The 514,267-nt window shown below is 40.1% G+C and overlaps 4 protein-coding genes, 1 non-coding gene and 4 pseudogenes across 16 annotated transcripts; 7 read left to right on the top strand and 2 right to left on the bottom strand.

Annotated features, from left to right (window-relative positions):
* Positions 1–2,482: 2,482 nt before the first annotated feature.
* On the top strand, positions 2,483–146,735 carry Slc22a3 (solute carrier family 22 member 3). Of its 2 annotated transcripts, XM_004869002.4 has the most exons (11): positions 2,506–3,541; positions 41,386–41,489; positions 63,843–63,997; positions 65,442–65,610; positions 66,465–66,582; positions 96,025–96,122; positions 96,233–96,447; positions 102,378–102,486; positions 103,197–103,309; positions 107,278–107,377; positions 111,118–146,735. In XM_004869002.4, exons 1-11 carry the CDS (start codon positions 3,110–3,112, stop codon positions 111,155–111,157), a joined length of 1,653 nt encoding a protein of 550 aa, XP_004869059.1. In that variant the 5' UTR covers positions 2,506–3,109; the 3' UTR covers positions 111,158–146,735. The 2 variants fall into 2 exon arrangements, with proteins under 2 accessions (XP_012922619.1, XP_004869059.1); XM_013067165.3 differs by lacking the exons at positions 63,843–63,997; positions 65,442–65,610 and having other exon boundaries at positions 2,483–3,541; positions 111,118–112,690.
* Positions 67,249–67,352, top strand: LOC147825034 (U6 spliceosomal RNA). The gene has a single exon (XR_015441589.1). It is a non-coding gene; the product is annotated as a U6 spliceosomal RNA (small nuclear RNA).
* On the top strand, positions 103,334–105,436 carry LOC147825035 (ubiquitin-ribosomal protein eS31 fusion protein pseudogene; annotated as a pseudogene).
* Positions 112,640–152,174, bottom strand: Plg (plasminogen). 2 transcript variants are annotated; one of them, XM_004868999.4, is made up of 19 exons: positions 152,018–152,174; positions 148,445–148,580; positions 146,624–146,730; positions 142,182–142,296; positions 140,853–140,992; positions 139,268–139,388; positions 137,654–137,772; positions 135,718–135,880; positions 134,925–135,070; positions 132,052–132,211; positions 126,544–126,725; positions 125,908–126,056; positions 123,253–123,346; positions 122,191–122,317; positions 121,402–121,479; positions 120,830–120,970; positions 118,840–118,946; positions 114,459–114,604; positions 112,640–113,836 (listed from the first exon to the last, which is right to left on the bottom strand). In XM_004868999.4, the coding sequence occupies exons 1-19, from the start codon at positions 152,142–152,144 to the stop codon at positions 113,675–113,677; spliced, it is 2,520 nt and encodes an 839-aa protein (XP_004869056.3). In that variant the 5' UTR covers positions 152,145–152,174; the 3' UTR covers positions 112,640–113,674. The 2 variants fall into 2 exon arrangements, with proteins under 2 accessions (XP_004869056.3, XP_004869057.3); XM_004869000.4 differs by having other exon boundaries at positions 122,191–122,311; positions 152,018–152,173.
* Positions 152,175–216,801: 64,627 nt separating this feature from the next.
* On the top strand, positions 216,802–330,901 carry Map3k4 (mitogen-activated protein kinase kinase kinase 4). Of its 6 annotated transcripts, XR_015441581.1 has the most exons (28): positions 216,802–217,072; positions 251,545–251,735; positions 267,172–268,535; positions 285,012–285,254; positions 288,401–288,547; positions 291,581–291,738; positions 296,755–296,871; positions 298,494–298,593; positions 298,692–298,775; positions 299,778–300,044; positions 301,366–301,515; positions 304,054–304,215; positions 304,678–304,811; positions 305,647–305,725; positions 306,541–306,619; positions 309,757–309,853; positions 310,623–310,781; positions 315,143–315,243; positions 316,093–316,173; positions 319,079–319,270; positions 320,315–320,385; positions 322,089–322,205; positions 322,298–322,387; positions 323,095–323,254; positions 325,344–325,466; positions 326,158–326,264; positions 328,237–328,416; positions 329,894–330,901. XR_015441581.1 is itself a non-coding variant. In XM_004868994.3 (27 exons), the coding sequence occupies exons 1-27, from the start codon at positions 216,951–216,953 to the stop codon at positions 329,912–329,914; spliced, it is 4,806 nt and encodes a 1,601-aa protein (XP_004869051.1). In that variant the 5' UTR covers positions 216,802–216,950; the 3' UTR covers positions 329,915–330,901. The 6 variants fall into 6 exon arrangements, 5 of the variants coding, with proteins under 5 accessions (XP_004869051.1, XP_004869052.1, XP_012922615.1 ...); XM_004868994.3 differs by lacking the exon at positions 322,298–322,387; XM_004868995.3 differs by lacking the exon at positions 322,298–322,387 and having other exon boundaries at positions 306,541–306,607.
* Positions 319,465–459,230, bottom strand: Agpat4 (1-acylglycerol-3-phosphate O-acyltransferase 4). Of its 5 annotated transcripts, XM_013067163.3 has the most exons (11): positions 458,475–458,624; positions 426,930–427,192; positions 367,314–367,483; positions 354,918–355,079; positions 354,562–354,715; positions 352,255–352,357; positions 348,719–348,794; positions 347,389–347,587; positions 344,752–344,853; positions 321,321–321,357; positions 319,465–320,107 (listed from the first exon to the last, which is right to left on the bottom strand). In XM_013067163.3, exons 1-9 carry the CDS (start codon positions 458,498–458,500, stop codon positions 344,759–344,761), a joined length of 1,248 nt encoding a protein of 415 aa, XP_012922617.1. In that variant the 5' UTR covers positions 458,501–458,624; the 3' UTR covers positions 319,465–320,107; positions 321,321–321,357; positions 344,752–344,758. The 5 variants fall into 5 exon arrangements, with proteins under 5 accessions (XP_012922617.1, XP_004869048.1, XP_004869049.1 ...); XM_004868991.3 differs by lacking the exons at positions 319,465–320,107; positions 321,321–321,357 and adding an exon at positions 340,525–340,670; XM_004868992.4 differs by lacking the exons at positions 319,465–320,107; positions 321,321–321,357; positions 458,475–458,624 and adding an exon at positions 459,046–459,230 and having other exon boundaries at positions 344,322–344,853.
* Positions 388,661–392,736, top strand: LOC106008056 (high mobility group protein B1 pseudogene; annotated as a pseudogene).
* LOC147825036 (U4 spliceosomal RNA) lies at positions 440,892–441,040 on the top strand (annotated as a pseudogene).
* Positions 459,231–465,954: 6,724 nt separating the features above from the next.
* LOC101724893 (alpha-1,3-mannosyl-glycoprotein 4-beta-N-acetylglucosaminyltransferase B-like) lies at positions 465,955–467,568 on the top strand (annotated as a pseudogene).
* The last annotated feature ends 46,699 nt before the right edge of the window (positions 467,569–514,267 follow it).

Consider the following 514,267-nt stretch of genomic DNA (forward strand, 5'->3'; position numbering starts at 1 on the left):
ATAAACTGAAACCTCTACAAACTGTAGACCAAACTAAATCTCTCCTCCTTTAACTGGGTGACAGGTATCTTGTTTCAGCAATGAAAAAAGTGACTAAGGAGGAAGACTCCAATTATGTCTGATGTGGTACCACTTTGTAACAGCAATAATAGTAAGATGACACTTGTTAATTCTAGAAGTGGATGGTGTTTTAAAAAGCACTCTCTATTAATAGTTGACTTACATAGCATGCATGTTTCAAGGAATGATCTAAGTGATTTGCATTCAAATTGAGAAGGCCAGTCTGAGAGGCTGAGGCAGGAAAATTGCAAGTTTGAGCCCAGACTAGTCAATTTAATGAAACCTTGTTTCAAAAAAAAAAAAGTTCGGAGGATATAGCTCAGTGCTGTAAGTTCAATCTCCAGTACCAAGCTGAAGAGTGGAGGCATTACTGAGCTTTACAGAGAAGACCTAAATAAATTGCCCACAGTCACTCAATAATAAAGAGCAGTGTTTTGAACCCAGTGGGTCCAGCTCCAAAGTCTGGGTTCTTAGTATCTTTATAAACACCATCTACTCATCCACATGTTCAGATTACTTTTTTTTTAAGGCAAAAATGGAAATACCTGACAACCACAACACGGATAACAATGGAAAGAAATTCTGTAAGTAGACGCTTTGGTATGTTAAGAGTAGGGTGAAAGGCTACATTATGTAACAGTGGTTGGACGTATGAACAAATGCTGGTGAGGCTGCAGGGGTGGGAGGCTGTCTTTTACTTTGTTAGTGGGGATGTACACTGGTACAACAACTATGGAAATCAGTATGGAGAGCCCTCAAAAATAAAAAAATAAAAATTCCATTTGACCAAGCTATTCTTCTTCTACGTATCTTCCTGAAAGAGTTAAAAGTCATCATATTACAGTGAAACATGCATACCCATGTTTATAGCACCAAAATTCGTAATAGCTAAATCTTGGAAATGGCCTATATGCCCATCAACAGATGAATGGATAAAGAAATTATGGTATTTATACTCAATGGAATACTACTCCACCATAAAGAAGAATAGGATTGAGTCATCTGTACAGAAATGGATATACCTTGAGACCATAATGTTAAATGAAATAAATCAGGCACACAAGCTTAAGTATTGCACGGTTTCTCTTACATGAGAAACCCGTTATAAATAAAAAAGTAAAATAAAAGATAATAGGAAGTAGAGGTATAGACCTTTGCCCGATGGGAAGGGGATCAGCAGCTGGAGGGAGGGGTAAGGGAGGGGAGGGGAAGGAGATGTAAAAAGGAATTAAGATGTGTTATGCACATGCACCAACTCCATACAACGAATGCACATTATATACTGCAAACATGTACTACTAATAATAAAAAAAGTGGCTGGGCCAGGGAAAAGGCTTCCAGGAGAGATGCTGGCACCCGAACCAGGCCTTGCTGGAGTGAGCTGGCAGGGGTGGGAAGATGAGATTCCAGGAAGAGGGAACTTCACGTCCACTGGCACAGATTTAGGAAAATTCAAGAATTTGAGGATTAGCAAGTAATTCTGTTTGGCTGTCCACAAGGTGACAATTTGATGAGGGGCCCAGGTTAGACTTTGAAAGTGAGGTGAGAAATGAGGTTTAATTAGGAAAACAAGGTAAGTTGCGAAAGGCTGCATCTCTGAGCTGCTCTGAGGGAAAGCCAACTGTGAGGCAGTGGCTATAGGCAAGACCCTGAGGGCAGTCCAGGGCAGTCAGCCAGCTGGGAGGCACTGGGGGGCACTGACAGGTGGTAGAGGTACAGAAAGTGCAGGGGACATGTGTGAACGTATGTGTGTGGGGGGCTCAAAAAGCCTGCATTTATGGCCCAAGCATTTACTGAGCATGCACTGGGTACCAGGCAATGCTCTAGGTGGAGGCAATACAGAAGCGAACCAGTCCAAACCTGCCTCATGGCACCTGAGTTGGAGTAGAGACACACAGATAAGATAAATAAACAAGATGGATGAGTTAAAACTATGGATAAAAGAATGAATAAATACTTACAGATGTTAGCTGATGGTAAGGGCTTTGGAAACAAGGCAGGAAAGGGAGCTGGGGCTGTGCTTGTGAGTGTGTGCGTGAGCGAGGTGGAGGTGGTGGTAATGCTGGTGGAGGTGGAGGTGATGGGATGAGACCTCCCTCCCTGGGCGATGTTTGAGCGAAAGCCTGACGAGTGACAGAGCTGGGGATGATACTGAGATTCTGAATCTGGGGCCAGGAGGGACATTGTGACCCCAAAAGACAGCACAGGAGGAGAGCTGGTAGAGGAGGACAGATTGAGTCTGGAGTCCAGCAGACAGGTAAAAATCCTCATCATGGGGGTGATGAGTATTATCTAATGAGTCATACCATGTGTCCCACACCACCAGGGTTTTTATCCTGCACAGTATCCGTAATTCCTGAGCCAATCTCACAAGCCTGGTGTGAACTCCATAGCAAGAGTGACAGTAGTTAGAGCTGCCTCTTATAATGTGCACTGTGCGTGTGCGCTTTTCTGCCGTATTTTAGCTGCTACCTATTGAACTGTTCAGTACTCACAGTGACCCTATGAGGTGGGTACATTAGCTGGTTTGGGAGCTGGCAGCCCTGCCCCGCGTGCGCGGCTGAAGAGTTTAGACTGGAGGGAGTCTCCGGGGTCCGGGCCTGAGACCCTCGGCGCGCGCGTCCTGTCTTCTCGGGCTGCCCGCGAGACCACGGACCGACCGAGTCCGAGGAGCCCCAAGAGCGGCTGGGTGATCCTGGAACTTTCTTCCTGTGGAGCCTGACCCGGAGCGGATCGCAGGGCAGGCTGCAGGAAGGGACGGAAGGGAGCTCCGCGCCAGGCCAGAGGCAATGCCGGTCACCCGCGATCCCGGACCCAGTCCCCGCTCCGCCCTGTTCCCGCGTCGCTGTCTCTGGGGGCTCGCACCCGTGCCCCGGGCCAGCGGAGGGAGGGCGCCCGCGGGACGGAGGCGGGGGCAGGAGGAGCGGAGGGTGAGGGCGCGGCGCCAGGGAGAGCGAGGCGGGCGGCGCGGGGGAGGCGGCTGGTGAAGAGCAGCCGCCAGCCCTCCCGCGGGTCACTCGGAGGCCCGGCGGCGGGCGGAGGACGCACCATGCCCTCCTTCGACGAGGCGCTGCAGAGGGCCGGCGAGTTCGGGCGCTTCCAGCGGCGCGTGTTCCTGCTTCTGTGTCTGACGGGCGTCACCTTCGCCTTCCTCTTCGTCGGCGTGGTCTTCCTGGGCAGCTGGCCCGAGCACTATTGGTGCCGCGGGCCGAGCGCAGCGGCGCTGGCCGAGCGCTGCGGCTGGAGCCCGGAGGAGGAGTGGAACCGCACGGCGCCCGCACTCCGCGGCCCCGCGCCCCCCGAGCGCCGCGGCAACGGCCGCTGCCAGCGCTACCTCCTGGAGGCGGCCAACAGCAGCGCCGCCGTGGGTGCACTCAGCTGCGCCGACCCGCTCGCCGCCTTCCCCAACCGCTCTGCGCCCCTAGTGCAGTGCCACGGCGGCTGGCGCTACGCCCAGGCCCACTCCACCATCGTCACCGAGGTAAGGTGCGCCAGCCTGCTCTGTGCCCGGAACGCCGCGCGCCCGGCTTCTCACCCGGGAAAGCCGCGGGAGACGCCGCTGCTCAGGTTTCCCGTCGGACTCGGCAAGTGTAAGAAGCTGGCCACCAGGGAAGGTCCGTGGAGACGCGGACCTGTTGGCTACCTTTGGGGACCGACCAGGCTCACCCCCACATTCGGAAGTGCATCTTAACTACCCGGAAGACCTTTCATTTATTTTTCCCGCTCCAGTAAGCTAACTAGGAGGTGCTTTTGTTTCAAGTGTGAAGGAAAACTTTCATAGGAGCAAAGTTATAGATGCTTCTTGCGCACACCTGGCTAGCAAAGCACGCAGAACGATGCGCTTTGTCTTTGAGATGTGTTGACGCAATGATTGGAAGTAATCGGTCTAGACTCAACTTCTGCCTCTGGAGCGAGCGATGTCCGCAGGTTTGGACGGCTTGTGGTCCAGGGGTAAAGGAGAGGCGTAAATCCATCTTTGAAGGCCAGTGCTTTTGCAGTAGCCCAAATGATTATGCCAAGGGATAAAGGTCGAGGCTCTCCCGGGAAATGGTTGGTAAAACTGCTGTGGGGCAAAGAGCAACATCCAAAAGAAGTTGGGAAAGCCGAGATATTTGTAGAGCTTTTCCTGATAACAAATTACAGAAAGGCAGTAGGAGGGGCAAGGACTGGAGTGGGTGCGGGGGTCGGTCCCCACATTTGGTTAGGAGTATTTAGTGTGCAGCATCTTTGGAGGTGGGGTTGTCTCTGTCCCCCTTGGGTTCAGGGCTCTGTTCCTGCTGGGCAAGTAGTGTGCGTCTGTGTGGATTGCACGTGAATAGTTTTATTGATTTGTTAACAGTCGTAGCTCAACTTAATTTGTACAAAAATGATCGAAAGGACTCAGATAAATTGAGAAAGAAAATACCTACTTCGTGTCTTTACCTTGCTTTTTGTCATAAACACTTTCTGATCATCTGCTTGGATGATGGGGAAACCCTGTGTTAGGAGGTAGGAGTACCTTTCTGCTGCTGTCAGAGGTGACCTTTGGTGCGGTCACCTCCTGCCTCTGGAGTTGGCAAATAGCTCATTGAGGCTGTATGGATTCTAGTTGTTAACACACTGTGGATGGCACCATGCTTAGTGCTCTAGGGATAAAATCCATGGCACCCAGCTGGACAATGTGTGTGTTTCTGTGTCCATGGGTGGGCTGGGGACCTCTGTGTAAGCTGCGGTGTTAGGGATTCACAGTTGAATGGACAGGGCGAGGGCTTAGGTTAGAGGGAACACTGTCCCAGTGCTTCCCCAGAGCGTACCTGTTAGGTGGCTGCTTAGAGCTTACTTCTAGAACCAACAAGAAGAGCCTGATTTTTTAAAGACATTTGCAAATAAGCAACAACAAAAAAGCAAAATGCACACCCATTACAGTGTAGTTTCCGTGAGTGATGTTTTGGCTAACAAAGAAGAAAGATATAAAAATATGTAAACTAATTCCCTAACAGATACTTAAGAAATATTCTGGGGTGCCATGGTCACTAGCATTCTGGGGTTCTATAAAGATGGTCTTTTGACGTTCAGGGGCTTCTAAAATTCAGTGTGAAATGGTGGAAATTTGTGGGTCCTGTCATGGTCTCCAGGTAGCTGTATGGCTTGGGTAAGTCATTTAACCCCTCTGGGCTTAGGTTTCTCATTTGTAAATGTAAGCATTGGATTAAGCCCTTGACAACACTAAATGCTATCACTGTCACCAGCTGGTTATAGCTCAGTGTGCTTAGAACAATGACCAAATATCTTCAAGGAAAACTAAGGTGATATTCAGAATGTACTCCTTAAGGCCACAGAAATGTTTCTGAAATATGTTAAAGAAATTTCTTATTTATTTATTTATTTTCCTTTTGGGTACCGGGGATTGAACTCAGGACCTTGCACTTTTGAGGCAGACGTGGCCCCACTGAGCTAAATCCCTGCCCCAAGAGATGTCTTTTTTAAAATCCCAAATAGTTTTGTCTGGCATGTTTTGACTCAGAAGGAAACACTCTATCTATTCAGAAAGCTCAGCCATCCAAAATAATGCATTTTCTCTCAGGGCTAGTATTTTGTTGTCTTCAGTTCTAAATATCAACCCGTTCATTCTTGTTCTTTGAGATTCTGTCAGAGAGGTGAAAGAAGCTATATTCTGCCTTCAGCTAACTAACATTATGAACCCAAAGTATTTCCATAGACCCAAAGTCTAAGACATTAATCATGCAAAGAGGGTACATTGGGAGCATTTACAAAGGGGACAGACTACCCAGATTCCAGAATGCCTCTGTGTAGCTGTTAGGCTTAATCCTTGCAACATGGTGGGAAAGTATCATTGTTTTACTTTACAGAAGACCTGAGTTGCGAAATGTTAGAGGACTTGCCAGGGTCTCATGCCTTTAGCCAAATTGGATTAACACCCAGGGTCTTGATCATACATCTGTGCCCCTTTCCTCCAGTGTGCCCTGTGTCTCTCAAACAACCCTGTGAAACATGACACACAGATCCCTCACACTGTATAACTTACAGAAAACCTGTTGAACCTTTGTATCTAATTTGCTTTTAGTGATCCTATGGCCAATGCTATTTTATTTCATTTGGTGGTGTTGGGAACCACAGTCAGCCAGGCAGGCAGCTGGACAGGCTGTGCCTTCATTTGGTGGGAATGGTTCTCTCTCTTCTTGATGTAAATGTTGCAAGATGATCACTTAGCTCTCATCCACCTTACAACTGGAAGTAATTTCCAGGAGCTAAGGCCAAGTGTAGGGCTGTTTCAAGCCAGCTTCCCACTTGTGTCTCCTGCTCAAGTCACTGCAGTGGATTTCTCTCCTATGTTGAACTTCCTCAACATAGACCTAACTCCAAGTCTCAGCTTTATCTGGTTGTTTGACATTGGTCAGAATAAAACAGGATGTAATGCAGAGTTGGAGCCCTACCCTCTGAAGTTTGAATTCACTGCCCAGGGAGAGCCTTTTAAGATTGAGGTTAGAATTTTTAATGTTTTCTAGTAAACTAGTTCAAAAAAAAAAAAAAAAAAGAGCTTCTCCCTCATCTCTCACAGGCTTCAGAGAACCTTTAAAAATTGACTGAATCACAATGGCTTTTTCCTTTCTACATAATTCTTCTAGAATTAAAGGAAGGTCAATTTGAGAGACATGGCTATTCTTTTGAAGAAAGTTGTCTACACCCTTTATGTATCTCTGCTTTGCTTCCTGCACTTCTGTTCCAAGGGATAGGCCAACCTGGTGTGTCCCTCCTCTATTTTGGTGCCACTTTCACCCTGTCCTCACTGAGGATTTGTTAGGCATGTAATTACACTCTTGTAATTGCTGACAGGGGAGTTAGCCAGGCCCAATTTCTAGTCTGGGTGGTCTCTGATTTGCTGTGGGCACTTTAGAAACAACGTGCTTTTGTATTCTTTTTATTTCTAATAGCATTTGTTCCTTCCCTTTCCCCCTGAATTAATCTCACTATTAGAATGTCTTGCATTATTGTTTCAAATACCCAACTATGACACTGTTTTCTGTTTCATTAATTCTTTCTCTTTATTGTTCTAATTGTTTGGAGTTATACTAGGTGTGCTTTTCCTGTTTAAATTGGATGTTCAATTATTCCAGGCTTTCTTTCTTTCTACTGTAAACACTTAAAGCTATAAATTTGCTGAACTTCTTTGGCTGCATCTCAACATGTTTTGCTTTTTTTCAACATGTTTTGAAATGCATTATTATTTTTCTGTTCTTGGTGTTTTAAATTTCTGTTATTATTTTTTCTTTGACCAATGATTTATTTGGAGGTTTTGTTTTAAATTTCAAATGTATGCTGGTTTTTAAAATCTTTTTGTTGTTGGCTTTTTATCTAACTGTGGTGTGGTCAGAGAAGGTGGTTTGTATGATACTTTTTTTTTGAGTTTTATTGAAATTTGCTTTATGGTCTTACATATAAGAGGCAAATTTACTGGAAGTCTATACATACAAATTTAGAATTTAAAAAAAATCTTGAGTGAATTGAACTTTTTTAAAAATTAATTTTATTGGTACATTTTAGGTATCCAATATAATGACTTTCATCATTGGAAATTTGTACCTTTACATAATCTATCTTGGTTCTTATTTTTTCCCATTCCCCTTCCCTCCCTTCAACCCCTCCATCCCTCCCTATTTACAAAGACTTTGTTTCCATTTTTTCATTTTCTCATATTAATTCCATTCCCTTCTTTCCTTTCCCCTACCCCTCCCACTTGCCCTTCCCCTTTGGACCTTTTCTTCCTATTTCACAATGTCTATTATTACTTTTGACCCTTATTTATACTTCCAGTTTCTCACACCAGAAACACTATTTGATATGAACTTTTTATTATACTACAGGATTCTAACTAAAATCCATGATGTATTTTGTCTGATATTAATATAGACCATTCTGGCTTTTGGTGTGGGGGAGTAATGCTTACGTGGAACATTTTTGCTATCCTTGACTTTAAAATTTTGTTTTAATGGTATGACCCTCATAAAATGTATGCAATTTGATTTTGCTTTTTTCTAATGTGCTTAGTCTTCTTCTGTTAGCTTTCCATTGCTGTGACAAAATACCTGAGATAATCAATTTATAGGGAGAAAAGATTGGCTCATGGTTTTAGAGGTTTCAGTCCATGGTTGGTTGGCCCTGTTGCTTTGGGTCTGTGGCAATGCAGAATGTTATGGAGAAAGAAGCTGTTCACATAATGGTATTGGGAAACCAAAAGAGAGAGGAGAGGCTGGGGGTTCCGATATCCCCCTCAAGGCCACGTCCCCTGTGGCCCAATTTCCTCCCACTAGCCCTCACCTCTCATATAGTCCATTACTTCCCAGTCGTGCCAGGCTGGTGACTAAGCCTTCAGCACATAGGCCTTTGGGGCACATCTAAGATCCAAACCATAATACCACTTTAAACTGGTGCATGCAGTCACCTTAAATTCTTCAATTAATAGATTTGTACTTGTTATGCCATTCTTTTTTCCTGTCTTGTCCTTTCTGTGCTTGTCATCCTTTTTTCTTCCTTTAAAAGAGGAATTTTTTATATTCTGTCATGTTTATATTTCTTTATTTGTTTGAAATTTAGGTCCTCTATTTCAAATGCTTTAGTGATTACTCTTGGAATTATTACTAAGATTACTTAACAGAACTTAGATTTATTACTTTGACTTCCTCCTAAACCACTGGAGATTATTAAACACTTCCTACTGTCTTACAAATATTAGTAGCCAATATTCTAGATCTGTCCTTTTATTATTACTTCGTGGTGTTTATGTAGTTCATGTACACCCAGGTTTGTTTTTATACTGTATTTGCTTATCACTCCAAATAGTATCTCACCCCTGCTCCATCCTTTTGAAGTAAATCAATGTCTTTAGTGTGTATCTCTAGGTGATAAATGTTTTTTAGTTTTTGTTTATATGAAAATATCTTCCACTCTTATTCTTGACAGTTTTGCTAGGAAAATAGTTCTGTGTTGCCAGTTATTTTCCCTCTGTTCTTTGAAGAGGATATGTCATGTAGCTTTTGTTTTGTTTCTTTGAAGTCTGTTATCAGTCTGACTGTCTTACCATGGTAGGTGATACGCTTTTCTCTAAGTTGTTTCTGGGTAAAGTTTTTGGTTTTTGTTGTTGCTGTTTTTGTTCACTTTTTGCTTTTTCAAAAAAATTACATTGCCTCTAAAAATATGTGCCATGTAGTAGACAATAAATATATGTTGAGTGAATTAATATGTTTTCTCTAACTGTGGACTTTATTTTTTTTTTAAATTCTAAACTGTTTTGCCTTCAGTGTTGCCTTTCTGTAATCTTTCCTTTTGAGACTCTAATTAAACATAAGTTGGATCTTCTTTTTCTTTCCTTTCTAACTTTATCTCACATTTTCCATTTCTATTCTATTGGTATGATCTAGATATTTTTTTCAGGTCATTCTTCCAGATCAGTTTCTATTTAACAGTGGGAAATCTGCTATTTAATGAACCCAAAGAGATCTTTATTTTAACAAAAGTTAGAACTTTTTATTTAAAAATTTTTAAATTAAAATTATATTTGTTATTTTTCACATATACCTGGTCATTTATTGGTAGACTCTTATTTCTTACTCACTTTTGTGAGCAGTTTCCTCAAGTGTTTCATCCATGATTACTCTGTATTTTGCATCTGGTAACCATTTGACTTCCTTGGCATTCTAAGTCTACTGTTTGTAGTTTCATGATTATTTAGTGTGTGTTGATTGTGAACTCTGGGGTAACTGGCCCTCTCTGTGGGAGACCTTGCTGTCTCCAGCAAGGATTTACTCTTCCCTCTTTGGGATCTTGGGGACAGCACTGACCTGAAATCCTGTTGCCCTTCCAGACTGCCTGGCCTAACCTAGAACAACGAAATTTGTTGTTTGCTTTTATTAGAGGTATGTGGTTTCCTTTACTTCCTGAAACATCCAGTATTCAACAAAAGTTGTATTTTATGCCCTTTGCTTTCTGCTGATGGTAAAAATGATTCAATAGTTTAGTATTTTTTAATGAAGTAAAACATTTAATGGAGTAACTAATGAATGAAATTACCCCATTGTATATCTGCTCTTCAGTCTTGGCAGTAGGATGGACAAACAAATACATACGGTAGTGTTTTTGAACTCCGGAACATCAAGGAAACTGTGCACAAAAAGGAGTTTCATTAGGAGAATGTGTGAGAGCATCTTCTGCTTCTCTCTAACAGCTGATGTTTTGGATTATCTATAATAGCTCAGTGGAAATTTATTGGCGTTTATTGTACGTCAGGCACTCGGCTAAATTGGAGATACAAAAATGAGTGAGATTTTTTTCTCTAATCAACTCAAGGCTTGGTGTGGAAGACTGTGCTGAGACATAAGGTGTCAAGTGTGGTGGTGGGTGTGGTGGAGGGGTACATATCATGATGGCTCTATGAGTTGAACCAGGGCAGAATCCACATTGACCTTGAGCTCAGTCTCAGAGGACAGGGAGGAGCCCAAGGCAAGAATATGAGAAAAGGGATGTAGGGTTCTCACATTTCGTTGTTTTTATCATCTTTTTCTCTTGAGCCATTAAGTGTCCCTGGAACACTGGTTGCTGTGCATTCCTGGGTCCTGCCCACAGAGTTTGGAATCCAAGATGAGGGGTGGGTTTAGAAATCTTCCTTTTTTACATCCACTAGGGCCCATGCAGGCAGTCCATGGACCTCCCAAGGAGACATACTGGGGCTTCTTACTGAGGAGTGTGATGAGAATATCCTGACTGGAACAGAAGTGCCAATTCTGCAGACCCATCCCACAGGCTCTGGGATGGGTGCATTATCCCTTTATCTCAAGGAAAGAGACCCAGATCTTATCTCGTGAAGTGCTTCTGCTTGTTTCTGGAAAACTTTAAGCTCCCCAGAGATGTCCAACAGATAGTAAAATTCTGTAATTGATTGGGGTAGGAGACCCAAAGCTGAGTGACAATCTGTGAGAATCTTGGAAAAATCTGGAGAAAGCTTTGGGCAAAGGCAGAGGGGCACAACCAAATGGGACATCCAACAGATGTAGTATTATTATAGATAGCTAAATTAGGTAAAAATATTATAGGCAGTCATACAGGGCTAGGCCCTTGAGAGTCAGCGAAGAGGATGACAACACATAACAACTGTGGCTGAAGCCGTATCTGTTGGAGGCCAGCATAAAGATGGAATGACCAGGTGTGTTAGTTATTTTTCTCTCGTTGCTAAGACAAAATACCTGATACCCAAAGTTAAAGAGGGAAGGTTTATTTAGCTCACAGTTTTTAGAGGTTTCAGTCCATAATCACCCGGCTCCAAGGTAGGGTGGCATGGCAGACAGGCCTTACAGAGGAGAAACAGTTCATGGCAGCCAGAAGGTAGCAAAAGCGACAAGGGACCTTAACAGCATCTTTCTGCCCCTTTTATCTTGTCCAGACTACCAGGATATGGCAGTGCCAAACCAATCAGTGGACTGATTTAGTAATTACACACCCTTAATGCCAGCATCACACACTCTAGATTCAGTCACCTCTGAAAAATCCTATGAACACATGAGGCTCTCAGGGGACATCTAGACACAAAGTATAACACCAGGCCTACATAACTCCCCAGGGGATAAGATGCATGATATCACCTGATCTACTAAATTCTAGATAGTCATCAATCATCCAGGTGGGTGACCAAGATCTCCTAATCCATCCCTTCCTAAAAAGGTCTTTGATCTTTCCACATACACTTGCTACGTGACCTGCTTCCCCATTGGATCAATATTACCTAAGTGGGTATACTTCTAATCTTATTGGTTGATCATAATATTGACCCACATTGTACCCACCTCGTGATTTTGCTCTCTAAAACTTCCTTTGAGGAGTGGGCTTGTTGGCAACCCACTTTCTGGTCCCCTCCTGTCGCTCAGGAGCTATCTCTCAATAAAATTTTCCTACTCTTAACCTATGTTGTTCCTTGGAATTCATTCTTCGATTTTTCGGACCAGGAACTTGGCATATCATATCTAGCAGGTTGGGAGTTATATTTATTTTCCCTATACCAATATTCATGTCTACACTTTTTGATCTGCAGGTTAAAGATTCTTGGAATGAGCACTTTAGTGGAGTAGAAAGAACAGTGTCTTCTGGGGTCAGAAGGACCTGGCCTCAATCCTAGCTTCTTTGTCTATCAGTTTGAAGGGCAAATCACAGCAGTTCCCTAAGCCCCAGGCTCCTTAGCTCCAGATGGGTGAGCTAATGTCTGCCTGAATGATTGCTCTGGTGTATGCAAGCTAAGTGGCTATCTTTGAGGCTGGCCATCAGTGTGGCTCAAAATAATTGTTCTTGTGACCATGGAAAGACTGAAACTCAGTAGGAGCCTGGGGTGGGAGAAGAAACAAGCTGTGGGCTGTATTTGACTCTGGGGCTAGAGTTTTCTGACCCTGGCCTAATATAATAAAGCACTCATACATTTGCCTTAAATATAAAATAAAGATATCTTGGCCATTAATTTGTCCTTAAGACAGAGCATTCCAATGCTTTCCCTCAAGAACACACAGCTAGGTCACATTTTCTAGCTTCCCTTGCAGCCTGTGGGGGTCATATGTCTGAGATCTGGTTAATGACACTGGGGCAAGTGTCATGTGACACTGTAAGAGCCAAAGCCATAGTTAGATTTCTTGTTGTAACCCCCACCCCCACCCCGCCACTTCCTTTCTTCCTGCACCAGCCAACAGAGGACCCTGAAACCGTAGCAGCTGTGTCCAATATGTGGCCCACCTCCCCCATAACAAAAAATTTTGTTACTTACGTACATCATTTATATTCTATATCTCATGTGCAATCTAAGACAATCAGTCAAAAAAAAAAAGGGAGAAAAGGGGAGGAGGCAGTTTGGACATAGCTGCAGACCTAAAGGATGAAGTCCTTGGATGGAGAAAGATCAGTTTCCCCTCTTCACCCCTCCTCACCAGTTAGTCTGCATGAGACTGTGGGACTGTCAATCAAAAACAATCTCTTATGTTAAACCACTGAGCTTTGGGAAGGGAGTTTTTTATTATAGCTTTTAACTGTTAGCCTATCCTGACTAATACATTTTGGTGTGTTTCCTGGTAGGCAAAGATCATGAGCCTACCCGATAAAACAGAAGGGAAGCCGGCATGTTTAGGAAGCTCCTCTGCTTTGGAATCCAGGCCACGCATGATCCTGCCTGCCCACAGTCTGTACCTCTGGGGGTGCCTCTTCCTGCAGGATGTGGCTGTCAGCCCCAAATGCCAGCCTGTCCTACCTTGGGCCCCCACACATTCCCTCTCCATTTCTCAAAAGACCTTTCTTAGTTTAAGACGTTTTTTAGTGTTTCTTAGGCCCCAAATTCCTTCCCGAACTCCCACCTCCACCCTGGGGCTAGGTTTGGTTTCCTCTCTCTGCCTAACCACCCTAATGTGCTGATGGTGTGAGTGGCTGCCTCCCTCATCAGACTCTGAGTGCCCAGAGGACAGACTCACTGTCCTCCAATGCTTGGTGTAGAATTAGTAGATATTTGCAATTAGATTCATCAGTGGATGAGAAAATGACTGTGTGACAAATTTAACCTCTTTCTAACCACATTCAGGCCAGCCCTGAAATTGACTGTCACAGACTTGACAAAAGCCCCTTTCTCGAAACAGTGCCTCCTCTTCTTCTTCCTCCTCTTCCTCTTCTGTTTCTTCTTTGAAATACTGAGGACTGAACCCAAGGCCTTCTCATTGAGCCCTTTTTATTCTTTATTTTGAGATAGAGTCTTGCCACGTTGCTAAGTACCCCAGGCTGGGCTTGAACTTGCAGTCCTCCTGCCTCAGCCTTCAGAGTGCTGAGATTACAGGCACACACCACCACATCTGGCTCAGTGCTATTTCTTAGTGACTCACAATGCCAAATAGGCATGTCTCCCTTCTCCTTAGATGTCTGTCAAGTTGTGGCAGATCTGCAGGGAATGAGGGTCCTGCAAAATCTGCCCCCACAGGACTCTGGGCCAGGGAGAGGGCCAATTGTATCCCATTGGCCTCTATGCACATAGATGGTGTCACCTGCAGTAGCCTAATATGGAGAATGTGACGAGAAACAGAAAAGGCCAGGAAGGATGGAACTGTTGGCTCTTTTTTTGTTTTTTGGGTTTTTTTGGTACCGGAGATCGAACTTGGGTCCTTGCGCTTGCACAGCAGGCAGTGAAACCACTGAGCTAAATTCCCAGCTCATGCTCTTTGGTGCCATCATTTTTATGTGCTGATGTCTGTTCTGCAGAAGAGGCTTTTCTCAGTTGTATCAGTTTTGCTCTGGTGCCTGTGTAGTCTGCAGAGCCTGCTGCAGGGGTAGCTGGGTGCAAGTGTGGGGCTAGACACCAAGAGGCACCCAGTGCCAGGCACAGCCTTGAACCCTGCAATGCTAGAATCAGGACAGACTCTACCTAATTTCAAGCAAAGCAAAACCTTTCCAACATGCTTCTCCCCCCGCCCCCTTTCACCATAACCAAGAAGGGAGTTTATTTCTATTCTCGGAGGTAAAGTCAAAGTTCTTGATGTAGCTTCTAAAGATGATAAATGCCTGGTGAATGTGTCAAGTGATGGCTAACTCTCATCTAGATGAGAGATGAGAAACTGGCTTTTAAAAGACTACTGAGGGGCCGGGATGTAGCTCAGTGGCACGGCACCTGCTTGGCAAGCACAAGGTCCTGAGTTCAATAGTCCCTGGTACCAAAACAAAAAACAAAAAAACCCTACTGTTCTCTTGATTTTCCTCCCTTTGTTTGTAATACAACAAATTACATTAGGGCTTGTACTTGTGTAACCGTAGAGGAAAACCATGAGGGATGAGGTTTAGGGGTTTCAAAGCAAGTAGGTGAGTACAATTTTTAAGATTCTGATGTATATACTGTGCAGTAGTTTTAGTTGTGGGTAGTACAGCCCCAAGGTATACTGATTTGGCTCTTTAACTTTGAGACTATGTTGAGGGAAGTTAAAAACGAAAATGAGGGAAGAAGCATGGGGACTGTTGTTGGGTAGTTCCTCCTAAAGCCTGGATCTTAGTCTGCCTAGTCAGCAAGCTGATGCTGAGGTGGGAAGAATACAGGTCTCCAACTCAGCCCCCCTGTCACGGGATTACCTGTGTGTGATGGGGCAGGAGAGGGAGTCACCTCTCCTCACTTCTTTAAGTGAAGTAGTTCATTGTCAGCTAACCCGAAGTTCTTCCCTCTGTACCACTCTACAGCCAAGTCAGTGTTCAGGCCCCTGATGTATTTGGTTCCTGACCCTGAACTCATGATTGCCCTCTCTGTTCGAGGGTGGGAAGATGTCTCAGGATGAAGCTAATCTGAAACGTGGAGGTCCAGGTCTCTGACAGGAAAATGACCTCTTCCCTTTCCTCGGCTTCTCTTCTTGGTGGACTCACTGTGCTTCAGGAGATGAGACTGGACGAGGGTCAGGGTCCCTCTGGGGCCAGTGAGCACCCTTCCTAGTGCCCTGTAGAGAGTCAAGGAGGGGACCTCCATATTCCATGCATGAGATGGGAACTCTCAGGTGGAGGCAGGTGGGCAGAAGCCTGGACTTCAGAGATGTAGGTGCTTATTCTGTTGTCACTCCAGGCTGTGAGACAGGTGAGCACTCTTGTAGGACTGTTATAGGGGAAAGGAGATAGCTAAGTGACCTGTGGGGCTCTGACTTTCTCTTGTGACAATGACTGCTGGGCACTGACAATTGAGACAGCAACATAGAGAATGAACTGAAGTTTCAGGAGCCCACCCACTCGCATACCTTTGCCTCAATTATCTACCTGATATTAATACTTAAGCATTAAGCTTTCATTTAACCTACAAAGCAAGCATTTAAGTATCTTAAAGTAGTTCTGGTAAAATTACATCACTTAGGGGGTCTAGATGAAATTTGGGGGCTTCAAATAATGTCAGCTGCCCCTCCCGGCCCCCTGCCTAGGGAGATAGACAGTGATCCTTCGACCTCCCTCTCCCCACCCACAGGGGGCAGAGTTTTAGTCTTGTTGGTTTCAGCTGCTTTTACAGTGGCACAGTGAGTCACGGCTGCTTCATTGCTCTTGGTTTCACAATGCGGAAGTGCAGGACAGTCCATGGGTACCATTGTGTGCGATGCAGTTGTCCTCACTGCAGTTTCAGTGGGTCCTTTGAGAGTGCTTTTATTTTACCCCTGTGAAGTGGTTGTTTTCTGTGTCATACCTTCAGGACAGCAGGGTCCAGAACAAGACACCCAAATAAAGCCTCCATGAGACCTGGATAAGTCAGAGCCTTGGTGGTGGTAGTTGGTGGTGTCCTCTCCTGGCCAGAAGAAAGGAAGCAGGATGTCCTGATTCTCAGGACAAAAGGAATGGTGAGACAATTTGGGCTTAACAAGTCCTCTGGCTTGATGTGTCTGATGTCGAGTTTCTGGAGTTGGAACCCCAGTCCTCATGCTCTGGGGAGGTCGGAGACACGGCAGCCCTCCTGAGAGAAGATGGGAATTGTGTGAGTAGGATGTAGCCCACTCCAAGGTGTGTGATGCGGGCTTCTCACATGAGGACAACTCATCCTCTCCTGTGTGACGGCGTCCCAAGCCTCAGATGTCTTTTCCAGTTGTTGCTTAGCACAGCAGATGCACAGGATGGTTCTGATTTCATGACACTTCTGCCAACTAGAAGCACTGGGTGACTGACAGCTAGAGATGAAAGGTAACATGTGTGTCTGCAGCCTCCTAGGGAGGGATTTTGTAAGCTGATACCTCTGAGCCATAAAATAAACAGAGGAGACTGGATGCCAAGAGCTCCTGTTCTGAAGGTTGATTGTAGCACATTTATGGAGACATGATGATGTGACAAAACGTGTACTTTACTATCGATGAGTTGTTTTTGAAAGGGATGCTGTGTGTAGACACCAGTTTGGAAATGAGTTCCCTCTTATTGCTGTCAAGTGAATTTTCAGAGAAATACTCATAGGGAAGTCACATAAATAATTAAAAATATTAAATATCTTGGGCCTGGGAATGTAGCTTAGTGATAAAGTACTTGGCTAGCATGCATGGCTCTGGGTTTGATCCCTAGTACCACAAAATAAAAAATAAAAAACTCAGAGTAGAAAAGAAAAGTAGATTGAAACTAATTTGAGTTAATCTGATATCAACTTTTTAAAAAACTCAAGTAAAGAAGTAAATTTTTAATGTCTGGAGTATAAAACACTTTTCCAAGAACCTTTCTCATAAGAGTTCTTGATCTTTCTATGTGTCGTGTTTCAGTTACTTGGTAGCTCAGTTTATCTGAGACCTTCGCTGGTCAGCCCCTCAGCATCCTCATAGGATTGCTGCGATCCCCTGTCCAGCATGTATGTGGATTGCAGAAGAATTCCAATTTTAAATCTAAGCTAGTCAAATATATTACAATACTAAATAAAATCATCTTTGCATTGGTTAATTCCATGGATAAGTGGATAATGACAATTTATTGCTGCAAAATTTTGCAGAGAAATGATCAAATTTTAGATCTGAGTTGACACAGTGTATTCCATTACCAAGGCAAATAAATGGCTAAGAACACAGGCTTACTGGTTGTATGAATGGGAGCAACTTGCTCAATTTGAGATTTTTCTGACTTCTGGTTCTCACAAGCTGGGGATAGCCCTGTACGGAGTCCATTAATGGTGGCTTATTGTGTAATGTATGCAAAGTGCTTGTTATATCTTCCAGTGCACCTAAGTATTAAATAACTGGTGACAGTTGTTGTTGCTCATAACAGATACTGAGGAAATCAACTTAGAGAAGTGTCTAGGGTCTGGAAATCAGGGCCATATGGTAATCCTTAGGCCTGAGGGAAGTGTTTGTTAGGCAAGACACCAAGATATCAATATAATCATGTGACAGGAGTCTACTCTCTGGAGCTGGTAGAATCTGGAATTTAGTAACAAAGATGAAGGAAAGATCCAGGATAGAAAGTGAGAGCTGCATGTTTTTGTAGGATTTCCCAAGCCTCCATTTATTCAACTGTAGCATGGGACTAACAGTCTCTTCTGTCCAGGTGGCTATGAAGGCTAAAATGAGAAATGTGCATGAACTGGAGACCATGCAGAAGGCCCTTGGCACATGATTCCCTCCTTCTTGCTTTTTGTCACTAAAGTGGCACCTAAGTCCTCAGCTTGTACCCTAGTCTGCCCTAGGGCTGCTGGAAGCAGACTCATTTAGAGCCTCACATGTGTTTAGATCTCCCACAGACTGAGCGGGGGGTACTGGGAAGGAGCTCTGGACTTATTAGACTGGAGCTCAGTGGAGTCTGGGCTGAGAGCTGCAGGCTCAAGCAGGAGGCCTGGCAGCATGGGAAGATGCCTTCACTCCCAGGACACATGGGGCAAATGTCAGCTTTTAGCATCACAGTTGCTGCTGTTTGGGGTGAGTGGTGGCCTCAGTGTCCTAGAAGGTGATAAGCTTTTTGAGGACATGGTGGTGCTACCCAAATTTGTATTGCATCCCAGCCTGACCCTGCTTCCCAAAGCCACAGGCCCTTGCAAAGTACTGTAGATGTTTGACTCTTCATCTTCCTCAAGGATCCTCCTGACCCCATTGCCATTGTCCTAGGCTTCCCACTGTCTGACTGGGCTGAGCGGGGAGCCTGAACCTGCACTTTGAGCTCAGTCATGGGCTTGGCCTCCCTCTCGAGTTGCTTCTTCCCAGTTGGAGGGATCTGTCAGAAGTGGCTCTAGGAAGCAGATGACAAGGAAGGCAGCTGCTTTCAGCACAGTGAGTCTCCAGGGAGCCAAAAGAGAGGATGAGCCCAGGCATGATTGCTTGTGAGTAACAAGGGCCATGGCCTCAAAGTCTGGTGTGGACGTCACACCACAGTGAGCAGGCTACATCACCTGTCACCCTGAAGGACTCCTTGTGCCTGCATGGGCCTTCTGGAGTTGGAGTCAGCCTCAGCCCCAATTCTTCCTTGCCACAGCTGTGACACATCCAAGGAGAGGACTTGGTTCTGTACATGTACCAACTTCCCACAGTGAATGTAGTCATTATGTGTTGCAAATATGTACTAATAAAAATAAAACTTAAGAAAAGGAAAAGGATCCAAAAGCAGAATCTAAAGGAAGGAAGAAGCAAAGATAATATATGGTACAAACAGAACCCCCTCTTGTCAGAGCCCCCCTACCTGGGAGAAGAGACCTGCTCTGTCCTGGAGATGGTGCTGGTTGGCAACCAATCAACATCAGTACTATTGAACATTCCTTGATCTTCTCTTCCTGTTCCCTTGATTGTCCTTTTTCCTTTGCTTCTGATTCCCCTGAGAAAACCCCCATAGCCACATGAAATTGTTCTGCTCTTTTGATCCAGAAAGCTATTCCCACTTACAATCCTGTTTTTGCACATATAAAGATTTTTTGGAAAGGACTCCAATAACATTGCTAAACAAACTCCAAGAGAAATCCTGGCCTTTGTTCTAGATTTCACATGAGCACAGCCTAGCCTTTAATTCAGCATCTTATTACAACTATCAGAAGAACAATAAAAATATTTTTATTATATTTGTAAATTACAGTGTCAGTTCTTGCTTAATGGCATGGTATGAAATTAGATATTTTTTCTTAATAAACTTTTATAGACATTTAATTTAACTGATTTTTAAACTATATAACCTGTCATGGTATAAGAGATATACATAGGCTATAAATTGACTATCTTTATATTGACTGTTTTTTCCAGTCTTTTTAGTCTCTGTAAACTCTTTCATTAAGGAAATAAACAAACCACTACAAAAGCTCCAGAAATGCAGCAGTAATCGAATTGGAGTGCTGTCTCAAGCCACAATTTTTAAGCCAGGGCAAGAAAGACCACGTTCTCAGTTTCTGTTTCCAAAGTATTTGAATTAATGCTAATATGTGATTCATGTGTATAATTTATTACCTTGTTCCACAAAATATAGTCTTTTTATCTTATCTGCCTTTGGCTGCATAATAAAATATGGGGTAATTATGGAGCTGGGATCCACATTCCTATTTATCATCATTTTTAAAAAGAAGCAGATGTCATTAGTCTAACGTTTGTATGAAAGAATAAAGGTCTATAAATAGGTGGATCACTAAAAAATGGGGGAGAAGATGAGAGAGGAAAGGGCTTGTCAGACCAGAAATGAAGAGAAACTACAAGCTAAAGTGGCAAGAGCAGTATGGATTCAGAGCAAGGACAGACAGCAAACTGGTGAGGCAGAGCAGAGATCCCCAAGGAGGCCCTGTACCTCTTCAGGGAAAGGAAGGATTGTTTGGTAAATGAGATTGAGAAAAACCAAGTGACTCACTGGCTAGAGGGAACAATAAACAATAAACCTACCTGACCTCCCATTCAAAAGTAGACTCAAGGTAGACTGAAGATGTAAATGTCAAAGTAAATGGTAAAGTTAATGAAGGAAAATGTAGGGACACGTTGCAAGGTCAGGCAAAAGGTTTTAAACAAAATTTCCAAAGTACAAATTATAAACCAAAATCTGATCTAGATTATGTCAAAGTAGATTCTAATTGTTTAATGACAGACTTCCAACATTAACTGATTGATGATAGGATAATAGTGGGTGAAGCCATGACACTCTATATCGGTACCATTCGGTAGATGGTATTTATGGACACCCAACATTTCACCAACATTTCTGTAATGCCAGCTTTACCCTGCACTGTTCTAGGTACCTTATGTCTATTAACTCACTTAATCCTTATGCATTCTGTGAGATATGTGCTAGGGTCCCTATTTTGTAATATAATAATAATTATAATAATATAATTATATCCTCAGCATCTGGGAATGGTGGGTGTCAGAGATGCAGAATCTCAGGCCACACCCAGACCCTCTGAATCAGAAACTCGGGGGGGCACCCAGCAGTCTGTCTTCACAAGCCTTTTGGGTGATTCTGAGAGTTGCTGTGCTGAAGGCAGGTGGGTAAGGACAGGACAGTGGTTTGAGGTGAGGTCAGCTGGAAACCAATTCCCATGCTGTCCTATCTTAGGGGAGTCACAAAGTTGCTCCCAGACTCTATTCCATCCTTTAGAAAATGGAAGGTTATGACAACTTCTCACATAAGGCTACTGTAATGCTAAAGATTTAAAATACCTGGAATATATCTAGCTCTTTTGTTTTGGGGACTAAAAATTTTCAATAATCAAAGCAACACCAAATAGTGCATAATCTCATCAAGATAAATTAATGATTCATGAGTCGAATAAACATAGTTTGCTTTTGCTACATAGTAAAACAAAAATCACTGATGTAAAACAATACCGTCACTCTCTGCGAAATAGAAAGCTTGGAGTAAGAAGCTTCTCCTCTATCCTGTATGAAGATGATCAGCTTCCCATATCTGCTCTGCCATTTCTTTCTGTTGTCACAGTGGAAGGGCAGGAACACCTCCTCTACAGAGGCCCATTTCCCACCTGGGCTCTGGTGCCTGCCTCTCACCTTCTCAGTTGATTCCCACTTCCCTTCCACCACTTTAGCCCCCTTGCCCTCCGTCTATCCTCACAAGCATTTGCTGCCTATCTCATATTTGAACGTGCTTGAGTGTCCCTCAGTTTTAGAGCAATCGTCTTTATCCCTGTGTCCCCACAGCTGAGCACCCATGTTCCTCTGTCCTAGGCACTCACATGGACTGTGCATGCCCACCTTCCACTTGTCTCTCAGCCCAGTGTGGTCTCCTCTAGAGAATCAGCTTATTCTGGGGTCTCTGATGTCTTTCAGGATGCTTGTCACTCACCTCTCTGCTTCTGGTCTTGAATCACCTGTATGAGAGCAACAAATAGAGTCCATACCCTTGGGAACACTTCCAGGCAGCTGGCATGCTCACCACACCTTCCTGTTTTACTGTTCTGCTCATCTGGTGGTCTCTGTACACCTCCTGCTTCCCTTTTCCAAATTTTTCCTGATTCCTGCGGAAAACAAATGTACCTGAACAGACAGACGTGATTGCCATGTGCCTATCTGGTGATTCATGTCTACTTCCAGGAACCATGAATCTGAAATCTGCAGAGGTCTGTCAGAAGTATTCCAGTTATTAAGGTGAGAAAGTAACTTTTGGTTAACTGTTACATGTTTCATTATATCCAACACTGCTGAGATTTCCAAGTGCCCACTCAGAAAGTAGATGCTCTTCAGAGACTTTCATGTCAATGGTTTCATTTTTCTATTCTTAATTTTTTTCAGTAACATTCTATTGGTAAACAACTCAAACCTCAAAGCCTGACAAAATACACTGATAAATTATTCATGAATGCCTGTATTTATTTTAACTTCCTTAACATGCTGTTTCAACAAATCATGTAAGTAATGCATAATCATGATATCCTTTTCTGGACTGTTAGGAAAATTCTTATTTCATTTTGTAAATTCATTTTGTGAAATAATATCAAAATTTGCTATTGTTTAGAACAATTATTATAGCAATTATTATAGCAACATGATCTTGTGATCCTTATTGGCTACTTTATTGTATTTCCATCTCTATCTTTGAATCTTTAAATAAAGTAAAATACCATCTTTACCTGTGAATTTTTTGACATTAGCACTTATAAATGTACTAGAGATTTCAAAAATTTGTATTTCATGTTAGATCACAACTTTTTAATTAAAAATGTAAAATTTTCCAAGGAAAATTATGACAAATAATCATATACCTACCATCCAAAATGAACAAATGTGGGGATTTTCTCTTATGTACCTTAGATTTTTTTTTTTTACAAAAATAAATAAGCCATTACAGATCAAGTCAAAATTTCCCTTAGTATTACTGGTTAAAACATAACCCCCAAATTTGGTCACTTGAGACACTAAGCTATCAGTCTCACAGATTTATTTGGATCAGGAATTTAGAACAGCCCTAGCAGGGCATGAGCATGTCTTCTCCACAGTGGGAAGGCTCAGAGGCTGAGATGACCCAAACGCGTTGGCAGGAGGCATCTAGAGATATCTTCATTTAAATATTAGCAATTAGTACTGCTAGCAGCTGGGACCCTAGCTGGACCTGTCAACTATGACACCTGCATAGGACTCTCCATGTAGCTTGGGCTTCCTCCCAGCATGGCTACCTCACCTTCTCACCAGGCAGCTCAGAACCCCAAGATATGGTCTGATTCTCAAAGCAGTAGCACCATCCTCTTCCCTAACCCAGCTTTGGGCATTACATTTCATCCTTTCCACTCCATTTCATCAGTCCCAGGAGAGTCAAGGGTCCTTCATGGATTCAGGGGAAGAGGAATCAGACTGCAACTTCTGCAATGTTGTGCTAGAGTATGTGGTGGTGGGAATTCTAGTCATGGCATCTTTGGCTAGTTCACAGGTACAGGTCTCCCTCCGCAGGGACATCTGCTCCTGTGGTGGATATCTAGTCCAGTTTTACAGTTTTCCAACATTTGTCATGAGTGGTTTTTCATGACAACTTCATCTCCCTAAAAACTAATCACAGACAATGATGCAATCCAATTTTAGGACTAGGCATTGTTAATGCTCCCCTATTGTTATTTATCAAGCTAGGTTAGGGGAACATGGCATTAAGGAAGCAGTATGTACATTTATATATATACAATAATTTATATTTTCTAATAATTTGTAATCATTGGTACTAAGTAGTAAAACCTCACTTCATGAAACATTTTGCCATGTTTAAACTACATTCACATTTATTGACTCAGTTGAGCCTCCCTAAAAGTAAAATGATTAGTATTTTAAGACTTAAGATCATATTTTGTGAGACTCAAATAAGAGTGGGTAGTGAAATGCTTTATAAATTGTACAGAACTGTTAAAATGCCCCTTCCCATTAAATCTACCCATCAGATTTTTTAGTAAGCTAGTTAGATATTGTGATCCTCACCTGTTTTTCTCCTTTTGATCTTCTTATTGGCCCATGCCCTTTCCTTCTGCCTCATCTCCATATGTTGGGATATGACCAGTTCTTGGAAGCCAGGCTCAGATGTTGCCTCCTCCAAAAAGCCTTTCCTGACACATACCTCCCAGCTGGGACTCATCTCTCCCTCCTCTGTTCTTACAGAGTATTCTATATTTCTCTTACAATATTTAAGTGTGTTCCACTATGCATTCTATTTCACATACCACCTCCCTGGTGCTCAGCTGGAACCAGAGCTTCACCTGGATCCCCCTTCAGTGCATAGCAGTGTGCCTCCCATGAAGGAGCAATCTGTAAAAGTCTGAATGAATGAATGAATGAATGAACCATCTTTTCACCAAGGTTAGCTTGCTTATGACGCTCCCATTATGCAGAATGCGAGATCTGGAAGTACTTCAATGTGGCAATATCTTGTGAGACTGAAATCTTCCCTGCTAGACCATCGCACACGGAGAGGACTATAACCTCGCTTTGGGGGGGCTCATGCTTCTGTAGCAGCAGGGTGCTCATTTGTGGGGACTCAGCTCTCCACTTCAGAGCAGATTAAGGTGAAAAAGATCCAGGAGAGAGAGGCTGGGGGAAGAACCAGGGGAGGCTGGTCAGCTCTTTCCTAGAATGCTGCCAACCTCCAGGGTAAGCAGGAAGTTATTAAAAGAAGTTAACCTGTTGTCCTGTTTCCACCTTCAACTTGGAAACTCTACAATGACAGAGGGTGAAGTCTTTGCTTCCCAGTGTGCTCCGGAGGGATCAACTGAGTGGGTGCACTGATTGCTGAAGGAGGAGTTCCAGAAAGCTCTCCTTACTGTTTTCCCAAGAGGAAAGATGAGGAGCACTGCAAGGAAGACCACATGGTCACCCCAAACCAGATCTGGACCTTCAATGCCTTTGTTCCTGCATTTCTTCAGAGAGGTAGTATGAGAGGCTCACAGAAAGTCAGGTACTCAGTGCACACAACCAGAACCCACCTTTGTGCAGTACAGTCCCCGTTTTTCTGCAAAACTGAATCAATACAGTCTTAGGAATGGTCAGTTTTCCTGGTGTCTAGCCTAAGTCTGAGCTGAGAAAAAGACATATAAACTGCCAGGATGAGCCAGAAATCATGACACACATCTATAATCCTGGAACTCTGGGAGGCTGTGGATCATAAGTTCAAACCCAGCCTAAGCAACTTAGTGACTTAAGGTAACTGTCTCAAAATTAAAAATTTAAAAAGAGGTGCTGGGAATGTAACTCAATGTGAAAGCTTTGGGTTCAATCCCCAGTACTGCATATAAAACAAAACAAAACACTGCCAGAATGGCACTCCATTCTAGAATCTTCTTTTCTTTGCAAAGCAAGCATAATTTTAATACCAAGATACATAACTCTTGTATACTCAAAAGCCTACACCTTCCCTCTTGCCAATTGGTCCTAAGAGCAATATGAAGCTGCCAAAATGCAGGGAAAGAAAAAACAGGCTGTTAGGATGCCGATACTTTTTTGCACTTTACCAGTCATAGGACATTTTATTTCAAACACAAGGCAATAGTCAATTGGTGAAAATATGATGAAAGTGGCTCACATATGGAAAAGGGATACTTTAGTGAAGCGTTATATATTTAAAGAAGAATAACAAGGGCCTTAAAAATCTTGAAACAAGAGTGTTTGGCCATTTCCTGCACCGTACATTTATCCAAGCAAGATTATTTTAGAATGGTCTCTTAAACTTGGTTAAATGAAGAAAGTATATGTCAGTAATTTGAAAAAAGAAAACTGCATTCTTTGTTCGGCTGAAGGAACAGGTCAAAGCAGCCAAAGGTCAGGGTGGACTTGGGTGCTGCAGGGTGTGGACATAGGAGGCAGATGTCTGAGTTCAGGGCTCTTTCCCCCAAATGACTAGCGTGTAACCTCTGCTCAGTGTCCTGATTTCTCCAAGTCTCGGTTTCTTCATCTGTACAGTGAGGATAATAGTCTTCTTCACAGAGTGCTGGACTCAGTGAGGCAACATGTGTGTAAAACAACTTATTGAAACTCTGTCCAGTGGAGCATGAGGTGGGTGTTAATTGCCAATAAAAGTGAATTTCAGCTGCTCAGTTTCAGACTGAAAGCCTGCCATGGTGTGTCTTCACCAGAATGTGTAGAATTGAAATCACCCAGCTGTTGAAGGCTGTTGGCTGGTGGAGCCCAGCTTACTAGTTAGTGTGTGTTCAGAGAGGAAGTGCTAAATGCCATGGAGTCATTATGAAATCCATGTACATTTTCTTTGTTTTAATAATGCCAGACCATCATAATAAAAACAATTTGTATGTAAAATGCATTAAGAAGCAAATATTTTTGATCTAGGATCTTGCACAACTATTGGTGTTGTGATTGCAGGTCCCATGGCAAATTAGACAAAAAAACTGGATATTAAGTTAATTTTGCACACCAGATGTGGGAAAGATCAGCTCTTTCCTAATGTACGCCACATCTAGCCAAGGACAGTTCTGAGTATCCTAAGAGGAAAAGAGGAGACACTGTTGAGTGAGGTGAACTGCTAGCAAAAAGGTCTTTGCACATGTGGAACCAGTCAGAGTTTCTTGACAATGTTTGGTCTGCACTCCAGTCCAAATTATTAACTCTGCAGTTGTCATAGGGGAGTGTTTGCAAAGCTGAGATCTCCAGGTGGACTCAGTCAATAATTCTATTGTCCTGAGGCTGGACTGGACTTCCTTGAAGTTCTCCATCATAAAACCTGGCACAAACTGTCCTAAGGTTAAATGTTTGCCTTATTCCAATCAATTGGAAATGTTACGAAAACAATCCCATTGTCCAATCCCACTTACTCTTGCTCTCAAATACAAACCACCAAAAGAACAATAAACAAAGTAAAACTGAACACAAGACACAGAGAACAGAAGGAGCCATCCACATAGTCTGGTAAGAAAGCTGAGGGTGGACTGGAAATTTTTTGTTTGCTTAAATCAGTTCCCAGTTTTTAATCTTGAAGTAATTTGTCAACTACTTCTAACAATAGCTTCTGTCTGTCGTATTAGATTATTTGAAGTTATCTTTCCCCTCTAAAACGTTTATTGTTTTTTGTCACTTAATAGTAATCTTTGAGTGTTATGAGTGACCCCAGTGTTTGTATCTAATGCGCTTTCTGTGCATCAAGTCAGAACGTATCAGGCAGATCCCTGAGCTTCAAGATTATTCAGTGTTCTCTAATTTGACTTGAGAAGATTCTAGAAGGATCCTAGAGTTAGAAAAGTAGGAGTAAAATTATAATACATCCTTTTAATATTCATATCAAATTCAATCATTTCTAGAAGTTTAAAAAGACATGCATTAAGCTAGGAAAATAACAAAGATTTCAGTTCTGTCAGCTAGTTTTCATATTCTGGAAAAGTCATTTTCTACAGGGCATTGGTGTTGGTATTTCTTCAGCTTGTCTGTCATAAGAGTATGTTCATATTTGAAAATGTGGGCTCTGGCAAACTTTAAAAGGTGCACATGTTACTACATATTCTCGGGAGGTTCTGAAAATCATTGCCGGGTGTGGTTTCCAAGTAGAGAGAAAGAGCTTCCAATAATTCTGAAAGACAGAATCTGAAATCTGATAAGATGTGATGGTTCTTATTTTCCATGCTAGAACCCTTTCTCAAGGAATGTCTGGTGGGCAGTAATATAAATGAGGAAATCCTTGATATCTCAAGATGGTAGATTTTTAAAAGAGATTGGAGTCTGGATGTTCTAGAAGTAACCCAAAGAATTCAACATCATGCCCTCACATGGAGGCAGAGGAAGAGGACAGAGAGAAAAGACTTTACTTTTAATTTTCCTCAAAAGAGATGAACTTATTTAAGGATTTTTAAAACTTTTAAAAACTATTTAATGCATTTCCACTATCCACTTCATTATCCCTGTCACCCAACCCACCATCTGATGGCTTGTCCCGTGGGGTTTTAGAACTTGAAAAGCTATAGAACATCTTTTTGCAGTATCTGAAGAAAATTTATAGCAGCAAAAATATCTCTACTGGGGGCTGGGGATTTAGCCCAGTGGTTCCGCTGCCTGCCTCACAAGCGCAAGGTCCCGAGTTGGATCTCCGGTACCAAAAAAAAAAAAAAATCTCTATTACAGTTTTCAAAATGTCAATCACATGTGATAGAACTAAATTTTGCAAGAGTAAAATGCCAAAGTGTCTTTCTTTCTGGCAGGCTAATTTAGTATCTCTCTTTTTTCCAAACCAAAGAATTGTAAAAAGCAGCTAAGCTTTGTATGACTAGTATCAATTTTAACTATTATAATGGTGCTAAGGATCAATCCTATGTATTTTGTTCTACTGTATTGTATGTACAGTTATCAAACACTTGGCTCTGTTTTGTGCTGTTGTGTTATATCAGATACATATCAGCCTCTGGGGATAATTTCAGTCAGTGTCAGAGGAAAGCAAGAAGCTATGACTCAAGTTTTGTACTTCTTTCTGATTAGCATCTCATTTTTTATTACCTGCTCATATGCAGATAAATATATTATATATATATATATATCTACAAGCCAAATATGTCATTGGTTTTTATTCTTCTTATTTATCATTTCCTTCTTCCACATATCCTGAGTCATTTTCACATATTTATACCCTTTTAAAAGTTTTTAATTGGTCATTTTAAAACCACAGAGCTACCTGTGATAGGTGGCCACTAAACAATTGAGCAGTTCCTATGCTCTGCTAATGTATAATTAGCTCTGGACCAAGAGGCCATGTGGCCACCCCTATTCTTCTTCTTCATATTTCCAGTAAAACTCTCCCAACTTAAAAAACAAAAAAGCCTTTGTAGCTCTCACTTATTTCAAGAAATTTGTCCAGGGGATTATTACGTAAAGGCCACAAAATCAATTATGTACAAGAAAAGGTTTTTATCCCTATAATTAATTCAGGCTAATCTAAGCTATTCTGATATCTTATTTTTGAAAAATTGGAGTTGAAAAACTGGGGAAACAAATGGATATCTGTGGAATGTGCTCAAGCACATTTATTTGAGTAGATCTGTGTGTTTTACAAAAGGGCTTGTAATCTACATAAATTATTAAATTATGTTACATAATATTTTTAACATTTGTTTTAGAATAAGTTGGAATATGAGGTTTTAAAAACAACTAGAATAATTTTATTGAAGTTATAATTTAATTTTTGCATCCAGTACATTCATATGCTTGCTCTGATGTGACTATACTTCAAAATTCTTCTACAAAAATTCTTAGTATTCCCTTTTTAAAATATGACTTTGGTGTGTCTGTTTAATAAAGGTGAAAAAAGTCACATAATGCCTTATCCAAACTTAAGAGTTCATTTAAGAACCGTGGTCATGTATATAGTATATTTTGTGGCCATTCATGATAATAGCATAGAAGATTCGCATATTCATATGTCATGTGTAGATTTTATAAAATGAAAATAATTTCATCTTTATAAAACACACATAAGTACAAAGCATAGATAACAAAATCTAAAAGAATATGCATATCAGAGTAGAATTGCAGGTGACGATAAAGATTTTTGTTTTCTTCTAATTTCCATATAGTTACTGTATTACTTAAATTACAAAAAAATTTAAAACAATGCTTTTTAAAATAATTGATTAATTTTTTCAGCTTTTAAAACTGGTGGTACAGAATGAAAACATAGTAAATCCAAGCTTTTGAGCCAAAAAATAGGGATATATTATCTGAGTAAAATGTTCATTTTATTTTTATTTTTATTTTATTTTTGCTGCAGTACTGGGGATTGAACCCAAGGCCTCACATGTGCTAGGGAAGCATTCCAACACTGAGCTACACCCTCAGCCAAAAGTTCATTTTAGAGACAAAGAAAAACTTTAGAATTGAGATTTTCTGGCTAATCCAAGATATGTGGCCAAAATTCAGGGGCTTAACTTCTAGAGCTAACTGCAGTTGGCGTCTCTGAAGGCTCTGCTGGGCAGGGCATCTGCAGTCAGTGCCTACATTTCATCTAAGCTTTATGACTTTATCAGGCAGAGAAGGGACGGGAAAATGATGAGCCAGACAGAAAACAGTGGGAAGCTCAGGATGGGAAAGCCAATTTGAATGTGGGTAAATATGCCAGTGCAGCTGAGAGAGTGCAAAGTCATAGGTCATAAAGATTTAAAAATGTGTCAGGGCCTGATGGGAAGGGCCTAGAAATAAATATAAAAACCTGAACTTTATTCAAGTGGGAACCATTGAGTTGATTAGGCTTTATCTAAAGGAGGGATAACCTCATTTTCAAAGCAGAAACCAAAATAAAGACATTCCTCTCCAACACCACAGGTAGGAGCTGTTATTATTGTACAGTAGATTATTATTTTTCCAGTCATATATACAGCTGCTTAAAGGACCTTTATCCCTAATTTGATTTTTTAAAAATTAACTTTATTGGTATATTTTAGATATATATGATGATAACATTCATCCTAGGGAATTTATACCTGTAGATAATCTTGCTGCTTCTTTTTTTTTGGTACTGGGGATCGAACTCAGATCCTTGCGCTTGCGTGGCAGGTGGGCAGAACCACTGAGCTAAATCCCCGGCCCATTGCTTCTTCTTTTTTTTCCATTCCCCTCCCCTCCCTTCAACCTCTCTTCCTCTCCCTATTTAAAAAAGCTTTGTTTCCATTTTTTCCTTCTATTCTCTTTTTTTCTTTTGCCTTCCTTTCTTCTTTTTATCCTCCCCCACTCCGTTTCCCCTTCCCATTTGAACATTTTCCTCCTGTTTTGGTCCTTTGGTTTCTCACACCAGAGAAACAATGCAATATTTAAACATGTGTATCTGATTTATTTCACTTAAGAATATGGTCTCAAGGTGCACCCATTTACCTAGAAATGTCTCAAAGTTTTCTTTCTTTATGGCAGTATAGTACTCCATTGTATAAAAAACACATATTTATCCATTCATTGATTGATGGGAATTTGAGCTGTTTCCAATATTTAGGTATTACAAACTGTGCTGCTATGTACATGGGTGTGCATGTATCACTGTGGCATAATGCTAATATAATGTTTTTAAAGCCTATCAGCAAACATATTTTTGAAAGCATGTTCCCAGAAGCTTGAACTTTGGGTCTTAGGAATCATAGTGGATATAGGGGAACATAGTACTGTGGAATGCCTTTTCTCCATTGTTTAAGGTGACCTTGGTCCCTAGGACTGAGAATAGTGGTAAAAACATGAGCAGATACTGTGTACACCTTTAAATTAGCATTTTTCTAAAGGGGAAGTGAGTCAGGTATGGTGGCGAACACCTATAATTCATACACTCTGGTGGGCTGAGACAAAAGGATTCCAAGTTTGAGCACAGTCTGGGTAACTTAGCAAGTTAGTGAGACCCTGTCTTAAAGTAAAAAGTAAAAAAGGGCTGGGGAAATAACTCTGTGCCATGCTCCTAGATTCAGTCCCCAGGACACCAAATTAATCAATTAGCTAATTAATTAATTAATGGTGGATGAATAGCTTCAAAGTTTTACATATAAAACTTTAAGGCACACATTTAGACTTAGGAAAGAAGTGTTCTAAAGTAAATTTATTTTCTTAAATATTGGCTTTAAAGATATGGAGAGAGAAAAAGAGAGATGCCTTGTTAGCAAATAGAATATTGTACATGGGGTTATTTTGGTTTTTTGGAGACAGAGTCCTGCTATGTAACCCAGGGTGGCCTTGAACTCGCAACAATCCTCCTGCCTCAGCCTCCTGAGAGTATAGGCATGTACCACCACACCCGGCCACGCTAATAGAATATCGTGATGTCCATTTTTAGCCATGATTTTTCTACTGATCTGAAATGCTGAACTAAAACCCTGCTTATGATGTACTGGGGTCTGGAGCAAAGAGAGTACCAGCAATACCTTGCATCTAAGATTTCAGCATCAGATGTGGTGACAGTAACACTTCATTTCACTCTGTTATGAGTTCAGTGGAATAGAGAAAATTTTAAAAACTTGAAATTCCTAAAGTACACTTTCATAATAGTAGGAGCTGTTTAGTTTTCTTAATAAAACAAAACATTGATTTCCAAGTGATTTCTAGTCTGAAAGCACTTTTCGTGTGACTTTTAAGTGTGGAAAAGGGGCCGGGGATTTAGCTCAGTGGTTTCACCGCCTGCTGCGCAAGCTCAAGGACCCGAGTTCGATCCCCGGTACCCAAAAAATAAATGAATAAATAAATAAATAAAATAAAGTGTGGAAAAGGGAAATATTGTCATGTAGGTCTTGTGTTACAAGAGCCAAAAAATGCTGATGCCTAGTTTTATTAAATTTGATTTGTCTGAGAAAAACATAATAAAAATCCATATTTATTTATTCATCAGCTGAGTGAATTCCCCTACCCCATGCACAGCTTGAGTGAGGGAGAGCTCCAGCTCCCAAACTGGCAGACCAGCTGGAAATTTCATTTCTGATTTGAATCTTAAAATATGCCTTTTGACAGGATGCTCCCTTTCATGATAAATTGCCCTTATTTTATCAATACATGAGCTTATTGCATCTCACTGAAACTATGAATTCAAGCTTTTCAGTTCTTGTTTCTTGCAGTAACTGTTTCACTGGAATTGTTTTCTCTAAGTGTACAGATGGTTCTGCTCTTCTGAACTGCCGAGGCTTGCCCTTGCTTGGTTGTTTCCTCGCTCTACTGATGTTTACAGAGGGATGGAGTTTGTTGGGTTCTGGCAAGTGCCCTGAAATCTGTCAAGGGTGATATAGTGCCTGTTCGGACCTTTCAGAGTCCACTTATTGTCATTTTTCTGGTTTGTTTGGTATACTATTCACTTTCCTGTCACTGGGACAAAATACCCAACACCCACAGTGTAAAGGAGGAAAAGTTTATTTTGGCTCCCAGTTTCAGAAAGTTCTGTCTGTGACTGGCTAACTCCAAGGCAGAAATAGCATGGTAGAGGAGAGCTGCTTGACCCACAGCAGCTATGAAGCAGAAAGAGAAGGAAGGAGCCATTGTATACCCTTCTGAGTCACACCCCCAGTGACTCACCTCTTCCAGCCATCCCCAGCTCCTAATACCACATTCACAGTGAGTTAACCCACTGATGAGTATGGTGCACCATGATCCAATCACCATTCAAAAGCCTCACCTCTGAACACATAAGACCTTGTGGGGGGAGGCATTTAGATCTAAACTACAACATGTGGGATCAGGAGATGTCCATGGGATTTGGAGTTCTAGTGGCTTTTCCTTTTAGGGTTTGCTGTGGCCAGAAGTGGCAACTCTAGGTTTGTGTAGGGCCATGCTCTCCGTGCAGGCCCTAGGAGCACTCAGTCTGTTCCTCTCTCTTGGCTTCTGTAATTGCCCACACTCCTTGCCCCTCCCTCCTTGGTAGACACCAAACCCCTATCTCTGCCTTAGTCTCTACATACTTCCTTCTACTGCATGCCTTTTTCTCTGTTTTCTTATGTGAGTGATTATCATTAGGTGAACCAGTATGACCTCATTTTAATTGATTATATCCACAAAGACTTTATTTCCAAAGAAGTACACATTCTGAAATCCTAGAAATAAAATTTTTTGGTGGGGAAAGACATTATTCAACTCAGGTAGAACATGCCACAATTAATTATACCCAGAAGACATCTAAATAGCTGATAACCTTATCCAACACTTACATGTTAGGCTAGATTCTGATTTAATTGGTCTGAAGTGGAGCTCAGATGTTTTTCAGTTACCTTAAGTAATCTCTAAAGAGCAGCCAGTCTTGAAAATCTCTTTTTAAAACCATTAGTTATTATCATCATCATCATTATATGACTGATCATAAGGTAATTAGTAATATATTTATAGTACCTATGTCATCTCAGTAACACCATCAGTGCTGTTTTTTCATTTTCTAGATGGGGACACAGAAGGTCTGGTGTTAAGACAATCACCAAAGGGCACAGAGCTGGGGGCGGGGACACAGCCACAATCTCAGCTGAGTGATTCCAGCATCTCCACTCCTCTGCTCAGCTCTGCACACATGGAGCCTTTCATCTTCTGTCTTTCCACACGGTCAGTCATTTAGAGAAACTGTAAATGTGTTGAGATGCGTAACTACATGTCTTCACCACAGAGAAATGAAACAGCCTGAATGGAGGGGCTGATGTATCTAGTGTACCTTTTTTGATGTAGTGTAGTATTTTCATTTCTCCCAGTGTAACAAGTCAGACAAAAAGTCACGTATTTTAAGAGACCTTTCCATCCTCTTTCAAAGCTTATTTGCTTAACCATACCTTAAATCATGGCCATGAGAAGCCCTAGGAACTGGTGGCCAGGACAAGCGAGGATCAGGACCCTTTGTGTTCTAGGCAATGGTTATAAACTCTCAGTTCACTCTATCTCTCTGGCTAATTTCCTCTTCCCGTGCTCTTGCTCTGTGTGGAGGCCTTTCCAGGCTCATCCTCTATCCTTCTGAGCTTCACCCTCCTCCTGTCCTGATCTCTCCTATGCCTCTGGTTTCCTGTCTCACCATGGATTTGCACTCCCTTCAGCACTGAAGGTGGGAGACAGGTGGCTGCTCAGCTTAAAAGACTGATCTTCACATCTCCATACGCGGGGCGGGGGCAGAACCTCAGGCTGTCCACGTGTCTGTCTCTGTTTGGGCATCTCACCACATTGCCTCAAATGTCCTTTGTTCCCCTTTGCTTCCCACCTAAATTCAGCTCATTGTTGCAGTCTATTTACATCCCACCTTTCTCGTGATCTGCCTGCTTCTGCCCCCGCCAGTCATTTCTTTCCGTGCATCCCTCTCTTAGATATTCAGTCTCCATCTCAATTGCTAGAATACATAGATTGGCTTCGGCTCCCAAACTTTATAAAAAGCTCCTCACAGAAGCAGAAACCAGGTGTGCCTATCTCTGTTCTTTTCTTTGCCCTGTGTGAATAATGCCAAGCTCTCCAGACTGAAGTTAGCTAGAAATACCTGTGATTAGTTTTTTTTTTATTAGTACATGGTCACATTTCTTGTGTGTAGTTGGTGCATGTATACAACACATCTTAATCCCTTTGTTCTTTCCCTCTCCCTTCTCTCTCTCTCCTCTCCTTCCATCTCTTGATTTTCTTCCCATTTGAGAAAGATCTATCTCCCTACTTTATATTATCTATCTTTTATTTTACTCTTTATTTATAATTGGGGTTTTTCAAATAAGTGAAACTGTATGATATTTGAGCTTGTTTGTCTGATTCACTTAATGTTATGGTCTCCAGGTGCATCCATTTTCCTACAAATGACTCAAGTTTATCTTTCTTTATGGCAGACTAGTACTCCATTGTGTAAATGCCACATTTTCTTTTTCCATTCATCTGTTGATGGACATACAGACTGCTTCCAAGATTCAGCTATTGTATCATGACAATTCATATCTGTAAGGAAAGAATTATGTTTTGATATTAATCGAAGATGCCAAAATAATGTGACCAGATCAGGTTAAAATATTTCAATTATGAAGAGAATTAAAAATGATCATTTTTCTCCTCATGAATACTCCATCCAAATTATTTTATTTTTGAATACTATAATTTTTTTTTTTGGTACTGGGGATTGAACTCAGGACCTTGTGCTTGCTGGGCAGGTGGCAGAACCACTGAGCTAAATCCTCAGCACTAAATACTGTAATTTTTAACCATTATTAGGCTCAGTGGTGCCTTGCTGTTGATTTATAATGGAACCTGCCCATGGAAGTTAACATGTGATTCTTTGGCTAGTGCCAGATGTAGCCAGGGACACACCATACCTGGCAGTCAAGCCAAAGTGTCACTAATGATTTTAACTGATGAGAGTTTAATGGCTCCCAATTTTGAGCTAAGAGCTGATTAGGAATGTTTTTATTTATAACTTGTATTAGTCCATTTTCTGTTGCTGTAACAAAATTATAAAGCAAAGAGGTTTACTTAGCTCAGAGTTTTGCAGGCTGAATGTGTGAGATCAGGCAGCCACTTCTGTTTGGCCTTTGGTGTGGGCTTCATGGTAGATTGCAGCACAGCAGCTGCAATGACAAGACAGAAAGCCAGAGTTATTCTGGAATCAGGCTCACTCATTTTACATCAGTCCATTCTCAAGTGGACTAACTAGAGTCCTGAGAGAACAGTATTAATTTCCTACCTCTTTTTTTTTTAAATAAGTACTGGAGATTTAACTCAGGGCCTTTGGACTGAGATACATCCCCAACCCCTTTTTAAATTTTTCATTTTGAGACAGAGACCCTAAGTTGCACAGGCTGGCCTCAAACGTGGATCCTACTTCCTCAGCTTCCCAGATTTCAGGTTCTACCACCTCTTGAACACTGCCACACTGGAGACCAACTTCTAGCACATGAACCTTTGAGAAACAGAGCACATTTAATCATAATGGAGCTCATTTTTACAAAGTTGAAAAAGAGGCACATAGGCATTGTAAGTTGCCTTCAGAGACTTCTCTTTTTCCCAGAACAGTGCAAACAATGAATGGGCACTATTTCTCTTGCCTCATGAATGAATTCAAATACTGTTCTGTCTTCTAATGTTCAAATCTCAGGTCAGAGTCTAATCAGAGGGCTGCATAAACCTAAATGGAAAATCCAGCTGATGGCTGACCCTATGATTTAAAGGTCAGTCAAAGCCTTCTCCTGAGTTTCTAATTCTTTTGCATGTTGCATTATTGTTTTTACCTTACTTCTTACCTTTGGGCTTTGTATATTGCAGATATTTTGTCACTTTATTTTTAAGAATAATTTAAAAGTCAACAACTTTGACATATGTCTAATAATAACTTGCCTTGGCATTTTATAATTAATCTCAAATTAACATAATGTCTATGTTACGTTAAAAACAGCCCTAAGTTAGAAACCCTTCAGAGGCACCTAATTTGGCTGGAATTGCTTGTGCTTTCTGCACAACAAAGCAATGTAATCCTTTTGGCCTTATCAGATTGACTTTCTGCTCATGCCAAGGAGAGTTATTCTCTTTGTCCAAAAGTGACTTTGAAGATTAATAAGTAACAGGATAGGTACACATGTATGTATGAACATTAAAAACTTAAAACATTTTTTCATTTAAAAAGCACTTTAAAGAAAAAATCAGAGATGTCTAACTTGTTCTACATAAATTGTCTTAAAGGAAAGACTTAAATTCTTGTGCCTCTAATTCAGACTTAAGTAAATTTTTGGTGGTCTACAATGGCCTCCCATTGGCAAGAAGTGGGTTTAGGCCTTCTGAGAGACTACAAACACCTAGTGCTTATTTTAGGAGAGAAAAGCCTTGCCAATGCAGTCAGTCACCTGGATTCAGTGCCTGCTGACTTATGTTTAAACATATCTCAGGCCAAACAATTTCAGTTTCAGGCAGTGAGTTCAGAGAAGTTTGGGAAACACCAGCCCCAGGAGACAGAGGCAGGAGTCTGTCCCCCTAACTAGGAATCAGAGTCAAAACTTTGCCCTTGAGTCCTACATCTGCAGTATTCCCTGTACTGGAAACATACATGTGCATGTGTGTCTGTGTGCATTTTTAAAAGATATATACTTTGCCAGGGATTTAGCTCAGTGGTTCTGCCGCCTGCTTGCAAGCTCAAGGTCCCGAGTTTGATCCCTGGTACCAAAAAATAAAAAATAAAAATAAAAAATATATATATTTTTAAGTTTATTTATTTTGTACTCTTGAAAGCCATCAGGACCCTAGTCATAAAAACAGAAACCAGGCTAAGTATTTTAAGCAGAAAGAAATTTAATAAAAGGATTTGTATTTGAGCTGTTTTGGAAGGGCTAGAAAAGGAGAGAAAGGGACCAGGAAGAAGAGCTCTTGTAGTATCTTGAGAGTGTTGCTGGTCAGCCCATGTACTGGTGGATGGCCAATTGCTTTTTCCTTTTCCTTTTTCTTTTTTTAGTTTGCCACACTGGAGATTGAACCCAGGGAATTTTGTTTTATTTTTTTAATTTTTATTTTGAGACAGGATAACACTAACTTGCTAAGTTGTACAGGCTGGACTTGAACTTGAGATCTTCCTGCCTCAACCTCCTGGAGTCCTGGGGTTACAGGCATGCATCACCACATTGGGCTTGGACGGACAGTTTCAAAGCCTCCCACACCTTGGGGCCTATCCCTTTGCAGGGCAGTCGTTGTAAGCCCTGGCTGACTCCTAGAGCTACCAGCCACTGTTATCACTGCTAAGATTGGATCCAGAGCTGCTGACAGGTACAGATCTCCATCACCTCCCTCCTGCCTTCTGATCCCCACTGCTCCTTAAACCCAATCATGTCCTTTTGCAAAGCAGTCTGGGAAATGTAGACTTCCACCCCCTGAGATGCAGAAATGTAGAGGGGCAGGCAGTATCTGGGACAGGCTCTCAGAGTACTTTATTTCTTTTTCTTTTTAAAATTTTATTTAGTTTTTTATTAGTACATGTTTGCCATACACAATGATCACATGCATCACAGAGAACTTGTGCCTGTACATAATATATCTTTTTTTTTTTTTTTTTTTAACCAGGGCTTGAACTCGGGTCCTTGAGCTTGCACAGCAGGCTGCAAAACCACTGAGCTAAATCCCTGGCCCTACATAATATATCTTAATTCTTGTTTTTTCCAATTCTCAGAGTATTTTAGAAAATGTTATCACAGGACTCTAACCATTTTGACATTTAATTTTATTTAAATAAATCATTATTATTTCTGTTATGGGAGGAGAGTGGAAAAGACCATCAGTTTTATGTTGAAGGACACATTGTGGGTTTAAAGACTATCTGGTTTTAATTCACACAACTCAAATGCCAGCCAACCATTGAAAGGGTCACTCTTGCAGGGCTGTGTCATCTGTGAAAAGGATGGTTCATACCCTATGCTATGTAGCTAACCCAATGATTTGAAGTACAGCTGGATGAAGCAAATTCTATTGGATGGGTATTTGTATCAATGATAAAGCTACATGTTGCCTTTTCTCTGATAATCAAATAATCTGCTTGCTTTCTGAGATTTTTATGTACATTTTTTTCTAGGTATGTTCTTTTATATGCTTCACTCCAACAGGGAATTATTTCAGATAAAAAATTATTTACAGCTGCTTTTTGACCTTTTGGCTAAGATCAAGTGTAAAAATTATTTATAAACTTAAAATAAAATTGTGCCTTGAAAAAAATTGATAACAATCCCTGTAAGTTACCAGAATTAGATACTAGGGTTATGCATGTATGTCAGTCTCATTGCTTCTTTAATCTCAATGTACTTTTTCAGCCACTCTGAAGTGGGGCAGTTACTATTGCCAAAGCTTTGAATGTTAAGGAACAGGTCATCAGCTACAGAACCAAGACCAGAAGTTGGGTCTTGTGAATAAAGATTTGTTTGTATATGAAATATATGCATTGTGAACAAACAATATGGTGAATGTTTAAGTTTTTAAAAACTCATTGTAATAGAAACCACTTTGCCATTAATCCTCAAAATATTCCCTCTCACTTCAAACACCCTATCTCATTGTTCTTGACCCTTTGTGCAGCAGTTCTGGAAGTCATCTTCTGGCAGTGTCTTTAGTTACACTGTCACAGCTGCCTTGATGTCCTGTACTGAATAAAGACCTTTACCTTCCATGGTGATTTTAACTTAGGAAGAGCCAAAAGTTTCATGGTGCAAGTTCCAGTATCTAAGATAGCTGAGGACACACTATAATGATTTTATGAGCTTGCCTTTCCTTGGATGACCCTTGGCAGCAGCATTCACTGAAGTTTTGATCAAATTTCATAAAGACACTCAGGAAAGAGAACATCCCAAAATGCTTCAGAAAATGGCAAGAGTAATGAGATAAATGTGCTCGAAGCAAGGGGGAGTACTGTGAGGAGGATTAATGGCAATGTGTCTTTTACTGTAATAATTTTAGAATTTTAAACATTTACCATATTCTATGATCACACCTCATACCTTTGTGAGACATTTCACAATTCCTTTTCCAACAGCAGTAATTTCTCTTCATAGTACAGTCTACAGCAGAAGTTGTCAAGCTGATACACCCTTTGGGGATTTGCAGAGATAGTCACAGGTTGGAGGGCCTGGCTGTTTCCAAGGAATCTGTTTTCAGATCCTCAGCTTACTTATGTCCTCTTTCCCTCAAATGAATCTGCCCGAGAACAGGAATTGTCACCCTCTCCCATCTTGCAATGATGCTTTGACTGAAAGTTTAGCAACCTGTGGGGCACCAAATGATAGGGAAGTCTGAAATACTGGTTTTGGTTACAAGAAAGTGATTCGGTATAGTAACTACTGTTATTCTCTAATTGTTTTGTAATGAAGTTTTGTTTTATTTTTTCATAAAAGAGTGTTTTTGTATTTTCTTTATTAATATCTACTTGTATTAAATTAAAATAAAAAATTTAAATAAATAAAACTAAAAAAGAGAGAGAAAAGAAAGTGACTAATGACTAGATTAAATAACTTTCTGTAAGTCTGGTGGTTTCCATTTCTTTTCTTCTAGCAAAATTGCACCAGGACTTAAACAACATGTTGGCCATTAGAAAAATCAAAATAATTTAGATGTTAGATTAGAATGTGAATCTTGGTATATAACTGAGGAGGATGTCAAAGAATTGAGTAACACTACTAAAACAAAACTCTATTTCCATTAGTTTATTTTTACACATAAGCTTTCTTGGATAAGAAATTTATGAAACTAAAAAAAAAAGGAATAGACTAGATGTTGCACCATGGCTCATTCTAGGAATGAATTTTATTCATCCACAGATTTATTGACCTATCTGTGAAAGTTCCCCCTCTCTTAACCTTGAAATGGGCAGGTACATTTCCAGCAGAGCTTTACTCTTGTATAATAATTATTTCTCAAAATGCATGACCCATCATGTTTTTTTCAATCATACTCTGAAAGTAATAATAGTTATAACTCAGAAAATAAAATGAATATTTAGAGACTTACTGCCACTGGAAATTTTTAAAAATGAAATGTCAGTGAATATATAACTTATTGCACACAGAAGTATGGTAAACAATAAAAAATTTTCTACATAAAATATATTAAATTAGGATAAATGTATATGTGAATAAAAATAAGCACTCAAAGAACAAAAAGACTAATATCAAATTTTATACTGTTGGAGAACTCATTTCTATTGGATGAATGTGTAAGTGACCAATTGCTACTGTATTTACACTCTCCTGGATACACTTAAAAAATGATGTAACATTATTTTAAAACCGGACAGTATAGTAGAAATTACTTTTTTTTTTGGTACTGGGGATAGAACTCAGGACCTTCTGCTTGCAAGCCAGGCACTGAGATAAATCCCAGGCCCAGAAATTACATTTTTTGCAGTTATTTAAACTGACAAAATACTTCTGTATCGGTGTAAAAATTTATCAGTGATAAATTTTCAAAATTTAAGGAGTATATGAGCAAGTGTTTAAAGATCAGTGATCTATACAAGACATAAAGTACTTCAAAGGCATATACCCACGAGTCTTCAGGTGTGTTTTCTTTGTCTTCCCAGTTTGACCTTGTTTGTGTCAACGCATGGATGTTGGACTTCACCCAAGCCATCCTGAACCTAGGCTTCCTGGCTGGGGCGTTCACGTTGGGGTACGCAGCAGACAGGTAGGTACAGATGTGAAAACCAGTTTACATCAGGATAGCATCACGCACACATTGGAGAGGAGCATACTTTGTGTTAACTATTTAAAATATTTTTGCTAAATTTGGAATTCTACCACTCATGATGTTGATACTTATTTGATTTGACTAATTCTTCCCGGTCTCAAATTTCATCTCCTCACTCCTTGGACTAGATAATGGGTAAAGCTGTTACTGGTCAGTCTGAAAGTGTTCAAGGGAAAACACAGACCTGCAGACAGTGATATCGCAGCTGGGGTGCCAGGCAGTTGTGCTGGAGATAGGGATGTGGTTTGACTAATATAGTAATAAAATCAGCCCACTCCAAATTTTTCACTTTTTTAAAAAAGAATCACTGTAGATATTTTTCTACAAATTTAAAACTTTGTAAGAAATAAAAATTTCCAAAAACTCTTAAAAGACTTTTAGGTATTATTTTATGTTTATAAACAGAACTGACTGACTAATGGCAGATGGCAATTGAAGTGCATTGGCAAGCGCTTTCTATTTGAATATTCTTCTGACACTATTGTTATTGGCCATAATATTCATGTTTAACTCTATTATTTTATCCTAATTCTAACTACAAAAATATTTGCAGTGATTTAATAATTCCCTATACCTGTGAGAAGGGGTGCAGAATGGGAATCTTTGACCTTTGGCCATATCTGGCCTGACAATGCTCAGGTCACTCCAGCCCAGCCCTTGGTGCATCCTTGTGGTCACACTATTCATTGTGGGTAATGGTCATGGTCCATTTCAGAGAACTGCAAACAACAATTAATTAGCTAATTCAACAAAATGCCTTAAATCCCATACTGAAAATATGAGTTTGAAAATCTGTTTGACCAAACCAGTACTTCAAGAGGGGTAAACTCTCCAGTTTTTCCTTCTGTCACTTTCTCTTCCTTCTTCATTTTCCTCTACCCTCCCCTCAAACTGTCCTCCATGCCCAAATTTCTCCTTTACTCTTTGCAATTTGAAGCTCTTCCTTATCTGCCTTCTCTTTTATGTCTGTCCTTTTCTACTGTTTCTGTTAGTGGCCTTCCAAACTTCATCTTTGCTTTCCTAATCCCTCCACTACTACATCTCACTTTCCTGGATGGCTACAATTTGGAATTGGATTGTGTTATTGTTTTTGTTTTTTGTTTTTTTAAATTAAATTCTTTTATTGGTACATTGTAGGTATACAACACAATTACATTTCTCATTGGGAATTGTACCTTTACATAATGCATCTTGGTTCTTATTTTTTCCCCATTCCTAGCCCTCCCTTCACGCCCTCCACCCTTCCCTATTTACAAAGACTTTATTTCCATTTTTTCCATTTCTCATCATTTTTCCTTTCCCTTCTTTCCTTTCCCCTGCCCCTCCCACTACCCCTACCCCTTTGGACCTTTTCTTCCTATTTTGCATTATTGATTATTCATTCTAATAATTGGTACATTTTAGGTACACAATATAATGACATTCATCATTGGAAATTTGCACCTTTACATAGTCTCTCTTGGTTCTTATTTTTCACCCTTGCCCAGCCCTCCCTTCAACCCCTCCATTCCTTCCTATTTACAAAGATATTGTTCCTATTTTTCCATTTTCTCATATTAATCCCATTCCCTTCTATCCTTTCCCCTAGCCCTCCCACTTCCTTCCCCTTTGCCCCTTTTCTTCCTATTTCACATTACCTATTATACATTTAGTCCTTATTTACACTTTCAGTTTCTCACACCAGAGAAACTATTCTGTATTTATACATGTCTGTCCTATTTATTTTCACTTAAGAGTATTGCCTCAATGTGCATCCACTTAGCTATAAATGTCTCTAATTTCTCATTTTTTATGGCTAAGTAGTACTCCATTTTATAAAAAAACCACATTTTCATTATCCAGTCTCCAGTTGATGGGCATTTGGGCTGTTTCCAAGTTTTAGCTATTACAAACTGTGCTGCTATGAACATGGGTGCACATATATAACTGTGGTATGATTCTTTTAATTCTTTGGGGAAGATCCCCAGCAGGGGAATAGCAGGGTCAAATGGGACTTCCAGTCCTAGTTCTTTGAGGTATCTCCATATTGATTTCCACAGTGGTTGCACCAGTCTACACTCCCACCAGCAATGGAGCAGAGTTCCTCTTTCCCCACAGCCCTGCCAGCATTTGTTATTGGTGGATTTCATGATAGCAGCCATTCTTTCTGAAGTGAAGTGGAATCTCAGCGTTGTTTTCATTTGCATCTCTCAAATGACCAGTGATGTTGAACATTTTTTCATGTATTGATTTGCTATTTCTACTTCCTTGTCAGAAATGTCTGTCCATTTCAGATGCCCGTTTTTGGATTGGGTCTTTAAATTTGGGAGTTCTGATCTTTTTAAGTTCTTTATAGATTCGAGATAGTAGACCTTTGTCTGAGGAAGAGCAGATGAAGATTTTTTCCCTCATTGTGGGTTGTCTCTTCACACTGCTGGTGGTTTCTCTTGCTGTGCAGAAGCCTTTTAATAAGAAGAGATCTCACTTGTTGATTGTTTGTGCTAGTTCATGGGGAACTGAGGTTTTGTTCATAAAATCTTTTCCTACACCGATGTCTTCAAGGGTTCTACCTAACCTCTGTTCCAACTGGTTCAGAGTTTCTATTTTAATATTTAGATCTTTAATCCATTTTGATTTTAGTTTAGTGCCTGGTGAGAGATATAGGTCTAGTTTTAATCTTTGGCAAGTTGAAACCCAACTTTTCCAGCACCATTTATTAAAGAGGCTATCTTTCCTCCAGTGAGGGTGTTTGGCACCTTTATGGAAGATGAGATGGCTAAGTGTGTCTGGCGTTGTTTCTGCATCTTCTAATCTGTTCCACTGGTCCTCAGGTCTGTTTCTTTGCCAGCACCATGCTGTTTTTATCACAGTAGCTTTGTAGTATAGTTGCAAGTTGGGGGTGGTAACACCCTCTGCCATGTCTCTGTTATGTAGAATTGGTTTTGCTATTCTGGGTCTCTTCTTGTTCCAAATGAATTTTTGGATTTTTTTCTTGAGGTCTACGAAGTATGCTGCTGGGATCTCAATTGGAATTGCATTGAATCTATATAGCAGTTTTGGAAGTATGGCCATTTTCACTATATTGATCCTTCCTACCCAGGAACAGGGGATGTCTGTCCATTTTCTGATATCATCTTCAATCTCTCTTTTCAGAGTGCCATAGTTTTCAGAGAAGAGGTCTTTGATTTCTTTCGTTAAGATGATTCCTAGGTATTTCAGTTTTTTGGATGCTATTGTGAAAGGAATTATTTGTCCTGTTTCTCTCTCAGTGAGTCTGTCATTGGTGTAGAGGAAAGCTATTGATTTTTGTGTGTTGACCTTGTAACCAGCTACTTGACTGAATTTGGTTATTAAGTCTAGAAGACTTTTGGTGGAGTTCTTGGGGTCTTCTATATAGAGCATCATGTCATCTGCAAATAATGACAATTTGACTTCTTCATTACCGATCTTTATTCCTTTTACTTTTTTCTCTTGTCTAATTGCCGTGGCTAATGTTTCCAAAACTATATTGAACAAGAGTGGTGATAGTGGACATCCTTGTCTTGTTCCTGATTGTAGTGTGAAGGATTTCAGTTTTTGACCATTTAGTATGATATTGGCTGTTGGTTTTTCATAGATGGCTTCTATCAGTTTGAGGTAGAGACTATCTATTCCAATTTTTTGTAGGGTTTTTATCATAAATGCATGTTGGATTTTGTCAAATGCTTTTTCTGCATCTATGGAGATAATCATATGGTTTTTGTCCTTGGCTCTATTGATATAGTGTATTACATTGATTGATTTTCATATATTGAACCATCCCTGCATCCCTGGGATGAATCCCACTTGATCAGGGTGTATGATTTTCTTGATGATCTTCTGCATTCTGTTTTCCATTATCTTATTAAGGATTTTTGCATCTATGTTCATTAGTGAGATTGGCCTATAGTTCTCCTTTTCGGTTGAGTCTTTCTCTGCTTTGGCAAGGTGATGCTTGCTTCTAGGAATGAATTTGGGAGTACTGCTTCCCTTTCAATTTCATTGAAGAGTTTAAACAGTAGTGGCAGCAGTTCCTCTCTAAATGTCTTGTAGAATTCAGCAGTGAAGCCATCAGGGCCCGGGCTTTTCGCAGTTCATAAGTTTTTAATTACATTTTCAATTTCATTGGTTGATATTGGGTTGTTTAGAAGTTTTAGGTCTTCTTTGTTCAACTTTGGTAATTCATATGTGTCTAGGAATCTGTCCATTTCTTCTGTGTTGTCCATCTTATTGGTGTATAGGCTCTGGAAGTAGGTATTGATGATCCTCTGGATTTCTGCTGGGTCTGTTGTCATTTCACCCTTTTCATTCCTAATTGAATGGATTTGGGCCTTTTCTTTCCTTTTTCTGATAAGGTTGGCTAAGGGTTTATCAATTTTGTTGATTCTTTCAAAGAACCAACTCTTGGCTTCATTGATTTTTTTGTATCGTTCTCTTAGTCTCCATTGCATTGATTCCTCCTCTAATCTTTATAATTTCTTCCCTTGTATGAGCTTTGGGGTTGTCCTGCTCTTCTTTTTCTAGAAGCTTGAGGTTCAGCATCAGGTTGTTTAATTGGGATCATTCTGTTTTCCTAATATGCGTATTCACTGCTATGAATTTCCTTCATAAGACTGCTTTCATTGTGTACCATAGATTCCGATATGTTGTATTGTCATTGTCATTTAATTGAAGGAACTGTCTGATTTCTTCTTTAATTTTCTCTGTGACCCATTGGTTATTCAGAAGTGTGCTGTTCAATTTCCATGTGTTTATGAAATTTTTTGAGTTTCTTTTGCTATGGATCTCCAATTTCATCGCACTATGGTCTGATAATATACAGGGGATAACTTCAATTCCTTTGCACTTACTTAAACATGTTCTAGGTGTGAGTATGTGGTCTATTTAGGAGAACAACCCATGTGCAGCTGAGAAGAATGTGTATTCTGATTTTGTGAGGTGGAAGACTCTGTAAACATCTGTTAAGTTCATTTGTTCAAGAGTTCGATTGAGTTCTAGAATTTCATTACTTATTTTTAGTCTAGTTGATCTATCTATTTGTGACAGTGGGGTGTTGAGGTCCCCCACTACAATTGTATTAGTGCATATATGGCTTTTCATGTCCATTAGTATTTGTTTTACATAGTTGGGTGCACTAGTGTTTGGTGCATAGATATTTATGATTGTCATTTCTTCCTCTTGGATTTTTCCCTTTACAAGGATGTAGTGTCCTTCTTTGTCTCTCTTCATTTGTGTTGGTTTGAAATCTACTTGATCTGCCAAGAGGATAGCTGCTCGTGCTTTTTTCCAGGTTCCTGTCACATGGAGTATTGTTTTCCACCCTTTAACTTTCAGTCTATGAGTTTCCTTTTGAATGAAGTTTGTTTCTTGTCTGCAGCATAATGTTGAATTTTGCTTCTTGACCCATTCTGCCAGTCTATTTCTTTTGATTGGTGAATTGAGACCATTAACATTGATGGTTATAACTGAAACATATTGACTTGTCATTGCCATGACTTTTTCTTTTTGTTGGGTTCTCTCCCTTTACATTTAATTTCTTGCCATGCCAGATGGGTTCATTCTGCTGTGCTTCCTGGGGTTGTGATCCTCAATGTCTGTTCCTAGGCTATTGTGTAAAATTCTTTGGAGTGCTGGTTTGGTATTCACGAAGTTCCTAAGGTGCTCTTTGTCATGAAAGTATCTTATTTCTCCATCCATTTTGAAAGATAGTTTTGCAGGGTACATCAATCTGGGTTGGAGGCTGTTTTCTTTTAGGGCTTGGAATATGTCACTCCAAGCTCTTCTTGCCTTGATGGTTTGTGTTGAGAAGTCTGCTGTAATTCTGATGGGCTTTCCTTTGTATGTGATTTGTTTCTTTTCTCTAACTGCTTGTAGAACTTTGTTCTTCTGTTGAGTTTCTGGACTCTTAACAATTATATGCCTATGTGTAGATTTTTTTTGATCAAGGCTATTTGGAGTCCTATATGCCTCACTTATCTGTATGTCAAGCTCTTTTCCCCTGCCTGGGAAGTTTTCTGCCATTACTTCTGTGAAGAGATTTTTTTTATGTCATCTGCACTCTCTCCCGTTTCTTCATTGACTCCAATCAGCCTTATGTTATTCTTCTTTGAATCATCTAGCAGCTGCTGGATGGATTTCTCATGTTCCCTTATAATTTTGAAGCAATTTTTCTTTTCCTGGTCATTAATTTCAACCTTATCTTCTATATCTGAAATTCTGTCCTCACATTGGCTCATTCTGCTGTGTAGACTTTCAGTGGAGTTTTTCATGTCCTGGAAATCTATTTGCATCTGTTTTATGGATTCCATTTGTTTCCTATGTTGGGATTCCATCATGTTTCTGAGCTCCTCTCTAGATTTATTAATCATGTCTTGCAGTAGGGGCACAATTTCTCCTGTTATCTGAGAAATTATTTCTGATTTCATGTTTTCCAGATTCCCTTTTGTTGCCAGTTCAGTGGGTCCAGATGGTTGAGTATCAGAGTGTTCCATCTCATTTCCCTTTGGGGTTGCTGTAGGTGATCTGGAAGTCTGGTTTTGAGACTTATTTATGTGTTTTCTCACTTCAACTGGGGTGGGGGCTGTTAGTGCCTGCACGGATTACCTCCTCTGAGCTGGAAGAGGTGGGACAGGGGCCAGGAGCAGCAGTAGGGATGGTGGCCCAAAAGCCCTTTCCTGTGGGCTGGGAGCAGCAGGAGGGATGGTGGCCAAGGAGCCCCTTCCTCTGGTCCAGGAGCAGTGGGATGGTGGCTCAGAAGCCCCTACCTCTGGGCCGGGAGCAGTGGGAGGGATGGTGGCCCAGAAGCCCCTTCCCCTGGGCCAGGAGTGGTGGGACAAAAGGTGGCCCAAAAGCCCTATCCTCTGGGCTGGTAGCAGCGGGAGGGATGGTGGCAGAGAAGCCCCTTCCTCTGGATCAGGAGCAGTGGGACTGCGGCTCAGAAGCCCCTACCTCTGGGCCAGGAGCAGCGAGATTCAGTACCTTGGTCTAGTGGTCCCGTGTCCTCTGCGTCTTTGTAGTGTGGAACCATGTGACTGTACAGAGGAGCGGGGATGGGGTCCAGTGGATTGTTGCCGGGGCAAGGGCTGATTCTCCATCTTCCACGTGACTCAGGACCTCGGTAGGGTGTGCGCAGACCTGCCTGTCTGCAGCGGCCTGCTGGACTGTGTTTTTTAAATATGTATTTTCTTTTGCTTTTAGTCTTACTAATTTAAACTTTTTAAAATTAGGTTTTCCTTGCTCTGCATTTTTGTTCTTCACAAACAAAAGTAACTCAACAGAACAAGGAGACCTGCACGACCTCATCAGGGATTGAACATCTCTGAAGAGAATGAACCAGACCTTGGAGAAACAGAACCCTGAATAATTCTGCTTCCTGACAGTGCTGGCCACTTTTCAGTTTCTTTTCTTCTGTGTCTGTGATATTAATCTATGAAGAAAGGAATAAGAAATAATTTAATAGCCCATACATCTATGGGTAGACACTGTAGGAGATGCAGAGAGTGAATTTTAAAATGTAGGTTTGGACTTCCAGTTTTTTGTTCAGTATATGAGGAGAAGTCACCACTTAGTCCTAACAAATACAAAGCTGAAAAAACTGGAAAAAAATCAGCAAATCTGCTGACATCTGTAAGAGAAGTGAGGTCATAGGGAAAACTGCTGCCTGTAAAATTGGAGAGACAGATAGACAGATAAAGAGAATTGAAACTTAACCTAAGAGAAAGGGCTGGATAGGGAAACCTGAGCTGAACTAATGAATAGCTGGAGGCTTAGTGTGGACAAGTGTGAGAGTTAAAAACTCCAGGGAGTACAGACTTCTGGATCCATCCCCAGAATCACAAAAACATGTGGGGCTTCCCACATTTTTGTGATTTCTATCTCCTAGAGCCCTCTGGGGTTATCACAGTAATTATCAAGAGAAATCTTTCCACACTTCCAGCCAGAGGAGGGGGAGAGAGAAGAAATACAACCCTTTTGAAATATGCCAGAGCATTCTGTTTTTCTTAACAGAGTCTGCCCTTAGGAGAAACTAATTAACCAGAACCTAAAGTGGTGGAGTTTATTGGAACCTAAATGACCTGGGGAAAGGTTACACTTATCTAGAGAGCTTTTCCTGTGGGAGGAGGAAACTCCCCAAATCCAGTCCACTCTAACCATCCTGTCCTCCTATTTACAGAAAGAAAAACTGAGAAACGCTTGTTTTGCTCAAAGTCCAGAGGATCCCTAAAAGGTTGAGATCTAAGCATAGGACACTTCTCTCTGCATACCTCACTACCACATCATGAACACCATTTACAGCAGTCTTTTCTTACCCAGTAAGCCATGTCCAGCTATCAAGAAAAAGTCACAAATCATACTAAAAGGCAGAAAATAAACAAACAAAATCCCCACAGCTTGAAGAGAGATAGTAAGCATTAGAACCAGACTCAGATATGACAAGGATTTTGGAATTATCAGATCACAAAGTTAAAAACTGTGGTTAATATGCTAAGGAGTTAATGAATAAAATAGATGGTACAAAACCAGCTTCTCAATGTAAGCAAATAGAAGGAAATTCTAAGAATCAAAAAGAAATGCTAAATATAAAATACTGTGACAGAAATAAATGCCATTAATAGACTTATTAGCAGACTGGACATGGCTGAGAAAAGAATCTCTTGAGTTGAAGATATATCAATAGAAACTCTCAATGGAAAGCAGAAGAAAAAAAGACTAAAAAAATAAAACCTAGAAAAATATTTGGAAACTGAGACAACAAAATGGTGCACACATAATGGGAACATCAAAAGGAGAAGAGAACCAAAAATATTTGAAACAATGCCTTAAAATCTCCCCAAATTAATGTTAGATACTAACCCGTAGATCCAGTAAGCTCAGAAAACACCAAGCAGAGTGAATGCCTTCTGTAAAGTGCACAGGGTATATTACATTCAAACTATAGGAAATCAAAGCTAAGAAAAATGTACTGAAAGAAACCATAGTTGGGGGAAGGAACAAAGATAGAGAAGGAACAAAGATTAAAATTACACTTGACTTCTTAGAAACTATGCAAGCAAGAGGTAATAGAAGTGAAATATTTAGTGTTGAGAGAAAAAAATTTACCAACCTAGAATTCTGTATTCTGCAAAATTATCTTTCAAAAGTGAATGAGAAACTTTTACTTAGACAAGCAAAAATTTGTTGCCAGTAGACAGACCTTGCAAGAGATTTTAAAAGTTGTTCAGTGACCAGGAAAATGATATACAGAAATGATATAAAGAAAATGATATAAAGAAAGGAAAAGCACTGGGGAAGGAATGTGAAGATAAAATAATTTAGATTTTTAAAATTCTTAATTAGTTTAACAACAATTTACTCAAAATAATAATGACAACAATAGATTTGATTATGTACATTTATATATCATATATGTATATACTTATTTATGCTTATGTATAAGTGAAATGGCAGCAATTATACAAGGGAAAGGAGCAGAAATTAGAATTTTTTTCTTATAATCTATTTTCATTAGGTGTGAAGTGGTATAGTGTTTTTTTAAAGCAAATTTGGATTTGGCATAAATGTATATTGCAGACCCTATAGCAACTACCAAAAATAAGTAAAAAAAAAAAAAAAGGGAAAGATATAAATTCCATGTTAGGAGAAAATGAAATCATATAAAAAACTCAGTTAATATCATAAAAGGCAGAAAATGTAGAAGACAAAAATAGAAAATGGTTAACAAACATTGGCTATTAATCCAACTGTATCAGTACACCTAAACGGATCAATTAAAAGATAGATGGAAAGAATGGGCCAAAAACTAAGACCTAATGATATGTTTTCTCTAAGTAACTTAAATATAAAGATGCACATAGATGAAAAGTAAATGGATAGAGAAAAGTATACCATACTAACAATATCCAAAAAGAAAATGGAAACATCAGACAGAAAACTTCAGAACAAGGGAAATTGTCAGCGATAAAGAGGGTCCTTATATCATGATACAGCAATCAATTCTCCAATAAGACATAACCATCCTTATGTATGTACCTAATAACCGTGTCAATACTGCATGTGGCAAAACTGATTGAAATATAAAGAGAAATAAATTCCATCCATATTATAGTTAGAGATTGTACTACTTGTCCATCTGAAATGTAAAAATCTAACCAGCAGAAAATCATCTGGAACATAGATATACGCAACAACACTCATCACAAGTAATTGACATCTGTAGATTACTCTATCCTACAATGACAGAACACATGTTTCTCTCAAACTTATATGAAACATTCACCAAGATCAGAGTCTGGAACATAAAGCACATTTAAAAAAATTTAAAGGAATAGAAGTCATGGTATTCTGCTCTCAAATTACAATGGAATTGAACTAGAAATCTAAAACAAAACTTTGAGACATAACACTTCTAGTACAACATGGATCAAAAAAAAATCTCAGGAGAAATGTAAAAGTAGTTTGAACAAAATGAAAATGAGGGCCGGAGATTTAGCTCAGTGGGGCTGTCGCCAGCCTTGCAAGCACAAGGTCCTGAGCTTGACCCCCAGTACCAAAAAAAAAAAAAAAAAAAGAAAAGAAAAAAGAAAATGAAACTACAACTTACCAAATTTTGTGGCTGCAGCACTGGTTCATCTACTAGAGAAAAACATAGAGCTAAATTCAATTATCTAAACTGTCTTAGGAAACTAAAAAAAAAAGAGCAAATAAAATCTAAGCTAAGCAGAAAAGAGATGATACAAATTAAATAAAAATTATATAAATTGAAAAAAGTAAATCAATGAAAAAAATTAATAAAGTAAACATCTGGGTCTTTGAAAAAAAAAAACTCCTAAAATTGATAAGTCTCCAACCAGGATAAGAAAAGAAAAGGTGAATCCTTAAATTACTAACATTAGAAAAGAAAGAGAAGATATCACTCAGATACCATGTGCATTAAAATGATAATAAAGGCATGATATGAAAAACTCTATGCATGCAAATTTGACAATATAAATTTCTTGAAAAACATAGTCTGCCAAATCCAAACAAGAAGAAATAAATGATCTGAATAGGCTTTTATCTATTGAGTTAAATCAATGATTAGTGACTTTCCAAAACAAAATACCAGGCTTAGATGGTAGTTGAATTCTGCCAAATATCAGAGGAAGAAATTATACCAATTACTTTATAATTTCTTTCAGAAGATAAAAATAATTATTTTGTGAAAATATCATTACTAATGCCAAATTTAAAGACATTTTACAAATGAAAATCATAGAGCAATATTTCTCATGAGCATAGATGTAAAAACCCTAAACAAAATATTAGCAAATAAAACTTTTTAAATGTATAAAAATAATTAACTATACACCACAACCAAAGATATTTGTCTTAGGCATGCAAGACTAGTTCAACATTTGAAAATTGTCTTAATGTGCTCTATGTTACTATAACAAAATACTTGAAACCAGATTGTTAGTAAAGAAAAGTGATTCTTTTAGCTCTCAGTTCTGGAGGTTCAGTAGCATGGCACTGACATCTGCTTGGCTCTGATGAGGGTTTCATGGTAGGTGGCATCACAATACGAGTATGAGGAGAAGGGAAACAGCTGTAAAGAGAAGGGATCATGCCGTCTGCCTAAGTGCAAAGCCCCGAGTTCAATCCCTGGTCCAAAAAAAAAAAAAAAAAAAATAGAAGGGATCAAGCATATAGGATTGCCTCAGTTTAAAATAGCTGCATTAGCCCTCTGATGTCATTCCACCTCCCCTAGGGTATCAGAGGTGAGCCAATCCCAGCACCTAGGAGGAGGCTCCCTCGCCACCATTCCACCGCTCCTAGGGCAGAGGAGGTGAGCCAATCCCAGAGCCCTGGAGGCTCCCCTACCACCATTCCACTGCTCCTAGGGCAGAGGAGGTGAGCCACACGGGCTCCAGCAGCATCCCCCCCCACATGGAAATGAGAAGACACATAAACAAGCCTCAAAAACAAACTTTGAGATCACCTACAGCAACCCCAAAGGACAATGGGATGGAACACTCTGATACTCAATGACCTGGACTACCTGAACTGGCAACGAAAGAGATCTGCAAAAAATGAAATCAGAAATAATTTCTCAGATAACAGCAAAGATTGTGCTTGTAGTGCAAGACATGATTAATAAATCTAGAGAGGACACAGATAAAAAAAATAGAGGATCTGAGGAACATAATGGAATCCCAACATAGGAAACAAATGGAATCCATAAAACAAATGCAAACAGATTTCCAGGAGATTAAAAATTCCATCAAAAGTCTACACAGCAGAATAAACCAATGTGAGGACAGAATTTCACATATAGAAGATAAAATTGCAATTAGTGACCAGGAAAAGAAAAATTTCTTTAAAATAGTAAGGGACCACAAGAAATCAATCCAGCAGCTGCTAGATGATTCAAAGAAGAATAACATAAGACTGATTGGAGTCAATAAAGAAACAGAAGAGACTGCAAATGACATAAAAAAACTGTTCACAGAAGTGATGGCAGAAAACTTTCCAAGCAGGGGAAAAGAGCTTGACATACAGATAAGTGAGGCATATAGGACTCCAACTAGCCTTGATCAAAAAAAATCTACACATAGGCCTATAACTGTTAAGATTCCAGAAACACAACAGAAGAACAAAGTTCTACAAACAGTGAGAGAAAAGAAACAAATCACATACAAAGGAAAGCCCATCAGAATCACAGCAGACTTCTCAAGGCAAACCCTCAAGGAAAGAAGAGCTTGGAGTGACATATTTCAAGCCCTAAAGGAAAACAGCCTCCAACCCAGACTGATGTACCCTGCAAAACTATCTTTCAAAATTGATGGAGAAATAAGATACTTTCATGATAAAGAGAACCTTAGGAACTTCATGAATACCAAACCAACACTCCAAAAAATTTTAGACAATATCCTAGGAAAAGACAATGAGCATCACAACCCAGGAAGCCCAGCAGAATGAATCCATTGGGTGTGACAAATTAAATGCAAAGGGGAAGAATCCAACAAAAAGAAAAAGTCGTGACAAGGCTTTTAAAACTTTGAACTTCATCTCCCTAATGTGTGTATAATTCAATCTTGTTATTGTACTGATTAGTATTTTTCTGATTCTAGTGTTGCACACATTTCCTTGTGCTGTATTGGCTATTTATCATCTTCTTGTGTCTACTTTTTAATTGTGTTGTCTATTAATGAGCTCTAAGAATTCTTTATATATTCTGGTCATAGGTTATATGCATTGTAAATATGGTCTGTTTAAGGACTACTTTTCATTTTAATGATGTCATTTAAAGTTCTAAATTTTGATGGAATCTCATTTATCAGGGTTTTTTTATACATCATGTTTTTTGTATCCTAGGAAGTTCTTGCATACCCTAAATTCATAAACATTTTCCTGTATAATTTCTTCTTAAAGTTTCATAGTTTTAGTCTTTCATATTTAGGTTCATAGATCCTTTCAAGTTATTTTTATGTGTGGAAATAAAGGGTTGAGGTTAATTTTTTATATACGGATACCAGGTGTTCTAGTGCCATTTGCTGAAAACACTATCTTTTCCTCTCCTCTTGAGTTGAGCTTATGTTCTATAAAATGTTAATGTTAAATAATCTTTCAAAAGTCAGTGGACCATATATGTGTGGTTCTATTTCTAGATTGTCTGTTTTCTTCAAATGATCTATATGTCTTTCCTTACACCAACACTGCCTTGATTACTGTAGCTTTAGAGGAAGTCTTAAAATTAGGTTCTAAATGTCTTCCAACACTGTTTTTTTTTCTTTTTCTTTTTACTTTTCTAGGTCCTTTGTACTCCTACATAACTTTTAAATTTCAATACCCAATTCTTCATTTATAGCAAGTATACATAGACCTGAATTTTTATATATACCTTGTGTTTTCTAATCCTGCTAAATTCAAATACAAGTTCTAGGGGCTCCTAGAGATTTCTTATTATTTTCTCTGTAGATGATCATTTCATCTACATATAAAGATTTTGCTTCTACCTTGCCAATCCTATTGTAATTGTGTCATTTTATTGCCAGACTATTTTGGTTTAGGCCTATGTTGGAAAGTTTAATGGACAGATGAAGAGTAGGCATATCTGCCCTTGTTCCCCACCTTAGGGAGAAAGCATTGTATCTTCTCCATTCATATAAGGCATTTTTGCTGGAAGTGTGGATTACATGTCTTTAATCTGTTGAGAAGGTTCTGTTCTACTTCTAGTCTCCTGATAGCTTTTACCATGAACAGCTGTAGCATTTAATTCTATACTTTTTCTCCAACTAGTGACAGGATCATATGGCTTTTTATTTCCTCTGTTAAAATGATGACTCACTTCCAATGCTGAACCAACACTGCCATCTCTATAATAAAACCACTTTCTACATACTGCCAGATCTGACTTCTAATAGTTTGCTTTGTTAAATGAATTTCTATGTTCATACTTTTTTCTTCTATTATCTTTATCCAGTTTTAGGATTAGCACAATGTTGAGTTCCTAAAATTAGGAGAGAAGTGTTCCTTTTTTTTCTGCTTTAAATGTTTTATATAATTTACCAGTTAAAATGTATACCAGCCTGTTGTTGTCATATAGGTAGGTTTTCAAGCTAGGGATATACTTTCTTTAATAGGTGCTATTCAAATTTTATATTTCCTCCAGAGTTAGTTTCACTAATTTGTTTTCCAAGGTACTTCTTAGAAGTTGTCAAATTTATTTCAAAAAAGATTTTTGTAATATGCTTCCTATATCCTTTTAAATTCTGTGAAATCTGTGGTAACATCTCCTAGGTCTTGATATTGTAATTTTAAAAGTGTATGATCGATATTGTGTAATAGGAAGTAAAGGTCTGGCGGGGGGCGGGGGAGGTGGGGGAGGGGAAAGAGGGGAAAAAATATGAGAAAGGGAAAAAAATGCAAACAAAGTCTTGCAAATAGGGAAGGATGGAGGGGGTGAATGGAGGACAGGGGAAGGGGAAAAAATGAGAACCAAGATACTCATGTAATGGTACAAGATCCCAATGATGTATGTAACTGTATTTTATACCTAAAATGTACCAATAAACTTAATGGGGAAAAATAAAAAATAAAATAACTGCATTAGAAATAATTCGTTCCTGTGAGACCTGAACCACTTTGTGAGACTAGCATTAATTTATTCATGAGAGTGTAGACCCTGTGTTCCCCATGACGTCTATTAAAGATTGTACCACCTCAACACTGTCACGTTAGGGACCAGGCTTCCAGCACATGAAACTTTTGAGGGACAAACCATATCCAAATCATAGCAAAAACTTTAATGTGACCTATCACTTCAGTAGGCAAATGGATAATCCACAGTACATCCAGACAATGGACTCTTACTCTGCACTAAGCAGAAAGGAGCTACCAGCTATGAAAAGGCATGGAAGAACCTTAAAGGCACATTGCTAAGTGAAAAAAGCCAATCTAAAAAGGCTACATACTAAATGATTCCACCTATATGACATTTTGCAAAGGGCAAAACTATGGAGACAGTAAAAATTCAGTGATTTTCAGAGGTTACGTATAATCATTAATGATGAATAAGCAGAACACAGAATTACTTTAGGACAGTGAAACTATTCTGTGTGATACTGTAATGATGGATGCATGCCATTATATATTTGTCAAAACCCATACAATGTACCAGATCAAAAGTGAACATTCCTTTAAACTATGGACTTTGGGTAATGATATATCAATGTAGGCTCATTAACTGTTAACAAATGTACCATTTTGTGGGGCTGTCAGTAACAAGGGATGCTGTGTGTGTGTGTGTGTGTGTCTGTGTGTGTAGGCAGAGTGCACATAGAAATTCACTGTGCTTTCTGTTAAAATTTTGCTGTAAACCTAAAACTGCTCCAAAAAAATAGTCACTTAAAATACACCTAGATAAACTAAGGTTACTTCTGCCTCCATTTGGCTGGCTCAAACAAGATGCAGCATGTTTAAAGTTGTTGGTGGAAATTTCTGTGGAAAAATATCAGAATTAAATCTCTTAAAGGTCATTAACAACTAGCTTTCACCAGACAATAATTTGACGCAATATACTGAACAATTCACTCTAGACTAGAAACATTGTCTCACAATCATATGTGTTTAGTTTTGTGCACAATATCCTCAGTCCTTTTTTTTGAAGCTATTTAATAATAGTTACATAAATGGTGAAATACAATTGCAAAAATTAAGAACAATTCACATTGGTTGTGAACTTTACAGTTTATAAAGAGTTTCATCATTAGCATCTTACTTGATCCTCTGTACCACCTCAATGTAGAAAAGTGAAAAATAAATAAGCAAAGAAAATGTGACTATATGACTGGAAAATGATTGAAGAAACTGGCTGTAATGCACCACTGCTACTTCCTTCTACCTTATTCTTCTTGTAACTGGCCAAAAAATATTACAAGACATCCCATCTGTGCCACCAGACAGACATGTGAAACAATAATATTAGAAAGTAAGACCACTGCCCTCAATGCTGTGGAACGGAGCTGCCCCCTAGCACAGGGGAGGTCAACATTCTGGGCCACCGTACCACCACTCCCAGTGCTGAGGAGGTGAGCAGCATGGGCACCAGCAACACACATCCCTCCTCTCAACCTCCCCACCCCCATGGAAATGAGAAGACATGTAAACAAGTCTCAAAACCAGACTTCCAGATCACCTAAAGTAGTGCCAAATGGAAACTAAAAGGAACAATCTGATACTCAACAACCTGGACTCCCTGAACTGGCAACAAAATAGGATCTGGAAAAAATGAAATCAAAAATAGGGAGGGCTAGGAATGGGGAAAAAATAAGAACAAAGATGCATCATGTAAAGGTACAAGTTCCTAGTGAGAAATGTAAATGTGTTGTATACCTAAAATGCACCAATAAAAGAATTTAAGAAGGAAAAAAAAAGAAATAATTTCTCAGATAACAGCAGAGATTATGCCCACTGTGCAGGACATGATTAATAAGTCTAGAGGGGACACAGATAAATAAAAAGAGGAGCTAAGGAGCATGATGAAATCCCAACATAGGAAACAAATGGAATCCATAAAACAGATGCAAACAGATTCCAGGAGATTAAAAACTCCATTGAAAGTCTACACAGCAGAAGGAGCCAATGTGAGGAAAGAATTTCAGATATAGTAAAGATAAGACTGCAATTAGAGACCAGGAAAAGAACAATTTCTTTAAAATAGTAATGGACCACGAGAAATCAATCCAGCAGGTGCTAGAAGATGCAAAGAAGAATACCATAAGACTGATTGGAGTCAATGAAGAAACAGGAGAGAGTGCAGAAGACATAAAAAAACTGTTCACAGAAGGGATGGCAGAAAACTTCCCAAGCAGGGGAAAAGAGCTTGACATACAGATAAGTGAGGCATATAGGACTCCAACTAGCCTTGATCAATAAAAACCTACACATAGGCATATAATAGTTAAGATTCTAGAAACACAACAGAAGAACCAAATTCTGCAAGCAGTTAGAGAAAAGAAACAAATTACATACAAAGGAAAACCTATCAGAATCACAGCAGACTTCTCAAGGCAAACCCTCAAAGCAAGAAGACCTTGGAATGACATATTTCAATCCCAAGGGAAACCCCAGATTGATGTACCTCCAACCCAGATTGATGTATCCTGCAAAACTGTCTTTCAAAACTGAGGGAGAAATGAGATACTTTCATGACAAAGAGCACCTTAGGAACTTCATGAATACCAATCCAGCATTCCAAAAACTTTTACACAATATTCCTAGGAAAAGACAATAAGGATCACAACCCAGGAAGCCCAGCAGAATGAATCCATTGGGCACCACAAGAAATTAAACACAAAAGGGGATAATCCAATAAAATGAAAAAGTCATGACAATGTTAAGTCAATATGTATCAGTTATAATGATCAGTATTAATGGTCTCAGTTCACCAATCAAAAGAAATAGATTGGCAGAATGGGTCAAGAAGCAAGATCCAACAATATCCCACATACAAGAATCACTTAATTCAAAAAGAAACTCATAGACTGAACTTGAAAGGGTAGAAAACAATACTAGATGTGACAAGAACCTGAAAAAAAGCAGGAGTAGCTTTCCTCTGCAGATCAAGCATCTTTCAAACCAACATTGATTAAGAGAGACAAAGAAGGACACTACATCCTTGTAAAGGGAACAATCCAAGAAGAACAGATGACAATCATAAACATATATGCACCAAACATTAGTGCACCCAACTATATAAAACAAATACTAACAGACATGAAAAATCAAATAAGCACTAATACAATAGTGGTGGAAGACCTCGATACCCCATTGTCACAAATAGATCAACTAGACAAAAAAGAAGCAACAAAATACTAGAACTCAATCAAACTTTTGAACAAATGAACTGAACAGATGTGTACAGAGTGTTCCACCCTACAAAATCAGAATACACATTCTTTTCAGCTGCACACGGGTCATTCTCCAAAATAGACCACATACTCATTCATAAAACATGTTTAAGTAAGTGCAAAGGAATTGAAGTTATCCCTGTATATTATCAGACCATAGTACAATGAAATTGGAGATACATAGCAAAAAGAAACTGGAAAAATTTCATAAAAAACATGGAAACTGAACAACACACTTCAGAAAAACTAATGGGTCACAGAAGAAATCGAAGAAGAAATCAGACAGTTCCTACAATTAAATGAAAATGACAATACAACCTATCAGAATCCATGAGACACAATGAAAGCAATCTTACGAGGGAAATTCAGAGCAGTGAACACTCATTTTAGGAAAACAGAGCAAGCCCAATTAAACAACCTGATGCTGCACCTCAAGCTCTAGAAAAAGAAGGGCAGGACAAACTCAAAACTCATACAAGGAAGGAAATTATAAAGATCAGAGCAGAAATCAATGCAATGGAGACTAAGAGAATGATACAAAAAAAATCAATGAAGCCAAGAGTTGATTCTTCGAAAAACTAAAGAAAATTAACAAACCCTTAGCCAACCTTATCAGAAAAAGGAAAGAAATGGCCCAAATCCATGCAATTAGGAATGAAAAGGATAAAATTACAACGGACCCAGCAGAAATCCAGAGGATCATCAATTCGAGAACCTATACACCAATAAGATGGAAAACACAGAAGAAATGGACAGATTCCTAGATACATATGAATTACCAAAGTTGAACGAAGAAGACCTAAAAATTCTAAACAACGTAATATCAATCAATGAAATTGAAAGTGTAAGTAAAAACTTGCCAACTAAGAAAAGCCTGGGTCCTGATGTCTTCACTGCCGAATTCTACAAGACATTTAGAGAGAAACTACTGCCACTACTGTTTAAACTCTTCAATGAAATTGAAAGGGAAGCAATACTCCTGAATTTATTCCTGGAAACAAGCATCACCTTGATCCCCAAAGCAGAGAAAGACCCAACTGAAAAAGGGAACTATAGGCTACTAATCTCACTAATGAGCATTGATGCCAAATCCTTAACAAGATACTGGCAAACTGAATGCAGAAGATCATCAAGAAGATCATACACCCTGACCAAGTGGGATTTATCCCAGGGATGCAGGAATGGATTGTTCAGCATACGCAAATCAATAAATGTAATACACTACGTCAATAAAGCCAAGGGAAAAACCCATATGATCATCTCAATAGATGCAGAAAAAGCATTTGACAAAATTCAACATGTATTTATGATAAAAACTCTACAAAAAAATTGGAATGAATGGTCTCTACCTCAATCTGATAAAAGCCATCTATGAAAAGCCAACAGCCAATATCATACTAAATGGTCAAAAATTGAAATCCTTCACACTAAAATCAGGATCAAGACAAGGATGTCCACTATCACCATTCCTGTTCAATATAGTCTTGGAAACATTAGCCACAGCAATTAGACAAGGGAAAGAAATAAAAGAAGTAAAGACAGGAAATGAAGAAGTCAAATTGTCATTATTTGCAGATGACATGATACTGTATATAGAAGACCCAAAGAGCTCCACCAAAAGTCTTCTAGACTTAATAACCAACTTTAGTAAAGTAGCTGGATACAAGGCCAACACACAAAAATCAATAGCTTTCCTCTACATGAACAACAGACTCACTGAGAGAGAAATCAGGCAAACAATCCATTTAACAATAGCATCCAAAAAACTGAAATACCTAGGAATCAACCTAACAAAAGAAATCAAAGACCTCTTCTCTGAAAACTATGGCACTCTGAAAAGAGAGATTGAAGATGATATCAGAAAATGCAAAGATATCCCTTGCTCCTGCTTAGGAAGACTCAACATAGTGAAAATGGCCATACTTCCAAAACTGCTATGTAGATTCAACGCAATCCCAATTGAAATTTCAGCAACATACTTCATGGACCTTGAGAAAACAATCCAAAAGTTCATTTGGAACAAGAAGAGACCAAGAATAGCAAAAGGAATTCTAGGCAACAAAGACATGGCAGGGGTATCACAACCCCCAACTTGAAACTATACTACAAAGTTACTGTGATAAAAACAGCATGGTATTGGCTAAGAAACAGACCTGAGGAACAATGGAATAGATTAGAAGATGCAGAAACAACTCCAGACACACTCAGCCACCTCATCTTCAACAAAGGAGCCAAACACCCTCACTGGAAGAAAGATAGCCTCTTTAATAAATTGTGCTGGAAAAATTGGGTTTCAACATGCCAAGGATTTAAACTAGACCTATATCTCTCACCATGCACTAAACTAAAATCAAAATGGATTAAAAATCTAAATATTGAAACAAAAATGATGAAGCGGCTGGAACAGCGGTTAGGTAGAACTCTTGAAGACATTGGTGTAGGAAAAGATTTTATGAACAAAACCTCAGTTGCCCGTGAACTAGCACAAACAATCAACAAGTGGGATCTCTTCTTATCAAAAAGCTTCTGCTCAGCAAGAGAAACCACCAACAGAGTGGAGAGACAATCCACAATGTGGGAAAAAATTTTCACCTGCTGTTCCTCAGACAAAGATCTACTGTCTAGAATCTATAAAGAACTTTAAAAAATCAGACCTCCCAAATTTAAAGACCCAATCCAAAAATGGGCATCTGAAATGAACAGACATTTCTCACACAAAGAAGCAGAAATAGGATAGAAACATATGAAAAAATGTTCAACATCACTGGTCATTCAAGAGATGCAAATGAAAACAACGCTGAGATTCCACTTCACCCCAGAAAGAATGGCTGCTCTCAAGAAATGAACCAATAACAAATGTTGGTGGGGCTGTGGGAAAAGAGGAACCCTGCTCCACTGCTGGTGGGGGTGTAGACTGGTGCAACCACTGTGGAAATCAGTATGAAGACACCTCAAAGAACTAGGACTGGAAATCCCATTTGATCCAACTATTCCCCTGCTGGGTATCTTCCCCAAAGAATTAAAAGTATCATACCACAGTGATATATGTGCACCCATGTTCACAACAGCACAGTTTGTAATAGGTACAACTTGGAAGTAGCTCAAGTACCCATCAACTGGAGACTGGATAAAGAAAATGTGGGTTTTTTAAAATAAAATGGAGTTCTACTCAGGCATAAAAAATGAAAAATTATAGACATAGCTAAATGGATGCACATTGAGGCAATACTCTTAAGTGAAATAAATAGAACACACATTTGTAAATATAGAATAGTTTCTCTGATGTGAGAAACTGAAAGTGTAAAAAATGACTAAAAGGTATAATTGTTAATGTGAAATAGGAAGAAAAGAGGCAAAGGGGAAGGAGAAGTGGGAGGGGTAGTGGAAAGAAAAGAAGGGAATGGAATTAATATGAGAAAATGAAAAGATGGAAACAAAGTCTTTGTAAATAAGGAGGGATGGAGGGGTTGAAGGGAGGGCAAGGGAATGTGGGAAAAATAAGAACCAAGAGAGATTATGTAAAGGTGCAAATTTCCAATGATGAATGTCATTATATTGTATACCTAAAATGTACCAATAAAATTAATTTTAAAAATAAAAAGTCCAAATCAAAAAACAAAACAAAACAAAAAAGAAATTGAATCATATTTGGGGGAGCTGCAATTACAGTGAACATCGTTGTGATTTGTAATGTCATTTTAATTGCACGCATTTTATTTGCCTGAGTTTTGCCATAAAATAAAAGTTTTTCATAATCCTTTCCTTTTGTAATAATGAAGTTATAGAGAACACATTTTCTATATCTACAACTTCTCTTAGCAAACCTAAAGTGAAAGGTTTTTTTCCCCTTCATATTGAAGAAAAAATTTAAGGTCATCTCTTTTCCTGTCTTTTTCTCTAAAAGGTATGGCAGAATAGTCATTTACTTAATATCCTGTTTCGGTGTGGGCATTACCGGAGTTGTGGTGGCATTTGCACCAAATTTCCCTGTGTTTGTGATCTTCCGCTTCCTACAAGGTGTGTTTGGAAAGGGCACATGGATGACTTGCTACGTGATTGGTAAGACTTTGATATACCCTCTTCTCTGTTTGGGAACTGGGGTCAGGTGGCCAAGAAATGTTGCCAAGTGGGCCTTCCTTTAACAGTAATTACAAGAGACTTCCTTACAGTGACAGTAATTGCAAATAGAAGGGCTTGAGAGCAGGCTTCTGACTTCTCTGGAGACTGAAATGCTGTTTTAATTTGGGAACTAAATATAAACATCATAAAATACTGTGATAAACCACCTCTGAGCATTCCTGTCATAGTTATCACATTTTCCAGCTTTGCTTTACTGGGAATTAATTCCCATAAAAATTTCAGTATTTCCTTGAAACATTTTAAAAGTATTTTCTGTCCTTAAATATGATTTTTAATTCTCATATATATGAACTATTTACCATGTGGGAGATATGTTCTAAAAATGAAAAGTTTATGAGCCTTTGTTATCTCTCTCTCATACCTAGAAAGTTTGACCTTCTGTTTATGAAAGAAAGCCTTCCCTCTACTTTTTGCTCATATTATTGGAAAAGTCCAGCTGCTCCCTTTGGCTCAATTTCTAATATAAGACCATCCACCTACTACACTTCAATTCATTGTAGATTCATGACTAGGGTAATGGGAAGGCTCTTCTTGAATTATGGCTCTAGATTTTTGGAGGCCACTCTTTCATTACTGCTATACCCAAGCAATGCCTAATTTTAAAATCTTTTCAAAACCTTTTTATGGATGGGAAAAGGAGAGGGAATGCTAAGAGAAATTGTCATTGACTGGAGCAGAAGGGACAGCTTTGGAATGTGAGACATTTTTAAGGAGACCCACATATACATGAATGTTCCAAGTTGTGATCTTAGGACAGCATTAAGATAGTTTATCCCAGGATGACCAGAGCAGAATAAATCAATGAGTAGGAAGGGGCAGAGGAGGAAGGATTCTAGCAATAAAATTTCCCATATGATTTTAAAAAGAAATGTTACATAAATGAGAAGTCTAACACTGTGGCAAGAATTGTCACTTAATAAAAACTATCTTGTTATAATGAAAAGCATTTGTAGAATCTGATGTTCATAGTGAACCTCTGTAAACTATAATGTGTAAATCTTTAAAGACACAATGATAAAAATTTAGCAGTTTACTATATTGTTTTGACAATTACAATTACTTTCCAAAGTAATCATCATTGAAGTCTCCCTAAAGCCAGCGCATATTCTTTGTATTGCCCAACCATACCCAGGAGGGTACCAAGCTGGGTACCTAAGAGGAACATGGCAGAGGAGAGACTGAGACAGAGGCATTTAAGGAAAGTGGAAAGTGTATCTCCATCGTTTCAGCAAGTGTGGAAGCCTCAGTATCTTTGAGTTCTAGAGTGTTCTCAAAATGCTAATGGATAAACAGGTGTCACGTCTCTGTTTATTTTGGAGCTGATCTTGAGCTCCTCTAACCTCTTGTGTTTGTTTTCCTTCAGTGACAGAAATAGTAGGTTCAAAACAAAGGAGGATTGTGGGAATAGTGATTCAAATGTTCTTCACCCTTGGAATCATAATTCTCCCTGGAATTGCCTACTTTATCCCCAATTGGCAAGGGATGCAACTAGCCATAACGCTGCCCAACTTTCTCTTCCTCCTTTATTACTGGTAATGTGGTTTTGGTCATTATCATATTTATACTTATTCCACAGAAATGTAGAATCTAAGCCAACATGAAAATGAAAGAAATAAAGGAAATTTTCTAACATTTCCAGAAGGGATATGGACTTTGAAGATTTTCCAAGTACTTGAGAATTTATAGTGATTATTTATTCATTATAAGATTAATGGTTGTTACTAAAAGTGATAAAATACCAAAATGCAAAAATCTAGAGAATTGCGTTGTATTTTATTATTTTACAATATCTTAATGAAAACCATGAAGCAGCAAACTATATCTGCCAGTATTTCAGAAAGCAAATTGAATGTAATTAAATTAATTTGCTTCTCTGTATGCTTTATTGAGCGAATTAACATGACTCAAGAATTCTATGAGGAATAAGAAAATGTTAAGAGCATCAGAAATTAAATTATCAAGAAGGTACAGGTATATGCATTTGACTCTTATTAATGCAGACATGTTTTAATCATTCCTTTCATTTAATTTTAATCTGTCAGCAAATCAATTTACATAAATCAAGTTATTAACTTCTTCCTAATACTCACTAAACCCCAATTCTTTTCATATATGTGCTAGAGATACTATATTGTAGGACAGCCTGGTCTTGCAAAAGCAATGTAATATTATTTTTATGATCAGTGACCCAATTACAAAATTTACATTTTTTCATTCATTAAAATTTGCAAAGATAGTCTATGTTTCAGAGAGTTTACTGTCAGCTCATAGAATCATTGCAACCTGTACCTAACTGCAAGATGCATTTTGATAGAAAAATTCACGTCATAAACTTTTAGGTTTTGAAATTCCTGACATAACTCAAAAAAACCTCCTTCTTTACTAGGGTGGTTCCTGAATCTCCCCGCTGGCTGATTACTCGGAAGGAAGGAGACAAAGCATTAAAAATTTTGAGGCGCATTGCTAAATGCAATGGGAAATATCTCTCGCCAAGTTACTCAGAGGTAATTTTATTCATTAATAATAACAAATATTGTTAAAGTGGGGATGAATTTATTACTTATGTACTTAATTTTGCTCCTTAAAATTATAAATCTTACATAAAATCTTACCAAGTCATTTCTAGTTGAGGTTAATTGATCATTTCAGTCTGTATTTTAATAGTTGGACCAAGTTCCTTTAATTATTGTTCTTTATTTACTGTTGGTCTCATACCAATGATTCATTTTTACTGCCCAAACTATGAATCTTTCCTAATATTCATTTCACTTTGAAGATTCATTTTTAAATTCAGTCTCGGAAATACTATTTATTCAAATTAGAGCTCAACTAACAATGCAGTATTTCAGCTGTAGGCGCACATTGCTTTCTTCCCTCTCTGCCTTTCCTTTCTTCCTCCCTCCCTCCCTCTCTCCTTCCCTCCCTTCCTTCTTTCCTTCTTTTTTTCCTTCCTCTAGCAAAGGTTGTTTAGGAATCTCTGTATGGGGAAAATGAAAAGCTTATTCTTTGCCCTGTGGAAAATATGTTATGCAGTTGAGGATACAATACATATACTCAAAGTAACTGCTGAATAATTAGAGAACAGCATACAGAAAATATATGACAGTGCTTTAGCTGCAAAGATCAAGTGAATGCAGGGTAATGAAAGGATTATTATAAAAGGAATACTAGTGCTTGCTTTGGCAGCACATACAAAATTGGAACTATACAAAGAAGATTAGCGTGGTCTCTGCACAAGAGTGACATGCAAATTCATGAAGCATCCCATATTTTTTGTAGACTGTGATATTTAAGAATTATCTGGGCTGAGTGAGGGTCACTTATTCTCATTACATTATCATATAGACATTTAATCATGTAATAGTTCAGATATATTCCAGTAAGAGAATGCCAGTGCAGTCTATGTGTAGAGTAGTAATGAAGTTCCTTTTGAGTTAAAAAGTGTCACATTTTTTAATTGCAAGATTTCTTTTTAGAACACATAAGGCACAATCTGGTCTTTTGGCATGCACCCACTGCGGACTTTTGCCTCTTCTGTAATAGCTGACCGTGGCAGTGTAATAGTAAGACACTCATTAGAGATGTTGCCCACACCCTGTTGTCTCTACTTTTTCTTTTGCAGAACTCAGCAAAATTCTGATGATGTACAATATTCATACTTTAGGTTGAATACATTACTATTTGATTCCTGGCTGGTAGATCTTAGCTACTACACCTTAATGAGAGAGTGCTGCAGAGTGTAAATAAGATTCCTTCCCTTTATTACACTGGCTTTTAGCTTAGAAAACTGGTTTTAAAAAATGTTGGTTTCTCATCAAATGGGAGTGTTCTCTGTCCTACAGAAAGGAATCTTCTAGAACAGTGGTGGCAAACCTGCATGCCACAGTGGGCATGCAGAGTCCTCTCTGTCAGCATGCAAACAAGTTGCCCCAGCAGCTGATCATTGAAAAACAGGGTTTTTTTCCAAACTAAAACCTCAGCGTTCAGGTTTAATAGCAGTGTTGGCACTTTGGGATAAATAGGAGGGTTTTGGCTGCAGATTAGGCACTTGGTCTCTAAAAGGTTCACCAATCACTGTCCTAAAAAGATTTGTGCTGAGTTCTTTATGAGAGATCAAAAAGGTCCCATGCCTGTCCACACTTTGCACCTGAAAATGTGTGAATGTAAACGTGGTTTCAGGTGGGAGACTGAGATTTTCCATAATATTTTTACACTGGTCTTTGAAGTATGATAGTTTTCAGAACACAAATTGGTTTCATTCCACAGAAAATTGTCACACACTGTCATCTTGTAACTGTATAGTATTGAAGTTTGAAATGCATACTGAAGAATTGTGAGGGCTTAAAAAAATCCTTTTAAATATTTATATAGTTTTGCATGGTCTCATGTAGAGAGTTCTTCTAGCCATTGAGATGTATATTTAATGAGGAAATTCTACATGTTGTTCAATGCAACCTTCCTTACAAATCTGGTGAATTATGGTGTTAATCCTCATAAGTCTACACACTGCAGGTACCTGAAGATCACATGAGTGTGGCAGTTGTGGTGGTGAAGCTGGTTGTGAAAACTTCCTGTAAAGCCATGCCTCACAGGTCATTTTACCAGCCAGCCCGGACACCAAGTCACATGTGACAGTGTCTGATGGGTAGCAAGTAGCGGAGCCCTTGCAGGTGGCACTCAAGACACCCAACTCCACCAGACTGTGAACAGTCAGACTTTCTCTGCAGCTTAGAAAACAGACGTGCCACTGAAAACTCCAGACAGAGGAAGTGGACCTATGTGGACAATATTGTGCGTCTCCCTCCCTTTTTTTAAGTAGAGGACAAATGAATACAATTTTTTAAAAAAACTTTAATATGCACGGCCAACAAATAAATCAGTATAAATTACTTATGAATCCCCCTCCTATGTTCAGGTCTTTAATAGTTAAGATTTCTTCTCTCTCCTTTTTTAAAAGAGTAGCAATTATCTTTTGAGCCTATGAAATTTTTAAAGTTTAACAATGTTATGGTCCACCTTTTTCTTATTATAGAAACTAATGTGGCTTTTGTCATGTTCTTAATTCTTGGGACAAATTGCAAGACAGTGAGATAGTTTAAAATTACCTTTCATGTTGGAAAACATCTAAAAATGAGAATCCAGTGATATTTAAAAACAAATGCTACATAAAAGTTAAAAAAAAGGAATATTAACAATTGTGGCAGATATGGATCTTGACTTAAACCTTAAAATTATTAGACAAAAATATTGCTAAAATATCAGCATTGTTTTCTTTGTAGCATTCAGCTTGTTTTGATAGACATATTCTAAGAAGAATGTTCTGACAAGAAACGAGTTTTGTTGGTTTCATCATTCCTTTCCCTCCCACCCAACCACCCCTATGTTGATCAGATTTATGTGAAGTGAGAAACAGTAGTCTCTCTTTACAAAGGTTTCAACTGAGCAGTTGTCACGGTTGCAAGTAGTTTAATGATGATCCAACACTCACCAGCTTATGACCAATCTTATGTTTTCTGTACACCACTTACTCCCCTTACCTGATTAAGAATCATATGCCAGCCTTCAGGTCATTTCATTTTGCAATATTTTTCTCTAACATAGAAACACGTTCATATTTACTTGACTGTAGGACCATGTGTGCACTATCTTCAGGACATTGCTGAACGAACAGTAAAAAATATTCATTTGGCTCTCATAATTCATTGTAAGTAATCAGAACTTGGATCCAGCTGTGAAGACAGGTAGCTATGGTATGAGCAAATTGGAAGGGCAATGGTATATAGAAAATAATCCTAGCACCATTATTCTAATAAAAATAATTAAACATAATTTCTTAATATCAAATATCAAGTCAATGTTTCCAATTGCCTGATTGTCTTGCAATGTTTTACAGCTCTTTGTTGCCTTAGGCTCGTCATGAAGCTTGTATATTGTCTTGGTTGATACGCCTCTTTAGGTTTCTTTCATCTGTAAGCCCTTTTTCTTTTCCTTACAACTTTGAGGGTGAAGCATCTTGGATGTTTTTCCTGTAGAGTTTTCTGCAAACTAACTTCTCTTGGTTACATCTCTTAGGCTCCTTTAACACTTCCTCTGTCTTTGTAATTACCTGTAAGTTGGTAGTTAGAGTTCAATTTGGTCTGTGTTCATTATTTTTGGCATGACTACTTCATAAGTGGCTTCATACATTTCCATTAGACAGACCTAGTGTCTGCTTGTCTCTTCTTTGGGGACATTGATTGCCACTGATAATCATAGTCTGAATGAATTAAAAATGACAGTATTATCATTGTATCATTATTTCTTCATTTATTTCTGGTATACTTGTATAGAAACTAAATTTTTTAATCAACTCTTGGTTACCCTAGGAAATAGTTCATCTCAGAAATAAAATTTTCTTTTCAAATTAATGAATTTGTTCTTACATGCTCCAAAAGTGAACAGAGTTATGTGGCTTTTTAAACCTCATTATAAACTCCTGGATTTAAACAATCCTTTGTGGTTATTTCGGTAGTATCTTTATTGGTATTCAAATTGTCCCATCTTGGGGTAGATGCAGCTTAGCTGCCCTCATCTGGTAGTTTCTGAACACTTCCTTGCACTTCTAATACAGTGGATTTTTTAACCTCCCTTCTCCAGTTCCAGTCTCAAACTTGGAAATGTGTTTCTTCAGGAATGCTTTGGTTAACAAATGCCTTCCAACCTAAGCTATCCATCTCTAATTTTTTTTTATTGAGTTTATTGGTACATTTAGGAATACCTTATGATCACATTCATCATTGAGAATTTGTACCTATACATGATATATCTTGATTCTTATTTTTTCCCATAACCTTCCCTTCCCTTCAACCCCTCTGGCTCCCCATATACATAAGCTTTGTTTCCATTTTTTCCTTCTTCCCTTCAATATTTTTCTTTCCCTTCTCCCCACCCCCGAGTTCCGCTTCCCCTTTGAACATTTTCTTCCTATTTCACAATACCTGTTATACATTTTGGTCCTCATTTACACCTTCAGTTTCTCACATCAGAAAAATGATTCAGTATTTACACGTGTGTCCTATTTATTTCACTTAGGAGTATGGCCTCAGGGTGCATCCATTTAGCTGTAAATGTCTCAAGTTTATCTTTCTTTATGGCTGAGTAGTACTCCATTTTATAAACACACACGCACACACACACACACACACACACACACACACACCTTCTTTATCCACTCACCAGTTGATGGGCTTTTGGGCTGTTTCCAGGATTTAGCTGTTACAAATTGTGCCACTATAAACATAGGTGCACATATGTCGCAGTGGTATGATGCTTTTAATTCTTTTGGGAACATACCCAGCAGGGGAGTATCAGGGTCAAATGTGACCACTAATCCTAGTTTTTTGAGGAATCTCCACAATTTCCACAGTGGTTGCACCAGTTCACATTTCCACCAATAGTGGAGAAGGGTTCCTTTCTCCCCGCAGCCTTGCCAGCATTTGTTATTGATTGATTTCTTGATAGCAGCCATTCTTCCTGGAGTGAGATGGAATCTCAGTCTAGTTTTCATCTGCATCTCTGAAATGACCAGTGATGTTGAACATTTTTTCATATGTTTCTTTGCTATTTCTACTTCTTTGTCTGAGACATGTCTGTTCATTTCAGATGCCCATTTTTGGATTGGGTCTTTAAATTTGGGGGCAGGTGTCTGATTTTTTTAGTTTTTTTTAATATATTCTAGATAGTAGATCTTTGTCTGAGGAACAGCTGGTAAAAAATTTTTCCCACATTGTAGGTTGTCTCTTAGCTCTGTTGGTGGTTTCTCTGACTGTGCAGAAGCTTTTTAATAAGATGAGATCCCAGTTGATTCTTTTTGCTAGTTCCTGTGCTACTAAGGTTTTGTTCATAAAGTCTTTTCCTATGCCAATGTCTTCAAGAGTTCTACCAAACCTATCTTCCAGCAGGTCTATTGTTTCTGTTTTAATATTTAGGCCTTTGATCCACTTTGATTTTATTTAGTGCATGGTGAAAGATAGGCATCTAGTTTTAATCTTTGGCAGGTTGAAACCCAGTTTTTCTAGCAGCATTTATTAGAGGCTATCTTTCTTCCAGTGAGGGTGTTTGGCTCTTTTATCAAAGATGAGGTGGCTTAGTATGTCTGGAGTTGTTTCTGTGTCTTCTAATCCGTTCCATTGATCCTCAAGTCTTTTTCTTTGCCAGTCCCATGCTATTTTTATCACAGTGACTTTGTAGTATAGTTTCAAGTTGGGGATTGTGATACCCCCCTGTCATGTCTTTATTGCCTAGAATTGCCTTTGCTATTCTAGGTCTCTTCTTGTTGCAAATGAATTTTTGAATTGTTTTCTCTAGTTCTGTGAAGTATATTGTTGGAATTTTCAATCGAGATTACTTTGTATCTATATATCGCTTTTGGAAGTATGGCCATTTTCACTATATTGGTTCTTCCTACCCAGGAACAAGGAATGTCTTTCCATCTTCTGATATCCTCTTTGATCTCTTTTTTCAGAGTGCTGTAGTTTTCAAAGTAGAGGTCTTTTGCTTCCTTTGTTAGATTGATTCCTAGATATTTCAATTTTTTAGATGCTATTGAGAAAGGAATTGTTTCCCCAATTTGTCTCTCTGTGTGTCTTTTATTCATGTACAGGAAGGCTATTTATCTATGAGTGTTGGCCTTGTATCCAGCTACTCTACTGAATCTGGCAGTTAAGTCTAGAAGTCTTTTAGCGGAGTTTTGGGGTCCTCTATGTAGAGTATCATGTCATCCTAAAATAATGACAGTTTAACATCTTCCTTTCCTATCTTTATTCTATTTTTTTCTTTCTCTTATCTAATTGCTATGGCTAATGTTTCCAAGACTATATTGAACAGGAGTGGTGATAGTAGACATCCTTGTCTTGTTCCTGATTTTAGCGTGAAAGATTGAAGTTTTTAACTGTTTAGTATGATGTTGGCTGTTGGTTTTTCATAGATAGCTTTTATCATGTTGAGATAGAGACCATCTATTCTAATTTTCTGTAGAGTTTTTATCATGAATGCATGTTGGATTTTGTCAAATGATTTTTCTGCATCTATTGAGCCATGTCTAATCTTTTTAATTGTATAGCATGTAGAAAAAGCAAAGTATTGTCTTCAAAAAGAGAAGAATTTAGCATTTTCAGTTTAAAACACCTAATAACTGAGTTTAGTTATATTATAAGCCAAGCCATAGTTTTCTGTGTCAAAGATCCCTATGTTCCCACAAGACATAATAATGTGCAAAATATCTTTTATGATAACCCAGAAAAACTGGCCAGCAATAAGGCATTTTACTTGATCTCCAACACTAAAATCAAAGCAGGTAGTCTTACAGCATTTGTGCAATGATAAGCATGGCCTGTATTAATTACTCATATTTCAGTGACTCAAATAAATATTGTCCATGTCAATGTTAGGATCGCCTTGAAACCTCATGTTTACACAATTACTTCACATTATAGTACTAGCCTGCATCTGGCACTCTGGATACCAACTCAAGGACATTCAGGCCCAGAGGTGAACTGCCAAGTGCTCTCTGTTTTCCACAGAACCTCTTCCCAGTAAATTCTGACTTTCAAAATTTGTCATTGTATAAATTGCCTGATCTTTCAAGACCTTGCTCTAATGTCCGCCTTATCCTTGGGGTGCCCGTAGTAGGGAAAAGAGAAAGTTTGAATAGATTTTAAAGAGTCTGGTAAGATTTAAAGTAGCACTAGGAGATTTGACAGCTCTGTGCTCTCCTCTTCAAAAGTACCCCAGCTACCTGCTGGTTCCATCTCTGACAGCAGAGGTCCTGGGATGTTTTAGGGAATCCTAAGGACCTAGTTTAAAACTACCCAAAGCCTAAATTCACTATAAACTAGGATTATACCAGTCTCTGAGGTTTTAGTAACTGGAGGGGAGAAAATAGGTACAAGGCATTTGATTCCAGCATACAGCCAGGTGGATTAGTCCATCATTTGTCTGTTTTGTCAGTCATCTCAGTTGTATATCACATGGATGTTTCTCTTTTCATGGGTAGACAACTCTGTCTCTCTATCTCACTGGTCCTTAGGCTTCTATTTGCTGAAGATCCTGGGTAGCCTCTGGCTCTGTGACAGTGATAGCAAGAAGGTTAAAAAACAAATGGAAGTGACCAGAACTTCAGAATCTCTGAATATACCAACAATGTAACTATTATTCTCTGAGGAAGTCCAAAATCAAAACCCATTGCCAAACAGCCAAGTGGTTTGAGCTCATAGGAAGTTGTGTAGAAATTGGAATCAAAAATATGGGTAGGATTTTGAACAGTAGGTAATTATCTGATGCAGAAGAAGGACTAGTTTAGACAGCTAGGCCAATGATTCCTAAAGTCTTTTAGCCTATGAATATTCTAATTTTAAGGTATATTTGAGAAAATTAAAGCCAAATTATTGGTACATCTATAATAGTTACAGCACAAACAACTCCACAGCATGGCAGGATCTCACAATATATTTAAGGACATCCAGTCATCCACTGACCCACGGATGCACATCAGTGATGAGAGCTGTTCCTGCCTTGGCCACATCTTCTGTTTTGTTCATAAGGCAAATTCCTGGCATATTTTAGTAAATGTAAAATTTTTCCTGATATCGGTTTGGCATTACTTCCTAAATATTACTTGTAATATGCTATTTCTCTGCCCTATATCTGATCATTCATTCAACTTTCCAGTCCTATGTGACAGACATATAATTATACTGTGTTCAGGGATGAAAGACATGTAGGTGAATGATGTGTATGGGAGTATTGAATAACAATGCTCATCTGAGGATATAGCTGTGATCCCACAGGCTGAAAGATGCTGAATACTTGTGCTCATCAAAACAGAAAAAATGGGAACATATTTGAGATGTTTATACTTTTTGCTAATAGTAGGCTTGGTCTATTGATAACTAGTAGAGAGCTATGATTGTTTCTTGGTGAGCTTTTTTAATTTTAAATCAAGAAGTGGTGTTATCTGTAATAGATTGTATTGATGTTCCTAAATATTCACATACTCTGTAAGAGCATTATACATCCTTGTGATTTGCCATGTGACTTGCAGCAATACCTCTTCCAAGAAAATATATGTCCACACCCATCCACACCCAGTGTCAGTCTTGTCCACCTGACTTGACAGGTCTCTACCAATCCAGGACAAAGCTTTGATTTTTAATACAAGGTCTCATTGTGTAGTTCAGACTGGCCTTGAACTCACTGTGTAGTCTAGGCTGGTCTCGAACTGGTAGCGATCCTCCTGCCTCAGCCTCCCAAGTGCTAGGATTATGTGTGTGCCACCATGGCCAGCTCCAGGATGGAGTTTTAAAAGGCAAGTTTCTGGAAGCCTCCATGCTCTTACCTTCTGCCACATATGTAGCATACCTCAAGGGTATACCACAACAGCATATCCCAGCATGGGCTCATGACAGGCAGAGCTGCAGCTGGGAGCAGAGCTGCCACAGATGGGCTACAGCTGCGCTGGGGGACATGGTCAGGGAATCACTGTTTCCTCCTCACATTACTAGGGTATCTTGGCATGCTGCAGAGATGTGGAGTGTCTAAGCATGCAGCCAAACTGATCATAACAGTACTTGTTCATTGCTAGAGTCAGAGTTAATACGTGTTTGGTCATCCAGAGGACACCTGATTGAGGTAAATTAGATGAGTGTTTGGAAATAGTCACATTCTTCTCTTCAATTCCATGGGCTGAAAATACTTCTGGGTTCCATTGATGTTGGGTATGGCAATGTAAATTGCTTTGACCTCATTCATGATGTGTGAGATGTATTGTCTGCCCTCTGATACTGGGCATAACCATGTGGTGTGCTTTGCCTGGTACAAGATCTGACACAGGTAAGGCTTGCATGTGCTTGTGTGGCTCAGCCTTATTTCTGCATTTCATCCATTACCACGGGAGAATATTTCTAGACTCACTTGTTGGGAGAATTTAGAGCAGAGTTCTTCCAGGAAAGATTCCCCAAACCTAAATCAACAATTTCCCAACCCACCCATAAATCTGAGCTAAACTAATGTTTATTATTTTATGTTACTCCCAATTTCAGACCCCAACTGGGTCCTTTTTCCTTTTTGGAACTGTGGCACCAATAGCAAGACTGAGAACCAATTGAGCAGCAAAGGAGACTTTGATTCTTGTCTGAGAATAGAAGTGGGAGATAAATTTGCTAATTAACTTCTTGACCTATTGGGGGTTAGATTATAAATGTAAGGTAAAAGAAATGAGAGAGGGGAATAGGTTAACAAAGGGGCGGAATGTTCATGCTTTTCCTAGGACCTAATATACACTTTTCAAGGATTCAGGCACCACTTCTTTTTGTTTCTTTTATGGTTCTTTCCAGTCATCATCATGGCAATTGTCAGCTGTTATGCACTGGGGGACTAGCAATTTAGCAATGCAGATGGGATTACAGTGACATTTCAGGTTGTCTGGCAGTCACTGTGGCAGCTATCTTAGATCCTTCCTGAAGGGGAACCTCTGGCCTACAGAGATCCTGTCCTCAAGAATAAACAAGATTGGAGTACTACTCAGCCATAAAGAATGAGAAACTAGAGACATTTATAGCTAAATGGATGCATTTTGAGGCCATACTCTTGAATAAAATAAATAGGACACACAGGTGTAAATACTGAATAGTTTCTCTGATGTGAGAAACCGAAAGTGTAAATAAGGATCAAAATGAATAATAGATAATGTGAAATAGGAAGAAAAGGTTCAAAGGGGAAGAGGAAGGGAGAAGGATAGGGGAAAGGAAAGAAGGGAAAGGAATAAATGTGAGAAAAGGAAAAAATGGAAACAAAGACTTTGTAAATGGGGAGGGGTGGAGGGGTTGAACAGAGGGCAGGGGAATGGGGGAAAAAAATAAGAACCAAGATATATTATGTAAAGGTACAAATTCCCAATAATGTATGTCAGCATATTGTATACCTAAAATGCACCAATAAAATTAATGAATTTTTTAAAAAGAATAAACAAGATTAAGGTGGGGTAGAGATTCAGGTAGCTGACTAGGGCAGTACAAGATTAGGAGAGGGTAATGTTGCTACTAAGATTAATGGTTGTTAATCAGCTTTATTTAACAATAGCTGACTGATACATTGGTTGATCAGACATTCTCACTGGTTGATCAGCCATGTTCAGCCATACTGAACTGGATTCTACAATCTCATAGATCACAACTGTGGCAGCATTTTTGGTTTCATTTTTGTTCAAAGATTTTAAAGGCCTTTATCCTAAAAAAAAAAAAACCCTTTCTCTTTCTCACCTGCAAGCCCGTTCTGTATAGTGGAGAATAGTAGGTTAGTATACTATAGAGAATAGTAGGTTACAACTGTAACAAAAAGTCTCTGATAACTAAGGAGTATTCCAAATATATCCACATTCATTAATGGTATTTTTGTGCCATGTTAGCCCAATAAACTCATAAGGTTTGATTATAATTTTCTTATTTTTATGATATGCCTATATAGTTTATTGCTCATGTAAATAATCTCAGTTTATGGAGTTCCAGATATTATATCACTATCCATTTACTCATAGATATGCTCATGGGCAATTCTGATGCTATTATGTTTAGGTGATATGAAGATTAGATGTTGGAGCTTTTTGATCTCAGAGTAATTCTTTTGGGCCAGTTATCAATATGAACGATCCCACTCTGATATATCTCTAAAATAGGAAATGCGTAAACCTTGTTTAAAAGTGTTAATTTGTAGATTACCTCAGTTACCAGAAAGATTTCTAACTCTTGAGAGCCACCCTCTTTTCTATACTTTAATAAACTGTCACATAAACATTAATATTGCTACAGAAAGGGATTTTCTAGCTTTGGGAATATCAGACACTTCCTTTCAAAGGGGAATTTCTACAAACATAATTTTTGTTCTTTGGAAAGAGGAACTACATCATGATTCTGACTTTCATGGTAATTGTCAGGGTCATGTGGGATTTTGGTTCAATCATTGTGCTGTCTTTGTTAACTGTTGTTTTTAATTGTTAGCTCAGATTCAAGATTTGAAAACTCTCTGCATGGAATGCATTTCACAAGATCCATTTAAAGTGATCAAGGCCTAAGGAATACACAAGGGGTCTCCAGGTCAGTCTGGTGTCAAGAACCAGAATTCTGTAAGCCGTGAAAAAACTAAAAGATAGTAGGAAGAGAATTGCTGGAAATTTGTCCAGTCTGAAGTCTGCTTTCTTTCACTTCACACAGTGAATGCTGCCAAAAGCAAAGCCCTCATCCCTAAAATGATTCCTAAATATGATAACTATGGTATGTGTACCATCACATCAGCCTTCTATTTCCAAGTGAAAAAAAAGGGTCAGGACACTGGGTATACCCATGAAATGGACCTTTATAGCTAAGAATTAATTTAATAATACTTTATATTTTTGGAAATAAGCTGACTTTTATAAATGATATATGTAAATAAATTTCTTTAGTTTCCATGTCTTTAACTTTTTGAAAATAGGACTACATTACATAAAATGAGAAAACTGGTTATGCTACAATGAAATAGCCATAAAAATAGCACTGATGAACTGTGATACGCAAATAAGTCAAGGACCCTGAGCTCCGTTTCCAAGCATCATGAAAAGTTTCTTTCACAAATTGGAAATTTTGTCTAATAGCTTTCAGGTCAGTGTGCTGTCATTCAACCCATACAAACACTGAGGCAAGGATGCGCCAGAGCATTATATGGCTTTAATTAAATTAGAAATTCAGATGGCATATGCCTTAAAGAATGGGAGTGCAGACAGGCTAGGCAGACTTGTGAGATGCCTCACCAAAAAGCAGCACTTTGAGTGAGGAATCATGGAGAGATGGGGGCCTTCTCTCCCACTCTCACAAATCCATCTTTCCTTCTGAAATAATTAGACCAGGCTTTTGTCAAAATCTTAGCTTTTTTTTTTTTTTTTTTTTTTGCACAAGTTAAAGCTTGAGGAATACTCATCAGCGGTATGAAAGGAAAGCTCTCAGCATTACCACAGAGAACCTTCCTGTGTATGATAGCATCCACCAGTGCTGGTGGGTGGTGACACAGATGAAGAATAATGTATCACAGAACCCAGGTGTGGCTGAGTGGGATGCCCCCCTGTTGCTACTTGCCCAGGATCTGGATGCTCCTGGAACTAAAGACATTCAGAGCCAACACTGAGAATATCTGTGGCAGATGTCACCTTATGGCAAACTCAGTCCTCCCCTTCCAGGTTATCCTCAGAGGAACAGGCCAAAGATGTCCACTTGCAGACTTCCCCAGCCCCTGACCACCTCTCTCATGGTCCTTTCCCAGGAGAAACCATGAGATTCCTGGCCTGACTGGACAGTAGGGCTTGGAACCTGTTCACTTGGTGATTCCCTGTGCCCACAGCCTTTCTCTGTGTTCCTTAGCCCTTCCACCTCAGTGCCTCCTTTTTATTCTCATTCTTAATCTGGTTCAGAATCCTAAACTGTTTCACTGGGGCCCTGAACCCCTGCTTAATTCATGCCTTCCTCAGAAAGCAGAATCTGGTCACTTCCATCCTCACCCATTCATTGTCCCAGAGTGAAATGCCAGCACCATGTAGATGGCAGGACCTGCCCTTTCTGGAAACTGCTGCTGCTGAGGCTTCCTCTCCAGGCAAGTCCCCAGGCCATAGACAGCGGTGCCAGCCTGCAGAGGCCCAAGTGTGCGCCCTCCCCCACTAAGGGAAATCGTCCTGTTGCTTGACTGGGCTCAGGGCCAAACCCCTTTCCCTTCTCGGTTACTCTGCTCTCCCTGCTGAGATCCCTGAAGACCTCACTGGTAGGTCTGTGTAGGTTATGACAAAGGAGAAAAGTCCTTTGGAGAGTCAGTCATTTATTAGTTGTGTAGTATCTGGAAGTCAGTGGTGGTCACTGTCCCCTTCCTAGTGGCAGACCTTCCTTTTGCCCTTTAGGAATGTGCATCTTTTCCAGACCCAACACCCCCTGCTATGTAGAGACTCCCTTGCTTTCTTCTGGCCTAGCCCAAGCCCAGGGAGTATACACAAATAGGCTAAAATATAAAGCGAAATAAAGAAGCCACCCGGGCTTATTTCATCCCCTTAATATTAGGTGTACTCTTTGGTGGGAATTGTGAAAACATCTAATTCAATTATTTTAATTCTGGGCCTCTGTCTAATAGACTGGAGGAGTTAATTTGCTTTTGCTTTTTCTCTTTTGGGCAGGCACCAAGGGAACGGTCCTCCAATCCCTTTGATGAATCTTTGTGCTCCAAATGTGAGATGGAGAAAGATGTAGGCTTTTGCAAGTGTTTTGTTCCCGTGCCATTTGGCCCATTCTTGTGTTTTCTGCAGAACCAGTTCTTGCAGTCCAAATTACTATGCTTCCCTACTGTGAGTCAATAAGAAAATGCTCCTCTGTGTGACTGTGTTCCTCAGTGAGGGCCATGAGCACAGGGCCCACAGCCCTGTCCAGGAGCGTCGCTCACAGGTGATGCAGTGTCCTTCCTAATCCATAGCTGCTGTTGCATTGATAGCAGTGCTTGCTTAAGCTTTGACCCAGCAGGACAACTGTCTTTCTTCATAAAACTGTCTTTAAAAAAGAGATGTGGCCTGGTGACTAGGTGCAATCCATTTCAATTCTGCAGAGCTAGGTTGAGTGTTGGTGTGCACAAGTGTGCCCCTTGGATGTGTATAAATCCGGAGGAAATTGTACTAAATGATATTACATTACGTGATTGACATGTAGTGTCTCAAGCCCCCACCAAGATGGTAATCAAGGTATCAGGTGCTGAATTTTCATGGGATAAATCCTCATTTTCCCTAAAAATAACTAAAATCAAGAACCCTGTAACAGATGACTGGATGAAGAATATCTGGATTGTTTGGCAGAGCAATGCTTTTTCCTGTGGGTGCTGATGGTGGTCACACCCACTCATACAAATAGGACTCAGCCCATACAGTTCAGAGATCATCAGATCGCTCAGTTTGGAACTAATATTACAGACCTGTGCTGTTTTCTCTTTCTTACAATTTGATGCTGTTGGGGGGAAGGAAACATAATTTAACAAATATACAGAAAGGGCAACTGATTGAAAAGCCACTTGCCTTCTCCACATAGTAGATGGACCTCTTGGAAGGGGCCTGAGTACAGGAGGCCTTAAAGAGTGGAGACCTATGTGTTCTTTGCAAGAGAATTTAGAGAATGTTAGGGAAAATGGACAGAACTAAGGACTCTTTTTCTGCTAGAGGAATCTTTCACGTAATAACAAAGCTTTGTCACCTTCCCTAGTGATGAGTATAGAGGGTGACCAGAGAGGGAACCCTGAGCCAGAAGGTTAATTATTCTTGTTCACTGTCCTGCCTCCAAGCAGATCTGACCTCAGCTCCAGATTTTTTGGAATAATCACATCTGCAGTCTATTCCCAGATCACAGTTCACCAGTGGGCCATAGATCCTTAGGGACCATGAAGTTACTGCAAAGGACCACAAACCATTTGCAACCAAATCCTGTCTGTAGAATGAATTTATACTTCTTGGATAAATATGTTTTTTCAGATAAAAGTAAATGCAGTTGCAATTAATAATCACTAATGAATTAAAAGGCATTGTTAAATAATTAGGAAATTTGTGTCATTATGTGGTCTCAAAGAACAAGAATTAAATGCACAGTACCTATTACATGTTTAAATATTTTAACATTAAGCAGAAATCTTCATACTCAAAAAGGCCTGGAGCCACTGATCTGTGAGCTCAAACAGGGTTTATCTTCATCTGTTGCACTCTGTTGCAGGTATTTTCCAAGTCCAAATTATACCTATTCTTAGGAAAAACTGAGGAACCCAGTGGAGTCTTGGCATATATCAAGTTCCTGACATCTATGATCCCTTCACTTTTTGTGTTCCATAAAATAGACTCAAGTTCATTATATTCTGATCCTTTACTATATAGTATGATTAGGGTGGAGTGTCAAGTTGACTGGCTTTAGGATCCACCCAGGGGTTTATAGAGCACCTTTCGGCTACTAGACATGGTCCCTGGCCCTTTCCATTTTGGCACTGTTTCTCTGCTCTGCTTCCTGACTGCCATGAACTAAGAAGCTTTGCTGTGCCAGATCTTTCTGCTATGAGGCTACTGTCTTGGATCTAGCTGACCATAGACTGAGTCCCCTCAAAACATAAGCTAAATTAAACCTTCCATATGTTAAGTTGTGGATGTCAGGTATGGGTTCAGCAACAGGAAAGCTGACTATGTAATACACTGATTGACCTTAAGGATAAGTTCTCCAAGTAGGAGGAATTGAGTAATGGTTCAGAACTGCTTTGCTGTCTCTCAAAAGTGAATCTCTGCTTTCTTTTCTGACTTACATACAGAACCTACACACACAAACAGTTTAGATCTTAAAGGAAAAAAGGAAGGTTTACGTATGTCTCTGTGAGACCTGACCTAACCAAAGCTGACTAAAGACAATTCAAGGACTTTAAAGTTCGTCACAGTTAACATATTCTACTTATGCAGCCTGCTCTAAAATTAGCAGGGCACCAATTTTGATGTCAACTGAGTGAAATATAGGAACTGCTTCAGGTAGGGTTGTTTACAATCTCTTTTTTTCCGCACAATTCTGGAAATGGTTTAGTATGCTTTGCTGTCTAAAACTAACCAGCATCTCAAGTTCAACAAGCTAATTATTAATCATTGTAGTGAAAATATTTTTCACATTAAGAACTAAATCACAGAAGATATTATTTGTTTATCACATTTGAAGAAAATCCATTTTCCTGGGACATGAGATTATCCCAGAAACAAAAAATAGATTGCAATACACACACACTCCAGCAGTTATTTATCCTCATCTGCTCATTGTCTATTCAGCAAATAGTTACTGAGCTCTTTTTTTTGGTGGTATTTGGGGTTGAAAGCAGGGCCTTACCCGTGCTTAGCAAGCCTTCTACCATGGAATACATCCCCAGCCCTTTTTTTTTTTTTTTTTTTTGAGACAGATCTCACTAAGTGGCCCAAGCTAGCCTTGACCTTTTGATACTCCTACTTCAGCATGTCCAGTAGCTGGGATTACAGGAGTGTGCCACCATGCCCGACTCAATGCTTTTATTTTTTAATTTAATTTAATTTTTTTTTGGTACCAGGGATCGAACTCGGGTAGCCTCCATTCGATGTTTACTTTCAAAAATTTTTCCCCATATGCATTTGAGATTCCTTATATTTTTCTCTATAGTTGCTTTGCTTTTTTGATCTATTTGCAGTCTCCCCTTCTAATAATAGTTCTATATTCAACTCTACTTTTGTTGACCATATAGATATATTTAACAAAACTAAATGTAAATTTTTCCTTTCCTTTGAAGTTAGAGAACAGAGTAAAATCTGAGCATATTTTAATTTTGATTGTTTTGTGTATATGTAGACATTTGAGTTAAAGTCTAGGTTAGTACAGCTGTTAATGATGAAAATTCATCTATATGTTTGATGGAATACAATAAACCAAGTCATGGCTCAAAGTCGTATCATGTAGTGTACACAATATAACATTGATGCTCATGACTATAGTCCAGAGATCAGCAATGTGACTATAACACATTACACTATCAACAGCCTTTAGATTTGCAATTCCGGAGATGGTGTGTACCACCTACTAATGGCTTACACACAAAAGCATCTCACTTTTTTTCTAAAGAACATTTGCCTTAAGCAACAAAGGATATCCCAGTAAACAATAAAGTATCATACATAGAAAATATTCTGTGAATCAAGAACCAGAATGAGCAAATTGCACAGCTCATCAAAGGATTGTGATCTTTTTTTGAGGAGCACGTGTACTGATCTCTAAAATCTTCCACTGTTCCTAAGTTTCTTTGGAAATTTTCTCAACATTCTGAAATGAAACTGAAGGCCTTCTGAGCCACAGAAGGAAAGGAAAATGTAGTATTTGGAAAATGTAGAACCACTGAAAATGAAGGAGGTGCTGTAATAATTTCTAAGTTACTCCATGTGAGGTAATTTTTATTACTGTTGTTTGTTCTTGGGTGCAGAATTGGGTTCACCTGTCTCTCTGCACATGGATGGCACAGTCACCTGAGCCTACCACTCTCTTGGTCTTACTTGCTCCAACATGGAGCCAATTTTCTGAGTACCAGCTAACAAATAGACTCACCATTTTACCAAGTTATCATTTCTGAGTTTGAATTAGTTAACAGCCTAAAACCTGCCTACTACTTTTAAGGATCTAATATCAGGGACTTAAATATCTATTTCCATGAGGAGATTTCAGCTAGGGTACAGACAGGTTGCAGATGGTACCTGGGCATGGTGCTCATGGTTGCAGAGGTACAGTAAGTCCTTACAAATGAGTTCTGTTCAGGGATTTGTAAGTTGGACTCATTCGTAAGTCCAACAAAGTGAGTCTTATACACCTTTGACACAAATACACAATGTAAAGCATAAAAAAAAAAACACGCACCAAAAAAACTATAAATAAATGATTCTTACTTTTATAGTCTTTGTTCTTTAGAATCTTGCCAGTGTTTGAACAATTCATTTTATAAGAACAAATGACATCTAGCGTCTTCTCACCTCAGTCCATTCTCTCAATTATTTTCACTTTTCTTCCCATGGTTATTGCTTTGGTCATCCTAGAGGTCCCCTCCACATCACCACTGCATTTCCTCTTGCTTCTGGACATCCTGGGCTCTGATTGAGCACTGTCCTGCTATACACTATCACACTGTATAGTAAGCACACAGCAGCACAACTGTGACAATGTCCGGCAGACACATGAGCTACTTCTATGGTTTGCTCACATCTACAAATATTCAAATGAGAGGTCCATTCATATCTGTGAAAGTTCACAACTCGAATGTAGAAGGAGGTCATGAGATTTTAGTCACCCATCCTTTCATTAGATTTACCTGGGGGCTGAAATTTGACTTTGTCACCATTTTATGGCCAGGCAGAGGTATAGCTTTCAGCTGAAAAACTTCAGTGGTATGGTACTTTTGCCCAGGGTTCCTTCTCCTTTAGAGATACCCAGCTCATTTACGGCTTTGTGGCTTATTCCTGTGATAAACTGATTAGTCCCTATTAACTGAAATTACAGTATAAATACAATAGTTCTCATTCCTTTCTAGGAGTGTTAATGGTGTGATTATATAACAAGGACATTAACCATAAGAAACTAACCAAATCATAAAAATTGCAATTTTTCAAAATTTAAATTGAATAGCCTTTGTTTACTTAAAATAGAAACTTAGTACTTAACATAAATTTCTATCAGGAAGAAGATGGGGGCCATGGCCCCCAGTGTCCACAGCCTGGGACACTGTAGGAAAGGATCAACTCTCAGGCTCTTGTTTTAGCAATTCCATGTTCACAACTCATTTCAAGATTCAGGAAGTTGGCCTGACCCAATCATGAGGGAAGCAGACCAGCCATCATCATCCCATGTACCCCTCCTTGGGGGAAGGAGGAAGGGAACTTAAAATATTTGTCAAACAGTGTTACTGACTACTCCTAATCTCTTTTCAAAGAAAAAAACTTATTGAGAATACAGAATTAAGAAACAATGATTTAGGAAGATAAATACTTTCCAATTCAAATTATTACTGCCAAGGAGATTCACCTTTGTAACTACTAAAAGAATAATTGTTCAAAGTACCAATGCCTTTTTAAAAGTTCCTATGGAAGGGGATATGAAGTCCCTTTTCCCAGGCAGAGAAACCCCAGTCTCCTGACACACAGAGGGAAGAAGGAAGGCTGGGTCCAGGGAGTAGAGGTCATTGGAGAAGACAGAAGCAATTGCAGGGTATCAGGTCCCTGGGGCCAGGCACAGGCAGGGGCCAGCTTGGAGCTGGAGAGGACACAACACTCGAGTGGAGGGATTGGAGGAGATGCCTGGGAACCAAGTAGGTACAAGCTATAGGAAGGAAAAGAGGAGAGGGACCTGTCCCTGAAGGGAAAGACTGGCAGGAGTAGAGGAGGCAGCAGACCCCACTGCTGGCCTCCTGTGAACATTGTCCTGGACTAGCTCCAGTGCACTGCTCTGATCACTTGTGTGACCAGCCTGATGTCACCCTGGCTGTCCTTGGTCTGTGCAGAAAGTGGCAGCCTCCGAGAATAGGTATAGGAGAGTCCCATGTGCCCAGGTCGAGGCAGAAGACACTTTCTGGGAATCTGACTGCAAAATTGCCATTACTCTGGAATCCTGCTCACACCCAAGCCTTGGAGCAGCCTCCCTCACTATTAAGCAGAAAGTGATAGAAGTTTGCCTGCTTTTTTCCAGCATGTCAAATGCCATGGTTTTATGAAAGTGACCCTTGAGAAATGGGGTGATGTGAACTTTACAAGAGGCTTGATTTTGGTTTGTGATATGTCAGAGGTTTTGGTTTAATTCATTCACACTAGCTATTTCTCCCTCTACAAAAACAAAGAATCTTTGGCTAACTAATATCTTATATATGCTCAATTTGCCTATGTATAGAACTAAAAACTGAGTGTATCCATACAAGCTGCTGTAGTTGAAGACATTGGGCATTTTAAAATTTTGCTGTTGAGAACTTTCCTTTTTGCATAATGATTATGGCCACCTATTGGTGCTCCTGGAGTTGTCAATAACATGTCCAGTTCAGCCCACTGACCTTGAGCTCTGGTATTTTATCCCACATTATGAGTTTCCAGGAGTAGAGTTTTAGAACTGAGAGTGATTCTCTCCCTGTTCCTTCTCTTACCTAAATATCTGTCCTGCAAAAAGCGAAAATAAAACCTCTCTCAGCTTCTCAGCTTTGTTCTTAAGAAATGAGGTGTTCCCACACATGATCCCCAGCCACAGCGTCAGCCTTTGTTCATCCTGGGGTGGTGGACAGTCCCCTGGTGAGGACTGTTCTGCTGTGCTGGGCATGGCAAGTCACATGGATGGGGAGGAACTCCTACGGGCCATCCAGAACTCTGGAGTAGAGGCTCTTCTCTGCAGAGTATTTCAGGGAGCCCCCCGGGTGGCTGTAAGTTGTCTAGACCTGCCCTGGGCAGTATGGTAGCCCCTGGCCCTTGTGCCACAGCGCATGAAATGTTCTGTAAGAGCAAACTGCACAATGAATTGCAAAGATTTATTCTGACACAGACAATATAAATTACCTCATGAGCAGTCTCCTATGAATTACAAGAGGAAATGATAATATCTTGAATAGATTGGATTAAATGAAGCATGTTAAAATGTTTCTTTTTATCTTTTTAAACATGAACACTGGAAAATATAGAACTTGCCTATGTGGCTCACTTTTATTGCACAACACTGGTCCTAGGGAGTAGAATTTATTTTTAACTTTAATAAACATCAAACGTTTACAATAATTTTAATGCAAGTATTTCTTTATGAGTTTCTGCATTATAAATATTTTATCTACTCTTGTTTTAATATATAACAAAGTTTTCACAAAGTCCCAAAACACTACAGATAATTTGGCAAATTCTCTTTTGTGGACACCAGACAGTGCTATTTCTACCAGAAGCTAGCTAATGCTCTATAATGTCAGACATTTCTTCTGGCATTTCTGGGGCTGGCCTTTGGCTGACTTGTGGGGCCTTCCACTCAGTGGAGTTTGGAAGATCATGGCTGTACCTCTGCAGGCATTGGCAACCCTCCCAGGCCCACCAAGCCCTCCCATTCCTGGTGCTCATCTGTAAGGCCTTGTCTTTGAGGATGATTTCTGGTTCTCCAAATCAGTAAGCCCCAAATCCCCAAATAATATTTTATTCATAAAGACTTCTTAAAGATTAGAAGCTTCTAGAGGGCATAGCCTGCTGAGAACTTGCAAAGGCACAAACACCAAGTAAATCACAACTTTGGACTCTAGATTGACTGCTCTTCTCATCAACATCATCTTTCCCTGTGAAATGGGGCAACTGATGAAGAAATCACCTTCTCAGAACCACAGATAGATTTGTATAGAAATGCAGCTCCCTAGAACTGTCTCCTCCCTGCTGGTAGCAAATCATGCACCTAAGAGAGATAGGGTCAAGTTGCTAAGTTTCCCAGGCTGGACTCAAACTTTTGGTTCTCCTGACTCAGCCTCCCAGATTGCTGGGAGTACAGGCGCGTCTCAAAACTAAAATATAAAAAAGAGCAGGAAATGTAGCTTTGTGCAAAGGCCCAAATTCAGTCCCAAGTACAATTAAGAAAAAAAAAAGAGGATGCATCAACAGTTTTTCTTTAAAAAGGGTTCACGCTGGGGCACCTTTCACGGTATCTGCCTGTGTGTATTACAGCATTGGGTACAGAAAGTGCTGAGTGAATTATCACCTGAAAGTAAGTATCTCCCAGATATTTTTTAAATGTAATATTAATGCTGACAGCCTGCATTGTGGGACACTTACTCTGTGCTCTGTGTGTGTGTGTGCGTGCGTGCGTGCATGCACATACACTCATGCATTATCTAACTGAATCCTCCAAATGCCTGATTGCAGTATTAGTATTTCCATACTACTGAGGAAAAAAATCCAGGCTCATAGAATTTAAATAAGATGCCAGTAGAAAAAATAAAATACTATAGCTCTGGCATGGCCTTAAGCTATTTGTCTTTTTTTTTTCCTCTTTCAGATGTCTTATCTTTAATGAACTATGTTTAACATTTTACAAATCTTTAGACTGTTACAGTTTTCAGCAGTAAATACAGAAAGAGTGGCAATAAATACACTAAAATATGAGATTTCTCCGAAGAAAGAATACAAAGGATAGAAACACTTGGAAACAAGAGGGCAAAATGTAAACTCTAGATCTGGAATGGAAATGAATGCAGTCAAATTCCTTTATGATGTCAATGCATGGAGAAATGAGTAACTCATACTTTATAAACGAATGTATAACTTTGAGGTTCACCTTTCTGGGAAGTTTTGTGGGGCATTATGTGACCCACAGATCCGTAAAACCTTATACTATGTATAGATAACCGGAGGATTCGAACACATGGAAAGAGATCTGAAAGTGATTGCCAAAGAAAGTAAGTTCTTTTCTTCAACATTTGTGATCTTCATGGTACACTGTGTATTATAAAAGGGCATCATCCCCATACAACTGCATAAAGTCATAAAAATTGATTTTATAAAGTAACTGTTCTTTTTGTGTTTAATCTTTTTTGTAAATTCAGCACATATTGATAAATTGGAATGAGGTTAGAAACTATATAGCAAAATGTTGCACCTCCACAATATTTTAAGTGTGTGTTTCTCACCTTTAAAAATGTTTCATCTCTCAGCTTGGAAATGAAATACACATATTGGTATGTAGCTGTACCTTCCAGATGTGTAGCTTACTTTTTCACTCTCGTGCAAGGGAAAGAGATGATACGCTCCAAGGGCTTTTCTAGAACTTCTTGTTTGGTTTCAGAAAAAAAAGGTTTATTATTTCTCCCCTGACTTTTATTATTCCTCCCTCTCTTCATCTTCGTCCTCCTCCTTTGTCACTGCACATGCTATTTGAGATTGGGAATTTTAGGCAATTTAATTTTTCTAATGATCAAAAGAGTGTGACTTCTCATTTGTGAACAGTCCACAAATTTCCTGTTAATAAACGCTGAAACCATCTACTTTTTCTTAACTCAATGATAATAAACCAATGATAGTCACTACTTTCTTAAATTTTTAAATTGAAAACCAACAGTTTTTCTGCAAGTATAAATCTAGACAATTTTGGTTACAAATTGTTAACATTTGTGGATCTTTGAACATACTCTGGATATATCTTACAGGCAAAATATCGCTCATGTAACTGATGGATTCATTTACTAAAACACAGCTGTATGTATTTTTGAATACATATATGATCTTGAGACTTTATAAAATCAATTTTTGTCTTTTTTTTTTAACCCCAAACTAATCAGTACTAACACACAGGGAGCTCTGAACACCATCATTATAACAGATGGTTATTTGTAATGTCTTTCTATTCCTTGGCAACTTAAATTAAAAGGTCAACTTGAAAAACTGTTTTAGAAAGGGACCAGGAAGAATTGTAAAGGGAGCTAAATTAATCAGAGAAAGATGAATAAAATATTCTTTTAACATTGAGTACATCATTGTTGATGGAAAACAGTCTTGGCAGAATTCAAGGGCAATCAAAGAAATTGATAGAGCAAAGAGCAATTCAGCTCAGGAAATAAATGTCTGTAAGGAAACCAACTTGTGCAGTCAAACTTGAGCAATGCTTTTTTCGATGAGTGGCATTACTAGGCAACAAGCCTCCAAACAGACAAATATTATCCAGAGCAAGTCTCTGCTGCCTTTGCTCCAAATCAGAGCTGGCATGCCCCACTTGGGTGAAATAAAAGGTATAACAGAGTAGTGCCAAGTGAGGCCCGAAAGACAGCATATGGTCTGATTCTATGGCCATGAAATCCTAGAAAAAGCGAAATTTTTGATGGAAAACAGTTGAGGCATTGGCATGAGCAGAGTGGGTGAAGGGGACTAACTTCAGAGACTGGAGGCAACTTTCAGAAGCCATGGTAATGCTCCACACCATGATTGTGGTCATGGTTCCATGAAACTATACATTGGCCAAAACTCATTGAGGGGTTCACTTAAAATTGCTGAATTTTATTGTGAGTACATAGCATCTTAATAAAACAGATTTTTAAAATGATATAATAACCTGGAATAGCAGTTCAGTTCTTTTGTATCTCAGACTAAACAGAATTTGGTAACCCTCTGGCAATAGAGAGCAAGCACAGCCATAGAGCAAGAGGTTATATAAAAGGACAATAGCCACAGGAGGCCCTGTGCAAGAATTGGCAAGACTGGACTGGATGAATTCCAGCCAAGATACGGTTTTAGTCTCTTGAGGTCTCTGGACACCCAGAAAGTGGGTCGCCTTTCAGAACACGTGCGTCACTGGGAGAAGATGTTAGTAAATCAAAAACCAGCTGGATTTGCTCTGAAATGTAACAAAATACTTTCTTACTTGGAAGTACTATTAATCCTTCCATTCACTGGACAGGGAAGGTTGGTTTTACGGTCTTGATTACTTTCACTTGTTATCAGCACTTCAGATTCTCTTGGTAGAGGATAATATATTAAGCACTAAACTTGTGCTTTGGAAAAGCAGAGACGACTGTGTGATTGCTTGGTTCCAAATCTTAAAAGTTAGAAATTAAAACTAATCCCAAGTATTTTTACAGAGTAAATTGGAATATTGAAATGATTATGATAATTATGATAACAGTAACATTATTTTCTAAAATAGTTATTAAAGCAAAAGCATTGTTCTGGAGTAGATTCTTCAGATAATTCTACTTTTGGCAAGAAGTAACAGAAAACCAACTTAAATGAGCTTACACAATTAGAGTATTCACTGGCTACTGTGACTGGAATTCTAGTCACAGCAGGATTCTGGGTTGGCCAGATCAGGGCATCAGCAATCTCATCTAGTCTTTTACCCCTCCACTCCGCTGAGAGGACAACTTCATTCTAAGAATGGTTTCTTCATGGGTGTAGGGTGGCTGTTAAGATCTGCTTGGGCTCATTTCTATATTCATTCCCTGAAAAAAAGGGAGAAAAGATTCCTGCAGGAACCTCTGACTTAACAGCAATGCAGGACTTTCACAAATTCTTTTCTCATTGGCCCAAATGGGGTCACACACCTTGTTTTCACTGGCCCAAATTGAGTCACATGGCTGTTATTTGTTGGTTTAAATTGGCCACATGCCCAGTCAGAGGATAAACTACCCTTAGATAATCAGACTTCACTCCCACAAGCAGAAGCAGAGTCAGCTCGCCCGTGAACATGAATTGATCGTGTGTGTATGTGTGTGTGTGTGCAAATGTGTGCAAATGCTAGCTCACTTGTGGTGAATATGCTAGAGGTAATATTAGAAAAAAGAAAGGGAAATAATACTGTCTCAATAATTAAGTACACTTGTATCTAATTTAAAAGTGAGCTTTTTTCATGTTACAAATATAATATAGATTTTATTTTTAATTTTAAGACACAATTCACAGCCACAAAGAAAAGTAAAACAAAACAAACAAAAAAAACCCATGGTCCCACTTCCTCATGAGAACCATAGATGAAATTATAAAATGCACTTTTAATCAATAACACAAATATAATATTTACATACTGCAGATAAAGTGTAGCATAATGTTTAAAAATGCAGAGTTTGGTATCAGCATCCTGGCTCATGTGCTCATTGTGTGTCTTCTATGGATAGCTCCTTGGCTTTCCTATGGCTCAACTGCTTGCTGTCTAATAGGAGTAATCATAATCACCAATTTGTAGAAGTTCCTCCAGCTTTAGCAGGCTGCAGACAGACTCAGATTACTGCTTGTTTTTATAAAGAAGTTTTATCAGAACTCATTTACATATTGCCCATGGCTACATTAAGACTACAGTGGCAAAGTCAAGTAGTTCCAAGAGAGAACGAATAGCCTACAAAACCAAAAATACTATCTGGCATTTTGCAGAAAAATTTGCAGTTGTCTTGTGTCCATCTGACGTCATAATTCTGTGCTTGAGTGGTGACGACCAAGTTCTGACCAGGAAAAAGCGGACATCTACAGATCTAACATGTGGGTGAGAAATGCTCTGTTGTTGTGTGACTTAGGAACACTTGCAGACCATAAATAATTTTTAAATCCTCAAATTTGTTTGAATGTCAAGTTATCTACGAGATCCATGATGTGTGATTTCCCTGGAAGTCTGGGATGTTGACATTGGGCCTGAATGAAAGTGGCTTTGGTCAGTCTTATCTAGTAGGTAGAAGTCATAGGTATAGGCAGAAAATATGAAGACTAAAGAGGAAACAAAGAAGTCCAGAATAAATTTTTGTGAATACTGCTTCAAAAAGAAAAGGTTGTCACCTTTGTGGACAGTGGTATAGATGGGAATATGAGTGATCCAGTCAGGGATTTCTCAGAACAGTCGAGACTAATACAACCAAGCAGACCCAGGGTGTGGAAACGCCCAAAGTGAAAGAAAAGAAGCAGTGATATAAACAGTGTTTGAACGAACTAAAGGAGTCCATTTTTGGTGAGGAGCATGGTGCCCTTTAAAAACATGTAGAAATGACCATTGACTATAAAGAATTTTTGTGGAATAAAAGCTTTCTTTGTAGTCAGCAGTGCTGTGCAATAGGTAAGAACAGAGAATTTCTAATAGCCTAATTTCAAATCCAGACTCAGCTACCTTCCTGCTTCTTAATCCCTAATGTCCTAGGACTTGTTTTCTTATTTATAAAATTAGATTATTGTGAGTACTAACTTTCATAGAGCTTTGATGAGAATAAAATGAAATAATGCATGTACTTGGTCCAGAATCTAACAAATATGACATACCCCATAGATGTTAGCCATTTAATGTGGGTAATGCATAGAAGCTCACTGTGTGGGGGAAATATTTTGATAATGAACCATATAATACCATAGTGTGGTAATATATGTTCTTCCACAATGATAGTCCTGCCTTATTTTGAAAACAATGGTAAAGGAGTCTTAAAATTTAATGTTGGCTAAGGAACATTTTAGTAAGCATTGTGTTAGTTAAAATCCCGGTCAACTTGAAATATAGTGTTTTTACAGTTGAATGGGCCAATAATAGTCCAGATTCTTGTGTACAATTAGGAAAGAATTGTGAAGTGTATGCCCAATGGTAAGTGGTAAGTAGATATGTTTATTGAAGATCACAGGAGAGGTAGCAGCAGCAACAGAAAAAAGGGAAAAGGGGAGGCTGATAACTCAGGCTTTTAGAATTTAAAGGCCAGACACCTCTGGCTTTAGGTGCCTCCCACTGAATCTTCTTTGGTGCCAGTGCTCTGCTGCCTAGGGCATGGAGATCTCTTAGGGTTTTGTTATTTCATTTTATACTCTCTTAGGATAACGGAAGCAGGAATAACGCTTGGGTGCTACTTAGGATTAGATAGAGGAGGGGGAGAGTGACTCACTCAGCTCGTTTGTTTCTAACTATACTAGTGTCTAAAGGGAAAGGTATTTTTTCCTCTTCCTAGAAGTGAATAGCCCAGCTCTGGCAAGGAAACCCTTCTCCTGAGATCCTCCAGCTCCAGGGGTCCATTTATCCCATTTCTTCATCTTCACCTGTGGTAGGTTATGTGGTTGAAGCTTACCATCATCTTCTGCCATTCCATGGGAAGAAGAAGATAGAAAATGGACAAGCCATGTACCATGTATAGACTAAAATTCTATAGATTCTGTTATCAAAAGAGAGAAAGCAAGAACAGGCCAGTGAAGTATATTAGCAACCTTCCATGAGTATCATCATGGAAACTACTATTGTTTTGTTGATTTTAAGACACATAAGCATTCTATATACTAGTAAGTGAAAAAAACTTGTTGTCATTTGTTGTTTGATCTGTCATTTGTAGGACAGACCTCAATTTAGACATTTTAAAACTTGATGGGAAGAAAGGAGCATATGACTTGCTGTAGAAGTATACTGTTAGAAAGACTTAAAGGGGGAGAAGACATTCATTTTGCAGTCTTCTATGTGTGTGATTTTCCCTAGAGCAAATGTGGTCATGAGATATCAAGCTTTGGTTGATCCACTGAATTTAATGTTCAGGATAAGTGATTGACAAGATACTGTCAGTGTGGATTTACTCTAAATCAAATTCCGTGACTGCTGGTAGAGATAACCCTGTTTCAAAGGCTTGGGGAAAACATGCCTAGATTTCCACTCCTTCTGAACCAGATCTGGAGTTGAGTAAATAGAAGAGGTTCTGTCTTCTGTAGTAGAGTTCCAGGTTAATAGAAGGACAAAAAACAAGGAAAACAGTAAAGGAATAGATATGGCCAGGGCATATGGCTTCTTGTTTTGACATTCCATTGTTAAGCAAACATTGTTGAACAGTAGGCATTTTGCTTGATGCTGCAATACAGTCTTTGGCTCTTAAGAGCTCCACAGTTCTGGAGAGAAAAATAGCAATAGATAAATCAGAGAAAGCATTTGTATAGGAGCCATGATAGAGGTCTGGGGAGTGAAGGCCCACTTCCAATAGAGGCTAGAACTCAGAGGAAGTGAGGAGGCTAAAGGCTCTCCCAGCAGAGGTACAGATTGTGCAAGTATGTGAAATTGTAGAACAGTGGTCACTTCAAGGAACTGCATTGTGAGGCCTTTGGCAGCCTGGACTAGAAGCAACATCTGAGCGTGGAGGTTTGCTCTCCTGCTTTGTCTCCTTTGTAGTGCCCTGTATACAGTGGGAAGACAACAACATTTATTGAATTGAATTGAAGAAAATACCAAGTTTGTAGATGGAGATGGCCAAATAGAAATGAGCTGAATTTTCCTGGATCAAAAAGATGCTGGATTTCAATAAATAGATAAAAGCAAAATAATATCTTTGGTTCTTGCTTTTACACTTATTATTTAATTTTATTTAAATTTAATTATTATTTAATGTATAAAGAAGAACTTGATTGGATCTTACTTTTTTACTTTCATTCTCCCTTTCCCCTCCAATTTAATAAATCTGCATGTTTTTCTTTAGAAGATACCTTCTTCCTTGTTCATGCAGAGAAGTTTATCATAAGTACTGCACTTATCTCAGGAGCAGATTCTCTCTCAATTAAGTAACCTCATCTTTGTGAATTTGACCTATTCAAAATGTCACAAGACAAGCTCTCTCATTCTCAAGTTTTGTTTTGGTTTGGTTTTTTGAGGCAGGGTCTCCCTTTGTAGTTCAGGCTGGCCCTGAACCCACTGTGTAGCCCAGGCTGGCCTCGAACTCGCAGTGATCTTCCTGCCTCAGAATCCTGAGTGCTGGGATTTATAGGCATGTGCCACCATGCCTGGCTTAATTCTCAAGTTTTCAGATACAGTTAGAAAAAGCCCCAGTCAGTTAAGTAAGATCCTTTTATCCTATAGCTTTGAATCTAGTTCATAACAAATTTATACTCTGCAGATGTTTCTTGCTATATATTGCTACTGAAATCTGCTTTTCTTATGTAGATCACTGTTACAGATGAGGAAGTTAGTAATCCATCCATTTTAGATCTGGTGAGAACTCCCCAAATGAGGAAATGCACACTTATACTTATGTTTGCTTGGTAAGTTTGCCTTGTGATGGATTTAAAAGCTTGTACAGTCCACCCCTTCCTTCCAATCAGGTGAAGTTACCTTTTTATTTGTTCTCTGGTGTCTGCCAATGTTGCTGCAGGTTCACAAGTGCAGTGGTGTACCAGGGACTTGTCATGCGCCTGGGAATCACAGGAGGCAACCTCTACGTAGACTTTTTCATCTCCGGAGTAGTAGAGCTACCAGCAGCTCTATTGATCTTACTGACCATTGAGCGGGTTGGACGACGCCTCCCCTTTGCAGCAAGCAACATTGTGGCAGGGGTAGCATGTCTTGTCACCGCATTCTTACCAGAAGGTAATTTTCCTTCATACTGGTTTGGCAGCTGCTGAAAAACTTGAAAACGCTTATCAAAATAATCATGCCTGAGGAGTAACTTTTTTGTTTTAGAAACTGTGCCATCACATTTTACCCTTGGTACCAGGTAAGCTTCAGCAATGTCACTCAATTTTCTACTTAATCAGTGTAAAGACTATGAGGATATAAGATACTGTTTTATAAATTTTTCTATTTTCTTAATTTTATGTTTATTTATCAATGAAATAGATATTTTGCAAAATCTAGCTCACATCAATGTGATTTACTTTTGATCATCTTTTCCTGATTTCCAATTGTGATATGGCTGACACTGTCTAACACATCTCCTGAGTATCTGTCGTATCACTGGCACCATGCTAAACACTAAGGTTAGGAACAAAAAAGGATGAAGTTCTTAGCTTCAAAGAGTCATGACCATTAAGGGATACAGACATTTAATACTGTCACAATTAATTGTGATAAATGAATTCATAGAATTATTTATAAGATTTAGAGACAGAAAAAGAAGAAAGAAACAAGGAAGGGAGGGAGGAGAAAGAAAGAAAGGAGGGCAGGCAGGCAGTCTGGGGCAAGTAGCTCTGAGGTAGAACACTTTCCTAGCAGGCATGAGGCTCTGCCCCAGCACCACCAAAAAAAAAAAAGAGAGAGAGAAAGGAGAAAATAGGTGGGAGAAGTGATTAATGCTTGGGAGCTCAGAAAAGCTTCCCAGAAGTGTGAAAGAGGCATGTGTTGAGAATGCATGTATCAGATAGAAGGTAGGAGAGGAACAATTTTTCCAAAGTAGAGAACAGATCCCAGAAATATGAAAACCTTTGTGAGTTCAGGAACAAAGAACTTTTTTGTTATGACTGGAATCCAGGCAAAGAGGCCTGAAGACGGTCAGTCACCAATACGACTGCTCCTCCTGGCCATCCAGGGGTGTGGCATTGCCCTGGAGCCCCAGGAGGAGGAGTGAGCTTGTCGTAACTGACACAGCTTGGATGATGACAATAAGGAGGACAAGATGTTGAAAGCTGGAAATAAGTCTGGGCAATCAGGCCATGGTGGGAAAGGGTGAGTTCCTTTCAGTAATGTGATGGTCATGTTTTCAGAGCTTGGTTGCTAGAGCATAGGGTTTGAGATGAGGAGGAAACCAGGGGCTGCAGGTGCCTCCAGATCCATGGTTAACTCAGCTGGATGATCTCTGCCATAGAACACAGAAGGATTGTAAGTTAGAGCAGGTTGAGGGGTGTGGATCAAGGATTATGCAAAGAGCTACATTCTCTATTGGTCATTTATTTCTGCATAAGGGGTTCTTTTTGAACATCAAGAAAGACACTGGTAATACTGAGGAAGTCAGGACTGTCAAGCATTTATTTAGAAAAGACTTCATTAATTAGATGCAGATTTATGAAATCCCAAGATATCAGGTAGACCATGAGTATAAAACTACAGAAATGTTAATCTTCAGAACAGAAAAAGAGGTACAAGTTTTGTCATATTGAGATAATTGATGATAAACAGAAACCTAACTTTATCTTATTTTCCTTGAATGTATCAGGTTCCTAGGGCTGCTATAATAAACCAGCACAAACTGGATGACTTGAAACAACAGAAATTTATTCTGTCACACTTCCGGAGGCTAGAAGTCTAAACTCAAAGTGTTGCAGATGGTAGGGGGGCGGGGTTCCCCAAGACACTGGGGAGGAGATGGTCCATGCTTCTCTCCTGGCTCCTGGTGGTTGCTAGCAACCCTTGCCATTTCTTGGCATCTCTGCAATTCTGCCTCTATCTTCTCATGACACTCTTCTCTCTGTGCCATCCTAACTAATATATCTGTGAAGACCCTGTTTCCAAAGATGATTACATTCTGAAGTTCTCGGTAGACATGATGGAAGGGGTGCTATTCATCCCACTACTTTGAGTTAACTCATTCTCAGAGTTAGGTAAGCTGTATAATAGCCATCAACGTGTGTTTATTTAGTATAGTATTTATTGTCAGCCACTCACCTAGGAGGGAGAAAGAGAAATGAACAAGCCAGAGATTTAGCTCAGTGGTTCTGTCGCCTGCCTCGCAAGCACAAGGACCCAAGTTTGATCCCCCCAGTACCAAAAAAAAAAAAGAGAAGTGAACAAGACAGACATAATTTCTGCCCTTGGAAGTACACAATTAAAGTAGAAGTGAATCGAGCACGTTGGAGAGCTCACTGCTCTTTCTATTTTATTTTGGTTTTGGAGTTAACTTTAAAAAACAGTTGCCTCAGACTAGGTCTTCTAGTCTCATCACATCCAGAACAAGAGTGAAGTATTCACTGCATATGAAATTAGAAACATGGGGAGAAAGATAAGTGATATGTGTGGCCTATCATTTCATGATGAAACACTTTACCCCAGATTTTTTCTTAGTCTTAGACTGTCTGGGATGATTTCCCTCTATGATTTTCAGTATGATGCCAAAAAAAGCAAGCATTCAAGACTGTATGTCCAAACCAAGGTCAGAGTAACTGGATGGAGTGAGAATCAAGGTTATTTTGTAGAGAACACTCACACATTGGAAAATATAAGACAAATAATAAACTTTTCTGCTTGGTCCAATCAGTTCTATAGCTATAAGTTCACAACTGATGCTTTAGAATCGTTTTCAGCAAGAGTAAAAATTAATTGCACCTGTTTGGGACACATTTTATGTGTATGCTCTGCAGACTGAACTGCTTTTATGTTGGTCCTCCCATGTTGGTCATGAATGATTGGCGTGAATAAGTTTGTAATCCCTAAAGTGAGTTCCAATTAGAAAAAGAGGCTTTTCCCTTGCTTCCAACTGAATGGCACACTTGGACTTGACTCCGGAACTGTTGAATGAACATTAAGAGGGTTTCCCCCACTCACCCTTGCTTGATGTCATCAGCAGGCCCATGGCCCCTGCTGTGAATGCTGAGGAGTCTTTTGGAGAAGTCTGTCCTGAAATTATCTTAACAGAAAACCTTTCAACCAGCTCTCCCTCCACTGAACCCAACTTTTCATGGACTGGGAATAAAATTCTGAAAAAAAGGCAGTCTTTCTGGCTGTATCCTCAAATGAGACTCACTATTTGGGGCCCAAATTTCTGAACCCTAATTAAAGTCTGGAAAATAGAGAGCTTTATCGATAGTGGTCTTCTATCTTTAATTTGAGTTTATTTAGGGTGGCCACAAACCTAGCAGTTTGGATAAATATTCTTTTTGAAATGAAAATATTTCCTGTTAATTTTATTTTTCTTTAAGTAAGGTTTATATATCCTAATTTGCATATCCCATTAGTATTGTTCACTAAATTTTATTTAAGAACTTGAAGTAGATTGTATATTCAGAAGAGACTCAAAACTGTATTTTAAATTCTGTATCTTTTCTTCAAGAAACGGGCTATTACTCTTAATAATCTGTAGTAGTTTGATCAAGTCCCCATTCACAGAGGGACATTGTTTCCCTGTGTTTTCATGTAACTCTGGAAGATGACTTCAGCTTTAGGGATCATTTTTGTGTGTGTGTGTGTGTGTGTGTGTGTGTGTGTGTATGTGTTAATTGTTTTCTTGGTTTTGGTTTGGCTCTTTCCATCCAACAGTCCTGACCTTAGTTGTAAACCTTAATTAATAATGAACTTGTCAGTGGGGCTAAATCTTGATTTAGTGAAAAGAAACTTCTGCTGAAATACCTAGCCTGGATAAGAAAGGCATTTCCCCAGTAGCAGGTGACCTTCTTTCTTGAAGCCCAAGTGCGTTGAGAGATTGTCCCTTCCAGCTTTACCCAGGGAATCTAGGCCACGGCTTCCACTTTCAATTCCCAGCAGCACCTGCTCATTGAAGATGGGGCTGGAATGCATTTCCTAGTTCCCTCTTTGGCCTCCATGAAACAGCAGAACCTAAATAAAACACATGTTTACAACTGATGGTGGCCCAGTGCATTGATACAACTTGGATATCCTTACTCCCTGATGTGACTATTCATGTGACAGCTACAGGTGTTCCCATCTTGGAAGACATCAAGTACACCAGGATGTCTTCAGCCACTGTGCAACTAAACTGCAGTAAACTGGGGCTTCCCAGCAGTGGTTGGAATCCTTAAACCATCATTTGTTTTATTGCCTTCCAAGCAATTATATTACAGAGTTTTTAGTGCTTTTTTTGATTTGTTGAATATTCTCTAGAGAAACACATAACTTTACTGAGCTTGATTCTTTTCTACTAAAAAAATTGTATATTCAGCAAGGTGTAATATTCTCCTGGAAGACAAGAGGATGGTGCTGAGAATCCATGAGTGTGAAAGGTAACAGTCCTACCTTCAAAGACATAGGATATCCCTAGCTTTGCTTTGGAGAAAAGATAGTCTTGTCTATGCAATCTCATGTCCTCATACCAAGTCTTTTAGGAAAAGCTGACAAAATTCACACAGCTCTTACAAAACTTAAAAGACAGGTGTTAAGGTTTAGAATAAGAATGACCCGCAAAATTCTCATGCACTCAGGGATAGGGCTTTTGAAAGGTGATAGGTCGCTGGGTGAGTGACCTGCAAGGGTATTTCTCCTTCCCATCTCCTCCCTTCTCTCTCTGCTTCCTGGCCACCATGCAGTCAGCAGCTTTCCTCTGCCCAGGCCCTTCTACCATGTAGTTTATATTTTTGAGTCAGCCAAACATAGACCGAAACTTCTAAAATGTGATCCAAAATAAACCTCTCCTCCTTTAGTTGTGGGTGTCTGCTGTTTTGTTCCATCACTTAGGAAAATGACTTATCCTAGCACTCTGGGAGGCTGAGGCAGGAGGATTTCAAGTTCAAGCCTAGCCTGGGCAACTTAGTGATTTAGTGAGACCCTGTCTCAAAATTAAAAATGAAAAAGGTCTGGAGATGTAGCTCATTGTGAAGCCCTTGGATTCAATTCCTAATGCTGCAGAATAAAAAGAAATGGAGAAAGAGAGAGAGAGGACATTTTTAAGAATTTAAATGGTAACTTCCTTCTGCCTTTAAAACACAAAGAAGGAAGTGTTTAATAGAGAATGCTTGATATTTGCCTTAGTTACTCTGGAGGAAAAGAGAATTTCTTCATACAATGAGAGCAGCCTTAAAACATTCATTTTTAAGTGGATGAACCAATTACTATGTAGGAACCTGACTCCTTCTGGGCCATTTCTTGGTGGGTGGTACATGGTTGGGAATTTGGTTTTTTGGGGGGGTTTTCTTTTTTTTTTCTTAAATTCTTTTATTGGTACATTTTATGTATACAACACATTTACATTTCTCATTGGGACCTTGTACCTTTACATGATGCATCTTGGTTCTTATTTTTTCCCCATTCCTTGCCCTCCCTTCACCCCCTCCACCCTTCCCTATTTACAGAGACTTTATTTCCATTTTTTCCATTTCTCATCATTTTTCTGGGAATTTGAAAGACAATCAATGGCACAGGCACATATCTAGGGTAACACTTGGGTTAGTTGCCCTCTCCCAAAGATCTGAGCCCTCCAAGCTTTACTCCTCTCTAGTACCAAGCTCATCTCATGAAAAGAGCTTTCCTAGTCTCTACAGAGGACAGGTGGGTGCCTAGTTGTGGTGAGGTCTTCAAGGGCACAGTGGAGACTGTCTTCCAGACAAAAGACAAGCAGACTTGGCCTCTCCAGGAAGGCACTGCCTGCATCATTGGCTCAGTGTTGATTGGGCACTCATTTATCAAATGGTTCTTGAGTTGTATTTCTATAATCTAACCTGGCTCAGAAAGGCATCTCTAGAACACTAAAATCTTAATGATCATTCTAGTTGTTATTGAATATTGTTTACTGCATTACAAGGATCTATCATTTGGATTTTAAATTAGCAAAGACTAAGGGCTAGGGGGCACTAAGACAGTGCCTTTCGTTGTTTCATAAATCAGACCTAACTTCTCTTCCAAATGTTCTGTGTTCACAGGAATACCATGGTTAAGAACAGCAGTTGCTACCCTGGGAAGACTAGGGATAACCATGGCCTTTGAAATTGTTTATTTGGTAAACTCAGAATTGTACCCAACAACATTACGGTAATTCCAATATACATGTCATAGTTTCTCCTAAGCTCTCTGCAGCCAAATGCTTCCTTAGCTTTCCTAATATGTAATATATTAGCTTGGGCTGAGTTTAGCCAGTAAAAAAGATAGCCTTTGAGTTACAGCTGTGTTCTGCATTGCTACCTGCTGCATTTTGTAATAAGGTACAAGTATTACAATACTTTCCCATGTCAGTATTTTTATATATAGCTGTGATCTTGGGGAAAAGTACTAAACTTGGAATTAGGAAACCTCTTAGTGCACTTGCTCAGATTGCAAATTAAATTTGTATTCATCACCACTGTCGTATTTCAAGGCTCTGGCTTCTCTTTTAACCACATTGAGAGCGTAACATTTGTGAGCAACTCATTATTGAAGGATAATGTGAAACTGTGCACAAAATAGCACAATTTGGGTTTCATAGCTGTAGAAATATTCTTCTGGGTACACTTTTCAGGGCACTGAGGTAGCACGTGAGTGTTGTAGAGCAGAATAGTAAATGTTGATGGATGAATGTTTTACTAGCAACACTGGAGGCTTTCTTAACTATCCTCATTGTGAAATAGTATCAAATGGAAATAATTTGCTTAGAGTACAAGAGGAAATGGAAAATACTGTCACAATTTCTATTATTTAATATCTGAATATTTTAATTATCCTGAATATCTAAGTCATTTTTCTTAAAGCTATTTTTCATTCTGCAGAAACTTTGGTGTTTCACTCTGCTCAGGTGTGTGTGACTTTGGGGGAATTATAGCCCCGTTTCTACTCTTTCGACTAGCAGCCATATGGCTAGAACTACCTCTGATCATCTTCGGTAAGAACTCATTTTATATGTTATTCTCCAGTGCTTTTCTTCTATAGTCTTTGCATTAGTACAACCTATATGATTACTAGATTTGATATTTTTTGTTGTTGTTTTGCTTTGTTTTGTTTTTGGTACCAGGGATCGATCTCCGGTCCTTGTGCTTGAGCAGCAGGTGGTGAAACCACTGAGCTAAATCCCCGGCCCTAGATTTGATATTAATGATATCCATTTCTTCTTTTTGTAACAACTTTCTAAGTTTTAAGGAGCCAATCTATTCACAACAAAATTTGAAATTCTGAATGGTTTTAATTTACTTTATATTAAAAGGTGATGATAACTGTTTGAGTTAGCCTTCTTTGTTTAAGTTCTGAGTTAAAACCAAGTACCACAAAACCCTTTTATAGTATTGGGGGACAGAATATAATTTCCAGAGGGCTAAATTAGACCTTCAGTATGTTTCAAATTCAACATAAAGACTAACTGTGTTTTTAAATGTTCAATATTTACTAATACTAGATCTTAACTTGGTTTGATGCCAAATATGTTATGTTGAAAGAACAGAGAACACAAAAACCCTTCCACATATCCACATATCCTATAACCTCTTCCACATTCCTTAAATTCACATCTTCCTTCTCACCTCCAGTCTCCATAGAGCTCATGCATTGACAGAATCCTGGCCTCAGGAGGCACCAAAAGGCACTTCCACGCTGTCCCCTAGGGTATATACACCCTGTCCTTCTCAGAAGTAAAGGACAAGAGTTGGTCCTTCTCTTGCCCTGCCTTTCCTCCAACCCACTTCCTTACTTTCCATACACAATGTTTCCATACACAATGTTTCCATTTCTTGCTCAACAGGTGAAATTTGATGACAATATTGAGTCCAGGAGGCCATACATTCCGGTTCACGCAAAACTCCTTCGACAGTGCTAGGAACAGACAATCAGCTTCTAACCATCTAACACCACCAATCTTAGTACAAGATCATTTCAAATCATTTAATGGTTGATAATAAAACTCAGTGTTAATTCTGCAGCCAGCATGAAAAGCACAAAGGCACCATTGTCCAACCAGAACAGGGCAGTCAAGGCAAAGTATTGGGTTAGTCCTATGAGACTGCAGTGAGTCTATGGGGAGTACCACCCAAGCTGGCCAGGGCTGGGGCAGGCCCTGCCCTCCTGGAGCTTGTGGGGAGGGGACCAAATTCCTGAAAACTCAAGGACAATAGAGTGTGAAAAATCCTGAACATTATGTCTTGGGGATGTCAAGGGGAGAGTACTGGGAGGGAAGGAAGAAGCCAGGTCTAGGGTGTGCTCTGAAGTGAGAAAAAACTCCCCACGTGGGAGGTTTGAGCTGTGCTCGCAGCAGTATGAAGCCCTAGAGCAAAGGTCAGAGTCCAGTGTGTGAAGTGGGGCCTGATGGGAATTATCGCCAGGGAAGGAAGGCACAGATCACCGAGGGTCTTCTCAGGTGTGCAGAAACTTTGCTCTTTATCTGATGACAGGGGAAGCCACTGAAGAGCCCAAGACCGCTGGGTTCAACACAGCTAGATTTGTATCTTAGAAATAGGATGTTCTTCCTTTCGGATCCGCCATCTGTGGTGGAACCGTTGCCAAGATGCAGATTTTCGTAAAAACCCTTACAGGGAAGACCATCACACTTGAGGCTGAACCCTCAGACACTATAGAAAATGTAAAAGCCAAGATCCAGGATAAGGAAGGAATTCCTCCTGATCAGCAAGGGCTGATCTTTGCTGGTAAGCAACTGGAACATGGACGTACTTTGTCGGATTACAACATTCAAAAGGAGTCCATCCTTCATCTTGCATTGAGACTCCGTGCTGGCGCTAAGAAAAGGAAGAAGAAGTCTTACACCACCCCCAAGAAGAATAAGCAGAAGAGAAAGAAGGTTAAGTTGGCTGTCCTGAAATACTATAAGGTGGATGAAAATGGAAAAATTTGTTGTTTTCATCGGGAGTGCCCTTCAGATGAATGTGTTGCTGGAGTTTTTATGGCAAGCCACTTTGACAGACATTATTGTGGCAAGTGTTGTCTGACTTACTGCTTCAACAAACCAGAAGACAAGTAATTATACATGAGTTAATAAAAGACTTCAGCTAACAACAACAAAAAAGAACTAGGATGCTGATGGCAGATAGGCAGTTGAATTACAGGGGGACTGAGCTAGCTGTGAGGTGATTAAAAGAATGTTATAATTGAGTAAGGGATCATAGTGGCTTGATCTAAGGAGGCAATGGGAGCAGAATGGAGAGGAAGCATCTTAGGAATTAGATTGGCAGGTGGGATAGTTGACAGGACCAGCAGCCAAGGAGTCATGAGATGGGCGGCCCAGGAACCTACAGATGAAAGACAAGCACTAGTAGAAGGCTGTAGCAGGCTGAGGGGGGATGCAAGTGAGGTAGCTGTAAGATTCCAAGTCAAACTATTGAGAATCTGGGAGTTTGGATGTCACTGAGCCCAGGAGAGAAATTGGCCTACAGATGGGGATTCAGAAACATTTGAATATGGATCACTGGTGAAACTGGGGCAGTGGCCAGAATGTAGGACATGGGAGATGAGAAAGTGAGAGGAGAGCAGGGAAACCACGAGGGCAGGGCAGGGCACGGCAGGAAGTCGAGGGGAGGTAGGTATAACTCTACACTGGCCAACAAAGCCCAGTAGCAGTGCCATTGGATCTGAGCAAAGGCAGTTGGTGACCTGGCTGGAGGAGGACCAGGGAGGATGCAGGGCAGGAGCAGTGTGCAGTGGGGCTGGATGTATGACATAGAGTGACATGCTAGGACTGGCTCCTATCAGCTCACCAGCACTGACTGTGACATTTTTTAGAATTTTGAGAGTCAGTCAGTCATTAAATACAACCATAATTAAAAATTAGAGTGTATAAAATACATTAAAAGCAGAGATCATAAATATTCAACATTCACCAGTTCCTAATCCCACATTTTTACTATTATGGATGATCTTCAGATTATTTATTCTACTGTATCTTTCTGGTGGGAACACAGTAGGATGGAGCACTACTGTCTGTCTCTTCCCTGGGACCGTGTTCCCGGAGGTCGTGCCAGTAGGTTGAAGTGCCCATGCCGGAGCATTTATACCATGGAAACAGGCAAAGCTGTAAGTCAGGGCTTTATTGTACAGAGCTGGCGATTAGACATTTGCCAGCACACTGCTAAGATAGGTGTGAGAAAATAGGCAATTACAGTGTTTGGACTCCAAAGAACAGAAAAGGGAGGATGGTAAGTGGAGGGTGAGGCTAACAGACAGTTTGTTGGAGATGACAGTTTCAGTGTGTTGGAATGCTCCTACTGCTAGATTGAAGATGCTAGAGAGTAGATTAATCAATATAATGAAGACCCAAAAAGAGAGGACTAAGTGAGGCCTCATGGGAAGGAGAGGATGCAATTAAGTTTTAGTGTCAGGAAAGGGAAGAGGAGGGGATCTTCTCTGGTTCTGCTTTCCTTCTGAAGCAGAAGGTGAGTGCTTAGCTTGGTTGATACTCAATAAACACAGTCATGCACCACGTAAGGATATTTTCAGTGACCCACAATATCATCTTGTGGTGATCCCATAAGACTATTGCCTAGTGGTGTCATAGCTGTTTTAATTTGCATAAGTATACAGTAGTGTAAGATGGTCACACAACAAAGAAATCACCTAAAGATTCATTTCTCAGAACATCTTCCTGTCATTAAGTGACACAGGACTGTAATTGTTAAAGGTGTGAACGAACAGATGTATGCCAAGGGTCCAGGGCCCATGGTGTGGTACAGGATTTGAGGAAGGTGGGGAACATTTGAGATCCTAGAAGAGCTGAGTAGGGTAAGCAGAGGAGTGCTGTGGTTGAAAGGGTAACTTAAGGTCAATGAGCCTGGCAGCCTCCAGAGTGAGCCGGGAGCCGGGAGCCGGGACAGCCAGCCTGTGCTTCTGCAATAGTAATGCCTTTCCCCTTTGCAGGTATCTTGGCATCGGTTTGTGGTGGCCTTGTGATGCTTTTGCCTGAAACCAAGGGTATTGCCTTGCCAGAGACAGTGGATGATGTCGAAAAACTTGGCAGGTATTGTACAAAACTCAACATATTCCAAATCAAAGCAGCATTTTAAACCCTCAAGGGAAAGATGCTGTTGAGAAAATTGAATTTCCATAGGAAATGATAACATTAAATCTCCCTTTCACATAATAAGCAAAAAGATGGAAAAATTAAAAAACCCCATGATATAAAAGAATATGAACTGTTTTTAAAATGTAGTTGGGAAGCATTTCCAAGTAAGATGTTAAAATCAGAAGTGATTTAAAGAAAGGGACTGATATGTCGCAGAGTGAGGCAACTTAAATGTGCATTAATAGGGAACTGAAGGAAAGATGATAATTTTAATGTGGGTTACTACACAAAGATGAAAAGAAGTGAAGGCTATCTACATGGAATGCATGGGAAGCTTCTTGAGATTGACTACAAAATGAAACAAGAAAAATGTGCTATTATATTTATTACAAAATAAACCAGTGTGTAGCTGTATGAGAAGATAGCAGGTGACAGAAAGATAGATGATGCATAATGTATCATTGCTAAGTGAAGATGGGCAGACTGATAGGTAAATGATAGATGACAGAAGATAGATAGATAGATAGATAGATAGAGATGGAAGAGAGAGAGATTGACTTTGGAGGGGAGGATCTAAATACAGGGATGCCTTGGTTGTCAAACAGCTACAGGCTCAAACTTTCCACTGCTCAAATAGCAAAGTTTGAAAAAAATCTGCTGTGTTCACAGCTTTGCACAATAGTCAAACAAAAACTCCAACTTGAACAAAATCTGTCTGTGCTGAGAGTGAATCACACATCGCCTCTAGCCGTAGACACAAAGAGGTGATGCTTCAGTCTAAAAGCCACTCTTGCCCAGACAGCATCCAGTGCTTGTGTTAGTGCGTTAAGACATTTGTCACTGTGCTTTTCTTAGCACTTTATTTGCATAAAATATTGTAACTATAGCTCCAAAGAAAGTGATACCAGCAGTAAAGCTAAGAGGAAAACTGAGAACCATTGCAAAATTTGTTAAAGTACTGGAAACTTTTGGGCCTCAGAACCAATTATTTGGTTTTCTATTATTTCTTATGGGAAAAATATGTTGAGTTCTTAAACTTTTTGATGTTCAAACACAAATTTGGGAGGAATTGAGTTTGACAACCAGGGTATCACTGTAGTGTTCAGTGAATATATTGGAAAAGATACCAACATATAAAAAGTTATATCGATAAAAATTCACATTGTACAAATTCTCATTTTATGTTTGAAATTTGTAATAATAGAAAGAAAACATGACTGCAGAAATGAATGGTTAAAATGTAAAACAATAATGTATACCCTCTGGGGCTAGAAATGTGTTAGAAAGGGATGTGGAAGGGAGGGCCATCTTTTTTATGTAGACAGATTTCTGTAGTGTTTGATGATTCTTCAATTAGATCACATGATGTGGTATTTCTTGTGTAATTTTAAAAATAATTTGCCAACTAATTTTTAAATAAAACTTAATCTTCCTTAATAATGATATGAGAATGTGGACCTCTAAATTTATAAAAATGTATCAAAAATATTCATAAAAATACATTTTAGTAACTACGAGGTAGTTTTTTCTTCACCTGTAGATTGGGAAGAGGGTAAAAGCTGACATTTTTTTGTTTTGTTTTTTGTTTTTTTGTTTTTGTTTGTTTGTTTTGAAGCTGACATTTTCAAAGCACTTAAGTTATTAATGGTTTTACATATGTTATTTCATTGAATAATCAAAGCAATCCTATAAAATAGGAATTTTTACATTCCCTTTTTTGTAAGCAGGAATTCAGAATGGTTTCTCAACTTTTAAAAGCTAGGACTGGGGGTGATACTGCCGAGTACAAGTATGACTCCATTGCTGTGTATAGTTTCTTTTTGATCCCGGGCATCAAACAAACTCAGGACCTTGCATTTGCGAGGCAGGCAGCGGAACCACTGAGGTAAATCCCTGGCCCCATAGTTTTATTTTATGCTGCAGCCTATCTGTGAATTTATTTTACATAGTGAGCACCCCTCTGGCAGGACTGGAAAAATCTCTTCTTCTGTTCTTCCATTACTCAGGGACATCGCCCTCTCCAGAGGCAGGGAACTGTTGCCAAAGGTCTCCTGAGTGTTTTACCAGAACTTTAAAACTTTGCAGAGTATAGCTAACTTATACAATTATCTTATTGTTCTGTTTTCTGAAGCTATTTTGAAAAATAAGATTGATTAATCACCTCCCAGAACTTCCATAAGAAAGGTCTCAAAATGAAATCACCAGCTGTATTCCTACTGGTGGGATGGGCCAATCAGAGGACAGGGGCCATTTCCCTCACCAAGGAACCCCAGTAGATTCTTGTGCCTGTTTGGGAGGAAAGGGATTAACAGTGGCTTATTCCCCACCCAGAGCCCACTTGTTTCACCTTAGAACAGTGCAATGTGAAGTTTGGGATGGGGTGCAGTTTCTCTTTATGACACCACTATCTTGTAAAATGAAGTTAAATGAATCAAAGAAGTGAATTATAGTTATTAAAACTGTGTAACATCCTTCGAAGCCTTCTGCCATGGTAGGGTCTTGCTCCATCCAGAAAGGGGACACACTGGGCTAAACGGTCATCACTAACAATGACTTAGAGGGGGGTCAGGATGGTGCCCAGTCCTGTCACCCCAGTTGTAGCCATACTCAAAGATCAGGAGAAATGAGACTGTTCAAGAAGGTTCATGAAGCAGGAGGGAATGGTGAGGAAGGAAACAGAGTTGTCTTAAAATAAGAGGTTCGTAGTATGAGAGGGATTTCTCATGGGTTTATGCTTGCTTCACTTCGGCAGATTTATGGGTCAAAAGAAAGGAGGAACTCAGCGCTGGTTTTTGGAGGCAGAGCCTCCCTGGGACTACCAGACTTCCAGCACTCAGCAGGACAGAAGCCTTCTTGTGACCAAGTCACATTTGCAGCCACACTAGTGAATGCACTCTCCTCTAGCCAGGGGCCCTGCATTCCTCCTGTGATGCCCTTGTTCCTCATCCCCAAACCCTCAGGTTTTCTAATTCATCAGGAAAAAAAGGAAGGAAGAAGGTATTTGGATCAGGACTCTGCCACAAATTCAGTCACATTAGTTAGATTAGACAACAGGGAGAGATACAGATATTTTTCAAGGGGGATCCTGAATATTGTACAGGAAGAATTAATTTCCAACTGATGTATAATCATGAAGAATTATACCAAAAAAATTTAAGTTACACAGATTCTTTTAATGTTTTTGTTTGTAATTTTCATAATAAAAAGCAGAGTAAATTAATCATAACTACTCCCTGCTTTTGAAAAATAATCTGAGAGTATGATTTACAGCTCTACAAACTAAGCTCATTAAATATGACCCATGGCTATTTACTCTAGAACAAAACTGCTTAGCCTCAAATTGCCAAAACCTGTTGATGTGTTCCCTTTTAAAACTGCAGGGAATTATTCTATCATTTCTACTGTCTTTTGTTCACATCAGCAGCTCATTTCTAAGCCACCTGTTGTTTAGTAGAAATGCATTAGAAATTTGCAAGCTATAATGCTAATTAACCCCTAAACAGATCTAAATGAGCCACAGAGGTAATTATTTTGGCTGCCTTTGAGTTGGGATGCTAATGTGATGTTATGCATGAGTGTATTTGATCAAAACCAACCATGCTACTGAGTAAGGACAAGACTTTCTTCTAACTGGTTGCATAGTTGCTCACAAGGACTATATCTTCTCCTTTGTTTTGTAAATTCACATCCAATAGCAGGAAAAAGAAAACCCAGGTATCCAGCTCTCACCTGTGAGACCCCTGCAACTCCAGAGGAAGGAGCTATTGGAGTCGACCCTCCTGGAGAAACTGAGCCTCCAGAGATGTACCTGTGCACTTCAGCTTCATTATGTAGCGCCGATTCAAGTGTCTTTGATGCCATATAAAGACCTGCAGACTATCCAGAGTATTTTTATACAATATTGGATGAGTTCAGATTTATCATGCAATTGAAGTTTCTGGGAGCATACGATACGTGACTGGGTGAGCAAAGAGCCTACTCAATGCACGACCCATCCTATTTGCTTTTTTCTAGTGTTGGGATCAGCAGTCTCTGACTCATTCAGTCACAGAGGGACAAGAGAAGCCCCACCTGATCCTTATCAGAAATGCAGGCTGTATAACCAAGGATCCAGGAAAGGTGTATGGAGATGCATTCATCGCATCTGATTAAAGCACACAGCACCGATAAGTGTCAGGAAGAGTCCATGAAGGATGATGGTTTTCCCGAGCCACACCAAACTGAGCCTTTGCTTTCTCTGCTCCCCAGGTTCCAGGCCTTTGCAGTCTGGACAAGCCATGTGTCCCTCCCACCCACCTTCTCTGCAGCATCTGGAGTTTCAGGCACAGGTTAGACCTCATTCCATAAATAAGCACAGTTCTGGTGTATAATTTGAGGATTTGGCTCTATTATTTTAAAATCAGGTTTGAGTCCTAAGATTATTTGCAATATTTTTAGTTTCCTTTAGTGAACACCTATATAACCAGAAATTTCATTCTTTAGAGAAGAAAACCCACAGATTATGATTTCCTGGGTCTTAGGATTTTAAAAGCAAAGGGATAGGGCCGGGGATTTAGTTCAGTGGTTCCAGTGCCTGTCTTGCAAGTGAAAGGACCTGAGTTTGATCCCCAGTACCAAAAAAACCAAAAACAAAAGTAAAGGGATATTTGTGTTATATTTATGAGTTCTGTTCCAGTGGTACCTGTGGTCAAGAGTGAAAAATATGGACGGTTCTCATTCAATCTTTGCCCTTTGACTTACCTTGGAAAAAAAGCTTACATTTTCACATAAAGAAAATGTCAAATATATCCAAGCTTAAAAAGAATTAGCATCAGCTTTATAAGTGACTTTAGAGATATGCATAAGAATTTGCCTTTTGTGTTATCAAGACTCTTGAAATGTGGAAGTTAAACACAATGTTCTGCTTTGTGTGTTTCATCTGTTATATTTTCAAAATCTAATATATATCTTATGCCGAAGTTTTTAATGAAGAACTTTATGTGGATAGACAAAATGAGTAACAAAGGAAAACCTTGCCATTGAGAAAGAAAACTTCTATGAGAACATATATATGTGACAGTATTAAGATGTGTGTGCTGATTGTAAAATAAACTTTGTGTGTGTATGTGTAGTACTGGGGATAGAACCCAGGGCCTCATGCATACCAGGTAGGCGCTCCACCACTGAGCTACACCCCCAGCCTAAAATAAATGTCTTAATCTTTAAAGCACATCAGAATTTCATATGAACATTTTATTCATCAATAAAGGAAATACACCTTTTTGAGGATTTGATGCTGCATTCATCCTGTATTCACAGACACTGATGTTTTTGCTTTTTTTTTCATCTCTTTACTGTGAGATGGCAGTTGCTTTTTGATACTATCACCTTTGAGTTGTATTGGAAGTGGACATTTTTGTTTGATAACAATAAAAAATTTTAAATTGTTAAAAAATCCATTCTTTCTCTCCCTTCTCAACATATGTCACCATAAAACACCATTCCTATGCTGCCTGTATTTTCCAAACCTGGCAGCCAGTTAGGGGCAGAAGGTGAAGTGGTCCGCCTTCATCATTGGTTTGTTGTTTCTACAGCTCTTGGTATCATTCCTGTACTCAGATGTGACCCAGAATAGCACCCAGACTCTGAGCTGGTCTAAGAGTACTTCCAATGCCAGGTTCACACCACACACAGCTCTGTTCCATGCCCCATGGACTGGGCTAATATTGAGTCATCGGTAAGATTTAATTCCTAGGAATAGTACTTGTTCTCCTAACTCCCACATGTGTGGCAGCTTTGACAACATTCATTTCAGTGCCAGGAAGAAAAGCCATTAAAGATGTATATCGAGCCACCTTTAGGTGACACAGTCAATACCTGGATGACTTGCTAAGACCTCTCAGTGATCTTCTAGGCTTCTTAGTCCTATAAGCAACTATTCCTTGTGAAAATGAGCTGAATCACTTCAGTTTTTTCCTTAAAACTGGTAGAATGAAGAACATAAAATGTCCTTCCCCCCATGCCAAAAAAATTAAATCAAAGAAAGTACAGAGTTTATTTAGAACAAATGTCATAGCTATGTGGCCTTATTATTAGAACCCATGGACAAGATTTATTCACAAAAATATAAAAAATGCCAAGGGTTGGCAGCAGATGGAAACTAAGTACAAGGTCTTAGTCCGATTACTGTCAAATTATTTCTGAGCTTTCTAAATTCCTTACCCATGTTCCAGCTTCTAGGTAAGCTGATATTTCATTCTGTCACACATCCAATTAATTAGTTCCCATTATTTCTTCAATCCATTTAACAAATGTTGAAACACGAACGTAGACACCAGGCTTATTGGGGCGTGCACAGCCAAGACCCCAGGAAGTGACTCCTTGCAAAATGTACTTGTCCTTCTCGAAGCAAACCAGAGGCCCTCCACTGTCACCCTAGAGACAATGGAGTAAAAGGTTTATTAGAGGACTAAACTACTCTCCCCTTATTATGGGTCTCCTCCTCCTGTTAATCCCTAGGTAGATTTTTCTCAGCATTTAAATCAGAAAGGAACTTATTAATAATACTATCATTTGAGTATCTGCAGTGTTTAAGTACTTAGCAAAGTCTGTTCAGAAAAACTCCGTCATCTGGTTTTCCCTGGGAAACAATCCCTTGTGAATACTGTCCTTATCCCCTCCTGTCTTGGGGCTTCTTTCAGGTCTGGCTCGCCTGAGCACAGTTGCCAAGAGGTGCAGTAGGTCTCTATCCTGGACCCTCGACCCTCTTCCCTTCTGCAAAGCCTTCCAATCTAGTCTCAGTCCACCAAGAAGGCACATGGCATGTGGAAGTTACAGTAACAACCGCTCCCTGACTTCCCATCTGGAGCCCAAGCCTGAGAAATCATCTTAGATTCTCTGCATAACCCTTGAGGCAGACATAGGGGGATTCTCAGCAGCATTGTGACTGGGGCTTTGGGCTGGCAAATGTTTCTCACTTTGCCAGTTTGGGACTGAAAGGTTCATGGGACATCAGGCCAGGCCAAGGCTGACTTGAGTCTCCTTAGTCCTTTCTTACCTGGCAGCTGTCCGTGCCACCAGCCAAATGCCCAGCACAGAGCTCAGTGGGTTTGACTCTGCCATTCAGGTACTCAAAGCGGTTGCACACCTTATTCTCGATCACAGGGAGCTGGGCCTCCTTGAGAAGACCAGCACCATAGGTTCCTGTGAGTAATGAGACAGTTACTGGATCCAAACCTGTTCTCAAGGAAACTTCTAGAACAACAGAGCAGCAACGACAGATCACAGCCAGACAACACAAGGAGCCAGTCCTAACAGTATTAGAACTCTCTGATACTTGAAAGTCTAAGATGTTATGCTCCCAAGACCTGCACTTAACAATCTGAGCTTCCTGATGGTATTTGACTGTTTGTTGGTTTACTTTTAAAACTATAAACAAATTATTTTTAGTATGCAAAAGAAGTTTGAGAAATACAATTGCTATTATTTTTATATATTCTTTTTCAGGCTTTTTTATGCTTCATTTACTACCTAGACCATATCATACAATTTCAAACCTTGAGTTTTTGCTCATCATTGTAACATAAGGACTTTTTAACTAACTCCACAGTCTTTATAGTATTTCAATAGAGTGTGACTGCTCAGTGGCTGTGAGGTCTCCTTTTTTGGGAGAGAGGAAAATGTTCTGGAAATATGGTGATTGCTGCACAACATTTTCAATGAACTAAGTGCCACTGGGTTGTACTTTTCAAATTGGTTAAATAGTAAATTTTATTTGCTTATATTTTATTATAGTAAAAAAGAAGAACTATCATTCACTGAGAATTAACCTCAGGCACAAGCTCATGCTATGGTGCATCTCATTTAATCCCCCCACCAGCCCTATGAACTAGGCACTGTTATCATTCCTGGCGTCCAGTTAAGGAAACAGAGAGGGCGGAGATGTTATATTGTTTGCTTTGAACTGGGGTCTATGAAGTTATTACCTAGATCCTCCATCACCATACTTGATGGCTCCTACTCGTGCTTGCAGTGTTCTACATCTCTGCTCATACAGTTTATTCTTAGTCCCTAATATTTTCCTAAGTCTAAGTTTCCAGAAACTATATAGACATATTTATGACTGCCAATAACATTGCCAAATTATTTTCTAAAAAGGTATGAAAGTGTAAAATGTATTGGGGAACATACTCCGTCACACCTTTATGAATATCCCTAGTAAAATGTTATCTTTTAAAAAATATATTAGCTAATCTAATTATCTGATTATTAATCTGATTATTTTCCTAATTTACATTTGTTTAACAATTAGGGAGAGGGGAAATTTTCCTGTGTTTGTTTTACTAGTTGTATTTCTTCTTTTTGTGAAAAACTGCTTTTTCTTTCCTTGCAAAATTGAAATAGAGTATTTGCAGACTTACTAGAAAAAAAATGCTGCTTTTCCAGATGGACACACCCAGGATGTCTCAGTGTTTGTGCAGATAATCCAGTTTTCCAATTCTGCAAGCCCAAGCTTTCCCCAGGGCTCTGCAACTACTCTTTGCTTTGCTAGAACAGCCAAGAACTGACAGCTATCTCTTCTCTAAAGACACTAAACTTAGATGACTGACTGTCTTTTGTTCAGAAAACTTGGACTCAATCTGAAAATCACCAGAGCCCATAAGAGGCTTGTCTGAATGTCATGGTCCAAAGCTAAGCTCAAGCCTGGCTGGGCAGCTGTCCTGGCCAAAGGTCCTGACTACTAGGGGATTGAGCAGGAGGGAACACTGCTCAAACTGAGTAGAAAGAAGGAGTGCCTTTCTCAAACATTCTGCTGAGGCAAGGCATGATGGCACATGCCTGTTATCCCAGCACTCTTGGAGGCTGAGGCAGGAACATCTCAAATCCAACCCCATCCTGAGCACTTTAATGACTTATTCTTAAATCTACTTTCTCAACAAGAGACATTTTGACTTGGGGAAATTATCCACCTCTGGGTTACTGGAAGTTGGTATGGTCTGTGGGAACATGCTGCCATCCTGTGGCCAAAGTAGGGAAGGCACTTCTGGGGGCCCATAGACTGTGGGGACCTCAGAACAGAAGCCCTAGGTGGGGTAGAAGGAAAGGAGTGGCAGGGAGGTCCAAGAGCAGTAGCAGGTCCAACGTGCCTGAGCAGAACTGATGAGGGGCTGAGCTGGGAGAATCCCTCATCCTCAACTCTGACTTTATGCTTGGAATGTGAAAGTCAGGGAAAGTCTTGGAGACAAGAAGGGGAGACAGGAAGAATTTGGATCTCACACTGGGGAGGTGAAATGTTGATCCATCTGCAGTCTTTATGGTCATGGAGGAAGTTGGTAAGTAGACCTGAGTTACACTGTGTGACCTGTGGTCCAGTTAATACACTGAGAATCATTTCCTCAGGACACGTGCGGCAAGACTAAGAGTAACAAGAAGTCCAGAATAGGACGGTGGTTAGAAATATGTGGGTAGGGTTGGGATAGAAGAAACCATGAACACACTTGGTATTGGGCAGGACTGGACTCCATCAAGGCTCAACTACACACTGGCTATGTGATAAGGATGATGCTGATGTTAATGGTAATCATGATGGCAACAGTGACAGTGGCAGTGGTGATGACGGTGAAGATGGTGGGGTGATGATGGTGATGGTGAAGTGACACTGGCAATGATGGGTGTGTTGATGGTGCTGGTGGTGGTGATAATATTGATAGCAGTGATTTGTGGCAATGATGATAATGATGTCAGTGACAATGATGGCCGAGGTGGTGTGGTGGTTATGATAGTATGGTATAATCTTAGTCCTCGTGATGACCTTGCAGTATAAAACAGATGAGAAAACCAAGACTTTCCAGAAGTTAAGTAGCTGCCTAATATCACATGGAAGATGATAGAGGCCTGTCCTTATGATTTTAGGCCCATCTTTCACCAAGATAGTGTAGATAATATATGCTGCTTTTCTGGCTGCCTAGCAGCCTTTCACCCTATGTCGCATAAGCTGCCTATTGAGTGATCTACCCTTTGCCCCTCTGGGTATGAGGCAGATCCTTCCCCCAGCTCTAGAATGGAGCAGATGATGCAGATCTGAGTCAGCCAGGATCAGAGAGGATAAAGTGATAAAGTGGCCTCCATTTCCCCTTCAGCAGAGCCGGTACAAGAGCCAGCACTGCATCTGCAGCCACAAGGGAAGCCCCTGTGTGCTCCAAACAGTACCCAGACCATGGCTGGAGTAGAACTGAGGCCTGAGTCATCAAGAGAGCCAGAAGAATTTTCAGCTCACTACAAACTTCTTCTTCTGTGTGTAATCCAGTTTAAAATGGATTTTCGGTCAGTTCCATGGGTCATGTTGGATACAACTATATTCCCTATCATTAAGAGAACAGCCATTCGTGGAACACTGGGCATGTGGATGGTGCTGTATGTTCTTTCCCATTGCTTCTCCCACCACAGCCCTGCAGCTCATTTTTCAGCCTTGGAAACCACTCGTGAGCTTTTGGGACTTTTTTAAATACCTAAAACTGATGAGACATGCAGTTTCTGCTGGGTCTTCCTGCCTTTTCCACAAGCCTCAAATTCTTCATGTATAAAACAGGAACAACACCTCATGGGGTTTACATTTTTTAAATCTAGAACCCCCATAAGAGATACTTCATTTGCCAAGTTTCCTCTCCCTTGGCCTCAGTGCCTCAGACTCAGAAGTATGGAAAAGGGAAATAAGAAGTTTGTTTGTTTGTTTGTTTGTTTAAGCCATGAAACCTTTCTTCAAATGCAAGCTCTCTGCAACTCAGGGCAGAGCCATTGGCCTCACTAACACTTCTGGGAGGCAAAGATCCACATAAAAGGCCAAGCCTGATGGATGTAATTATTATCTGGGCATATGCAAAGAGAAAGGTCCCCAAAGTGGAATGCAGGTGCTGATTCCAGATCCTATACCACGGTGCTCTCCTGGACCGACACCCCATCACCTGATACCAAATGCCATCTTTGACCAGGAGCCCTGGCCTTCCCTTCTTTCCCAGATTTTAGCCTATCCCCTCCCTAATAGCTTCTCACACACATCCATCTTATGAGTGTTTGGGAAGAAGGCTAGTTTAGCTATAATTTTTGTTGTTGTTTTATGCCATGTTTGGGAACCCAGTATGGCTAAATTCACATGAAAAATCATGTAGCACTCTTAATTCATGGGCTATGTCAAAACCCTCTTACCTGGAGAAGCAGTATTAACATTGCAATTAGGGGGTAAGAGACTCAAAGAAGTGGTCCCCCTCCCCCTGCCAATGACCCTTGATGACTTATTATGGAGACATAGACAGCAGACAAAATCAGGAAGGGGCTGATTTTCATGCAGGAAAATTTGTACAACTCTCTCCAAAATGCTCATTTTGTCATGTAGGCTGTAGGTCAAGACTAAGCAATTACACGGACCCTTGAATTCATCTCACCTTTGGTTTCTCCCCAGCCAGTGATATAGCATAATGTCCGATCAGCGACCATGTAATTTGAGGATGGAAGACAAGCTGGGATTATTTTGTCAGTGATGACAGCAGGACTGAAAGGGAAAAAAATCAAAAGTTACATTGCTTCTCTGCTAGAAACTTCTTCCCTTCATCTGTGGATCACCTAAACCTGCCTTGAAGATCCAGGACCCTATCAGCTGGTATTTCCTCACTTCGTTCTGAAAGTAACTTTTCATCCTCACAGGTGTCTGCAGTTTCCTATGAATTGAACACATGTAAGATTCCATTTTAAAAGTATCAACTGTATATAAGAAACTGCTGGCTTCCATCACCTCTAGGAGTAGGGATGACAAAGCCTCTTTCTGCATGTACATCCTGGACGCAATTGGAATTTTATGCCAAGTATTTCCTTTTATGTTACTTTAAGAGGCCTTGGTAAGGAGGCAGAATATGCAGCCAAACAGTGTCATGAGGCTGGACTAACAGCAGATGTTCCTGTGACCACAGTGAATTGCTCTATATTTGGGATCCTCAGTCTCCTCATCTGTAAACATCACCAGACCATGGTTGTAAAAAGCCAGTACAGTACTAGATACAAAGTGAAAGAGGATTGGAAATAAGCACCTGGCATAAGCAAAGTGATACTGTTTCCAAAGAGCATTCATATGCTTAGAGTTCCAGGGGCTCTCAAACATTAGAACTTTGATTTTTAAACCCAATTCTGCTGTAGTGAGTTCCAGGAGAAAAAGGATTGGAAATGAGAAATGCCCTCTTCTAGTTAAGAATCATCATTGTTGTCAACTTCAAAGCACATACACTTTTCTGGAGGCATCAGAACAGACCTAGCCCTTTTACCTGGATGTCACTCTATGGATTCCTTCGTGGGACAATTAGACCCTTGAGATGTGGAGGGTGTAAGAGGTGCACTAAACTCAAAATGCATTGGCCTACTAGAAAACACTTCCAGAACCTAAATTTTACTAAATTACTCATTCAAGCCATCAGATGACCCCAAGTCTCTGAGGGCCAAGGGGAAAGGGGACCTTACATTTGACTATTTGCTGAAGGGCTGGAGGACAACATTGGAGAGTAGGAAGGAAGTCAGCTGCTTTTAAGGCTAGACAGTGAAGTTTCCTTCTTTCCTTTATAGAATGTCCAAATATCCCAAGATATCACCTCTCAGTTTACAGACCCACAAGTCACTCATGTTTGTGGCCAGACCTAGAAGCACAGTGCTCAGACTCCTGACCACAATCTTGTGCTGGCCCAGACAGCCTTCGTCACTGCCAGCACCATCACATTGGCATCTGGAACCCGTCAGCCACGGCTAATGTGCTCCGCATGCCTGCTGCCTGTCCCAAACACATGTTTCTCAAAATAGCTGTCTGTTTGTGACAGCTCCACTGGGATCTGTTTGCAAATATTCCTAAGTTTGTGACATCAGCAAATTTATCTCTGTTGGGGCTTAACAAAGCACCATTTCAATAGGAAAAATAAAGCCAAAGAAAATAGGGATGATATAATTTGCATTCGTGAATTGTTTGAGGACATTTTGTTTTGTTTTTACTTTGTAGTTTTTAAGAGTGCTTTGAAATACATAATCTCACTTGATTCTCTCAAACATAGTATGTTGAGAAGAGATTTGTCAGCTGGAATAATTGAATCATTCTCTAATCATGAATATGCTTATCCACCAGTGACATTAAGAGAGTTTTATGGGTCACAGTGGACATCATTTGTCAACTCACTTTTTTTCCACAAGAAGAAACAGTCCTGGTGCCTTCTTCAGGAACATAGCTAGCATGTTGCAGGACTGTTTGTTTGATGAAGTTTGATGGTGTTTTCCCAAACTCTTATGCCTTTCACAGCATAGACAGTACCTCCCCACCACTGCACCACAGTTACAATTTATAAAACCCAGGGGTAGAGCAAATGTCTTCACTCTGCTTAGGGTACAACCAAGGTGATGTGGTACCTGCTTAGCTTCAGTAAGGCAATGTCTGCTCGGTGGGGTTCCAGGAACAGCTTGGTCACGTCTTTTCGCTGCACATTCGATTCAAGATTGATTTCTTGGTGTGCACCCAGAATGACCTTATAGAATGCTGGATTCAAAGACCTAGAAAAGATGATGATGTCTGGAGAAAAATATAGTCCAGCCCCTTCAATGGGTCCCCTTCCATATCATCTGCATCACACTGTCTCCCAAGACCCACAGCCATAAGAACTGGTGATTCCAAAGTGGCAAGAAATAAAATTCATGATTCTCTTGAAGCTGGCAGTTAAGGACTGCTGGGAAACAGTGCCTATTGCAGTTCATGACTCTGACTGTGGTTTATCCAGGCCCACAGAGATACCCACATTAGGTCTGTTTTCGGCTGTTTCTAGAGACACTTCTCTCTCTCGTTTCTCACTCTCACCCAGTTACCTTGGCAATTCTGCCATAGGTTTCTGTATATGGCCTCCCTGGTCCCTGTGTCACTGCCATAGAAGGAAAGGAGGGAAGGAGTCTTAGGGACAAGACCTCATGCCAGTTACCCCTGAACATACTTCTCCAAGCAGTGGGCTGCAGTTAGCACCCACTCCGGGGCTATCAAAGTGCCTCCACAAAAATGTCTCAATTCAAACCTAGGAGAAAGAAAAATGCCAGGATATTAGCTCAAAGGTCTCCACCTTTAATTCAACGATTCACAAAAGTATACAAAAGCACTTTTTAGAAGCCTATCTTTGTAGATAGCTCTCCCATCACCTGCAAAAAGTGTTACAATTTTTACAAATATCCCTTTCTTTTCATTGTACAATGAACCAGTGGATATCTGTATAAACCTGCAAAGCATCGTCAATATTTTGCAGCAACATCAGAGCTTGACATAGGCTACCGTATCTACAGATTTTTATAATAGCAACCCAGAGGGTTTTTTTAAATCCCATACTGGCCAGTTTTAAAATAAAGAAGCTAGAAAAATACATTTTTTAAGTTGTATAGCTTTATTTCTTGGGAGAATATAGAAAGAGGGACTGATACTCAGCTGTGTGAGTTTCATATGAAGGCTTTTTGTTTGCTTTGTTTTGTTTTGTGTTACTGAGGGTTGAACCCCAGGGCTATCAGCTGTGTATCTCCAGTCTTTTTGTTGTTGTTGTTTGTTTGGATATAGGATCTCATTAAGTCACTAAATTGCCCAGGCTACCCAGGCTAGGTAGCTCAAACTTGCAATCCTCCTACCTCAGTCTTCCAGAGTTCTGGGATTACAGGCCTATACCATTATGCCTGGCTGGTATGAAGGTTTTATGGAACCTACCAAGAAACATGATACACATGGTTTCAGGGAATGCTCTTACCTTGTTCTTAGACTGACTTGCCAGGGCCAGGAGTGAGGGTTGGCCACACACCCACCTACAACCCTTCCAGGACATTTCTTTGGCTCCACTCGAGGCTTCCCACAGTCATACGAAGATGGAGCTGTGACTCAGCATTGGGAGAAAGTTGTGTTTGAGTCAAATTCTGCCATATAATTCAAGATAAATTCAAAACTCATAGCCAGGCTCTGAATTTATCACATCTCAAAGCCCAAACCAAATAGCAAAATCATACACAGCTTTTGGAGTATTTCCTCAAAGTTTCCAAAAGTTGTAGTAGATACCATAAAACCCTCTCCTTTAAAGAAAATGTAAGTGCTTTTTATTCTTTTGGGGGAAAGTAATAAAATAAATTGATACAATTCAGCATTAGAATGAGATCTTTCTGAGAGGAATGTGGCTGGCACAAACGGCTATTTGTAATTTTATTCTGACTCGCCGTAACATATTTACATTACCATCTATCATCATCCCCCTCTAAACCATGCAGGGTGTCCTGAAGACCACACTAATCACCCCAGCTGAGAGGCACTAAGGTTATTATTTATGTGAGTGTGTGTGTGTGTGTGCACATGTGTATGACTGTAGGTGGCAAATGTATCTATTCTGAGCAGAAATATGGTCTTCTGTCAGCCAGCTTTAGCACAGCTCCTTCAGGGAGCCTCCTAGGCCTGACCCAGGACCACAGGGTGAACTGACCTACACTTGCCCTTTCCTATCTTTCCATTTACCTCTTGCCTTCCCTCTCACATTAGCCCAGCCCACAGCTTCCTGGAAACTTGGGGCACTGTCCCATCGTTGGTACCCTCCACCAGTGAGACTGAAAAGGTATCCCAAAATGCTTCTCTGTGGTCTGCAACCCTAAAAAGTCCTCAGAAATACACATGACAGCCTTCTCTTCCCCAGAAGCACTCAGCTCACGGCCCTTTAAGTTTAGGGAGTTAGTTTGTTTTTATAGATCACAATCTCGAGGAGGCCATGAGTGCATTTATTTGAGAAATGTTTTCTTTAAAAAAAAAAAAAAAGAAAAGCAAAGAAACTCACCACACTGAGGGACATCACAGTAGTCATAAAGTTTTGTTGGACTCATTGTATAGCACCAGGGGCCACTGAAGTCACCGTCAGGGTTTCGGCAGTACTGAAAAGAGGCAGGCACTTGAGATACAACTCCCTTGGGGCAGAGGAGGGACAAGGGTCCTGAGACATGCACATTTCATTCCAGTCCTTGCAAGATGGAAGGAAATGTCCCTTTCTTTCTGCCTTTTGTTCTTCCTTTCTTCCTTTCTTTCCTTATTTTTTTTTTGGCCAATTTATTTTATTTTGGCTGTTTATAAAGCGTTTGAGTCACAGGACAGACACCCTTAGTCATGTCTCCTTTCTCAAAAGTTAGAGAACACATAAAGACAGCTTCCTGCTGGGAGCCTGGATCAGTGGAGATCTGAGAGACCCAGCCGTGGAGTACAATGGGACACAATATTGACTCATCTTGTCCCTGGCTGGCTTCAGCAGTCCTCTACCCTGACTGCTGTTGGTTCAGAAATGCTTATTCTTATGAATCATGTGCCCTCCGTGGGTCAAGACAGAAAGTCAGTGTCTTCCTTTTCCTCCCTGTGATATTATGACATAATAAATATATATTTGGTCTCTGCTCCATAGTTTCTGACACACAGCTCCTAAGACCACTTCCTGAGTGATAACATCTGACATGGAGCTCCTAAATGCCTTGGAATTTCCTGGGCAATAGGCGTATATTTTGTTCTACCAAGGTGACTCTTGGAGCTTCTGGGCAGCTTCAAAATGGAGACTGGCTGCCAGTGGAACCCACCATGTGATTAAGAAGTTGAAATGTCTAGCCTCACCCTCTGACTTCCAGGGGAGGAGAGAGGCTGATGGCTGAGTTGATCAGTGTTATGGCTGTGTCTACATGTGCCCCCAAAGCCTCATACCCTCATAGGTGGGGCTTTTGGAGGTGGCTGGATCAAGTGTGTGTGGTGCTGAAATTAAGGATGTGGTGCTGGGACTGATTCACAGTGTGATGCTAGGATTAAGGGTGTGAGTAGCTGCCACGGAGAGGGGTTGCTTGGATAAAATATAAGGAACAGAAAGAGGGCTGTTGTTGTCACTACTTGTCTGTCATTGCTTGCTTGCTGTTTGCTGCCTTTTGCCTGCCCTGCTTTGTCATGAACTGTTTCTCCTCTGTGATGCCCCTCTGCCATGCCACCCTGCTTTGGAACCAACCAATTATGAACAGAAACCACTACAAACTGTGAACTACAATAAACTTTTCTTCCTTTAGCTTTGGGTGTTGGGTATTTTGTCTTGGCAATGAGAAAAGTAACTAAGACAATCAGTTAAGATCAGTGTTATAACCAATCATGCTGATGTAAACAAGCCTCCATGAAAAACTAAAAGCACGAGGTCCAGAGGGGTTCCAGATAGTGAAGCACTTGGTGGTGCCTGGAAGGCAGCGCTCCTAGGGGGACTTGGAAGGACCTCCCCCCAATCCTTGCCCTCTGTGTCTCTTCTTCTGGGTATTCATCTATACCCTTTGTCATATCCTTTGTAATCAACAGGTTAAAAACAAAAAACAAACATAAACAAGCTGTTTCTCCGAGTTCTATGAGCCACTCTTGAAAACTAACCAGACTTAAGATGGGAGTCATGGGAACCCTGAATTATAACCAGTCAGTCACACATATAGGAACCTGCAACTGATATCTGAAGCAGGCCAGTTTTGTGGGACTGAGTCTTTACCTTTTGGCATCTGACCCTATTTCCAAGTGGAGAATGTCAGAATTAAGTTAAATTATAGGAAACACCCCATGTATCTGGTGCCAGAAGTGTTGAATGGTGAGAGTGAAAAACTAACTTTGTTTTTCTTATATCTCAAACATCCCCTACATATTCCCAAAGTAAACCATCCCAGAGAAAGTATGAAACCAGGGGAAATCATACTGTGGGAGTCCTCATGGCCTGTTTAGATCATAACTAGATGCTCCTACCCTCCAGCCTCATGTGCTCACAGGCAGGTCTTTAAAAAGGTGAATGGTTGATGAGGGCATTGTAGCTGGCTTGCCGTGGGGCCTGGTCAGAAGAAGTGGGTCACAGGGGGTGTGACTAGGAAGTATATATCTCTGTCCCAGCTCCTTCCTTCACTCACTGCTTCCTGGATGCCCATGCCATGAGCAACTCTCCTCTGCTGTACTCTGTCATGCTGCCCTACCTTGGAGCCAGCTCACTATGCAATGAAACCTCTGCAACCTGCAAACCAAAATAAAACTCTCCTCTTTTAAGCTGTGAGTGTGGGGTATCATGTCTCAATGACAAGAAAGTGACTAAAATGTACCCATCCAGATTTTTTTTCTAGAAAAATCTGACAAATGTCATGAAGAACATCTTTGGTCACTAGAACCCAGAGGATAAACACTAGAAACTATAAGCTGCACCCAATAAAAGAAGTATGTACAACCCATCACATGTGGAAGCAAGAGGTCTGACAGCCAGGGGTGGTTCTCTGGGGCTCGCTGCACTTCCATGCTGAGGCTGCTTATTGTCTAGGTTTCATTCTTCTGAAATTGCTCCAAAGTTTCCCTCCCCTCCTTTCCCCAGCAACACCAAAAATCAGTCCAATTCTGGACCAATTTTGTTTACAGATTGGTCAGCAAAAGGCAAAATAGAGTTCAAGTCTGAGTGACTCACATTTTCTTCCAAACCCGCCTGTGGATTTGACTCTGGAGTGAAAATCCTATGTTTGTGAGGCTCCTGGTCAGCCCATCCCTGGCATGGAATGCCAGCAACAGTGGTGGCCATCTTTCCCCGATATTCTTTACCATATCCAACCATACAGTCTGCAGGAAGGAAAATGGGTAGTTACGTGCCACTACATAGATCCAGTATGCAATAAATGCAAAGGAGCTGTGCTGCTGTAAGGTGACAGACTCAGTGTCACATCCATCAGAGCCCTGGAGGGCTGAAAATCACAGCAAACATTGCATACCAAAGAAGCTGTTGTTGGACAAGAAATAATCACAAATTTAGCAGGATGTCAGAAGGGAAATTTTGGAAAAGACACCATGAAAACCCAATTTTACAGCAGCATGAGTAACAAGATAGAGCATCCTGGGAATTTGCACATGTTTTGAGGAAATCACCAACCCACATTAATCCAACAATCATAGCCTTGGCTTCCCAGAGTTGGTGCTGGGGCGCCTTCCACATGCTGGACCCTCAACCAACACTCGAGTTCCTGTGTAGCATGGGAGCTTCTGCATCAGACTTTCCATTTTTCACATCCCAGTGTCCAAGTGTATAGATGCCTGACCACAGACTTCTTACCTGGTTCAGAAGTAGCCTGTACACTGGGAACTTGGGCAGTGGTCTGAGATTCCACCACACTTCCTTCTGTTTCTGAGCATTTCTTCAAGTTACAGTACTCCCACCTGACACTCGGGTCAGTGGTGTAACACCAAGGGCTTTTATCAACATCTGGATTCCTGCAGTAGTTCATCGTCAAGCCACTGTAAATCCCAAAGTAAGGTTCTCACAGGTGGGAAAATTCAGCTCCCTCTGAATTTTGTTATGACAAAATGTTAACGAGTGACTTTGAAAAATTCTCATTAAAGATATAATAATGTCACAAGCACAAATGGCCCTTTAAATCAAAAGTAATGTGTCCACCACAGAAAAGCTGAGATAATATATAAATGTATAAAAGAAAGTATCATATTCTGCCAAGTATATTTCCCAGGGATAACCAATACAGATTCTAAAGTATAATTTTAGATTTTTTTTAAAGCATGCAAAAATCTATCTATATCTCCCTACGAGTGAATAGATAGGGATATGTAAGTTAGAAGTAAAAGATACTACTCTTGCTAGGTGTGATTACACACCTGTAATGGCAGCACTCTGGGACCTAAGACAAGAAGATTAGAAGTTCAAGCCCACCCTGAGGAATTTAGCAACATAGTGGAACCTGTCTCAAAACAAAAAAAAAATTTTTTTAAATAGGAAGCCCTGGGTTCAATTCACAGACCACAAAAAAAAAAAAAAAACCCAGACAATTTATTACAATGTCATACAAAACATCCACCCAGCCAACTCTCTTAGTTTATTTATTTATAATGTAGCTAAAATACTACAGATATTCCGCACCTAACAAACTGTTTAACAAACTGTTCAGACTTAGCGAGCCACCACTACGACTTATGACCTCTTTTTTTAACAGTTCTGTATATCTCGTTTATAGAATCTCAGTGTCTTTTCTTGTACAGTATACCTTGTTTATACAATACTGTCGGTTTTGCTGATTGTACTGTATTGAATTGCATGTACGAGTTATGCAAATGAAAGCAAAGTCATACAGTTGGAGTTTCCTTTGACTATTTCTTTGTTCTGAGTATTGTAATGTATATACTATATACAATTCCTCATTTGGGGAACAATTCATTTAACAATCTAATTGCAGGAATGTAGCTCAGTTGTTAAACAAAGCATGTCACACTAAATAGTTGAATATATTAACATAAAGTTGTTCTTAATCTTTACCTATTACTTCCTAATATCTGAGGATTCTCTCTTGACACCTCCTCTCCTATTCCTTATGTTGGCAATTGTGTTCTTTCCTTTTATCATGATCAGCTTAGCCAGAGATTTATCTTTTTTTTTTTTTTGGTACTGGAGATGGAACTCGGGACCTTGCGCTTGTGAGGCAGGCAGGCGGAGGAACCACTGAGCTAAATCCTGGCCCTATCAGTTCTTTTGATCTCTTCAAAGAACCAGCTTTTTGTTTCATTAACTTACTAAATTTTTATACTATTTTCTTTTACATTAATTTTCATTTATTTTTATAATTTCCTTTCTTCTGCTTACCCTACATTTTATTTGACTTTCCTTTTCCAGGTTCTTATGTTACTATCTTAGATCAAAATTGTGTCAAAATTTTTGATCTCAGGACCCCTTCACACTCTTTAGGAAATATTGAGGAATTCAAATAGCTTTCCTTCTTGTGGTACTGTACAGACTGTAAGTACTGCATTGAAACTACAACTGAGAATTTAAAAAATAAGAATATCCAGTCACACATCTTATTAGCTATCAGAGAGATGGTCTCATATCATATTATGTAACCTCTAGAAAAATCCCACTGTACACTTCTGAAACATTAAAATTAAAAGGACATATAAAAATAATTTTTAAAAACTGAAAGCATTTTAACTTCATAGACTCTGAAGGGATCTCAGAGAATCCTCAAATAATCAGAGCATACTCTCAGAACTACTGACTTATGTCACTGATTTTTAAATGTTTCTATTTTCTAATAACAGCATTTAAAGTTATAAAAACCTAAAAATGTTAGATACAACCCACAAAATCTGATATACTGTTTTTATTATTATTGAGATCAAAATATTTCTAAATTCTTTTGTAATTTCCTCTTTGACTCACAGATCATTTAGAAATGTGTTAAATTCCAAATACTTGGGAATTTCCCCAATTTCTTGTTATTTATATAATAAAATTAATTTAATTCTGTAGTGGTAGAAAACACATTCTGTATTATCTTAATCATTTTCACTTTATGAACACTAGTTTTAAGGCTAAGAACATGGTACACCTTGGTGAATCACCCATATGCACTTGAATGTGACTCTGTAGTGGGGCACAGTGATAAAGAGGTTGATATTTTACTTTAAAACTTCTATATCCTTTCCGATTTTTGTCTATGTCTTGTATATTTTGTTTTGAGAGGATTTGTAACTAAACTGAAGAAATGTGAGTCAAAGTCCAGCTATAAATGATTTACCTATGTCTCTCCTTTGTTCTGTCCATTTCTGCCTCATGTACCCCAAGCTCTGTTATCAGGATGGCAAAACATTAGCATTTTTAAGGTTGAGATTAAACCCCTTCTATTAACAAAATGTTCTTTTTAGTTCAAGTATTATTTCTTGTCCTGAAATCTGCTTTGTTTGATTTCTTTTTTTTTTTTTTAATTCATGTTTTGCTAGGACATCTTTTTCCCTACCCTGGTTTTTAACCTATGTCCTTATACTTAAAGGGCAACTATTCTGAAAAGAACATAACTTGGCTTTGGTTTCCATTAAATTTGACAATCTACACATTTTAATTGAAATGTTTAATTCTGTTACATTTAATATCCTTATGATATGGTTTGCTTAATTCTATGATAATGCTATATATTTTTATTTATATCGTATCTTCATTCTTTTTTCTTCCCTTTTCCTCTTTTTTGGAGAATTGAATTTTTTGTTTGCTTTTTAGACAGGGTCTTGCTTTTTAGTTCAGGCTGCCCTTGAACTCACTATGTAGCCCAGGCTGGCTTCAAACTCATGGTGAGCCTCCCGATCCTTCTGCCTCAGTCTCAAGGATGGGATTGCAGGTGTATGCCACCATGTCCATCTTGAATATTCTTATTCTTATGTTTCCTTATAGATTTAAATTATTATGGTTGTGTTAGGATTTAAAATAGCCTTCTTTAACCTATTGCATTAAATCATATATTAATATTACATAACAAGCCAGGTGTGGTGGTTCAAGACTATAAGCCCAGAACTCAGAAGCTGAGGCAGGAGGATCAAAAGTTTGAAGCCAGCCTGGACTACATAGTGAGACCCTGTCTCAAAAAGACAAAGAATTGTATAATTTCATGGTGAATATAAAAAACACAATAATATACTTCCATTCATCTCTATATTATTTACAGTACTGTTTCTATAATTTTTGCTTTTACATATGTTAAAATAACAGTACATTGTTATTATTTTCCTTCAAGTAGATAGCCAGGTATCTCTTAAACAAATTAAGAAATGAGATAAATATGCCTTTTACATTTATACTCATATTTACCATTTCTGAGTTTCTTCATTCTTAGTTTTGATTTAAGGTTCCATCTAGTATTATTTTTCTTCCACTTAAATAACTTTCTTTAACACCTATTATAATATAGGCCTGTTGGTGAAAATTTCCATCAGTTTTTGCTTCTTTTGGGGGTAGCAGTAGAATGTCATTAACATTCATTTTCAAGGGATATTTTGGCTGGATATAGAGTTCTATTTTGATATGTTTTCTTCTCTCCCATTAAAGACGTTTCTAGCTTGTGTAGTTTCTGATGATAAAGTATCATTTTATCACCATTTCTTGATGCAAATGTTTGTTTATTCTCTTACTTCTTATAAGACTTTTTATCTTTGACTTCTGACAATATATGATCTACCTAAGTAAGTCTTGTAGTTTTGGGGTTTTTTTAGTACTGGAGATCGAACTCAGATCCTTGTGCTTGCAAGGCAGGCAGCAGAACCATTGAGCTAAATCCCCGGCCCTTGTAGTTTTATTTTCAAAAAATTCTTCTGATTCATTGATTACTTGAATCTGTGAGTTTATAATTTTCTTTATATTTGAAATTTTTCAGCCATCATTGCTTCAAGTATGGTTTTTTTGTCCCCATGTCTCTCTTGTTCTGGGACCTGCTTTACACAGATATCAACTCTTGTATTTTTCTAGAAGTCCTTGATACTCTCTGTGTTTCCCCCTAGTCTTTTGTATTTCTTTGTGCAACAGTTTGCATAGCTTCTATTGCGTTGCTTTCCAGTTAACTCTTCTATAATGTCCAATCTAATAACGAGGTCACCTGTCAGGTTTTCATTCAAGATATATTCTTTTTTTACTTTAATTTCTATTTGGTTTTATAATTTTCCTTGATATTACCTATTTGGTTTTTTAGCTCCATATTTTACCTTAAGGATTTAAACACATTTATATTTTAAATTTTTTATCTAATTTCATCATTTTTATAATTTCTGCATCTGTTTCTATTGACTGGTTATTGATCACATTTAATGCTGTATGTGTGTGTGGTACTGGGGATTGAACCCAGGGCCTTCCCACTGAGCTACTCCCCCAGCCCTTTTTTTTTTAACATTTTGAGACAGAGTTTCACTAAGTCGCTAATTTGCCCAGATCAGGCTCAAATTTGTGACCCTCCTGACTCACCCTCCCAGAGTTGGGATTATAGGCAAGTGCCACCACACCTGGCTTAATGCTTTTTGTGTCTAGGAACTTCTTACACTTGCGCTGGACATTGCAGAGGGCTCACTGCCGAGCAAGTTGATATTTTTCTTTACCTCTAAAGAATGTTAAGTTTTCTTCTGTCATTATTTGGAGGCAATTTTGATCTTTTTAGGTTTGCTTTCAAACTTTGCCAAGGTGTTTCTAGAAATACATTAACCTTACTCCTGAAGTCTTGCTTTTCTGGGTCTCTAGTGAAAGCCCACAATGTCTGATGAGGTCCCTCCTGTCATAAGAACTCAGGTTTCTCCAAAAGCTGTGAGTTCTGTAGCCCAGACCTGGTCTTGCATCCATCTACACACCAGCCCATTTCACCTTTCATCTTCTAGGCTCTGCCTGCCTCTCTTCAGCCCCCACCACTGCTTTTGCTGTTTTAGCAACTGTCAGCACTTCACACCGCTAGTACTCAGTGTCCACTGTGCCTGTACAGTGTGCCTATACAGATTAGTATAGATGCAGTCACAGAATTAGATATTGATCTGTGGCCCACAGCACAGTGGCAGGCAAAAAATTTCACTTTAAGTTTTTGAGGTTGGAATGATAGAATTTCATAGTTGAAAAAAATGCATTGACTTTTAGCCTATAACTTCTCTTCTCTTTCGGAGCCTTGGCTCAAAAGCAAGTTCCTGAGACATTTTTCCTCCTATTCTGGATCTAAGAGAAATTTAGTCCTAAGAAGTTAGCATAAGGCATAGTTTATTTAATAAAAATTTAAGTTGGCTACTATTATTCTTCTTATGGTTAAAATCAAAGACATACGCATTTGGGTAGTTTTCTGGGGTCTTCCCATGCACATGGGGTCTCACAGATGACCAAGACTGACATTTCTTTCCTGTGACAGTGATGGACGATGTGCCTCGATAACTCTGCCCATTACCATGATAGCATTCCTGGACCACTGGAGTTTGCTCAGGTAGAGCTGAAATTAAAAAAGGGGAAAACAAGGAAAATAATGGAACCAAGGGACATATGATGCAATTTAATGACACAAACAGTACAGTAGTCTCTGGGAATTATCAGTGTTCTCTTTTCCACATTAGTAGGCACATCGATATGCAAAAACAAAAACGCCCCCCTACCCACACACACTAGATTTATAGAATTCTAGAAATTTAATGACCTGGTTTTGCTTGGAAATATTTAATATAAAACTCAGAGGGGAAAAGCAAAATCAAGTGCCTATAACTGGGAATTGTACTTATGTGTAAACTCTTCATGGCTCTCGTCTGGGTGCTCGCGAGAACAACAGAGCAGGAGGGGAGAGGGAGATATGCTGGGGTACAGGTGGCAAGTGATGACTGATTGTCAGCCCACAAACATGAAACTTTCGCATTTCCCCAGCCCCTTTATTCGTACAATGCCAAAGCCTTAAGCTCCTGGGGAATGGAGCAGGAAGTGGTCCTACGTCTAAGACTGTGGACAAAGATACCAGAGCTCATCAGAGATGAACACATCTGGAAACTCTCAGATAGGGATTGTGAGTTAACCACGAAACATGTTAACGGAGCTTCTGGTAAAGGGGGACAATATGCATGGATAGATGGTGAGTTTCAGCAGAGAAATGAAAATTTCAAAAAAGAGTAAATTGGAAATGCTAAAAACATGATATCAGAGATGAACTCAATGAGCTGATCAAAAGACAGCACAACTGAGAAGATAATACAAAAGTAACGGTTGTTTAAACTGACCCACAAAGAGGAAAAGGATTAGGTAAAAAACAAGCAAAATAGAACAAACATACAAAGAGTTTTGAGATAATATGAAATGATCTAACATTTGGAACATGGAGTCCAAAGTAGGGGTGGGGGAAGAGAGAGAGAGAAATCGATGATGTCTGATGATTTTATAAAGATAATGAAAATCACAATTCACAAATCCAAGAAACTCAGCAAAGTCCAAGCAGAATAAATAGAAAACACACACACACACACACACACACACACACACACACACACACACGTACTATAATCAAAGTGCTGAAAAACAATGAATTGAATATATAAGAACCAAGATAAGATTTCTTTTTTATTAATTAAGTTGATTGGTACATTTTAGGTATACATAATGATCACATTCATCATAGGGAATTTGTACCTGTACATGACATATCTTGGTTCTTATTTTTTCCCATTCCCCTTCCCTGACTTCAACTCCTCCACCCCTCCTTATTTACAAAGCTTTGTTTCCATTTTTTCTTCTTTTCTCATTTCAAGATAAGATTTCTAATCAGAAACCATTCAAAACAGAAAATAATCGAATATCATCTTTGAAGTCGTGAAAAACTCAATCCAGTATCTATACCCAATAAAATTATTTTAAAAGCAAAAAGGCAAGATGAACAACTTTAGCAATAACTGTATGTGCTACCAGAAATAGTGAAGGTAGCATTTTCTACAGTAGGAATATGACATAACTGGAAATTTTTTCTACACAAAGAAATAAAAAAGCATCAGAAATGGGGAAATAAATAATGAAATATAAAAACTTTTATTTGTGATCACTGTAAAATACAAATTACCATTGGAAAATAGTAAAAAAAATAGTATCAGTGTATTTTGAGATTATAACATAATAGAAGGAAGTAGCTACTACCGAGAACAATAGCACAAAATTTTGGAAAGCGCAATGTTATTAAGGTTTTATACATGAACAAGAAGAATAACATTGTTTAAAGGTTGAACCTGATAAATTAAAGTTGTATGTTGTAAACATTAGGGAAAATACAAAAAAAACATTAAAAATTGGTTCAATTAATAAGGAAATAGTGAAGATAAAAAGACAATCCTAAAAGTAATCATTCCAAATGAAGGTTTTAAAAAAAGATAGAAAAAGGGACAAAGTTCAAATAGGGCAAAGAAAAACAAGTTGATAGTAGACTTAAATCCAAAATATTAACAATTGCATTAATGTAAATGGTCTAAGTATCCCAATTAAAAAGCTGAAAAAAGATAACCAAATGATAGTAAAAATAGAGTTGGAAAGCAAAAACAAACTTAAGAACAGGAATATTTTCAGAGATGTTGCATCATAACAAAGGGATCATTCCATCTAAAAGGTATATATATCTTACATATATTTTTCTTTTGTTTGTTTGACTTTTGTGGTATTGGGGATCAAACTCAGGCCCTTGTGCTTGTGAGTCAGGTATGACACCACTAAGCTAAATCCTAAGCCCATAAATGGCTTAAAAGTATATGTACGTAACAACAGAGCTTCAAAATATATAAAGCAAACAATTAAAACTGAAAAGAATAAACTAATACACAGTTAAAGTTGGACAGGTCACCATTCATCCCCCACTAATCAGTAAAATAGGAGACAAGAAATCAGTAGGAATATAGAACAATACTAACAACCAGTTTGACTTAACTGACCTTCAGAAAACATTCTATCCCTAACAACAGACTTTATATTCAGTACCACATGAAACATTCAGCCAGTGTTTATTTTCTAGGCTATGAAATGAACCTCAATACATTGAGAATACTGGCACTGAAATCATACATATTATGTTCTCTGACCTTAACAGGATTAAGTGAAACAAAGTTACTGTGCAGTGTGATGCTACCACTGGAGTACAAAAATAAGAAGAGCTTTTGGGCCCTCAGTAGGTACTCATGGCCATCCCTTACCTGGACCATCAGAATGCTCTGCAGACAATTGAGAGGACTCACAGGATGGGATCGCACAGTATTCCCACCTCACTTTACTGTCAGTTGTGTAGCACCATGGAGCTGTTTCTCTATCAGGGTTACGGCAGTAGTTTTCTTCCAGATCTCTGAAGGAAAATGAGTGTGAGTTTGGCTTATCAAAAAAAGTAAACAAGGTTCACACATACTTGTTAATGGCTGTATTGGATACATATCCAGCTAATACTGGAGAATTACACAGAATCACAGGTGTCAGAAGGAAGTTTAAGTCAGGCAGGATTCCATAGGATACCATAGAATCATGACAGAGACATTTGTTTTGGGCAAATGGCTAAAATGTATACAGTGATGGTGTATGGTCAACTGAAAGAGTCTGATTTTGGGGGGTACTGTGTTATATTTTGGAAGCTAGCAAGGATCTTTCCCCACTGTACCTGCCCCTAGTGTATGCATCCTAGGATTATACAGGTTACAAAGCAATGATTCTCAAGCTTCAGTGTGTGTGGAGCAGAGGGCATTACCTGCCCTACCCTGGAGTTACCGACTTAACAGATCTGAGTAGGGCTCTATAGCTTACACTTTTAGCAAACTCCTGGAGACCACATTTTGAGAAAGACTGTTAGGAGAAAACACAATGCTGAATTTCACTTCCTAAGTTGATCAGTTTTTGTTCCTGAATACTTTAATCCTGGGTCCCTACAGTGTCTAACAAAAGGCAAAGCCAATGGAGCTTCACAGTCCATAGCAGGAGATGGGAGGGGGCTATTGGACATACTTGCAGAGATAGTTTTCCGGAGTCCTGTTGTGTTTGTGAGGGGTCTGTTCACTCCATCGCTGACAGGTGCGGCCAGACACTGTAACCGCCACCTTCCCTCGGTAGTTTTCACCTCTTCCCTTCAGACACTGGTAGACTGGACCAGGGGGTGGTGGAGGTGTTGCTTGAATGGGGAAAATAAATCATAATGAATATTTTTCAAATAAGAAATGCACAGATTGACATTTTGGAAAAATGGATACAGGGCGATCTGGCTGACTTCTCTTTTGTACCTTCTCCTTTGGAATTTGGCACTGGAAATTAGTTTAGTAATTTCAGAAGAAGCTGATTTGGTGGAATCTGTATCTATGAGACCATTTCATGAGGAATTTCTCCAGGGATTTCTACCCTTGGAGTAGATGCTTGTTTCTAAAATCTCTTGGTTCAGTTTGTCATACGTGATAAGAAGCAACATGGGTTCTCTGCCCACCTCACATCCTTACATGTCCCAGTGACCCACACTCTTTTGTGAAGAACTCATTATTTGCTGATAAACATAACAGAGTGGCACTCAGTATTTCACAAAGCAACACAACTGAGAAAGAGCCCATGGAAAGAAGAAAAAAATATCCTCTAGGACATATGTGCTGCTAGAAGTCAAGATATTTTTTGAGGGGAAAAATAAAAAGACAAGAGAAACCTCAGCTTCCCAAGGGCACTGTCCTAGCTGAGGAGGGAAGCCAGGACTCACTGGACCCTTTATCACTTGTGATGACTGCCTCTGTCTAAACTCAGTCTCTTGGCTCCAATTCTCAGATAAGGAATATACAAGGGGTGATCAAAATATACAGTGATGTTTAAATTTTTAAAAATTTGATTACTATGAAAATACATTGCCATTAATCTCCCTCAAAAAACTAGCTCTCATTTCAAATACACTTTTCCCATTGTTCTTGCCACTTTTTGAGCAGTTGTGGGAGTCTTCTTTCCTGATATGTTTTATAATGTATGATTGAAAAACCAGTGAATGCTCCTGCTGAGTGCCATCCAATGGAAAGATATGCTTGTTAAAAAAAACACTGTGATGTGTCCTTATCCATCTTATTAACCAGATCTGGCACCAAAATCAAAGTAACAATGAAAAGTAACAGTTTGGAATCAATTTGGGACATCAAGGTCTAGGATAGTAAAACTAAAAACCCTTATGAAAGAGGACTTCCAGAACCACTTCAGAAAATGGCAAGAACCATGGGATGTGTGTTTGAAGCAAGGTGGAGTATTTTGAGGGGAATTGATAGCAATTTTTCTTTTATTGTAAAAAAATTTTAAACATTCATTGTGTTTTTTGATTGCACATCATTGAATACACATATTACAAAGTAGTTTCCTGCATGTCACTTCTATTATGCCTTTCATTTCATCTTCTCCTCCTGAGTTCTCTTTCCCTACCATTCCCCAAGGTGGATATTATGAAAACCTGGAGCCCACAGACATCTCCTTGTTGAGAAAGCAACAGTTAGAAAGAACTCAGCCTGATAATGGAGTCTTTGAAACAGAGTATGGGTCTTGCCTCCCTTTAACACAGGGAAAAGAGAAAGACCGGAACTACCATTTGAGAGCCTTACATAAGCATGCTCAGAAGAGGCAGAAGTCATCAATAGAAAAATAAAAAGATAAATGAAATGCTCTGATCAACTACTTACAGTAGCCAGTAAATTACTCTAAAACAGCAATAAAATTAAGAGCAATAACATTACACAAGACATGCGAGTCACTTTTTAGGCCCTCCACTCAGGGCCTAAAATAAAATAAATTGTTCTCTGCGTGTTATTTTTACTAGGCCTTTCATTTCATCTTCTCCTTCTGAGTTCTCTTTTCCTGCTGCTACATGTTTCTTTCTTGCTTCCAAAAGCAGAGCAAGTTGGGTTCCCAGAGTACCGGTGCAAGTCATACTTACTGCAGCGGGAAATGTTACAGAATTCCCACCGTTTGTTGGGGTCAGTGGTAAAACACCATGGGCGGAGCTCCCCATCAGGGTTACGACAGTAATTCATCTTCAAGTTCTTGTTCGGATGTCTGAATAGACAGGAAAGATTTTAGGGCTGAGGATTTACCTCAGTGTTTCCACCGCCTGCCTTGCAAGTGCAAGGTCCCGAGTTCGATCCCCAGAACCAAAAACAAACAAACAAAACCAAAAAAAAGATTTTAATAACTGTACACATTTACATTCCTGGGTGAGAATCTTTGAATACAAGCCAACATCAATCACTCGCTGTGTGGTAGGCACAGTTAGGAGGCATTGAGGAAGTAATTGGACAAAGGCTATCTTCAAAATGATGGTAATCTAGGAAGAAAGATTAACTCAGCATTCCAAGGACTACTTTTCTAACAGATTACAAGTGTAAAAATCACTGAACAGGATCAGTAACCTTATCATTTTGACCCTCTGGAAAATTGATGTAAGCAAACTCTGGTTACTCAGCTGAAAATAATAGCAACTTTTAAAATACAAGGTTCTCACTGCCTGAAGGCAGTGTTGTGGTACAGCCAGGAAGCTGGTATCTTGTTATCTGGCCTGCTACCTGACTTAGCTTCTGCTACCTGCAGCTTCGAGAAACTGAGAGTGAAGAGCTGCAGTCATGCAGGCACCCCCGGCCCACAGTTGGTATGTTCATGCCGTGCCTCCTTCACGACTTCTCTGAGACTGACCAAGTGCTTAAGATGAACAGAGCTGTGTCTTAATCACTCTCTTCTCCTTCTGGTTTTCTGGATGTGAATTTACCCCACCATGGGCCTTGAGGCTTGTACTATTTTTACTTTTGAAGATCAAGGGCAACAACTGTGTTTTCAGCTGGCTATTGCAATGGGAGGTATAAAAATTCAGTGGAGTTGTTTTCCACTGGGAAGCCTGTAGCTTACCTCATTTCTGAAGTTCTAAGAAGCCTTGTTATGGCCCTACAATAATCACAGAATAAGGAGAAATACCAGAGCAACTACAGAGGGGAGGTATTTCCCAGTGCAATCTGTGTGAAACAGAATTCTCACTATTACTTTCTACAGCAGGGAATCCTATTCCTATTGAAATTCATGGTCGCTTATGACAGTTTGGTGAGAAAGCTTGCCACACAAAAATGCACCAACATAAATGCATGAAATATTGGGGAATTCACAAGACCCATGATCATAGGTTGGGAAGCCTTGAATCTTACTGATACAGAGTGAAAGGAAAGACATGAAGAGGAAACTATTTGGGAAATACACAAGAGAGCTGTATCTGTATCTCTTAAATTTTAAGGTATGTACAAATCAGCTGCCGATCTAGTTACAATGTAAATTTGATTCAGAGAGCCTGAGATTCTGGATTCCTAACATATTCTCAAATGATTTCACTTCTCCTGGTCCCTGAACCGCATTTTGAGTAGAAAGAATGTATACTTCATTTGCAGCCTTGTGGGCATAAGACAGCCTTGAAATTCAAAACCATGAGATATTCACTTCCCAAGACATGTTAGACATCTAAACAACAGTAAATGTCGTATAGAGCTGCAGGGTCTTGAACAGTGAGACTTACTTGGAAGGAATGAATCCATGAGCATGTGGGACCTGAGAGTCCCAGGCCTGGCATTCAAGTCCAGACACAGTCGTGGAAATTTTGCCCATGTAATTTTCTCCAAGGCAATGCATACATTCATCTGAGCATTAGAGAAAAGATGAACAAAGAAACTGAAATGGATGGAGCAAAATAGAGTAAAGCTAGAATCCTGGTAGAAATGTCTCAGATACTTCTTATCACTAGTTCATACGTAATTCCCAACGATCACTTGGCAATGAAATTGTCAATAAAGACTCAGAATGTTCTACTATGATCCAAAATGTCATTCTCTTTTCCAATTGGTATAATTGGCATCTTTTGGTTGATAACACCTTAACTATGGTAATCATGACCAAACTCAAAAACTCCCCATAACTCCTTACACTGGGAGACATGGATCAGGAGGCAGGGAGGGTGCGCATATTCTCAGCAGTCTATAAGTTCTCTGTTACAATTTTTAAATATGGGGTGCCTTCATTTCAATACCAGTCTTTTGGGCTGGGGATTTAGCTCAGTGGTTCAGGTGCCTGCCTTGCAAGCGCAAGGTCCCAAGTTTAATCCCCGGTACCAAAAAAAAACCAAAAAACAGTCTTTAAAAACCCTATGAAATTATTCTGACAACTGACAAATTAGCCAGCACAATCTTAGGATTTCTGAGACTCTGTAGGCCCCATGAAAGACAGCATTCACCTAAAGTGTCTGCGTTTCTCTTTTTATATTGTTGAGAACCATGACAGAACTGGTTTTTTTGCTTTCTAACTTATTTTAAAATGGAAGCTTTGATTTGGAGTTATTGAAGCCACATGGTGAGGCCAAGTGACATACAGACAGATCTGATACAAATATCATGCATTCATGATACTTGAAGGCCAAATGACCTGCAATATCATGTCTAAATGACCTGCAATGACAAATCCAAATAAAAGATCCTCATGTTCCAATGGCCAAAGACAATGACTGGGTTGTCATATGGTGCAGCACCCACATTGCTGCACAAATCCCACCCCAATCTAGTCTTCTTGCTTGAATAGATGTACCTGGAAATATGAATGAAATATGAAATGAAATCTAGTCTGATGTTTTTATTTTTTAGCATTGACCTGTGAAGTACGTTATTAAATGGGTTGGTCTATCAAAAATAAAGGATTACTGATATAAAAACTAGCACACTGCTTAACTTCAACTAAACAACAAAATCATCCACATTAATACTGTTTACTTAAATGTTACTGATTTCATGGTTTTCATTTAGCTATTTAACTGCAAATCTGTTTGAAGTTTATACTGTGTGAGAGAGTTTTGAGCATAAGAAGTTTGTATCTAGAGTTTTGGATCTAGTTTAATGTTTGTGCTTGTTGAAGTATCATTTTAATAAAAATACAAGTCAATACTGGGAACCTGAGCAAATTTTTTTGTGCTCTCCCAAAACGTGAATACATTATTCAGTTTTGCTATGCCCAGAATTAATGGATTTTTAGTATTATCCTTGTAGGAAATAGCTTTATATAAAATTACTTTACAGGTGAAGAGCAGACAAAAAACATTTTCTAGTGCCCCTTCTGACCTTCACATTCGGGGATGTCACAGAAGTCATATCTTTTGTCAGGGTTCGTAGTGTAACACCAGGGCCCCTCCGGGTCATTGTCTGGGTTCCTGCAGTAGTTGTTCTCCAGCCCCTCTGCAGGGTGTGTACCAGGTGAATAGCTGTGAAGAACAGAAAAGGAATACTTTAACAATATCCTAAAAATCAGCACACTGCCAGTATGTGCAAAGGGATACTTTGCTTCCCTCTCCAAGTTTAAATTCCTGACATCTGAATGAATCTCAGCCACTGGCTGTGGCATGTGAGTTGTCAAATTTTTCATTCCTCTATGGACAGACTGAGTCAGGTAAAGTATCATCATCATTATTACTGTACTTGCAGACAAGGGTTGGAAATAAAGCTGAAGTGTTTTTACTGCACAGGCAGTAGTAGAGACATTAAGGCCTCACATGTCTGTGTAAGTTTTGATTTGCTCCAAACAGACTTTGGTCAGTGCCCCATCTCTCTGTGAAATAATAAATAACTGAAGTCATTTTGTCCATGTGAACTGTGCACTGGCATTACACTAACACCTTTCTGTACATTTTCTCACTTAGTGTTTTAAAAAAAATCTTAATTAAGAAGACCACGAGTTAAAGCCCAGCCTGGACAACTTAGCAAGATCCTATCTCAAAATAAAAAATTAAAAGGACTCGTCATATAGTACAGTGCTAAGGCCCTGGGTTCAATCCCCAGCACTGTAGGAAAAAAAAGAACCACCTGTAAGGATGATGTTAGCATCCTTATTTTACAGATGAGAAAACTGAATGTGATGATAGAAAACAAAACAAAATGGGCCTGATACTGAGTTCCTGTTTGATAAGAATCATCAGAAAACTTAATGCTGTCTAACACCAACCAAACTGGGGGACATACTACAAACACTAAAATAATAGGTAACTTGCAAATTACATCTTTCCTATCTATTGCCTTTTCACTCTCAGATTGTACTCATTCATTTGCCCTGCAGTATTGGGGTGAATGAGTTCTAATTGGTTATGTGTGATGGAGGCCTGTCCTACCCTAAACATAGTCATCTTTGGTGTTGTAGAAGACTTGGCATCAAATTCGTAGTTTCATTCTTCTTTTGGTTAGATCTTCTTTTTGTTAGCTTTAGGTCTCCCAGAAAACTCTATATACAAGAGTAAGTAGAAAGCAACTACTTTCTGCTTTGGTGCTATACATAATTGAACTATTCTGTAACCACATCAAAAAGATTCTCTGCTCACTCTCATATTCTGATTTGGGTTAGAAGTGAAGGGTCATTATAAATACTGTAGGGGAACACGCAGATGAAAGAGAGAGACTTACTTGGGTCTGTGGGGGAAAGTGGCACCCCACTTTTGACAGGTAACACCACTTTTGGTCCTGGACATGGTTCCTCTGTAGTTCTTCCCATTCCCTGTCCTGCACTCCAAAAGGTACACTGCAAGAGGAATACACAGTGGTCAAAACAGCAGACAAAAACTTCACGAAGGTCTACATGGCACAACCCCATTGAGAGGAAGAGTTTACAAACCCGGCCACATCTTCCTGTTATCTAAAAGGTAGTCTTTTGTATCTATGAAAGGGCTGCTATAAACTGAGTTATTTCATGCTTTCATTCATTAATTCCAAAGCTCTTTCCTGAGCCCCTCCATGCACAGGAACCACACTGAGGCTGGAACAGATGGAATACAAAACAGGCAAGGACCACCCTCATGAGCTCACGTGCTAGTGGAATCGGGATGGTGACATGTATGTTACAAAGAAAATCCATGGTGATGAGACAGGGAAGGAAGAAAATGGGGCTTTTTTAGGCAGAGGTGCAGTAGGCTTTTCGAAGGCCAAAAGAGATGTAAGCCACTTCTAATTTTTCAGCCTCCCAGTATTGGTAAACAAGACTATAATAATGTGTCTGCTTTCAGTCTGGAGGTTAAAGCAGGAGGATAGCAAGTTCAAGCCCTGCCTAGGCAATTTAGCAACTTAGTGAGACTACCTTGAAAAACTTACAACTTGAGAGCTTAATGTTAAGTGAAGTAAACCAGACACACAAGCTTAAATGTCACATGGTTTCTCTTCTATGAGAAATTCAAAGTATAAATAATTTAAAGAGCAAAATAAAAGATAGATAATAGGAAACAAAGAGAAAGATCTTTTGTAAGTGTGAAGGGGACCAAAAGATGGAGGAAGGAGGAGAAAGGAGGAGAGAGGAAGAGGGAGGCGGGAGAGAGGGAAGGGGAAAGGGAATTAAAAAGAATTAAGATGAGTTACAAATTTTTAACTAAAAAAGGCAGGGGATATAGCTCAGTGTGAAGACTCTTGGTGCAATCCTCTGTAACACGCATACACACACACACACACACACACACACACACACAAAGTGTCTGCTTTAAATGTGTACAGTCAATGCTCTCAGCCATCCTCCACTTAACCCACTCACCAGTTATTCAATGAGTTCATCCTGACTTGGAAACATATCACCCATCTGTGATCCATAAGGGACAGAGCTGACCCCTAAAGCTCTCCAGGCCCCCTTCTAGCACACCCTCCATTTCCACCGGAAGGGTTGTGTACTTCCTAAACATCATTCATCTGTATTGTCCAACTTTATAGTTACACTTAACTAAAGACAATCTAAACAGAAGAATGAATGGGAAAAAGAAACAGCAGTCATGTTTTTGTTTTTAACTAAATTGAATGCTTCTAATGTCTTGAAAGTGTTGAATCATTTTAAAAATTACTGTTTAATCCTCTGGGGGCAACCCTGTCACATAGTTGACTCTTGGAACTTGAGGAGAAATCATAAAAATCTAAAAGTTTTCCAGAATCAGAGTGATTATAAATGTCTACATCTTCGTCTACCTCAAAGATGAGGGAAGTGATCATTGTAAGTGCTGGATGGGAGTGTAGTTCATGCAAGAATCACTCCTGGTGGTGGCCCTGCATTCAAAGAGAAAAGCCTCTGCTGTGTATCAAAAGGTGCCAATGCCAGCTTAAGCTTTCAATGAAAAAAAATGTATATATTGTTAAGGTATTTGAGGTATTGTACCACCTTTAAAGATTCCCACTTTTCTAATTCATTGACCAATCACCTGAGGAAATACTTCTAACATTTCTCTAGCAAACTAATAGTTTTGTCAATACTACTACAAAAAGTAATCTAAAAGTAGCTGAAAATTTTAAAGACAAAACAATTTTTAACTTATTACAATAAAACACAAATTTCCAAGAATGATGGGAGAAGTGTATTTGAAGCAAAGGGAGTGTTCTGAGTATTCTGAAGGGGATTAATGGCAGTGTGTCTTATACTGTAATTTCTTAACTTAAACATTCACTGTATTTTTATCACATCTCAGTGATCAACCCTGGATGACAATTTCTGTCAAATAAAAGCATTACAGTGTGTACTCCACCATATTCACACTGGCACCAAGTGACTTCTAGTTCTTCCCCAAGTCAAAATGACTGTGAAAGATACATGTTTTGATTCAAGACATCACGGCAGCCACAACAGCACAACTAAAGATCCTCAGGAAAGAGGACTTCCAGGACTGCTTCAGAAAGTGGCAAGAACAATGGGTAAGTGTGTTCAAGACAAGTGAGAATATTTTGAGGGGGATTAATGGCAAATATTTCTTTTACTGTAATAATTTTTTTAATTTCATTGTTCACTATATTTTGTAATCACGCCTTGTATGTGTAATGATTGGAACTACATCTTCACTGGGATATGTGCTTACAGTACATGCTTTTTACTCATTGAAAGTGTTGACTCTAAGTATTGAGGGAGAGGGAGGCCTGGGGGAAAATCTTTGAAAGGAGGTGCTACTCAAGCTGAGATCTAGTAGGCCAGAAGATCCCAGGCAGAAGGGGTGAGCATTTGATGTGTTGCAGGAATGGAAATAAGCAGAGGTCCCATGTTATGCAACAGACTTACAACACCAAAAATTGAATGGCTTTTGGGAACTGTGTGGATTTTACTCTAAGTGCATTAGGAAGAGTTTTAAGCAGGGAAGAGATATTTCTAAGAGGACATTGGTGCAGCTTGCAATCAGGGGACCAGTGGGCTCTGCAGTCATGATGCTGGCTTGGTTGGGGGGCCAGTGGAGATGGTGATGAGTGGCAGGTGTAAATGTGATCTGATACTAATTGTTGCCAGAAGGTCATTGGCTGGTAAATTACCAGTGAGTCCATATTCCACAGTAAAGAAATAAGGCCCAGAAAATGACTGTCTTTTGACTTTTCCCCTCTCTTTTGTTTGTATGTACCTGCCAGAGTTTATATAACCTTTTGCTCCCTTGAAAACAAGCAAACCAACCCTTCAAACTTCAGACTTCAAACTAAGCCTAGCAGTCACTCCCATTTTCCTTCTGGTTAACAATTTACAAATGACATATTTAAATGTTTGCATTTTTTTAGACAGAATCGCACTGTGCACCCTCTTTTTAAAAATGTAGTTGGTGCTGGGGATTTAGCTCAGTTGCATTGCACCTGCCTTGGCAGCTCAAGGTCCTGAGTTTGATCCCTGGTACCAAAAAAAAAATTGTAGTTGATAGGTAGTCCTATTTATCCCCTCCCCCTTTATTCACTATTTGTAAGAACAAATAACTTCAAAAGATTAGATTTAGATTTAATCTTAAGAGTTAAAGATAAACAGAGGTAAAGAAAGGAATACAAGAGGGTCACAGCTGCAAGCATAGTGCACATCTGTAATCCCAAACTCAGGCTCTGGGAGGCTGAAACAAGAAGATTGCAAGTTTGAGCCCAGCCTGGGGAACTTAGTGACTTAGAGAGACCCTGTCTCAAAATAAAAAATAAAGGAGTGGAGATATAGCTCAGAGCAAAATCCCTGTGTTCAATTCCAATACTGAAAAACAAAACGAAACAGGGTTACAGCTAGTTAGGTTCAAGAATATTAATCAATGTATAAAAACAATCCTGACTTTAAAAATACTTCTAAAAATCATATTTAGTTAGGAGGTCAGACTACAAACAATGTTGCAAGTCATTGTCAAGAACACAAGAAGCTGAATGCTGTTTGAACGCTTTAGCTTCTGTGATACAGAATATTTGAAGAGCTAAATTGTTGTCTTAATACAGTACCAGCAAGCAAGGGAGACTAGGAGAGTTTTAAAGTGTCTTACATTCATTTAAATCTTCGTACATACTTAGTGGCACTTTGTATCCCCTAAAAGACCTGTGATTTCCTCTGGAATCCAGACCATTTCTTGTCTTATTAGGGGCCCTTGATCTGCATTTTTAAAGGAAACTATGGAAAAGCAACTGTAACTTTTGTAAATTTTTAAAAGATAGTGTATTGTAGACTGAGGAAAATATAGACCATGATTTTTTTTAAAAAGTAGAACATTTAATAAAAGTAAGGATTTTTCCCTATCTAAATGTCCCTGAGTATTAAAACCATCTTGGTATTTCTATCACACCAAGCTTTAGTCCGAAGTTAGATCCCGAAGCTGATGCTCTGTAGAATAAGAAGCCAAGATCATAAGCAGCGCAGAGATCCCCAGTGCTCCTTAAAAATAAAGTTGCAAACGTCTTGTCACAAAGACAGATGTGATTTTGTAAACCTAATTCCTTCACTCTTCAAACGAGAAAAATGAAATCAAAGAGATGAAGTATTATATTCCCTTTGCCATAGATGGTTAGGTATCAGATCCTAGCCTAACTCAGAACTCAGTTAGGACACTATAGTATCTTCAATCTGTGGTTTTGTAAATTTAAAAAAATAGATAAAGGGTGAAGAACGTGCACACCTTTCTTTTCAAATAAAATGACATCTCTCATCCTAATGATTGGCGAGGACTTGCTGTTTTCAGCCATGATCACACATTGCTCCTCCTTACTGTGATACTGGAATGACCTGCAGAGGAGAATTGAGAAACACAACAGAAATTTTCCTTTATTTAAGGGCTGCAAACATTTTTAAATAAATAAGACACAAAAACAATCTGTCTCTGGGTGGACCAAGGAGCTCTGAATTGTTACCTTTCAGTTAGTTACAACACTGAGCTAGGAGAGTACTGAAAATGAATACTGTGTATCGCATGGTAGCTATTCTTGTTTTCTTGTATCTTTACCCTCTCCAGCTCCAAATTTTGTCTCTTTCAATTGCTTTATTTATTTATTTTTTTTAATTTTGAGTCAGGTCCTTCTAAGTCTTTAAGCTGGCTGAGCTGAGCTTGAGCTTGTGACCCTTGTGCCTCAGCCACTCAGCATGCTGGAATTACAGGGATGCACCACCCTTCACCCTGATTGTTCTACTCTTTCTTCACTCATTTCTTAATTAAGTGCCACGGTTTGTTTTTGTGTTGGGAAGAAGCAACTGTGTTGAGCCCATTCCCAGGATAGTCTGCCTTGGTGATTCCAGACTCCTGCTGCTTCCTCTTTAAGCTTTGTCTCCAAATTCCATTTTTCTGTTTCACATCTGCCGTGGCTCAAATGTGGTTTACCACCACCAAAACTTGTGGGGAGGCTTGGACTCCAGTAAAACAGTACTGAAAGGTGGGATCTTTAAGAGGTGATTAGGAAAGGATGGGGTTGATGTTCTGGTACTGGGTGAGTTCTTGTTCCACTCTTGTGGGACTGCATTAGTGATACCAGCACGAATGCGTATAGAGTAGAGCGCCCCTCTTGTTCCCTCTCTTGCACTCTGCTTGCTTCTCTGCTTTTTGCCATGCTGTGGCTCAGCAAGAGGCCCTTGCCTGGTACAGCCACCCAGACTCAGACTTCCAGCTTCCAAAACCAAGCACCTCTCTCCATTATAGAATAACCAGTTCTAGGTATTTTGTTACAGCAACAGAAAACAGACTAAAAAGACCTCCCACTTCCCTTCTCCATCCACGTGATCCTGCCATGGATGCTCAGCCCGGCATTCAAGGCCATCCACAGCTATCTTTGCAGGCTGATCATGAAGCCTCTGCTTCAATCAGCTTTTTCATAGTCCCTATCACAGGCACAGGCTGGGCTTCTGCCCTCCTAGATACCTCTCTGCCTCCTTGGTGTTGTCAAGTCTCACTCACCCTCCAAGCCCAGCAGAGCTCCTCCTCCCTGATATCTTTCAACCCTCAGGAGTTGTTTTTCCTTGGAACCTCTCTAGAGAGTACACAGGTTATGCCCTTAGCAATACTTTCTGTTGGCTGTCTTTTATTTTTATTTTTTTATCATCATTTTTGGTTTCTTAGAACCATAAATACAAAAAGGATGCCCTTCAACCCTGTGCCTATGCCTCTTTGCTCCTTCAGCTGTATGTAGGATACTTTCATTCACATGATGATCCTCAATACATATTTACTGCTGCTCATGCTAAAAAGTGGAGCTCAGAACAGTAGCAATTAATTTTATGTCACGGATAAAACAGATAACTTCCTTTAGAGGTATTTTTCTAATGGGAATACTAGCAACCCTTAACAAAAAGTTATTCAGATCTCAGATACTATGAGCAAGTACACTTCCAAATTCTGATTCTATAAATTCCTCTTTCCTATAGTAAATCCATGAGTAAATTTTTGTGCCTTCAAAATAATAGCATCTTAAACAGCAAGATTTCTGCATAGGTGCACTTGTAATGAAAATACCTGCAAACAAACTCTGTTTCCTCCTCACATTTTGCAGCACATTCGTCTATGTTTGCTGCTCCTAGCTGCTTCTTGGTGAGACTTACTAGTGAGGCCCCACGGGTATTTTCATAGTCATCCTGGGAAATTCCTTGACCTAAAAGTGGGAGATAAAACAGAACAACTGTTCAAATCAGCCAACACCACTGTTGAACTATCCCAGCTTTTTAACCTATTTCTTCTGTATCAGCCAAATAAAACTTGCTACTTTATAGGAAGCAGGTTAGGTTCCCATGAATAAAAAATGACTCATCAGAAAAAGTTCTATTAAAATACAACAGGATATTAAATGAAATAGATTGATAGATTAGTAGATTAGAACTATGAAACAATTTACTGTATTAATGGATATAAAAATTTAAAAAAGAGTAAGTTTTATCTGTCCTACTGATTACCATGTCACGATAAGCTAGTAAGACACCATCAAGGGCAGTTGTATTTCTAAAATTGGTGTTGATATGTCCATGTCTAGATAGAAGTGAAACTTGAAGACCATTGTTTGATTTCCAACAATATAAGCTTCCCAACAGTAATTTTTTTTTTTATGATGGTGACAGGTACTGTTTCTAGCATTTCTGAGGAAATTATAAAAAACCAGAGCCTGGGAAAAATACTGACCCTGATTTTTCTGTGAGATAAAATCTGAGGCAAAGAGTTTATTGCTCCCCCTTGTCACTGCAGAGTGTGGCCAAGAGGCCCCAGCCACGTTCCCACTGCAAGGCTGCAAAGTTTTCCCCATTCTAGGGCTACATTCAGCACCTGGCCTACCCCAGAAAGCTTAATTTCAAGCCCGTAGATGCCAGCTCCTATGCATTCTATATAAATTCTAGTGATTTGCACAGGGGTGGGAGGCCAAAAAAGGTTAATGATGTGAACATAGTAAAATTTCCATGGAGTTAGGCAATTTGGCAACCTTGAACACTGAAGGGAAGTGGGAGGGACAAAACCAGATTGGATTAAAGAGTCACCAGAATAGGAAATGGGAACAACAGGAGAATAGATTAACCAAAGTCATCCTCAAACTCCACCCTTTCCCTGCCTCTGCAGCTTATCCTTCCTCAACTGAAGATACTCCAAAATGAGAGAATGGATTATTGAACATAAAGTTGGCTGGTGTATTTTAAACTTTCAAAACACTTACTAAATGTATAAAAAAAGTATAGAGAAAAAGACAGCTGAGGCCTATAGTTGTGTCCTTAACCTTGCTTTTCTTTCAGTTTGAACTCTCATTTTAAAGAAGACTTGGGCTTTAGTAACTTCTGTAGATCAGGATATGATTTGGAAAATACACAATAAATTTGTAAAGTGTATCCTATGAAGAGTTAATTTAGCCATTGTGAAGAGTTCTTGGGAAGTGTACTAGGGTAGGCTACCAAGAATTTTTAAACAGAGACATTTTCCATTTATGAGATCTTTAAATTATAGCTGCTGATCAGTGGCACCATGCCTGCCTCGAAAGTGCGAGGTCCTGAGTTCGATCTCCTGTACTGGAAAAAAAAAAAGAGTTATAGCTGCGAGAGACACCTTAGGGCTTATATCCTAAAGAAATATCCCCAAAGAGGATTTTTTTCTTTTATATTTGAATATTTTTCCTCAAATCTTTTTTCCTCTTATTCATCTTCATGCCTCATATGGCTATGCCATTTAGACTAAACAAATCTTTTCACTGAAAAACTATTTTTATAGTATTGGCTAAATGTAGGTCTATACTGCAATCAAAGTAATACATTTTACATGACATGAGATTTTTTCCATCACTGTGGTGTGAGTATATATATACACTTGTGTGAAAAAAAACTCTGTGAAATGCAATATATTTACCCATCTCTCACAGAGTAGCTACAAAAGAAATTTTTCTTTCCCAATCATTTCAGTGCACTGAGAAGATGACAGTCATTTCTATAGAAGATGAGAGTAAATCTTTTCCTTTTAAAAAGAGCTTATGGAAGGACACCCCCCCACCGCCCCCCAAATTGGTTAAGACCTATCCTAATCTTGTTGAAGAGAAGTTTGTCCGACCTTGGGGAGTAACCCACCATGCTCAGAGGATTCCCCTTCTGAGTTTCCATGGATTGAAATAGAATGTTCGCATATTCACCCCTCCACACACATGCATGCACACTTCCCCCCAAATCCTTTGTGTAATCTTCTGGATTTTCTACTAAATTCAAATGTATTTGACCATAAAGTACAACTTGTAAAATTGTATCTTGTAATTTATAGATTGCATTTTAAGTATTTATGTATTGTTAATATGAAGAACTACTAGCATAATGTCTGACACCAGTGTATGATATGTCTAACACAGCAAATCAATAAAGACAGAAAGTTGATTAAAGGTTTTCTGTGGCTACAGAGTGGGGTAATAGCCACAGAGAAGGCAGTTTCTTTGGGGATAATGAAACTGTTCTGAACTTTATTGTGGTGGTGGTTGAGAAACTGAATGCACTGAAAGCTACTGGATCATCTGCCTCTGGTGGGTGAATTGTGGAGTGTGTGAATTATATCTCAATAAATTTGTTTTAAACACCAAACAACTGCAGGTCTTTAAAATACATAATTTTTAAAAATTTTAGCTGGGATTGGTGCTACATGCTTGTAATCCTAGCTACTCAGGAGGCTGAGGCAGGAAGGTTGAGAGTTTAAGGCCACCCTAGGCTACATAGCCAGACCCTATTTCAAAAACAAAACAAAGCAAAAAAACTTTAAAGAAAGTTGGAAAAGGGAGAATGCTAATTTTTTTCCTTGGAAAGCCCTAGTTTAAATCCAGGTTTATTCATCTCCTTAATTTGAGAGTTTGATTAATAGGCAAATAAAATGAATTTCCAGGCTCTAGCTTTCCTGCCTCATATACCATTAGCTAAATAAACTAGTGAAGGACACACATATGCAGACACACATACACACACACATACACACACACACACTGTACATATGTATAAAAATGTGCCTGGCCTATCCCACATCCTAAAAAAACAAATATTGAATTATTATACATGGTATCATTTCAAAAACAGATGCATATGACTTCTAGGCCTAAGGTGCAAATACAGACCTATGGAAAGACTTCCTTAAACTATAACAGAGAAATGCTGAGTCCAACTATATAGCCTGGTCAAGGGATAAAATATACCAAAGAGGTATTTAATTGTTTAAATTTGGAGGTGATGAGACTATGACAACCTAACAAAAATGATATAAATTCATCAAACTGAAAACCAGCCAAACAAATTAACCATCTTTTGGGATTAAGTTATATTGGCAATTTTTTCAATTAAAATTGATGGGATTTGGGGCCAGTTATTTGAATTTGAAAAGTAACCCATGACTTTCTCTGCCAATCCCTGATACCTTGGCAGTATTCACAGGGAATTGAAATTTGTAGTTTAAAAAATACGTTAGATTTTGAACTGAAAAATCTCATGAATCAAAAGTTCAATTAAATGAGATGCACAAAGCCATAGGTATCTACTTTTAATATATTGCTGGGAAAAAATAATGATTAAAGTTGGAAAATAAACCTCCAAGTCTTACCTGATTTCAGAAATAAAAGAAATAGCAGGATTACTTCCTTATGGTCCATGGCGGGACTGCCCGGCAGTGTCTGGAAAACCGTGTCCCAATCCTGAGATATTATTGACTTACAAGAGATCAAACTCATCCATAAACAAGATAGTCAAAAGAGGTTAATTATTCTTAGAGGGCTCTGCCACCGTACACAGAAGGGGCAAACACTACCCAGATCAGGAGATCTTACAACATGTTCGAGAGCAGAATCGGCAACAGATGCTGGGAAGTGGTGAAAGCAGCTATCCCCCATTTGCCTTTCTCTTCATTCCCCTCTCACCCCCAGCTTTCTTCTTTCCCATTTCCTCTCATTTCTGTCTCTCTTTTTTCATTCCTTTTTTTAGATTTAAAAAAAAAAAATCACAAAAATAGCTCCCATTTACCGAGCACCTTCCAAAAGCCATGCTCTCCCAAGTGGCCCCTGTCCAGTCTTATCCGACTTTCTCAACAAGCAATGTTATCATCGTCTGCATTTTAAAGTGGGGAAACTGAGACCTTTCCAAGGTTACACAGCTACTAAGGGAGAAAGCTAATAGATTCAAACTATTTAGGTCTCAGATAACAAACAGGCTAGGGCATTATTAACATGCCCACATCCTACCAATGTTGAAATTATGACATAAGTAAAAATAGTTTCTTATTATGAAAATTTCTTTATTCCCACTGGACTCACATGTTTTCCATAATTATAAATTTTAATTATTATTTTATTTAAATTAATTTTTTGTTAATTTGCTAGATTAAATATAAAAAGTATACATATTAATGAAGTAACATATGATGTTTCAATGCCTGTATATATTTTATAATGTTTGCAAGTTGATTTCTGTTTTATTTTTTGTTTTTTGTGATGCTGGGGATCAAATACAGGGCCTAGTACAATGCTACACAAGCGCTCTACCACTGAGTTACACCCCAACCCTGTTGTGTGATGTTTAAATCAGATTAAACATATCTATCTTCTCAGACATTTACCATTTATTTCATATTTATAAATTATGACATAAAATATTCATCTCCCCCTAAATGAATTCAGTTCTTGATATTCTCATCCTCGTGGAATGAAGCAAGAGTGGTGAAATTGAGTTGAAAGGGTCAGTCTCAACTTTAATTGTTGAATCTATACTTTTCTCTGGCTTAAGGTTAGACTGACCAGGAGGTGCCTGCCTTAAAACTCCTATTTTAGTGTTTGAAAATACTTAGAAATAAACAGACTCTCTCTCTTAAAGAATGAGGTAAAGACAACAAAGCGTGCAGTTCTCTTTCCCATATGAACCGGTAAAGGGTTGGGGTGGGTGCCAGATTGTGCTGGGCAGAATCTCTGCAGAATCCCTTGGGACTGAAGCACTGTGCAGAATATTCAAGAACAAAACCTCCTGGAGAGTGAGAGAAAGGCACCAGGAGAGGGTTAGGATCAGCCTTGCTGCTGCTGCTGCTGCTGCTGCTGCTCCTGCTCCTGCTCCTCCTCCTCCTCTTCCTCCTCCTCCAATGTGCCTTGTATCTGCTCCCTCAAACCTGCTGGCCCACTTTTTTTGGAGGACATAGCATGTGGAAGCAAAATGAGAAATCTGTAGTGGGCAGACTTTTTTCTTAAAATTATGTAAAATGTCTTTTAGGCAGCCAATGTTGGTGTGTTTGAGAAAATGCTATGGGAAAAGAAAAAAAATCCAATTCTACAAAGATATAATGTTCTCAGTATGTGTTTCTTTCCACTTAAAATATATTATTTTAGCACTTCCTTGTGAATACACTTACTATGTACAGAACTAGTGTTCAGTTCCTTCAGAATTATACAGAAAATACAAACCACACTCTCTCCCCTTCTCCACTCTCCACCCTGAAGGAATTCTTACACCTCAGCTGCATGGAGACCCTGCTGCTGCACTGGGAGCCAGAGACAAGGACATTCATATAGAATGGGAGACAGACTCAAGTTCCTCAGCTCTGCTCAGCCTCAGGCCTCCATGCAACATCCACACGGGCTCCCTGGGGACAGAAAGAGACCTTTCCTCTTGCTTTCTCCCAGGGTTAAAAAGGCCAATTCCTTACAACGAGAGTCCCAACCACAAGGAAAGGTCACCCTTCCCAGGAGAGGGAAGTGGAGTCCACCTTCAGTCTCACCTGAGGGAAAATCTGCCTGGTGACAGTGACTTGCCATCCCCCCGTGTGGACCTGCTGGCCTGACAAGTACACCTGCCAGCTCCTTTCCACATGAATCTGCCACCTTTCTCCGACCCCAGGCTCAGCCGTTTGTAAATCACCATTCTAGGGTAGCTAATTTCCACACCATGAGCCTTTCTGAAGAGACCAAATAAAACATTTCATTTCAAAATGAAAACAGCAAAAAATTAATCAACCAGGGACTCACACAAAACATCCCTTTGCTGTGGTGGAGTCCTTAGCAAGCCTGCCTTTGTCCTTGATTCCAGCTTACAAATTGCTTTTACATGTTGGCTTCTTAGGGCAGATCACCTAGGAAACATATTCTACTTGATTTGGAGGTGGCTGTCACTTCTTTATTTGACCTTTTTCTTCTGTTTGTTAACAAAGGTTCACCAGCCCTCAACTCCCGGAATGAGATCACAAGCCACCCAGTTAGAACACAGTTAAAATATAACCCACGAAGAGATACTTTCTAAGCCAGGGGAGACTGACTCCTTCAGTGTTCAGGGAAGGGACATTTTCTCTTTCTTTTCTTTTTTCATCAGTACATGTTGGCAGTATGTAATGATTGCTTTTATCATGGGAAGTTAGTATATGAACAAAATACATCTTAATTCTTTTCGTGTCTCCTACCCCTCTCATCCTTCCCTGCTCCTTCAAATTCTTGGTCCCCTTCCCATTTGCTAAAAATCTATTTCCATTTTTTTCTTCAATTCTTGTTTTTCTACTTCCCTTACTTCCCCTTCCTCCTGCTTCCCTCCATCTCTTGTTCTCTTTCCCATCTAAAAAGATCTCCCTACTTTCTGTTATGTTTTATTTTGCTCTTTATATACATTTTGGGTTTCTCATATAAGAAAAACTGTGTGGTATTTAAATTTGTGTGTCTGATTTATTTCACTTCCTATATGGCCTGAAGGGGCATCTATTTGCCTCAAGTTTATCCTTCTTTATGGCACAGTGGTACTCCATTGTATATAAATATGATGTTTTCTTTATCCATTTATCTATTGATGAGCGTATATACCTATAGGCCATTTCCAAGATTTGGTTATTATAAATTGTGCTGCAGGAAGTCAGTTTTCATTGGCCATCTCCTTACCAGACTTTCTACACACTTAAAAAGAAGATTAGCTAGATGCATGCATGTGATCCTGGCTCCTGGAAGACTAAGGCAGGAGGATCAACAGTTCAAGCCCAGCCTGGGTAACTTAGTGACTTAATAAGATCCTGTCTCTAAATTTTAAAAATAGAAAGAGCTGAGGATGTAGATCAATTCAAAGATCTTGGATTCAATCCCCAGTACCAGAAAGAGGGGGGTGGAAAAGGGGAGGAAGGGAGGAAGTGGGGAGGGGGAGGGAACAGGAAAAGGAGGGGGATGAGGAGCAAAGCAGAGGGACAGCTAGTCCTGGAGGACTTAGCTGCCTGTACTAAGCCAGAAAACAGCAGGGCCCTTCTTGCTCTGAAGTCCAGATTCTATAAGGACAAAACAGAGATAGGCTGAGCCTCCCTTTCCACCTCTCACATTGTTATGGCCAGGACCCAGTGTGTTCCCCAAAAGGCTCCTTGTGTGGGAGGATTGGTTGCTCATGGGCTTTGGGAAGTGACTGGATCATGAGTCCTCTAACTTTACAGCCCTTCTGATTCAACCATTGCCCAAAGCTCCAGCTCTGAACCTTATTGCTCTAGGGACCAAGCCTTCAATGCATGAGCCTCTGAGGGACATTTCATGTCCAAACCATAGCACTATATCTGTAATTATTTATGTGCACAAAATAAAATGTAAATATGTATATCTATATATGTATAGATTTGTATATTAGTATATATTGGATATATCCATATATTTGAATATAGGTGTGTATAGTTGGATATAAAGTATATATTTTAAGAGGACCTAGGAGATATAAGTGCCTCTGTAACAAAGAAAACTTGTCTTGGGAGAGTCTAAGTTATGGATGCTAACTGGGGTGTGGAACCTCAGCCTGTCTGATTCCGGTGAGGGACAGAGAAGAGGGGAGTGGGAAGGGATTCTCAGTGTGCACAGTGTGTGGCAGTGGTGGGTACTGGGGAATCAAGAATAATGAGGCATTGCTTCTGACCTCAGGGAGATGAGGGATCCTAAAAGCAAGGAAGATGGAGATGTAAGGGCCCTGCAAGAATGCCAGGAAGAAAGAAACAGGGTGGATTAGGGAGCTGCTTAGAAAGGAGAAGTGACAAGATGGTGGGTCTGAGTGTGGGGAATGAAACTCAGGATATCTCCTGAATCTTTGACATGACTGATGTTGTTGGTACCATTCATTGAGAAAGAACACAGGAGAGAATAAGATGAATTTACCTGGAAACATGTTGCTTTGGAACTTGTGGAAATTTCCAGAAGGAGTTGGATATTTGAGTCTAGAGAAAGGCTTAGAAAACAATAGCAGATGAAACAGGTCTCTATTTTCTTTCTTTTTTTTTTTGGTACTGGGGATCTAACTTAGGTCCTTGTGCTTGCGCAGCAGGCGGCAAAACCACTGAGCTAAATCCCCAGCCAGGCCTCTATTTTTATAAATAAAGTTTTACTGGAATTCAGCCATACCCACTCATTTAATATTGTCTACAAAGGTGGAGGTGAGTGGATGTGACAGATATGGTATGGTGGCTGGCGAGCCTGTATAATATCTCTGTCTCTCTCTTTACAGAAAATGTTGGCAGAGAAGGTGAGCCAGTCCCAGCACCCAGAAGGAAGCTCCCCCGCCACCATTCCACGCTCCTAGGGCAGAGAAGGTGAGCTGCACAGGTGCCAGAAGCACCCCCTTGCCCCCCATGGAAATGAGAAGACTTGTAAACAAGCCTCAAAAACAGACTTCCAGATCACCTACAGCAACCCCAAAGGGAAATGAGATGGAACAATCTGATACTCAACCACCTGGACTCCCTGAACTGACAACAAAAGAGGATCTGGGGAAAATGAAATCAGAAATAATTTCTCGGATAACAGCAAAGATTGTGCTTGTAGTGCAAGACATGATTAATAAATCTAGAGAGGCCACAGATAAAAAAAATAGAGGATCTGAGGAACATGATGGAATCCCAACATAGGAAACAGATGGAATCCCAACATAGGAAACAAATGGAATCCATAAAACAGATGCAAACAGATTTCCAGGAGATTAAAAATTCCATCAAAAGTCTACACAGCAGAATGAACCAATGTGAGGACAGAATTTCAGATATAGAAGAAAAGATTGCAATTAGTGACCAGGAAAAGAAAAATTGCTTTAAAATTGTAAGAGAACATGAGAAATCAATCCAGCAGCTGCTAGATGATTCAAAGAAGAATAACATAAGACTGATTGGAGTCAATGAAGAAAGAGGAGAGAGTGCAGATGACATAAAAAGCTCTTCACAGAAGTGATGGCAGAAAACTTCCCAAGGAGGGGAAAAGAACTTGACATACAGATAAATGAGGCATATAGGACTCCAGCTAGGCTTGATCAAAAAAAATCTACACATAGGCCTATAATAGTTAGGATTACAGAAACCCAACAGAAGAACAAAATTCTAGAAGCAGTGAGAGAAAAGAAACAAATCACATACAAAGGAAAGCCCATCAGAATCATAGCGGACTTCTCTATGCAAACCCTCAAGGCAAGAAGAGCTTGGAGTGATGTATTTCAAGCCCTAAAGGAAAACAGCCTCCAACCCAGATTGATGTACCCTGCAAAATTATCTTTCCAAACTGATGGACAGAAAGAATGGCTGCTACCATGAAATCAACCAATAACAAATGCTGGCGGGGCTGTGGGGAAAGAGGAACCCTGCTCCACTGCTGGTGGGAGTGTAGACTGGTGCAATCACTGTGGAAATCAGTATGGAGATACCTCAAAGAACTAGGACTGGAAGTCCCATTTGGCCCTGCTATTCCACTGCTGGGGATCTTCCCCAAAGAATTAAAAGAATCATACCACAGTGATATATGTGCACCCATGTTCATAGCAGCTCAGTTTGTAATAGTTAAAACTTGGAAACAGCCCAAATGCCCATCATCTGGAGACTGGATAAAGAAAAAATGTGGTTTTTTTATAAAATGGAGTACTAGTCAGCCATAAAAAATGAGAAATTAGAGACATTTATAGCTAAGTGGATGCACATTGAGGCGATACTCTTAAGTGAAATAAATAGAACACACATGTGTAAATACCCAATAGTTTCTCTGGTGTGAGAAACTGAAAGTGTAAATAAGGACTAAATGTATAATAGGTAATGTGAAATAGGAAGAAAAGGGGCAAAGGGGAAGGAAGTGGGAGGGCTAGAGGAAAGGATAGAAGGGAGTGGGATTAATATGAGAAAATGGAAAAATAGGAACAAAATCTTTGTAAATAGGGAGGAATGGAGGGGTTGAAGGGAGGGCTGGGCAAGGGTGAAAAATAAGAACCAAGAGAGACTATGTAAAGGTGCAAATTTCCAATGATGAATGCCATTATATTGTATGCCTAAAATGTACCAATGATTAGAATGAATTATTGATAATGTAAAACAGGAAGAAAAGGTCCAAAGGGGTAGGGGTAGTGGGAGGGGCAGGGGAAAGGAAAAATGATAAGAAATGGAAAAAATGGAAATAAAGTCTTTGTAAATAGGGAAGGGTGGAGGGTGTAAAAGGAGGGCTAGGAATGGGGAAAAAATAAGAACCAAGATGCATTATATAAAGGTACAATTCGCAATGAGAAATGTAATTGTGTTGTAAACCTACAATGTACCAATAAAAGAATTTAATACAAAAAAAAACTGATGGAGAAATAAGATACTTTCATGATAAAGAGCACCTCAGGAACTTCATGAATACCAAACCAGCACTCCAAAAAATTTTAAACAATATCCTAGGAAAAGACAATGAGGATCACAACCCAGGAAGCCCAGCAGAATGAATCCATTGAATGTGACAAATTAAATGCAAAGGGGGAGAATCCAACAAAAAGAAAAAGTCATGACAAGGCTTTTAAAATTTTGAACTTCATCTCCCAAATGAGTGTATAATTCAGTCTTGTTATTGTACTGGTTAGTATTTTTCTGATTCTAGAGTTGCACACCTTTCCTTGTGCTGTGCTGGCTATTTATCATCTTCTTGTGTCTACTTTTTAAATGGTTGTCTATTAATGAGCTGTAAGAGTTCTGTATATATTCTGGTCATAGATTATATGCATTGGAAATATGGTCTGTTTAAGGACTACTTTTCATTTTAATGATGTCATTTAAAGTTCTAAATTTTGATGGGATCTCATTTATCAATTTTTTTCTTTTATACATCATGTTTTTTATATCCTAGGAAATTCTTGCCTAAATCCATAAACATTTTCCCTTATAATTTCTTCTTAAAGTTTTATAGTCTTAGTCTTTCATATTTAGGTTCATGGATCCTTTTAAGTTATTTTTATGTATGGAAATAAAGGGTTGAGGTTAATTTCTTGTATACGATACCAGGTGTTCTAGTACCATTTGCTGAAAATACTATCTTTTCCTCTGCTCTTGAATTGAGTTTATGTTCTATAAAATGTTAATGTTAAATAATCTTTCAAAAGTCAGTGGACCATATATGTGTGGTTCTATTTCTAGATTCTCTGTTTTATTCCAATGATCTCTATGTCTTTCCTTACACCAACACTGCCTTGATTACTGTAGCTTTAGAAGAAGTCTTAAAATTAGGTACTAAACGTCTTCCCACACTGTTTTCTTTTTCTTTTTACTTTTCTAGGTCCTTTGTACTCCTACATAACTTTTAAATTGCAATATCCAATTCTTCATTTATAGCAAGTATACATAGACCTGAATTTTTATATATACCTTGTGTTTTCTAATCCTGCTAAATTCAAATACAAGTTCTAGGGGCTCCTAGAGATTTCTTAGTATTTTCTCTGTAGATGGTCATTTCATCTACATATAAACATTTTGCTTCTGCCATGCCAATCCTATCCTAATTGTGTCATTTTATTGCCAGACTATTTTGGTTTGGGCCTATGTTTCAAAGTTTAATGGACAGATGAAGAGTAAACATATCTGCCCTTGTTCCCCACCTTAAGGAAAAAGCATTGTATCTTCTCCATTCATATAAGGCGTTCTCACTGGAAGTATGGATTACATGTCTTTAATCTGTTGAGAAGTTTCTGTTCTACTTCTAGTCTCCTGATAACTTCTACCATGAACAGCTGTGGAATTTAGTCCAATACTTTTTCTCCAAGTAGTGACAGGATCGTATGGCTTTTGCCTTTCCTCTGTTAAAATGATGACTTTTGGGGTGGATCTTCCAATGCTGAACCAATGTTGACATCCCTATAATAAAACCACTTTCTACATACTGCCAGATCTAACTTCTAATAATTTGTTTTGTTATACAAATTGCTAACTATGTTCATACTTTTTTCTTCTATTATCTTTATCCAGTTTTAGGATTAGCACAATGTTGAGTTCCTAAAATGAGGGAAGAAGTGCTCCTCTTTTTTTCTGCTTTAAATGTTTGATATAATTTATCAGTTAAAATGTATATGAGCCTGCTGTTGTCATATAGGTAGGTTTTCAAGCTAGGAAAATACTTTCTTTAATAGGTGCTATTCAAATTTTATATTTCCTTCAGAGTTAGTTTCATTAATTTGTCTTCCAAGGTACTTCTTAGAAGTTGCCAAATTTTTTCCAAACAGATTTTTAAAATATGCTTTCTATATCCTTTTACATTCTGTAAAATCTGTGGTAATGTCTCCTAGGACTTGATATTTTAATTTTAAAAATGTATAATTGATGTTGTGTAATAGCAAGTAAAGATCTAAAGAAGTAGGGGAAGTGGGAGGGGTAGGGAAAAGGAACAAAGGGAAAGAAAAAATGAGAAAAGGAAAAAAATGGAAATAAAATCTTTGCAAATAAGGAAGGGTGGAGGGGGTGAAGGGAGGGCAGGGGAAGGGAAAAAAAAAGATAAGAAACAAGATACTCATATAACGGTACAAGATTCCAATGATGTATGTAAATGTATTTTATACCTAAAATGCACCAATAAACTTAATGGGGGAAAAGAAAAAGAAAATGTTGATTCTGGGTCTGGAGCCCAGGAAAGAGGTGGGAGGTGAGTATGAGGGGGATGTGGAGTCAAGAATTGTGTGCAGAAGCAACGTATTGGCAACACTGGGAATGCATGAGACCACCAGAGAGAGAGGATAAGGGGCCCTGGGCCCAGACCCTCATGACACAGGGGCACAGAACTGAGAATTCTTTAGAGGCAAATGACAACAGTTAGCCAGACAGGAACACTGACCATCAGAAGCCCAGGGAATGAGAATGCAAAAAAGGCAGGAGTGGCCAACAGGGCCGGACCTCTGGGAAGTCAGGTGAGACACACCTGTGCCTCCCAGTGAGGTCACAGTAATATTAGTAATCCAAATCTTGATGTTCTAAACCCCTACCAAGTCCACTCTGCGCACCACTACCACTAAATATGCACAAAACCGAGGAAAATACCAATTTTTCTTAAATTATTGACCTATCCTTCTCTATAATTCTCCCTTCCCAACACTAATGGCTGTCTTTCTGAATTGCTTCTTTGTATGACAACGGTTTTGTAATATGAGAGAAAAATAATTCATTCTTTCTCTAGCATTTTATCACTGATCGATTTTTAAGTTTCTTTCAGCTTCATAATTCACTACTGAAAATGAAAGATAAGTTTTCAGGATTGTTGGCAAATTTAGGGAAATTTCTATCAAACTATTTTTATGTAAAAGTCCTAAGATTTGGAATAATTTCAGACTGGCTTTGTACATTTCAAACCCACACATCAAAACACACTGCCATGATGGAACCTATGGTCCTAGGTCCTGAAATCTATATACACAACCAGTAGGTCAGCACAGTCATGTTAAGAATTTTCTGGAAGCCATTGACTGCTGTGACAGCTTACACAGAGGTGACTCCATACCACATAAATATATCCCACTGAATCCAAACTAAATGAACCACAACTCAATTCTTTAGCTGGATCCCAAAATACCCTAGCCCCTAAGCTTTCTCACACAGGCCCATGTTGAACCCAGCAGTCCCTGGGACCACAGTGGGACTATGGGCCAGAGCACCAGTAGCTTCTCCATATCTCCTAGGCTTTCTAGCAGCATGGCAGTGACTTCCAAGAGGACCAAGCAAACATCATACCCCTTATCTACTAGCCTGGAAGTACACAAGCATCACCGGCATCACAGTCGTAGTCCTGCCCAGAATCAAGGGAAGTGCACATTTCAGGGGAAGTCACACTGTAAGAAAGGCATGTTGATGGGGTCTGTACCCTAAGCTCTGGTAGCATGCCTGTACATTGTGCATTCATCTACTTATGTTCTTCAATTCAACCCTTTCTAAGGTCCCCCCTCCAATGCTTCTCTAAAACAGGTCCCCTTACCACCTTGATAGAGCTCAAATCCTTAGAGATTTGGCCCAAATAGCCTCAAGCATATTTGCTTCTACTGAAGGTTGAGCCACAGACCAGTCCTCCCACCTCCTGCTGGAGAGATCAGTGGTGTCAGAGCCCCCCAATATCACTGTGCCTTCAATAGGTAAAAGGACTTGTATACTGATTTTGAGTGGCCCTCAAGGAACAAGCTCTGATCTCTCATTGCCTCTGGGAAGTGAGGTATTTGATATCTGAGAGGAGAAATCTCATTATGTTCAATCAGGGGTTCAACAATACAAAGTTGCTTGAAGATTCAAACTATAGTTGCAGTTTCTTTCTTTCTTTCTTTCTTTCTCTTTCTTTCTTTCTTTCTTTCTTTCTTGCTTGCTTTTTAAATATTACTGGGAATCAAACCCAGGGGCTTTCTACTACTTAACCACATCCTCATTCTTTTTTATTTTTTATTTTGAGATAAGGTCTCACTAAGTTGTCCAAGTGGGACTCAAACTTGCAATCCTCCTCTTACTGCTGGGATTACAGGCATACGCCACCACACCCAGCTCTGTTGTGATTTTTAGTTGTCATAAATATCCAATTCTTTACCCACAAAGCCAGCCAAAGAATGTGCATTTTGTCACAGTGGCAATGGGATTGATAACAGTGTATCTCAAACCAATAGCCCTTCCAGCTGCCATCATGGTGTTGGGGGACAGCTCTGCGTGTAACTTCTGTTCTCTCTGTGTTAATTCACCTCCTGACACTGTGACAAAATACCTGAGATAATCAACTTGGAAGAAGAGGAAAGGTTTGTTTTCAGTAACAGTTTGGAGGTCTCTGTCCATTGGCCTTATTGCTTCTGGGCCGGTGACGAGGCAGAACATTGTGCTTGGTGGAGAAAATTGCTCACTTCATGGCATCTGGGAATCAAAGAAAGAGGCAGGGACTGGGGTCACAAATGTCCCCTTCAAAGCAACACCCCATGACCTAACTCCCTCCCTACCTCTTAAAGGTTCCTTTAGCTCCATATAGCCGTATGGACTGAGGACCAACTGCTTGGAACTCTCAGAGACACTTATCGAAACCAAGGGGTTTCCTTAATGGAAAGCTCTTCAGGAAGCCATGGATTAGCTTGGTCTAGAGCCACCTTGATTTCTTAGATGGGAGTTTGCAACCCTGCTCCTCAGTAGGTGTCAGAGTGTCAGCATCCCAGGTTTTCCCCTTACTTGGGGACCTGGACCAATCTGCACACTTGACGATACGGTGAGGAAGGTTCTTCCAACTCCACAAATGCAGTCAAGCCCCAGCCACAAATCTACCAGGGGAAACCCTAATTCCACTCATCAGAAGTGCCTAGGATCCAGCTTGTACTCTACCTAAATGTCCTTTTACAAAGATAAAGACTAAAAAATGCGCCCTGAACTTAGCAAGGAGGGAGTCAGCAGAGCAGCTGGAAGAGAAGCCAGGCCATGGTTGAAGAGCCAGTGGGAGATGAAATGGAAGTGATGAGTTCAGGCAACTGCAGGGACTCAGCTATGAAGGAGCAGAAGGGCAGCAGCACAGGAGGGGAGAGAGCTGAGGGCAGGGGAAGGGGACAAAGTGTGAAGCCCATGGGGAGGGCTAAAGCCATCACTAGAGGGTGGAAGCCATCACTAGAGGAAAGACCATCCTGGCCCAGAGGAAAGGACAAAAGAATCAGACAATGGGTGGTGACGGGGAGTTTGCTCAACCCACAGAGGAAATTGCGGGAGTTTCCTCCGGGATTATATCTCTGCCCTGAAGTAGGTGCCCTCATCTTCAGAACATGCAGGGGCAGGCTGGAGGAGGCTTCAGGAGGGAGCAGTCTGAGCCAGTCCATGAGGGGACAAATAGGGATCTGATAGGAACACAAGGGGCTGGCTGCCCAGGGACGCTGGTCTGGACTTCAGGACCTGCAAGCCCCTGGCCTCTCTGAAACTTTGAGCACCATGCATATCTTATCCCATGAGGCAGGCCAATTATTTGGCTTCCAGCGTCTTCATCCTGTGCTGCAAACACCCCAGCACCATGAAGGTTAGAGGGACACCAGCTCTACCTGGCAGTGAGTCCAGGTCAGGAAGTAGAAGCCCATGATGAGCCACTGAAATGTGGGGATCCCTGGGCCCCTTGGGAAAGAGAAGGATGTCATTTGTAGGAAAAAAATAAGATCCTCCCATTCTAAAGTTATTTCACCTTCATGAAGGAAACACCCTCTGTTCTTAAGGGTACCTCACAGTAACACCAGGGAGTTCCCTGGATTTTTAAAGCCCTTTCCTGAATCCAACTGTACCTGAGTCCCCCAAGTTGCCAGAGAGGAAAAGAAACCCAGTGCGCTGACCCTCCCTCTAGCTCACTAAGTTGTACAGGCACTGTTTGGACAGGGTAGTAGGCTGGAAGAGCCGGGCCATTTCTCACCATAACCTGTCCACTCTGTCCACTTCCTCCCAGGGAAGGGGTCTAGAACAGGTGCTCTTCTGAGGCAAAACTCTGCCCAGTTGAGTGGTAGGCAGAAAGAGCCTGCCCAGACTGAACAGATGACTGCAAACATGGTTCAGTTTTTAAAATTAATTTCATTGGTACATTTTAGATAAACATAATGATCACCATAGGGAATTTGTACCTGTACATGATGTATATTAATTCTTTTTTTCCCTTTCCCTCTGCTCCCTTCAACCCCTCTTCCCCTCCTTATTTACAAAAGCTTTGTTTCCATTTTTCCTTCTATTCCCTTTTCTTTCCTTTTCCCTTCCTTCCTTTCCCCCCTCACTATTTCCCCTTCCCATTTGAATATTTTCTTCCTATTTCCCAATATCTGTTACACATTTTCGTCCTTATTTACATTTTGGCTTCTCACACCAGAAAAACTATGTGATATTTGAACATGTGCATCCAATTTATTTCACTTAAGGCTATGGTCTCAAGGTCCAACCACTTACCTAGAAATGTCTCAAGTTTATTCTTATTTATGGCAGAATAGTATTCCACTGTGTAAATTAAAAAACCCTCATCTTCTTTATCCATTCATCACTTGACAGGCATTTGGGCTGTTTCCAAGATTTAGCTATTCAAAACTGTGCTGTTATAAACATATATAAGCATATATCACTGTGGTATGGTGCTTTTAATTCTTGAGGGAAGATACCAAGAGGAGGAATAGCTGGGTCAAATGGAACCACTGTTCAGTTTTATTTGACCTACTACACAACACATGAATATCTGTGAGATGTAAGGATTATGATACTTTGTCCCTTGCCACCCACCTGGGCAGCAATCAGTAGTAATCACTTTTGAAAGTCCTCAGGGCCCTTCTTCAGAAATTACTGTGTATCCAAGACTGCAGAAGAACCCTTCTAACTGGATGCACAGCTATGAGTGAGCCACACTTCCACTGAGGGCTGCACACAGCTCTCAGCCTTCACCTAGGAAAGGATCTCTGAGCTTGGTGTGACAGTCCCTAAGGATTGACCTTCTGATAACCAAGTAGTGAAATTAGATAAAGACACCCTCACCTTGGGGACAGGTAAGCATGGTAGTTAAACATACACTTATTTAAAGATTTCTATCACTACAAGCCATAGTAAACTTGTCCTCTCTGTGCCAGGCACGAGCAACACTAAGAACTGCATACAGCAAAACCCTCTATCATGCTACAGTCACCAGATTTTTCCATTATTATCATTACCAACATGTAAATCAGGACATTGAGACACATGCACCCAGTTATATCAGTGGAAATCAGCAGTCAGGTTCCAACCCAAATATCTGGCTCTCAAGTGACTACTTTTAACCACTGCACTACAATTTACTACTTGAAACGAGGAATAATCATACCAGCTATTCTTCAGTGAGTAATGGCTACACACTAAACACTGTACTAAGCGCTATGCATAGGTTATTTCATCTCCTCCTCCTCCCACCCTACCAGGGAGGTACTAACGTTATCATTCACTAATTACCTACCAGTGAAGAGCGCTGAGCGGAGGTTCAGTAACTTGCCCAAAGACACACCGCCAATGAGCCAGAAAGAGTGGAAAATAAATGCTGGTGAGCCCTCCAGACCCACACTTTGCTGCTGCACGGCCGCACCATTGCTATAGTCACCAACGCGGGACCCGGAATAAGCATTTTTCAAGTACCTGCTGTGTTTGTGGAACGCTGATCGCCCTAGAAGCCCAAGCAATCATGAGGCAAAGCCAAGCAGTAAATGACAGGAAAGGTGGGAGTCCAAGGCCTGCAGCACCACTTGGACCACCAGGGGGGAGGGAGGGTGGTCTACCCTTGAGCCAGGGTCCCGGGGCCAGCTTGCCTGGGCCTGCACTTTTCAGTTTACTGAGCTTGCTCTTTAATTGCAGAGATTCATTTGCTTTCTGCTTATAGCACAATTACATCCCAGCAAGACATGCACTGCAGGATGTATAGCCGCTCTACAAGCCCCAATCTGTACAGGGTGTGTTGGTGCCCAAGCAGGAGCCTGTAAAAAAACGAATGGCTTGCTCCTTATTAGTCCCTTTCATTATTGTCCATACCCATTGATGCCTTTAAGGGCATCTGTTTTAGATGTGACTTCAACAAACAGTAGACAATGAATCAGCTCGCCTAACATTTTCTTCTGAAAAAAGCTCTGCAAGCCTTACTTGGCAGAGGCTTGCTCCTTCAGCATGATAGATAACTACAGGAGAAAAAGTAGGTTATGTCACTTGCTTACGGTGGAAAGCTTGTCTCATGCAAGGGCTTGGCGTTTTGAGACACACAACACCCCCTCCTCCCCATTCACTCCCATCCATTCCAGCCACGTGTGCCCATCCCAGCAAGACTAGAAGCAAAAACTCTGACGCACTTGAGACGTAAATCCAACCCACAGAAGTGCTGGACTGGCTGGGGAAAACTATTGCTAAACGGAAAAGAAACTTTATTTTTCTTTTCTTTTGTGTAATTTCCAAGTAATTTTTAGCCTCAGTAGCCCTGCCTTTGAGAGGTTTACTTTCTGGAACACAGCACGACGGTTTAAAACAAACGCCCCTACCAGCAAGGGCCAGCAGGGGGCAGAAGATCACACATTTTTCTGCAGCTGCGGACCCCCGAGCCTCCGGGTCACAAAACTTGTCGCACGTTTTCAGCCTCAGAGACTTTAGGGAGCTGATGGGTTCTAGTCTTTCTAAGACTGCAAAATCTGGGGTAGAGCGGGGAAGGAGGGGACTGAATGAGAGAGAACAATCCAAAGGCCAGGATGGAGGCACGTGGCCAGTTCCTGTGGACAATCCGTGCCGATCGCAGGCGGAAACGACTCAGGCGCTGGCCTAAGGGACAAGGCGGGTGCAGGCCGCCAGGGTCCCCACGCCGCGCGGGCAGGGAGAGGCCGGCCAGGGCGGGAGGAACAGCTGGACCGTCACCCTGCTTGTACTCCGGCCAAGGACCGCACTGACCCCACCGGCCAGGCATCCTCGAGTGGACTGATGGACGGTCTACCCGACAGCGGGGGAGGAGCCCCTCACTGTCCAAGATGTTGACCAGCAGCTTGGTTGTTTAGAAATTGGGAAATGGGGAGGTTTGGGAGGAAGGCTGCTTCCTCCCACCTTGATTTGAATATCTTTTGGGTTAAATCGAATATGGCTGGGCATGGTGGAGTAACCCTATAATCCCAGCACTCTAGGAGATTGAGGCAGGAGGATTTTAAATTGGAGCCCAACCTGGGCAAATTTACATTTAGTGAGACAGTCCCAAGAAATAAAATTAGAATCGAATAATGAAGACTAGCACTGTAACTCAGTGCTGAGGTTCTGGATTCAATCCCAGTGCTAGGCGGGACAGGGGGAATGAGAATGTTCTTCCCCATTTATCAGCATTTAACAGACTGTAATGATTGCTGATGGCAACAATTTAATGCTTGCCCAGCAGCTAGAAGATTACTTTCACTTTTTTTGTGTGTGTTCACAGAACCACAAAAGAATGCAGTGTTTTTGTTTGTATTTCACAGGTCTGTAGAAACTGTGTTTAAAGTTTAAAAAGGTCTTAGTTCAAAAAATCTAATGTACAGCATGAGGATGATAGTTGATATAATGGACTGTGTTGGGAATTTCTGCTAGACAAGTAGAAAATAGCTGCTTTTGCTACAGGGGAGAAAATGGGTAACTGGTATGAGATGATGGATGTATTCACTTCCTCCACTATAGCAACAATTTTCCTATATGTATTGTATGTTATAACATTATGTTGTGTCCCTTAAATATACATAATATTTTTTAAAAGACAATGCTGCATATGTAACTCAGTGGTAAAGAGCTTGCCTAGCACGCTCAAGACCCTGAGTTAGAGCCCCAGACCAAAAAACTTTTAAAAGGACTAAATGAAGAACAGTACAAGTCTAAGCTCAGTGCAGTGCATAATATACCTTTTTCATATGTATATTTTTATACTTGTGCACATCTGTATCACATATATGGTCAAAATACTGGATAGAATTTTTATAAATTAAAAAGGTTTCCAGTTACCAAGCTTGCCAGCTAGCTTTACAGTCCTCATGTTACTGTACTCATATTAGTTATTAAAGCTTAGATTTCAGAATAGTAGAGGTAAACTGATCTTAGCCACAACGTTTCTACTTTATTACTTCTTTAAATAGGGAAGACAGATTTAAAGAGAAAATAGGAAGCCAGCTTCCCCATTAAGAAGTAACCAGCTGGGTGGCCACAATGTAAATAGGAATGAAATAAAATATGTGACAAAAAATATTAAGAACACCACCTCTGTGAAATGAGTTAAAATAAATGTCCATAGTTGTGATCCTCTGATATAAAAATACTTTTTTTTCTTGAGTGAATTCTCCACATTTGTGAAAAGATGATCATCTCATCCTTAGTTGTGCATAGCCTAGTGGAGAGAGCGCAGGACATCCACAGTTAAGGTATGGATATGCACCTCTTTTTACCTGCCATCAATATGCCTTGCAGGAAAGCCATTTCTTGCCTTTTAAATAAAATTCAATAAACAAAAACTGTTTTGTGTAGCTTTCTAGGCCAAATCAAGGTAAATCTGAAGAAGGAATCTTAGGGCATAAAATTGGACATGTTAAGGAAGATTAGTTAATTATACTGGATTTTCTGGTATTAGATTTTCTTTTTTTTTCTGATCAGAAACACAGGTCCTGGAAGCCATGCACGATGATGTACATCTATAATCCTGACACTCTCAGAAGCTTAGACAGGAGAGTCAGTTTTCTTCTACTATTCTGTAGTTTAAGCTTTAATAACTAAGTACAGTTCAAATCTAGCCTGGGCATTTCAGCAATTTAGTGAGACCCTGTCTCAAAATTTGAAAAGGGCTGGGGCTATACCTCAGTGGGAAAGGCCCTGGGTTCAACCCCAAAGGAATAAACAAAAACAAACAAACAAACAAAAAAGAGAACTTCAAAATGACCAGCAAAAACATTGCATATTTTTGTGGTTCCATGAACACACACACACAAAGTGAAAGTAATAATCTAGCTGTGGGGCAATCATTAATTGTCACCATCAACCATCAAGAGAGCCTGTTAAATGCTGGTAAGTATGGAAGACCATTGGATGGCCTTGGGAATTACTTTTCAGACTAGATTTGTTACTCGATTTGCTGTTGGTTGTTACTGTCTTTCTTACATAAGTAGAAAACTAATATACAACACTGGAAATTCAGTGCAGCCTCAGTGCCCCACACAGAGACAATGATCGATAGATGTCAACACTGGTGACGACTTCCTTCTAGCCCTGTCATGCTTGCTCCCTCTTTCAGATGACAGTCCCTGGATATCTGCAGTCAGCTCCTGAGTTCCTGAATCCTATTTCCTACTGAGCAGAACCTGGAGCTTCCAATCTTCCTTGTGCCCTTCACCAATCCCCTGGGATAATGTGAAACCTTGGAGACCATGTCCCTCAGGTCTGTTCCCGGGAATCGACACGGTCCCCTTAATTGGGGTGCCCTATTTCTATCAAGTCTACAAACAGTCATTAATTTAAAAGATAGTGTTTATTTTATATTAGCAGCCCAGTTGTCTGTGAGTATGCTGTCTGCATTCATAGCCATGTGACTGATTATAAAGTTCATTGGATTATGTTAATGTAAGCAGTGTTAAACATACAAAATCGTACAGTGAACAAACACTAAAGCTGCTTATCAACCCTCCCAGAAACCACAATTAGCAATATGAGCCTTTTTCCATTTTAACTTTAAGGAAAAAAAAACACCAAAAATTGTATCTGCTCAATTCTCCTTCCCAGTCACTGCACAGGCATTGTTTGCTCTTTCCGCTGACACAGTTCCTACAACCAACTCATCACTGAGTGTGTCCCCATCCAATCAAGTGTAGCACATTTTAAAATTCTTTATCTTAGGAGTGGGGTTTGTTTGTTGGTTGGTTTGTTGGCTTTTGTAGCACTTTGGATTGAACCCAAGAGTGCTGAGTTATATCTCAGACCTTTTTATTTTTTATTTTGAGACAAGGTCTCATTAATTTGCTCAGGGTGGCTCAAACTTTTCCTTTCATAAGCGTTTTGTGTGCTCTCCTAATTCCACACCAGATCTGCTGCCAGTTGTGTACATCTTTTCTATATACATCCAAATCCACTGGGGAATCCAGCCTTTCTTTGAGGCTCCCTCCTGGGAACCCGTCTTCTGCCCCCACCCAGTCTGGAGCACCTGCTGGGATCCTGCAGGTCCCTTTGCCTCTCTGTTCTTGGATTCCACATCTTCCTCTTTTTTGTTGTTTTATTAGTTCCTCATTTTGTCAGAACAAATCCTCTGACATCATCTTTAGAAAGGGTACGCAGAATTTTTTTCAGATTTTGTGTGTGTGTGTGTGTGCGTGTGCCTGTGGTAGCAAAGATGAACTGTCTTAGCAAACTTCAAATACACAATGCAAGATTATTAACTGTAGTCACTGTGCTGTATGTTAGATTTCCAGAACTTATTCATCCCACAAAATCAACGATTTGCATCCTTCGACCATATCTCATTTCTCCTACCCTCTCCCCCAGAGCCTGGCTGACAACCACCATTTTATACCCTACTTCTGTGAGTTCAACTCTTTCAGATTCCACATATAAATGAGACTATGAGGAGTTTGCCTTTCTGTTGTCTGGTTTATTTCACTTACTATGATGTCCTCTGGTTTCATCTATATTCTCCAAAAGCCAGGATTTCCCACTTTTGTTAAGGCTGAATAATATTCCATTGTGTATATATGTTCACCACACTTTCTTTATCTATTTTACTCATGTTTTTTATTTAATTCAATCTTCCTCCAACAAAATTCCCCTGCTCTCACTCCCCCTCTGTCTATCTCTCTATCTCTCTTTATTCTCATATACAAAAATCTTGAAGAAAATTGTTGCTTTTATGCAAATTCATCTGATGGTGAAATAAATATCTATTTTTATTTACCTTTCATAAGTAACTTTAAAGAAAATCAAATATCAATTACTTTAGAGAACCTTGGCCAATAGGCTGACATCTATCCCTGTGTCTGCAGCCTCACTTGAGAGGGATCTAAGCCTGTTTCCTAGTTCCCAAATTGCCTATGTGCTATGGAATCACTTCATGGAAGGGCAGCTGAGAAAGCTGTAGTATCCTTCCAAGATCTTCTCTGAGACTTCTCCAATGTGGTGTGGTTCTTGATTGGTTCAATTACATAAGGAAACAATTGAATATCTTGGAATGAATTAATACATAACGTTTTCAACATTTTTAATGCATTAGTTAATCTTGGGAAGTATTTGCCTTTTGAAACTTTACAGTATAAAAAGTTTACATTAGAAATAGGGAACCAAGGATTAGGATGAAACCAAAGATTAAGATGAAAGGCAATAAATGTCAATAGCCCCTTGTGTATTCAAGCATCATATCATAGCCCTGGGATGAAACCAAAACTGTAGAGAGGCAGGCTTAGCCAGTGCCCACAGTGAGCTCACAGACAAGGACAGAGGCTCTTTCATCCTCATGTGATAAAGGCCATGTGACAGGAAGTAGAGTGTGTAGGATAGCCACAGGAAGTACTGAACCCACACTGATGGGGCAGGGGGACAAGAGAGACTTCACTAAGATCTTCTACACTAAGGTCTGAATGAAGAATGAGTTAGGGTTGCTTGAATGAGGACTTGAGGGAGGAAGGAATTATCTTCAAAGCAGAGCAAATAGTACACAGACTTAGAGCTAATTGACAGTTATGTCTATTGAGAAAAATAAACATATAATTGATAGTGCCCATGACACAAGACATGTCCAAAAAATGAGTCTAGAAAGCTGGACATGGTAGTGCACACCTGTAATCCCATCACTTGAGAGACTGAGGCAGGAGGATGGAAAGTTCTAGTCCAGCCTAGGCAACTTGGGAAGACCTTGTCTCAAAATGAAAAACAAAAAGGATGTAATTCAGTGTAGAAGCCCTGGGTTAAATGCCCAGTACTTTAAAAAATAGTAGAGAAGTAAAGAAACAAAAAGTGAGTCTAGAGAAATAATCCACAGTCAGATCAAGAAGGCCTTGACAAAATACAAAGAAATGACATACTGGATTTGTATGTGAGCGGTTAATACTGTGAGTAAGATTTCGTTAGGAAGTTGTTGAAATAATACTGGTTCACGGTGAGAGAGGCCCTGGGTATCTTGGGAAGCAGGTAGCTGAGGCTGGACTAAGATGGATTGGAGTGAGGGTGATAGGCAAGGGATGGGAAGAGATGGAGTGTAGAGCCCAGGCTTCTGATATGGGTAAAAGGCAGCTATGTGTCCTGGAAGATGAGAATACAGGAAAAGGAACAGATAGGTAGGGACATGAAAATGTTGAGTGCCCAGTAAGACATCAAGTCAAAATAAACAGATGTCAGGTGCAGATGTAGTCAAGGAGCATAAGTATGGGGGTCATAGCACAGAGGTTTCTTGAAGCCACAGGAGTGAGTGAGCTCATCCACGTGTAGGAGAAGCAAAGACCAACCAGGGTCTAACCTATGAGGTACATCAATAGAGGAAGACCAGGTATGTAGAAAGAAAATAGTAGAATATGATGCCACAGGCCCAAAAGAGAACATATAGGAGAAGCTGAGCTGGTCCCAGCACTGGGAAGGAAGCTCCCCCGCTGCCAACCCAAGCTCCTAGTGCAGAGAAGGTGAGCCAGTCCCAGAACCTGGAAGGAAGCTCCCCTGCTGCCATCCCAAGCTCCTAGGGCAGAGAAGCTGAGCAGCGCGGGCGCCAGAAGCACACCTCCCCCCCCCCCCGCCCCGTGGAAATGAGAAGACACGTAAACAAGTCTCAAAAACAGACTTCTGGATCACCTACAGCAACCCCAAAGGGGAACAAGATGGGACAATCTGGTACTCAACCACCTGGACTCTCTGAACTGGCAACAAAAGAGGATCTGGGAAAAATGACATCAGAAATAATTACTCAGGTAACAGCAAAGATTTTGCTCATGGTGCAAGACATGATTAATAAATCTAGAGAGGACACAGATAAAAAAAAAATAGAGGATCTGAGGAACATGATGGAATCTCAACACAGGAAACAAATGGAATCCATAAAACAGATCCAAACAGATTTCCAGGAGATTAAAATCTCCATCGAAAGTCTGTGCAGCAGAATGAACCAATGTGAGGACAGAATTTCAGATATAGAAGAAAAGATTGCAATTAGTGACCAGGAAAAGAAAAATTGCTTTAAAATTGTAAGGGAACACGATAAATCAATCCAGCAGCTGCTAGATGATGCAAAGAAGAATAACATAAGACTGATTGGAGTCAATGAAGAAACAGGAGAGAGTGCAGATGACATAAAAAAAACTGTTCACAGAAGTGATGGCAGAAAACTTCCCAAGGAGGGGAAAAGAACTTGACATACAGATAAGTGAGGCATATAGGACTCCAAATAGCCTTGATCAAAAAAAAAATCTACACATAGGCATATAATAGTTAGTATTCCAGAAATCCAACAGAAGAACAAAATTCTAGAAGCAGTGAGAGAAAAGAAACAAGTCATGTACAAAGGAAAGCCCACCAGAATCACAGCAGACTTCTCAATGGAAACCCTCAAGGCAAGAAGAGCTTGGAGTGATGTATTTCAAGCCCTAAAGGAAAACAGCCTCCAGCCCAGATTGATGTATCCTGCAAAACTACCTTTCAAAATTGATGGAGAAATAAGATGCTTTCATGATAAAGAGCACCTCAGGAACTTCATGCATACCAAACCGGCACTCCAAAAAATTTTAGACAATGTCCTAGGAAAAGACAATGAGGATCACAACCCCAGGAAACCCAGCAGAATGAATTCATTGGGTGTGACAAATTAAATGCAAAGGGGAAGAATCCAACAAAAAGAAAAAGTCATGACAAGGCTTTTAAAATTTTGAACTTCATCTCCCTAATGAGTGTATAATTCAATCTTATTATTGTACTGATTAGTGCTTTTCTGATTCTAGAGTTGCACACCTTTCCTTGTGCTATACTGGTTATTTATCATCTTCTTATGCCTACTTTTTAATTGGGTTGTCTATTAATGAGCTCTAAGAATTCTTTATATATTCTGGTCATAGGTTATATGCATTGGAAATATGCTCTGTTTAAGGACTACTTTTCATTTCAATGATGTCATTTAAAGTTCTAAATTTGGATGGAATCTCATTTATCACTTTTTTTCTTTTATACATCATGTCTTTTGTATCCTAGGTAGTTCTTGCCTACCCTGAATTCATAAACATTTTCCCTTATAATTTCTTCTTAAAGTTTTATACTTCTAGGCTTTCTTATTTAGGTTCATAGATCCCTTCAAGTTATTTTCATGTATAGAAATAAAGGGTTGAGGTTAATTTTTTATATACGGATACCAGGTGTTCTAGTGCTGTTTGCTGAAAACACTATCTCTTCCTCGGCTCTTGAATTGAGTTTATATTCTATAAAATGCCAATGTTAAAAAATCTTTCAAAACTCAGTGGATCATGTATGTGTGGTTCTATTTCTAGATTCTCTGTTTTATTCCAATGATCTATATGTCTTTCCTTACACCAACACTGCTTTGATTATTGTAGCTTTAGAAGAAGTCTTAAAATTAGGTACTAAACAACTTCCAACACTGTTTTTTTTTAACTTTTCTAGGTCCTTTGTACTCCTACATAACTTTTAAATTGCAATATCCAATTCTTCATTTATAGCAAGTATACACAGACCTGAATTTTTATATATACCTTGTGTTTTCTAATCCTGCTAAATTCAAATACAAGTTCTAGGGGCTCTTAGAGATTTCTTAGTATTTTCTCTGTAGATGATCATTTCATCTACATATAAACATTTTGCTTCTACCTTGCCAATCCTATCCTAATTGTGTCATTTCATTGCCAGGCTATTTTAGTGGGGCCTATGTTTGAAAGTTTAATGGACAGATGAAGAGTAAGCACATCTGCCCTTGCTCCCCACCTTAAGGAGAAAGCATTGTATCTTCTCCGTTCATATAAGACGTTCTCACTGGAAGTATGGATTACATGTCTTTAATCTGTTGAGAAGGTTCTTTTCTACTTCTAATCTCCTGATAGCTTTTACCATGAACAGCTGTAGAATTTAGTCCAATATTTTTTCTCCAACTAGTGACAGGATCACATGGCTTTTTCCTTTCCTCTGTTTAAATGACTTTTGGGGGTCGATCTTCCAATGCTGAACCAGCACTGCCATCCCTATAACAAAACCACTTTCTACATATTGCCAGATCTAGCTTCCAATAGTTCGTTTTGTTAAACAAATTTCTATCTATGTTCATACTTTTTTCTTCTATTATCTTTGTCCAGTTTTAGGATTAGCACAATGTTGAGTTCCTAAAATGAGTGGAGAAGTGTTCCTTCTTTTTTCTGCTTTAATTGTTTGATATAATTTATCAGTTAAAATGTTTATGAGCCTGCTGTTGTCATATAGGTAGGTTTTCAAGCTAGGAATATACTTTCTTTAATAGGTGCTATTCAAATTTTATATTTCCTCCAGAGTTAGTTTCATTAATTTGTCTTCCAAGGTACTTCTTAAAAGTTGTCAAATTTATTTCAAAACAGATTTTTGAAATATACTTTCTATATCCTTTTCCATTCTGTAAAATCTGTGATAATGTCTCCTAGGTCTTGATATTTTAATTTTAAAAATGTATAATTGACATTGTGTAACAGGAAGAAAAGGTCTAAAGGTGCAGGAGAAGTGGGAGGGGTAGGAGAAAGCAAAAAAGGGAAAAGAAAAAATATGAGAAAGGAAAAAACTGGAAACAAAGTCTTTGCAAATAGGGAAGGGTGGAGGGGGTGATGGGAGAGCAGGGGAAGGGGAAAAAAATAAGAACCAAGATACTCATGTAATGGTACAAGATCCCAGTGATGAATGTAACTGTATTTTATACCGAAAATGTACCAATAAACTTAATTGGAAAAAAAGAACATATATGTGTTACATGTATGTGGGAACTCAGACAAGTTATTTTCTTTTTGAGACTCAAGAATGAGCTGAGTGGTTTCTTGTATGGTTATTCTATATCTAGCAACTATGTATATAAAAGGCTTATAAATAAGTCTGGCCTGGGAACTTAAAATTTGTTTGACAAAGAACTTGTATATAATAGCATTGCAACAATATTTGGATTATAGAACCTGAAAATACTGTCCATGAAAAATAATAATTCTGCTTTAATGGACATAAGAAAAATAGTTTATTTTATGCCAAATATGAGGGACTATGGCCTAGGAACATGGATTCAGGTAACCCTGAATGGTGTGTTTCACCATAAAAGAGGTTGCATGAACTTGGATAGTCACAGAACAAAAGAAAGTCATAAATCATTCATTTACCAGTTACACTGAAGGGGGCTTTAGATTGGTGGCTGTTAAAAGGGAAGAAATTCCTTTTAGCCTTTTTTCCCCTCTCATTACTGGGGATGAACTCAGGGTTATAGCCTCAGCATTTTTGTTTTGTTTTTATTTTTTATTTTGAAGCAGGCTCTCACTAAGTTGCCTGGGCTGCACTTGAATGCATGATCTTCCTGCCTCAGCCTCTCAGAATGCTGGGGTTACAGGCTAGAGCCATCACCACATCAGGTTCAGATGTATCTTATCAAATTTTTAATCTTAGGGTTAGTGGAGGCTAGAGGTCTGCTAAACTTAGTGACACATTCCACAAGAAGCTTATCTACTAGTCATGGGAATGTTAGGTAGTTACAGAAGTTAGAGTAATTGGCTATTAAAGGGCCCAAGATAATTTTGGCTTGTGACCTGTGACATTCTATTTCTCCACAATCACACTCTTCCAGTGAGCCAGGCTTAAACAGTCTGAAGAAACTTTAGCACACATGCTGTTTCTTTAGATAACTTCAGTTCATAGCACTAATAATTTTTTTACTTAATTTCTATTTTATTTTTTATTAGTACATGTTTGCTGTACATATGATTACATTTATCATGGGGAATTTGTACATGTACACAAGACATCATAACTCGGTTTTTTGTCCCCCTCTCCTCCCACATCTCCCTGCTTCCTCCAAATCTTGGTCCCCTTCCCACTTGAAAAACATCTCCCTAATTCCTCTTATCTATCTTCTTCTCTTTATTTATACTTTGGGTTTCTCATGTAAGAGAAACCATTTGATATTTAAACTTGTGCATCTGATTTATTTCACTTAACATTATGGTCTCAAAGTACATCTATTTACTTACAAATGCTTCAAGTTTGTTCTTCTTTGTTGTACTCCACTGTGTATAAATACCACATTTTCTTTATCCATTTATCTGTTGATGGGTATATAGCCTGTTTCCAAGATTTAGCTATTATAAATTGTGCTGCTATAAACATGGGCATGCATATATCACTGTAATACGATGTCTTTAACTTCTTCAGAAAGATACCTAGTAGGGGAAGAGCTGGGTAAAGTGGAATTTCTATTTTAGTTTTTTGAGGAATCTCCATAGTGATATTTATAGTGGTTGTACTAGTTTACATTCTCACCAACAATGTAGACTAAGGGTTCCTGTTTCTCCTGCAGCCTTGTTATTGGACAGCACTTGTTATTATTTGATTTCTTAATTCTTTCTGAAGTAAAATGGTATCTCAGCATTGTTTTAATTTCCATTTCTCTAACAGCCAGTGATGTTGAACATTTTTTCATATATTTATTGGCCATTTATACAACTTCTCAGAAGAGTCTACTTTTTCAGTTGCCCTTTTTTCTTTACTGGGTCTTTTATTTTGAGGAATCTAAGTTTTTTGAATTTTTTATATATTCTAGATTCAGTCCTCTGAGAAATGTCTGGCAAAATTTTTTTTCCCATTTTGTAGGTTGTCTCTTCACTCCATTGGTTGTTTCCTTTGTTGTGCAGAGCTTTTTAATTTGATATGATCCCATTTATTGATTCTCCATCTTATTTCTTGTGCCTTTGGGGTTCTGTTCAGAAGTTCTTTACCTATACTTATGTCTTCAAGAATTTTACCTATTTTGTCTTTCAGCAGATTACATGTTTCTGTTTTAACATCTAGATCTTTGCTCTGTTTTTATTTTAGTTTAGTACATGGTGAGATATATGAGTCAATCTTCTGCATGTGCATGTATAATTTTCCAATACCATTTATTAGAGGCTGTCTTTCCCTTCATATATGTTTTTTGGCCCTTTGTTAAAGATCAAACAGTTTAATATATCTAGGGTTGTTTCTGTTTCCTCATTTCTGTTCCATTGATCCACATTTCTGTTTTTGCATAGTACAATACTGTTTTTATCACTGTAGCTTTGTAATATAACTTCGAATCTGGAGTGGTGTTGGCTCTTACTTTGCTATTGTTACCCAGAATTGCTTTTGCTATTCTGGGTCTCTTCTGGTTCCATATGAATTTTAGGATTGTTTTCTAGAGATCTGTGAGGAATGCTGTTGGTATTTTGAGTGGGATTGCATGTTTCAGCCCTGCTACTGCAAAGGCATTTTGGACCCTTCTCAGCCAGGAAAAGGAACTTGCAGGGACCTCTCCCTCCAAAAAAAAAGTGGGGAAAATAATCGCACAGAGATTGCATTAAATCTACGTATCAGTTTTGGAAGTATAGCCATTTTGACTGTATTAGTTCTGCCTATCCAGGAACATGAGATATCTGTCCATTTTCTGATGTCTTCTTCAATGTACTTTTTCAGAGTGATGTAATTTTCATTGTCAAGGTCTTTCACTTCCTAGGTTAGGTTAATTCCTAAGTATTTAATTTTCCTTGATGCTATTGTGAATGGTATTGTTTTCCTAATTTCCTTCTCAGTGAGTCCATTCTTAGTATACAGGAGTCATAGCACTAATAATTCTGTGGAACTTTTGGTTACAATGTCTGATTATCCATCTCACAGAACCCTCTCTTTAGAGAGACCCCAGGAAGGGTAGTGGAGGCATAAAAAGCTCTTCATTTGGCAAGAACGAGAGTGAAGGGTAACTGTTGGTGGAGAGAAGATGGGTGTCCCAGACTGAAAGAGACCACTCAGATGCCCACAAAGAGGGTACAGAGAAGAAAGGGAACCCGGGACCCCGGAAACGCTCCACACTTAGATGGAGCCCAGAATGATGGAGAGATAAGAAGGCAATGATTGAAAGTTGTAAAAAGTTGTTCCTTCCTCCACCTTTAATTCCTACAGAATTGCTGACAATCTAGAGGCTCCTCCTTCCCAGGGGCAGAAGAGCAGAGGTTTCATCTCTGCAGAAGGGAAGGCCTTACACACTCAACAGCTGTGGTTACGCCCTGGAGAATGAGAACCCCCACCAGAACACCTCAGGCCCACCTCTGGTCAGGGCTGGTGCTTTGTGGGGGAGGCAAGCATAGGAAGAGTGTTGTGTGTGAAGTTGGATTGCACTGTTGCAGCCACTCAGCAAATCTCATGACTTGAGGGGATCAGGTGCATCAGGCTGAGTATCTGAAGCCTGACAAGGATTTTTGGTGTCAATTGCATTAGAAAAGCCACAAAAATCATATAATCTAAACTGGATCAACCATAACAAGTTTTTGAAGTGAAAAAAAGCAAACCAATTTAAAAATGTTCCATTCATTGAATAGATGTCAGCCGTAAGTTTTGTCTGGCATTGTTTGTGTGCTTGTTTTTGTCTGCTTTGTTTAGTGACCTGATATATTTTCAATTATTTGTCTTGTTATGTGTAATAATCATCACTGTGCCCCTAATCATCTAAAAGAAGAATTCCTGAGGGAATAAGTCAAAGGCTACCTCAGCTTCATCTACATTAAATCTTTTGGTTTTTTTGCTTCAGTTATAAATTATTTTCTATATTATTTTCCTCCTCATCTTCTAATTCTCCTTCTGATATACTGCTTCTGGAACATAATTTTTATTAGAATTTGAAGTTGGAGTTTATTTTTCCTTTTCCTATTTCTTCTTTAGAAAGTGTCCCCCTTTATTTCAAATTATTTATGGACCGTTGCCGTTTTCCTACTCTCCCAAACCATTCTTTTTTTTTCCCACTACACTAACAGATTTAATATAATACTATATATATATGTATTTAATATATTATAATGCATAATATGGGTAATACTATATAATATATACACGTATATATGTACATATGTGTATATATTACAGTATATATAATAATATATATTATATATATAGTTTCCAGGGTAGCCTTACAGTGGCCACTTGCAGGGTCAGGTGTGGAAGAATACAATAGGGCTGTCTGCAAGCTAAAGAGCCAAACAATCCAGTCAAAGTTGGACACCTGGAGCTCACTACAGAGTCCCATTGGTAGCCAGAGGGCCTATGTTGGAAGGTTGAAGAGCCTAATCTGGGAGGCTGAAGAGTCTGGGCTTTTCCCAGAGCATTCTTGTTCGGTTGTTTTCTCTTTCTCTGTTAGTAATATATCGAAGTGTTCCTCACTGCCATTCCTTAGTTAAACATCATTTATTTTCTCTGGGCTATATATTCATGTGGATTTTTTTGATAGGCATTCTAGTGAGATTTTTTTTCAAGTGTGAGTAGTATAGGTTCCTGTTTCTTTGTAGATTTGGGTGGGGCACATTTTCTTTTTTCTTTGGTTATTAAAGGAAAGGTTTTGATGATGAATAAAAAGAAACTTTAAAGTACAATTGATAGTAGGTTAGATTTCCTCCCCACTTTCCATGAGGAAAATGAGGGCAACGGATTATCTGAACATGTATATATTTTGTTCCAATGGGAACTGTTTGTGTATTTTTGATTATAGAGATTTGAAGCATTACTGCCATAAACTATTTGCTATTGATGGCTTTATTTTGGGGGGGGCAATATAACTATCAGTACGTTCTGAATATCAGAATTATCTATAACCTTAAATATGCATTTGAACTATAAAAAACTCAAGATAAAAATCTATCAGATTTCTCTATCTGATACATTTCCCAAAGCAAAAGAATATTATTTGACTACTCTGCATTTAAACCACATTACCTTACATGCATCTACAGACCAAAGATCTTTGCAACTGTCAATATCCAGAAGAGAAAATATTTACTAGTTTTTCTAATGCATAAATGCTACAGATTGAATAACAGGATATTTTAACTTTTCATTTCTATTTTCAATAAAATACCTCCCCTTGCATCACCATATCTTTTCCTAGCCAAAAAGAGAGAAGAATCAATGTTACATGTTGAACTACCTCAGGAAGGGAAGGGAGCATAAGGGGAAGTAAAAAGAATTGAGATGCGTTATGTCCATGTGCCAACTTCCATTACAGTATGTACAACAAACATGTACTAATAAACTTAAAAAAAGAAACTACCTCCATGTTTCCTTTACCTTATTGGGTCTCAGGAATTTAGAGACCTTAAAATTTCAGAATATTCTCAATTTTTATCTTAAGTTCAACAGTTATTACCAAATAGGTACAGTTTTTGTTTGTTTTCCAGTCTGGGAAAATAATTGGTTAAATCTAGGAGACATATTTACCATTGTTTTTTATCATGGCTATCTGGACAATTGGGTTACTGTTCGTTAAGTGGTATCTTAATTCAGAATGTAGACTCACAGGCATTGAACTAACTAAACAAGAAAGGCACAGTTATGGATAACCACGGTCTATCATTTGTGAGACATACAAAGAGAGTTTCAGTTTACACCATCATTAAACCTATAGTGGTGTATCCCTCCATGGATAATTTTTTGCCTTTTGCCTTCTGGCTATTTTTGTATTTTGTCTGAAAGAAAATACTAACAAAGTACCATATTGGATGTCTTTTCATTATGTGATGATCTTAGAATAAGTAACTAAGAAACCCATTAAAACTAACATTATACTGAAAAATGCTTCTTTAGACACTCACTTCCTAACATTATGCAAACATATTCTTACCTAGCTTCCTCTCCCTCACAATAAAACAAAAGAACTATCCACCACAGAATAAAGCTTTATGTGGATAGAAATAAATCAGTAAGGAGGTGTCTAGAAATCTAGTTAGAATTAACATCACACAAGATAATCAGTAATTAGAAAAAAACATGTCTAGATGTCACAAAACATTTTTTTAATATATTTTTATTTTTAATCGACACAGTAATTGTATATAATTAAAGGGTACAATGTTATATTTCAATACATGTTTACAATGTGTAAAAACCAAATCAGAGTAATTGGTATATTTATCACCTCATATGTAGATTATCTCTGTTGTGAATACTCACAATCCATTCTACTAGTTGTATCAAAATATTCTATTAATTGCTATCAACCACAGTTATCCTACTGAGTTTTATGAAACACTTACAAAGACTGTGACTCTAAATATAAAAGGCTAGATTCATTTCTTCTAGATTATATCTTGCATACTTTTTGAAGTTTTGCATTTATGAAATGTCATTAATTCCAATGAATACAAGTATCTTGAAAGCATTTCAACAAACATTTAAGTTTTAGTTTTTGTTAAACAACTGTATCAAAGGCCTCATTTCACTGTTTTTCTTCTTTGAGCTTAAGTTTTTATTTTCCAGCCATGTGGTGCAACACCCAGGCACCTATGGTCATGTGCACACAAACACACAAACACACAGCCTCAGTGTTACCTGCAGGAGGCTTGTCACCAAAGACCTATTTTTAGATACCTTTGCATGGAACCATACTGTTTCATGTTTTAAAGTTAACAGCAATATTTCACCTTAAGATGTTTTTAAAAATGTGTTGGAGCCTTTTTGGGAATTATCCAACTGTTTTGCTGAGCCTCTTTTTTTTTTCAAGGTTACTGAAGTATAAAGAGCAAATTCAATTTGTCACATAAAGGATTCGCTTGAAGAAGACTGAAGCTACTTCTAGTAAACAAGTTCTGTTAGCAAGGTAACAATTTATGCCAGTTTGTAAAGATATATTCCTTAAATTCAGGGTTAAGAGGGAAAGTAAAGTTAGAGACAGGCAGACCTGGCCAGACTGGAAAGGTTCACAGGCAAGTATACAATGATGTGATATTTTGCCCCACACCCACATTATAAATAAACACAACTGGAGTAGAGTATAAAAATGCTCTAGTCATTGTGCTAAGCTCAAAATGTCGGTGCTATATTAAGAGAAGTGGTGTATATAGTAGTTTTCATGACAAAATGCTTATTTTTCTTTCACTCCTTAAAAATAAAAAGACATTTACCAACTTCATAATGATCATATACTTAATAATTTGAAGTTCGGGTTACATGTGGTAACAAAAGGACAGTCAGTTTTCATTATGAATCTTGTGGATTATTTGTAGGCAATTTGTTCTCTTTGGTAATCATTTTGAAATCTGTCTGACCCCTACTTTTTATCCTGAAGGTTTATTCCTGCCAAGGGCCACCTTACATTTCCCAACAGTGTTTACAAAATAGTAACTACTTTTAAATATAAGCAAACCTAGTAAAAGAAAGGAGCATATGGTGAGAATATATGAAGGTAAATGGCAAGTAGTATTGGAGATCTTGGATTTTCGATGATGACATGACTGAGCAGTGTGTCATTCACAGACTCAGCCCTGGTACTGTCTTACCTGTTTGTTAGCTCAAACAATTCTAGAGACAAGTTAGGAGATAACTTAAAGATAGTGCTGTACTATTTTTTCACCACTTAAAATATTTCAACATTGTATGTATTGATTTTATATTTCTTTAACGAAAAAGTAGGAGCCATTATATTTTGAAAATATAGACAACTTTAGGTATTATTATTATGGGTCATCTAAGGAAAATCAGGAAGCCAACTTTTAGGAAGCTTAAAACAATTATTCTTTTTAGAAAGACCCTGTTTGGGAAACCAGAACACCATATTTTACTTGCATATGTGCTTAACTTTCAATTGTTGGAATGAGAATTATCCACATGTACATGAAAAATGATTGTTCTGTGGCCAAACTGAGGCATCCAGACCTCCTCCTATGTGTCAGGCCTCTTCTAAGTGCTAGGCGTGCATGATGAGGGGTGCAAGCCTTGTCTTCCACAAGGTCTAGGCCAGGGAGGGAAAGGGGCCATGGACAATGGCTCACTGAGTTGCACTATGCAAGTATTTGGAAGTGAGACCAGGGAGAAAGGGTATGTAACTCCACTAGGCCGGAGCAGTCTGGAAGGGTTCCTAAAGGGAATGAGTCAGAGGGGACCAGCAGCAGTTCTCGGCCAATGGAAGTTGGGGGAAGGACACCTGTGGGAGATGGGATGCAGAGACAAGGGAGGTGTCCCCATGACATGGCACAGGTGACTTACACTGAGGACCACAGTGCTCGGATGTCACTGGCATAGAAAGGGAGAGGTGGGGAGTGGTGAAGGAAGGGTTGGAAAAGCAGGCAGGGCTGACTCACAGAGGGATTAGGACCCTGTAAATAAGCTTAGACTTTATCCTGAGAGGATAGGCAATCATCAAAAGGTCACAAGGTCAGAGTTGCCTTATAGGTAGATCACAAGACTGACCCCTGGGAGAAGGGCTGGGAAACAGACAGATGGTGTTAGGAATGAAAAGGGGAGAGAGCTTCATGGAAGTACAAGCTTCAGACTGGCAGAACTTGATGACTGATTATGAGGGGTGAAGAACCAGGAGAAATCAAGGGTGGCACTAAACACCCTAGCTTAGGAGACTGGATGGATGGACAAATGGACAAGGAAAGAGTAGGGTCTGTTTTTTTGTTTGTTTGTCTGTTTTATTTTAGTTTTTTGGTACCAGGGATCAAACTCAGGACCTTGTGCTTGCCAGGCAGGCGCAGTGCCACTGAGCTAAATCCCTGGCCCAAGGGTCTGTTTTGAGGGCAAATGATGAGCAAGGCTTTCCCTATACCTGCCACAAATGTGTGCACATATATGCAAGTGTGCGCGCGCACACACACACACACTATTTAAGTGTCTCTCTGGCTCCCCGTTCTATGCCATCTTTCCCTTCAGGGACATTATTGCACTTCCTTTTAATTATTAATTGATTATCTGTCTTCCTCGCTGAACTGTAAGCTCTTGAGGATAGAGACTGTGCTTGTATTCATTTCCAGAATCAGCAGACTGCCTGGTGCCAAGTAGATATCAATAAACTCATGTAAAAGGAATATGTTAATTTTCCGGAATTACGAGTCAACCATAAATTTTCAGGATTTTTTTTTTTTGCAGTTTTTAAAATTGCCAGTTGAAGTTACTGAATCAGAGACTAAAGCTGTACACACATGTAAACCCGGTTCCAGCCCTTGGTCTTGGACAAGGGACTTAACCTTCTAGGTATTCTTTTGTCATAGCATAGTTAGGGATTCAGACAGATATATCTGCAAGTCTTGCCCAATCCTGACATTTTCCAAAAATGGAAAACATTTTATCGAATTATTCAAAGAGAAATATAGTAATATATTAAATATTTTATTGAGTATTTAATCAAAACAGAAAGCTCAGTCTCTGAGGATCTTTGCCATTAAACTATTTTGCAACTTTTGAGCTGTATAAAGACTTACTAAATCAAAGAGAAACCAGCTCCAGAGTGACATTTGCTGTACATTTTCTGTGTGCAGGCGCCTTTGTCCCGGGGGTCTTTTGACTACACAAGTGACTGAGACAGGCAATGGGTCAAAGGAGGCTTTCGTGTTCATGGTAAGCTCAGTGTGTGCTGGAGTTTCCCCACAGCATCTCAGTGTGCCCTGCAAACTTTTTAGTTGCTAAGGCTCATCTGTCCATAAGAAACCTTGCATTGATTCTGCTTCTAAATGGTGTCCCCTATTTTGCAAAATATCATTATACCCCAGAGAAAAGAATGTGAGCTCAGAGGCGTCTTTGTCCAAAACAACTTTGAAGGCAAATTCTTTGACCTCTTGAGACATTCAACAGACAGTAGTTCCTTTCCTTGTGGGGGCCCATGTTTAACTCTGGTAGGAATCTCTGACATATTTTTTTCCTTAGTCCCATTTATTGTGACTTCCTAGGGACATTTCACTGTTGACAATTTAACTAGAAAAGAGAGCATGCATTATTATTAAAATAAGCTTGAGAAACACTTTTGTTTTATGCTGCTGACAATGACTTTCTTATGACAGTTATGGCTTTACCTTGCTGACAGAGAAAATGTGTTCTGAAATGATATATGGAGATCAAGTTTCTGGGAGTCAAATCATGCTAGGCAAGATCATTAGTTAAAGGAGTTCGTCATACCCCTTTTGAAAGTGAGAAGTCAAATTTTATAAGGCAGCTTCCTAACTTGCTTGTTTACTCATTCTTTGTATTGTCACATCATTACAACTGCTTCTCCTCACTCTCAGCCAAGTCATCACTGCTTCTGCATCTGGGTCCCAGTTATGGTTTCCTAATCAGCCCCAGAGTCTCATGTTTGCTTTCTGCACAGGAGATATGGTGATCCTCCTGAAGCAGAAATACAAGATGTGATCAAAACATACAGCGAATGCTTAAATTACAATTATTACATTAAAAGACATATTGCTATTAATCTCCTTCAAAATACTCCCCCTTGCTTTGAACACACTTATCTCATTATTGTCGCCATTTCTGAAACAGTTCTGCAAATCCTTTCCTGAGTGTCTTTATGAAATGTGATCAAAGATACAGTGAATGCTGCTGCTAAGTGCCATCCAACAGAAAGGCAAGCTCATAAAAACGTTACTGTGTGTCCTCACACACCATATTCATTAGATCTGGCACAACTTCTAGCTCTTACCCAAAGTCGAAATGACCATGCAGGTTGTGGTGGTTAATTGACTGTCAACTTGAGTGGGGAACGCCCAGCTGAATTGAGTTGGCGTGGTTCTGGGCATGGAAGTCTCACTTAAGGAGGTTTCTTGTCAGAATGATATAAAAGGAGAACTCCAGGGAAGGATTTCAGTTGATCTTCCTGGGAAGAGCTTTGTGTGGCTACTTTTCTTTGGAAGAGTTTCAGTGATTCTTCTGCAAAGGAACTTTGGCTGCTTTCTTTCTTGGGTGAGAGGGCACTTCTATCCTCATTTTCTTGGATGTTGTCTCCTGGCTTCCAGTGCAGACCCCTCAGCCTTCTGGCACAGACACATCAGCTTCCAGCACTGGCCCTTGGGCCTTTCTGGTGCAGATCCTTCAGTCTCCCATCAAGAATCCTTTGGCCTCCCGGTACGAACTTGCACAAGGCATTGCCGTGGGCTGCAAGACCTTGACTGGATCCTTTGGGTCTCCAGCATACAGACAGATGTTTTGCACTCTTCTACATCTGACTCTAGCAAGCATTGACTAGTACAAAGGTGAATGTTTTGAATCAATTCAGGACATCAAGGCAGCCATGGCAGCACAACTAAAGATAATCAGGAAAGCAGACTTCCAGAACTGCCTCAGAAAGTGGCAAGAACAATGGGATAAGTGTGTCCAAAATGAAGAGGAGTATTTTTTTAAAAAACTTAAACATTTCACTGTATTCTTTGATCATATTATGTACATTTTAAAAATTAACTCCTCCATTCAAAACACTCCAGCTGCTCCCCACTTCATTGAGTCAAATCCAGTCCCTACAATCATATTCCCCTTTTTAAAAGAGCAATATTTTTAATTGACCAAATAATTGTAAATATTTACAGTATACAATATGATATTGTATGTATGCATGCATATCAGGCATACTCCTGCCTCAGGGTCCCTTGGCCACTTGTTCCTTCCACTGAGGATACTCTTCCTCAAAGACCCATTTGCCCATTCCTTCCTCTCCTCTAGGACTTTCACCAGCTCCCACTTTCTTCCCACCTTCTCAGGGAGGCCCACTGTGATCACTCCTTTCCGACTGCAACCCTCACTCTAGTCCTTCTGTTCCTTTTCTCTTGTTGCTGAGATAAAATACTCGACACTCAAGTTGGAGGGGGAAAGATTTATTTGTCGTGCAGTTCATAGAGGTTTCAGTCCATAATCGGCTGGCTCCAAGGCAGGAGACAGAGGGGCCACAGTTCATGGCAGCAGAAGCAGCAAAAGCAACAAGAGATCTTAACAGTGTCTTTCTGACCCTTTTATCTTATCCAGACTACCAGAATTAGGGCAGTTTGAAACCAATCACTCACATGTAGTGGTTTAGTAATCACACACCCTTAATCCTAGCATCACACACTAGATTCAGCCACCTATGACCACATGAGGTTTTGAGGGGACATCTAGTCCTAAACCATAACAGGCCTCCTACCCTCTTCCTCTTTCCCCTCCTCACTTTTTGACATTTAACACCTTCTGACCTCCTGCAATGCATTTGTCTACTTGATAGTCGTTGTCCTTATCAGCAGAATATGAGGTCAGTGAAGGCAGAACTGTTTCCTGCTGTGGTAGCTGCCATCTCTCCAGTACCTAACTTGGTGCCAGAGCAGAGTGGGCCCCACGTGTTTACTGAGGGATGGAATTGAGCATTTTTCATGTGTAATCAAAATAGTCAAATTTTAATATTCTATGTAGTTTAAAACTGTAAGGGTACAGTTTCATTAATGTGTGTATTTTTTGAAAAACAAGTGTTTTAAATAATGAGCAGACTTTAAAAATATATTTTAAGTATGAATAGTTTAAATGCAAAATATATTTAAATACATTTTATTAGCACCTATTAATTTTACAAATTTTTGGATTTTGTGTGGTATTTTCATACATGCAGATAACATGTTTTGATTCCATGCATACCTTTACTACTCTCCCTTCTGCCCCTCTTTTCCTTATTTCCTTCCTGTTATCTGATAGTTTCCTTTCTATTTTCAGGCTATTTGTATGTGTGCATGCATGTGTGTGGGGCAGGGGGCGGATTGGGGACTGAACCCGGGACCTTTGCACTGAGCTACATCCTGAACCCATTTTTAAATTTTTTCTTTTGAGTTAGCATCTCACTAAGTCACTCATTTGCCCAGTTGGGCTTCAATTTTTGACCCTCCTGCCTCAGCCTCCCAGAGGGCTGGGATTACAGATGTGTGACATTATGTCCAATGTCTTCTTTCCTCCCCCTCCCCCTCCTCCTCCTCCTCCTCCTCTTCCTCCTCCTTCCTTAGATTCCACCTATTAGGGAAGCAGGAACATTCTTTACCACTAAGAATAACGCTGACTAGTCTAATCCTTAGGAAGGACAGAAGATAGAAAGAGCCCTGGCTGAGGGCTAAGACAAAGCATTTGACCGCACTCAATTTTTGTCTGAGTAAAATGTGCATAATGATAGCAGATCTTGTAGTAAGAATTAGAGAAAATGTATGTGCACAGCCTGGCCCATGTGGACGGGGACACATAACTGGAATAATCATAAGCTTGTCCCTGGCTGTCCCAATGACTTAAGACATCTAAGAAAACAAACACAACCCCATTCCTCCAGGAAGCCCTTTGCTCTAGTCCCCCAACCCCGTAGGCTCCTCTCTAGATGGGAGCAGAGATATCAAAGCTGGGTGCCGTCCTGCCCTTCAGAAGAGAAAACAAGGGCTGGGGATTTAGCTCAGTGGCACTGCACCTGCCTCAAAAGTACAAGGTCCTGAGTTTGATCCCCAGTACCGAAAGAAAAAAAAAAATTCAGAAGAGAAAAACAATTGACAGTACAGATTCTGTCCTTGTGCCCAGGATAAGCAAATCCCCTGTAGACTTGGCAGGACTGAGCTTTGCATTTGTTGGCTTTTGGAGTCTTGCTCTTCCTCATCACCTCCTGGTTGACATGTGAAGCAGGTAAGGCAGTTACAAACCCTCTCGGTCCCAGGTTCCAAATGATATTCCTATGGCCACAGGTGTATTGAACTCCAGGTAAGTGTTCTTTTTGTGAATTATACCCTTCTTTTATTTATTTACAAATATTTGACTGCTTATTATATGCCAGACATTGGGAATGCAGCAATACCTGCATCCTCATGGACCATACATTCTAGGGGAGGGAAAAGGACAAAAAATACATTACGCAATATGTTGGGCCACAGAAAAATGAAGCAAGGTAAGGGGCTCCAGATGTAGTAGAAACTATTTGATATAGGGAGATCAGGAGAAGCCCTGCTAAGATGACATTTGAGAAGAGACTAAACCAAGTCTTGCTGATATCTGGAGACTGTTGCAATGAAGGTACAGTAAATGCAAAGGCCCTGAGGCAGGTCATGCCTGGACATCTAAAGCATTGAAAGGAGGCCAGAGTTTCTGGAGCTCAGGGAGAGAGTGTCTAAGTCTCCATTTGTCCTGGGTGCATGGCCGACTGTCCCTGAGGGCTCATGGCCCTTGTTGGTCCCTGCTGTCCCCTCCTGAGATGAGGCATCTAGGTCTTCCTCGGCTGGTGACTGTCCAGAGCAGAGTGCAGGCTGGTTCAGAGGCTCTAACTGGGAGGGGCAATTGGTTTCTTCTGTCCAAGACTCACATTGTTCCTCAGGACACAGATCTCAAAGAATGTAGAGGGTCAGATGTCAACCAACTTTTTGGACCATCGTAGGACTTTGTACTGAGTGAGGTGGGATTCACTGAGGCTGTAAGAAGAGGAGGCTGCTCTGACCTACTTTTATCAGACCCACCTGGCTGAAGGTTGAATAGCCCTATGGGAGTAGGGGAGCCCCAGAGGGCAGCCTTTGCAGTGGGTATAGCTGAGAGATGTTGGCAGCTGAGCCCAGGGCTGGCAGTGAGTTGGTGACTGCTCAACTCTGCATAGATCTAGTGAATAGAACTGAAAGATTTTGCTGAAATCATGGGGTTTGGGGGAAATGGCTATTAATAATGAACTCCAAGTTTTTGGCTCAAGCAGCTGGAGGAACAGAGATACTGTGTACCAAATGGGAGCAACTGCAGGTACAGTATTTTATTATTAATTGTCTGTTTCTTTGAAGGGTGTAGGTAAGGTCAGGAGCTCAGTTTGCAGAATGTGAAGTTTATTAAACATTCCAGTGTAGATGCCCCACAGACATGCAGGTAGGAGCCCAGGGCTTGGGCTGGGTTGGAGACAGGTGTTCAGGACACATCAGTGTATGGAGGCTCTCAAATCCACAAAAGAAGATGAAATCATCTCAGAAAATGTGTAAACAGGAAGCAGCCTGAGTACTGAGCCCCAAGGCACTCTCAACATTTGGCAGGAATGCCAGGGACCCAACACAGGAGGCTGGGACAGAGGATCCATGATGGTGACTGTGGGGAGGGATGGTGTCCAGGAAGCCAGGGGGAGGTGTGATAACCTCTGTCACATGGTGCTGATGAGTCAGGGCCCTGAGGTCTAAGACAAAACTCACAGTCCAGTAGTGTGGAGGTGATTTCACTAGGCTAGCAGTCTATTCTTTCTCTTGCCAATACAAAAAATAATATTAAAGGCACATTAATAGCAGCAGGAGCTTGGTTTTTTTATTTTTTATGTTACAACTTTAAAATGTGTTTTACTTGTCACAAAATATATAGAAACACACAAAAAATGTTGCCCATATTCTCAGCATCCATAGGTAGTCTTTCCCTGCATAACTGCCCTTATATATTTAAGACTATATTATGTACAGATATTTGTGGGTGTGTGAGTGTGTGAAATCTTTTTCTGTAAGCTAATATTATATTGTTAGGTCATTGAAAGTATTATGTAAACATCTGTAGTGACAAGATTGTATTATATCTGTTCTATGTTTGCAATAATTATTTAATTATTCCTCCTCTGCTGGACATCTAAGTCCCCAAATTTTACTTTTATAACTAGCATAACTAATAGCTTCTTAGCTCTCATCGGAAGTTAAGGATTTAAGATAGCTAGCTGGACATAGTAGAAGTCAAAGTGAGCCAAAGGCACAAACATTTTTGGGCAGTTACTGTATGTCACCAAATTGCTTTTGAGGAAGTTTGTATACGTGTACAAACCTATCCAAACAGTGAAAGATACTTTCTTATGACTGCCTTCTGCACTGAGAATCACTGATTTTGCTGAAGTATCTTTTTGGATTATTAAAGTAATATTTTTATTGAGGAAAATTTGAAAAACTAGAAGTGAATAGGGACTTTTGTGGGGTTTTGGGGGGTTTTTTTGGTACCAGAGATCGAACTTGGGACCTTGCGCTTGCGAGGCAGGCGCCGGAACTACTGAGCTAAATCCCCGGCCTTGAATAGGGATTTTTAATACAAACAAATCTTATACCTCTTTTGATGATATTCTTGTGCTTTTATGAATTAGAATCACACTGTTTTTGTTTACACGGACACTTTATACATATATACACAAATACACGTGGATACATACATTTACCTTCTTGATGATACTACTGCATGCATCATTTTATGCGTCATTAAATATAAAACCAAACATGGCTTTTAATGACTCCACAGTATTTCACTCCATACTTGTGTTATAATTTATTTGCTGTTCTCTGATTGTTCGGTGTTTGTATCTATTTTTCAGTATTATAAGTATGGCCTATATATAGATCATTGGCACATCTCTGGATCTTCAACATAAGCTTCTAGAACTGGAGTTCTCAGGTCCAAGTGAATTTATACTAGAAATATCCCTCCTGAAAGACAATACTGATCGTTTTTCTCCTACCAGTATTGTAAAAGAATATTCTTGGTTTTGCTGTGGCTTCACCAGCACTGTGTATCAGTTATGTTTCAAATGTTTCCTACAACAAAGTAAAATGGTTTATCAGTAATGTTGGTATAGCTTTTGTTCATATTCTCTGCCCATTTATCTGTTATAGTGTTGCATTTTTCTTAGTTACTTATCTCTTGTAATATTAAGTGTAAATATTTTCCTCAATGCTTCATATTTTGGTTTCATAATAGCATTATGTGGCTTATAAAGTTTTAGCATTTTATGTAGTCAAATTAATCAGTATTTTTCTTTCCTTTTAAATTGAAAAAATTCTCTTCTCTCTGAAAGGAATACAACTATGTATGTAACTATAAAGTTTATAACTGAAGATTTCTAAATTTTAACTGTTTAACATTATTTATTCTTAGGTTTAGTTAAAGATAAGGTCCTAAATTGCCTTGTCCCCCAGAAGTAACAGAATTTACTCACTTAGGTCAGGAATTTCTACAACATATTCAAAATCAGCCTCTCACTGCATCCTTCTAGAACAAGGCAACATAGTAATAAACAACCTGGGTGAATAGTTCTAGAAATATGAATATCTCCTTCCATGTAATTTTCAAATCAGTCAAGATATGACAGGTTATGCTTCAGTTAAAAAAAATGAACAGCCCACACTTCCTCCATGCCTTGTGCAGAAGTGAAACCCTTCCCTTCCACTCATAGCTGTGCACATAAAGATGTGCATAATTATTTATTTTCCATTTCATTAACTTTTAGTCTTCTTCTTGAGATCCCCTTCATGCTATGGCTTCCTACCCAACTAGCACGAGGCCTGGCTAGTAGTTTGCTAAATGGATTGTGCACCAATAGCTTCCATTGACCTAGGACCATGATTCTAACCAATACAGACACCCATACCCTACAACCACAACCAATAAATTACTATCGCTGCTTTATGTTATTACAATCTGCTCAGGCTATACAACTACATCCAGTTTCTATGCTTTTGCTTTTCTTTTTTTTTTTTTTTTTTGTACCAGGGATTGAACTCGGGACTTTCTGCTTGCGAGGCAGGCACTGGAACCACTGAGCTAAATCCCCGGCCCATTGCTTTTCAATACTTCCTGCTGCTACATGTTTTCCCACTGGGTCTTGGTGAGTCACTTGGGTGTGAAAAAGTAGGCAGACTAAGAAAACAACATAGTTAAATTATAATGATTGTGGAAGTCTTTGGGATTCCCTGATTTAGAATAGGGAAGATAAAAGGATTTTTTAAGAGTCCTATTCTCTAACTCCTTATATTGTTTCTAGATAGGAAAACGTGCCTTGATTAATCTTATATTCCTCGAACAGAAAGGCTTTTCTTTATTTTCACCCTCCCCTACAGAGGCAGATGGTGACAATGGGCCTGAGGGGTCTTGAAAAGCCAGACTTCTCCAGGGATGCACCTGCCAAGAAAATTAGTCTTAGTGACATGTGAGAATGTTTGCAGGGGAATATAATGTTAGCTTCTGAATTACCCAATTATCTATGTCCTATTTATGTTAAAAATCTATTTAAATGCCATGTCCCATTAAAAATGCTGTGTAAAAAAAAAATCAGCGTGATAGCTAGTCATTGCATGTATCTTAAGTCCCTAATTGGTATCTAAAGACATGATTTGTTACATGCCATGGTTAGCCTACTTTCAAACTTTTATTGGGACACTTAAGTATATTAAAGCTGAAGCTTAAATTTGCCCTTTAAATCTATCTGATAGCTTGCAAGTACACATTCATCTGCCCATCATATTCTAACTTCTTCATTACTATAACTGAATACTAGTAGTTTTTAAAGCCTGAGACTATCGTTAAGGCTCCTTGGAAGCTAGTCAAGTCAGACTCCTGTCAAACTGCAACTCATTAGATACACACTAACTGCATCTTAAAAACTCAACAGTTCTGTGTGTTGCCCTGGAGGTATTTTCAAACATTTCCAAAATGCTTTCTTGTTCCAAGTAATGTGAGTAGGCCTACCAATTAACTAATTTCCAGCCAAGTCTGAAATATCAAAGGTTAGTCCCCAGATAGAGCAGTGAGCAAAAGAATGGGAGCTCTTGTTTTAAAACTCAGCTGTGTTGATTTTACAATCTGGGACTGGAAAATGGCCAATGGACTTTATTAACCTTCTTTTCAATCTTTCCTAAGATTTCTCTCATGTCTAGGATGCCAATTATACTCCAAGAATTCAGCCATATTCTGCTGTGCCTTGCAAGAGGCCTGCTGTTATGGGTAGTTAACTGCTCAAATGGGTAGGGTCCTGGGATTGACAGTGAAAAGTTAAGTTTTTAACACAAGTATAGGGTATCTATTTCACCTGGGATTTCAATCAAGTTTAGGGCAACCCAAAGCCCCAAAGTGAAGTCAGGATTGCTTGATCCTGACTATAGCTTGCTCTACAGCCCGTTTCTATCCACTGTCCTGGCCCTTGCTTTTCTCCCTATGACCTTGGCCTTAGATCTGCAGATTGGATTTTTTATTGATCTCTCAACTGTAGCTTTGCTTCTCCATTTCTCACGCTGGATCTTTCTATCCTCCGGTCCTAAGATTCTTGCCCTTGGCCTCAGCTCCCAGGATGGGGTCTGCCCATCTGCACTCCCTAGATCAAGGATGTCTTTGCTCACCAATCAGAAACATTGCAAAGACAATTCAGAGACAATCTATTTAAACATAAAGAATAAATTGTTTCAAGGGCAAATACAAAATTTATTCAGAAATAGATGTTAGTAAACTTTTACATGAAAATCATAATATATAAAAATAGAAATAGAAAGCTGGGCATGGTAGCACATACCTATAATCCCAGCGTTCTGGGGGACTAAGGCAGTAGGATCATAAATTTGAGCCCTGCCTGGGCAACTTCGCAAGACCCTGTTTCAAAATAGGAATTTAAAAAGGGGGCTGGGGATGTAGCTTAGTGTGAAGGTCCTAGGCTGATCCCAATACCACAAAGAAAAAAGGACCACAGAATTTTATAATGACAATAGCCCCTGCATAGAAATTTGTTTTTAGCACAGCAATAGGCTTAGGTTTCAAATAGAGAGGAGGCTGAGGTGATATAAAACACAAACCTATAAATCTTGAAAATGTAACCTAATGTCCTCTCCTTACCACAAAAAAGTAATCTTATACATTCATTTCTCTCACAGTACTAAATCTGGTAAAGATTATGGATTATGTTCATGTTCCCATAATTAAAAGTCTGTAAACTGAGAAACTTCCATAAAAGCCAACTATCAAAATGTGTGAAACATCTAAAATGTTGATATGATTGAAACTCTCTTCAGTACTTGCTACATATCTGCTCCTCCCTTAACATCTGATACCCAAATATACAGCTGAGTCTGGGGTTAGAATTATGAGACCTGGATTCAAAATGCCACAGGAAAACAATCAGCTCTATCTTCTCTGGATTCATGGGTTATTTGAAAAAGACAGCAACCCCATAACTGGAATTTTTTTAAAAATCAAAGCATTGTATCAGATTGACTGGTTATTTGGAATGCACAACTCTCTACCTGAAAGAGGACACTGAAGCATAGTTATAAAATTCCCTTACTTGAGAACTCCAAATCCCTTAAGTAGACACTTCCTTCTGGAGGTGGTGGTGCATAGCTCCCCACTGTAAAAGTAGGCAGCATGTAACATTGTAATTTTCTTCCAAATGCCACAGTATGGAGTCACTTTACAGAGTTATCTGTTCTGATGCTTAAACTCTGATATTTATTCTAAACATGATTTTGCATCCATTTTGGCTTTATTAATCTTGCAAAGGTATTTGGCCAATAGTAATGGATTTCTACTATGATCTGACAATGCTAGTTTATAATAGGCTAAAAAATTATCAATAGCTTGGCTCTCCCCATCTCCACCCAAGAAATAGTATATGCTCTTGTTTCAGTGTGCATCCAGAGATCCACACTGGGCTTTTTACCACATTTTCTTTTTAGATTCACTTTATTCTGAGATCTTTAAGGATTAGATATGTCTTTAAAATATTTTATTTCCCGCAGTGCTTAATATAGTATCTTATTAATACGATTAAACTGATGTTTACATTATAATGATGTAAATTGTGAGAGCACTTTTGAAACAAAGTGTATTTGGGTCAACACTTTTGTTTCCTTAGGCTCAGATTAAAAGACATAGGGAAGCGACTACACTAGCAAACTGGTCCAGTCAGTTACTAGATTGACTTTTGTTGGTACTACAAGAACCATTTCTATGGTAGATTCAAATGAATTGTTTTAAGGGATTGGTCCTTTTCTAAGTAATAACTATGCATATTGTTATAGTCCAGTGGGCTTTTTTTGTCTTTCAGTACTGGGGATTGAACCTAGGGATGTTCTGCCACTGAGCTGCAGCATTACCCCTATTTATTTATTTATTCCGTGACAGGTCTCTCTAAATTGCTACAGCTGGCCTCAAATTGCAATCCTCCTGCCTCAGCCTCCTGAGTAGATGGGATTGTAGGTGTATGCTGCTGTGCCTGTTGTATCCAATGATTTAATGATTTGATAATGCATTGTTCAGGCATGTTAATCTAGGCAAAGTTCAGTCATAACCAGAGGTCTTCAGGAGAATAGCCCAATTTTGTCATTTTTTAAGCAGGTAGATTAGAATGATGTTAATATTATTTTTTCTCATTTTTTAGGACAGAGAGTCAAGTATAGGAATATATTAACATATAGGTTCAAATCCTGGTTCCACTACTTATTGGTTTTGTGACATTGAATCACACAGTAGTAGAGGAAATTGGTTTACAGTTGTTACAAATAAAAATAATGCAATGACACTTCTTTGGAAAGCTTAGGCATTGCTTCTCAGTCTTTGGTCTAAGATCAAGTGTGGAAAGCTTAGATAGAATCATGCATATAAAAGGTCTATGTAGTTCTTAGAATAAAGAAACTTATACATGTTTATTTCCAGTTGAATTAATGTTTTCTTTATTCATCTTTTTTTTCTACTGCAGAAATGATACTTAATTCCTAATTCATTAATTTCTTCTTAGTTGGTTCACATGTGGTGGATGTTGCTTCTGTGTGTATGGAATAAGGCAGAACTTCAAGTGTTATCCACAACGCCTCTCAGGGAAACTGCCCACTTGGGATCTGTACTGATGAGGCTGACATGTGGTGCCACATTACCCTCATCTCACCCAACCCCCAGGCCATCACAGACTGAACTAGAGTTGTGCATCTGACTCAGGTTAAGCAGATCCCTAGGCTGGCCAGGGATATAGGATGGTCAAAGTCCATTTGGGCTACCTCTCTGTTGGGAATGGGAATTGGTGAATGCTGAGGTGGCAGCTGGAGAGATGGCACAAGAGAGAATCAGGGTCACAGACTAAGAGAGAAAAGACCGATTAGGAGGAGGAAGCTGGCCAAGAGAAGGAAGTAAGGGTGAGCCTGGAGAGATCCAGTCTTCCAGCTTTCTGTGGCAAGCCCCACTTTTCCTGAATTAGTAGAAGCTTCTGCTTCTTGATGTCAAAGGTGCCTGCATAGAAAATCGCTAACACTAGGCATACAGAAAACTCCTCCAGGAAAAGTGTAAATTGCTGATGTCCAAGTCTCATGGAAATGAACATTTTCTGATTTGTTGGCGTTGAAGGGAATAATTTAAGGGCACTATTGCATGAAAAATGAGGTGTCATTTAAAGGTTAGGCTTCTCCATGGGAATGGAGAATAGGGAATTGGTATACAAAGAACACTCCACTGAGTCTTGATCAATGATCCTTTATAAATCATTTGTCTGCTTTCCTGTCTCTTTTTCCTCATGGTCACAGGAAGAGAGCATTATAAACCTGGGCTAAAAGGTGTTTGCTATATGAATGATATAAAAATTTCACATGGCATCAACTTTCATGTTAATTTACTATCAAAGCCTGTGCCACTCTCAGATGTTTGGGACAAAGCTGAAATGGTAACACCAAGAAAAGTAAGTGTTTCTTTGTCATATGTTTGATAAAAGCTGTGTTAAACTAGATGGAATACATTTGTAAGCCCCTGCCAAACACTAAAGAAATCACCTATGAATTCTCTTTAATGAACTGTATAAGCTACCATAGCAATTTTGCCGATGGTGCTGAGCAGCAATTTGTACTGAGTCACAGAGTGTGAGATTGCTCCTCTTTTGGCATTTTGTTTTTTGGACAGCTAATAGGAACACACAGAGACACTATAAAGAACATATGGAGCATTTCAGGATGAGCTGAGCCCCAAGCAGTGAATGTTGACATCTTTGTTGGCACACTCATGATTTTCATTGCTTTGCATTATTTCTACTAATTTATTTTGCTAGGTTTATTTGCAATTATTTTGTTTAGTATCTGCCATGAAAAATTCCATAAAGAATTTCCAAATAGTATTTGTGACATCTTTCTTCACTTTCCATTCCTTCTATTGTGAGCTCAAAAGGACAGAGATTTTATCTTTTTGTCTGAGTATCCCCAGGATTCGGGCAGTGGCTGGCTCATGAACAGAGCTCCGACCATTATTAAACGAATAACCTTGTGATGTATTGATCTCCAAAGGGGATTGGATCATTTAAGTTGACTTTTACATAATTAAAGCAGATTCTATACAGGAAGTGACTGAGCTGAGAAGCTGAGTTCACATGCTGGCTCTGATGTATTATCTGTACCTTTATTAAGCAACCTAACCTCTGAGCCTCAATCCTAACCCATGAAATGGAGTGAATGTGAAGTTCCTGGAACACAGTGGTGCTTGTGATCCTCACTAAGTGTTATGAGTTAAATGGTTAAGAATGAGCTTTCTGGAGTCCAACATTGGCTCCAGTCTCCTTTCTGCCATTGTCTTACTGTGTGATATTTGTAAATCATATGGTACATAGTGAGTAATGAATAAATTATTATTATTAACAACAAAAGACAAGTATTATTGAAGTTGTTATTAATATTATTACTTCTCTAAAAGGACATTTACAACAAAGATATTCAAATCCATTTAGAAAGAAGAGAAATAATTCTTTTTTTTTTTGAGAAATAATGTTTATAGGAACTCAGGATGAGAAAATTTCTGTAATTGAATACCAAATCTAGCTTTGGGTTTCCTGGCAACCACGGCAATATAAAGAAACATGATGGTTTGCATAATTATCATTATAAGTTATAATTAGTCAACTAGAATGTGCTGTCCAATATGGTAACTGGCAGGCACATTGGCTATTGAGCATTTGAAATGTGGCTTCTCAGAATGGAAATGTAAGGACCTCGTCGTGCAACGGTAGCGCGTCTGACTCCAGAATGGAAATGTGCTGTAAGAGTAAAATACACTGAATTTTGAAGACTTATTGCAAAAAGCAAAATATATCACTAGTAACTTTTTGTATTGATTATGTATTACAATTATAGTGTTTATTTAGATAAAATATTAAAATTAATTTTACCTATTTCTTTTTATTTCTTTTACTATGATAACTAGAAAATTTTAAATTTCGTATGTGATTCACATTTTTGACTTACTTATATCTTCATTGTAAAACACTGAAGTAAAAATACAAACTTTTTTGATGTCATTATTCTAAATGGGCTTATATTATTTGTAGCTTATATTAAATTTCAGTGTAATTATATAATGATATGTAATTATACTACATTAAATATCAATATATAATATAGAATATTGAAATATAATAAAATATTAAAATAAATATAAACTAATATTTTATAATGTATGTTAATATTATCATATATTGCACATTATTTACAAGAGGAGTAGGATAACTGAATGGATAATACCTTCACTTAGAATTTCAAAGAACATTTAAAATGTATTTTGAGGGAGAGAAGTAATAATAGTAATAGTTACTATTCATTGAATGCTTATGATAATAATGGTAGTAGCTAGCATCTGTTGAATGCTTACTCATGTGCCAAGCATGGTCCTTGTTTCTTTACATATTAGTCATTTAAAATTCATAAGTGGTGTGATTATTCTTACATTAAACCAGAAGATCTACATAACTCATGCTAAGATATAGAAGCATCTGTCTTCTCTGTTTCTGCCTCTTTGGTATCACTTGCATTAGTGATGGTGAACCTTTTAGAGACGAGTGCCCAAACTGCAACTTAAAACCCACTTATTTATTGCAAAGTGCCAACACTACAGTTAAACTTGAATACTGAGGTTTTAGTTTAGAAAAAACTCATACTTTAACATCTTTTGTCTTAAAAGAAAAAACAAAATAACAGAGCTTTCAATGACACAAACAGCTTTTTATTGAAAAGTAAAAGTTTGCATTTGATGTGCTTTTGTACCATTAATGTGATCTTTGCTATTGTATGCATGTTGGTAATCTGTCAAACCTTGGCTAGGATGACTTGGTTCACGCGCCGAGAGGGCTCTGCATGCCTGCTGTGGCACATATGCCATAGGTTCACCACCACTGACTTGCAGCATTCAATGAGGTGCTGGGCACCAGACAGGGCTCAATAAACAGATGTTGGTGCTACAGAGCCTCTGCCCTCCCTGAGATATTCAGTTTAGTGTGTGATGCTATTTCTCTTCTGTCTCAATAATAGCAAGACATTTAAGTCTATGAAATCTGGGAATGCAATATGGTCACCTGAAGTTCAGCTGAGGCTTTCAGTCTTCAAACAGAACACAGCATGAGCATTGAAGAGAGTTTAATGTGAGTTTCTCTGGGCTCCCTTGGGCTTTCGCCTGAGCCCCACCTCATAAAGGTAAACTGAGTTAGAATAGCTATACAATTTTTGCTGTGGGTTAAAAGCATCTCCAAAGTTTTTGAAATGTTCCAGTATTTTCAAGAAAGACATTATAGCTTGTTTTGAATCTGAGTGCATTGAAAAAAAGGTTTCAAAGAATAAAGTAGATTTTATAAGAGTTAAATGTGAAAACCTGAGTAAATGGAAATGATTCACTTATTTTCAGCCATTTATACCCAACAGAGACTAGAAAAAAGAAATGTGGAATTTAGGAAAGGTCTTAATGTTTAGCCACAAGCCAAAACTATAACTGTGTTCTGAGTGTAAATTACAAGAAGGCCAAAGAAAATACTTCATCTATTTTAGGTTTCACAAACAGAGAGATGAGAGAAAACTTAGAAATCATTCAAAAGAGAATGACAGTCATGATAACAGCCTGGGAAGACAGATGTAATAAGCAGGAACTAGAGGGGTTCAGTTAATTTACAAGAGAGAGGAAGTTAGTGGGGATTGGTATGCATGGATGTAATCACACTGGGTAGTGGCACACAGGGGTTACCATCTCTGCTGATGCTGCACAGAATGAACAACCTTAACGTGGTCTTACGTGTGGATTTAGGTTTAAAGCTAAGAAAATTTCTTCCCAACCTGAGTTGTCAAATATTGCCTGGTGCAGAGGAAAGCTGGAAGTCGTTCATCAGGCTATGCTTTCAGCCTGTGGTAGTTGAGGGTGCTCCAGGCAGGTGAAACAAAGTTCCTGTGTACATGGGAGCAGCACTTTAAACATAGCTCTCTCCTACCTAGAAATGGTGACCTGCATGAGGGATTTAGACAATAGCTTTCTGAAACTCAGGATGCTTCACCTGTATGTTATTTGTTCTCAAAACACACTCAAGAAGTAGAAGCACAACTATTCTACTTTTTGTAAAGAGGTAGTTTGAGAAAGTAAGATAGAGACTCATAGACTGGCTCTTGGTTGTACAGATGGACCTAGGATCACAGAGAAAAACCTTCACACTAAGCCAAAGCTCTCCCTCAAGACCATGAGACAATTTGCAGAAATAAGAATTTTGAATGTTAAGCTTTCTGAATTGCAGTGATTATATTTTAATTCAAAACTCCTTGCACTGAAGTAGTAGGAAAGTGCCTGTAACTGAGTCAGGGTTTCAAATTTCCACAAGACCACTTTCCAGGAGTTAATGGAGGCATAAAAAAGCACTGTGCTGTTAGTAGATTTATAGAACCCAGAGGATGTAGGGATACTCTGATGCAAATCAGAAGGCTACTTCTTCTGATCACATTGGCAAGATTTTGCAGCTTAAAAGCAGTTGTAGTTTTTTTTCATTTCAACAAACTACAATTTTTTGCTCCAACATAAACAGCTCAGTAAAATCACTGATGCTCAGATCCTAAAAACTATGAGTAACTGACACTTACCACCCTAAAGGTGGTTTTTTTTTTTTGGTACCAGCAATCGAACTCAGGACCTTGTACTTGTGAGGCAGGTGGCAGAACCACTGAGCTAAATCCCTGGCCCACCAAAGGCGGTTTTTTAACAGCTGCATGTATGATGCTTGGAAAATTTAGAAATCCATTTCCATCAGATATTAGGACTACTACTCACATGCAACTATGAAGCACTTCGATTCGCAAATGTCCAAGTGGCTTTTAAGTATTTTATATTGATTAAAAAGTACTTTTGTAGATTTAATGAAAGAACATTGTTAATATCAGAGTTCAAGATAAACATGAGAAATCTCTAGCTTTATTCATTGAAATGTTCATAGGAGAACAACAAAGATTTCAAAAAGATCTTTCCTGCCCCTTCTTATGTGTTTCCACTAAATAGTCTGGGACACCTGGGATTGGTCATTGAAGTGCTTTTTTAAAAAATCAGAAATCAGCTTACAACCAATAAAAGGCTGGTTATGATTGGTCTTGATGTGAAAATAGATAACTACTGACCTTTGCCTTTGAGGCTTCCTACTTATAACAAGCCAAGTATATGGTCATTGATTCCTACTGGTGCACTCAGGCCTCCTGGTGCCCTTGCTCCTCTCTGAACACCAGGGAGGAGGCTAAACATACTCTGTGCAGATGTGGTGCCCTGCTAGTTTGGTGGACTTTATCATTTGACTCTTCAGCCTTTTCCATGTGCTAGTTGTATAGGAGAATGATGAGAATCTTTGCCTATTCCTGCACCCCAAAGATTAAATCTGGCAGAGGGACCATGAAGGTACTAGTGAAGCTGTGCACAGAAAGTGGCCATGTGGGCCAGGAAAATGGGCACTTGGGGGAAAGATCACCTGCCCAGGGAGACTTAGAACCTGTCATGTGGAGCAGACCAGACTGAGCTGGATCCTGGAGAATGGAAGGTTTGGCTGGGAGACAGCAGGGTAGACACTGTTTGATGTTGTCACTGAAATATCACATCTTCTTGTCATATGTTCAACTAGATTGCATACTCCCAGGCATAGTGACCTTTCCCTCCATAGCCAGCACATAGCCATGCATACAGTAAGTGAATAATAAGTGCCTGGGGAATGAGGTTGTGAAAGTGTACATAAGGGGAATTTAATTTCAAGTTACTGAAATTGTCAAAGTTGATAATGAAATATCATTATTGAAAAATCTTTTTAAAATCATTGTTTTTTCTCCTCTAAACATCTCAGTGAACATACCTGTGATACAGCTGGAGATTCTAGTGGTTATCCTCAGTTGTTACTTGTTCTGTGTTTTGATGTCAACAATATTCTTTCTTAAGAAGTGAGGTGTTTTTTGTTTGTTTGTTTGCAGAATTCCCAATCAAAAGTGCCTAAGAGTCACTTCTACAAAGGAGAAGGGGCTGGTTTGCAAGACATTTCCCAGAGGAATTGTCTTTTGGGTCTTTATTTTTGTTTAAATGTTTAGGAGAGGAGGTCATTGAATTTGGAAGCTTGATAGTGATGGGCAGTTGATCCTGATCCCAGATGTGAAGAGGGCACTGGGATTCATGTGCATGTTTGTGCATCAGCGCAGAGGAGGGCTGGTGACAGGGCTTCTTGTTGGAGCAGGAACCAAAAAGAAACTAAGAAAGGAAATAAAGGCAAAGGGGAAGCTGATGTTAGAAGGCAGGAACTGTTTTCAATATCATGTGTCACGCCTCTGTTCACATGTTAAACAGCAGCTCTTCCTTTGCCTTGGTAAGCACCTGCATTTCTTGTTTTCCAAGAGGAAATGGGAGCACATCCAGAACCTGGAGGAGGAATCAGCACATGCTCCCACACAGCTTCCCTTGTGAGCGGAGGCATCTGCCAGTTGGTAAACAAGTATGGTGTTGATCTGTACTAGCAGTATCTCTGGCCTGGCAGGTAGCAAGGGACTTGGAAAAGTTTGAATTGAAACCCTGTGACATGCCATAGCCTTACACTCACACATTCCTAGACACCCTGTGAAAGGGGACCAAGCAATAGTCTTGATGGGAATCTGAGATGAATGAATCAGACCCAAGACTTCCAGACTGCCAGGAGGGAGCAAAATTGACAGTCTGAAGCCTTGAATTCTGTGTTCCAACTATGGAAAGGGCTAAAGCCCACATATTGTAGCCTGGGCCTCATCCTTGCTGTGTGCTGCTACTAAGGAATCCTAGCAACTTCGAGATCACTCTAATCTGCCCTCTCACTGTGACAGTTTGTATCATACCAAGAATCTAAAATTAGGACTCCAAAGTGAAAAGAGTAATTTGAGGGTGGTAGGAATTCACTGTGGATTTGCACACAAATTTGGATTTGTCAGTACAGACTGACATCTGAGGCTCTTCGCTTACAAATCCCACCAATCTTTCCACCCTGCACCCAGAACCTCTAAGCATCTCTGTCCTCAAATCTGCACATACCTTTGCTTTCTGCCTCTCCCTCTGGGTCTTCTCCACCTTTTCTGTCCAGTGACATCCCACTCATCTCTCTATTCTCTGCTCAGGCCCACCTCATGCTTAGAGGGGTGCACTCAGCCTTGGGAGTGATCCCTCCCTCTCCTCTCCACCAGAAATGTCAGTTGCTTTGGAACAATTGTGACAGTTCATTGTTCACTGAAGTCATTTTGCCACAGCAGATACACACTGAGGGCAAAGATGCAGAGAAAGCACAAGAGCTAGAATGACAACAGGGCTCTGATTTGCACATTCATGCATAGTACTTCTAGCATGCCTATAAACTATTCATACAGCATGTATGAATAAAATAATTAAGATAATTATTTTAACTGAAATATATTATGCATTTAATAAATATAGAAATGTAGCATATTTTATAATACTTATGATATCCTTTGAAATATATTACTCTCATGTTTATAATTTCTAAATATAACCTAGGGAATTTGTTTAGACTATGGATCCCTATCCTGTATCCTAGGGTCTGATTCACTGAATCTAGTGATCTGCATTTTCATGTAGCACTTCCAAGACTGGAGCCTGGCCCCCGCTCCCACCCTGGGAGAAACACACACCAGGGATGTGCAGATTGACCTTACCTCTTCTACACGATCTCCTCTTATTGGACTTGTCTGTCCTTGTGACAGATTCCTTGAGATCTCCATGTGGTAATTATTTTGTATGTCATTGTGGACTATGGTGCCAGGATATATGGTCAAACACTATTCTGCATGTTTCTGAGACTGACATTAAAACTGATGGACTTTAAGTAAGGCAGATGGCCCTCTATAACATTGTGAACCTTATCCAAATAGTTGAAGGCCAGAATAGAAGAAAAGACTGAGTTTCCCCCAGTATCAGAGAATTCTATTGGCAGTCTGCCTCTAGACTAGAACTGCAGCATTGGCTCTTCCCTGGGTCTCTAGGCTGCTGGTTCACCCTGCCATCAGTCTCTATCATCATGTGAGCCAATTCCTCAAAAAAAATTACTTTCTATATGTCCATATACATGATGCTGGTTGTTTCTCTGGTGAACATTGACTAGTACACCCCATGAGAATTTGAATTCAGCTCCTCACTGCAAAGCATATGCAGTGAAACCCCATGCCAGGGCCTCCCAGTGTGTGAATCAAGACCAGACTTCACCAGAACAACCCAGAGAGACTTTGAAGCTACAGGTTCTTAATCCACATCACCAGAGACTTTGATCCAGCAGGGTTTGGCTGGGCACTGAAAACCATACTCATATAACACAGAGTTATTTTTCAGTATGCGACTCTAATTCATTTTGAAATGTGAGTTGTTCTAATGTAGAGCACCATGAAAAGCCCCCAAATAGATACAAACCAATCCTCTTGGCAGGGAGTTCACAGTTCAAGGGAGATCTATTTTGGAGTGTTTTGGAGTAACAGCGGTACAATGACCCACTGTCCTGGGTTGCATAGTGTCACCCTAAAATGCATGTCTTTCCTGGAACCTGAGAATGTAACCATATTTAGAAGTAGGGTTATAACAGATATAATTAGTTAAGATGAAGTCATACTGGAGGAGGGTGGACCTTTGATCCAGTGTCCTTAGAATAAAAAAGAAAAGAGACACAGAGACAGACACTGGGGGAAGGTGGCCACATGACAGCAGAGGCAGAGGCTGGAGTGCTGCAGCTACAAGCCAAGGAGTGCCAAGGATTGCTGGTCACCATCAGAACCGAGGAGAAAGGCAAGGAACAATCCATCCTTTAAAATCCCCAAGAAGGAACTCATGTTTCTCATGCTTTAATTTTGGACTTCTGACCTTCAGAACTGGGAGAAAATAAATTTCTGTTGTCTTAGCCCACCCAGTTTGAGGTACTTTGTTATGACTGGCCTAACAAACTAATGAGATCACCCATCATAAACAAGTAGAAAATTGGGCACACTATATACAAGTGTTTTCTGACATTGCAATTAGCAATGTATGTCTATGATCCTTGAGAGATGGCAAATAAATGGGCTGGGGCAGTGTCTTTGTGCCTAACAGGCACCATGGAGGCAAAGTGTGGGACTTGGGCTCTATTGCATGAAGCTTTCCATCAGGACCAGTGCCTGGTCATCTAGACCACTGTATTCCCCACTTCTGTATTCCTGCATGATGTTGCTCATATTCAGTAACCATATACTAAGTACATGATTAAGGACTACTGGGCTGCATTTCTGAGACTGATCCTATCTTTGAAGATTTGGATCTGTAACAGTGATTCTCAACCCTGGCAAGACATTAGATTACCTGAGGAATGTTTTCAGCTTTTCCATGCTCATCCTGTCTCAGACCATTTAAATGCAAATCTAGGGCAGAATGATGTAAAAGCATCAATGTTTCTTTAAAATCTTCTCAGGTGATTCTAATGTCCAGCCAAAGGAGAGGCTCATTGATCTGTATCTCACTTTTTCAAACCAGTCACTAACCTCTTTTAGTAGTTTAGCAATTCCACTGAAACCTAATGTGAACAGATTTTTAAAAAATAAGATATAAGCATCTTCTAAGCTGCCCCTATAGCACTATGTAAGTGCATTCCCACATGCATCCTCCCAGAAAGGTAGACATGCTGGCTCATGGGTCATTGCCAGCTTGGTGCCCTCCCCCCTCTGGATATCTTTCCCCAGAGGGCCACAGCACAGATTCCTGCTGCTCACATGTGGTTTCCTGGTATTGCTGGGGTTCCTCTAGTCCCTTGTGGGATTCCCAGGGCTTTTGTAACAAAAAACCCACAAAAGTGGCTTACGACAGCAGAAGTGTGTGCTCTCACAGTTCAGGAAGTGAGATTCCAACCCCAAAATGTCAGCAGGGCCACACTGCCCCTGAAGGCTCTAGGTGAGATTTCTTCTTAGTCTCTTTCTAGCTTCTGGTGTTTGACAGTCTGTCCTTGGTGTTCTTGGCTTGCAGGTGCCTCATTCCAGTCTCTGCCTCCGTGGGCACACTCTCTTTCTCTGTGCATGTTTCTCTCTGTGTCTCTATTCTCCTCTTCCTCGAAAGATACTACTTGAATTGAATTAAGGACCCAGCACACACCAAAATGGCCTCACTGGATTACATCTTTGCTCTACTTCCAAATAAGATCACATGCACACATATGGGGTTGTTAGGACTTAGTGATGACAGCCCCTCCAAAATTCACATTAGAATTTAAACTCTAACATGATGGATTAAGGGGTGCAGCCTTTAAGAGGTGATTAAATTATGAGGGCACACCCCTTACCCATGGGATTAGCAATCTTATTAGAGAGCAGGAGGGAAGTAGCCACACCCTCTTTTGGCCCTCCACCCCGTCTTCCCGGTCAAGGTGCACAGAGTTTGTTCCCTCCAGAGGTAGCTGTGTTCCAGATGTCATTTGGGAAGCAGAGACCACCAGACAACCTGCCAGCACCTGTTCTTGGCTTTCTTGGCCTCCAGAACTGAGAGCAATATATTAATGTTGTGTATAAATTATCCAGTTTCAGACATTTAAAAAAGCCATACAGAAAGATAAACTCGAGACATTTATAGCTAAATGGATGCAACTTGAGACTATATTCTTAAGTGAAATAAATTGGACACATATGTGTAAATATCCCATTGTCTCTCTAGTGGGAGAAACTGAAAGGGTAAATAAGGACCGAAATGTATAATAGATAATACAAAATAGGAAGAAACTGTTCAAAGGGAGACTGTGAAAGAGGGGAAAGGGGGAAAAATTGATAAAAGAAGGAAAAAATGGAAACAAAGCTTCTGTAAATAGGGGGAGGAGAGGTTGAAGGGGGAAGATGAATGGGAGAAAAAGAGGAATTAAGCTATATCATGTGGTATAAATTCCCTTTGATGAATGTGATTGGTATGTATATTTAAATTGTACCAATGAAATTAATTAATAAAAATATCAGCACAAAAAGACTAAAGTAGACTTTAACATGCTTTTTTGAGAGACACAATGTAACACATAACACCAGGATCCCCACACACTTGCCATTTTCACTTAGCAGGGGAGTTGTGTTACCATTTTTTGAACTTAATGTCTCCCTCCTTTATTTCAGTTATTCCCTTTAAGCAAGGGTGTGCTGTGTACTGAGCAGACTTGTGTATTCTTGCTTTCCAGAGTGCAGTCCCTCTCCAGCAACATCCACATCACTCAGAGCTGATTAGAAATGCGAACTCTATAGTCCTACCCCAACCTGCAGAATTGGGAATGTGCCATTCAGCAAGACCTACAAGTGACCCCGCAAGTGACCTTATAACACTTCAGGCAAATCCTTATTTTAGCATATTCTACCACCTATCTGCATCTGCATATGTGCTTGGTTGGTTACATGTGCATTCCCCCCGCCCCCCGTGATCTTCTCAAGAGCAAGTATTATTTCTTTTTATCACTTTATTGTCTTCAGGACCTAGAATCATTTCCTATACATAGCACATATTCAGCAAAATGTCTGTTGAAAAAAATGAACTAGATGATGTAAGATTGCAAATTTTGAAAAGTGGAGTATAAATGAAAAGGAATGACCTTCCCTTAGATTCTTGATTGTTGTAAATACATTATGCCCTTTGTCTAAATAGGAAAACTAATCATTAATTTTTCTTCTGAAATATCATCCAAATGTCTAGATATCTCCAATTATGTTCTGAGATGAATTGGAGGTAAAAAGTTCTAAAGTTATGATTTAAAATTTTTGTTTAATCAAAATTACTGTAGTCTGAATTATCAAGTAAACCATGGGAGAAATCTTCCAATAGAATTATTTCCTGTAGTAATTCAAATTTGGAGGAAAAGAGAGGATGATTAATCTGGGAAAACAATATTTGTTACTATTGCTATTTTAAAAGAGAAGCAAAAAATAGTTGTTCTCAAATGTAAAATGCACTTATTTTAGGTAGTTTTAGATGGAACTTCGGGTGAATGCAATAAGGAGAAAGATTTGGAGTTGTTACAAGCATTAACTTCCTAAGTGTAAGAGCAATCAGAACACACTTTCTTATGAAACTAGGAAATGCAGGCCTTGGACACTTTTGTGACTGACAGAGAAAAGCCTTGGTCTACAAGAAGATAGACTGAATGACTTCTCAGGGTGCATCCAACTCAAGTATTTCATGATGTTGCAAAACTACTATCAAAATGCAGAGCTAGAAGGATGTCTTTGATTTTCTAGAATTTATTTTTGGCCTTCAGGCTTTTACTGTTTACAGTGAATGTCTATTTTTTATAGTTTTTCTTCCTGACTTGTGTTCACCTTGGTTGTCTCTGACACTTTAGCATACCTGTTGTACTTAAAAAAAAAATCTGCCTCACAAGGCTTCTTCTAGTCTACTAATAGCACAGTAATTTTTATCTCAGGTTTATTTCCCCATTTGGATCCTTCATCCATCTACCTAGCCATCATGCAATCATACATCATCCAGTTCATTTTTTCAACAGACATTTTGCTGAATATATGCTAAGTGTAGGAAATGATTCTAGGTTCTGAGAATAATAAAGTAATAAGAAGAAATAATACCTACTCTTGAGAAGATCATAGGGGGAAAATGCACATGTAACCAAGCAAGTACATATGCAGATGCAGATAGGTGGTAGAATATGCTAAAATAAGGGTTGCCCAAAGTGTTATGAAGACAATGAAAGGAAGCACCTGTCACCTTAGGACAGATTGATTGTGGAGCTCAGAGATGTATTCCCTGAGTGAAGTGGGAAACTCTTAAGCAGAATTTGGAAGGACAAGTGAGTTGGAAGGCGAGAAGTGAGGGCCAGAAGCCCCTGGCAGAAAGCATGGAGCTCTTGCTGTTTAATCATCTGTTCTTCTCTGTGCCTGGACCCATGTCTTGCACAAAGCACAATTTGAAGGGACCTGAAGATAACTTAGGAACTGCAACTTGCAGTCTCTCAGTTCTTTAAACTTTGCACCTGGACATTTGAAGGGGAAATGAAATAATGAAAATCAGGCAGTCTTTTAATGCTTTGGTAGGAAATGATTGAAATTCTTGACTCACCAGAAGAGTGGGCTTTCTCAGGGAATTCAGTTTGTTAAACTAGCTATCTATTTCTCACCTTGGCAATCTTGGAGAGGAGAATGGAGAAATCAAAGCAGGAGTGGAGAAATATGAACTCTTCTAATTTGTACTGCCTGTGCTTCCAGAAGGAAAAGAAGTGGCATGCTTCTCACTGGGGATTCCTGCTGGCATATTTCTCCAATCTGCAGAGTCTCACTTCTGATACGTTGGGGGTCACTTCCTTTCCCTATCTTGGTTTTATCCCTTTGGATAACACATACTATTCTAAAATTTTTGAAACAAGGTCACTTGTAATTCTTTGTCTAATGATTTAGAGTTATCAGGGGCTCAATTTATACTTTGTAGAGAGGAGAAAGTCTGAAATAAGGGGTTATTTATTGTGGTGGAGAAATAACAAAAACAGGGAAATTGCCTCTCAGAAGAAACTAAGAGAGCTTTTATCTGACTTCCCAGTACTCAGATAAGAAGGATGAGACTTACTGTTACAATGTGTATTTTAAAAATGGCTATGCTCTGGGTTCAATCCCCAAGACTGCAAAGTGAAACAAATTAATAAGTATAGTAACTAATTCTCTGTTGCATTTTGCTAGTAGACAGAAATAGATGTCCTGGTATCATTATGGAAAAAAATCAGTGTGTATAATGCTCACTTTTGGTTCTTCCCACTAGAAGTGAGGTTTTTCTTGGGTTTTTTGTGTGTGTGCTAGAGTGGCAGCAAATCTTGAAGGAGTTTGGGATGTCTCTAATCTTCTGCCTCTCCAGATCTGGGCAGAGCTATAGAGGGAAGGGCCAGGGCTATTGAAGCCTTTGAATGTTCCTACAGGAACCTGGGTGGAAGAGCTCACTAATACCACCAGGAAGGAAGGAATTTATTTTAAATAAAATGCAGCATCATGTGGTTCAAACACTACTATAGCCTGGGAGTTTTTTTAAAAAAAAAACAACAAAGACATATATAATCCTATTTATTGCATAGCTTGGCACATTTTTTCGGAATCATTTTGTCACAAATTCCATAAAATTAACCTTTGCTTATACACTAGCCTTGACAAGATGGTAAGGTGGTACAACAATGCCCTTCGAGCTGATGCGTGTGTGTGTGTGTGTGTGTGTGTGTGTGTGTGTACATGCACACAAAATAGTTTGAGGGCCAGGGATTTAGCTCAGTGGTTCTGCTGCCTGCTGCTCAAGCGCAAGGACCTGAGTTTGATCCCCGGTACCAAAAACAAAATAAAACAAAACAAAAAACAAACCAACAAACAAAAAAACAAAATAGTTTGAGACTTCATAATAATGGTACTATGTGCCTAAGGTTTATTAGTTTTTTGGGGAAAAAAAGAAAAAACTTACATATGAATATGTAACTGGTTTTGTTTCAAAATTGATTTTGAAACTAGTGGTAAGTAAAGTTAAGAATGTTATATACTTTGACCAAAACTGGATCTTCAGTAGAAGTTTACCTTTTGTAACTCATTTTACATAAAAAAAAATCAGTAAGGGATATGTGAATTCAATCTTTCTTTCTTTCTGTACTGGGGATTGAACTTAGGGCCTTTACACTAAGCTAAATCTCCAGTACCCCCCTTTCTTTGAGACAGGGTCTCACTAAATTGCCCAGGCTGGGCTCAAACTTGTGATCCTCTAGCCTCAGCCTTCCAGAGTGCTGGGATTACAGGTGTGTGCCACAACACTGGGATGTGAATTGAGTTTTAAAGACATAGAGCGGTAATTCTTTGAGGATTTTGTTGTACTCATTTCTACATGATTAAAGATAATGAGGCCAGCCATGTGGTAAACAATATAAATTTAGAGATGCAAATTAATTATATAGTAGTTTATTAATGTTAAAAAAAACCCTCCTTTATGAATGTGAGGGAAATTTTCTCTGTATTCTTCATTCTTATGTGGGCTCTTTGGCAGGATTGAAAAAAACCAATTAATACAAAATCTTATTACCAAGAGAAAAACATGAAAGTTTTATTTATTTTTTCCTGTACATGGGGATTTTCACAAGAAATGATCAAAGCATGATGCCTTTATACTTTTTAGACAAAGAACAACAAATTTGTGAGGTAAAGATAGGACAAATGAATATGTAGAGATGAGTAGTAAATTCTGGGATGTTACTTAGGTGAGGGGGATATATAGAGAAGGTAGTGGAAAATAAGGGTTATTTCAGAGTTTTGTTGTTGTTGTTAATTTTCCAGTTCATTATAATCCTAATTACCAGCCTGGGCTGGGGATTTAGCTCAGTGGCACCGAACCTGCCTCAAAAGTGCAAGGTCCTGAGTTCGATCCCCAGTATCAGAAGACAGAGAGCTAATTACCAGTTTGGAGATGAAGGCTATTTCTGGTGCTGTGATATGAAGGACATCCTTCTCAGAAGAAGCTTTATGACTTTCAGTATGTAGGAAAAGACAGGTCAAATAGCCCTTTCTGAAGTTATAGTTCTTAAGTGATTTCAGATTGAAGTAATCAATATACTAATTTAGCATATTTTGAAATGCTGCATCTGTAACTGCTTCATAACAGTATTTGCTGGGCCCTTACTATTTGTCAGACACGGCGCTGGGTGGTTAGGTAGAGCACAGAGGAAGATGAATGGCATCTGTCCTGAAGGAGCATACATTGTAGGGAGAAGGCAGAGGGAAAAACAGGATGGGGTGTGGGATGGGTGGAACCAGAGGAGGTAGATGCTGTGAGAGCCTGTTGGGAGCCCTGGAGTCACAGTGGGAGTCCTGGAGAAGGTGAGCCAGAGAAACAGTGTGCCTGGACCCAGAGCAGGAGTGAGCCAGAAAGTTGCCACACTTATATTGAGTGTTTAGAAACTTAGGTCTCTACAGTTGCTACATTATGCAAGTTGTTAAATGTTCATGTGTGTGGATCCTGTGAAAACAGACAGTCTCTCAAATGGACATTGGAAACAAGTGATGGTCCTCCTTGAGGCTGATTTATATTTGTCCAGTGTTTTGGGCTTCAGACACCTGGTGAGCATACCAGCTAGCTCACAGTCGGCAATTGCAGTTAGTTGGAATACAAACTCTGAAGAATACATAGCATAATGCTTTTTTAGAGAGGCAATTCTTTTATTACTTAGCATTTAAAATCTTTAATGCATTGTCCAAGAAGGGCTCTCACTCAGCAAATTGCAAAGGAAAGTTAAGTAGATAATTAGGATAACAGAAAGTTGGGAAATACTTTGCTGAGCTTTCTTCACACAATGGAAATGAATTAGTAATTAAAAGTTTATAGTTTTTATCAAGATAAAATGAGTTTATTTCCTTTGAATACTTTTTCTTTTCTTTTTTTTTTTGGTTTTCCTTTGTTTTCTCTCTCCCCTTACTAGGCAATTAGCTCTAAAAGGAAAAAAACTTGGTCTGTTTTGCTTTCTAGCATCTAGTACAGTACTGATCTAGTACATATGTGCACTTAATAAGTACTCACTGAATACATATAATTGAATGCATAAAACGAATGTCAATTCTGAAATGCAGTACTCAGAACATACACATATTGCAGACTACTGTAATAAAAAACAGTGAAACAAGGGCCGGGGATTTAGCTCAGTGGTTCTGGCACCTGCCTTGCAAGTGCAAGGTCCCGAATTCAATCCCCGGTACCAAAAACAAAAACAGTGAAACAACTTTTTAACTACAAGGAAATTTCTCTTGTGTATGTTGAAGTTAGTGCAATATAGCTAATTTCACAAATGGCTTTTCAATCTTATCTAACTTTTATGTTTAAATCTCTCTAACTTGGTCAGTTTTCTTACCAATATTTATTCAAAATGTGTAAGAGCAAATCTAAACTGAATAAGGGTTTAAAAAATAAATATTATTTCATTTTAAATATTATTTTTGAATCGACGAGTTCGTTCTATGGGAAAATACGTAAATATTTGCAGTTGAAAGCTGTGATACCCCACATGCTAAGAATAAATAATATATTGGAATTTCTATAATTTTTCAATAACTGAAATAATCTTTAGAATTTCATTTTTCTTTTTTTCTTTTCCCTTCTAGTTTAGGAACACGCTAGTCCAAGATTCTGGAAAATCAATATCTAAACTTGTGATCTGGTGTGAGAAAGGTGTTCTTTTCTGCCTAGAGTATATGAGGGTCACTTCAGTGATCCGCGTTTCCAGAAACTTTATTTCAAGTCTCAAAAATCTGAGTCTTAAGAGCAGGGTGACAGCCCGAGCTCTCTTCAGTCTGAGCTGTGGGCGTCTGGGTGACATCATCTCTATCTCAGAAAGATGGGATCCAGGAAGGCATTTGCCTTCGGCGGTGGAGACCTACTGGCTCAAATTTACAAAGCACTTAGGAATCCTAAGTCGCTGCCTAGCCGCGACAGTATTGCTTCTTCCTGGCATTCCTGGTGCCCACGGGCCCGTGCCCTCGCCCAGAGGACCACTTGGAAGCCGCGGAGTGCCCAGCCCCTGCCTGGCCAAGGTCTGCACCACAACTCCCCGCTGTCACTCTTGGCCTGAGGCAAGAACGGCCCAGGGCAGAATCACCCTGACACCTTACTGGTCACTTGGATTCCCGCTCCTCCACCCCACCCCTTCGCGTCCCCGCCCCTTCATATTCCAGCGCCCGCCGCCGCCCTGGGAGACTTGTCCCTAGCCGCCCGCCGTAGCCCGGCCGGCTGCCATTCCCAAGATGGCCGCGACGAGCACAGCTCCTGCGGCGGGTTAGAAGCGTAGGCGGAGCCGAGTCACTCCAGCACTCCGGGCTCGAGTCCCGGCGCCAGGCTGCAGCTTACTGCCCGCCGCGGCCATGCGGAACTCTGTGCACGGATGAGAGAAGTCATCGCCGAGCTGGTCCCCTTTCCTGCCTTCGCCGTCACTCCTGCCGCCGCCATGGAAGAGCCGCCGCCGTCGCCGCAGGAACCCGAGCCAGAGTGCAGCCTGGTGGCGAGGTGAGTGCTCCCGTGCAGCCGACGGCTGGAGCTCCATCGGGGCCGGGGTGGGGGGTTCTTCCTTTCAGGTGGGGAGGGACGCATCCAGGCTAGGGGGCAGCGGGAGGGGCGCGGTGCAGCCCGGGACCTGGCGCACCCCGAAACCCAGCCACCGCGACAGCGACCTCTGCGCAGGTCTTGCTGCAGGGTCAGCCGGAGCGTGCAGCCCGCTGGCCCTCCCTGCAGGCTTGCCCTTCTAGTTCTGGACTCAACGAAGGCTCTGGTGGCCGGAAACCCAGCGCAGCACTTTTTGCCTCGAGCTTTTGGAGCACTGGAATTCCTCACTTCGTTTCTGAAGGAAGGTGGTCGCTCACTCCGCCCTCACTCGAGGAAAGGAGACTCGGCGAAGCTAATGCACCCTTAGCTATTGCACTGCATCCTCCTACCTCCTCACCCCCACCCCGTGTGTGTTGTCTCCGAGAAACAGCACTTAAGACTAGATAGACAAGTTGGTTTCTCTTTCTGAGGGCCTTGTAGTGTATAGTCCTTTAGCAGTAGCGTTGCACGTGCATGTAAAGGATTGATTTGTCTAAAACTTTGCTGCCGCAGGAGATCTTAAGATGAAACTTTTGTATTGGAAGTATTTAGTTGCATTTTGTTCCCTTAACACCTTATTAATTACTTTTATGTCTTTAGTTAACTAAAATTTTTCCTCTTAGATGCTTATGTTTGAGTGTTCAAATGCCCTATTATTCCTAGTCCCTCTGCATCCTAGAGTCAACTTGCAAATTGCTGCCCCCTGGCCCCTATAATGAAACTACTTCCACAGCTCCTCCCATCCTTCGATCTTGCACTGTGTAGTTCTAGGAATAAGTCAGCTAAGTGTCCTTTTTCTTGCTTAAAAGAAATTTTAAACAAATTCGGTAGTTGTAGTTAGAAATGAATACAGGAGCCACATTCTCGCTTGTCATCACCCAGTCGGCCCAATACACATTTATTTTTATAAGCTGTGAAGAAAATTGCTTTACTTTCTCGATTCTAAGATACTTCTGTGAACTTTCAAGAAAGTTTTTCTAAATAATGGTACAGTGTGTAAGGAGAATTTTTTTTTTGTTCGTTTTTGTTTTTGTGGTATTGGGGATTGAACTCAGGACCTTGCAATTTTGAGGCAGGCACAGTGCCACTGAGCTAAATCCCCAGCCCAGGAGCATTTCATTTGAATTCGTCTGACATTTTTTAGAAGTCAGAAAGTTTATTTAATGTAAATTTGTTAATGAATTTAATTTTTGAGCAGTTTGGGCTCCTTTGAGCTTTTCTTTAAAAATAATAATTTTGAACATTTATTAAATGCTTAAAAGCTTAGCACTTACTAAATTACTGCTAGTAACTCATTCAACCTTTATAACAACTATGTGAGATAGGTCTTATTACCTGTCTTTTATGAACAAGGAAACCTAGGCAACAAGGTTAAGTAACTTATCCAAAGTTTCACAGCTGGTAATGAACTAAGGTCTGGCTGTGCAATCCATGCCTTAATTATCATGAGGAAATATGATTTCATTATCTAGATTGGAAGTTATAATTCTATATAACTATTTTCTGGGAAAAATGAACTTGAACATTCTTAGGTAAAAGAGAGAAGGGGAGAGAAATGAACATGTGCTGTAAAATGACTGCTTTTGCAGTGATAAAAAGAAACCTTGATTTTGCAGCCAGCTTTCTGTCTGTCTTTGTTATAATAAAAATAGGTCAGGGTAGTGGGCTTCATCCAACTTTAAATAAACAGCACTGTGTAGAACAAGAAGATCTTAGAAATGTTTTTCTTAGCAACATTGCGGTTAATTTTACAATAGCAAATCTATGGAACAGATTACTTGATAAAGCTGTTGTTTTGCCTTTTTTATGCTTTGTCATCATTTCTTCCATACACAGAGCTTACTGTACAGATTTACTGTACATCTTCAATAAAAGATGTTGCAGGGGTTCTCCATTTGTTTACTTGAATTTCTTAAGCTCAATTTGTGCAATCAAAATGTGCTAACCTGAAACCTTTTAACATATTGGAGACCAATAATGATCATTTGTGTTATCAGGTTAACTGGTTTTGCAGCAGGCCTGAATGAAGCTGTCTCTTTCATCTTACATCTATGTGTCATTGATTAGGAAGGTTGTATTAATGCACAGGTATTTTGTAGAATTCAGGCCTGTACTTGTTGGTCTCCAAAGCTGTACTGGAAGTGCACCACTGCAGCAGATGCCAGGCAGCCCAGTACATCTGCTCAGTGTGTGCTTTCCTCCCCACGCCACAGTTATGCAATGATTGAAGAACACAAAACAGGTTGAGAGGGGATAGTGGTTTATTATAGCTTTACTGCTTATTGTCTGTCAGTTGTGGATACTTCTTGTCCTTATTTTTGGTAAAGAACTCATGATGAGGATGATGGTAATTATTAGTGATTAAACGTTATAATAAATATTTCTTATAATTTTTGTTTTATGCTTCTGGAGTTTTAGGAGAATCCTGAAATTAATAGGAGTGCAATTAGAACTAATTTGAACAGTTTACCTTTGTAATTTCTTGGACCTATGCACTTAAAAAAACAGTAAGTTGGATATTAAGTCTACTGTAACCTTAAAATATTTATGTTAAATATAGCCTTAATTGCTCTTACTGATCTTATAAGTACATGCCAGTGAATCTAATGATAGCTTGTTTTTAACCAGTGGCTATTATTTTATATAATGGGATTCTTGTAAGTTCATTTGAAAAAATGGGTTTCACTAAGAAAAAGAGTACTTGAATACTATCACTCATAGGTTCTTTGATCTCTCTCTTAACTTGAATGCCGAGTTTGAGCCTGCTTGTTCCAATCTTGACATTGGATGTTACTGTCATTGATTTTGCTATTGCACTCCAGACTGACCATGCAGCATTGGTGATGGCAGAACTGTAGACCACTATAGTAGTAGATGCCTGTGGTGTGGGTACCTTTACGCAGAGAGAAGCAGTCACCTGACAGCAGTAACAAAGAGCTCCAGGGGTGGCAGAAACTTCATGTTTTGAATGGGGACATCTTTGACTGGACTCCCCTTAATTGTTGTATTGTTAGAAGTTGTTCTTTTCCCTTCTCATGTGTTTTCTTGGTGTCTTGCAAATCTTGTTCTGAGCTCTATAGAAATAATGAGAATACAAAAGTCTTTAACTACTTTTTGGATATGTTTGCCTTAATAATTCCTCACTACTCAGTGATTATCTTTGTATTCATGGTGTTTTTATTTGACTAGGTGGTATGTATTTTGTTTAAAGACTTTAAGATTGCCTATCAGTAGGCTATTAGAAATAGTTTCTTTAAAGAAAAAAGGAGAATAGCTGACCCTTCTGGGTCTTTGTAGGCTCTCGTCATATTGGACGAGTAAGGTACCGGTGAGTCTCTGCTTCTCAGGCACAGCTACTCAGCTTTATCTGTGATGGATTGGTCAGCATATTCTCTTGTGTCAAAAGCCAAAGTGTAATTAAGAGATTGGCTGGTAACCATGACATTAGTAAGGGAAGTGACTTAGATGATCTTAGTGACTGATGATAACAGACCAGAGTAGCTGGCTTGCATCCCTGTCCAGCACAACCCTCACTTCTGGTATGAGAGATAGATGGTCTTATTCTTAGGTTTTCATTTTCTTAGTCTTCACACAGGTTACTTTTTTATACCTTGTCAAAATTTCCCTTGGTTGGGATATAGTGTGTTTTTTTTTTATCTTAAGCCTAATTTTAATTAGATTATGACAAATCCTTTTCCTGCTTTAATTTGGGGTATATCCTTGTCCCTTAAAGACATTTAAGAAAATCGCCTATGGTAGGGTAGGTTTTTGCTAATATAAGACTCAGAGGAACACCATAATCCCTCCACCTCCCATGAAGAATCCTTTGGGTTGGTTCCTAACAATGGTGTGGCAAAGATGTCAGTGGTTGGTTCTTTTATAAAATTCTTTTTGAATGTTGTGTTCAAAAAAGATCACAACATGGTTTTTCTGGAATTAAACCATAAATAAAATTAAATGAATTCAAATTCTGTACAGCTATTAAAAAAGTATGTTTTTAAAGAATGTGAAAATACTCATGCTAAAAGTCTTTTTGGGAGGACCTGAGTATTTTTTAAAAGATTCTCAAGTGCTTTTATTCTACAATATACCCCTCATTGTGTTTAGTGCCAGAAGTAGATGACAAAACAGTATTTGCAGAAGATGCTAGCCCAAATTTGTGGTTAAGTCCCAGCTCCTGTATCTCTCCACTGCAGGTGCTGTCAGACTGTCTTACCTCCCTGTCTTCCCTGGCCCGATTGGAAGCATCTTGTTCTTAATTCCAGCAAGTACATAAATGGAGTACAAAATGTACAAAATGAAGCTGTCCTGTCTCATCTTACAGACTTCTGGCTGTAGGAATAGACCTTTGAGTCATGCTGGAGTTTTAGGGCTCTTTACTAGGATTTTTCAGATTGGAGCTGGGGGAAAGAAATGCTCATTTTGATAATTGAAATACAATCTGTGAAGTCACAAACCACGAACTAGTTATCTAAAGCTGTGGTCAGTTTCATGGAGAAGTTGTTTGGTCTCAGATAGTGTTTTTTAATTTTTTTTTTTTTTGGTACCAGGGATCGAACTCTGGACCTTGCACTTTCAAGGCAGGCAGTGGAACCACTGAACTAAATCTCCGGCCCTCAGATAGTGATTTTTAACTCCCAGAGGAAAGCAGGCTGAAAGTGCTCTTTGGCCAGTTAATTGCCTATTATGCTAGATTCATTCTCATTTTTCTCTTGATTTAACATGTGGATGAACATATTCTCTTATTTTTAAACTATTAATTTGGTATAACTTCTTAAAATTCTAATAGTATTGTTCCATTTAAAAAAGTATGCGCATAGAAAAAAATTGGGTTATATGCTAATTTTTTCCTAAAAATTTTTATAATAAATATGCTAATATTTTTATTTTAAAATAATCTTGATTATAGGGACTAAATTCTTAATTAGTAAACTTAAAATTTTAAGTCTCTTTACTTTGAATTGTTATTTAAAATTGAAATTTAATGAGATTCCATGTGATACATGGGTATCATCTTGTAGACTAGAAACAATTTCAGTAGTGACAGAACAAAGTTTTGCTTTATGATAGTTTTTAATGTTTATAAAATTATTTAAAATCTATAACCGTGTTCTCAATATGTATGAACTTGGAGATCATCTGGGCTCATTTTAGAGATGAGAAAACCCCACCTCTAGAGGCTGCAGCTACTCCAGGTTTCAGTTTAGGATCAGATCTGCAGGCTTTTGTTTCCATTTCCTGGGTTTTCACACTGCTCCTTGGGGAGGGCCCAAAGCCAAAGGTGTTCTTCAGACCCCTGACTTCCTTAGCCCAGCTGCAGCCCAAGCTTACAGGAACAGATATTTGCCCACTGTACAATGCTGTATTTTCTAGACTGATTAGACTTTATAGGATAAAGCAGAGATGAAAGGTGCATTTTTTGAAAATAGTAAGAAATCTTCCCCAAATTTGTTGTACACACATTTTCCCCCACAATAAATAAAACCAGTGTTCAAGCCTTGTTAGATTACTTGTTACTCTTTTCTGTGCTTGCCTTACTGCTCAAGTAGGCAGTAAGATTTGACTTTTTAATCTGTGATAATATATATATTTTTTTAAGAGTAGGAAAAATTTATTGGGAGAAAAAAAGCTTCTGCCTAAGAGAGACAGAAGGGGGATCGGAAAGTGGGTTGGCCTCCACCCCACTTTTCAAATATGTTTTATACAGCAAAGCCATGTAGTGAGCCGGGTACAAAGTGGGACAAAACTCTAAGGCCCAATGGAAATTTACAAGGTAGGCATGAGGTGGGACAAAACCATGACCAACCAATAAGATTACAAGTGCAGTCATGCAGGTAATATTGCTTAAATGGGGATCAAATTGGGGGGCAAGTCACGTAGCAAGCATAAAAGGATTTTCAGTAAGGGTGGGGGTCAGGGATATTTCCTGGAGAGGCTGAGTTAAGACCTTGGCCCCCCACCCAGGTGATTGATACCTGTTTAGAATATTGATCACTGCTATTCATCCTACTTGGGTGTGCTAATTTCTCGCTCTCTTTTTTTTTTTTTTTGGTACCGGGGATCGAACTTGGGTCCTTGCGCTTGCAAGGCAGGCGGCTCAGTGGTTCCGCCGCCTGCCTTGGAAGTGCAAGGACCCGAGTTCGATCCCCGGTACCAAAAAAAAAAAATTTTTCTCTCTTTTTACAATGCTGGCCTTCCTTCAGTGAATGTGTCTTGTGATAGTATTTAAACTGATTGTGACCTGCATAAAAAATATATTTTGCAACAATAAGTATGTGCTGTATAGCAGAAATAACAATTTCATGAAATATTTGAACTTGTAATATATGATATATAGATAATTCTTATGTTGTTCTGTTAAAAATTGTTCATTATGACACACTGAATTGATTTTATTACAATTGGATTGTGATAATCAGTTTGAAAAAGATGGCTGCCCTGAAAATAAAAAGGATGTTCTTTTACTTTGTACCTTGTCCCCAGAGACTGAGCCAGAACAAATACATTCTTGTCTGCTGAATGATCAAAAGAAATTTTGAAGGTAGGCAGGATTCAAATCCAGTACTTCCTCTTTGAAAGCAGCATTGATACTCGAAGACAAGAGTAAGAATGTGTCTTATCCTTTTTACACAGAGTTGTTCTTTTGGTTTCTGTTTTTAAAATGAAAGTACTATAAGATCAGTTTAAAATTTTGGATTAATTTTAGAGTAAAATTGGGTTGGAGTATGAGACTGGCTCAGCCCATTTGTTCATGTTCCTCTAACACACTGATCTGTATTTAAAGTTTTCCAGATAGAGAAATCCATAAGGAGGAAGAGTTGACTTCATTTACACATGAGTGTGTGTGAGTGTGTGTGTGGGGGAGGCAGTTTTGCTTCAGGTCTTCCCTCAAGCATTGTTATTGTCAACCCTGACATCTCCCACTTCTCCCTAGGTTAGAGATCCTTCTGTTTGTGTCTTAAGAACTCCATGTAATTTTCTGCCATAGAGTGAGTCACCATTTGTAGCTATGTATTTGTGCTCATATTTGTTTATTGTCTTTTGACATCAGTTACCATGAAACTCCTTGAGGGTAGGGACATTGTTGTCTTTTATATCCCAATTCCTGGCATAACACCTGACAGGCTCTTCAGTGATACTTGTTGGATGAGCAGTGAATATATTGGTTAGGGCATGGGTTTCAGTATTATATTAATTACTAGCTGTGTGACTTTGGGAAAGTTATTTCCCAAAGTTATTTCTCGATCTTTTTCTTTCGAGAAACAAGAATAATAAAAGCATCTACTTCCTAGGTTGTTATTAAGATTAAATGAAGTAATACCTTTTTTATAGTGTACTAGTAATCATCACTACCTTTTTGTTTTCTTTTTTGTTTAATGTGAAAAGGGAAGTCCTACTGCAATTAATTTTCTTTAAAAAAATCAAGTATATTTTGAAGCTAGGTGCAGTTTAAAAATAGCTGTAATACATTATTCAAGAAACTTTTTTTCTACGTCTGCAGAAACTAGAAATGAGGAGAAATAGAAATGAGAGAGGTTTTTAGGATCTAGCTTTTCCAAATTCTCCCTTGTTTTAGTTGTAACATATTTTGTATATTATTCATACACTGGTACAAATAATTCTTACTGGTCCTTGGAAGGTCATAAATCTTGCTAGTAAATTCAGCTGTGTAACACTAAACTAGTTTAGGTCAGTAGTCACAGCTGTCTTTTTCTTTTGAAGTTCTTTTTAGTTGTTCAGTTAACTTGTGTCTTTATAATTTAGATTAATGTTATTTTCACTTTTAAATGTTGCACATTGTATTTGAGTAATTTTTTTTTTAGATTGAGCTTGCTGCTGCCTCAGAAAAGTGAATGAGATTTATTCACTCAATAAAACTATCTTAATCAGTTAGAAATCTCACTGGTTATAAAAATAAGACGTGCCATTATAGAAGAATATGGTAACCATGAAGAATAAACAATTATAACCCTAATGTCTAAAAATATTTATTATTAACATTTCTTTCCTAGGTTTTATCTGTGTATATGTATCTTTTCCCCATCACTACAGTTTATTTTCAAAAACTGCCATATCATTTTCCTATGATTAAACAATGGCAGAACTATTCTAATTTATATCTCATAAATTAACTATAATGTATTAGTCTGTGCTTTTATTACTATACTGAAATGCCTGACACAGACTAATTGTATTAAGCAAAAGGGTTTGTTTAGCTCACAGCTTTGGTAGCTGAAAGTCCAGACATCACGGCACAGGCTCTGTTGAGGGCCCCCTTGGCTACATCACCTCATATGGATAGCAGTGGTTGGAATGTGTGTGAGCAAGAGATCACATTGCCAGACAAGATGCCAGAGTGAGACTGCAGTCTGAAGAGAACTACTTTAATCCCTTTCAAGGCACACTCACAATTGACTGAAGCACTTTCCACCAGGCCTTATCTTTGAAGGTCCCACCTGCACCACCCTGGGGACCAAGCTCTTAACACTTAAGCCTTTGGGGACAGACCATATCCAAACCATTGCAGATAATTTAAAAAAATAAAACAAAAAAACTAAAATATAATAACAGCAGCAGTATTCCAAACAAAACCTACAGTCATGCTTCATCAGTTCGGTCAGTCCTATGTAATTCTTGTTCTACCTGATCATTGGTTAGCAGTCTCATGAATCCATCTTCCTGACTAGAGTTCTAGAAATCCTGACTCAGGCTACTGATATTTTCTGAGAGTTGTTTAAACATGCCCTCGAAGGCCTGTATCCAAAAGTATCTGGCACAGTCCTTTTCCATGGGCCTGAGACAGCCCTTCTGTGGAAGATTGGCAGTCTGGCCTGCAGCTGATTACAGGTGCTATTAGGATAAGTGGTGGAGTGACAGAAAACTTAAATTAGCTTAAAACTTATTTTTGAAAAATTTCAAAAGTGAAAGATTCAGTGAGGATTCTTTACAAGAAATAATAAGACAATTGATAAGCATATTTGATGGTTCCTCTGATATGCAAAATAAAAATCAGTCCAAAAACTTTTTGGACAAAATGTTTACAAACTTAAACACAACTCAATTTTGAAAGAAGGGTATTACATCTAATTTATAAAAGTGGAAGCATCTTATATCAAGAAAAAAAATTCAGGTGTAACATAACATAGTGCTGGTGTACCAAGCATATACTAAGAACATACTAAGAACATATCAGAAATATGACGTAAATAGATTCTGTAAGACTGGAATATACTATAAACATCTGTATATGAATAAAAATTCATAGGTCAGTGTTGTGAATCTTCATTTGAAAACCGGTGGCCTAGAAGATGTTAGATTCAAATTAAAGAAGTTGAAATCATTATTGATAATAGTATGCACTTGTTTAACATAAGCAAAGTAGCATTAGGACACAGTTGTTTGGAAACATGTCATGGCCAAGGAGAGAAATGACAATTCTCTGGGAACTCATGTAGCAAACAATGTCTCAAATATTTATAGTGTTTTTCCCATACAAATTTAACTTACAGAAGGCTAAGTATCTTTTTCTGATTTGATGTTCATCAGTAGTAACATCAAATAATCCCAATTATTTCTAACACTTCTTTTCTCACAAAGTGAAAGAGCATATCTCTTGAGACCTTTCAGAGGACTATGGGTAAATCTCAAAAACAGTTCTAGGGGCAAAAATATCATTTATAATTTGACTTGGGGAAGAAAAAATGTCAAAAGTTATCAGGAGGTTTGAGTGCTTTATGATGGGATCATGGGTTGTCAAACAATAATTGACTATATACTTGAGAGTAAAACTTAAAAGTAAATAGAGGCAAATAACATGATTGTAAAACAACTTTCTTAGGTGAGATACTTGTTTTTTTAAATAATCAAGGGTATAAGCATATACCATAGAATGGTATATTTTATGTTATCCTGATAAAACAGAATCTTTGCTATCTAGACACATAGCACAAAAAATAAAGAATAACATTTATAACTTTATGGTAAGAGCAGGTCAGTAATCTAAAAAAACCTCTGACATTGCAACAGAGAAAACCAAATTTCATTTTGTGTCAGTATCATATTTGATACTGGAGATCTTTTTGAAAATCTTATTTTTAAAAATCCAGCATTCGAGAGATACAAATGAAAACAATGCTGAGATTCCACCTCACCCAAGAAAGAATGGCTGCTATCATGAAATCAACCAAAAACAAATGCTGGTGGGGCTGTGAGCAAAAAGGAATCCTGCTCCACTGTTGGTGGGAGTGTAGACTGGTGCCACCACTGTGGAAATCAGTATGGAGATACCTCAAAGAAATAAGATTGGAAGACCCATTTGACCCAGCCCAATTGCCCATCAACTGGAGACTGGATAAAGAAAATGTGGGTTTAAAAAAATAAAATGGAGTACTACTCAGCCATAAAAAGTGAGAAATTAAGAGACATTTATAGCTAAATGGATGCACATTGAGGTGATACTCTTAAGTGAAACAAATAGGACACACACGTGTAAATACTGAATAGTTTCTCTGATGTGAGAAACAAACTGTAAATAAGGACTAAAAGGTATAATGTGAAATAGGAAGAAAGGGGGCAAAGGGGAAGGAGAAGTGGGAGGGGTAGGGGAAAGGAAAGAAGAGAATGGAATTAATATGAGGAAATGGAAACAAAGTCTTTGTAAATGGGGAAGGTGGAGGGGTTGGTTGAAGGGAGGGCAGGGGAATGGGGGAAAAATAAGAACCAAGAGAGATTATGTAGAAGTGCCAATTTCTAATGATGAATGTCATATTGTATACCTAAAATGTACCAATAAAATTAATAAAACAAAGCCATCATTGACCATGAGGAATAAAATTCTCTTTTCATGAACCTTCTATAACTTTCTGTATCCAGAATGAATACATTCATTAACAGACTCATATATAGCCTTTTTGTAAGCACAAAAAATAAGAAATATATAGACAAATTATATTTAATAATTACTACATCTTAGCGGTAGAGCTATCTAGTGAACATTAACTCAATTTAATAGTAATTAAAAAGTTATATAAACCCTTTATAAATGACATAATTATTATTGAAAGTTTGTCAAAATAATTATTTAATTTGATTAAATGCAAATTTACATTTTTTGTAATCCTAAGCATTAAGTAGAAGTAATGCTAGCTTGTTCATTAGTAAATCTATATGTATGTATTTAGCAAGAACATATATAAGTAGGATAAAAATCTATTCATATACTTAACAGAGATAAGTTAGAGAAAAACAGCTGTTTTTATTAAAACAAGATTATAAACTATAGTCTTATTTGCAAAGACTTACCTAAACTGTATGAATGTGCATGCTTATACTGTTTCTAACTTAGTTTCTAGAAGATACTTCTTTTTCTCCCTCAATGAATTAAAGGTTCATTTTCCTTAATTTCTGGAGATTTTAGAAATACTCAGCTTGTAGAAGCATTTATTTATCTGTAAGCCAGTCAGGATAGAGCCCCTTTAAGAGATTTTATAATACCATTGGATATCACTTTCTGGAGATAGGAAAATACAGAATGAGAGAGAAATGTCTTTCTAAGTTATAGATATACAAACATTTTAGATACCAAAATTTACATACTCAATTAAAAAATTTTAGCCATGGATCAAGCATAAAAGAAAAATAAAATTCAGCCAGGTGTGATGGCACAGATTGCTTGGGTTGATATTTATTTTGGCCTCTGCTTCTTCACTTCTAGCTGTCTTATGCTTGAAATTGAGATATTGAAGAGTAACATTTCATAGCTCTAAGGTATCATTGATTGTTAGATGCATCACAAGTATATATATCATTAAGGAAAAAGCAACTGCAATTAAACTGGTACAGAGCCTTTTTAAAATATTGGTTGTAGGATGTAGTTTAATATCAGATGTTGTGAAGTAGAAAAAAATGTTTTAAAGATCAGTTAATTATGGCCTTGACATTTACTTTTAACTAAACTTTGGATGTCATCTGTATAATAGGGCAAAGCTAATGGCTTCCTGGTAAATTCTGGTAAATTCACAAAGTGTAGAAAGAAAGTGGGATGGAAGAAGAAGGTAGGATGTGGTGATTTTTATTGTGTAATTTTTGGCATAGATGTGGTCTGCAGTAGAAACTTCTGTTGTGTAGCAACTGTGTACTGATTCCTACTGCATGTTTTCTTGTATTTCCAGGAAGTTGTGATCTTAACAAGTCTTTTGTTGTATTTTTAAAGATGTTTCTATTTCTTTTGGTATTATAAACAACAATACTAGAGGCATTGTTTTTAATTCAGTGTTTGTATATTCATGCTACTTTATTAGAATAAAATCCTGAAAGTGTAATTGCTGTTTCATTTTGTGTGTATGTGTGTGTATTTTAGTTATACTGCACTGTTTCATTCTTTTAAGTACAGAATTGTATATATTGAATTTATATATCATAAAGGTGTGTTCTTTAAGATCTTTATATTGCTAAATTCTCATTAGAATATTTATGGCAGTTTTTGCCAAGAATATGTGTGTTTATTTTGCTATTATAAGTCTATTCCTGCTTGATAGGTTAAAAATCTATTTTAAATAATTGGCATTTAAAAATTATCCGTGAGGTTGAATACTGTCTTATGTTAATCAGCTATTTACATTTTTTTTTATCATTTTAATAATTTGTTCATATATCTTTCTTATTCTGACGGACGTACTTGAGGGTAGTGACGGTCATCTTGGGCATTCTCTTTGTTTCCCAAGTGTCTAGTACTGTGTTCATCACATGAAATACCCAGGATGTATTTGGCAAAAGAATGAATAAGCTTGTTTGTGAGCGTATTGGAACTTCATAAAATTGTATCCTTACAATATTTTTTGTTTGTTATGACCTGTTATAAAAGTATTTCTTACAATAGTAGGGTAGTGAATAGTCTTAAGTAGTATTTTATTAGAAATTATTCCTATTTTAGGCTCTTTCTTTGGTTGAAGCAACATTTATTTCTTGTCCTCTTCTACCCTTAGATAAGCTTAGAAAATTCACTTTAAATGAAAGCAGTTTTGACGCATTGAATTTCTTTTTTTCTCTCTAGTCCTTAGTCCATCTAAGTGAATTGTACAGTTACCTACCGTTTATTTTAAGTAGAGCAGATAGGCTTGATAGTACTCTTAAGTCTAGGTTTAGATCAGGTTACCAATCACTTTGCTGTATTTACTGTCATTAAGCCTTGTTAAATATTCAGATAATAACCTTGAACAGTTTAAGAATTTATTTTGCTATATTTAGGTGTCTGGTAGCATTTTATGTAGTTTTTGAATTCATAGCTGAAAAAAAAAATTTTGACCTGGGGATCAAACTCAGGACCATGCGCTTCTGAGGCAGGCCTGGGCACCGCTGAGCTAAATCCCCAGCCCCCACAACTGAAAATTTTGTGTTAAAGTCTGTGAGATTGTTTTATAGCTTTGATTGTGAGAGAGTTTTTTGGTTTTGTTTTGTTTTTGTGCCATTTATTCCTCAGGGTATGCGAAGTGTATGATCCTCAGGGTGCTGTAAGACAGTCAGCCAGAACAAGAGATCTGGTGGTGTGTGGTGTTCTAGAAGTGATTGTAGGGAGAGTGGATGGATGGAAAGAGAAGAGCAAAAAGAAGTGTGAGGAGTTAGGGGCTACAGAAGAGACAGAAAGGGTAGGTAGAGAAAGAGGTGCTGCCTCACACAAAGCAGCGGTCTCTGTTACTGACAGGCTAATGCCAGAAAGACTTGGGAAGAATTTCAAAGTAAAATGCATTTAAGGAAAGTTTCTCTGGAAGAATAAGCCATTAAAGGATTGACTCCTTTAATGGGTTCCCAGATAGGCACCAATGTTGTCAGCCTGCAGTAGAGCTATAAAATGACACTAGTGGTACATTTTAGGTATACAGTATAATGACATTCATCATTGGAGATTTGTACCTTTACTATCTTGATTCTTACTTTTTCCTCATTCCCCTGCCCTCCCTTCAACCCCTCCACCCATGCCCATTTACAAAGACTTTGATTCCATTTTTTCATTTTTCATTAATTCCATTCCCTGACACAAGTGGTTTTTTTCTGGAAAGTTATTTTCCGCAAAGTTATTTTCCGCGGGTAAATTGTGCGTTGCTTTTTTGGGGAAAAAATGGTGGCAGATTTTATATTTTAAAAAATATAAAAATAATGGCTTTGCTTGGCAAGGTAAAATGATGGCAGCTTTGTATCAGTTGGCTTTGAACCCTTCATCACACACTTACTTTGGATATCATGTTGTGATAGTTGGCTGTTCTGTCAGTCTGATTAAGAATTGTCTAATTGAAAAAAAAGAAAATCTGCATTAAAAAAAAAAGTTGGATTAATTCTGGGTGTGGCTGAATATATTTACTGAAGGCAGAAGACCCACCCTGGTTCTAAGTGGCACCAACTGAAAGGCTTGCACCCAGAATGGGGTAAAAAGGGAAAGGCAGAAGGAAGGCTCACTGCTATTTATTCAGAGGAGCTCTAGTCTTTGCCTTCGCCTTGGACACCTGTATCCTGGCTCCCAGCACAGGCCCTTTAGCCTTCCATTGCAGACCCTTTGGCCTCCTATTATTGCCCGCATGGGGCACTACAGTGAACTCCAGACCTTCGACCCTTGACTGGATGGATCCTTTGAATTTCCAACATGCAGACAACCCTTTTGTACTCTTCCACACCTGATTCTGCAAGTGGCCATTGTAAGCCTACCTTGGAAATCCTTACCTATTTATATATCTTATATTAAAACTGTTTTTGTAGTGAACACTGACTAATTTATGTGTTTTGAACAAAAACACATAATTTAAAAGCTGTGTTACTACACATTTAAGGAAGTAGGATGTTAAAAGTAAATTGGAGAAAAAATACTTTGGAAATGCTAGAAAATTTTTTTTTTTTGGTACCTGGTATCAAACTCAGGAGCTTGCATTTGCGAGGCAGGCGACAGATCCACTGAGCTAAATCCCTGGTCCTGCTAGAAACATTTTTGATGAGACTTCAACCCTGAACTGAAAAGAAAAAGGAATATTGAGGAACAGTTAACTAGAAAGGGAGTGTAATTAGCTTGACCTTGTGAAGGAAATTTAAAACCTGAAACTTAACTGTACTAATTTACCCATGAAGTTGCTCTTCCCTTCACATGTTTCCCTTGCAGGCTCACTTGATGGTAAGTGCTCTTTCTCCAGCAGTGTGTGCTCTGTATCTGGCAGTGCTGGTGTTAGGTTGGAGGCTCCAGTGGTAAACTGAGTGGCATCTGTTCAGTAACCGGGCCCAGGGAGCTGATTTGGAGATCTCCCTACCTCAAATTTAGCAAGAATTAAGGAGGCCATGAATGCCACTAAGAGGCCACATTTCTGAAGAAGTCTTGACTTGAGTCTGTACACAGATTTGCCTGTCAACAGTAGCCAAATTTGAGACATTCTTAAGCTTGAGGTCCAGACTAACTAGTTCTGCTGAACCTCTTTGCCTCTTAGATTTAATCTCCATCCACACTGAACTCTTCCCAGTTCCTAAACATTCTTGATGGTGCCTTCGCATAAGTTGGGTCCTGTACACCAGTTGACCTTTTCTTTCTTCTCTATTGATGTCCTTGCATTTGGCTTATCTCTTGTGAATATTCCTATACTCCCCCCAGCCAGCCAGTCTTTTTATTAGGTAAATAAAGTATAACATAAAGCATGCCCTGCTTTCACAGGATTTATAATCTAGTTGTGAAGAGGTAGTAGAAACTTTATAATACATGGTTTAATGCAGCAATGGTAAGAAATTTATATCCGTCATCTACATATGTGCCATCATCTAAGTAGTGTGTCATTATTTTAGGTAAATTATTTATGGTGAACTTATAAAATAGATGTGCATTTCCAAACTGGGAATGTGAGGCCTCAAGAGATGTTTTAGTATAGAATACTTGAAGCCAGGTCTCTAATCCATATTTGTTATAATTCAGAGTCTGTGGTTTTTTATTTTATATATTATCTATTTAGACATAAAAGACATGATAAAAGTTTTAAATAACAGTTTATTAGAGCAAATAAAGGAGATCATAAGAATGATTAATTGCCAAGTAGATTATATAGCAGTAGGAAAGAGATCCTTTAGGTTGAAGTGCGCGTACCTGAATGTAGTATGAACATTTATTATGTTAGTAAAACATTAAAACATTTAAATTGTTAACAGTTCTTACTATTCTAGACTGCGGTGAATGTCTTGGTATGCAAATTTATTGGCTGGTATTTTAATATCTATTAAAAATTTCCCTCGGGGAAGTGTGTGAATGCATAGGTGACACAAAGTATATACCTTACTATATTCTTCTTAGCTGTGAGTATTACTGAAAAGTGTTTGCAAATATAAAGTAGGCCATAGAGAGGGATCTTGTTTTTACTTCAGGTGTCTGATTACTAGCATAAGTGAAAACAAGTATTCATGTCTTATTGCTATTTCAGTTTATTTTGTGAATTGTCTCTTTGTGTTGTTTGCCATCTTCTTGTTTTCTTGGCAGTTTTAATGAGCCTTTTATAAATTAAGGACAATATCTTTAACCGTTTTAACTTTTAATATGGCTTAGGTTTTTTTTCAAATTTTTTCCATTTCTTTAAAGCTAGAACTTCCAATGCATGAAATTAAGAGAAATACCTTTATACTTTTCTTGAAACATACTATATGATGTAAGCTATGAAAAGCTTATGATGTGCATTGTGTATATTTCGTACATCACTGTATAGCTCGTTCTACTAGTGGGCATAATAGGCACTGAATATGTATCTGTTGGTGGGATGAGTAAGAGTTGAATTTTTGACACATCTTTCCTAATAGCCTTCCTGGTTCTTGGCACCTCTTCCTTTTACATTCTGTACATGCTCTCATTTTCTGAGAATGAATGAATAAGAGACAAAGGAGTGCCCTTCTCTTTAGGTTTTTTTGTGCAAGATTTCTACTTTTTATACCCCTGAGTTATTCATCTAAGAGCATTCTTCCTGGAAGTGATATTTGAATCAGTTAATGTAGAATTTGCCTTGAGATCCTTGTTTTCCTTTGTTGTAATATAAGTAGAATTGTCTTCCTTTTAAATTGAGATAATTTGCTAGTGCTTTTTCAGATTATTTTTTCAGAATTTAATGAATGATTAAAATGAGTTAATTTGGCTACGCAGAGATCTGTGCCATATATTTTGCTATATTGTTATTCCACTTTTTCTAGAAATAACAGATGAATATTAGAATGCTGAAAATATATTAATCTAAAAGTATGTATATTTGAATTGTACTATCAAAAGCATTGCATCTCTAGGACATTACTGCTGTAAATTGGAATTGGAATTTCATGGAGAGTAAAAAGAACTATAGGAGTAGAAATCTCGCCCCCCGCCCTTTTTTAAAGAAAACTTTATTATAATATTTATATAACATATAATTCACATATTTAAAGTATTCAAATCTGTGGTGTTAGTATATGCACAGATATCTGTGGCCATCACTGTGGTCACTCTTAGAATTTTTAATCAGCTCAAAAAGAAATCCTGTACCTTTTAGCAGTTGCCCAGTCCTTCCCAGGCCCCATCCTTCCTACTCCTAAATAACCACTAATCTACTTCTGTCTCTGTGTATTTGCCTGTTCTGCACATTTCATATAAATGAGATTATGTGATAGGTGGTTTTTTTATGACTTTCTTTCACTTAGCAAGATATTTTCAAGTTTCATGTTGTAGCATGTGCCATTTTTTAATATGGCTGAATAATGTTTCATTTAATGGGTATAATAATTTAATGAGTGTGTTTTGTTTATCTGTTTAGCAGTAGATAGAGATTGGGCTGTTGCTGCTATAAATATCCATGTACAAGTTTTTGTGTGGATGTTTTGTTTTCGTTTTTCTGGGATACATACAGTACCTGGGAGTGGAATGGTGATCCTGTGTTGCAAAGTGGGTGCCCCATTTGACATTCTCAACAGTATCACGAGAATTTCTCATATCTTTGTCAGCACTTGTTATTATCTGACTTTTCCACCAGCTTGCTCTAAACTCATCCATCAGTAGGTATAGAATCCTCATCACGGTTTTGATTTGCATTTCCTTAATGGTGATAATCATCTTTTCAGGTGCTTGTTGTTCATTTTTATATCATTATTGAAAGATCTTTTCTTGCATTTTTTTTTCTGAGTTGTAGGAGTTATTTGCATATTTTTTATATAGGTTTCTTATGATTTATAAATATTTTCCACCACTATATTGGCAATCCTTTTCATTTTTTTGATTGTGTCCAGTGGCTCGAAGGCCATGATCACACAAACTTTTTGGTAATGCACAGAAGTTTTTAATTTTGATGATGTATAGTTTATTTTTTGTTGTTGCTTATGCTATTGTGAGATTTTATTATAAGGAAGAATTCATTGCTAGATTTAGATTCTATAGACTTACTCTTCTTTCCTCCTAAAAGTTTTAGTTCTTATTTTTAGATCTTTGGTTCATTTTGAGTTAGTTTTGTATTTGGTATGAGCTGCAAGGCCAAATGCATTCTTAAGTGGCTGGTTGTCCTAGCACTATTTGCTGGAAAGACTGCTCTTTCCATTGAATAATTGTGGCATCTCAGTTGAAAACCAGTTGGGTGTAGACATACAGGGTTATAACTGAACTCAGTTCTATTCATTAGTCTGTTTATCTGTCCTAATGCTACTACCAGTGTCTTGAATCCTGTTGCTTTGTAATAAGTTTTGAAATTAGAAAGATGAGCCCTTCTGCTTTATTCTTTTCCAAGATTGTTTTGATTGCCTTTAACTGTTAACCCCTTGTATCCCTGTGCCTTAGCATATAGTACTTTAGAATAGTGCTTTAGCATCTAGTAGCTTTTAGTAAATATTGCACTGCATAATTTAAAGTAACCAACTCATCTGCAGTTTGAGCAATAAGTTGATGTCTCTAAATAGACTTTTCCAACAGTATCTTAATATTTTTTCAACAGCTGATAACATATCTTAGTCGTCTGATACTAATAAAAGTTTCTAGTAATGATACGTATCATGGGAGTATATTGGTTTATTAAAGGTGGTGTGCAGCTGGGTGTAGTGGAGCAGGCCTGTTGTGCTAGTATTTTGGGTGGCTGAGGCAGAAAGATTTCAAGTTTGAGCCCCGCCTGGGCAAATTAGTGATTTAGAGACACCCCATCTCAAAATAAAAAATAAAAAAGGGATCATGATGTAGCTTACTTTTCAAAGGCCCTGGGTTCAATCCCCAGTACTACAGACCATTAGGAGGTCCTGTATGCATTTAACAAAGAATAATAGATAAGAAAAAGGATGACACAGGGCACAGTGATGAACCAATTCACTATTAGGTACGAAGAAATATACAGAATCAGTATAATTTAAATTCTTTTAGACAAGGAACAAATTTATATAGTTAAGTATAAATTTTCAGAGAGTCGGGAAAAATTTAATGCCCTGCCTGTGTGTTACTAATGATCCCCCCCCCCAGTAGTAGAGATTAGAATGATACAACAATCTACAAATTTTCTGATAAGCACATGAGAAACTGCTAGAAGTTTTATTTGTTTGGTCTTCTGGTAACACTTTGAGGTGAGGAATATTTAATTTTTGATATATTTGGATATTTTAAATTGTATCAGCTTTGTTAAATTCTGTTTTATTTAGACATTTCATATTTTTCCTTAACAATTGGATCCGCAAAGAATCTTTGTGATCTTATCATATAAGTTATGGAAACTGCATCCCAAAGAAGTCTAATTGGTGCAGAACAAATGGGCTGAATTTGACTCTCTGAGTATCTTAACTTCCAAAACTAGGTGATTTTTGCCTTTTTATATTAATTGATTTTTTTGAATAAAAATTATCTTTAGTTTCCCAAAAGAATTGCAGTGTAATTCTGTTAACAATTAACTATGTTTTGGAATTAGTCATTTTGAGGGTCAAGTATTGCTTTTCCTATATTATATGTATAATGAAGTAGTGTATCATTTAATTGTAACACCAAAAAAGTCCACCAAACAATTTTTAATATTATATATATGTGTGTGTATATATTGCTTTTTAGTGATATACAACACACAATTCCCAACTGTGTACAGACATTGGACAAGCCACACATGATTGTAATCCTTGAGTCAAAGGAAATAAATAAGGTGAGCTTTATGAGTACCCTGATTTCCCCTCGGAAACCTGTTCCAAACTGAGGTCCAGGATAGGAACTCCAAGCTAGGCAGTTTTATTACTGGATGGATATGGCATTTGGGAGCCTGAGGCAGTTGGAAGTTGTGGGCGGAGTTCTGGAGAGGAAGGAGCGTTGTAGAAAATGAACTCCAGAAATCTCCATAAGGCTCCCTTGAGTCTTGGATAGTGATATAGTGGAATTATAACTCCCTACGATTAGGCAAAGAGCTACTGGGGAGTTGGTGAGCTGAAATGTTCTCAGAGCTCACAAAAGGCTCTGATTCCCAGTTGAGTACCATTGATTGAGTCCCAGCTGGTCAAAGTAGATAGTCTTTGTTGTTCGCAGTTGAGAACATTCAGTAAAGATTTGTAGAAAGTTCACAGCTTAGCAAGGAGGCTAAACTACTATTAAGAGAAAGGCTCCTCTAGAAGTAACCTTAACCAGGCTTGAAAACAAGTCTTGAAAAGATTAGAAGAATTAGAAATAATTTAACAGCATACAAAAAAGCTTTATATATAATATGTACTCTTTAAAAGAGAACAGCAAAGTCCAGATAGCATTCATAATGTCCAATACCCAATCAAAAATTGGTATTCCAGTAAACAGGAAAATATGACCTATAACCTAGAGAATAATCAGTTAATAGTGATAATCCCGGAAATGTAAAATATAAGCAAGGTAGCAGAAGCTATAAAAATAATTATAATCATCTTTAGTATCTAAAGGAAAATAGGAATCTTAGAGAAAAATAAAAGATACACAAAAGATCCAAATAGAACTTTTTAAGATGAAAAATATAATATCTGAAATGAGAAGTACACTGGATGGGATTATCAACACAGCAAACACTGCAGAAAAATAAATTAGTGAACTTACAGACATAGCATGGAAATTGCAAAGTGTAGAACAGCACGAACAAACACTGGAGAAGTCGAACAGAACATTAGTGACCCTGTGGGATAGGACTAAGCAGTCAGCATGTGATACTGAGTTCTAGAAATAGGAAAGAAAGGGGAGAATTGAAAAAAAAATTTAAGAAATAATGACTGTATTTAAAATTTGAATAATAATGTAAATCATAGATTCACAAAGCTTAATGAATCCCAAGCAGGATGAACTGAACAAAGCCAGCACTGCAAAATCACTGTTTAAATCCCTTGTTCTTAGTTCCCACCCATGTTATTAGTTTTGTAAATAATATTATTCTAATGTTTTTCTTCTGCTTTCACACATGTAGAATTGTTTTATAGAAACACTGTCCCTTTCAACCAAAAAGTCTTTTCCTTTGAAATGGCCTTACCTTTGTTATATTTACTATTAGTTTTGATTATGAACCATTTCAGGATTTTTCTAATTCTTAAATTAACTATTCTTTTTTTGGGGGGGTTTACCGGGGATTGAACTCAAGACCTTGCACTTGCAAGGCAGGCGGCGGAACCACTGAGCTAAATCCCCGGCCCCCTAGTTAACTATTCTTTATAAATGTTTATTTTTAAGTTTATATTCTTCGGTTCTTTAATTTTTAATTTTTGTTAGTACATGTTTGCAGTACATGATGACATTCATCATGGGATTTAGTACATGTAATAACACATCTTAATTCTTTTTACTTCCCCTTCTTGTCTCCTCCCTGCCCCTTTTCTCCTTCTTCCTTCATCTTTTGATTATTTAATTAGCCAACTTTATAGGGTATATTAAGGGCAGCGTGATTCTAAATATAAAGATAAGAGAGTTATAAAACATTGAAAATTATCTTGTTCAGTGATCTTCCTAACATCTATGTAATTTTAAATGCTTTTGTGGAAAGCCTACGCATGAGGGTGAGTAAAGGTGTCTCCTTTCTTGGCTTATGTGACAGTAACCTTGTAGCTCAAGCACTGATTTTGAATTATTTGTGCATCTGACATATTTATCCTTGGAGTGCCTAATACATGTCAGGATGAGATAGATATTTTGAGAAGAGAACTTTGCTAAGTGTGTGGTAAGTATTGTCTAGGTCAGTGCTTCTTAACCTTTTCTGGGTCCCAGACTGCGTTTGAGAATTTGAGGAAGATTATGGACTTGACTCAGAAAAATAGACACATGCACATAAATAAAATTAAATAAAATTTAAAAAAAATTAAAAAATAAAATACATTCAGTTTCAGAGAATTCATAGTTTCCCTAATTGAGATATAAAGTAGTACAATTTTGATATCTTACCTATTTTTTATATTGATGTATTTTGTACATCTTAATTATGTCCTGGTGACATTTCTTTTCTATTTATGGTATTTATGTTTGGAATACAGAGGGCCTCTAGGTCCCACATTTCCAGAAAGTTTTATTTTGTCCTTAACTCTTCAGCCACAGTTAGCAATTATGTCCTTCTTAGTGAGGAAAACCATACAATTAAAAATAGGAGCTTCTTTTCTTCTAAAATCTCTTGACCCATTTAAAATTTTCCCAATTTACATGTTTTTTTGTTGTTGTTGTTACTGGGGATCGAACTCGGGTCCTTGCGCTTGTGCAGCAGGTGGCAAAACCACTGAGCTAAATCCCCGGCCCCACATAGTTTTTAATTAGTAGGAAAGTTACAGTTTTCATGAGATAAACTTTATGTGTGTATCTTTATGTGTTTCATGTTGGGTAATGTTTTACCTCCTAGTTGTTAACTTGCCAGTTTTGAAGATTTTGTAGTTCCTGAAGGCATTGTTCCTCTCAAGTTGATGATTTTTTTCCCTTCTGTTGGCTACCAACAAATGAATTGGTCCTGCTTTTGGAATAGTGTAGGCAGAATAGCTGTTTAGGCTGACTTTAAGATTAAGTATAGTCATGCATTGGATCAGACCTTATGGTCAGTGATTGACTGCATATGGGGCGGTGGTCCCATGAGATTATAAAAGAGCTGAAATATTCCTGTTGCTAAGTGACATAACTGGTTCATGACTGTGTTTGTGAGGATGCTGGAAACACTGTGCTGCTAGTCCTATAAAAGCATTGGAATACAGTCATGTACAGTACATAATACTTGATGTCAACAACTATGTGACTGGGTTATTTATGGTACTATATTTTTTGTTATTTTAGATTATACTCCTGCTTATTAGAAAAAGTATAGTATAGAGCAGCATACTATGTTATGCTGAACGCAGCCTCATGCATCTACTGTGTACGGAATCTCTTGATTGCATCAAGAGGCCACATCCAATGAGTGACCTATATCCCCTAGGTTTGCTTAAGAACACTCTATGATGTTCGTACAACAAACTTGCCTAATGATGTATTTCTAAGAGCACATCCCTTCTAGCATTAAGTGATACATGGTTGTGGTTAAGAAACCTCATGTGGGGAAAAATCAGAGCAATTAGAAGACTGTGTGTAGCTGTCTACTAAAATGATGGGCCTCATGGCCTGCCTCGCAAGCGCAAGGTCCTGAGTTTGATCCCTGGTACCAAAGAAGAAATAAAGTGATAGGGCAAATCCTTTGAAAAGGAAAATAGATTCATACATGTCCTTCTCCTTAATGCCTTCCAGAGGTCACATGTTTCTACTAGGATGAAAGGCCCAACATGTCTGCCTGCTGTTGCTGCTTCAGGTGCCCTGGATTTCTCTGCCTATCCTGCTCCACGGAGTTTTGTTTTGTTTTTGTATGGTACTAGAGATTGAACCTAGAGCCTTGCATATACTAGGCACATACTCTGCGTGTGTGTGTGTTTGTGTGTGTGTGTGTGTGTGTGTGTGAGAGAGAGAGAGAGAGAGAGAGAGAGAGAAAGGAAGAGGAATTAATTGTGCTCAGAGAGAGAGAGAGTTTGATTATATGTTGAGTATTGAGTTTTCTCCATATGTGAAAGCTCCAAGAGGAGGGCAGGAATGGTGATGCTCTTGTTCAGTAGTGTATTTTTTCCTCAAAACCCAGCACCCTTGTCTAGTAGGGCCAGTGTTGAATGAAGGAGTGTATTAAAGGGTATTGCCTTCAAGGGGCTAATCACATAAAGTGACACACATGCGCACACAGTGTGGTATGAAACAGTAAATATGTATATTCAAACATAAATAATTAGAATAAAACCCAAGAAACAAAAATCAATAAAAGAAAATAGCATACATTAAAAAAAACTTAACATCTCTTAAAAAAATCCTTTTCTCAGTAGGAAAAAAAGTTATTTCAAAATTTAAAAGACCCGTTTTTCTGTCCCTCTTGAGGGTAGTGTTATGCTTCTTAGGTGTCAGCATACACCAGCTTACATGAAATAAGCCGAGACACCGGCCTCATGATGAGTGCTCTATTAAATGTGCCCTAATTTGGCATTCTCATAAGGCAGGGTATACTTCTTGGTAGGTAAGGTAAGTAGCTATCTGAAGGAGAGATGGTTAGTTTAGACCTTCTGTCTGGCAGAAATCAGTAACCCAGGGAAAATGCCCATTCTTTTTTCTTAATTTGAATAAAAGCCAGACTAGATCTCCTAGGCCTGAATTTAGATTCAACGTTGTATCCAGGCCAATACCTTCATTTATAGGTGAGCAAATTTTGACTTAAGAGTGGTTAGAGATGTGAGTGCTAGAACTGACCAGAGGAGAAGCTCCCTGAACTACCAGTCCATCTTCTTTTCAGTCCCTCACACTATTTCTCTAGCTAGTGGAGACCTCTTCCACAGGTTGTGCTGCACTGTGTCTGCCACTGAGAGGGTGGAACTGTTGTCCTGTCCTAGGATGTGTGGTGGTGAGGTGATGATGGGAGAGGCTTTGACTTTGGAGTTAGAGCAGGACTGTAGTTCTGGCATACACACTTTCATGCTGAGCGCTAGCTAAGTTACCTCAGTAGCCCTTTCCCTACCCAGTGACCCATGAATTGTGCCAGCTCCTGCAGGGTCCTTGGATCTCATTCGGCAACATGAACAGAGTGCTAGGGTACCTAGTAGTTAACAGACCTTTGATGATGAGTGCCTTGCATCATCAGCAAGAGTAATCTTTTGTCTGGGGATTTAGCTCAGTGGTTCCACTGCCTGCCTCGAAAGCGCAAGGTCCTGAGTTCAGTCCCTGGAATGGAAAAAAAAAAAAAAATCTTCTGGGCTAGTCCTTCCCTAAATGGCTCCATCAATTTCTAGTAAAGATTGAGCTTATTTATATATGCTGTATACCATAGTGCCTGGCAGATGGTCAGTACTCACTGATACTAGCAATTAAACTGTTACAATAAAAATTATTTATTACCATGTAAAAATTATAAAGCTGGTTAAAAATATAAATTCAGTTTGTTTTTGTATTTGATGTTATTTCATTGGCTTTGACCATTGCTTTTTGACTCTTCATATTTTTCTCTCTCCCTGCTTTTATCAAAAAAGAATGGTGGAATTTAGCACAGTAGCTCTCAGCCTTCTACCATAAATGTACCACCTTTATAATTTAGACTGTCCTTTTAATACCTATTTTATTATTTACTTTTTTCTTTAAAAAAATTCCTTTTTAAGGAAATTATATTTATTTTAAAACAAAACATTATCATGATGGTAAGTTTGGAAAACCTAAATAATTTTTCCATAAATACCTAAAGATAAATGTCTTACTGCACATATGCCTCCTAAAGGCCTTTAAATATCATATTCTGAAGAGCTAGCTGCGCACATGGCTTTCCATCAGGCTGACCCAGAGCCATGAGTCAGCAGTTTGAGGTTAGCTTCTTCACCCAGCTCATGGATGTGGAGGGGTTACTTGTCTATGAACATAAAGAGCAGAGCTGGTTTAGATGGGAACAAAATGCACTGTTTATGATAGCTGCTCAGACTGTTTATGGCACTGATCCGTGGATCAGATGCTCTTGTAATGTTTTAAAATAAATGTTTCTGAGCCCTTTGCTAGACATTTTGAATTTCTAGTCAAAGATTCTGAAATCTGTATTAACAAGAAAGTTGGGGAATCTTTTGGGAGTCATTGCTTTAAATGACATTTTCTTTCCTACCATTCAGAAATTTTTTTTATAATCATTAAGTATCAGTTGTATTTATGAAGAATTGGTTAAATTTATAATTATTTTCATGTTTTAATTTAGTCTTGGCTCTTTGTCTTTTTTACTTGTATAGTTATACCAAATTTATTCATGGAGCTGTTTCATGTAATGCCATTCAGTTGATTTAATTAAACTATATACATATTTATTAATACATTTTTGCAGTCCATAATAATTGTATTTGTCATAGGGAGTTGGCACTTGAACAAAACATATCTTAATTCTTTTTTTGTCCCCTGCCCCTCCCATCTCTTCCTGTTCCTTCCAACTTTTGGTCCCCTTCCCATTTGCAAAAGCTGTTTCCATTTTCTTTCTTCAATTCTTTTTTTTCCCATTCGTTTTTCCTCCCCCTTTCTCCCCTTTCCCCTCCCTCCATCTCTTGTTCCTCCTCCCATTTGAAAAAAAAAAAAATCTTCGTACTTGCTATTGTCTATCTTTTTGTTTTTTACGGGGTCTTTTTTGGTAGCAGGTATCGAACTTGGGTCCTTGTGCTTGCAGGGCAGGCAGCGTTATTGTCTATCTTTTGTTTTGCTCCTCATTTATATTTTTGGGGGGGTTCTCATATAAGAGAAACCATGTGATATTTTATTTTTTATTTTTTTGGTACTGGGGATTGATCTCAGGACCTTGAGCTTGCGAGGCAGGCGGCGGAACCACTGAGCTAAATCCCCGGCCTGAAACCATGTGATATTTAAGCTTGTGGGTCTGATTTATTTCTCTTAATATTATGGTCTCAAGGTGCATAGTTTATAATACCTCAATCTTGGAAACAGTCTATATGCCTGTCAACAGACGAATGAATAAAGAAAATGTGGTATTCATGCACAGTGGAGTACTACTCTGCCATAAAGATAAACTTCAGGCATTTATAGGTAAACTTTTAAACTTTTAATTTCAGAATAGTTTTAGATTTAGAGATAGTTGCAAAGATAGTACAGAGAATTGCTATTATGTCTTATGCCTAGTTTTCTCTAGTGTTAGTCTGACATTATTGTGTACATTTGTCAGAACTAATGATGCAGTATTGACATATTATTATTGCCTAAACAGGGTGCCTTATTCAGATGTCATCTGTTTTCCCCTAATACAGTTTCTTTAACTATTCCCAGATTGCATCCAGATGCCACATGAGTAATATCTTACTAAGTCTCTTTGCTTTTGCAATTTCTCAGACTTTCTTTGTTTTGGGTGACTTTGTTATTTGAAGCACTGGCCAACTATTTTGTAGAATATCCCTCAATTTGTGTTTGTCTGGTGTTTTTCTCACGATTTCACCGAGGTTATGGGTTTTTGGGAGGCAGACCACAGAGGCAATGTTCTTCTTATCATATGGAATCAAAAGCATGAGCTGCCAGCATGAGTCAGCACTGATGATGTTGGCCTTGATTACCTACCTACCTGTCTGATGTAGAGTTTGTCAAATATCTCCTCTATAAAATTATTCTTTTCCTCTTTCTTTACCTCTTGGAAGTAAGTCATTGAGAGGGCAGCTTAAAACTTAATGGCAGAGAGTGAAACTCCACCTCCTTGAGAGGGAAATATAAGTTATCTGGATTTTTTTTTCTGTACAAATTCATGGTATAAAACATTTTTCTACAAATAAGTTCAGTTTTGAGTAAGAAAATTTTTTAATCTTCTCATTTTTAAGGAGACTTGTTCAGAGATCACAGTTCATTCTTTGCTACCTTTAAAGTTTTAAGCATTTGTGGCTCTTTAAATTGGCTAATGTTTTGTATGCCAGTGGCACAATCCCCCTTTGTTTTTCCTCCCAGCTTTGACATAATGTTTGTTTTATCTTCTGCATTTCCCCACCATAACCCCATAGTTTTCTGTAGTTACACCTAAAACAACCTTTTAAATGAATTGTTGCTTTTCTGTTGCTTTCTTTTGAATATTTTTGGTTGGCATTTCATTGTAGAATAAATCTGCAGTGATATTGCGAGAGTGATGATGTTCACTTTTTGTATTTCAGGGACATACACCCACCTGAGCTCCCTGCCACACTGCCCCGGTATAAGCAAATACACCTAAGAAGAGTTTTTCAGGCAATTTTGATTTTCTTCTTGCTAGTTTGTACACATGACCTGGTATTTATTCTCAGTTTTAGATGAAAATATAGATAAATTCACAGTTTTTGGAGTTGTTAAATCAGGTAAAAAAATAAAGCACATCCCTGTTTTAAAGTAAGCAGTAGTTTGTAACAAAATTGCAAAAGTAATAATTATGTTTATCTTTTTATGCATAACATTTGTCTTTTGTTGTATAATGAGTATTGGAATGCCTGAAGCTTCTGTTTTCCTAGTCTTCTCAGAGAGTCTTCTGTTCAAAAAGTGAAGAATAATTAGTATTGAGTTTTTTAGAGCATTGTGTTAGGTTTATGTGGTTTTATAAGAGATCTGAAAGCCTCATCTGAAAATATTTTTATAAAGCTTTAATTTTTATTTATGATGATAAAGTTTATCTATATGAGATGATTTGTCTCTTCTGTATATTGTTTTTTACCTTCATGCATTCTGTTTAGTTCTTCTTAAAGACTGATAAAATCTGTTTATATAAACTGAGTGAAACACAGGATTTATACTAGAAGAAATAAATCAGGCAGTCCTAATCAACTCATCTGTCTTTCCAAGAACTGACCCTGTCTAGGTCATTTCTTTTATAAAACATAACCAGTTGATGCTCACACCATCATGAGTGATTTATGGCTACTTAATAGAATAGCCATGATTTTCTGTTCCTATCATCTGAACTCTATGCTTATCTAGATTTCCTGCTTTGTTCCTACATCTGTACTGTATAGGTTTATTCTACTGTTTAATTTGTAATCTCATAATTTAATAGACTTATACAAATCTGTGTAGCTTCTACATAAACTAATTTGAAATGCTTTGCAAAGTCTCAGTATAGGTGAGTTGTATGCCAAAAAATTGCCATCAATTTAGTGGTAGAAGAGAACTGTTAGTTGTAGGAAGAAAAATCATAAAAATGCAGAAAAATTGCCCCACATAATATTTAAATTCTTATTCTAGTTTAAAGAAATAGAAAATGGAAATTACAGACACTGCATTATACATTTGATATGCCACAAAGTTGGCTTGACACTTTCATCAACTACAAGACAGGGCTGCAGCTCTCATCAAAGTAGTGATCAATTAGTTAAAACTTTCATGGATTTAAATTAAGTAAAAACAGGGCCAGGGATTTAGCTCAGTGGCACTGCACCTGCCTTGCAAACGCAAGGTCCTGAGTTTGATCCCCAGTACCGAAAAAAAAAATTAAGTGAAAACAAAATGTTACATAAGGTTTGTATATGTGGTAGTTATTTATTACAATTTAATGAACCATACCAAAGCTTAATGGCTTTAAATAAAAACTATTTATCTCTTATGGTACTAAGTGATTTGTCTTCTTCTTGTGGTGTTGGCTTTGGAACTGGGACGACTGGAAGATCTAAAATAGCTTTGCTCTCAGGCTAGCAAGTTGGTGCTGGCTATTAGCTGGGAGCTCAACTAGAAAGATTTAGCTACCCTCTCCTTTCAGCCTCTCCACCTAGCTGGGTTGGGCTTTTTCCATTGTGACTAGTTTCTCCCATGGTACAGAGTAGGCTTCATTAAGGTTTAGGCCCAGTATTGGCCCACTATCACTTTTGCTGAATTCCATTATTTAAAGCAGCCACTGTGTCATCACAAATTCAAGAGGAGATGGTAATACATAGATATGACAGTCAAGAGGCCAGGATCATCAAAGGCCACCAAAGTAACAGCCACCACAGTATATTTAAATTTTTATTGGTATATTTCACTTTTATTGCTTTTAATACCTGTATATACATTTTAATTAACTGGCCAACTGCATGTCCAGAGGGATTGGACCAGTAGACATTGTAATGAAAATGTTTGTAAGAAAACATGTAATTCTTGACTTAAAAAATTGTATTCTTACTAATAAATTGGGAGCATAGGAATTTCAGTCCATGTTAATCTGACTCCAAAACAATGATTGCTTATACCATACCCCATTGCTACCTTTTTGGTCAGTATAGTCTTTTGACATCTAGGGTTATAGTATCACTTATGCAATACTGTTGCCAGAAATTATCTTTAATTCTTGGAACCTTTAAAAAAATGCATTCTAAAAAATGAAATGTGATTGTATCTTTTTTTTTTTTTTTTTTTGGTGACTGTATCTTAATAGGATTTGGATGATGATTAAATCTAAAGTTTCAAAAATAAAATTATTTAACTCATGAATTTGTTCATCAATAGGTAGTTATTGCCACATAATCTGTCAGGGACTGTTTTGGGCACTGGAAGAAACTGTGGTTAAGAGGGCAGCTTGCATGGAACCTCAGTTGTAGTTGAGATAGTAATAAAACCATTTACTTTAAAAAATCTACCTTTGTCTAAAAAAGATGAATTTTGGTTAAAAAAAAAATCTAAGTATCTATCCTGAAAAGCGCTCAAGGTGAGCTAGGTTTGCAGAGACCCTGTGCCTGGAATCAATGCAAAAGTTACATAGTAATAGCCGAGTGAGCTGAGATTTGACAGTTCAGTTGGAGGTTAGCTAATGAATGTTCAACTGTTGTCTGGTAGTAAAGATCAACTAATTTATGAGTATATTGGCTCTTGAAATTTGAACCATTCATCTTCAAACTCAATTTAGCTCCCTTTAAGTTTTGAGAGCCAAACAACTCTACAGATTTTTAATAAAGGAAACCCCAAATCCACTCCCTTTGTCCCTGCCTCTTGTCCATCTCCCCCAATATCAGAAATTTCTGTTGAATTACTATATAATAGAGAATAGAGCGATGGGAAAGTGGAGGTAGAGAAAAGAACCTCATACAAGTGAATAATGAACTTCATAAGGGAATAAAATACCTCTTTATTTCTAAGGATGTTGCTAAAGAACTTTTAATGAATTAAAACAAAAACAAAACCAAAAAAAACCTAAAGGCTTTTGCAGGAACCACAGATGTTTTTGAACTTATCTAATATACCCTAATGTAACTTCTTTTTACAGATGAGCTATTATAGGCACCATTTGGTTTACCTAATACGTCAGAGCAGAGCTATTTAACTCTTAAGTTATTTGAATGTTTGTCTTGTTTGCTTTCTACACATTTCTCATTTAAAAACTACACAAACTCCCTTGGACTGAGTTCAAGACATAATTCCTTCAGCCAGATTCTAGTGCAAAGTGAATGGTACTTAGGCAGGGTTTTATGTTAAAAGAGTGAACACTGTTTTATTTGACTGCCAGAAGTTTAGCACCAGAAAGACAGTTCACATTTGTATATTTTTAAATACAAGTAAGGCATATGTTTCAAGGGAGGTGATGTAGACCTCGTACTACTTTCCTCATCCAAAATAATTGGTATCTGTGTAAACATTCTGAGTCAGTCAACTGACCACATTAGCTCATCTCACATGAGCTATTACAGAATGAGGTTTTGAATGTTTATGGTTAGTTAATTGAAATGATGTGAGTTCTTTTGAACTTAACCACTAGTATTTATTTTCCTACATTTTGTATATAAACTTTTTAAAATAAAAAATAAACATTTACTTAATATCTTTCCCCCTAATATGTATAACTTTCAAGCTAAAGCTTCTAAACTGTTATTTTCTTTTGACTGTTTTTAAGATTTTTTTCATTACTCATTTTCAGCAATTTTGTTTGTCATATGCATACTTAAAAATGAGTAGCCTTCTTCATAGTTCTCTTGCTTGAAATTCACTGAGCTTGTTGGCTCTATGAATTTAAGGTTTTCTTCATATATAAAAATTGTACAGCCCTTTTTTCAGACTTTTTTTTTATGTGCCTCCTTTCTCTTGTTTTGGACTCCGGTAACACGTATGTTAGATTGCTTAATGTTGTCCCACTAGTGCTGAGGCTCTGTCCTACTCCCCAGTCTTTTTCTCTTGGATTCATTTTGGATTGTTTGTATTGCTATATCTTCAGATACACTGGTGCTTTCTTGTACCACATCTAATCTGCTGTTATTTCAGTCAGAATATTTTTCATTCAGGTATATCTGGAGTCATTTCCGGTCTGTATATGTTGGCTTTTCTCCTTCTTTGGATCATATTTTCTTTGTGTCTTTGGTAATTTTTGATAGGATGGCAGACATTTTGAATTGTATTTATTGGGTGTTGGACTTTTTAAAAAATCCTTTAAATAAAGTTGGATTTTTTTCTAACATTTAATTGTTACTGTTATTTGGATGGAATGTAAACCAATAATGTTTCCAATTAGAGTGAGTACCATCTTGACTAAGTTAAGTAAATTTTAAGAAAGTACAAAATGTGTAGTTTCACCATGGAGTAATGCCTGTCATAAAATTCATGTTAATTATAAGTAGAGCCTGGTAGCACCACATGACATTTTTCCTAACTCATTTTCTGTGATGCATAATGAGTAAGAAAGGATGAAATGTATTATGCTGTCTTATTTTGATGTTTATGACGGTACTTATCTTCATTTCATTGTGCTTCTGTTTATTGTCAATGTGAAATTATATAGACATATCTTAGCTGTTGTAAGAGATGGCAGATTTGGAAATAAGAGATTGCCAGCTTCTGTAGAATTAGTACAAGTATTTGTTCTACTTTTATTTAAGGAGTACAGCCACCTGAATAGGTAGCTGCATTTAAACCTTATTTCTAATTTTTGAGTAGTTTAGCTTGTTTTAGTTAGCTTCTGGGACATGTAACTTGCATGTCTTACTTGTGTGCACATATATTTGGGAGTGTGTAGGTGCATGATAAAGTATCTAAAACAGTCTTTAAAAAGTACAGTAATTTAAAAAATCAGTCTTCGGGGCTGGGGATGTAGCTTAGCGGCATAGCGCCTGACTGGCAAGCTCGAGGTCCTGAGTTCAATTCCTGGTACCAAAAAACCCAAAAAAGTCTTTGACCTCTCAAATATTTTTTTAAAAATAAATTTTAGTGATGTAAATTTGTGTAGTTCTGCAGAATTTCTATTTTTCAGAAGATAATTATTTTCTAAAGTTTTGTGTAGTTTAAGAATAGTATCATATATCTTATAGTGGGGTTTTTTTCATGGTTTTGAATTAGCTTTGGTTTTATGACAAGGTATAAAATGTCAGGAAGGAAACTGCTGGATATAGTATGGAGTTATATTCATAAAATATGAACTATATTTCATAAAGCATATTCAGGATTAGGTACACTATGATGATATACAATTTGGGAAGAATTTCATGATTGATTCCTTCTAGCTCATTGTTTCAGAATTGTATTTGCCCTCTGTTTCTATGACTAAATTTTTAAAAATTAATTTTATGGTACATTTTAGATGTACATAATGATAATATCCTATGATTAAATTTTATTTTACTAATTTTTCAAAAATAGAACTTTATTGCAATAGTGATGTTATTTGTGAAACTAGCTGGAGATAGAGAATTGATAGGCAATATTTTCAAAGAAAAAGTTAATGAAGAGTTAGTTGCATTTTGAAAGTGAAAAGTGATTTATTCTTCTTTCACAGCATCCTCAATCCCTGCACTGAGCTCTACTGTGCACTGTGGCCCCCCTTCCAGGTTTTTAATTGTGTTAAAATACACATTAGCATAAAATTTACTGTCTTAAACATTTTAAGTGTCTGTCTTAAACGTTTTAAGTGCCCAGTGTTGTTAGGTAGATATGTAATGTCTATTCTATTAGAGTCTTAGAAAAATTGACCCGCCAAACTTTTTGTGTCAGTCCTGTGTGCTTTTCTGCTTGGGTCATAATGAAATGTTCTTGTTCTGCTTCTGCCCTGTCTTTGCCCTTGTGGTGGTGGTGCTGGTGTGGTGATGAGGCTCTGAAGTTTGGGGCAGGACTGAATGTGCCTGTCATCAGTTAAGCTTGTCAGCAGCTAATACATAAATCCGTTTTTTGTACTGTCTGATTTGAATCTTTTAGTCCTCTATTGTTTTTTCCCCTTAATCTTTACTTTTTTTGTTGTAAACTTCACTTGATTTAAAAATAGGTCTATATACTTTAGAAACAGCATATCAGTTCTACCCAGTTATATTCCTGTTCAGAGTAAGAGTGGCAGCAATCACTGTCATTTTTATCTTTTCTTTACCTCTCTTTTTTTCTACAACCAGTATTCTTGCTCCTTTGGAAAAAAAGTTCTGCTGAAGATACATACAAGAAAAGTCTTACAAAGAGTTCTTTAAAAAATTAAGTAATTTGACTTTGAATTTTAACTCACATAATATGTTGCTGAATGTTTACTTATTGTCTTTCATAGGCAAGAGTGCATATTGGGAGATTCAGCTTGCAAGAGTCCTGAGTCAGATCCAGAGTATTTTTCTGATGAAACAAATACAGAAAATCTTTACAGCACTTCTCCCCCCAGCACTCCTCGCCAGATGAAACGGATGTCAGCCAAACACCAGAGGAATAATGTAGGGAGGCCAGCCAGTCGATCTAATCTGAAAGGTGAGTCTTATACTTAAAAAGATATACATGAAAGGACATGACAGTTTTGGTACATAATCTTTGTATGACATGTAGCTGTTAATTAATCCTTTCTATAGTAATGTTTGTAATTCCTTTCATTTTAAATTTGATTTTAGTGCTGCGTTTAAATTTCGTTAATTTTTGAATCATTACCTTTAGTGATACTGTTAATAGAGAAGACAAGTTATAATCCAGATAGAAAGGTTTGTCCTGTGTTATGTCAGTGATGTGAGGCATTTGAAGATGTGAAAGAGGCAAGTGCTTTCTATTATACTAACTCAACATGGCAGTATATGGGATAGATGGCCCTCTCTTACTATTTCAGGATTCTGTCTGGCCAGAAATGGTATATTGGGGATTTGGGAAGAGACAGAGTCAGGCTTTCTTCTCTGGATTCCCTAGGTAGCCTGAAACCTCTGTCATCTGCCAGTGATTCACAGTGCTTCCGTCAGTGTGTAGGGCTGTCTTTCTTGCCAAGCAGCCACTGGATGGTACCCCACATCTTGTAACCATGGACAAAACCTGTTTTCTGCCTTTGTCTTTGTGTAGGATCCCAATGCCCAGTTAGCATCTTGCTCATGGAAGCTGAGAATATGGCTGTTTCTGTTTCTTACTCCCTTTTAGTAGGTCCTAATGCCTCTTTTTTGAGGTAAGTGAATTAAATCATGTTGATCTGGTGCTTCGTTGTGTCCTACATATGGCTGGGAACCTTAGGTTACTGTTTAGAGTTTCCCTGTAGCAAACCACTTGCCCTAAAGCAGATCCCATAGTTTTCTGGGACTCATCCACCTATTACTGCACAAGATGAGGATTTTGTTTTTTATCTCATCTGAGAAATTTCTCTGTTGACCTCAAGCTCATTCCCATGTCTCCCTTTCCTTAGCCAGGTTTTTTTGTTGAACTTTGGTCAATTTCCTCTCCATACAGATTTTTTTAGTACATTGATCTCTCAAGGTTGTAGGTTGGCTTGTTCGTTCTGCATTCCCATTGGTGCCTTTCCTAAAGAAGGGAAGAGGCAAGAGAGATGGGTTTCAGTGTACTTCTGCTTGAGCAAGTCTTATCCAAGAAAGAATTCCTAGCCAGCAAAAAGTCTTTCTTCTACACAGATTTTCCCACAGTGGATGATTTTAAAATTTTCTTTTAAAACTTTACTTGCTGTAAGATGTTAAATATCTTACTTACATACTCAATTGGAAACCAGTAGTTTACCATTGTAGTTTGTCATCTTGAATGAAAGTCAGCTCTTGCCCATTTTTTCAAAGAAATTTCTCAAATGGCTACTGGACTTTCTTACCTAAAATAGATACCAGGAAAGTACTATCTACTGGTATACTAGTTAATAAATACTTGCTTTATGTTGGTAAAATCACTTGTTGATCTATACTGTTTTAGAACAGTAAAGAGCACAGTTTTCCTATTACATAGATTAAGAAACTGAGGGCTGGGTGTATAAAGTAACTTTTGAATGCCAGAAGTCTTGAGCAAGTGGAAGGACTGTTTTCACTACTGGTTCTTGTGATACTCAATTTGAACTTTTTCCTAGTACAGGCAGCAGGGAGTAAGCTTGTCTGAAGGCAGTATAGTACCTGAGCTGAATATACCATCTTCACTAATCAGGTGACCAGACACCAGGCATTTTTGAGCTCTTGCTGTTCTTCTGGGCTGTGTGGGTGATAGAGGGAAGAGGGAAAGTTGTCACTTTCCCTTCTCAACTTCCTTTGTTTCATAAAATATTAGAGCTGGAATTTTAGATCTAGAAGGAATCTGAAACTACTTAAATGCCTGTTACTTCTCAGATGAAGAAGCTAATCCTTACAGAAAACTAAATTTATAGCTATTTAATAGCAGACTAATAACACCTTAATAACCCCTTTTTCTTATCACAAAAAGTTATATTTGTTGGGCAAAATTTAAACAATACAGACAAAAAAGAAAAGAATCACCCATAAACCCAATATATAAAAATAATTTCTTTTTTTTTTTTTGGTACCGGGGATCAAACTCGGGACCTCATGTTTGCGATGCAAGTGGCGAAACCATTGAGCTGAATCCCTGGCCATAAAAATAATTTCTTTTACCATCTTAGCTGTGGTCTCTTTACTTGTGTTATGGCTTGTGTCTAGATGTCCCCCTAAATCCTCATACACTCATAGGTGGGGCTTTTGGAAGATGGTTGAATCATGGGTGTGTGATACTGGGATTAAAAGTGTGTGCTACTAGTTTAGTCCACTGATTGGATTAATATAGTTCTAAATGTGGCTGAATGGATTTACTAAAGAGGGAAGCCCTACCCTGGGTACGGGTGCCACCAACCAATAAATAGGCTTGTAGCCTGGATGAAACATAAAGGGAAGGGGAGACTCACTGCTGCTGCCTTCTACCTGCTGTACCATGGAGTGTTTGTCTTCTGCCATACCCCTCTGCCATGCCACTCTGCATTGGAGCCAGCTGAGTATGGACTGAAACCTCTACAAACTGAGATGAAATAAATCTTTAGATTGTGAGTATTGGGTATTTTGTCCCAGCAAGGAAAAGTAACTTAAGTCAGCTTGCCTGTATTTTTGTTGTCATACTATATTTACTATTTGATGACTGGCTTCTTTTTTTTATTTAATGTTTTATGAACTTCTTATGTCACAGAATGACTTGTTCTCTTAATTTCAGTGGCTCTTATATCATTTACCTATCTAGCAGCATCTTTGTGGTTGTCATTCATACTGTGTACTCGTGACTGTGCTTAGCACTTCAAAAGATTATCTTTCAGATATGATAATTCAGTGAGATGTGCGTCCTATGTAATATTCATTTTACATTTGAGGAAACCTGGCTCAGAGTGTTTCTAGGGTTTTCACTTTTAAATATCTCAGCCATGGATGTATCAGAAAGTAGCTTCACATGTTTCCCCTCCAGTGAATTATTTCTTACCAGATTCTTATTCATGAATACCTAGAAGTGATGGAAATGACGTATGCATGTTGGACAGTTGGACCATTTTAATGTTTTGGTAAAATGGTATTTGTTGGTGGGGATTTAGCTCAGTGGCACCGGGCCTGCCTTGCAAGTGTAAGGTCCTGAGTTCGATCCTCGGTACCAAAAAAAAAATGGTATTTGTATTATGATGGTAAAATAGTCCTCGAGAACTTATTTGCTCTCAGAATTTAGCAGCATAAAGTACACACATGATTGCCAGGTGGCTTGGATTCCAACCTGGGCCTCCCACAGTCTGGATATGCAACCTCTGTGTCTCATTCACTTTATCTGTAAAATAATCTGACTTACTGTAGTGTATAGTGAGGTTACATATCCTGTAAATGTGACCTACCATTGTTATTATTGCAAACTACTGATTTACCCCAATACTACTTTTTCCTTAAAGTAAAATTAAATCTTAAAATAAAATTAAATATTACAGTGCTCTTACAGTCCTATTAATTTGTGCCTCTGTTTTCAGGACACTGAGCCTTAGATTAAGTGATTAATGTAGCTACTTTGCCTGTGACTATCCTGCTGGGACTACGTATTTCCTTCTGTTTCTTCCTTATGTTTTTTTCTTTTTCTCATCATAGATGCAGTACTGTAGTTTTTTGTTGTTGCTAAATCCTTTTTCTTTTTCCCTCTTTTCTTCCTTCCTTCTCTTGTTCCCCTTCTCTTTTCTTCTTCCACTATCTGTCCTTACTCCCTTTTCATCCTTTCCTCCATCTCTTCTACCCTTATTTCTCTTTCATTCCTTCTATTGAATCAAAATCCGTGTGACTCCATAAGCATGTGCTATTTTAGATGATGAATAGGACCTAGTTCTATCTCTAGTTGAGAAGACACAAATAACAGGGAGCACACCCTGGTGTGGCAGGGCTGGGATGGAGGCTACTGAGGATGCACACAGGACAGGGTATTGAGGAGACCAGGGTTGGGAAGACTTCTGGAACAAGTGACATTTGTGCTATGACCTCAAGGCTGAGTCAGAGAGACCGAGATTTCATACTAGCATATGATTCATAATAATAAATTGGTCCCTTGGTATTTTGAAGAGCTTTTTAGAATTAATTAGATTGGTCAGATTTATTCTCAAAGCTTTCCAAGCAAATGTGAACTGGCACATTCTTTCTCATTGCAACAAGCAAAGGGTGTCTGAATCATACTGTTAACTTTAAGGCTACATTCAAAGTTGGACTCCCCTTTTTTTTTTTTTTTTAGTACTGGGGATCAAACTTGGGACCTTGTGCTTGCAAGGCAGGCGCTGGAACCACTGAGCTAAATCCCCGGCCTGGACCCCCTTTTTAACAAATAATCATTGTTAATATTTACATTATTCTGGTTGTCTACTGCCATGTCACAAACCACCTTGAAACTTTGTGGGGTGAAAGTGCAGTCATTTATTGCTCACAGTTATGTAGTTCAGGTATTTAGGCAGGCCACAGGTCATCTCTGCTCTCTGATGTCTGGAGCAGCTCCACTGGCTGGCACTGCTGCCCTTGCTTGACGGGGGCCCCAAACCTGAGCCTTCAGTCCCTCCCAATATGGTCTCTTCTGTGACCCATTCATCTAAGGTGTCTCCTTCATTCCTTGTCTGAAACTGGCCTGAGTGGCAAGAACTGCATTCTTTACATGTGGCCTTCCACAGCTGGCCTGGGCTTCTGCATGCTATCCTGGTCCCTGGGAAATTAGCCTTATGTGATAGCTGACTTTTCTCAGATCAAGTCTTTAAGAGACCAAGCTGGAAGTTGCAAGACTTCTGTGACTTGGCCTCAGGAGTCAGGCAGCATCACTTCTGCTACATTCTTTTAGTGTCATAGCACTGGCCACATGCAGTGTGGGAGCATACTACACAGAGTAGTAGTATTAGGAAGTTGGTTCATTGGCTGTCTGGGGAGGCTTTGCTTAGATGCCTTCGTAGTAAAGCTTTTGGAATTCGTATCCTGTCAATTGAACTGTCTTTGCTTTCTTCATCTGCTTTCCCTCATAACTGCAAAAAATATCAGGAGCCTCTCTGAGGAAATGCAAGACATGAAAAGGTAACTGAGGGGACTGTTCAAAGGAGATTTAACTGGTAAATCTGTGTGTGTGGGTGTGGGTGGGTGTGGGTGTGATTTAAGTGTTGGCAGACAATGTTCTGAACTGAATATGTGGATAATCTTGAAATATTACAATATAGGCTCAGAGTAGCTACTAATGCTATAGGCTTACTTTTTAATAATTGTAAAATCAGATCTTGAGAAGATTTGTAGCTGTAATTGTCGTACATATGTGAGATTAGAACATTGACTAATTAAAATTATTTGATGGAATTATAATAGGGATGAGTTTCTACAAACTTTTTCAGTAACATATTGGACTAGTAAATATACACACAGGAGAAATTAGAGATAAAACCCTGGTACTCAGAAGAGCACCTGTATAATAGAAAGCTCTTTGTTTTGTAAAGATGTGATATACACCATAATATGGTATGGAGTTTACAACATCGTTTTAGAACATCCAATATAGAACATTCAACTTTTTGACTTAGCAATAGGTAGAGCCTATTCTGTGTATGCACATTTAAACTGTGGTGTTCTTTGATAACTATAACTACTTTCCTTATAAGGTATTTCCGTATTTTTAAATAAACACTACTGTTGTAGAAAACATCTTGGTTCATATATCTTTGTATATACTTGGAATATCTGTAGACTAGATATCTAGCGGTAGAATTAGGTTCTCAAATACAGTCTGTGACCCAAAAAAATGTTAAGAAGCAGACCTAGATAATATTTGCTACACATTTAACAAGGTTCTCTTCTCACAACAGCTTGTCTGTTATGTGTTACACTTAAAGGATTAAGGTATCAGATGCATAGCTAATTCAGAATCACGACATCCCTTCCTATTAGTCGAGAACAGAGACAGTATCTCAGCTTGAGCCTTGTATACTAGCTTTACAGAAAACCAACTTTAAAAGCTCATAAATGTCAGCACATTTGCCTTGTGAGAATAGTTTTTAGCCCTTTGTGCAGGTAGTGGTAGAAGGGCAGCTTCGGCACTTACTCCATAACTCACTGACTGAGTGCTGATTCAGTGCTGCTGGGAGGGATTCTGCAGGTGGAAGTCATGTCCCTAACTTGATGATGTTAAGTCAATGAAAGGAGATCATACTTGGTGAGCTAACCTAACCAAAAGCAGGGGAGTTCCTTGGAGTAGAAGGCAAAGCAGTCATGGCCCGAGTAATAAGTGCAAGAAGGCTGTGGTGCGAACCAGAGCTGGAAATTCAGAGTGGTGTCCAGCCAGGAAAACAGAGGACCAGTTTCAACTTCAGCAGCAGAATTGTACACGTGAATTCACTTTCCTGGGATCCAACCAGGCCATTTGCAAAGGCCCCTCCCCATCATCCACATACCAGGATCCCATTGTGAGACAGAGCTGTAGGGAATACCTGCAGGTAGTGAGCCAGCATCTCCAGGCCTGGTCACATTCTTCTAGGTGTGTACTCCAGCTTCAAGTGGGATCTCTGGGACAGCCAGTCACACTACAAGTTGTGCAGGGATCCAAGTTCAGTGCCTTATATGATCCTCCAGGGCTGGGAGTCCACACCTGAGTGTTCGAGGAGAGCTGACCAGTGGAAACTGTGGCTTCACTTCAGTGGTAGATGTCTGTGGTGGCAGATGGACAGAGGCTACACAAACCCAGACATGGCAGACAGATGTTTTCAGGGAAAGTTCAAGACCTTCTTTTAATTTATTTTATTTTATTTTTTTTAATTTTTTTTTCCAAGACCTTCTTTTAAAGGGCTTCTGTGGGATTAATGCACCCCTACTCACATATTTTATTTATATATATGTACACTAATCTTCCCATTGTTAGCAAGCATCTCAAGGGGGTGTATATATATTGATACACTTGAGTCTTTTTGGTAACAGTAGTGAAATTAGTGGTGCTAATTTTTTAATATAATACTGCTATAAAATTGAGCTGGTAAAAATGATTATAAATCAGATTGTTTGTAAAATTAGAAAAATGTTTATTGCCAACCAGACCAAATTTAAGTCCATATTTCACTCTTTAGTCTAAACCCTGCCTGATCTCCAGGTTTTCACTTACGTTTCCAGGCTACCCATATACAGACTCTTGTTCTAGCCATACTCTTCTTTTCTGCCTCTGTCTTTTCATGCTCCTTTTCTTTACTGGTTTAAAATACTTATTTTCTCTCTTTCCTTGTTACTTTTTTTTTTTTTTTTTTTTTTTGAAACAGGGTCTCAGTATTCCAGGCTGGCCTTGAACTCACCTGTAGCCTAGGCTGCCCTCGAACTTACTGTGATCCTCCTGCTTAGCCTCCCAAGTCCTGGAATTATAGGCATGCACCAGCACACCAGGATCCTTGTAACCCTTATTTAAGCTGAAACCATTCTTTGAGTCAAGTACTTGCTCTTACTTTAAGTCTTGACAGACTAATTAGCTCACAGTAATCTGCTTTTTATGGCACTTGGCGTCTTAGCCTTTCCTTGGTCAATCACTACTGACTTGGGAGTAACTTTGATAAGTGTGTATGGATGATGGAATGACTCAAACATGGTTAGCATTCCAGTTACCATCTGCCTAACTATCTGTGTTCTGTGGTGATATAATGTTGTTATGAGGATTATTACAGTCTCTGTAAAGCCTTACCTAGAAAATGAGGGGAACTGGATAAAGTAGTGTTTTCCTAAATGGGGTCCCATTCTAGCTATGTTGATTTGGAGACAGTGGAAGGGCGCCCAGGAATATGCATGTTAGCAGGACCTAAGTGATTCTTAAAATATGCAGAAATTTGACATCCTTGGATAGATCTTTAAGCCCCTTCATGCTGCTAACATTGTTTGATATTGTAGGGCACTCTTGCTTTAATGATCATCTAACATTAACAGGTAAAGATCATGTATCCTTATGCTTTCTCACTTGAGAACTCAAAGCCAGTATTTTGAATTTTGGACAATACATATATAAGAACGTAGGAATTACAAGGACTTTATTAAAAATACATTTTATAGATATTCCAAGGAACCATTTCCAAATGTGGATGGAGGGAATTCAATTGATTATATCTGTTTAAACATGAACCATATAGTTTGTTATTGACTGCTTTTAGTTTATTTACAAAGTTACTTTTAAACACTTTTCGTGTGTTCTGATTTGTCAGGAATTATTAGCAGTTGACTGGAAGAAAAAGTATTGCAGAGGTTTGCTTTCATTGACTACAGAAGTCAAACCATTTAATTTATAAGCACTTGAGAGATCAGGTGTTCTATTTGTCTTAATTGATGATGAATTAGTTTTGTAGTAGTTCTGTAATTAAAACTTGGAACAAAACATTCTTTAACTCCTGTACTTTTTTTTTTTTTTTGAGCTAATGAACTTGAATCCTATTCTTCTCTTCTTTTTTTCCCATTAAGTTTAGTGATACATTTTCGGTATAAAATACAGTTACATTCATCATTGGGATCTTGTACCTTTACATGAGTATCTTGGTTCTTATTTTTTTCCCCTTCCCTTGCCCTCCCTTCAACCCCTCCACCCTTCCCTATTTGCAAAGGCCTTGTTTCCATTTTTTTTTCCTCTTTTCATATTTTTTCCTTTCCCTTTTTTCCCTTCCCGTACCCCTCCCAATTCCCCTGCTCTTTTAGACCTTTTCTTCCTGTTACACAATATCAGTTATACATTTTTAAAATTACAATATTAAGATCTAGGAGACATTACCACAGATTTTACAGAATTTAAAAGGATATGGAAAGCATATTACAAAAATCGTTTTTGAAATAAATTTGACAACTTCTAAGAAGTACCTGGGAAGACAAATTAATGAAACTAACTCTGGAGGAAATATAAAATTTGAATAGCACCTATTAAAGAAAGTATATTCCTAGCTTGAAAACCTACCTATATGACAACAGCAGGCTCATGAACATTTTAACTAATAAATTATATCAAACAATTAAAGCAGAAAAAGGAAGGAACACTTCTCCCCTCATTTTAGGAACTCAACATTGTGCTAATTCTAAAACCGGATAAAGATAATAGAAGAAAAAAGTATGAACATGGATAGAAATTTGTTTAACAAAACAAACTATTGGAAGTCAGATCTGGCAGGATGTAGAAAGTGGTTTTGTTATAGGGATGGCAGTGTTGGTTTAGCATTGGAAGATCCACCCCCATAAGTCATCATTTAAACAGAGGAAAGAAAAAGCCATATGATCCTGTCACTAGTTGGAGAAAAAAGTATTGGACTAAATTCTACAGCTGTTCATGGTAAAAGCTATCAGGAGATTAGAAGTAGAACAGAACCTTCTCAACAGATTAAAGACATGTACTCTATACTTCCAGCAAGAATGCCTTATGTAAATGGAGAAGATACAATGCTTTCGCCTTAAGGTGGGGAACAAGGGCAAATATGCTTACTCTTTATCTGTCCATTACACTTTGAAACCTAGTCCCTACCAAAATAGTCTGGCAATAAAATGACACAACTAGGATAGGATTGGCATGGCAGAAGCAAGATGTTTATATGTAGATGAAATGATCATGTACAGAGAAAATACTAAGAAATCTCTAGGAGCCCCTAGAACTTGTATTTGAATTTAGCAGGATTAGAAAACACAAGGTATATATAAAAATTCAGGTCTGTGTATACTTGCTATAAATGAAGAATTGGGTATGGAAATTTAAAAGTTATGTAGGAGTACAAAGGACCTAGAAAAGTTAAAAAGAAAAACAAAAACAGAAACAGTGTTGTAAGACGTTGTTTAGTACCTAATTTTAAGACTTCTAAAGCTTCAGTAATCAAGGCAGTGTTGGTGTAAGGAAAGACATATAGATCATTGGAATAAAACAGAGAATCTAGAACTAGAACCATACATATATGATCCACTGAGTTTTGAAAGATTTTTTAACATTAGCATTTTATAGAACATAAAATCAATTCAAGAGCCGAGGAAGAGATAGTGTTTTCAGCAAATGGCACTAGAACACCTGGTATGCGTATGTAAAAAATTAACCTCAACCCTTTATTTCTATACATGAAAATAACTTGAAGGGATCTATGAACCTAAATATGAAAGCCTAAAAGTATAAAACTTTAAGAAGAAATTATAAGGGAAAATATTTATGAATTCAGGGTAGGCAAGAACTACCTAAGATACAAAAACATGATGTATAAAAGAAAAAAAATGATAAATGAGATTCCATCAAAATTTAGAACTTTAAATGACATCATTAAAATGAAAAGTAGTCCTTAAACAGACCGTATTTCCAATACATATAACCTATGACCAGAATATATAAAGAATTCTTAGAGCTCATTAATAGACAACCCAATTAAAATGTAGACATAAGAAGATGATAAATAGCCAGTATAGCACAAGGAATGGTGTGCAACTCTAGAATCAGAAAAATACTAATCAGTATAATAATAAGATTGAATTATACACTCATTAGGGAGATGAAGTTCAAAGTTTTAAAAGCCTTGTCATGACTTTTTCTTTTTGTTGGATTCTCCCCCTTTGCATTTAATTTGTCACACCCAATGAATTCATTCTGCTGGGTTTCCTGGGGTTGTGATCCTCATTGTCCTTTCCTAGGGTATTGTCTAAAATTTTTTGGAGTGCCGGTTTGGTATTCATGAAGTTTCTGAGGTGCTCTTTGTCATGAAAATATCTTATTTCTCCATCCATTTTGAAAGATAGTTTTGCAAGGTACATCAGTCTGGGTTGGAGGCTGTTTTCCTTTAGGGCTTGAATTACATCACTCCAAGCTCTTCTTGCCTTGATGGTTTGCATTGAGAAGTCTGCTGTGATTCTGGTGGGCTTTCCTTTGTACATGATTTGTTTCTTTTCTCTCACTGCTTGTAGAATTTTGTTCTTCTGTTGGATTTCTGGAATCCTAACTATTATATGCCTATGTGTAGATTTTTTTTTGATCAAGACTATTTGGAGTCCTATATGCCTCACTTATCTGTATGTCAAGTTCTTTTCCCCTCCTTGGGAAGTTTTCTGCCATCACTTCTGTGAAGAGTTTTTTTATGTCATCTGCACTCTCTCCTGTTTCTTCATTGACTCCAATCAGTCTTATGTTATTCTTCTTTGCATCGTCTCGCAGCTGCTGGATTGATTTCTCATGTTCCCTTACAATTTTAAAGCAATTTTTCTTTTCCTGGTCACTAATTGCAATCTTATCTTCTATATTTGAAATTCTGTCCTCACATTGGTTCATTCTGCTGTGCAGACTTTTGATGGAGTTTTTAATCTCTTGGAAATCTGTTTGTATCTGTTTTATGGATTCCATTTGTTTCCTTTGTTGGGATTCCATCATGTTCCTCAGATCCTCTATTTTTTATCTGTGTCCTCTCTAGATTTATTAATCATGTCTTGCACCATGAGCAAAATCTTTGCTGTTATCTGAGTAATTATTTCTGATTTCATTTTTCCCAGATCCTCTTTTGTTGCCAGTTCAGAGAGTCCAGGTGGTTGAGTGTCAGATTGTTCCATCTCATTTCCCTTTGGGGTTGCTGTAGATGAACCAAAAGTCTGTTTTTGAGACTTATTTACGTGTCTTCTCATTTCTACAGAGGGGTTGCTTCTGGCACCCACGTGGCTCACCTTCTCTGCCCTAGGAGCTTGGGATGTCGGTGGGAGAGCTTCCTTCGGGCTACTGGGACCGGCTGAGCTTCTCTGCCCTAGGAGCCTGTGATGGAGGCGGGGGAGCTTCCTTCCGGGTGCTGGGACCGGCTGAGCTTCTCTGCCCTGGGAGCCTGGAATGGAGGCGGGAGTCTCCTTCCGGGTTCTGGGACCGGCTGAGGTTCTCTCAACTGCTGTACTTTTAATCCTTTCCTTTTCAGAAGCTCTCTTTGCATTTGACTTTTTGTTAATTGCAAGGAGATTTAGTATTAACAGAAAACTGAACAAACAAACCTGTCCATTAGTAATGTACTTGCAGGTGCATTAAGAAGTTTGTTAGTATGTATTAGAGTGGTAAAGATAAAATTTGTAATGGCTGTGGAAGTTTCTGGGTCTATATGTTATTATATGTCACTCTGAAAACACCCTAATGCTTTTCTCAGATCTTAGTACTGGGGGAAATCGAACTCAGGGCCTGGAGCTTGCCGGGAAGGCACTGTGACCCTGAGCTACGGCCCCTCTCAGATCTTTCTTAATAGATTCCTTACAATTTTGTAGAAGTCTACCTTTGTCATCGGTTGCTAGCAACCACACTTATGGCTGTGTATGGTGGCATATACCTATAATATGAGTTACTAGAGGGTCTGAGGGAGGAGGATCACAAGTTTGAAGCCAGCCTGGGCAATTTAACATGTTCCCTCTGGTTTGAACCGCTGGTAGTTAGCTCTTTAACATCAGACAGTGGAATTCAAATCAGAACCACCCCATAGTGAGACAAACGAATTATAACCCCACTGTGAATGTGTTAAAAAGGGCTAAGAATGTAGTTCAGTGGTAGAGCACCCTTGTGTTCAGTCACCAGTATTGCCAAAAAAAAAAATAATGTGTTTTTACTCATACTACTGTAAGTACATTATCTGAAAAATATAGATATTGTTGAGAACTAATTTTATATGCATGTGTATGTATATATATGGTATATGTATATACTTGCACAGTAGCTTAGATAAGGTTTAAATCTATTTTAAGCTTGAATTGCATCATCATTTAAACTAAGAAGTATTACTTTTTATTTTTTTTAAACCAACTTTGTTTTTGTTTTTTGGGGGAGAAGAGAGCTCTGTCCCATCTTGCTCAATTCCCAGTTTGCTTTTCCCTGTGCACACTGTACATCCAAATATTAAATCACTGTTTTATGTCAAATTTCAGAAAATTATGTAATACATCTACTGTTTTGTATGCTATAAGGTAAGCTTTAACAAAGTTTGTGTATATTTGGTTTGACCTGCAGTTTTTCAGGACTCCTAAAATGAGATTATGTCTAAAGAAAATTGGTATTATGACCTTTTTTCCCTCTTAGATCCTTTCAATTGTTAACACAAATATCTAGGCTGAGAAGCTTTATCTCACTATTTTCATGGTTTTTTCACTTGGTAAATATAATAGATTTGAATATAATGTTTATAGCCAGTCTAAGGGGGTTATTAAGGTCATCCCAGCTAGTCTCAGTTATCTGCTTTTCTTAGCACCTTTAAATCATAGAAAATAAATACATTATATATGTTTCTTTACTGTTCACTATTATTTCAAATTATAAATTACACATATGTGCAAATATTCTGTAGCCATTATCAGTAACACTGTACCACATAAGTTTTATGATTATTTTAAGCCCCAAACCTTAAACTAGCAAAACTGATTTTTTGTTACAAAAAAGTCTTTTTTTTTGCCTCAAGACTTTCTTTTCCATACTAACTATATAACACTCTCTGCTAAGTCCTCAGTGCTTCTCTTCTGCATACGTTTTCTGAATGTTCTTATGTTCTATGCTGGCATGAGATAATATCTGTATCTACTATAATTTTTAAATTCACATTGTTGAATTTCTGTGCTGATCCCAACACCTATATTTTAGTTACCTTCAGACATTTCCACATAGTTGTCCCTTGAGCACCTCAAATTTAGTGTATTAGAAACTAAATTCATTATCTCTATCTGTAGTTTTATATGGCGATACAGTGTATATAGCATTCTATCTTTTCTTAAAGTATAGTCTGATATTTTTAAAAAAATTGTATTTTCAATGTCTTGAAATGACATTTGTCTTTTTTTTTTTTCAAAATATCATGCTTAACTAAACAGAAATGAATGGTATGTATGTGGTCTGTTAGTGAAGGCAAAGAGGAAGTAATTTAAATGTTGGCCTAGGCAAATTGTTTTATGAATGAGGTTTAATAGCAATAATAGTTTTTGTACTAAAATGTAACAAAATCCCTATAGACAAATCCTTTTTGATAAATCATAAATTATAGTCAATATAAGATAAACCAGGCTGTCAGTTTTTTTAGGAAAATTTGTTTTAAAATCCTTATTTTAAATAGATTAGGAGGTAAATTGATTTTAAACAAATTTTCTAAAGTGCATTGATTTTAGATATATTACTCTATAACTTGTAAATACATCCTATTCTGTCATATCTAAAGACACTGTAATGTTATGTACTAAGAAGCAAAATGCTTATAATTAATGACACCATTCTTAGAATTTTTATTTATTTAAAGAGTCTTTAATAGTTTTATTTTATTTTAGTTTTGATACAGGGTCTTACTATGTAGCTTTGGCTGGTCTTGAATTCACTCTGTATCCCAGGCTGGCCTTGAACTTGTGCTGATTGTATTGCCTTAGTTGCCCCAGTGCTGGGATTACAGGCATGCACCAACATGCCCACCTGAGTCTTTAATACTTACATAAATGAAATATATTTGTGAATATGTGTCTATAACTTAACTCAAATCACTATTGATTATGTAACATTTTGACTTCAAAAATGTTAAAATATGGAAAAATTCTGCCCTAACTTTGGTGAAATGAGGTATGTCCTGAGTATGGAGGAGAGATTGGGATAGTGTTATGTGTTGGGTGTTACTGATGGTCATCACTTGGGAGAAGCAAAGTAAGACTAGAAGTGATTAAAAATTGAAACTTTGGGAAACATTAAAATTTTGTAGAGTATACAAAGTTCGGGGGGGGGGTCGCTAAAAAGAGTGACTTAAGTAAGTAGAAGAGAACCCAGAGGTGGTTGTATTTAGGAAGAATAAAATGAAAGTATTTTAATAAGATACATAACTGGTTATAGTGTGTCTTGCTAGACAAGAAGGAAGATGTGCGTGTGTTCATTCCAAAGCTTGGAATTAAATGAATAGAACTAGTTGTTTGAAGGAAATGTGCATTTCTTTGCATTAATTTTGATGGATTTTATATACACAAAATCACACTAGGCACTTTACACTGGATTTTAGTCTGTCTTCACATATGGTAATGTTAAATTTAAAATATTACCACTTATTTGTTTCTACAAAGAAGAAATCAAGGAATAAAATAAACTAAAATCATAGGTTTTGGTTAATCAATTGTCCTCCACCATTTTATGAAAATAATCTTGGTGAATAATGGCTCCAAAAAGTTGAAATGATTTGGTCTAAAGTTAACACATGTAGTTCATGACCAAGATAGGAACTAGGTATGTTTTTCATCCAGGGTTCTGTCAGATCTCCCATGCCATTCCTTTCTTCTTAAGTTGAAGGTGATTACTTATATGATGACAAGGACAATGGATACAATCTTTTAAAATTTAGAGAAGAATGTTGCATATGTGTTTTGATTCCTTTCATTTTCAGCATGATCTTTTTAACAACCACAGCTTGAATTATAAGTACATGTGAATATCAGTTTTATTGAACATACTGAGTAGTTTCATATTTTTGAGTTATGTAATGTTCTGTTTTTATTTTTAATAGAAAAAATGAATGCACCAAATCAGCCTCCACATAAAGACACTGGAAAAACAGCAGAGAACATGGAAGACTATAGCTACAAGCAGGAGAAAAAGATCCGAGCAACTCTTAGAACAACAGAACGTGATCATAAGAAAAATGTACAGTGCTCATTCATGTTAGACTCAGTCAGTGGGTCTTTACCAAAAAAATCAATTCCAGATGTAGATCTCAATAAGCCTTACCTCAGCCTTGGCTGTAGCAATGCTAAGATTCCCGTCTCTGTACCCATGCCTATAGCCAGAACTGCACGCCAGACTTCTAGAACTGACTGTCCAGCAGATCGTTTAAAGTTTTTTGAAACATTACGACTTTTGCTAAAGCTTACCTCAGTCTCAAAGAAGAAGGACAGGGAGCAAAGAGGACAAGAAAATACATCTGCTTTTTGGTTTAACCGATCAAATGAGCTGATCTGGTTAGAGCTGCAAGCCTGGCATGCAGGACGGACCATTAATGATCAGGACCTCTTTTTATATACAGCCCGTCAAGCCATCCCAGATATTATCAACGAAATCCTTACTTTCAAAGTTAACTATGGGAGCTTTCCCTTTATTAGAAATGGAGCAAGTTTCAATGGTACTTCAATAGAAGGGCCATGCAAAGCCCCTTATGAAACAAAGAATGTGGGTTACTCAACATATCATGAGCATCTCCAGCGCCAGAGGGTCTCATTTGAGCAGGTGAAACGGATAATGGAGCTGCTAGAGTATATAGAAGCACTTTATCCATCATTGCAGGCTCTCCAAAAGGACTATGAAAAATATGCTGCAAAAGACTTCCAGGACAGGGTGCAGGCACTCTGTTTGTGGTTAAACATCACAAAAGACTTAAATCAGAAGTTAAGGATTATGGGTACTGTTTTGGGCATCAAGAATTTATCAGATATTGGCTGGCCAGTGTTTGAAATCCCTTCCCCTCGACCATCCAAAGGTAATGAGCCAGAAGACGAAGGTGATGACACAGAGGGAGAATTAAAAGAGTTGGAAAGTAGTATGGATGAAAGTGAAGAAGAACAAATCTCTGATCCAGGGGTACCAGAAATCAGGACATCCGCAGACAACAGTTCGGATGTTCAGTTGCAAGACTGTGCATCCAGGAAGTTTGAGAGGCTTGAGTCTGAAGAGGAGCCTATGGGCTGGGGAGCAGCAGACTATAGCACAGAAGCAGGCTTCAGTAGACATTGTCTGACTTCTATTTATAGACCATTTGTAGACAAAGCACTGAAGCAGATGGGGTTAAGAAAGTTAATTTTACGACTTCACAAACTAATGGATGGTTCCTTGCAAAGGGCACGTATAGCACTGGTTAAGAGTGATCATCCAGTGGAGGTAGGTTTCATTAGACAAGAGCATGATGATGTCCTTAGTTCCATTATTTATTATAAATTAGAATGTGTTGGTTATTTTAAAAACATTTAAAAAAAATTTTTTTTTGGTACCGGGGATCGAACTCGGGTCCTTGGGCTTGCGCAGCAGGCGGCGAAACCACTCAGCTAAATCCCTGGCCCCTAAAAACATTTTATTAGTACATGTTTGCAGTAATGTGTGCATTCTCAATGGGGAATTGGTACATGTACATGACACATCTTAATTCCCTTTTTCAGTTCCTTCCACTCGCTTTCCTCTTCACTCGCTCCATCTCTGGATCTTCTTCCCATTTGAGAAAGATCTATCTCCCTACTTCTTATTATCTATCTTTTTTTTTTTTTTTTGGAACTGGGGATCAAACTCAGAACTTTGCACCTGCGAGGCAGGCTAAATCTGAGCTAAATCCCTGGCCCTCTTATTATTTATTTTTAATTTGCTCCTTATTTGTATTTTGGGTTTCTCATACAAGAAACCATGCAATATTTAAGCTTGCGTGTCTGATATATTTCACTTAACATAATGGATTCAAAATGTATTTATTTTCCTACAAATGATTCAAGTTTATCTTTATGGCAGAGTAATATCCCATTGTGCATAAATATCATATTTTCTTTGTCCATTGATCTTTTAATGCACAAATAGGCTGGTTCCGAGATTTAGCAGTTATGAATTGAGCTGCTATTAACACGGGTATATGTATGTATCACTATAATATGATGTCTTTAACTCTTGGGAAGATACCTAGAAGGGTAGTAGCTGGGTCAGATGGAATTTCTGGTTTTAGTTTTTTGAGTAATCTCCATCCTGATTTCCATAATAGTTGTACTAGGCTATTACATACTTTCATATCTTGATATTTGTAAGTCATAAGTGGTAGTTATTATAAATTTCATATTTAATCATTTTAATATAAGCTACTGTGCTAAGTGCATCTATGAAAACTGTATGAAATTTAATGAATTAAGTACCAGGTGGTGTATGGAGGGAAAAGGTTTAACCATATAAATAGAGGATGGTGGAGAGGTTAGGTATGAATACAGAGAGAAGAAAGCCACAATCATGGATGACCACATGCTGAGAGTGAGTCAATAAAAGAGTCAACATCACACTCAGGTATTTTTAAATGAACAAGGTGTCCAAGGTCACAGATACATCTTTATTTTTTGAAATAGCATGTCTAGTTTTGGTTACTGCATTTTAAAGAGATCTTGTAATTTATAGAGAAATATAAAAATGATCAAAGAGGAGAAGTATACACTATTTGGGAAGTTTCAAGTGTTGAGGCTAGATGATAGAAATTTAAGGACAATCTTTATTAAGTGTGTTTTTCGGCATGTGAAGATTTTTGCGAGCCTCATGTCCATTATAGGTAATTGCTTGAAAACAGTACAGCTTTGATTTAGATAGCACGACACCTCTGAAGTTCCTTACTGTTAAGGGTGTCAAGACTAGAAAGGGGCATATTGTGGGATATTTGTTCTTGAGAGTATGGACTGTTTATGTCTTCTGGTAAGTTTGCATCCTCTACCGGCTGGAAGTGAAAGCATTCAACCCTGTGAGAGCCCTTGAACCTGTGTCAGTGCAAATTCAGGATTTTAGCAGCCATATACATACATACATATATATATATGTGTATATATATGTATGTATATGTATATATGTATGTATATATATGTATGTATATATATATATCCAGTGTACCTGTCATTTTAATTTTTAAATTTTCAGTTTATTACATAATCTGGCTCGCTTTGGAGTGAGAAATAAAACGGAAGGCATTTAAGATGGGAAACATCCAAACAGACTCAGTTTACAAGGTTATTTGTACCCCTATAGCCAGATCGTTAACCTTTTGGGACATGGGGGTCAAACAGTCACATAAATATAGCAAGGTCTTTATCAAATGAACCAACACTTTGTAGTAATTTTAAACAGTATTTTAACTTTGTGAATTATGTCTTTTTTTATATATATATTGTTTTATTAGATCAAATTAGCTTTTTCCCTCTTTTAGTCCATGAATCACTAAGATTTTTATCATACTGCAGATTTCAGAAAGCATAGAGTAAAGCAACAGATATGTCTCAAGGATTTGTCATATTTCAAATGGTAAATAACTTTTGTCTAGTCTTTTGACTAGAGTGGTTTAACTATCCAGACCTGTGTGGGCCGGACAGGAGTGATGTTTATTTTAATTTTAATTTTGAAGCCTAGTTTTGAAGTAATATGAACAGCAAAGCTGTGGCAGTGTGGTCTCATCTTTAACACAGTGGTTTTCATAGGACAGGCTTATGGTGAGGGCAAGAAGTAGGGCTGGCATGTTGGCTTTCTGGAAACTGCTTTGCATGCCCTTCTCAGTCATCTTTCTCTCCCCTCCAGACTGTAGGAATCAATGAGTGTCATTAATGGTAGTACTGTGCTTTGCATCCTTAGATCTGTTAAAACAAGAAAACAGTGAGGGACTGAGGAGGAAGCTTAGTGGTAGAGCACTTGCCTAGCATGTGTGCTCAATACCCAGTACCACCACCAAAAAAAGGAAAAAAATGAGAGAGAGAGAGAGAAAACTAGTGAGCCCTACATTTTCTGTTGGAACTCATGTTGAAGAAGGATAGCAGTTTACCCATGGTTTTGAACTCCTATGAAGCTGTGTTCCTTTGTTTGACCAATTGAGATTTAACAAAAGAAGTCATCTTTGTTAGAGAAAAAAGCAGATTCAAATTCAAATCTTATAAGGTATATGAATTGAAGGCTGTTTATTTAGAATTGTCTTTAGATTGTTTGCTTTTGAAGCACCTGTTATTTTTAACTTTGGTTCATAAAATATTAAGTCCTTGTCAAATCTGAAGTAGGAATTCTGTACTGTATTGGAGATTAATCCAAACTAACAAATGATGAGGCTCTAAAGTTGTAATTAACTCAGTGGGAAAGTTAAAATTTTGTTTTTATTTCCATTTCAGGGACATAAACTCTGGGGTGTGTTGTGTATGCATACTCCCTTCCTGAATTTATTATGTTTTGTCATATAGGTTTGTGCAGTTTAAATACTTGTAAAAATACATAAGCTATATGTTGTAAGGTTATTTTATGCACATTTTTTTGCTTTCTGTATTAAATTTATATATTTTCAGAAGGGGAGAAAGATAAAATGAGTATATTTTATTGTAATCTTTATCATACATATTACCTCAAATGCAAGTAAGATGTTTTGGTTAATTGCTTTCTTTTGAATTAGAAATGACTGTGTAATTATTACACATTTAGTGGCCAATAAACTACTGTTTATCATTGGAGCCAAAGAAAAATTATGCTGTTTTTTTTCTCTAAAAAATACAAGAAACCTAGAAGAAGTTGCCCTTTATTTTTAGAGTAAACAGAACATGTAGAAACTAGGAAGTATCTATTAACATCTACCACTTAGTGTTACCATTTGCTAGACTTAGCAAATCGATGAGGTAGGTCATATTATTTCTATAGTTTACAAATAAGGAAACTGGGTTAGAGAGAGAGAGGAGATAGTTTTCTCCAAATCACAGTGCCATGGCATTGTTAGATGGATTCAAACCTAAGATTCTGGGATACCAGACTTTGGACTATGCTATTAGTTTCCTACCCTGTCTGCACGTCAGCATTGCCCATGAATCTTTAAAATATGCACACCTTTGTCCTTGGATGTAAGACAAATCAGAATCTCCCAGCATGGGACAAAAGACTGACTTTTTAAAAAGAATAACATTTCAAACAAACCTGTACTATATGTCTCATATATAGCCAGGCTTGTACCAGTGCAATTCTGAGTCAGCCACTGAAGATGCCAGTTTGGCCACAGATTCCCTGCCTTCTGCCTTCAAGATCTGTGCTTACTATGTAGCTATTAAAGTTAACTTTTGAGTTGCTCCAATCATTGCCTGTCTGATATAAATACAATTACAAAACCTTTTTATTGAATGACACACTAGCAAGTATACACTTGCTCATTTGCCTAGAAGTTTTCTGAAACAAACTTATTTGAGGGAAAATAGGAATTGTGTTACATTGTTTTGAGATCGGTAAGCCAGCTGATTCAGACTGATGTAAGATCAGAGTAGGACAGAAGCGGAGAACTGGATCCCTTGTAACAGAACTGCGACAGTAATGTTAAGAATAGTAGCTAGCATTAACTGAACATTTGAGATATAACTTGGGGAAGAAGAAAGGTCAGATAACTTTGTTAAATTGAACATCCAGTAAGTGTCAAAATCAGGATGTGAACTCAGAACTCTGGCTGTAGAGCCATGCATTTTGACAGTATACTACTCCCACAGTTAGAATTGGTTTCACATGGTGTTTACGGAAGATAGGTATTAAGTTAGCGAGGGGCTAGTATTTAAAAATGGGAAGATTTTACATAAAAATCTGTATTTTTGGTTTTCCTTGAAATACTGCAAGGTCTGTCAACACTGGGTGCACATTCCTACATAGTAGTCACTGGCTGGAGCTGACTGGCAGCATTCATGCTCCATTTTACCCCAGTGCTTCTTAGAGCTGCCCTATTACACTTCTGTATGTTACCTACATATCCTCTGTAGGGATTTCAGTTAGGTGTGGGATCCCTAGGACAGAATAGTAGTATAGTTCTGAATATAGCTCAGTGGTAGTAGACTTGTGTTAGTCACTTTTCCACCACTTTAAGAAAATATCTGAGATAATTAACTTATAAAGAAAAAAGACATTTTGGCTCATAGTTTTGAAGTTTCTACTCCAGGATCTGGTGGGACCCGATTGCTTTGAGAGTGAGGAATTTATAGTGAAAACAAAACTGCTCACCTCATGTCCAGGAAGCAGAAGAGAAAAAAGTGGCCTGGATCCCACAGACCCTTGTGATTCAGGTCCATTCCTGGCAATGACCTAAGGACCTCCCTTAAGCCCTTTGCTCCAAAGGCCCATAGCATCTCCTAGTACTGCCACCCTGGAGACCAAGCCTTGTACCATATGGACATTTGGGGAACATTTACCCAAACCATAGCAATTTTATAGAAGTTTAAAATTTATGTCTATTATTATTTTGTGATTACCTTGTTTTTTGTGCACTCATTTTCTTACTCTTTTTACATAGTTTCAAATTTTCTTTTCTTACAGAAAACTAGTAAACATGTAAAAGCAGGGTAATTCTGAGAACCCTCATGAATCTGTATCCTAGCATATAGTTATTAGTTCATGGCCAGTATCTGCAACCACTTGACATCTTCCTCTACCATGTGGAGAAAACCTTAGATATCCTCATTTTATCCATTTCAGTATGTTTGTCTGAAAAATGAGGACTTGGTTTATTTTTAATTGTAGTATGAATTTTTGATATAAAAACTACCCTACTAACAGAATTTAAAGCATACAATGCTATATTGTTATCAGTAAGAGGACTTGTTTTTAAAATACAACCACAGGCCAGATGTGGTGGCGCACGCCTGTAGTCCCAGCATTTGGGAGGCTGAAGCAGGAGGATTGCCATGAGTTCGAGGCCAGCCTGAACTACATAGCAAGATCCTGTCTCTAAAACAAAACAAAATATATATATATATATATATATATGTCCACAATACTATTACCATATCTAAAATTATGTATAGCAGTGATTCCTTGATGTCAAATAACAAGTTAATGTTCATATTTCTCTTGCCACAATTGTTACTTTTAGAAATATTTTTGTTTGAATCAGTGTGCAAATAATAGCCGCATGTTCTAATCGTCTGTTATACTTTTGTAGTCTTTCCCCCTTTTTATCATATACTTATTGGAAAAACAAGGTCATTTATCCTATTAGGTCTCCCACTGTCTGAACTTTGATGATTGTACTTGCCCTTTATAATGTTTCTGTTTTCTGTGTCCTCTGGAATTCACTATAAAACTGAGTAGCTTGATCAGATTCAGCATGTCCTGATTGACTGTGTTAACTCTACTGTATTGGACACGTACAGTGTCTTTTCATGATGTTAGGAGTAGTTGATTATAACCTAGATTCTTTAATTTATTAAGGATTGAAAGTGCAGATGTTCTTATTCTCTTATGTCTACTTCACTTAGCCTCTTGATTTATTATATATTGCTGTAAGAAGAAACTTTTCCTCACTGATTATTTGGTTAATTGTGGAATAGGTGAACAGGAATGGCAAGATAAATGTGCTTAATCCTTTCCCTTGTCGCCATTTTTTAAAATAATGAGTTGGTTTATTGTGACTGGTGTTTTTTTATTATGAATTTAAACATTCAATATGACAGGGTATTGAAGTCGTTATTGCAGTCTGCTGAAGTAATTCTTGTAATCATTGTTGACACTGTCCCGTTGCTGGACAATGAGAACATATTCAAGTTAGCCTGAGTCCTTTTTTCACAACCCTGCCTAGTGAGTAGTCTGAGAGCTTCCTTGTTTTCTGGTGTAACAGTCTGTTTTAGGGTTATGTTGTGTATCTCCTCCAGATTGAGAATCATGTTTTTTTCAAGGATCTCTACTTCCTTTTATTGGGAAATAGTATTCCAGGACCACCATCTAGGCACCAGCATTCCTCACTGCAATTGAAGTAATCCTTCACTGTTTTAGTCCTCTTCAGTGATGGAGATGCACAGTGCAACACAATTTCATATGGCTACTTGGAGCTCAAATGCAGGTCTCCAAATTTATACTCAGTCTCTTCTGACTTAATCTGTATGTCATCTTTCTTTTAAACTGTGAATCTCAGTTTATGGTGACACGGGAATGATAGCATTAGAGTCAGATACTTATTGTATTCCAAACACACAGCAATCTCAGAATAACACCACCAACAATATAATTACTGAAAAGCAGTTTGCTTTTGATTTTGTTCATCTTTAGGGTGTAACTCTCTAGCAATATAACATCAAATTTCTGTGTGTTTAAGACATTTGGAATATTTCTCATGGTTATGCCACTAATGCCACTAACTAGATATCTAATTAGGTGCTTTTTGTTGCTTTTTAAAAAAAAATAATAGCTTTATTGAGATATATTCATGTATCATGACATTCACCATTTAAAACTATTCATTTAAGTTAGTAGTTTTATGTTTTTAGAGTTATGCAACCATCACCACTGAAACCGTCCTCACTAGCTAATTTTAGAAAATTATTATCCCTAAAAGAGTTCTTTTACCCTTTAGCTGTTGCCTCCAGAATTCCTCTGGGCACCATCCCCAACCCCAGGGAACTACTAACCTACATTTTGTTTATATTTGCCTAGTCTGGACATCTCATGTAAATGCAGCCATATAATATATGGTCTTTTGTGACTGGCTTCTTTCACTTAGCATAATGTTTTCAAGGTTCATCCATGTTGTGGTATGTATCAGTGCTTTATTCTTTTTTATGGCCCAACAATTTTTTTTTTTTTTTGGTACCGGAGATAGAACTCGGGACCTTTCGCTTGTGAGGCAGGTGCCGGAACCACTGAGCTAAATCCGCAGCCCCCCAACAATGTTTTATTGTATGGCTGCACCACATGTTTATCCATCTATAGATTTTTTTTAAAAAAAAAATTTAAGTATTGGTTTTTTAAATTTATCTTTTATGAGACTTACGTAAAATATTTGGTTTTTTAAAAATCTGAGTAATATATTTTCAAAGATGTCTAGGTTCTCTAATAGGGATAGTTTTTGTTTAGAAAAATTGTTTCATCTTTTCATTTTAAAAATTTTAATATAGCTTTTTTGAGATATGCAATTTTGTTTACTTTTAGTATTAAAAATGGATTTATCCCCCCCCCTTAAGGATATGTTCATATTGATATATTTCCATAATATCTTTATCCATTCTCCTCCCCCTTATTTTATTTTTCAATTTTGGAATTATCCTTTTATTCTTTAGGTACTCATTTTAAGTGATTTTCTTTTACTTCCAATGAAATACTAAGTTGTGCCAACCCTTTTGTTGCAGATTCTTTTTCTCTTGTCTTGAGTCAGCATCTTGCTGTATTGCCCAGGCTGACCTCAAACTTGTGATCCTTTTGCTTTAGCCAGAGTAGCTGGGATTACAGGTGACTACCACAGTGCCTGGCTTCTTCTTAGATTTTTATAGTTGTTATAGTGTCAGATCATATAGTCATCTCATCATCATCATCATCATCATCATTCTGTTTTATACTGGGAATTGAATCCAGGGCCTTTATACAGAGATACATCCCCAGCCCCTTTTTATTTTTATTTTGAGGCAGGGTCTTGCTAAGTCTCTAAATTGCCCAGGTTGCACTTGAACTTGCAGTCCTCGTGTCTCAGTTTCCCGGAGTGCTAGGATTACAAGTTTGCACCCCTATACTGGCTTATATAGCTATTACTGGCAGTATTGTCTTCCCTACTTTGATCATTCAGTCTTGGTTCTACAGCAGTGTGTGTGCATGTGTGCGTGTGTGTGTGTGTGTGTGTGTGTGTGTGTGTGTTTGGGTAAAGATTTATATAGAGATAAAAATAATAGGTTTTTAATTTTTGTTAAAAGGCTCATTTAATTCTGTATTCCAATCTTGAGTCATTTTTGTGTGACACTTATCCCCTAATAGATTCCTTAGTGAGGTCTCATTCCCTGACTTCTTGGATATACATAGCAGTTCACATTTTTACTTGAAAATTTATTTGGCTAGCCATAAAATCTTTGTCTTGTGCTTTCTTTTCTTGTATTAATTTATTATTCATTATTTTTATCCTGAAATATTAGGTTGGAGTCTGCCAATGCAATTTTTTGTTTCTACTTATAAGATCCTTGGTTTGCTGAATACCTAAAAGATTGTTCATTTTCTTTAAACTCTGCTACTCTTCTGTGGTATTTTTTTCCAGTTTGTTATTTTTTTAATACACAGTGTGCACTTTCATATGTAGTTCTGGGTTTGGTTTGGTTTCTGTCAGCCTTTTTTTAAACTTTCAATTAACTTTCTTAATAGTTTTAAGTTTTTGAGTTTTATTAGTTTGATTTTCTTTTGGAACCATCACTTATGTACAGTAGACCCTCAAGTTACAACTGGCCTGACATACGAGCAACTTGGGTTAATTAGGTTAATGTAAGGTTCATGTATGTGCCTCTTGTTATCTAGAGTGTGTACCTAGGTAAACATCCAGATCTCAGCTCTGTTGACTTAGTTACAACCAGCCCTTGGGAACTGATCGAGTTCCTAAGTCAAGGGTCCACTGTATTTTGTATGTACTTTGCCTATCTTCTGTGTCACTTCCTTTCAGATCTTTTTCTTCTCTTTATATCGTTTCATTTTGATTAATAAAATATTCTTCCTTTTAACTTTATATTTCTGTGAAAGCATTGTCTATTCTGTTTATTTGCTTTTGTGTTTCTTCTGGTTTATTTTTGAAATCATTTAAAATTTTTAAAAAGTTGTTACTTCCTGTTGTTCTTTTGTATTTTCTGTGATTTTCTTAATATCTTTTAGCTCTTTAAAACCTGGACTACAATTCCCATCTGACCAGCAGACATATCTTGCCTACTTTCATTGTCTGTGGAGTCATTCTACTCGCTCTTCTCTCTTTGCTTATAATAACCCTGTGTTAGAGTCTACCACTGTCTTTCTTGTTGCTCATTTTAAAACATGATACTTGTGTTCATTAACTTAAGGAGAGAAGGAGTTAGGCAAGCATATAGATTATGACTTTGAGGTTCCTCTCTGAGGTGCGGAGAAATGTGCAGTCTCCCGGTTTGGACTCTCTTCTGTTTAATTCTCTTTTCTTTTATTGGTCAGTTGGATTTCACTCTGGCAGTTTTCTTTCTTGGTATGAAGTTTTGCCCTGACAGGAAATTTGGGGTGCTAGACTTAAGCGTTTGTGAGCCTAAACCACTCCAGCCCCTTTGACCTTACTGCCAGCCCTTTGACATCACTCATGAACTTGTGCCCAAACCACTCCCAATCTCACTGATGTTCTCAGGCAAATGCAGTGAGCTTTCTTTTCAATATGTATTGATGATTTTGAGATTTACCCCTTTCCACACATTAGACAGCCTATGAATTCCTATGCTTCCCCTGCACAGTGCTTTTCCATTTATGTTATAGAACTGTTCAGTTTCCCTTTTCTTGTTGGGTTTGTGAATACCCCTTGCCACCTAGTGTTCTGTAGCTGGTTTTGCTGTCCTAGTTGCTCTGTATTTTTATGAGGTGCAAGGGAAACTGTATTCCCAGAACTTTTTATTAGTTTGACCTATACTAAGTTGCCAACATTTTATCATTTTCAGCTGACTAAAATGGCAATTTTTATATGTTTAACCTAGTGTATTGCTCTTTGTTTAGGTTTTAATACATTTGAAATCTCTTGAGAGTATATGTTCAACATATACTTGATTTCCTGTATCAGGCAAGAGTTTCTAAAATTGCTATATATGATGTAAAATATGATTCCTTGTGATGGTATGTGATATAGTAAGATATAAGCATGTAATTACTTTTAATTGCCTGTAACATTCTTTTGATAATTCATTATTTTCCAATTTAACCTGCTCCCTACCTTTTTTGTAACTGAATTATCAGAGGTAATTGAATATGTTTCTGTGTTCTTTTGATCTGTTTACTACTGTGTCAGTACTTTTCTATTTTAAATAAGGTAGGTTTATTAGTGAGGTTTGGCATCTTGCAGGGCAGTTCTCTCCATTTATTCTTTTCAGAAGTTTCTAGGCCATTTGAATTTTTGCACATCTCTCACTTCCACAGGAATTTTATTATGCATCAAGTACACACAAAATGAAATTAGGATTATGATGTGGTTACATCAGATTTTTATTATTGTCCTTATATTATTGAGTCCTAATGGTTTGGCTGGATTGATCAGAGGTTTAATCCTGTACTTTTCGCTGCAATAAAATAATAGCGGATAGGACATTGCTGCATCACACTACCCCTTTCCTCAGTCTGGTTTTATTAAATAATTTGGAATGGAAGATCCAGATTTTTCTCTTGTAGTACTTTTAAAAAATATAAATACTTTATTCTAGAACTTATAGTCCATAACTTACTCATTGTTTAGTTGTTTTAGCCTGTATAAGTTTTGCTAGTTTTACAACTTGTCATTTCCTTTAGTATTTTTCTTCCTGCCTTGTGAATCGTATTCCAATCCACTTTTCATTTGATTCTGCTGTAATTCTTTATGTAGTTTTTAGGAGAAGGTAAATGAACTATTCTTTGAACTCTTCACTGATAGAGAGGTGTTGGTCATGGTGTGGGCTGAACTGGGGAGGGCTGGGATGTCAGGCTGAATTCTCAGGGCCATATTTTGGATGGGCAGGTGGAGGTTTGAAAGAGTCTGCAGTATGTTCACGCAGCAGACATTGACAGACTGCTGCATTAATGCCAATTAATATATGCAAGTTTGCTGAATTCTATAGAGTTTAAACATTTTTTTCTGCTGTCATTAAACCAGGAAAAGCAAAAAAAAGTACCTAAAGCTTTTAAAGAGATGTATTAATCCTGACCACATTTATCACAAGTAATTGACTTTTAAATTTTATGGCTACTTTAAAAACTTGTGCCCAAGGATAGTATATATTAATTGAAATGCAAAAACATATGATGAACGTAAAAGGATAAATTAATCTTGTTCTCCTTAGTTCTGATACAAATTGTTGGGGGAAAACACCCAGCATATTCCCCAGGTTGGTGTTTTAGTGGTATATGCTAATATATTATTTGTTTGATGCTGGGCTATATTACTGTAGGTTAAATGTCTTCAGTTTTAAGAAGCAAAGGAAATTTTTTCTTTTCAAGTAATTAATGTTACTGGGAATTTTATACTATCTAAGAAGAAAACATAATCCTTATTTTTGTAATTAAATGTGTCTCAATTATACCAAGCATATAATTTTTTTAATCAAAGTATCGATTTTCAAACTGCAGATTGTGTCAACCTATCACTACAGTAAACGCTGTTGTCTTTAAGGAGCGCAGTGACAACTCTGAGAACTGGGAGCTGTTAATAGGGAGTCAGGTTAAGTGTTTCATTCTTCAGTGTGGGGTGTTAAGCCAGAGAAGAGACATTGAGTCTTTGATAGGAGCTCAGCATGTATTATGTGACAGGTACTGAGCTAAGTGTGTTGGAGAGTCTTAGATAAGAGATAGACATTCTTCATTATTTGGAACTGATGTGGGGGAAATCAAATAGATAAAAATAACACATATCATGAAAATGATAAGTACAACCAAAGAAGCACTTGCAAGGCTCTATAAGAAAATGTTATTTGAGGCAAAGAAAACTTGATAGAGGTTGGTGTCAGACTCTGAGTTCCTCTCTAATGAGATTAAGAGTTCACCAGAGACATGGGGTATTGTCAGTAAATCATACCCTCTGATGATAAAAGGTGTTAATTTGTGCAGAGGGGCAGAGATGTTTGCTGAACTTAGTTAAGTGTAAGAAGCTATTGTGAAGGGGGAGGAGAGGAGGCAGTAGGAGATAAGGATCAAGATATGTGTGGAGACCAGAACTTTGTGCTGAATAAGAGGCCCTGGTCCTTGGTTGTGACAGTGAAGCTCTGTGGTTCAAATAGACTTAGAACAGAACCATACTGGGGTTTATTGTGAGGTGAGTGGGTTGAAAGGTTGGAATCAGGAAACACACTTGAAAAGAGTGAATTAAGGCAGTGCAAGTATAGAGGAGAAAGTAGATAAAGGACTGAGCAGAGCTGACAAGTGTCTGCAACAGAAACAGAATTGAGGATGACAGATGGATGTTACTGTGACAGCCACACTGTGTGTCCTTGTGAGAAACACAAGGTTAGGGAGCCATCCCAAAGAAGGTCATAGACATGAACACAGTCCCGGTCCATAGCCAAGGTTCTTTTGCAGTTCAGATATTAAGCCTGCTGAAAGTTCTAATTGTGATTGTTTAACCAAATCTGACATTAGATGTGGTAATCTGCATTTGCTCTAAAGCAACCAATGCTGTGGTGAGAGGGAGAGCATGTTAATAGTAGTAATTTTACAAATGTTACATGCAGTAGATTTTTTAAAAGCACTTTTTCTACAGGTATATTCTATTTAATCTTTATAAGGTAAGGTAACAACTATTTTTTCAGTAATAGGGATTGAACCCAAGGACTTACACATGTTACACAAGCACTTCACTGAGCTACAATCCCCAGCCCAATTCTATTTTTAAAATGAAGAAATCAAGCCTGAAAAACTAGCAGTGCTTCCAGAATCACATAGCTAATTAAATAACTCAAAGCTAGATTTTCTAACCTTTGAACCTTGATTTTTTTTCTCATTCAGTTATACTATCTCTATGAAGAAAATCAAAGTGAACTCAGGGTGCTGCAGTGTGTTTTTAGTTGGTATCTTGGGCTGTGTGTGTGAAAAAAGTCATCCTAAAGGTAGCATAAGGTGAGCCTTGCAAACTAAGGGTTTTGAGGTGGGGAAATGAAAGGAGGAACATTGCCAGGTGATCAGGCTCCACAGCAAGGGTTAGGCACAAGGGTCAGGCATGGTGAAATCCTGTGAGGGAGGACAGAGGAGAGGTGGACTGGGGAGAGGTGGACTGGGGAGAGCTGAAATGACAGGCTAAGTTCTCTGCGCCATATTTGGTGGATGGGCAGGTGGAGGCTTGAAAGAGTGCAGGATATTCATGCAGCAGACATTGAGACATTGACAGACTGCCGTATAAATGCCAGCCACCCTCACAGTCACATTAGGTATTATTTGGGTGGATCCTCCAAGAGTGTTGCAATCACTTCTGAGTTTCGCTTTGAGATGGTAATTCAGGTTCTTTTGTCAAAGGTCAAGATGTGAGCAGAGGATAATAGCAGTTAATAGCCACTAAATGACTTGGAGGCTAGATGTCAGTGACTTCATAGGGGCAGAATAGCTACAATTGGAGATGTTATAAAAGGTTGAGGTTTTCAAATTTAGATGATTTCGGTTTTCTTTTTTTTTTTTTTTTGCACTTTATTAAATTCTTTTATTGGTACATTGTAGGTATACAACACAATTACATTTCTCATTGGGAATTGTACCTTTACATAATGCATCTTGGTTCTTATTTTTTCCCCATTCCTAGCCCTCCCTTCACCCCCTCCACCCTTCCCTATTTACAAAGACTTTATTTCCATTTTTTCCATTTCTCATCATTTTTCCTTTCCCTTCTTTCCTTTCCCCTGCCCCTCTGTCGCGAGCAGGTACCGTGGGTAAAGAGGACTCGGACTTGGATGGCAGTTCACACACTTATCTTATATTATCCTAATTCATTTCAATACAATTACCACACAATATTAAGTCTGCCAATTACCACGTCCCTGTACCAGTACTGCGCAAGTCCTTAATGGGAGCGCGACGTTTCCTCCCGCAGGGTCAGAGGGTTGATCCGTAGACTAGACGAAGGGCGTCTAGTCGGCGCTAGGCTATCCGCCTCTCCGCTTGCCTCGTCCTCTGGTCTCGTCTGGTCGGCGGCGATGCTCCTCCCAGCGGGATCAGGTGTGCAGATGTTTCGGTCGGTAGTCAGATCATCAGATTGACTGGTCGACTGGTCGGTGGGACGGATCCTCGACTTGCTTGGGGTCTTCAGCTCCTTTTATACTATTCTAGCTGGGCGTTGGTGGTATTGGTTCAGACTTATCACACTGTCCAGCTTGGGGCATACTCTGCCCAGTTCGGGGTACGCCCTGTCCAGTTCGGGCTACACCCTTATCAGTTCCATACCACTTAAGGTTCTACTTTCATTACCTTCATATCTTATGGTTACACATCACTCTTATGATTGTGTTATACTTAGGTTACAGCACTCTTAAAGTCACAGCACACTTTAGGGTTACAGCACACTTAGGATTATACAATTCCATCTTATTCCAAGGTGTTCTCCACACCCTCCCACTACCCCTACCCCTTTGGACCTTTTCTTCCTATTTTGCATTATCGATTATTCATTCTAATCATTGGTACATTTTAGGTATACAATATAATGACATTCATCATTGGAAATTTGCACCTTTACATAATCTCTCTTGGTTCTTATTTTTCACCCTTGCCCAGCCCTCCCTTCAACCCCTCCATTCCTCCGTATTTACAAAGATTTTGTTCCTATTTTTCCATTTTCTCATATTAATCCCACTCCCTTCTATCCTTTCCCCTAGCCCTCCCACTTCCTTCCCCTTTGCCCCTTTTCTTCCTATTTCACATGACCTATTATTATACATTTAGTCCTTATTTACACTTTCAGTTTCTCACACCAGAGAAACTATTCGGTATTTATACATGTGTGTCCTATTTATTTCACTTAAGAGTATCGCCTCAATGTGCATCCACTTAGCTATACATGAAAAAATGTTCAACATCACAGGTCATTCGAGAGATGCAAATGAAAACAATGCTGAGATTCCACTTCTCTCCAGAAAGAATGGCTGCTGTCATGAAATCAACCAACAACAAATGCTGGCAGGACTGTGGGGAAAGAGGAACCCTGGTCCACTGCTGGTGGGAGTGTAGACTGGTGCAAGCACTATGGAAATCAGTATGGAGATACCTCGAAGTAGGACTGGAAGTCCCATTTGACCCTGCTATTCCACTGCTGGGGATCTTCCCCAAAGAATTAAAAGAATCATACCACAGTGATATATGTGTGCCCATGTTCATAGCAGCACAGTTTGTGATAGCTAAAACTTGGAAACAGCCAAAATGCCCATCATCTGGAGACTGGATAAAGAAAATGTGTTTTTTTTATAAAATGGAGTACTACTCAGCCATAAAAAATGAGAGATTTCAATTTTCTTAATAGGAGGAGATAAGGACTTGGAATATGATTTGCAGGATAATGTTGCCAGATGTTTAAGAACAGTGCAAAACCTCCAAATCTCCTATTTTGTGGGGGAAAGGAATAAGGAATTTGAGAGGGACAACTAAAAGAATGAGCCAGGAAACATCAAGCAACAGAGAGTGGTATCAAATCATGTTGATCTTACATGAACTCACTAGTTTTTATCTTAACATAGTGGCTGCTTAGGAAGAACTAGTTCCTGGTTTTGTAATCTTTTTTCAAATTTTACTAATTTTCTCTTTTCTTAGTCTAGAAAAATAGTGGTGAATAGTACTGTATGTAACCTTAAAAATAGTGTTTGGGGGCCGGGGATTTAGCTCCTTGGTTCTGGCGCCTGCCTTGTAAGCGCAAGGTCCCGAGTTCGATCCCTGGTACCAAAAAAAAAATAGTGTTCGGATCCTTTTAAGTATGATGCAAAATGTTAAAAAGAACTTGATACTTTTACTGATATTTTGTTAAGTGTATTTTACTTGAGTTTCTATTCTTGTTATGATTTTCAAATACTTTTAGAGCTTTTTGAGTCTGTATTGAAAATGTTTAATTATTGAAGATTCTTTGCCCTTTAAAATTAGGCTTTTGTTGATTTGTCAGAAAATTTTAGAGAATAGTAGTTTATAACCACAACCTTAGAACATTGTCCTTATGCTCTTTTAATCTCCGTCTTGAATTTTTGTCAGTTTTCTGAATTTCCAGATCCCATGTGGGGTTCAGATTATGTGCAGTTGTCAAGGACACCACCTTCCTCTGAACAGAAATGCAGTTCTGTGTCCTGGGAAGAGCTGAAGGCCATGGACTTGCCCTCATTTGAGCCTGCCTTCTTAGTGCTCTGCCGAGTTCTGCTGAACGTTATACATGAGTGCCTGAAACTACGACTGGAGCAGAGGCCTGCTGGAGAGCCATCTCTCTTGAGTATCAAGCAGGTTTGTTTCAAAGACTTTAAATTTTTAACAGTTATTACATTAGTGTTCAGGCTTATCCTTTTTGAGGATTGTATTACTGCAAATAGTAAAAAATAAATGTACTAGTATCTTTAAGGTGCTCTTTTTTTAGAGCAATATAAAATGTTCTTATCTGTGTACAATTATGGTTCAGCCTTTCTACCACCTACTTCCTTTAGCAGAAGGGTATAAAAATAGGTGATAATATGACCCTTGCCTCCTTTGTTTCACTCTTTGAAGACTGGAAACAAAATTTGTTCTTTAAAAGCCAGGGATTTAGCTCAGTGGTTCTGCCGTCTGCCTATTCTTTAGAATGACTTTCTTTTTGGTAGTGGTGTTATATTTAAGTTATGTAGATTAATGTCTTTTTAGAGTATGCAGAGGAGAGGTGTTTGGACTTTTTACTTGCTTAAGCAGTTGTTTAAACAGTAAGGATTTTCTAGTTGTTAGTTTTAGGTGAGATTTTTCTTACAGAAGGTTTTATATTTGAGGGGCTGCAGAGTAATGGCTGGATGCAGTTTCATTGAGTAGAGGGAGTGCTAAAAAGTGTCTGAATTTATACTTTGTATTACATATTTATTTATTTATTTTTTATATATCCTTTTATTGGTACATTTTAGGTGTGCAATATAATGACATTCATCACTGGAGATATGGACGTTTACATACTCTCTTGGTTCTTATTTTTTCCCCCCTTCCCCTGCCCTCCCTTTAACCCCTCCATCCCTCCCTATTTACAAAGACTTTGTTTCTATTTTTTCATTTTCTCATATTAATTCCATTCCCTTCTTTCCTTTCCCCTACCTCCCCCCGACTTCCCCTTCCACTTTGCCCCTTTTCTTCCTATTTCACATTATCTATTATACTTTTTAGTCCTTATTTACATTTTCAGTTTCTCACACCAGAGAAACTCTTCAGTATTTACACGTGTGTGTCCTATGTTATTACACTTAAGAGTATCGCCTCAATGTACGTTCATTATATAAAATAAAAATTTTCAGGTCTTGCAGATTGGTGTGTTTTTTTGTAGACTGTCATGTCCATCTTCTAGGGCAGTGATGGTAAACACTGTAGAGGTTTCAATGATAATGAGTAGCTGGCTGCAGCACGTGTACTATAGTTTTGCCACCATTGTCCTAGAGATTGAAGGGTTAGAAGCTATTTGGGCTCTAGAATGACAGGACTGAGCAGTACAGATGGAGGAAAGACAGGTCACCCAGCAGGTACAAAATGGAATTTGTGCTTGTTTATTTAGTTCGGTGCAGTGTAGGATGACTAGTGGAGGTGAGTTGGAAGTTGGGTCTTACACCTAGCACCAGCCAGAGCTCAGTGTTTATGTTAGCTTCTCTGCTTCCTTCTCTCCATCCTATTCTGGTCACTGTCTTGCTGGCTGCTTTGGCAAGACTTTTACACCTATCCTCTACATTGCAACAGTTATTTGGGAACTTCTAGTAAAATACTTAACTTTCCTCCTTGCAAAATAGATACTTAGAAATACAACCTGATAAAACAAGGTGGAGTTTACTTTTTTGCCCATGGTGCTTTTGTGAGGATTAAATAGTAATATATGTTAAACACCTTGAAAAATTAAAAATAATATTTAGATTAATGTAGTATTGCTAGAGTGAGGAGGTTAGAAAATTTGGATGAAATTCACTCAAAGCTCAGCTATAAGTACCTAGTAGTGACATCTTTAATATAGGAATGCATATGTATATAATCTGAACAGAACATTTTTTAGTAATCATAGCTCTCTCATCATGGATAATTACTTTTAAAATGTTTAAGAACTGCTATCTGTAAAAGTAATCCATTTTATTTTAGAAAAATTTGAAAAGTACAGAAAATAACACAAAGGAAAATAAAAGTCACCCTATTTTCCAAACACTCACCAATAACCACTATAACATTTTGATGTTGGGGCATTTTTTCCCATCCATTTGTTTTTGATGCGCCTACTTTCTACATATACAAGTAAGAAAGTGTATGTTACGTATGTATGCATGTGCTTTTTTTTTTCCTTTATTCTAATTACTTTTCAAAGCAAGAATTTCAATGGCTGCAAGAGTCTATTGTATTGATACATCATAATTTATTAATCCTAAATGTTTAACATACTGTTTTGATAAATATATTGGTAGGTAAGTCATATTCATCTCTGGAATATAAAACAATAAATAAGTGAGTCATTCACTTTTTTTTTTTTGGTACCGGGGATCGAACTTGGGTTCTTGCGCTTGCGCAGCAGGCAGCGAAACCACTGAGCTAAATCCCCGGCCCTGAGTCATTCACTTTTGAATCTAGAAAGTTTGTACCGGTTTCCTTTCCCAGTAACTGCCCTGGAGTTCCTTTTGAGTCATGGATGATTTATATGAAAATGAAGGTGGCTGTATAATCTTGTCTGTCCTTGGTGATTGGAATATGAACGTGTCATAACCCAGCATTTGTTGAATGAAAAGAGCTTTCCAGATCACCTTCCTTCAGCCTTCTTCCTTCTTTATAACCTTGTCTGTTGAACTGACACATTGCAGTTTTGTCCATCTTTTTGCTTTATTTCTCTTGACTTCCATCTAATTTCATTAGACAAGTTTAGGATTGGTTTACTTGCTTTTGTAGTTATTAGACTTTTTTGATGATAGATGAAGTCAGCGATGGTCTATGCTAAATTGTTGCAAAAGCCAGCATGCTCTGTGGTATGTTAATATATTTGAACTTAATTATGTTTTGGGTAAAATTTACCACTTTGATTAGATTTTTCCCTTATATCTCTTGTTTTACCTTGTAAGTTACTAGAAAAATTGATCTTATTCCATGGAATTTATATTTAATGTAAATTTATTTGTAGGAGAATATATTTTAGCATAGCAGCAGTTGCTTATGTGGTATTTTCTATGTATCCATGTTGTAATATGAGATTCCTTTATTTTCACTGTTTTGTTTTTACTCAGTTGAGACCACTGAGGTATTCCATGAAATAAACTCATTAACAATTTAGAAACTATCTGAGGTTTTGTCAGAGGCAAAGTTCTTTCTGGGTTTTTTGAAGACATAAGTGGGGATGTGTCAAAACTGATAGCGCATTTGGTCAGTATGCATGAACAACAGAGCTTGTGCCTTGCCTTTTTTAGCTGGTGAGAGAGTGTAAAGAAGTCCTGAAAGGCGGCCTTTTGATGAAGCAGTACTACCAGTTCATGCTGCAGGAGGTTCTGGATGACTTGGAGAAGACTGACTGCAACATCGATGCATTCGAAGAAGATCTGCATAAGATGTTGATGGTAAAGGAGAGAAAGAGATATTTCTTACATAAGTATTCCTAGTTGAGTGTGGCAGTATTTGAATTTGATACTCTCTGGTAGTAGATTACATTCATTTTATCTAAAGCTGCATTAAAAAGAAATCCTCAGTGGTTTTTCCTCTTTTTTTTTTTGTGACACCAGAGCTCAAACTTGGGACCTTGCATTTGCAAGGCAAGCAGCAGAACCATTGAGCTAAATCCCTGGCTCAGTGGTTTTTAAGTTGGCATTTCTCACAAGTCTTAAATTTATTGTTTAATTTTAGGGCAGTTAATTAAGGCCCAGAAAGACAATCAGAATATGATTCTGTTTTATTCATCTATCTGTCAATAGCCATTTTTTAATTTCCAGGAGAAGTGCTAAGGACCTTGCATAGCTCTGGAAATAGTGAAGAAGAACAAAAAACAGTTTGGTAAGGACCAGCCGTGGAAGATGCTGTCACCTGCACATGTCCATCCAGGGATAGGAAGAAGTAGGCTGAGTTGGTATCCCTGCCCTTGCGTAGGAACATTCAGAGGGTTCTCACTATGAGGAAGCCCAGTCTCAGAGATGAGCCAAAGGTTCCCTGAAGAACCTGGCACATTTTGAGGACTTCTGAATAGTTTGATGTGGCAAGAGTAGACCTGTTTTTATTTCTTCCCGTGAACACCTATCTTCTCATGTATGTTGTACTTACCCTGTGTTTCTAACATCTAGACTAGTGTTTGTATTCTTTCCCACTAGAAATGCTCCTCTTCATCCTTATCTGCTCACTAAAGGCTTACCTTCATGTTTTATTTTTTTCCAGAAGGCTTACCTGACAGTTTCAGCCTTTAAGCTTACATTTATCCCCACGTTCTTTGAACAGTAGTTGCAGTTATTAGAACTGTACTATACCCATAATATTTAAATAGACTTGTCTCAGGGTTCCATGGTTAGACTGAAAGCTTCTTGAGCCAGGGGCTATTACCTGAAATGCTTTCGTCTTCCATATTACATAGAATATTAATGTATAATAAGCACATGTTAGATTCACTAGGATAAATATGTAGATGATCACATAATATGGCAAAATGATGAATAATAAGAAATAATAATATAACCTGGTTGTGTATTATTTTGAGGATGCTCTTATCCTTGTTTGACAGCTTGCTGGGTCCTGCCTCTAGCTGACTATAGCCCCTCCAGGTGCTACCCTTTTCTAGCCAAGCACAAAGTTTTTTATGAGAGCAGTAAGAGCTATCGTGGAGGTCCCACATCTTGTTGGACAGATCTGTTGTGTGACCACGTAATTGTCAGTGGAGGCTATGAATTTACATACTAAGCACCTTCCCACTCTCAATAGTAAAAAAGGTAGAAAAAAAGAAAAGAAAAGGAAGAAAGTGATGGGGAATGGAATTTGTAATATCTGGCATATCCTGAGAAATAATTTTAATACACAAAAATCGAGTGTATAAAATGACTGCATTTTGAAATACTATGTCAGAAAAGTCTTTATTATTGAAAAGGTATGATGAAATGCAACACCACACAAATTATTTTTTTCTCTTTCTGTGGATAATTATGGATAATAGCACACCTGTATCCCAGCACTCTGGAAGGCTGAGGTAGGAGGATCGAAAGTTGCAAGCCCAGCCTGGGTGATTTAGTGAGACTTTGCCTAAAAATAAAATATTAAGAAGGGGCTAGGGATATAGCTTAGTATGAAGGCCCTAGGTTCAGTTCCCAGTACCACCACCAACCCCCCCAAACAAATAAACAAACAAACAAACAACATAAGTAAAAGTTCTTTGCTTTTGAACTTTAAGTAACTTCCAAAGGCATACCAAGTACTTTTTGTCCTTTAATGAGTTTAAGGGGAGGTGGGAGGTACAGATGGAGGGGCAGCAGGCAGGTGAATGTACCTCCTTTCTAAATGTGGTTTCCATGCTCTTAGTGTACCTGTCTGATGGAAGAGGCCTGGGGTAAGAGAATTACCAGCATTCACAGCTAATTTGTCTTAGAAAAGTGTAGAGTTTACTTTTGGCCTTGCTGTCCATGATGTACATGAATCAGAATGTATACTCGCATAGATGAAGAAACTGAAAATTATCAGTGGTTTAAAAATTGTGTCCTGTAGTGTGCTAGAAGGATAAGGACAGTGACATGTTTGAAGACCGAGAGAATCTCAGTAAAAGTCTGTGTTTCTGTTAGGAAAGAAGGGGAAAATGGCTCTTGGATAGGCAATCAAATGATGTTTACCACACATGCTTCTCTTGAAACCCACTAAAAAAAGCAAAGAAAAATATTTCATCTCTATGGTAACATTACACTCTTATTAGAAGCTAGTGGAGTCCTGTCTGCACGGTTCTGAGGAAGAGAGTGTGTGATCAAATATATTTTACCCAGTCTAGTAGGGCAGAAAATGCATAGACAGGGACTTTTTGTAATAGCTTTTGTGATCCTGTCTTGGGACAAAATGCTAGTAAAACCTCCTAACCAAAAGATAAGATGAGAACTTAGGGGTGGAAGAACTGTTCTTATAGGATTTGGGTGGGCATCAACCCCCACCTCAAACAAATGGATAGTGTGGTTATAGATCATAATTTTTATATAATAACCTTGAAAAAATTATATCACAAAAATCTAAGTATTAGGAAGGGATGACACAAAGTGTACTGATTTCCTTCCCTCAGTGTATAACTCTGCAGCTGAAATATGTAATTAAACAAAATATTAACCTCTTAAAAAATCATTTATAATATGTTCATAATGAACATTTCTAAGAGCTTTTTACTACATTATTTTGTTTTTCTGTACATTGTGAATGTTTTATTTGCATAGGAATTTGAAGGGTTGGGAATAATGTGTTAAATTGCTGAATAATTTTGCAGTTTTTTAAAAAATCCTTGCTTAGACATCAGCTGATAATGGAGAAGAATCTTACTTTTCTGTATTGCATGCTTTCATGGTTTTGCCCTTCATAGCTTTTATGTTAAGAGATGAAGTCATGAGTTACTGGATTCTACTCTCAAATATCTCCTTTTGTATTTCAAGGTATATTTTGATTACATGAGAAGCTGGATCCAAATGTTACAGCAATTACCTCAAGCATCCCATAGTTTAAAAAATCTGTTAGAAGAAGAATGGAATTTCACCAAAGAAATAACTCATTACATACGGGGAGGAGAAGCACAGGCTGGAAAGCTTTTCTGGTAAAAATCTTATGCTTTGGTACATGGGTTCCTTCCTTTCTCACTTTCTTCCTGGTTTGCCCATCAATCCTCTTTTGCACATTTGGATGTTCAGTTGTATGAAAATTACAGTCACTCAGGGCTGTGAAGTGTCCCCTCTTCCAAGTTTTGAGCAGTGGTTCTCAACCTGGGATGATTTTTTTCCCCCTTTCAGACACATTGGGCAATATTTGCAGGTGTGTGCTTGTCATGATGGGGAGCATGCTCCTGTTACCTAGTGGGCAGAGACCAAGGCTGCTGCTGCACATCCTGTGGTGCACAGGACAGGCCTCCACAGTGGAGAATTATCCACCCAGAATGGCAGGTTTGAGCTTGAGAAATCTTGCTTTAATGTAAACCTTTTTGATTTTGTTTTGTTGTTGTTATTTTTAATAAAAGGAGGAAGAATTGAAATCCATAAGTGTAGAATAGATCTTTGTGTTTCAGTCTTGGTGGTGACATTGAGCACCTAAGTATACATTTTCAGTGAGTGTTTGGAGAGTATAATCCAATCACAGCCTCTCTTTATAAACTGGTTTATGTACGGTGAAAGGCTAGGAACAGAAACAAGAGTGCTCTTGTGGAGGGTGTATAATCATGGACAGACTGCCTTTTTTAGGAAATGAGTGTCTTTCTTGGGTCAGGCTATTGAGCTCATGGGTAGTTCAGAAGGGTCTGTTGGTGGCCACTCTAGTCAGACTTGCTTTGACTAGCGGGGAGAGCACTGGATCCTGCTGCTATCTATAGGCACTGAAGTCTTCTGCTGGTCTCCTCAGCTCCTTGATTTCTTTTGTCTCATTTTTATAAGTGCATGCATGCCCAACTCACAAGCTCTTCCCTCCTCCTTGTCATGTCTAGGACTCTAGCTTCCATGTTAGATGTTCTTTGGACTCTAGCAACTCTTACTGTTCCCACTCTGTGTCCGGCTGGTATCTGGGAATCTTATATCCACTTTTCTGCCCATACCTCCAGTTCTTCCTCCATCCTGTCTTTATTTTGAGTAAGCAGTGAACTTGCTCTTGTTTCTTGACTCCTAGACCTTCAGGCTATGGTCCCCAACCTGACTCACTTTTCCTAGTTGGCTTTATTCCCATTTTCAACATCACTCTATCTATCTATCTGTCTATCTAATTTTGGTGTTTTAAGACAGTGTCTTGCTGTGGAGTTTAGTCTGACCTTGAACTCACAGCCCAGGCTGGCCTCAAACTCACGATGATCCTCCTGCCTCAGCCTCCCAGGTACTGGAATTATAGGAGTGAACCGCCACACCGGATTTCACCTCCCTTTAATGTCCCATAATTTTGCTTTGCCTGGCATTCTTTCTCTTTGCGTTTTCTGTTTCCAGCCTGTCAAGCTTCATTGAAAAAACTTGCAAAAGGCTCATACTTAATTTCACTACAGATCATATTAGGTCAGTGTTTGTGTCTTTATCTTTTGCTTGTCTTTCAGATTGCCTAGAGCATGGCTCTGGCCTCGCCTACAGGTCCTTTGCCCTGAGATGCTCCAGGGCATTTCCCTGACCTTCTTTTGGGCTGGGCTCTCTGCCCTTCCAGAGCCAGACTCCATTCCTTCTGCCACGTCAGAGTATCAACTTCTGCTGCATAGACTCTGTCCTAAGTTCTGTCTGCAGTGTGGAAGGAACTCTTGACCTTTTTTTTTTTTTTGGTACTGGGGATCGAACTCAGGACCTTGTGCTTATGAGGCAGGTGGTAGCTAAATCCCCAGTCTTTTTTTTTCTGACTTCTTTTTTGAGCATGTTGCTATTTCTAATCCTTATGGCTGTCCCTGAGGATAGATCCAGAATTGGGCCACTGCTTACCACTCCATGCTACCACTTTTCCCAACTTGTATTAATGCATTGCTCCCTAAGCAGCCCTCCTGCTTTTTTATTAGTACATATTTGCAGAACGTGAAGTTTACCTTCATCTTAGGGAGTAGGTTCATGTAAATAACACATTTTGATCCTTTTTTAAATCCCTTTCCCTCCCCACCCACTTTCCTCCCTCTCTGTCTTTAAATCTCTTCCATTTTCATTATTATTATTATTACTGTTTTTAGTTCATGTTTATGACATACAGTGTTTACATTCATTGTAAGCATTTGGTACATGTACATGACACATCTTAAATCTTTTCCTTCCCCTCACCCTTGGGTCTCCTGGACCCCTTCCTATTTGCAAAAGGTCCATCTCCCTATTTCCTTCTATCTGTCTTTCATTTTGCTCTTTATTTTACTTTGCCTTTCTCATCTTTATACCTATCCTTTATTTTGCTCTTTACTTATACTTCACCTTACTCATCCTTATATCTGTCCTTTATTTTGCACTTTATTTGTACTTTGCCTTACTCATGAGAGATATACTATATTTAAGTGTGTATGTCTGATTTTTTCACTTAACCTATTTCAGATGCATCCATTTTCCTACACATGTCTTGAATTTATCCTTCTTTATAGCCAACTAGTATTCCATTATTTATAGATAACATATTTCTTTATCCATTCATCTGTTGATAAACACATAAACTGTTTCCATGATTTAGTTATTATGAAGTGTGCTTCTATAAACATTTGGTATGCATGTACCATTGTAATATGTCTTTAGCTTTCTGGGGAAGATATCTAGAAGGAGAAGATTTGGGTCAAATGGGATTTTTATTTTTATTTTTTTAGAAATCTCCATACTGATTCCCATAATGGTTGTACTAGTTTACGCAATGTAGGAGGGTTCTTTTATCAGTTTACCCATGCCAACATTTATTATTGATTTCTTGATGATTGTCTTTCTTTCTGGAGTAAGATGAAATCTTAGAGTTGTTTTAATTTGCATTTCTCTAGTGGCAAGAGAAGTTGAACATTTTCATATATTTATTGGCCATTTGCGCTACTTCTTCTGATAATTACAAGTTCACTTGCTCTTTTCTTGACTTAATCTTTTATTTTGGGTGATCTCATTTTTTTGAGTTTTTTTTTATATTCTAAATATTAGTCTTCTGAGGAATTGCTTACAAAATTTTTCCCCCATTTTATAGGTTGTTTCTTCACTGATTTTTTTCCTTTGCTGTACTAGAGCTTTTTAATTTGCTATAATCTCGTTTGTTGATTCTTGTTGTAACTGTATTTCTTGTGCAATTGGAGTTCAGTTCAGAAAGTCCTTGCCTTCGCCTATGACTTCAAATATTTTACCTATTTTATCTTCCAGTAGCTTACTTCTGTTTTAATGTTTAGATCTTTAATCCATTTTGATTTTAGTTTAATACATGGTGAGAGAGATGAGTCTAACTTCAATCTTATGTATATAGACAATTAGTCCTCCTGTGTCTACCTACAATCTCCTGTGGTTTATGCTCAACACGAGAGCCAAAGTGATATTGTTAAATGAGACCTTATGCCGGTGAGTCCATCTAATGAAAATGTCTAAGCAATGGCTACTGAGGCTGGACACAGTCTGACTTTCCATTAAGTCTTTGTCCTTATCTCCTACTCAGCTCTACTGTGCTTATTGTACTGCCACAGTGGCTTCCTTCCCTTCAGTTCTCACAGGCTGGGAATGCTTCTGCCTTGGGCCCTTTGTATGTGCTAGCTCCTTTACCTGGACACAATTATTTTCATGAAGTGATTTCCCACTTCCATTAGGTTTTTATCCAAATGTTACCTTCTCATCATATTTAAAATTGAATTTCCTACTCACCTACTCTTCCAAAGCACTAATAAATAACCTGAAATACTGTATATTTTTAAAAATTGGATTTATTCTTTATCCACTGGAGGGATTTTATCTGTTTTGTTCACTACTGTTTACTATATACTGGATGTAGCTGTTGATTAATCCACCCTGATATCCTTGTATGATACTCTTCTTAAAAGTGTGTTTCTAATCAGATCCCTTTCCCACTCAGATAGTATTTTAAAGCTTGCCTTCTTTGACTACCACATGATCAAACTAATTAGTGTGGCATCCAAGGCCGCCCACGGCATGGCCCCAGTTTGCTTTCCTGGTCCTATGCACCAGCCTGTGAACACCTGATCCTTTCAGATTGGGCAGTTTCATTTTTCACAGATAGGCCCTTGCTTGACACATCTTCAGCCCTAATTATATGTGTTGTTCTCTCTTTTCTTCCTAACAGATCCTCTCTTTTCACTGTTCTGTTGTATACATCTGCTTTTGCCTGCAAGGGTCGCTGTAGGGCTTTCTGGTCTGGAAGCCTTGTGCCTTCAACTGGTTTTTGTCTTTCTACTCTGACTGCACACCTAGCGCTGTTGTTTTTTACTAGGTCATAACTGCCTTTCCTTGACACTGCCCAGGCCGATATGCTCTTGCTGAATTTTTACAGTGCTCATTTAGTTTTCCTTTTTTTTTGTATACTTTAGTGTTCATTTTAATACTAGTATTTGGATTGTGTATTTAATGAGAAGGATCAGTTATATAGAGTATTTCATGTTTATTGACTCCGAAACAGCTGATTTTGAAGGAAATTTTTAATTTTTTAAACTTAATTTAATTTTATTTATTTAATTTTGGTGTTTTTGAGACAGGGTCTTGCCATGTAGTTCAGGCCAGCCTTGAACTCACTGTGTAGTCCAGGCTGGCCTCCAACTTGCAGAATCCTCCTGCCTCAGCCTCTCGAGTGCTGGTGTTGCAGGTGTGCACCACCATGCCCATCTGGAAATTTTTTAAAGTTGAAAGAAATTTACTTTGTTTTCCTAACATTTGAGGCATTTTACTATACCATTTTGAACATTTGTTGATGTTCAACATGTGTTGATGAAGTAATGCTTTTGTAATACTTTAAATACTTTAAGATTTTATGGTCTATAATGAAATACTGTGGTATTAGAACAAAGATAGATGCATGTTATAGATTTCTGCTTTTTCATGTTAATCCTGACTTTTATATTAAAATAAAATTCTTGTTTTTATACTATTGTAGCAAAAGCTGAAACGTTCAATTTTGGTACAGTTTTTCTTCTGTTTTATTTTTGTTACTTTTGTTTCCTTAGTGACATTGCAGGAATGCTGCTGAAATCTACTGGAAGCTTTCTAGAAGTTGGCTTACAGGAGAGCTGTGCTGAATTTTGGACCAGTGCTGATGATACCAGTGCCTCTGATGAAATAAGGTTGGAATTGCACTTTCTTTCCTGTTATGTTTCTTATCACAGGTAGTTTTATTTTCAGTAATGAGCCCAGGTAGAGTCAGCCTTGTTCAAACCCAATTGTGTCAGAGTGCAGGCATTTGGGTAGTGGAACTACAACGGGAACTTATTTATTGCTGTCTCATCTTTTCATGTGATCTCGTAGGGTTTTATGTGATACCTTCTTTGAAGGTGAACTTAGAATGCATTTAGCATAATAAAAACAATAATTTTAGAGAAAGGGGTAAAGTTGACTAAAAATGAGTAGAATTATGGAATGTATGTTATTAAGTTATGTTTTTGTCCTTTAAAACTTCTATAGTAGTACATTGGTACTTCTTAATAACATTTGATACATTTTTATTGTTTTTAGTTTTTAATTTTATTTTTTGGTACCGGGGATCGAACTCAGGTCCTTGTGCCTGCACAGCAGGCAGCAAAACCACTGAGCTAAATCCCTGGCCCTATTGTTTTTATACTTTGCTTATCTCTTCTTTTGAAATTTTCAGTATATGAAACCATGGCTAACTCATATGTTGAATTTCTGCAGTTCTATGCAGATTCTATTTGAGTTAAATAATTGAAATTGCCTTTTGTTTGTTTGTTGGTAGCATACCATAGATACCAGCATATACCTAGAGCCATTTTGTGGTCATGTATCAGTAATTTCATGATTCAGCCTTCATAAACTCTCAGATGCAACTCTTCAGAGCTAAAATGTTTTCTATCACTGTCTAGAGTTTATGAAAAACACATTTGGGGTTTCAGAACACTTGAGATGTCCTTGGGCCAGGGTTAAAGAAAGAAGTTCCCACATAGATTCTCACCTGGGAAAATACCGAATAACTAAGAGCTGGAGTGAATCAGTTCACATGTCTTGTAGTTTTGAAAATCTAACACTGTAGGTTTAAAATAAATGTGATAATTCAAGAAATTTAGGATGCTGAACTGGAGAATAGCCCTTACAATGCTCCAGTTATTTACTAGGGATGAATCTACAAGGGGCTGTATATATAGTGATGTGAGAGAGCTGACTTATCCTGACTGACTGTGCACATGTCTTCCAATCTTCTCTATGATATCTTAACTGCTGCCTTGAGATCAGCTGTGATGAGAGTGCAACACACACAAATCGACAGTCACCATGAGTCGACATTTGGGGGAAGCTCATTGTTAAGCATTTATCCGACTGCACTGTGTGTGTGTGTGTGTGTGTGTGTGTGTGTGTGTATGTATTAGATTATGAGCTGAGTGACAAGAATTTATCATAAACTCCAAGAATTACTATAGTGAAATCTTTATAAATTACCATTATTTGAAAATTATTAAATGTACCCTATTTATATCTATAAAACTCTGAAGAGCAGGCTGGGGATGTGGCTTGGTTAGAGTGCTTGCCTACCATATATGAGGCTCTCACCTCACAACCCCCCCCCCCAAAAAAAGAACAAAGCACAAAAACTGAGGAGCAAGCTTCTGCATATTTTCAATACATTCTTAATAAGTACTTGGTCCCATTGAAAACATCACAGTCTTTGTTACTTTGCTTTGGAATTTGCTTATCTTTGTGTTTGGTGCCTTCTGACTGGGCTTCTGTTCCCTGGCAGGAGGTCTGTCATAGAGATCAGCCGAGCACTCAAGGAGCTCTTCCATGAAGCCAGGGAAAGAGCCTCAAAAGCACTAGGATTTGCTAAAATGTTGAGAAAGGTGAGTTTATATATTGGGTTAATTATTATCTTTTTTGTTTTATTCTACTTTTTAAGAAAGCTAACCCTAAATAAGTTTCTTTGTAACTGTGACCCTAGGACCTGGAAATAGCAGCAGAATTTATTCTCTCAGCCCCAGTTAGAGACCTGCTGGATGTTCTGAAAGCAAAACAGTATGTTAAGGTAAATACCTAAGGTATTTTTTGCTTTATTCTAAACCATGCCCACTTTTTCATAAAGGTCCATATAATAAATATTTTAGGCCTTTCTAGGCTATCCATTGACCCCAGTTATAGGACTAACCCATACTCTATCAGTGTAAGAATTAGAAAAACATGGGGCCGGGGATTTAGCTGAGTGGCATGCCTGCCTTGCAAGCATAAGCTCCTGAGTTTGATTCCTGGTACCCACCCCGCCCCACAAATTAGAAAACCTTTTTCTACTTGATTTATTAACTTGTCTTAAGAATGTAGATAATCAAATATTTACTCATACTATTTAATATATTAATTTAATTATATATACACATTTAAAGTAATTTATAGGAAAACATAATATTGATCTAAATCACTTTTTCTCCCTTATATTTCCCAAAGCAATTCAAAGTTTATGTCACCATTTTTACTCCACTTTAAGTTGTAAGAATTTTAGCACTTTTGAAACATACACATATGTATGATGTTGTCACTGAAAATCGTATGCCAAACCCAGGCCTGTGTGGGAACTAGGACAGGATGTGTGGCCTTTATATCATCATATTGGTGTCCCTCATTAAAATGATCACTGGGAGGCTTTCTGTGAACCTCAAACTCAGGAGCATTTTCTCTGTGTTGAAAATAAAACAATGTAGAGCTGTTCTGTCACTGGAGAAACCCTGGAAGGACCTCCCACAGTCCAGGCTCAACCTGTCCCCTCCTTAAGTCACGCAAAGTCAAGCTCCTTGCAGTCCTCTTGCTGCTCAGATCAACACCTTTCCCTAATCCTCTACCTCAAACTTGCTTGTCTTTTTCTAGTTTGTTTTTTTTTGCAGTGGGGTGGGTACCAGGGATTGAACTCGGGTCCTTGCGCTTGTGCAACAGGCGGTGAAACCACTGAGCTAAATCCCCGGCCCCTCTAGTTTTTTTTAGTAACATATTTGTATATGTGCAGTGTCCCTTAATGTTAAATTGGATTATTTCTTTTCAGGTTCAGATTCCTGGGTTAGAAAATTTGCAAATGTTTGTCCCAGACACCCTTGCTGAGGAGAAGAGTATCATTCTGCAGTTACTCAATGCCACTGCAGGAAAGGACTGTTCCAAAGACCCAGATGACGTGCTCATAGATGCCTTTCTGCTTCTGACCAAGCATGGGGATCGAGCACGGGACTCAGACGATGGCTGGGGCTCATGGGAAGCACAGCCTGTGAAAATCGTGCCCCAGGTGGAGACTGTTGATACTCTGAGAAGTATGCAGGTCGGTCCTACTCTGTGCCTCTTCCAGCTATATTATTTACTTGAAATACTGTACTTTTAGGAAAACTGAACTGTTAGCTGCTCATGAATAATTGTTTTAACAGCCCTTCTAATCTCAGGCATGTCCTTATCCACAGCATGCCACTGTGATCTACCATATATTTTCAGGATAATTTGTACTAAAATATTTCATCAAGTTCTATTAAGTATAGTATGTTGAATTGCACTGGAACATTTGAAATAATATATGTATTTTATTTATATCTTAGTACAATCATATATTACATCTAAAGACCCGTGATCTAAAAGGAATTATCTTAGTAAAATTATTATGATATAAGAAATGATCTTACTTATGCAATTTATAGTTCCAAAAATCCCAGTTCCCTAAGTAGTCTGGCTTACTCATGTATTTAGTTTTCATTTTTATAGTAAAGGCTGACATCTACCTACCTAACAAGGATCCTGGTCAGTTTATGTAACCTAATTAAGACTGTAAGGAGCTTTTATATGTTATTTGTGTCGGGCTTGGTGGTGGTTAATGGTCATGCTCATCTCACATGCAGGCACTATCACTTACCACGCCACAGGACTACTCTTTCTCCTGCATTCCTTGAGTGGATGGTGTGCTGCCCACTGCCTTATTAAGCCAGAAATGTGACAGTGAATATAAATTTAGGCTCCCACCCTCCCAGTTAATCACTAGCTATGGCAAGCTGGCAGTGTGTGCAGTAATTGATCCTTTCCCCACACCTCCAAGCCACTGCCATGGTCAGATGTCGTCATCCCTTTCCTGAACTATTGCAGTTTCTTACTTTTAGTTTCCATACTTCAAACCTCACCCACCCTCCTCCAGTATAGGTTTTGGTTGTTTTGGTACTTTCAGAATGATCTTTGTTTTACAAAGCTCTGCTTAAATTAGTGCAGTGAGTTCATCTCTTAAAGAATAGAAATAATATGGTCTTGATCTCTTAATGAGCCCCCTCATCTGATCCCACTCTTATTCCTGGCTTTCCTGTCTTCACACACATGCATGCACACACTGCATCAGCAGTCCTAGCCCACTTGGAGGTCTAGACTATTTGAAAGCTGTCATGCCCACACAGTCCAACATGCTTCTCCACTGTACTGAAGAGCCTGAGTGTCAGTATCCACTGCAGTGTGTTGCTCAGGAGGGGCAGCTTTGCTGGCAGATGACTGGCTGTTGGTCTGGTATCCCTGAGGTTGGTGTTGTTTTGGGGCAGTTTGTTTTTGTGGTTGAACTATAGTAGGAAAGTTGTCACCAGTCTGCTTTTATGCCCTATGTTTGGTTTTCTTTCCAGGTGGACAATCTTTTACTAGTCGTGATGCAATCTGCTCATCTCACAATTCAGAGAAAAGCCTTCCAGCAGTCCATCGAGGGGATTATGACGCTCCTCCAAGAGCAGACATCCAGTCAGCCAGTCATCGCCACAGCTTTACAGCAGCTCAAGGTACTTTATTGTCCCCTGCCCTGGAGCAGAGGTCTTTGCTTTGGGTATCATACTGTGGAAGATTTGAGTGGTGTCATAGGATGTCATTTGAAGAACTTGAGCTCTTAAGTTGTATCCCCAAGTACACATTTTTCCCATGTTTAGTTAGGGAAGAAATTCCTGAATCTTTCCTGGAACTGTAGAGCTGTAGAGTTGGAAAGGATAGAAAATTGAGTAATTCTTTAACTATAATGATCATGTAGCTGGTTAGTAGCAAAGCTGAGACTGGAATTTAGGTCTCTTCGTATCATATGTAAATTTAGCTTCCTTCTTTAGCAGTTTCCAGTTTTTCCCATAGCAATAATGTTTATTTATTCCGTTATTTTACAAATAATTCAGCCGAATTAACTATGATAGAAAAAACAGTTGTAGATAAGCACAAAGGCCTTTGAAGTCCATGTCAAGTCAGAGCCTTGCCTTCTTTTCCCTTTGTTTCTGTTTTCACCACTTTCTATTTTTTACCACATTTATTAGTCCTGGTTCATCTACACTTTTCCACAAGCCATCAGTTATGTCTTCTCAGTCACCTTCTTGAAGAAGCAGTCCCTGAAAGTACTGATAAACATTTGTTTTTCTTCTCTTAATCTGATGTGTCTTACTTAATGTATAAATCTCTTAAAATTTGCAATCCTGCTCTCATACCAAAGTGGGGGACATTTGTCTTTTGCTTTGAGCCAGTGAATTCTGGAGCATACAAGATTTTATGAGTTGATTATTCTTGAACTTAAGGAGTTTATGGCCCTAAGGGCCTAAGCTGTCACGCTTACATACAGAAGAGAGAGAGCTTAGTGCCTTCTAATAGCATCTGGGAATTCAGCTTGGGAGGATGCATACTGGGAAGGAACTAACAAAAGGAACATTTGAGTATTGCTTTCAGTGGATCAAGGTTATGGGCCTGCTGCCTGGCTATCACATGGTCTGATTTGGCTGGATCTTCCTACCCAGTGGAAAGTAATGAGATAAGAGTGTTGAAATAAAGTAGGCACAATTTTTTTTTTTTGTATTAAATTCTTTTATTGGTACATTGTAGGTATACAACACAATTACATTTCTCATTGGGAATTGTACCTTTATATAATGCATCTTGGTTCTTATTTTTTCCCCATTCCTAGCCCTCCCTTCACGCCCTCCACCCTTCCCTATTTACAAAGACTTTATTTCCATTTTTTCCATTTCTCATCATTTTTTCCTTTCCCTTCATTCCTTTCCCCTGCGCCTCCCACTACCCCTACCCCTTTGGACCTTTTATTCCTATTTTACATTATCGATTATTCATTCTAATCATTGGTACATTTTAGGTATACAATATAATGACATTCATCATTGGAAATTTGCACCTTTACATAGTCTCTCTTGGTTCTTATTTTTCACCGTTGCCCAGCCCTCCCTTCAACCCCTCCAGCCCTCCCTATTTACAAAAATTTTGTTCCTATTTTTCCATTTTCTCATATTAATCCCATTCCCTTCTATCCTTTCCCCTAGACCTCCCACTTCCTTCCCCTTTGCCCCTTTTCTTCCTATTTCACATTACCTATTATACATTTAGTCCTTATTTACACTTTCAGTTTCTCACACCAGAGAAACTATTCGGTATTTACACATGTGTGTCCTATCTATTTCACTTAAGAGTATCGCCTCAATGTGCATCCACTTAGCTATACATGTCTCTAACTTCTCATTTTTTATGAAGGCACAATTTTATTTGTTGAGACATAGTAGATTTTTTTTTGCTAAGACTCAGGGAGTTGTTGAAGATTTTGGAAGAATATTTTGTTAACAGTATGTGGGGGTGATAGCCTGATAGATAACTATGCATACACAGGTGTGTTTAAGGACAGATGGGAAGGGAGACAAAAGCTTGCGTTAGGCCCAGGTTTCTTAAACCCTGTACTACTGACATTTGAGGCCAATAATATTTTGTTGTCAGGGAGGTGTCCTGTCTTGTGCGTTGTAAGATGTTTAGCAGTATCCCTGCCCTCTACCTACCAGATGCCAGTGAATTCTGCCTTTTCCTCATTTTAATAACCAAAGCTATGTCCAGACATTGCCAGTAGTATCTCTGGTGGTTGACACACAAAATACTGAAGATGCAGCATCTATTCAAAGATAGGGTGTAGTGGTGCACACCTATCATCCTAGTGTTTGGGAGGCTGAGGCAGGAGGGTTACCATGAGTTGAAGGCCAGCTTGGGCTACATAGTGAGTTCAAGGCCAGCCTGAACTACATAGCAAGACCCTGTCTATAAATAAATAATCAAAATTAAAAATAGCAAAGACCAAATTGTAATTTAGCATTATTTTAAACAGACTTGTTTCATAAGATGTTAAAAAATGCCTAATGCAAATGAAAATAATAGTTTCCTCTGTATTTCGTTCCTTTGACAACTAAAACAAATGTGGCTGGAATATATTGTAGTGGTAAATGTCTGTGTGATGATGAATGAAACATTCCTGTAAAATGCAGTAATTGCTGTGTAATTTGCTTGATGGGATTCTTCAGAATGATGCACTAGAGCTATGCAACAGAATAAGTGATGCCATTGACCGAGTGGACCACATGTTCACATCAGAATTTGATGCTGAAGTTGATGAATCTGAATCTGTCACACTGCAGCAGTATTACCGAGAAGCAATGATTCAGGGGTACAATTTTGGGTTTGAGGTAGGTGTAAAAGAAGAGGAAAAATGTAGTACAGTTTGGTAATTGCTTTGTAGCTTACTTACAGAAAGTATTATGAATCTTATATAGCAAATTAATTGATATTAATTATAATTATATCTTAGTGAAGAATGCCAGCTTACACTCCTGCTGGGTATCAGAAATGTTAGTTTTCTTTTTAAACTATCATATAGTTGCTGAGTTATTTTTGTGTTAATAGCTATCTGCTGCATTTTAAACTTTCTTTTAATGTTTAATATTATAAAATCTCATTCTTAATGTAAACTTATGAATAAAACATGAAACTTTTTTGACACATATAGTTTTTCAAACTATTCAGAATATATAGATTTTAATTGGATTTTGCTTTATTAGAGAATGACATTTTAAGCCAACACTATAGTGTGTAGGTATTATTATTATGGTTTTGTTCTTAATTTGGATGTACATGACATCTTCTTACAGTATCATAAAGAAGTTGTTCGCTTGATGTCTGGAGAGTTTAGACAGAAGATAGGAGATAGATATATAAGCTTTGCCCGGAAATGGATGAATTATGTCCTGACTAAATGTGAAAGTGGTAGAGGTACAAGACCCAGGTAATGACCAAATCTTTATCCTGCATGAGTCCTGTGGAGTTGATAGTATTTTGTTCCTGTATGTTATATGAGATTTCTGAGCAAACAACAACAAAAAAGAGCATTATAAACTTTGTAGTGATCAGAGATTTTGTTTTGTTTTATTTTAATGAAAATATATAAACAGCGAACCTCACAACTCTTAGGGAACTTATATTTTTAAAAAATGATGAGCCCAAACTGAGTTATTGTTAAAGGAGTTCACATAATCCATGAGCAAGTCTTCCTGATTGCGGATCTCTTTTGTCTGTCATATTTAAGCCTATTGTGTAAATGGGAAACAAATGGGTAAACTTTACCTAGCAATAATCCATTTTAGAATTTTTAGGGGGAAAATATAAAACATCTGTGTTGCTCACTAGTAACTACACTAAAGTAAACATGATTATTAAAGTATTAAGAATTAAAAATTAGCTGGGTATTCTGTAAGTTGTACTGGAGGGACATCACGGGACACTTCAGTGCCATTTCCAAGTTAAAGAAACACAAGTCCTACAATGAGGATTAAAAGTAGGAACATTTCTTTATCTTATAAATGTTGAAATATAAATGAGCACCATCTTCTAATATCTTCCATTCATCTCAAAGTAAACATTTTCTTAAAAAGACATTTTGTGTTTTTCCCCAAAAGGTCACACTATAACTTACTTCAACCTAGGCATTTATCTAAAACAAAAAAAATTTTCTCTATAAAATATAATAATTTTCCAATTGTATTATTTTCAATATTGTATAGTCTAAGTGTTACAGCATTTTCTTGGTTGTTTTATAATTATTGAACATTTTCATATGACAGGTGGGCAACTCAAGGATTTGATTTTTTACAAGCCATTGAACCTGCCTTTATTTCAGCTCTACCAGAAGATGACTTCTTGGTATGGAATATTTGAAACTTTTTTTCTCATTAAAAACAAACAAATTGATCATTTCTTTTCCTTGATTATTTATTTTTAAATAAATAATAGTGGTTCTTAAATGTTTTATGTAATTATAGCAATGATGTTGAAAGGTTACAGCACTCAGTAGCATCATGAGATTTTTAGTGCTCTTTCTATAACAATAGTGTTCAACTGACTAAGTCAATGTCTAGTTATAAACCCTGGCACTTCTAAAATATGAGTTTCTCAGGCTGGGGATTTAGCTCAGTGGTGCCGCCGCCTGCTTCGAAAGCTCAAGGTCCTGAGTTCGATCCCCAGTACCAAAAAAAACCCACCTTAAAATGTGAGTTTCTCTATTTTATAAACTGTCAGCTTCATTGATGCTTTTTGGCAAGTTAATGAAAAATAAGGATTAACTGTATCACTTAAATGTCCATCATTTGAGAGCATAATGCCAGTATTATTACTGTTCTAATAAATTCCATGAAGTCTGAAAGATAGAAGGTAAATTCATTCATTTTTATCCTCCCAGTTGTAGAGATGATTATATGAAAAGTCCTTTGCTTATGTATATCATTTTGTTATGAAAGATTGATTACTATTTTACTTTTCTTTATGAAAACAATTTTATGCTACATTTTAAATTACGTATAATTTGTTTACTTATACTGTACATATTTTTAAACTAACTTTGAAATATTTACTGAAAGTAGCATGTCTCTTAAATACAGTGAAAACCTATTGTGTACCAGTTCTATAATTAAGAGTATACATTTTTTCCCTTCTCTTTTCCATTTTCCTTTTGTATCTAGAGTTTACAAGCGTTGATGAATGAATGCATTGGCCATGTCATAGGAAAGCCACACAGTCCTGTTACAGGTTTGTACCTTGGTAAGACCAGCTGTTACAGCATTTTTCCTGGAACATACTGGTTTGGATGAACAAACTGTCTTTTGGTTGTGGCCATTTATAATGGTATGAGAGGTCTTTTTAAGAATATGTAGACAAAAGACAGTGAAAGTGACAGAAATGAGGTATGTATGTAGCATACTCTATAGTAATCTTTCTAAACCCAGCTAGAAGATGGAAATGCAATAAGATATTCTATGTTTAACCAACAAGGTTAAACTGTGGGTTTTTTCCCCTCCCTGTATCAACACCACCATTCTCCTTTCCTTCTTGAAATCTTTGCTTATGAAGGAGAAAAATTAGAAGAGGTAAGTGTTTGGCAGACTAGGAGGCACCCATGGTGCAGGTGGATAAGTAATTTTTCTGTACCTTCTTATCTCTTAAAGGAGGGGAACATTCATTTTCTCCACTGTTTTCGTAAGTACCCATTTCCCCACTCCTTGTAGTAAATTCTGATTTGGTTTTACCTTTTAGACAATCAAGGTATATAACATACACACAAATATACATTAATTATAGTTTTTAGTTATACTTAGTGTAGTTTCAAAGTATATGTTCAAACTTTAAAAACATATCAAGAAAAGGCTATGTCTTTTGCCGTTCTTGGTATAGTGTATAAATGAAAATTTATATGTAATAAATACTCAAAAATGAAAATTTAAGATCTGGGGATGTAGCTTAGGTGTAGAGTGCTTGCATAACATGTGTGAGGTCATGGGTTCAATTACCAGCACAGAAAGAAAGAGAGAGAGAAAGAGAGGGAGAGAGAGAGAGAGAGAGAGAGAGAGAGAAAGAAAACTTAGAAATACTATACAATTTAAATTACACAAGAAATAATTCATAAATGGTGAATTTATTGAATACTATATTTCATAAAGGATACCTACTAGCTACAGAAAATTTAGTGTAAGAACAGATTTTAATCACTGGATATTTTTAACTTTTAAAATTCATTCAGTTTATACAAAGTCTCTTCTCCCAAAGCTGTTTTGGAAATGAAAGTTATTGTAAAGCCATTTGAGCAGTTATGTGAAACAAATTATATTCTTACCAAATTTTTGCTTCAGCCTGTTATAGATTGTTTTTCTGGTGTCTTAAAATATTTTTCTAAGAATATATGATTAGTAATTCTGTAAAAATTGCTTCTTAAAATGTTTTATTACGTAAGTAATTATTTCTTGAAAAAAAATTACAAAATTTTTTGTAGAAAAATGTAAACAGTGTACATGTAGGAAACCTTTCAATGTAGAAAAATTTACAAAAGACAAAAATGAAGGTAAGCATCAGTAACATTTGAGTTAGTGATCTTTTGATATGCCTGTCACTCCAAACTGTTTGTGGGACAGTTATTTAATAGCACTCTTTGTAGGCTGAAGTTGTCCTTTGTTCCCTCAGCTACTATGGGGTGGTTGAATTGAACTCAGAGTCAGATTGCCTGATAGCAAGTGACCTGGGCTGCTCATTTAACCTCATTGAGCCTCCCCTGTAAAGTGGGATGCTAATGAAGAGTAAATTAGGTAATAACATTTTGTAAACTCTAGGATCCCATATACAATAGGGATCATCTTTTGATTTTACATTCTCTTCTTACAAGAGAATTGTTATAGTTGCTTACTTCTTTTCCTTTTGCTCTAAACACTACTACTAATAGCCTGGTATATAACCTTCCATGTTTTCTGTTTATCCACATAACAAACACATTCTGCCCTACCTTTCTGTATGCTCTATAATCATACAAGCGTATATAAGATTGTTTTTCTCCCATTTACTGTAGATTGCCTGGGTTATTAATCTTTCTTAAAAATCTGACAGTTGTAGAAGTTTTCCATGTCAGCAGGTATGGATCTACTTCATTCTTTACAGTGGCCACATTGTGGCCATCATTGATGTACTATTACTCTTCCTTCCACTCTATGGGCTTTTGTTTGTCATGGCCATGAAAAACATCTCTCTAATAAATGTTCAACACTAGTGAAATTTGAATGTCTCTTTTGTTTGTTGGCCATTTGGATTTTTCTTTCCAATAAAATGTTAGCTTTGCAACATTAAACATACTCTTTATACTCTTAAAATGTATTGTTTCATATATAAAGAGTATTAAATTTGAGTATATTTAGTTTTCTTAACAGAATGTCTTTATATCTTCATGAGAAAATTTTGTAATAATTTTTGACTAATTCTCAGTATCTTTGCTGGATCAAAGCAAAAATTAAAATTTATCCTCATCAAATAATTTTTGTTCTTTTTCTTTTTACCTTTTTACTATTTAGTTGAGAAAATCCACCAGATTTCCTTACTTTCTTACCAGTTGCTTGATTTTTGTTTTGCCAGGTTTGTAAGGCAACCTCAAATCTTTCCAGTTTCAGTACTTCTGTGCCTCTTGTATGATGTTATTAAAAAGAAACAAAACCATGAAGAAAGAGAATTTCCATTTACAATAAAATGTTTGTGAACTAAAATTATTAATGCATGACAAGAAAATACAACATAAAAAGATTTGAAAACCTAAGAAAGATTAAACCCTACAGTTAAAAGTATAAGTAAGAGAAAAATATGTTAGAACTGGACAAAATATAACAAATGTCCATTGCTATTTACAGTTGGTTTTGAGGAAAGTAAAAGTATTAGCACTAGTTAAGATCACTAGTTTTTAAATTTCCTGTAAGATTTTATCTGTATTACCCTTTTGCTAGAATGTTTAAAAGAAGAAAAGAAAACATATTCTGGAGGGAAAAAAAAAACCATGCAATTAAATTGTTTGGCTTAAAGGAATTGAATAAAACTTCATGTACTCAGGAAAATGATCCCAACATAGGACCTATTGAAATGGCTATAAGACCAAAATCTATAAAATGGGTTCAGTCATAACATACATTATATGTAGTTCACTACAGGTTTTAAAAAATGGTTTAGATGGAGAAAAATTTGAATGTATAATAAAGCTTTATTAACTTAAAAGTGACATTTTTCATAATATTTGTATATTTAATTGAATTTTCTACTTGGTTATTTTGGTCACTGGCAAGATGAAGTGACTTGATTTACATTTAATGGCCTGATTTGATAGTTTTCTATTGACCACTTTAATAAGTTCCACTTGTTGCCATTTTCACTGGCAGCCATTCATCGGAACAGCCCCCGTCCTGTGAAGGTACCTCGATGCCATAGTGACCCTCCTAACCCACACCTAATTATCCCAACTCCAGAGGGATTCAGGTATTTGGTGCTTTTCCAGTTATTTGCCTTATGGATTCTTCTCTGATATGCTTGCTGATGCTCTTGAAACAACCGACTACTTGATCTGAGAGCCAAATGTTTTTTTCTGTCTTCTTATTCGTATGCCTTTAAAAGCTCTTATTTGCATTATCTTGAAGACCTAACAATGCTTTAGTTGCAAAAGAAAAAAGATATGCAAATTTTAAACAAAGCTATACCTTTCAAGATAACTCTCTCAGCTTCTTCATAACCTTGAACTACTAAATGCTTTCTGGCTTTAAAGTAATTCTTTCCTTTTCTTTCTTTAAAAATTACCTTAGGAAAATAGATTTACCTGTGCATATAGCACAGTAAACATTTGGAAGATAACACTAAGCATCACTAAAAATGGAGAAAGTTGGAATGATCTTTCCATTCCTGACTTTTGAGTGTAACATTGAAATGAGTTCAAAAACAAATACATTCACAATAATTTCCTTGAATGTGGTGGCATTTCTGCATCTTGGAGTAGTGAACATCCTCTCACCCTTACAGAATTACTCGTAAAAGTTAATTTTATTTGACGGGGTTTGCTAGGTAAGGACCGCATTATTTTTTTTATAACCTTTGAAAATATTTTTTTTGCCATGCTTAGACCTGAATCTCAGAAAATTATATTTTATTTTACATATTTTCACTTCCTTGCCATGTTTTATTTTTAATTGAAAACCATTTGTGAGTCCATGCCCTTTTCTCACCAGTGTTCCTGAAGCTTTTCTTCTTGTCTTAGCACTCGGAGCGTGCCTTTGGACACGCGGAGCCATGGCAGCTGTGCTGCTGCTACTGCTGTTGCTGCCGCCGCTGCTGCCACCACCACCACCGGTCGCCCTGGCCCTTTTGGCGGTGACCCTGTGCCGCCCAAACCTATCAGCACTGCCCCTGATACCAGGTAGTCTCACTTCACCAGTGTCATGCCTCCTTGCCACCCCTCCAGCCCTTCCACAGGGACCTTAGCTTTAGGATGTGTTACAGGGCACAGCTGGGCTTCTTTCTTCTGGTATGTGACTGATGTTCAGGGGCTCCCTAGGGGTTGTCTCAGCCCCTAGGCTCTGGCACCAGCCAGCACAACCAGACTGTTATTTGTCTGGTGTTAGTATTTTTTAGATTCAGTATTAGCCAGAATGATCAGAGGCTCTGCAAGTAGTAGCTCTGTGGAGAGAGTATGAGAGGAAAGAAATAGAAGGGGATATGACACTGTGGCTAACTGAGCCTTTTCTGAGGAGACACAAGGTAATGCAGAGATGGTGTCCTATCAATTATGTGGGTGATGATTGTTATTTTAGGAGAAACCGTTTTCTAACCGGATTTCCTAATTTTAAAAAACTGTTGATTAGAAGTAGTTATATAAAATTGAAAAGACAAGTTCGTGGGGTTTATATATATTTGGAAATAGATCATTACTAGAAAGAACTGCCAGACATTTGATAAGCTCCAGAAAGTTTAAGTATCTTGCAGTAAGTCTTTTGTAAGGAGAGACTTGCAGGTTTTTGCATTCTGCTTACCTTTTAGCAGAGGATTTTTATCAAGTTCACATTTACTTAATGGAGAAAGAATCTTTGGTCTCTTAATTTTACCCTGTATTTAAGTAGATTAGTATTCTCATCTTCCAAAAAAGGTGTATACAAAAGTATTCAGATTGGGTGTGATTTAATCACGAAAGATGAAATTGTGACAACTCAATGCTCTGTTTAGCTCATGGAAAAAATATTAGTATAATAGTTGGCAGGAGGGTTATTTATGGCTTTAGAATTTAAAAGACAAATGTATTTAGACTTATTTTAATAACAGCTAAAATTTCTACAAACATTTCTAGTATTTTTACTCATAAATATTTCTAACTTTCATTGATAAGTGTCTCTAACCTTAAAAATATCAAAGTATTTCACTGCTTAAGCAGTCACCTACAAAAAAAAAAATTAACAATTAACGTTGAACCAGATTCCCATTTACCCTCTGTGTTTTTGTTTAGGGATTTATTTATTACATGTTTAAGGATTTATTTTCACATGGGCTTCCATATCCTTGTGGGAGCTGCTGAGCTTATTGTTTTTTATAAATTCATTACACAGTCAGGGAAGTGTATCAACCACAAGTGCAAAGTAGTTGAAAGCAGTTTGTGGTGCCCAGTTTCACACCTACTGCATTCATGTTTGTGAGGTTATCCAGGAAAGGAAAGGCAAGAGGATATCTTGCTTTTTAAAAGGATGAGGAAACAAACATAACATATTTTTCCAAGTATTAAGAAATAGTACATGAGATGTGTGTGGATTTTTTCCCTCTCTACTAAAGACTGAACCAAAGTTGCTTCTACCACTCACCTACATCTGCAATCATAACATTCAATATATTTCTATCACATATTGATCTAGGTATTTGTGTATCATTATATATGTAAATGTATATATACTTTTGACCCAGGATCTAGCTAAGTTGACCAAGCCAGCCCAAAACTTTTTTGCTTTTAAAATTTATTTCTCTTTCATTTGAATATAATACAAGTATATATTAAGAAAATATAAAAGCTGTTCTATTTATTTGTGTATCATTGTATATGTGAATGTATATATACTTTTGACACAGGATCTAGCTAAGTTGACCAAGCCAGCCCAAAACTTTGTTTTGCTTTTTAAATTTATTTCTCTTTTATTTTAATATGATACAAATATATATTAATAAAGAAAATATAAAAGCTAAAAAAAAAAGGTTGAGGAACTGTGAGTTAATGTGTTTAAAAATACCCACAGTTGGCCGTTGCAGGCATTCAGTCTTAGGCTTTGCATAAGTAGTTTTCCAGCATATTATGGGTAGTATTTCATAAGTATTTGTCTTACATTTGCACATACCTGGACCGTCCTTGATGGCTAGGAATTTTAATAGCATCATAGTCTGCTGTCTCAAAATTTATTGTTTTACAAGAGACCAAAGTGTATGACATTGTGTATATGACTGTAGGTAGAGAAGAACAAAGTCACACAAAGGTGTCCTAGGGCAGTGATGGCGAACCTTTCAGAGCTTTCAATGATACAAACAGCCTGCTGTGGCGGGTGTGCAGTAGGTTTGCCACCGCTGTCCTAGGGGATGGTTGCAAGACTCCCCTTGCACTCAGCCCTTGAGCTTGGGGGCTCACATTCACCCCGAGCCTCACCTTCCCAGTGACCCGAGGGAGTGGGCCGTATATGTTCACTGCTACTGAAGTTTACTGTGCATATCCCAGAGACTGAGTCTCATCATAGCTATGGGCTTGCCAACCAGTGTGCTTCAGGGAGACACAGTAACACAAGTGCCTTCTGGTGTCAGCCTACTGTGTGCACTCTACCTGTCTTGGAGTAACACTGATGACTTGTAGTGTCAGGCCACAGTATGCAGCTTTTACCTATCTTAGGGATATAGTAACTAAAATTCATTATTAATTGGTCAGATTTTATTCTAGGAATAAATCTATTCTGGGGAATAGGAAATATCTATTCTGGGCTTCAATTTTCTTATCTCTGTTTATGAAAACATTTTTGCAGTGTGGGCTTGCTGGAGTCAGCTCCCAACTGATGCACAAGAGCTGTTGGTTAACTTTCAGCTATTTTACAAGCTGGTTGTTAACACCACTGAAGTCTGGAAATTCTTAAGACCAACCTCCTACCCCTCATATCCCACCTTACAGGTAGATATTAGACATCTACAAATGCACCACTTTGTTTAAGCATGTGTTCTGGCCGTTTACCCTGGCAGAAATCTCTAAAGAACGTAGAATTGACTGGATTTTACCACAAAAAATCAAGAAGTAGAGATATTGAGTAACTTCTCCATGGCCTCACAGTCTTTGGCATTGCTTATATGTCTTCACTTCAGCATCAGTGGCTTTACCATCAAATAGGGCCAAAAATGTTACCCTTTCTTCAGACTTAACAAGAACTATACAGGGTTTGAGGGTTTAGTGATATATAAAAATAGTGCATATTTCATAATCTCAATATAGTATAATTTCATAATTTCAATGCAGTATACTATATTGCCTTCAGCCTAATAGGCTGAAGTTTAAATGCCTTCAGCTTAATAAAAAAGAGCATAAATGCTACCATACTTCATTATATTATTTGCTAAAAATATGTCCAATAACTTTTTAATAAGCTAATGCTATATGTTGAGGTTTTGGATTATTTGAATTGCAGTTTAACCCTTCCTCTTACTTAATCCTAGTTTTTATTCATTATGAGTTCATCTGGTGGCTAAACATTTAACTTTGTTCTGGAAAAGCAGCTAATTAACTTTGTTCTTTAATATTTTAAGCCTCCTGCTCTTCTGTACTTTTGCTTGGCTATTGCTTGAGAAATCATTAGATATTCCCTTCTATTTTCTTATTATCTGGAGATTTGGAATCTGTTGGCACTATGTAATGATTTTAGTATTTTAAATATAATTAAGTACATAAATATAATTTGATGGTAACCTTAAATACTGGCCACATTTGGATAATGGATTTTTGTCTATCCTGGGCTTAAATTGTGGAACTTTCTATGCATTGCATGTCAGTCATACTTTAGTAAATAGGGTTTGTTTTTATTTCTGTTGTTGTTTATGTAAAACAAGGTACTATACTCTAAGCAGGTGCTGTGGGCTAGCCTGCTGGATATGAAGGGATAACAGTGGGGAACTCTCTAGTGGCCTCCAAAGTGGGGACCACATTTTTTTAATATTAATTTTATTGGTACATTTTAGGTATACAATATGATGACATTCATCATTGGGAATTTGTACCTTTACATAATATATCTTGGTTCTTATTTTGTTCCCCCTTCCCCTGCCCTCCCTTAAACCCCTCCACCCCTCCCTATTTACAAAGATTTTGTTTCCATTTTTTCTTTTCCCTTCTTTCTTTTCCCCTACCCCTCCCAGTTCCCCTTTGCCCCTTTTCTTCCTGTTTCATATTATCTATTATAACTTTTGATCCTTATTTACACTTTCAGTTTCTCACACCAGAGAAACTATTCTGTATTTACACATGTGGGGGACCACATTTCAATGGCACCACTGTTCATTTGAGTGACCGGTTCTTGTGGGGCTGTCCTGTGCATTGTCCACTGCCCACTAGATGCCATTTACACCCTCCTAGTCATGACAGTCCAGTGTCTACACATTGCCACATCCCTGTGTGGCAGCACTGTCTCTAATTGAGTATTGGGTCTAGAAGAATCTCACAAATCTTTCATATTGAATTTCATTAAATTGACAGTTGAATTGTTAAAAATATTAAAACAGGGGTTCCAGCGTTCCTGAAAATGACCGGTTGGCTTCTATAGCTGCTGAATTGCAGTTTAGGTCCCTCAGTCGTCACTCAAGCCCCACAGAAGAGCGAGATGGTAAGTGTTTATAAAGTTACCACCTGCTTTCTCCCTACCCTTGTCATATGCCTTAGCCTGCCAGTTTCTGTTGTTAACACCTTTAAAAAGAATGAAGGAAAAGAAGCAACGTTCTTGGCTTTTTAAATAGATGCCTTTTAGCTGTCTGTATATTTTAGATCTACTTTTGTTCCTTTTTTTTTTTCCATTTAGTTTATTGGTACATTTTAGGTATGCAATACAGTTACATTCATCATTGGGGTCTTGTACCTGTACATGACGTATCTTGATTCTTATTTTTTCCCCATTCCCCTGCCCTCCCTTCACCCCCTCCACTCCTCCCTGTTTACAAAGACTTTGCTTCCATGTTTTTCCTTGGGGAAAGTGGGAGGGGAAGGGGAACGGAAAGAAGGGAAAAGAAAAAATACTTTTGTTCCTTTAAAAAAAAAATTCCAGGTATTTTAATTGTTGAATACTCTTACTCATTTTAAAAATGCAAAAGTAATACCATGTTTGTTGGTAATATGCTGAAGTTATGTTCTGTTGCAGCCCTAGGGTCTCTGCTTGGGAACCCTGTCCTTTTTCCTGTTATGGCAAGGTGGAGACTTTTGAAACCAGCCTCTTAAATGAGGTCCATAGGAATGCATTGTTTGCACAGTGTTCAATTATCTGTTACTTCTGGAAAGTTTAATGATTTCTTAGTTTGCTACAATTTTATAGAATTTATTGTAGAAACATACCAAACACATTAGGAAGAAATCATCAGAAAGGAGGGGTTGATGGTAACTATTACCGTTTATCATTTCAGTCTTGCTCTTGAGCATATTTTTTCCATAAATCTTAGTTCATGTGAAAAAATACTTCCTACAGAACCAGCGTATCCCAGGGGTGATACAAGTGGATCAACACGGAGAAGTTGGGAACTTCGGACACTTATTAGCCAAACCAAAGGTAAGAGAAAGGAAAGACATTGAACTTAAAAATGTTTAAGCATCAGATAACCAGTTCCAGTTAAAATTTGGTTTAGCTTTTGAATTATTAGGCCTTCTACATTAATATTTTGTGATCTCATTTATACCTCTGACATCAGTTCCTGTAATATAGTATGTGGTGGACATTTGCTATTTTTGTAACAAATTATAAGATCTTTGGGGTCAGAAATGTGTTTTATTGATATGTTCCTAAGTAGCCTGATGTAATTCTTTAATGAATATTTGTGAAATAAGTAAATATTTTTTTACGTAAGTAGAAGGAAAGAATTTATGTTATATAGTAGGTGATCAATGAATACTAACCAAAGAAAGAATAGAGAATAAGGTAGTGTATTTTTGTCCTAATAATCTTGAGCAGTAGGCAGAACAAATCCTTCCCTCTTCTTAAATAATAACACAGATTCTGAGAGGTCAAATAATTGGGTAAGGTGTAATGATAGAGCTGGTACTGGAGCACACTTCTCTCTTCGTGCCCAGAGCTGTCTCCTTTCACAGTATTCTTTGAACTGTGTGTCACCATTAGAAAAGTATTTGTCCCCCAAGGCCCAGAGAGATCAGGAGGATTTCACAGGAGAAGGCCTGGTGACTGGAGAATGGCCTCTTGGGACTGGACTGGTGGGTGTGGATATAAATGCAGGTGAAATTGGAGGAGGGAAGGATGCTCTGATTATAGACAGCTTCAGTGATCTAAACTCTTACCCAGAAGTGGGGGGCAACCCCTGAAGGCTCTTAAGTGGCTAGGTGTTTGGTTAGTGGGAGGATGGGGATTAGTAAGACATTGTAAGTAGATTATCTTGCTAGCCTAAATTGGGGGAACAGAACACTAGTGCAGTGATTCATTGTAAATAATAGGTATTGGTCTAAGGGGAGGACAAAAAAAGAAAATGGCAGCAAGAAACAGTTTTGTTGTAACAGTAGACAGGCATGGTGGACATCAGGTGTGTGTCTAGGGTTCAGGTGGGAGAGACTTCCTGGACTTGATCCTAGTGACGAGGAGATGGTCTCTCTATGGCTCACCCATCACAGTGATTTCCCTGGATACCAGGTCTTTGCCATGTTATTGAAGCAAATACTATGGAATCACTGGAACAGTGTTCCACTTGGGGGAGTTAGTTCACACGGACATATTAAAGACTGGGAAGTCTTGAGAAAGCCTTATGCTTAACAGCAACAAAAAAGCTTTTCCCAGAAATACTTGACAATGGAGCCTGCATCCTCATAGCTGTGAAAAGCTTGTCTTAGGAGGGGTAGAGTTTCTGTGTCATATTAAAGTAAAGGAAACAAACTAGGACCTATGTTTTAAAGATATGATTATTTATTTATTTATACCGAGGATCAAACTCAGGATCTTGCACTTGTGAGGCAAGTGTGGCGCCACTGAGCTAAATCCCCGGCCCTCTAGTTTCAAAAAATAATTAAAACATAAGTCTGGGAATTTCACTTCAGATTACTCTCACATTCATTCAGGTTTTCAGAGATGTCTTTGCTGGAAGATTGAAGCTCCTAGATATTTATTAGGATGCAGTATGAGAAGTGCTGTCACAGAGATGTGTGTAAGCCAGTGGTTTTAAGTTAGTGGGTGGTAAAATTTTAGTGAGTGTGATCAGCCATTAAAAAGGATAGGATGGAATCAGATGTAGAAAGGGTAATAATGTCTCACGAAACTCATATTAGATATGTATCTCTGTGTGTAAAAGTTATCTCTTTAGGTCATGGTAAAAGAAGTTGGAGAAATAGTGATACAGACACTGGTGGGAAGGTAAGGGATAATAGTGTATATTGAGTCTTCTTATATTGCAGACACCAGGCTAAATGCTTATTCATCAATAAGCATTATTTCATTAAATTAAATTCATTAAATTCATTAAATGCGTTATTTCATTAAATCTTCACACATTTAGCTCAGTGGCACTGTGCCTGCCTCACAAGCACAAGTCCTGAGTTCGATCCCCAGTACCAAAAAAAAAAGAAGGCAACTAATAGATTAGGTATTTCATGTATGAAGTCAATTAATTTGCCCATCATCAAGCACCTAGAAAGTAATTACTCCAGGCATTCTAATGCTGGATCCTTACTTTGTAGTCTTTCCGGAGAAGGGAAGATTTCATTCCCTTTCATGAGAAGTGCTTATTTCACCTGAGTCCTGTGAGCTTTCTTCAGCAGCTACTGTGGTGAGAAGATATGTTAGGCAAAGGAGAAAGTGTGAGCAGTCCTGCGAGTGAGAGTTTGGTGTGTTCCTTAAGTCACCTAGTCTGACTAGCATGTGGTAGCAGAAGAAAAGAGGAATGGCTTAAAAAAGAAAAAAAAACCCAGGGAAGAATGTCTGGGTCCAAATTCTCCTTGACTGTAAACCCAAAATAAGAATTTGGAGGGCCGGGGGTTTAGCTCAGTGGTTCCGCCACCTGCCTTGCAAGCACAAGGTCCTGAGTTCGATCCCCAGTACCAAAAAAAGTTTTGGATTTTTGTTTAGTAAGCAGTAGAGATCTGAAATAAACTCAGGAGAGTAACATGTTACGATTTCATGTGTAGTAAGATAATGCTGACCAGCAAGAGAGTTATCTGGAAAGAGCAGGAAGTAGAGAACATAGGAGTTGCTGCGGTAGCTCAGCCATAGGCCTGGGGTGGTGAGTGGGGGTTAGCTGTCGAGCTTGGGGTTTATGTAAACACTGTGTAATGGGGGTGGGGTATGTGCTGGAATTAGTGGATTTTGAAGAATTCTAATTCATCTGTTGTTAATCTGGATAGAGAGTGATAAGGTTTACTGTAAGAGAGTGCATTGTAGACTGCTCTGTTCTCATTCTTATTTGTTGGAAATTACTTGGTAACAGTGTCTCTCACTGATGAGTTTGAGGGTCTCTCTGCAGATACTGCTTCTAAGCAAGGACCCATAGAAGCTATCCAGAAGTCAGTCCGATTGTTTGAAGAAAAGAGATACCGAGAAATGAGGAGGAAGAATATTATTGGTCAAGTTTGCGATACACCTAAGTCATATGATAATGTCATGCATGTTGGCTTGAGGAAGGTCACCTTCAAGTGGCAGAGAGGAAACAAAATTGGTAAGGAAACTAAGGACCATGTCATGAAAGCGGTCAATGTTAGAAAAAGCAGTATCTGTGTTTCTTTAGGCTAAATCTTTATAGTTTGTCCTCTTCTTACAGATATAGCAAATATACATCATATCTTTTCATATCTCTTTCTGTTGCTTAATTTCTAAAGTGTGGTCTAAGAACAATAAGCATGAGATTTGAAGAAAGATTTTACATAGTTCATTTAATTCAATAGTTTTACTCAATAATTTCAGAAGTTTCCCTTGGAGAACTACTGAAATTTCACCCATTGTTCTCTTTTATACAAGAATATTATTTGAACAGAGAATGGATACAAATCAGAATAGAACAATCATTTTTTCTGAAATGCTATCTCATTAATTTTCAGGTGAAACTGCCTCCTGTAAAACAATTAGTGGTAGATTATGTGATGTCTCAGATCCTTCTCTACTTAAATATATAATTCTTCAGGCATTTAGGTCCAAGGGTGCAAGCAGTAGGGAAAGATGACTGTGAGTCTCAGGAAACTGGAGCTTCCCTAAGAGCTGTCAAGTAGGACACAAAACCCTGAAAACAAGTACTTCACACATATTAATTATTATTTTCAGTCTTGTTTAGTTCTTCATCCTGTTGCTTTAATATCCCAGAAGGGGTGTTAGGAGATTATATCTCCCTCCACTCCTGAGCCTGCAGCAGTGAGGTAGACAGGGTCCAGAGTTGCCTGCTGCCTTCTGCCCCAGCACCAGCCCAGACCTTCTTAAGGAGCATGCTGGTTCAAAATGTGCGTAAGGAGTATTCATTGCTGGTCCTCGTGCTCTTCTGGGATTTTCCAAAGCCAGTTTTTCTCTATTTATGATGTTGACAGATAAGACATATTGACAGAATTACCTGAGACTTCATTTATTAGTGAACATTCAGAACTGTTTTGGGTCTTGCAGTAAACTGTAGTAAACATACTCATAGGCATCCAGAATTAATGGTTATAATTGTGAGTTTCAATGTTTTAACCCTTCTGAGCTGACTGAAAGAGTGGCCTATTGATGTTGTTCTCAGGGGAAGGACAATATGGGAAGGTCTACACCTGCATCAGTGTTGACACGGGAGAGCTGATGGCCATGAAGGAGGTAAGTCAGCTGGCTGGGTGGGCCTGTGTCGCAAATGACTCTGAGTGATGGAGATGCAGAATGGCAGCGGTGCACACTGCTGTCTGAAGTACTGTCCAGGCCTGAGTGCCTCATTGTGGAATTTAGACAGGACCAAGCCAGCAGTGCCTTGAGATAGCACTTGAAAGTGAAGGTGTTGACAATTCCATTGAGGAGGGTGAGAGCAGGAACACAAGTGAGCCCAACTCAGCAAAGGTATGAGACTGTGATCCTACTACAGAGGGAGGCAGAATAAGGGCTGATAGGGGATAGGGACAGTAGCACCTTACAGGGAGAAGATAAGCTTTGTGATAAACTTCCCAGGTGGAATGGGTGGATAGAGTAGGGAAACCTGAAGAATGGCTTGAGGGAAGGAAACCAGCCTCAGGGCTGTTGGAGAACTATTTGGTGTGGTTTAGAAGGTATCAGGGATTGAGGGTGAGGCAGAGATGTTTTTGACCCACAGGGTTCCCAGCCTCTTTGCCCTCTTCCTGAGCTGTGGTAGTGTTCATTCCTTTTCTGTGTCCAGCCCTTACCCTCCTCCCTTTATGTCATTGCTCTAACTTAGTTGTAAATGTCTTGCTTTTCTTCCTCTTTTTAATTTTTATTTATATGCTTACTTCGATTTTTTTTTTTTTTTGAGACAGGTCCTTCAGTATAGTCCAGGACAGCCTTGACCTCACTCTAAGCTGGTCTCAAACTTGCGATCCTCAGCCTCCCAAATGCTGGGATTATCAGCATGAACCCCCATGCCTGGCTTTCTTTTTTTATTTTTAATTGATATATCATAATTTTATATATTTATGGGATACAATATGATGGTGATGGCAAACCTATGGCCCACATGTTATTGTGTTTTTCTTTTGAGACAAACAGTGTAAAGGGCCGGGAATGTAGCTCTGTGGCACCATACTTACCTGGCAAGCGCCAAGGTCCTGAGTTTGATTCCTGGTACTGGAAAAAAAAAGACAAAAGATGTTAATAAAAGAGTTATTTTTTGTAAATTAAAACCTTGGTATTCAGATTTAATTGAAGTGTTGGCACTTTGTGATAAATAAGTGGGTTTTGGGTTGCAGTTTGGGCACTTGGTTTCTAAAAGGTTAGCCATCACTGCAATATGATGTCTTGATATGTGGCAATAATGTAGAGATCTGTGCAAGCTAATTAACATATTCATCATCTCACTTTTCATAATTTGAAATTTACTCTCAGTGGTTTTGAGGTGCATACATTATTACTAACTGTAGTCACCTCTTCAGCAGCATGGGTGAACCTAGATGACTGCTAAAGTTAAACAATAAGACAAACACAGAAGTACAGATACTGCATGGTCTTACTTACATGTGGAATCTAAAATAAGCTGTAAAATTTTTAAGTGCGGAATTACATTTTAACTTTCTGCATTGCCCAGAACTGGGGCACAGTGATTGCTTACTACTAAATGCTTTTGGTGGTATAGGTCACAGTTGACAGTGATCTTGTTAGCTATTACATCAGCAGATATTCAAAACAAGAGTGCTTAATTCACTTGGAACAGTAAAAGAGAAAATCTGGAAGTAAAGTTGCAGTCATATTGACCATAGGCCTGGCTTGCACAGTGAAAATGTCAGTAGATGGCTTTACAGTCTTTACATTTAAGATGCTTGTTTCCAGTTTGACTGTTGGGAACAATTTTTCTTTCGCAGATTCGATTTCAACCTAATGATCATAAAACTATTAAGGAAACTGCGGATGAATTGAAAATATTTGAAGGCATCAAACATCCCAATTTGGTTCGGTATTTTGGTGTGGAACTTCATAGAGTAAGCGGACTTTAATCACACTGTTTTGTGTGAGGAATCAGTAAGGGTACCAAATGGAGTCCTGTTCTACATCACAGGTCTTCTCATTTCAGAGCACAGTAACTTTGCCTAATTATCAGGAAATCTCCATGAGTTACATCATTTCTGCCTTCTCTCTGAAACTAAGGAGTTCTTCCTAAAATGTAAGTTGTAGACTGTAGTCATTAACCTGACATTATAAAGCACTGAAACCCATCCTGCCACTCTGAAGATTCTTCTGAAGTGCCCCTTCCCCCACTTCTTGTGACTTTTTTCCATTTACAGTTCAACATCAAGTGATATTGATTTTCTTTTCTATGTTTTTAAGGAACTATTGTGAAATGAGAGAAAATTAAAACCTCAAATTCATTTCCCCTGCTGTGTTTAGCAATAAACATGTCGAGGGAAAGAGCATGACTTTTGGAGCATCTTGGTATAGAGCCAGAGCTTCCAGGGGGAGTTGGGTGTTGATCACTTCCAATGTTTGCACAAATATGTTCATGTTTAAAAAGGATGTGTTTCAGTACTTAATAATATATTTATAGGGACAGCCCTGTTGGTCCCTGTCTGAGATTATATGGCAGACTTAATCTCGGAGGGTGATAGAAGTTCATCCCCTGTGATTTGGAGGAGACATTATTACCCTGGCGAGCTGTATAATTCCAGACAGGAGGTAGGCAGCCACCTCTGCAGAAGAGCTAGACACACCTGCTACACACACATTTCAGTGCTCAGGATGGCTAGCGTAGTGGACCACTAGAAAGAAGATCGATTCCTCCGGGGCATGGCCTGTGACGTTTTCCAAAGCTTTCATGTTGTGTCCATGTAAAGAAAACCACAAACACAAGACTGTGTTTTATTCCTCCCCCAGGAAGAAATGTACATCTTCATGGAGTACTGTGATGAGGGCACATTAGAAGAGGTGTCAAGGCTGGGGCTTCAGGAACACGTCATTAGGCTGTATTCAAAGCAAATCACCATTGCTATCAATGTCCTCCACGAGCATGGCATAGTTCACCGTGACATTAAAGGTAATCCTACATGTGTTTGGCTGCCATGGGTAGGGTGTCTGGTGTTTAGCACATAGTAGGTACTCTATAGATACTCATTCCTACTCATATCTACTGTTTCTCCAGATAGGTAGATCTTTGCTTTAAATTATGCTTCTAATGGATCTCACATTGAAAAATAATGTTGCAGCAGGGCTTGGTAGTGCATACCTGTAATCCCAGCACTTGGGAGGTTGAGACAGAAGAATCACCTTGAGTTCAAGGAAAACCTGGGGTATATAATGAGTTCAAAACAAGCCTGAACTACATAGAGAGACACTGTCTCAAAAAAAAAGTTGAGCTTTATCTCCTGTCCATTAGTGGGAAAATCTGCTCTTATTTTTTCTGTTCAACATTACTTTTAGAAAAATCTGTTTTTCAAAAGCAGAGTCTGCTGTTTTATAGGCTAGTTTGGCTTAGCTTGTGTGTTTAATAGATATTTATTATCAAAGCAAACTTATCCCTGTGTCAAGGTCCTTTGAGTTTATATATGAGTGTTCTGAATATGTAAAGTGACAATAAATCAGAAATGCTTATGTAAGTTAGACTGTGCAGCTGTGTCTTTAGAGTCAAGAATAGGATTTATTTATACCAGTCTCTAAATTAGAATTCTCCTGGGGCCGGGGATTTAGCTCAGTGGTTTCGCTGCTTGCTATGCAAGCACAAGGACCCAAGTTTGATCCCCGGTACCACAAAAAAAAAAAGAAAGAAAAGAAAAAAGAAAATAAATTAGAATTCTGCTAATGGTTAATTTGGTCATGTTGATTGATTAAAAGTGCTTTTCTCTTCTAGCATGAGGGGAGTGGCTATGCTTCCATCCCAGAATTGTCACTGTGACATTTGCCTTAACCACACCATGCCCTTGACTTTTGCCTTGGGGAAGCTTGTAGAGCTAAAGCCAGAGAGTATTTTTGTATCTTTGACCTTAAAGTATTCTGTCATATAGTCTGAGTGAGGTAACCTAAACATATTTACTAAAGAGTTGGCCTGACTTCTGACGATGGACTAGACCCATTCTGCTGGGCTATTCTGGATTACACCAGAATCTGCATTGGTCTGCGTGTGAGAATTGCTCTTCCTTTTTAATGTGGTTCAACCATTTGTCACCCAGTATATGCCGGGCTTGTTGGCTGCCTGCCTGTCCACCACATATGTGGCCTTGCTGTCTCGAGTCATTCTGAGGACTGCTTTAATTGGCTCTTGAATAGGCTTTTGCATTGCCCATTTCCAGTTGTTCTGCCACAAACATCATATCAGTCTATGTGCATGATCTTGAAATGGTAACTGCATGTTATATTCCCTGCCAAGAATATACAGATGTAGAATATTTCCAGAATTATCCCTGTGTAGAGGACTATGAACTCTGCAAGGACTCACATGTTGAGGATGAAATGTTAGACATTAGCTCATTGCATGGCTGTTGTCCAAATAAGTGGCTTTGTGTTGCTCTTTGAAGTACATATTGTAAGGCAGGTACCAAAGATGTGTGACTTGGTTGGAATAATTATAACTTGTAGTCAATAGCAAAAGCCCAAGCTGCCCTGAAAGCTGAACAGTAAACCCAAATTCCAACTAGAGTACAAGTTAGACATATATATTGTTTGTAGAAATACAGGAAAATTATAGAACATCGTTTGCAATTATATTCTATAGTAAATCCAGAGGCAAACTTGGCTGTGACTCTGTAGAGCTACAGTGTGTGTTCCAGTTCTTTTCTAAATATCACTTCTTAACATGAAGACAGCTTTTTGGAGACTGTCACAGCATTTGTATTTTGTATATAATTTCTCTTTAAGTATATCTATGAGTTTTTAATGAATGTTAGAATTTATGCATGTACTTCAGATTTTTTTTTGTCAAGTCATCTGCCCTGCCGTTAAATTTCATTGCTTTGAATTATTAGTGTTTGTGAATAAAGTTTGTAAGTCTTTCTATAACTGAACATTGTAAGGAAAGTTTCAAAAGCCTTTGTAGTATTTACTTTGTGAATAAAATTTCTGGTAGTTAGGTAACCATGTAAACATTAAAGGGCTCGACAGAGACTGCTTAATGACTACTTATTTCTTGTTAGGTGCCAATATCTTCCTTACCTCATCTGGACTAATCAAGCTGGGAGATTTTGGATGCTCTGTAAAGCTTAAAAACAATGCACAGACCATGCCTGGTGAAGTGAACAGCACACTGGGGACAGCAGGTAGGGCCCAACTAGATAGGTCTCTGCGCATGCACTTAGGGCAGGGTGCATGGCCACTGGGCTCCCCTTCACCATTCTATGCCAACCTGCAGAGTAGAAAGAGTTTTATAGTCATGAAGAGGACTGCTCCTCCACAAATGAAAGCCTCCATGTGAGGGAAGTTGTCCAATTGGTGAATTAAACTAGTTCTTGATGAGGGCCAGGATTTAGCTCAGTGGTGCCACCACCTGCCTCGTAAGCACGAGGCCCCGAGTTCGATTCCCAGCACCAAAAAAAAGAATTTTGAAAGTTAAAGGTAGAAGGAAGCCTCTTTTTCTTCCCAGAAAGACTCATTTTGTTATTTACATTGGTATTGTGAAAATGTTCTAGTTGAAATAACATTATGGTTAAATGGTAATTATTTCTTTTGATCATTTAGTGCCATAAAATTTTTCATCCTCTGCCACATTTCCTGTTTTCATTATGAATACAACTTATTTGAATATTTACATATTCAAAAGTTGCTTTTTAAAAGACAATTCTGTCTCCAAAGAGTCCCTCCAACAAATTGATTTTACATATCTATTTTCAAGTTTTCAACATTTCCTCTTATATAATTTGGAGAAAGAATATTAACTTATTGCTTCATGCTATTAATACATGGTGCTGTGTTTATAGCCTGTTACTATCACTTTGTCTGTGACTTTTAAAGCATACATGGCACCTGAAGTCATTACCCGCGCTAAAGGAGAGGGCCATGGGCGTGCTGCAGACATCTGGAGTCTGGGATGTGTTGTCATAGAGATGGTGACTGGTAAGGTAAGCAGAGCCCACACCTGGGAGGGGAACTTCAGGAGGGCACTATATACTGACAAAGCAGAAATTGTGGTTTTATTATTTATTATAAATTCTCGAGGCACATTTTCTGCGAGAGAACATGATTAGAGATTAAAATGTGACCCAACAAAAGATACTACGAGGTTATAAAACATGACAAACTAAGAAATGAATATGTATGAGATATATGCTATGCCTTATGAGTGAATTTAAAGAAACAAACCTCAAATTAGAACAAGGAGAGACAAACAGTTACAAAAAGAAACATGAAACAGAAAACTTGTGTCCACACAACTTCTATGTGAATGCTTGTAGCAACTTTAGTCTTAAATGGCAGAACTTAGAAGCAAACTTAGAAGCAATCAAGATGTCCTTCAATAGATAAAGGAATAAACATGTTAAATCCATACAAAGCAATAATGTTCAGTGGTAAAAAAGTGCTATAGATCCTCAGAAAGAGACATAGAGGCACCTTAAATATATTTGGCTAAGTGGTGAAGGATGCCAACCTGAAAAGGCTGTGTCTGGTATGGTTCCATCTATATGGCATTCTCTAAGAGGCAGAACTATAGGAATAGTATAAAGAACAGTGGTTACCAGGGGAGGGAGGGATGACTAGGTAGAACACAGGGCTTTTGGGGGTGGTGAAACCTTTCTGGAGAGTGATGATGGATACCTGTCATTACACTTAAGTCCAAACCTATAGACTGTGCAACACAGTGACTCCTAATGTAAACTATGGACTTTGATTAGCAGTAGTGTATTGACATTGGCAATACATTGCAAAATGTGGATAATAGGGGCAACTGGGGAAGGTGAATGGAAGGGTGGTTATGTGAAACTCCATGCTTTCTAGTTTAGTTTTTTTTTTTAATTAAGCCTGTTAATATAAAAAAAAAAGAAATGATCAGTCTCACTAGTAGTAAAAGTGAAATTTTAGTTTTTATTTAGCATACAAGTGACCTTTTTAAAGATTTTGTAATACTTTCAGAGGATGTAAGGAAAGAGACATGTATTATGAACAAAAATTCAAAGTGGTAGAATTGCTCTGCATTGTTCAGCATCTGTCCACACATAGAATGTAGGCATCATGTACTGCAAACATGTACTAAAAAAAATTAAATGTGCGTAGCCCTTAAACCAAGAAATTTTTACTTCTAAAAATCTCTCTTCTTCTGAAGATACTGATGGGTAATTGTACAAATGTATAAAGATACACATTTATACAATATATCTATGTAACATCATTTATACAGGAAAAAAAATGTCTTTTAAGTGTTACTAGGAAATCATTTATTCAGCTGTACCTTCCAGCTACTGAAAAAGAACACATATAATAAGTGCTTTGCAAATACTAGCTGTGTTACTTCTGTTAGCATTAAGGTAGGAAAATGGCCATGATATCTATATTATTTTAATCAAGCTGTGCAGAAGCAAGGATTCACATTCATGAGGATAACTAAGCAATAGTAACAAATTAGAATGCTGTACAAACTTAGTTATTTCCCTATGAATTTTTCCTATGATTATAATAATCTTTGCAATAAAGGAATTTTCATTATTCACCAAGGTACCATATTACATATCCCTGCAAGAGTTGCTGAGTCTTATGTTTTAGTGACATTTTTATATCATTATATATATTGCATCTTTTAGTTGGGTGAAGATTGCCGGTAGATAATTCTGGACTAGGTGAACTATGCTAACTACCGGTTTGTAAACAAAGTTTTATTGAAACACAGCTGCACCTGTTCATGTGTGTATTGTCTTTAGCTGCTTTCATGCTCCAGGGAGAGAGCTAAGTAGTTGTGATAAAAACCATGTGGCCTATAAGCCTGAAGTATTCACTCTGTATTTCTAAAGTAAAGGTTTGCTGACCCCTGATGGTCATTAATTTCAAGATCCCTAAAAAGCAATTAGGTATTTTTTATGTTTATTTTGTCTATCTTTGTAGAGGCCTTGGCATGAGTATGAACACAACTTTCAGATTATGTATAAAGTGGGAATGGGACATAAGCCACCAATCCCTGAAAGATTAAGCCCCGAAGGAAAGGACTTCCTCTCTCACTGCCTGGAAAGTGACCCAAAGATGAGATGGACAGCCAGCCAGCTCCTCGACCATTCTTTTGTCAAGGTTTGGCAGATTGCTAAAGTCATCCTCATGTTTAAATTTATTTGAGTTCAGTTTTGTACTGGCACTTAAGAACATTTGGAAACTTAAATATAAAATACCTATGTCTAAAATGGAAAGGAACTAAATGTCTTCTTATGCCAGGCATTTTTGTATGTGTTTTTAATTTGGAAAATGTTCATTGAGGCCCTTCTGGTCATCTATTTTGGTATTACATTGAAAGTACACTTGAGACCGTTAAATGGAATTTTGAGTGGGACTGACTGAAGAATAGTTTCCACTCTTGGAAGCATGTAGTCTGGAGATTAGTAATGACCAGTCACTGTGGTAGGAGCTCTGATCGTGGTATGTATGCCATACCTTATGGTTGCTGAAAAGAAGGATTTAATGCTATCAAGTAGTCTCAGGTATTTGCTCTGCAATGAGGTACCTATCCTGTAAGAGAGGGTTTTGCCAGTCAGGGATGGGGGTAGGGATGTGGCAGACAAAGTGAAGAGGTATAGAAAGACACGGTCCTGGAGGTAGAAGATTTGAGGGGTGTGTATAGGTGAGATCCTGATGGGGCACAGGATGTGCAGAGTGCCAAAAGGTACAGCTGGAAAAGTAAGCAGGAACAATGAAAAGGAATTTCAGTTTAATTGTAAACATAACATGGTTAAGTTGTGTTTTAGAAAGATCACTGTATAGAAACTAGTTAGGTAGCTGCTGATACACTGGAGGACTGAGAATGGAGCATCAACATGAGTTATCAGCTACATTTAGGAGTTAGAATGCCCTTGCCTGAGGAACTGGTTGGATATGAGGGGTGAGTCTGGGGAGGACCTATGGGCTGCAGAGATTCTGTTCTCCACTCTAGGGTAAGAGGCCAGCTGGTTGAAGGGTAGGCCAAGGAGTTGAGTTTCTTTTGGGTTATGTGTGAGGTGAGATATGTTTGGAACATCTCCTTGAGGATTTCAGTTAGGCATGTGGGTGTTTCCAGCTAGTACTCCAGGAAGTTGGGCGAGGCTACAGATTTGGAAGACAGAAGTGTTGCCTCTACAGGCCCCTGCACAGGCGCTCCCGGCACAGGAGAGGAGGGGGAGTGGTGACATTGGTCTTGGTAAGAGGGGAGAAGGAGCAAGCATCTGGATTAGCTGTAGAGGTATTAGAGATATGTAATTAAAGAACTAGTAGGTATAAAATACATACAATATATATTGTCTTGAGATTACACATATATATTTCAAAAATTTTCAGTAGTCCTTAAGTTTACCCTGAGAGCAGGTACTCAGGCAGCACTGACCTGCATGTTTCCTTCCCTCCTTCTTTTCCTTTCTTCCTAGTGGGGGGAGTGGAACCCAAGGCCTCACACATGCCAGGCAAATACTCTACCACTGAGCTATACTCCCAGCCTTGCGTTTCATTTCCCGAGCCTCCCCTGTCAGATGCATACACATATATCCACACCTGAAGGACTCAGCTGTCTCCTGTTTCCTCACAGGTCTGCACAGATGAAGAGTGATGCTCACCAGTCTGTGGCTTAGTAGTGTGTGGATGCAGAGAACTCTCTCAATCACTACTGTATGTAATATTTACAGAAAGACTGCTGAGAAGCAGTGCAGCCTTAACCTTCCAAGACTGAAGACTGCACAGGTGACAAGCGTCCCTTCTCCTGCTGCTCCTGTTGTCTGACGTGGCACAGCCCTCTTGAGTGATGGTGTCCACGAGGTTAAAGAAGCTGCATGTTAAGTGCCATTACTACTGTACACGGACCATTGCCTCTGTCTCCTCCATTTCTTGTGCAACGAGAACCGTGACATCAGTGTAGTATTTTTGACCTTTTGGGTTCAAAAGAAGTTGTAGTGTTATCAGGCGTCCTGGACCTTGTTTTTAATCTCCTGTTGTTGAGTGCACTGACTGTGAAACCCTGTCGTTTTTATTGGCAAGCTGCAGGTTTGTTATGCAAAAGGCTGACTAATGAAATTTAAGAAAAAGGTTCTTTTTTCAATAAATGGTTTATTTTAGGAAAGCTAAGTTATATTGTCTTTTAATGGTTAACAACTCAAGAGTCAACAGTCTAGGATGTTAGAGCTTTTTAGAGCTTAGTCCTTTTTACCTACTTCCTCACAAAGGAGCACAGCCAGATATACTCAGCAGGGCGCTAGGCCGAGGGCTCACCGAGGATCTAGCTAGGGTGTCCTTGCTGACCAGTAGCAGATATAAATGAAGCAACACTAATGGTATAAGATAGCCCTTCTTTTATATTATCCAGCACATTTAGAATCAACAAAAGCTCAAGCCTTGTTATCACATGTTGGGGCTCAGTTTATTTTTAAACCAAAATATATAGGTGCTAGGTCAGTGTAAATACTGCTGAATGAGCTCTTGATAAGAAATCATCTTTTTTCAGAATGTAAACTAATTTCAGCAGTGTTCTAAAATAGCCAAATTATATGTCATTGATGGTGTTCTTTATTTCTTTTTGCTATTAAATTTTTTTTAAGATTGACTTTGAAGCTTCCTTAAATCTTTTTAGAAGATCATTGACTTACTCCTTACACATAGCAGCTCCCCCTGGGTGAGTCCTTTCTTAAGCAGGTTCTGCAATCACCTCCCTCCAGGATAATTGATCTCCAACATCCAGAGAATGTTGACATCACAGAATTTAAACAGTCACTTAGAATATTTTTTAGATTTGAAATGTCTTTATGTAATACAGCCCTTTGAGTTATTCACATAATACTTCAGCAGTAAAATTCATAGTTTTGAACCAGGCATGGTGGTGCGCATCTGTAATTTCAACACTCTGGAGGCTGACGCAGGAGGATCACCATGAGTTCAAGGGGAGCTTGGGCTACATAGTTCAAGACCAGCCTGGACTAAACAGCAAGACACTGTCTCAAACAAACAAATAAAAACATAGTTTTGTAGTTGTACAACCATCATTATAATCTAATTTTGGACCATTTCCATCAACTCCAAAAGAAACTACATGTCTATTTGCAGTCACTCCCCTTCTTACCACCATCCTTAAGTAACCACTCACCTATTTCCTGCCTCTATAGACTTGCCTATCCTGGACATTTCATATCATTAGAATCTTGAAATATATAATCTTTTTGTCTGTCTTCTCTTAGTGTATTTCTGAAGTTTAATGATATTGTATGAGTATCGGTACTTCATTCTTTTTTATTGCTGAGTACTAGTCCATCATTCTTTTTTCCCTGGTACCGGGAATCGAACTCAGGACCTTGCACTTGTCAGGCAGGTGTGGTGCTGCTGAGCTACATCCCCAGCCCCTGCTGAATACTATTCCATTGTATGAATGTCCCACCACACTTTATCCATTTCTGATTGATAGGCATTTGGATTGCTTCTGTTTTTGGATTATTATGAATGACACTCTGGATGTTCCTGTACAAGTTTTTGTATGGACTTGTTTTCATTTCTCTTGGTAGTAGAATTACTGAGTCCCATGGTAACTCCATGTTCAACATTTTCAGAAACTTTCAAACTGTTTTCCATAGTGGCCATACCAGCAGCATATGAAGGTTACAAGTTTTTCATTAGCTTGTCAACACTTGCCATGGACTTTCTCTTTGATAATAGCCATTCTAGTGAATGCAAAGTGGTACGACCTTGTGATTTTGATCTGCATTTCCCTAATGATGGTGAACATGTCCTTGTCTTCTTTGGTGAAATGCCTTTTCAGTCTTTTGCCCATATTAAAATTGAGTTACTTGTCTTCTTATTGAGTTGTAAGAGATTTTTTATACATTTGAGATCAAAGTACTTTACCTGATATGTGATTTACAGATTTTTCTTTTCCAGTCTGTGGCTTGTCTTTTCCTTTTCTTAATGATGTCTTTTGAAGCATGAATGATTGTCTATTTTTGGAGTAATGGTGATTGAGCCCTAGGCCTTTGCAGTGAGCTATATCCTCAGCCCTTATTTTTTATTTTGAGACAGAATCTTACTAAGTTTCACAGGCTAGGCTTGAATTTGTAATTGTCCTGTCTTAGCCTCCCAGAGTGCTGGGATTTCAGGAGTGTATCACCACACTTGGCAGTTTTCAGCTTTTTAAACCTCTGATTCATAAACCTTTTCTTTATTGCTTGTGCTTAATATCACAGTTAAGAAATCATTGCCCAGGTGGATGGCATCGCTGTCACCTGCTGCAGTTCCTGCGGGCATGCTGAGTTTTTGCATCAGGTGGCAGCACGAATCCATTATTTCCAATGGAGACCAGCCCGGCAGAGGGAAAGTTAGTTAATAGCATTGGGATATAGTCATTGCAATGGTGCTATTAACAGTCAACACCCTTGTATTTTTTAACTTGTGTCCTGTATCTCCTCAGCCACATAACTTAAGTATATTTTGTCATCATATCTTTATGGTGGGGCCAGTCTTTGCACTTATTGCAGTGCAACACTTGCACTTTACTTTTCCTCCGTTTAAAATTAGAGCAAATACATTGGCAATACAGCTACTTTTGCTCTGAGCTACAGTCATGGCTTCTCATGTTATTTACCAAGTGGTGTGTGGTTAGGAATCATAGCTGTAAAATTGATTTCAGTTCATTACGCTTCTTCATGATGTTGCCCCTCAATTTTGCACACTATATTCTTGTATATTATTTTTAAATTTTAAAAAGTAAAAAAAAAAAGAAATCACTGTCCAACCCAAGGTCACAAAGATGTGTGCCTATTTTTTTGTGAGTTTTACTGTTTTAGCTCTTAAATTAGGCCTGTTTTTTAATTTACAAGATTGAAGTTCAAATACACTCTTTGCATATGGATATTTGTGTGACCAGCATCTGAGGACAGTTCTTTCTCCAGTAAGTTATTCTGGGGTCCCTGTTGAAAACCAGTTGATCATAAATGTAAAGGCTTGGTTCTGGACCCTCAATTCTTTTCCATCAATCAGTATGTTTGTTATGTACAGTGCCGTACAGTCTCGATTACTGTGGCTTTGTAGTAAGTTTTTAAAATGGGAAATGTGAGTCCTTCAACCTTGTTTTTCTTTTTCAGGATTGTTTTGACTCTTCTGGGATATTTGCATTTCCGTATGAATTTAGCATTAGCTTCGCTTTTTGTACAGAAGTAGAAAATCAGCTGGTATCTTGATAGGGATTGGATTCAATCTGTGGAACACCTTTGTGAATATTGTTATCTTAATTTAAGTTTTCCAATCCATGAACACAGGATAGCTCTCCATTTATTCAGGTATTTGATTTCTTCAGCAGTGCTTTGTAATTTTCAGTGTTCAACTCATGAACTTAAATTTATTTCTGAGTATTGTATTCTTTTTCATGTAATTGTGAATGAAAATATTTCTTAATTTCATATAGCGATTTCATTGCTAGTGGAGTGCTACCTCGATTCATGAACTTAATTCTTTCTATAATCTGGTTGCAAACTGAATTGGATGTGAACCAAATCACATGTCCCCTCAAGGTCAACATTGAATGTAACCATTGAATTTGATTCAGTTCTTGTCCTATTTGGTTTGCAACCACAGTCGTGGAAAGAATTAAGTTTGTAAACCGAGGTACCATTGTATATGTGCATACAACTGATTTTTGTGTTATTTATTTTTCAACCTGTGGCCTTGCTGAACTCAATCGTTGTAATAATTGTTTTATAGGCCCATAAGCATTTTCTACATATGAAATTATGTTGTCTATGAGGAAGCTTTGCTTCTCCCTTTTAAAGATGTCTCTCGCTTTTTGTCTAGTCACACTAGTTCGACGGTCTAGTACACTGTTGAATTGCAGTGGTGAAAATACAAAGTATCGTACTTTTGATCTTAGAATGAAATCTTCAGTCTCTCACCATTAAGTGCTAGTATAGGTTTTTTATTAATGCCTGTCGTGTCACTCTCATTGCTTGGACAAAGTACCCGATACTCACAACTTAAAAGGAGGAGAGGTTTATTTAGGCTCAGTTTTTAAAGCATTCACTCCATAGTCATCAGGCTCCAAGAAAGGAAGGGCATGGTGAAAGTGTCTAACAGAGGAAACATACTCACATAAGGAAGCAGAGAAAGAAGGGAGGAGCAAAGGGGGAAGATATACCCCAGTCATACCTCCAGTCATACCCCACCTCCTAACAGCACATTCAACTACTGAACTCATTAATGGATGAATCCACTGATAAGTATGGCACCCTCAAGATACAATCACCTTCCAAAAGCCCATCTCTGAGCCTTTTGGTGATCATTCCAGATCCAAGCCATACAGTGGACTTTCTCATTTGAGGACTATCCTTCTATTCCTGACTTGAGAGTTTTATCATGGTTATGTATTAGATTTTGTCAAACACTGTTTCTTCATATAGTGGGATGATCATATGTTTTTGTCTTTTATTATGTTTAATATGGGATATTGCATTGACTTTAGGATATTAAACTATTGCTGTCTAGGATAAATCCTTGATCATTGTGCATATTTTTATATGCTGCTGTGTTCATTTGTGACATTTTGTTGAGGTCTTTGCTTCTGTATTACATGAGGAATATTGTTCTGTAGTTTTCAGTTCTTGTGATATAGTTGGCTTTGATATCAGGGTGATACTGTATTCCTATAGTAAGTTGGGAAGTTTTCTTCCTCTGTTTTCTAAGAAATGGTGAAAGATTAGTATTATTCACCAGGCTTCTTTAAGTGTTTGGTAGACTTTGCTAATGAAAGCAGTTGGGCCTGGGTTTCTCATTGTGGGAAGATTTTAAGTTACTAATTCAGTCTCTGTACTTGTAGATCTATTAAATTTTCTTATTTCTCCATTTATCAGTGTCAGTAATTTAAGTCTTTCTAGAAACTTGTCTATTTTAGCCAAGTTGTCTGATTTGTTGACAGTTGCTCATAGTATCCCCAGTAAGTCTTTTAATTTCTCCAGGGCTGGTAGTAATGTCTGCTTGAGTTCTTTAGTAATTTTGTTTTCTCTCTTTCTTGGTTAAATAAAGGCTTATCGATTTTGTTGAGTTTTTCAAAGAATCAAACTCTGATTTCATTAATATTTTCTGTTGTTTTTCTGGTTTGCATTTGTACTTCTTTTCCATACTGGTCTTTATTGTTTCTCTCCTTGTGTATGCTTTGGGTTTAATTCATTGAATGTTTTTAGAGATAGTGAAGGCAAAATGCTAGTAGATAAAAATAATTTCTCAGGGTTTTGGGGGATGGGAATTATTAGGAATTGGAAGAGCCTTTGTACTGAGCTACATGTCTAGCCCTTTTCTGAATTTTTTTTTAGATAGACTTACTAAGACTCTTAAGTTGCCCAGGCTGAAATTGAACTTTTCATCCTTCTGCCTCAGCCTCCCAGAGTGCTGGGTTTAGAGGCATGTACCACCAACTATTTTGTTTTAATAGTTTACAATAGAGTCCATATCTCAAACACATTCTAAAGATGACTTCTCAATAACGAAAAAAATGTAATATAAAAGAGGTAGATTTTTGTTTTCACCTAACATAGCAGCCTCAGTTTGCTGGTATTATATTCTTCAGAGTGTGGATGGTAAACATTTTCTGTGAATGGCCAGAGGGTACATACTTCTGGTTTGTGGACCGTCCAATCTTGGCTGCAACTACTTAGCTCTGGTGTTACAGCAAGAGAGCAGCTGCCGCCATCAACAGTGCGTGAATGAGATGAGTGCGTGTGGCTGTGGTTCAGGACGGAGCAAGCAGCAAGCCAGATTTGACCCACAGGCCATGGTTTGCCAACTGTTGCTCTAGAGCAGTGATGGGGAACCTTTTAGAGCTTTCAATGATGCAAACAGCCTGTGGCAGCCTGCGTGCCATAGGTTCACCCCTACTGCTCTAAAGAATTCAACAAAATTAAGATAAATATTTTCTTTCTAATTTAGAAGAGCTTATGTAAGAGTATTATCATTCCAAAACAGTCCCCTCTGGAGGCTGTATGTGAAATGCTGTCTTATTCATACATATTATATACTGCAGTAAGAAGTAGAGCTATACTCCTAACAGATGTGGCAGCTGCTAGCAATCAAGACTATTTCCTCCTCATGGGCTTGTACAGGCTGTAGAGGGCAGCTCTAGAGCAGGACTTTCAAAGATGGGGATGCAATAGCATTAAGGTCCATGGAAATTCCTTTGTATTTACAGACTCTGTTTAGATTTTAAAGGCCTTATGCAAAAGTCCAAAACACGGGAAGGATACAGGCTTGCTGTTAGGGAATGTGTTTCTACATATGGATTGTGCACCCATGTTTTGAAGCCTGCTCTTCTTTTCCTACTAAGGAAAGGCTTGTTTTCCAAAATGAATCAGTTACTGACATTATGTAAAACCTCTCTCCACATTGTGATTACCTGAAGTCACTGCCTTCCACATCAGTTTTTTAGCATTGCAATGAGAATTTTTGACACATGCTGCTTGAAATGTTTGTTGCTTCATCCCTTCCTGTGGCCTTCCTATGACCGCACAGAAGGCTCAGACCTTCCATCTGAGGAAGTCCTGTTATGCACTCCAGGAATGTACCATTTAAAAAAAAACAAACTTTCTTTAGTTGTCATCTTCCTCAATAGCCCTTTTCCACTTGAGAATCATTGTAACTGCTGAGAAATATCTTTTATTATGAGCTAAAATGAGCCTCATTGTATTGCTGACTTGCACTGCACCTCTTCCTGCACGTTTCCTTTCACTCCAGCTCTTTAATCTCTGCCTCCCAAGTTTTTTCTGTAGATCTCCCTCAGTCTGTCAGTACCCTTGGAGAGACTGTCAGGCCAGCTGTGACTGCAGGGACTTGCCACAGCAGGGCAGTATGTCCCGTGTCATAGCACTGCAATGGCGTGATGCAGAACATGGCCCTGCCTCTGTAGTGTGTGTATCCGTACTCAGGGAGGCAGACCGTGACACACACACACGCACCCTACCTTGGTTTTGTGTGGGGTCATTAAAGGGGACCCTTTCTGAGATAGTGGACAGAATGATACACATACAGTGAGAAAGGGCAGAGGGAAGAGAGAGTGTGGAAGATGATGGAGCTGAAGACATGGAGAACTGACAGCAGAGGGATAGAATGGTCAAGAGGCAAGGGAGGTGAGAGGTTGCAGGGCATTCCCACTTTCCCTAAAGACAGCCAAGTAAGGTACAGGAGAGATCTGCATTTGTCCAAATTAGAATTTTATAGGAATTTGACCTGGCCCTTCTAGAGGCATTTACCATATACTTTGTTAATTTTGTCTCTGTTCACCCTATCAATAAAAATATGAAAATATTGCTACTCTACATGACAGGTTGACATTACCTTCCATTTATCACCTCTACAGTAATACGTTGGTTCACCAGTGCATCTCTTTGCAAACAATTTGGTTCTGAAACAAAACTGTAAAGCAAAATTTTGCTTCTGTTGGCAAACTGCATCAACTGACAAAAGCACGACCATTGCCATCTTCACACAAACACAAACACAGCCATCTTCCCCAAAATTGTAAAACAAATTGGATTTGTAAACTGACATACCATTGTAGGTTAAAAGGCTACCATCCACCCAACCCACACACTCTGAAGAATATGACGACTGGCATGGTTCTACCAGACACCTTGCTGATTCACTAGCCCAGTGATGAATCTGAGAAGGTGCACTTGGTTAGTCTAAGACTGTTCATTCTAAGGCATCTTGGCTATGTCCTAGCCATCACTGTTTTCTTTTATGTACTCAAAAGTCATCCATTTAATATCTCCCAGAATGCTGCTGCACAGCTGTCTTTAAAGTTCATTCCTCTTCCCTCTATACACTGTCTCCACACCGTCCTTCCTTCTTTAGTCTTCTGAACCCTGGGTATAGCTGGTATAGGCTAAGAGATAGATATTCACTATTCCCTGACCTGAACTGCTTGTATCCTGCTCCTTCCTATTTGTGGTCTTCTTTCTTTGATAGGCAAAGCAAACAGAAGAGGAGCCGCTCCAGCTCCTGTAGCATGCTTCATCTGCTGGCGCTCGCCCAGTGTTGGGGTTTTGGCCACAGGTGCACATGAAGGCACTCTCAGAGCACTTGGCTCCTCTGCTGCCCTCTCACAGGCAGAATGTTCTGCAGTACTGTGGCCTTCTTTTGTTATGTTCTTTAAATATGTGAGCTTCCCTGCACTGTCTCACCAGTATCTCTTTCCCATCATCTGCAAGGGCACAGATAGAACAAGCATTCTGAAATGCCAGTGATGACTTTCTTGAATTTCCTAGGACAGTGGTGGCAAACCTACAGCACGTGTGCTGCAGCTGGCTATTTGTATCATTGAAAGCTCTAAAAGGTTGACCACCACTGGTCTAGGATGTCTGGCAAGGATCTAGCTAACAATTGTACTGTGGAGTATAAGGGGTGATCTAAAAATACAGTGAATGTTAAAATTTTTTTTTTTTAAAGCTTAATGCGGTAAAAGACACATTTCTAAGAATGATGGGGTGTGTCCAAAGTGAGACGGAGTTTTTGAGGAGGATAAATGGCAGTGTGTCTTTTACTGTAATGAAAGTTTTTTTGGGTTTTTTTTGGTACCGGGATCGAACTCGGGTCCTTGGGCTTGTGTAGCAGGCGGCGAAACCACTGAGCTAAACCCCGGCCCTATAATAAAAGTTTTTATTTAAACAGCCATATTATTTGTTCACCTCTCATTGAGCAAATGTGACAATTCTGTCAAAAACATGGTGTGTCTTCATCCACCTTATTCACCAGATCTAATACTGTGCAAATTCTGGCTCTTTCTCAAAGTCAAAATGATAATGAAAGGTAAACACTTTGAATCAATATAGGACATCAAGGCAACGTGACAATCCAACTAAAAGACATTCATGAAGAGGACTTCCAGGACTGCTTCAGTAAGTTGCAAGAATATTGGGATAAGTGTGTTCAAAGCCAGAGGAAGTACTTTGAAGGGGATTCATGAAAATACGTCTTTTACTCTAAAAATTTGAAAAATGTTAAATATCCACCATAGTTTTTTTATCACAACTCTTATAAGGAGAGAATGTAATGTTTGTAATAATTTCATTTTAGAAATCTAAAGTGTTTATTAGTCAGCAGCCCTAACTTTGTATTCATTCCACTCAGTTCTTTAAAATTGAAAGCACAGATGGCAGAAATTTCAAAATGATCTAGCCACTGCAGCATGTAAAATATTTTTGCATGGAAAAAATATTAAAGGTAAAAATTATATGATTCTTATCCAATGAACAACTTTACCAACCCAGTCCTAGGAGATATTTCTGTTTACTGAAAAGATCTAGTAGATTCTTAGTAAATGCTTTTTAATCAGTTCACCGCTTTATCATTAAATTAGAGCAGGGTTGCAGGGACTAAGGAATGCCCATTTTGCCCTTTCCAAGAAGCTTAGCTTCCTACTTGTAACTCTGCAGCTTCAAAGTATTGACCATATGTATCTTTTTTTTTTTTTCTCCTAATTTTGTTAAGAGAGGTTCTTCTTTTTACTGCAGGAAGGAGAATCTAAAGACTTGAAATTCAGTTGTTGAGGCTTCTAAGTGCTCCTTTCATACAGCCAGTGTTCCAGAAGGGCCCTGATGGAGGAGTCAGGACTGGACACTGAACAGAGGGGCCCTCCTATGCCTTCAGAGAGGTGAGACCCTAATGAGACACACACTACTTAGGTGATATTTCCAACTATGGGTTTGTGCCAAAATGATAATGATTCATAAATACTGTAACAGTTGGTGACAAATGATTTGAAAAGTGTCAGATGTCCTGGGCCCAGGTAGATAGTGACATATCCTTTATCCTTTTATTCCTCTTCAATAGTTCATCCAGTGTTTCAAAGCCACATGATGGGCCAAGGCCACAAAACACCTCCAGTGCTTGCTTGGCTTTCATTTAGATTTGCTTAAAATCTGGAGCACTGGAAGGTGTGTGAGGTGCTGCGGGTGGTAAGCGGGCTGTTGTGGCCACACAGTGTGGGCTTCGGGTTCTGTGCTGACCCAGCCTAGCTTTTTTTATGTTCTGGTTAGGGCAGAGGGACTGATGGCTCAGGAAGACTGTGATCTGACCTTTCCAGTATGTTTACCACAGGTGGGATCGCCCCCCGCCCCCAATAGTTGGAAAAGTAATATGCATTTAAATCTCTCTAGGCATTTTTAGGAAATCACCATACTGAGAGGAGAATAGTTTTCAGCTCATCTTCACAGGCACCATGTCTATGTCACTGGAGAAGGATCCAGAAAAGAGGGAGTCTGCGTCTGGTTTTGAAGTCCCTTAGTGATGGTTGGCAGAGAGAAAGAAGATCCCAGGTCTGAGAGCCAGGTGCTGGTCTCCACTGAACATACCTGTGGAACAAAGTAGGTGTCTGCAGGCACCTCCTGTCCAAAAAGCTAGATGCTGTCCTAGCCCAGTCACTCCCAGCTGCAGCAGTCCTCCCACTCAGCAGCTGGCCCTAGACCAACGGTGATGAACCTATGGCATGCGTGCTGCAGCCGGATGTTTGTTATCATTGAAAGCTCTAAAAGTTTCACCATTACTGCCCTAGACTCTTTTTGTTTTGAATAAGAGCATTTATCAAAACAAGAGCCCAGAAGCCTACCAGGACAGTTGGTCCGGACGGGCAGCACCTGTCACCACAGCTTGGTTTATTCTGCACTCTGAGTGACTCATCAACCAGGAGGTTGGGAAGGACAATGCCAACACATTCCCAGGCATGTTTCCTTCACGCTAGCTCCATTTTATTGGAAAGAACTACTCTAGCTAAGGCATTGGAAGCCACAGTTGGTGATGGAGGCTGAACACACCTAATGAGACAACAGGAGTGACCACTTAGTAACATGGAGAGTCCCATTGGACAAGTGTGTCCTGGATGCGCTGGGGTGGACATGATGGCCTAAAATACATGCAGGCAGCAGGGTGGTCCATCTAGCTTCCATGTGCTTTCAGCATAACTGGCACTAGGTATTCCTCTAAATGGTCTGTGATCCCTTAGGAAACTTGCTGAGCCACAATATGTGTTTTCCCATTTCATCATTACCTAGTAAATACGTGAAAAGTTGGCACAGTGCTTTAGAAAAAACTGGAGTAATACTCCTGTTTTGACCTACAGAGTTCTCATTGGTCATTTTTCTTCACTTTTGTCTTTTAAAATTTTTTTTTTTTTGTCTTGAGACAGGTTCTCATTAAGTTGCTGAGGCTAGGTTCAAACTCGCAGTCCTGTCTCAGCCTCTCAGAGGGCCAGGATCACAGGTGTGCAGCATTACACTCAGCTTGTCCATGTTTGTTATGTTCTAAAGCCTCTGTTGAACCCACTCTGTTTTGCTTGAGGATGGCCAGACCATTGTTCCACTCCATGGGAGAATGGCCAGAGCTGCTTACAGCCAGTTTTAGCAGCAGAGTTATTAGAGTTTATGTTTTAATTACTGTCTTCCCAACACATATATGGGACTATATTAGGAAGAGGCTGATACTTAAAAATTATAAAACAGCTCCTTTTTCAAGGTGGTTTTTTTTTTTTTTAGAGAATAAAGCAGTTTAAGAGAGATTGCAGTATTACTATGTGGCCCCATGAAAACTTTTTCTCTATAAAAGAGCCATAGGATGAGAGACACAGAGCCTCAGTTCTGCCTGCATAGCTGCTAATCAGAGCAGTTGCCAAGTCAGTCCCAGTCCCCAAACTGGTGTCTCTGGGAGAAAGTCTCTGTGGGCTTGCATCTTGGATGTACATCAAACCCCTGCCTGCAAGCTGCAGAGCCTAGGGTAAGCCCTTGGCACTGGAGATGGCCTGCCTTGCTCTCTAGATTTCAGTAAAAATGGGTATTTTCTCTGCCTCTTTGAATTACAGAACAGGTTCTTGGCAGCGTTAAACTGAGCTCTGTGGAGACAGAGACATTAGGTCTTGAAGCCCTCAGTCCATGAGGCTGTACCTAAGGGACAGTGGGTAGCTTAAACTCTATGGGCTCTTACTTCATAGAAAAATAAATACCCTGGGGGCCAAAACCTTTCCGTGCTGAAGAGACAGACGAGTGACCTGAGGTACAGGGCTAGATATGGGGAAGAGGATGAGATTCCTTCCTGGGGCACCAGGGGAGGAGCAGGATCAGGTCTCCTCTGCACATTTTCTCCACAGAGATCTCAAATGACTGATGAGAAAGCTGTCAGGATTTTTCCCCAGCACACTACATTCCCTTGAGTCCTAAAGCAATTTTTAAAACCACCAACTGTTTAGCTCTTCCCTAGAATTTCTCTGACCTGGCACCAGGGGCACTGGCAAACAACCTGTTAGCTTCTCCTGTTTACTACAAGAACAGTTAAGAAAAATATAGACTATCTGGGAACCCCTTTTAAGTCCCCGGTATTGGGACTGTGTGTGTTCGAATGTAGATAATCTGTCATATGGGAGATGACAAGGAGAAAAATGAACACCAGGTAATTGCTGAGCAGTTTTGAGGAGTGGCAACATGGAGGCAGCTCTCTCGTCCTTCATCTCATTTATTCAGTGCTTTAGGATTCTCAAAGTGTGTCTCTTGGCCCTTGTGACAAGACAAGAGGTGGCCTGAGAGGTAGGATGACTTGCCCGGATCTTACAGCACGAGCTACTGAGGTCTGCAGGTGAACCGTATGACCTGGCTAAGACAGGCCCTCCAACAGCCTCGCTCAGGTCCCCAGCTGAGGTCCCCTGCCTCAGGACCTCACTGAGGTCCCTAGAATCCAAGGTCAGTCTGCCAGGCACTCACACACACCTAGCACCTCTGAGTGCCCTGCCTGTCTGCGAAAGTCACACCCAGGCTTGTGCCTGTGGAGTTCTGTACTCACACTGGGCTCTAGGCAGGTGGGCAGATGCACTGGGCCCATTACCACCATGCCAGTGAGTGTATACTCAGGTTCTTTGATACTGTCCCACAAGCACACTGGAATATGTTCCTTTTCCACTTCTGCAGACTCAAATTCATTTGGATTGATGATACATTATTGTCCCATAAGCTGAGAGAGCTCTAGCCCTCTTTTAACTCCTTGACTTGTCTAAATCTATCATGCCTAGTAAACACTCAGTGGAGCAAACACCTGAAAACATGACTCAGAGTGTGATGTGCCTTTGGTGAGCTGTTTGGTGAACTCCACAGCAAAATAGGACATTTATACCAGGTATTGTATAGCTGCACACAAAGAGAAAGATACCTGTTCACTGTCATCAGCATCTCGGCCTAAGAGGACACACTACCCAGTATTTATAGTTAACATCACTGCCCTTTTTTCCCTCCTTGTTTTGAATGTGGCCTTGTTGGTGACTACAGTCTGCAGAAGTCCTCCCCACTGACCATCATTACCAAAACCACACAGGCAGAACTCTTCAGTGGTGTAAAATGGGAGCCTGGTGGGTGCTCAGAAGAGGACAGCCCAGGGAACCCAGTCACAGAAGGATCCAACTCCTTGGCAGCTGCACACCAGCATATATGCTGGGGAAGGGAGAAGTATCTTTATCAATGACCTCGTGCTTGCTCTGAGGGATCCAGCTTCTGCCATCACTCCTGAGCTGAACAGGAGGTGCAAGATCATCTCACAAATAGCTACAGAATGCATAGGCTTTATTTTTATGTTTTCTCACGTTCAGTTTTAAGATCAGCTTCTTTAGGGAGTTGAGTGGATCTTCAGGACTTAAGTGATCTACTCTATTTTGGTGAGATAGAACCAGACCTGCCTTGGGAGTCCCCTGTGTGGTATCACAGGGAAGCACTCAGCTGTCTCCCAGCACCTGCCCTCACCTGCCTGCTGCCTTTCCCCCACTGCTTCAGGGCCCTCACATCCAGTTCTTGCCAGGGGGCATCACTGTTGGCATGCCCTATAATGGGCAGCCATCTCGTGCAGGCCACCTCATCCCAGGCTCCCGACAGGCCCTGCCAAGAGCTCAGTCCATCACCGCTGCCTTCTGGAATGCCCAAGCCCAGGGGAGCGGGTAACAGGAGGGTGGAGTGGTCTGACTATACATACACCACAGATGACCCAGACAAACACTTTAATTTGTTTTTGGAGGCATAATTTAGTCATCTTACCTAAAGCGCTTTTCACTCTGGCAATCAAGGGTTACAGAAGATGCAGCACCAAAGGGTGAGGGGAACATGTCCCTCCTGTTCCCCAGCCCTGCCCTCCCCTGCAGCCATATACCCTTTGCACTGTCACAGGGCCAGGCTCACACAGCTGCACAGCCATTACACACGTGTGTGCAACTGAAAAGAAAGAAAACCAACACCCACTAAATCACACGGGAAAAAGATTTAAGAGCGTCTTCCTCCCCATCTGATTCTGAGAGCAAACTCTGTGGCTGGAGAGGCTGTGACTTCCACATCCCAGCCTCCATCATTGTGTCCAACTAGGAAGGCTATGCAGAGGCCACCAGTTCCCCCAAGGTTCCCTTTGGAGGTAACATACCCCCGAGTCAGTCACTCTGCTTATGTCTGTTATCACTGTTGCCATAGGCAGAGCCCTTGTCAATTTCTGTCACGCCGATCATCCATCGAACTCCCATAGAGGCTGCAGAGACAAGGGAGGAGTAGAGTTAGGATTTTCAGCAAGATCCAGGGCCATGTGTGCGATGACAGTCGTGCAGAGGCAGCTGGCTGCAAGTCACAAGCATTGGCTGAGAGCCAGCTAATTTGGGGTGCCATTTCATAGCTCTGGTTTATAGTCTATCTAGGTGACACCTGAACAGCAAGGCTGCTCTGCTGGGCTTTCGTTCTTGGTCACTGGAGGTTAACAGAATCTGGCACGCCATATGCAACTGCTTACAAGGACTGCAAAGAATTCCTTTGTTTTCCATGTCCATTCCCAAGCAAAGAGGACTCTTCTGCAAAGCCCCAGTGGGAGTTTATAGGGTACTTGAAGTGAACCTGGATGGAGAACATACGAGAAGCCTGGAAGGGCAAGAGGTCCAGTATCAAGTATATATCAAGGACCAACCAGATGCCAACATGGGATGAGCATTGGAGCAGGGAGTGAAGTCCCCACCCTCGCTGAATGCCTTTGCTCTGAGGATGTAGACTATGACAGTCCCTATTGAAACACCAGGAAGCTGGAAAATGGAGCTGCTATGCTTAAGTTGCTGTGGGAGCTACTCCCTCTGGAGAGGGTAGGCTTGGTAAGCTCCTTGGGTGGGACCATGTGTTACTCATGCTGTACCCCATCCTGGGGTCTCACAACCACCATTTATGATAAATGTAATAATGGACAGGTAAGTTAATGAAGTCTCCCAAATCATGATGTTTATGTTAAAGCATTAGCATCAGGCTCTGTCACTCAGGTCACCTGGAGCAGATTAGGGCAGGAGCATAGTGGATGCACAGAACCTATAGGTTGATTAAAGTGAGGAGACCTGTCCCAGTCCTAGAACTCCCAGGTAAGACCTCATTAGCAGTGAAAATATTGCCGAGAATAAGGAGGTGAGTGTAATGTGGACTCTTGCTCAAAGGCTGTATGAGAAATGAGGCATAAATAAAGCCATTCTGGTGAAAATCAGGAAGTCTCAGGCTGGAGGGTGATGCAGCATGAGTGTATGGGGCTAGGGGAGACAGCTCTGCACCCAGTACACACCCGGAGCCCTTTCTTTTGGTTTGGTTTTTTTTTTTTTTTTTTTGGTACCGGGGATTGAACTCGGTCCCTTGCGCTTGCGCAGCAGGCAGCAAAACCACTGAGCTAAATCCCCTGCCCTGCCAGCCTCTTCTTTATTAAGGAGCTGTGTCTGTCCCTGGGAGGGCAGGGTCTTTGTCAACCTTCCTGCTGTTCGAAGCAGAGCCACGGTATGTCTCCAACCTCCTGGGGCTCTGGCAGCTGGAGCTTCTAGGACCTGGCCAGCCTCTACCCAAGCACTTGGTGGTGGTGGTGGGGTGGGGCAAGGAGCTCCTTGATCCTGTCTCTGGGAAGTGAGGTGTCTTCCCCTCCATCCTCGTACATTTTTTTCTCTATAAGGAGTGGGTATTATTTTAAGTTTCATAACTTTAAAATTATCTTTTCTTTTAGAAAAGACCATAGTGGTTCCTGTTATAGGGATGACAACCAGTTTGCCTGTTAGAACCATAGAATCTAGAATTGGCTAGCTTGACCCAGGAGACAGGTTTATGTCTTGTGATGTGTTTAGGTGGTCTTGACTGACTAGGGGAAATCGAGTTAAGGAAACTCCACCTACATGGCTTTACCTCTGAATAGATGTTTGAGAATGCAACAGTGTATATCAGGCTGTCAAGAATGATTCTTTCAGGGGACTGGATCCCAGGAGGCTATGCCCTGAGATATTTTCCATTTTGTGTATTTTTGTATGGTTTGGGTCTCTGACAGCACAGAGCATCTTTTTGTTTCTCAGGAGTAACTGCAGAGCACACACAAAGCTGTGCATCCTTGGACTCTGCCATACTCCATCTTGGAAGAGCAGACAGATTGCCCACTCTCCAAAGCCCCAGGAGAAGACCCAGCCTCTGGGGGACAGGGACATTCAGCTCCCATTTCTCTCACCTCCAATAAGCACGGAGCAAAAGAGGAACAGTGACCTGACAGCCCTACCTCAGAAAGGAGCAGGAATATGCACATAGGCTCAGCATGCAGAGGAAACATCAGTGGTGGGAAATGCTGCCAAACCAAGCCATTTCGGATAATGGAGACAGAGTCACTGAGCATCCCCATCCCATGTCAGTCTGCCACGTCAGTCATCCCACATCATGGGAAGGCACTTAGGGGAGAGGTGGCTAGAGTGCTGGAGCTCCAGCTAGGGATTCCCCTGGGAAGAGGAGGGAGTAATCTGAGGGAGCTGGTCTGTCTGCAGAGGATGGGACAGGACTCTTGTCTGGGGAGAAGGGTAGGGTATAACCACTTCATTGCCATCCTAAGGGAAGACAGAACTGGAGGTCTGGTCAGAAGCTGCATTTGCAGACTGTGAAAGACTTTCCAGCCCGGGCACCTAGGAGTCCCCTGGGAGTCCACTGGCCTACACCGGGCTTGGTCTTGCCTCTGCCCTGCCCATGCTAGTCACTTTCCCTGCAGCAGACGGAACCACTGCCCCACTTTGAGCCCTCCACTCACCCATACAGAAGACAACGATGAAGCTGGCCAGAGTTACGGAGGAGCCACTGCTAACCATGCTGACCAGAAACCGGAAGAAGGGGTAGAGCAGCAGTGAGGCCCAGAACAGCCAATTGAGCAGCGCCCAGGGCCGCCGTGGGGGGACCTTGGGGGTCTCTGGGAAGACTCCTGTCCTGTAGTATTCCTCTTGAAAGGCATCCTGAGGGCAAAGGAGGGGACCCTCAGACATGACTCTACACTCAGTGGCCAGACCCTCTGAAGGACCCGCTTTTCGAAGAGCTCAGAGACCAATGGGGCCGCTCTGGTTCTGGCAGAACCTTACAGGAAGTACTTTGCAAACAGCTACCATGTCTTAGTGTGCTTGGCTGTCTCCTTCCTATGAGTCACACAGAGAAGCAGCTACCACTGTGTGCAGGAGGGACAGGCATAGGCCATACCTACCTGACTGCAGGTGCCCAGCCTGAGCCAGGCTCCCAGGCTGTCAAACAAGATGGTGATTGCCTCCCAAACCAGTTGTAGGAGAATGAGATGAAATGCTGCACTGCATCTGGCCCGAAGCTGATGCCCTATTGAGTGGCCTACCCAGACCCAGCTTAGATCACACGCTGCAGTCATTCAGGCTTTCAACACATAAGTTCTTGGCCATTCTCTTGTGGCAAGCCACCACCACCCATCCCTGTCTGCTGCCTGGGAGCTTCCTGGGGACCTGGTTCTCAAGGCTGCAGAGATGATGAAGGACTGTGGGGTCACAGGTTGTTGCACTCAGGAGCTGACAGAGCACACTCTGGACTAATGCTTCCAAAGGTATGTCCCTTTGAAGAGAAGTCAGTGAATGCTAAGGCCCTGATGAGAGTGAGGAAAAAACAGGTAGGGACCCCTGTGGAGCTGAACCACAAATAGGCTCAAAATGAGCCAAGACCCTGTGATCCTCATAGGGCTCCATCTTGGTGATGTTTTTAGATCAGAGAGTCAACCAACCTGTTGAAACAAGCATTTAAGACCATGTCTATTGCAAAAGAAAGCATCACAGGAGCATTCTGCCTTAGGGCCACCAGTGGGAAAACATCGCTGCTGGGCCGTTACTTCCTCTTTAGTCCACCATACTCATAAAATAGCTTCATTCTTTCCTTAAAGCTCCTGTAAAAATATATATTGCTACGCTCTTTGCCCTATTGCCAAATAGAACATCTACCGCAAGATCACCAGTAAAACGGATCCATGAAATCTCACCAGATAGGAAAGGCTTATTACCATGCTCAGACCCTAGTGGCCACATGGTGCATCCACAACTGTGGCATGAAAAAGATTACTGAAGCTCTGATACACTCACCTTTTCCTGGTAGAGCTTGTGGAGCCAGGCCGAGCACTGGTCATCATCATCTGGGATGTCTTCCATTGGAATCCGCCTGCAAAGGCAGAGGGCAGCTAGCAAGGGAGGCCACACCAGACAGCCAGCTGCAGTTTCAGTGTGACAGTGATGGCCATCCTGGGGTTTTAGCTAGGTACCCTAAACAATGTTCACATGGGGAAAGCAAGTAGATGGATAGAAGCCGAAATTCGGCTGGCCTGGGCAGGGTCAGGCAAGAGCCTGACTCTGGCACAAAGACATTGTTGATACCAGGTCTGATTTCACCTCTCCCACCTCATGGGAAGGCTCCCAAATCTGATGGCTAGAGAAGGCTGATGCCTCGGTTGTCACATGAGTTGATATATGCAGAATCTATTCTATATGATTGAAAATACAGTGAATATTTAAATTTTAAAATTTATTGCATTAAAAGATACATGACCATCAATCCTCCTCAAAATATTTCCCCCTCACTTCACATACACTTATTATTCTTGCCACTTTCTGAAGTGGTGCTGGAAGCCCTCTTTTCTGAGTATCTTTAGTTGCATTGTCATGCTTTACTTGATGTCCTGAATGGATTGAAAACATTTCCCTTTCGTGGTCATTTTGACTTTGAGAAACTGCCAGAAGTTGCATGGTGCTAGATGTGAATGAGGTGGATGAGAACACACTGTAATGTCTTTACAAACCTGCCTTCCTGTCAGATGGCACCCAGCAGCAGCATTCACTGTATATTTTTTAAATCACACCTCATAAAGATACTCAAAAAACAGGACTTCCAGAACTGCTTCAGAAAGTGGCAAGAGCAATGGAATAAGTGTGTTTGAAGCAAGGGTGAGTATCTTGATTAATGGCAATGTGTTTTTTATTGTAATAAATATTTTAACAAACATTCATTGTATATTTTGATCACCCCTGGTGTGTAATGGAGATAGTATCCTACTAATTTCTCCAGCCAAGTAATGACTTCCTGGTAGTGGACAAGTATCTCCCATCAGATGACCTCTCTAGCCTCCTTCCTGGGCAGCACTGAGGCAGACTGCAGAAAGGGTTGGAGCAGCAAAAGATGTGCATGCTGGGCATCTAGTCCCCCAGCATAGGAGAAACCAGAGGGACTGCCCCAGGATCTTTGGCTCAAATAGAGACCCCTGGGGTGTCACTTTGCCCCCCAGGTGCCATTCACTGATTTAAATGTGGTCTCATGGATGGTGCTGTCAGGGGCATGATGCTCATCCATCTGCAAACGGCCCATCCTGAACACAGGAGCTGTGACTGCCACTCTCTTGGTGTGTGTCTCCTGTCTGTCTCTTTTTCCTCAGTCTACTGGCTCTTGTGATTTCAAGGAATATTAAGTTAGATCTGCCCTTTTTTTCTGATTTCATAATTTTTATTGACTAAGTTACAAATAAAATTACATATATTTAATGTATACATCATGTTTTAAGGTACATATATGTTTTGATAGCCAAGCATGGTGATGCACACCTGTAATCCCAGCACTCAGGAGGCTGATGCAGGAGGATTGCTATGAGTTTGAGGCTAGCCCAGGCTGCACACTGAGTTCAAGGCCAGCCTGAACTACATAGCAAGACCCTGACTTAAAAAACTTTTAAAAAAATGTTGTGAAATAATTACTACAAATTCATGAGCCTATCCATCACCTCATATGCACATACTCCTAGCAATTTTTAAACAGTGTTCTAGTTAGAAACATTTTATAATAGTACAAATCAAAAAATACTCTTAAATAGGAAAAATATGCTCAGCATCTCCCAGAAATAAAACAGTTAAGTGAACACCATTCTAGATTTCTTGTATCCCTACATTAATGAAAATTTTTAAATTGTCAATGCCACGTACACTGTTTTATAACCTGATGCTTCACTAGACAGAGTGTGTGGACACCTTTTCATCTAAATAAATTCCATAGACCTGCTTTTGTCCATGGGAAAGCTTGTGTCAGCATGATTTCCATTGGTCACTTCACTCCCTTGCTGTGCCCAGAAATATCTTATGAAGAAGAGACACTTTTAGAACTTAGCCACCACACAATAGCCTGTTGAGAGAATAGACTCGTGGAATTTCATTTTATAACATTATAATGAGCCACCACCATTAGAATAATAGCTTCCTTTTTAGGCAGTATTCTAAGTTTTTCACATAATTAAAATTTACCTCACAAGCTCCTTTAGAAATATTCTTTGACCTTTTTTTGTTCCTATATGTTTATTTCCATGAATATGCTATTTATTTCTTTGCTTTTTCTGATCTATCCCTGGTTTGCAAATCACATAAAAAAAAAAAAGCACCTACAATCCATTTGAATGGTGGAAAATTAGGTGATTGCTCTTTTCTGTAACTTATTTGATACTATTACCCTTGATGTTTTAATACTTTGTACTGAGGTGCAGTATATACAGAGGACTGTTTCAACCACCTTAAGTGGGTCACTACAAGAAAAGATGAGTGTGGAGTGGCATAAGTAATCCTCCTCTGAGGCTGAGAGTGAACTAGCTTCGGTGAGTACCAATTCCCACATGTGCTCCAGAGAGTTGCAGTTACTGAAGAAAATTGTCTTGTGCACACTGCCAGGGTCTCGCTGGCTACTGTGTGGGGCTCCTACCAAGTGATGAAACTCAGGGGAGAAAAGCCCACTTCACCCCAGGAGAAGGGCTCCTTTTCTCCTGGTCTGCCATGCAGTTAAGTAATAAGGCAATGTGTCAACTGCAGTATTAGAAAACAGTAATAATGATGATGCGCATATATATATAACATTTGAGGGGTGTGTGAAAAAGCTAGAGTCATTTCCAGTAGGAAGCAATTTAAACTCAAGCTGTCAATCCACTAAAACATCCCTCAGGAAAGTCCAAACACCTTGTATGACTTAATGTGCTCATCACCCTTGTGCTTTACTGTGGACAGCATCTTTCAGTTCTGTTTCCCACTAATCTTGGTGACATTCTGAAGACTGTTAGATTCATTGTGTAAATTAATAAACCAGTGAAAGAATTGACTTGCCTAATATCTTTGGTAAATGTTTTCAATAAAATTGGGATTAGCCTGGAATAGGAGACATAAATGAGGTACTACAGAAGTGTTCTCCATTTGCTTCTAGACCTCCTTATAAATTATATATGCTATTATCTGTGTGTCTTTCTATAGAGAAGACCCATCTTCTAAGGGGTCAATAAAATAATCTACACTCAACCTCCAAATGACTGATTATAAAATGTGATCTCTGATTATAAAAATGGTCTTTCCTTTGTCCAACATGAGCTCTGTGACAAGACTGAGCTGGTAAAAGAGGATCAGAGGACTGGGGAGGAAGGAGTGTTCCCCGGATCATTTCTAAGAGTAGGATGTGTCTCGTGAGTTTATAATATATAGACTGTAAACAAGCTCATTTCAAAACAGTCTGTGAGATGTTAACCACATGTCTGCAGAAGGAGGTCTCCAGGTCATTTCTGATTTATTTACTTAGAAATGAGCTCTCTCTTTTTGGAAAGGAAACTTACCTAACATAGCAATCAGCATGATATTTCTTTCCATTTAGGACTCCCAGCAGCGTTGGGTTTTCATTATTTCTGAAATTGAGTGTACAGTCATATACAGCTGGAACTATAAAAATAAGACAAACACAAAGCAATATATAGCTGGTGAACCCAATTCTGTTCTGTAGATACACACATTGGAAGACAATCACATCACTAGTGGATTATCTATGAATGGCTCAATTATAGATTTCTTCTTTGTGCTTTTCTATTTTATTCAGATGTTCTACATTGAACATGTATCAACTTTTGTAACCAGAAGACCCCGCTATAATCTAGTAATAGAATCCAGAGTAATTACTGAAGTCAAGTCAGGTTTTTGGGGGGGGGGGGTTTCGTACTGGGGATTGAACTCAGGTCCTTGCGCTTGCGCAGCAGGCAGCGAAACCACTGAGCTAAATCCCTGGCCCCAAGTCAGTTTTAAAGGAATATTGCAATATTGAATCTAGATATATGACACCAGTGATGTGTAGCTCTCTAATATCAGAGCCTGTCATGGTCAACAAATGCTGATATTTAAATAAATCTAAATAAAAAATCCAAAAGATATTATGTAAAGATATGTCTAAGTTACAGAAATACACCATTCTCTGGGCATCTATTTTCCCTAGAAAAACAAGACAGCTGGAAACCTGGGATAAGACACTGACTGTTAAGTCCTTAAGGAACTGAATTATAGCCCACTGAATCACAGCTGAGACAAGTATCTGTGAATTTAATGGTTCTACTCAACAGTGAGTTAACCTGTCAACATGGTGGGAGTTATGTCAAAAGTCACTGCTGTAGCCCCAGACTCTGGTTCCTACTCAAGAGTGCTTATTGGGTCAGAGATTGGAAGATTGCACTGCAAACAAGTGAGTGAAAGGAACATAGAAACATAAAGTGGAAACAGATGGCTGTCTGCTGGTGTACAGGCCAGGCACGGGCAGTAGAAAGGAGTTTTGGAGTCAGGTAGGATGTGGATGCAAAGGCTGCCTTTTCCCAGTGCAGGAGGGATGCTGCTCAGGCAGGTGGCTCAGCCCTCCAATCCTGATTCTCCTGGAGAGTGGCTTTGTGGTGCCTTCATCACACAGTAGCACTTACTAAAGGGCTCAGCACACTGTGCTCACTTATAACTTGGGCCTGTCCTTTACATGAGAGCTTTGTATGATGGAAGGAATAGGGAATGATAGGAAGGGAGGAAAGGCACTTAGTCCGGTTGGGAATATGAAGAGCCAGATTCAATAAGGATAAAATCGTCATCCATTTTAAGTTGCCTGAACCCCATGTAGGTTCTTTATCTTTGCCACTGGCAGAGGGTCCCTGCTGCTGGCCTGCAGGAATGCCTGGGGGCAAGATACCAAGTGTCTAAGACCAGCCTTGAGAGGTTGGACTGCCCTCCCTGCAGAGGCGCCAAGGTGGGTAGCATCACAGATTATAACATCACAGAATACCATGAGTGCACAGGCTGAGTGCTTGCCTCAGGCCTGGGGAAGTGTGGGAGCTCTTGACCTTTGCTCCATGAAGAAGAACGAAGAGATGAGGACAAGGCTATGAGCTGACAGCATGGCTCCAGAGGCCATGTCTGGGCCAGGGTCCAGCCTTGCCACCTCTCCCCACAGGATGGAGCTTGGCCTCTCCTCAACGTGCCTGGCATGGAAGCCCCAGGAAGGCTGTCTAACCTCGGCACTACCCCAGAGGCTCCAAAAGCTTTATCCAGGCCCAGGGGTCAAAGATCCCAGGAAGCTGGGAGTGGAAGTTTGAAAGCAGGGGTGCATGAGAGGATAAGGAAGGCTGTTTTAAACTACAAAAAGGAGGACTAAAAGGTAGGCAGAGAAGCACATGACAGGTGGCCAGAGGCAAATTGTTGCTGCTATTTTCTTGTAACCTAGAGATATAGGGCTTCAAATTCACACGTCAGCAACCAGACCATAAGTCCAGTTCATCATTTGCAGGCAGCTGATGGCAACAGATAGGCAAGAAGTACCCCAAAGTTCCAGAGGAGCTCCCTTGATCTGCACCCCTGTGGCCAGACTGACCACAAGAACCCTATGGGGTCCAGGGATCCAGAGAATAACACACAGCCCTGCAGTGACCCTGCTGAGCAGCAGAGGGCAGTGTTCGCTGGGGTGCACTAACAAGGTCTCCAGGCAGATGTACGTCTGGCCCAGCCTCAGGTTCTGGCCCAGTCCCAATTTAGCAGCCACCCCTAGCTGCTGGGCAGGAAAATAGAAAAATCTAAAGATCAGAAGATGCAGGAAACGGAGGTACAGGGAGAGTGATCATCCTTACCTACGCCTCTCAAGCACCTCACAGTGATGGCAAAGCCTTTGGTGCGCGGCAACAGATGGTGCTTGAGGCTGGGCAACCCCTTGGCTTGGGCCACCTGCATGCTGATCTGGTGCTTCTTCTCTGTGAACCGTGTGCCCTCACAGTGGATCAGGAACTGGAAGGCACAGGGTGATAGTCACACAGGGTCCCTTGCCTGACCCTGAGATCACATACAACCCTGGTCACAGGGGGTCCCACAGTCACACACACTTCTGGGGCCGCATACAACCCCAGGTCACACACAATTCTGTGTTCACTCATAGTCACACATGGTCCCACAGGAGGTGGTAGGGCCTGCTGCTCCAGGGCCCACATACAAGGTACTTCTCTGGGTAATCCCGGAGGTGCAGCAGGCTCTTGGCGACCGTCTGACGATCTTGTTCCCACTTGCGTGTGCAGAAAATCATTTCTGTGAAGTACCACATCCAGCCAATTATTGGGACATAAGCCAGCTCCTTCTTGGCTAGGACTTTGGAATTCTGAAAGAGGAAGTAGCCCAGATGTTCATGAAAGAGACAAGAGGGTCACTTCCTGTGAGTGTTGGAGATCCTAGTGGAGAAGAGTGAATGGTCACACCAAAGGCTGTAGGGATGGATCATTCAGAACACAGACCTTCCCACCATCAGCTGGAGATCCAGGCTTTGCTCATTGCTGAGCACCAGCAGGTATCTGAAAAAGTACCAGCTCCCAGCCAAGTGTACACAAGGATTTTGAGGATACTTCCACAGTCCTCAAGGCACTTCTAGATAACTGTCATCTTTTGCGGTCACTAAGCTCATTGTGCAGGTGTACAACACTAGTTTGTGCAATTCCATGGATCTCATCCCTTTCAGAAAAGCTTGATAAGCTCTACAGGCAAGGCAGACAGATGCTCATTTGATAGACTGGAAAGCAGAGCCCAGGGGGATTCTCAGGGTCATATGACTGGCATGTAAGGGAGCACTCTCTATCCATCCCTCACTCGCTCCTCTCTGAGGCCTGAGTGGTGCTTGAGCACCACCAGAGACCTCGCTGGGGCTGGCACAAGGTGTGAGAGCCCAGCTCACCCACAGGCTGGACTCTCCAGTGGACTGGAAGCCAGGTCCAGAGCCCTAAGTGCTGCTGGGTGGGGCCCTCACACCAGCTTCTGCCAGGCTGAGGATACCAGGGTTGTAGTTGGGTGGAAGGAGCAGGGGAGGCCCCAAAACAGCTTTTCATCTAGTGGATTTGGCTTCTCTGTTTTCACTCTTCACTTTGGAATTGGCCATGGTGCTTCTTGACTAATGGGACAGGTAATTAAGTTGATGTGGGCAGTCAAGGCAGCCCGAGCTGTTCTGGTGGCAACTGTCCAGCTATGGCCCTAACCCTAAGATCCCAGAGTGAGAAGAGTCAGTGCTTCCACACCCCGCTCTCCTCCCCTCTCTCCCTTTCCTCCCCACTGCCCTCACGGCCTCGTGTGACCATTAATCCTGATGTGTCAACTTCATTGGACTAAGAAATGCCTAATAGATAAGTGGAGCACCCTCCTGGGTCTGTCTAGGTGGGCCTTGGAGGCGTGACCTTGGGTCCTATGTCCGGTCCCTTTCCCTTTCTCTCTGGGACTGTTTCCCTGCTCTGCTTCCAGGCCACCACGAACTAACAAGTACCTTTGCTCTGCCATGCCCTTCCATCATGCTCCTGCCATGGAGTCAGCTAACCACAGACCGAGTCTCCTGAAACCATGAACAAAATTAAACCTCTCCTTCTTTAAGTTGTGGGAGTCAGGGATTGTATATGCAGGAAGAGAAAGCTGACTAAAGTACCTGGCCTCCTGCCCAGCCTAGGGGAGCCCTTGGTCCCTGCTTCCTTTCTTTTGCTTTTTGTACTGGGGATCCAACTCAGGACCTTCCACTTGTGAGGCAGGCAGCGGAACCACTGAGCTAAATCCCCGGCCCCCCTGCTTCCTTTCTTTTATGACAACCTCACAGTTGCAACTCAGCAAAGAGACCATAATCCGTGTCCCCTCCCTCACTGTTCAAAATAGAGAAAAAGTGTAAATAACTACTTTCTACCTTGTTTGAAAAAACAAAGTTCTTCTCTCATGGGGAAGAAAGAGCACAAACATCTTTCAGGTTTAGTGACCCCATTTTAATGGGTTTTGTTTTTGTTTTTGACAAAAATCTTACATGCAAATTCTTGGGGAGAGAACCTAGGCATACAAGCTAGAGCCCAGCTGAAGAATCCTGGTGGGGGAGCAAACTGGCTCCCCTAAGCTGGGCATGAGGCCATGTGCTTATGTAGGTCCGACACAATTCTAAACTGATGGGAACAGTACCCTCATTTTACAGATGATCAAACTGTGGCTCAGAGACATGAAGTAACTTTCTCAGAACCACATATTGTGTGGCTCATAGCTGGAGATACTGAAAACTTCAACCAGCTATCTGTCTAAGGCACTGCATTAGTGACCCTGGAGGCCCTGAGGAGGCAAATTAGAGAAAAAAATTTTCACTGGTGAACTAACTTATTTTCCTGGCGGGTTGAAAATATTTTTTAAACTATGTAGACTTGTACTCATTCCAAAAATCACTTGTAGTGGTGTACAGGAATTAAAAGACCATCTGGGGGTGTCACACCCTCCAAAGTGGTAGCCCCTGGGCTGGGCAGGGAACTGGTCTTATACAGCTGGTCGAAGCTGTCTGGAGGAACAAGCACTCATAGGTGTGTTTCCTGTGTATTTCTTAGTTGTGTTTCTGCCCCACAAGACTAAGCAGGTCTTAACGATTGGCCTTTGATGACCACTGTGGAAGAGAAAGGGCGGGTCTAACTGTGATGTGCAATCTTGGTACAGATCCAAAGGAGGTGACTGTGAGTCACGAATATGACTATATGAAAAGAAAAACAGTAAAGCAGAGAAAAAGAATAGCAGTTGTTCCTGAGGGGACAGGTTATAAGTGAATTTAATAGTATTGGATTTTCCCATTTTTTATTAGAAAAATAAGTGATTAATACCATCATGTTTTCACCATTTGCCTTGGGAATATAACTGAAGTTCTGGATCAAAAATGGTCTCTGTCTCTGATGATGAAAAGGAATAGGAGAAATTTGTTTTATATTGAAGTTCATCTTTCAATCCTAAAATTCTGGACCTTATCAATAGGCTAGGTATTGAAATTGGTTAATATTAGTAAGAAACTCATTAAAATATTAAAGTAGAAACTTTTTGCCATACACATTGAAGAAACTTCACTCATCTTCCTCTCCTTGCCAAGATTGTGCAGGAAGCTTCAGAATCAGATGTTCTGGTTCTAGCCAGATTCTTATGTGGCCCAGCAGTAACTTTGGTCAAGATACTTAACCCTGGGCCGGGGATGTAGCTCAGTGGCACAGTGCCTGCCTGGCAAGCCTGAGGCCCTGAGTTTAATTCCTGGAAAGGATACTTAACCTTCTGAGCTTTGGTTTTTCCCAGCTATGTTATGAAGAAAATAATACCTATGTTATAGTGTTCCCATAGAGATTTATTAGCATATATAAACTTACCAAAGCACAGAGTTGGGAACTTTACACAAAAGTGGTCAGTAGTTCGGAGCTATTGTTATTATCATGGGGCAAGTGGGTGTCTGAAACCTCTTTCCACTCAAGCCATTTTCCAAGCCACACTTTAGCACAAAAGCATCAACAGAGCATATGCATCCAAGCACTACCTGATAGGCACTATGCTAAGACTTACACAAGTTAACCCATTATGACTAATAGACTAGAAACTGCTATTAAAATATGCTTCAGTCCTCCAGGAAACAGATTAACAAGGTATAAACATCATGACTCTCTGAGGCCAATCAAAGGTTTCTATGTGTGGATAGCAACAGCTTTAAGAAAACACATCAATTTCACTGACTCTGGATTTACTTTGCAGGTCGACCTGACAGATTCTACTGATAATTTAGACAAGTGTACAGATACATTCAGACACAGTATGTCTAGAAACCTGTAGTACCACACCATCTGCAATCACAAAGGACTGAATGTCCCACCTAGCCATTTTCTGTTTGTTGTAGGGCCAGTGTTGTCATAGCATGTCCTACAGTTAAAAGTTTGTGAAACTTTCCAAGAGTGCACATTTGCGCACATTTGTGTGTATGTGTGAGACAGAGAGAGAGAGACAGAGAGAGAGAGAGAGAGAAACTGAGACAGAGAGAGTTGGGGGAAGTCTGAGAGGGCTGCCCAGTCCATGCAGTGAAGTAGGCAGAGCCAGGCCCTCCCATCATTCAGAACACCAGTTTCATGAGCCAGGAAGTCGGTGCCTCAGCCAGCTGGGCACCTCCAGTACAGAGCCCACTCAGTTGTAGTAAGAACTGTTTGTTGGGATCTGGTGCCTCCAACCCTGAGACTCCATGGCCTCTGAGTGAAAATGATCAGAACAAAGCCTGACTAGTTAAGATTTTCTCCACTGTGGCTGCCTGCCAAGTGGTAAGATGAAAATACCCAGTGCCAGTGTCTTAGGACAGCCCCTGTTTAGCCTTATTTCTACCCACCCCCCCAACACACATACACTGCGTAGGGAGCAGCAGAGAACCTGATCAGGGGCTGAGATAGTCAGCAAGATGGCCCTGGTCAAAGTATCATTTGCAGAACTATCTCTTTCTGGCTTTCTTTTGTTTTGTTTTGCTCTGCTTTTTGAGACAAGAATTCACGACTAAGTAGTTCAGGCCAGCCTTAAACTCACTATGCAGCCCAGGTCAGGCCTCAAACTCTCGGCCATCTTCCTACCTCAGCCTCCCCAGTGCTGGGATTACCACCACACCTGGCTCTTCCTCACTTTCAAATGGTCATTTCTGAAGGTTTATTAGTTGGGCTACCATTTGAGCCATCATTTGGGTTCACCCATGGCCATTTATTTCTACTAAATATATAAAATGAGGCACTTTAAGTGGAACTTTGAAATCAGGTGCAACATTTGTTAAAAAATAAGCAGGCCAAACTGTCCATACTTAGCCTTTGGTGTTTTTCCTGACCACAAGCTGGAGGCAAGTGGCAAATGTTTAGGTCTGATGGACACTGGCCTCGCTGTGTGGCCTGATCACTGCAGGGGATCAGCAGGTCAGCCAGCAGCCCAGCCTCTGTTTCTACTCTCTGCTCCAGATCTGTAACCTCAGACTGCCCTGTCTGTGCAAAGGTATTTAGCGAGGAGCACATTAGGCCAGGCATCACGCAGGCACTGGGACCCAGGGTGGACAGGATGATCCATGCCCTGGGGAGCTTAAGTCTAGCAGACCAAGAAAGAAAAAGCTGGAGATTTCTGTTATATCCCTGCCCCCACCCCTGGGGATCTGATCTTGAGCGGATGCTCTGTCCTGCAAGTGAGATGCACACACACAAGGAAGACCTGGAGGAATTAGCAGTGGTAGTGAACTTATGGCACACATATCTCCATGGGCTGTTTGTATCTTTGAAGGCTCTAAAATGTTCACCATCTCTGAGGAGTGCCTCTGAAGTCTAAGGGCCTAGTCAGAGTAAAATGCAGCAGATGAGAGTGGAGCTCAAGATGTGATCCAGGTATGTGCATGCCTGTGTGTGTACCTGTGTGCATCAAAAGGCGAGACTCCTTTTGTGCCAATCAGGACAGCTGAATGTAGCCCAGCCTTGCTTACAACACATTCTCTCCTCAGGCTTTCTCTGTCTTTCGATGCTCAGAGGAAAATGCTGTGGACTGTGTGCTACCAGAAAAGATCTCAAGAGAGCCCCCAAACAAAATGAACTCTGTTCCACGATTAGTCACCGGCACAGGGGAAATGCACAAACCAAACATAAAACAGAAGTGCTCTCTAAGAATTCATCTCTCTGGGACTGGAAGTAATCATATATCGTTTGTCAAAGACTGGCCAAATGCACAGAGCTCTGTGGCTCCAACAACATCTTCCCGGGCAGCCGACTCCTTCCCTCACCAAGGCCCACACCATCTTTGTCAGGCTGGTGAACAGACGTGCAAAGGGAAGATGAGCATTTGGGGACCCACAAGGAGGCTGAGGCCAGCAGGTATTTATCACATGGACTCTGCTATGGGGATGTGGAAGTCAGGGTAAGAGAGGTAGAGGGGAGCTCCCTCACACTCCCACGCCCACCTTTCTGAATGGCTGGCCCAGGTCCTTCCTGAAGTGGCCTCAGGGCTGAGCCGATGGGAGGACAGGCAGAGAGCTACCGGGCAGGTGAGGAATAAAGCTCCCCAAGGGCAAAGATAACCAGAGCTGTTGCCCTGTGCGAGGGGCAAAAAGACTACAGGGGTTTGCTGAATGGTTGCAGGAGCACAAGAGAGGGACTGCTCTTTCCCTGCAGAGTTCTCCCAGAGCAGAGGACAAAGCAGGAACAGTCTGCTGAGGGCCAGGAAGTGTGCCTTGGCTGGCATTGCTGCAAGCCAGCCTGGTTTATCTGGTCAGGGAGGGACAACTTTGACTTGTTGAAGACACTGCCCTCAGCTTCTGTGCAGTGAAGGAGGAGACCCTGAAAAAAGAGGAGACACCGCTACATTCAACTCCATTTCCAGGCCTGTGCTCACCATAAGCCCAGTGAGCTGCTGCACTTCTCCTTGGCCAGGGATTCCTGGGTGACCTTATCGGTCACCATTCTCTCAGGTTCCTTATCTTTGTCATGCCAGACCCCAGCACACCCGGCCCAAAGAGTGAGCACTTAGGGCAGAAAGTAGGATTCTTGTTCAGTTTCACTGTCACCAGGGGCCTGTGGAGATCTGCAGACAAAAGAGCTGATTAACCTTGCCTGGATGTCACAATGCTTTGTGCTGTGTGAAGATGGAGAGGATTTCAACTGCTTGGGGATGAAGCGCAGAGCTGCTGGACAAATCCCAGGTAGCACAACATTGGGCTCTGCCTTCCTTCCATGACCGTATCCTACTTTTCATTGCAAGAAAAGATGTGATGAGGTCAAAGGGACCCCACTTTGCACACCCACTTTGTGCTAGGCCCTTGAACCTAGGCATTTCACTTATATTATCCCATTAAAGCCTTATGACTCCATGAAATGGGAATTATTAACTGAGGGTCAGAAAAGTCAGCAAACCTCCCCATGGTCAGACAGTTGGTAAATGCAGGAGCCCACCCAAGCCACTGTTTTATTTCCCATGCTTTCTCCCCTTGTTGAGAACCATTCTGGAGTATATAGAGAAAAAAGAAATAATTATTCTTGGTACTGAGCACAGATGATCTGGAGTCCTTTCAAAGGATCCCCTTTTTGCCAAGTTTTAGATGTTCAAGAGAAAAACAGGAAACCTACGAATTTGGGGGATATTATAACCAATGGGGGTTTATAGAGTGTAACATCTGTGTAGCCTTTCCAAATGAATCTGTGTTGACACTCATCCTGTGGGAAAATTTTGGTTAGAAAAGTGATCCCCTTATAATAGAACCTTTTAAAATGTTGGTTTTCAACTACATGTGAGATTTCACAGGGAAAAAAAATTTTATTTAATGATGGTGATTAAAAGTGTCCTGGCAAAATGAAGGTGGAACACTGACAGTTTGGGTCTGGTTTCAGTGACTTTCTAGGTTCTAAGACATCGGCATGCTGTGACTTACACAGCTCATTCCTTTGCTTGGCCAAAGCAGCAGTGTTGACACCCAGACGTCATGGCCCCACAGTGACCTGGAGACCCAGAACCAGTGGCCAATGGAATGAGTTTCTCTGGGAGCCAATGTCTTTGGTCCCTGTGGGGAGTCTCTGAAGCACACACCCAGGACACACTCTGGGGACACAGTCTCACTGAGTGAAGGTACCATTTTATGACCTCCCTCCAGACACCGGTCCTGGTGGCTTCCACCCTCTATCCCTAGCTTTATAATCACTTAAAACAGTGGTAGCAAACCTATGGCACGCATGCTGCAGTGGACTGTTTGTATCATTGAATGCTCTAAAAGGTTCACCATCACTGACCTAGGATGCTTTAGGAAGGCTCCTAAAATCATACCTACTCTCCAAGGCTTTTCCCCAGTACCACCACCCTCTGGAGGGCTTTGGAGCCCACTGAGCTCCAAAATGTTAGAGGAGTTGTTAAAATATTGGCATTCCTCCCCACAGGCTGGTAAACAGGGCTTCCTAGACTCCAAACTCCGCTTCCCCACTCCTCTAATTCGCACTCGCCTCTGTGCAGAAATAATAATTCTGCTCTCCTCTCTCTGCAGTTCTCCTCGTGAAGAAACGTCAACATTTCAACCTGTGTCCAGGCCAAGCTGAACTATATTATATCCTTGGATAATGCTTACTAAGTGGAGAAAGTGAAGGACTCAGACTGAACATCCTTCGAAGGTGTGGCAAGGGGCCTCTGAAATGGCCCTGGAGTCTTGGCCTTGCCTCCCTGAGCATGGGCTTTCCTCTCTGGCTCACTGCTAACATGTGAAACAGACAGAGGTGATGGACATCCTTTCTAAGCTGTGGCTTTGGTCTGGGGTGCTCCACTGCTTGTGGCACATTCTGGAGGAAATGGCTGCTATGTCCAGGGGACCCTGTGCCTCAGCCCAGGTGGTCAGGATAGAGGCCTGCAGCAACCTGAGGTTGAGCTTGGAGGCAGGCTATGTACACATCCCATTTCCCTGTGGGACTGCCACCCTGGTGGGCACTGACCCAGCCTCATGGGTGATTCTTGCTGAGGGCCCTCTAAGTTGTACCTGGATTCCTGACTATGAAGCTGGGGTAACTGTCACACAGGTTGTGGTTCCAAACTCCTCAGTTTGGGGCTCATCACACTGCCACTGACAACTCAGACACACAGCTTCAAGGGTCTACAGGAAAATACTCCAGATGGCATCAGAATTCACCTCTAAGCTACAGCCCATCCACCCAATGAACACTGATGATAGTAATAGTACCATCCATGGAACGTAGGCCTGTACGGCTCAGACTCTGCACAAGCTTCACCTTGGCATATCTGTATCTCACTGAAGCAAAAAGACAAGCAAAGGGGTTCCGAAGCCTCAGAAACCTTGACCCTTGCCTGCATAGCCCAATTCATTTGGCACTGTGGTATGTAGCACATGCCCTTAGCTGTCCCTGGGCCACCCTTGTCTCTAGGGAGGATTTGCTATGTGTCAGAGATCCAAAGCCAAGCCTTTGGAGTCCTGGCCCTGGCTGTGATGGGCCAGCCTGGGCCTCCAAGGTGGGCTGGAAGTTGACCATCGGCCATACCAATGAGGGCCATGGAGTCTTTAAAAGATTGAAAGCCTCTTTTAGATAGAATCCCATCACTCTTCCCTCAAAACCAACTTAATAAACCCTGTTCAAGCACTTCTGCAAATTTCACTTACTTCCATTTAAACTCATTTTTTTCCTTGGTATGTTACAGGTGAGAATGATAAAAAATGCTTAGTCAGGAACCTTCTGGGGATTTTTTCTCCCTCTTCTTCTGTAAAAAGCAATCTCCTCAGACTCCAGAAGGATCTTGGTGTCATATGTTATTAGAGAAAAAAGGGAGATGAATAAGGGTTTCTTTTTGAAGGTCACTGAAGACAAAAGATATTGCTGATCAGCTGATATAACAAGATGCTATTCTCATCCTTTCTAACGTCATGGGATTCCTTGGGTCATTCGGGAAAGAGGTTAACATCATCTCATCTGGTGTCATCTGCTCTATGGGGGCCACAGGTCCCCTGGGAGGTGGCAAAGCTGCTCCCTCTAGGTAGGGAGGGCACTCCCGGGAGGACAAAGCCTGGTAGCTTTCACCTGCATCTGAAAGGTCCTGCCTTTCTCCCTCTTCCTCCTGGGCCTCCTCCAACTTGTCCGCCCTCATCCTCTCTACCAGTGCCCACCCTCTGACAGCATTTTTCTTCATTAGAATCCATACAGCAATGGTACTGGCCATTTCTCTGCTATTTGAAGGAAATGGAAATCATTCACCTCCTCTCAGCTCTCCCTCTGTTCTCAGGGAAGCACTTTGGTGAGAATTCAGAAAAGCTGAGGGTTCCACTGAGTGGGAATCCCAAGCTCTGGGAGAATGGGCAGCACTGTCCTGGTTGGGCTAAGGTTCTGAGACCCACAGACATCATATTGAGGTGGAGCTTCCCAAACTCCTAAATCCTCAATGGGGCCACCAACCAAGTTGGCAATATTCACACCACTTTACACACAGCACTTGTTTGGGTTTTAGTGGCACTATGTGAAATCCTCTAAATGGGGAATCCATTTAAGTTACTGAGGGGGGTGATGGAAAGTCCCAGTGCTTCAGGAAGGAGGGCATTCTGGTGAACCCCTAATACATCCACACCGGACCTCATGCCCATGGATGTAAAGTCACCGTGGGCTGTGATGGCTTTGGAAAACAAAAACCTTAAAGAGGAGTAAGTCAGAGGCACTGCAGCAAGACAGCTGCTCCTTCTCTGACTCTGGGTCCCCTCTGTAGCCTTTGGTCACCTCTGAAGCTTCTGTCCCTTCTCTGATTCTGGGTCCCTCTCCAGCACTGCATCCCCTTTCAGGGCTGGAGTCTCCTCTCAGCTCTGAGTCCTCTCTCTTGTGTCACTTTCCGGTGCAATGCCAGGTGTTCGTCTTTTCTCTTACCTGTGCCCGCCTCCCCCTAAGCAAAGCCTCTGGGCCATCTACTTGCTTCCGCTGTCTTCCGTTTGTGCTCCACCTTGTAAGCTCCTGTGGCTTGTCCCTAATGCAACTCCCACTTCAGAGCCAGCCCTGTGCATACCTTGAGCCAGGAGGGAGCCAGAAGGCCAGTCCCCCTGCAGTTAGCCTGTCATTTCTGGTCTCTGCAGCAGGTCTTGAGTTTCAGGCCCCAGCTTTTCTTCTCAACTTTATCTAGGGGTGTGGAAGAGTGGAGCTTTGGAATCAGACTCACTAGCTGCTGTCCCAGGGTAAATCACTTCCGAGCTCTTTTCTTTATAAAGTGTAAATGGTAATGTATAAGGGTTAGAAATGACACAGTCAGAGGCAGGCCACCCAAGTGCTCAGGGTCTCACTGCTACAAGGGCAGAGCAGGGGTTTGAAGGTGCCTTGGAGCCCAGCCGGCCCACTGGCCATAGGGACTCCTCCTTGCAACTACGCAGGTCTGCACACCTGAGCAGGAATGCCACAAAAACCACCCAGAAAACCAGGGACCACCAGCTGCCACTACACTGCACACTGAGCACAGGGTCCCAGAGACACTGGCACGTCAGTAGGTGAGTTCTACAACAGCTCTGTTCCAGCATGCAGGACACTATATTCCTTCTCTGGATCAGAAGAAGGGCCCTGTAACTAATAATCAGGGTCTATGACCAATGGGGTCAGTGACAAAGACATTTTAAGGGGTGGTCTTGCCTCAGAGAGAATGCAAACCAGAAAACTGTAAGTAAGACCTCTGTCTGAGGTCTCTAAGACAGAAGTAGGTAGGTACAGTAGTTCTCCCTTATCCATGGTCAACTATGGCCTGGAAATGTGGACTGAAAAATCCCAGAAATAAATAATTCATAGATATTTAATAACTTGTATTATAGCATATCATTATAATTATTCTACCTGATTAGTTATTGTTAATCACTTCATATGCCTAATTTATAGATTAGACTTTATCATGGATATGAATATATAGAAAAAAACATAAGACATATAGGGTTCAGAATTATCTGAAGTTTCAGGCATCCTCAGGATGTGTTGGAACTCACCCCAAGGATAAAGGGGGAGCACTGTATTAGAATTTTTGATTTTGTTCTGAAAATATATTTGGACACACACGCATAGAGATTTAAAAAAAAAAAACCATTGAAATTATAAATAGGAAAACAAAGGAGACCCTGTTGGCAAAAGGCTCTCTTCACCTGCCTGGAGGAACTAGACCACTGAATCCTCTAGTTCCATCTGTTCCATCTGTCCTCTGTGGCCTCAATCTTCTATATCCTAACACCATGATTTCATCTTCAAAGGCTACCAAAAGCAGGTGTGATGTGCGCCTGTTAGGGAACTGTTTCCAGTTTCCCAATCTCCAAGTTGTGGTGCAAACTGCCAGAGCCTTTACTTCCTTGATCCAATATATGCTGTGGCTTCTCCAGCAATAACTGAGTGCTCTTGATGACTTTGACTCACTTACATGGTACAGCCTCAACCACGATATGCCTTGATGTGTTAAAAATGGCAAAGGTCAACTGAAGAGACCCAGTTCCAATGCACACAAGCTATGTGCAAGAAGTCAAACTAATTGAGGGGAAAGAGAATTTAATATTCTAAATTCAGCAGTTCAAACTTTCTTACTTAGGATTTAACTTTTTTAAGCCTATATCAATCAAAGTTAGCAATTAACTTTTTTTAAGCTTATAGCAATAAAATTCAGAGGTGAACTGTGCCTGCTACCCAAGCAAGCAGTAGAGTAATTAAGAATATGAATCGAAGTCAGACTAAACAAGTTCAAATCCAATAACAGCTCTGTGAGCAGAAATTTAAACTCTCTATAACTTAGTGTTTTAAGGAGGGAAGGTAGTATGTCATCTAGTTACTCACAAATGTCTCTGTAAGGGCTAAATAAACTAACTGTATATAAAATACATGGCAGGTAGTTATAGTTGAATACCTCTTGTTATTGTTTTTAAGATGTTAACCCTGATCCCAAGATGTTGGATCCTAAGCAAGAATGAAAAGCAGTTTTTAAAGAACATTTCATCTTGTAAAAACAAAACTCTGCTGATTCTTCTGCAAATTCTAAATGATCAAGAGCAAAAAAGGGAAGTTACAGTACTGACACACAGAAATGAGTGAGGCATCTGAACATGCCTGCCACTTACCCCTAAGATCCCAAGGCGCTCAGACAGGCTCCAGCCACAGAGAAAGTCGATTTCAAACTTGTGGTTCAGGATCACGATGGCATTTTCCTTTCCATACTTGGGGTAGACGTGTGGGTCTGTATATATGGTGCACTCCGTACCTGACCACCACTCCAGCAACATCACCAGCTCTAGAATAAACCATAGTGACAGGCAGACAAGATGTTTATTTCACCAGCCTATGATCTCAGGGCAGGCAGTTCTTCTGGGCCATGCTGGGAGAGAGAGCAGCTTTTAGGGTAATGTTCTGGGTCATTTTAGCCCAGACTCCAATCCTTAAAAGGGTTTAAAGGCAAAAGGAACAGTGAAAAAGATTCCAAGGGATGAAGAGGAAGCTTTGAGACAGCCAATGACTAATATTCCTTGATTAATTAATTAACCTGCCGAGAAAATAAATTGGAGAGTCTGAATCCACCAAGCATCTGTCCCCTTGGGTTGACAGAGCTTGGAAAGGCAGTATGAGGTGATATAGAGAATTCTTACCATCCTGGAAAATGACTAATTGGTATACTTATAAAGTCCATCAAAGAATACTAAGTACCCAGCTTTTCTCCCCCTTGATGACACGGGAGGGCACCAGGACTAATGGAGGACTGTAGTGTATGGTAGCAAAAGTTCCAGCACTGGAAGTTCAAAGGTACATCAGAGTCATCATTCTGAAGGCTCCAATAAAACTACTAGCACATTCTCTGAAGGATCTTGAGAACAGGGGATAAAGACCTTTGAGTTTATTCTTCAGTGACTCCTCTAGTCTTCTTGGCCAGTTTCCTACCTGGTAGCCTCAGGAAAACTCCTCTGGCAAAAACTGCCCAGAAACACAGTTAAATGTTGCTGACGATATAGCATCTGAAATGAATTTTTAAAGCAGAAGGTGTTGGCAGGTGGATAGGTGGGTACATGAGCCATCTGCAAAAGTCATACCCCCTTTTATGACCAGTTAGCAGGCTACACATTTGGCTGTGGGCTCTCCATGCCACATGCACACAAAGGTGGGTGGGTCTGAATTTGTCTGCCCTTAGAGGCTGGATCTGAGCACCAAAACCTTCTGGAAGGCCATGGTCTAGCTTCCAAGCAGTGGCACTGTGGGGCTGTAGACGAGCCAACCCCAAGTACTGCAGCATCCTCATCTCTGGAGTGGGGTTTCCTCGGGGCATGGCACACATTAAGCTCCTACAAATTGAAAGTATCAGTATAATTACAAACAAAAACACCCCTTTTCTTTCCCAGAAGTGGGTGATAAGATGTGTTTATTTCTAGTTGTCCCACTGGGTACTGATATTGGTGGCAGCTAGAAAGTAACAAGTCAGTAACAAAGAGATGGGAAGGGGAGGAGGGGATACAGCACAACATGCACCCAAGCAAGGCAGCTGACAAAGGGACCCATTGTTTCCACTGGGTAAGCAGAGGATCCTAGGGCTGCACGAATTTCCTCTAAGAACCTGGATGGGTAGGAGCCACCTACTCCATTACTGGCACATGGAAGCTGGGGACTCAGCTGAATGACTTGCGTGACCCACATCTCCAATGTGGCACAGCCCACGGTGGAATGTCTCCGTGCTCCTCCTCCCTGCCTAAAGCCAGTTTGCTCCTCCACCATTCACATGCTCCCACCCAGTCATGCCCTCCCTGAAGGCTCTATCAGGGCTTGTCATTACAACATGAGATTATCTCCTCCATCATAGACCACAGCCCCACAGCAACCCTGGCCAAATTCCAACATTTAGCAAGCACCTGGCACCTGGCACATTGGTGCTTTTGAACAATATTGTGTGTTTACCTAGATGTAATGGCAATGAATACCAAGAACTAAGATCAGAACCCTGTCCTCTTAAGGAATACTGCCCAGAGCAAGAGAGGTCAACAATTCCAAAACAGTGTGACAAGGACAAGAAGAAAGATTTGTTTAGTGCATTGTTGGCAGATGTCAGGCTCAGGAGCCAAGAATCAGACCCAGGCAGGCACCATACCTGGTTGGGCCACATACTATCATGAGATTTTACATGTTTCTCAATGTCTCCTGTCTGTAAACTAGGGATAGCTAACGCTTTTGGAGATGCTGTGCATATGACATATGACCATATGTTCAAGGCACCCAGAAGGATATCAAGCATAGTAGATAATCAGTAAATAGCCAACTTTTATTACCATTATATGCATGACAACTTTATCACACACAAGGGTCTGTGACCACTGAAGGTGTGTGGTGGGGGGAGACTCACAGAGAGTCCTGCAGAGAACTGTGCAGAGTTCTGGTTGATGGTTTCATCCTAAAGGTAATGAGGAGCCACTGGAGCATCCGTAAATAGACCCACATCAGCATCCAATTTGCATTTTGAAACATCACTCAGACTGACGTGGGGACAGATTGATATAGGGAAAGCAGAAGCAGAGAGTGCAGTGAAGAAGGAACTGTGGCAGCCCAGTGGAGGGACAGTGGCTGAGACAGGTGTGCAGCAGTGAGTAGGACCAAATTGTTAGTCATCTCAGCAGGTTGCTGACTACAGCTGAACTCCAAACCTCACTGGCTAGAGGAGTTTTATACCCCTCTTTCCATCTCTGTCTCTCTTTTTCTTTCACTGCCCCCCCCACTTTCTCCTATAAGTTTTCCAATTGTTTTTTTAGTCACAAGAAACTTAATTATATAGTCTCATTGTAAAACAATCAACCAATCTAGAAGTACATACAGGAAAATGCAACACTCCCCTTGATAACTTTGGAAGGTGGCAGCTAGGTTAGCCTGAACTACATTTCCCAGACTCCCTTTCCAGACTCCCTTTCTTGTATGTCTCTGGGTAGAGGGCGCCACACTCCTGGAGGTTTGGAGAGTGGAAGGGAAGAAGTGTCATTTTGTAGTTCACACATGCTGTTGCTCTGCTGATTCACGGCTTACATGCGTGTAAAACAGCTGCTGGGCCTGCAATTGCTTCTTCTCCTTCCCCTGATTCTTCTTCAGCTTCTCTGACTTCCATGCCACGTGCTTGGGCAGGACACCTACTGCATCAATGCCAGATTCCCTACCAGTGCCAGATCCCCACCACTGCCAGAACTTTATCAGTGCTAAATCCCCATCAGTGCAAGATGCCACAAGTGCTAAATCCCCATCAATGCCAGATTTCCAGATGCGATAAGAACTGATGAATGTTTGAGCCCATACTCATGGGTTCCAGCTCCTGTTTGGAGGCTCTAACCTCTTGTTCTACCCCGATTTATATCCCTCACCCTTCTTGACTACCTGCCATTTGGACTCCAGGCTCTACCTGACAAAGCAGGAAAGCCTTCCAGAAGCTCCCGGACCAGCCCCATGGTTGATAAGGCCAGTTCCTTGTGACCAGCCCTTTTGTGGCTGTGCACATGCCATGCTCTTGCAATGACTCTGCTTCTGGGCTGAACCTGACTGAGAAGTTTCCTCTTTACCTCCCCGCCTCCCTTTCCTCTGAGTTAACCATTAAGAACAGTGGTTCGCCGCCTGCTGCGCAAGTGCAAGGACCCGGGTACCAAAAAAAAAAAAAAAAAAGGCTGGGGTTGTAGCTCAATGGCGCCGCACCTGCCTGGCAAGCGCAAGGTCCTGAATTCGATCCCCAGTACCGCCAAAAAAAAGAACAGTGTGAGTCTGAACATTTTGGAGCAGGATCTTCTAATCCTTCTCCTAGGCATGCGTTTATGGACACACACACCACCCCTCCAAGTGTGTTCATATTTATGTTTCCAAACAGTATTTTTTTAAAGTTTATTTTTAATCTTTGAGTTTAATTTTTTTTTTTTTTTTTGGTACCTGCGATCGAACTCGGGTCCTTCCGCTTGCGACGCAGGCGGCGGAACCACTGAGCTAAATCCCCGGCTCTTTGAGTTTAATTTTAATGTGTAACTCTTTGCTTCTAGAAAGCAACTGATATTTCCCTGTTTTATAGGTAATCAGGAAATATTTATTGAGCACTGTAGGTGCTCACATAGTAGGTGCTTTATTTGTGATACTGCACTGTATACACAATGTAAAGCACTATATTATCCTCATTTGAAACATGAAGGGCCAGGGATTTAGCTCAGCAGTTCTGGCACCTACCTTGCAAGCGCAAGGTCCCAAGTTCGATCCCCGGTACCAAAAAAGAAATACGAAGAAATGGATAATCTCCTATTCTTTGTTCACTGAATGAAATTTCCATTTCCAAGTCAAAAGTAGCCAGAATGTCAATTTCATAAAGTCCAATACAATAGCTGCATAGCAGTTGGCGGTGTGGATGTAACCTGATGTATTCAGCCATCTTTCCAATGATTGTCCCTTGTATTTTTACTGTTATAAATAATATTGTAGCAAACATCTTTGAAAACATATTGCTTTAAATATATTCATACAAATATTTCTCCAGCATAGATATACTAAAAAGTGGAATTATAAATTGAAAAGTAGACATATTTTAATTTTTTGGATGCTTTCAAATTGTCCTCAAAAAAATCTTTCCAAACTATGCTTGACTCAACAATGTACCAAGAGGTCCTTTCTCTATTTCCTGAATTCACAGTACAAGCTCCTTGAGGGCTGAGACCAAGTGTGTCCTTCAGCACATGTTCCTATTGTAGACAGAGTTCTTGACATCCTTGAGCACAGGGCCATGTCTGGTTCATCTCTGTTTCCTGTCTTTGCCCAAATAGCCAACACATGGTAGAAACTCAACTTTTGGCTTTATTTGAGTGACTCCCTAGGACGTTTTAGTTGGATATTCCTATGCAAATAATTATATACAACTTAGAAATATCTTCATCAGTTCAGGTTTCACTTACTCTCCTGCAGTGTTCTTAGCAATGCTGCCCGACCTTAGCCTGGGGTCTCCTGGGGTCCTGTGGGTGTTGGTGGCTCCATCAATGCTAACACAAGTTTCATCCTGTCCTGCCCACCCTTACCACCCACCAGTGATGGCAGATCTCAAAATTGCTCTCTTTCTCCTCTCACAAATCTTCATCCCTCCATGGTCTTTCAAAGGACATGTTATTTGGCACTTGCAATTTAACTCAGCGAGTTACCAAAAGGCACTGGAGTGATAGATCCTGACCAGAAGTGTTAGGCAATTTCCATTGCTGTGATAAAACACTTAAGATAAATCAACCTAAAGGAGAAAAGCTTTATTTTGGCTCATGGGTCTATGGTTGGCTGGCTCTGTTGCTTTGGAACTGTGGTGGCAGGCAAGTATGTGTTGAAGCAAAATGGCTCTCCTCATGGCAGCCAGAAAGCAAAAGGTGTGTGTGTGTGTGTGTGTGTGTGTGTGTGTGAAGGATTAAGTGAAAGAAAGGATTAGGTTCCCAACATCCCCTTTAGGGGACCTAAGCTCCTCCCACTAGGCCCCACCTGCTAAAGGTTCCTCCACTTCCCATAGTGCCACAGACTGATGACAAAGCCTTTAGCACATGGGCCTTTGAGGGACAGGTCAGATCCTAATGGTAGGGAATGTGAGGGGCCTGGAAGAAAGCAGAGCCTCCACTGTCTAGTTAGGGGACAAATCACGGGCCAAGAACTTCAGTTCACCATCCTGTAACAACCACTGTGACATCAGAAGCCATTAGTCAATCTATAAGGGCCAATCCAAGAGAAGCAAAGAGGTTTTTGCCTGGAAGCATTTGGCTTCCTAGTTAGCATCCCGACTAATTAATATTCAAAGCAATCAAAGTTTTTACCTAGTAAGAATTGGAGCCATTAGTCAAGCAGTCAATTGAAAAACAATAAACCTGATAGTAAAATAATTCATCAAATGAAAATTGAAGCAGAAGGGGAAAGAGGGAGGTGCTCCTTATGTTCCTACTGCCCCGAAGGGCCCACAGACTGCAAATGAATTGCCCTGAGAGGGACTTTCTAGGGAGAAGTGCAGAAAGGAAGCTGGGCCAGCAACGTTCCAGAGACTGGAGACAGTCCAGGTCATCTGCTGCTGCATCTGCCCAAGGCCTGCCCCACATGTCTGCTGAGCACACAGCATCATCCTGTCCAGGTCTGTGGTACATACTGGCTGGAGGCACACTGGGTGGAAAGCACCTATAGATGTGGAAATTGCAGGGAGTCAGAATCACCAGGTCCTCACCCAGGAAGGGCACCTGGGAGCAATCAGGTGCTGCCAAGTAAAGAGATCAGCGCACACACACACACACACACACACACACACACACACCTCCTTGTGCTATGCCAAGGTTACTTAGTGAGCACTAACCCAGACAGTGCCACTAGAGCCCACTGTGACTTGATGCTAAGAGAGGAGGGCAAAGAGAATAAAGGGGTGGGAATGAGGAAGATTAAAGTGGAAGGATCACACCTTGATCACCTGCAACACAAAGACAAAATATATTATAGTTTATTATAAAGATTATTATAGTTTATTATTATTAAAAGTTTATTATAAAGCTTATTATAAAGTTTATTATAAAGATTAGATATGTTGAAGCAGGGGTCTGCAACCCTGGTGTGTGGTCCAGTACTGGTCCATAGGCTGTTAGGAATCATTCCCCAAGACTAAATGACTGCCTGAGCTTCACCTCCTTCAGAGCAGCCATGGCATTAGATTCTCAGAGGAGATAGAACCCTACTCTCAACTGTGAATGCAAGGGATCTAGGTTGCATGCTTTTATGAGACTCTAACATAATAATAATCATAGAAATGAAGTGTACAATAAATATAATGTGCTTGAATTATCCTGAAGTCACTCCTCCCCCATCTGTGGAAAATTTGTCTTCCATGTAATTGGTCCTTATTGTCAAAATGGTTGGAGACTGCTGTGCCAAAGTACTGAAAGCACTGACTACATACCCAGCACATACCCAGTGCTTTTTCTTCTCCCAAATGTTACTGCTCTTAACAGTAGTAAAACATCAATGGTACAAAAGAAATAAGGGAGAGAGAAACTCAGACAAGAAAGAAATGAGGAACATGCACCGGCCAGAGGCTGTTGTCCTGAACCCTGCTCCCTCTTGCTCTGTCCTGACCTCTACAGTTGTTAAGTAGTCAAGGACCTGGTTCCAAGCTGGTCAGGACCCTGGGCTCCAACTCGTCCCTGCAAAACCCCAGTGACGCACCACACTTGCAGACCCTCTTCTCTCTGGCATAGGCAGGTGGGGAGCTGCGAGGCCACTCATCCCCACGGCCCTTTCCTGGGTTCCTGCACACCCACAGCCCCAGACAGCTTCTCCTTTCCTCTCCTCTCCTCCCCTTCCCTCCCCTCCTTTCTCCTCTCCTCTAGGCCAAGCTGGTAGAAGTGCTGAGGAGAAATCGACCAAAAGGAGGAGGGAGGCACAGATTCTACAGGTAAGACCTGGAAATCTACAGACTACTGGCAGGAGACCTGAAGAGTAGAGGGCTTGTTGTACAAGTCAGTATGGCCAGGAGCAACTCGACAAGGGAGATAGCTTTTTTATCATTCACTTTATCTAATTTTAATAATGACAGAATTACATAATTATATGTTATGTATAATATTATAAGTATGTGTAGTTATATATTTATAACAGCTTTTATAATTTAATTTTTAACTGATAAAAACTTAAGTGAGAAATTAAACCTCTCTTTCTCAAAAGTCTCCAAAAATACAAAAAAATGCAGCTGGAAAGATCACGGTGCACGAGCTGTTTGTTCCCCATAGTGACGTGGAGCACAAGTGTTTCTGGTTCTCTCTGAGGCATGAGGTCTGGAAGAGCCAGGTAGTAGTGCTCTTTTTCCCCCGAGGCCTACACTTCCTCCTGAGGTCAGTTTGCAAATTGTAAAGTGCCCATTAGACCCACCTGCTTCAGGCCCTGTAAAAACACTGAAATGAAAACATGAAATCAAACAATTAGTGAGAGCTGAGTAAACAAGAAGGCCTGGCCCCAGCTCAGGCCCCAAGGTCAACTGACGCAGGTGTAGAGCCACACAGCCCAGAAGGGCCCTCCCCAGTGAGCCCAGAGAAACGGCAGAGGGTGCACAGTGAAAACCCTATGTGATCTAGTGCTTAATTCGGACTCTGGGATTTATTGTCCAAGCCTGGTCCCCAAACTGTGGCTCTGTTGTAAAACCCTTGATCCCCCTTCCTGCCTTCACAGTGTCCATAAGCAGCTCCACATGTGGTGGAACAGGGCTCCACTGCCCACCACACCCCATACACCGTGCTCATTGCTCCCTCCCTTTAGCCACTTCATCCTCTCTACCAAGCCTGACCTAGCCTCCCAGGCTCCACACATGCTCACATGTCTCCAGAACCTGTTCTGAATCAAAAGGTGCAAGGACATCATGTCTTCATGACACTAAGGGTACTCTGTTCACTTGGAGACTCACACTTTATTTTAAGCTATTTCTAGTTAACTCTCTACTATATGCATCTTCTCCATAACAGACTTCAATGTGCTCTTCCTGTGACACCAGACTGAGAGCTCAGCTTTATATGCAAAATTTTCATCTCCATCCTGGAATCTTCCAAATATCTGCACATCCCACTTACCTGCCCAGACCACAGAGAGAAGCTGTGGCAAGACAACCACCATCTAAGAAGAAGGCAGAACATAAGTTCCTTGCCAGGAGCCAGGGTCTTTCTCTGAGGTTAGGGATGGAATTTCCCAGTCTGATGTTTTAGGGGATCCTTTTAACTTCTCATTATTTTAGAATAATTTTCGAAGCTCTGGAACACCATCAAGACTTGATTTGTTCTGATAGATCACTGTCCTCAGTGGAGTGATACTGCCCCCAAAGCCAATTTGTTTGGGAATAGAAAATGTGGAAAACTAAATTCTTTCTTTATTTTTGGTGTTGGGGATTGAACCCAGAGCCTTGCCAGTGCCAGGGAAGTGCTCTATCACTGAGTTACCACCCAATTCTTACCCTTTCATGTGTAAAGCACATACATACAGCATGTATATAGGTACTGTGTATAGACTATCTCTAGTATTAACATTTCAGAGAGAAGATTAGGAAAGAAAAGTCTGAAAAGGGCCAGCCCCTCTGTCCCTGTCCTTCTGCCCATCTGAGATGCCCAGTCTGTAGGACTGGTCCAGGCAGAGCTCCGAGGGAGTGCACCAGCTGGTGTGTGCTCTGCAGTCCATGGTAATCAGGTACCCCCCACCTTGGCCTGGTACTGCAGGTCAGGGGAGTGTGGGGTTCTGATCCACACCCTTCTCTGCTCCCAGCCCCACAGCACATTCCCTGTGCTGGGCACAGACTTTGAGATAGAAGATGCTATGAATTGTAGACACAGAGTGAGTAATGTTAGGTAAGCAGCTCTACCTCTCATTACAGGGCACATCCAGAAAGGGTGAGGTCAGAGGGAAGGATGGCTGGAGGGGTGCCAAGTGGGGCACATGGACAAGGATGGGCTGGTGCTTCCTGTTCTCTGTCCAGATGTTCCATGGGAGGGAGGGAGGTGGCTGTCAGCCTCCCATCACCCACTGCCATCATATAGGCTTCTCAAACTCATAGCCAAGAGGTGGCTCAGGGGTCACCAAGTGGATACAATGTCCAGGCATCTTGGATCTGCTAGTCCTGGGTTCTTATTCACTCTTCCATCAACGGAGAGACACTTCAAAGACATAACAACTAAATGTGGTCCTTTTATAAATCCTGATTTAGACACTTTAAATGTTCAAGAAGAAGGATAAGGAAGAGTAGAAGAGGCCTGTGCAGTACCAGGGTTGTGCCCCAACGCCTTTCCCAGAGAGGCTTCCTGGTGTGGGCTGGGGGCTCCCAGGAAGACAGTCCCTGGCCGGCAGTCCCACCGCAGACACTGCGCCTTTGGCGCTTCTATCTTCTTTTCTCTCAGAGAAAAAGAAGGCCAAAGCTCCCCCGCTGCCATCCCAGTCTCCTAAGGTAGAGAAGCTCAGCCGGTCCTAGCACCCGGAAGGAAGCTCCCTGCCTCCGTCCCAGGATCCTAGGGCAGAGAAGGTGAGCCGCGTGAGCACCAGAAGCAACCCCCCCCCCCAGCATGGAAATGAGAAAACACATAAACAAGCCTCAAAAACAGACTTCCAGATCACCTACAGCAACCCCAAAGGGAAATGAGATGGAACAATCTGATACTCAACCACCTGGACTCTCTGAACTGGCAACAAAAGAGGATCTGGGAAAAATGAAATCAGAAATAATTACTCAGATAACAGCAAAGATTGTGCCCATAGTGAGAGACTGATTAATAAATCTAGAGAGGACACAGATAAAAAAATAGAGGATCTGAGGAACATGATGGAATCCCAACATAGGAAACAAATGGAATCCATAAAACAGATACAAACAGATTTCCAAGAGATTAAAAACTCCATCAAAAGTCTGCACAGCAGAATGAACCAATGTGAGGATACAATTTCACATATAGAAGATAAGATTGTAATTAGTGAGGAGGAAAAGAAAAATTGCTTTAACATTGTAAGGGAACATGAGAAATCAATCCAGCAGCTGCTAGACGATTCAAAGAAGAATAACATAAGACTGATTGGAGTCAATGAAGAAAGAGGAGATAGTGCAGATGACATAAAAAAACTGTTCACAGAAGTGATGGCAGAAAACTTCCCAAGGAGGGGAAAAGAACTTGACATACAGATAAGGAAGGCATATGGGACTCCAACTAGCCTGAATCAAAAAGAATCTACACATAGGCATATAATAGTTAGGATTCCAGAAATCCAACAGAAGAACAAAATTCTATAAGCAGTGAGAGAAAAGAAACAAATCCCATACAAAGGAAAGCCCATCAGAATCACAGCAGACTTCTCAATGCAAACCCTCAAGGCAAGAAGAGCTTGGAGTGAAATATTGCAAGCCCTAAAGGAAAACAGCCTCCAACCCACATTGATGTACCCTGCAAAACTATCTTTCAAAATTGATGATGAAAGAAGATACTTTCATGACAAAGAGCACCTTAGGAACTTCATGAATACTAAACCAGCACTCTAAAAAATTTTAGACAAAATCCTAGGAAAAGACGACAAGGATCACAACCCCAGGAAGCAAAGCAGAATGAATCCACCGAGTGCAACAAGAAATTAAAAGCAAAGTGAGAGAATCCAACAAAAAGAAAAAGTCATGACAATGATAAGTCAATACATATCAGTTATAACCATCAATGTTAATGGTCTCAACTCACCAGTCAAAAGAAATGGACTGGCAGAATGGGTCAAGAAGCAAGATCCAACAATATGCTGCATACAAGACACACAATTCAAAAAGAAACTCAGAGACTGAAAGTTAAGGGGTGGAAAATAATGCTCCATGTGACAGGAACCAGAAAAAAAGCAGGAGTAGCTATCCTCTTTACAGATCAAGTGGATTTCAAACCCACACTCATTAAGAGAGACAAAGAAGGACACTCCATCCTTGTAAAGGGAACAATCCAAGAGGAACAGATGACAATCATAAATATCTATGCACCAAACACTAGTGTGCCCAACTATATGAAACAAATACTAACGGACATGAAAAGTCATATATGTACTAATACAATAATAGTGGGGGACCTCAATACCCCATTGTCACAAATAGGTAGATCAATTAGACAAAAAATAAGTAATGATATATTAGAACTCAATCAAACTCTTGAACAAATGAACTTAACAAATGTTTAAAGAGTGTTTCACCCCACAAAATCAGAATACACATTCTTTTCAGCTGCACACAGGTTGTTCTCCAAAATAGACCACATACTCGCTCATAGAACATATATGGGTACGTGCAAAGGAATTGAAGTTATCCCCTGTATATTATCAGAGTATAATGTGATGAAATTGGAGATCAATAGCAAAAGAAACAACAAAAAATTCATGAACACATGGAAATAGAACAACACACTTCTGAATAACCAATGGGTCACAGAGGAAATTAAAGAAGAAATCAGACAGTTCTTTCAATTAAATGACAATGACAACACAACATATTGGAATATGAGACACAATGAAAGCAGTCTTATGAGGGAAATTCATAGCAGTGAATACACATATTAGGAAAACAAAGCAAGCCCAATTAAACAACCTGATGCTGAACCTCAAGCTTCCAGAAAAAGAAGAGCAGGACAAACCCAAAGCTCACACAAGGGAGGAAATTATAAAGATCAGAGCAGAAATAAATGCAATAGAGACTAAGAGAACAATACAAAAAAATCAATGAGGTCAAGAGTTGATTCTTCAGAAGAATAAACAAAACTGACAAGGCCGGGGATTTAGCTCAGTGGTTTTGCCGCATGCTACACAAGGACAAGGACCCAAGTTCGATCCCCGGTACCAAAAAAAAAAGAAAAAAAAAAATTGACAAACCCTTAGCCAACCTTATCAGAAAAAGGAAAGAAAATGGCCAAATCCATGCAATTAGGAATGAAAAGGATGAAATTACAATAGACCCAGCAGAAATCCAGAGGATCATCAATACCTACTTCGAGAGCCAATAGGCCAATAAGTTAGAAAACACAGAAGAAATGGACAGATTCCTAGATATGTATGAATTACCAAAGTTGAATGAAGAAGACCTAAAAATTCTAAACATCCCAATATCAACCAATGAAATTGAAAATGTAATTAAAAACTTACCAACTAAGAAGAGCCTGGGCCCTGATGGCTTCACTGCTGAATTCTACAAGACATTTAGAGGGGAACTGCTGCCACTACTGTTTAAACTCTTCAGTGAAATTGAAAGGGAAGCAATACTCCCAAATTCATTCCTGGAAGCAAGCATCACCTTGATCCCCAAAGCAGAGAAAGACCCAACCGAAAAAGAGAACTATAGTCCAATCTCACTAATAAATATAGATGCAAAAATCCTTAATAAGATACTGGCAAATAGAATGCAGAAAATCATGAAGAAGATCATACACCCTTACCAAGTGGGATTTATCCCAGGGATGCAGGGATGGTTCAACATAAGCAAATCAATCAATGTAATACACTATATCAATAGAGCCAAGGACAAAAACCATATGATCATCTCAATAGATGCAGAAAAAGCATTTGACAAAATCCAACATGCATTTATGATAAAAGCCCTACAAAAAATTGGAATAGATGGTTTCTACCTCAATCTAATAAAAGCCATCTATGAAAAACCAACAGCCAGTATCATACCAAATGGTCAAAAACTGAAATCCTTCACACTAAAATCAGGAACAAGACAAGGATGTCCACTATCACCATTCCTGTTCAATATAGTTTTGGAAACATTAGCCACAGCAATTAGACAAGAGAAAGAAACATACAGAATAAAGATAGGAAACGAAGAAGTCAAATTGTCATTATTTGTAGATGACACGATACTCTATATAGATGACCCCAAGAACTCCACCAAAAGTCTTCTAGACTTAATAACCAAATTCAGTCAAGTAGCTGGTTACAAGGTCAACACACAAAAATCAATAGCTTTCCTCTACACAAATGACAGACTCACTGAGAGAGAAATAGAGAAAGTAATTCCTTTCACAGTAGCATCCCCAAAACTGAAATACCTAGGAATCAACCTAAGGAAAGAAATCAAAGACCTCTTCTCTGGAAACTATGGCACTCTGAAAAGAGAGATTGAAGATGATATCAGAAAATGGACAGACATCCCTTGCTCCTGGGTAGGAAGGATCAACATAGTGAAAATGGCCATACTTCCAAAACTGCTATATAGATTCAATGCAATCCCAATTGAAATCCCAGCAGCATACCCCACGGACCTTAAGAAAACAATCCAAAAATTCATTTGGAACAAGAAGAGACCCAGAATAGCAAAAGCGATTCTAGGTAACAGAGACATGGCAGGGGATATCACAATCCTCAACTTGAAACTATACTACAAAGCTACTGTGATAAAAAGAGCATGGTACTGGCAAAGAAACAGATCTGAAGACCAGTGGAACAAATTAGAAGATGCAAAAACAACTCCAGACACACTCAGCCACCTCATATTCGTCAAAGGAGCCAAACACCCTCACTGGAGGAAAGATAGCCTCTTTAATAAATGGAGCTGGAAAAATTGGTTTCAACTTGCCAAAGACTAAAACTAGACCTGTATCTCTCACCATGCACTAAACTAAAATTGAAATGGATTAAAGATCTAAATATTAAAATAGAAACACTAAACTGGCTGGAAAGAGTTTAGGAAGAACTCTTGAAGACATTGTTGTAGGAAAAGATTTTATGAACAAAACCTCAGTTGCTCGTGAACTAGCACAATCAACAAGTGGGATTTCTTCTTACTAAAAATCTTCTCCACAGCAAGAGAAACTACCAGCAGTGTGAAGAGATAACCCACAATGTGGGAAAAAAATTTCACCAGCTGTCCCTCAGACAAAGGTCTACTATTTTGAATCTATAAAGAACTTAAAAAAACTAGACCTCCCAAATTTAAAGACCCAGTCCAAAAATGGGCATCTGAAATGAACAGACATTTCTCAGACAAAGAAGTAGAAATGGCAAATAAACATATGAAAAAATGTTCAACATCACTGGTCATTAGAGAGATGCAAATTAAAACAACGCTGAGATTCCACCTCACCCCAGGAAGAATGGCTGCTATCAAGAAATCAACCAATAACAAATGGTGGCGGGGCTGTGGGGAAAGAGGAACCCTGCTCCACTGCTGGTGGGAGTCTAGACTGGTGCAACTACTGTGGAAATAAGTATGGAGATACCTCAAAGAACTAGGACTGGAAGTCCCATTTGACCTCGCTATTCCCCTGCTGGGTATCTTCCCCAAAGAATTAAAAGAATCATACCACAGTGATATATGTGCACCCATGTTCATAGCAGCACAGTTTGTGATAGCTAAAACTTGGAAACAGCCCAAATGCCCATCAACTGGAGACTGGATAAAGAAAATGTGGTTTTTTAATAAAATGCAGTACTATTCAGCCATAAAAAATGAGAAATTAAGAGACATTTGTTGCTAAATGGATGCACATTGAGGCAATACTCTTAAGTGAAATAAATAGGACACACATGTGTAAATACTGAATAGTTTCTCTAGTGTGAGAAACTGAAAGTGTAAATAAGGACTAAAAGGTATAATAGATAATGTGAAATATGAAGATAAGGGGCAAAGGGGAAGGGGAATTGGGAGGGGAAGGGGAAAGGAAAGAAGGGAATGGAATTAATATGAGAAAATGAAAAAATGGAAACAAAGTCTTTGTAAATAAGGAGGGATGGAGGGGTTGAAGGGAGGGTAGGGGAAGGGGGAAAAATAAGAACCAAGAGAGATTATGTAAAGGTGCAAATTTCCAATGATGAATGTCATTATATTGTATACCTAAAATGTACCAATAAAAAAAACAAAACAGGAATTCACTGGCATATTGTAACATGTCGGCCATTAAGCAATCCACAGCAACAGGCCCTGTTGCCACCCAACCTTTCACACATCAAAGCCTCTCCCTTTTACCTGATCTAAATCCTATGCCCCACAAGGCATGGATCAACCCTACACTTTGGAGAGCCATGCCATGCCCTGAATTCTGGAGAGGCCTTGCCAGCTGTGGGAGGAGCACACACTTGGCACTGAGGGCTCAGTGCTACTGCTGGAATGCTGTGCAATAGAAATTCCTGAAGGTCCTAACAGTTCTGCACATAGACTGGAAGCTTGAGCGTCTGCTGAAGCTCTTTCTGGAGGTGTCAGAGATTCTTTCCACAATGATTTGCTCATTTGTTAGGTGGCAGGAATGATTTCCTGAGGCAATGGTTATGTTCTGAGTTGTATATACTCCCCGCCCCACACTCCTGAGTCTCCAGTACCTCCTGGTAACCTTGTTAAGCACCAGGTCCTAATAGCCTACTTGAAAATTAAAGATTTTATCCTTAATGGACATGACATTTGTGAAGCTGGCATATGCACTAGATACATGCATGAGATGCGTGTGACTATGCTGAACATGAGGAAACCACATTTAGCACCACCAGAGAACTTGGAAATGGGACACGCTATGGTTTGGATCTAGTTTGTCCCCCAAAGGGGGTCACGTGTTAGAGCACGGAGGTGTTGGGGCCTTCAAGAAGTGGAATTCTGTGGGAGGCTGTAAAACTGGTCCCTCCCAGTCATGCTCTGGCTCCTCGTCTGAGGACATGATCCTATCCTCTCACATGCATTATCACCGTTGTGATGACGCCTGCCATGATGTCCTCCCCAGAGCAGAGGTGGTGCCAGTGTCATGCCCTGGAACTTCCATAACTGTGAGGAAATAAATCTCTTTTCTTTATGAAGTTACTCAGCATCAGGTATTTTATTACAATAGTAAAGAAATCGTCTAATATAAGATGATACTATCAAAATTAAACTATGAACAGATATTAAGGAATAGTCCAGATATGTGTGTGTGTGCGTGTGTGTGTGTGTGTGTGTGTGTGTGTGTGTGTGTGTGTATGGGGGAGAGAAAGAGAGAGAGATATGAAATGAACCCAAACCCAAGACTCAGGCACAATTTAACTTAAATGAAAGAAATGTGCACATTTGTAGAAAGAATATACACACGAGAAGTCACACCAGTGGCCATTCAGGTTTGTGGCATTGCTGACCACCAGGAAATGAGGCCTGAGCAACACCCCAAGTGGCCTGTCTGCCTGGGGACCCTCTTTTAACCTCTGTCACTGCCTCCCCTGTCACTGGTGAAACCAGGCACCAGTGTCCTTCCAACTCCCTTCGCTGAGCTTGCCAGTGTATTTATCAATCCCCGAATGCCATGAAGATTCACAGGAGAATTAGCCTTAAGGGCAAAAACCTGCTGGTCAGCAAATATGAGCATTTAGTCCACAATATTTCTATTGAGAAATGGATTGTTAGCAGTTTTCCTTTTTTCATGCATGAATGTTTCATAAGATTGCTTAATGAGTTAAAGCCCGGTTAAAATGACAATAAATCAAATTTCTTAGCCTAAAATATTGAGGACCAGACTCTGGGATGTGGTAACACTTGGGAAGTACAAAGAGCCCAGGAGAAACTCCTGCTCTGCACTGGAGCTCTCCTACAATAGCCCTGTTACATGTTTCCAAGAAATTCAACTTACAGAAATGCAGAGTCACATGCTCACATCACCACTGCTCTTGCCTGTCATCCCAGCCCTGTCCATCCTACCTCTTTCTATCTCCCACCACTCACCCCCTTTCCATTTGCTGAGTTGCCCTTGCTGACCTTTGATGACCTTCTCTCTGGTCTCGGCCTCAGTGTCACTTATTCCTCATACTTGGTCTTGCGTCTTGCTGTCACCTGAAGGCTGTTACATACTCCACTGGCTGCTCCCCATCAACCAGGCAAGGCCCACCCCACTCACCAGCCCACCCTCCCATTCTTCCCTTTCTTTCTACTGCACATCTGGAGTTGACATCCAGTTGAACTGCTCACTGTTCTGGTAGCACCTAGAATCCTCGGTACTTTCCCCAGGCTGTGGCCTTTTGGTTGAGCTTATCTCATGGCCTGGAAGATTCTTGCTGTCTATGGAATGTATGTCCAGATCTTTTCTGTCTCCCAAGTTTGAGCTCAGATAAGATTACATACCTATCCCCTTAGCTCTCGTAGAAGGAAATTCTCTCTCTACTCTTTGAAATCCCTCAGGAGAGATAAAGAATTGTACTTTGAAATCAGATCCAATATTGAATTCTCATCCCATTATTTACTAGGTTTGTGTGACAATAACATATTTTAATCTCACTGGCCTTCAGTTCACCTATGAAAAAGGAATACTTTAACACCACTCTCAGAATTACTAACATTAAGATTAACATTTGCAAAAGAACTGTGTTGTAGAATGCTGGTCGGTCACCTTCCTCCCTGAGTCTCTCCTCCATCTCTACTTACTTTTTTTCTCACATTCTGCTTGTAGGCCTAGTTTTTTGGTTGTTGTTTTTCTTCTACCATATGGCAGGTACATGGTCCTTAAAGTGTGAGGGGTGTCTTGCTCATTTTGTCATCATTGCTGCCTGCAGCACACAGCAGGGTTTGCATACACTGGAGCTCAACAAATGCTTATAACTCAGCTACCTGGGTGGTGCCATGAGTCACTTGGCTAAGAGAAAATTTCCTACTACCCAGAGCATGTCAAAAATCAATTAAGGATGGTGCAGTCCTAAAGCCCATTAAAAAATATTTTAAAAGCAACATTAAGAGATTACTAATCTTTTCAGTGCACGTAAGACAAATTTTTAAATCTACATCAAAATACCTGTTTTAAATTTGTATCTGTTTAGTATTTCTCTTGTCTTCCTCTCATTGGACTATAATTAGGCATATTTTCATAATTGAAATTCATTACTCAGAGAAATACACACACACATACACTCATATATTCATCATTATTTTGAAAAAATTAAGACATTAAAATATACACTACTACCAAAATAATTCTTAGGGGCAGAAATGTGAAGGGGAACTCTCTTGAATTTTTTTTTAATATTTCCTTCACATGAGACATTGCTATCTCAGGCTGAGAGGTGCCAAGACAGTTAACTTTGTCTTTTTCCAATAGAGGACCAACTTCTTCAATAGAGCACTGTTCAATTAGGGAGGGTAATGGATAAATTGTATATCCTCTGTAGTTGGGATCAATGAGGTCAGCAGACAATTGAGATCTTATTTTAACATCAGTTATTTCTAGTGAAATTTTCTGCTAAGGGGTTTCAACAAGGTTCCAATTAAGGTTTACTAGATAAAATACAAGTACCTGATTAAATTTAAATTCCTGATAAAATACAAATTATTTTACAGCAGAAAGCTCCTATGCAATATTAAACAGAAAACACACTAAATTATGAGCCAAATTTGAGTATTTGAGACAAATGCTAAAACATTATAGTATGCTCATTATTTGCCTGAAATTCGGATGCAGCTGGGTGTCCTGAATTTTTATTTGTTAGGTCTGGCAGTTGGAGAGCTCATCAGCTCAGCTGTAGTCATGGTAACAGGCTCTGCTGTGGCTCAGGGAGGTAGCTTGGGAGGAAAGGGAAAGCATCCCCTCGGGGTGGATAGGCCTTGACCCGTGAACTGGCTTTAGAGGGGCTTCACAAACCTCACTTCACAAAAGCTCAACAGTACCTGACCAGATGGGTGCCAATGCGCCACTGTACATATATATGACAAATGGAGGTGCCATGGCTTTCTCAATGTCACACTGGCTGTGTTCACCTGCGCCACCCCAGAATGCCTGCTGGCTGAGGTGACAGCCCTCTTGCTATGCTGCCCTCATCCATATGCAAGGGACATGCTTTCTAGAAGCTCAACGAGTCTAAACAGTAAATCTGTGCTTTGACTATATCCCAGCCTAAAGGTCCCTGAGAAATCATTTTTCCTGGGGATTATCTGAGTTTGTATAACCAGGTTAGGATGCCTGTGAGTGGGCCCAGTGACTGTGTTGCTAAACCCTTTTTGCTCACCAGTCTTGAGGACACCCAGGTCAAGAGCAAGGAGGCTTTCCCACCTGGGGACTGTCCTCAGTCATCCCAACTCACTCTGGTGTGCCGAGTGCCGGGCTGCATGAGCTCGGGGTCCTAGCTGGCACAGCAATGGCCTGGAGGGAAGGTCACACAGCTCAGTGCCACTGCCACAACCAGGCTGAGGGCACCAGGGGGCTGGAGGAGCAGGGAAGGAGAAGAGAGCCTAGAAAAGAAGGGAGGAAGGTGAAGCAATGCTCATCATGCACATACTGCGTCCGGCCAATGAGCGAGGTTCATCACACACAATCACTCAATTCTCAGCCCCATGTCACCTGTTAGGATTGGTACTGCTCCACACAGTGAAGAAACCGAGGCTCACAGCATGACTTGCCTGAGGTCTCAGAGAGGAAAAGATCAATGGTCTATGTGCTTCTACACTGTGGATCCAGGTGGTCCAGGTCACGGCCAACACAGCACAACACAGCCCCTTTGTATCTCAGCACCCTGAGCCACAGCACCCACAGCCCCTCGGCACCTTGTCTGCACCTCCATTAGCCTCTTGTTTCCTCACTACCTTCTTCCCTTCCTTTCACCTCATCTCCATTACCCTGTCCTCACCCACTGCCCACCTAAACCCTTACTTCCACCTAAGAAGTGCCAATTTAAACTTTAAGAGCAGTTCTTTCAAGAATTTGCTTTTGTAGTCAGACATGGTGGGGCATGCCTGTAATTCTAGCCCTCTGGGAGGCTGAGGCAGGAGGATTACAAGTTAAAGCCCAGCCTGGGAGACCTAGCGAGACTGTTCCAAAATTTTAAAAAATTAAAAAGGGCTGGGGGAAAAAGACTGGAGATGGGTAGCTCAGTGTGAAGCCCTGGGTTCAATCCCCAGGACTGCAAAAAAGGGGAAACAATTGCTTTTGTTTTCAATAAAGTGCTTATTCCCTGCAGCTGTTTTTAATGTCATATTTCATCAACTTTGAGGCATCTACAATTAATTCTTTCTGCAATTGAGGTGCACCTAACGATTAATGGCATACTTTAGTTTAATTGGTACATTTCCTTTCCTCCCTTAGAGATACATAATATAGATACAGCTTTTAATCAGTGACATCTCATGATGAAATATGGGAATTTAAAAAATAAAAGGGTAGTCTTATGTGGTAGTCAGCTTTCCATCATTGTGACAAACACCTGGGAAAGTTAACTTAAAGAAAGAAATGTTTATTTTGGCTCAAGGTGTCAAAGGTTTCGGTCCATGGTCAGCTGATTCCATTGCTGTGGGCCTGAGGTGAGGCAGAGCATCTTGGCAGAAGGGTCTGGTGGAGCAAAACTGCTTACCTCATGGAGCCAGGAAGAAGAGAGGGAGGCAGGGGAAGAGGGAGGAAAGGGGAGAGGGAGGGAAGGGGGGAAGGGAGAGAGAGAGAAGAGAATGAATATGAATAAGATACACCCCTCAAAGGCTCACTCACTGTGACTTTCTCCAGCTGTGCCCTAAGCAGCAGAAAGAAAGGGCATTAAACATCTTAGGTAGAGTTGGTAGCTCCCAGAGCTTCTGGGAGGTCCAGAAGTGGGTGAAACTAGAGCCAGACAAGATTAAAGATGTATATCTATTTTTCTTACCTGTCAACATCCTGGAGACATTGATTGAGTAATTAGATTAAGGACATAATCAAGGGTAAATTGCAACTGTTTGACTTTTGTAGACTGACATTTAAAATACAGTCACAAAAATTTATCAGATGCAGTCTACATGAGCCGGAAGACTGCCTCTACTCTGTTCCACTTGCTAAAGATGGAGCTGAAGGGAAAAGTTTCCATTACTGGGACAAAATTAAACTACTATCGCAGAAGGTCATTGCTGCCTTGGCAGGCTGAGACCAGCAGTCAAGACAGTGGTTATTGACTACACTGCCTTCTCCAATGATTTTGGACAAATCAACTGTTTTTCTTTCAGTGGTGCTTTCAACTCTTGATTTCTTCCCCCTCACCCTTATTACGACAGAGACGTATGGTGTACAGGTAGGGGCACAGGTCTTCTTGGATTTATAGACTATCTTCATTATGGATTCGAAGGATTTTTTATTTCCATACACATTAAAGATAGAATTGTGTCATCTTTTTACCTTACCTGTTGTTGATAATTAAGGTTGTCTATCACTCTTTGGAAGGTGGTCTGTCTCTTTTCCTCTGGCTACATTTACTATTTTCTCTTTGGTGTTCTTTAATTTCACTACCACATGTCTAAAGTAACTTTAAAAAAAAATTCCCCATAGATTTCACTGAGCTTCTTGAATTGTTAGATTTTTATCATTCGTTGGTTCTAGAAAATTCTTGCTCCTTGCCCCTTCACAGGGCCTTCTTCTGGAAGGACCTAGTCAATCTCTTTTGTCCATTACACAAAAAATATTTTTCATTTCTGTATCTCTGTATATTTAGGATGTTATATTTGTCTTCCAGTTCACTAACATTCAGAGCAGCTCTGTTTAAACTCACATTAAACCCATACATGGAGTTTTTAAAGTCAGTCATTTTTTAATTTCTATAGGCTCTTGTGGTTTACTTAAAAGCCTCCTAGATTACTTGCTATTACTTATTTTTTCCTTACAGGTGCCACATACCCAGTCCAAGATGATTTTAAACGAACTCAGTAGTAGGGGGCATTCAGAATGCTGGTGATGGGAATGTGGGACCACTCTGTGGTTCCTGTATGTAGGGACTTTTATCATCTTCAGCTCAACTTAAGAGCAGTGTAAACTTCCTCATAGAACCTCTGGGCCTGAGCGTGGGTTTGCTCTGGTTGATGTTTTTGTTGAGGTTTCAGCCTTTCAGTGTTCCTGTTTTATGGAGGAAAATTCTGTTAGAGCTTTGATGTCTGTGTTGTATGTTGCTGGGAATACTAACAATCAAATTTGCCTGCTTCAAGATGCATTCTCAAAAGCACTTCTAATTCTCTAACTCTTAGGAAGGCTCCTATCTTTCCTTTGGTTTAACATGAAGTGTCCTTACTATCTTGCCAGCTTTGGTATTTGGGTGGGGGGGGCGGGTATCAGGGATCAAACTCAAGACCTTGCACTTGTGAGGCAGGCTGCAGCACTGCTGAGCTAAATCCCTGGCTCCAGCTTTGGTATTTTTAAGAAGAATTTGATAACATATTATATGAAATATTTTTAGTTGCTTACAGACAGAGGATCTGCAAAGTACCCTCCTTCAGCTGTCATACTGTTGGAAATGAGAATGAGTTCTGCTCTAAGGTAGGTAACTTTTCTAAGCTTTAATTGCCCAGTTGTAAAATACGTCTTCATTGTTTACAGCTGTGCTGTCCAATATGGCAGCTGCAGCCACCATGTGGCTACTGATGAATTGAAATGTGGCCCCGCCAAATTGGGGTATGCCACAGGTGTGGAGGACTCACTGGGTTATGAAGACTTAGAACCAAAAAAAAATGCAAAACATTTCACTACTAATTTTTGGAATGGGTACATTTTGAAATATAATATTTCAATAGACTGTATTAATAGGATATATTGTTGGACTCAATCTCACCTAATGTTGCTACTAGTATATTAAAAATGATCTCTGTGGTTCTCCTTATATTTCTTCTAATGACCAACAGTGACCTAAAACTTCTTGGCAAGGACCCTCTATGAGCACCTCCTGTCTCCTTTGTCAGCCTTGTTGCCAAGTATGCTCACCATTGTTTTGTACTGTGCTGAGAGAAAGGCAGGGAGAGGGGACAGAGAGGCAGAGATTCCTTCACCAGGCTGTTATTCAAGGGAAGAAATTGACTTTGCCTATCTCTATATCCCTATTACACAGTAGGAACTCAGTACACACTTGAGAGATTACTGGACGAGTTTCCATGGATGATCTGACAGGCTCTTTTAGAGAGAAGTGGCCCTCCTTACTTCTGGCCTCCCTTAGTTGGGAGCTTTGCTAGGTAAATTCCTGCACTGGCTACTAGTTTCAGGGTAAGAATCTAACTTTCCATCTTCCCAAATAAAAAGGAAACAGCAATTATTCCAAGAAGATCCAGTGTCACAGGACAATAGCTGGATGGAAATACAACCTGTGCTACAAACACCTTTCAAACAAACACTCATTGTGTGGTGTATCCTGCAATAAATGCACAGTCATTCCAAGCTTTCAAGCCATGTAGAAATATAGGAAAGCTCCTTGCTAATCGGAATTAGCAGCTTATGCAATAGCCAGGCCTCTTTCCTTGCCCAAAGCATTTCCTCGAGTGCACTTAATACAACCATTGATTCAGCAAGTTCACAACATGTGCAGTGAAAACATTCTTCATAGACTATCCAGTGGCCAGGGACAGAAGAAGAAAAGAAAGTTTGAGGTTCTGCAGGCATCAGGCTGTGCCATGCCTTGGCCATCTCAACTGTTCCAAAGAGGAGCCAATTCTCGGAAGGCATTCTTGGAAAACCATTCTCTCTCTCAGATCCCATGCGCTCCTGCCTAGAAACTTGAGATGCATGGGGAGCTTATCACTCCCTGGGGACTCACTGTCACAGGCAATCACTCTGAACTATCTTGCCTTTGCAGGTGGCATAGCCAGTGGTAGAGCAGCAGTAGCCAGTGGTGGCAGCTGGGCAGGTCTTGAGTATGAAAGCTCTCCAGCTCTGCACCAATCTTATCTTTTCCTCAAACGTTTTGATACTGTTAAGGCTCCCCTCTGTCTTTGCATGACTCACACAGCTACCACACTTGACATTCAAGAGCCCTTAAAGGGTTAGAATTGTAGGACTAACATAGCTTAATGGGCCTTAATGATACCACAGTCACAAGACAGAAAGCCAATCCTGACTCTTCCTTGAATGATTTGGCTTATTGTCTTAAAGTTCTGTCTTTCTAGAAGAGAAATGCAGCTGTTAGGACGCAGGAACAAAGATGTTGGACGCTGAGTGCTGAACATTTGCCAACATTTAGAGCAGCATCAGAAAACTTCAGCAACTGGAGAGTTGGGAGGCTGGAGGAAAGTCAGGAGAAAGAATGTCTTGGAAACTAAGAGAACAGAGTGTTTGGAAAGTAAGGAGAAAGTAATTTGTGTCAAATGACACAGAATTGGTATCAAATAAGACAATGTACAGAGCAGAGAGAGTGAGGAGGCTGCGTCTTGCTCCCGCTCTCACAGCCTTTGGAGTACATTGAGCCCCATAGAGACAGCGCCGAGGCAAGTGAGAGCTGGACGGGCACTGGGCGACTCTGTGCCTCACTGAGGAAAGCAAGTAAATGTGGGCGAAGGAGGCCCTAAGAAGCCAAGAGGCAAAGTGTCACCATATGCATTCTTTGTGCAAACTTGCCGAGAGGAGCACGAGAAGCACCCAGAGGCTTCCGTTAACTTCTCAGAGTTTTGGTCGGGGATTTAGCTCAGTGGTTTTGCCCCCTGCTGTGCAAGAGCAAGGACCTGAGTTCGATCCCCGGTACCAAAAAAAAAAAAAACTTCTCAGAGTTTTCTAAGAAGTGCTCAGAGGTGGAAGACCAAGTCTGCTAACGAGAAAGGAAAATTTGAAGACATGGCAAAGGCAGACAAGGCCCGTATGAAAGAGAAATGAAAACCTATATTCCTCCTAAAGGAGAAACAAAAAAGAAGCTCAGGGATCCCAGTGTGCCCAAGAAGCCTCCTTCGGCCTTCTTCTTGCTCTGTTCTGAGTATCGCCCAAAAATCAAAGGAGAACATCCTGGCCTCTCCACTGGTGACGCTGCAAAGAAACTGGGAGAAATGTGGAATAATGCTGCAGCAGATGACAAGCAGCCTTATGAGAAGAAGGCTGCCAAGCTGAAGGAAAAGTACGAAAAGGACATCACTGTCTACCGAGATAAAGGAAAACCTGATGCAGCAAAAAAAGGAGTTGTCAAGGCTGAAAAAGGTGAGAAAAAGAAGGAAGAGGAAGAAGATGAGGAAGATGAAGAGGATGAGAAGAAAGAAGATGAAGATGAAGAAGGTGATGATGAATAAATTGGTTCTAGCACAGTTTTTTTACTTGTCTATAAAGGATTTAACCCCTCTGTACACAACTCACTCCTTTTAAAGAAAAAAATTGAAATGTAAGGCTGTGTAAGATTTGTTTTTAAACTGTACAGTGTCTTTTTTTTGTGTAGTTAACACACTACCGAATGTGTCTTTCGATAGCCCTGTCCTGTGGTATTTCAATAGCCACTAACCTTGCCTGGTACAGTATGGGGGTTGTAAATTGGCATGGAAATTTAAAGCAGGTTCTTGTTGGTGCACAGCACAAATTAGTTATATATGGGGATGGTAGTTTTTCATCTTCAGTTGTCTCTGACGCAGCTTATACGAAATGTTGTTCTGTTAACTGAATACCACTCTGTAATTGCAAAAAAAAAAAAAAAAGTTGCAGCTGTTTTGTTGACATTGTGAATGCTTCTAAGTAAATACAATTTTTTTTATTAAAAAAAAAAAAAAGAAACACAATGCCCCAGGGTGGGGGTAATTAAACTAGAGAAGGGTCACACTGGGGATGGGCAACCTAGGGTCCCAAAGAGGTCAAAAGCAAGAGAGTTACAGTAAAAACCAGAATTAGGGGTTTTGTTCAATTAAATGTGCTAAGTCCTAGTAGCAAGAAGAAAACAAGCTGGGAGAATGAGTAGGAAGCCTGAGGTCTGGACAGTGACATCAGGACCTGTTCATGGGGCAGACACCTGAGTAGCACTCATCAGTACTGTCCCAGCCATGGGGGAACTCTGCTGTGTGAGGGAAACAGACCCTGTGCACTCAGAACTTCCATTCTCATGGAGAGACTGTGATGGAAGGGCTGGTGGCAGAGTTTTTTACATGTTTAAACGCCACTGGTCCATTGGAGGGGACAGTTTGAGAGAGGGATGTTGGAACTGGCATCAAGAGCTGACTGAGGGGGCATCAGAGGAAGGGACAGCAGTGGGACAGCAAAGGTGGGACATGCTGTCTGCACTTCAGGTGCTGTAGGAGGTGACGAGAGACTGAAGTCCCAGGGACTGGTCAGATGCCCTGGCAGACCACAGCAGAGACTTTGGGATTTCCTACAGACAAATGTGTAGTCATAGGGGGATTCAACACTGGCATGACCCAACTGGACATGTTTTTAAAGATGATGCAAGAAGAACACAGAATCTAAGGCCTTGCTCTGGACTGTGAAAGGGCAAATGTCTATGTGCCTGGGAAGCCTCTTAGATCAGGGTTAGGCAAAGAGTCAGCACAGGGAGAGGTACTTGCGAATGAACAAAGGAGTTTCTGGCAATTCGGGCACATCAACAGGTTTTTGTTTCTCAAGTCACTTCTAGAAAAGCTAATAGCAGTTGATCAAGCACATACAGACACACAATTTCCCAAACTCCACTCCACAGAACCAGATCCAGTAACACTTCCCTAGGTGCCCCTGACAAGTGTTTGGGAAATTGGTCATTTGGAAAGAAGCAAGATAAACCCAGGCCTTCTGCACCGGGCTTTCCAGAAAATGTTCAGTGCTGATGTGATGGGCAGTGAGTGTACTTAGAGCGGGCCAGGGGTTTAAACCCTAACTTTATATTTCTAGGGATATTAAAAACGTAGAATTCCATTAAATAGCATGAGTTGTGCTGTTCTGCGTGCTTTTCGATGAAGTGTGTACATCTGCTCACTCTTATTTATTGTAATTTTATGCCATGTGATCTTGGTATTTTCAAGGTCTCACTCTAGTTGGTCCCTCACTGGAAATTCTTCCACAATGACAGTAATTATTTTCCATCTCCCAGCGTGTCCAGTCTAATCAGCAGCCTTCCCGCCTCCTATGTCAGGGAGTACTTGGGGAGACTGCACTGACTCACGCACCAGTATTTCAGGGCTAGTGTTTACACCTCTGTGGCCAGGCCTGAGGTATTTTTCTGGACATCTCTTCACATCCCCTCTGCTCTTAAGTCCAGCAGTCATCCCACAGTAGCTCCCAGGTGTAGGATGAGTGTGAGGTGGGAGCAAGAGGAGGCAGGAGGAGAGCCTGGGAACAAGTATGAGTGTCTCCCTGCCTCACTTCTCAGGGTGATCACTTCTAAGGGCGCAGCTGTGACATTCCAGTGCTGGGGTTGAAATTGCTTACCAGGGCCCGGAAATGTCACCATCTAGAAAGCCTGTTGATTGACTGAAGTTTGGTCTTGGCCTCTCTGTCAGCAGGAATGAAAAACTAGAATAGGGCAAGCCCAAATTGCTTAGTTCTATTTTAATGCTTTCTGTTCTAGGTGTTTACAGATGGACCTGACTTACAATGCTTTGACTTAAGATTCTTCAGTTTTATAACGGTATGAGAGCAATACACAGACAGATTAGGCTTGGAATATGAATCTGGATCTTCTCCCTGTGCAGTCCACATGCTCTGGCAAAGCTGGGAAGTTTCATCAGCCCTGCAACCACAGGGTAACAAGTGGCACTCTGGTGTGCTGTGCTGCCAAGCTGGGGTGTTCTCTGTATGTTAAGTGCAGTGAATGCATTTTCAACTAACAATATTTTCAATTTATGAGGGATTTATGGTACATAACAACATTGGAAACTGGGAGTACGATAGATTATTTCCTCTTTCTGAGTCCCCAACTTTTTCCTCAATCTCCCCTATTTTGTTATTCCCTTGATTTTCTTTTATTTTGTTCTTTAAACTATTTCCCTTAACATTTTATAATAAAGAACTGAATGTCCTCTTACAGTACCTACTGATATGCTTATTGAAGGGTTTTATCTTTCTTATTCTCAATTTTAAAAGTAGATAAGTAAAATGATTTATATATTCTTTCCTAAATATAATGAACACTTCTAAATTATACTGCTTATTTTTTTATCTAGATATAATCTTCAAGTATTCTCATTCTATGGCAAATGGGCCTCAGCTGAAAATGGTTTTGTGGCCCTCATCCCCTCTGTGGGGACACTTTAGCAATGTATGAAGCAGTGTATGTCATAGCTTGGCGAGGAGGTGCTATTGACAACAGGGTAAAGGCTAGGAATGGTGCTGAGCATCCCACCATGCCCAGGATGGCCCTGAACAACAAAGCATTACTCAGCCCCAAATGTCAGGTGTTCTACCACTGTGAAACATATTTTAGCCACTGACTATGAAAAGGACAAAGCAAGGTGGCAAAATGATCTTTGAGGTTGAATTTAAATGTATGATCGCTCAGTCTGGGTTTGCATCCTGGCTCCACCACCTACTAGTAGCGAGTCCTTCGATAAGTTCTTTAGCCTTGTTATGTCTCAGTTTCCCCAGCTGCAAAGATATAAAAAAAAGTGACAGACGCAAAGGACTTAGGAGAGTGCCTGGAACTTGTTATGCCTTGTGGCTTCTTCCCTATGCCCTTGGAGAGTGTGTGAATGTTAACAGGGAAGCTGACCTGGTATATTTTGTCACATGAATACAACATTATACCATTTGTTCAGGGTATACCTTGTTTATATTAGCCAAGATTCCATATCTGAACTATAGAAAACCCTCAAGCCAACATACACCAGAATTGTTCCTCATATGAATTCTTCCTCTGGAGTCCTAGAATTTGTTTTGGAGACTCATGATGCAGTGAGCCTTTGGGAAAGATTATCTACATTCATTCTATGCACTTTGCACTGGCTTATATAGAACATTTGGATAGAAAAGGCATGCTTAATAATGCAGATTTTAAAAGGACTCTAGTTTGCTAATTGTAGAGAAATAACAAAAACTATGAATTGACCTTATAGTCTTTTTCTGCATAAATGACACAGTGCATCAGGCTTGTGGAGACATAAAACACCTCTTGGCAGCTCTGTAGCACGCATAGCAGGCCTGCTTGACCATCTCATCCACATCCCCACCTGTCATACCCTCCCCTCCTCCATTTCAGTCACTGTCCAAAGCATAGGCCAATGAGGCCAACACAAAGGGCACAGATGCTATGTGGGCATCATGGCAAGGTTCCAGCCAGGGCTAGTATGATGGTCACAGTGTAAGTTTACTGGGCCAGGGTATGGCACCCAGTGACCTAATCAAACTCAGATGAAGGTGTTGTGGTGTTATGGTTTAGATCTAGAATGTTCCCCCAAACTCTCATGTGCTCACAGGTGGGGCTTCTGGGAGGTGGTTGGATCATGAGGGTGCCACATCCATGGATTAATCCACTAATGAGTTCAGTGGCTTAGTGTGCTGTTAGGAGGTTAGGGCCTGGCTAGGGGTGGCTCCCTGGGGCTGTAACCTGGAAGCATATACTGTATCTCCTCCTTTCTCTTGCATAGCTTCCTGGCCACCATGATCATGAGCAGCTGTCCTCTGCTTGGGCCCTTCCACCATGTCATTTCTGCCTTGGACCCAGAAGACCACAGACTGAAAACATGAGCCTTTCCTCCTTTAACTTGTGGGTGTCAGGTATTATGTCTATTTGATGAGGAAAGTGACTAAGACATGCAGCAAAGTGTTTTGTGCAGATGCACCTCTATACGCACATACTCATATAGAGCAATATATACAGATGCACCAATTCTCATGACAGTCTGACTGACATAACCACCCACAACAGGCCCCTGATGATGACAATGGCAGGCTGGGTGGGGTCCACACCATCCTCCCAGCTGGCCCCTGCCACTTGCTCTTCCTACCCAAACCCCCACAACACACTAATCTTGTGTAAAGACTTCATACTCTGGGCCTCCCAGAGTACAAGCCCTTAAACTCCTTTGAATATGACCAGAGTGACATAGGAGTGAAGAAAAAGGGACAGTAAAAGGCAGTGAAGTGTGTTTCTAGGGAACTAATTATGGTGGCTCAGCTTGATTGTGTCAACTCCATTGGCTTAAAAACTACCCGGGGGATTAGTGAGATAGAGTGCTGGTGTGGTTTAGTGGGTCATGAAGGTGTGAGCTTGCATTCTATATCTTGTCCTTTGCTCCCTCCTCTCTGGCACTGTTCTGCTCTGCTTCCCAGAAGCCATTAACTAAGCAGCTTTGCTCCACCACCCCTTCCTTCATGATGTTCCTTGGAGCCAGCTGAACATGTACTGAATCCTTTGAAACTGTGAGCCAGATTAAATTTCTTTAAGTCATGGGTTTTGGGTTTTAATTGCATCCAGCAACAGAAAAGCTGACTAATATACTAACTTTGCATTGGGGTGAATCTGGACCTGATGGGAAAGGAAGAAACAAGGACTGAAGTTAAAAAAGGAGAACTCGAGGAATGCCATAGTGGTCCTTCATAGTCATGGGCCCCAGCACAGGCAAGGGAAATTGTGTGTCACTTCCATGAGAAAATCGTGGACGAAGAGTCAATGCTGACACATTTGCCACTCACAGAGAAAGCAGACAATAAGTGTTGTTAATACTTTAAATTAAAGTCTCTGTGCCAAGGATTACAGAAAGGGATTTACAAGGCAGAAAATAATGGAGTGGCCTGCCTGGATTCAGAGTTTCATCTTAAATAGTAGGTCATTTCACCTCCACCTAACTGTATGAAGTAAGACCCTTATCACTCGTAGAAAGCCCTGCCCTCTGCTCCTGTTCTGCTCAATGTCTGATGGTGCTGGCCTGGGCATGGGGACACCACATGTATGTGGGCACGTGCCATAGTGCAGTGTGGTCTCATTTTTGACTGCTGATGCTCACTTTGCAGAGAATCAAATGTATGCCTTCTCCTCCATGGCCACTTTATTACATGGGTGAGATGAACCACACCAGGGTCCCTTCTTTCTCCAGAAAATGAATCAGGGACAATGGGGAGGGGTGTAACTTGGTGGCAGAGCACTTGCCTAGCATGCTCCAGGCCCTGATTTCGGTGTCCAGCACCACAAAACAAAACAAAAACAGAATCAGGGGCAAATAAGCTCCATGATTAAATCCAAATGAGGATCCAACTACTCCAAGAACCTTCAGGGACATCTGGTGTGTCACCATCATGTGGTGGCTGGTCTCTGAAAGGTTATTCTACCTGGCCATCATTTCTCATCTGCCCAAGCTCAACGGCACCACAATCCTCTACTGCCTTATTTCAGAAAGGTGGGTGCCTGCCACGGGTAGGGTCACCGCTGGCACTGAAGTGACACATTTGAACCAGGGGCCTGAGGACTGCAAAGCTGGTCAGCCAGATCTCCCCATGAGCAGCTACAGAAAGCACTGCTCATGCCTCAGCCACAGAGATGGCAGCTTAGCTGAGGACGTTGCCATAAATTGAGCTGTTTTGCAATGGAAATCTCATCCCATTGACCAACTCAGGTTCCTCTGCAATATTGATCACCCAGGTCCTTTCCTGAGAAAATGAACTGGCAGGAGGGTGAGGACTGAGGCTTTTCAGGGGAGACTTAATTTTGTACCTAATCAGATAAGGTGAAGGTTAAGAAGTCATTAATGAAAAATGATAATTTTCCTTGGGACTGGATTAATGAGCACTACAATCCCAAGGGAGATGTTAAAGTACTTGAAGAAAAGGAAATTACAGGAACCAATTGACTCTCTTTTTAGGTCTTATTTTTATTCAAAGAGCACTTCAGGTTAAAAATAGAACATAGAAATAAGAAAAGTCATTTATAAGAACCAGGAGAGATGATTTTCTGTTTCTTTTATTAGTCACTTCTGATTTCTAGTCTGCCATCTAAATTTCCTCACCACAAGCTCCATCTAGAAGGTGACAGGGGCTCTTCAGTGGACACAGAGCCTCTGTCCCCGGATCAGGACTTGTCACACTCATATGTGCATCTGTAGCTGTGAACTTGCCTTAATGAAGAGCCTTGGGTCTGGGGCAAGGGGCTTGAGATTCTACATTGTTAGTAAGTCCAGAGTGATGCTGAAGCTGACTTCAGGGCAGAGAGGAATGAAACCACCACGTGTTATGAGGGCTGTCTGTCCACTCTTTTACTAAAATATCCATTAGTTCTATTTATTCTTCAACCAGTCTAAGAGGAAGTCCTTGTTTTATGGGCAACTAACTAGACTTTGGGCTTTATTCATACCTCTCTTCCTACAGTGTTCTCATTGGGCATATCTAAGCACACGTAGCTCAGCCTGCCATTACAGGCTAAGCCACTGAATATTCATGGATGTTTCCTCTTCCAGAAAGTCCACCTGACCTGGATATGCTGGGACAAGTGGCCTGTGTATATATCCAAGAAACCATCCTATCTGCCATATGTCAGATGGTATGCAATGGCTATCTATGGCTCTGTAACAGTACCCCAAAACTTAACAACTTAGAATAACAATAGACATTAATTATCTCCCATGATTTCTGGAGGTCATGAATTCAAACTGACACACCTGAGCCATGGTGTTTGGCCGGGTCTCTGTGGAGGCAGTGGTGAAGATGTCTGCTAGGTAAGGTTTGACAGGGGCTGACAAACTGGGGCCATCTGTAGACAGTTGATTTCAATCCTCTCCTAAGTGCCTCTCTGGGACTGCTTGAATGTCCTCACATAGGAAAGTCTTGGCGTTGGCTTCCCCCATTATGACAGCAGAGATAGAAAAAAATACCAGGCAGAAGCCACAGTTTTTATGGATTCACCTCGGAAGTAACATAGCATCACTTATGCTGCTTAATTTAATAAAAGATAGTCTTTAAGTCCAGCCTACATTCAAAAGTTGGGGAAATTAGGTTCTACTTGTTACAGGGAAAACTATCAATGATATTGCAGGCAGGGGGGTACTGGGGATTGAACCAAGGGCCTTTGCATTGGGATACATACTCAGACCTATTTATTTATTTACAAGTTCTTACTAAATTGTTAAGGCACCCAGGTTGGGCTTAAACTCGTAATCTTCCTGTCTCAGCTTTCCAGAGTGCTGGGCTTACAGGTGTGTGCCATTGGGCCTGCGTAAAGACATTTTCAAAGTACTATCCTCAACAGATTGTACTTTCCAGAGATGGCTGTAACAATATTGCATATCTTTGATGGTTTTCTAGCCTGCAGCCAGGTGGACTAGAGTTTCCTCCTCTTGACCTTGGAGGGTAACTAACTTTCTTGGAGTCAGGAGAAGGTGGCGGAAGTAATGTATTATTATTAAGTCTAGATAATAAAAGGCAGCACTCTCTGCTCTATGAGCTGGAACATTCATTCTTGGAGCTCTGAACTATCTGCTAAGAAATCTTATTACCTTAAGGCTGCCAGGCCATGAGGATGAGAAGCCTACATGGGTAAATGGCTTCAGATGACAGCCCCAGTCGAGGTCCTGGCGAAAAGCTGACATCAATTTCCAGACCTGTGAACAAAGATATCCCTTCCTGATTCCTGCCCTCAGCATTCAGTCTTCCCACTGAGAACCAGGCATCCTAGCATTGCCCACTATGCTGTGGTCTGATTCCAGATTCCAGACCCATAAAAGCCATCAGCATAATGGAATAGTTGGTTTGAGCCATTGTGGGCAAATTTGTTACACAACATTTAGTAACTGAAACACAGTCTACATTATCGGTGTCTTTTATGGTCCCCCTCTCTCCCCAATTAGATTATTATATAGTAAGTCTATCAGAGCATTAGGTTATGTCTTATTTATTGTTAAAAAGTCAGAATCCAGTACAGTGCTTGGCATGTGATACACATGCTCAAAAAATGTTTGCTAAGTGAATAGAAGTTGGGGAAATATTTCAAGGAGAATTCTCTTTGAGTGGAACTTCTGAGGGACACTGGTTTGAAGCCACACAACAGTTACTACTGTCACCCAACCAGCTGGTCACACCCCTCTCCCCAACCCTTGTGGAGCTTTTTGTTTATTTTTACTCTGACTTTCTTATGTCCTTCTAAATTCATACTGAAAGTCTTTTATTGGAGACTCTACTGCTTCACATAGACTTGCACACTTTGAACATAAATAAACAATAAAAAATGATCATAAAGGGAGTCATGACCTTAAAGCTAAAGACATGGTTAATGCAGATTCTGTTACAATCTCAGCCTCTTGAGTTGACTTAATATTCTCAATTCTAAATACCCAAATGTGTTCTAAAACCTTAGGTTTTTCTCAGTTACAGTCAGATGAATTTAATGCATTTAATCTTCACCTTAATAAGTTTATACAAAGGGGATTATCTGTTCATCATCACTTGGCCTACCTTTCTATATAAATGTAGAATATATGTGTGAAATGTGAGGAGATGATTCCTGAGTGCTCTGGATAAAGTGTCGTTGTTGCATTCTCAGAACGTTGTTCAGGTGGTCCAATGCCTTATTTGTTATTTTATTGGATTTAATAATAATGAAAGCCTCTACCTAATATTCATATGACCAATTTTATAACCAGCTCCACCTTTGACATTCCTGCTTAATCCCTCACCTGAAGTTCCCCTTTCCAGTCATATTTACCCTCCAGCTACAGAAAATTATCTAGAAACAGCAGTCAATTCTCATTACCTCATTATCATCTCATATTAAGTTTAACTTCACTAAATTTTACAAATGCTAATTAAATCTTAAAAGGCAAACAAAATGTCAATCAAAACTGATCTACAGTTGCTTGTCATCAGTTGCTTTTAAAAAATTCCCTCAAATTCAGAGTTTAAGTGCCCCAGTGCCTAGCCTGGTAGACACATTTCAGACGTGCTTGATTGAAGTTGAGGTGGGAAATTCTTCCCCAGAATTAAGTACATACTTTCAGGGAAACAAAGCTTAGTGATTCTTTATCCCTATCTTTGTACTGCTTTGTAATTATTACTGAGTCAGCTATAAGAATAATTTCAGTTGTAGTTAAAAAGAAAAAGGAAACAGAATCACCCCCAAATTAGAAAGATTACCAAGTTTAAAACCTGGTATGAATGACTACATGGCACTATGGATTAAAAACACTACAGAGAAAGCAGGGGTGAAGTGGGCCTTGACTTCACTGCCGATGACGCATCAAAGGATTTTCTCTAGCTGTGAGCACTCTGTGTGTGGGCGTAGGGCAGTGATGGTGAACTGTTTAGAGCTTTCAATTATACAAACAGCCCACTGTGGCGCACATATATGCCATAGGTTCACCACCCCTGTAGGGGAAGTTTGAGAAGCACAGTGATGTCAGTTTGCTCAGAGTCAAACAAATAATGATTGACTGGCACAACTGGACTTAAAATGTATACCTTCCACCATCCCATCCTAAAATAGTACCTTCTACCATCCCACCCTAAAATGCATCCCTTCTACCTCTGGCCATCCCTGCTCTCTCCTGGCTGCCCCCACAGATAGTGGGATATGCTTCCCGCCAACCATGGGCCCTGGGCTAAGCATGCTCCAGTTTGTCAGGGAAACACAAGCAATGGAGCCAAGTGGTTAGAACCAGTGCAGAAGGGGAGTGAGGGCAACCGTAGGCTCCTTCACCTGCCTGGTGAAGAGGTTAGAGTCCTCATCTCTTGCATTGATTGTGTGCAGTAACTCAGGCAGTATACAGAGGCAACAGGAGGGCTACTTTAAAGTCAGAAAGCTGAAAGATCAACACTTCCCAGCAGAGAGTGCAGAGGGCACCCAAAGCGCAAAACATCAAGAATTTAAAATGCATTTATTTTAATTCTACTCAAGGCACTCCCAGCTAACCTGGAAGATCAATCTGAAAATACCTAGTGTTAAAGTAAGAAGCAATAGTATTTTCAGGGGATAGGGAGAGAAGGCAGCATAAAATGTCCTACTGGCACATCATAAAAAAATCTTTATTTTTTTTCATTTTGTAATATTCATAAAATTTGGACAAAACCCAATAAAGCACATAAGTACCCCCATCTCCGTAAGTCAAATATGAATTCACTTAAAACAACAGTAACAAAAATGCTTGCAATTAGCTACTTGGTTAAAACAATAGCTATCATTCATCACTTAGATTTTCAAGATTCATAGATGCAGAAAAAAATTATTAAAAAAGAAATGGAAAAAAGTATATGTGTTCAAAAGAAAACAATTTGGTGCTGATTGATTTAAATAAAGAACTCTTTCCCAAGTAGTTATGTAAGGCACAATAAAACAATATGAATTCCATCAATTCATAATTTGTAGCAATTCGAGCAGAAGCCAGGATGAAATGCATAGCTGCTCAACAGGAAAGAATTATTAATAATCAGATGACACAATGTCATCAGAACCACTGGTGGGGCACATGAGTAAAGTAGGTGACTCACATCCTAGGGAATCCTCGAAACTATCATCATGACCTCCTGGGAATTACTGGGAAAGCACATCACAATAGGGGAGGCTGGCCTTGCCCAGGAAAGAGAAATGTAAAGCAAAGGGAGAAAGCTGAGGTGCCATAAATGAACTTGAAACCCAGTGACCTGTGGTCAGATCCTGCTGTGGTGGCAGTGCCCTAATGTGGTACTCCCCTAAAAGACCCCTAAGCACAGACTCTAATGTGGTGCATTTCTCTGCCAATAGAAATGTGACCTATGGAAGGAGTTCTTTCCCTCCAGAACCCTCTGGAGAAGAGCTGTGCAGAAAGCCACAACCAGAAACAACAAAACTGAGCTGGGCATGGTGGCATACATGTATAATCTCAGCTACTCTGAAAGCTGAGCCAGGAGGGTAGCAAGTTTTAGGTCAGTCTAGGTAACCTTCTGAGACTTTCTCAGGTAGTAATGAATAAATGAAAGAGCCTCAAAGATCTGCTGCCTCAGCAAGGAGGATTCCAGAACTGCTTCAGTAAGCAGCAAGAACAATAGGACGATAAGTGTATGTGAAGTGAAGGGGAGTATCTTGAGGGGAAATAATGGCAATGTGTCTTTTATTGTAATAAAAATTTTAAATTAAAACCACACCTCATAAGTCCTCATTTGTCTGCCTGACCCCTAGAACAATATGAGTTATTAGGTATCAACAAATGCTTGATGAATGAATGAAGTCAATCAAGGCACACATACAAGTGCTGAGTCAGACATCAGATGAACCCCAAGGCTATATGTGGCTATTTTGCAGGGAGCAAGGCAAGAGGCTGGACACTGTAGTTCAGGCAAGAAATGATGGAGCCCCATATGGGTAAATCTGCGCTGGGGTTCTTGTGCAATCCTAGGGAGGCAGAAGCCAGACTCAGCCCAACCAGCCTGGGCCTGCACTTCACTGACTGCTGAGCACAGTGCCTGAGTGGAATCACTTCTCTGTCTCCTCTGTGCCTCCCTACATGTACATTGCCAGCCCTCTGTCCATGCTGTTTCTGGATCACCAAGTCTCAGAGGAGGCGCTACAGCCCTGCAGGACTGTGTTTGGTGCCTAGAGGAGCCATTAGAACATCGCCTGAGAAAGTGCCTGAACATAGTTCCTTTAGAACTACGGTCTTTCCTGCCTTTCCAGCCTGCCCTACCAGAGGAAATGAGGCCAACAGGGCCATCCTGGTTGCCAACTGCCAGTCCACTCCCATCCAGTCTGATACTCAGTTTCTTTTTTAGTGAAGCTACCAACAATGCTCTTCATGTAACACTTCAAACACTGAATTAAACCCCACAAAGGGACTATCTAGATGCTACTTATTCCTGCAAATTAGAGTGCATTTGTAATCCGCATTATTAAATGTGTCTTCATAACTTGGCAAAATGCACTAATTATTTACTTTATGATTCCATTCCTACATAACCCAGAGCATTGATTTCTAACCTGTTGCTTGGTGTAAATGCTTTCATAGAATTAGCTTCCCACCTATGTGGGGGTTGGAAATGTTTCCACACTGTATTGGGAGTATTTATGCAGAATCTCAAGCTCCTTAGGTCACAGTTCAGTCCCTGTCTTTGATTTCCACAGCCCTCAACTCTCAGGGCACACATTCATGTGAGCAATGTAGGGCTCAGCTCCCCAGTACCACACCACAGAGTCTCAGTTGTTCACTATGAGTGTTCCTCAGGTCTGTCTTTCTTGGATATATTATAAGCAAAAACCATATCTCAAAAATGATGTGATGATGGCATCACAATAGACCTATAGGTTAATTGAAGTATTATTAGCACAGAAATAAACCCACACAGCTATGGCCTATTTTATTTTGATTAGGTTCCTCAAACCATTCAATGTGGAAAACATAATCCTCAAAATATGGTGTTTAAACAACTAGATATTCATAGACAAAAGGTAGAATTTGGATTTCTACCTCACACTGTATTTTTTAAAAAGCTAACTCAAAGTGTATGAAACCCCATAATGTGAAAGTTAAAACAACAAGTCTGAAAAGAGAAAATAGGAATAACTCTTCACAATATTGGATTTGGCAGTCATGTCTTAGACATGATACTCAACACAAAGAGCCAAAAAAAATAAAATAGATAAATTTAAATCAAAATTTAAAAGTTTGATGGATCAAAAAAGCACTCAAGAAAATGAACACAACTCCCAGAATGGGAGCAAATACTTATAAATCATATATCTAATAAAGACCTGGAATATACTATAAAGAATACATATGGAAGATTTATAATTCATAACAAAAGGACAAGCTACACAGTTCAAACACTAGCAAAGAACAAGAAAAATATCCAAATGCTTAAAAGTCATGTGAAAGTATGCTGAAAGTTATTGTCATTGAGGAAAATGCAAATAAAAATCACTAGGAATCACCACTTCATAGCCACCAGGATGGTAATAATTTCAAAATGCAAAAATAAAATGTTGACCTCATACTTTGTGGGTGGGCATATAAAATGGTATCATCACTGTAGAAAACTCTTTGTCCCTAGAGTCAAATACAGAATTACCACATGAAGAAACAAGAAAAAAAATATTATAACAAGCTCATTTTAAACCTCAAATCCAGCACATACCTGAAATACTGAGATCTTTGAACAGTGAAGGGGATCACTCATCAGATCCACCTAGTAGAATGTCTCCCTCACTCTCAAAAACAAAACAAAACCCAAGGTTCCTGTAGGTAACTCAAACTCTCAAAGTCCCAATGTACAATCACCAAACTACTATAATTTCTCCATTCTAGGCAGATCCACTCACTCCTTTATTGTTAATACAGCATAGCCTCTCAACCTACACCCTAACTGGGGAGAGGGGACACAACTCTGTTCATCCCAAGTTCTGATCACAGACCCTCCTAGGAAGGGCTGCCAATATTTCCCAGCTCAGAGCTGGAAGCTGGGCTCAGACATACTGCCCTGTCTCCGCTGCTCCTTGTCCAGTTGACAAAGATTAAAGAAAACAAACAAAAAACACCATTCAGCGACAGCCAAATTAGGGAGGCTGCCAAGAGCTCCCTCCTCCTGACTTGACAGGGCTCCTTCATAGTCCCACAAAGAAGATTGTAACATTTATAGAGACAAATACAAGTTGGTGATGTCTCTGTTTCAAAAACAGTTCTGACCCCATGCTGGGGTTGTGGGTTGGGTGGGCATAAATTAATGAGCAACTGAAGCAATGGGCTGGTGCCCTCAGAGGAAGATCAGCCACACCCTGAGGCTCTCTGGTCCTCACTAAACATCTGCCAGCAAACTCTCTCTCAGGTGCAGAGGGCCAAGAACCTCAGCAACTCCTTCTCCAACTCTCAGACTCCATTCATCAGCACGGAGACAGTGTCCACCAGCCGTCCCTTCCCCACTTAGTCCCTGGTGGTACTCGAAGGCTGCTCAGACAGCGTCTGGCCCAACACTCTCCCAACTTCCCAGACCTCTGTCTCCCTTTCTACTCTGAGGGCCTCCTCCTAGCTTGCCTTCCTCATTCTGATTGGCTCACCTCTTCTCTCCTGCTGACACTGACCTCATGTGGCACTTGTTCTTCATGGTCAGGTTTTCCTATCCTTGTCATACTTTCCTTTGAGCTGTGTCCTCCCCTGGGCCTGACTTGGCCAAGAAAGATGATCACACAGAACAAGGCATGCTTAGGAAGAGACTGAGTGAGCCCAGGAGTGGGGGCACAAAGGGATAGAAGATGGTCATCCTACTTGGAAGCCAAATTGAGACTGGAAAGTGTAACTTCAGTATAGAAATGCCTTCATTATCCCTGGCCCAGCACTTACAGTCTGGTACATGGTAACAGCTGGTGCTCAGCATATGTCTTGTGAACTGAACTGAAAGGCAGTCCATTGTTTGAGCTTTCAAAAACATTCAGGTAGGTGATGTATTAGCAAGGGCTGCTGCAGAGATGGTTCTTCAAACCCCATTGCAAGGTTGCAATTGCCTTTCCCAGCACACCGGAGGGTCTTCTGCAACACCCAGTAATGACTGATGTCTTGGACCAGCTGGTGCCATTGCTTCTGGTAAGAGAACCACTTGCTCAGGGTGGTCAAGTGGCCTGCACAAGATTATTCTTATCTGGACCTTATCCACAGAGGCAGTGTAAACAGCACTGGGCTGGAAAATAGTCAACAATCAGCTGGAGAGCAGGGTTAGGAAAAAAGCCCTGATTTACAGCCTTGCCAATTTCCATGGTATAAATGTGCCCACTGAAGTCGATGACCAGCTATCAGTATGAAATCACTAAATGGGAACTTGGGAAGAAAATGTACAGTACACACTGTCAAATAGCATTTCTACCAATCAGAGAAAAGAGCTATCAATAACCCGGAGAGTCAACTTCCTAGGAAGTAATGCATCTTTAGTGTTATCTTTGTTTTATCAGCTGGCTTACTACATGTTTATAATGTCTGTTTTTGATAACTGACTTAGAAAACCCTTGACATTTTATCACCTGGCTCTGGTAAGTGGCCCAAGCTGACTAGCACACTCCGGGATGTGAGTCCAACTGGGCCAGGTGCCAGAGCTGGAGAAGCCTTGGTTCTTCTCAGTAGCAGACAGGAAGGCAGTGAGAGCTGGCAGCTGCTGGTGGCCAGGTTTTGTGGAGAAGCAAAGAAACAGGACAGTCTGTCTGCATGGAGCACGCACATGGTGCAGAGTATCTGCCAGTGATCCAATCTCTGAGGCCAAGGGTGCTGCAGCTCAACCCTGGGCCTTTGGCTGGGCTCGCTTGGCCCATGCTGCCAAGCGTCCTGGCCCAACTGCCTCCCCCTTTCTCTCTCACCCAAAGGCTGGCTAAACACCTGCTCTTTCTGAAGATGCCCCTGCCCTGATGCCCAGGCTGCAGTTACTTTTTTTCCCTCTGAAATTTTACAACACTTAATGAGGTCTAATCAAAATACACGGCAAATGTTTAAATTAAAAAAAAATTCACAGTAAAAGACATTGCCATTAATGCCCTCAAAATACTCCCTCTTGCTTTGAGCACACTTATCCCATCGTTCTTGCCACTTTTTAAAGCAGAGGAGGGATTTCACTAGGTCCTGAGGTGCATACTCCACTTTGGATGGCTCCCATCCTTACAGAACTCTGCGTTAGCCTTCTCCAGATGACCTCATTCTTCCTTCTGAGGTTATATGACTGCTGCTGGTCACTCTTCCACACATGGTCCTTCCAACTCTTGGACACAACTCGGGTGCCCCCCAGGCCTAAGACTTCTAAAAAGGGAGTACAGAACATTAGTGGACAGCTGCTCTACTCGTGCTTTCCAGATCATATAGCTATTCTGGGATGGGAGAACGGTGGAGTATACTTCCTCCCTCCTTCTCTCCCTCCGTCCCTCCCTTCTTTCTTTTTTTGTGGTACTGGGGGATTGAATCCAATATACCTTGTAATGAAACACTGGACTGACCAAACCATTTCTAGAATTTTTTTTCCTTCAAAACCAACTGGGAGCCGGGCATGGTGGTGCGGGGCTATAATCCCAGGACTCGAAAGGCTCAGGCAGGAGGATCACTGAAAGTTTGAGGCCAGCTTGGGCTACATAGTGAGTTCAAGGCCAGCTTGAAATGTATAGTGAGACCCTAGCTCAGAAAACCAAAAAACAAACAAACAACCCCCCAAAAAACCCCCACCAAAAATATCAATTGGGAAAGTGAGAATACTTTCAAATAGTATCTCCCTCCTTCTTGGAGTTCTGCTGGGATAGGACCAGAGAGGAGACATCTCAAGATGTGTAAACATTTCCCATCTCCTACCTGGGACTCAAATAAAGTGAAATAGAAGAAAACACAAAAACTTATTTTGCCACTCATACTCCCTCTGCTTCTGAGCTGGTTTTATGAAAGCTATTTGTCCCTCATTTCAAATTCTGTTATTTAAATTCTATCTCCAGTATGTTGAAATGAAAACCCATAGTTAATACAGCCATCTTCAAATATTTTTGATTGTTTAAAAATTAATAAATATACACCACTAGCATATGAATTTTATAAATGTAAAATTTGTATTTTATATAATTTATAAAATATATAAAATTATTGAAGCCTAATCAGAGAAATAGATATGATAAAAAACAAAACAAACAAAAAACATATATAGGAGCCCTAAGATTTTCTTTCTATAACAGAGGGTTTGCCTTGCTTACCTCCGAAGAACACCCACCCACCCGCCTTGAAGACTGCACATAATTGCCTTATCAAGTTACAGAAGGCCAAAGTCAAACTTACAGCCTCATTTGAAAGCCAGTAACATAAGTCACAAGTGAAACTTGACTCTTCCAAAAACAAATGGGCTCCTTGGCTGAGAATTATTTATAAACCATTCCAACAACTAGGACATTTTGCTTTAAACCAGGCATCTACTGTACAGGTAAGTATCACATCTGTATTCCTAAGTTTGCTGTTTTGTTACTGCACATATTTGAAACTTGGAGCACTCGAGTTCTTTTTTTTAAATGTAAAGTTATTTCTCATATCAAGGGTCACAGAGTCATAGCAAAAGAATACATATTACGTATACTATACACAGATGTACACATACTTAAGATATAGAAATAGACTGTTACAATCAACAAGACAGGCAACAACATGATTATATACTTTCTAAGAATTTAAAAATCCAATGGGTGTGGTGGCACATCCCTGTGATCCCAGCACTGGGGAGGCTGAGGCAGGAGGATCACAAAGAATTTGAGGCCAACCTGTGCTACATAACAAGACTCTGTCAAAAAACCAAAAAAAAAAAAAAAAAAAAAAGAACTTAAAACCCAATGTCCTTATTTATTAGTTCCTTTGACTAATCCAGCTTTGTAAGATGAAACTGTTCAAATATTGAATATGCTACAAACTACCAGGTATACCAACTACATAGATTGTGATACTACTGGATAAACTGAGCTAATTAATGTATAGATCATCAGGTCTCAATCCCAAAACTCTTTTCTGCTAAATAAAAGGTGTTGCCACTTAGAGTTACTTTTATAATAGGCACTGTGTGAACAGGTTCATCTCACTAGGAATTGGGCAAGTGTCACAATGGGAAAAAAAAACCCAGTACATTTGGGCTGAACTGGGCAGATATCTTGCTTGATATGTCACAATGAAAAATCCAGGAGTGCGTGGGACAGGAGAACAACTTCCTGGGTGAGATGACTTCATCTTATATACTTTTTCATGCAAAAGCAAGTAGAAAGAGAAAAGATTTATTGCCTCTTTTTTGGCCAATCAGGGAGGTTGTCCATAAACAGATTAGAACACTGTACCATGGGTGGACAGTGCCTCACTGGTTCGTGTCCCTCTCATCACCTGGTAGAGCTCCCTTTAAGTCTGAAGGACAAGGTTCCATTTGATTGTGCCTGGTGGGCTGCTCTGTTTGAAGAGATGAATCAATGCCAGCTGGAAATGCAGATGAAAGCAATGTAGGAAGGAGCCCAGTCTCCAATGTGCTGGAGGGCTTTCCGTGTGGTAACCGTGGCTGGACCTGCAGGGCAGCTGTCTCCACCTGGGAATCTCCATTTGGTCCATCACCTTCCTCCATGTCCATTGCCACCAGCCCCACTTCACTTGCTCAGGTTCCTGACTCCACAAGGTAGGAAAAAGGTTCTGGTGCTTGGCCTTGGCATAAAAGCAAGGCATTTTATCTCTATAGTTTCCTGTTTCTCATAGGATCAGTAAAATAAATCCAGGGGTGGGAGATCAGAAGAGAGGAAAGGGAAAGGAGAGAGAAATACCTGTGGCACTTATGTATGTCATTTATCAGTGAACTGAACTAATTTTGGACTTCACTGCCACAGTGAAAGAAGGAAAGGCTTAGAAAGCAGGCTGGTTAGTGTCCTGCAGCTACTGTTACAGAATCCTTCAAACTTGGGGGCTAAATACCAGAAATGTACTGCCTCTTGGCTTTGGGGTCCAGAAGTCTAAGATAGAGGGCCTGAGGGAGGATCTGTGTCGTTCTCCTGGCTTCTGGTAGCCACAGTATTTTTGCTGGTAGGTGACATTCTCCTGTGTCTTCAGACCAGCTTGCTCTATGTGTGTCTTTATCTCTGTTTGTTTCTCCTCTTTATAAGCATACCAGCTGCATTAGATGAGGGCCTACCCTAATGACCTCATCTTAACTTGATCACCTACAAAGACCCTTGTTGTAAACAAGGCCATGTTCATAGGCACAGCATTTAGATTGTGACATCTTCTTGAGGGAGGAGACACTGCAGCCCATAATGCTGAGTATACAGCTCTGGTGGCCTTTCTCTCAGTTCCTCTTCATAGAATTGCTGCAATATTTGTGATGAGAGTTGACTGTCTCTGTCACTCCACACCCAGCTCAGAAGAGGCAGTCAATGGACCAAACACTGGTTTTGAAAGAATGTCATTGGACTTTATAGTTTTTTTTTTCTACTCCCTCCCATATGACATTCCCTATTTAGTTCTTTTTTGATGTTTGGGCTTTATTTTTTTTCCAGTTTATAAAATACATGGTCCTTGCATAAAAGAAGACATACAGAAAATATAAACAATTTTTAAAAATCATTTCTAATTATAATTCCTAATAATATTATTTTGATAAATTTACTTCCAAACTATATGTATAAAATTGGTATTAGATTATACCAAGAGTTTTGCATTATGCTATTTTTAGTTAATATTATACTTACGGGTATAATGTGGTTCAAGGAAAGAATGACCCAGCTGGCTATTTTTCTATAAAAGATTACATGTGAATAGGTTTTTTTTTTTTCCAAAAAACAAATTAAGAATTTCTCAAGGCACATTTTGTACAGTGTTGCTCAGGGAAAGACAAAAATAAATCTTGATGTGAGCTGATGTTCACATTGCTGGGAATTCCTGAGGGGTGAAGGCATTGAAGCCCTTCCGGTGACAGTGCCCCCAGCTCCAAGGCACTGCTGGACACCACTATATGCATGCCACTTTCCTCCAGGTAGGGGGCTGCAGTTTGACTGTGTCTCTCAAAACTTCAGGAGTGAGAGTCTCCATATTCATACATTAATGATATTCAGAGGTCACTGGGATTAGATGAGCTCATGAAGGACGATGGGTTTCCCAAAGTAGCAATAAAAAATGGGCTAGGGATGTTGCTCAGTGCAATGGCCCTGACTTCAATCCCCATTACTGAGAGTGAGAGTGAGAGAGAGAGAGAGAGAGAGAGAGAGAGAGAGAGAGAGAGAGAGAAAGTCCAACTTGAGCATGCTTGCTCTGTTGCACCATGTGATACTGCTTCCCATGTCATGATGCACATGATGCAGTGAGAAGGCTTCACCAGTTGTTGATGCCATGCTCTTGGGCTTCCAGTCTCCAGGACAGTGAGTCAAATAAACCTTTATAAATTTCCAAGCCTATGGTACTCAATTATAGCAACAGAAAATAGACTAAGACAAAGGTCATGACAGCACTTGACAAGTCCATCTCCTCTTGATGCCTGGCTGCCTGCACATACCTGGTTGGCCCCTGGGGGATGCCAGCATATGATGTTTACTCTGATGAGAACATCTTTCCTCATCCTGGCAACATGTCATGGCCTCCTCATTCTTTCACACCTGGCTGGCTTCTGATGCTGCTTCAGTGGGAAATTGGCCCCCAGCCACACAATGGGGTGGACTATCCCCTCCTCTGCACTCCAGACGCCACTAGTTCAGCTGTATCTCACTGCCCTTGCATGGTCTGGGTCCGTAAGTCTCTCCACTAGACTGGGTGCATGAAGGAGACTGGCTTCAGCCCCTTCTTTATCTCTGTATTCCTGTGCCCACCTGGGGCCTGCCCCTAGGGATGAACTTATAAGCAGGGTTGCTAAAGAACACCTGCTGAGCTGTGGTGAGTGTTCTGTGGGTCACCAGGGGCTGAGACAGTGATGAGGATGCTGAACCAGATCCTGGGAGATGTTTGCTCAATTAACATCAGCCATGGGTGCTAAGATAAAAACCCACGAAGCATACTATATTTATCTTAAAATGTAGTATGAGAAATGGATTCTGAAACCTCAGCTCTCCTGCTTACTTACTGTGTGGTCTTAGGCTTGTCACCAAAGCACTCTGAGCCTCCATTAACTGCTCCACAAAATGAGGAATTTCCAGGGCTGGGAATTTAGCTCAGTGGTTCCACTGCCTGCCTCGCAAGTGCAAGGTCCTGAGTTGGATCCCCAGTACCAAAAAAAAAAAAAAGAGGAATTTCCTGTGCAGAGTGAGTGTGTGCTGCCTAAATGGTCAACACCTGGTAAACTATTCACCTATGCAATAATTAGAACTGAAAATGGCTACTGATTCTGACCACATGTCTGCATAGCCCTGTAGTGTCCCTATAGTGGCACTAGGCTTGCGAGCCTGTCACTTAAGTACCATTGCCAGTTAGACTCTGGGTTGCCCCTCGGCCAGGGCTGGGTCATGCTGAAGGGAGAGGCTCTGCAGTCAAAGCCTTCTTGGTCCCAGCCAATGCTCCGTCAACTTCTGTGTGATCCTTCATCACAAACTGCATGTACTTTAAATATTTATAAAGCACTTTCATCCACAGCATTTCATTCTGCCTTTTCAGCCAGCCATCGTGATGGGTCCTGTAATTTGGACTTGGGGTTTCTGTGGCTTGCCTACAGTGCAACAGCCAGCTGGTAAGCAGGTGGGCAGGACGTCATAGTCTGCATCCCATTACCTCAAATTCTGACCCCCACCAATGTGGCCTTGCCCATGAAAGATACTCCATGGAGCTGTGAATCAGATAGCTGTGTGAACTGTGCAACAGGGGCAGAAACACCAGGCGTCGGGCGGGCTCATGCTCCCAGAATGGGTGGACAGCAGTGGTGAATTTAGAAGCAAGGCACCAGAGCTGGAGGTCAGGGCCGGGCAATCTCCACTTGTCTTGTTTATCTGTCCTTTCCAGAATATTACTGTCATCTGTAGCCCTTCCTAGGCCCTACTTTTCTTTTTGTTTGTTTGTTTAAACTTGACATTAAAAATATCTCCTAATCTTTCTGTTTTTGTTTTTTTAAATTCACGACATTAAAAGAGAAAAACTCTGCCATCTTTTCCTAGAGATTAATGTGCACACCTGCACAGTAGGAAGGTAATAAAATTCAACCCTCCACTCTACTTACAACTGTCTTCCTTTTTTCACCTTATAGTAGCTTGCTCCATCCTTGCCCTCCTCACTAGGCAGCTTAAGCCCACCTGACTGGGCAGTTCCTGTCTGCAAAAAACCAAAATCAAAAATAAGACAAACAACCCCTACAAGACAGCCACATCAATTAAGTTTTCAAATTCTTACTCATTAGATCGATCCTCGCCACTAGACTAACATTGTCTTTCCTGTGCTTTGTCTCTGTTTGTCATTGATATCAGTATAGCCTTTGGTACTTAGGCTCCGTCATGCCAGAGCTGGTGACTTTGCTTGCACTCATGTGTTATAGCACCAAGCTCTGATCACACACTTAATGTAGGAAGGGACGATGACATAGCTGTTAGTGAAACGTGACCAGGGTGATGCACAGATCTGCATCTCAAGGAAATCATTTATTCTGCCCTTTTTCTTAGAAAATCAGCTGCAAGTGATGAATACTGCTGATTTTCAGTGATTCATATGCTAAAAGACACAATTAAACCCCACAAACAGTTTTTATCTGAACTCAGAAAAGGAGGAGAGTTAAACAGAATGGAACATTGAAACCCCACAGGTCTCTCCTCTTCAAGCTGTTGACTAGCATGACCTGGAGCCTGTGGAATCACAGGACCAAGAAAGCTTCCTAAACCTTCTTTTTACATGGCTTTGGTAGCTGTGAAACTGTGGGACTGTGTGATTCAAAAGTTAATTACTCCCCTAGGTTCTGTTGTAAATTTGATGGTTGGAGTGTGTTTGCCTCGGGACAATGGACAATCAGTAATAGGGCGAGGTTACTCAGCCATCTGTTTGCCCTAAATCCAAATGTCCCAGGGCCCAGTATCTATAGGACAATCTGTAAACAGGGTGGTCGTAACTATTAGTCAGGATGTCTGCTGACCATCAGCATGTGACAGTGAGCCACTAACCTTTGTTCTTTTTTTCCATAAATCCACATGTTAACCCCCCCCTCAACCCCCTATAAAACAACCTCGGACTCTGAGCCAGTTGCCTCTCTGAGCTATTTTGCTTCGGGAGTGCCGTCTGGCCAGACTAATAAAGGTCTGTTTTCCCAACATGGCCGGTGTGTTCCTTCCCGGGTGGTCTTTGCTGTAGTCAGCTCCTTGGAGCATTTGGTAAGGCCCTTGGCCTTACATTCTGGAGGCACCGCTGGGATCCCTGGGTGTGCTTCACTATAGTCAGCTCCTCGGAGCGTTTGGTAAGGCCCTTGGTCTTACATTTTGGAGGCCCCAGCGAGATGCCCGGGTAAGGAACCCCGGTTCAGCCGAGACTCTGTGGCGGGATCCAGCAGGAGACTCAGGCACAGACCTCAGAAAACCTCCGGAGGTAAGTTTTTGGCCCGTTGCAACCGTTTGTTGTCAGGAGTGAGGTGGCTGACGGGCCGGTAAGCCTCCCCTGACCCCGAGGTTCCTGACGAGGAATAAGGGAAGGTTTAATTTCAGTTTCGTTGTGGCACCTATTCGTCTTGTCATTCATGCGTTAGTGTCCTGTCTGTTGTGTGTTTAATTTTGTATTTCTTTCCAAACCATCAGGACCGAGATGGGAGGATCCTGCTCCAAAAATACCCCATTGGATTGTTTTCTCACTAATTTTAAATCGGCTTTTTCCCCCCGAGCAGGAGGAAGAATATAGGGTTAAATTTTCTCGCCGAAAACTTCGCTCCCTGTGCCAATTGGAGTGGCCAGCCATTGGAGTCAGATGGCCAGCTGAGGGCACTTTTGACCCAAGTCTTTGCAGGGCGGTATGGAAAAGGGTCACTGGGCACCCTAGCCATCCTGATCAGTTTCCGTATATAAATATCTGGATTCGGGCTTGTCAAGAGCCTCCGGCATGGTTGCAGCATTGTTCCTCGCATTCTGGTTATGGCCCCAAGGGAACCCCAAGAGGCCAAAACCCGGGCTCCCAAGCCAGTGCTCTCACAAGATCCTGACCCCTTAGATCTTGTTATAAGACCTCCCCCTCCCACACGCGAACAGAGGGCCCCCTCGATGAGCAACAGCGAGCCCATCTTGAGGCGCAACTTCCGTCCCCCCGTCCCCCGTGGCGAGCTAATTCCTCGGGCGGGAGAGAAGCTCTCCAAACCTATCATCAGCATCTCCTAGCCGGCCTGAGGGGAGCTGCCAACTTGAACAAGGTAAACAAGGTCCTTCAAGGACCTGAGAAATCCCCTTCTGCCTTTCTGGAGCGTCTGTTGGAAACATATCGTACGTATAATCCAATTGACCCAGATGCCCCTGCAAATTGGCAGGCAATTAATTTGGCTTTTGTTACTCAGTCGGCCCCAGATATTAGAAAGAAACTGCAGCAGATGGAAGGATTTGAGGGAGAGAATAGGGAAAAGTTGATGAGTGTGGCAATGAAGGTGTTTAACAATAGGGATCCTTTTGAGGATAGAATGGCTAAAAAGATAAGAAGGGTGAACATTGCAGCCTTGACAGATGGAAGTTTTATCCGAAAGGAATACAGAGAAAATAAAAAAAAGATAAAAGTTAAATATGGCCCTTGTTAGAAAAAGATCAATGTACATATTGCAAAGAAAAGGGCCATTACAAGAGGGATTATAAAAAGTTAAAAAGAAAGAGAGAAAAGGAGACTAAAAAAAAAAAAAAAGAGAGAGATAGAATTCTCTTGGTAGACAAAGAAGATTGACGAGGCCAAGGTGGGGATCTCCAAACACATCCACTGACTCCAGAAAGCCGGCATCCTAGTCCCTTGCCAGTCAGCCTGGAATACACCCCTGCTTCCTGTAAGGAAGCCTGGCACCTCGGACTTCAGACCAGTACAGGAGTTGCGGGAAGTAAACAGCCTGGTGGAGACCATTCACCCACCAGTGCCAAACCTCTATACTCTGTTAAGTCTCATCCCTCCCGGTCATATGCGGTACTCAGTATTAGACCTTAAAGATACATTTTTCAGCCTGCCTGTAGCTCCTGTGAGCCAGCCTCTCTTTGCCTTCGAATGGACTGACCTAAAGACTGGACTCACTGGACAGCTGACATGGACCCGGCTGCCGCAGGGATTCAAAAACTCCCCCACTCTGTTCCGGGAAGCTCTCAACAAAGATCTGCAAGAGGTAAGAAAAATGTTTCCCCAGGTGACTATTCTTCAGTATGTTGATGACCTCCTGGTGGCGACTTCAAACGATAAGGAATGCATTGCAGCCACCGAGGGCCTCCTGAAAGCCCTCCAGGAACTGGGATATTGGGTGTCCTGGAAGAAAGCTCAACTCTGCCAGACCAAGGTAACTTACTTGGGCTATATTCTTGAAAAGGGAAAAAGGAGGCTGGCAGAATCGAGAGTATCTGCAATTCTCCAGATTCTGAAGCCAGGTTCAAAGAAACAGGTACAAGAGTTCCTAGGGACAGTTGGCTATTGCAGAATTTGGATTCCTGGCTTTGCTGAGATTGCCAAACTGCTGCATGAGGCCACTGCGGGAGGAAATACACCCCTCCAATGGATTGAGGCTTGCCAGCAGGCATTTCAATTGCTTAAGACTACACTTACATTGGCACCAGCCCTGGCATTGCCAGACTTAAACAAGCCCTTTACCCTGTATGTGGCAAAAAAAAAAAAAAAAATGGGGTAACTAAGGGAGTGATTACTCAGCTTTTGGGCCATGGAAACGGCCTGTGACATACTTCTCAAAGAAGCTCAACCCAGTGGCCTGAGGGTGGCCTACTTGTTTGAGGACAATAACAACAACAGCTGCTTTAACCCGAGAGGCTGACAAATTGACCTTTGGACAGGATTTGACTTTAAAAAATAAGACTGAGATATTGGCATTGCTACAAGCAATCTGGTTACCTCGAGAGGTCACCATCATCCACTGCCGTGGGCACCAAAAGGGGCTTAGCCCCGAAATAATTGGTAATAATGCTGCTGACCAGGCAGCCAAACAAGCTGCCCAAAAATCAGTGGGGAAACAAATGGTTCTACTCCCCACACTGGTGCTCCCAGAAAGACCGGAATACACAGATAAAGAAATAAAAAAAATGAACAGAAAATGTTGGACTCAAGGAGAGCATGGATGGTGGACGACTAAAGAGGGAAAGATGGTGCTTCCAGCCGCTGTGGCAGATACGTTGCTGCGAGAACTACGAGTCCACTCACCTCGGCGAGAAAAGGATGATGGCTGCCCTGCAACCTCATTTCGTCAGCGAGAGATTAGCTCAAAAGTCCCAGGGCATGGTGAGACGATGCCCCACCTGCCTCAAGGTAAATGCTAATCGGGTAACCGGGCCCCCTGGGGTCCGACAAGGAGGACTAACTCCAGGAGAACATTGGGAATTGGACTTTACTGAAATGAAGCCTGGCATGTATGGGTACAAATACCTGCTAGTTTTTGTAGATACGTTTTCAGGATATGTAGAAGCATACCGCACTAAGAAGGAGACAGCAGAAGTAACCGTCAAAAAGCTTTTGACAGAAATAGTTCCCCGTTTCGGTTTGCCCTTGGCTCTGGGGTCCGACAATGGTCCGGCCTTCACGGCCAAGATATCTAAATTAATTAGTAATATCCTTGGAATAAAGTGGAACCTACACTGTGCCTATAGGCCTCAAAGTTCAGGACAGGTAGAAAGAACAAATAGGACTTTAAAGGAGATTCTGACTAAATTATGCTTGGAGACTGACCTAGGTTGGGTAGAGCTTCTCCCCTTTGCCCTCCTCCAAATAAGATGTACTCCCAAGCCTCCCCTCAATCTGTCCCCTTTCCAGATTATTTATGGGTGATCTCCCCCAATCATTCCATTAATAGATGTAGAATTAAAGGAAAAGTTTTCCCACCTTCGGCTCCTTAAATCCTTAAAGGCAGTTCATCAGCTTCAGTCAGAGCTACATGAGACATTATGAAAGAAAATGACTAGTCCAAATGATAAACCTTTATAACCTTTACCCTATAAGCCGGGAGATTTGGTTTTTATTCGCAGGTTTGATTCCAAGACCCTGGAACCTCGTTGGAAAGGGCCGGTTCCTGTTGTCCTGTCAACTCCCTTGGTGGTAAGGGTGGCTGGACATTCTGCCTGGATACATCGCAACCATCTAAAACCAGGACCCCCCGCGGACATCAAAAAGGACAAATGGAAGATTATCAGCCAACCGGGCGACCAAAAGCTAAGATTGGAGCAGGTTGGATATGCTTTGCCTTCATGATAATATTTTCTAAGACATTGACAGTATTGCCCTCAGGAGAGTTAGATCACACAAAAAATATATGGATTCAATTGGCAAACTCGCTTAATCTATCTGAATTCTGTTTAAATGTTGATGTAAATTTCCATTATGTATTAGGAAGTTGTCTTATCCCGGTATGCACCCCTTTAGAGTCAATACAGCCTTATACTCTGTTTAAAGATATTCCAAAAAAAAAAAACCTTACTTATATAGATAGTTATAATTGGGACCTGTCACATGTCATAAGCCTAAAAATGCTGTCAAATTGTATACGCCTAAAGTGATCATGTCAAATAAGACTGAATGTGCTGTATATGAGAATTGTACAACTAAATGTTTAAAGATCAAACGGTTAAAAGAAATGTCCTGCCATGTAGAACAAAAAAAAAAATTGTATATAACAACTGCCATATTTCCTTGCCAATGGGATGGTTCTATACCTGTGAAAGAGATAAAACAATTAGAAGATCTGGCTCAAAAAGTACATGATAAAGATGGCGGGGACTTATTCAAATGGTTGACTTCATGGTTACCCAATCTATAATGGTTGAAACAACTATTTCTTGCCATTATAATCATATGTATTTGCTTATTATTATCATGCTGTTGTATACAATGGATGCGTAAGATTACTTAGATTACAAAAAATCAGTGGGGAATGTGGGACTGTGTGATTCAAAAGTTAATTACTCCCCTAGGTTCTGTTGTAAATTTGATGGTTGGAGTGTGTTTGCCTCGGGACAATGGACAATCAGTAATAGGGCGAGATTACTCAGCCATCTGTTTGCCCTAAATCCAAATGTCCCAGGGCCCAGTATCTATAGGACAATCTGTAAACAGGGTGGTCGTAACTATTAGTTAGGATGTCTGCTGACCATCAGCATGTGACAGTGAGCCACTAACCTTTGTTCTTTTTTTCCATAAATCCACATGTTAACCCCCCCCTCAACCCCCTATAAAACAACCTCGGACTCTGAGCCAGTTGCCTCTCTGAGCTATTTTGCTTCGGGAGTGCCGTCTGGCCAGACTAATAAAGGTCTGTTTTCCCAACATGGCCGGTGTGTTCCTTCCCGGGTGGTCTTTGCTGTAGTCAGCTCCTTGGAGCATTTGGTAAGGCCTTGGTCTTACATTCTGGAGGCACCGCTGGGATCCCTGGGTGTGCTTCACTATAGTCAGCTCCTCGGAGCGTTTGGTAAGGCCCTTGGTCTTACAAAACAAGCAGGGTGTAAGGTAATCTGTCCATCACAGACAGCAAGGAAAAACAGGGGAAAAGAGCAGCTCTACCACCACATGCCTGCTGAGCTACCAGACAGGGAAGAGACTTAATATGGGGCAAAATTCCTAATTTGAAGTGACCCAGAACAAGGAGGTGCCCATGACCATGCCCACCCTGGACACAATCTCTTTTCCTGGGAACCAGGACTGATCCTCCTTAGAGAACTCTTCCCTTCCTCCTTCAGATGCCTACAAAATGTGTCTGCTACTGCTGGACTGGAAGCCACAGCCAGCTGCTTCTGGGGAAGCAGGCACAGAGAGGAATCAGCCACTCCTGAATGGACAGAGGTGCTTCTGCTAGGGAAGCCAGCAGAGCAGTGTAGTAGGTCCCTGGATGGGGGTGCCAGTGGGTCTTCCAGCAGGTTGGACTGCTTGTCCTACACTGCACCCTGTCCTGAAATGCCAATTTTCTTGCGTGGTTAATTCTTGAGTTTCATTTGGAATTTATTCTAAATAATTTAATTAATTTGTGATGACAAACATTCATCTTGCTTCCTAAATTTGTTACCTATCTTAATTTTGACTACAAATGAGTAGGCAAAACACCCTCAGAAAAATATCTACATGATCCTATATAACTTTAGTATTTCTTTAGCACCAACCAAAAGCAAACTATAGTACTTTAGGAAGTCTGATCCCGAATTTATTTCTTACTTTTTGACTCAAAATGAGAAAGCCTATTTAAGCATCTGCTTGAAATTTGGATAGGGGTTATGACAATGCAAATATATGTGATTTTCCAAAATGCAAACTGATGGGTTTTGGAAATTTCCCAAGGTGAATGCAAATTATATAAATACAGGTTTCAGTGAAAACTGCAACCAGCATTGCTTTGTTAAATCTAATTCTGTATAAATAGAAACCTACTGCCAGAGTAAAAAAAGGCATTAATAATTGCAAGGTTAATCTCAGTCAGTTATCTCCCCTCCCTTCATTATGCAAACTCTTCTTCTTCAAACAGCTACTGTTCCCCTTCCATCTCCTGCTTTCTCTGTCCCATTCAGACAAGTTTTTACCCTTCCATATCACTAAAGATGGCTGCATACTAGGAGAACAAGGTTATGCTCATGATGAAGAAAAGTACATTAGCACACTGGATTGGATGCATGTTTGTACACAATAAGTGACAGGCAGGTGGACTAAAGATATTTGCTGACAATCATAGCTCAGCCTTACAGTTTTATGAATATTCTCAAGCCCTGTAAAACCCTCTAATACAAGACATAGTAAGTTTTGCACTCAAACCGTACCAGGAATAGTATCAGACCTATTTGTAGGTAGGTGAGTTGGTAAAAGCCAATATGTCTAAGATGTTTCTGTCACTTTTTTTCCTTACAAATTAGTATTTTGAAGTTTAAAGAATAAGATACACACACACACAGAATAAGGCACACAAAAGATAATGAGATTGCAAGATGGCTGACTAAAGGTGCTGATGTGCTTCTCAGCACAAAAAAAACAAAAAAGGACCAAAAACCAAGAAAACCAACAGCTATTTCACTAGAGGGAGAGCATGGGAATGTAGCAGGGATGTGGCAGGGATATCATGGAGCACAGAGGCACACAATGGCCTTAAAGAAGGGAAGGAAGCACACAGCATCCAGTATCTCCCTCTCCAGTGGTGATTATCCCTAAAGCAAGAGGGACTTTGCTCAGTAAGGAAGGGTAAGCATGTCCACCCCCAAGTCCTCACTAATGCTAGATGCGTGAAGCACCTGCTGCTCTTCTGTGGGCCCTAAGCCCTGTGTGGGAGCTGCTGAGTTACCACTTTGCCACACTGCTCTGGAGAAAGTGCGCAGCACACTATCCTCTGCCCTCCCAGGCTCCTGCTGCACAGCGCCATCTTGAGACCCGCCCACTGAGGTCCTGTGTAGCAGCAAGGCAGCTGGCCTAACACTGAACCAGCTGGGTGGCCCTGCCCACCCTCCCACACCACAGGAAGCAGCTGACAGCCAACTCTGAATGCCCTGGCCCACAGAGACCCCTGGGAAGTGGACAGGTGGGCCTACTCACCCACCCTTAGCCCTTAGGAGGAACCAGGCAGCTTGTCACGGGAAGCTCAACTACTGATGTCCTGGGAAGCAATCAGGAAGCCTTGCCCACCATCCTGTGGCCCAAGAAGCAGCCACTCAACTTTCCCTGAGCTGCTTGGCTTAACTAAAACCCAAGAAGCAGACAGAAAGCCTGCCCTGAACAGGCTGGCAACCTACAACTCTGCAAAAGCACCTGGCACAGTGATAGTCACCCTAATTGGGCCCATCAGTGTGGCCCAGACCCCTTGTGGCTCTCACACACTAATATGTACCCACCCATCTGCACAAGTTGCCTATCATCTACATGGGCTCACCACACCCACAGTAGGGCACACTGTATTCAGAGCAGTTGGTGAACCTATCCCAGATAACTGACCTGCATCCTAGCAGGTGGAGCAATTCCACAAATCCCTATAGCCTAGGCCACTGCAACACCCTTTGACATTACCAGCAGTCATTACAACTAATGAACCACTACTGTACCAACCTGGAACCAAAGCCAGCAGAGCCTACTCAGACCACACTCTAGTACACATGGCCAAAAGAAAGTCTCTTACTGTGAAAACCACCCCACAAAATTGGCAACTGATCCATCTGATGTGCAAGTATCAATATAGGAGCACAAGAAACATGGAAAAGTGAGGTAATATGATACCTCAAAAGAAACACAGCAACTCTCTAGCAACAACCACAAAGGAAATCAATGAACTGCCTTAAAAGAATTCAAAATGAGTATAAAAAAACTCAGTAAGATATAGGAGAACACAGACAGGTAATCCAATGATGAGGAAAGCAATTTATGTTTTAAATGATAAACTTCACAAAGAGATAGGGATCACAAAGCAAAAGTACCAAAAAGCAATCTTGAAGGTGTCATATGTCTTTCCAAGACAAGCAAAAACTATAGAAATTCATCACCACCAGACTGGCCATACAAGAAATACTTCAAGGAGTCCTAATTAGAAGCAAGATGATGATACCTGTCACCACGAGAACACACAAAAGTACAAAACTCACTAGTAGAGCAGATACATAAAAGAGAATGGGAAAAATCAAACCTTACCAATGCAGAAAACCACCAAAGCACGAAGATGAACAAGGGAGGAAGAAAGGAGCAAAGAATTTACAAAAGAATTAGAAAAAAATAACAAGAGTATATATTTGTTTATCAATAGTACCCTTCAATATAAATTGATTAAACTTCTCAAAGGATTTTAAACTGGCTAAATGTATAAAAAACAAGACACCATAATATGCTGCCTAAACAAAACTCATTTAATTATTAAAGACATACATATACAGAAATTGAAAGCATTGAAAAAGATATACTAAGCAAAAGGAAACTAAAAGAAATCAAGAATAGCTATAAAGTCAAAAACTGCATAAAGAGATGAAGAAGGCTATAATAATGAAAACTGCATTGATTCAGTAAGAAAAAATAAAAATTGAAAATATATATGGACCCATCACTAGAGCTCTCAATAATATAAAGAAAGCATTACTAGATCTAAAAGTAAAGATCAAACCAACAAAACACTGGAGGTAAACTCCACTATGGACTAAATGGTCCTAACAGACATTTATAGAACATTTCATTCAACATCTGCAGAATATAGATTCTACTAATGAGTACATAAAATGTTTTCTAGGTTAGACCATATGTTAGGGCAAGTAAGTTATTAGCAAAGAGACAAATAAATAATAAATAAATAAATAAATAAATGCAGGTGAGGAGACAGAGAAACTGTCAGTATAGTATCAGTAGGAACTTAAATTACTATAGCCATTACAGAAAACAGTACGGAGGCTCCTCAAAAAGCTAGAAATAGAATTGCCACATAATCCAGCAATCCTCCTACTAGGTATATATCCAAAGGAAACAAAATCGGTATGCTGAAGAGACATTTGTACTTGCATGTTTATCATAGCACTATTCACAATAGCTAAAAAATGGATGGAATCAACCCAGGTGCCCTCTGACAGATGAATGGATGAAAACATATAAATACATAGTGGAATAGTATTCAGCCATTAGAAATAATAAGATACTACAATTTGCAGCAACATGGATGGAACTGGTGACATGTTAAATGTAATAAGCTAGGCACAGAAAGACAAATACCACATATTCTCATCACTTATGTGTAGAAGCTAAAACATTGATCTCACAGAAGTAAATTGTCAACTAGTGGTTACTAAAACTGAGAGAGTGGAAGGGAGCGGGAACAGAGAAAGAATGGTACAGGGATGCAGTTGTGGGGGTGGAATAACTTCCGATGTTCTATAGCACAGTAGGATAACAATGACAACAATTACTTGTATATTTCAAAAGAGCTTGTAGAGAGGATTTTGAATACTTCCAACACAAAGGAGTAATTTTCAGATGATGGCCATGCCACTCTGATCTGATCGTTACTTCAATATATATATATGTATTGAAGTGTCACACTGAAACCTATAAATGTGTATAATTATGTCAATTAAAAATTAAAAATATAGTTAAAAATAAGAACCAATTGAATCAGCAGTAACCCATTTGCATAATTGTATAAAGTATTATTTTGATTCAAATTAAAATTTGATTGCTTCTTTTTAAAAGTTTTCAGAGAGATATCCTCTCTGATATCTGACATACTCTAAGGTAGCAAAAATTTTTTAATTGCTTAATTTAAAAGAGCTCAGATTTTAAAATACACTTATATTCACATATATAATGGCTAATGATACAGTGTGTTTTCTACTTTTAAGAATAGGTATAAGCTTTGAGGTCAATCAACAGCAACAATAAAACGCATCTCTAGATATCACAATACACCAATTCATCTTTTTCAATTGCTGAAACCCAGCCCAGTCAAATTAGTCATGTTTAAAACAGCTTAGCTTAAATACACACACAAACACACACACACACACACACACACACACACACACAAGAGTATATAAAAGGGAAGAAATCTGAGTAGGGTTGGTGGGTTGTATTAATGTCACTTTTCTTTTTGGAATATTGTACTCCAGTTATTTCAGATGTCAGCATTGAGGGGAAACTGCATGAAGGTTATTCAGGATTTCTCTGTACTGTTTCTTACAGCTACATGAGAACTACAGTTACCTCAAAAGAAAAAAATTGTAAAAAAGCAAGCGTTGAAACAATATAGTATGTTGCCATTTAGCTTTAAAATTACAGGTGTACTTAATCTCCAGCACTGCAAAACAATGTGTATGTATTAGGTATCTACACACATGCACAGAGACTCATATGCACACAAGTGCACACATAAGAGCCATAGACCATATTTCTATAAAGGTAACTAAGAAATCATTAATCATTTCTGGAGAGGAAAACTAGAGAAGCAATGGTAGAATGCATATTTACTTTTCACTATATACCCTTTGTGCTTTCTGAATTTTGAGCTATCATTTTCACTCAAAAAACAATTTTTGAAGAGTGACAACAAACTAGACATTTCAAACAAAAAGCAAACAACAATAAAACAAAAGGCAGCTTAGCATGGAATGAAAGCCTAGTGAATGGGTACACAAGGGTGCCACACATCAGCAGCAAAGAGCTACATGCAGAAGAAGGTTGGCAAGGCTCTTACGGCTGGAGATGCAATAAGACAGTCTGCAGTTGATCTTCCGGAACAGTTGCTTGTTAATGGGCCAGAGCACCAGTGTGAAGAGCTGGATGATGTTCACAATCAGCCCCGAGGCGATGAAGACATAGAAGAAGATCAAGTGGCACAGGAACTGAGACTTCAGCAATGCAATGAGGTCCATGGCGTGCAGGTGCTTTTGTTCAAAAATAAATACCCGGAGTAGAATATTTCCAGAAGGAAGAAAGATCCAGAGCTCAGGAAAGCGTCTAGAACACAAACAAATGTCAAACATTAGCAAAAAATATGATGTGCTTTTACAGTGGGAACAAAATGCTCTTAAAAGAAAAATTTATCCTTGAGGTTAAACTCAATTGTCCATCGGTTGATTTATTTCTATTTGGCAAACACTGATAGAGAGCTTCCTTCCTATTGGGTGCAGTCTCATCCTCCCTTTAATTCTCTGAGCACCTCCTGGAGTCACTACTGTTTCTTTAGATGGGGAAATTGAGGCCTGGAGAGGTGAAGCAATGGAGCCATGGTTCTCCAGGCTCCCAGCTACGTGGGGCCATGTTCCCACTGTGCTCTGGTGCTGCTATGAGGAGGCCTTACCTTCCGCTGCCTCAGCCCTTCTTTGTGTATCTTCCTCCACTTGTTCTTCTCCTCCAGATCTCAACTCACTCCTCCCTTCCAAAAGGACTTCCCTAGACTCAGAACTAATGTTAGGGGGACTCAGCTGGGCTGGGGTCCACCCGGAAGGACCCCACACAAGTGTATGTTATTGCATTCCACTACTGCAGCTGAATAGTCAACCTCCCTTCTTGACTGTCAATTCACCACGACTATACTGAAGATTATCAGCATCTTCCCAGCACCCTAGAACTGCCATCAGCATATGGTTGGAGCTCAATTATTTTTTAATATATTTTAAAAATATTTTTAGAATGATTTAATGAAGATAGACAAGAGCTGAACTGTCTGATGTTAGTAAATGCAAAGAATTAGGAAGGCAAGAAAATTTGCCCTCACCACACCCCCAGACACACACACACACACACACACACACCCTACATACACATACCCTAAGGGTTCTAACATCAGAAAGGAACTCAACACACACACAGCAGCCAGACTCATGGTCCTATAACCTCTCTCCAATACCAAATAGCAGAAAAGGACTTCCTGGTTTGGCAAATAAAGACTTTGAGGGAAAGGTAAAAGCAGGACTTAAGTAAGCTGATGAAAAGCTGGTGGATGCACTGCAGGCTGCTTCTCCTGGAAGCAGAAGTCATTGCAAACTACCCCAGGAAGAGCTTGAGTTCTAGGACAAACTTTTTAACAGTAACAGTTGACAGATCTTATATTGTTACAATTTTTATTTTTTATTTTTTTTACAATCTTTATTTTTAAAAAATCTTAATAATGTCAAAAAAATGATCTAGTGATAGATTCATGTCTATTATATACATCTAAGATTCCCCAAAATCCCACAAGATGAGTAACATTATCCAATTTTTCAGAATAAAAAATAGAAGCAACTCCTAGGTTGGGTGATTGCTTAGACTTAGTGTATCTAAGATCTGACCTTGGGCTCAGCTTTAAGTCCAAGCTCACTTTCCTGCACCTGTCTAAGCTGTTGTGCTCCTGGGGCTTGAGGAGGGGGTTCCCTTGAGCTCAGAGCTCTATTTTGCAGAGCAGACAGAAATGACTCCCTGGGCAAAAGACAATGTGGCCAGCAGTGAAGTTCATGGTGAAATGTATGCTCAGAGTGGGGAAGGTGGGTCTTGCCCCTCAGTCATCTGGATTGGGTTTGAGGAGGGGCGCAGTCATGAAGACAGTCACAAGAGGCACATTTACACTTGCTCAACTATCTGGAAGGAGAAAGGGAATGTCATGGAATCTTTGTCCTGATTTTTTTTTTTTTTTTAGACAAGGTCTTGCTATGTAGTGTAGGCTGGCCTTGAACTCACTATGTAGCCCAGGCTGGACTCAAACTCATGGCGATCATCCTGCCTCAGCCTCCCAAGTGCTGGGACTACAGGTGTATGCCACCATACCCAGCTGCCCTGATTCCTCTGCCATCAGCTTATAGTAGCTGAGACACTCCATTCTCTAGGCCCCAGAAGCTTCATTCTCTGGCACAAAACAGACCCTGAAGGGTCAATGATCACATTTCGAGCCCTCCCCAGGCAGCAGTTCCACAGACACTTTCTGGCTGTGAAACTCCTTTCTTGGCTTCCGCACATCCAGGCTCTCTCTGAGGAGTAGGCATGAGCTGCCAGTCATTCTCCTTGCACTTGACTTCAGCAGCCACGTGAACAGGAGTGATTCACTGGGTCACAGTCTGGCAGTGGTTACAGTTTGATGTTGAATGTTCATGCAACTTCTTCATTGTCCCAGAATTAACCACTAATAACTTCAAGACAATTTGGTCAGAAGAATCTGATTCTTTTCGGGGTTTCTGGGTTTAGTGTGTGTAAAAAATGTGATAAATCATTTGCTTTGCTGATTTCACAGTAAGAAAAGGAAGTCAACAGACATCACAGCTTCAGGAATTAAATGCTGCCTTCCCCAGTGTCCAGTGTTGGGGTATTATGGGGGGAAATTAAGATTGTTTTTTCATTGTAAAGTTTTGAGGACCACCACGGGCTCAGGTAAAACCGGTGCTAGTACTACAGTACCATCTGACACTGTATTGGTGATTACGTGTAAGGAAGGGGACACAGACAAGCCTGGCAAAGACTCCGACAGACTGGCCTGGATTTTATCAGTTCCCAAGTTTGTTCTCAAATCCTTGTTGTGGAAGCTGGCACAGGTCTGAAGGCCTGGGTTGCCTGCATTTTAAGCTCTGCTGTATCTCTGATCTGTAAACAAGCATGATAGATTTTAATCAAAATCCTCAGAAGTTCGTGTGCTGGAAGGTTTGTCCTCAGCACAGTGATGCTGAGGTGGTAGAGCCTTTCAGAGGTGAGGTCTGGGGAGGTGGTTAAGTCACTAGAGCATCGCCCTGGGAAAGGATTAATGCTGGCCTCATGGGGTGAGTGAGTTCTCAGAATAGTGTGTTATTAGAAACTCCTTTCCACCTAGCAATTCCCCTTCTAGGTATCATCCCAAAAGAGTTAAAGACACTGGATAACAGTGACACATGCTTACCCATGTTTATAACAGCACAACTCACAATAACTAAACCTTTGAAGCAGCCTATATAAACAGATGCAGGGATAAAGAAATTGTGGAGCACTACTCTGACATAAAGAAGGATAAACTTGAGTCATTCATAGGAAAATGGATGCTCCTTGAGACTCTAATGTTAAGTAAAATAAATAAGACACATAAGCTTAAATGTTGCATGGTTTCTTTTATATGAGAAACCCAAAATATAAGAAACAAAATAAGAAATTGGAGGAAATAGGCAGACAGATATTTTCCAAATGAAAGGGGGACCAAGAGAGGAATAGAGGGGAGAGGGAAAGGAGGGGAAGAAGCTGAAAAAGAATTAAGATGTGTTGTGTAAATGTAGCAACTTCCCACCAGGAATATAATCATTATGTACTGCAAACATGTACTAATAAAAATTGAAAAAAAAAGTACATTGTTATAAGAAGTGAGATTAGTCCACTTTCTGGTTTCCAGTCTGACCACATAATTTTTTGCTCTCACATGTGGCCACCATCATGATGCCACTCACCATGAGACCTTGACCAAAGCCAAACAGAAGCAGATGCTATGTGCTCTTCAACCCAGAGGACGGCAAGGTAAATAAACATCTTTTCTTTATATATGACCTAGCTTCTAGCATTTTGTTATGCCAATAAAAAATGGAATTGATCCACTCATTCTCAAATTTATATGCCAAAAAAAAAAAAAAAAAAAGAATAGTCAAGGAATCACCTGGAGGCACAGATGTGGTAGCACATATCTAAAGATACTCAGGAGGCTGAGGCAGGAGGTTTGTAAGTTCAAGCCCAGCTGTGGCAATTTAGCAACTTAGTGAGATCTTGTCCCATCCAAGATAAATAAATAAATAAATAAATAGTGCTAGGAATGTAGTTTAGTGTAAAGGCTCTGTGTTCAAACCCAGTACCATACACACACACACACACACACACACACGCACACACACAAAATAAATAAATAAAAGGAAAAAAGTGCTATGAGTTTATTAAGTAATTTAACAGACTTTAGGACTCTTTATTTTGATTTTTTTGAGATGGGTTCTCACTAAGTAGTCCAGGCTGGTCTTAAACTCAGCAATCTTTTACCCCCAGAGTCCTGGGATTACAGGCGTGCCCCACCACACACAGTTTAGGGCTCATTATTAAAGCCAAATTATATAGAGAGGAGTCCATTGGATAAATATTTGATGTGTTTCTTAAATTTACTGCTGATAAAAGTTTGGGACAACCATCCTTCCCATCTTGAATAAAAGAAAGCTTTCTTTTCTAATGTAGCAATTAGCCAATTTAGTGTCAGACCAAGAAAAAATGGTATAAATATCTGAGCAGTGATTAAAATAGCTAGAGAGAAAATATTTTAAAATACTTTGCCTATTCCCCTTTCAGCACGAAAGTTATGGGGAGACTCTTTACAACAAATCCATTTTAGAAAGATATTACATGAGGCAGGGAATTTTATGTTATTTCTGAGAATATCAGATCAGTAACTTATGGAATTTGTAAATCAACAAATGACTATGAAGCTGTTTCCATGTCGTATTTTTGTGAACAAAGTTATTTCTTATAACCAAGGGCAACAATGAAGAACTCCTGTGCTCAAAAAATCAAAGCTGCTCCTGCCTGTACCTCGTTTGGGGTATTTAGAGCAGACTCAGTGGTGGTCTGCGCACAATGGACTCCGAAGTGCCATTTAGCCTTTTCCCAAAAGTCATCCTGTGGCCTCGCGAATGGCCTACTGGCTGTCAAGTGAAGGATGTCAGTCCTGCTGGGCGCCCCTCTCAACAGGTGCACACAGTGCCATCTGGCTCAGAGGCCAGCACGGGCCATCCATGGAGCAGCAGAGGTGACACCACTGGGGCTGGAGGGAGGCTTCTCACCAGGTGGCACATCTGAATTATAAGCCAGTGTGCAAAGGCAATATATAGAAGGGACTGTTAAAACATGGAGATATTTTAAAGAGAAATTATAGAGAATAGGAAAATGCCGGAAAACTCCATTTGTATACTTTATCTAAATTTTCCAAAAGTTAGAGTCTGACCCATAAGTTTAATACATACATCACTAGAATATTCCTGCATGAATGTTTTAAACATCAAAAAAAGAAACTGTCACTAGGTTCAAGAAGAATAGTTTATTCCAAATTACCTTACTTCCCAGGCTACTGATAATTTAGCAGATTTTGGATTTAACTAATCATTTGACAAAGTTCCTGGTAGTCCTTGAGGGCACGTTGAAGAACTGTTGGCTATGAGCCTATGTTATATTAGTTCATAGCTATTTGAAAAAATAAAGAACTGTCACTAATGTTGGGAGAATATTAGAATATATTAAGGGGAAGAAGTTCACAAAGAAGCATATATACATATTCACATCCACTTGTATTGCTGTATCCATAGCACTCTACTAAGAGTGGCTACATTTTGGTGGTCTTTCTTATTTCTTCTCTGTGATTCCTCCATTGTTTTCCGTGATGAGGAGGAGGTCTACCCCCTGTGGGCACAGAACTCAATGGGCCCCATTTCTGCCCTCCTGGAAACCAGGCATGTATGGCTGAAAGATGGGTGCAAGACAAAAGGGAGATGCTTGAAGAAAACTACACTACTGGCTGACTTGTCAGGAAAGACCACATAGGTGACCAGCCAGCAGCAACAGACTGGAGAGATTCTGACACAGGAAGGAACCCAGACACCCCGGAGAAGGCGGCACAGGCTGAGAGCTTGGGGGGCCATGGGGGATCACTGAGGGTCGGCGGCTCAGGCAACAAATACAAGCTCAGCCACTTTACACCTGTGGAAACTGTTTAACTCCCCAGCCCGCAGCTTCCTCATCTGTAAAATCAGAAAGACACCACCAGCGTGAGGTGTTTGTGAGGATCGAGTAGGAAAACACATCTGAAACACTGCAGTGCCTGCAACAACAGGGAGCAACTGGGAACAGGGGAGTTTCTTCCTACCTGAAAGAAAATGAGAAGGCATGGAGGAAGCAGCAAAGATATATTCATTCCTCTGGCATTTCTGAGAAATCTGGTGAGATATAAATTGAGTCTGTTTTACCTCTCACTAAATATCTAGATGCTGGCCTTTCTCTGATGTAGCTTGAGCATGTCGGAACATGCCTTCCCATATGTTTTCATTCTGAACTGTACTTGCTGCTGCCCGTGACTTGGAGCGGGGAAACGATGCACTTGCAGAAGTCACAGACACCATCTTTGTCACTAGGCAATAATCTTATGCTGTGGTGCAGTCCAGCAGAACTCACTTCTCCAGCAACATGGAACTCATGGAACGCTACTTGCACAAACACATGCAGACAGACACACACATATGTAGACAGATGCACATGCACAAATACAGGCACAGAGCCCTTGGGCCATGGGACTCCTGAAGTGCGTTATGGACAGTAACACACATGGCACCACGTACTGCCTGGCCTAGGTTGGTGAAAACACAAAGCAAATTTTTAAAAAGCTCAGAATCCACCTAGGGGAGTTCAAACTGAATTATTCTCTAAACAGATACACAGAGCGGTCAGCTTAGAGCATTAAGAGAGCCCTGGTTATGACTACATATTCTGCCTTATTTGATGTTCTGCAACCATTAAATAAGTAGGAACTTTAGTTACTCTCAGGAAGACAAGCTAAATCCAAAATGGGATTAACTGTCAATAGCTTGCTTTTAAAGATTGATCGGTTTTATTCACACTATAGCATTCAACCAGGTCAGGGCTGTAGAAGAGGCAAAGCTATCTTATAAAGAAATCAGTCTAAGAACTGCTAAAATAATATTCCTGCCAATTCAACATCATCATTAGAATCAAAATCACACCCTATTGATCAGGCTGAGATTGAATCTGTGATCCTCCTGCCTCAGCCAAGCAGAGTGTTGGGATTATAGGCAAGTGCCACCATGCCCAGCTTAAATTTTCATTTAAATATTAAGTGAGCCCTAATTACAACTACATATTCTCCCTTATTTGATGTCCTGCAACCATGTAAAAAGCAGGAAATAAGCAGCATAAAGGGTAGAAAATTATATAGAAAGGATAATCAAGTATAGAAAATTCTGTACAAAATCAAGTATAGAAAAAGAACTGAAAGCCTAACCCAAATACCGACAACAGTTACCTTTGTGCACACCCCCATACACATGACCACATACATGCACATGCATGAACATGCACATCACACACGTGCACACCCTCCAATACTTATGCAAGTCAGGCACCTGGAGCCTGGGCCTGGCCTAGAACTACCATGTCAGCATTCTTGTCCTCATGAAGTAGCTGACTAGGCGAGTGCCAGGGTCCTTTCCCTTCTGAGCTGAGCCAATCGATGCTCTCCCAAGGGTGGCTTCTTCTTTTTGCACATTCTTCCTCTGTGGTGATTAAAGGATCCAACTCCACCTCAGCTTCCCAACTCCTACCTACAGAGAAGGTTCTCAAGTGGCCCAGGGTAACCAAATAAAGAAAAGAAAGCCGGAGAGCAGGCAAAGAGAATCACAGCTCAAGGAGGGCTAGCTGGAAAATTCTGCTTCTGGACCAATTTTTGGCCTATGGGACACCAGGGACAGCAGGGTCCCTGAGGAAAGGGGGTCACCCCAGGAGAAGTGAGTGAGGTGGATTTATGGGAACTGAATATTCAGACCATTGGCTCCACTTTCAGTTAAATGAATTAGCCAGGCTCCAACAAGACAGCCATGAACTTGTGCAACCTAAACAAGTCACTTAGCACTTAGTCCTGACAAACAGGCTAAATTTAGTTTCTGGATTCCTTTCAGTTATGTTGGCCTTAAGCCCAAAATAAAAGATGAGAGAAAGCTTCTACACTGAAGTTAACTGTCATCAGGACCATTGCTAACTAAAAAATTCCTCAATTAAAAAGCCATCCTATGATCCCCAGTACCAAAAAAAAGAAAAGAAAAGAAAACAAAAAAGCCATCATAGGCTAATGGTTCAGCAGAAGCCTAAAAAAAATTAACTTATTTAAAAATTTTATAGAACAGTACTTTTTCCATGATCCCCGTATGGTACATGATATCCATAAAACAAAACAAGCTTCTTCAGAGAAGCCATAAATCATCCTCAATTTTTTCATTATGTCTTCTAATAGGCCTTAGTTCCTTTTCAAAATTTAACCCTAGGATAAAAACTTCAGCGTACAGAAAAATGGTGCTCCTAAGTTTATATTGAGTAGTTGGTTCTGGACAGCTCCTAAGAGAAAAACAAATTCTACACAGCTTTTATAGCCAAGGAAACCAAAACTCAGAGGCAAACACAGATGCACAATTTAGGTAATTTTTTCTGTCATGAGAAAAAATAAAGATGGAAAGAAATGAAATTAGGTTTTCTCTAAGGCCTTTTGGAGCCTTAACTCCTAGAAGATGAAACTATAGTTGAATGTCACAGGTTTTTGGAATAATTATCAGTGCAGCAGATTCAGTACAATAAATGTTTCATGTCTATTGTCTCATCAGTCATCACCAAGCCCGTTGGGAGGGATTGCCACCCTTATATTGTAGATGGAGAAACTGTGGGTTAGTTAGGCTAGGGAAAGTCCTGACATGACCAGACTGTTACCATGACCTTCAGCCTTCCTAGAGTCAGTCTGCATTTTGGTTCATGGTGTTATTTCTGAAGGCCGGGGTGATGGTGAGGTGTTAAGCTACTGGCATAAACCAGTCATGTAGCACCCCACCATCTCCACACCCTCATCCAGCTTTCCATGGGGACTGGAGGACTCTGACCTCAGTGTTTATACAGTCTGACAGGGCCAGATGGCTAGCTGCATTTCCAAAAACCAAGGGTGTGTGAGACTTTTAAAAAAGCATATAACTTTTTTTGTTCTATACGGAGGCTTGAACTCAGGGGTGCCCTACCAGTCCTTTTTTTTTGCTTTTTTTTTTTTTTTTTTTTGAGACAAAGTCTTCCTAAATTGCCCACTCTGGCCTCATATTTGCAATCCTCCTGCTTCAGCCTCCCAAGTAGCTGGGATTACTGGCATGCACCACTGAATCCAGTGGCAGGTATATTTTTAAAGTATGTTTAGTCTAAGTAAGTTTCTGAAAACTTTTTCTCCAGGCTTAATAAAAACTACAATACCGTAAAATCAAACACCAAAATGAAATAGGAAAATTAATTTTTCAAAAGGGTAATAGGCTGCCACATTTCTGCTTTAAATTAGAATATTCTGATTAATATTATAATGCTTCCGGCTAAGAAAGGAGAGCTGGATGTGTGTTGAACTGAAGTTGTTGCTATGATCTTCATCACCATGACAGATACCATACTTCTATGGCTGTGAGTTGGGTCGCAAACCCAAGAAGTCTGGAAGTACCTGGAGGCAGAGGCAGTGGACAGGGAGCTATTCCTTTGGGGAGCAGAGGACCCCTCTGGGCCTCAAAGGCAGGAGTGAGGACCATTGCATCACCAGCTGGTGGCAAAAACAAAAAGAGATGGCTTGATTGGCTGTAGAAAGCACCCCCTCTACTCACCATGGCAATGGGGGTGGGACCGGTAGCCCCACCCAAGGTCACTCCTGTGCTCCTTACTGGAGCTGGAGAGGGAGAGCATTTGTGGAGAGCAAGCCCCCTTTGCTACCTCAGTGACCTTGGGCAAGCAGCTGATCACTGCTGAGCCTCAGTTTGTACAACTGTTCCAAGGAGTTTCTAATCCTTGGTCCCGGGACTAAACACACCAATGCACAGACAGGGCCTGAACCACGGCCTCACAGAGTACCTCCTTAATCAAGCCCCCGCCTTCCCTCCCCATGCCGGCTATCTCTTCCTCCCACCTCCAGATGAAGCATCCCTCATCTGAAAATTCCAAATCCAAAACATTTAAAGTACCAAGGTAATGCCCTAAGTGGAAAATTCTATTCCTTGAAACTGTTTCCTGCACAAAATTTAAAGCCAAAACATTGCATAAAGCCAGATGTGGTGGTGCACACTTGTAATCCCTACAGGGAGGCAGGAAGATCACAAATTTGAGCCCAGCCCGGGGAACCTAGTAAGACTCTGTCTCAAAATTAAAAGGGTGTTCAGGCTGGGGACTTGTGAAAGTTCTTAATTTGAGCCCCATTACCATTTTTTTAAAAAAGCATAAAATTACCTTGAGGCTATATGTACAAGAATATACAAAACATAAGTGAAATTCATATTTAGACTTGATAACCCTAAGATATCTCATTATGTACATGCAAATATTGCAAAATCAGGAGCACTCTGGTCCCAAGCATTTCAGGTGAGGGACCCTCAACTCACATCATTTTTGCTCAGTAAGTTCTCCACTTCTGGCTCTAATGATGGATTTGTTTGTTCTAGTGAGACTTTCATCATCAGCCTCCTCCCCTTTCTTCTGGCATCGACACAACTCCAGGTTGGCCCTGAGCTGAAGTGATGCACAGGACCCTCCGTGCCCACTCACGAGTTGTAGGGAAGGGATTAGCGCCTCATTCCCACCCCAAACAAGGGAGTTCAAAGTCCTCAGTCTTGGGGTAACAACTGTTCACTGCCCCCCAGTACACATCCCATTGAGAAAATGAATTGCGTGCACAATATAGGCCTGGTTTCTACCCTGTGGAAGGGAAAGAAAAACTAGTGTTGATGAGACCCAGATCCTCATAACTTCTGAATACACCTATTTTTCCTGATCTCAAGGAGTCTGACCCCAAGTTGACCAGGACACCCTTCCAACACCTACGGACACAGGAAGACAATCAGTAGGTGGAGGTGTGCCTGCCTCGTGTGTGGCTGGCTGGCTTACTGGGGCAGACACACAAGTTCTTGAGTTCGAAAAGTAAGTTTTAGAGTAAAATTAGACCTTTAATATTTCAGAAATACAACAAAAATTAAAAAGCCTTTAAAATTAAGACTCAGAGCAAACTTCAAATCTTTGTTGAAAATTTCCTTCAAGGGACAGGGGCACAACCATAATCTTTTTAGTTCTCCATGACCTTGAGGCAGGCATCTGTGTGGCCAAATGACCCCAAATTCTGCTGCTGTATGAGTGGATGGGCCAGGAGACCACAGGGGTGATCATGTAACCACCAGACAGGGACAGCCAAGCCATTCTCTGGCATCATTTACCCAGGAAAGCTGCTACAACTGTACAGCTCCTCTCCACTCAAGGTGGCCGACCACCTCTTCGGTCTGGCTCAGCTGCTCCATCAGGAAGGGCCACTGCCATTTCACACAGGATAAGCCACCATCTTTGGCCACATAAGCAGGCTCGAAACCAACAGAAATCACCAACCACAGATATCAGGGGAGGCCCCCAGCCTCAGAGATAAGCTATCTCCGAAAGTATAGAAGATGTGAAGGGAGAGTAACCAGAGCTCAGAGGCTGGTAACCAACCATGTGATCAAGAGAGTCCTACAAACAGCTAGTTCTGTGCCCAGGCCCACCAGGAAATGTTATGCTGACTGGGAGCTAATCTCACCTGGCCAGGAGCCACCTGGGTTAGAGACCTCCTCAGAAGCCAGGACACTATCTGGTGGAATAAATGAGTATAGACAGGGAGTGCCCAGTATTTAGAGTCAGGGCATCGGAGTTTGACTCATGACCAGCTGTGTGTGTCCTACCAGTCTGGTCACTAGACCTCTAGAAATCCCAGCTTCCTCACCTGCCAGTCAGAAATATTGTCAGAGACACTGAGCCCACAAAGTGGTAGGAGATACCATTGAGGAGAGATGGCCAGGGGCTCTACTGGGCATATGCTTCAGCCTCTGTTATCAGTCCCCATTCTATGGCTCAGAAAATAGGAAATGAGAGCTGGGCATGGTGGCTCATGCCTGTAATCCCAGCTCTCTGGGAGGCTGAGGCAGGAGGGTCACAAGCTTGAGCCCAGCCTGGGCAACTGAATGAGACTGTCTCCAAGAAAAAAAAAATTCAAAAAGGGCTGGTGATGTAGCTCAGTGCAAAAGCCTTGGGTTCAAACCCTAGTACGGGGGACAGAAATGTGGCCACTTGTCCACGTGTCCTAGCGCTTTGGCGCATGGACACTAACAGACCTTCACACCTGGGGGCTAGGCACCAGCAGAGATCAGAAGCACTGCATAGGAGCCATCCTTCATGGGTACAGGAACTCATTTCCATGGAGTGCTCAGATGAGCTAGTTTTGGGGGAAATAAGTAAGTGGCCTTTATTTTCCTCCTGTGTGTCAGGCATCAATAGCTGGGTACTCTTCTCTCCTCCTCTCTGCTGCTGCAGTGCCCTTGACCCTTGAGTTCTTGGATACTTTTGTCATTGCTGATCTTTATTTTCTTTTAAGGAGTGCGGGGACTGTGGGGGATCAATATGGCTAGATTTTCCTTTTTTTTTCTTTGATTTTCATACAGGGATGCCAAATGAACCCAGGCAATTTCCCTGACTTGATTCAGACGTAATGGACCTGAAGCAAGACTTCTTAGACATCAAATGCACTCTAGTGCTTTTCTAACATGAATCATTTATTGAAGGCAGAATTGCTGGCTGTGAGCACCCAAAATAAGTTGACTTACAGTACCCTTGTTTCTAGACAGCTCTGAAATATAGCCACAGAGCACTGAAGCACTCATATGTGAAGAGTGCTTTTGGGGTCATTGTGGGCTGGCTATTCCTCAAGAAGTTTCATTAATGACAGCAGTGATGAAACATAAACCAGGGCCTTCTCTCTCTCTCTCTCTCTCTCTCTCTCTCTCTGTCTTTTCTTATCTCACTTGTAAAGATGCTGGGTGAAGCAGTGATGTTTTATCAGTTTCTAAGTAGAATCCCGGGGAGGGTCTTTAATTCACACATACATTCATTTATCCATTGATAAATTTATTCATTCATTAGGTGGTCTGTCTTTAAAGCTCCCTATTCATTCATTAAGTTAAAAATCCACTGATTCACATTTAAATTAGAGCTTTCTACATGGCATTGCATTAAATTTCAGATTTGTACAGAGACTCTCTAGGATTGAAGAGGGTAAGGTAAGGTCTATGTCCAAAGAGCTACAGCACTTACTGAGAAATACATCCAACTCTCGATGAACTCCCACACCTTCCACCACTACAGAATAGACAGATGCTTAATAAAAGTTGAGTCTCTGAATTTCTAGATGACCTAATACAATTCAGTTTCCATATTCCAAATTTTCAAAACCACTACAAAAGTTACAAAAGTCCATTACAGCAAGCACAGAGCCGAGGACCTCTCAGTTTATTACCCTTGCAGAAACCACACAGATAATTCCACACGATTGCTCTCTGAAGCATCACATTGTAAACACCATCAAGAGTCAGTCTTCTTGCTAACATCAAACTGACATGAAAATAACTAAAATGAAAGCAAATTATCTACTTAAAACCCAGCAGAGGAGCTCAGATGTTGGTTGAGGAACACAGAGCTGATTCTTTTCTTTTTTTTTTTTATTAACACAGAATCTTCTATTAAAATACAAATCTGGTAAAAGCAAAGGAAAATTATACCATGCAAGTCATTTACCCAAAGTCATGAATTCTTTGAAAGGTAATTTTCTCCCTCATAACAGTAATTTACATTCACTAGAAAAAGTTATAAAGTTCTAAAATGCAGAAATTTTATTATCTAGTTAAGTATGGTGGCACACGCATGTAAGACCAGCAAGGGGGAGGCTGAAGCAGGAGGATTACCACAAGTCTGAGGCCAGCCTAGACTACACAGAGAGTTTGATGCCAGACTGAACTACATAGCAAGACCTTGTCTCAAAAAATAAAACAAAAGAAGAAGAAATTTTACCATCGAGGTCAACCACTGCCAACATATTGACTTATATTCTTCTAGTCATTAGTGAAGAAGCTTTGCACAGTGCCAGTATTGTAGCCAATGAGGTTTATCCAAGGCACAATTATTGCTAACTGTCTTTAGTGAATACTCAATACTTTTTTCTCTTTGCTAGAAAAACCACTGCAGAGGCTTTTTTATTTTTAAATATTACAGTTGTGATTTCATGTTAAATCAATTTTTTGTGTGTGTACTATGGATTGAACCCAGGGGCTTTGCACTGAGCTACATCCCCAGCTCTTATTTGTAAATTTTGAGACAGGTTCTCAATGTTGCCTGGCCTGGGCTTGAACTTGCAATCCTCCTGCCTCAGCCTCCTGAGCAGCTGGAATTACAGGCATGTGCCACCAAGGCCATCCTGTTAAATCAATTTTTAATGCCCTTTTAAAAATCATTAGCTTGAGAGTATATTTCATTCCCATATAACAACATAAATATCCAGGAGTTATATTAAATATAATTATTACTTTATTGCTTTATTATTATATATTTGAGCTTCTTTTAAAGAACAAATAATGCAGTGATTAACTCTAAGCCTAAAGTTTTGCTTTCTAAATTTGCAATTATTGCTTTAGAATAAATTCCCTAGTACAGATAAATTCCTGGATTTCTGGATTCCAGGAACAAATAGTTAAGGTATCTGGTGAATATTGCCAAATTCCTTTCCAAAATGTGTGTTAACTATTTACATTCTTACCAGCAATATACTTAAATGCCCAATTTGCCACATTTGTCAGCAATAAAAATTCTCATTTTAAAACAAAACTAAATTCTTCAGGGCTGGGGATTTAGCTCAGTGGCGCTGCACCTGTCTCGAAAGCACAAGGTCCTGAATTCGATCCCTGATACTGGAAAAACAAACCAACAACAACAAAAAAAACAACTAAATTCTTCATTTTTCCCAAGGTGTGTCTTATTGTTTTAAATTGCATATTGGAGGGATGGCTATGAGGCTATGTATTTCTAAAACCTATTAAACTATTGCTTTTCACCTCATGAATTCTCTGTTCCTTTTTGGGGACAGGGTTTTCCTATGTGGCCCAGGCTGGCCTTGAACTCACTGCGATCCTCCTGCCTCAGTCTCCTGAGTGCTGGGATTACTGGTGTGTGCTGCCATGTCCTGCTCATGAATTCTCTATTTTATCCATTGCTCATTTATCTCTTGCGCATTGATTTGCATGAGCTCTTTATGTATTAAATAGAATAACATCTTGCCTATTTCATTTAAGTGGCCTTTTTCTTTTTTCCAGTTTGCCTGCTTTGATTTTTAGCCTACTCGAGCTTTAATTTATTATGAAGAAAGAACTGATTTCTTTCACAATGTTTAAGCTTAGAAAGGGCTTCCTTCTGCTCTTACAGTCTGTTAGGCAGAAACAGCACAGTGGACGGTCATGGTAGAGAACAGCTGCTTTAGCTCATGGCAGCCAGGAACAAGAGAAAGGAAGGAGCGGAGGTCAAGAACACCCGCTTCCGGGCCTTATGGCCAGTGACCACCTCCAGCCAGGCCTCGCCTTAGCTGGGAACTCATAATGGAAGAACGCACTTGAGTCTAGCGCCCCGGTGAGCCAGTCACCTTCAAGCCCCACCTCTGATCGTGAGACTTTGGGGGAAGATTTAGCTCTACACCTTAATAAGATCCAAGGAGAAAAGGGAAGCAGGCCAGTGCCCTGGCCCTGTGAAAGCTCACTCGGGCCCATGTACTCCCGGAGGGGAGGGAAGCTACCAAGGTGGCCACCCGGACAGTCCTGGGACTTACTTTTCCAGCTGAGAAATGGGAGACAGACACACTCTTGACCCGTAGAAGGCCATCGCCCTTCAGTACCTACCACGGGAGAGGTTTTTTTGGGGGGGGCGGGGGGGAGCAGGTGAAGTTTAGAATTTTTTGTTGTTGTTGTTTAGGCGACAGATGCCCACAAGGGTAGGGAAGTAGCTGTCTCCTTAGCCGGAGGATCCAAGCCCCAGAGCAAGCGTGAGTCTGCGGACAGAGCGCTGGGCAAAGCCCGACGCTGCCCTCTGAAGGCCCTCAGTCCCGGGACACAGGACACTGAAGGGAGCCAGGGGCCAGAGGCTGACCAGGCTGCTGCAGTGGGAATAGGAGTCGTTTGTCTAATAAATGGTTGCACGTTCTAAAACTGGGGGATCTTGAAATGGGTTTTTTTTTGGTACCGGGAATCAAACTCAAGACGTTGCACTTGCCAGGCAGGCTCGGTGCCACTGAACTAAATCCCCGGCCAATGAATTTTGTGTGTTGTCTTAACCAAACCACATTCTAATTCTACCTATACTTTTAAGGTATAAACTCCTTCAGTGTCAAATAGATTATGAATGCATTAATAATTATAAATGAATAGAAAATAATTATAAAAATTTAAAAGAAAGCTCCAGCAATTTTGCTTCTAAAAATTTTCCTTAAAAAAATGTAACAAAGTTGGAACAGAAAGACAGGAGAGTCAAGAAAAGGAATAGTAAGAAAATTTATTTAGTAGCAAAAAAAAAGATGTTTATAATAAAGTCATCAAAAATATGTATGGTATGAGTTGACTTTTGCAAGACAAAAAAAAAGTAAAAGGAAGTGCTTTGTGCATGGTAAATTATCAAAATATTTTCTTTTTTAATATCTGAAATATTTTAACTGTGGAAAACATACGTGTTTTGCCATGTTTGCATGCTTATTCAGTCATATTTGCTTCTTTAAAAAAAAATTGTTATACATATTGAAACTATGCCCCAATCTGAGGATGTTTCCAACTGTTTTACTTTTTTACTATATTCACAAATATATAATTTATAGCGTTTCTGTCCTTCTGTAATTTTCTTTCTAAACTCAATGCTATGTTTATGAAATTTTAAATATTAAGGTCCAGTCATTTTAATTGTGACATTCTTTTGTGTGACTGTATCGAAAATTAATGTATTCTCAGCAGGTGTAGTGGCATACACCTGTAATCCCAGCACTCTGGGAGGTTGAAGTAAGAGGATCACAAGTTCAAGGCCAGCCTGTGTAATTAATGACTTAGCAAAACCCTGTCTCAAAATTAAAAAGGGCTGAAGATACAGCTCAGTGTGATGGTCTTGTACCTAATTCCAAGTGCCAAACACACAAAAAAGTCTATTCACACATGGATGGACATTGACCTTATTTCTATTTTTTTTTTCCTGATAATGGACAATGTAGTAATGAGCTCTGGGATTGGAATTGTTGCATCATTCTGACATACACACCTCCAACTTTACTGCATATTAACAAATTGCTTTTCAAAATCGTTGAACAAAATGAATACTCCTGGTGGATATTTTGCAATAATAAGATGATAGGAATTATTCATTTTCTTCTTTATGCTTCTCTATGTTTTCCAATTATGACATCAAGATTATTTACTATTTGCTTAATATATTTAAGTTAAAAGAGAACTTGAATTTTACGCTACATTTTTCAGATACATAGCATGTTCATTTACATCACTGGATACTGTAAAAGCTCTGTGGTTTGTTACTGTACCCATTTTACAGCTAAGGAAATAAAAGCTCAGGGAAGTTCTCTTTTCTTATTTTGCCACTAACAAATTCTTTGAGCATTGCTTTTCTCTTCTACCATTTCCATCAAACTAACTCACAAAACTATTCAGAGCATAAAATAAGATTGCTGATTAGAAACATTAAGAAAGGATAAAATGACACATATGTATACACACACACACACACACACACACACTCCATTCACTCAAATAACATTATGGAGCCCCTCCTGGGTGTCATTGACGATTCTCTTTTGTGGTTTTGTTCTTTACATCTCTATCACTCCTCTGTTCACCATACGAAATAACTAAAGACTGAATAAAGGAGGAAAATGAATTCTCACAATACCTCAAGGTACCATTTCATTTTGTCCTCATGGAAAGCAGCATGATTTAGCAAGTCCTTAGGTTTGCTAAGGCGACTTAGGACTTACTCCTTTAATTCTTGGATCTAAGCTTAAATAGCAATCTAATTCTCAAAGATCAGTAAATACTGACCCAAATGAGAAAACCAAAAGTGGGCTCACTACTAAGGCCAAGTGTGTTCTGGCTGCAGATCCTTATGATCATGGGATCTTCTCATTTCTAAGAGAGCTGACCCTGGGTGGGTGGAGGCCCTGCAAGTCCCAGGCCCAAACTCACAGAACCAGTGCTCTCACACTGCTGAGAATCAGCCTCGAGCTATACAACCCACCCAGCAGACTTCCCGCCAGTCTGAGCTTGGTACCCTGGTATGGAAATAGCTGATGTCACCATCAGACACCAGGCCTAGGTGGGCCCTGGCTCCCTGTGATAAGCCCTTATCATGACTGCCACTGGTTGAACCAACAGCGCTTCTCAGAGCAGTTTCATCCCTTTCTGAGGTATCTACTCATAAACATCTCCTTCATTAATTCTACATTTTGACATGGATCTGAGTAAGAAGGGGACTTGGGTTTGGGAAGTGAATGAAACATATTGGCTCCAGTTCCTCAGATATGTGAGTTAACACATGACTCCAAACCCCATTCCTGAGGACCTACCCAAGAAAAATGAAGCATATGTGCTCACAAAAACTTTTGTACAAACAGTCCAAAGTTCTCAACTGATGCAGAAATAAACAGTGTGGTAGATTTTAAAGTGGAATAGTCTTCAGCCACAAAAAAGGAATGAATTACTAATCCATGCTACAATATAAGTGAACTTCAAATACATGTTACATGAAAACAATCAGTCACATAAGACCATATATATATGAAATGCTCAGAATAGGCAAATTTAGAGTCAGGAAGTAGGCTGGTGGTTGTCCAGGACTGGAAGGTGGGAGGGGATGGGAGTGACTGAGTATGATACCAGTTTGCTTTCTTTCATAATACTGGAGACTGAACTGAGGATCATCACACTGAGCTACAGCCCCAGCCCTTTTTTGTTTTTTATTTTGAGATAATGTCTTGCTAAGTTGCCCAAACTGGGATCAAACTTTCAGTCCCCTTGCCTCAGCCTTGGGATTACAGGTGTGTACCACTGTGACTGGTTGAAGTTTCTTTTTGAGGTGATGAAAACATTTAAATATAGATAGTGATGGTAATTGCACAGCTGTGAATATACTAAAAAGCACTGAACTATACACTTTAAATGAGTGAATTTCATGGTATGTAAATCATATCCCCAAAAGCTATCAAAAGAAAAACAAAAACACCAGCCCTATACAACATGTGAGCACAGTCAGCTTTCAGCCCACATAGTAAAGTGGCCAGATAATGTCGTGGCATATTATTTAGACAGAAGGAAATGAATGTGTCTTTGGAACATAAAGAACCCAGGGAATTTCAGTCTGCAGGAAAAAGTTGCTCCCCTCACCAGGGTGTAGAGCGAGCAGCCTTCCAAGGACTGCTAAGGCCTTTTGGGAAGAAAAAAGGCTCCTCCTCCTAAGCTGACCTAGGCTGGACCACAAGTGAAGCAGCATGGACCCTCACCTTTGTTCCAGAGCACAGACCTTGGGTAAAGACAGCCAGGACATTAAGAACTGGCTGGCACCTGGTCCCCTCCACATGGTCTCAAAGGGCCACAAGAAATCAACCAGAGGCACGCTGTCCACAGCAGTGACTGCCACCATTGAGAGTAATTAGGCTTTGTGTAGAGAGTCAGAGATCTTCAGTGAATCAAAGATTGCTTTTCTCATTCACACAAGGCTGCTTTGAAAACCTGAGAAGAACTGCTCCACTGATGCTCCTTCGCAGGAGCAGTACCCACGGATGGGAGAGATGCTGATACTGTAGCTGCTAGAGCAAACTCCCCAGATTACCTGTGGATGCGATCTCAGGACTCAACCCTGTAAGAGAACCTGTGCTGGAATTCACTTCTTTTGGTAGCCAGCCAGAGCAGGCTGACCAGGCCTCCTGATGGTGTCTGCTGGCCCTCCCTGTTCCCAGCAGCCCACACATGGCAGACGCCAAGAGAAAGAGTTTGAAGCAAGATTTGGGGAATTTCCAAGAGCTTCAGTGAGTTAATGAAATCAGTGGGGAGATAAATAATTGAGAGATAAGAAGTGGACTCATCAGGAGGCAGCACTGACATTTGTACATACGGTGGCTAAGAGATAAATTAGCCCTATGAGATGGAAGTCACAAACTGATGTCCCCATTTCTCCAGGTTTAGATCTGAGAGAATTCTCATTTTTCCAAAAGTCAACCTACACAGTGAATTCAAAACAGTTGTTGCATTTTCTCACAACCAGCCACCTTAGCCAGTTTGCACGAAGGCAGCTATCCTGCTGCTTCCTCTAAGCCTTTGTTATGAACACACTTCTCCCTGAATGGAACACTGGGAATAGAGGTAAAGTGGAAGGAAAATTAGATGAAGGCTGAAAAGTTTCAATATCTCTCACTAGATGAATGAATAAACAAGATGTGGGATATCCATACCATGGAAGAATGACTACTCAAAACTACTGAAATGTGATAAAAAAAATATAGTCAATGTTTAAATAAAAAAAATTAAAATGTATTAAAGTGAAAGACACATTGAGGTTAATCTTCCTCAAGATATCCTTCCTTATTTGAAAACATTTATCCTATCATTCTTGCCACTTTCTGGAGCTGTTCTGGAAGTCTTCTTACATGGCTATCTTTTTGTGACTGCCCTGATGTCCTAAATTGTTGGGAGCAATGCTACATAATTCTAGGGAAAAATCATTTGAGTAGGCCTAGTTCTCCTGCCTACAGGCCAGCTATAACACTCCAAGACATAATTCCATTTTGGCCTCAGGTCACAAGGGAGATCTCAATGATCCCCTGATGCTGTAATGCTCCAGGACAAGACCACACCTGCAAGAGACACCCTGGGAGGAACCAAATCTTCATCTGTGTAGTTCCTGGGAGGAACTAAATCTTCATCTGGATAGTTCCTCATTGTTCTTAGATTTCTGCTGCCCCCACCCAGTCTTTTGTTACACCTTGTTCATCCCAATGTGATACTGAAATCTACATATTCATTTGTTACATTTGTTTCTTCGGATGTACTAAATAAAAGGTGCTGCAAGCTAGGGCTTCTAGTCTTTGCCGCCCAGAGAGCAGCACTGATCAGACCCAAAGCTCAGCTTCTTCTCAGTCTCATTTCTACCTTTCCTGTAATTCGCCGTATGCTGCCGTGGCTCGCAGGAGACTGGGACTTACTGCAGAGGTTCTGGTAACGTCCCCTTCCCCTGTTCCCTACACTAAATAGATTAAAAATCAAATAAAAACATTAGGGTATGTCCTCATCCAACTTATTCTCTGGATCTGGCATTGTGCAACTTCTGGCTCTTCCCCAAAGTCAAAATGACTATGAAAGATAAACATTTTGAATTTATTCAGGACATCAAAGCAGCCACAACAGAGCAACTAAAGATACTCATGAAAGAAGTCTTCCAGAGCTACTTTAAAAAGTGTTAAGAATGATGTGGTAAGTGTGTTCATAGTGAAGGGAAGTAATTTAAAAGGGAATTAATGGCAATGTGTCTTTTATTGTAGCAATCTAAAAAAATTTAAACATTGACCTATTTTTTTATCATACTTCATACAAGGAACAAACCATGGGTCCATACAAAATACAGATGGGCCTCAAAAATATTATGCTAAAAAAATGTTAAATGAATGAAGCCCAATAGTGCATAATGAGTATTGCATATGAATAAAATTTTGGAGACAGAAAGTGGATTGCTGATTATCTGAGGCTAGATATGTAAGGGAGGACCAACTGCAGGGATACAAAGGCCTTTTTGGGGCCACAGAATGATTCTCAGCTGAGTTTTGTCATAGTTATACAATGCATAATTTACCAAAACTTACTGCACTGTACACTTAAAAATGGATTTTATAAAATGTTAATTCTCCCATTAAAGCTGTTAAAAGATTAAATGAACAAGGAGAAGAAAGAAATTTTAAAACATTGAAATGTCAACATCAAAAAAAATGGCAGGAGGGACCTTTGGAAATAAGTCAAATTTTTTTCAGGGAAATTAGAAAGGAATATGGACAAGGAAGAATAGGAAAGAGACATGAAATAGAAATGGAAAGAAACAGATCAGGTTCATCTTCTATCTTCGAGTGGAAGTAAATACAGCCTCGTTATGAATCCTCCTGGCCTCTCAGCCCTGACCATCATATACACAAGGATGTTTCAGTGCAGTCAAATTTTTACACAAAAATAACATCTTCGCTCTGGCATTTCCTCAGAATGTCTAATAGTACCAATAACATATGATAGGTTTACTAGCTCATCATGATCTAGTTTTTTAGAGTATGTAAGCTGGCTCCAGAAATATTTTGGGGCAACCAAGCCCTCCATCCTAGAATAAAGCATTTATACTTCTCAGCTTTTGAAAACAGGGAATTTTACTTGCCCCAGCCTAAGGATATTTTCCCAATCTCCTCATGAAATCTCAGAGATTGAGAATGCAGGGTAAGAGATAAAAACTGTAAGGTCATTCTGTTCCTTAAAAAGTCATTTGCCTTGGACAGAACAACAGAAATAATTCAGAATGGCAGGAGCTCCACTTTGACATTGTTCTGTTTGTTCCCATTTGAAAACAATTTCCTGCAAACAGGGTTGGCAGATTCTGAAAGTATCCAACTGTCATTTTGAGAAATTTTTTTAAAAGTCATCTTCTTTGAATAAATATTTGATGCTCTTCATAGAAATTTTGAAATGTATGTTTTTATTCATGTCTTGAATCACTAAGACAGCCAACATACAGAAGGGAATTTTTGAAAAGAAAAATTAAGTTGACAAATAAAATCATTAATCTCTCATAGTCATTGGGGACAACAGTCCTCTTACTTGGTGAGGCATCAGGCTTGGATTTTGGCACCTTTATATACTGTGAAATGAGAAGCCCCATCCGTGGAGATCCGATCTGCAGGGTAAGTTTTGGTAAAATTCTTTTGAAAGTTTAATCATATGACTGGATGTAAAGGGCTTGGGGCCTATTTCAACACAAACTTTTAGAGTTATTATTTTTGATTGGCAAATTAAAATTGTATATATTTATGGCACACAACATGATGTTTTATGCAATGTTATATTGTGGAACGATTCTGGGCTTCAGTAGAGCTGGGAGTGTGCTGGATGGGTGACACCTCCCACTGTTCGTAAGAATGTCCCCTTCTCCTTAGCCCCTTCCTCACCAGCTACCTGGAATTCCTTCCCCAAATACTCATGGAGGTACTATCCTGGGGGATGGGAACTGGCTAGACTACAGAAAAGAATGGTAGAAATTCACATGATAAAATCGAAGCCTAACTTATTCCTGCACCCCAGCACTAGGCAAACAGTAGCCGGAATTCAAGATTTGATCAGCAATGCTAGGAGAAGATTCTGAAAATACCCAGGACATTGGAATAACAGACTCATCCCACTCATGTCAATCTCTGAGGTCCTGGAAAAAGAGAGATGGGAAGATAAAAGGACAAGACAAGGCAGTTATGGAACCTCAGTTCCCCAGACACGGGGAGCTTAAGTCCTAAGCTGCAAAGGATAGGGGGTGACCCTGAAAGGCAGTCAAGTTGGCCTCCAATGCAAGAAGCACCTGAGACAGAAAGGGAAAGAGAGAAAGGCTTGAGATGCCAGTAGGGGTGCGGAGAGTGCTGGGAGGCAAGTGAGCAGCTGGTGGTGGTGGGACCTGGTGGCGGGCCAACTTGCTCCAGTGACCGCTCGGAAAGCAGGGAATTGCCTCAGCAGACGGGAGCAGAGGTAAGTAGTACCAAGGAGCAACTCTGAATTTCCTTTCGAAATGTTAATGTGCTCTGTGGGAGGGAGGCTGCTTGCTGGACTCTGCCAGGGAGGGGGCAGGGTCTAGCTCCCCAGCCCAGTCAGACCACCCGGGCATGCCCTGTTCCCAGCATCTCATCACCCACCCAGGTCACAGTATAAGGCTCCATGCAGATTTACCGGAAGGCATTAAATATTTCAATACTTTATGGTTACGCGTCTGCTTTCCATTTAGTTTATTATTTTTCATTTGCTACTTAAAGTAGTTACAAATGTTAAGTTAACAAATTGCCACTTTGGTTGGGGCCCAATCTTTGTAGGTGGAGTCTGTATGTGTCAGTCCTGAGAAATGGGTTTGCATTGCATCAGGGAGGAACCCAATGGGATTTCTGAGAAGAGGAGTTGCACATGGGAATTTCCATTTCTCAACTGGGGGAGATTTTGTTCCTTTGGGGGGAGACTGGCAATTTGTGAAACATTATTTGTTGTCATAACTGGGGTGGGGGAACTACTGTGGCATCTAACTATGATGGTTTCTGCTCAGTATAGACCAGGGTCTCTGCTGAACATCCTGCACAGCATGGCCCCACAACAAAGAATTATTTGGCCCCAAATGTCAATAATGAGGAGACTGAGAAACATAGCTCTCAAGGAATCTCTCGCCCTGGGAAAGCCCGGCTGGGAGGCCAGGTAGATAGGCAAACCTGATTACCTAAGCTCTGGGGGCCATCTGTTCTCCAGGCTACAGTACCTGACAGTGCCAGCCGCTCTGCTCTGTGCTAAAAATGAGGCCATTAGAAATCTCATGTCATCAATAAGAACCCAGTGCAGTAATTAAGATAGAGGACTAATATCTAGAATATATAAAGTACTCAGAAAAATCAGGCCTCCCAAAATAAAAGACCCAGTCAAAAAAGGGGCAAGTGAAAGAACAGAGCAAGTGCAAATGGCCAATAAGTATGAAAAAATGTTCAACATCTCCAGCCATTAGAGAAATACAAATTAAAACCACTTTTAAGATTTCATCTTACATCAGCATGCACAGACCCTCGTAATTCCAGGAGTGGAAAAGCTGAGGCAGGAGGATTGCCATGAGCCTGAACTAAATAGACCCTGTCTCAAAAAAACAAAAACAAGAACTGTTTCATCTTATACCAGAAAGAAAGGCAATCATCAAGAAATCAATTAATAACAGATGCTGGCATGGCTGTGATGAAAACTCCTCCTATGTTGTTGGTGGGAATGTAACCTAGTACAACCATTATGGAAAACAGTATGGAGAAAATGAGGAAAGGGAATCTAGAGATGGAGGGAGGGAGGGAGGAGGGAGGGAGGTGGGTGGGAGGTGAAGGGGATTAAAAAAGAATCAAGATGTGTTATGTACATGTCCCTAAGATGAATGTAAACTGCAAATATTGTAAATATGTACTAATAAAATTTTTAAGAGGTAGAGCTGCAAAGAAATAATCGCCGTGTAGTGTAACTATGCATGCAGAAGAGTGACTGTTTTATGAAGGATGAGTGGAGTGGAGGGTGAAGGTCAGGGAAACAGAGGTGGGGACAAGGATTGCTATGTGAGCTGTATATACATTTGAAAAAATAAGCAGCTTATTGCATTTCCTTCCTTTGGGCAGAAAAAGAGGGCAAAGAGGAGAAAGGAGCCAAGATGATTTACAGCTGGGATCCAAGACAAAATGTTAGATGACTGAATTGATCACATGGTTGCTGGCTACAGCATCCTGGGAAGGAGATGTGCTTGGTTCTTTAAATTTTCATCAGCCTAGGTTAACCTCAACCCACACAGAATTGACTATTCACAAGGAGCCCGGGAGATGGGAAGCAGACCAAATTTCACTTTGCAATCAATCATTTCTCCTGTTTTCATTCAAAGGTTATCTGAGATAAGCCATGTCAGTATCTTTTCAGCTAATACTCTGCATTTAAGCTTAGTAAGGAAAGTCAACCAAAAGTTGAAAGGAAGCCTAGAATTCCACCTGTCACAGTCTTGGGATCTAGGAAGGGCAGGCTCTGAGGGCACCTAAGTCCAGCAACGCAGTAAGGTTCAATCCTTGGTTAGACATTGGATTTTGAGAACAGTTTATATTTAATTTATTTTGTATAATCCATTGTCATTCAGATATTATAATCACTGGGTCCTTTCCTTTCCCCCATGAACACACATGTCTGGCCAAACTACAACACTCCACAAAAGCTATAGTAGCTTGTCTTTTAAACCCTGCTCTTAGTTTTTCTTCAAATTCTGAAATACTTCTCCTTCTGTATTTCCCTGGGTGTTAAAAAGTGGGATGAAAGCCATGTAAAAGAAGGTCTCTGGAGTAGAAATCTATTCATTACTTTAAAAACATTTCCCGTACGTCTGTTCTGTGCACGGCTCTGCACGTGGCACTGGGGACAGACTGAAGAATTCGCCACAGATGTGAAGCTGTGAGATGTGAAGACATGGTGTCTCAGAGCCAGGCTCTGGGAAGCAATGGTCTGGGTTCAAATCTCAGCTCTGCTACTTATTATGATCCTAGTTAAGTCAGCAATCTTGCTAATCTTTGCTTTCTCTACCTGTAAAATGAAAAGTGATAATAGTTTTTACATGCCAGTTTTACATGCTCTGATGACAAAATTAATTAATAAATGTAAATTCAAGTTAACAGAGTGGCAAAGAGGAAGCCTCATTAGAGTGGCCCATTACATTCGAATCTTCCCTACAGGTTGGCCCCATCCCCTCAATAATCAACTCCTGCAAGAATTTTGGTGCCAGCTTCAAACAACCATGAAGTCCAAAATGCACCTGTCCTCTTAGGGGATCATTCATGGATCATGAAATAGCTACTATGTCTAACACAAGTGGCTGTCAGGTAAAAGTGCCGAAGACCAAGACCAGACCAGGCCACAGCAAGCCTTTATTAGGGGAATAGATCTGCCGGGCTGTCTCTGAACAAAGGAGAGACAAAAGCAATATAGCTGGGGCAGGGAGAGTCTTTTATAGAGACTGGGGTGGGGTTTGTAGGGGCTGAGGTGGGGTTGAGTGAGGCAGTGACTAGGGAATGGAGGAGCCGGTGATGTCACTATGTGGTAGGAGGTGAGCGAGTATTAGGTTACTTTCTAGGCGGGAACAGGGGCATGCTGGGAAGAAGGGTTTATTCTTTGGTGGGAGCAGCCACCTTGGCGTGATGTCACACAGGGGAGGGGGCAAGGCACCATAGGAAGAGGGCAGCTACTATACATAATAGCTGCTGAGGTACTGGGAGACCTATCAGTGGCCTGGAGTGAGACTTTTGGGCCAACTAGTTAACAGGAATAGCTTTGTGCTGAAGATAGGAGCTGATCGCATCTGAGATTAAAACATCAAAGAAAAGGCAAAACTTGCTACACATTTTTTCTCCCAAGGTCAGCCAAGGAGGGGATTGTGTGGTTTTCCAGATGAACTTTGTCACGGTGCTCATATAATTTACAAGGCCAAAGGTAGAAATTAAATGGGACAAGACAGTTCTACCAAGAGGCACTTCATGACATTAGGAAACACAAAGAGAAAGTACAGCAATAAGGTTTTAACATTCTTTAGGTTGAGCCTTAGACTCTCCAGTGGTTCCTGGGTAAACAGCTCCTAGGACTAGCTGAAGACTAAAGGGTCAAACTGTCTTGCTTCTGTTGGAAAGAGACATAGATTTGCAGTGTGTTATGAGAAATAAACTCCAAACAACAGAATGAATTTAGTAAACCAATGGGCATATAATTTTGATGCAAGTAGTCTTCTTTTTTAAAATGCTACACTTTGAGTAGGGGAAGTATCCTTCTCATTGAGTACTCCTCATTATGAGAAGGAAATTTCTGAGATTATCTCACTCAGCTTGTTCTTTCAGAGAGAAAATACACATGCTTTCTATTCATTTATGGCCCCAGGGTCATAAAACCTACTTCTTCCAATTTTGTTAATTAACAAATGTTTCCCAGCCTTATACTCAACCATTCTAGAAAATGTAAGAAATTATAAAACAAACAACAGCTAACCACTTGTTCACTCCCTGCCCAGCACAACCTATGTATAAAACTATTTAATAAAACAATATCCAGTGTCATTAGCCAATAATACTTCCATCAAAGTAACACCACTTGCTCCAAGGGGCTGTTCCTGCGGTCTCCCCGCTGGTGCTGGAGCTCTGTTAGAGAAGAAGCATTTCCCACGTATTGCTGTATACATAATACATTGTACTTGTAATGTGATATGCATTACTGTCTGCTGAATGAATGAATGCACGGACAGATGGGTGGATGACAGAAATGTGCCTGTATGGGTGAAGGAATGGTGACTGAAAGGTAGAATTTAGGGTCAAAGGAAGAAGTAGAATAAACTAGCTTGGGGGAAACAAAAGAGAGACAAAAGAGGTAGGAAATCTTTGAGAAGCCAGAGTATGTTCTGGAAAAGAAAACAGACTATTCCACGATAATGTTCAACAAAAACTGCTCTTATTTTACAGTATTTCCTGGCCAGGTGTCAAGGCACACACCTGTAACCCCAGCACTTTCGAAGCTGAGGCCCTAGGAGGATCACTGTGAGTTCAAGGCCAGCCTGAACTACATAGCAAGACCCTGTCTCAGGAAAAAAAAAAAAAAAAAAGGTATTTCCTCTTACTCTGACATCAGCAGAATCTGGAAATCAGATAGCCAGATAGTAAATAGTTGAAAACTGTAACTATTTAAACTCTCTCTTCTTTTGCTCGAAAATGTACCCATAGCACCTGATACATAACAGATACACAATAAATATTTGTTCAAATAAAGAATTCATGCTTTAACCTTCTTTTCCACAGCCTTGCCAGTGATCATGGACCCTCACCAGAACAAACATGAAGCCGAATTTCAGTTTTGACACTAGCTTTGCAAAATGGTTGTATTTTTTTTTTTTTCTTAGACAGGGTCTCAATATACAGTTCAGGCTGGCCTTGAACGCACTGTGCAGCCCAGGCTGGCCTTGAACTCACAGCAGTCCTCCTGTCTCAGCCTCCCAAGCGCTGGATCACAGGCATGTGCCTCAAAGTCTTTATTCTTTTTCATTATTATTTTATTCCACCCCTCCCCTTCCATGTACAAAAGCTTTGTTTTCATTTTTTCCTTCTATTTTTACTCAAAGTTTTTATTCTTGTCTTAATTTTTTAAAAAATCAATCCCTGACTCTATATCTACTTTTTGTTCTTTTGGCCAGCCCAGAGCATACCTGTTCTATTTCTCCACTAAAGACTGACTTCTCCCTGCTGGGAACCAGAACCTTGACCAGGGACCCACACCTGTCGCCCATCTCTGCCATGGGGGACACCTTGGTTCCTTCCTTGGCCTCCTTTCCTTGCATATTCCAGTGGTTACTTGCTCTGGTTTCCTTCTCTGTGGCTGTGTGTCATCTACATGGCACCACCAGTTAGGTGGGTGTTAAACTTGAGAGCGGCTGCAACTTCCGCTCTCCTCACCACTGCAGCACCCAGGGCAGAGCCTTGCAGTGACAGCCGAGGCAGCGAAGGCCCCACAGTCTCCACAATCGCTTCCTTTGGATCACCTCAGCCAGCCTCTTTCAGGGACCCTGAATTCACACCCACAGCTCCATTTACCTTCCCCAGATCAAGGCTACTAATCTCTATTTTAGTCTCTATCTGAATAGCAGAAAGTGTGTTTTGATTGGTTTACACTGTGTTTCCAAATGATTCTTGCTATTTTTCCTTTGAATTCCATCCCATTAAGAGACTTTGCTGTGAAACTCCTAGGTCTGGTAACTCAAGAGTGCTCCCAAAGCAGACTTTGACTTACATGCTGTCAGTTTGCCTTGAAAGGTCATGTGGTAAATCTACATCCTGGAGATTTATTTTCAGGCTGGAAAAACAGAGACTTAGACTGCTTTCCAGAACTCTACAAACCTCCGAAACTAGTATCCGAACATTTCTCTGCAAGTACTAACACGTGCTTTGCAAAGCAGGTGTCATACGCTTTTTAACAACACTCTTCTTGGCTATGCTCTGCACTCCTTCAGCTGTCCTCATGCTTTTCACTCCTTTTACCATTAGTTTTGTGCTGTGCCATTTAAACTCTATTCTCAGATAATTTTTGTATCAGAAATGATTAAGACCTCTTGCCCTGGAGTGAGCTTTGTAAGACACAGATGACAGCACGTTTTGATAAGGATCTGGGCACAGAGAACCTCACTAAACCACCCCTTCTTCCTGCTGCCAAATGGCAGGGTTATGGTGAGGTTTCTAGGCAATGTTTTTGGCTCTAATAGCCAGAAAGTATTGTGAAGACTACATGACCTTCATAAATCTTATTGCAGATCATTTTAGGAATTAAGGTTGGGATTAGTGCTGATCTCTATTAAAGAGGTAATTTTGGTAATTTGGGAGTCCCATCAATAGAGCTGAGTTCATTATCAAACATTTCCTCAGATGTACCAACTAAAAGTATCATTGAAGTGACAACTGACACCTGCTAATAGGCCCATTTGGACTATGCCTTTCTAAGAGATGTATTGATTCTCATGTTTTCTGCTTATTACTAGGTAGATGATAATTTTCTCTCATGTTTCATGCTTTTCCCCCTGAAAATCAGGGCTTTCTCTCCCCACAGAGAACATGAAAAGATCAGCAGTTTTAACTTAGGATTCCTGATTTTTGCTCCTGAGGTCCCTACCTGTCTCCCTCTTCCCTGCACACAACACAGCATGTACACACCTCTACACTGACACACACTTTCTCCCTTCTCTCAAGATACTTTTTTCCTAGCTGAGGATGGCTGACTAATAACCACAGATGGGCAAAGTCTTCTACAGTTGTGCAAGGAGAAAGTCCACTAACCCTGGCCTTCAGGATGGTGGGAGTGTTGGCAATCTAAGGGTAATGCACAAAAAGGAGACACAGACTCCTACTGGGCAGTTACCATCTGTTACTCACTCCTGCTAACTGAACTTCCATTTGGTGCTAAATTAAGTTCAGACTAGAGCAAAGACCTATCTTTTAAGTATTTAGACTTGTACTGGGCAGCTGATAACATGTATTTATCAGGCTGAATTCTCAAGCACTCTCTAAAACTTTATTTCAAGGCTCTCTCACGCTCTATAAAGAATTAAGTGTCCTTTCTGGCTTAGCTTGATCAGAGTACCATATCTTGAGAAATGTTTATAGATTTTTTAAAGAAAAAAAAAAACCCAGACACTGAAGACTTCCAAAAATATTAAAGTATTCCTTTTTTAAATTCCTAGATGATGGAGACATTTGTAGGCCTAAAAATTAAGTAAATAAAGAGGCAATTACAAATGCCTGTTTCCTTGACAACTCCCCTCCCCCAGTCCTCCTGTGATAGGGAAAAACCAAAATGAAAGTGAGGAGGGGTAGCTGCCTAGCCTCGCCGGACCCCGGCAAGCCCAAGCCATAGCAGACTCAGGAAGGAAATACAAATAAACCAATTTACATCGGGGCTGCATTTGGGATAGTATTTTTTGGCGGTTGCCATAGAAACGCCAGGGGACGGAAAAAAACGTGTTGCACGACACAAAAGAGAGCAATATGTACCACGAACGCTCTCCCTAGCTTCGTCTATGGCAGAGAACTGCTTTCCCTCGAGGAGGGGTGGACGGGCACGAGCTGAAGCTGTCCACAGCCCCGAAAGGGCGCTCAGCGGCCGCACAAAACAAGGGTCCCTCGGTGGGTGCGAAACCAACCGGCCCCTGCGCCCCGCCGCAAGTCCCGCCCGGCGCCCACCCCGCAGGCAGGGTCCGAGGGAGACGCAGGCGGGAGCCGAGCCGGAGGAATCCAGAGCCGGCCACACCCAGGGAAGGTGCCTGGAGATGGCACCGAGGCACCTACCTCTTTCCTGGCAGCCCTTGGGACATGGACTTAGGAGCCAGAAACTGAGCGACAGCCGGCTGGGCTTCAGAAATTGCCACTACTTTATAGGAGCTGTAAGTCAGCCAACACTGGAAAGAAAAAGCGAGACTCCACCCAAGGGGTGGACCCTACGGGAAGGAAAAAAAGTGGTCCTCAGCTGACGTCTCTCCCCACCCATGTCACTTCCTTTTAAAGCTACGATTTAGCAGCCACGGGGAGGGAAGATCGGACCGGTGTAACATGAGTCACTCCCTTCCCCTTCCAACTAGTGTGGGGAGAGCCCCCTCGGCCTCCGCTGGGGTCGCGCTGGAGCTCTGCTCGGGAAGCGGGCCCCTTCGAAAACAAAGCCCGCCAAGTGGCCTTCTCGCTGTCTCCCTCTCCCGAACCCTGTTGCATCCCCCCGCCGAAATGGCTCCTTCAACCTCAGACTCCCGCTCCTCTGCGCTGCGACCTGGAAATTGTCCTCAGTTGGCTTATATTTAATTCACCAAGCCGACGACCAATTTGTTTGGTAAAACGCCCACGCTGTTAAAAACAAAATCTCCCTCACCTCTGTCCTCCGCGGTGCTGGCAGACGGCGTCCACTCGGAAAACCCGAAAGCCCCTTCAACAAAATAATGCTAAACACTCGAAAGACTTAGATTTTAACAGCCAGGATGAAAGAAGCTCCCGGCCGATGCGTTTTCTCCCTCCAAACCGAGGTTGGTTCCCACCGCATGTGCGCGCACACGCAAGCTCACACGCGCTTGCACGTGGTATTTGCACGCGGTGAGAGAGAGGGTCTGAGAAGACCTTCTTAATGAAGCAGAGACATCACAACTCCAAAAAGAGGCAGGCTGTGAGACCACAAAAGTGCCCGCCCTCCAACATTCCTAGAAGGCTCTTTCAATCTCAGGATGGCTAAAGTGGATGCCCTTCAAGCGTTCGCGTTACACCCAGTGGCATAAACGACATTCGAGTGTGTTCAGCAGACTCCCATTTTCACCCGATTCTTGAGATGGTTACCATCTATAGGGGAGTTTAAATCTGCTCATCAATAGCGAGAGCACTTCGCAGAATTACTGGGTTATGAACGCGCCCCAAGCGCGCAGGGAGGGTGGAAAGAGCTCCCTGGTTGTGCTGGGGTGAAGGGGCCACTCACAGTCCAGGAAACAGGGCTTGAACTGGGCCTCCAGGGCAGTGGCATTTTAGTCCTGTGGGATGGGAAAGAGGGAGGAGAAAGTAGGGCCGAGGATAGGGATGGAGGACGTTTCGGACTATTAGAACAGAAAACCCACTTGTGGCAGGCAATGATTTTAATATACGTGTGAAAATAAATCTGACCATCGAGTAATGCTAATAAAGTTGATAAGAAATTTCTTGCAGCTAAGGCAATTTTTCAAAATTCTCTCATAATTTTTCAAGTTACATTGTACAATCTCACTGTGAGTGGAAATATGAAAAGATATTTTCAAAATATTTTTCAAATAGATTTTCTCACAATTGATTTTTTTTTTCCAGTACCAAGAATCGAACTCAGGACCTTGCACTTGCCAGGCAGGTGGGGCACCACTAAGGTACATCCCCTGCCCCACAGTTGAAGTTTAAATGGGAATTTATGTCAAAATTTACAAATTGCATAAATTTATGCTATATTTATTACTAGTATAGCCAATAATTCTAATGGAAACAATATAAAATTAAAAATTCTGACAATTTCAACTCTCATAGAAATATTATGCTTATTGTTGCTAACATTTTGCCTATTTAGATAATATCACTCAGAGTCCCAATTATCTCAAAAACATAGCTGAAATTATAAGAGAAAAAATTCAAAAAATTTAAAGTGAAATTACAACTGTCATGGATTAAATCCTATACTTAGAAAAGATAATCTATGGGCCCGGGGATTTAGCTCAGTAGCACTGAGCCTGCCCTGCAAGCAGAACACTCCTGAGTTTGATCCCTGGTACCAAAAAAAAAAAAAAGATAATTTACGTATTTTATAACACCTTACTTAGCTATTCTGTTTTAATAAAGAATTTTAAACATTTCCAGGACTTAATCTAACAACCACTTCCACAAAAATATGGATAGGACATGAGCTCTGTCCCAAAAGCCTTGAAGTCTCAGAAAAGAAAGAGACTAGTAAACAATTAAGACACAAACAGAGGCAATGACTGCAGTCTGCACAAAGTTCAGAGGTGGTCAAGAGAATGGGGAGAAGGAAGGGAGAGGTTTTCTTTGCACAGTTTCTTAGCTCACAGCCAACTAAAAACGGTGGAGGTGAACAGTGTATTCATCAGCAAGATGGAAAGAAATAAATACTGTAAAGAAGTAATGACAGGGTCCAGATGTGGCTCTGGCACAGCACCTGCCTGGCAAGCGCAAGGTCCTGAGTTTGATCCCGGTACCAGAAAAAAAAAAGAGCAACAAAAAAATAATGACAGAGACTGGTTGTGATGGTGCATACCTGTAATCCCAGCACTTAGGGGGCTGAGGTAGGAGGATCTCAGTGAATTTGAGGCCAGCCTGGGCTATATAGTGAATTCAAGTCCAGCCTGAACTATATTACAAGACCTTGTCTCAAAAACACAAACACACGGGGTGGGGGACGGGACAAAAAACACAATAATGTCAGGATGAGCAACCTCAATCCAAAAAATATGAAATCCAAAACTTTTATTATTTTGCTTTTTCTTTTTTTTGAGACAGGGTCTCACTATGTAGTCCAGACTGAACTTGAAATCACCATGTAGCCCAGGCTGGCCTCAAACTCACAGCCGTATTCTAACTCAGCCTCCTGAGTGCTGGGATCACAGACATGTGGCACCACACCAGCTCAAAATACAAAACTTTTGATTTCAAGCATGATACCACAAGTGAGAAATTCACACCTACCTCACGTGATGGGCTGCAGTCAAAATGAGACACACCAGGAATATGCATAAAATTACTTTCAGGCTATGTGTATATGAAACAAATAAATTTTGTGTTTAGGCTTGGGTCTCATTCCCAAGATATCTCATTATGTATATGCAAATTTTTCTAAATCTGAAAAAAAAACCCCTCTGAAATCTAAATGGCCCAAGCATTTCAGATAAGGGATATCAATTTGTCAACTAAAAATAATTTAGACAGAGATATAAGATATAAACTAGCTATTCAGAAATGCAGTGAAAGTAACCAACCAAAAGCAAAAAAGATGCAGCCTCACATAAAAATACAACTACAAGAGAAGAGATGTCATTTCCTTCGCTACTATTTGTCAAATATTAAAGCAACTGCAAAGCACAGTATGAACAGGATGCCATGGGATGGGCCCTCTCCTCTCTTGCTGAGAACAGTAAATTGATACAGTCTCTGGATTCAATTAAATAAATTTTGCACAAGCTTTTAAAATGTTCATACTCCTTAATCCAATAATTCAACTCATTATAATTTATACCAAAGAAATGAACAGAGAGAAATCCCAAGGTTTTGGTATGTGTACATTCACCAGGGTCATCTGTAACAATAAAGATTAGAAACCATTTCATGTCTGAAGTTGTAGGAAAGCTCTGTAAGTGACAGGAGTCATATAATGGACTACTCTAAAAAATTTCAGATGCCATTTTTGAAAGATGGAGAAATTTCTATGATGTAAATGGAAAGGGAACTAAGCCATGTAAAAATGTAATTCCCTTATTATGGCTATACAAATATGTATTATGTTGTATGTATTGGTTGAGTAAGCATCCTCCCAAATTCCTGTCTACTTAGAACCTCAGAATATGGCCTTATTTGGAAACATGGTCTTTGCAGATGTGCTCAGTGAAGATGAGGTTGTACTAGATGAGGGGTGGCCCTAGATCCAAGGACTAGTGTCCTTTATAGGAAAAGGAGAGACTCAGAAAGACACATTCAGAGAACAAGGCCACGGGGCAGAGACTAGGTGAGTGTGCCTGGTAGTCAAGGACTGCAGCAGCCACCACAATCTAGAAGACACGAGGGACAGGTTCTCCTTCCACAGAACCAACCCTGCTGACACCTTCATTTCAGACTCCTGGCCTCCTGATCACTAAGAGAATAAATTTCTGTTCTGGTTTGCTTTTTTAAAATTTCTGTTGTTTTAAGGCACATGCTTTGTGGTCCACAAACTAGTACAGTGTGTAAAAAGGTCATTAAAGTCTTCACCATGGTTGCTTCTGGGGCATGATTTTTATTGGATTCTTTACATTCTATTACAGTGTGTAAAACTTCCTACAGTGTATATGCATGATTCTATAATAATAAGAAAATTATGATTCGAAAACAAATGATCCAAGGTTTCTAAAAGCACAGTGGGCTAGAGCAATTTAGGACAGAAGCAAAGAGTAATCCTCATGATTATGATGTGTTAAATCCCAAAGATCAAAGTGTGTTCAGAGTCCTCTGCAAGGGTAGAATTCTGTGTATATCAGAAATGTTTTTCTAACCTAAGTTTTGGTTTTTAAAGTGATGAATATCGTTTATCTAAAATTTTAATTGATATATCATATACTGAATTGCTGTATTAGATATTTAGGCACTCATGGCATAATTTCAAAGTCATCATTCTCTGAACACATTGTTAGCCAGATATTGTCATTTTTTGTGCATTATTTCCTCCTGCCTTGTGTTGGGAACACTGATATATATATATATATATTTATGTATATCTCCATATAGAAAGGTAGATATATAGTTTGAAATTTTTCTCATTATAAAATATAAAAATATCATAGATTTGCAATTATGATTGTCTTACTTTATATTAAATTAAGAATTGTGGCCCCTTAAAGGAGATGAAGAAAATGTGAAAATAATAAAGTAAAAATTTGGTATTTGTAGTACGTAATCTTGGATTAATAGTTGTATATTTCAATAAAGTCTATTTGATTTTTTAAAGTATGTGATATATACTCATATATTACTGACAACCAGGTCTTAATGTATTTGCAGAATGCTTTGTTGATCAGCTCTCGATATATCTCTTTTTATCCCCCAGTACTAGGAATTGAACCTAGCACCCTTACACCAAACTACATCCCCAGCCCTTTTTATTTTTTATTTTGTGACAGGACCTAAGTCACTAAATTACTCAGGCTGTTTCAGAACCCATTCTACATAATTTTGGGGAAAAATTATTTCATAATTCAATTATGAATAAGGCTATCTGAGGCCTAGTCTTCTTGTCTATGGGACGGCTATGGCATGTGGAAACATAACTCCGTTTTGCCTCTGGTCACACCTGAGGCCTCAATGGTTCTGTGATACTGTGACTCTTGAGGGCAAGATTAGATCAGCTGAAGACATCCTGGTTCTTTGAGAACCAAGTAGTAATAAAAAAAAAGAGAAAGGATTCACCTTGGAAGGGACAAATTCCTTACCAGTTTAACTGGTCCCACCTACTGTTGTAAGAACATTTTGCTCATCTCACTTTCCTCATCAACATAAATTCCTCACAGACCTAAACTCCTCCTCAGCATAAAATCCTCATCAATTTAGGATTACCACCACCCTCTGAGCCACCTGATACTCTCTCTGATTGTTATATGAACCCAATAAATAGTGGCAAACTCTGAGTGTCTTTGTCTTTGCCCGCTCTGAGGCACTGACTTCTGGGCCCTTCATATATTTTGAAATCACGCAAGTCTCTATTGTCTTTTTTTCTTTACCCCTCGATGTCCCCCTTTCTAGGCAGTTGGAGGATTGATTGCCATCTGATAAGGCTGAATTAGAACTTGCACTGTTCCTGCCTCAGGTTCCCAAAGTGCTGGGATCACATGTTTGCAGCATCACATGTCCTTCGTTTCCTTCCTTCCTTCCTTCCTTCCTTCCTTTCTTCTCCTTCTCCCTCTTCTGCCCCCTCTCCCTCCCCAGCACCCCTCTTTCTTTCTTTTGTGTTGGGGATCAAACCCAGGGCCTCCTTACCTGTTAGACAAGCCCTCTGCCACTGAGCTACATTCCCAGCCCCTCTCAATGTATTTAAATTTTGTCCTAAAAATTACTGTTGGTGTTCACTTAGCTCCTTTGTCTTTTGGATATCATTAGGTCATTTCAGCCTGGCTAGGGATGACCCTAAAAAGTCAACCATTCTTTTCTTGAATCCAGATAATAAGAAACTTGAAATCATACTAAACAGAAGCAAATCTATCACCATTGAAGGGGGCTGGGGATTTAGCTCAGTGGTTTTGCCACTTGCTTCGCAAGTGCAAGGACCTGAGTTCAATCCCCAGTGCCAAAAAAAAACAACAACCCAGAGACCATTGAAGGAATGGCATTCAATCAACTAGTGTCTAACTGATTGGCAGCACAATGAAAAAGATACCAGTTTCATGATCTGATTTTAAAAGACTAGGTAATGAGATATTGTTACCTGTGGGGATCCCAATATACCAGGCTTGGCCACTGTCTCATATAGCTAATCAAGGGCAGCAAAGGAGCTTAACCAGGAAGGTCAAGCCAGGAGGCATAGATAAAGAGGTCAAAGATCTATCTTCCAGGGGCTAACAGAAACCCTGGAGTTTCAAAGGAACAGAGAACAAGGGCAAGGATTAGAGATTTGCATAGCTGAGGAGTTTGGCTATCTGGTGGAAGAGGTAAATAATCCTGGTCAAATTGTGGCCTGGTTAATTGGTACATCAGGGCTGGCTCTCCAGGTTCTGGAAGAGCCATTATTGCTGGAGGGAACAATTCATTTCCCATGATGAGGTAAGGCCCCTGCCTAGTGGATTAGCCAGTTCCAGCCCAAGTTCTTGCTTTGGGTGGGAGGCGGCACCTTATGGTGGATGGTCTTCAAGACTCTGCCTTTCTGCCTGCCTCGCAACTGCAAGGTCTCAAGTTCGATCCCTGGTACCAAAAGAAAAGCCCTGTGCCAGGGATTAACTCAGGGCAAAGTGCGTGCCCAGCAAGCTCGAGGCCCTGAGTTTGATTCCCATACCAAAAAAAAGGCCCAAAACAGGTCTCCAGAGATTCCCTTCAGGAGCTTGCTGCTCCTCCACCCCTGACGGGTTGAGCAACTTCTAGGATAGACTCTCAAGCTCTGCTCATCTGAGCTCTGAGAAAGGGGGTGGGAGAGGCGGGCCCTGCAGGAGCCACTGCAGGGACCTGGTGACACTGACCAGTGGTGGCTGGCATCCGGGACACTGTGAGAGACTGCGCTTGGCTCAGTGGTACTTAGAGCATGGGAGGAAGAAGCAGGGTGGGGGGAGCAGCCCCTGGAAGAGGGGTCCAGCTTTTGTGCCCTGGCTGGGACCACACGAAGCCTGAGAAACACATGCTTTGGGATCCAGTGAGGGTGGGTCTTGGGATTGCTCTGCGGAAGTGACTCTGCGGCGGCCCCCAGGGACGCAGTAGCAGGGTGGGAGGAGAGTGCTGAGGGTTGAACCCCCTGCCGGGCTCTTCCAACCACGTCTGGCTCAGGGTGGCTTCACAGTGACCCTATGGAGCCCAGACAGCGTGCCTTGGGCAGGCCCGCATGCAGACACGGGGCTGCTCGCGGGCGCCCCCTACTGACGGCGGCGTGCGGCCCTCAGGAGACGTGATGGACGTTTACCAGCGGGAGTTCCTGGTACTGCGCCACCGCCTGCACGCGGCGGAGCAGGAGAGCTTTAAACTCTCCAAGGAGCTCAACCTGGTGCTGGACGAAATCAAGAGGGCTGTGTCCGAGAGGCAGGCGCTGCGGGACGGGGAAGGCAACAGCACCTGGGGCCGCCTGGCAGAGGACCCGCGGCTGAAGCCCTGGGACTGCTCGCATCGGCAGGTGCTGCACCTGTCCACTGTCTTCCACCACCTGCCTCACCTGCTGGCCTAGGAGAGCAGCCTGCGGCCGTCCGTCCGCGTGGGCCAGGGCCACACCAGAGTGTCGGTGGTGATGGGCATCCCGAGTGTGCGGCGCGAGGTGCACTCCTACCTGACAGACACGCTGCACTCGGTCATCTCCGAGCTGAGCCCGCAGGAGAAGGAGGACTCGGTCATCGTGGTGCTGATCGCCGAGTGACAGAACATCAAGGCCTTGTTCCCCACAGAGATCCATTCCGGACTCCTGGAAGTCATCTCCCCTTCCCCTCGTTTCTACCCTGACTTCTCCCGCCTCAGAGAGTCCTTCGGAGACCCCAAGGAGAGTCAGGTGGAGGACCAAGCAGAACCTTGATTACTGCTTCCTCATGATGTAGGCGCAGTCCAAAGGCATCTACTACGTGCAGCTGGAAGACGACATCGTAGCCAAGCCCAGCTATCTGAGCACCATGAAGAACTTCGCCCTGCAGCAGCCCTTGGAGGACTGGATGATCGTGGAGTTCTCGAAGCTGGGCTTCATTGGGAAGATGTTCAAGTAGCTGGACCTGAGCCTCATTGTGGAGTTCATCATCATGTTTTACCGGGATAAGCCCATTGAGTGGCTCCTGGACCACATTCTGTGGGTGAAGGTCTGCAACCCTGAGAAAGATGCGAAGCATTGCGACCGACAGAAGGCCAACCTTCGGGTCCGCTTCAAGCCATCCCTCTTCCAGCACGTGGGCACCCACTCCTCCCTGGCCGGAAAGATCCAGAAACTGAAGGACAAGGACTTTGGGAAGCAAGCCCTGCGGAAGGAGCATGTGAACCCACCCCCCGAGCTAACCACAAGCCTCAAGACTTACCAGCACTTTGCCCTGGAGAAGGCCTACCTGTGTGAGGACTTTTTCTGGGCATTCACACCTGGCGCAGGGGACTTCATCCGCTTCTGCTTCTTCCAGCCACTGCGTCTTGAACAGTTCTTCTTCCGAAGCGGGAACATTGAGCATCCGGAGGACAAGCTCTTCAACACATCGGTGGAGGTGCTGCCCTTCCATGGCCACCCGCTGCAGCCTCTCGATTTCCCCCCCTGAACCCCCAGTCAGGCAAGGAGGCCCTGCAGGAGGGCCGCTCAACTGCCCTGCAGTTCCCATGAAGTCCCGACGGCTACCTGTAGATAGGTTCCTTCTGTAAGGGCCTGGCGGAAGGTGAGGTGGACCTGGCCTTTGGCCCCCTGGAGGCCCTGCGCCTCTCTATCCAGATCTCCTCCCCAGTGTGGGTGATTCTGAGTGAGATCTTTCTGAAAAAGGCCGACTAGAGGAGGCTTCCGAGGCGCTCGAGGTGCTCCCGGACTGCCTGACATGTCCTCGCCACTGCCCCTGGAGGACCCGGGGGGGTCCCAACAGTGGTTCTGGTCCGGCCAGCCACGGGTCCGCCGCTGGCCCGGAGGCCCCAGGAGCTGGTGCTGCCCCAGCCAACCGGGCCACGAGGAGGCTGGTGGCCCCACACTGTGCTTGAGGGCTGGCCCGTGCCGCCGGAACCGAACCCACGCCGACGTGGACCCGGCCGGCCTAGCCAGGCCGTTTCAGAGGAGCTCTTTCTTGGGCGCTGCTGTCTCTGGCGCGAACACTGGAATGCATATACTACTTTATGTGCTGTGTTTTTTATTCTTGGATACATTTAATTTTTCACTTAAGTTCTCATATACTTCTATAAGAGCATGACTTGTAATAAAGGGTTAATGAAGAAAAAAAACAAAACAAAAAACAAAAACAAAAAAAAGACTCTACCTTTCCTGGAATCCCTGGAATCTGAGATGACTGCAGATTTAAGACAATGACTGGAGATTGCTAGGCATAGCTTCGGGGGCCTGGAACTGGATGTGGTATAAACTGGCAATTCAATGTCTTTGCAAACCCTGAAAGTTACTTTTGTTTTATTTTGGTATCCTCAGTCTTGAAGGACTCTTGAGATACACTAGACCTAGGGCTGGGGATTTAGCTCAGTTATTCTGGTGCCTGCCTTGCAAGTGCAAGGTCCTGTGTTTGATCCCTGGTACCAAAAAAAAAAAAAAAATGGAGATACACTAGATAAATTTAAACTTAATAAACCTCTTATTATTAATTTTTATTTTTTTATTTTTTTGGTACTGGGGATCGAACTTGGGTCCTTGAGCCTGCTCAGCAGGTGGTGAAACCACTGAGCTAAACCTCTGGCTTATTATTAATTTTTAGATAGACATTTCTTAAATGACTAACATGCGTATGTGCAGAGTTGACCAAAGATCTGACCCAAAGTTTTAAGATAATGAAGGAGACAGATCTAAAGTGAAAGCAGATACCATGGTTTATCCTGCTCTTAGTTACTCATCACCATCTTAGAGGATAACCTCATTCCAGTGTGATTGGAGCAGGGGCACCAGCTGGCTTCTGAATTACTGGAGACTTATTAGAAATGCAGACTTTCAGACTTAGCCCTACCTGGTGAATGAGAAACTGCATTTGAGCACCATCTATAGGGAGATAGTTTATACCACAAAGTTTGAGAAGTACAGTTATTACCAGATTCTGGGGTTCTGCAGACTCCAGGTCATTGGTGTACTGAACAAAGAATTGAACAAGACAAGCAAAAAAGGTAGTGAGGTTTCGTGTTTATTAAAGGTAGGAAAAGAGGTATGCTCTGAAAAACAAGAGCAGACCACTGAGAGAGATCACAGTGGCCACCCGGTTAATGGCGGAGGTCTTCTGTGTCCCTCATTCTTTAGGCTGACAGCAGATCTAGGGTGTCCTACCAAGATCCTGCTTGATTTCCTCCCAGAAGAATTAAAGAGAGTGCTTTCTGATTGGTCTCAGGTGCAGGACTGTGTTCTGTGGCTGTGTCCTGGATCTCTGATTGATAGGTCATGCCCACTTGCTTAGCAGGTTGGTCACCCTCTAATCTGCCTCACAGTCCTCTGCTCCCTCAGAACAGGGGCAGACCCAGTGTTTAATGACTTATCTCAGAATTCTTTTCAGAATATTACCTAGGATTTCAGACAAAAAGGCAAGTCTGAAAAAAATCTATTAGCATGGAAAATGAGAAGTGATTCTGACTTATAGTCATGATCACTCTCTGAAGTGTTGTTATTAGAAGTTCCTCTCTACTCCATGCATTTTGAATTTATACAGAATTTATACAACCCCACCCTCACCCCAAGAAAAGTAACCTTGGAATTTGGCAACCATCAGAACTAAGTTGCCAAAAGTATAGAATCTTTTCTCCATGACCACTTATGTTATCTTAGATTTGAGCCAAAGTGAGGTCTAGTTTAAGGAAACTTAGCTCCAGGACTGATCTGCAAGGGAAGCAGCCAAAGCACAAAGGATCCCAGCTACCCTGCTGGTTGCTGCTCTTGCCCTCCTCTAGCTTTCTGCTCACTCGGCAGCCTTTGCAAAATCAAAATGAGAACACACTGTCATTCTCTTTCATCTCTGTCTTCGGTACCATGAGAGTCCCCAGTATCCTTATAGTAAATTGTACATTAAGCTAGCTTTGTTACTTGCAACAGGATTGTTATTATTGTTAATATTACATTGGAAAGGGCATCTTGATGAGTATTAATTCTTTACTAAATTTTCTGAAGCTTCACCTGCCTTATTCACAAAATCAGGGGGCCAGGTTCAATGTCCAATGAGACAGCATGTATGAAGCATTTTGAAATGGTGAAACCCTCAAAAGATCATTCATTTCTCCTCTGAGTACAGAAAGGATATTGGGGGCTGAGGAATTCACTTCCTTCCACCCAGTTGAGCTGGGGCATCACCACAAGCACCACCCTGAAGCCATCCCTCCCAAATCACTACCTTCCACGCACTTGAGCTCAGACACCACCTTAGGAGCATTTCAGATAACCCCAGACCAAAGCACATGCACATTCCCTTTTATCCTTCACTCTGAGCCCAAGAGCCTGATTTATCTGCATGGCATGCAGTATTCCTTTTCTGTCATCCATTTCTCTGCTTGTGACTTTTAATAAACATAGCTGTTTTCCTCTCACTGCCATGTGTATGCTTGCAATTCATTGTTTGCTCTACACAAGAACCTGGAATCTATCTGTCAGATCTACCACACTGAAACATTTCTTCTCCCAGTTCATCAATGTAAAGATACCCCACTCTCTTGGTTCTTGTTCCCAAATCCAATAACCTGAGAATGTCCTCATTTGGACATCCTAAATGTATCTCAGACTGAGAAAGTCCAAAAAGAGATCTTTTGGCCCCAACTTGCCGTGCTCTTGAGTCCTATCTCTCTAGCGTCAGGTTTCCCATTTGGGAACTGGTAACTCTGAAGTTATCTTTGATTCCTCCCTGTTCTTCTTGCTTCTCTTTCCCCTAGATCAACCTGTTAGCTCTGTTTTCAAAGAGATTTATGGACAGTCTTTTCCCATCACTGTCACTGCTGCTTATCACTTTCCTCTTGGTTGACTTCAAAAAATTCTGTTTCAACTTTCCATTTCAGCATACAATTCAAACTCCTTACAATATGACCATATCTCTCCTGTCTCATCTCTGGCCTCTTCTCATGCTTTCCAATGCCTCACCCTTCCTCATTCCTTACCAGTGAGTTAACCTCTTCCCCTTTACCATCTGCTTACCAGGTCTTTGATGAAGCCCCCAGCCTTTAAGAGGTAGTGTTGCTTTATGCTGATCTCTACTAATGCATTTCCTGCATTGGAATATAACCAGTAGCTGTTTTTATGTGTGCATTTGCTACTAGCTTGTGAGGGCAGGATCTATGTTTTCAAAGACCTGGCACAGTAAGATTCTATAAATGCTAAATGAATAAATGAACAATTTCCCTTTGCCATAGGCAATTAGATGTCTCCGTTTCTTTCTTTTCTTTTCTTTTTGAGATAGGGTCTCATTATGTAATACAGCCTGGCCTCCGATTCATGGCAATCCTCCTGCCTTAGCTTCCTGAGTGCTGGGTTTATAGGCATGTGCCACCACAGCTGGCTATCTCAGTTTCTTCTCCTCTAACTCAAGTTTCGTTTCAGGCATCCTTTTAATCTTTCGTGTTTATATATTTAACACATTTAAGAAAATGAATTAACTCTGTAAAATCATTTTGCTCACTGTCCTTCACTGTGTTCACTTTCAATCTTTTCTTATATGCATGCACATTTTATTTAATTACAGTTATAACAAATACAAATAGCTTTTATCATATATTTACCTAGAAGATCCTAAACAGATTTCTTAGGACGTTATTTTTTTTTTTTTTTTTGGTACTGGGGATCAAACTCTAAACAGATTTCTTTATCAAACTGGGCATGGTGGCATATGCCAGTAATCCCCCACCTCCAGCACTTGGGAGGCTGAGGCGGGAGGATCACTGCAAGTTCGAGGCCAGTCCGGGCTACATAGTGAGTTCAAGGCCAGCTTGAACTACATAGTGAGACCCTGTCTCAAAACAAAATGAAAGAAAACAGATTTCTTTATCAGACTTGTCCTAATTGACCTAGTGTTGGATACTGTATGCTGCCTGCCTTCACCTGCTCTTTAGTGTCACTTATTTCTACTAATTGATTACTAGCTGAGTTTTACACCCCTTTCTTTCTTTGTTTTATTTTGTTGAGACAGGGTCTCATTATATAGTCCAGGCTGGACTTGAACTCACTATGTTGCCCAGGCTGGCCTCAAACTTGCAGTGATTCTCCTGCCTTGGCCTCCCAAATGCTGGGATTACAGGCATGCACCACACCTGGCTTCTTTCTCTCCCTTCCTTCCTTCTTTCCTTCCTTCCTTCCTTCCTTCCTTCCTTCCTTCCTTCCTTCCTTCCTTCTCTCTGCAGTGTTGGGAATGCAACCTAGGGCCTTGTGCATGCTAGGCAGGAGCTCTATCACCAAGCCATGCTCCCAGCCCAGAAGACCAGATTCTTTCTTGCCCTCTACATGCCACTGATAAAAAGCACTTTTTCTTCTTTTGGGTGATTGTTTTTCTTTTTTCTTTTCTTTTTCTTTGTTTTTTGAGACAGGTTCTCAACATGTAGTTCAGGCTGGCCTTGAACTCGCAGCAATCTTCCTGCTTCAGCCTCCCAACAGCTAGGATTATAGGCATGTGCCACCATGCTTGGCTACCTTTTGGGTGATTTTTTAAAGATAAAATCCCAGAAGAAGAGAGTTTTATGACTCATTACAAGCAGCAGTGAATGTACTAACACATTCCTGGTCGTTTCCCTTTTGTGATCATTTGTTAATACCTTAAAAGTGTTTTTGCAAATTTCACAATTTTGAAGAATATCAATTTAACTTTTGTGGCTTATATTTGAGGTTCAAGATTGTTTAAGTGTTTTAAAATTTTTTTAATCATTTTTGTTTGTTCTTGTGTGAAATGTATTTTTATTCACTGAGTTTATACCTATAATTCACATATAAATTCTAATTTGCCACTCTGTTTCTTCAATGCTGTAAACTCTGTCAATATTCAATTATATTTTCCACTAATTTTCCTTTCATTTCTTTTTTTGTTTCTTCAATGCTGGGGACCAAACCCAAGGCCTTGCTCATGCTAGGCAGGTACTCTACCACTGAGCCACGTCACCAGTCCCACTTCCCATTTAAGTTCTTATTCTGAGTTCTTTTTTCGTGTGTGTGTGTGGTGTAAGGGTTAAAATGATGAGCCAATTGCCTTTTGGCATGACATTATGAAAAACATCTTCCATTGTCTTAAGTATGGCAACATAAGAAAGTGTAGACCTTTAAAAAAAAATAAAACAGATCTCAGGACACTGGAACTTAGGAGGCACCAGGACTCTGTGCCACCTCCAGGGCTTGGAGTGTAAGATGGAGAATCAGGCAAAAACTGAGCTGCCACTGTCCATTCCACACTCCCAGGGAGCCTGGACTGAAGAATGGGTGCTTTGCTCCAGGCCAAAGCTGCAGGAGAGACCATTGCCCAGGGTCATGGGACAGACCTGATGCTGTTGGCCGAGCAGGAACCTTGGCCAGAAAAGAAAGTCAAGCAAGTGACTGTTGACACAACCAAAGCAGAAGAGAGAGATAAAATGAAGCCCTGAGCACCTTGGCTATCAGGTGACCAGACGCTGCTCTCTAGCAGAACAACTGTGAGCTTTGGTGTGCAGGGAGTTGTCCAGGTCTTCTAGTGGTCTTGAGCTGGGTACCTTCCAGGTGGACTCCAACATTGCCCTTAAGCTGGCAGCTGCTGTTTCTTTTTTTGGCAATGCTGACTGGGCTCCTACCAAACCTGTCTTTCCTGACTGTTCTAGTGGAGATGAGGCCCTTTGGGACATTTTTCTCTGGTTCCTGGATTTTGCTTTGCATTTCTGCCACTTCTACAGATTTCGTTCTATTGTTTGGGGAGCATGGTTTCCTTGGCCTTTTCACTCCCTCATTGTTTGCACCCTGGACATCTCCACAGCCTGATACCTGCCCTCATGTTCTGCACATGGAGCTCAAGAGCTCTTGGAGTGGCTTGGTGTGGTTTGTTCTCCCCCAACATAGAAAGCATAGAGTTTGGCCTTGGCCTTCAGAGAGGCCAAGTTGCCCTTTGGTGGGCTTACACATGAGAAGTCCCAGTCTTTCTATGACCACTTGGCTCGTCTAACTATTTGGCTTATTGTTTAGTCACATATTTTTCACAAGCTAGTGTTGAGTCACTTTGCACTTTTGCTCAGGGTCTCCCGGCTGCTGTTCTTGACACCTAGAAGATGGCTGTCATGACTTACACTGAGCTGCCTAGCAAGGAGGCAGAGGAGGAATTTCCTAAGGGCTTTTTCAGATCAACTTTTACTGAAATGAAACAAGAGGTATGAGTTGTTTGTTCCTAAGAGAAACCTTTTGGTGGATTTCTTAACAATCAAGTATTGGCTAAATTGTGGAATAAATATGTCCAAATCAATCCTGCAGTTGGGCCTAGTGGGAGAAAATGAATTGAGTTTCAAAAATTCAATTTAGAAAGAAAATGTGTCTTTTTTGTTCCTCATTCCCATCTCTTTCCACCCTTAATTTGTAATCTAGCATGAATTTCCCCTTTTATTAAAATACTTTTCAAAGCAATTGTATCCTGAGAAGAAAACTTCACAATACCAGGTATGCCTGAAAACACAGTGCAAGTTTAAGGTAAAAAAAATTATAGAAAAGAAACATTGCCATAAATATCCCTCAAAATACCCCCACCCCTTGTGCATGCCCCTGCTTCAAACATACTTATCCCATCATTCTTGCTACTTTCTGAAGCAGTTCTGGAAGTTCTCTGTCATGAGTGTCTTTAGTTGCACTGTCCTGGCTGCCTTAATCCTGAATTTATTCAAAATTACCTTTCCTGGTCATTTTGACTTTGGGGAAAGCTAGAGGTTGCACGGTGCCAGATACAGTGAATAAGATGGATGAGGACATACTATAATGTTTTTATGGCCAGGAGTGGTGGCACATGCCTATAATCTCAGCACTTAGGAGCCTGAGGCAGGAGGATAGCTGTAAATTCAAGATCAGCCTGGGAAACATCGTAAGATCAAGGCCAGCCTGAATTACATACATTTTATCTCAAAAAAAAATTTTTTTTTAAATGTCTATGAGCCTGCCTTTCTGTTGGCTGACACTCAGCAGCAGAATTCACTGTATTTTTTTTAATCACACCTTGTCAAGATACTCATGAAAGAGGACCTCCAGAACTGCTTCAAAATGTGGAAATAATAATGGGATAAATATGTTTCAAATGAGTTGGGTTATTTTAAGGGGGATTAATAGAAATATGTCTTTCTGTAATAATTTTTTAAAATTTTAAACATTCACTGTTTTTGATCATATCTCCTAAAATAGGCTCACTTACTGGATAATAAAAAAAAATTTGCTGAGAAGAGAGTAAAAGTATTAGGATTAGAAAAGAAATAAAACAGCAATTACTTGGGTCGGGGATTTAGCACAGTGGTTCCGCCGCCGGCCTCACAAGCGCAAGGTCCCGAGTTCAATCCCCGGTACAAAACAAAACAAAAAAACCAATTACTTGCAAAAAACAAGCTTATATAAAAAAACCTCTGAAGAATCAGCAACAATTTATTCCAACTAATAAATGACTTTAACAAGGTTAACATACCAAACTGACATTCTCTGCATGTCACCTAGAAATTGTATTTTCCAAGATGCTATATGTTCCATCCCATGTGGCCTCTGCAGCAGGACACACAATCTCTGTTGGCACAGGGTCTCCTGCCCCTTCCTGGAGCCAGGTGGCCTCATATCCAGAGTGTAGCCAAGGATGAGGCAGATGCAATGCTACGTGACTCAGGGCTCTGTCAGGAAAGGCCCAGAAAGTCCTCTAGGCTTTGACATCCTTGGGTCCCCCAAGGTTGCTCTCAGTGCTCTCCCTCTCAGCAGCCAAGTGCACCAGATGCCATGCACCAGAGTTTGTGGACACTCCCCAAAGAGTCCAGGCTGTGAGTCTGTGCAGCCCACTTGCCCAACATGTGGCCAGAGACGTCTCTGGAGGGTTCCAGCCCAGCCAATGGAGTCACCAGCAGTTCATCCTCTCAGCTAAGCCCCAGACATCCTGAGCAGAAACAAGGGCCCTCTCAGCACCTGGTCTAAACTGCTGATCTACAGATGGTATGATAAAATCACCAGTAAGTCTGAGGTGGTTGGTTATATAGTTTTGGATAAGCAAAACATGTACCAGTAATAAAGAATTAGAAAAATAAAATGTAAAAATATGTACAATGGCATAAAAAATCTCAACACCGAAGGATAAATTTAATGAAAGGTATGTAAGATCTTTAGAAAGAAAACTATAAAACTCCATTAGGAGAAATTAAAGAAGAATTAAATAAATGGGAGAATTACTACGGAACACAGATTCAAATATTTCTGTAGAGATGTAAATTTTCCTTAAACTGGTTTTGAAGCAATCTGTTCAAAAATCATCAGATTCGCAAGCTGATTCTTACATTTACATAGAAATGTAAAGAGCCAAGCACAGGCAAGAATGAGATGGGAGCTCCTATCTTTTCAGATGCCAAGGCCATGGGCTTGTGTCATCAAGCCACATTGACTGAGATGGTGCAAGAGTAGAAAATAGATCAACGATGCTGAAGAGAAGTCCAGAAATAAAGCCATGTGCTTATGATTTATGATAAAGGTTCACTATAGAGCAGTTGAAAAAGAACAGTCATTAAAAAAGGGAAAAAATATCAATTCTGAGTCAACTGGATAACCACACAGAAAAATTAAATTGTGATTCCTTCCCATACTATACATAGAAGTTATTTGTAGGTGCATTATTTAAATATGAAGGTTAAAATAATAAGACACCTTGAAGACAAAATAGAAAACTATCTTCACATAACTTTGGGGAACAGAAAGTTTGCTTAAACTGAATTCAAAAAGGATTAATTTTAAAGGAAAAGACTGAGAAACTAGATTACATTAATTAAAATGAAGAAATTCTGGTCATCAAAAAATACTATTGAGAGTCAAAAGGCAAACTACAGAGTGCAAGAAGATTATTTATAAAGTGTATGACTGACAAAGAGCCTGTAACCAAAATGTATTAAAAACATCTTTCAAATAAATAAGAAAAAGTCAATTTTGGAGAAAATGTGAAAAACTTGGGCAGGTACAAAAGTGAATATCTAAACCACCAGCAAACATTTGAAAACATGCCCAATCTCATTGAAATGCATCTGCAAGAATGGCAGACACATGAAAGATTAAACATACAGCTGTTGCCAAAAACATGGAGCAATTGGAGTAGACCCTCCTAAAGGGAAGTGAACAGCTGCCATCACTTTGGAAAGTCATGGAATGTTCCGATGATTTGGCTATATTCATAGCCCATGCATTACTCAGCAATTGCACATTTAGGCATATATCCAAGGGAAAAGCATGCACAGGAGAACCAAAGTGCACACAATCATTTTTACAGCAACCTGAACATAATAGCAAACAACCTGATGTTCATTTTTATAGAACAAGTAAATAAATGCATTATGGTATATTTATGCTATAAGATAATTGTTCAGCAATGGAAATGAATGGAACTCAGCTACATACTACAACATGAAACTGTATCACAAATATAATTTTGACTCAACAAAGCTAGGCACTTTCATTCAAAATGGGGAAAATAAGTCTGGGATACAAGTCATGACAGGTACAAGTCTACACAGTCACCTTGTGGCTGTAGAAGAGGTGAGAAGTTGGGGGCAAGAAGAGACTTATGAAGTACTTACAACATTCTCTTTCTTGTCTTGGGTAGTCATTACATGGGTTTATTCACTTTGAGGAAATTAATTTATATGTATTTATTCAATTGTGATTTTGCCTATTTCCATATTCATGTTGTTTCAATGAAAAAAGTGAAGAGGAGCTGAATGTTTAGCTCAATGGTAGAGTGTTTGCCTAGAATATGTGAGGTTCTGGGATCCATTCCTGGTACTGAAAAAAAAAGGGGTAGATATGGTGGTCCACATCTATAATATCAATACCAAGAGAGGCAGAGGCAGGAGGATTGCAAGTTCAAGTCTTCTGAGGTCAATTTAGCAAGGCCTTGTCTTAAATAAAAACATAAAAAGGGCTGGGAATGTAGCTCAATGATAGAGCTTCCTGGGTTTATCTCCAGTACCCCTCTTACATGTGCACACAGAAATAATAAGTAATTAAATAAAAAGTCAAAAAGAAAAATGATTTATTCTAACTTCTCCATTTATTATCCAATGAAAAACTCTAGATCTCCCTTCAAAATAACAGATTTGAGGCTCTTCTAGACCCCCACTTATTTTAAGAAAATTCCTCAGAGTACATGAGAATGGGCATTGCTTTGATTTCTTTCTTTCTTTCTTTCTTTCTTTCTTTCTTTCTTTCTTTCTTTCTTTCCTTCCTTCCTTCCTTCCTTCCTTCCTTCCTTCCTTCCTTCCTTCTTTCTTTCTTTCTTTCTTTCTTTCTTTCTTTCTTTCTTTCTTTCTTTTTTTTGATTTAATTTTTTGAGACAGGGTCTTGCTGTGTAGTCCAGGTTGGCCTTGAACTCACTATGCAGTCCAGGCTAGCCTCAAACTCACAGTGTTCCTCCTGTAATTAAGTTTACTTCTTTTTTTCTTTTTTCTTTCATTGCTTTGGTTTATAAAAATGGCTTCAGGAAGAGTGTTATAGGGAGGTAAAATAATTTGCTTTTGTTGAATGAGTCTTTGTAGTTCCTTTCTCCACCACAAATGGTCTGTTTGGACTCCTTTTTCTTTATTATGAGGACATATCCCATTGTCTTAGTTACTTTTCCTCATTGCTGAGACAAAATACTCAACACCCAAAGTTAAAGGAGAAGAGGTTTATTTTGGCTCACAGTTTGTAGAGGTTTCAGTCCATAATTGGCTGGCTCCAAGGCAGGGTGGATGACAGAGGAGAAACAGTTCATGGCAGGCAGAAGGCAGAAGTTACCAAGCAAGTGAGCTACAAGCAACAAGCCTCTTTCAGTCCCTTATGTCTTATCCAGGCTGCTGTAGCACTCATACATTTAATCCTAGCACAATTAATCCTGGTACTGCACCATGACTCAATCCCAGTGCCACACACTCTAGATCCAGCCACCTCTGAAAGCCCCACCTATGACCACATGAGACTTTGGGGGTACATCTAGACACAAGCCATAACACCTATAGTTCAACATATTTTAAAAAATTCCTCTACTACTTAATACCATCCTTTGAAGACTGCTTTCATGAATATTGCCAAAAATAAATCACATGATTCAGCAAGGCAAGGGGTCCTGTGGTGCAGATCAGGTAGGACCAAAGGACTAGCTAACACATTGAACTTGGGCATGAGAAAAACAGGAATTGAAGGTGAGACCAGGGATTTTGGCTGAGCAGATGGGGTTGGGAGGAATGAAACTACCTAAAGTAGATGAAGGGTTTAGGGTAAACTGTTGGGAGCAATGCTACATAATTCTAGGGAAAAATCATTTGAGTAGGCCTAGTTCTCCTGCCTACAGGCCAGCTATAACATTCCAAGACATAATTCCATTTTGGCCTCAGGTCACAAGGGAGATCTCAATGATCCCATGATGCTGTAATGCTCCAGGACAAGACCACACCTGCAAGAGACACCCTGGGAGGAACCAAATCTTCATCTATGTAGCTCCTGGGAGGAACTAAATCTTCATCTGGATAGTTCTTCATTGTTTTTAGATTTCCGCTCCCCCTACCCAGTCTTTTGTTACACCTTGTTCATCCCAATGTGATACTGAAATCTACATATTCATTTGTTACATTTGTTTCTTCGAATGTACTAAATAAAAGGTGCTGCAAGCTAGGGCTTCTAGTCTTTGCCACCCAGAGCAGCACTGATCAGAACCAAAGCTCAGCTTCTTCTCAGTCTCATTTGCCTACCTTTCCTGTAATTCGCCGTACGCTGCCGTGGCTCACAGGAGACTAGGACTTACTGCAGAGGTTCTGGTAATGTCCCCTTCCCCTGTTCCCTACAGTAAAGATTAAAGATTAGCATTGATTTCCATATGTTAAGACATCTATTAATTATCCAGGTTGTTGTAACAGGGTTCAAGAAGCAGGAGTCTGAAATTCAGGAGAGAGATCTAGGCTAGAGATTAAGTGTTGGTGGTGTCAGCACAGAGTTGGCATTCCAAGCCACCAAACTAGGTGAGGTTATCTTAGTGTTGACAGGTGGAGAAGTGTACCATGCCAATTACATTTGAATTCAGATAAATAATGAGTGATTGTTAGCATAGGAGTGTTTTGTGCAGTATTTGATTCAAACTATACTGGTTCAAAGTAAATATTTGGGGCTGTGCAATATTTAGGATATACATGTACTATCAAATGAATTATTTGAAATTCAAATTTAACCTAGAGGGCCAGGGATTTAGCTCAGTGGCACCATGCCTGCCTTGCAAGCGCAAGGCCCTGAGTTCAATCCCTGGTACCAGGAGAAAAAAAATTTAATCTAGCGTTCTTTGTTTGTTTTTTTTTTGTTGCTGTTGTTGTTTGGTATGGGGGATCAAACTCAAGACCTTCCACTTGCAAGGCAGGTGCTGGAACCACTGGGCTAAATCCCCGGCCCTAAGAGTTCTTTATTTGTTAAATGTGTCAATGCCACACTGTAGGTAAGAGTAGGAAGAGGAGAAGGTCCGGGGACAAAAACCTGGGCCTTGCAGCAGGAAGAAGTTGGGGAGAAGAGAAGGAGCGAATGCGAGACCTTGAATGATGAATGAGGCAGGAAGAAAACATTCTAATTAAGCCAGTGGTGGAACCCTGGGGGTGGGGGTGGAGAGGCCATCTGATAGGAGGCAGTGATCCTCCAGGTCTCCAGTGGGACATGGACTGGAGTTAGCCTTTTACAATGCTCCCTGGGACTGCCTTTCTCTAAATAGAGGCCAGAAGTGCCCTGAGTGGGCTCATCCACACTCAACTCATAAGAGCCTTGAAGGTGACCTTGCCTTTGGGCTAATGGCAGAATCTCCACCTTGACACTGCCCTCAGGGAGCTCAATTGGTACAGCTTTCAATGAGTTCACTGCCATATCCCTGACCAAGAAAAGGGTACCAAGCATAGATGAACACAATGGTCTCTGAGGAGAAGAAGGCCTGCGAGAGTTAGGAGGAGACTTCGCTTACCCCAGAGACCATAGGGAAGCAGGAAGACAAGCCTGGCTGGGCACTGAGCATATTCCAGGGCCAGGTGTTTCCAGAAGTGTCCACATGTGGCAGCACACACTGAGCCACCTTCCACAGGTCAAATTTAAATGTTTTTCTGTAAAAAGTAGGCATTGGTGGTGTCACTGAATCCTTTAATTTATTTATTTTTCTATCTTTTTATACTGGGGATCAAACCTGGGACCTTGCACTTGCAAAGCAGGTGGTAGAACCACTGAGCTAAATCCCCGACCCTATTTTTTTCTTTTTTGAAACAGTCTTACCATGTAGTTCAGGCTGGCCTTGAACTCACAACAGTTCTCCTGCCTCTGCCTCCCAAGTGTTGGGATTACAGCCATATGCCACCATGCCTGGCTATCCTTTAAAATGTGGCTGTCACCATTAAATTCCTTAATTCAAGAAAAAAACAGCATTCCTTGTTCATCTAAAAGCAATGAGATGCCTGATGTGGTGGTGCATACCTGTAATGGCAGCACTTAGGAAGCTGAGGCAGGAGTATTGCCTGGGCTACATAGTGAGTTTAAGGCCAGGCTGAACTACATTGCCAGACCCTGCCTATGAATGACGAATGAATAAATGAATGAATGCATGCCATGAGGTTTAGGTTCTGCATCCCAAGGTAGGACTTTCTTAGAGTTCAAAAACAACACAATTAAAAGCAACAAACCCTCTACATATCCAGTCTCAATTCTTGTCATGTAAAAGAGTGGTGAATGTAGGAGGTGGGGTGATTCTCAGGGTCACATCAGCCTAGATTAGCACATTCTCTCATGCAGGGCAAGCCAGGGCTGTAACCCAAAAGAACGTTCTGCTTCAGAACTGATAAGACAGAGCTCATTTCCCTCTGGAATCCTTCGTTGAACTTCTGTGCTACAAAACTGCACTTCCATGAACAACTGCAAATTGTCAGGGTTATTCTACTTTTGCTTTTCAAAAAAGCAGTAATGTTGACTAAGTGTATATTTATTTTTTATTTTTATTTAAAAATTTTTTTTTCTAAGTGTATATTTAGATCTGACCTTTTTTGTGTGTGTTACTGAGGGTTGAAGCTGGGGCCTTTGCACTGAGCTATGTCTCCAGCCTCCATTTGGTTTTGTTTTTTTGTTGTTATTGGTTTTTAAAAAATTATTTATTTATTTATTTTTTAGACAGGGTCTTGCTAAGTTACTAAGTTGCCCAGGCTGGATTCAAACTTGTGATCTCCTGCCTCGGCTTCCCAGAGATCTGGGATTACAAGTGAGTGCCACCTCACTCAGCTCCAACTTGATTTTGGTTTTACAAGTTATCAGTCTGAAAATTTTAATGGCATGGCTTTAAAATATAATTTGTATAGGTCTCCACAAGCTCATTATTATAGAGCTTCATTCATTTGTGAAAGCTTTCTGTGAATTACACATTTAATCAAATAGGGATATTTGCTCAACCAGGCTGCTGGTTCTTTAAAAAAATATTATTTAATTGCATTATAATAAATGGAAAGCAACCCATACTTGTAAATTATTTGTGAAAACTTACATACTTTGATGCAGCTTGGCACTGAAGCTGGTGTGTTAAATCTATTTTTCTCTAACATCTAGTGATTTTCCAATGAGTGCTTTTCACACCCCCAACCCTCTAATGAGGATTGAACTCAGGACCTTTCTACTGAGCTACATTCCCAACCATTTTCCTATTTTTTCAATTTTTGAGACAGGGTCTCACTAAGTCTTCAACTTGCTCAGGCTGGGGTTGATCTTGTGATCCTCCTCCATCTGCCTCTAAGAATACCTGGATTATAGGCGTGTACCACCAGTTGTTCACTTTTTATCCTCCTACCTGTAGTAAGATGGTGAGGCTGTATTCTTCACATCCTGCTCATGCAGCTTTCATCTGACTAAATCAGTGGCTCTCAAACTTTAGGGTATAGGAAAATCACCTGTAAAGCTTTCAGATCCGAGCTCTGGGGTTGCCCCAGGAGTTTCACATTTGGTGAGTCTAGGTGGGGCACAGGAATTTGCCCTTCTAGAAAGTTCCCAGGCAATGACGATATTAAAGCATATTTTCTTTAAAAAATGAAAAAGCCTTGCAGACACCTCAAGGACCATCTGACTCCCACTCTTCGATTCAACTTTTTTTATTTTTTGGCACCAGGGATTGAACTCAGGACCTTGTGCTTTCGAGGCAGGTGTTGTGCCACTGAGCTAAATCCCCTCCCCCTTCATTTCATGACAGTGACAGAGCTGAATGATTGCACTGAGCCTCAGGACCAAAGCCAAGCCCATGTCTGGCCTCCAAACATCCACTGGCACTGCCCTCCTGTCTACTCTAGATTTAGAAGCACTCTCCTTTTCTCCCTCTAAACCAAAGGGGGCTTATTTTTAAATATGTTTAAATTACACAAATTCTTCCTACCTTCTGCTAATTGGGAGAAGGAATCAGACCCAGAGGAACTGGAATCAGAACCAGAGGAATGAAATAGCCTTTGTAAAAATCAAAAACATTCACATTTTGGGGCTACATATCTTTGAATTTGTGTCTCAGGGCTGCTTTTCCATCTGTATCAGATAAGTCCTACCTCTTGACCTCCGTAAGTCTTTGGAAGCTGCTGCCCACACCTCCCCATCAAAGCGCCCTGAGAAAATCCAGGCTGGCATTACACACAGCTGCTCATGCCCTGGCCCTGTGTCTCTGTCCCTCTGATCAGAGTGACGGGTGCTCTTGATCACTGAGGAGGGCACTTGCTTGCTCTTGGAGCCCTCGAGGGACAGCAAGGGAACTCTACAAGCCGCCCTCAGCCCTTCTTCCTGCACCCACACAGGTCTCCCTGAGGTAAGCTCCCAGTCCTGATGGTGGTGGGGAGTCCTGGCAGTACCTACAGAAAGGGGGCACTCATTTCCTCGATTTGTACATCCGCGTATCTCAGGTTTCTGCTGCCTGCAGTCAGGGATTGGCACAAATTGCTGGGCATCAGCAGTGAGCTCCTCTGCCTTACTTTCCCCTTGATGGCATGAACTCTGAGCCTGGGAATTCCAAACCTCTCTTTTTAAACTATTGACTTTGTTTATTTTGAAAAGCAAAAGCGAAATCAGCATTATTAACAATGGGTAAAAAATGGAAACAATTAAAACATCCATTAAGAGGTAGCAACACAGGGGCTGGGGATTTAGCTCAGTGGTGCCACCACCTGCCTCGCAAGCACAAGGTCCTGAGTTCGATCCCTGGTACCAAAAAGAAAAAAAAGAGGTAGCAACACCAATCCCAGCTACCTGTTGGGAGGTGAGGCCAGGCAGAGCAACCTGGTGAGATCTTGTCTTATTAAAAGCAAGAGAGATGAATACGTTTAGAAATGAGTAATAGTGATGAGTGTGCAACATTGTGAATGAACTCAAGGCTACTTAATTTAACAAGAGTTTGGTAAATGTTGAGTTATGTTTTATCACGATTAAAACAATCAAATCTAAGCAATGACTGCTCTGGTGTCTCGTTCTGTGGAACATCTTAGCCTCCTGGGCTGGAGGAAAGTCTTAGGGTAAAGGAGAGAGGTTGGGTGTCATTAGGTATCTTCTCTGTGGTTATCGCTGTTAGCTGCAAAGGAACAGGCCGTGTTTGTGTGTGTGTGTGTGTGTGTGTGTGTGCACGTGAAGGCGAGGATGGTGGGTGGGAAATGGTGTGTGCGCTAGCTCAGAACAGAATGGACACAGAAGCTGCAGCCCGCAAGAAAAGCAGGGGCCCTAACAAGCTCAGGCGGGGATTCAGGCAACTGGCTGCCAGTCCTGTCCTGACACCAGCACACTGCACAGCCTTCCCCTCCCTGGGAGGTTTGGTTTTCTCCCCCACAGAATGCAGGCAGTGGACCAGATTCATCTTACAATTTGTGTTTCCTGGAGAGCAAATTAAAGAGAATCCTCTGTTCCTCTACTAGGAGGAGGAGCTGGCTGGGTCCAGGCATCTGTCATGCTTTCCACAGGGTGTCAGAGTGTTTCCTACTGCCTCAGTCGCAGGTAAGAAGTGACTCAAGTGTGCCTGACAATTTGCACTGAGGGAATTGCTCATATCCTTTAGGTAAGAATCTTTATTTGAGAATGGAGAGGGAAGGAAATGATGGAGCCCACCCAACATAGGAGGAAATAACCTAGAGTCCAGGAAAGCTCAGGCAGAGGAGGGTGAGAAGAGGGCCCGAGCAGAGGGGGCCACCTCCTCAGGCCGGACAGGGCTCTCGCTGGGCCCAAGCTGCCCGGGGCCCCACTGGCCACTGGGCAGGCAGGAAGAGGCAGACGTGCCGGCAGCTAAGAGAAAAGGGACAGAGACACCATCTTCAGAGCTCTTACTTTCAATTTGATATTAGGAAACCACTGAGTTCTCGGGAATGACAATGCTAACTGCATTATAAATACCCAACTCTTGTTTTCTTAAATAATCCTATTTCTGCCACAAGGAATGTAATCATTTTGTATGGAAAACATACATCAATAAAAATTTTTAGGGCCCGGGATTTAGCTCAGTGGTTCCACCACCTACCCCGAAAGCAAAGGGACCCAAGTTCAATCCCCGGTACCAAAAAAAAGAAATTCTTTTTAAAATCCCATTTCTGGAGGAAAACTGGAATTGGATATGGCATGTCAAATGTTAAGAAAAAGGAGGGCTGGGGATTTAGCTTAGTGGTTTTGCTGCCTGCTGTGCAAGAGCAAGGACCCGAGTTCGATCCCCGGTACAAAAAAGAAAGACAGAAAAAGGAAGAAAAACAAAGGTATGAGCTCAACAGGACAAGTTTATATCAGAACAGACCTGAGTGGGACCACTCTGGCACGTAGACCAGACCGACAACTCTCCAACAGGCTATGGGATATTTTCTAGGGTTGTAAACATAAAGCAGAGCTGTGAAAGGAAGAGATCAAAATGGAACTTTCGACAGGGAGACTTACAGTGAAAAGGAGTTGTGGTTCCTGCCAGGGACAAGGCTTGAGAACATACAGGGAGTGGTGGGTGCCTGTCAGGAGCAGGGCTGAAGAATGATGAGAGTTACAGGGTGTAGCCATGGTTATGGGCCTTATTAACCTGTAATTACGAATCTCTAGCAGATGTAAAAGCATAGCAGGATGGAAAAGGCTTAAAGTGGTCTCTGGTCAGCCAAGGATGGAGCAGGTGAATTTCTTCAAATACTACCTGTATTTTTTTTTTTCTTTTTGCTGTGGGATTCTCTGACCTTGGAGCACACAGCACGAAATTTCCTGGCACCCAGAAGTTTGTGTGAAGGCCAGACTGCCTGACAAAGGGACAGACATGTTATCGCAAGAGATGAGAGCTCCATACAATCAATTTTCCTAGAATCTACAATGTACATCTGTAAAGAACAAAATAGTTTTCCAATTCTCATGACTCAAGTATTTATACAATAGCTTACATACTGCCTGTTTTTTAACTAAAGTATTCAGTACATAATTTAACCTTTTCCTTCTTGACTCACCATGAGTCATCACTATGAATTAAAGCCATAGAATTTTAGTACAAGAAGGGACCTTAGAGAGCAGCTCAATACCAGTCCTCATGTTCTAGATGCACAAATGGAGGTGTGGCGGGAGGTGAGAGAAGGGGCCCTGCTCTGGTTTGGAAGGGGCAGGCCGGGAGCCCACCTTTAGCTCTTGGGCCTAGCTTTGAACACCACAGCAAGGCCTGGTGCCACCACATGCTGTCTCCACTGTGAGGCTGGATGTCCCTCGGCCAGGTGGGCTCAGATTCTGAATGTGTTCAGATATTTGCATCTGCATTTCATTCTTTTGCTACTTTTGCTCACCTGTTACTTGTAGCAGGCTGTGTCTGTGTGTTATGGGTGGGTTGAGCGGGGGGGTGGGGGTGGTGGGGTGGTGGTGGAGTAGATGTGGTGTTTTCAAATGTCACCCTCTCTGTCAGGGTTGCCAATGTGATGTAGAATACTGAGGCAGGGTCTCAAAGGGGTCTTTCTGCTGTGAACCCCTGAACAACTTTCAGGCTGGCCACCCCTAGGTTCTGGGGACTAGAATATCTCCTTTCCTTTTCACAGGACCCTCCCTTCCCTTTCTGATGTGTGTCACCTCCGGGCTGGCTGCCAAGTGGGAGATTAAGCAGCAGGAATTCACCTCTCACAGTGTGTGGCTTGCAGTCCCAGAGCATGGTGCGAGCAGCAAGGGTGGCTTCTCCCTGGTTTGCATGTGTTCCCCTATCTGCAGACTGAAGAGCAGGGAGCACAGGGACAGCTTGAAGGAGGGCTCCTGGGGCTGGCAGAGGTCTCCCACGTTCAAGCTTCTTTCTAGTCCCATGCCTGTCCCCTTCAGTGACAACAGGCCAGTCACCTGGAACGTAGGAGTGATTGAAATCCATGGGCAAGAGATAACACTCTGAGAGGAGAACAGGGAACTTGGGCCTTGGAATTGTTCACCATAAGAAAACCTGACTTCCCCCTTCACAGCTGCACTCAGCCTGGCCTAGAAACAGGGCACCTCCCCTCGCATCCTTCCTACTGTACACATGTGTCCTCCTCAATGCCAGGTATGCTGCCCCCACTCTACCCAAGCGTGCCTCACCCAGGACTGGTAGTGGAGGGACAGGGCATCTCTGATGTCCCCTGCTCTTCTAAATCCCAGACACAGGTTGGTCCCAGTGCGCACCTAGTCCGAGGACCACATGGGCTTGGAGTGATGAACAGCCTGAATTTCTGAGCACAGACCTGGTGACTGTAGATGTGTCTGTATGACTTTCTTTTTTCCCTAGGGTCCTGTAAAGGGGAAGCATTTTTTGCTTAAGAAAGACACCTTTGTAATCAAGCTAGGAAGGGACAACAAGGAGAAAATCACTGCCAAATCGGAATGCCCTCTTAGACGTGGCTCTCCTGTGGCAGTCGAAGTTACATAGCTCATGATGGTAGGGACAGAGGAGACTTTGCAATGCCGTGATGATCTTTCAGGCCACAGCAACACCATGCATTTGAGTTTTCACCCTGGCAATGTCCTGGTTGGCTGGCTCTTTCTCTCTCTATCCAGGAATAAAGCTCCTTCTGGGTGTGGGAACAGGAGGCCTATGCCAATTTTCCCAGGCACATTTCACTCCTACCTTGTGATATAACCTGCACTGAGTCATCAGCTCCTGTGCATCTTCAGGCCTCACACTGGCAGGTATCCCATTCAGGAGAAACGAGACAGTGATAAAAATATCTGAAGCCTCAACTGTGACCTCTCCAAGAGAATGTGTCCCCAGCCTGCCACTTCTCTGTCCCTGCTCTCTCACTGTCAGCCTCCCATGCCTATTGCTTCAAACCTCCCAACTCTGACACTCCAGTGCGAGCCTGGGCCGGTCCCTCACACTCTTTTCCTCAACTCCCCATTTTCTGAGGGTATGTGTTTCTTCCATGAGAAGGTGCTCAGCCTAAGGTCAGTCTTGCACTGTTTCCTCCCAGCCTTGCAGTGTTCTTCTCTCTGTGACCCTTGGATCCACAAAATGCTCCACCAGTGACATCCAGGCCCTGCTCCTTCCGTCCCAGGAGCTTTTCAACCAATGGGGAGGATCATACAGTCACACATCCTCAAAGTCTGAGATGGGGAGAATTAAAAAAATTCAAAATCCTTTTTTGAAATAATCTACTAGCTTTGAGCCAATCATTTTCAGAAAACCATTACTGCATTTACATGTTGAAAATGTTTAAATTACCAAAGAGATTCAATTGCTTTAAAAGGCCAACACCTTTCTGTAAAAAGTAGAGAAAAAGAAGGAAAAATATTTTTATTTTCATCACTTAATGTAATTACAGATACATTAGTATTCTGTTGCAGTCCATTAAACTGTACTTTTGTGTTTGTGAGCATGGGCATTCAGAAGCATAAATGCCAAAGAGATCAGCCCCAACAAGGGCATGGAGAGACGTCAAGCTTCTACAATCTCAAGGGATGGATGTGGTCAGGCTCAAGGGTTCTATTCTTGGCCATGTCTCTGATTCATTTATTCTCTTTGAACCCAAGACCCCCCTTCCAGCATCAGAATTTTCCCCATATCTTCCCTCTAGGAACACTGGGTTGTGTTTGCTAAGTGCTTTGATTTTCCCACCTAGCTAAATAGGACATAGCAGGTAGTTTTCTGGAGCTGGGAGGAGCAAGACTGTTTTCTGTAACTCCAGTGAGAAGATTGCGGGAGAGTGAGGCACACATTCCTTTGCTTATGACCCACACTAGACATGATCTGTAGGTTAGAGAACTGAGCACAAATTATCTGTGTTTTAAAATTACATATCAGTACTTTCACGAGTTAAGAATTGCTATTCTGAGAACTCTTAACAGTAATTACCTGTTCAGAACTGTGTGGAGTAGAGGGTGGAACCTTACATCCAGACAGGAGCCTAAAAGTAGAGACAAGAGTAGAAAAATGGCAATGAATTCCTGAGGCATCACAGATGCTGAAATTGGTATGACCCATTAGAGACAAAGAAAAGGCATTTCAAGGACATGAAGTAATAGTGCCATGAAAGGAAACTCAGAAATAAAAGGAAACTACTTTCATCAAAAGTAGGCTTCGTGCTCTGGCCACATGTGCACTGAAGAGACCCCGTGGTAATGTGACACACTGGGAGAAGTCAGGGTGCAAAGCTAGGACAAGGACCTCAGAGACAAGGCCCATAATCTCTGCTATGGTTTGAATATGTACCCACATTCAGGATTGTGATGATACCAAGAGGTGAATCCTTTAAGATGTGACTGGGCCACCAGGATTCTCCATCAAGCATGGACTCAATGCCCCGAGAAAAGGACTTGATGGAAAGACTTTGTCCCTCTCGTCATTCCAACTTCTACCATGTGAAGCTGAGCAAGCAGCCCCTCCCCAGATGCCAAATACTTGATCTTGCACTACCAGCCTCCAGTTATTTATAAATCATACAGTCTCAAGCATTTTATTACAGCAGCAAAAAATGCACAAAGCCAATTTTCACAGGAGACGGGAAGCATGATGGTGAAGGACAGGTGGTGGGGAAAGCTGGAATGAGGGAGAAGGTAGGAGTGAGGAGAGAAAAGTTCACACTCATACATACGTGTCAACAGAAGTGTGACAGACTGTCAGTCATGAGAAAAATACATCTTGGATGTTTCAAGCAGTGGGGCTGGTGCAAGACTACCAATGAACCCGAGAGGCCCAGGAGGGTCCACCATATTCATTAGAGGGATGCAGATAGAGTCATGCTGGCAAAGAGCTGGAAAACCTTGGCACAAAATTCAACAGACAAATTGTGGTCTTCTTCCTTTGTGCTTCAGAGCCACCATTCTGGTCCTGGCCTGATCAGAACACCTCTCTTCCTTACAGTTTAGGTGAAGCCACCTCAATCTGCTTTTGATTTCCCAGTGTCTACCCTACATGAGTATAAAATTATTTGATAGTTGTAGATATCATGACTCTTCACCTCTAAATACCTCTCAAAAAACAATGGCATCCTCCTACATAATTACAGTGTCATCGTCAGGAAGTCAAGGCAGTTTCAGTATTAAGATCTAATACAAGGCTTTCCCTAGATATTCTCTTAGAGATGATGAAGTTTCAATTTTGAATCTACTCTTTTGCTCTTCCCTGTGTCATCAGCACAGATGACAGAAATAGAAGCACCCACATCATTTGATTGATAAATGTCATTTGATTGATAAAGGATAGAAGGATGAAAAAATCTTTTTCAATGTCTCATCAGCCTTAAAAAGGTGAGTGGCTCCCTGTGGGAAGCAAACCCACTTTTCAGCTCCTCTCATTGGTCCAGAGACAAGCTTATACCTGCCAGGAGACAGAGTCTGCAGCTGGGATGTTTGTCATTAGGTGATACCTAAGTCCCTAGAAGTAGGGAATCAGGAACTCTGCAAAAGTGAAACATACAGGAATTCCTGCTGATCATACATCCTAGAGCCTCAAAGTATACAAGTGTCAAGTACCGAGAATGCAAACCACTTACTGTCAAAACTTGCAGGGGAAGGAGAGGACACTGCAGGGCTGATTCCACATCAGCCACAAAGATCCTGCTGTGGTCACACTCAGGGGGCCAGTGATGATTGGAGCACAGAGGCTTTTGTAGAACCTGACAGCACAATCACTGCCACAGGGGCATACCATCATGCATGCCATAGAAGGCAGATTCCCTCTCAAATTTCCTCTTGCATTTGATACCAGTGAGCTCCAGCAGGGCACCCCACTTGGAGTCCTTGGAAAGGAGACCACAAGTACAAAGTGTGGAGCTGGGCACACACATGCTTTCAGTCCTGCTGTCTGCTCTCTTCCTGGCACTCTGGCAGCCTATCTTACATGGGGGAATGGACTCTTGCAAAACTTAGGCCACAGAGAAAATTGATTTCACAATCATGGATACTTGTTATTAGAACTTAGAATAAGTAACTGAATTCCTGTCTTTTTCTCCATTCCAGTGGCTTGTTATTTTCCTTCGTTTTTCTTTCAACATTTCTTATGCTTCCTTTCAAGACCCTGCCTCTCAAGTTCTAGCATGAATACACCAGCAGCCAGTTCTTGTCAAGTAAATTCTGTGGACCCATTCAAGTGATAATCCCAGAGTATTCCATTAAACAATATGTTCGGTTCTAATTGTACTACTATAGACTTGAAATGAATAGTATTGCTCTTCATTTTGGCCTCCTCTTCTAGCTCATTTGTTTGAAAAACTGAAATTTGACTCTCCAGGGTGGAGGGTGTGTTTTGGAATCTGTCCCCAGCTGTCAGCACCATGCCTGCCCTCCTCCTTTTGTGCTGCTCTATCTAGGGACTTCTCTGTGACATGTCCCTGTGAAAGCCTCATTGTGTCACATCTGGGCAGAAGCTTGGTGTGCATCACTGATCATCTAGTCCCTGGGCTCTAGGAACAAACTGGTCCCTAACATTGAACAATCACCCATTGTCCAGCCAGGTGTTGTTTCCTTTTCCTGAAAAATAGGTTCTAGATATGAATTACCAAAGTTCATTACATTAGGGGAAAACAGTCTGGCAGCTCTGGGCAGGTCTGTCATAGTTATTCTGTTTGTTTTGCAAACTGTAGGTTTTCTTTACTGTATGTTTCCTTCATCCTCCTGAATTTTTGGATAGCATCTTTTAGACTAAATTTGTAGTATTCCTCCTACACAATGTTCCTAAAATGAAGGGGGACATTAAAAAAAAAACCCAACTAGTTTTATCTTATTACACTAGTGAATGATTTCCTACAAGATAAAATAAAAAATGATAGCAAGAATATCAGTATCCATTGTGTGAACAGTCACAATCTTTAATAATAAAACGACAACAAAATCCAGCCCACAACTTGTATGAAAAGGGTTATTGTTTTATTCCCACTGTGAAGGGAGATTACCGAGCTCAGATAAGAATTACAGACATGAATTTGTTGGCAAGATCAGCCCATATTTTATGAAACATTTTCTTCAATCACATTTCCCTTAGTCCTCGTTTCCAAGGACACGACATGTTTGCCTTTGTGCACCCATGGGAAATCAGAAAGTTTGATTCGGACATATTTTTACAATCTGCATTGAAGCCAGTTAACTGAATTTTATAACTGGTTGAGAAAATAGTCCCTGTAGGACGGACTTTTCTCCATTGGGTAGCAGTGTCTTGTTTTGGGGCAAAGGATACAGGTGAAAAGAATATCTGCTTTGACAAGCCCCACACAAAGCACAGACCAGAGACAGGGTTAGGAATCCAGACCATGGACTCCAAGGAAGCAGGGTTAGGCTACTTCCCCCTCAGTCACCCTGATCAATCCTGCCTTTGCAAGGTGGGTTTCTCCTTGTGAGATAAAGCCCGCTCTCTCAGAGGGATCAAAGGGAAAAGTAAAATAAGATTACAGCGTGAAATGCTTAGTGCTTAATAAATGATTGTGAGTAGCATTATTAACTCTACTCAGATGTTGTTTTATGCAAGAAATAGAATCATAAAGATATGCTTAGATTTCCGTTTGAAAATATATATAAAAAAAGGTTTCAATGCCTCTTTTCTCAAATTGGACCAAAAGGGTATTTTCTTTTATAGTTTTTGTCTAACTTGAGAATTGGGTCTCAAAGCCCATGCATTTTATTTTATTCCTTGGCTGCCTAAGTTAAAATGAGGATCAAGAGTAGAGAAAAAAGATTTAGGATATATAGATATTTATTTTCGTAATAAAAAAAGCAATTCCATTTATCCACGTATTCAAGATCTATTTACTAAATACATACTAGATGACAAGAATGAACATATTAATAAGATCTTTTTTCTCTCAGAAAGTTATTTCCTATATTTTTTATCAATAGATTTTCTTTTAATGTTTATTTCATCTTGCGAATTTCTATGTTGCTTTTTATCTTAAGCTATCTTCCATCTCACATCTGAAAACCAAGTCTATACCACTGTACTTATTTTCTGTCAGGTTAAAATTATAGAATACCCAACATTTGTGAAAGTCCTTAAAAGATTTTTGCAGAGGCAGCTTCTATGCTGACACTCATTCCATTTGTGAGAAACCGTGTAGAAGTCTCTCCTTTGATCTTGGATTCATCCCATCTACCCTCCTTGGGCTGTGCTCAGCACTGTGCTCTTTTGTGCATTCTCTGCACCTGCAAAGCACCTGAAAGACAGAGTGAAGCTGAATTAAGGAAATGAAGAAGAGTGAAAAAGGGACAAAGAGACGAGGTAACAAGAGGAGAAAGAACGAAGAGGGGACATGAATTTCACTTGTGCATTTGCTGATACTATTATATAAAATATGAAAATTAGTTTATGTATGGAAGACATTCCTCTTTCATGATTCAAGAAGGAGAAGCAGTCAAAAAAATAGTGCAGGGCTGGAGTGCAGCTCAGTGGTAGAGCACTTGTGCAGCAAGCACAAGGCCCTGGGTTCCATCCCCAGCACCACACACACACACACACACACACACACACACACACAGGCACAGTGTAGACAAGCTCAACGGAAACATGGGAAAGATTGTCAACACATAAGAAGATTAATATGCTTCTTCTACTGGGGCAGTTGGTGACATTGTCCACTCAGGAACAAAACTATTTGAGATGTTGTTGCTCAGACAACACTTCAGAGAATGTTTCAGAATATTGCAAAACACAGATCTATAACATGACCCTTGAAAAGCTCTCAGAAAACGATGGCCATTTGGGGAACTGAAAATATTTCTCAATAATTTTATAATGGTTAAATTTTCTTCCAGGCCTGAAAGGAATCACTGTTTCTTAGGCTGGGCACTGCCAAAACAGTCAGTTTGTGCTTTGAGGGCCATGGTGTGTAAAAGACACAATAGACTCCCAGAGAGGAGGCAGGAAGTGGGAGCAACCAAGGTAGGCAGATGCCAGCCCCAACTCCGGCTCCTTCTGGCCACACAGTGCTGCCAAGTGCAGGACAGATGGGATGGCCTGACTGTAGACTTTTGTAGTGTTTTTCCTCCTGTTCTAACACAAGTGTAAATAGTTGGTTTTGTGTCCATTAAGAACACAAATGGTAGGAGGCTGAGGGAGGAGGATAAACTTTAAGCCAAGCCTGGGCAACTTAGTAAGAACTTGTCTCAAATTAAAATAAAAAACAACTTTTTTTAAAGGTTTGGAAATGTACCTCAGTGTGAAGGTCCTGAGTTTAGTCCCCAATACCACAACCACAAAAACAAAAACAAAAGCAAAAACAAAACAACAAAGACAAATAGTAATAAATCTCCACTATTCTGTGCATCCCTTGATTTCCAACCTAAAGATCCTGGAAAGCCACATCCTGGCTTGCATTCCAGGGAAATCCCCCATTTCCTTCAGTAAATGGAGGTTTTGTTTCAACGTCCAAAATGGAGGGGAAGATGCAGCTAGTTCTGCAGGGCACTGACGTGAGGAAATTAAATTCTGTCAGTATCTTCCAGGTATGTAAAATGAGAGGCACTTTTAAATAATGGAAGTCCACTTGGCAGTGAGAATAATGTGGGAGGAAAGGTCAATGTGGATGAATCTTGGACTTGAGACCTCACTCTGTACCTGGGGAAGTGGTTTGATATATAGAAATAGCACTCGAACGTCAGACAGCGTGTTTAGTTATGCAAGTAAGTCACAGTCATTTTATAATTTGTAGAAAATCTTGGTAACAATAGGGAACTTCCCAGCTGAGCTAGGAAATTGAAACTGTTATTGGAGAAAACACCCCCCCAGGCCGGGTTATTTTGCTTCTGGTAAATTGGGCTTTTGTTTAAAGTGAATCCAAGCACTCTTGACAGGTATGGAGGGGAATTTATGCACAAATGAAGCACACTGCGGAATTCAAGCCTCTGATTAGGTTTCACCTTTGCCCCAGCCGCCTCTCCTGTGGTAGAGTACAAATCACTACTGAATTACCTGGGCTTTCTCCTGATGACCACCCCCAAGTCTATCTTCCCAGGAATTCGTTGCTGTCACCTGGCAATATCAGCCAGATGGGCAAAGGGTCTGAAGTCAATAAATTTAGGTCCCAAACTAGCCTGGTGTAGCCGTATGGGGAGTTTATGTCTCCTATTCATGGGGAGGAAGATTTGAAATCATGTCAACATACAAAGTTATAGAAACACAACAGGGTGAGGAGCCAGGGATGTGGCTCAGTGGTGCTATGTCTGCCTGGTAAGCACAAGGTCCTGAGTTTGATCCCTGGTACCAAAAGAAAAAAGAAACACAGCAGGGTGGAGGTTGTCAGTGGGGGTGTCCTGGCCTCCAGGGAACATTGGCAATGTATGGGGATAGTTTTGATTGTCACAACTGGGGCTGACAAGGAGGGTGCAACTGGTATCCTGTGGGTGGAGGCATGGGAGCTGCTGACTGCCCTACAATGTACAACAAGGCCCCTGCAGAAAAGAATTTACACAGCCCCTAGATTTCAAAGGTGTATTTTCCAGTTTGCCTGCCTGCACAGCCCTTTCCCACATTTGTGCTGTGCCCCCCGAGTCTTCGGGGTGCTCAAAAGAAGAGAGACCACTCCACAGAAAGCACTATCTGGGATTTCTCTAGAAGTGCAGCTGCGGCAGCTGGACAGGTGGCATCCTCCACCATGCTGGTTCAGGCCGGACCATGGCACTGATCCGGTCCACATCTGCAACAAAGGGAGCAGGACTAAGATTCCTATGATCCTGAGATCCTGGATCATGATGTGCCCTCCAGACTTATGCGGTCCCCACAGGCCTCCTTCCTTTCCTCCTCTTCCTCGCCCCTCCCCTCCTCCTCTTCCTTCCCTTCTCTTCTGTTTTCTTTCCTTCCATTCTTCTTCCCTTTCTCTTCTCCCTCCCTCCCTTCCTCTCCCCTTCTTTCCTTCCTTCGTCTTTCTTTCTTTCTTTCTTTCTTTCTTTCTTTCTTTCTTTCTTTCTTTCTTTCTTTTCTTTCTTTCTCTTTCCTTCCTTCCTTCCTTCTTTCATCTTCCTCCCTCACTCCCTCCCTTCCTTTCTTCCATTCTTTCTTTTTCTGAAACAGGGGCTCCCTGGGCAATTCAGGCTGGCCTTGAACTCACTATGTAGCTGAGGCTGGTCTCAAACTCAAGGTGATCATCCTTCCTCACCCTCCTGGGTGCTGGAATTATAGGTGTGTGCCACCACACTCAGCCTCTCTCTCTCTCTCTCTCTCTCTCTCTCTCTCTCTCTCTCTCTCTCTCTCTGTCTCTGTCTCTGTCTTTCTGTGGCACTAGGGATTGAACCCAGGACCTTCACATTGAATTCCATCCCTCGGACTTTAAAAACCTTTTTTTTACATTTTCAGACAGAGTCTTGCTAAGTGACTAATTTGCCCTGCCTAGGCTTTAACTTGCCATCCTCCTGGCTTAGCCTGCCAGAGTACTAGGATTACAGGCACATGCCACCACACCTAGCTTTTGTCTTCTGTTTGTTAAAAAAGCATGGAACATACTTCTCACAACCTTTTGGAATCTTTACGAAATCCAGTTGCATTTTCATAGCACAGGGAAGAAGGTGTGGCTGTTTATGGGTGAAAATACTGAGGCACAAATCACCTGTTCAAACCGAAATGCCAGTGAAATGGAGCTGTAACTACAAACACCACCATCAATGTACTTACCACTTAACTGTGGGCAGATGCTGTGCTGCATGGTATACGTGGCCACATTTTGTTACAGAAAGTGGGACGGCTCAGTGTTACAGCCAAGTGTTATAGTTATCTGAATGTCTCTGGTGAGAAGAAGGCAAGCGGCACTTGGAGGGATGGAGGGGTTCTTAATTATGCCATTGGACTCAGAGGAGTTTGTACTCTGAAATCTAGCCCTGAAACAGCAATGTAAGCAGCCTTATACAGAGATGTTCATGGTGTGCAGTGGGCCCACCTACCGGGCGAGCATGCTCATTGAGGTGGATGGGCGGAGTTAACAGAACATTTTTGAAATCTTAGTGCGAACATCATGCAGCACAAACAGGAACATGGCGGAGTACGAAGAGTTACACTGTTTGAACGGAATATCCTATGGGAAAAACACGGTGGAGGGCTTGGCAACAGACAAAGGCCTCCCCTGTCATGCATTATTTCCTTCTCAATTGAACTTACACAGTCCGCACGGGTGAGACACTGTTGTCCTTACCAGGTTCCAGGCTCCAGGAAACCCTTCTCCCCCACGGCCTCACACCTAGTTGGTGGCCAAGCTGGGCCTCACACCAGACTCCATGTTGCTCACCAATCCTGCCCTGTGGAATGCCAACACACAGCCAGCTTGTAATGAGGAAAGTTCATGTACAGGTATAAAAGATATTTTTAACTTAAATGTGATTAAACATCTACATCATGGACATTGTATAATCCTCAATTATACTCTTTCAAAGCATAGTTTCTTATTCATTTTTACAAGATGGTGTAGCTATATAGGAGCCAGAGAATGACAACACATCTAATTCATTCCTTCAGTTGCATATCACCTCCAAGAAAAAATAAGGCATTTGGCACTACGTCCTTGAAGTGCCTCTTTTACATTCCCAACACTCTTGCCAAGTCAAGGGGACATTAAAAGCCAACAGGGCCTGGAATGTCTGGGTAAGTGTTGCCTGAGGGACCCTGGAACTGGGCAAAGTAGTGCAAACTGTAGAGCCTGCCTTCCTGCCCCTGAGCTTAGTCAGCTGTTCCTTGGATGACATCATACAAAGAAACAAAGCAAGCAAATAATGTCACTGCGATGTAGTTTGAGCTACAAAACCCCCTTCCTGTAACAAATGGATGTGGAACAGAATACTGTGGAGTGCTGCAGTCCAGCCGGCTGCCACTGGACAGTTGGAGCTCTCTGGTGGCTTCCCTGTCGGGCCTGCCACTGACACACTTTCTGGTGGTTAACTAATCCAGCCTGTGCCACTGGACATTTCAAGTACCTGTGGTGACTTTCCTGTCCTGCCTGCTGCCACAGGACTCTATCCTTTTCTGCTATTAAATCCTTGCCTGTTGGTACTTTAATAAATCGTATCTCTCACAAGCTGTATCCAGATATTTTGCTTATTCTCTAAGCAAACGATGTGGCTGTCCTAGCACACTTGGGCCATGGGCCAGAAAACTCACAAGCTTACAGAACATTGGGTGTCTGTGGCGGGCTCTGCTCTCCTGTTCCAGGTTCTGTGTGTGAAGGTGATGCAGTGTTGAGCAAGACAATGAGTGGATAACTGTTTGTCTTCACTGTGCGTAGTCCGGTGTGGGAGGGAGAGCCCATCTTGTCAGGCAGCATTGGGAGCCTTTCTACATAAGTTTGGGGAAAAATCATTTCATAATTCAATTATGATTAGGGCTGTCTGAGGCCTAGTCTTCTTGCCTGTGGGCCAGCTATGGCATGCAGAAGCATACCTCCGTTTTGCCTCTGGTCCCAGCTGAGGCCTCAATGGTCCTGTGATACTATGATGCTCAAGGACAAGATTACAACAGTTGAAGACATCTGGTTCTTTGAGAACCGAGTAGTAATAAAAAAGAGAGAGAATGTTTGTAAGAATGTCATAAGAACATTTTGTTCATCTCACTGTAGTTATCAACGTAAACTCCTCATCAACCTAAGATCCTCCTGAATTTAGGATTACCACCACCCTCTGAGTCATCTGATAATCTCTCTGATTATTGTATGAGCCCAATAAATAGTGGCAAGCTTGGAATGTCTTTGTCTTTGCCCGCTTTGAGGTACTGACCTCCCGGCCCCCACATATACTTTGAAATTATAAAAGTCTCTATTGTCTTTCTTTGTTTAGTACTTGCCATCCCCCTTTCTAGGCAGTTAGAGAGTTGATCATCTTCCAATAAGGTGGCATGCTGGGTGAATCAGTAGAGAGGCAGATCTCTGGAGCACTTTGAAGGCAAGGAAGAAGTAAGCATGACATACTGTCTCTCTTCTCTTCAAAGTCACTGTCCTACCTCTGTTCTCTCCCTCAGCTCTTCTTGACAGCAAACGCTTCTATAACAGTCTTCTTTTTCTGGCCTTGCTCCTTTTTTGTCCAACTTACATAATGCTCTATCTAAAATGCAGACTTTTTTTTTTTTTTTGATAATACTGGAGATTCAACCTAAGGCCTCATGCATGCTAGGAAAGCGCTCTGCCACTGAGTTATATCTCCAGCCCCTTTTATTTTTATTTTGAGACTGGGTCTCAATGAATTGCCTGGATTGGATTTAAAATATCAGTCCTCCTGCCTCAGCCTCCCAGAGTGCTGGGATTACAGGCATGTATGACCACGCCCAGTTTGAAATGCAGATTTGACTGTGCCCTTCCCTTCCTAAATTCCCTCCGTGGCTTCCTGTCACCTGCAAAATGAAGGAGAAACTGTCTAGCCCAGTGGGTTTGGATCTGTCTGATATCTGCTTCTCCCACCTCATGTGCCCATGTGTCTCCCAGTCTCTGGCCTGGGGCACATGTACCTGCTCCCCCCAACAGGGCCTTGGTGTGCTCTGTCTTTCCTCTTTGATTGGCCCCTGGGAAGTTTCGCTGGGTCCTTCTCACACCATTCTTGACCCATTACAACTCCTACTGAAGCATTTGTATAACTGCTTTGGAGTGAGTATCTCCACTGGCTCGTGAGAACCTTGATCAAGGGAACCTTATCTTTGTTTTGTAGTCCTGACACGCAGTGCAGTCCAATAAATCATTTGTTGAATGGATAGTGAAAAGTTGAAAAAAATAGTGCTTTCTCTTCACATAAATCTGGCCAATGGGTCACTCTGGCCACTGCCTGTGTTTGTTTCCCTTTCAGGGGAACATAAGTATTCCTTTGTGTATTGTCTGTGGCTGCTTTTGCTCCACAGCCCAGAGTTGAGTAGTTTTTTTTTTCTATAAATTTTATTTTATTTTATCCCATTCCTCCCATCAAGCTCCCTCCCCTCCTTATGTACAAAAGCTTTGTTTCCATTTTTTCCTTCTGTTTTCACTTTTTTTCTTGTCCCTTCCTTCCTTTCTTCCTCCCTCCTCCCTTGTTCCCCTTCCCATTTGAACACTTTCTTCTCATTTCCCAATATCTATTATATATCTCAGTCCTTATTTCCACATTAACTTTCTCACACCAGAGAAACAATGCAGTATTTAAGCATGTGTGTCTGATTTATTTCACTTCAGAGTATGGTCTCAAGGTCCATCCATTTAGCTATAAATGTCTGAAGCTCATCCTTCTTTATGGCAGAGTACTCCTTTGTATAAAAAAAAATCACATCGTCTTTATCCACTCATCATTTGATGGGCATTTGGGCTGTTTCCAAGATTTAGTTATTACAAACTGTGCTGCTATAAACATGGATGTGCATGTGTTACTGTGGTATGATGCTTTTAATTCTTTTGGGAAGATACCGAGAAGAGGTATAGCTGAGTCAAACGGAACCTCTTGTTTTAGTTTTTTGAGAAATCTCCACAATGATTTCCATAGTGGTTGCACCAGTCTACACTCCCACCAGTAGTGGAGAAAGGGTCCCTTTTCCCCACAGCCCCATCAGCATTTGTTATTGATTGATTTCTTGATAATAGCCATTCTTTCTTGAGTCAGATGGAATTTCAGTGTTGTTTTAATTTGGATCTCTCGAATGACCAGTGATGTTGAACATTTTTTCATATATTTATTTGCTGTTTCTACTTCTTCATCTGAGAAGTGTGTATTCAACTCAGGTGCCCATTTCTTGTATTGGGTCCTGAAATTTGGCGGGGGGGCAATCTGATTTTTCTGAGTTCTTTATATATTCTAGATATTAGTCCTTTGTCTGAGGAACCGCTGGCAAAAATTTTTTCCCACACTGTGGGTTATCTCTTTACTCTGATGGTGGTTTCTTTTGCTGTGAAAAAGCTTTTTAATGAGATCCCAGTTGTCAATTCTTTGTGATAGTTCCTGTGCGAGGAGGGTTTTGTTCATAAAGTCTCTGCTCACACCAATGCCTTTGAGAGTTCAGTCTATTCTATCTTCCAGCAGATTTAGTGTTTCTGTTTTAATATTTATATCTTTGATTCATTTCAATTTTAGTTTAGTGCATGGTGAAAGATATGAGTCTAGTTTTAATCTTTGGCAAGTAGAAAGCCAGCTTTTCCAGCAGCCTTTATTAAAGAGGCTGTCTTTTTTCCAGTGAAGGTATCTTGCTTTATCAAAGATATGGTGGCTGAGTCTGTTTGGAGTTGTTTCTGCATCTTCTAATCTGTTCCATTGATCCTTGGATCTGTTTTTATTGCCAGTACCATGCTGCTTTCATCACAGTAGCTTTGTAGTATAATTTTAAATCAGGGATTGTGATATCCCCTACCTTACCTTTGTTGCTCAGAATTGCCTTTGCTATTCTAGGTCTCTTTTGGTTCCGAATAAATTTTAGGACTGTTTTCTGTAATTCTGTGAGATTTGCTATTGAAATTTTTATCATTTGCATTAAATCTGTATAACAATTTTGGAAGTATGGCCATTTTCTTCCTACCCAGGAACAAGGGATATCTTTTCATTTTCTGATGTCCTCTTTGATCTCCTTTTTCAGAGTACTGTAGTTTTCAATGTAGAGATCTTCTACTTCCTTTGCTAGATTGATTCCTAGGTATTTCATTTTTTTTGGATTTGTGTGTTGTTTCCCTAATTTCCCCCTCAGTGAGTTTGTTATTTGTATACAGAAAGGGTATTGATTTTTGAGTGTTGACTTTGTATCCAGCTACACTACTGAATTTAGTTATTAAATCTAGAGAAATCTTTTGGTGGAGTTTTGGGGATCTTCTATATAAAGATTCATGTTATCTGCAAATAATGTTAATTTAACTTCTTCCTTTCCCATCTTTATTCCTTTTATTTCTTTCTCTTGTCTAATTGCTCTGGCTAATGTTTCCAGAACTATATTGAATAAGAGTGGTGACAGTCGACATCCTTGTCTTATTCCTGATTTTAGAGTGAAAGCTTTCAGTTTTTATTTAGTATGATATTGGCTGTTGGTTTTTCATAGAAGGTGTGTTAGTTACTCTTCTCTCATTACTGAGATAAAATACCCAGCACCCTAAATTAAAGGGAGAAAGGTTTATTTGGCTTACAGTTCATAGAAGTTTCAGTCCATAATCTGCTGGCTCCAAGGCAGGGTGGCAGAGGGGCCACAGTTCATGGTGGTGGAAGACAGCAAAAGCAACAAAGAGACTTTAAAAGTCTTTCTGCCCTTTTTATTTTATTCAGACTACTTAGGGCAAGTAACACTCACACCCTTAATCCTTGTGCCCTCAGGCCTAACCCCACCATGAAGCAATCACACACTCTAGATTCAGTCATCTCTGAAAACGTATGAGGTTTTGGAGGGCATCTACGCAGAAGCCATAATAGATGGCTTTTTATCAGATTGAGACAAAGACTATCTATTCCAATTTTCTGTAGGGCTTTTTTTTTTTAATCATGAATGGGTTTTGGACCTTGTCAAATGCTTTTTCTGCATGCATTAAGATGATCATATGGTTTTTGTCCTTTGCTCTGTTAATATGATGTATTGCATTTATTGATTTTTGCATGTTGAACCACCTCTGCATTCCTGGGATAACTCCTACTTGGTCATAGTGTATAACTTTCTTGATAATTTGCTTCATTCTGTTTGGCAGTATCTTATTCAGGATTTTTGCATATATAATCATTAGAGAAATTGGCCTGTAGGTCTCTTTTTTGGTTGGATCCTTCTCTGGTTTTGCTATCAGGGTAATGTTTGCTTCCAGAAATGAATTTGGGTGTATTGCTTCCCTTTTGATTTCATTGAAGAGTTTAAACAGTGTGGCAATAATTCTTCTCTAAATTTCTTGTAGAATTCAGCAGTGAATCTGTCAGGGTCTGGACATTTCTTTGACGGAAGGTTTTTAATTACATACTCAATTTCATTGACTGATATTGGTTTATTTAGAATTTTTATCTTTTTTATTCAGTTTTGGTAATCCATATATATCTAGGAATCTGTCCATTGCTTCTGTGTTTTCCATCTTATCAGAATACAGGTTCCCAAAGTAAGTATTGATGATCTTCTGAATTTCTGCAGAATCTGTTGTAATTTCCCCTTTTCATTCCTTATTGCATCGATTTCCATTTTTCCCTTTCCTTTTTTTTTTGGATAAAGTTGGCTAAGGGATTGTTAATTTTATTTAATCTTTCAAAGAATCAAGTCTTCGATTCATTGATTCTTTGTATTGTCTTCTTAGTCTCCATTGCATTAATTTCTGCTCTGATCTATATAATTTCCTTTCATATGAACTTTGGGCTTGACTTACTCTTCTTCTTCCAGAAGCTTGGGGTTCAACGTTAGGTTGTTTGTTGAGCCTGCTCTGTTTTCCTGATATGGGTATTCACTGCTATAAATTTCCCTCATAGAACTGCTTTCATTGTGTCCCATAAGTTCCAATATGTTGTATTGGCATTGTCATTTAATTGTAGATACTGTCTAATTTTTTCTTTAATTTCATCTGTGACCCATTTGTTGTTCAGGAGAGTGTTATTTACTTTCCATGTGTTTATGAAATTCTTGTGGTTTCTTTTGGCATTGATTTCCAATTTCATTGCACTATGGTCTGATAATATGCATGGGGTTATTTCAATTCTTTTGCATTTATTTCAGCATATTCTATAAGCTATTATGTGATCTATTTTGGAGAACATCCCATGTGCAGCTGAGAAGAATGTATATTCTGATGCTGCAAAGTGGAATACACTGTAGACATCTACTAAGTCCATTTGTTCAAAAGTTTGGTTCAGTTTTAATATTTCATTGTTGGTTTTTGTCTAGTTGATCTATCTGTGATGGTGGGGTATTGAGGTCCCCCACTACAATTGTATTAGTTCTTATTTGATTTTTCTTGTCCATTAATATTTGTTTTATATAGTTGGGTGCACTGGTATTTGGTGCATATATATTTATGATTGTTATCTCTTCTTCTTGGATTGTTCCCTTTACAAGGAAATAGTAACCTTTGTCTCTCTTAATCAGTATTGGCTTGAAATCCACTTTGTCTGCAAATAAAATATTTACCCCTGCTTTTTTCTGAGTTCCTGTCTCATGGAATACTGTTTTCCATCCTTTGACTTTCAGTCTCTGAATTTCTTTTTTAAATGTGTTTCTTGTTTGCAGCATATTGTTGGATCTTGCTTCTTGATTTGTTCTGCCAGTCTGTTTATTTTGATTGGTGAATTGAGACTATTAACATTGATGATTATAACTGATATGTATTGACTTATCCCTGTCATGTTATTTTCCTGTTGTTGGCTCCTTCCTTTCCTCCTCTGTTTTAATTTCTTGCCTTTCTTGGTGGATTCATTCTGTTGGGGTTCATGGAGTTGTAATCCTTGTTATCTCTTTCTTGAATATCCTTTAGAACACTTTGGAGTGCAGGTTTGGTGGTCATGAATTTCCTCAGGTGTTCTTTGTCATGGATGTATCATTTCTCCATCAATTTTAAAAGATGGTTTTGTGGGGTACATCAATCTGGCTTGGAGGTTGTTTCTCTTTAGGGCTTGAAATACTTCAATCCAAGGTTTCCTTGACTTGAGAGTGTGTTGAGAAGTCTGCTGTGATTCTAATGGGCCTTCCTATATAAGTGATTTGTTTCATTTCTTTAACAGCTTTTAATATTCTGTTGAATTTCTGGAGTCTTGACTATTATATGCCTTGGTGAATTTTTTTTTTGATCATGGCTAATTGGAGGTCTTTCTGCCTCACTTGTCTGTATATCAAATTCTTTTTACCTGTTTGGGAAGTTTTCTGCTATTACTTTTTTTTTTTTTGGTATCAGGGATCAAACTCAGGACCTTGCACTTGCCAGCCAGGCATGGTCCACTAAGCTACATCCCTGACCCTGCTATTACTTCTGTGAATAAGGTTTTTAACTATTTGGACTATCTCTTGCTTTTTCATTGACTCCAATATATCATATATTATTCTTCTTTGTATCATCCAGCAGCTGCTGGGTTGATTTCTTGTGGTCACTTGCCACTTTTAAGAAAATTTTCATTTCATGATCATTAACTGCAATCCTGTCTTCTATATCTGATATTCTGTCCTCACATTGGCTCATTCTGCTGTGTATACTTTCAATGGAATTTTTAATCTCCTGGATACAAGTTTGAATCTGTTTCATGGATTCTATTTCTTTCCTATGCTGGGCATTCACAGTTTTCATCATTTTATTGAGATCCTCCATTTTTCTATCTGTATTTGATCTAGAGTCACTAAGCATGTCTTTCATTATGGTCACCATCTCTGTAGTTATCTGAGAAATTATTTCTGCTTTGATTTCTAGAGCCTTGTTCATCTGCTTTGTTACTTACACTGTTGCCACTTCAGAGAATCCATGTGAGTGGCTTTTGGGTTCTTCCACTTCATTTCCCCCTGGGTTTGCCTTGGTGAGCTGAAAGTCTAGGATTGCATCTTGTTTAAGTGTCTTCTCATTTTTCTATTTTTTTTAAGTTTAATTCCTGTGTTAATGCTTATACATTTGTTATGGTGAGTAGCTTTATTACCAGTATTGAGAACACTTAGGAAATGACTACTTTTCAGAGATGTTTTCCTGGTGTAGCTGGCTTTTGGGTTTTGAATCTGTTGCAAGATCATATCTCTTCAATTTATTGGGGATGAGAAGTTTCTGCCTACTTGGCCCAGCCTCTCATTCTTTGGCACTGGCTTATAGTATTTTTTAAGACCCTAGGTAATCTCAGTCTTGGTAAACCACAAAGAACAACTGATTAGCACAATTATTTCACCTTGGATAAAATAGTACAATCAGCAATAACAATAGCATTACACACAGTCTAGAAAATGAAAAAGTGTGGTAACTATTAATTTACCACCTTTAACTGTATGAACTAGATTTGTGGTTATATAACAAAATCTAAAAAGAGCAGAAAATTGTATGCAGTATATTAAGTCCTCAGTATGGTGAATTTCCCCATAGGCAAGAAGATTTAAAAGGGGTTGGGGGGCGGGGAATGGAGAAATAGAAGAAGAGGAAGAGACTAGAAGCAAGGCTGGTGAACAAGGGAAGATAAGCAAACTTTGGGAAACTGGTGAAGAAGACAAGAGGGAAAGAGAGAAGGAAAAAAATAAAAATAAGAACAGAACAGAACAAAAACAACAAAACTAGAAACTGTGTTCACACTCACATAAAAACAAGAACAGTCACCAAAAAAAGAAAGAAAGAAAGAAAGAAAGACAAGAACAAAAACCAGAAAAGAGAAAAAAATAAAAGAAGACAATAAGAAAAAAATGTCCAGTTCAAGGCATGTGTCCACTGTAACTGGTAGACAACCTGGGCAGACAAAGTCCAGATCCTTGCTCATTAATTAATTAATCCCAGCAAGCCAGCCATAGATTTACAGCAGGGTAGTGGATAATCCCAGCAAGCCTGCATCTTTAGTTCCATTGAAGTTCAGCCTGGTTTCTAACTGAGAGGATAGAGCCAGATTTGTTGAGTCTGCAACAATTTGTGTGCCTCCTGTGGACTTGAACTCACCACCCTCACCATGACACTGGGAGCTACTAGATGGAGCTGGCCTACAGCTTTCTGAGTTCCAAGCTTGGTTGGCTCCTCTACAAGATGGCTACCTGCCAATTGCCCTATCCTGGGAGATATATGAACCCGAATAACTAACCAGCCACTGCAGTCCACTGTATCTACTGTTCCATTCCTCTTGTGCTTTTCTCTGTGGAAGCCTCTGGGGTTGTCAATTGTCACCATGTGTCTGCAGGTTCTAGCCACCCTTCCCACTCTGTGAGTCTGGGCTCAGGGAGAAAACGCTGCCTGTCACCTTTCTCCTCTTTGTTTATTTATTTATTTATTTTTTGTACCGGGGATTGAACTTGGTACCTTGCGCTTGCAAGGCAGGCAGTGGAACCACTGAGCTAAATCCCTGGCCCTCCCTCCTCTTTGTTGAAGTCTCTCTCTTGGCTCTCCCCATTGACTTTAATTTTCAATTGAGATCCTTCCTGAGTCCCAGGGATCCGCTTCCCCTCATTTTTCTCCTTACATTGCTATATTCCAGGAGTAGGATACCAAATCTAGGAGAGGCTCTTTCTCTGCTCACCACTCTGCCATCTTCCTGGAAGTCTTGCCCTCCTTGTTTAAATGAATATCTCTGCTAGGATTTTATTTTTTTTATTTCATTTTTGTTGTTGTTGTTTTGAGACAGGGTCTCACTATGTAGTCCAGGCTGGCTTCAAATTCAATCCTCCTTCCTCAGCCTCCCAAGTACTTAGCTACAGGAAAGTTTTCTGACCCCTGATGGACCTGGCTTTCCAGTTTTCATTCACCCATTAGACTCCTGGCTTCTTGATTTAATAATGCTTCTAGAGCATTTGCAAACCAGCTTGGTTCCCTCCCATGGTCATGCCAGCTCTGTAATCTTCACTGGTATGATACCTTTCTCCCCATCAGTATCATAATCAAAGGCCAGATAAAGTAATGTGAAGAAACAAATAGATTGCTATTCCTAGAAGGAGGACTGAGGACCACAAGATCTTATTTCTACTGCCTGTACAGGAACCATGGTGAACCTGTTAAACACATATGACCCTCCCAGTGGGTTGAATGTGGAGGCACAGAGCCCCGATGTGATCAGAGGATGCTGCTACTGATGGGTCACTAAGGGTTATCAGCTGTCCAGCACCCACTAGGTGCTCTTTGATGTTTGGAGGATCCCAGGAAAAATGGACTACAGTCAATATTACTCTCCATAAGGCCCACAGTTTGGTCACTAGCATTGCCAAGGGGTAGGAGGAGGCAGGAAAAAAACCCCCCTAAAACCAAACAAGCAAACCAAAACCAGTTACTTACTCTCAAGTGATGCTGTGATCACTGCATGTGTCTCTGATTTCCATCTTGCTCTCTTTCCCTGGTGCTGAGTTCCTGTCACAAACATGTGAAACTGAAACGATGGGTCTGCATTAATATTTTTATTATTGTTTAAATCATGCCACACTGGGGCTGATTAGTTTAAAAAGCTCAGAAGAAACCTCAGTTGGAGAAAATACTGCATCCCATTCTTTGTCAAAGAGGCAGCTAGTGCTACATGAACTGGGAGACCTATTATAACTGAAATTGTTGGGGCTACCAGGACAAAAAGACAAATCCTAGAGACTGAAAAGCATCCTTTAGAACATGAAACAAGAGTAGTAAGAAAATGAAAATGCGTAATAGTGGCTTTTCAATTATACCCCAGTTAGGAAGAACAATGGCTATTTAAGAATAGTGTATGTAGAGACACTTGGTGTTTGTGGCTATACACACCAAGGGTGTGACTCTCTCCACAGTTCCATGTGTCCAATGAGTGTGCATAGATTCAAAGGGGTGGAAATGAGCTCCTTAGCTGAGGATTATTGATGATTTTACTCTAATCACCCATTAAATCAACAAAGACAGCCTCACACTACCCTCATAGAGCTGATATGGGGGTGGGGGGCAAAACCCCTGTAAAATGTAGTTCGTTTAGATATCCATGAATGTTATGGATGAGGATAGAGAGACTTGGAATGGGCTCTTGGGAAAGCTTCCTGGGGAGGTGACAGCTGAAGAAGCCTTCTGGAGGGAAGGATGTGGGCCAATGTGTGGGAGGAGCCTGGCAAATTCAGAGACCCACAGGAGCTCATGGCCCACAGGAACTTACTGCAGGAAGACAGGTAGGGGAAAATAGGGACCTTGGTGTCATACAACTTCAGAACTCCTGGGAAATCAGGACATCTGAGTGTCTGTGTGAGAAGTGATCCAGAACATAAAGCCAGGGGATAATGGGGGGAGGTGCTGCAGGATTTAGAAATTCTCAAATCCACAGGACTGGTCTCTCCAGAGCACTTAGGGCTTATGGGGTTCCAGTTGAAGGACTGCAATAAGTTCCTTTGTTGACCTCTGGATTGGCTGGGCCTTTGGGAGCCCAGGGGAAATCTCACAGTGGCAGGTTGCAGCCGAGTGAGCAGGGGGTTGTCAAGGGACCAACATCAGGCCTAGGACACTGCGTCACCAGGAGGACATTAGCATGGGTTGTTGCTTGAGCCTGGCAGCTCCCGGGGAGAGCAACCAACCCATCCTGCTTTGCTCCAGAAGATCCTTGTTCCAAAACTGAAAGGCCCACATGCTGGGGATATTCTGGGTCCTGGGGAAAGCAGGAAGGGTTTTGGCCTCCTCCCTGGCTGAATGGGAGCTCATGAGACACTCAGAAGTGTTGCGTCCATGCAGCACTGGAAGCACAAGGGTGTTTCCCCAGAAATTTAGTTCAGTTCATTTTCTCTTGAAATGAGTTGAGTTTTGCCAAATGCATTTGGCAAAACTTCTTTGACAGAAGCAGTAGAATGTCTTTAGATATATTTTATTATCATTTTAGTAAAGTTGAGATAAAGAGCAGAATTAATGATTGGAAAATCTTTGCTACTTAGTTGCATGCAGTATGGGCACATTAGACTGGTGGGAAATTTTTAAAAATCTTTTTTCTTTATAAAGTGATATTTTCATACTGCCAAAAAACATGCAAAGTAGAAATGAGTAAAACTTCACATATATCTTTGTCAACACAGCAAGCTACATACTAATGTGTACATTGTCTTAGTCCATTTGGGTTTCTAGAACTGAATATCATAAATGGGGCTGCTTGTAAACCACAGATGTAGCTGGGTGTGGTGGCACATGCCTGTAATCTCAGCACTTGGGAGGCTGAGGCAGGAGGATCTCAAGTTGGAGGCCAGCCTGGGCTACATAGTGAGTTCAAGGACAGCCTAAACTACATTGCTAGACCTTGTCTCAAAAAAAAAAAAAAAAAAGATAGGCATTTATTTCTTATAGTTCTAGAGCCTGGAAGTTCAAAATCCAGGTGCTGGAGGATTCCACATCTGGTGATGTGCCGTGCCCTCTCATTGTGTCCTTGCATGGTGAAAAGAGGAAAAGATCCCCTCAAGTCTTTTATAAGGGTGATCATCACATTCATGAGGGCTCCACCCTATGATCAAATCACCTCCCACAGTCTGCACTTCCCGATACTATCATAGGATTTCAACATATAAATTTGGTGGGGTCACATTCAGACCATTGTAGTCCTTCAACCATTTTTTTTTTTTTTTGGTACTGGGGATTGAACTCGGGTCTTCAACCATTTTTTTAATAGCAAAACACTTATTGGTATATTTTAGAGATAGATATATAATGATAACACTCATCATAGGGAATTTGCACTTGTACATGGTACATCTTGCCCCTTTTTTCCCATTCTTCCCCTCCCCTTGAGCTCAACCATTCTTTTTGAGACAAGGTCTCACTATGCACTTCAGGATGGCCTTGAACTCACTATGTAGCTGAGGCTGGCCCTGAACTCATAGCAATTCTGCCTCAGCCTCTCAAGTGCTGGAATTACAGGCATGTGCCACCATATATGGCTCAACCATTTTCTTTCTTATAATTTTTTAAGCATAATTTCATTTATAGTGTACACACAATGGTAAATTCTTTTTTACTAACACATTGTAAACATTCTCTCTCTCTTTCTCTGTCTCCTCTTGCTGTGCCTTTGTGATGGGGATGGATGCATCTAGCCAGGGAATATTAGTCATGCAGTCACTTAGTTTTGAGTCCAGATTCCTTGAGTTAACTTTCCAAAATAGTTTGATTTTCTTTTCTTTTTTTGTTGTTGTTGTTTATTACTTGAGACAAGGTCTTGCTATGTAGCCCAGGTTGGCCTTGAACTTGAAGCAGTCTTCTTGCCTCAGCCTCCCTAGTGCTGGGATTACAGGTGTGCACCACCACACACCCTGCTATAGTTTGATTTTCTATGTAGATTTTCTCAGAATTTGCAAATAGAATTACCTGTTTGTGGAACTAGGTGTATGTACCATGGTGGGTAGATAGCCCTGTTCTCTTTAAAAAATGAGTGAATTGCTTTAACTCCTTCCCCTTTGCACATTCAATGTTATGATGGGAAATAAATAGACTAGGAGCATTAGTCAACACATGCTGGGGGTATTTATTAAACAGAGACCTAAAGTTGGCCAGTCAGACCAAAGAGGAAAAGACTAAATAAATGACTCTAGGCAGATGGAAGAATACATGTAAAGACTAGGAGGTAAGCTTCTATAAATTGTGTACCGACATTTAGCTTTTATATTTCATACTTTCATGAGTTGGGTTAGTGTGTGTGACTCTTTTGGGGCCCAGTCATGTCTTGATACAGGGACAACAGATTGTCAACCCACATAGCTGAGGATAAGATCAGAAAGCTTGGCGGGTTCCTTAAACCACACTGTGCCCAATCTGTGTGGCCAAGCAGATCTTCCCAAGCGACACTCGGCTGTTTTGCATGGTTATTCAAGCTGCAGCAACACTTCTTAAATACTATGGTTGACAGTTTAACTACAAGGGGTACTCAAAGATAGGCTCAATGTTTTTGAGATGGAATTTTCTTTAGACAACTGGCCATCAGTATTCTCCCTGTTATTAGAAATGGCCTGGGCTGGGGATTTAGTTCAGTGGTGCCACGCCTGCCTTGCAAGTGCAAGGTCCTGAGTTTGATCCTTGGTACCGAAAAAAACAAAAAAGAAATGGCTTGGTAAGAGTGTACAAGAATGGTTCACACATACTACCCATAATGATTGATTCATGACCTTGCGCTTGCAAGGCAAGTGCAGTGCCTCTGAGCTAAATCCCCAGCCTGATTGTTTTTACCTCTTATTCTGCTTTTTTTTCCATACATGTCACACCTGTGCTCATTTCTATTTAGAATACCAACTTTCTAATTCACATTCTAGACATCATTTGCATATATAACACACACCCAACTATCCACCTATCTCCTTAGGGAAACTCTGGGGCTTCATGCAGAAGACAGTCCAGCACATTTAAACTCAATGTGAATCATCACCAGCCTTTCACTTGAAATCAATCTATGAATGCCACTCAAACAGACATATCCGTTCTGTGCAATCACTTAGCTTTGCTTTGTGGTGTCTCTTAGTGTCCTCTCTGGTCTCCATTGGCCTGGCAATTTATTAGTAACAGTGAATTATTATGGAGTATCTCCCATATGCTAGGCATCGGTCTCAGGGCTTTAAGGGGGTTAATCTAGCTAATCCTCATATCTGTCCTATGAGTTGGAGGCTGTGTTTGTCCCCAAAGTTCACACACAAGTGGACACTGGAGTCAGGGTTCCAACCCTGGTTCCTGGAGCCCATACACTCACCCACTTCCTCTGTGGCCTCTCCTCTCTAGCACTCTAACTATACTCAGCCATCCATAGTCCTCAGATCACCTCTGTGGTGTCTGCCCCGGGGGCCTTCAGTGTGTTTCTCTTGCCTGCCACTCAAACAGCTCTTCCCAGACAATTCCTTCCAGACAGCTGTAGCAGGGGTACACTATGAGGTGAGCAGCGCATGGCACTGTAAGGGACCCCATGCTGGGGGAGCAGCCAGTCACTGACCTCTTCCAAAACAACACACAGGAAAGCCATAGGAATGGTCCTTCCCAATCCAGACTTTTCTTTGAAATATTTACTTAGATAAGCCTGCTAGTAAGACAAGAAAATACATTAAATTTCTGAGTGAGGGCTTGCTTCTGAGAGTCCTTTCCAATTTTGATCTTTAATGTAAAAAAAGAAACAACAAAGGTTAATCTGGAGCTTGGAGTAGAAACAAAAAGAGCCATTTTGTCACTAGACAGGTTGCCAGGCTTCAAGAAAAGGGACCACATGTTAACATGACTTGCATTCCCTCCCACGCCTCCAACATCCATCAGAAATACATACTCAAAGACAGATTCGAAAGTTCTTTTAATGCTTTTTATTGGCAACTTGAGTAAAACCTTAACCACAATCATCAGATATTTAACGGTAGAGAAAAATAAAAATTTTTCTGCAAAGATTTTATTTGCATCTTTTGATATGATCATGTTTTATTACACAGTGCATGCTCAAATAATATTGTTTGATCACAAATAATACTGTGATTCATGTTCATACATAGTGGCTTTTTTTTTAAAGTTATTTTAAGAATCACTATTTTATTCTGAAAAAAAAAGAAAGAAGGAAGAAAAGGAGGAAGGAAAAAGGCCATCACCGAAAAGGCAAAAGACCGCTAGAAGCCACACAGCACCATACTTCTGTGGTACCAGAAACTCACAGCAGCAGACCTTGTTTTGGCCACACAAACCCAACACACCATGCAGATTTAGGAGGCCATATGGAAACCACTTGAAAAGAACACACTGCCACTTATGCAAAACGCTGTGAGGCGGCCCCCCACGTGACAGTAGGGTGTCACCTGATTAGCCACACTGGGTCAGCACAAGGAGCTGGGATTGTCCATGACGCAAATTCAAGCCCTGATTGGGGTCAGGCTCAGTACATCCGCTTTTCTTTGTGAAACCTGGGCTCTCGCTGGTGCCTTTCTTTTCCTGAAACTGCATCCCATCATTTTTGTATGACATTTCGGATCTGGACCAGTCTGACAACCTGGGACTCTATTGGAGCGGCTGGGTTTTCTAACAGGGTAAAGCCACATCAGGCTGTTTGTGGTGATGTGGCAGCCACAGAAACCTGTCTTACCCCAGTGTGGTACCCATGAGGGGAACAGAGGGCAGAATGTTCCTTGGATGGCTGGGAGTCGTGGATACATGGACTAGCTGAGATGGGTAGGGAAGTAGAAATAAATGCCCTTGGAACATGACCTGGAAAGTTCCTGAGTTATCCCTTCTCCACCAGCAAGGACCTGTAACAGCAAGTCTAAAAGGGGAGCCTGGGTACCGATTTCAGAGTTTCCAGGTCTCCAGCTGCAGAAGGGACTCTGTGTGCCAGTGACACACAGTATGACCTCAGCACATTCACCATCTTCTTGGGAAGTCACAGCTCAGTGAGAACAAAAGGCAGTGGTTACACTTTTTCATCTATGAACTGTGCAGCAGAAATGCATTTCACAGTGTCCATTTTTTTTTTTTTTGATGTGTTGCAAACTTGATCACCCTCAAATTCAATGCAT

This window comes from Heterocephalus glaber, unplaced genomic scaffold, assembly GCF_053883595.1.
Source record: "Heterocephalus glaber isolate CG9 unplaced genomic scaffold, H.glaber_assembly_v1.0 deba00001523, whole genome shotgun sequence".
NCBI classification, from domain to species: domain Eukaryota; kingdom Metazoa; phylum Chordata; class Mammalia; order Rodentia; family Bathyergidae; genus Heterocephalus; species Heterocephalus glaber.

Coding starts and splice junctions, on each gene's coding strand:
- Slc22a3 (XM_004869002.4), top strand. CDS start 3,110: ATGCCCTCCTTCGACGAGGCGCTGCAGAGGGCCGGCGAGTTCGGGCGC. Junction 3,542..41,385: donor ACTCCACCATCGTCACCGAG/GTAAGGTGCGCC, acceptor TTGTCTTCCCAG/TTTGACCTTGTTTGTGTCAA. Junction 107,378..111,117: donor GATGTCGAAAAACTTGGCAG/GTATTGTACAAA, acceptor CACATCCAATAG/CAGGAAAAAGAAAACCCAGG.
- Plg (XM_004868999.4), bottom strand. CDS start 152,144: ATGAGTTTGATCTCTTGTAAGTCAATAATATCTCAGGATTGGGACACG. Junction 146,731..148,444: donor GAAACAGAGTTTGTTTGCAG/GTATTTTCATTA, acceptor TCTCCTCTGCAG/GTCATTCCAGTATCACAGTA. Junction 118,947..120,829: donor GCCTTACTGAAGCTAAGCAG/GTACCACATCAC, acceptor TTTCCCTTTCAG/TCCTGCTGTCATCACTGACA.
- Map3k4 (XM_004868994.3), top strand. CDS start 216,951: ATGAGAGAAGTCATCGCCGAGCTGGTCCCCTTTCCTGCCTTCGCCGTC. Junction 300,045..301,365: donor ATACTCTGAGAAGTATGCAG/GTCGGTCCTACT, acceptor TTTTCTTTCCAG/GTGGACAATCTTTTACTAGT. Junction 309,854..310,622: donor CCAACTCCAGAGGGATTCAG/GTATTTGGTGCT, acceptor TTCTTGTCTTAG/CACTCGGAGCGTGCCTTTGG.
- Agpat4 (XM_013067163.3), bottom strand. CDS start 458,500: ATGTCCCAAGGGCTGCCAGGAAAGAG. Junction 354,716..354,917: donor ATTACCCAGAGAAGTACCTT/GTATGTGGGCCC, acceptor TGTGCCTTCCAG/TTCCTGATCCACTGTGAGGG. Junction 352,358..354,561: donor GAGGTGCTTGAGAGGCGTAG/GTAAGGATGATC, acceptor TTATTTTTATAG/TTCCAGCTGTATATGACTGT.